At 45.3% G+C, this 576,716-nt stretch overlaps 1 protein-coding gene across 1 annotated transcript; it reads right to left on the reverse strand.

The window, feature by feature from the left end:
• Positions 1 to 18,902: 18,902 nt before the first annotated feature.
• Positions 18,903 to 480,690, reverse strand: CNTNAP5 (contactin associated protein family member 5). Its single transcript, XM_075933060.1, has 24 exons — positions 477,692 to 480,690; positions 345,940 to 346,050; positions 337,039 to 337,232; positions 275,764 to 275,911; positions 264,993 to 265,196; positions 260,218 to 260,402; positions 249,464 to 249,607; positions 236,637 to 236,901; positions 232,828 to 232,977; positions 229,417 to 229,588; positions 203,949 to 204,055; positions 178,270 to 178,389; positions 160,265 to 160,465; positions 114,375 to 114,531; positions 102,657 to 102,784; positions 102,328 to 102,498; positions 98,757 to 98,975; positions 82,599 to 82,838; positions 79,462 to 79,686; positions 56,872 to 57,002; positions 54,638 to 54,722; positions 38,262 to 38,480; positions 29,387 to 29,458; positions 18,903 to 27,757 (listed from the first exon to the last, which is right to left on the reverse strand). The coding sequence occupies exons 1-24, from the start codon at positions 477,771 to 477,773 to the stop codon at positions 27,561 to 27,563; spliced, it is 3,927 nt and encodes a 1,308-aa protein (XP_075789175.1). The 5' UTR covers positions 477,774 to 480,690; the 3' UTR covers positions 18,903 to 27,560.
• Between the last annotated feature and the right edge of the window lie 96,026 nt (positions 480,691 to 576,716).

The following is a 576,716-nucleotide window of genomic DNA, read 5'->3' on the forward strand; positions in this document are numbered from 1 at the left end:
CAAGAGACTTCTGAGTCGCCAATGAAGCAAATGTTCCACAATGTATCCGGGAAATTGTGATAACATTTTCCACTAGAACTGGTTGAAATTCAGAATTTTTATTAGGCAGGGAATTCTGACACTTCAAAATTTTTTAAGAACATAAAGACGGCCATACTGGATCAGACTTCTACCCAGTGTCCTGTCCTCTGACCCTGGCCAATGCCAGATGCCCCAGAGAGAACAAACAGAACAGTAGATGTTTCACTGAAAAATTTAAAATGGATTTTTGGTCCTAGTTGAGACCAGAAATAGAACAGGGAATCAAGAATTCCAAAATAGTTAGTACCACAGAAACATTTCATTCTAACCTTTATCTTTTTCTGTATTTCCAAAACTATTTTGACTGGTTTACGGTAATATGAAAAGTCAAAATGATGAAATCGAAACAAAACTTTGTAACCCAATGAAAACAACTGTTTTGGCCTTATTGAAACAAACTTTTTTTTACAAAACTGGGTCAATGTCTAGGCTACGGGTTTTTTCCAGGATCCCTCCAGGGAACACATCTGCTCTTCCACACAAAAAAAAGTGGAAGAGTAGACATGCTCTTTCGGAAGCCCTGTCTTCCTCATTCCATGAGGAAGTAGGGCTCTTCCAAAAGAGGAGGTTTTTCCGAAATTTGGCCCAGTGTAGATGGGCCAAGTTTCAGAAAAGCCTCTTCTGAAAAAACAATCGGAAAAAGGTATGCAAATTGTGGCGCGCAATTTGTGTACCTTTTGCCAAAAAAAAGCATCAGTGTCGACCTAGCGTGTCAATGGGAAACGATCAAACATCAATATTGCCTGGCAAACTGTGTTGCCAAATCAGCATTTTCTGATAGAGTTGGATGAAAGTCCCAAAAGAGCATTCTTCCATTTTCCACCTTTATGGGGCCTTTCTCAGAAAAATCTCAAGGCAATTTGTAAATCACTGATGGGCCATCAAGGCTAGCGAGTGGGCCGTATGATTGGCCCTGTGACGGGCCGGCCCCGGACCAGGGGCGAGGGGAGCGGAGCCCCCGCCGGCCGTCACTCTCCCGGGGACGGGGCAAGCGGAGTCCTCACCGGCGGGGCTCTGCCGGCCGGCCGCAGACCCCCCAGCAACTCCGCAACTCCAGCCGCCGGGGGCGGCAGGCGGGGGCGCTTCCCCCGCGCTTGCGCCGGCAGCTGATGGGCGGCCCCCCCCCCCGCCGGCCCACGCAGGGAAGGCGGGGCCGGGGCGCACGGCAACTGGCGAGGGCCGCCAGCGGGGGCGTGCCCGGAAGGGGCGGGGCCCCGGGCGGCGGCCGGCGCGGCGGGCCAGTTTAAAAGTGCCCGCCGCCGGAGAAGCGGGGCGCAGGCTCCTCGCGGCGGCGGAGGAGCAGCCCCCACCGCAGGACGGAGCGTGAGCGCCACACAGCCCGGCTGCCGGCCCGGCGCTGGTCCCGGGGCCTCCGGGACAGCCACTGCCCCTGGCGAGCACTCAGCCCCTCGCCAGATGGCAGGAGGACCCCACCGCGCCGAGCCAGGAGAGACCGGGACGGCCAGGAGCGCGCCAGGGCCGGAGAGCTCACCCCCGGGACTCCATCGGAACGCGAGACACCACAGACCGCCGAGTCAAGGTAGGCGCCAGGGCGACGGGGATCGGACGGCAGACCCAACGGGAGGGAGGAAGGAGCCCGGGGCAGGGCGCTTCTGGCGGCCGTGGGTGGACGGGCCACAGGGGGGAGAATCCTCACCCCCCTCGTCCACCGTGCCGGGGCGCTAGCGGCCCCGGCGCTCAGGGCCCCGGGCTGGGACCCGGAGAGAGGGCGGGACCGGGTCCCCCTCCCTCCACACGGGGAGCGTCCAGCACCCGACAGCCACACTAACCGACTGGGACCAAACTAGAACCCCGGACTGGGGGAGGAGGACCTAAGGCTAGGGGCTCCGGCCCCCCCCCCCATCCCGCTCGGCGGGTACTCACGGCCTGGGGTTCGCTGACCCCCCCTTCTGGCTGGGAGGGGGTGATCGCACCCCAGGGGCCCGGACTCCACACCGGCGGCCCAGGGACGACACAGGACAAAAGGAGGACCAAAAGGGGTCCGCAGACCCCCCCTCTCGGACTGGGAGGGGGTGATCGCACCCCGAAACCCTCACACGCCCTCATTCATCTCAGTGGGCAAGATTGTCGTAACCAAGATAGTCTTCCAGGACAGGGCAGTTTTGCTAGCTATGCTGGTGTATCTAGAATTTGCGAGGGGTGCCGATGGAACCATAGCAGCATTTGAATACAACGTTTGACTAGGAGAGCTGTGCACTTCCTCTGCATCCATCAGCCCTCGCCTCACTTTTCATGCCCTTGCTTTACATATGTCACTTTGGTTTTTTCCTACCAGTATTACTAATAAAAAACTAGGCAAACCAACCAGACAGAAACCAGCAGAATCTGGCAACAGTACAATGGGCAACAGGAAACAAAATCTCACATGGGCCACACAAAGAACTCTGCGGGGCTACATGCAGGCCACAGATTGCCCTCCAGTGTTGTAAATGCAAATTAAAGAAACCAGGTGGCCGATACACAATTGTATTGTTCTCGTCTCCAGTTGCAAGATGCATGAGGAGACTGGACTCCATTCATAGAAAGACGCTCACCGAACTCAGTAGACTTTGAATCAAACTCAGAGGTTACGGACCTCCTCAAGTGTCCGTTAAAACCGGTGGAAAGATTCCTGTTGACTTTGTGCATTGAATTGTAGAATCGTAGAATACTAGAACTGGCAGGGATCTCGAGAGATCATTGAGTCCAGTCCCCTGCACTCACAGCAGGGCCCAGCACCATCCAGACCAGGGCTACTAAACACGTGGCCTGTTTATTTGCAGCCCATGGTGCAATTTGGGTTTACGCAGGGCTCAATACGTGGCCCATGGATGAGATCCTTTGAACATGACCTCCACTGGGAACATACTGGCGAGATGTCTCCCAGGAGGGGTGAGCATTGGAAGACACAAGCAGACTGGTTGGCTGGAACAGACAGGTGCAGGGTGTTGGCATTTCTAGACCCCATGGAGGACGTGCCGGGAGTGCCAGTGCATTGTGGGAAGTGCATTGTGGGCAGAGCCCGAGTGGTGCTGACTGGCTCAGGTTTGGGTCCAGCGCTGCAGCTTAAAGCTTAATCTTTGTATTCATGTCCATCAGTGTGAAAGATGCTATTTGCATATACTTGAATATGTATTTGCATGGCTATGCAACCACACTTAAGTTGTGGCCCTCGACATGTGCTGTGAGTATCATTGTGGCATCTGGGACTTCCAAAATTGAGTAGTCCTGGTCTAGATCATCCCTGACAGATACCTATTTCACCTGCTCTTAAATATCTCCAGTGATAGAGATCCCACAACCTCCCTAAATCAGACCCTCAGGCTACATTTCTACTGCAGGCTTCTTGCGCAAGAACTGTTTTGTGCAAGAGTTCTTGTGCAAAAGGTCTTCCACAAGAACGTGTCCACTCTGCCATGAGCTTTTGTGCAAGAGCACCCATGGCAGTGTGGATGCTCTCTTGCGCAAGAAAGCTCTGATGGCCGTTTTAGTCATAGGGGTTTCTTGCGCAAGAAATTCATGTTGCCTGTCTATACTACCTTCTTGTGGAAGAGCTCTTGTGCAAGAGGGCTTATTCCTCGTGGGGAGAGGAATAACTCTTAGGCTACATCTAGACTGGCATGATTTTCCGGAAATACTTTTAACGGAAGAGTTTTCCCTTAAAAGCATTTTCGGAAAAGAGTATCTAGATTGGCACGGACGCTTTTCCGCAAAAGCACTTTTTGCAGAAAAGCATCCATGGCCAATCTAGACGCGCTTTTGCGTAAAAAAGCCCCGATCGCCATTTTTGCAATCGGGGCTTTTTTGTGGAAAACAAATCTCAGCTGTCTACACTGGCCCTTTCGCGCAAACGTTTTGCACAAAAGGGACTTTTGCCCGAACGGGAGCAGCATAGTATTTCTGCAAAAAGCACTGATTTCTTACAGTAGGAAGTCAGTGCTTTTGCGGAAATTCAAGCAGCCAGTGTAGACAGCTGGCAAGTGTTTCCGGAAAAGTGGCTGAGTTTCCGGGAAAACTGGCCAGTCTAGACACAGCCTTACCGTACAGTGTCGGAAAACAGGGCTTCTTCTGAAAATGTCATTGCGCAAGAACATGCATGCAGTGTAGAAGCTCTGCAAGTTTTTGCGCAAGAACAGCCATTTTTGCACAAAAAGCCTGCAGTGTAGACGTAGCCTAAATGTTTTGCCCAAGTAAATCAGTGGCAGCGATGGAAAGAGATCTCAGGGCTTGCAATAAATGCCTTCTTCTTTGTCCAGCAGTGTGCACTAGATCTTCTAGGGTGAGGCCCTATATAACACAGGCCATAAGATACCTTCTGAGATTTGGAAACACTTTCCAGACAGGGTCATATCTTGAAGCCCGTATTCCTTCGATATTATATAGGCATTTATACCCTGTTAATTACTGTACTCTGATACTTAGCACAAGTCTTGAATAAAACTTGAATGAGTAGGGACTTCACAATTTAGCTCATAGAGAGGAGTGGGAAAATGTTACAAGTCGGATACGTTACGGAATGTGTAGTGTCGGGAAACAAGCATTTTACGAAGGTGGAGAGGATGGCACGAGAGGGAATTTCCTTGGCTTTCCCTCATAATATATCAGTGACTGACTGCAAGTCAGCAAGCCCCAAAGTCTAAATCAAAGCAGTAATGCTGATAACCTGTTAAAGGCCTATCCTATGGGGAGGTGAAGTCATTCCCTGGGGACCAGTGAGTGTGCAAGTCTGAGCCTCCCAGATAATGAATGAGAAAATACCTCTTTAGGAGCAGACATCGCTGTTGTGATCCCAAGAGAGATGTATATTAATAACATGGGATGCTAGTTCTGGGTTAGATGCCCTAATTGGATTGGTAACCTTCGTCAGTGTCTATTATTTGGCTGAGAAAAATATCAGCAGATAATTAATGCTTCAGGGAGCTAGGGAAAAGGCCAGAATTGTTCCAATTCCCAAGGGATGTTTAGATAAATACACGTATTTAGAGAAATGTATTTGGCTTAGAACCTCCAGCTACCTTCCACAGACCTGACGAAAAGCTCTGTTTGTTTTGAAACCTCAGACCTCCCAGCAATAGAAGCGGGCCCAATAAAAGATATTACCTCATCTATGTCGTCTCTAGAGAAATACAAGCAGGTGAACCATCATTTGCTGTTTTATTGTTTTTTATTTTCACTGAATTTTCTTGTGATCAAGAAACGCACAGCACACTTATAACCAACGGGCCTGTTCCTCTTCTGAATGACAGGGTTTGATATTGGTGTAACTCCAGTCTTTTTGGTGGGGGCCACCCCTGATTTACACCAGCATAAGCAGGAGGCGTGTCTGCTCTGGATTTCAACAGTGCAGTGTATGGACTAAAGATGTACACAAGCTGTAGGACCTTTGGGAGCAGACCCTAAGCAAGTGTAGATCCACTGAGGTCCAAGGAACTAGACCCATTTGCACGTGTTGAAGATTTGCCTCAGTGCATTGATTTTGAACAGGGGATTATTCAGAGCCACAGGTGCTGTCTCGATGAGTGCTCAGGGGCTCAAGCACCCACACCACTGGAAAAAGGGAGGGTGCTCACCATTCATGAGTAGGTGGCAGAAGCACATCCATGGTGCACTGTGAAACTGGAAGGCAAAAACCAAAGTTAGTGCTTGTGTAACCCACATATCTGTTGCTTTGGTCTAGGTGCCACTGCATGGGACAGTGAACCACACTAGGGCTGTGTCCAGACTCAGGGGTTTTTTCGAAAAAAGTAGCCTTTTTTCGAAAATACTTCCCCTGCGTCCAGACTCAAGCCGCGTTCTTTCGAAATTAATTCGAAAGAACGCGGCTTTTCTTTCGATGGCGGTAAACCTCAATTTACAAGGAAGAACGCCTTCTTTCGAAAGTTCCTCTTTCGAAAGAAGGCGTTCTTCAATGTAAATAGGGCGTCTTCGAAAGAGAGCATCCAGACTCACTGGATGCTTTCTTTCGAAAAAGCAAGCCGCTTTTTCGAAATTTCTCCGTGCAGTCTAGACGCTCTCTTTCGAAAGAGGCTCTTTCGAAAGATGCTTTTGAAAGAGCCTCTTTCGAAAGAAGCCTGCAGTCTAGACATAGCCTAGGTAAGAACAAGAGACCTCTACAGCAGTGGGCACCAACCAGTAAATAAGGATCTCAGAGCCTCTGATGGCCAAAGCAATCAGGGTCAACTAAGTGGCTATTCTCAAATGCAGGCATTTCAGCTGCCCTTCCCCCCATGGCTGTGCAACTCATGCCTTTTGCCTTGGACCTGTCCCATCAGGAGCCGCCTGCTTGCTGTGCAGTGCAGGGGAGGGAGAAGAGGGGAACTGATGTCAAGGTGCCCTCTTTCCCACCTTGCATCCTATCTCCACAGAGCAGCAAGGGGACACAACAGGACTTGAGATGGAGTTTACCTCAGGTAGCTCCTGGTAGTGGTGCTAAGGCAGGCCCTGTACCACTCCCAAAAGCAGCCAGCAAACAGTGCCCAGTTGGAACCCACATCCCCAAACCCTCCCCCAGTCATTAACCCCCCCTTACACCCGGAGCATCCCTGCACCCACATGCCCTCCCAAGCCTGCACCTAGAACCTTCTCTGATGCCCCAACTGCCTGCAGCTCAGAGCCTCTCTCACACTCCAAATCCCTAGTGAAAGGGAGGGAGGATGAAGTGGGCAGGGGTAGGGCCTGGGAGAAGGGGCATAAAGGAGGCGGGGCCAGGGTATTTGGGTTTCAGGTAGATCTTGGATTGCACGTCAATTCAAAGAGTGATCTCCCGCATACAAAGGTTGGGGACCATTGCTCTATAGGAAGGGCCGAGCGCTAGTGTTATTGTTCAAGCTGTAGAGGCTCCTATATCAAACTTCAGAAGTCCCAGGTTCAAATCTGCCTGGTGGTGGTTACACTTGTGTTCACTAGCTGCCCTGAACACATGCTGCTGCCTGGTTAGTGAATGTTAAAACATCTGATCAGCGTGAGTGATGCTGGCTGAAGCGCATGCTAAAACAGTTTCACACAGGAGCTGGTTGGGCAACATTTTAACCCGCCCGGGCTCTCATTAATGTATTTTAAAATGGCCATTCTGTTGCAGAATAATTATAGGACCCAACTAGAGCAAGAGACTGTTCAGTCCTTGGGTGAAGGTGTCAAATTTGCAGTTGTGCAAAGACATTAACTGGATGGGCCGTTATATTCAACACCCAAATGGCATGAAAAGCTAAGTATCGGACATTTACAGCCCCCTCTATTAGCTGTAAGTCCCCCCTTGGTCCTGCCATGAGGGCAGGGGACTGGACTTGATGACCTCTCAAGGTCCCTTCCTGGTCTAGTGTTCTATGATATATATCAGTGTTTCCCAAATGGTGCTCCACGGAACCCTGGGGTGCCGCAAAGCGAACGTAAGGGTTCCGCGAGAACCCGAACGCTCCCCTCCCCTCGCCCATAAAGAGACAGAGGAGCCTGGCGCGCAAAGACGCTGGCTCCTTCCCCACTCCCCTTTCAGACATCTCCCGCGTCCCCCGCTGCCGCTCTGCTTTTACCACGAGGAGTAATGGTAGTTCGGAATAGGAAGCCTAATCCGAACTACCTAGTCCGTGCCGCGTGTAGCCGCGGGCACGGAGTCTGAACTAGCGGGGCTTTAAAAATGGCGGCACCCAGCAAGATGCAAATGAAGCCCAGGAAATTCAAATCCCGGGCTTCATTTGCAACTCCGGTTGCCTACATTAACCACCCTAGTTCGAACTAGGGTGGTAGTGTAGACATACCCTTAGATAGATAGGTGTGTAGCTCCATATAGCCACTGGGGAATGACAACCTATGTATGGCATGTGCACCAAACTCAGCTGTTTTTTGAATGGTACAGACTGTGCCTGTCCAAACAGGGCATATGTTGGTGGGGAGAGATGATTGATGAGCATCCCATTTACCATGGTGCCACATCCCCCTCATGCTGATTTGGGTAATCAGAGGAAAGATTGCTGGAGACCGGGGTATCCCCAGGCTTGTGGTCTCCTGGCTTGAATGGAGGGAGCTGACAAGAAGAGGGTGGTTGTGAGGGAGCTAAGAGAGGCCCAAACTTACACCCTCCCCTCAACAGCGCTCGCATTCCTGCCTCCACCTCCTGCTCCCAAATAGGCAGTGGGGCTGTTTTTGTAGCAGAGTCCCGTCTCCAGCACTGACCAAGGGTGGCTCTGCTCCTCAGCTTTGGCCCTTGTGCTCCCCTGCCTTGTTGTGGCACCAGCATCCCCATCACTGGGTACCGTCTCCATCCCCGCCCTCAGACTCAGTCTGACTGCCTCAGCCACCACAACCAACCTGCCACTGGCTGGACTTTGTACCCACCAAACCACAGCTGCCCCCTACCCTACCTGAGGGATTAGGGTAGAGAGTAAATGAACAGAGTGGGCTGGGTTTTGTGTGTGGTTGGGGGGATTGCAGCTTTGGCACATCGCACAGCCAGGCAGGCAGCCAGAGCCAGCAGTCAGTTCCCCCTGCCTGTCTGGTACACAAGGGTTGCTTTTTGGCTTGGTGGGGAGAGGGGTGTCTTGTTTCTTCGACTCAGCCAAATGGGCTAGATGGGGTGTGTCCCTCTTCCCTCCGTGCTGGCATCACCTAGCAAAAATGGACAGGGCTCATTTGGAGCTTGTTTTGAAACTGGATTGGCTTGATTTGGGGGCTCGCTCGGACTTTTTGCGAGAGTTGGCAATTTTGGGAGAGACAGAACCTACCTCCTTGGCAGGGGCCCTGAAGCTGGATAGGGAAAGGGGCCAATGCCACCCAGCAGGGCCTTCTGTTTAGACCATGCTGGCTCCATGGGAGCACTCCGAGGCATGTCTGCATGGGGATTCTGCAGCCAGGACTGGCAGGTGAGTATGGGATTCAGAGCCCCCAGGAGATTGGGGTGGGGGTGCTGGCAGAAGGTGGGGATTGAACACCAAACCGAGGCTCTGAAGGCTGATACTGTCGAAAAAGCCACTGTCGGAAAAGGCATGCCATCTAGACGTAGCCATGGAGACAGCATCTTTCGAAAAAGCCTGTGTTGAAAAAGAGCATCTAAACCTCACTACATGCATCTTACTTCAAAGAGATTTTAACACCAGATTACAGAGGGAAACTTCAGAACTGTCATTCATGCTTAAATTCGACACTTTAAGAATGGGCCTTAACAAAGATGCTAATTACCTTACCCATTACAATGATAGCTTCCCCATTTATCATCCCTGATTAGCTATTCATTGACTCATAAATAGCTATTCCCTCCCTTCCTCTCCTTCACCCCACCTTTTGTACTCAATCTGATTTGTCAGTTTAATAATGTGTTCACTTTTTTCATTGTATTCCTTTGGTATATATGGCCCACCACCCTACCTTTAGCGGCAGCCTTATCCTTCCTACCCTTGGGTGGCGCTATCATTACCAGGGTGCCCTCAGAGAGAAGTATTATGGGACAGCTGAGTCCTGATGGGCTAAGGAGAAGGCCCTCGTAGAACAAAGTGATTGAACAAAAACGGCTCCCTTGTAGCTATACTTGGTCTTGCCACTAGAGGGGGACCATGAGCCACACTTCATTTGCATGACAGGGGCTACAAAGGGATCACCCACCCACCGCACTGACATCTGGCTAAGCAAGAGCCGAAGTTGGCCCAACCGCTGGACACACTTGGCTACAGAGAAGCCTGAAAGAGCAGACAAATGGATAAATGGGAGAATGAAAAGCCTGAGCGAAAAGAAGCCTTAGCACCATTAATATCTTTCTCCTTCAACTACAGAACTAATTGTATTTCCTCCTGCAGCCCGTTGTGTACAGTAATATATTAATGTTGCCGCTGCTGGAATGAAGGACATTTGTAATTTTCAGGCTGTCTAAAAGGCTTTAAATGACTGTAATTCAACTTTGCTGTTGATGGCTCATGGTACAATTAAGGAAACAGATTAAATCTCAGACAGTGCCCCTGCTATGGAAGTCTGCTGCTTAGCTAACTCCTTGTATCAATAATGCTAGCGATATCAATTGCAGGGAAAATTCAACAGGATTCAGCATTTACTGGCCCCAAACACAGTGTGGTGTGGTAGGTATGTTTAGAATGCCCGTTATATGACTGTTTGGAGCAGAGGTGGGCAATAAGTGGGCTGCGGGCCGGGTGTGGTTCACCAGAGTTAGCCCCTGGTGGGTCACCATATGCTTTATTTACCTGCACGTATGAAGGTATGGCTGCTTGCAGCTCCCATTGGCTGCAGAGCACCGTTCCCAGCCAATAGGACCTGCAGGAAGCCGTGTCCTGGTTTACATCACTTCCTGCAGTTTCCATTGGTCAGTAACCGTACTCCATGGCCAGTGGAAGCTGCGAGCAGCCATACCTGCAGAAAGGCAGGTCAATGAAGTGTCTGGCAGCTCTTTCTCTGGTCTATGGACCATTTATTGCCTTCCTCCACTCTAAAGAGTGGTTTTAAAAAAGTGTACAGTTGCAATATAGGTCACATTTTTTTGGGCATGTGCTCCAATATCTTCACACCCAACTAAGAGACTGCTGCTGAATTAGGGATTGTCTAGTTCATTGTGTCCCACTTGGTGAAAGTAAGGGTTCCATGAGAACGAGGCACTCCAAAGCCCCCCTCTCAAAGGCTGTGTCTATACTGCTTCCTTCTTGCACAAAAGCCTATGCCACTGAAGCACAGATTAGCATATTGCCGTGCTTCATTTGCATAATTAAATAGGGGCCGTTTTCGTGCAAGAAGCTTTGTGCAAAAAGGAGCCGTGTAGCTGGCTCCTTTTTGCGCAAAACCTTCATTTTTTTGCAGGAAGAATGGCTCGTGCAAAAAAGGAAGAGGCTTTTGCACAAAAACAGCCCCTAATTAATTATGGAAATGAAGCATGGCAACATGCTAATCCACTCTTCGTTTGCATAGGCTTTTGCACAAGAAGGAAGCCATATAGACGAAGCTAAATTTGCCTGACAAATTTTACCCTGGCAACCCTACGGGTTCCTTGAAATTCTTTTAAGCTGAAAAGCGGTCGGTGGCCAAAAAAAGTGGGGAAACGCTCGTCTAGTTACAGGGAATAGCACCACGCTATGTGGTAAAACATCCCTGTCCTAAAAGCCCCCAGGACTGGATCCTAAACTGGTATAACTTTGTGGCGTTACCCTAAGAATCTAGCACTTGTGGTTGGCAAGAAAATCTTCAATATGCACAGTGATACAGAGACATTTGCGGGCTCATTTATACATGGCTCTCTATTGGCATCATTAGAGTGGTATAATATAATTATATTAGCATATATAGCCCACTGAAGTGATAGGCTACGTCTACACTGGCAGGTTCTTGCACAAGAACTGTTTTGCGGAAGAGTTCTTGTGCAAAACGTCTTCCACGAGAATGTGTCTACACTGGCATGTGCTTTTGCGCAAGAACATCTATGGCAGTGTGGACACTCTCTTGAGCAAGAAAGCTCTGATGGCCATTTTAATCATAGCGGTCTCTTGCACAAAAAATTCATGTTGCCTGTCTACACTGCCCTCTTCTACAAGAGCTCTTGTGGAAGAGGGCTTAGTCCTCGTGGGGAGAGGAATAACGTTTCTGGAAGAAGCCCTGGTTTCTGACGCTAGACTGTAAATTTACTTGCACAAAAACACGCGTGCAGTGTGGACACCTGGCGAGTTTTTGCGCAAAAAGAGCTGTTCTTGCACAAGCAGCCACCAGTGTCGACGTAGCCATAGGGTTCTAATGTCCCAGGAGAGCCCTCTTGATCCAAAGGAATGGAGCCTTCTTGTCATTTTAGTTTGTTATTTTAAAAAAATGGTGTCAGCTAAAATGGAAAAAGGCCCAAATTCTGGAGTAAATGAGTTGTATCCCCCCGAACGCGACCCATATAATTATATTGCTAGCATTATAGTGTTCTATTTCCCTATGTGAACAAGTCCTGCCACAATAGTTTTGAGATGTGTGACCTGCCCTTGTTCTTTGCAAGTGGGCGTTAGGGCAAAAGCCCAAAGGTGATTAGTGAAAACTCACCATTTGTAACGGTTTCACTACTAGTGCTGTGGGAGTAGGAAAAGGAAAGGAGGAAGTTGCCAGTTTGGAATGGTATGTTTCCATGCAGTGCTGCTGCATTTGGGGGGAGAGGGAGAGAAGGGGGCAGTTGTCTAGGGCCCAGCAATCACCATGGTAACAGCAGTGGCTGGAGTCCTGGGCCTTTGAAGGGGCTGGAGTCCTAGGCCCAGGCAGCATGTTCTGGGTGGTGCTGGGAGCAGGAGGTGCAGTGTAGTCCAGGTGGCACTGAGGACTGGAGGCTCCTAGACAGGCCCGGCCTTACAGCAATGCAAGCAAGGCGGTTGCCATGGGCCCCAGGCCTTCAGGGCCCTGCGCTACCTGGCACTTGCCCACCCGGCTGCTCACTCACTGCCCTGGCTGGGAGCCTCCCGGCCATGTGGTTCAGCCAACCACAACATGTCGCCTTGGGCCCCCCAAACTCGTAGGCCAGGCGTACTCCTAGTCCCACCCCTTCTGCCTGATACCGAGCCCCCTTCAAGGGGCCCAGAGTCGAGCTCCCTCCGCGATTGTCCAGAGCCCGGCGAAGTCCCTTGCCAGCCCTATTTTCGTGCTCAGCTGACAGTTGTTTCCACGTGCGGGATGGAATGCCAAACGGGATGTGATCCCTGACAAACCAGGGAAATTAAGCTGATCCTCATGCTGTGTTGAAACTCGTCCTGCATACGCTCACCCCTTTCCTGCAGGCATCCCTTTTCTGTTGTATTTGTCATTAAGGGACACTGTGGAAAACAAGTCATTTCCGGCGGAGACCACCACACACCCTCCGGGATGCCGGCGACACAACTCCCAGTGGTAAGGAAATGTGTATACAATCTCACCTCTACCAGGCAGGATCCAGAGCTATGTAGGGCACTGACGTGAGTGGTGCCAGTTAAACAGATGGTCAAGGAAACATTGATCTGGGAAAGAGCAAAATCGCTGCTGGAGAATATGGGGTTTGCTTCCAAAACAATGAGTAGGCATCTCCAGCTAGCATATGCTGCACTTCACAACATATGTTGTGGTGGAACTATGCAAGCCTTGTAACCCCAAGACTATGCCTGTAGCCCCCTCCCCCTTACCCTGAAGGCAAACAAGCACATTCTCCTTTCTCCTCTCATGAGAGTACACCCAAGAGAGTACAAAATGTTGAAGATGTGGGTCATGCCCCACCTATGCTTTATAAAAATTGTCTCCTGAATAAGAATGAGCATAACTTTTAAAAACGCTTTAAGCAAAAATGTATCATGTAGCCTCTGATTTAACGTTACACTCTGCCGAATCTGTATATTCTATTTTTATACAGGTATCATTTTTATGTGTGACGTTAGACATAGGATGTGGGAATCCGTTTATAATTCCCAATGTGCTAATGAGGGCCATTAGTGACACTCAACGACTTGTGAATGGCCGCATTTATCCTATAAATCCAAACTGTGGTTGGTCCTAGAAAGACCTGTGACCCTGCCACCTGGTATTGGAATCCATCTAGACCCTGGTATTTTTCCATAGGGTAGGATGGTGCTGAACAAAGAACTCCCTGAATGGGGAATGTCTGGTTAAGCACTGAAAAGCCATAATGTCTTGGTCTACAGTTGGCCTGTGAAACTGTGGAGCTCACTCTTTGAAGACACAAGGAACTTTGAAGAAGCTGTAGACCAAGTGAGAGTGAAAGCGCAAATCTGACTGGAAGCATTTACCTGGAATAAGACCAGCTATTTAAAGTAAGAATTTACATGTAATAAGGTTCTTAGTGGATTAGCTAAGCATTTTTGTGCATTTTGATTTAGTAGCTTATTTTGATCTGACAATTTTCCCTTAAAACACATTAGTTTATAAGTAGTTGCAAGAAAGCATAAAAAGTAGGATTGATCATCAAGCTCTGGGTACATAATTACTAAATGGGGAAAGGGAAGCAACCACTGTGCATATCTCCCTTTCATGGATACAGGGAGCAAACGTTAGGAGCTTTCTCTGTGTAAAACTTTTACACAGGAAACCAACCCCCAATGGGATCAAAACCCCAAATGAATGCATCTTACTCTGAGTACTGGGCCTTTAGATCTGAGACCTGTTGGAACTGAACTAGTTCAGTGTTGTTCTGCAAGAGGGAAGTAGTCCCAAATCTGTGCCTTGTTTGGGGGAGACCAGAGGATCTGCAGGACAGGTTGGTAGGAAGCCCCAGAGGGTAGGAAAGCAGGTATCAAGGTTGTCCCTGATCAGGCCACTCGGGGGCCTTGTGTGATTTCGACAGGAAAGGCTGTTTTAACTAGGGTGATATAATTATATGTACATTTCTCCATGCTGAGTGTGTTGTAGCTTGCCCTCCAGCGTGTGTGATGCTTATGTGTCTCAGTTTTGCTTAGCAAAGCCCTCTCCCCATGCTCTAAGAGTGGGTACGAATTATACTATTAATCATTTTCTCAAGACAGCCCTGTAGCAGCTCCATGCTCCAGGTAATTCTACAACTGCTCTGTGCTGGGCTGACAAAGCAGCTGGATGTGTTTTGATTCCGGTCACGCCAGCCGAGTGCAGCAAGTCACAGACTGGAAGAAGCTGTCACCCCACACTATGCCACCTGATTTACTGCAAAAATCCCCTCTCCCCAACTTCATCCATGGACTGGATCAGGGGTCAGAACAGTTTTGTTGTGAATTAGGACAATTGTGTTGAATGTTGACCAAATTCCTACTTCTCTGATAAGATGCAAACCAGCTGTAGTGGGTTAAGAGTGGTTTCATGAAATGATTGGATGCCACTGTGGGGGCATCATTATAATACTGTCTAATGGCTCATTGGTGATTTCTCTATATAGGTACAGGTTTTGCCCCCTAGTACATTGACAAACCTCACTATCCTTGCAGCTGCCTCAAAAGTAGCTATGCTCTAGTTTGGGTAGGGAATTCAAGGAGGTTTTATGAGCTCCATACACAAGTGGTTAGACAAATGGTCAAGAACCATTCTGCTCTTCTAAGCTAGTAACGTGTTTATCCTCACTAAACCCCCGGAGCATGGAAGTATTAGCCCCATGTCGCAGATATGGTAATGAAACACTAAGGCCAGCTCGATACTAGACCCGGAAGGTCAGCTCAAGGTACAAAATGCCAGTTATGTAAATAATGTATCTGGAGTTGACTTACCGTAAGCCAAGCTTGGCGCCATTGCCACTGTGGGAGACTGATGAGAGGAAATGCTCCTGTCAGCTTCCATTACTCCACGGGACGGGTAGGAGTACTGGCACTGACTTGGGGGAAGGTGCCCTCAGCATTTGATTTAGTCGGTCCTTACTAGACCCACTAAATCAAATGTCAGAAGATTGATCTCCAGCACGGCAAGTGGCATGGGCAGCTGCTAATGTTGGCACAGCCGTTCCAAAATTACCTACCCATCCTGGCTGCTCTGGCAGGCTAGGACCACAGTGTGGCAGCCCTGCTTCCTGGCTACCAGGAAGGGCTGGGGCCACAGCACTGCAGTCCTGGCCTCCACATGGCCAGGAAGAATTGGGCTGGCAGTGGGCGTGGCATGGCTCCAGGGGTGGGGCCTCAGGTGGAAGGGGAAGGGCTGGGGCTTGCCTTCCGCAGCTAGGCCTTCACCCGCTTCCCATGGCTGGTGGGCCTGGTTGGCTTCCATTGACTTCAAGGCTGATTGGGCTAATGGGGGCCAGATCCACAGCATAAATGTTGAACACTTCCTGTTATGCATAATTCTGTTATTTGTATTCCTCCCTCTCTCCGCTGGTTCCTGATATTCTTTTGCATGGACTCGTTAGCCTGCCTGCCTTATGCAAGCCGTGTCAACATGTTGGCTGGCTGTGCAAACATGTGCCTTGTATTACTGAGGCTGTCCTGAAGCACTCCCTTGGGTGTAGGTTTTGCTCGACCTTAGTCCATTTTTATCTTCTCTTGCAAACATATGGTCTCGCAGTCAGACCTTTTCTGTACCCTGTTCTAGCCCTGGTTTGCTTTGACAAACATGGACAAAGCTATACCTTTGCCATACGACTGGATTGCCCCGTCCCTTCCCCCAGGCTGTAGCTCAGATATTGCAGATTCTTGGCAAAAAACAGAGCCTGCCTGGAGTAATTTCGAGGCTCCCCCGTAGTAGGGACATGCTATTAAGATTTTGGTAATTATTTCAAATTTTGTTATTTTGAAAAAATTTTCTGGTGTAGACATACCCTTCAAGTAACAAGCGTAAACTTACTTCAAGTATCAGTCTTTAAACTTCTGGACAAGGCTTAGTGCCGCTGAGGTCAGAAAAAGGGGTCAGATCCCAACACAGTACACTGTGTAGTTCTACTACTTTAATGCTGCCTTGTGTGTTTGAAATATCCGGCTGAAGGTCAAAAGACTACTCTGACCATTGTTCTGGTGATGTAAGGGTAGGGTTTAGCAAATCAACCATAGAAATGAACAGACATGAAAGAACTATACACTGTAGAACATCTCTTGTGTATGTTATACATCTTATTTTTTTCTTTATTCTTATGCCAATGGGACTCCAGCTACTGTAATCCCTAGACATAAATACTCCACCCACATGTGAATGTTGCACAAAATGAGAGTTCTTATCTTGCTTAGCAGGAGAGGCTAGCAAGAGCTGACAGAGGTAGATTTGACTCTGAGTACCTTTGCCACCTGTCAGGACATCTTGGTGTCTCCTTCTAAAGCAGCTAACTCTGGAACCTGAAGCTAACGGCTCTTTTCTACCCCAGCAACTGGAAATCTGTATTTCCATTGCCGGCTGTATTTGTTAAATACATTCCTCTTCAAATGTCTTTACCTTATGATGTGCTGGCTCTGCAAGAAAGACAAAAACATTTCCCAAATAAAAAAGATCTAAACTCATTTAGGACTAAAACCAAGGGCCAGAATTGTAGATGTGTCCCAATGGAAAGGCTGGCTTGAGAGGAGTGAGTTGATGCCCCCAGTAATGAAAGTCACACAAAAATGAATAAGGCTATATTTTTGTAACGAAGGATGGGAAAAGCAAACATTTATGAATGAGGACTGAATAGATGAGCATAAGGGTTCCTTTTTGTTTAAAACAGCTTCATTTGCTCCGCACAGATGGTTTGGGGTGTTGTTTCTCCCCAAGGGTGCATCTACACTGCACTGTAACTCAAAATAAGATATGCAATTTGAGCTACGCAAATTGCATATCTTATTTTGATGCTATTTTGAAATAGCTTTTTTCGTTAAAGCGCTATTCCAAAATGTCCCTTACTCGTAGAATGAGGTATATAGGGATGTTGGAATAGCAAGCCTGAAATAACAGGTTTGCTTGTGAAGACACAAGATAGCTATTTTGGTATACTCTGGTATCCCGAAATAGCCTTGCAATGTAGACATACCCTAAGAGTGCACACGGTGGGGCTAGCATGATTAGGACTCACCTGGTCAGAAGACCCAAAGGTTTAAAGGTTCAAAAAAGAGCTAGATATATTCAAAGCTAGGTTAGGTCCATCAATGGCTATGAGCCAGAATGGGTAGGAATGGTATCCCTAGCCTCTGTTTGTGTGAAAATGGGTGGGAGAGGGATCACATGATGGTTACCTATTCCGTTCACTCCCTCTGGGGCATCTGGCATTGGCCATTGTTGGAAGACAGTATACTGAGCTAGATGGACCTTTGGTCTGACACAGTGTGGCCGTTGTTATGTTCTTACGATTTGTGTGCAAATCTCTTCCATGGTGATTGTATGGCTACATAATAACAGTGGATAGGTAGTTGCCACTACTCCAAACTGGGGAATCTTCTATTCAGATACACACACACCCCCTTCTCCCTTGAGCCACATCTCTGGAAGTTTTCTGATAGTTACATCCTTTTTATTTGCAGTTCTTATTCATATACAAATGCATCCACATTCTGAGTCCTCACACAGAATTAGAAACAGAGGCAATTAAATAGAAACAAGAAGTCAGGTTGCTTTTTTAGTATTTATTGGCACCTATTTTTTCAATCAGAAGGTGGGAATTTCAGAGGAGCTCATTGGAAAAAAATGGAGAAAAAATGTGATTGGGTGTCTTAACAGTCTAAGACCTCATCTACACAACCGTGGACCATTGTTATGCAATGCCAGCTACGTGAATGTAGCTGAAGTTGATGTACTTAGATCTACTTACCTGCACTGCAGCAAGTCAATAGTAGATGAATCCCGTCAACTCTGCCTACACTCTTCATTCCGGTGGAGTACCGAAGTCGACGGGAGAGAGCTCGGTGGTCTATTTATCGCATCAAGCTGCAATTAATCGACCCCTGCTGGATTGATCACTGCCTGTTGATCCAGCAGGTAATGTTGCCATGCCCTTAAAATCCCAAACAGAAGCAATGAAACTGCAACCAGATCCAATGCTATGGCTCTGGGTGATCCCAGTCCAATCCCTCAGATACCACTGAGAGAGAGAAAGCATGAACAAGGGGAGTCGCACTGGAAAATGGTGGCTGGGAAGCTATCACCATAAAGCACCAAGAGTGCTTTGTAATCGAAGCTAAAGCACATGTCCAGCCATGACTTTCAACCAGTAGACACATTTGCCCTCCTGCGTTTCCCAGGCAGGTGCTGCAAAGCGGCATTAATTGGCTCAGTCGGGGCTGTGGAGCGGTGATCCGATAGCCTGTGACAGCCCTTTTAGCCAACTTTGAAATCGATAAAACCAAGTTGCAGGAGTTTCATGTTTTATTAGCATCTAGGCCCAACCTCGTGTCTAGCAGAGAATGATGTAAAAGAATGGAAATGAGATTACCCACGATTTGCATTTTAACTGCTAATTTAGCAAAGAAAACCACAGCAGGAGGCATGTGTGTTCCACACAAAATCATACAAAAGTCTCTCTTTATTAAATATACATTATTTACAGTTTGACTTTCTTCTGTACAACAGTAACCATAGAAAACAAAAGAAGCTAAGGCTAAATTGTTGTTGTTTTAATCCCATACAGTGTAGTAAGACATGTTACATGGTCTACAAAACTGACGTGGACCGAGGCAACGTCCTGTGGGATTCCCTTCAGAAAACCAGACAGTGGAAGGAAAAGCTAGACCTCCATTTTGTTTTGTTTTTTTACTGTAACTGAGAGACTCTTGCGCTACCTGGTTTGCCTCGCTATTTCATCTACCACCCTTTCAAAGGATTTTAGAGTAGCACAACATAAAACAAATGAGAAGATGTCCTTATGTGGAAAAGGCAGTTTGTGTTACTTCTAAAGAGTATATAATGGGTTTTTACGGGAGGGATTGCGGCTTTTCTTGCTCGGGGACTATGTTTAGTGGATTGCGTGGCTTTGCTTTATATAGAGAGTGGAATTCACCTCAGTGCAGTGAGGGCCTGATCCCAAAACCCGTTAAGTCAACAGAAAGACTTCCATCATTATGGGGGGGGGGGTATGTGTCTGAGAGAGAGAATTTCCAGGCCCCTGGGGGGTGGAGGGGTAGCGCCTCAACCCAGGAAGGGGCAGGGCCTCAGGTTGAAAGAATGGGACTGAAGACAACCAATGCTCGGCATCCCCCAGACCACACTGAGTTCCCCGCCAATTCTTAGTACCGCCCTGCTCACCCACAGCAATGTGAAGGGTGCAAGAATATCTGTCAGCACTGCTATGGTAGCTGGAAGCCCTGGGGCCTTGAGAATTTCCGGGCTTTCGGGCAAGTAGCTTCCCCTCCCCCCATCAGCAGGCCTGCATAGTTATCAAGGGGGTGTGAATCGGGCTATGAACCTCCCTGGGGTCCTGAAGGCAACTTAAACTCTCAGCAAGGGCTTCTAAGTTTTGTAAAAGGCCCCTGTCGTTCCCGAAGGAGAGGTGTGCACTGAACCCAGCTAGCACTGGCTGGGACCGAGGACTGGAAAGTTCCACCTTGGATTTACAGACAACAGGTCTGCCTTGCTGTAGGTGATGGGAGGCTATGTTACAGGCCACAAGGCTCTCTGGTGGAACACCGTGGCCCTGGGAAGGACTGCACATGGATCTGCCCCAGTATGTTCCCGCCAAAAGTTTCCAGACAGGAAGCAGGTATGAAGTGTGGTGATATTCAGACATGACAGACTACATTAATATTTCCCTTCAAGACACTCCCAGGCAGTTGCTCGTGGTGGAGTACCGGAAGCAAACAAGCCTAACTTGTCTTCTCTCCAAAGATTCACAGGCTCGTGTTGGATTTCTGATTAACCTACTGTGTGGCAAGCTCTCCAAGGAGCTGTGGACTTCCTGCCTCTCAATCTGAGCTCCGAAGACACAGGGCCACTTCTGTACATGACAGGGGAGGCTGATATCGGTAGCAATGACAAAGCACGGTGAGAAAATATTTTCTTGCAAAGACACAAGAGGAAGCAGGAACTTAGACGTGGCACACGGATGTGAGTACGCATTTCCTCAGGGCAGAGGAATTTTGGTTGCCGCTTTCAAGTGGAATGGCCTTTGGGGTCAAGTGCCATCCATAAGCCAATAACGAGCATTGTGGGGAAAGAGCTGCCATTAGCATGTTAATAGTTACACTCCTACGGTAAAATGCTATCGCCCCCTCCCCCATGGCAGATGAGACTGTATGTAAAGACTAGCTCCTGGAGCTCCTAGGCTGCGTCTACACTGGCATGATTTTCCGGAAATGCTTTTAATGGAAAAGTTTTCCGTTAAAAGCATTTTCGGAAAAGCACGTCTAGATTGGCAGGACGCTTTTCCGCAAAAGCACTTTTTGTGGAAAAGCGTCCGTGGCCAATCTAGATGCGTTTTTCCACAAAAAATCCCCGATCGCCGTTTTCACGATAAGGGCTTTTTTGTGGAAAACAAATCTCTGCTGTCTACACTGGCCCTTTTGCGCAAAAATTTTTCAAAAAAAGACTTTTGCCTGAACGGGAGCAGCATAGTATTTCTGCAAAAGCACTGACAATCTTACATGAGATCGGCAGTGCTTTTGCGGAAATTCAAGCAGCCAGTGTAGACAGTTGGCAAGTTTTTCCACAAAAGCAGATGAGTTTGCGGAAAAACTTGCCAGTCTAGACACAGCCCTATTGTATTGCAGTGTCTTTTTAGACTTCTAGCGCCTTTGGTTGGCAGGGGAGGGGCATGGAAACAGACCTTCCTCTGGTGTAATCCGCAGCACTCCACTGACTTCGGTGGAGAGCCATTGATTTCGAGCAGTCGAGGCCAGGGACCACATTTTTTTCTTAGTGCCTTGTGGTGTACAGAGTCCATGGCAAATCTGCATCATTAGAATATTGGTCTTTGCTAACTTTTGACTCCTTTCCCAACCCCTAAACCATTCTTCCCACATGCCAAGGAAAAAATAGAGAGATCGCGAACAGAGAGGGTTGGCGTTGAAGCAACCTGCGGCCTTAACCCTTCCTTTACTCTGTCTTTTTTCCTGTTTTGAGTCTGCAAAGAGACCACAAGCAAACGACTAGCTTACAAATTACAATAGTTCACCAGTGTGTCCCCCCCTCCCGCCCTTAGAATAACTTAGTGCAAAAGATCACACAAGTAAGGTAGTAATACACTGAAATAGTTCAAAATCCTTGAGGCATGGCTCAAAAGGAACAACAGAAGCAAACAAAATAGCATTCAGGCTAAACATGCCTTGCCCCTGAAATAAAATTATCTTTAGAAGTTCACAAAGAAAACATACACAGCAGGGCCTCATGGATTTCCATGAGACATCAAGGACTTATCAGTGATTGAAGAAAAAAGCCGCAAAGCCCAGAACTCAATTAAAGAAATAATTGTTTTAAGTCTTGTGGCTGTGAAATAACTGGCTTTAGGAAAGGGAATAAGAACAAAGGGCGTGATGCAACACCCAGCAAAGTCAATAGGAAGTCTCCTATGGAAGCTGGATCAGGTTGGAAAGGGATTTAACTGCCCCGCTTGCCTTGTATGATAGGAAAGCATTGCAAAGCTATGAAATAGCACTTGTGTTTAGGAGCCTAGTAAGGGCTCAGCTTTCACCTGGGCATCGTTTGTCGTCTGCAAAAAGAATAACCAGTTTGTACCTATGAATGCTTTGCACAGCATAACAACAACTCTCAGAAGCAGTAGACGAATGCCATCTACATTGGACATTTTGTTCTAGGTATCAGCTTGTGTGATCGTTTAAAAAGATGAAGAAGTGGGTTGTGCCCACGAAAGCGCACGATACCATCTGTATTTTTTTTTGTCTGTGACTGAACAAAATTAAAAAACAAATAGTCTTGTACCACCTTAGAGACGAACCCAGCTACCCTCTGAAACATGTGTGATTTTGACAGCACTAAGATAGTAGCTTTAAAAGAAGGCCAGATTCTGCTCCTGGTTACACTAGTGCAAATCCAGAGTAACTCAGCTGATTTCACTGGATTTACTGCACATTTACTTTGGTAAGAGAGCAGATTTGGGGCCAAATAGGTCTTTTGATGCCACAAGGGATGAAAAAAGAAACTTAAAGGTGTCCAATGAAGGCAGTTTACAAAGTGCTTCCAAAAACTAAAAGTCTGGTCCAGATGCCAATTAAATTAATGTCCAAACTACAATTGACTTCAACAGGAAAAGGATTGAGCCGGTTAGGTTAGGCAGCTAAGTCATACTGTATCAGCTGTTGTACTAGCCCGTGTGTGTGAAACATTGCACACTATTTAACAAAAGCATCAATTAAAGGATTAAACCAATAGTTAAACCCTTCCCGTTGGAGATGTCACTATCACTGTACACTAGGCATTTGCGTAACCTGGGCAGCACTATTCTGTAAAGATTGACAGTTTCAACAAGCACACAAGGCCTGATGATCTAACTTAGGGGTTGCTAGCTTGCAGAGGGTGTGTGTGTGTGTGTGTGTGTGTGTGTGTGTGTGTTGAAAGTCTTTTTTTTTTTAAAGAAACACAAAAAGCTTTAGGAGCCTTTAGTTTTATTTCAAAATGGGAGCGAGGATCAGCTCTTCAATGACACTTGAAATCAATGGGAATGAAATGCCTCGCCTGTTTAGGTGCCTAAAAATGCCACTAAGGCACCTAAACCTGCTTAGGCACTTTTGAAAATCCCATTAATTTAATACTTACTTCTTAAGTGCCTAAATGCCTTTGAGAATTTAGCCCCAAGGCGTATAGGAGCCATGGTAGCTTCTCAGAGCTACATTTCAGTTGATTTCAATGGCCCTTGTGAAAACCCCTCTGGGCACCTATCCAAATCTTTAAACTCCTGAAGCGCTTTGAAAATCTGACCCTCAGACCCACCTGAAAAGTGACTTTGCTATAACCTCTCAGAAGTGCCCAAGTCACTTGGTGACCTGACTGCTGTACCTTTGTGGCACACACCTGACATGGGAATTGGAGTAAGGATTTCAGGACCTGACCAAAACACTTCAAAATGGGGGATGAGCTCAGTTAGTACGTGAGGCTACAGCTATAGGACGAGGTAGGGGTATGACTCCCCTGCTCACATACAAGTGGCCCCACGAGCTCTCTGGGAGCGAGTATGGCTATAAACAGCAGTGTAGCCTCGCTAGCACAGGTAATGGTAGTGTAAGCATTATGCAGAACTGAACCTGGGACCTCTGAGGCTTAGTGCATAAGCCAGCTGGCTCTCAGCTAAGGCTGTAGAGCAAACTCATTCTCTCTCTCTCTGTAAGCGGTCTGAGTGCCACTCCATGGGACAGTGAGACACACCCCGTAGGTGTGTGGATTACATACACATAGCTGAGCCAGGCTGACTGCCTCCTGCTCCAATAACAAATCCAGATGGAGACTCAAGTTGAGAAGTACATTAAAGAGAATGCACTGAAGGACAGATCCAGTACTCCAATCCTGTTCCTACAGAAGTCAACTCAAGTTTTCATCACGGCTTCAATAAAAGCAAGAACAGCACAAGAATGGACTGACATTTTCTGGACTTTGTTTTCTGGGTTGAAAATTGAGCTTTTTTCCAAAAATGATACTTTTTTGGAAACATTTCAATAGCATCAGAATTGTCCATACACTCACTTGAGCTACTGTAATAGAGTTAGCTAGCAAACAAAAAATATTGCAAAAAAAATTGTTTTCCCACTGGGGGCTTGGTAAGTGACAAAAAAAAAAAAAGGATTTAGAGAACAATTTTGGTGAAGAAAAGTGAAAGTAAATTGGGATAAATGGAAAGTGGATCTGTTCTGAATCCTGCAAAATGGCATGAACATTGAAATTTTGAGTTTTCCCCAACAAAATATTTTCCCATTTTTGACCAGTCCCAGTGAGTATATTAATAAACAGATAGTGGGTGAATAACAGAAAGCAGATCCAAACCAATAAAAAAGAAAAATTAGCTGGATTGTTTGCTTCCTACATTTAATGCAGCATGTTCTCATTTTCCAGGATGCTAATTTTTACTTTCCATTATTTTTTCTTTGCAAGAATATAATGGGCTAGTTTATAATTTTGAGTATAACATGCATACAAAATTTGTTAACTCATCTAAGCAGGTTCTTATTAGTTTGAATAACTATGTGTTTATGTCCAATATAGCTGTATGTATAGACAATTGTATCTATCCTTGTGTATGACCCCTACACTCACCGGAGCCTGACTAAATTTTCCTGACACTTTGTTAATCTTACCTCACGTGCCCTGTAGAAAGATGTTTAATAATGGTGATTAAAAAATTCCTTTAATTTACCCATTGAAAGAGTTACCCCGGGTGAGTATAATTTTGCCTCATGGAGTGTGACACTTGAAGTATTTGAGTAATTTCACTGAAATTAATGCAACTGTTCACATGCTTAAAATTCAACATGTACTGAAGTGGTTTGCTAGATTGGGAATTCTACTTGTGTTGTGGGAACCCCAGATGCAGCACTGCAGCTGTATGGCCTCCATGAGGGAATACCCATAGCTACACCCACTTCTCATGCACGTACCTATCCAGAGCTATATATCGGGCCACCAACACTATTCCAAATACAAATATCTAACTAGCTACTGCCACAGTCATGCACTGCTACTCTGCCTTGCAGGTGTTCCTAGCCAAAATTTGCAGGTATCTGATGACTTGCATTAAGAACAGCCATACAGGGTCAGACCAAAGGTCCATCTAGCCCAGTAACTTGTCTTCTGACAGTGGCCACTGCCAGGTGCCCCTGAGGGAATGACAAGAAGAGATAATCATCAAGTGATCCATCTCCTGTCATCCATTCCCAGCTTGTGACAAACAGAGGCTAAGGACACCATTCCTACCTATCCTGGCTAATAGCCAGTAATGAACCTATCCTCCATTAATTTATCCAGCTCTTTTTAAAACCCTGTTAAAGTCCTGGCTTTCACAACATCCTCTGGCAAGGAGTTCCACAGGTGGACTGTGTGTTGTGTGAAGAAAAACTTCTTTTTGTTTGTTTTAAATCTGCTACACCTATTCATTTCATGTGGTGACCTCTAACTCTTGTGTTATGGGAACAGGTAAATAACTTTTCCTTATTTACTTTCTCCACACCAGGCATGATTTTATAGACCTCTGTCACATCTCCCCTTAGTCATCTCTTTTCCAAGCTGAGAAGTCCCAGTCTTTTTAATCTCGTCTCGTATGGCAGCTGTTCCTTACCCCTAATCATTTTTGTCACCCTTTTTTGACCTTTTTCCAATGCCAAGGTATCTTTTTTGAGATGTGGTGAGCAGTATTCAAGACGTGGGCGTCCCATGGATTTACACAGAGACAGTAAGAGAGAGCATAAGGCAGAGACTCTCTCTTTGTTAATGATTCCCAACTTTCTGCTTGCTTTTTTGCCTGCCGCTGCCTCACAGTCCCCAGCAGCGGCAGGAGAAGCCGAGAAAGTTGGCCCCACTGCTGTGCTCTCCCAGCTGCACTGCTCCGGTGGTGGGGGCTGCACTGCAGATGGAGCAAAGCCGCGGGCCCGCCTTGCTCTACTTCCACTGCTGGTGAGTGCGGCGGGAGGCGGGCAGACCTCTGCTGTCAGTGCTGGCCCCACTAGCCCCAGGACCGCCTTGATTGGAGGAGGATACGGGGCAGAGGTGGAGCAAGGGGAGAGAAGAGGTGGGAGAGGGTGGAGAAAGGAGGCGGAGCAGGGTTGGGGAGAGGCGGGGCCTGAGTGGAGAAGAATTGGGTAGGCTGCGCGGGTAGGGTCATGTGACCAGTTGCCTTTGAGCAAGGGAATTAATAGCACCTTGTTAGTGAGAGCATTTCAAATGGGATAACCATGCTGAAAATAACGAAGAGAAAGTTGCAAAGAGGGAAATGACTATTTGTTCCTACGTAGGTTTGTTTCCCTGCCCTCCCATTGTAATATGAAAAGCAGAACAGCTTTCTCTAGGGAAGAAACTATTTCCTGAGGCTCTCATTAGATGCATTCCGTTCTGTACCTTTCCCTATCTTCCTGCTAATGAGTCCATCGTTAGGAGTCCTGGCATGCCAAGGCAGGCTCACATCACCAAATGCCTCTCAAACAGGAGACGCGTTAGCTTCTGGCTGGCAGCCAGGAGCTGTTTCTACAAACAGGAAGCTCCATCGCTTCATTCATTTTTAAGAGCAATTTAATAACATTCTTGGGGTTTTTTTATATGAATGAGCAGATTTTGGATCTCGTGTTTACGGTGGGACTGGTTTGTCGTCTTCTTTTGTTTGTTTTTAATTTGCCACAGTCACTTAAGGATTTGACCTCAGCACCTGATCCTTCTCTACATGATGTTAGTATACATATGCTGCACGGCTAATGTTTCAGACAAATCATCAGAGAAATGTACAGAGCACCTAAGTCCCACAAACCTCTTAAAACCCTTTCAGATTTAAGGTACTATGTTCCATGCTTCATCTAGAATTACTCTACAGTATCTTGGTTCTAAATAGCCAGACTTACTAGACGGAGGTACACAAGTTGCGCTGGAACAAATTTTGTCCAATGCTGTTTTCCTGTATTTTAAAAAAAATATTTGCAAGCCTAAAAGTTACAGTAAAAGGATTGCAGGATGGGGGAAGATGCTCAAAGAGAGAGAAAATAATAATTGTAACTTCTTGCCAGATTCCCAGCAGGTGAAAACTCATGTAACTCCATTTTTATGGCAAATTATGTCAACCGAGGATCTAGCTGATTCTTTATGTTTGGTGTAAATGCATTTTATAATAAACCAGGCGTTTTGGTCTCATTCTTCCCTGCTACTCTGTCTCACAAGCTGTGATGCTACTTATTTAGATACAGTATTTCACCTCTAGTTTATATAGAGCAGATACAGAGCAGTGAGCTAAAAGACTCCAGAAAACAATAGAAGACTTGAGAAATCCTGGAACTTAATAGGCAACCATGCAAGTTGGTGAATTTATTCTGTCCAGGGTAGAAGAGCAGGTCAGTTGAGATGCCGATGTAAATGTGGCAGGTTTTGGTGAAGGGAATGAGGCATTGTACTGGTGGCCAGCCTCAACGGTGCAGGGCCGTCTCCTTCCGAAAGATTAAAAGCTTGCAAATGGATGGGTACGAAAAGAAAAACAGGCCGGGGATTGGGAGGAGAGTAAGAAGGAATCCCACAGTCCATCAGATGAAATACTCCCGTTTGCACTCACTCACTGTGTTCTGTAAGTCAATGTCCATTTTAAAGGAACTGTCAAGGCGGTCGGGGTAGTCCTTCTCCTTCGTCTGGCTGCTTCGGTGCGTCTGTTTGTGCTGGTAGAGGAATCTGCTCATGATGGCCACAATGCAGAGGATGATGAATATTACGACAGCTATGACCCCTGGGAAAAAGGAAGGGAAAGTAAGAACAGGAAGTGAAAAGAGAGACACAGATTTTGCCAGGGGAGGTCTGGGCTCAGACCTCTAGCTGTGCCTCCCAGGGTACATCTACCAGTGGTACTGGAGTAGTCATTGGAGTGGGGTGCTGAGCTGCTCCCCAGTTATCAGCCCCTAGAGCCGGGGCTGACAACGGGGACCCCACATGCAGAGCCAGCAGCTGGGACCCTGGGGCTGGTGATGGAATCCCCAGGTACAGAACCAGCAGCCAGGCAGGATCTGTGGCTGAGCAGGGCCTGGGGCCAGCAGCTGGGACTCTCCACATGGGGCCGGCTGCTGCGTTCCTGGGGCTGGTAGCAAAGCCCCGATAGCTGGCAGCCAAACAGGACTCCAGCTAGCAGTGGAGCATCTAGGCAGGGCCTAGCAATTGGGACCTCAGGTGTTTGATCCGGGGAATGAGGCCAGCCGCTGGGATCCTGAGCACCAGGGGTGGGGTACCAGGCGCAAAACCTGGGGGTGCTGTAGCACCCACCGCACCACTACTTCCCATGCTTACACAACAAAGAACAACTCACTGCTGGTCCTTGCCAGTCAGCTGGGGCTTTCTACCCGGCACGAGGGAGGATCCAGCTCCCTTGCTCGGATTCCTCAAAGTGCTCAACATTGGCCTAATTCTGCTGGCCTCAAGCTCATTGGCACCCATGGGGGCAAGGGAGGCCAGTGCTGAATGCCTTTGAAAATTCTCTTCCCTCCTGCCTTCACATCTTCCCTTTCTGCAAAACTTTCTTCGCCAGGAGCGCTCTCCTCAATTGAACTTGGGTAAACCTTGTGGGAACGTGGCCCACAGAGTCTAGGTATTACTCAAAGCAGCCCACCTGAAAGCAACACACAGCTGGGATAAAGGGGATTGTTCAGGGAATATGGACAACCATCCGTGATGGTGCGGGCACCACTTTTGAATTAACAGTTGCCTTGGCTTATGGGATTTTCCCTGGGACCCGAGGAATCCCATTGCACATACCGCACTGAGCTTAGAGAATTCCAAGGACAGATTAGACTGGAACACTTCATTACATGAGCCTGTAGAAGTGTGGTCTTTGCACATAGCATTCACAGCTAAGCCATGTATCAGACAGATGCAGTCCATGTGCTGAAAAACTTAAGTCTTCTAAAAATGCACAAGAGCATCTGTTTTCCTATGTGTTTAGGGAGCATGTAAGACAGTGTTTCTTAAACTTTTTAAGGCCAAGGAACACCAAACAATATTTTTTTTTTTATGAGGAACAGCAAGGATTTTTTTGTTGAGCAAGAAAAAAAAATGTCACCTGCCCCTTTAAGGGTGGCCATTTTGAATTCTGTTGTTTTCCTGAGCACACCAGTGTGCCGCGGAACACAGTTTAAGAAACACTGATGTAGGATTATAGGTCATGACTAGGAGATTGGGATGCTGCCATAACATTATTAACATTAATAATAAATGCAGCATTTCCAGCCTCATAATGCCCTGTGCTAGAGGAGAGCAGAAGATGAGGAAAGGGAGCTATGGAGCGCAAATATCCTATGAATTTGTTTTCTGGGGGAATAAAAATATTTTCGGATTGCATCATTCAAAAGAAAAAGAAGAAAAATATTACCTCCGATGACGGCTGAATCACTTCTGATTGCATTGGTGAGGGGTTCCCGCTCATCCGTCTTCCCAAAGGGATCTGCAGTTGATTAAATACAGAATAGCTGTTGTCTACTGGCAACATGCGGACCTTGCTTCAGCACTTGGAATGATGTTATCTACCCATGTCTGCTATCAAAATATGTGGCTTGGGGATTAGAGAATTTGATCAAAGAGGAGCCCTCTTCAAAACACAGGACTCAGGTGCCATCAGAGACAAAGCCATGAAACCACAAATGCACGAGGAGACAAAATGGGTAAAAACCAGTACCCTATCATCCTACCACAATGCCTCTGTTGACAACGGTAGGGACAATGGTACAATTCCAAGACTAAACAAAGGCGGAAGCATCTGGAAAGTGAGAAAACTAATAAAAGGTGTAGAGATTGGTTCTCTCCATCAGACTGAACCCAGTGTCAGAGAGGCAGAGGGGTGGCCTGTTGGAAAGGATCCCTCTCTCCAAGGCAGAAAAATGGTAGAACCCCAAGGCCACTCTTCCAAGTGGGATGCATTGCAAATTGGACATGTTCTGATCTTCCCCTCTCAGCTGCTACAGATCCTTCACGTTTCAGTTTCCATTCCCCCATTTCTGCTCTGAGTCTGCTCTGATTATCGTACGTAGGGTGTGCCCGATTATTTCTGTGGCACAGCAAGCTTCGCTTATCACTGAGGAAACCGGATATAGGAGTTTGGTTCTAACCTATAACGCTTGGGAACCCTCTAGAAGCTTCAAACACTCTGCAGGGTTCACAAAGCCTTTGCCATAGTTCAGCCCAACCAAAATGGGAATCAAATACCTTGCGCTTTGGTAGCTTCAAATCCAGATTATGGGTCAAGCTCTGAATGGAACAATAGTAAATTACACTCTCCCTGCCTGTCCCAGATCATGGAATCAGAATCATAAGGCTGGAAGAGACCTCAGGAGGTCATCAAGTCCACCCCCCCTGCTCAAAGTAGGACCAATCCCAACTAAATCATCCCAGCCAGGGCTCTGTCATAAAAACCTCTAGGGATGGATATTCCTCCACTTCCCTAGGGAACCCATCCCAGTGCTTCCCCATCCTCCTAGGGAGATAGTTTTTCCTAATCGCCAACCTAGACCTTCCCTACTGCAATTTGAGACCATTGCTCCTCATTCTACCATCTGCCACCACTGAGAACAGCCTCTCTGCATCCTCTTAAGAACCCCCCTTCAGGAAGTTGAAGGCTGCTGTCCAATTCCCCTTCACTCTTCTCTTTTGCAGACTAAATAAGCCCAAATCCCTCAGCCTCTCCTTGTAGGTCATGTGCTCCAGCAAATCATTATTGCCGCCCTCTTCTGGACTTTCGCCAAAGCGTCCATCTCCTTTCTGTAATGGGGAATCCAGACCTGGATGCACTACTCCAGATATGGTCTCTATCTATCTCCAGCTCTGCGTCTGAACCATGCAGCCAGTCTGTATCATCACAGGAAGGCTTTCATCTCAGCTCAGCCATTCCTCTCTTTGGTTTCTGTCTGTGGTAGCACAAAACTGCTGTTCTCCCTTTTATACGCCTCCGGGTTATAACACACAGGCCTGTTTGGGGCGCTGGAACTGACAGGCTCAGAAACAACTTTTATGTCATTGGCAGGCTATTCTTTTCAATGGTGAGAGTGGAAGCCTTTGGAAGAGATGCAAAATGCTACGATGATATTATTATTGAACATTTTTGCTTTTCTGCTGACTCAGCAGCCTCTTAGCACCTCCTTGTTAAGTGGGATGTTTTCCTTCAGAGAAACAAGCATATTTTTGGGTTGGCCTGGGCTGAATTTTTATCTTTGCTTTGCACACTTTGTATTTACAAAGTGCTTGATTCTTCTTTGCTCATAGTTTGGGTAGAAATTTACATTCATGCAAAGTGAGTGATAAGGGATACCATGTATACCAACTTTCACTGATGTAAATGGCTACAGAAAGTACAGGCCATAGAGAATCTGGCCCGGTAGGTTTTGAGGCTGAAGAAGTACATTTCCTGGAACTGGAAGGGACCATTTTTCCTACTGTCCAACCTAAACCTCCCTTGCTGCAATTTAAGCCCATTGCTTCTTGTCCTAAAAAGGAAGAGCTGAGCCAGAGCTTGTATTGGCTGGGAATGCAGTCATAGAAGTGGCTTTGACCTCCATGGTACTGCTGACATAAATAAAGTTTCACCAGGGAAAATCGTACGCTCCCCAGGTGGGATCCATAGCAGTTTTTTGGCAAGTGGTCTTTTTCCACTGCTTGGAGATTGGGCACCTTTGTGAAGAAATGCTCAGGTACAAGCAAACCTTTTGACATGCCAACTCGTTTCACCTCAGAAAAGCTTAGCAGGTATAAACTGACTAGTTTCCACCCCTGAGGACCTGCTCCTATGGCTTGGACAGAAACTTCTGACTAGTGTCAGATGTTACTTGCTGAGATTGCATGAAGAACCACAAAGCACAGACAAGACTTTTGAGCCACATGTCCGTTGTGTAAAATGTTGGCCATAAATACTATTAAAGGGTCTACTCCTTGACCGAAAATTACCTGAAGCACAAGCACTTTTAAAAAATCCAAAGTAAGTGCTGGTGACTTAAGGGTAACTCCTCCTATAATTTAATCAGAATGCAGGTCAACAGACCTCGAAGCTTCTGTGAATTATGTTTCACCCAAGAAATATAGTCAGAATACGGGGCAACAAGGTGTTTGTTGCAAAGAAGCAGATGGTAAGTGACAGAAGAACCTTCCCCTGGGAGATCATGGTAAATCCTGCAGCCAAGGAGGAAAAAAAGCACTGTCTTCTACGTGATTTGAATAGGACATTCGTTCCTTTTAGCTACGACCCTTGTGATGATGGCATGAAGACAACTGGTCCCAAAGGACACCTCAGCAAAAGGAAAACATAAAAATGTCACATGACTTCCACAGGTTAAACCTCTCTAGTCCAGCACCCTCAGGACCTGACAGGTGCTGAACCAGAGAATGTGCTGAACCATGGGAGGTCAAGCAGCATCACCAACACTTTCACTGCTTACTGAGCTCTGAGAAGACATTTAGGGGCAAATTAGAGCTAAATCACAGCACAGAACACTGAGAGCCAGGCCTGGTGGCTGCAAACAAACTTTACGGGACCACGGGAAACTTGTTCACACCCATGATAAATGGACATCTGGCTAGCTAAAAATCACCCCAGACCATGGATGTTGCTGGACTAGAGAGTGCCGGACCAGAGAAGTTCAACATAGGCAAGCAAAATGTTTTGGTCCAATATCTGTTTTATGAAAGTATTTGGGATATAGAATTTAAATATACAAGGTCCCGATCTTCCACTGGCAGCTGAGTAATGACTACTAATACATATTTTCTGAATGCTTTTTTAATACACAGTAAAAGCACCGATATCTGGCTCCTAGTTAACCAGAAAGCTCAATTAACCAGCATTTCTGATATCTTCCAATGCAAATCTTCAATGGAGTAACGGGGACACGCAACCTCGCATTCTATTTGTAGGCAAAAGAGGCAGAAGACAAACAAGCAAGCTGATTTGGGGGATTTCCTCAAAAAAGCAGCTTCCAGGGTCAGTCACAGGGTCATTGCACATTCAACCCAATCTCTTACACCTACATCTATAAGGATAATTGATGTTGACAGTGATGGCCCTGTGACACTGCAAGATCCCAAAGTGCCTTCAGAATCTAAGGAAGATTAAGTTATGTTCAGGACAGTTTGGGTACGTCTACTCTACATGCCTCTGTCGGCAGAGGCATGTAGATTTGTTTGTTCGACAAAGGTAAATGAAGCTGTGATTTAAATGATCGCGGCTTCATTTACATTTACATGGCTGCCGCGCTGAGCCGACAAACAGCTGATCAGCTGTTTGTCGGCTCGCGCTAGTCTGGACGTTCCCTCTGTCGACATCAAAGCCCTTTGTCGGCAGCCCCGGTAAACCTCATTCCACAAGGAATAACGGGGCTGCCGACAAAGGGCTTTGATGTCGACAGGTGGAACGTCCAGACTAGCGGCGAGCCGACAAACAGCTGATCAGCTGTTTGTCGGCTCAGCACGGCAGCCATGTAAATGTAAATGAAGCTGCGATCATTTAAATCGCGGCTTCATTTACCTTTGCCTACAACCCAAATCTACATGCCTCTGCTGACAGAGGCATGTAGTGTAGACACAGCCTTTTAGTCTTCACTATATTTTTAGTGATCTGGATATACGCAATACGCTGCCCATAGTGCTATCTGGTGTCATAAGATAACCTACTGTATAGGAAACTCTATGGCTACGGCCACACTGCCAGTTTTGCTAGCAGTGAGTATGCAAATGAAGCACAGATTAGCATATTGCCATGCTTCATTTACATAATTTATTCAAGGCATATTTGCTGAAAATAAAGTACTGTGAATGTTTTATTTTTGTGCAAAAAACCCTTTTCCTGACAGATCCTTATGCTCCAAAAAAGGAGGTTTACCGATCTGGCGGGAAAAGGGGTTTTTGCACAAAAAGAAAACGCCCACATTATTTTTTATTCTGCAAAAACCGTTTGCACAAAAATACGGTGCATAAATTATGCAAATGAGGTGCAGTGATAGGCTAATCCACACCTCATTTGCATACTAACTGCCAGCAAAACCAGCCATGTAGACGTAGCCTACATGTACAGGCAGTCCCCGGGTTACGTACAAGATAGGGACTGTAGGTTTGTTCTTAAGTTGAATTTGTATGTAAGTCGGAACTGGTACGTATTGAAGGGGAAACTCTAGCCAAACATTTCTCCAGAGCTCAGTTTTATTCTCTCACACCTCACTTCCCTCAGTCCTTTATTCTCAAACTGAGGTGTCTGCTGAGAAAAGCTGCTCCGCGTCTCCCTAGTCTGCTGGGGGAGCGCTAGCTTCGCATCTCCCTGGTCTGCTGGGGGGAAGCAGCTAGTGCGGGGTTGCCTCATCCCGTTTGTAAGTAGGGATCTGATGTAAGTCGGATCCATGTAACCCGGGGACTGCCTGTATACACCTAAGTGCTTCAAGGAATCCACCACTCTGCAGTGCATTATTACTACTGGGTTGGTAAGTTTCTCTACACTATTTTATACTCTTTTTTTATTATACTCTATTCTACTTCATTGGAAATTGGTATTCCTTTGGTAAAGTATAATATTGCTGGAATATTCACTGATACAGCACCCCCCATTCTCCCATTATGCTAAATATCAGAGCTTTGACTATAGTAGGATATTTGCAATATTTTAATATACTATAAACATCCTGGCAAAGTATCAGGGTGCCATCAATGTGCAGTCAGAGTGGCAATTAGCAAATGTGCTACCACATAAGAGACACTGATTTATGGAGTATTACAAACTATTATCATCATCACGGGAAGTTACTTCTCCCCTCAGATTTCCCCAATAAGAAATTATGCACATGCATAAATCAGCCATGGCTGAGTGGAATTTGTTCAAAAGTAGTGTGCTAAGAAACCTTCCTGAAGATCTAACAAACATCCTACATTTGAAGGAAAGTGCTTTGATATTTCTCAACACTGAAAGCTTTTTTTAAATTTTTTTTTTTTTTTTTAAACACACACATTCACAGCAGGAGACCTGGACAGGTATCTTTGCTCTATCAAAGGCTTAGAAAACTGACACACACATGTTCAGCAGTCTGAAATTTGTTTTTTGTTCTCAGATATGCAGAGATGAGACATCATGAATTGATCAGCTGAGACATGCATAATAAAACTGGGGATTAATCCTTGACTCTGCCCTCCTGTGATTATTTCTTAAAATATTGTCTCCCTCTTCCAGCCTGTGTGTGTGTTGTACGTGTGTGTTTATCAATTACCAGGAAAAAGTGTGACCGTATTTTAAAGCAAAAAATAGCAGGAATAATATTGAGCTTTCTACAGGACTCTGCTTAGCGATATCTGAGTGCTCATCTTAACTTTGCTTTACATCAAGTTAATTGCAAGATTTAAATATGAAAGTCGAAATCCTTCCTTGTTGTGTCAGACATTAGAGTTGTGACTCACTCTTTGAGACTTAGATTTTATCCTAAAACATCCCCTTTTTGACATTAAAGGTTGGCCTGGGATAAATGACAGCAAAATTAAAGCCCCAGAGGATGGACAGCTGTGTGTAAATGTGCATGTGCGTGCATGCACATCAGGGGTGGCCTGTGACTATAGGTTGACTTGGCCATCACCAGGACACCACCTTCAACGGGGCATGATGATGATGTCACCCCATTGATGGCCGTGCAGGCGGGGATGCCGATCGTGCGTTCTGCCTGGGGCGCCAGCTGCCGCAGCCCACCTTGGGCCGCTCCTGACACACACACACACACACACACACACACACACACACACACACAGAAATCCTAAACCAATAATCATTAACAAGCCATGTTTCTTCATTTAAAAAACAAAGCACAGATGAATTGGAATCCATCCCTTACAGGGAGAGCAAGCATAATGCTTTCTCTCTACACAAAATGCTTATACAGATTGAACCTCTCTAGTCTGACATGATTTGAGTTAGCTGGGTGTCCACTTATCATAGGTGTGGCCAACGTTCCTGCAGTCCCATAGAGTTTGTTGACAGTCACCAGTCTTGGCTCTCAGGCAGTGTCTAGACTGCATTCCTTTTCCATAAAAGGGATGCAAATTAGACACATCGCAATTGCAAATGAAGCGGGGATTTAAATCCCCCCCGCTTCATTTGCATAAACATGGCTGCCTCTTAAAATAAGGAATAAGGGATCTTTTGGAAAAGGCTTTATTTTCCGAAAGATCCGCGTCTAGACTGGCGCTTTTTCTGGCAAAGCTCCGAGCCAGAAAAAAGCGGCAGCCATGTTTATGCAAATGAAGCGGGGGGGATTTAAATCCCCGCTTCATTTGCAATTGCGATGTGTCTAATTTGCATCCCTTTTACGGAAAAGGAATGCAGTCTAGACACTGCCTCGGTGTTCTGTGCTGTTATTTGTCTCCAATTTACCCCTAAATGTCTAAGGGTGTGTCTACACAGCAAAGTTATTTCAGAATAACGGCTGTTATTCCAAAATAACTATGCAAGCATCTACACAGCAATTCCATTATTTTAAAATAATTTTGAAATAGCAGACGGCTTATTCCAACTTCTGTAAGCCTCCTTCTACAAGGAATAGCGCCTATTCTGAAATAGCTATTTTGAAATCAGACGTGTGTGGACACTCCACTGCTGTTATTTCAAAATAGCCCCTCACCAGGGCCATTCTAAGTTATTCCTTCTAGGGCTCTAAATCGAGGTAGCACGTCCACACCGGGAAAGCCTGCCTCGGACTAGTTTTGAGGCTTCCCTGCAGTGTAAATGTGCTATTTCGAAATAAGCTATTTCAGAGTAACTATTCTGGAATAGCTTATTCCGAAATAACTGTGTAGTGTAGACGTCACCTAAGAGTCTAGTAGGCAGTGGAAGTGTTGGTCATGCTGCTAGACAATACTGACCTCCTGTGGTTCGGCAAATTCTCTGGTCGAAAGGGACTGGGGCAAGCCAAATGTCAAGGAAATGGCTTTGTAGAAAACATTGGAAGCTTTATTAATTAGCCAACAGATTAAGTGAATTCATAGTGCAGGGGATTAAAAAAAAATCCCACAACCCTTGCATTGTATTTTTCCTTTCTGGTTATTAAGATCTCTGCCACATCTGCCAGCAACAACAGCAACTTATGTCCCTCTGCCTGTGGTAACCAGCTGCTCTTTGGGTTCTCCCCTCCTCCCTCCCCAGCCCTGGCAGGCTGCTCTACGTATGCAAACCACTTAACGGTCCCAGGGGGCGAGTTCATGATTGCGGAGGAAAATGAACTGCTTCGGCTCATCAGCGAGCACCATTCCTGTTGTGCCTTTGCTTAACGCAGAGCAAACGGTGCAGGGATTCACCGAAGGACACACCCGTGCGTGTCCACTGGCCAGAGGACAATGACAGTTACTCTGGTGGGATTCCTCAGGCTTCATGGCCTTTGCTGCTCACTCTCTGGCAGCGGAGGAGGCAGACTGGGACACCGGGGAGGGCTCAGATGGGAGGGCGGGGGCAGGGGCCATCTGGACCAATACTGCAGACCCACAGAGGGTGATAGATGCTCTGGCCAGGGCCCCTGGTAAAACAGAGGGGTGAAGAAAATGGCACCTCTCCTGTGCTGCCCCCACTGCAGCCAGGGAGTGGGGTTGGGGTAATGGGGCTTCCCCAGCTCCAGCGGGGGCGAGAGAGGCCGGCCATGGGGACTTGTCCTACCCTGCCAGCCCAGGGATCCCAACAGGCTCAGGCTCGGGGTGGGGGATGGAGGGGAGAGGGGCTTGCAAGCCCCCATGCTCCAATGGCATTCCCAGGCAAGGGCTGAGTTAGGAACAAAGCTGGGCCGAAGACGGGCCTGGAGGAGAAACGAGCGGGCCACCGCCCAAGCAGGCCTACCCGTGGCGACACCGTTGCTATGTGGCGTACGGGACAGTTGTGTTCTATGCAACACCTGACCAGGGTTTTGTTTTCCTTTGAAATTTCCAGCACTGGAGTCGTGATACCAGACTTCACGGACTGCCTGTAAGCTCCTGAGGTCGTTTGGATCCGGCCTTTGCAACTCACACTTTACTCTCCTATCATGACACGTTCCTGTGGGCATTTTTCAGGCAACACAGGATCCTAATCAGTTGTTTAGGTTCAAGCCCTAATTATTGCCTTTCAGTGGATGTGTAATAGGCATTACCCGTACATCCCTATCACTTGGGGGTTGATGGCTTTCCAGTCATCTTGCTTCCAGTATCACGGTTTCCATGACAGCAGGAAGGGAGGGAGCAAACCCCATGCTGGTCTCTGAAACAAAGACAGGACCTACCTGATGAAGAATATACTGAGGTGACAGTGTTCACATCAGCCTCGGCTATGTATCCACAACTCGATTCGGCCAAGGAGCCTTTGACAGTGACGGGTGCAATGCTGGGATGGCGCAAGGCGGCCTTCAGCGGAGCTATGTGATTATACTGGACAGAGGACAGGCATCCGATAAAGCCATTTGAGCTCGCCTTCAGGACTTCAGAATCTAGCCCCAGACTATCTGCAACACACAAGACAATCAGAAAGGAGTTTTAAATGTTCCCTTTTGCATGTTGATTACAAAATCCCAACTCTTTGCCAGCTTACGTGGCTTTATCCACCTATTCATCACGTTCTCCCCCAATCACCTCCAACTTCCAATATGTAGGACATCATATCAACAATTAAAGACACACATCTACCATGCTACTTAGAGTGAATGGAGTTGGTGTATAAATAAATAGCCTGTTGTTCTCCTTCCCCTCACCAGATTCTTGTTGAATAGTGATAGAGATGCAGCCATGTTAGTCTGGTGTAGCTGAAACAAACCCACATATTGATCTGAGGAAGTGGGTCTGGCCCACAAAAGCTCATCACCTAATAAACCATCTTGTTAGTCTTTAAGGTGCTACATAGTTCTGTCTTTTGTTTCAGATTCTTGTTGTTTGTCTGGAAAGCACCTTTGCGCTACTATAAATCATAGCCTATCAGGGACTGCCAGTAACATACTAAACACAACGACTGACTTTAGACCCTGGTGTTACAGCCCACAGGAGATTACAGTATCACGTGTGATGACTGGAGAATAGGAGGGACCAAGATGCACCAGTGCTCAACGCCCCTTCAATGTCAGAAAATTAATTAGGTGAGGAATGGCCAGATGAGTGTGGCAACTATATGCTGCTGAGGAAGGAAAAAAAGAAGAAAAGAGAAACCTCGACTTCATGGTCCAACTGACCTGGGTGAAAATTCCTCCCTAACCCCACCTCTGACAATTTATTATAGTAACACTGATTATGTTTAAGCCTGAGGTAAGAGTAATTGGTCAGCAAGTTCAAGCTCACAGAATCGGAGCGGTCAGAGATGAACAAGTCAGAGTAGATCATCTACTCTATCTGTTGCTGACGTGACAGTGCTGCTCAGTGATTAGGTACGTCATATAGTTTAACGTTCAATGGCTCACGTAAATGGACTTTCCAGTTGACCTTTGGAGAGTCTTCCACAGTCTGCTAGACCTATAGATTTACTTATTTCTATGGCCCTGTGCGGAGGAGTCTTCCTTGGCTTGACGTACGTCTGGCTAAGAAGTCCAGGCCCTGATAAAGTCTGGTGCTGGGAAGCGCACAGGTGGGCCTCAGGATAAAACATGTGGAAATGTAACTCCTTGCCCTCGATTATCGGGTAAGACCTGATCGTAAATCGTTAACAAAATGTGGAAATGGATAAGCGTGATCATGAATAACAAGCAGGCTCAGATTTCCAGAATTATTTCGCTACGGCTTGCAGGAATAGGAGGTGACGTGATGGGCAAACTTTGTATTTCTCAAAAGTGGCTAGCCGCAAAAGAGGTACACAACTTAAGATAATGGCGTCAATTAGGGTCCGAATAAATGAACTAAAGTAAAGGGGGCCAGCTCATGAGGGACTGATAGTATAGGGAAGTACGTAGGGCTAGGACAATATGTGACAATGAGGGGTATAAGCAACCAAGTCTCGCTTTGCTATAAAATGAGCTTTTGCAAATATCTGTTTGGGAGGTAGGAAGCAGGGTAGACCTACAGACCCTGCTCATTAGAACTAGAAGAAACAACCTTTTCATTCGGCCATGCAGCGCAATATGTCTTGATGCGTGGGAATCAAGAGACCGCAAACCTTCTGTCTGGAGCACTGTTAGGGGCAACGAGTGAATGGTAAGTGAACTAAGTTTAATATTGTAATAACTAGCTTGTAATAGGAATTAGGGTAAGAGAGTGTATTATATCTTGTGCTCTATTCATAGTTATTGCATTGATCTGTACTATAATAATGCTTATAGTGCTTGAAAAATATATGGGGGATTGTGTTAACTATTTAATGCTTGCTAATTATTGCCTTGCTTATGTCCATTGTATTGGCTGTAGGATTTGCAAAACTTTTTGGATTGCTGTAATTGCTTAGGCTTCATAACAAATAAGGAAGTGGTTAAGTCTCTCTCTCTCTCTGGAGCATTCTGATTTCCCTCGGATCTAAAAATACACTGAACCACATGACACCCTGTCACCATGGTATGAAACTTAGGCCATGTCTATATTTACTATGCTGGAGAGCGATCTTTTGGTGTGTGATTCAGCTGGTCTAGTAAGGACTCTCTAAATCAAACACTGAGGGTGCGCCCTGTTGATGCCGGCACTCCTCGATTTATGAGGAGTTAGGCAAATTGATGGGAGCATTTGCTGCCTTTAGCCACCCAGTGTGGAGATGGTGCCATGTTTAACTCAAGCTATGTCAACTCCAGCTATGGTACTTACATTTATTTATTTAATTTATTGATTGATTTAATTTATTATTTGCCAACCTTCTGGGTGTAGCATATATCTGGCCTTAAGTATCTACAAACAGAGACATCAATTGCAATCTTTTCCTCTGTCTGCAGGAGAAATAGCTTAATTTTTGTATGTGGAATGGGGTGGTCGGGTACATGTACCTTTAAGCCCTACTAGGGGAAATAAACTCCAAAGGCATGTTTTACATTTAGTTTTGAATGCAGCAACACCTGATGCTTGTGAAATAAACTTTCTAGGAATTGAAATTCACACTGCTAAGAGCTCTGTTTGCTATGTACATCTTGTGCCAATATAAAGAGAAAACAAAATAAAAAAGCCTAACTGAATGTGAGATCAGTGATCATTCAAGGTGTGAAAGCTTTTCTAGGGGTAATGTTAAAAACATGTTGTTTACAGAATTGCAAAACGGAGGTGCCTAGCTGCCTTTTTTGTTTATAGCTCTTCATGTGGTAGGAAAATGTCCCTTAGAAAAAAAGGTCATTCTGATTATCCATCATACATATTTTCCCCTGTCCACATAAAATAATTTTTTAGCTCGTCCAAAAAACTGCCAGAATTAGAGGTTGGTTCTCTGCCCTCACGCAGGCGCACACAACAGTTTACTGTTCAGATTTCAACATCTTCTGGATTATATAGGGCTTGATCCAAAACTCAGTGAAGTTTATGGGAGCTGTATGAGGCCCACAAAGCTTTGGTTATAAGCTTTGAGGGGAAAAAACCCATATCCACCACCCTATATACCAATGATAACAATATGGCATGCACATTGACTTGACATTAAAATATGAGATGACATCTCAGCACCTGTCAAAGTTTGTACCAGTAAGGACTTTCAAAGACTACTGCTGAAACTGGTGAATAGAAAATTGGTGATCCCTCTCACGTACCCTGGTATTTTATGCTCTGGAAGGAGGGTTGCAGGGCCGTCCTTAGGCATACGCAGAGTACGCAGCTGTGTAGGGCACCAGAATTTCTGGGGCATCGCTCTGCCAGCCGGCCGGGAAGCAATGAGCAGGCAACAGCAGGGTCCTAGAGAGAGCTCAATGCGCTGCCTGCAGGCGGCAGCACAGTCTGAGGGAGGGGATTGGCTGCTGTGGTCTGTTGGGAGGGGAGGTGAGGGGTGGGGGACAGAACTCACCTGTGTGGCAGTCTCTTAAGGTGAGGCAGGCTGGCTGGACGGCTCTGTGGCAGTATCCTTACCTTACTTCTCCCCGTCCCCCATGGAGCATGCCCCTTCCCCTGCGGAGCACCCCTCACTCTCCCCTCCCCTCCAGCAGGGCTGGGTTGGGTTGGGTGAGGTGCTGGAGGGGAGGGGGGATGAGCTGGCTGTGTGCCAGGCGGGAGCTGAGCTGCGCACATGGAGGCTGCACCAGTAGGATTATCAGGTAAAGCGCCCTCCAAAACTGACACACTTGATAGAGTGACGGGAAGCAGAGCGGGAGGCTACGGGGCTGGCCTGGCCTGATGGAGGGGGGGCGGGAAACAGAGCTGGGGAGGTGGAGGGGTGCAGCAATGCTGGCCTGGGGAGATCAGAAAGAGGAACAGGCCGGTGGGAAGCAGAGCTGGGGTGGAGGCCGCGGGGGAGGGGACGGGGGACTGAACAGATGGAAGGGGGGCAGGAAGCAGAGCTGGGGGGCGGTGCAGCATGCAGGGGGGCTGGCCAGAGTAGGACTGACCCCAGCACTTGCAGATACCGGGGCACTGCCTGTCCCGCTCAGGCTCCCAGAGACGCAGGAGTGAGGAGGCGGCTTTCCCTCCTCCTCCCTCTCTTTGGGTGGAGATATTATTATGCAGGTTGTGATTACATATATATGTCCCTATGAGTGTATCTGGATCTTTAAGCGGTAATTTCGGGCGGGGGGAGGAGAGTGGAGGGGGGAGAGGTTACAAAATAAAAGAAAAATGTACGTGTTTTATTTATATGATAGAATTTTTCAAAAATGAAGGGGAAAAGCCTAGAAGGAAGTTTGTATTAATATCAGAAGGAAAGTGATTATAACATCTGTGGCGTAGTGGGGGGGCTGTCTGCTCTGTGACCCGGGGTCCCCCTGCGCTATGATAGGAGATTCTCACTGACTCTCCCAAATGTGGATTAATCCAGACACCCAGCCTCAGCCTCACAGGGAGGGAGAAAAAGGAAGGAAGGCAGAGACCAGCACCTGGCTGGGGGGCAGGGCTGGGAAAGAGTTTGAGTTTCTGTTTGGAATCACTCAAGGGGGGCTGAGGCATCCTAGGCCTGACCCTGTAACCAGATGACATCTGTGCTGTGCTGTATCCTGGAAAAGCAATAAACTCCCTCTATTCTACTGGCTGGTGGAGTCTGCACATGCCACTACGGGGGTGCAGGAGGCGGGGGAACCCTGATGCGCCGTCACAACATCAGCTATAATTTTTTTTGGTGGACATTATTTGCAAGTTTTCTGTCTTTTGCTAGAATAAAAAAGGGTGGGGGTAGAGGAGTGAGGTCAGGGGGCTGGGAGAGTTGGGAAACTCAGGGCAGGGGTGGAAGGGTGCTATAGTGAAGGCAGGAGGTAGGGGGCTAAGGGCACAGAGTTTGGTGCGGGACATTAGAGTTGGAGTATAAGGTTGCAGGGCTGGAGTCAGGGCAGAGATATGGGGGACTCTTGGTAAGATGTGTGGGTGTAGATAAATCCCTGTAATATTATCACTCATAACTTTTTATTCAGATCTTGTCCTTTTAGATATATCTCTAAGGCTGTGTCTCGACTACATGGCTCCATCGACGGAGCCATGTAGATTAGGGTTTTAGGCAAAGGGAAATGAAGCGGCAATTTAAATAATCACCGCTTCATTTAAATTTACATGGCTGCCACGCTGAGCCGACAAACAGCTGATCAGCTGTTTGTCGGCTCAGCGCGCTAGTCTGGACGCTCCCCTGCCGACATCAAAACCCTTTGTCTGCAGCCCCGTTATTCCTTGTGGGATGAGGTTTACTGGGGCTGCCGACAAAGGGCTTTGATGTCGGCAGGGGAGCGTCCAGACTAGTGCGCTGAGCCGACAAACAGCTGATCAGCTGTTTGTCGGCTCAGCGCGGCAGCCATGTAAATTTAAATGAAGCGGCGATTATTTAAATCGCCGATTCATTTCCCTTTGCCCAATATACAAATCTACATGGCTCCGTCGACGGAGCCATGTAGTGTAGACGTACCCTAAGTGTTCTTATAGAATCTCTGTAACGTTTCTCCTATAACTTTGTATTAAGAGAAACTTTCCTTTTGAAGAAAAAAATGCCTTTTGAGCTCTCCCCTTTCCTTGATTGCCCTGTTGAAATGAATGAGGTGTGAATGGAGAATGAAAGGGGAGCCCCTCCAGCAGCAGTTGCAAGGGCGGAGAAGGTCTGGGAGCCAGAGCCAAGACAATACCTGCAAAGTGAGCTCATTAAGAGGACTGGACATACAGAGGCCTTGGGAGTCAAGCAGCAAGTGCCCACCCTTGGAAGAACTCTCTCTGAAGCAGCATTAAGAAAGGTGAGGTGATGACTAATTGGCTGCATGAGGGGGATAAATAGGAGATGTCTTGCAGAGGGACCCCGGGTTTTCCTCTTGTCCACAGAAGCCCGGCTCCACCTCTCCCCCATCTAACTCACCTGGCCAGTGCAGTTAGGGGGAGCAACTTTTGGTAACAAGACGGAGTGTGCTTGTGTGTGTGTGAGAGAGAGTGCATGAGTGTGACGTGTCATATGCATATGATAAATATTGATTAATCTATGTATGTTCTGTAAATGTGGCATGTTGCCTTATCCCTCTGAAAAAGATCCCGGGTGCTTCTTTTCAGCACAACATGGGGGCAGCTCAGGGCAGAGGGTGATAGAATGAGGGCAGGGGGGGGGGGAATTCAGGACACAGGGTCTGATGAGGGGGGCTCAGGGCAGGGAGGTGGGGAAGCAGGAGTCAGGGCAGGAGGTGGAGGGTCCAGAACTCAGGAGGGAGCTGGAAGAGATGACGGGGCTTACAAGGGTGACAATGCTGTGCCGACGACTCCTCCCAGGGAGACAGAGCTTCTCTTTCCCGGGACTCCCTGTGCCCTCCCCCTCACCCCGCAGGACGGCATCATGGAGGTAAGTTGCTGGGGGGCAGCAGCCCCTGCTGCTCAGGCTGCTCGCACGCCAGCTGTCTGGGGAGGGGGAGGGCAGTTGTGCACTTCCCAGAGGTGCTACAGGATTGCCTGGAACTGATCCCAGCTGCCCCTGTCCCCTGCCCAGACCCCCCCACAAGTATCCTGCCCCCCACCAACACTGTCACCAGAACCCAGCACCACCCTGTCCCCGGACCTAACTCCCTGCCACCCACCATAGCGCCCAGCACCAGCCTGTCCCTGGACCCAGCACCCTGCCACCTACCGCAGCACCCGGCACCACCCTGTCCCTAGCTCCAGCACCCTGCCAGCTGTGCTAGCATCCTTGGGACTGCATTAGTGAGGCTTGGGGTTTTTTTGGGTTTTTTTTTTTGGCATCTCACTTGTGTGGCCCCAACTGAGTTTTCTGTGGGTCAGTGACCCCTGACTCAAAACAGGTTCCCTGCCTCTCTCATATGTAAAGACAATGTTAAAACCTTTTGAGTTTACATAATATTTTATTTAAAAATGAAGCTTGGCCAACATACCCCCAATTGGGACCAAACCCCCATCTCACTGCAGCATCATAACACTCCTGCACCACCTGACCCCAAATCTGAGCCTATCATACACTGGAACCCCCATCCTGAGCCTCTTACATCCCCAAACTCCTGCATCCCCACATCCTCAACCTTCTGCCATAACTTTCCTGCACCATCCACACATGGCAAATGTGTGTCCTGAGCCCTTCATACTCCCAGGCTCCCTGCCCCTGAGCCCCTCAGGCACCCCAGCCCAAACTCCTGTATCCTCACATCCACAAGCCTGTGGCTTGCTCTCAGCACCCCAACCATCTACCTGACCCAACACTCCCCAGCCTGGAGCCCCGTCCCCGAGCCAGCGTCCCCTTCTCCTGCATCCAGATTTCCTCCCAGAGCCTGCACTTCTCACCCCTTCCCACACCCAAACCCCTCGTTCCCACCCCAGAGCCTGCACCTCCTGTCTCAACCCAGTGAGAGGGTACAATGGCTGGGGATAGCAAGTGAGGAGAGGAGGGGAACAGAGAGGGTGGGGCCCCAAAGGGGTGGGGTCTTGGTGAAGGAACGTGATTTTAATGTATTGGTGGGTTCCTTTTTTTTTTTTTGCTTGACAAACCTAGGCATAGGGGCAGCAGTTTAATAATCCTGCGTAGGGCACCATAAACCCTAAGGACAGCCCTGGAGGGTTGAATTAAGATAGAGGCAAGGCCAAGATGTCTGTTTCACATCCGAGTAACTTATTTAGATCCCGAGTACTAGCATTGTGTAGAGTACGTGGCTTGCTCAGTTTGCCAACTGCTTGCAATTAATGCCATTTGGTATTAGAATCATAGAACACTAGAGCTGGAAGGGACCTTGGGAGGTCATCGAATCCAGTCCCCTGCCCTCGCGACAGGACCAGGAGCAGCTAGATCTTCCCAGATAGATGGCTCTCCAATCTGCTTTTAAATATTTCCGGTGATGGAGATTCCACATTCTCCTAAAGCAATTTATTCCAGTATTTAATCATCCTGACAGGTCGGAATTTTTCTCCTAATGTCCAACCTAAACCTCCCTTGCTGCAATTTAAGCCCATTGCTTCTTGATCTATCCTCAGAGGCCAAGGAGAACATTTGCTCTCCCTCCTCCTTATAACACCCTCTTTTAGGTGCTTGAAAGCTATGTCCCCTCTCAGTCTTCTCTTTTCTAAATTAAACGAACCTAAGGATTTACACCTGGTACTTCTACGCCACCGTGATACATCAATTTAAGACACCAATTTGCAAGCTCTTTGGAGACAGGGACTGTCTGTTGCTCTGTTTGGCTGTGTAGCACCTCACAGATTAAGGCCTTTCATCCTAACAGCAGCTCTGGATGATACAAGAATACAATTCAATAACAACCCGGCACTCCTCAATCACAAAGTCCTCCCGCATTGAGAACTGCACATCCTCGCCCCATGCTGTCACAGACGCGCACCAAGTGAGAAGTGGCGTAACTGGCAAGGAGATTCTGTACTGGCGCACACCCGCCAGGCAGAACGCTGCACCTTCTGTGTGTGTTTCCCAACAGAGATACTCCAACGTGTAGGAGTGGGTCCTCAGAGCGCTGCTGGAAATACGGCTGCAATTAGAAAATGCTCTTCAGAAGTAAAAGGGCTGATTTCTTTTTTTAAACAGGCAGGAAAAAAAACGGTGTTCAAAGGGCCAAGATAATCAAGAAGGACTTGATCAATGTTCCTTATTTGTTCTCTGTCCCTTTGAAAATATGTATTTTCAAGCAATGGGCTTAAACTGCAGCAAGGGAGATTTAGGTTGGACATTAGGAAAAGCTTCCTTACTGCCAGGGTGGTTAAACACTGGAATAAATTGCCTAGGGAGGTTGTGGAGTCTCCATCACTGGAGATATTTAAGAGCAGGTTAGGCAGACACCTGTCAGGGATGATCTAGATGGTCCTTGGTCCTGCCGTGAGGGCAGGGGACTGGACTCGACTTCTCGAGGCCCCTTCCAGTTCTAGTGTTCTATGATTCTATGATTATTTTCCTCGATCGCATAACGAATGCTGTTAGCATGGTGGAGAAATTTGCTCAAAGAAGCTTCTTTCTGAAGGTGAGACCAAGAAAGCATGAACATTTTTCAGTGAACTTTTTTTATTCCTACTAAGCTATTTTTAAAAGTCCATTTCATGCTTGGGATAAGAGTCAGCTTGGCAACACAGAAGATTAAAATCCACTCTCTTTGGGAGTTTCTCTCATGGGAGTCCTTTGCAAGTGGGAGTTTTGTCACTGAGTCCAATGGAAGAGAGTACCCCAACGGTTTCAGTTCTCCCTCAGTGGGCCTTAACCATGTCCCAGATGGACCAGAGTGGTGGCTGAAAGGATCCCTATATCTCCATGCTCTTGAAATGCTTGACCTCTTCTCTGATCCTGACCAATAGAAAGGTGGTTTTTGTGAGGATTAAACCAACATCACCACCTCATTTCACAGTGGTAGCTGAACAGTCTTGGGGTTACTTTGGCCAATAAACGGGCTGGATTTGAATCAATGATGGAGACCGTGGTCTCAGTCCTGCATCTGGTCTGAAAGTGTGCCACAAGGTGTTAGACATTCTGTGGTTACTCGCATAACTAGGCCACTGTGTCCTGCCATGAAACAAAGAAGCGTTTCTGATACTGGATTTGACCTGGGAGAAACATAATGCACATCCTGAGCTAGACCGGAGGTGGGGGGTAAATACTGGCCCATGGGCCAGGTCCAGTCCACCATGGTTAGCTCCTTGCTCCTTCACGACCACAGGTATTGGCAATCGCAACTCCTGTTGGCCACGGCTCATTAAAGGTGCTGTCATATGGGTGGAAATCAGGTAAATATTGCATTTTATTAATATCAGCAGAACTGACTTAAATGAAGCAATGACAGTCCAGTAATTTAACTACTAAAACGCGTATCAACAGAAGACCATTATACGCCATTGTGGATTGTATTCCCAGTAGAGGCCATGTTCAAATGCTGTGTGTGGAGCCCCACATAAACTGAAACTGTGGGCCACAAATAAACGGAAGCTGTGTGTTGAGTAGCCCTGGCTTAAAGGGTCCATCTATATTGGAATAAAATAGCCACAGCTGGCCTGTATCCGTTAGCTTGAACATAAAGAACATAAGAACAGCCACACTGGGTCCATCTAGCCAGTGTCCTGTCTGCTGATAGGGGCCAATGCCAGATGCCCCAGAGCGAGTGAACAGAACCGGGAATCATCAAGTGATCCCTCCCCTGTCATCCATTTCTAGCCTCTGACAGAGGCTAGGGACACCATTCCTGCCCATCCTAGCTAATACGTATTGATGGACCCAACCTCCATGAATCTGTCTAGCTCTTTTTTGAACCTGAATCAGCTGCCTTGGACCAGCTATGAGCATTTTACTGCAGTGTAGTCATATGCAAAGGGACCACTCCCACGAGGCTTTCCGATGGACAGGAAAGACCAAAGCAACAAGCTGGCACTTTGTTCCTGAGTCGTGGGACATTTCACACAGTGGGGAGTGCTTGGGAGCTTTCAGCTCAACATAACTCATGGTCACGCAAACTCATTTGACACATTCACACCCCTATATATTCTTAAAGATCATGTATCAGCTACAAAGAAGCATTGTTCCAGGTTGTAACGTGACATTTGCTGGATGTCAAATCACATGGGTGACATCTTCATTTTAACGTGCCCCTCCACCACCACCCCGTTCGATTTCAATAGGGCACACAATGTGGTGTATTGTCATAAGACAAGAGGCAATCGAGGCAACAAAACGGAAAGGCGCAGAAAGCTGACCATGGAAGGCGTACTTCTTTCAAGAGCAGACAGCTGCAATCAATTCAAATAACAACCATTCAACCTAAAAATAAAGCCTCTAAAGGGAAGCGGGGGGGGGGGGGGGGGAGAACAGGAACGTATCGGGTAGAGAGAACAGAGCCTTGTTCTAGAGAGCACTATCTTTCAGGAAACAGAGAAAAGTTCCCTCTTGGGATTAAGACAAAATCACCAGCTAACCGGTAATTTTGGAGGTGATGGGCTGGACATACAGGATGATGTTACCTTCTGTCTGATGTCGGACCAACAGAAGCTTGTCTTATCCTCACCTCCTATTTCACCCTCTCTTCCTATTTCATCTCTACCTGCTGCCATCTTGCCCTCAACCTAGTTTTTCTTTTATCCTGCACAGCCAACTCTGTCTTCAAAGCTGCTTTATTAAGCTCCTTGCAGCAAAAACAGCTACACGTGTAAAATGCACCTCAAGTTACCCCAAATGTGTGCTGGTAAAGCCTTTATAATATTCATCCTCAGAACCTCCTTAAGACCAGTTGGAGCTGCCCACCCTGACCCTGATATGACAATGCTCCTAGTAAGGGGTTGGAGATGGGCGAAGGAGTAACCATGTAGAAAGTCAGACACTCTTCTCTCTACAACTCAGATTTACAGCAGATGTAAAAACAAGAGTAGGCTGGTAGCAGCATGAGTGAAACCTTTCACAAGCATGTGTGCAATAAACCACCGTGCGAAGGCATTTCAAAGTTACACGCCTAGGGGGTTAGCTAGATTGAGTTATGTTGGAACCGCAGAGCCAGATCCAACCACTGAGCTATCAGCCACTTTTGTATCACATTGTTCTAACGATGTTGAATACATGATCCATGATGTGGCTGAAAAGGAAATATGGACAGAGGCAGCGGAAACATGTGAATTCACAAAATCAGAGAAAACTCAAACAAATGTTGAGCGATGTGATGTCATTCCTTTAGATACAGGCTTGCACACACACAGAGACAGGTTGTACCTCTAAAATCCAGGCCTCTCTGGTCTGGCAACATCCGTGGTCTGGCAGGACCACAGATGCCCCTAGAGCAGAGAACCTGGGAGACTAATGGCAGGAGGGTCAGACAGGCAGGACATCATTGTCGGCAGCCGGGCTGGGGGCAGTGCAGGACCAGGGCCCCCTCCAGCAGCTCCCAAGAGTGTGGGGATTGGCCAGATCCCCATGGCTGCTGCCAGCAGCACAGGAACAGGGCCCCATAGCAGGAGCTGGAGCCTGTGCAGCCCAGGGATCCAACAATAGCTGGGCAAGAAGTCCAGCCAGGTTGTAGTGGGGAGGGGGTACAGGATTGCCTAGTGGGGCAGCCTGCCCGCAGCAGGTGACATGCTTGGGGGTCAGTGGCAGGAGACCTCCCCTGGTACGGGCAAATTTGCTTGTTTGGGACAGGTCAGGTCCTGATGATGCTGGACTAGAGAAGTTCAACCTGTCCTTAGGTTCAATTGATGTAGAAGAGGCAAAGGGAAGGTTGTGCATCTAGTGACTAGCACAGATGGTCACAAGGAAGGATGGTTTGATAGCTGAGGTGCTGGATTGGGAGCTCAGATCTGTGTTCCATGCCTGGCCTCCATGCCCCAGAAAAGCCACTTGGGACCTGAATCCAATGACCATTGATGTCAAAGGAAGGACTGAATCAATGAGCTTTGGATATGTCCTTCTGTAACTTTGTTCTGTGTCTATTCAACAGCAGCAACAACGTATGGGAACCATTGTATTTCCCTATACCAGTGCGATCCTCTGGGGATGAATTCAATAAATGTTCATGAGCAGTTGAATATTATGGCATAGATTTAAAATTAAGCTTTGCTTTCAAGCCAAGGAAAGACGGGGGAGTAATCTCCATAATCTTTAATGTATAGGGAACTGCTATTATCCTCATTTTGGAGACAGGCTACAGAGAGACTGGGGATATGTCTACGCTTCATGGCTATTTCGGGATACCAAAATATCTACCCTGCATTTACACAAGCCACTCATTATTTTGAAATATTTTTCGAAATACCGGGCACACTATTTCGCCATCCTGGTAAACCTCATTGCCCGAGGGATAAGGGATGGCTCAAAATAGCACCTTATTTTGAAATTTGGTGCTGTGTGGATGCGCCAAATTTCAAAATAGTTTTGAAAGAGGATACAAAATTTGCGTAGCACAAATTGAGGATCTTATTTCAAGTTTAGGGTGCTGTGTAGACGCACCCAAAGTGACTTGCCAAGGGCTAGATTGGAAATCTGTATTGAAGCAGAATATGGAGCCACAATTTCACGATACCAGGCTAGCATTTGTTGGTTGAAATGGATCAGGATTTCACCCCTGGAACGCGGCACCGAAACCAAGGGCAACGTCAGGAAAGGGGCATCCATGGTGCAGAAATAAACAAAAGAAAGTGGCTTTCGAGCAGAGCGAGAGGAACTGGAGAAGTTGCACTGTAATTTCAAAATCTCTTATTTCCTATTTCCTAACAGTGTTTTTTGCAAGAGCTACAGCTGTGTTTTTACAGGGTTACCAAAGGAAAATATGACAAAATAATTTGATTCTTTTGTGACATTCTCCTCTAAGCTCTCCTACAGTTTCTAAGCTCATAGGAAAGGGGAGAAAAAAACACTGAGTCCCAAGAAAGCAGAAGAGGTGACAAATGTCTGGTTAGACAGCACTGGATCAGATGGCTTGGTACAGAGTGTTGAAATGAAGCAGTGAGAAATTGACGGGGCAAAAGAGGGAAATGTGGGGCAGAGAGTTTCAAAGGAGACACAGGGTGTGTCTAAACTACACCCCTCTGCCGACAGAGGGATGTAGATTAGGCACATCGCTATTGCAAATGAAGCGGGATTTAAATATCCCGCGCTTCATTTGAATAAAAATGGCCACCGCTTTTTGCCGCCGCAGCACTTTGCCAGCAAAAAGCGGCAGTCTAGACGGGGATCGGTCAACAAGGAAAGCCTTTTCCGACGAATCCCTCATGCCTCGTGCAACAGAGGGTCAGATTTTCACAAGACCTCTGCTTCCACCTAGGCTTCTAACAGTGCTTCATTAACCAGAGGGGATGGGTTCTGAACAGCTCTGGACTTCTGGTTATTTTTAAGTGCGAAGCACTTCTGAAAAGCTGGACTCAGGGATGAGCACTGCACACTTGTGAAAATCTGGCCCTTGGATAACGGCGGAAAGACAGACAAATGGAGGTAAAAGAAAAAAAAATTACGTTTGAGTCCATTATTATGGTGCGTTGGGATTTATCTGCCATTAGATTACCTATACATGAACATTTGCAAGGAAGTATTTTCAATGCTCTTTATTCTAGACCCATGATGATAATCATCATTTCACTTAGACAGGACCTGACAGTTAAAGTGTGTGGGGCCAACCTTGTATTTTGCACTCAAGCAAATCTCCTACTTAATGTCGATAACATGTTTGAGAGAGCTGAAGCCTGACCAACTCAGGTTCCACCCTTCTGACTGAAAGGCAGCCACCTCTGGGGGGGAGGAGGAGGGACACAGCTGCTGTTTAACAGCACTTAACATACACCATACAACAGTTTAGGACAGGGAGTGTAGGGAACGGGTGTGAGCATTGGGGGGAGAAGTTGGATTAAGGAAAATATCATTTAAAACTGGATTTGGGAAGAAGACCCAGGGCTAAAACCGTTGTGTAAGTAATTAGTCTGTATGCCAAATTCTGCATGGTCTAAGTACAATGGTCATTTCTCCCACCATTTGGGTTGTAAGGTTTCTGGCACTAGTGACACCACAGAACTGGAAAACAGAAATCAAAGAACAACAGAGCTCCCTGAGGTTACGGGACAAGGGAGATGAACAGATAAGGGATCTGTCCATCACACAAACTGAGCTGCCTGAAAGCTCCAATCCAGTCAGGTCCCGAGGATGCTGGACTAGAGAGGTTCAACCTAAGGTACTGTTACTTATACCAGCAGGCATTGAAGGACACTGAGCATGCTGATTTACTGCAGACAATAAATAGTTCCCAAGGAGACACAAGTGGATGCCTATTTTCCGAGTCTGCCAAAACGGCTTTCAATTACACAGGCTTTGGGGCCCACTAGCGAACCTTTAAACTGCATGGGCAGAATAGACCTCAGCAGTAGGTGCTACAACTGGCAGGCTGGCTTGGTTTGGATGTCCAGGTTTGCTTTGGGACCAGCAACAGCAATTGGACATAATAAAAAGGTATTAAGTTCTGAGCAGCAATGAATGTAGAGCCCTGCAAATCCATGGATATCAGCTTTATATTCGCAGCTACCCATGTCCACACATGTGGATATAGATTGATGCAGAGAAGATAGTATGAGGCTGTTCACCGTAGTGACGGATGGCAGAACAAGGAGCAATGGTCTCAAGTTGAAGTGGAGGAGGTCTAAGTTGGATATTAGGAAAAACTATTTCCCTAGGAGGGTGGTGAAGCACTGAGATGGGTTCCTTAGGGTGGGGGTGGAATCTCCATCCCTAGACGTGTTTAAGTCCCGGCTTGACAAAGCCCTGTCTGGGATGGTTTAGTTGGAATTGGTCCTGCTTTGGGCAGGGGGCTGGACTCGATGACTCCTGAGGTCTCTTCCAGCTCTATGATTCTATGATTCTATGATCCGCAGCTCATTTTTGTAGATACAGATGCAGATATAAATGTGTCTAGAAACGTGTCAATTTGTGGATCGCCACTTTGACATCCGCCGAGGCAGATACCCACATTAGATCTGCGGGTATCCGCTGTTCAATTTTGCGGCTGCAGCTACAAATATTTGCAGCCCCGCAGGGCTCTACTTATATGACACAAAGTGGCCCCATGCACAGCATAAGGGGGCCCCTTTGTCTGAAGCTTCTGGCGGATTCCTTACAGTGTGGAGGTGAATGGGCAGCGGTAAAGGGGAGGGCTACCCCTGCTCACCAGGCCTGGCACATAGCCAACTGAATTGCAGCTCCGACATGTTGAGAGCGCCCAGGGCTTGGTTTGCTAATGCAGTGTGCAGCATGGACGGGGCAATATGACTGCAAGGGGGGGAGACAGGAAAGGCCACCACTCTTCCCTGCCCGAACGTGAGATCGTGGAGCTGCCCCGCGTCACGGAGGCAGTCAGCTGCACATCACACAGGGGTGTCATTCAGGACATGGTGAGCTTCAGGAGTGCTGCCATGGGGCGCTGGATCTTCCCACCTTCCCTTTCTAGCCAGCTCAGCCAGAGGAGAGAGGGTAACATGGCCGTGAGGGCAAACAACTCATGTCGCCAAAGTTTCTCCCGACACTCTTTTCCTTGGGCTTCTGCTGCTATGTAAGTAACACCTCCGTTACAGCCAGCCCTTACAGGCGAAAAAGAAATACACCCTACCGCGCTGCACAGGTCACTGCGGAGACTGACCAGGACCATCGACAGATCAGCATGCCATTTGCTCAACCTACCTGTGACCTTGCCCAATGTGAGTGATTTGATGGCCTTGAAGTCAATCTCGGAGAGGTTCTGCTTGAGTTTGAGAACTTGATCAACCTGGAACAGGTCAATAAACACAGTTAATTACTGCGGCTTGCCAAGAGCCCCGAAGTATCTTGAGACCCGCCCTTTAGGAAAGCTCTGCTCTGGGTACAAAAAATGCCTGCCTCCCACGGATCGCACAATGAATGGGCTTTAATTTTGCAGGGAAAGCTAAAAAGGTGTGTCAGTGTGTTCATACAGCAGGGCTCTAAAGAAACCTTTCCTGTGAGAAACTTTAAATATTTGACAAGTGATTATGCCATGCCCCCACTGAGCATTCTGACCTATTCATCCCTGATTGCAACAAGCAGGCAAACAAATGAAGCCAGTGACTGTCAAGGATTAACTCTGCATGTAGAAGACCAGCATGTGGGATAAATCCCACCCATTAGCGCAAAGCTTGTGTGAGGCACAGATCAGAATCCCATCCGCCTATTTTATGTGCTGAATTAACTTTGGCAACCCCTGTAAGGTTTTACGCCAATGCACTGAAACGGAAGAAAAAAGAAAATACGATATTCTCGTCCTCTGCCTCTTCTTCACCTCTCGCCTCCTCTGCTGTCTCTGCCCTTCTCTCTCTTCTAATTAATGACGGACACAAAATACCATTCAGCCCTAACAAATAAGCAAAAGCTTGCCAAAAAGCTGCTGTGCGTTCACTCCCCTCTCTCCCTTTGAAAACCAGGACAGCACAAGGTTACTTGATAGCCCAGGCTGGCTGCCTACCAGGTGTTAGACTCATCCAAGGGGCGGTGAGAATTCAATGCTTGGGGATCGGCAGTGGGAGAGACTTTGGGGTTCTCGCCAGCTGATAGAAGACCGTCACAGGTGCATGCGAGAGGCTAGATTGTGCCCTTGTCACTAAAGTGACCACTGACACAACTAGTCCTGATGCAGCCAATGGGATGATGTGTGTGCGTCTAATAGTGACACAATTTAACCTTATCAGTCCTTCCTCCTCGTCAAGCAGTCCAGCCATGGGTGACATTCAAGTCTGGGACACATACACATGAAAGCTGTGAGACTCTCATGTACCTCCATGTGCTTTTTCTTCTTGCTCAAATGCAAGAATGCACTGAGCTTGTCAAGTATATGGAGGGAACAGTAGGATGAGGCTGCTACCAGTGGCATAGGGGCCACTTTGATCCCTATGGCTGCGTCTAGACTGGCAAGTTTTAAACTTGCCAGCTGTCTACACTGGCCGCTTTGAATTTGCGCAAGAACACTGACGATCTAATGTAAGATTGTCAGTGTTCTTCCGCAAATACAATGACTCTTCCGTATGGGAAAAAGCCCTCTTGTACAAATGCTTTTGCGCAAGAGGGCCAGTGTAGACAGCTGAGAACTGTTTTCAGCAAAAAAGCCCCGATGGCAAAAATGGCCAAACCGCGTCTAGATTGGCACGGACGCTTTTCTGCAAAAGCGTCCGTGCCAATCTAGACGCTTTTTTCCACAAATGCTTTTAACGGAAAAACTTTTCCGTTAAAAGCATTTGTGGAAAATCATGCCAGTCTATACGTAGCCTGTTTGTTAATATCTCCAGTGGCCCAAGGTGGAGGAATAGATGGGGAAAACTTGGAGTTGCTGCAGAGAATTTCTTTCCAGTTCTCTTTGGTCTTCTCCTGGGCTCTCCTTCACTTGCCCAGGGACTAACTCATCAACATATTTAAAATTGGGAAGGAGTTTTTTCCCCCAGATCAGATTGGCAGAGACTCTGCAGAGCAAAGGGGTTACATATAGGGCCTGGGTCACTTGCTCCTTTCAAAGAGGGAAAATGGTGGAGTCTACATAACTTGCAATCTTTGGCTCAAGATTTGAAAGACTTCCATAACTCAGATGTTATGGCCCTGTTTCAGGAGTGGAGGTGGGGGCAGGATCTGTGATCATGATGGTCCCTTCTGGCCTTAAAGTCCATCATATGCCTCAACGTTTCAAAATTCAGCCTGGTAAGACCTAAGTTTTGCCAGGCTTGCTCATAGTGAGGCCATATTGAGAATCCCCACGCCCTGCAGTGAGTAGGTATTTGCACCAATAATGTCATAAAGCCTACTATGTAAGCCCATTGAGATCAACAGGACTGTTTTCCAGGCAAGATACTAATTGATGTTGAGCGCAGGCAGTGAATCAGACCCTGAAAGTAAACCATGGTAGGTAGGAATGATACCTGAACGACGAGCTCTTTTCCTTCTCTGTTGATCTTCACACAGTGTAATTCCCGGTTGGCAAGGTTTCCAGAGTCAATGGTGAAAATGAGGGCGCCATCCTTACTCAATTTGTATCGCACCTGTAAGCTTCCTTAAAAGGAAAACACATTTCCACTTATAAAACGACACTTCCATAACGACATATGTTCAATAGCCTTGCGCAACAGGCAGCATTATTTTTATTTTTTAACTTCTTCATTATCACTTGTGACACTGATTTTAGAAAAAAAGAAAATCGTCAATCTTTAATGAAAGGCATGACAAATAATTTACCAGAAGCTTTTTTCACACCAGCTTACAAATGCCACTCTGCAGAAACATGCCTGAGATGATCAAGCAAATAATTTATATTAAAGGCATATGTCTCTCTCTCCATAGGGCACACATTTTAACATTTGCACCATATCTGATCTCTATTAGACTTTTTTGTATGAATGATCATTTCCACCAGGGGGCATACAGGTCTAGTGCTGTTTCATGATCAGAGTAACGTGTGAGTTTTATTATTATCGGTACTCTTCAAGAAGACAGTAAAGCGAAATGTAATAGACATTGGAGCCGGCGATAGATTGTACTTGTTTGGAAATGGGAATGATTCGAATTCATCTACAGTTATGGAATTTCTTTTCAAACACAAAGCCCAGAAATTGAATCGATTAATTGTGGCTACTCTCTGCTTGTGAGAAACCAAACATTAACAAACCTGCATGTGTGCAAGGTAGGAAAGGATATGTATCACTATCAATCATCCCATAAAAGAGTAAGGAAAAATAATGTGATTTTAAAAGCTCTGGGAAAAAAATGCACTGACTGGATTCTTTGCCTTGCTTTTTTCACAAGTGAAGAACAAGTGTTTGCAGTTCAGCATGTAAACAGGTAAAACAAAACCTGAAAATCTTTGGGAGTTCTTGCACGTCAGTCATTGAAACATGCTGAACATTTTCAGTCCTGCCCTCGTGCAGCAGACGTCCTATACTCCCCCAAAGTCCTCCCAAAGTCTTCCAGCAGTGTAGGAATAATGCTGGTCTTCTTCACATGGGTGCATATCACCAGGTGCTGAACTCCCATTGATTTCAGTAGGAGTTCTTCCAGGCTCGGGGCCAGAAACACCCCAGAAAGGAGCTTCAGGAGAAGGACTCTATGTCCTTATCCTTCCAGGCCACACGAGCCCCACGCTTGCTAACAGGTGAGCGTTACCACAGCTCAGCCAATCCAGGGAGGTCAGTTTACCACAAAGCATTGGAGCAAGGAAACCGCAGAATATCCAAAGGCAGGAGAGGAAGTAGGAAAGGCTACTGAGGATTGGTCTTTTCATCACTCCACAGGCCTTCCAGAGCAGAAGGGGTTTTAAGAGAAGGAGACGGTAAAGCACGTAAGAGGCACAGTTTCTTAGAGATCTCGTTGGAACACCCATTGATGTCTCTGGAGCATTTGTGCTTGTCAGTAACAGGCTTAGGATTTTTAAAAATACAATAATACACGGCCAGTTTCCACCACCCTCAATCACATTGCATGGAAACTTACCCTGCAAGGAATCTCCCGACTCCAGCACAACTCTTTTCGACTTCCTATTAAAATCCACACTAAGCTGGAGCTAGGCTGAGAGGACCTATCACTAAAGAGACACCAAGCAATGGCTGAGATTAAGGCTTTTTGGTGGCATCTCTTTCATTAGGAAACACAAAGGGCAGGGCTAGCGACAGATTTCACTGGGCCCTGGGAAATATGAGGGGGGTCAGCTTCAGACCCCGAGGAAAGGGCGGGGTTTGGAGTAGAAGGGGTGGAGCTAGGGACTCAGCCCTCAGAGTCATCCAGACCATGATGCGCAGGGCTCCGGCAGCAGTGTAAAGGGTTCAGGGCTGTTTAGATTTACCTGCAATTTCCTTGTATATGAACATGCCTGTCTAGCTTTCGGGGATGTTATGAGACACGATTAATTAATGTTTGTTAAGTGTTTTGAGAGGTCAGCTAAAAGGTGTGAATGCACATATACACGCAAATGGAGTGAACAGTGCGCTGTTGTTCTAACAAGTATTTTCTGGAGCAATATCATCTATGAAACAATAGGTCGGAGCCTCAGTTGTAAACCAGCTTCACTGCACTGACTGCCTCAGAGCCACACTGATTTACACAAGCTGATATTCCGGTCCATTTTTTCCTCTAAGAAAGCATTAGGGAAAAAAATTCAATTCAATACCTGTGAAATTTTCTTTTGTAAAGATTGGAAGGAATCATTTCCTCGCATCCATGGTTATTAATTTTCTTTCAATTGCAGCTGAAACTTCTTTGGATTGCTGCTCTCCACAATTATTGACTTGAACAGGGGCTTTTGTCTGGGGCCAAATTCACATCAATATAAATAAGCAATTTTACCAATTGCCATGGAGTTTCTATAGGATTTATACCGGTATCACTTTGGCCCTTGTTCAGCAGCAAATCTTTTCATGCTGGCAGATCTACATCATCTTTTCATGACGGGAGAATGTGAGCTAGACAGAGAAATGGATTATTCATTATGGTTAAGAAATCTTGTGTTTGAAATGTCGATCACCGGGTGGGTCGGAGTTCTGTGTCACATGAACATAAGAACATAAGAACGGCCGTACTGGGTCAGACCAAGGGTCCTTCTAGCCCAGTATCCTGTCTATCGACAGTGGCCAGCATCAGGTGCCCCAGAGAGGGTGGACCGAAGACAATGATCAAGCAATTTGTCTCCTGCCATCTCTCTCCAGCCTCTGACAAACAGAGGCCAAGGACACCATTTTATCCCCTGGCTAATAGCCTTTTATGGACCTAACCTCCATGAAATTATCTAGCTTCTCTTTAAACTCTATTATAGTCCTAGCCTTCACAGCCTCCTCTGGCAAGGAGTTCCACAGGTTGACTACACGCTGTGTGAAGAAGAACTTTCTTTGATTCGTTTTAAACCTGCTACCCATTAATTTCATTTGGTGACCTCTAGTTCTTCTATTTAGGGAACTAATAAATAACTTTTCTTTATCAGCCCTCCGCACACCACTCATGATTTTATAGACCTCTATCATTTCCCCCCTCAGTCTCCTTTTTTCTAAACTGAAAAGTCCCAGTCTCTTTAGCCTCTCCTCATATGGGACCCGTTCCAAACCCCTAATCATTTTAGTTGCCCTTTTCTGAACCCTTTCCAAGGCCAAAATATCTTTTTTTTGAGGTGAGGAGACCACATCTGTACACAGTATTCCAGATGTGGGCGTACCATAGTTTTATACAGGGGCAGTAAAATATTCTGGGTCTTATTTTCTATTCCTTTCCTAATAATTCCATGATGCCAGAGCCACTGCCCCCCCAAAAAAGAGCATGGGCATAATTCAGGTTCCTATGATTTTGGCATCATTTCTATCATACAATAGTAATGAAGACTGCTTCTACACTTTAGTGCCAAAAAATCAGAATTTTGTGCAAAAACCCTGCTAGCGTTTTCACTGGCCATTGACATTTTGCACTGGAATTGCTGAGTGTTGGTGCAAAACCAAAGGCACCCTGACGTGAGTCCTTTTGCTCTTTGCACGGATCCTTTCATGCTAATGTGCCAGGGCAGACCCTGGATTGCTTTTACTTGCTTCATTGCTCTCCAGACCTATTCCCCATTGTAGAGCAGGACTGGGTCACTCTGACATTCAGCAGTCCTGTCTACAGATGCTATAGTTCCATCCCGACAGCCACTGCTCTGGGACACAGAACAAACCATTGCTGTGAAACGCTCCTGCTGCCTCCTATAATGTACTGTGCACATGTAACCCCCACCAAGCAGATTTGAACCTGGCACCTCTGGAGCTTAGTATGGGAACCTCTATCTTTTGAGCTAAAAGCCAGCTGGCTCTCAGACCACAGCAACAGATAAGAACAAGAGACCTCTACAGCATGGGCTAAGTGCTACTGCATGGGTCAGTGAACCACACTAGGGGTACGTCTAAACTACATGCCTCTGTCGGCAGAGGCATGTAGATTTGTTTGTTCAGCAAAGGCAAATGAAGCCGTGATTTAAATGATCGCGGCTTCATTTACATTTACATGGCTGCCGCGCTGAGCCGACAAACAGCTAATCAGCTGTTTGTCAGCTCGCGCGCTAGTCTGGATGTTCCCCCTGTCGACATCAAAGCCCTTTGTCGGCAGCCCCGGTAAACCTCATTCCACGAGGAATAACGGGGCTGCCGACAAAGGGCTTTGAAGTCAACAGGGGGAACGTCCAGACTAGCGCGCGAGCCGACAAACAGCTGATCAGCTGTTTGTCGGCTCAGCGCGGCAGCCATGTAAATGTAAATGAAGCCGCGATCATTTAAATCGCGGCTTCATTTGCCTTTGCTGATCTGTCTAATCTACATGCCTCTGTCGGCAGAGGCATGTAGTCTAGACACAGCCACGGTGTGTGGGTTACACACAGTCAGGGCGGGAGGCGGGGGCTGATGTCTGGGTCTCCCTCTCTGCTTCTGGTGCCTGTCACACGCACCTATCCACCCCTGCCACAATGCTGATTCGCTTTGAGTCCGGGATTGGTGAGCAGCGAGAGAGCTACCAAAAAGCAACCCTTTCATTGGCACTACAAGTGCTGCACATGTAAACACTCGTGGGAAACAATCAAACCACAAGCCAGCACTTTTCATTCAGCACGTTTCTGTCGCAGACCAAACGGTCAGCCAAAAAAACTCTGCAAGTGTAGAAAGCACAAGTGTTGTCTCTGGAACAAGAGTGAAGATCGTCACAGCAGTACGCGCTGGGCATTTCATTGTAGTCGTGGCTTGGCTCCAAACCGTGGTCATGCCCAAGCACAGCCCTCCTTACCCATGCATAGAACCTGCAGTTCCATAGGGCACCAAGAAATGTGGGGCACCGCTGGGATCTAATGGCCACCTGCCTCTTCCTATCCCTGGTGTGTGACTCTACTTCCTCCCGAGAGGATCTCGTGAACAAAGCCTGCCAGAGTTATTAGCAGACATGGAACCTGCGATAGAGCTATTCCAACCCTAGCCATACACAGTCAATTTCTGAGTTTACTGTGTTCGCTGAGAGGACCTGGAGTGTAACATTTGTTTTCAATATTTCATTAATAGGATGCTGAAAATGTTAAAATCACATCTCTAAAAAGTCATCACACCCTCCCTCGCCAGGCTGCCATGGCGCATAAGGGCAGCAGTTTAATAGTACTATGTCAGGCCCCATCCAGCCTAAGGATGGGCTCAACAAGACTCAAGCAACGTACTGCCTGGTTATTACGCATGGACTTCCTGGGGACCATTGCTATTCACTCAGCACAGTGAAGGGACTGTTTTGCCAAGCTACACCAGGGACAGCCCTAACCCCAGGAGTGGAGGAGCAGAAAAAAAGCAGCTTAAAACAACGCTAAGCCCAACAAATCCAAAGCAGAGTCCAGACAGTCACATCATCCGTAGTTCAGAGACCCGTCTGCATACTCCACAAAAAGATTATCCTATGACACAAATTGCACCAAGCAAACTAACATCCTGGCCCAAGTGTGATCTGTGAGGACATGCCCCCGGTGTTGGGTTTTTCAGCTTCCTTTAGGAACAGGGTCGTTATTTTCTCTGCTGGTTGTGTACTGGGGGTATCAGCAGTGTCAGCGAGCTGTGTGCATTTCAGCATGGAGAAATGCAAGCGATGCTCAGCTACAGAGGAGTTCTTTAAGAAGCCGTCAGTGACGCACATGAACGAGCCTTTTTATTATTGCAGCAACCCACAAGTGGGACCACAGGAGGCTATATTAATTCAACATTACAGTCCAGGAGAGGTGTTTGCAAACTTCCTATGACACTTAGAGAGCGAGAGAGAAAAAACCCAACCCTCTGACAAGCCTGATTCTTTCTTTGATAATGGCTACCACAACCTGCTATGCATAGTGAGAACAAAAAAGAAATAAGCAGTAGTGGCTCAATTCTGCTCTAAATGACGTCAACGGCAAAGCCCCCGTTAATGTCAATGGGAGAATGATTACACCAGATGGGCCTTATTTCAGTCTCAAATGCATGGGTATAAATCAACAGTAACCCCATCCAAGTCAGCGGAAACTGCAGACACTCACCCCTTCTGGAAGTTAGGCCCTTATTTAGGTACCAAAACGTAGAGTAACATTTTTAAAAGTGTCACGGTGACTTAGGTACTGAAGTCCCACTGACAGTGAGACTTGGGCTTCTAAGCAGTGTTCTTTGGGGGGGAGAAGGGAAAAATACGCTGGCTTCTAAACCACTTTGGTACATTTGAAATGTTTACCCTGAGGGTGTTGACGTAGACGTGTAAGTCCAAAAATGCTGACCTTGCTTCCAAGGTCCCCTCACCCAGGGACCTGCATGGTGCTCACTTTGGAATCAGACCAGCTCTGCTAAGGTGTCTAGAAAGAGACTTAACTCCGTGTTGACATCAAGATTTCTTAAACAGGGCGATTCGTGCATGCACCACCAATGGCATTACGAACATGAAAGTGGCCATATTGGCTTAGACCAATGGCCCATTCATCCCAGCATCCTTTCTTCTGACAGTAGCCAATGCCAGATTCTCCAGTGGGAATGAACAGATCAGGGAAATCTTGAGTGATCCATCTCTTGTCATCCAGCCCCACCTTCTGGCCCTCAGAGCTTAGCAACACCTAAAGCATGGATTTGCATCCCTGACCATCTTGGACAAAATAGACGCTGGTGGTCCTGTCCTCCAGAAATGTATCTAAGTCTTTTTTGAACCCTATACTAGCTTTGGCTTTCACAACATCCCCCTCAAGTGAGTTCCCCAGGTAAACTGTTGTGTTGTGTCACCATCTACTTCCTTTTGTTTGTTTCAGGGCCCTTCCATGAGTTCACTGGGAGAGTGTAGAAGAAGGGGTTGGGGTTAATGGCATCGCTCATCAGAATAATATGGGGATCACTGGCTTATATCCATCAGCTGTGACCATGCACTGTCGATGGACCATTCATATATCCAACAGAAGAAGACAGAATGACTTACAGACTACTACACTAGTGACCACCCTGCTTTCTTATTTCCACAGAATGCATATCAGCAATCGTTAAGAGAGCAAATAATTAGGGACGTCGTTGATGAAATGGGGGAAATAACATGAGTGAGGCTATTCATAATGCTATGCACTCACAACCAACGATAAAAGAATGGCACACAGAAAGCCCTTTGCAATGATTTAGGAGAAATGTGGTGGTGTTAATTCCACGTCACGTGGTACGAGCCGATTGTTTTCAGTGCCAGGCAGCACAAAAAACCTCCCTGCCAGCTTGCAGAATCCTGGTGCTGCTGTACTTCCCTTTTAGAGCTTGGATATTTAAACCTGAACGACCTCTCTCTCTCTGTTTGTAACAGCTGGGCAGGAAACCTGCTCCTTAATTAGCAGCCTCTCCCAAGGGACAGTCACTCAATAAATTTACTCTTCATAGGATGTGCAGCTGGTATTATGGAATTACAGGACCCATCTTCTTAATCAGCCAGTGGTTTTTAACTAAGAAAGTCTTTGCACATTTTGGGGAAGAACGGGGGAAAATTGGGCAGTTGCTGTTTGTTTCACACCCGTAAAAAATGGAGAGGAGAGATTGCCGATTTTGGTTTCCTGAGGTATCCTGCTGCTGTTGCTCAAATATTTTTTGTTCTGCTGTCTTAAAGGAAAACTCTAGTTATTAAGTCTTAAATAGCTACACTGATTAATAGAGTACTCAGAGCTATGAGTTGAGAATGCTTATTCAAAATTTGATTGGCACCCCTTCTCCCCAAGAGTGGAGTGTATAGATCTAAGGGTCAGTGTGGGTCTTTCCAAAGACCAACAACAATGGATAATTATTTATTGGCTAGTGTATTTATTTAACCTGATAGGACGTAGTGTAAAAGTGCACCATGGGCCATGTTTACAAAGTCATTCAGGCACCTAAAATGTAGCTAGGTGCCCAGTTGCATTTGCAGCAGTGCCTGAGAAGTTTTGGAACTTGATTCTCATCTCAAGGCAGCGACCCTGGTAGCCCATGAGCCAGAAGGGAAAAGATCAGGCACATGCACGGGGGTGAGGATAGGGTGGGAAATCAAGCAGCAGCTGTGTATCATTACAAAACCCAGAAACAATCACCCAAAGCTGAAACGGAAGCGCCCCACACCTACATGGGCCCACAGAGCCTATCCTGCAAACAACTTATGCATCTGACTAACTTTGCTCACATGGGCAGTTCCATCGACTTCAACGGGACTATCTACATGAGTAATGTTACTCGGAAGTGTGTTTGAAGGTCTGGGGCCATACTGTGTGTGAGAACCAAGCCACACATGTGTTTGAAGCTTTGGAATGTTAGACAAGCAAATGCTTTGGAGGTTAGATTAGAGGGCAGAGAATGAGAGACCGATGTACTGACCACACGTCCAGGCAATTTATCATGTAAGCATCACTCAGATTTGCTGGGTGACCTTGAGCAAGATGTGTTCCTCAGTTTCTCCCTTGATAAATTGCGGGTGATAATCTCACTCTCTTTTGCACAGTGCTTTTAGAGATCTGGAGCGAGGCTTCTGTAAACAAGCATGGCGTTGTTGTGATTATTACATCTATTTCTACCCAGTGAATTAACGGAGCTGTTGCTGCTCTTTAGCAGGGGTAGTTTTAAGGATGTTTTCCAACAGGTGACTCAGTGTGATGAGGCAGAGCAGAAGTGAAGAGATCAACTTCACCAGATAAAACCCCCAGCCAACACAGAAACATGTTTTCAATCCACAATGTTGATGCCTTCGAGTTTTACCCTGCAAAGGCAAACTGCTTTGTGCTGACATGCCCTTTCTTCTTCCTTTCAGTTGCACTTAAGACACTTCCTTTAAAAAATGCATACAATAAATACTAATGTGGAAGTTCTCACTCTGTTAAAATATTCATGATATGTAACAAGCCTTTCCAAGGGCTTTAACAGGAGTTAGATTAGACTGGATGGTGTCCCTAGCTTCTGTTTGCCAGAAGCTGGGAATGGGAAATAGGATATGAGTCACTTGGTTACCTCTTCTGTTCATTTCCTCTGAAGTACCTGGCATTGGCCGCTGTCTGAAGACAGGAGACTGGGCTGGCTGGATTTTTTGGTCTGACCCAATATGGTGGTTCTTATGTAGTTCACGCGTCTTTGTATTTCAAGACATTTTGACTTGGATGTCTTTCATCTGACTCTGGAGATTTCACTTGAAGCATCAAGTTTGCAAAATGAGTCAGTTTATTCTCTCCCACATGAATACAGTGTAAAATTTCACCTCATCACATCATATTACACGAATCATGCCTGATCACTAATCTCTCATGACTCATGGGAAGAATAGGCTAAAGCCCTCAGCTGGAGAAGACTAGTGGAGCTTCATTTACATAAAGGACATTAGACTAGCATGACCTACTTGTGCATCTGCCTTCTTGTTTTCAAACTCAAGTTTTTATCCTCCACCCGTTCTACTTTCAAGCTCTGCAACACAGTCACCCATCCAAGCAGAGATGGGCCCCGTAGTCATTAAGAAATAATAATGTTCAGCAATGAGACCATGATGGATTATGGACTGAATGGGTTGGAGAAATGATACGGTCAATGTGTTGATTTCGTTATGGCTCTGGATCACCAGATGAAGCACCAAACTTAAAACTAAAGATCATGATTTGCACCAGCCATCATGCTTAGTTCATTAAAAAAAACCCACCTTAGTGCAGTGTATTGCCTGTGAATGTCTTGTCTGAGGTTAATGATCCTTGCTTGTGTCATGGCCCATTACCGACATCCAGATGGCCATTAATCCCTGGTAATGCCCTGTGCCTTTTATCATTAGGTTCTTCTCAACAGTGCCCAACATTTCATTGACTTTGCTGGTTCTGACTCTCACACCAGCAGTGCTGGCTTGATTTATTGCGAGCCTCAGGGTAGTGTTTACATTTCAGAGCCATGAGCAAACCGACCACATACAAGAACAACTTGTTCCTGAGTACAGAGATTTGTTGCGTCATCAGATTAATGCTGATGACCAGAGAAAGGATGGCACAATTAAGAACAGAATTTAGGAGGTCTGGGCGCAATTTCAACTCTAGCATAGGCTTTGTGGTTAATATCAAACAAGTCACTTAATCTCCCTCATTTCCCCAAATGTAAAGCTGGGCCCTGATGTTGCTTGAGGTTCTAGGCATGGCCATACAATAAATAAATAAATAATTGTAATAATAGCCACCATATAAAGTTTTCATCATGACACTGGTTTTGTAGCAAAATATAGGCCAATATATATTTCAGAGGAAATATGTGAATATTTCTGTAATTTGTAAAGAACTTTTTCATGGTTGGATCTTGTTATCAGAATTATCACCCACACAAACAAATTTTGCATTTGCAACCTTTACTTATTTGCCTGTAAACATTCTCATGAACTTTCTAGTTTCATCCTGCTAAAAGTAGTATTATTGGTTGCCAAAGACATTGGTGTAAAGGGTTTTTGTGGGTGTTTGGCTGCTGTTTTTTTGTTGTTCTGTTTGGCCTTTCCCAGATATAGATATAAAGCACAAAAGTCTGCAAAAGCTTTCATGCAGCATTTTTTGCAGTGGTAGCTGAGGTCAGCTGCTCAAAAATTCTAGCAACAAGACGACAAATGGCCTAGACAGTGTATTTGTAGCCTTGTCAGTCCCGCAGTATTAGGGGAGCAAACTCCACACACACCAGGACACAACAACTCACAGTGGCATGAGACCCTGCCAGAACAACAGATGCAAAACTTTCAGACATCTTTCCGCTTCTACCATGATCAACTCTCCTTCCCCGAAAATATACCGTTCAAGATCTATGGGCCCTACACATGCCTATCACAACATATGGTGTACCTCATCCAGTGCACTTTTTCAATAACAACAGTGTGGGTGAAACCTGACAATCACTGCACTCTCAAATGAACTCACATAGGGCAATGATAAAAGGACAAAACCACCCTATCAGCTGTGAGTGAACACTGTTCATAGAGCAATCTCTTACCAATCCTCATCCTCAACATTTTCAAAAGATGAATGCGGGAGTTTAAATTTGTTACCCTGTCAGACACTGAACAGAGACACTGGCTTATTACAACCGTGTGTCACCCTCGTACCCCTTCTTTTTGTCCTATGATGGCAGAGGTATGGAGGCCAGTCTGCCTCGATTGGTCCCTTACAACACGTGTGAACTACTTACACTGAGCAATCTGTTCCACCATACATTTGACTGTGGTGCTAGGGACCTGAAGAAAAGCCTTTTCTTGGTAGCAGAGACCTTTTCCAGACCAGAAGGAAAGCTCTATGTTGCCTCAAAAGTTTGTCGTTTCCCACCAACAGAAGTGGGTCCAATAAAAGCTCATCAACTTTTTCTCGACAAATGACATTTTCAAAACACTGGACAGAGGGTGTATGTAGAAAACTGTCCTCTGCTGGCTTAGCTCTTGATAAAATTGCAACAGCTAAAAACCATTCCTTTTCCAGCTCAAAATCAAGTACTAGAAACTCTGTTTGCAGCCCAATGATCCTGAGTTTTTGTCCCAGACGTCAATATGATCAATGTCAGTCTGTGTGTATGCAGCATGCAGATTACTTACAAACAGCTGCTCTTCTTTCCTCACCTTATATAATCTAATCACAGTCGTCTACCTGTTCCCTTTGGGTCTCCTATGCAGCAGTTGACTGTTCAGTAACCTGAAGTGTTTCAAATGCGTAAAACATCTCCATCAATTGAGCTAATGAAGCCCCACTTGCATCTCCTTCCTCTTGGACAGTGAAAAAGAAATCTGCCCAACAGAGTCCTTGGCTTAATGCTTTTGGCTCTTCCTCCTTTCAAACAAGTCTCTCATGCTCAGAGGTTTAGAAGAGCATATGTTTAAGGGAATCCTATTTGGATGCCGGCTAGTCATGCCTCCTTGATTTAGTCACATGGTCTTTGAATTGAAATTTCTTGTCAATGTCTCGATTGTCTGCATCGATTTGCAAATGCATTCTCTGCGCCATCATATGTTCCAGGTGGTGGAGCATGGTTATGGCAGGGCGCCATCTCTGCTTATGTAGTTATTTCCTATGCCAGGGGATCGAAAGCTCTTTTCATGGTTGGATTGATGATCTAGGGGCAGGAATATTGCTCGGGGGGGAGTAGTCCCACATTCAAATCCCTGACGAGCTCTAGCTGTGTGTTCTCTTTCCACTGTACCTTGAATTGGGGTGGGAGAGGCACTAGTGTTGGTGGTACGATGGCCAAGAGCACTAGGCACTGTGCTCCAGGCCGTACTGAAGTGCTGGCACAGTGAGGATAGCCCCAGTCCTGTCCCTTCTGCCTGAGGCCTGCCCCTCTCTGCAGAGTGAAGCCAGGTCCCTTGCCCCGGGGTCAGCAATTCTGTCAGCCTCCCTGACTGATGGTGGCCCTTATCATGAAAGACTAAGGAGTGAGCAACATGCATCCATGCAAAAATAGGAGGTTTAGCAATTTGCAAAGGAAGTTGACTTGCTTTGTGCATGTGCTCACTCGGTGTTATTTTACCTTTGCCTTCAATTTACTGTCTTTGTCCATGTAGCTCAGGGGGGCATGAAGGGGGGGGGAGGTTCCTTCCCTTCAGGGTCAGTGGCCACTCTGACTCATTACACAGCACCCCGTCTATAGTAAAAAGTCGTTTTCCGGGCAGCTGACAATATATCCCAAGGACATCCTCAGGCCCAACCCTTTGTCAAAGAGGGGTAACAGGCAACTAGACAGTTAGTACCGGGAAGCAGTCATAAGTCTGAGCCCTGGTTAAGGGCGGGGATGCAGGGAAAAGTTTGTATGCACAAGCCTTAGTTCACTGTGGGGCAAGCAGTGAAGCAGTTTATAAGTAGCTCAAGGCCCATTTGCAACAGCTCCAGCCGGGTCCCCTTGCTCAGGCAGATGCAGGCGGCTGAACGGGAACAGCCGATGGGGGAGACTGTCACCTGAAAGCGGGGTGGCAGGGGGGACGGAGGCCCACCCATTCCTCTGCATCCCAGCCCAGGCCCCTAACAGCAACAGAGATGACCACTGGGTCAGTAGGGATCTGTACCGAAACACACCGACCTTCTGTTGCTGGGTCAGCGATGGGCTGTACCGCAACCCACTAACCGAGGTCGGCTATCCCTGGGCTGTTTCCATTTTCCCCCTCGGGCTGTACCTGGATCCGAAGCAGGTCCTCTGGACAGAGCGATATGGAGTCCTCCAGCCAGATAAACAAACTCTCCGGGCAGTCCTCCAGTAGTGGGCCTAGTGACCCAGGCCAGTCGTTAGCTTCCTCAGGGTCTAGCTCCTTACTTGGTTGTGCTGGGGAGGCTTCTGGCTTCCTTGCTGGCTAGGACCTGACTGGTCTTTCGGGCAGGACTTTTATATCCCTGGCCCCGCCTCCTGGCTTCTGCCCAGGTGAGTTACTAGGGCCAGGTGCTGCCTACCAAGGCTCAGAGAGGGGCTCCTCCCCCTCGGGGTCAGTGGACGGCCACTCCAACCTACTGCAGTCTGACATTAGAATGGCATCACCTTTATTAGGAAAAGGTATTCCAGATGCGACTAAACGCGCTTGCAAGGCAGAGGCCGGTAGACATAAAAGGCTCATGCAAGCCTGCTTCTGACTTTGAGATGGAGGGTGGTTAGGGTGAACAATTAGTTTATGAGAAAAGCAACAGGTTTGCAAAAATGTCTGCTTTATGTCTCATGGACATTTTTTTGCAATGTGCTAATTGATCATGCACCTGACAGGGTTAGTTTTTCATTACCCATTTATTAAAAAGTTTGACAGATTTCAAGGCCCTCGCTGACAGAGTTTAACTAGTTACAGCTCCTGTAAGCTGGAAAGAAAGACGTGCTGACAGAAGAGCGAGTCGAGCTGGTTTCAGTTGGACTTTGGGCTTTAACGGATGGTATTTTTTCTATCTTTAATCTTTCCTTTACAGTTTCAGAATCTCTCTCGCCAGTGGAGAAATGGGAGAGGGAGCTCCCTGCAATAGCAATCAGTACTGAAAAGAAAAAAAAATCCTCAAATTCTTGAGTTTGTCATGAGAGGAGATAATAAATTCAGATAAATTTCCAATCGTTTTGGGATGGAGCTTGAGATTCTATTTACGTTCACACTGGATGTCGGCTGTCTTTCTGGATTAGGAATCATGTGGCACCCATAGAAAAAGCGAAGTGGAAATCAAAGGTTTGGAGACACATTTCCGATATATCTTTTTTTCATCTCGTTCATATTTCTCATCTGATTTGCTTTCCTAAGTAGCTGACAGTAAGAGACAGGATATATCTGTGGAATTATCAAGTCTTCTTTCATCATACTGAAGTGAGCAATTTTAATAGTGAGATTCAAACGGATAATAATGCTTAGGTTCTGGTTATTTGGTGGGATTGGGTAGAATTTGCAACAGAAATTCAGGAAATTACATTAAACATTAGGCAATGCAGTGAAGAAATAAGTTCTCTTTCCTGGCAGGTGCTTGTTGCTGGCTGCATGAATTGCATGACAGAGGAAATTAAAGAGACAGAAGAGTGTTGTATATTTTTAAACTGTACCAATACCTCTTATTGGTTTATCCACTCAGAGATTTCCTCCATTTACTGTACTGCAACTCTAATTTAGGATATATTCTTTTAGGATACAATATAGCCCAATTAGCCAGTCATCCCTGAAGGTCAAAAGATCAGGTGAATGATCGATGGAAACCATTTTGATACCTTTAATAATGCAGGAGAATGATTTTTATGCCAGATTTTTATCCCACATGGTAATTAATAGCACCAAGAATTTCTTTGCAATTTGATTAATGCATCCAGGTCTCAAGACGCAGGTGCTTTGAGGTCTCATGCTCCTTGAAAAATGACCAGAAAAAGATGAATTTTGAAATGACTATAACAAGCGTCCTGAGGCTGAGATGCTGATGCCAAGAGCATAAAAGGATTAAATATTTATCCGAATCGTGAAAAAAGGCACAAATTATATTATATAGAACTTAAAAGGATATAGATTATTTTTTAAAATGTGAATCAAGAGCCTAAGTCTTACATAAAAGAGGAAGGTCTCAGAGGGTTAGCTGTGTTAGTCTCTTTAAAAACGAGTAGTCCTGTGGCACCTTAGGACACATCTACACAGTAACTAGCGTTATTTCGAAATAACATAGTCCGCATCTACATGTTGAAATACTGTCGAGCTGGAGGACTCCTTACACCAACTCCTGTAACCCCCATTGTACGATGAGTAAGGTAATTCAGAGGAAGAGTGCTCTATTTTGAAATAAGTGCAACGTAGACCCTCCTAATTTCAAAATAAGCTATTTCTAAATAAGCGAGGCAATAGACATAGCTCAATTTGCGTAGCTTATTTCAAGTTAAAGCCCTGCTGTGTAGATGTACTCTTAGGGTGTGTCTAGACTACATGCCTCCGTCGATGGAGGCATGTAGATTAGCCAGATCAGCAGAGGGAAATGAAGCCGCGATTAAAATAATCGCGGCTTCATTTAAATTTAAATGGCTGCCCCGCTCTGCCGATCAGCTGTTTGTCGGCAGATCGGGGCAGTCTGGACGCGACGCGCCAACAAAGAAGCCTTTCTTGATCGGCACAGGTAAACCAGGTTTCACGAGGCATACCTGTGCCGATCAAGAAAGGCTTCTTTGTCGGCGCGTCGCATCCAGACTGCCCCGATCTGCCGACAAACAGCTGATCGGCAGAGCAGGGCAGCCATTTAAATTTAAATGAAGCCGTGATTATTTTAATCGCGGCTTCATTTCCCTCTGCCGATCTGGCTAATCTACATGCCTCTGTCGACGGAGGCATGTAGTCTAGACACACCCTTAGAGACTAATAAATTATCGATAGATAGATAGATAGATAGATAGATAGATAGATAGATAGATAGATAGATAGATAGATAGATAGATAGATAGATAGATAGATAGATAGATAGATAGAATCATGAGCTTTTGTAGGTAAAACCCACTTCTTCAGATGAGCTGGTGTGGAAATAACAGAACCTAATTATTTATAATGTGAGGGAGGGGAAGTACCCAGTCAAGTGTAGGACTGGTGCTGATGAAGCTAATTAAGTGGGCTAGAAATGTCCCATTCTTAGCTTTTGCATTTTTAGTTGAACCACCATGGTGGTATTTTTTCAAAATTTCCATGAAGTTTGCTGGTCTTTCATTCTAGTAACTGCTCCTTTCATTTCTATGTAATTTGCCTGTTCATTGATGTGTAGACCTCCTTTAAGTGAAATACTACTGTAGTGGGTTTCTTTGGTAATTTTTCCCCCTTATAAGGATGCTAAATTGAATTATATTACTAAGTGGCTTAGCCATGTTCACCTCTTAAACCAGATCCTGTATGCTGCTCAGGGTTAAATAACGACTTGCCTACCCCTGTCGGTTTCTGAATTAGCTGTGTCAAGATGCAGTCACTAACAGTGTCAGGAAATGTTATCTCTGCATCCTCATCCTGAGGCCACATGATTCCACCACCATGAGAATTGCTGAAATCCCCCATCGTTACTGGGTTTCTGGTTTTGCGGTCTTTCTAATTTCCTTGGTGATGTCACCATCGCTATCTGGCTCAGGATGTTAATGGGATTTAGGATCCTAATTGCTCAAGTCGTCTTTGAAAATAGGACTTCAGCTCCTAAACCATTAGGTGCCTTTGAAAATGTTACCTATAAACTCTCAGGTTTCAGCCAACCGCTAAGCGAGGAGGGCAAAGAAGAACTTTCTCCAGTGGTGGCAGGTTATTCTATCGTCCTGGAGGAGGCTCCAGGAACCTAGGTGCTATCCACTACTGGAGACAGGATACTGGAACAGACAGGCCATGGTTGGTGCCCAGGAGTTCACATATCTGTGCCTTACTCTCCAAGCACCTGATATTTTAAGGTTCTGATCTCCAACACGATCTTACCATAGGGCAGGCCTGGGCAAAATATGGCGTGCAGGTCAGATTCAGCCCACTAAGCCACCAGATCCAGCCTGCAGAGGCAGTAGGGAACTCCAGTCAGGCTCCCCTGCTTGCTGCTCAGCAACGCGGCTAAAGGGCATTTTTGCTTTAAAAACTAGAAGGGAGGGAGGAAGATTCAGACACTGTTCCTGCCCCCAGCACAATCCCATTGGCCAGTTTCTATCCAGAAACTGGCCAATGGGATCTGCCTATTGCATTAACAGGCAGCCAGGAAGCACAACCCCTCATCCCTCCTGCTCAGTTACTCACTCAAACACATGGTCAAGCAGGCAGAAGCATTTTAAGCTCTGTAAGCCTTTAGCTTGGCAGACAGGCAGGTTTGACTGCTGGCTGGTATGTCTCCTGGCCAGAGCCTGCCTCTGGCATCCCAGTTCCTCCCTTCCCAAACTCTCTGCCCCCCATTCCTGCCCTGCTACTCCAAATATCCAAACCCTCTGCCCTCACCTTGAACTCATACCCCCTCCAAGATCTGGCACCCCCATCTCCTGCCTCAGATCACAATCCCCTCCTACCCTAAGTCAATCCCAAACCTCTGCACCCCAGTCCTCTGCAATGGGTCACAACCGCCTCCTTCACCCAAACTCCCTCCCAGACCCCATTCTCCCTCCTGCATCCCAGTCCCTTACCCCAAGCTCCCCTCTGCACCCAACCTCCATCCCAGACCCCGCACCTCCTCCATTAATACCATAGAAGAGTGCGGCCCTTTACCACTTTCCAAATTCTCAGAGTGCCCCTCCCCCTGTCAAAAATTATTGCCCACTCCTACCATAGGGCAAGAAGTACTGCTGAGTGGATTGAGCTATGCAGACCTAGGTGCTCTTGGTAGCCTGCTGGATGACCTTGTACAAAGCACTTCAATAACCCCGTGTCTCAATTTTCCCACTGGTAAATGGAGATAAAGGCTACTGACCTCGTCTGTAGCTCTGTGGATGGAGCATGCTGCAAGAATTAGATAAGACTATTCATTATTTTTTATCAATTCCTATTAACTTTGCAGCCTGCGCTGTGCAAAGTTTCAATGGAATATAAACCTTCATTAGACTTTCAGACAGGTTAGCTGTTGTAAAAAAGCGTTACTGCTCCTGTCTGAAGTGTGAATGCCCCGACCCCATTAACCAAGGCAAAGGCCTTCGATTCAAGAAGTTATCCAACAGGGACCATCTGACTCCACCCCACAGTGCGTTGTATGGCAGATATCCCCAAGAAAGAACCAGTCATGGACAAGGAGTCACAAGCACTTTTATCGTTGCAGAGGACTGTGTTAGTTCAGTAGCTTGGTAGCAAGCACACACCTGTGAGAAGAGGAAAACTTAATTTGTATGTTATTTTCATTGGTATAAGTTTCATTGCAACGACACTGAAAAAAAAGGGCTAAGAGATAAAACTGATCAAACAAGGGGCAAAAGTCAAAGAAGAGAAAAGGAGAAATGATTTGATGTGGAGAGTGCCGCAGTCGGCCTGCCAATCAGAGCGACACAGAAGTGAACAGAGTCAGTGAAACAAGTTCTCCCTAAAATGGCTGCATAGCCCAGCGGTGGGCAATAAATGGCAGGTAGGTTGGACGTGGTTCACCCAGGATAGCCACTGGGGAGCTGCCAGACACTTTATTTACCTGAGTGTCCAGTGACACATGCTCACAGTTCCCATTGGTCAGGCTGGGGGCCACCGCTTCCTATTGGACAGGAACAGCAAAGTGCAGCCAATAGGAGCTGTGAGCAGCTGTATCCGTGGGCCTTCAGGGACATAAAGGGTCTGGTGTCCCACCAGTGGAGAACCCTGGCAAACTGCATCCGGCCAGCTGGCTGCTTATTGTCAATCTCTGTAGTAAGCTGTGGAGGTAGGAACTGTCTTTTTGTTCTGGGTTTCCACAGCACATAGAACAACGGGGTCCTTATCCGTGGGTAGGGCTCTTGAGGACTATGGCACCATACATAAGAGCGGCCAGACCGGGCCAGACCAAAGGCCCATCCAGACCAGGATCCTGTCTGCCCACAGTGGCCAATGCCAGGTGTCCCAGAAGGAGTGAATCAAACAGGTAATGATCAAGCCATCTCTCCCCTGACATCCATCTCCACACTCTGACAAACAGAAGCTAGGGACACCATTCGTTACCCAGACTGGCTAATAGCTATTGATGGACAACAGCTTTAGCTAAAAACTACCTGGCTTTTACCTCTTGCAGTAGAGGCTCATGGGTTTAGCCCCTTAAGGTCCCAGGTTCAATCCCCCTAGCTTATGCAATGGGTCCATCAGCTTTATATAGTGAAAAATAAAGCCTGTAAGTTACTTTAGGTGTGTCTAGACTACACCTCTCTATCGAGAGAGAGATGTGGATTAGTCACATTGAAATTGCTAATGAAGCCGGGATTTAAATATCCTGCGCCTCATTAGCATAAACATGGCTGCTGCATTTTTTTGAAAAAAAAACCCAGCAGTCTAGACGTGGATCTGTCAAAACTAAAGCCTTTTTCGACAGATCCTGTAAACCTCATTTTTTTGAGGCTTTATTTTCAACAGATCCGCGTCTAGCCTTCATGAATGTATCTAGTTCTCTTTTAAACCCTGTTATAGTGCTAGCCTTCACAACCTCCTCAGGCAAGGAGTTTCACAGATTGACTATACGCTGTGTGAAGAAGAACTTCCTTTTATTTATTTTTTTTAAACCTGCTGCCCATTAGTTCCATTTGGTGGTCTCTAGTTCTTATAATAAAATAATAATAATAATAATACATCACCACACTTTATATTTGAAGATCCTAGAACCTTAAATCACAAATAAATTAATGTACAAGGTGGATCAGGGTAACATTTCCACAATGGCTAGTTTTGGGGCGCACCCCTGGGAACATTATTTTTGGAAGTGCTCGGTGTCCATCCTTCCAGCTGGAGCAATCAGGAACCGCAAGTGCAGGCTCAGGAATCCAAAAGAAGAGGCTGCTTTTGTTAAGTCCATCCCTAAGGAAACGTAAGTGTTCTCATTCCCAATTCTTTGCCCTAGGGCCTACCCAACAGGCCCTCATTAGGTAGGAGCTCTCTAAATTAGCATGTGATGAACAGAACGTTTCATGAGTAACAGAGTCCCAGCAGAGGGGAAGCCTACACTTAAAATGCTACGTGGGCACAGCTGTAATGAAGACATTCTAAGCCGACAGGAGAGAGGTTTTCCTGTCTCCTTAGTAAGTTAATCTATTCCTGCGAGAGGCCGTCGCGGTGCCTACAAGGGTACCATATAACTACGTCACTGAGGGGTGTGAATTACCCCCTGAGCCACAAAATTATACCAAAGTCATTCTGTAGTGCAGCCCACGTCATTTACACCAAGGCCAATTTACACCACTATGCGGCCTGGTGGTCTACACAAACCCGACAAGTCGGTTTACGGTACATCATCCAGCTACAAACAATGCATAGCTGGATCTGGCTTTCCTTAAGTCAAACCACTGCAGCGTCTACACTGCAGGAGGCCGATGGGAGCACACTCTCCCATCGGCTTCCCTTACCCCTCACAGAAATGACAAATGCAGGACGCCAGTGGCGGCTGCCCTCAGTCTTCCATTTGGGACGTTTACACTAGTTCCACAAAATCAAATGCTAGAAGATCGACCTCCAGAAGGTCAATCTTCTCTGTAGTGCAGACAAGCTCTGCCAGGGTGTGTCTAGACTACACCTCTCTGTCGACAGAGAGATGTAGATTAGGCACATCAAAATTGCTAATGAAGCAGGGATTTAAATATCCTGCACTTCATTCGCATAAACATGGCTGCTGCTTTTTTCCCGAAACGGAGCTTTTTCAAAAAAAAAAAAAAAAAAGGCAGTCTAGACCAGGATCTGTCGAAAAATAAACCCTTTTTTGAAAGATCCTGTAAACCTCATTTTTTGGCTTAGACTGCCAGTTTTTTCGATAAAGCGCCGTTTCGAAACAAAGTGGCGGCCATGTTTATGCTAATGAAGCACGGGATATTTAAATCCCTGCTTCGTTAGCAATTTTGACATGCCTAATCTACATCTCTCTGTCGACAGAGGGGTTTAGTCTAGACAGAGCAGCAGTGTAGAGGGGAGTTTAAATGGGTGTAAATTATATTGACACTCACTTAGAGCCCCTTTTACACTGACAGTCTGGAGTGAAGAGACCATAATGTAACTAAGGTTCAGGTTCTAAGGCTTTAGTTTGCTTTGATGGCATTTGAGCCTTTAAGTATTTATGGATTTACAAAGCTTCAGAGCTCTCCAGATCATTTGCTCAGATACATCTGTTCCAGCCTATTAATGCAAAAGCTCTATCCCTCCACATTCTGTCCACATGACATTTTTCAAATAGCAGAGTATAAGTGGGCGAGTTAGATGGGTAATCAGTGAATCCCACATACGCTTTGTAACCAATTCCCAGGTTTTGGTACTTCATACTTTACAGATGTTCCAAAAATTGCTATGTAGTTGCTTGTGATACTAAGCCCTGGTCTACACAAGGAATTTATTTCAAAATAACGCCCCCAAGGTCAAATTTATAAGCAGAGCGTCCACACTACGAAGTCTGCTATTTTGAAATAACAGGCCACGGAATTCAAAATCTGTACGCCTGCTTTTTATCAGGAGTAACGCTAATTCCGGAATAGTTATTTTGAAATAATGGTAGCGTGGACACGCCATAGCCACTATTTCAAAATAACCACTCTTGTTAGTCTTTAAAGTGCTACCTTGTCCTGCATTTTGCTTCAGCTACCCCAGACTAACACGGCTACATTTCTATCACCACTCTCCAGTGTCATTCTAACTAATTACTCCCCAGTGTTTCCTGTGGCTATATGTCCGAGGTAGCACATTCACATTAATGGAGCCTGCCTTGGACTAATTTCGAGGCTTCCCCGTAGTGTGGACATGCTAGTTCGATTTTGTTAAATTGGGAATTAAGTCGAATTTACTAATTTTGAAATAGTTTCCGAGTACAGACATGGCCAAACAGTGGATCTTTCAAAAGCATTTAAAGTATTTATGAGCAGCAATCCCACTGAAAAAAAAAATCGATGCAACTTGTGCTTCTAAATCCTTGAGATGCTTTTGGAAAGCTCACCCAAAAGTTTCTATTTGATATTAGATTTGTACTTTACAGGATTCGCTAGTTAAGCCAGAAAACCTCACATGTTGCTCAATTTGGTATTCATCGCTGATCTTCAGCTGGCCAGGCTCAGAGGTGGTTCAAAGGGCATGTGAAGGAGCAATACACATACCAACAGAGGAGGTCAAAGATAAAACAACGATCTACACATAGGCCAAGTACATTCACAGACTTCCTCCTCTTCTTACCTTGTAGGACTAATGGATTTCAGCTACCATATACCGCTACTGAATGAAAGTCAAGGCACTTTTAAGGTTCAGCAACATGATTCTTCAAGGACTGAGTACGTGAGTGAGGCACTGAATGCAAACAAAGTGGATATAACCAAGAGGGAAGACCACGGACATGAACTGAAATGGATAAAGCTGCAGCCACAGAATCCAGTGGAGAGCAGCCCTGAACCAAGCACTGTCTCCACACAGTATCCCCGAATGAGGTCATGCTGGCATTCAGCCAGTAGCCGATCACAAATGCTTACCATTTTTGGAGAGAATCACAGCCAAGTAGTCGTGAAAGTAGGTATCGACGTAGAGCAGGAGGCTCGGAGCACGTGCTGTCAGGAAACTCAACACAATGTTTTCTTTGGACATGGTGGCATCTGCATAAATGCCCGATGATGAAACGCTTGCGTTTTTTGTCACTGGATAAGGCTCTTGGAAAATATAGGTCACTGAGGTGCCAGCTTCAAACACCGCAGAAACTTCTGGAAAGAAGACATAAACCAAGGGATCTAGATCAGATGGCGCCCATTCACATCTGACACTCGGACACAGGCCTGAAGCAGAGCTGCCAACCTGCAATACTTGCCCACCCCAAATCTTTGTGTAGCCCAACGTCCAGTATGCTTCAGGAGAAGCCCTGGGAACTCCAAGCTGTAGACTGCACACTGCGGCATGTTGGGAGAACTTCCTACTTCCTTCCAGGGTGTCCCCTCTCCACCCCTCCGTCCCCCCCACAGTAGGGTCTCAGCATGCACAGAGCTGGGAACACGTAGACTACAAGCAGAGAGCAGAGCTGAACTGGAATCCCGTTCTGTGTTCAAGGCAACTTTTGTCGACAAAACCCTGTAGTCTAGACACACCCATACTTAGATGACAGCAGTAGAAGAGGGTGACATCTTCTCTTATTCACTGGGAAGTCGTAGGCTGATTCTAACGATAGTTTCCCAAAGCCCATAGAAGGTGCACCCACCTCGGAACAGCACCCTGGTGTTTATTCAGTGTGTCTTGTGCAACCTTCGTGCCAGATCTGCAGGTCACACAAGTGGGCATCGTTCCACTGAATTCCACAGATCTAAGCTATTTACACCAAATGAGAATCGTATTCAGTGATTCCACATGGCAGTGGGGAGGCAGCCAAAATCAATGTCCTCACATACAGCCTGGCTGTGATTTGGAAGTAGAGGAAGATTAGGGTGGATTACAAATCCGTTTTTGCCCCTCACACACATTTCATCAGCTCTTTTTGCTGACTGCCAGCATTTGCTAAAAAACTGGTTAAGGGATCTATACCTCCCTGTACATTATACTCTCACCCAAATCTCTTTTTCCTAAGAACTGCCTGGATGGTGAGTATATACTATGCACACACAAACACATACACACCCCTATGTCAAAAGAACATTAGTAAGGTTGCAGGGCTTGCACCACTGACCTCAAGACTCAGCTTTTCCAGGAGCACTTGCTTTGCTCTGGGAACTCAACCTTTTTCTTTAAGAGCTTACTACAGGTGGAGACCTTCTAGTGCAGCATAGCCCCAAACTAGCCTCCTTTTGCCGCAGCCACATGCCCCCAGAAGCCCCCTCACCATGTCACCTCTCCGGCTTTAAAGAGGCAGCTCCCGTGTCTCCGAGGCTACGTCTACATTGGCAAGATTTTGCGTAAATACTTTTAACGCAATAGTTTTTGTGTTAAAATATTTGCGCAAGAGAGCATCTACACTGGCATGTGCCTTTGCACAAGAGATGTGCTTTTGCACAAAAGCAACTGTGCCAGTGTGGACGCTCTCTTGCGCAAGAAAGCTCCAATGGCCATTTTACACTGTCTACACTGGCCTCTTGCACAAGAACAGTTGCGCAAGAGGGCTTATCCCTGAGCAGGAGCGTCAGAGTATTTGCGCAAGAAGCACTGATTTTATACATTAGAATGTCAGTGTTCTTGCACAAGTACTCGTGGCCAGTGTAGATAGGTGGCAAGATTTTGCGCAAAAGTGGCTGCTTTTGCGCAAAATCTTGCCAATGTAGACACAGCTCCGATGTTTAATTTTTATCACGATTAACAACATTCTCAACAATAAACTCGTATTCAGTATTTTTACTAAATATAGGCATCAGGAAGCTATTTAACTGATTCCAGGAACCTCACACAGCATCAGGAACTCAAAAGTTAGGAAATGTTAAAATTAAGGTTGCCAGGCAACCTTAATTTAACCCCTTTGCGCATATTCATTATGACATGGTCTTTACCTACAAGGTCACATACTAGTTTTTGCATGGGAAAACAGGGACTCTGTGGGGACAGCACATGCAGAATCTACTCAGGCTTGCAATGTGCTGTCGAAAGAATCTTCGGAATTTACTGTTAAAAACGTCTCTACTGAGCATGTACAAACTGCATCTTTTCCAAGGCTTAAAACCTGGCCACATTTGGATGGATTTTCCTAGGGACAGCAAAAGGCCCCCTGCCTATTAAATGTCAAGGCCTTGCTCCAAAGCATGAGGGCAGTAGAGCTATCCAAAAAAAAGAGCATCAAGAATTATTTAATTCAGGCAAGACCATGTATTTGCTCTAACTTCCTTCTTAGAAGAAACAATGTCATTTTGGCTGAAATTTTCCAAACATAATCAGCCTAAGGAAGACGCCTGTCATGGAGAAATTCAGTCTAAATGTTTAATGTTAGCAATGTTATAAGCAACTAAGAACAGTGTCTTACAATGGGAAGTGTCAGGCATCCTTAACCATGGATATGCTACCAGCCCAGCATATAATATCTGAGGCTACAGTGGAGGTCAAATGTGACATCTTGGTCACATAGAGCTGTTACCTCTCTATTGGGCAAACTTTGACGAGCTGAGCTATACTCAAGTGGAAACCGATAAGGGATAAATCCATGGGTTGAGTGTAGTACTGGTTGGAGCTCCCTGGTCTGGCACCTTTGGGAACTAACCCGTCCCAAATGAGGGAGTTTGCTGGACCAGGGGAGGTAAGTTCTGGTTCCCTGATGCTGGAGAGCCTCTGGGCTCTCCCAGAGGGCTCCCAGCATCCCAGCCACTGGTATCCCCCTCTGACTATGCTCCTGGCTCCAGCCCCCAGCCCCAGGAATGCTCCCAGGCCTGCCCTGATCCTAGGAATGCTCCTAGCTCTGGACCGGCCTGCTGGCCGTGGCTCTGGGCCTGGATGCCATCCCGCTTCTGCCCCTGGCGTCTAGCCACTCTGCTCCTGGCTTCCGGGCCAGAGCACACTCCCAGCCACTGGGGCTCTCTGGTCCGGTAGCATCCCTGGTCCTGCCAAATCAGACAGTCCCAGACCAGAGAGAGTTCCTACCTGTAGGGATTTAGAAGCACAGAGGTTGCCAAAAGATGCGAGGAGAAGGCACGCGACCCGTCATGCTGCCTACCTTCCTTGCAGAAGGGCCCTTCGTAAGGAGAGCTGGTGCAGTCGCAGAAATACCCGTTGGACTTCTCCACGCATTTGCCTCCGTTGTGACAGAGGTTTCCGTAACTGCTGCAGTGTCCTGGACAGCCAGGTTTGACCCCAGGGGTCATTTTAGCTCTCTCCTCCAGGTCCAGTGTCTGCCCATTTAAACGTAAAGCGCGGATGCATCCGAGGAACCCCTTCTGTCGGGAAGCTGTTCCGCCTGAGGAAGAGAGAGAGACAGAAACATGCGGGTTTTGTTTCCGGGGACACATCGGCAAAGAAACGCCAGCACCGCCACAGGGTCCTAACACTCAGTGATTATCCTGCAGTCAATTGGTAAGTGGATGGTTTGCGGGAACACAATGGCCAGGGGAAAGCCTCAGAGACTGAAGTTCAAACCTCAATAGAAAATGTGTTGTCCCTTGTAAACTTCCATTTACACTGGATCCTCCCTGATCTAATCTTCCCTGGGAAATTTCAGTGGGGTTTAAACTGGACTTTTTGTTGTCTGTTGGCTAAGCAGATGATGAACTGTGACTTTGGCTGCTTTGCTTAAGCTCTCGGCATTTTATTACTTTGCTCTCCTACCTCACCCTTGTGCCTGTTTCATCCCACCTGGCATGTAGGCTGCACCTTCCAGCACAGCCTGTCTTCTTTGATACATATCACACCCTCTAGAACCTCCAGGTGCTACTGTCCTACACATAATAGACGGTAAATATTATACTAGCGACAGTGGTGTTAACTGACAGGATACTGGCTGGCCAGCACACACAGGAACAAGTCAGATTTGGTGTGGTGTCTCTGAGTCTTAGATAGATGCTAATCAGACCAGAGTGGCTGGTAGCCATGATACTGAACCTGGGTGTTTCATTGTGTGAGTGACAAAGCAGTTGTACTCAGAATCATGTCGTTTAACTTGGGTGTTAAAACAGTTTACACATGATTAAATCTCGAAGGGAAAACAAGATCTTTGGGGGGGGGAAGGGCAGCTCAGTTTCTATGATCTACAGCAGGGGTGGGGAACCTTTTAAAAGTTCTGGGCCACTGACCCACAGAAAAATCCATCAGGGCCCGCACACAAGTGAGAAACAAACAAACAAACAAACAAACAAGAAAAAAAAAAAGAAAGACACCCCCCAACCCTCATGGACATGGCTGCCTACAGAGAGGGGAAAAGACACTCCTCACATTCCCCTCACTCAACAGAGCCTAGAGGGGCCCAAGCTGGTAGATTTTATATACTCCAGACTACAGGGGAAGGGCAGTGGGGGAGGGGAGCTGGAGAGCCAGCATGGGCTCCCCAATGCTGGGGGGAGCTGGATGCGGCTCCTGGATCTTAGGTTCCCCACCCCTGATCTATGGTCTAAATTAACAGTCTCTGTCTATCCACGAGGATCCACATTTGTAATGAGGACAGGTGTCCTTTGGGAAGTGGTCTGCGACATTAATATCAGCTACCAATGATGATAAAAATGGCTCATAGTAATACTATTCCATTTATTATTTCAGTTTCTGTCCAGCCGTTTCCACTACTTTACTCCTGAAACTTCTGCAGCTCTCTCATATCTTCACTGATGCTGCAGATACCAATTCTGTTTCAAAAGCAAAATATCCTTTTCCGACAGATTATTCTTGCTCTGGAATTTTGGTCATTTGGCGACATACCTCTGAACTAAGGGCCATGAAAGAAGTCACTTCCCCAAACCTACTCACAGGTAGATGTTGGTGCCATGCTACAAGGTCAGCTGAAAATTTTGAGAGAAGAATACATCATAACACCCTTTTGGGAGGGGCTTCTTGGAGATCAGTGCTTGTTTTGCTGTATGCTGTTCAACTGAAGTCATGCTGCCTCAAATCAAGAAGGAGCCATGGAGGCGAAGAGAAATCCCAGAAAAACCCTATCCATCCCTCGACTGTATTGGCTGATGCTTTGCTCTCCTTCATATTAATGCCAGGAATCCATTGGCTCTGAATTTTGATAGGGATAATTTAGCTCTCTACAGAGTGACTGTGCCTGAGAGACAGATTGATTTTATGTGCTTTTTATCTTTCATTATGCTCCAGATGAGAACGGCATTTTCCTGAAGAGAACAAACATTTACAGACTTTTCTTTGGACCAAATTCTCTCTCCTCCAACGCTCAAGCACTGGCTCCTGCGGATTTTAAAGCAGCATGCCTCTAAGGATGAGAATTTGGTTGTTTGTGTTTACTGGGACCTATGCCTTGCCCAAATCCCTGTTCAATGGGGCTTATGCTTCAGTTCCATGCCCACAGAAGACACCCACATTTCTAACGCAAAACCCAAAGGACGGACCTAGGAAGATAGGCTGAAATCCAGGTCATCCTCACTTCTCTTTGTTTTCTTATGGACTCCCCTCTTTGCTGAGGAGGGGAGAGAACTGTTCTTGCATTTGTTTGCTTGAAGTGACCCCTGGGTGTCTGCCGGCAGGGGAAAAGGACATTATAAAGGACCAAAAGTTAAGTCTGGTGGGGGGGTCTTGAGGCCAAATGGTAGAGAAAGTGGGCATAGCCACGTCTGATACAAGGTTTTTTAAAAAGTTTTAGAGGGAATGGAACTCAGCGGCTCCATCCAAAGTGGAAGCAGTGTGGTGTTTAAGAGGTTAACAGAGAAGTGGCACCAGCAACTTATTCAGCAGGAGCAGTTCCAATAGCAGCCTGTTCAGACCACCCAGCACCAACAGCTGTGGTAGGAACGGATGGCCCAGCAGCCGGAATTTCAAAAGGAAAGGATACAGCGCAGAGCGCCAGTCCATGGAGTTTCAGCAGGTCAAGTCTCTTCCAAAGGGGTTCCTCCATCAACCAGCATGGCTTTGGATGATGACCACGGAGCCACCCAAGTTGCATTTGAGCATGTGGCACTAACCACCCCGTGGCTCCCAGAAAAACAGGCTTTGATTCTGGGCCCATACTTGTCAGGTTGGGCCCTGGAAGTCTACTGCAATCCGATTTTAAAGCAAAAGACGATAAACAAGAGAAAACCGCCATCCTGGAGTACTTGGATATTCCCAAAAAGACCTAGCATCATCAGTTTAGACCAAGAGATGCACAACACTGGCAGAGAGAATTTGAGAAAGGCCCAATACAGCCAGGAAAGAAAGAGAGGAGCACCACTATGGATTTTCTAACTGGGCAACCAGGTCCCGTTGCTACTATCCTCAACCAACTCTAAATTAATGGCCCTGTGACAGGCAGGCCGGGCTGGTGTACTAAAATCTATCATGTGAATCTTCTCAATCCTTGAAAAACGTGGGAGACCCTGCTGATAACTCCCTTTGTGATTGAACCTAAATTAGGGCTCCCAAGTATCCTGGGTCCAAGAACTCACAACAGTACTGGGGGCAAAACGTTCCTTCCCGAGCAAAGAAACCAGTGTCTTCACAACAACAATCTCCATCCATCCAGGAAGAACAGTTGGCCCCATGTCATCAAAAATTATCCTGGACAAACTGGTCAGGGTAACCACTACCAGAGAGGATGCAGGAGACAGTCTGAGAAGACGTGCAAGCCACGCTGGATATGGGGGTAATTGTGGAATCAAAGTGAATGGAGAAGCCCCATGCTTCTTATTCCCGAACCATACAGTCTGGATCTGTTCTGCTTTGATTTTAGATGGGTAAATTACATCTTAGAATTCAACACTTACCTAGTGCCAAGGATAGATGAGGAACTAGAGCAGGGGGGACAGGCAAAACACTTAAGCACTATCAGCTTAACAAAATGGTCCTCATAGGTGACTCAAAAGCTTTCTCCTCCCCTTTGGGCTCTTCCAATTCAAGACTATGCCTTTCAGCCTCCATGGATCTGCTATGTCTTTCCAAAAATCTAATGACTAGGATTGTCCCTCCGTGCATCAATATGCTATTGCCAACATACATGGTATTACTCTATCTGGTAAGACCACCTCTAGCAATTAAAGGCTGTACTAAAAACTCTCCTGGGATGTGGGTTTTATGGCCAGCCTTTCTCCTTGTTGACAGACTGTATTCCCCTACTCTGGATTCACAATATGAAAAACACACATTTAAGCATAACAAGAGGATACCTTTTACTATAACCCTGCAGTTAAAATAAATTAATGGAGACTGCCTATCTCCTAGAACTGGAAGGAACCTTGAAAGGTCATTGAGTCCAGTGCCCTGCCTTCATATCAGGACCAAATACCATCCCTGACAAATTTTTGCCCTAAATGGCCTCTGCAAGGATTGAACTGACAACGCTGGGTTTAGCAGGCCAATGATCAAACCACTGAGCTATCCCTCCCCCAGGCTATGTCTACACTGGCACCCTTTTCCGGAAATGCTTAAAACGGAACAGTTTTCCATTATAAATATTTCCGGAAAAAGCGCGTCTACATTGGCAGGATGCTTTTCCGGAAAAGCACTTTTTCTGGAAAAGCGTCCGTGGCACATGCAGACGCGCTTTTCCGGAAAAAAGCCCCGATCGTCATTTTCGCAATCGGGGCTTTTTTGCGGAAAAGACTACTGTGCTGTCTATACTGGCCCTTTTCCGGAACAGTTTTTCCGGAAAAGGACTTTTGCCCGAACGGGAGCAGCACAGTTTTTCTGGAAAAACCCTGACAATTTTACAGTAGATCGTCATTGCTTTTCCGGAAAAGCAAGCGGCCAGTGTAGACAGCTGGCAAGTTATTCCAGAAAAGCGGCTGCTTTTCCAGAATAAGTGGCCCAGTGTAGACACAGCCCCAGAGTACAACACAAGATGGGAAAAAGACCACGTTAATGCTGATTTTTCTTCATGGGGAAATCAGAGATAAACTGCTCCAGAACTACTTTTCCAGCTTTAGAGGTGGGGTACATGAAGGAACATGTCTTCACTCTGTCAGAGAGGAGAATATCGAGTTCTTCACACGTTCGCACATCACCACTAGGGTGCATTTTAGACTCAGCCCCGGGAACTGAACCAAGACGACTTCCTGAGCTCTAGGTCACTCTTGCCTCCTTGTGTTTTTCCTACAGACACTCCTGTCTCAAGGGAAGGAAGAGGTGAAAGGATTTTTCTGAAGGAGATATGAGGAGACCCCTGCCCTCTACCTAAAAGCAATAAACTCAGAGCCTTCATTTAGTTCATGATTTTTAGTGTCTGGCAATTTCAGCTTGCACGTTCATCTTTTGAGGGTGTTGTATAGGTTTTCATTGAGGATAAGGGATAAAGGCTCAGATATGAGTAATAGCTTTGTGAAAACTATCCATCCATGGCCTACATGGTATTTTGGACTTCAGGCATAGGAACAGAATTTTCTCTCTTGCCAAGGGATATGAGCACGAGATTCACACCTGCAAACAATAGGGCGTTGGGAAACACTTTGAGAATGGACGCAACAATGAAATGAACAACTTTTGCTGGTGGCAACAGGTTTATGCCACTGGGTCTTACTCAGCAGCTGTGAACAGCCAGGGAGAGGCTTTAGAGGTGGTAGAGAGCTCATGTAAATGATTCAGCAGTAAAACACAGTGCAAATCAATAGAGTGGCACAACTGGCTAAATGATTTAACATACTGCAAGGGTTAGTAGTTCGGGGCTTTGTTTGAAAAACAAAGGGTGTTTTCTTTTGTTGTCAGGAGATGGAAGTAGGTAGGATGTAGTGGAATGAATGACTGTTGGAGGGCTGCTTTCTTTTCATAATATAGACACAGAAAAGTGTGTGTGTAGCCAAGGCTGATTCTCATTTTCTTTTCATTTCATTTTCATGCTTTTATCTTCTTGCGGAGGGATCAAAAGGGCAAGGGGGAAAAGGTGGCAGGATGCAGCCAAACTACAAGCTCCACTCAGTAGCCTCCAGCCAAAATGCTGAAAGAAGCAGTCTTGTGGCACCATAAATTATGCCTAGCCAGCTATTCCCTGATTTGTAGCCATGCATTTAATTGGAACAGAACATTTGCACTTGATTTGATTTGAATCTAATGGTTCCTTTCCCTGCTTATCATGGAATTCTAGGGCTGATAGAGACCTCAGGAGCTATTGAGTCCAACCCCCTGCCCAAAGCAGGGCCAACCCCAACTCAATCATCCCAGCCAGGGCTTTGACAAGTCGGGACTTAAATACCTCTAGGGATGGAGAGTCCACCCCCTCCCTAGGGAACCCATCCCAGGGCTTCCCCACCCTCCTGGGGAAATAGTTTTTCCTAATCATAGAATCATAGAATAATAGGACTGGAAGGGACCTCGAGAGATCATCGAGTCCAGCCCCCCGCCCTCAAGGCAGGATCAAGCTCCGTCTACACCATCCCTGACAGATGTCTATCTAACCTGTTCTTAAATATCTCCAGAGAGGGAGATTCCACCACCTCCCTTGGCAATTTATTCCAATATTTGACCACCCTGACAGTTAGGAATTTTTTCCTAATGTCCAATCTAAACCTCCCCTGCTGCACTTTAAGCCCATTACTCCTTGTCCTGTCCTCAGAAACCAAGAGGAACAAATTTTCTCCTTCCTCCTTGTGACACCCTTTTAGATATTTGAAAGCCGCTATCATGTCCCCCCTTAATCTTCTTTTTTCCAAACTAAACAAGCCCAGTTCATGAAGCCTGGCTTCATAGGTCATGTTCTCTAAGCCTTTAATCATTCTTGTCGCTCTTCTCTGTACCCTTTCCAATTTCTCCACATCTTTCTTGAAATGTGGCGCCCAGAACTGGACACAGTACTCCAGCTGAGGCCTAACTAGTGCAGAGTAGAGTGGCAGAATGTCTTCACGAGTTTTGCTTACAACACACCTGTTGATACAACCTAGAATCATATTTGCTTTTTTTGCAACAGCATCACACTGTTGACTCATATTCAACTTGTGGTCCACTATGACCCCTAGATCCCTTTCCGCCATGCTCCTTCCTAGACAGTCGCTTCCCATCTTGTATGTATGGAACTGATTGTTCCTTCCTAAGTGGAGCACTTTGCATTTCTCTTTATTAAACCTCATCCTGTTTACCTCTGACCATTTCTCTAACTTGCTAAGGTCATTTTGAATTATGTCCCTATCCTCCAAAGAAGTCGCAACCCCACCCAGTTTGGTATCGTCTGCAAACTTAATAAGCGTACTCTCTATCCCAATATCTACATCATTGATGAAGATATTGAACAGTACGGGTCCCAAAACAGACCCTTGCGGAACTCCACTTGTTATCCCTTTCCAGCAGGATTTAGCACCGTTAACAACAACTCTCTGACTACGGTTATCCAGCCAATTATGCACCCACCTAATCGTGGCCCTATCTAAGTTATATTTGCCTAGTTTATCAATAAGAATATCATGCGAGACCGTATCAAATGCCTTACTAAAGTCTAGGTATATGACATCCACCGCTTCTCCCTTATCCACAAAGCTCGTTATCTTATCAAAGAAAGCTATCAGATTAGTTTGGCATGACTTGTTCTTCACAAACCCATGCTGGCTATTCCCTATCACTTTATTACCTTCCAAGTGTTTGCATATGATTTCCTTAATTACCTGCTCCATTATCTTCCCTGGGACAGACGTTAAACTGACCGGTCTGTAGTTTCCTGGGTTGTTCTTATTCCCCTTTTTATAGATGGGCACAATATTTGCCCTTTTCCAGTCTTCTGGAATCTCCCCTGTCTGCCATGATTTTTCAAAGATCATAGCTAAAGGCTCAGATACCTCCTCTATCAGCTCCTTGAGTATCCTGGGATGCATTTCATCAGGACCTGGTGACTTGCTGACATCTAACTTTCCTAAGTGATTTTTAACTTGTTCTTTGTGTATCCTATCTTCTAAACTTACCCTCTCTCTGCTTGTATTCACTACGTTAGGCACACCACCAGACTTCTCGGTGAAGACCGAAACAAAGAAGTCATTGAGCATCTCCGACCTAGACCTCCCCCACTGCAACCTGAGACCATGGCTCTTCCTTCTGACATCTGTCACCACTGAGAACAGCCTCTCTCTAACCTCTTTGGACGGGTAGTGAAAGGCTTGCAGCTGAGGAGAGGAATGCAAAGAGAACGCTTAGGTCCCTCCTATCTTCTGCCAGTTCTGCGCTGCTCTGAGCCAGGCATGACCTCAGAGACAGCAGGATGAGAGCACTTTACTCTTCCTGAATAGTGGGGAGGGACTGTGGAACAGCAGGAGCCCGGGGCTACGCAGGGGGGCATGTGCCCGCCAATGCTATGGGTGAGAGGAGCAGGAGGCCAGCAGAATTAGTGAGGGGCCTGGCCCCGGCAGCAGAGTTTGCTCCCCCACCCCCACTCACTGGCAGCGACACGACGTAGCCATAACTCACTTTGCTCCCCCAGCTCTTGCTCAGGGGAGAGGGCGGGACCGTGCTTGCACTCGCTGGCAGGGAGCAAAGCGAGGGAGCAGAGCAAACTACAAGCATGTTGCTCCAATTCCCCCTGCCGCTGCCAGTGAGGGTAGGGTACAACCCCTGCTGCTGGCACCAGACCCCAGCCTGGTAGCCCCTTGGCCCACATCACTCAGGGGGGAAGAAGCGAGGCAGCAGCGGAGCAGGGGGAAGGAAGGGCAGAGTAGGGGCAAGGAGGGGTTTGTCCCAGCTCTCCCTGAGCCAGGAGCAGTGTGGGGAGACTGGCCACATGGCCAGCGGGCTGCCCCTCGTGTCCCTCCTCACCAGTCGCCCTGGTAGGAACAACCTCCCTTCTCTGGAGAGCACACACTGAGCTGGTACGACCTTTCACAGCCCCCGTGCAAAGCTTAGTGCTGTTCACCCAGCTGGGCCTGTCAGCTCGTGCTGTGTTTGCCCTTTGCTCCCTCAGTGACATGTCTGAAAACCCTGGAGCTGAGTACATGCAAGTGCACAGGAGTCTCCCCGGCTGAGGTTTCCAAAGGACGCTAACGCCATCAGAGCCTCCCAGCTCCCACTGCAATTCAATGGGAGCTGGCACGTTGCCTTAGAAATCCTCTGCAGCCCCAGCCCTTGTGATTCTGACTTTCCTGCGGTGCGAACAATTCAACACGGAGGGGCTGAGACGCATCTGACTGACAACGCCTACGCACATCAGTAGCGTGCCGCATATCGTGTGCGTGCTGACGCTTTGTACGTGAATTGACCTTTCATTATAGAGCCATCGCAGCTGAGACAGTGTCTCTTTGTGGTACTAGCTAGCTAACTTATACAGCGTGCCACGCAGATAACCCCAGATCTGTTTACACCTCCCCTATTACGCAGCGTTCATGAGAAATGTCCGAATGAGGAGGGATTAGTGCTGTCAGGCCCCCGGTGCCTTGTCCAATTGTACTGACATAACCAGAAAACTTGACTCTAAATCCCTTCACTTTTGGTAGGTGGTGTGGGGTCACAGGGTTCGGATTTGGCACTCCAATCCTGAGCCTCTTCTGTGTCCTCCCCTCCCACTCCAGCACGAATGCACAATAGGAAGGGAAATACAGGACTATGTAGCACTTTAAAGACTAACAAGATGGTTTATTAGATGATGAGCTTTTGTGGGCCAGACCCACTTCTGGAGGAAGTGGGTCTGGCCCACGAAAGCTCATCATCTAATAAACCATCTTGTTAGTCTTTAAAGTGCTACATAGTCCTGTATTTTGCTTCAGCTACACCAGACTAACACGGCTACATTTCTATTACTATTCTACAATAGTAACGGATTATTTTCCAGTTTTGCCACTCTCCGCTTCAAAACCCCTAGGTCTGCCGCAGTTTGAACCCAAAGCCTAAGTCTGTGCCTACATTTATTCAGAGTCTGAACTCTATACTTGCTCCAGCTCTCCATAGACACCATCTCTGGAGCAGGGAAGTTAGCGCATAGTCGTTTAAACGATGAACCCGGGCTGATCGGTTAATCCAAACGACAACACGCACCCTCTCCTCTTGCTGCCTTTCTATCAGGGTCTGGAGGAGATACAAGGAGCCCTCCCTCCTGCCCTGTGCCCCAAAGCCATAAATCCAGTGTTTTAAAATTCATGATGTGTACTGTCTAGCAATGGGGGAGTTGGGCGAGAAGGTCTGACGGCATTCAGATCCCCTGGCTGAGTCTAAGAGCCTTCACTCTAATTGCAGAGGGCTGAGTCACACTCTGCAGAAAGACGCCCACCCAACTGACCCCCTTCCAAGGTAAATAATTCAACAGTCTGCATAGTCTCAGCGATTGAGCCGTATTCCCTGGACACCAGGTCTCTGTTCTCTCTGGGTCTGACTGGCCCCATTTCTCCAGCTGGGCTGCCAAGTCGTTCAGACCCCTTTCCAAGGTTGCAGTAGAGTTCAATAGACTCCTAATGGTTCTCTATCTCAGACCCTATTCAGTAGCTTTCAGTCTCCTCTCTGAAGGCCTGGCCACGTCCCTGCGGCCAGCAGGAAGGGAGGACCAATGCCTGGCCACCACCTCTGTCCCACACCAGGGACCTATGAATAGCAGACACCCAAATATGAAACAGCAGCCAGACTGGGTTAGATCAATGGTTCGTCTTGTACAGTATCCCATCCTCCTACAGTGGCCAATGCCATGTGCCCCAGAGGGTCACATCTCCCAGAGCCATTTCCCTTTGGCTCTTCACTATGTTGGTACCTCCAGCACCTCCACCAAGAGTCCGCCCTTACCTCAGGGCACACAGCAACCGTGTTCAGCCGCCAGCCAGAAGCTTTCTCTTGCTCTTCCACTCCCTGACAGCGACCGAGCTGCCCATGTTACCACAGCTCCCTTCAGCGAGGATCTGACTCCGTTTTGGACTGCAACTCCGTTATATGGGTCTGCAAACCCCCTGATTGGCTGTTCCCTACAGTCTTTCCCTGATTGGCTTCCTTCCATGCAGCCTCTCTAGCCGAGTTGGAGGGCTTTGCTCCACTGCTCCTTTCTGGGAGGGGGTGAGGTAGGAGCTTGAGGCCTACAACCCTGGGCCTCTGCCTGGTACACCCCCTCACACCTCCATGACTCACTGACTGATGGACTGGGGGGGCCCATCCACCAGAACTCAACAATTTCTCATATAAAGTAAGTGAGTGGAATTCCAAGTCAAATAAAGGCTTGTATATGACTCCCTCTCTTCACACCTCCCGGGACAATACCCGAGGAAAGAAACCACACCAGGGCCAGGCAGTGCCTGGCAGATATAAGCTCAGCAGGCTGTTTGGGCAGCTGCTATCTGAATCAGACACACATGAAGGATGGTAGTGCGGAATTGAACTGACAGCAGTTAGAAAATGTGGAGGCAAGGAAGAAATGCTGTACTGAACCTAGTTTCAGTGTGATAACCGACATGTGCACATGCATACAGGGCCTGGTTCTTCCCTATACTGATTTCCCTTTACCACACTCTGATAGCATAAAGGGGACTTGAAAGTGGCCACAAATGGTACCCTGAGCACATTCCCTAGACAGCCATGGACTCAGACAAGGAACACAAAGGTGGCTTAACACCACCTTAATCTGTTTCCCTAACCCCAGGAATTATATGACTGAGGTTCATCCCACGTACATGTTGTCTCTGGATATGAAACCATATCAACTGCACTGGCCAGACAAAAAGAATAAACTGAGAACTGAACTCTAGGATAAATCTTATAAAAGAACTGATGCTCCAGAACATGCAAAGCTCGGGAGTCCAACTGGAGAAATATATTGGTGGGGCCATCCTTCAATGCTACTCGAGATATCAGAGTGGGTGGATTATTGTGCTGAAATAATCAGCAGTGGAACATGTTAACAATTGTGACACACTGTGTGTGATCATTAGTCTCCAGGGTTAACACTCCACTCAAACTAACAGGGGGAGGGTTCCACATCTCTGTTTCTGAAAGACATCCTCGGAATGGGTCATTTTGAGAGGATTCCCAGCATAGCAGACACTTCCTTTCTGCAGAAGACAATGGCATCTCCAGAGCAGTGACTCAGGCCAACTGCCAAATCTCAGCTAAATATCACTAATAGTCCTAGTAACATTTCTGACAAAGGCTTTGCTCAACATTTCCACATTGAGACAATTTCATAAATATCAGTAGGCAATAGCTATCGTACAGAGTGAAATTAAGCCAAACACCACAAAAACCATAAAAGTCAATTCATTCGACTATTTATAATCCTAAAAGCATAGGTTTCCATGGGGTAGGAGGGCAGGATGTGTCCCAAGAGTTATGTATGGTAAGTAACAGAATAATGTAGGGTAGACATAGAAGATTAAAACCTTACCTGGTGTAAACTGACATAGCTCCACTGTAATCAAATATATTTCATGTAAACATCTCCCCATGTCCACAATTGCTCAATTTCTGAAGGCCATTAAAAACTAATCTTAAACCTCAGAATTCAAGGCCATGTTTAAATTTAAACTTGTAAGATGAAAGACTTTGTCACCTCTCTTCTGTCTTTACTAACATCTCTACAGGTACAGAAGAAATTATAATTGGAAAGCTACATTGGATCCACATTTGTTATTCATAATAGTAGTATCTTAGATTAATATATGCTTTCCACCCAGCAGGATCCATAAATACGTCCAGAAGATAAATAAACTAAATTAAACATTGACATTGAGTCTTGTTTATGAGAATTGCAAAATACTTGAATTGATTCAGAGGGGGGGATAAAAAGAAAAGATATTAAATCTTGATGACTAGCCATCTCCTTCATGGAAATTAAATGCTGCCTTTAAATTAAATAAAATAGGAAGATTAATTTTAAAATGTTTGAAATTTTTTAAACAGCAAATCATGTCAGATACAGGGATTATTAATTAAGCAAGTGCATACCAATCGTGGCAACCTCTTAATCTTAACTGCTAAACAGAGCACTGCAGAAGTAGAAAAAACAAGCCCTTTAATCTTAACTTGTATGCATTGTTGTTGTTGCCCATGTTGTTTTCAGGATATTAGATAGATGGTGGGTGTGGTCACATCTTTTATTGAACCCATTTCTGTGGGTCAGAGAGAAAACCTCTCTCTCACTACAGAAGTGTATCCAGTAAAAGATATGACCACACCTAACTAGTCTCTTTAAACCTCCATGAATTTATCTAGCTCTTTTTTGAACCCTGTTAAAGTCCTGGTCTTCACAACATCCTCTGGCAAGGAGTTCCACAGGTTGACTGTGCGCTGTGTGAAGAAAAACTTACTTTTATTTCTTATATCTTATAAGAGCTACTTCATTCCTTTTACAATTCATGTGGTTTATTAATTTGTTCGGGATTTTTTTTCAGATGGGAGAAAATTCATTCCCCACGATTCAGGTCTTGTATCAGGAGTTACCATGAGTCCTTCCGGGAGGGAGTCTCACATCCGTCTATCTCAGGTTTCTTCCACATTCCCTTAGGGCGTTTGGAGCTGGCGGGAGGATATTGGATGGGATGGATGACAGGTCTGATCCAGTCTGGCACATTTTATGTTTCTATGTAGAAAACCCCAACCCACCTGCACAGCTTAGGTCCACAAGGTGAGATGAAATGTCCTGTAGAGAGGATGTTTCTAAGCCAGTCAAAAATCACTTGGCATCAACTTTTCACTCTTTTTTTTTTTCTTCTTTTCAGGGTGAGGTTCCAGAGGTGCCTTTCCACTGCCTATAAGGCTACACACCCCTGGCCATGGTCTTGTGAATTGCACATTAACTCAGGCTTAACTCAGGCATGGGCAAATACCAGTCCATGATCTGGATCCGGTCCACCAGGGTTAGTTTCACCCCCCCCACACACACCCCTCTCTGTTTCCCTGCGCCTCTGCAAGTATCAGATGATCACTGCCCCCATTGGCTGCAGATCGCTGTTTGCAACCAATGGGAGTGGTGAGAGATTCTGTCCTGGTCTTCTGCTCTCTGCCACTCCCATTGGCTGCTAACTCCCATTACCCGTAGCCAAGGAGAGCTGTCACAGGTGGGAGCTAAGCTCAACTTCCTTTTAAGGCTGTCTTACATTGTGGCAGTCTTACATGGGCCCTCTGATCTTCAGTAAATTTCCTTCTTGTTGAAAACTACTAAGGCAGGCTTGGGCAAAATACAGCTGGCAGGCCAGATCCAGCCCGCCAAGACACAGGATCTGGCCCACGGAAGCAGCGGGGAGCCCAGCGGCAGGGCTCGGTTTCTGTTTTAAAATTGGGGAAGTTTTAGGAGCTGCCTCACCCCCAGCACATTCCCATTGGCTGGTTTCTGGTAGACCCCAGCCAATGCGAGTTGCTTGTTGGAGTAACAGGCAGCCAAGAAGAATCACGCCCCCTCTCCTCAGCTCAGTTATTCATGAAACACACGGCCCGGCAAGCAGGCTGGCTGACTGGAAACATTTTAAGCTTTGCAGGCAGGCAGGCTGGTTTGGCAGCTGGCAAGTAAGTCTCCTGGCCACAGCCTGCTTCTGGCATCCCAGCCCTTTCCTGCCCCAACTCTCTGTCCCCCCACCACCCACTCAATATAACCAAACCCTCTGTCCCCCTCTTACACCCACATCTCCTGCCCCAGATCACAATCCCCTCCTATCCTAGGTCACATTCCAAACCCCTGCACACCAGTCCACTGCCCTCGGTCACAACAGCTTGCTTCATCCCAACTCCCTCCCAGACTCCAGTCTCCCTCCTGCACCCCAATCCCTTACGCCAAGCTCCCTTCTGCACCCCACCTCCATCCCAAACCCCACATCTCCTCCATTCATATAATGGAAGAGTGCGGTCTTCAACCACTTTCCAAACCCTTGGAGTGGTTCCCCTGTCAAAAATTATTGCCCATCCCTGTATTAGGGTTCGATCTTGATATGTCTTAGCTCCTACGATGGCAAAATCATGCAGAAATAACGATAGCTAGGTTAGTGGTCAATCTGTTTTTTAATATAAGGTCGTCCCACACAGAAGAATCTCCGTTGCACTGGATGCTCTTTTTATAAATCTCTCATGGACAAAATCCTCATTTATTTTTATTATAATGGAGATTGCCTATCTCCTAGAACTGGAAGGGACCTTGAAAGGTCATTGAGTCCAGTCCAGTCCCCTGTCCTTACAGCAGGACCAAGTACCATCCCTGACAAATTTTTGCCCCATCTTCTTAAATGACCTCCACAAGAATTGAACTTATAACCATGGGTTTAGCAGGCCAATGCTCAAAGCACTGAGCTATCCCTCCCCCCATAAAATTGGATACAGGGGTGAAGTTAGACTATCCAGGCATTTCAGCTAAATAGAGTTTATTAAAAGGCCAGAACACATCTTTTATACACAGCCCTGAGTAAGGAGTGTGCCACCACCCCTTCCCATCTCAAAGGGGAGTTTTGTGATGGCTAGGGTCTGGCTGGTGCACAAGGAATGCAAAGGGGAAAGTTGACCCCTTTTTTGTTCCCAAAAAGAAGCCGGGTCAACTAAGCCCGGAAGTGAGAGTTTGGTTGTATGAGAGCTTGGCAAATACCGTAAAAAATAATCTGCAAACAAAAATGTGGCTGCTGGCCCTTTTACATATTTGCTTTGCCTGTGTTCATAGGCCTTTAGGGCTTGTTCTACAGGGATAGTCTCACAAATGAGTTTACTGGCAGGAACGTTTGCCGGAATGAGGAGATTTTACAGAACGATTGCAGATTATTGGCAACTATGTGTATGTGTGTCCCAGAAACCTGCCTCCACAAATTATACCCCTCTCATTAGGGGATAGAAACATGCTACATCACCTGTGTGTCCAAGGAACCGGGCTCGGTTCCTAATCCTCACAGGAAGCGGATCCTCACAGGAAGCGGATAGTAAAAAGCTACAGAACTAGAAACATTCAGATATTGCTCAATAGAGAATTCCACCGACAGAGATACTTGAGGAAATCAGAGTTTAAGCCTAATTCTGGAGGCTGAGACTTGGACCATGCATAGGGTGGCCATATTTGTTCAAGGGAAAATAGGGATGCCACAAGCCATTTACCTGACCACTGCCACCCCTTCTTCCTCCACCCAAAGCTCACTGGAGACCTGCAGCCTCCTGCGCTCACCGTGGCACCCCCCCACGTGGCTGGCATTGCCTCTCCCCCCATCACGTTCCTCCACACACCACTTATATTTCTACAAAATTCGGCATTTGTCTCGTTTGCTCTTGTCAACTGATAAGCCTGATTGGGACAAGTGCGCACTCCTGCCAAAATGCCCAATCTCAGTGGCTAGAGAAGTTGTGTAACTGGTTTACGACAGACAACCGTTGCAAATATCAACGATACGGGTTAAATGGACCCTACCTACAAAGAATGGGCTGTTAAGCTGCAAACGGAAACGCCCCTCGGCAGGTGCCTCCAGAATCTTCTTCGGCAGGTTATCCACTTGAAGAGAGGTCTGCTTGAGGTTCCTCTCGGCTCGGACGTAGTGCCACTGGTTGTCATTCAGAGGCGTGGGAGACTGCACTGTAGCATCCATAGGTCCGTTCCCAACATCTATGGAGAAGGTGATCTCCTTAGGGGCTGGAATAGACAAGGGTGAGGAAGAGCTGAAAGGTGGAATTAAAGATCTGGTTTTGACATGAAAGTATATTCTATAAATGGACGCTCCATTCACGATCAAGCTAGCAAATAACATGGCAGCCTAGACATAAATCCCACAGCTCGCTGCCTGGTCTCTGTTGGGAACACACATGGCTGAGGATTCAGTGACTATGCCCGGTTTTATTGCTATGCCAATGGTGGTGCCCCAGGAAAGCTAGTCTATCCCCCTTTGGAAAGTTAACCACTTAGACGCCAGTCATTCCACAAATGTATGCCATTGGCGGTTACAGTTTCCACCCTGCATGGGTGATGCCACCAGCTGGAAAAGGCACACTTAATGAAAGACCGCAGCAGGAAATGGGGCTTTAAGGGTGTGGTGTGCTGTGTCTGCTCAAAGTATTCGATCACAGGCGTCGATGTGACCCTGCTAGCGGGGTAAATATAATAAGACACAGGAGTTAAGTGACTCTCCCAGAGCAGAGGGGCATAGGCTGCATATGCTGAGATATGAATGGATCCTAAGGATTATCAAACTGTCCCCTGCCCCCCCCCCAAAAAAAAACCCTCAAGAAACAGTGAGTCTTAAAGCCCAGGTCAACTGATTTGGAATCACTGGACTCACACTAAGAGAATGAAAACAGCAGTATAAACATTCCTCTTTGAGCTGGAACAGAGCTCTGAAACCTGTTGAGGGGTGTGTCTAGACTGGCAAGATTTTGCACAAAAGCGGCTTCTTTTGCACAAAAACTTGCCAGCTGTCTACACTGGCCGCTTGAATTTGCACAAGAGCACTGACTTTGTAATGTACAAAATCAATGCTTCTTGCACAAATACTTTCACGCTCCTGCTTGGGAAAAAGCCCTCTTGTGCAAGAATACTTGCACAAGAGGGCCAGTGTAGACAGGGAAGAACTGTTTTGCGTAAAAAAGCCCTGATGGCTAAAATGGCGATCGGGGCTTTCTGGTGCAAAATCGCATCTAGACTGGCCATGGATGCTTTTGCGCAAAAGCACTTTTTGCGCAAAAGCATCCGTGCCAATCTAGATGTGCTTTTGCGGAAATACTTTTAACGGAAATCTTTTCCATTAAAAGTATTTCCACAAAATCATGCCAGTCTAAACGCAGCCCAGGTGTCTGCTTAAGCAGAAACATCTAAACTGCTATGGCTAGCCCTGCAGTGAAAATCCCTCTGTTGGAATCAGTTTACCTGAGCTCTGAGACTTACTGCCATGGAGGATTTTTTTTAGGGTTTTTGTTTTGTTTTCAGTGGTGTACACATGCCCTGAGAGACAGAAGCATAATCAGGAAGGCAGTGACATAAAGTGGTTCAATTTGTCCTGATGGAAGTCAACGAAAATTCCAATGGTTTTAAAAAGCGCAGGCTTGGACCAGAAGTCTTTGATATTATTGTTCCTGAATATATCCCTCTCCTTAAATTCCTGCATACACCAGTGACTAGGGAAACAAAAGCCGGCTTTGTGAACTGCATGCCAAACAGAAAGACAGCGGATTGACAAGTCACAGAACCCTGTTGTTTCACGTCCAACAAATTGGATAGAGCCGGTTTTGGAAGTTGTTGCTCAGGTACTTGAGTGTGAAAACGTTCCGTGGGGATAGGTGAAGATCTATTCTCAGCTTCTGCCTCTGCTAAAAGGCCAATTCCTTTCCAAGCAGCTGGTCTTTGGAGCTTTCTCCACATAAGCCCTCCAGGCTACGAATTCCATCTGGCTGCACGATGTACAAGATGCTGCTAATGAGGAGTTGAGGTGAAAAAGGAGAGACTGACTCCAAGTTTCCCAACTTTTCAATAACTAGTTACTTTGCGAGGGTACGGTTTGGCACTCGCCAATGAAACAATTTGCTAAATAAGCATCTAAGTGGTTTGCAGTATTTTGTCACAGTTAATGTCAAACTGTCTTTTTTTTTCACGTCCCTGAGAATGATATACAGTACACTGAAGTACATCCAAATTGGACTTTGATGTGCAATTAACACTAAATCATACCTCATTACCTTGTGATAATGCACCATGACATTTACCACTGGTTTAATGAATCGAAGGGCCTTGGGGCCTTATTTTATTAAATTTTATGCTGAGGTTATTATAACCATTTTATAAAATGGATGGCACTCAATACCGCATTTCCTCGTCCTGACAGATTTGGGAACAGAGGGGTCTTATTTCACTTCAAAGCCACAACACTTTCCCCCTATTAACATTGCAAATCAGCGGAATAAGGGAGAGGTTAAACCTACCAATTAGCTATTGCTGTTTTTCCCCATTTATAAACTGAGCTGTAATTACAATTCAACCACTGAGTGGGCTTTGTGGTGTCTAACAAGACCATTAATGGCTCTCAGCATATGTTAGACCCCTCACCATACTTGTTGTGAGCACTCACCTCATTAGCCATCACTGCTTTCTCACTAATTGTCGTTGTCCAAGAGTGTTTTATGCTAGAGCGGAGAAGGATTAGGCAACTCATTTCATACTATCAATTTCTTGGGAGGTGCAAAAATGTCAAGTCATCACATTGGTCCCCATCCATGAAGGGGTTAAAATGATAAACATGGCACTCGAGGATTAGTTGTGTTACTGGCATGGATTTAAGCAGGAACAGTGAAATGGCATCCCCTCATTTGAAATGTAACATGAATAATAATAGGAATTATTGTAAGGCTGTGTCTACACAGCAGCGTTCATCTGAAATAACGTAGTCTGCATCTACACAGAAAGCAATTATTTCGACATGTCGTCGAAGCAATGTCGAGCTGGAGGACTTCTTACTCCATCTCCTGTAACCCCTCATTTTACGAGGAGTAAGGGAAGTCAGAGGAAAAGTGCTGTGCCTCTGACTTCCTGCTATGTAGACAGCACCAAAAGCCAAAATAAGATACACAATTAATGTACCCTAACTGTTTAAGATTAGCATTCTAGAAACAGTAATAGGTTTCAAATGAGAGAGGAGACCCATTATGCTAGGTGCTGCACATTCATGTAGTAACAGAATGCTCCAAAGAATTTACAGGATAAATGGACAAAAGGGTTTTGTTTTGTTTTTATAAATCTCCATTTTGAACATGGCAACCTGGAGGACACAGAGTTCAAGAAGGTTGGCTGAAGGTCACTGTGTCAGTGAAGGGAAGTGAAACCCAATCTCCTCCAGTCTAGTCCACTGCCTAAGAAACAAAGGAACCCTTACTCTCCAGAGATCATCTCATCCTATCTGTAGGCAAGCTGCACGTTATAAAGACATCCGTGCTTACTCCTCACTTTCCCACTAAACTGGTTGTATGGCACAACTATAGTGAGTTTCAGCAGTGATGCTTACAGCTTATTTCGATGCGGATGAAGTCCTTAAGCCCCAGGTTTTCCAGGAAGGCCCCGGACACAGCCGTGGTTTTGAAGAAAAAGGAAATGTCTGCGCTGAACTCTGCATGGAAGGTGGGGAAGTGAAGATAGGAGGCCTCTGTGTTGAAGGAAGCTGCATTCCAGAACTGTCCTGCAAAAGACAAAGACCTTCTCTATAGTTAACTGATCAAGTGCAAAAGCCAGGCATGTAAAGATGCCTTTTCTTAAATATTTTTTAAAAAAAGAACCCCACAACAACGGGGATGGGACATTCTGTACATCTGGAGATTGCAAAGAGCTGGTACTCACTGTCTCCATGGCAACGCAAGGGCCCGATTCGCCATGCAGCCTCCGAGTTTGATCTGTTTGTGTCCGTGATCACAAGCTGAGTTACAGGCAAATGGTCTTTGAAGGAGAGAAGGCCAGTATCATTTGTCCTGGTCATAGCAAAAAGAAAAGACAAATAAATCTAGGCTGTATCATTTCCATCATTTATGCAAAAGCAGATTCGATAGGCATTGACTGCTTTTGCTTAAAGCTTGTAGAGCTATTTTTAGTAGGCATTTGGGTCATAAAAACAACAAAATGGCCATGCTGAGTCAGATCAATACTTGATCTAGTCCAGGTTTTGACAGCGGCCAGTGCCAGAGGTTTCTGAGGAAATAAATTATTGAGTGAACCATACCAATGACCAGTCCTAACTGTGGACAGTCAGCAGTGTAGGGGCATGAAGTGCACAAGTTTGCTTCCCTTACTATCTTGACTAATAGAAATTAATGGACTGATCCTCCATGAATGCATCGCATTCTTGTTTTGATCCCAGTTATACTTTTGGCCTTCACGTCATCCCCTGACAATGAGGTCCACAAGCGTGTGTTGTGTAGAGAAGTACTTTTGTCTGTTTCAAACCTGCTGCCTATGAATTACACTCATGTTGGATTAAGGTATGCCATCCAGCTTCGCAAAACATAGCTTGTGGCTTGAACAAAGACCTGAATTGGATGGGCCATTATAAAACCAGCTTTCCTTACATTCAACACCCCATTGATATCAAAAGCTAAATATGAGACACTTCCAGCCCACTTAATTAGCCTCATAAGCACTGGCTTTACAATTGACAGGTACTTCCCCCCCCTTTTTCTATTATAAATTTTGAGTTCCCCTCCCCGTTTTCTCTCCATTGTGGTCTTCTCTTAGAGTTCAAATGGCTCCTAACAGTCTTGCGCGTCTTTTCATAAAGTACTCCAGGAATGGTAGATTGACGTCCCTTCTTCTTGGATAGGAGTCCAAGTCCAAGGGCCTGCCTTAAGACTCTGCCAAGCAGGAGCGGCCTGAGATGGGCTGTGGCAGCTGGTGCCCCAGGCGGAATGCACGATCGGAGCCCCCGCCTGCACGGCCATCAATGGAGTGATATCATCATCGGGCGCCTCGGGCACCCCGTTGAAGGCGGCACCCTAGTGATGGCCGAGTCGGCCTATAGTCACAGGCCGCCCCTGCTGCCAAGTAGCAGTTGACTGCATGCGGCCAGAGCGATCTGGCTCCAGTGCTGCACAGAGGTAGGCCTTGTGGCCTGTTCCAGGAGGTGCTGAACCCTGGACATTTGAAAGCCTTTCCTAAAGGAGTGGCAGATTCTACTGCCTCTCCCTGAGGTGTCTTTCACTGAGCCCCAGCCAGCAACCTGTGCGGCGTCACTATTAGAAACTCACGGCCCACAGGAAGGACAGTGCTTGAAGCCCAGGAGTGCTTCGTGACTTTGGCAGTTCAGCACCACAAGTCACAAGCCAATCAGGAATAAAAGGAAAAAAAAACATAAAGGAAACTTAACCAAAGGGTGGATGAAGTGCTATTTATGGCATTAATGAAGCCAAGAGCGAAATACGTTTAAAAAAACGTGAGGGGAACTACACGGGGAGTTCCGAAGCTGTCCAAGTGGGGAATACAGGGGACAATACCGGGGACAACTACAACGCCTCTGGAGGGAGCCCATGAGGAGGTGCAGGGCCCAGTGGGCCTCACTGAGACGGAGTCCTGCACATGCACCTGACTGGCATGCACATCCGCTTCAACGCGAAGGTTAATTCATCCCATTACGGAGCCGCATGAAGCACTGCGAGAGCCTTGCATGGAACGTACGACTGCATTATTAAACGGATTTTTATGTCCTCTCAGCATGCACATACGATCTCAGTACACGGCGTCTCTCACCATGGGACTCCATTAACACAACAGAGAGTGCATTATGCTCCAAATTTATCTTTGGTAATTGAAAATAAATGTTCTTCTCTACTTCATTATGAAAATTTGGTTCTGTGGGCAATTGCTGGAGTAACACTATTGGAGGGCTAATGCAACAGTTGGGCTTTTTAAAAATAGAGCACAGGTAGCCTCACCTGTAAATGACAAATAACGAGTTTGATGGGAACATTATGGGGCCATTTTTCATCTTTCTGTGTACTAATAAAAGGATATTCACAGAAATCTCACTCTGTGGAATCCCAACAGCCTGCACCATCATAAAATGGGTAATCTCTAGGTAGCAGTATTCACATTTTGTCCTGACAGATGGGAGAGCAGTGGTGTCATTAAATATAATTTCTTCTCATATGGTCCCCCTACTGCAATGTTTTCTACTTGTATATTAATGAAAACTCCGGTGAGGGTCTGAAGCTGAGTAGCTCGGATACGCAAAGCAATTTTTCATAAATATAGTGCAGAGAGGGAAAAAATACTGCCATCAGCAGATGTCAAGGCACAGCATGGGAAACAGACCAGTATAATAGGTTTCCATTAGAGAAATTTTGGATTCCTTTTATTGGGCAGATCATTAATAACCCAAAGAAACACAATTTAATTATCCTTGTTCTTACCAATGGCATGCAAAAATGATTTACTAAGAACAATTATAGTGAGGTACAGTAAATATTAAACAGCAGAAGGGGAGAGATAAAATAACAGGCAAGGAGAGGATACAAGCTGCAAGAAAACAGAAAGGGCCTGATTCTGCAAGGTATGGTGGTCAAGACACCCTCAAGTTCCTGGCATCGTCAAGGAGGGCTGAAATGGCTCACTCTTTCCAAACAAGGCTCTTCACGATGGCAGGCGCTGCAGACAACAAGGTACTTCCAGCACTGACAGGAGCATGGGAAGTAAAGAAAAGCAAGCAAGGCTGGCTTTATAGTTAAGACACTGGTCAAAAATACAGGAGAACTGAGTTCTGCTACCCGCACCACCACAGATTTCCTGTGTATACTTGGCTCAAGTCCTCTCTCTGTCAAATACCATCCATAATGCTTTTCTAACACATAAAGCTGTCGGGAGGATAAAATTCAGTAATAGACGCTCTCACGTTTTGCTTACCCGAGTGGCTTTAACCTGGAGGCTGTAACTACCTTTTAAGAATGGATCTTACTCAGAGAGGTCTGGTCTACACTACAGCAGGTGATCAATTTAAGAAACACAACTCCAGCTACTCCAGTTATTTACATAGGTGGAGTTGACCTATCTTAAGTCATGTTTCCCGCTGTCCAAACAGGGAGAAGTTGATTGGTGCAAACACTCCCATCGGCTTCCCTTACTCCAGATGAGGAGCAGGAACACTGCAAGTGCCCTCTGAGTTCGATTTAGCAGGTCTTCACTAGACCTGTTAAATCAAACCTGGAAGATTGACCGTGCTAGTGTCTACCTTCCCACATAGCATAGACATGGCCAGAGAGAGAGAAAGTAAGCAAGTAAGTGGGCTCGAGTAGCAATATGCCAAGCTTCCTGAGAGAACTGGGCCTCAACTGACAATAAGCACATCTCTCTGCAAGGCTAACTAGAATATGTTACTAGGGAGACTATCTGTAATACAAGAAGCTGGCAGCCCCCAAGGATTTGGCAAGTAGAAGGTGAGAGGCCCTATGGGGATTCCACAGAGAAATATTTCAGCCATATGCAGAGCCCAGGTACTTTTCAGTGGAACAAGGAACGAGCAAGGAAGAAATGTGAGACGTCAACATTCCCCTTGCTACTGAAGCACGTGTAAGACCTGGTACCCGAAGGTGTGTGGGAGTGAGGAACAGCGTGAAAGTCCAGGAAGGCTTTTAAAATCATGTGATTTTTGACTGGGTCCTGAAGTGAAAGGGGAGCCACTGGAAATCTGTGCAACAGAAATTGACTGCAGCACAGAGAGCCCGGGAACGGCCACATCCCTGTGACTCAAAAATGCTCTTCCCTTTTTGCATCAACTTACAGACTGTAACAACCAAACCTTCTGAGGTAGAAAGCAGCAGGTATTGGATATAAACCTGGAAATGTTAATACATTTCCTGATGCACAATATTCACTTGGCTTTTTCATAGATCATTGATTTTAAGGCTCAGTGGGGCCGTTGGGGTCATCAAGTCCGGCGTGCTTTATAGGCCACAGAACTTCACCAGTAATTCCTGTGGCAAGCCCCTAACTTCTGTATGAGCTAGAACATATCTTGTAGAAAGATGTGCGACCTGAATTTAAAGATTTCAAGTAAAATTGTTTCAGTGGTTAATTATCCCTCCTCTTAAAATGTTGTTCCTTTTTAGGCTGAATTTGTCTAGCTGCAGCTTCAGGTTACTGAAGATCTTTTTTTTTCTTTGCTAGATTGAAGAGTTAGGTCTTCTTAAGATTAAGGGAGTCTTATGTGTTTGGCACTATTAAACTGATGCCCCGTGCCCTACAGCAGCTGGGGGGAGGGGTTTAAAGATGTGATTTTATAATCTTTAGCAACACATTAATGAAATATTTTAAAACAAATTTTACACTTACGTCCTGTCGACCAACACAGTAAATTCAGAAACTGACAGTCTAGACCTGATGCTGGGACATGTTGGAATAGGGGTCTGGGATAGCGGAAAGGAGTTCAGCCACCTCACACATTATGCTTGGACGTGCTCTTTCCCTTCGTTTTTGCACCCTAGAAAAATAGATAAGCGTGCAGCTGCTCTTCAACATTGTGTCTTTTGCCTACCCTCACTGGCGCTGTATAAATATTTCAGGGTTACTTTCCTTGTAATCTCTGTAACCTGCTGATTTAGAAAGTTTGTAGCATAGGAAAGTGTTGATTTAATTAGAAATTCTGTAAATAGTAATTAGGGGCAGGTGTAATAATAGTCATCACTTCCTTATTAATATTCATTTTAGGTAATTAACATTACTAAATAAGGTTTTAGGAAGAGTAGTGATAGACGTGTGAATTAACATACTAAAATAGATAAAAGGGTGTCATTGGTGCCAGGTTGTTGCCACTTGGACATTGTGTTGAATATCTGAGGTAAACGTGCGTGGGCAATAAAAGCAATAAAGTTCCGTTTACCCCATCCCTCCTGGGTCACTTGTTTCTTCTCCAACACCTGGGTTTGCAAATGCCAGTTAAATGGTTTTATTACCACTTGAATGGGTTTCCGTGTTCTGCTAATAAGTCCAGAAGATTTTTTCCACTGTTAAATGAACTAGTTCCTATTCTGAGGAAGCAGAACCACAGAATAGGATTAGGAAGGGGTGGGTGGGTGGACATTAAGATTGAGCGGTGCTCCATGCAACTGCATATTCTGCGTATGGCTCTGTCAACTACTAAGAATCTCTCTCCCCTGTGGATACCTGTACACTGTGAAAGTCTTAACCATAGACTGCAAGTTCAATGGGGTAAAGTTAGTAAGCCTGGGACATGAGGGGCTCTCTCTGGAGTGACTTGCTGACATTAAAACGATCCTTCTGATACGGCACACTTAGCACTATGCTCCAACCCACCTTGTTACTGAACCCACAGAGGGTCTGCATATCATTCCTCAAATAAGATCTTGTCTACAGTAGGGAGCTAGGTTGATGCAAAGCAGCTTACATCAACCCGTCTTTGCAAGTCTCTCCACTTACATATCGCTCCTGCCAACTTAACTGCCGGGCTCCGCTAACTTAATAACTCCACATCCACAAGCAGAGTAGAGTCAAGGTCAGTATATTTAAATCAACGCCGTGTTAGTGTGGACTCCGCATTGCTTCTATTGACTGCTACTGGCTTTCAGGCGCCATCCCACCATGCCACACACTGATACAAGCAATATAAGTGCTCTTAGGGTGCGTCTACACTGCAGGGCTTAACTCTAAATAAACTACACAAATTGAGCTATGTCCATTGCATGGCTTATTTCAAAACAGGGAGGGTCTACACAGCACTTATTTTGAAATAGAGCGCTCTTCCTCCAAATTCCTTATTCCTCATACAGTGAGGGTTACAGAAGTTGGAGTAAGAAGTCTTCTAGCTTGACAGTATTTTGACACTATTTTGAAATAACTGCCTGCTGTGTAGACGCAGACTAAGTTATTTCAGAATAGTGCTAGTTATTTTGAAATAGAGTTGCAGTGTCAACCTACCCCTGGTGAGCACGCAGACCGCCGACACAACCAGCAAAGCACAGATGTGCACAAGCGATGTAATTACTGCAGTGGCTGTATGCCAACAGAAGATAAATGGTCAAAACGGTGCAGTGTAGACATGAGCTAAGAGATCAGAATTAGCTGTTGGCTCAGCTGTCTGGTTGGATATTACTCAGAATCAACATACATATTCTTTTTTCTGCCAATCACTGGTTTCACTCCCCTCTTCATGACTTTTCTCTTACTTTCTGTTTCTTTCTGTTTGCTCTGACGAACCATTACTTTAATCTACAGTGAAGACCTGATGTTAGGAGGAGAAAAAAAAACCAACCCTCTGCCTGCTTCCCAAAAGGAAATTACAGGAGCAGTGGTTGGTCTCTGCAGCTGAGCAGCACTAAGCAGTCTGATTTTAACTAAAAATGAACAAGAATGGTTGTCTGATTTTTCCCCTCTACAGCACACATTTCATTTCATACTCAGGCAAATTAAATGCATCTAGCCCTGTCTTCTCCTTCCAGCATAATGTACGGTAGACTAGCTTCACAGTTCAGACCCCAGCAGATTTCAGATTCAAATGCTCATTATGTACCAGGGAGTTGGTATTTTAGCAGAGGAGCGGAGAAGTAATCTTCAATAAGCATGAAATTTCCCATGTTTGGAAGCGCATTGCAAAGTTCAGGGGTACTCAGTCCCCTGTTAGCCTGTAGGCACCAATATGCAATTTAGAACTGCACAAAATAGGAGCAGTGTTTCAATTTTCTGGTGGGCAAAACACAGTTTAACTCAATCACCCTTTACATTTACTCTGTTTGCAGCAAAGAAACAAGAAGAACACACCAGTTTATGGCGTGTGATGCAAATAGATTTGAAATGGACATCGTTTTCTCCCTGTGCGCTAGCATGACCCGATAGGATGCCGGTCTGGAAGCCCATGCGCAGTCTCAAAATGTCACCAAAGCAGCTTTTGATAAAACAGCTGCTCGTAATCTGAGTAAAGGACGGTCGAACTAAGCATTGCATGTGGAATTTAAGGGACAGGATTCCCAGGAAGAGGATTCTGGTTATTCCCCCCCAATATCAATTACCGAAGGGCTCCCCTGAAAACGGGTGGCAAACACAAGAGTTAAATCAACATAAATTATTTATCTCTGTAAAAAATAATAACTATGAAAAGAAAAAAAAATAAAGCTGATCTTTCACCAGGCAGCTCTTTCACCATGTGACACAGTAAGGAGATCATCGTGAGGATATAACTTATTCCAAACATGCACATAAAATCAACATTTATACATACATAAATGTCTTTGAAATGCCTGAGCAAATTAAAGGCATTACTGGCTTTTAGAGTACATCAAGCGAGTCTTGAACGGACAGTTGGCACCAGCTGTCCCAAAAAACTGAGGAGTTCTGTCTCAGGCAAACCATAATGCCTATTGCATGATTACATATCAGGCTTGATTCAGGAGCATTTTCACCACTGTAAATCAGGAACAACGCCATGAAGCCAATGGAGTCACAGTGGTGAAAAACTGATGAGACACCTCAATCAAGTCCACCGTTTTTGTTTCAATTCCTAGCAGTACTGAGCAATGCAGAATGAAATACAATGTAGGGTAAACATTTCTGAGGCAGGCTATGATATTCTGTTAAAAACCCCTATTCTAAATTTCCAGTCTGAAGCTGACATACAAACATAGTAGAGGCGCCCCCCTCCCCCCCCCCCGCCTAGCCTATCGAAGAAAGGTCATCATAGAGCTAACGACCCAGGATGGGAGACAGGACATGACACATTCAATAATGCTAGGAACAAATGCACAATTATCAAGTACTCCTAATGTCTCTGCTTTAATCCCCAGAGGAACCACATCTGTGCAAAGATACCTTCCTGAAGTTGACAGACACATCGCCTCTTCACACATAATTGATAATTGATGTCTTTTTTTTTTAAATACTTGTTGTAAGATATTATGTAAGCTACGGGTGGAAAACACTATGTAACCTTTAGATTATTGCCCTTATTTTGCCTCACAATTAGCACCTATCCGGGGGTCCAGGATCTTATTCCCCCATAACTTGAACCACCTATTAAACATCCTATATAATTAATTGTAATCTATGGTCTGGCAGTGTTCACTGAGCCTAACAAGTGACGTGACAGTCTGCCAGCGCTGTGTGTGTAATAAACTCTCCTGCTTGCTTCACATTTGATGTCCAGATTCTGTTCCTTCAGTTGGTGGCTCGTTCAGGATCCAGGCTTGTGAGCTGAATGGAGCCAGAGACTGACATCCAAGAGGGTGAGTATGTTTACTTTACCACCTCATTAGACTAGGGATGGAAGTCTCTCTTTTCCTCCAAACACATCTTGGTTCTGTTTGCTGGGGCTCATCCAGAATTAAAGCAGAGACATTAGGGCTGTGTCTAGACTGGCAAGTTTTTCCGCAAAATCGTATGATTTGCAGAAAAACTTGCCAGCTGTCTACACTGGCCGCTTGAATTTCTGGAAAAGCACTACCGATCTCATGTAAAATCATCAGTGCTTTTCTGGAAATACTATGCTGCTCCCGTTCGGGCAAAAGTCTTTTTCCGAAAGACTTTTGCGCAAAAGGGCCAGTGTAGACAGTATAGTACTGTTTTCTGCAAAAAAGCCCCGATCGCAAAAATGGCGATCGGGGCTTTTTTGCGGAAAAGCGCGTCTAGATTGGCCAGGGATGCTTTTCCACAAAAAGTGCTTTTGCGGAAAAGCATCCTGCCAATCTAGACGTGCTTTTCCGAAAATGCTTTTAACGGAAAACTTTTCCGTTAAAAGCATTTCCGGAAAATCACGCCAGTGTAGACATAGCCTAGGAGTATTTGACAATTGTGTATTTGTTCCTAGCACTATTGAATGTGTTATGTCCTGTCTCCCACCCTGGGTTGTTAGCGCTATAACGACCTTTCTTCGATGGGCTAGGCGAGGAAGAGGGGGAGAACTGTCATGTACTGTGTTTGTGTGTCAGCTTCAGGCTGGAAATTTAGAAAAGGGGTGCTTAGCAGAAAATCATAGCCTAACTCAGAATTTTTACCTTACAACAAACATCTATGAGATCACTAGAAAGTAGCATGGACAAAGAAGGGGAGCACCTTATTTCCTGATGAAACTGTTTGGTCCTTCTCTGAAAATACAATTAAGAAAATGAAGAGCGAGAGCTTTCAAAATGTCACTAATATGTACTGATCCCAGAAACAGCCGTGACAAACAGGGTGTGTCTAGACTACTGAGTTTTGTCGACAAAAGTGGGCTTTTGTTGACAAAACTATACCAGCGTCTACACTACCGCTGAGTTCTGTTGACATAACGTCGACAGAACTCAGCAGTTTAGTCGACGCTGGTATACCTCATTTTACGAGGCATAACACCTTCTGTCGACAGAGTTCTGTCAACAGAAGGTGTTATTGCCTGCAGGGTTGCGTCTAGACTACAGGGTTCTGTCGACAAAGCAGCTTGCTTTGTCGACAGAACTCAATGTGTCTGGATGCTCTTTGTCGACAGAAGTTTTGTCGACAGATACTGTCGACAAAACTTCTGTCAACAAAACCCGGTAGTCTAGACGTACCCACAGATTATAAAGAAGGAAACACCCCGCTGAATCATCCCACACTGTCAATTTGACCAGCGAGAAAGACTGTGTTTCTACTAATCTTCAATCACTAATGTTTCAGAGTAAACAGCCCCAGATTTTAGGGAGGATTCTCAAACTTGGAAAGGCACCTCTCTGTTTTCATGTACCCATCTTGAGGTAATAGAGTACTTTTACTCTGCAGATAAAGGCCATTATTCCATCTCTACCCATCTTCACAGCACATGTCGTGCTGTATCTGTAAGGAAAGCCTCTCTCACACACATTCTCTCAGCTCCCCGCCTTGGGAGTTGTTGAGTTTGCCCAGCAAATGACATTTTCTACCAAGTCTCTCCTGCTTAGTTCAGCTCCCTTCTGCCCCTCACAATTAGGGAGGGGATGATGAATCAGATACTTCAAACATCTGGGCTGATCAAAACCCAAAGGACCAGAACCTGGTGGCTTTTGGCAAACCACACTGCTTACTGGGACCCATAGCTACTAAACCTGTACACAGAGAGCGAACAAAAGAAAACCAGTCAACCAAACAGTCCAGAGATAAACCAGGCACCCCACCTGCTACGTTTCTCTACTTCCAAGCACAAAGCCTGTAGCTACTTCCCCGATATACCTCCATTCGTGGCTTTTGAGTTCACTTAGCAAGTGATTTCTTATATCAAGTCATCCCCCTTTACCTCAGCTTAATCTTATTAACTCTGCACTATCATCAATGATAGCCTTAGAGTGTATGTTTTTGTGACACTAATATTTGGAACAAGATAGAGGTTATTTGTAAAATAAAATGATTGACTGAAAATTTACTAGAGGCAAGATTTTAAAAAGTGTTTAATCCAAGACATCCAAAGGTCCAGATCTTTAAAGCATGGCTGCTCTACTCTGAAAATTAGGCCCCTTTTAAGTGCCGCAAGGTGACTGCCCAATAAGTGAGGTACTTGAAACACTTTTGAGTAGCCGGGTGTGTATCATCATATTACCAGCTCTCTTCCTTCTTTTATTGTGTCCTTTTATTTCTCCAAAATGAGGGCTTCCAAAAGGAAATTTAGATATTAAATATAATTACATGTTATGGTATATGCTGTATATTTTCTCTCCTATTTTTGCTGCTGAGCTATTAAGTATTATGCATTTTTTCTACAAATAAAGCAGTACAACTCACATCTGTGGATTATCTCTTTTTTTCGGTTTTATTTTTATTATGTTTCAGATAAACATCCTTGGACTTTCAAAAACCATGCCTGTCATTTCTAATCCTCTACAGAACAAGTATGAAATTAATTTGAAAATATTCAGACTAGCTCTTGGTCAGCAGCTAAAAGTCTTTGTAGGGAAAAGAGAGTAAAAAGAGTTTATAGTCACTTTTTTTCAGCATCAATGAACAGAGTTAGTAAATTAAAGACACAGGTTTACGTAGGGTTTTGAATACATACTTTATAGGTAATAAAACCTTCTATAAAATCTAATCCAAAGTGCACTGAAGTCAAAAAGAGTCTTTCTGCCATCTTCATTTGGATCGACTAATCCAGGCATACATAGAAATATAAATGATTAAACTTGTCTGACAGGATATATTTCCTCTGCTCCTGCCTAGAGCTAATAATTATTGTTTAAGGCCCAAAATCTCCCCTCACAGGCACTCAGAATTTAGAACTGCTATGGGTCTGTGGACTAAAATCATGACATTTTGACTTGGTCACGGTTTTCATTGCATTCTGTTAGACGATTGCCTGAATAAAGCCTTCAAGAATTCAGATCTGCCCAGTGGTAACTAATGGCAGAATTTTGCCCCATGTGCTATTCCCACTGGAAGACTGCATCTGGTATGTGCCTGGTATGTGCTTGAATGAAAATTTGTGCTTCAAAGAAGACAACATTTTACGCGGACACATCTCACAATTAATTACATGGAAGCAAATCAGGTTATATCAGGTATAAAAGAGCAAAGGCTTCAGTTCCTGTCATCCTTGAGTACCCCACCCTCCGTCTCTCCACACGAACAGTATATCAAATGACTTGGTATAATTACCATTCTTCTTTATCGGCATCACAGTTGCAGAAATAGCTCATATCCAGGCAGCTTTCTTCCAGTCCACATGCACACTTCTGAACTCCAGGAAGTGATCCCCCCCAGTAAGGGTGTTTTTCATTGGCGCGGCCAACCCACCAAACGTATGGTATTCCGTCTGGATGAGAGGAAGGGGAAAGAGGACAGAACCATGGTAAGTGCATTGCCCTAAAAGTGGTTGAGTTAAGAAGAAGCTGGGCGCCAGACACAATACAGTAAGGCTATGTCTATGAAGCAAAAACTTGCCAGAGGGTGTTGTGAGGAGTAGGACATTAACAACGTTCAAAAGGAGCTAGATAAATCCATGTAGGTTAGTTCCATCAATGGCTATTAGCTAAGATGAATAGGAATGGTGTCCCTAGCTTCTGTTTGTCAGGAAATAGATGACAAGAAAGGGATCACATGAGTATTACTTGTTGTGTTCACTCTGGTATTGGCCACTGTCAGCAGACAGGATACTGGGCTAGATGGATCTTTGGCCTGACCCAGTATGGTCATTCTTATGTTCTGTGCATGGACTAGCCGTAAACTGGCCGAATGTACGTAATGGCAGCAGTGAAGACAGCAGAGCACAAGCTAGCAAGCCATGTATGTACTGAGGGTTCATGCAAAGCTTGTACTATCCATACAAAACCTGAGCTATGCTGTTTTCTCTGCTATCCTTATCCACACGAGCTGGTTCAAACTAGACTAACCAGTGCACAAAGTTTCTGTGCAGACCCACTCTTAGATGCAAATATCACAAGAGGCAACTGCGAGACAGAAGGTGTGATTCAGTTTCATCTGGTGGGACACTTGATAAGACAGCAATAATCATTCATACTATTCCTATGCCTTTTGCTTTCCCGTGTTCCTGTTTGGTCTGTCCTAGTGGATACTGAGCACAAATAGAAGAAATGGACATGCAAGGGTCATAATTACAGCTTGGAGAGAAAGATGGAGGAGCGAGCGTATGTTTTCCTTCCAAGTGTCTCTCAGAAGTTGTGTGGTGTTCCAGTTGCAAATAACCCCTACAAGTGCTTCCTTCATTTTCAGCTGCATTACCATGATAATGCCTGGCTCTAGTGTTTGTGCTATTCTTGAGGAGTCAGGAAATAATTTCCCCACCCTATACAGCATTGTACCACTCTAATGAAGCACTAGGTTGTCGCTACCACCAGTACCAAAAATCTTACATGGTATATTGCAAATCCTCTTTCTAAGCTGCCATTTTTGTCATGATCATTGTTACTCAGGGGTTCTCCTGGTTTGCAAATCTCCAAGAATTGAACTCAGATTTTGCTGTGGACTTAAAGTTTACGCAAGGACCCTATTGAGTGTTCAATGGGAGCAGGACCAAGCTTTTTATTATATATATACTGGGGGAGAAATTCACCATACAAGGCCCCATGAAAAACTACAAAAGATCTTCTATGCTGAATTTCACCCTGTGCAATTATCTTTTACCCACAGGAGAGCTAAATTCAGTGGGCTCTAAATGCAATACATCAGGTTTCAGGCATTAATCATGAGAGTCAATAACCAGACCACAGACATCCTAAAATCAACTGATTATTAATTTCCTAAGATTAACTTTGTCTTCCCACACAGTCAACTTGTTATCATCTTCTTAATCTCTACATCAAGACATTTAATCAGTTGCAAATAAAAGTAGGTACAAATTTTAGCAAAATTGACATATCAAGGTTTTTTTTAAATCTTAGAAACTCCGGAAAAAAATAAACAAACTCCAGTGATAACGTGGAAGAATATTGGTCTATTCATCTCTGTCATTTGCAAATATTTTCATAGACTATTCCTAATTATGAAAGGCAATTCACTCTAAAATGTGAAATATAATCATAGTTAATAATGAGTGTTAGAGAATAATTAAGTTGAGCATAAAATGAACTCAGCACAGAAAAACCTCGTACTTGTTTTCTCTCTAACCTTACAAAAGTGTAATGTAATACACGGAGAAAAATACAAAGCAACAGTTCTCATGACATCATCAATTAGAACCCATGGACTTTGACCAATGCTCGCTGGTGCTCATTATAAAAATGAAAGTGCAAAATAATTTATGGATGTATCCTACTAAAATGAGTATTCTCAATTTAGGTCTTACCCTATATCATCAACATGCTTCATTTTGTATCTTGGTTTTTTGTTGTTGCTTTTCAACAAGAATCTAGACAATAACTAAATTGGGTTACAAAAGTGAATCATTATGATAGATGAAACAGGTCCACAAACACTGTACTGAGAAATTACGTGAGAAACCTTGGCATAAGAATGTTTGCCCAATAAAAGGATACTTTTACCAGCAACCAAAATAGACATTGTATAGAAATATTTCATCTAATTAAAAAAGTGTTCGGTCTGGAAAAAACAATATTTAAACAAAATAAAACCTCTGAGCAAACAGCCAACAATAGTATACATTAATCAAAATCAATCTGGGTTTTATAGCTTGCTTATCAGGGTCATTAAACTGAAGCATAACATACTGATAAGGAGCCATACATGGGTAGTAAGAATGCACATTTTTATAATGTTTTTTTCATGTCCTACTGCATGTATTTTATTGAGCTAAACTAACATTTTTATACGGACCCTAAAGAGGTAGCAGTACTATAGTTTGAGTAATTTAAAACTAGACTGAATAAAACATTCACTGTATGGACGAGTCTTACACTGCCAGGGGAATGGACTCTATGATCTAATATTTTTTTTTTAGGATTGTCTTTATAAAACCCAATTATGCCACCCTCTCTCAAGATCAGTAGTCCCATGGAAATCAATGGCAACATTGGAGAAAATTAGACCCATTCCATTCTAGGCTCTGATTCAGCAGAGTCATCATCTCAGCAAAGTACGAAACTACGCGCTTAAATTTCATTTCTCTGTTTAACTAAACCAGGGTCCTAGACATTCCAGAAATATAAATAGTTAGCAATAATAATGGCATGTCTTAGTCGTAATAATAATGACGGTCTTAGTTACATCAGTACCCTCATTCACAGCTTCCATAGCAACAGAGGTGTTGGCTTGCAAGTGGAGTTGTCTTGCAAGGGTGTAGCAAGCAGCGGAATGGAGATCAGAATTTGGCCAGCAGATGTCAAGCTTCATTCTTGAATGTCAATAGCAATCAAATTGTCATTTGTATCATAGGCTTCCCTCCTTCACTATTCATTGTGTAACAACAATACATTTCTTGCTGCTGTCTCTGAAGTCAATGGCGCTAACTCAGGGATAATTTTTGGTCTTGGGGCAAATAAGGGAGTAGGAATGCCATTTTAAATATCTCTGAATAAAAGCCCGCTCCTTATCAAGTACCACCATTCAATGTGTCAGGGTATGTCTACACTACCCCGCTAGTTCGAACTAGCGGGGTAATGTAGGCATACCGCACTTGCAAATGAAGCCCGGGACTTGAATTTCCCGGGCTTCATTTGCATAAGCGGGGAGCTGCCATTTTTAAAACCCCGCTGGTTCGAACCCTGTGCAGCGCGGCTACACGGGGCACAAACTACTGTTACTCCTCGTGAAATGAAGCCTAATTCGAACTACCTAGTTTGTGCCCCATGTAGCCGCACTGCACGGGGTTCAAACCAGCGGGGTTTTAAAAATGGCGGCTCCCCGCTTATGCAAATGAAGCCCGGGAAATTCAAATCCCGGGCTTCATTTGCAAGTGCGGTATGCCTACATTACCCTGCTAGTTCGAACTAGGAGGGTAGTGTAGACATACCCTCAGTTATTTATTTTGTCCACAATAGGACGACAAGAGCCTATTGTACAAATAAATACATTCGAGTTTATACATTTCTTCCTCAAGTTGTAATAGACAAACAACTCATAATGGACACATTAGGATTCTTCTTATAGACAATGCGGGTGCTCTAGTGGGGAAATAGAGCAACTGGAAAGAGTCAATAAATTTTAAAAACAACAGCCCACACCACAGATAGCGCTGGAGATTTAATTTCCCCCAATATATTTCTTCACAAGCTGCATAAGGCCCTCTTTGTGTAGTTAAACAAATCCTCTAAAAGAGGCAGCAATTACATTTCCAGTGAAGCATTGGTAGTAAAGGTAATATTGTGTGTTCTTACTGTCCAGGAGGCTCCACAAACAGCTGTCTGATTTATGTTACTATTCTTTCCCTCACCAGCAAGCACTCCTCCAAAACAAAGCATTGTGTAGTTGAATGCCAACAATGAACTTAAATCAATGGGTGGATGCCTAATGTGTTCTTCATCTCAAATCTATTTTGCAGCAAGCCAGATTCCACTGTCTAATAGGCTGGAGCGTGCAGGCCTCCAAAAGTAGGTTTACACTGCAAATAGGCACCTGTGGTTGGACATGACAACTGACTCTGTCTAGGAGGCTGTTTAATTGTGGTGTAGACATTCAGGCTAAGACTGGAACTCTCCCTCTGTGTCGGCAAGTTTGAGTCAGCAGACGATGGCCAGTTGTAGGTTTTTAATTGCAGTGTAGACATAACTCAAGAGGCCAGCAGCAGTGCTCCAGCAATGAAGACGTGCTTCCTGGTAATTTTCTCTAAGGCTGTGTCTAGACTGCAGGGTTTTTTCAAAAAAAGTAGCCTTTTTTTCGAAAAAATTTCACCTGCATCTAGTCTACAGCCACGTTCTTTCGAAATTAAATCAAAAGAACGCGGCTTTTCTTTCGACAGTGCTACTCCTCATTTCACGAGGAAGAATGCCTTTTTTCGAAAGCGCTCTTTTGAAAAAAGGCGTTCTTGAATGCCAACAGGGCTTTTTCAAAGGAGAGAGCATCCAGACTGCCTGGGTGCTCTCTTCTGAAAAAGCGGCTCACTTTTTCGAAAGAAGGGAGTGCAGTCTAGATGCTCTTTTTTGAAAGGAGCTTTTTCGAAAGTATCTTTCGAAAAAGCCTCTTTCGAAAGAGGCTTGCAGTCTAGACATAGCCTAAAAGATAAATGACAAGAGGTTGGTGGCATAGAAAGAAGATCAATTTACTGTTACCCAATCTGCACATTTAAGGGGCTCTTATGGAATGTTGGTCATGCAGGTGTCTCATGTTCTACAGGCAATTCACAGGAAAAAAAATTGTCCTTTTAAAGACCATGTAGTCTTCTTGTCCTCCTCGGTTTACTCAAATTTTACATAAGAACCAGTATTTAGACAGCTATGCTTATGAGATGTTTTTAAAGCCAGTTTTTATGGGCTTGGGATGAATGTTTAGGCATTTCAAGTGAGAGTATTGCAAGCCCCCACCTGTCCAAATTGTGAGTGCACAGAATCCAAATGTGAAAATGTTAAAATAGGTGCACAAATTGATATTTGCTCACTCAGTTTTATTTTGAGAGTCACACCAGTGGATTTTTTTTTCTGGCCCATTGAGTCTTTAGGCTTTTCTGTGCAACAAACATTTATCTTGTAAGTTCACTTATCACATGTAATCATTCAGAAGGCAACTTTCCAAACAGTTGTGTTTCCTAAGGCATTAGGAGAAAATTATTACACAGAAATAAATCCAGAGTGAGTCTGTGGAGAACTGGAATAGAGAGCAGGATCTTAACATTACTAGTTAAGGTTACATTTCTAGAGTTAAACTGGAGACATATTTATAACAATATTATATTTAGAGAAATTGTCAAGATTTGTTTGCATCATTTTCCCCAGAGCCTTTTCTAGCTATTATAAGCAAAATCCAATGATGGAAACAGAACAAGATAAATTGGATCACACATTAAGCTTCTGTGCTGTTCAAACCTATTTTCTGACTTCAATAACTACACCACTAATACTAGCAGGCTTCTAGGATTTCTAAGTCAATAGGAATTTGTCAATTAAAGATCTTTTTCACTGACTCAGAGAACTAATGTATTGTTAGTGGTCTGTTGAAATATTGGGAACCTGCTACAATGAAATAATTTTGTCCGGCCATTTTTCTGCTCATAATTGTCTTATAAAGAATCAAACCATGATAAAGATGCAATTAACTGAATTAAATATAATTATTTTATTTTTTCATACAGTACAATGGCCAAAAAAGGCTGAATATCTTAAAGCTGCTATTTTCCCTTCCATAAACAGAAAGATCCAAGTATCAAGAGAGACACTGAAAATAGGAAAAAAATTATCTCAGAATTGGGGAAGGCAATCAAAGGCAATTCTGAGCTAGCCTACAGAGAGAAACATCTAAAATATGTTTGTGCTATCCATTTGTAACACACAATATCTGTAGCTACAAATGGCTCACTCAACACCCCAAATATTACATAGACTGAAAAGAGCTGAAACAGACTTAGGGCGGTTGATATTTAAAATACCATGGTAACCAATTTCTATTGTACTATGGTAAGATCTGGGAGAAGAGTAAGATTCATGAGTGACAGATTGATGTTTTTGATTGTCTTTTTATCAGCTGATCCATATTAAGGGACAAGATCAAACAGCAATGAGAAGAAAATTTGTAGCTTAACCTCCATCAGCACTGGTTTGTTCTTGGTGCATTTCCCAGTTTTTTCGTATTATTAGTATGGAAGGCAAACAAACTACAAAGGGTGTTTACCAAGGAATGCTGGTATATGAACAGTAAGCACATGATTGCCAAACATTTCAGTGGCCTGACAAGACTGCCAACGATGGAGATAGTGTGAAAGTCCAACCAAACTGTCTAAAGGAATTAGCTTGAGAACAGTGAAAGTGGTGCTTGATCTTGAGGACTCAGGTCACATGTATCTTTAGGATTTTCCTTGGTGATGATTTTTTTACACACAGCTTGTGGCATTGCCTTATAGTCCTGAGGGAAATTCTGTTTAGTGAATTTCAGTGATATAGAGCAGCTCAAAAAGCATGAAACAACTTTGCAAATGGTTTTGCAATTTGATAGTTCTTTCAGTTTTATAAAATTTGCTATGGACCAATTTTTCCCCTTTTTTTGGCTACATTTTCCATGTTATTTTTCCACCAATATATTTTAAAAATCAAAATAGCTGTTGACATCTCATTTATCAAAAGCCCCACTTTCAGTAAGTTTGTGTGTGAAAATTACTTTAGTAAAAATTACCATAAAATTGGGAAAATGTCATGGAAAACAAATTTTCTTTAGTATTCACAATTTGTTGTAAAAATTGTGTGGTTTTTAAAAGGGTCTTTTTTCAGTGAAAAAAATTCAACCAGCTCTATAGTGTTAATGAAAAAAATCTATGTTAATTTAAATGACAATGCAGAAATTTTGGAGAACAACTAATGATGCAAAGGGAAATGGTTTTAGTCTTTTGTGTGTGAGCCATTATGTGCTTTGCTATATAGTACTTGAGAATCCACAGTAGTTGACCCATTTTTACGTCTCTTAAATTCTCCTACCATACCTGTAAACTGACATAGCTCTACTGATGTTAGCTTGACTCAATGAAGTTCTATCATCTGCGAATCTATCTGGTCCTGTTTCCTCATGATTGGTTGGTTCACTTGGTAAAGCCTGAGATGTGCTTGTCTTGGAAAAGCTTAGGCCATATCTCCATTTACCGGAGGATTGATGCTCTGATGATAAATCTTCCATGGTCCGATTTAGCGGGTCTAGTAAAGACTCACTAAATCAAATGCTGAAAGTGCTCCTGTCAGCACCATTACTCCTTACTGTTGTGAGGAGTAAGAGACATCAAAGAGAGTGTTTCTCCCACCATCTTCTTCCTGTGGAGATGGCGCCAAGCATGGCTTAAGTTATAGCTAGAGTTGAGTACCTTAAGCCGACCTTCACCCTGCAGTGTAGACCTGGTCTTACTAAAATTAAACAAGTGAACAAACAAAAATAATCAAAATAAGATGGCACCCTTTAACAGAAAGTGCTACTTGTATTAAACAAGTAGCTAATCCAGTTGGCTGATTTTCTTTATGCTATGCTGTTTTCACATGAAACATGGTTTAACACTCGTTTCATTTTTCCCCCAACATACTGGTAGTGACTGTCTTTTGCTCACTCATAGAATCACAGAGCAGGAAGAGACCTCAGGAGGTCATCAAGTCCAGCCTCATGCCCAAAGCAGGACCAATCCCAACTAAATCAACCCAGCCAGGGCTTTGCCAAGCCGAGACATAAAAACCTCTAGGGATAGAGATTACATCACCTCCCTAGGGAACCACACTCCTAGTGAAATAGTTTTTCCTAATATCCAACTTAGACCTCCCCCACTGTAACTTGAGACCATTGCTCCTTGCTCTGCCATCCATCACTGCTGTGAACAGCCTCTCTCCATCCTCTTTGGAACCTCCCTTCAGGAAGTTAAAGACTGCTATCAAATCCCCCCTCACTCTTCTCTTCTGCAGACTAAATAGGACCAAATCCCTCAGCCGCTCCTCGTAGGTCATGTGCACCAGCCCCCTCATCACTTTGGTTGCCCTCTGCTGGACCCTCTCCCATGTATCCACATCCTTTCTTTACTGGGGGCTCCAGGACTGGACGCAATACTCTAGATGTGGCCTCACCAGTGCCGAATAAAGGGAAATAATCACTTCTCTAGATCTGCTGGAAATACTCCACCTAATGCAACCTAATATACCATTAGCCTTCTTGGCTACAAAGGCATCCTGTTGACCCATATCCAGCTTCTCATCCACTGTCATCCCCAGGTCCTTTTCTGCAGAACTGCTACTTAGCCAGTTGGCCCCCAGCCTGTAACAATGCTTGGCATTCTTCCATCCCAAGTTCATGAAATCTATATTTAGAATCAAGGTTTGTGTCTGAACAGCTTATTCAACAACTAGCCAAACCAAATGCCAAAGGTGGCAAAGTCAAGCACTCAGAGTTGCACGGTAGCCTTAATTCTGGAATTATCTAACTTGGAATGCCCTCTGTCCCTTGTATACGTGCATTATGATATGGTCTTCATATTATCACATCATTTTTCCTTAGGATCCCTTCCTCGTTTGGTCCCCAAACAGATTCATCCTTTGCACTGAATCATGGTTGAAGAATGAAGGGGGCTGTTGTCTATAGATCATGGAGCTTGTGTGTGTTACAGAAGTTGTATGAAACCTTGAGGGCAAGGTTTTCCAAGATACTTAGATTCCAGTGGAAGAAGGGACCATTGAGATCTCTCTCCTGCATAATGTGGACCACAGAGCTTCCTCAAAATCACCTTTGGAGCATATCAGAAAAACAATCCAATCTTGATTTAAATTGTTTCAATGCATAATTACTTGGATTAAAAAAAATGCCTTATTTTAATATTGATTTTATCAAGCTTCAACTTCTGGCCACTGGATGGTTTTTATAACATTCCCTGTTTGCATAAAGAGTCCACCATTAACTATTTTTTCCCCTTGTAGGTGCTTACAGACTGATCGGGTCACGCCATAACCATCTCTTTGTTAAACTAAATAGACTGAGCTCCTTGACTATCAGGTTTCTTTTCTAACACTTCAATCATTCTTAGGGTGTGCTCTGAACTCTCTCCAGTTTATCAACATCTTTCTTGAATTCTGGGCATCAGAACTAGAAATAGTGTTATTGCAGCTGTGATACCAGTGCCAAATAGAAAGGTAAAATAACCTTGGTATTCCTACTTGAGATCCCAGTTTGTGTGTTCCGGGATCTCCTTAGCTCTTTTGGCCACTGCATCGCACTGGGTCTCATGTTCAGCTAATTATCTACACTACCAGCAAATATTTTCTCCAGTCACTGCTTCCTAGGATAGAGTTCCTCATTCTAAGGATGGCCAACGTTCTTCATTCCTGGATGAAAATATTTACACGTAACCATATTGAAACATTTTTATTTTGCTTGCACCCAGTCTATCCAGTGATCAAGATCGCTCTCCAGTGATCAAGATCATCCTCTTCATTGTACGCAATTCTCCCCATTTTTACATAATCTGCCAGCTTCATCAGTTTACTTTTATGTGTTCTTCGAAGTCACTGATAAAAAGATGTGAAATAGCATAAGGATCCCACAGGAAACAGACTTACTTGATGAAGATGCCCTATTAACAATTACATTTTGACACTTATTAGTTAACTGATTTTTAATTCATCCAATATGTGCTGGGTTGATTTTATATTGTTCTAGTGTTTTAATCAAAATGTTGTCTGGCACCAAGTCAAATGTCTTAAAGAAATCTAAGTATATTATGTCAACCTTACCACCTATATAAACTCAATTAATAGTCTAATCCAAAAAATATATAACAAGTTAGCTTGACATTATCTTCCTTAAACCCATAGGGATCAGTATTAACTACATTACCCTCCTTTAGCTGTTTGTTCTATACAAGGTCTAACTAATACATGTTCTGTACTGCTCAGCTACACTGCTCAACGGCTACAGAAATAGGATGTGAATAGTCCTTTATTGATTACCATAAATGATTGGGGTCTTGGGTTTATATCTCATATAAAGCCAGCAACTTTAGCAGAGCATTGCATCCTAATGCATTTCTGGTGCCACTTTCATTAAACACCAACCCTTCCTGCAGCACCTGGGTTTTCTCTGAGGTTCTTCTATCCAACTAATGATCCAGTTTAAATCTTCTGACAATAGGATTTTGAGAGCAAATGGCAGCCTGACTCAATTTTAATTCCAAAATGAAAGAAATGCATTCTAATGGTTATCCCTCCCCTAGTGGAGAAAGCTCCTGGACACATTCCTTGATTTTCTCCACTGATCTGCTTTGGTTTATGAGATCATGGCTTGAGGTGGACTTGTTGCTCACTTTGGGGCATGTCTACACTAGGGCTGTGTCTAGACTGCAGGCTTCTTTCGAAAGAGGCTCTTTCGAAAGCATCTTTCGAAAGAGCCTCTTTCGAAAGATCGCGTCTAGACTGCAGGCAGATCTTTCGATAGAGGAAATCCGCTTTTTCGAAAGAGAGCACCCAGCGAGTCTGGATGCTCTCTTTCGAAGACGGCCTCTTTACATTGAAGAACGCCTTCTTTCGAAAGAGGAACTTTCGAAGGAAGGCATTCTTCCTCGTGAAACGAGGTCTACCGCCATCGAAAGAAAAGCCGCGTTCTTTCGAAATAATTTTGAAAGAACGCGGCTTGAGTCTGGATGCAGGGGAAGTTCTTTCGAAAAAAGGGTACTTTTTTCGAAAGAACCCCTGAGTGTGGACACAGCCTAGGAAATGATTTTGAAATAACTTACGGGTATGTCAACACTACAGCGTTATTTCGAAATATCTAATTTCAAAATAGTTAATTTGAAATAGCTTATTTCAAAATAACACGTCTAGACACAAAATGCATTTAGAAATAGTATTTTTCTATTTCAAAACAGTGCGTCCACACTGAGTGGATGCTGAATCACAATTAAGGCTCATTGGAACCAGTTCCGGCAGGGCATCAGGTCAGAAGTTACCTTGTGGCCAGGGCAGTCAGCAGGGCACCCTGGGAAGGGCTGGAGGCCCCCTATTTCGAAATAAGCATCTACACAGTGCTTATTTCGAAATAGCAATTTCAAAATTGGCACTATTCCTCGTGGAATGAGGTTTACCAATTTCAAAATAAGCCCTCCACTATTTTGAATTAATTTCGAAATAACGGAATGGCTGTGTAGATGCTAGGAAAGTTATTTCAAAATAACTGCTGTCATTTTGAAATAACTTTGCTGTGTAGACATACCCTCAATTTGAAATAACTAATGAAATAACAAAATCAAAATAGCGTGTCCACACTACAGGGAAGCCTCGAAGTTAATGAGAGGCAGGCTTCGTTACTGTGGATGTGCTACTTCAACTTAGAGCCCCAGGAAGCACTGGGGAGTAGTTCTCTCCAGTTACTCTGGAGGGAGTAGTTATTTCAAAATAGCAGCAGCGTAGTGTACACATTAATGCTATTTTGAAATAAGCATTATTCCCCGAGGAAAGTGGGACTACAGATTTTCAAATAGCCAGCCCATTACTTCAAAATAGCATGTTTGGTAGTGTGGACATTTCTGTTATTATTTCAAAATAAGGGGGGGGGGGTATTTCGAAATAAGTCCCTAGAGTAGACCAGGGCACAGTGAGAAACAACCCTACACCAGTCCTTTGGAGCATCTACATGATCAAATAATAAGTCTCCTTTCTGCTCCTCCTCTGATAAATGACTGTAAAAAATGGAATGATTTCCTCAACAGATCTGCTCCATGTGTTGATTTGTAGGTCTATCTTCTGATAGTGATGACAAAAGTATGGTTATCTTCCATTTTTTTTTCTTGCTACCACAGCAGAGCCAACCCAGGTAGGGAAGAAGGCACTTGCGTTTCTTCTGTCTTGGGCATTGTAGGAAAAACTATTAACTCTATCCTAGCTGGATACTCAAAAACAATGCCTTGTGCACCGGGGGTAGTTGAGGGTGGAATGTGGCATGCAGAGTCTTTATTATTAATGTTGGTTTATGAGCCAGCAAAAACACACGCTGACTTTCAGTTCCCAGGCTTATTTTGCTGAGTTAGCCGTTGGAAAACATCTATTTACTGAGCCAATCTGATCAGGAAATCATTGAGACAATGTCATTCCTACGGGGCACTCCTTTCAGAATAAAACCACCGTTTGAGTTCTAAAACGGGAAGACAATAACCGGAGAAGCTCAGAGCAATGACTGGCCCATTGGAAATCAAAAGATATCCTGGATAAATATACTGTATTGCTGAACCGGCATAATAAGAATAAATACACATATTAGCAACAGTAGATGAATTACATATATAAATAGACAAGGAAGTTGACCAGCAGAGCCACAATAATGCTGCAAACTATATATACAAATCACATTGGAATCTGGCGTGAAAGCGATGCGGATGACAGGTCTCACCGGGTTACAGTGGGGTAATATATTTTAAGCAGAAATTCCCCAGTGAAATAAACAAGTTCTGCCAAAAAAATTTGAAGGTATGACACGTCTGTTATTGGCATGATGCCTAGACCTTTGGGAAACAAGGATGCGACAATGAGACTTTCACCAAATACATTAATTGGTGCAAGTGATCAGGTTTTGGGTAGGAGAAAAATCGGTTATTTTCCCCTCTAAAACGTCGCAAATTATAATCAGATCTAAAAATCCATTTCAGTTATTTATTTGGATGTATTCAAAACATTTAAGAGTACCTAGCTGGGACCATAAAGGCCTTTGCTGAAGCCACAAGTCTAGCCCTGCAGGCAAAAAACACCTCTGCATGTTGGGTCCTTCCCAACCATGTTTGACTCTCTGCATGTTGGGTCCTTCAAAGTATTTGAATGCTTCAATATCTTTGATATAGGTGAGAGGATTATTCTAAGAGGGGTGGTTGAGATTCTGTGGCCTGCACTGTGCAGGGGGTCAGACTAGATGATCATAATGGTCCCTTCTGACCTTAAAGTCTATGAATATGAATGAAAAAAAATCAGTGACCTCTTTGAAGCCAAGAAGAAGATGGATGGTTCCCCAGGCACCCATCCCAACCCTCCTGGTGCCCAGCTCTGTTCTTAGCTCTTACCGCCCAACCGAAATGTCTGGGGAAATAAATGAGAGTTGCAGCATAGCCTGGAGGTCCACAGAGCTGAAGCATTTTTCAGATAAAGGTGAGGGGAGGGAATTCCAAATGTCAGGGGTCCTTGCAGGGCATGACCTGAACTCTGGAATTGACTCTCCTCATTTGAGCTGGTTTTGATCACCACTAGCTTGGAGGCTAATTAGCTAGTAACAAATTAGGATCTTTCCATAAAGCCAGGTCAGGGGTAGAGCAGGATAGGAAGTAAAGTGGATACTGCTCAGGATAGGAAAGGCTGGCAGCACATAGAACTGGTCACAGCTTTGGAACCTCAATATTCTGGGGATCGCCAGAGAGCAGCACAGGCTAGGCTAGCTGCTGCTATAATTCTGAAACGGAGAAGATGAATTGTGTGCTCTCCCATCCCATGCCAAGCCAACACTTCCATGGCCCTGTCCTCTTCTTGCCATACCTGTGCCATTCAGAAATGCTACTGCAGTAGTTCTTGCTATTTGGGGCCAATCTAGATGAACCGGGAACTAAAGCCTGGGGTTTATAACTAATTCCTGTGCAAGAGCAAAAAGGGGAAGAGGGTTGGAAAAAAGACAGAAGTTCTGATGTCCCCTCTCCCTCCATTGCTTTCCTGTACTGGGTTACTCACAACCTAGCTAGTAAGGAAGCCATACTGGAAAGCCACGGTAGATTCATTTCTGGGAGACTGATGGGAATTCTCCAAATGTGTTAGATTCGGAAGAACAATGAATATAATTGAAGATGACAATGGCCAAACTTGGCTAACATTTCCGCAGTATGGTAGGGGGCTCGACTCACCACTGAACCCACACTGTGCTCTGTGCAAAGATGGCTTTAAGCTCCCTTTGCTCTCCCCTGGGGGCCACCAGCTGCTGGCTAGTCACTAGCCCAACTGAGCAGCCTGAAGGTTGCTTTATCCTTCAGTATCCAGCAGTGAACACTGAGGACCAATAGGGCAGCAGGGGATGAGCAATGCATATGGACTCCTTGGCCACTCCCCCAAGTCTCTGCCACACTCCCAATGCAGACAGTCTGCCCAGGGGCCATTTAAATGGGATTTAAGGTGTGACTGTGCTGCTAGAATACGCCAATCTGCTGAAACATGCCAAACTGTCTGAGCACTGTAGGCACCACACCCATCTGGAGGTAACATTCAGCAAGGTGGGTGTAGAATCAGTCATCTAGGTGCATACAAGCTTCCCCTAATATAGCTAATAAAGCCACATTTTACTGGTCCCCAGACACATTAATGCAGGGTGAACCTCCGTAATCTGGCACTCTTTGGACCTGACCAGTTCTGAACCAGAGAATTTGTTGTACTACAGATGGTGAATATTGTCAGACAGCATTATCAACACTTGCACTGTTTACTGGGATGTTAGAAGATATTGAGGAGTAAATTAGAGCTAAATAACAGCACAGAACACTGAGCACCAAGACTGGTGGCTGTAAACCCGTGGTCACCAACCAGTAGATCGCGATCTACCGGTAGATCTCAGGGGCTCTAAGAGTAGCTCTTGAGCCCTCTCTGAACTGCGCGCCTGCACAGTATATTTACATTAGATTTCCTCATTTGAGGAGCAGCTACTCGCCGAGCAACAACACAGGTGAGTAGCTGCGAGGAATGGTGGGAGCTGGGAGGTCGGGAGGGCTGAAACACTCCAGCAAGCTGACTGTGGCTTTCAGCTGAAAGAGGCTGCCCCATGCACCAGCTGATCGGCGGCTTCTCCTCTGTGCTTGCCCACATGGAGCTTGGTGCACCCTGGCTGAGCTCCATGGCCAGCTGGCCGGGCAGCCACTTCTATTCCCTCCAGCCCGGCTGCCCTGAGCTCAGCCCAGGGAGGCTGCGTCTAGCTCCAGCTGTGCTGAAGCAAGCTTCCCAGGCTGAGCACAGGATCACAGATGCCCATCTGATGGACTGTATACGACTAGCAATCTCAGACTACAACCCAGACTTCAAGACACTGGCAGATACTGTTCAGTCACAGGTGTCACACTGAGACTTTGTTATTGGAAGAAAAAATATATAATTATCAATACTTGATTTTAGCTTTACAAAATAGCAGAGAACAGAATGTATAATTGTAAATGCTTCATTTGACATTTAAATAGCATGAATTAAAAACACCATTTATTTCATAACTATAAACATGTGATTTTAACTTTATATATTGCATAATTTAAAAAAACTGTTTAACAGAGTGTATAAGGGCTGGGGATAGCAAGTGATGGACAGGACAATAGAGAGGGCGGGGCTTCAAGGAAGGGACGGGGCGGTAGATCTTCGCCTGTTCTGAGACTTAAAAAGTGATCTTGGGTGTAAAAACGTTGGAGACCACTGCTGTAAACAAACTTTATGTGACCATGGAAAACTTGGCTGTGTCCATGATAAGTGGACATCCAACTAACTAAAATCACGCCGGACCACGGATGCTGCCGGACCATAGACTATTAACCTAGAGAGGTTCAACCTGTACTTCTAAGTGAATTTCTTCATAGTTGAAAATGTTAAAAATACATTAAAGGGCAACTAATTACATAATTACTGGTGCAACACTGAAATTCATGGAGGCAGAATGGGTTCAGCAATTAAAATCAGTAGTTAATGTTCCACATAGTGGAAGAGGGAACTCCGCAACAATACAGAAATGCAGTCAATTTCAACATAAAGACATACACAAGCTAGAGCACAGAGCTGGCTCAGTTGTCCTCTGCTCAGAGTGTAATTAGATCTCCTTTGATCTAAGCAGCAGGGACATCATTTGTCATCTACGGGAATGCAGGAGTGCTGTGAGACTGGGCCGTTTAGAAAAATGCAGCTGTAGCAGAACATATGTATAAGCAACTCCATGAAATGAACTGGCTATAAGCCAGCATATAAGGAGGAAAAAAAACCCAAGAGATTATAAATGAGAAAACTGGTAGGATAGTTTGCTCAAACGACTCCCATTGATACACGCTGACAAATTTTAAAGGTCAGGATGAAAATAATCTGTCTTCTTTAGGGAGCATCTTAATTAACCTTGAACTATTTTTTTTACCCGGTTTCCTAATGCGTTATTTTTTTTAAACCACATAAAAGGTCTTGGGATCCTATATCTATTACAATGAAAAGAAGCATGTGTATATATGCACTCTGGTTCCCTGTATTGAATGGAAGGGGACTTGCACAGGTATGGGGCCTTGGTCCTATGCCCTTAACCAAGGTTCTCATTTCAACCATGTAGGTAAGGGCCTGTTTTTCAGCGCCAGTACGAGAATCTGGTTTCTATCCCCCCTCTTACAATGATGTTTGGAAAGGGCATAGCATGCAATGGATTGAGAAATACAGAGCCCCAAATAACTACAGAATGGTTACGATACCATATACATTCAAAGTGAAGCCACATTTTGCCACTCTTACTCCTGGGCTACGTCTCGATTGCATCCCTTTTTCGTAAAAGGGATGCAAATTAGATGTATCGCAATTGCTAATGAAGCGGGGATTTAAATCTCCCCTGCTTCATTAGCATAAAAATGGCTGCCGCTTTTTTTCGGCACAGAGCTTTGCCGGAAAAAAGCGCCAATCTAGACGCGGATCTTTCGGAAAATAAAGCCTTTTCCGAAAGATCCCTTATCCCTTATTTTAAGAGGGATAAGGGATCTTTCGGAAAAGGCTTTATTTTCCGAAAGATCAACATCTAGACTGGCGCTTTTTTCCGGCAAAGCTGAGCTAGCATACATAATGTAGTAAGGTGCTACTTGTAGAATCATAGAATCATAGAATACTAGAACTGGAAGGGACCTCGAGAGATCATCAAGTCCAGTCCCCTGCCCTCCCTGTAGGACCAAGCACCATCTAGATCATCCTTGATAGATGTCTATCCAACCTGCTCTTAAATATCTCCAGTGATGGCGATTCCGCAACCTCCCCAGGCAATTTATTGCACTGTTTAACAACTCTGACAGTTAGGAATCTTTTCCTAATGTCCAACCTAAACCTCCATTGCTGCAATTTAAGCCCATTGCTTCTCGTCCTATCATAAGAGGCCAAGGAGAACAATTTTTACTCCCTCCTCCCTGTGACACCCTCTTAGATACAGGAAAACCGCTACCATGTCCCCTCTCAGTCTTCTCTTTTCCAAACTAAACAAGCCCAATTCCTTCAGTCTTTCCTCATAGCTCATAGATTTCTAGACCTTTCATAATTTTTGTTGCTTTTCTCTGGACCTTCTCCAATTTCTCCACATCTTTCTTGAAATGTGGTGCCCAGAACTGAATGCAATACTCCAACTGAGGCCTAATCAGTGCAGAGTAGAGCGGAAGAATGACTTCTCAAGTCTTGCTCACAGCACTCCTGTTAATGCTTCCCAGAATCATGTTTGCTATTTTTTTGTGACAGTGTCATACTGTTGACTCATGTTTAGCTTGTGGTCCACTATGACCCGCAGATCCCTTTCAGCACTACTCCTTCCTAGACAATCACTTCCCATTCTGTATGTGGGAAACTGATTGTTCCTTCCTATACTTGTTTCATAGCGTCCTCTGAAAGTCATGGCAGTGTCAATGAGTAATGCTTTCTAGCATCTCCAGTTAGGAAACTTCATGCCATGACAGCAGATGATTAACCGGTCTCAGCTATTCGTGCTTTTGTCATCTCTTGGCCAGACTACAGCAATAGGCTACATCTGGCCATGAAGCCTTTAGCCCATAGAAAACTCCATCTAGTACAGATTGCTCCAGTGCATCTCCTTAGCAACACGGGCTAGCACACGGACGTCAGACTTGTCCTTCGCTGGCTACATGGACTTTCCACACACTATGGAAGCAACAAGGATCTGGACTTTATCATCAAATCAATCAATGGCCTGGACCCAGCATATCAGAAATATAACATGAAGTTCTGGGGTGCAGATTGGGGCCAGCAACTCTGCTCCTGGGACTTTCCACCATAAGATAAAATTTGTCCGATCAGGAGACAGAGTTTTCTCAGTGGCCAGCTGAAGACTGTGCAAGTCATGACTGAATTACAGACCATCCTAACCAACACAACACTCTATAGTAAGTGGTCTCACTCAACCCTGGGTGCCTGACTGGTGCTCAGGCCTATACTTATTAGTCTGGTGGCCCCTTTAAGACAGTGGGGCCTGAGGGAGGGGCAGGCTGCAATGCCCCCACCAACCTGAATATCAAAACAGCCCTGACCCTGGTTTAGGGAAGGGCAGGCAAGCAAACAATTCCAAGAGTCAGTTTTAGCCCAGGCCCTGGGTCAGGGTGGGGCGGGCAAACAAACAGTTTGCAAAGTTAATGGCAGCCCATGCAAGCAAAGTTTTCCCAGCACAAGTAGGGCCCTTCCGACTCCACCACATCCCGGCCCAGGGCCCCAGCAGTAGCAGCCTTGGTGGCCACTGGGATCAGCAGGGAATCCGCTCCGAACCATGCTGACACAAATCACAGGTCTATCAGGTCCACCTGACCATCCTCTGCTTCCCCTGGGCTATTTACAGGCTCCCCCATAGTCTGCACCTGGCTCCCTGGCAGCGGTGGGTCACAGGGTCTATATAGTCCACTTTTGGGGGTAGGAAGAAAAGGGTCTTCTCTTCAATGCCTGGGCCCGGTGGCCCGGGCCAGTCGTCAGCCTCGGCCAGATCCTCAGTGTCCTCCTGGCGTGAGAGTTTGGGCTGGGCTAGGCCTCTGCTCCTCCAGTGACTGGGCCCCTACAGAGCTTCTGGGCTCAGTTTTTATACTTCCTACCCCACCCCTAGGCCTCTGTGGACTTAAAGGGGCAGACTCCATCTCAGCTCACCCGGACTCAGAGAGAGGTTCTTCCTCCTCCAGGTCAGTGAGAAGCCAGCCCTGCTCACTACATGCACACACAATTCTCCCCTTTGGAAGGGGGCAGGAGAAAGTATGGATGGCATAAAACCCATTTAGAATATTGCGCTCACACGATTTTGCCACTCAGTCAAACTAACAGTATGTTAACACACATTTCTGTAGATTCTACTTTTCTTTGTATTCGAAGGTTTCAGCAAATGCAAACAGAACTTGGACAGTTTATTTAATTAGGGGACATAAAACCAAGAAATAAATCTCCTCATCGTAGTGCTGGGGGAGTACCACGATAATTAAGGTTGTGTCAGGACATCTGTTTATATGTCGTCCTCTCTCAGCCCGCTATAGTCAACATGCTTAGCTGGATTGCTTTCAAATGTGCTTTGCCTTGGGAACAATTTGAGAGTGGACTTCTGGGGAAGTAAGCCCTCCCCACCCCAAATAGCCATTTGAGGGAATAAAATGTTCTTCGTGGTTTTCTTTTTTCCACAGAGCTCAAGAGCAAACGATTGATGTGATAACCCCAGAATTTGACCAAGCTACATTATAGCCATTTTTGTTGCGTTTAGCCACCACTGATTAAAAGCAGACCACCACCTGGCTAGGAATAATTGCTGAGGTTAATTATCTTCCAGGATTATTTGCAGCAAGACCAAATTGCTGCAAATGCAGCTTTGCTCATCAGAGTGAGAGGAGAGGAAAGGAGGTAAGACACCATGAGAATGGGAGAGAGTGAGTGGATAGCAGCCTTCACTTTCAGCACCCCTGACACTTGCGTTGTATTATTGTTATGACTAGAAATACAAGAAATGCTTTGCTGATAAGAGATAATGAGCAATTTGTTTCACTCAGGAGACTTGTTGACCTGGTAGGGGTTACTATGGTAACCTAGTAGGCATTTGTATGATTTAAGCTTTTTGTGCGAGCTATAAAAGAAAAGTAAAAGTGAGCACCTCAGACCAGTCCAAGGGAATTTGTCTTTTGGGCAAGGCACTGACACCTAAACCCCCCCATTAGCTGTACTGACCCTTGGGAGCCCACCTAGCGATCACTTGAAACTATCTGAGACTACAACTAACTGTTCCGGGTGCTCTGAACCTAACCTGTAGAGTAACCACCACAAGGCAGATTTGAACCTGGGACCTTTGGAACTTAGTGTAGGAGCCTCTCAAGCTTGAGGTATAAAGCCAGCTGGCTCCCAGCTTAGGCTGTAGAGCTCCTTTGTTCTTATTTCTTGTTGCAAGTGGTCTAAGTGTCACTCCACGGGACAGTGAACCACATTAGGTGTGCAGGTTACATAAGCATATATGTTGTATGCTTGGGACCTAATAAAAAGTCGCTGTAGGTAAAAACTCTCTGGTTTGTGTCAATCATTTGTCAGCTAGAGGAGCTGTCTCCCCATTGATTTATTCCTGACACCGATTAGACAGAAACAGTTAAGTCACCCCTGCTGTGGTATGCAAAAGTTTTGGGAACAATGTGAAGTGGGTCGATAAAGTCTCCATCGCTTGGGTTGAACCCAAGAGAATGGCTGACGCTCGCTACATCTTTGGGGGGCCTGATCTGAGAACATGTGTATTTAGAATGTTTAAGAACAGCTGTGCAAGTAGGCCAGCAAGACATTTCTAGCTGGTATGGCATACCAGAAAGACACTGTCCCAAGGAGCCCCTCCTCTGAGCTGCATGCAGCCCCACAGGAGAATAGGGCCGGGGTGAGAGCTCAGAGAGGTGAGCAGCTGGATGAGCAGCCAGAAAAAGGAGCAGAACCCCCAGCCCTATCTTCCGACAGGGAGGCTGCTCTATGGGGCTGGAGGAGACGCATTTCCATGAAAAGGTGGGGGGGTGGAGGCTTCTGCTTCTCTCCCTGATGACAGGAGCAGAGCAGAGTCAGCACCGGAACTGTCAGCTGCTGTACTACCTACCCCTCAGCCTTCCCCAGGAAACATGGGATGGAGTGGGGAGGAGCAGGAGGGGGTGTCAAACTTATAGCAAACTTATTCCCCTTGCACCATTGTTCATGAACGTGTAGATTTTTACACTGAGCATTCATCAAGCCAAAAAAAAAAAAGTTAAAGAGTTTCCATTCCCATCATGTTATATGTATTAGAGCTTGATTCTGGCTCTAAAATTCCAACAGTTAATCAGATTATTATGGAATTTGGTGTACCTCATGGGCATGTGGGGTACTGAAAACAGTGGACATTGGGGATCATTGGACCAAGCGGTTCCCAAGTTACACCCTCCCCCCAAAAAACCGCTTCCTTCTGTTGCCTACTAGTGGTAAACTGAGAAGTACCAATGACTGGATAAATCCCAGACTCTTGATTGGGAACTCACCTTTCAAGTAACATGACCAATGATAAGTTAATCAAAGGCCCCAATGAGGACAAATGGACTTTTGAAGTGAGGGGGGTGAAAGTTTCGATAATATAATTGCAATTAGGAGTTTAAGCAATTTTAAGTAGACAGCTTTAACTTTAAATAAAAGACAGAGGTCTCAAACCACTGGCCCATCTAACCTCACTATGTACATTCACACGTGCAAACACATCCATAAACTAGTAAGCATTTTAGGTCTTGCTTACACTTTATCAAGCCTTGCTCACAACCCTAACAGCACCAGCAGGGAAAAGAGAGCTGCTGCACAATTGTGTTGAGGAATGATTCTAGAAATATTCTGGATGAATATAAGTATCAAATAAACACATTTAATTTACGTTTCAGTTTCCTTTCTGACTCTGTACTTAGTCATATGTTTTAACAGCTCATTATATGAAGAAAAGGGTGTTGATTTTATTTCCCCTCTCAAATGCTTTTTTTTTTTTTTTTTTAAAAAAAGTTAGATAGCTCGCCAGTCCTTCTCTGATTAAAGTCAGCATGAGTCTTGACATTGACTTCACTAGGTGCAGAAGCAGGCCTGCTGAATGCCTCATTAAATAGACAATTCCACAACACCTTCCAAAATTCTGCTGAACTGTTCCTTTCGAGCAAATAAAGCAGGTAAACTCAAAGGCCATGAAATGTCACTATTAAATTTAAACACTTAAACTAAGATACCTGACAAATTAGCCGCCTTCTCCCAACACATCTTAAAAAACTGCAGCCCCGAGGGATTTCCCCTGGCCATTACCACTCCTTGCAAAGTCAAAGAAGGAAAGCTAAGGTTACTGTTGTCTGTGTAAAGTCACAATATGCTGAAAGAGCATGTTACTCCCTAGATGTGCAGGTTTAGTGTGTTGATAATTCACACTTAAGGTCACCATATGTCAGGAGACTATGTTGTTCTATGGCACAGCTTGTGTCATCATTTTAATCCGATGGCTAGGTCGGTATGAAATGGTATTTCAAGCAACATGATTTGTTACTCATAGAAGGATGGTGGTCTTCTGGCTAAGGTACAGGACAAAAATAAGATGATGCGTTGTGTATTCCAGTCTCTATCAGGGATTCTCTGTGTGAAGTCTTAAGTGACTTCATCTCTCCAGGTTTCAACTGCGTGATTGGGAATAAAACAAAAAAAATGTGCCAACTTAAGGTAGCAGCAACACTCATCTACTTCCAAAGAGAAAGTTCATCTCAAAATAGATCATCTCCTCTGGGCCAGCTGAGTTGGGGACAGAACTAGACTGATGAAATGAAAGATCAATACATGTTTAAAAATAATTTTAAAAAAGCCATTTTGCACATTAAACTTCCCTTCAAGCAAAGGAGAATGTGGCCAGTGAAAGATCTTCCACCAAAAGCCTCCTGACTTGTTTCTGAATTTCTCCAGAGACATATCCAAACAGTCTTCCCCTCTATCTAAGGGAGTAATCACCAAAACCACCAGGTCAAAACAGCCACTATCCCAAAGTCAGACAATGAAACAAACTGGTCCCATGGCTATGTGAGAAAAGGCCATTTACTGGACCATTGTTAGGGTACCTTATACTTCCACCACCAAAAGCTGTGCTGACGTATTCTCTTGAAGCAGGTCTACATTACTGAGAAAATCAACCCTCCAAAGGTCCATCTTCTAGATTATGATTTAGTGGGTCTAATGTGCACCCCCAAATCAAACACTAAGGGCAGCCCCCACCGGTGTCTGGTAGTCCTCCTTTTGCAAGGAGTACTGGAAGCCGGTGAGAGCCCCTCCTCCCATTGGCCTTCTGCAGCATGGATGCCTCAGCGGCTTGGCTTAAGGTAAGCCAAATGCAGGTACACATTTTATGTAGCTGGTTGACGTACATCCAGCTACATAAAAGCTGACCTCCCTGGTCTAACATAGACCAGGCTTTTCTGCACAACAAGTCTCCCAGAGAGAAGAGATTGGATAGACAATCCATGCCCTGGTTGTGTAGGTGGGACCAATCAGATATATTTTCAGAGTGGTAGATATAGTGAAATCCTCCTGCATTTCTGTGAAAATGTCCCACGTTCACAGTTTGTAAATACATTTACTCCAACTGAATTTACTGTAGAATTTGTTCCCCCAAAACCTTATGAATGTGGGATGCTTTAAGGATGGACTTTAAAAGAGTAAGTTCCCTGTGAGTACAATACAAAATATTCCTTCTTGGCATGCATAGAGCAGGAAATGGCTTTCAAATGGTGAACACCATGGGACAGCATGTCTCACAAATACATATATATTATATATAATATAAAAAATCTCCAATAATTACAATGGCACGTTGAGCACATTTATAACACACATTTCTTAACAACAAGAGTATAACTCATAGTATCATTTTTGCTTGTTCACTAGGGGTGACTGATTAAGAACCTTACAGAATGTGTGTTCCTAAACTACGTTAAAGAAAATAAAAGCAGAAAGAAAAACTCTGAGGCCAAGTCTATACTTACCATGCTAGAGATCGATCTTCTGGTATTCAATTTAGCGGGTCTAGTAAAGACTTGCTAAATCGAATGCTGAAGGTGTCTCTGGTCAGTGCCAGTACCCCTCTCAGACACAAGGAGTAAGGGACGCTGATGGGGGCTTTTGCTCCCATTGACTTCCCACTGTGAAGACAGGATCAAGCTCGGCTGAAGGTATGTCGATTCCAGCTATGATATTTACATTAAGGGAGTTGTGTACCTTAAGCCAACCATCTGGATCTAGTTTAGGCCTGTCCTAAGACTAGTAATGCTACTAGATCCAGAGTAGCTGCACCAACTTTGTATCAACCTAGTTGCAGAACCATTCAGAGGGCCTGGTGATACCCTGCCTTGCCTCTTCATTAATCATTTCTCCTTGCCTGTGCAAATGTTTGCAGGTGAATGGTCCCATTGTTGTGGGGAACTTTCCTGGTTTATACACTAGCCCAGGGAAATGGGTCAGTGAAAGGATCTGAATCCCTGCTCCCATTTCATTTAAACATGTACTTTGAGGGCTCCCCTTCCACTCTCTTGAGGAGCTTGAGGTGTAGAAGGGGGGTTCATCACTGGGGCAAAGGACTGGAGCTGGCGCCAGCTGGGCACTGCTTACTTCAGATGGCTCCTGGGTGGTGGGGCAGTGGGGCTAAGGCAGGCTCACCCCTGTCCTGGCCCTGCACCGCTCTCAAAAGCAGCCAGAACACTCCCTCTACTCCAAGCCCTCTTGTACTCCCCTCCTCCGTTCTGTGGAGATAGACTACAGGGCGAGAGAAGTGGCACCCTGACACCAGCGCCCCCTCCTCTCCCTTAGAATCATAGAATCATAGAATAATAGGACTGGAAGGGACCTCGAGAGGTCATCGAGTCCAGCCCCCCGCCCTCAAGGCAGGACCACGCTCCGTCTACACCATCCCTGACAGATGTCTATCTAACCTGTTCTTAAATATCTCCAGAGAGGGAGATTCCACCACCTCCCGTGGCAATTTATTCCAATATTTGACCACCCTGACAGTTAGGAATTTTTTCCTAATGTCCAATCTAAACCTCCCCTGCTGCACTTTAAGCCCATTACTCCTTGTCCTGTCCTCAGAAACCAAGAGGAACAAATTTTCTCCTTCCTCCTTGTGACACCCTTTTAGATATTTGAAAACCGCTATCATGTCCCCCCTTAATCTTCTTTTTTCCAAACTAAACAAGCCCAGTTCACGAAGCCTGGCTTCATAGGTCATGTTCTCTAGACCTTTAATCATTCTTGTCGCTCTTCTCTGTACCCTTTCCAATTTCTCCACATCTTTCATGAAATGTGGCAAGCAGGAAGCACCCGGGGAGGGGCAGCTCCAAGGCAAAGGGCAGGAGATGCACAGCTGAAGCGCTGGCTCTTGATAGCCTCTTGGCCAAACCAGTCAGGATCACCCTGTCAGACGCTCCAAGATCTACCAGTCGATCCCGATTGACTGGTTGGTGACCACTGGTCTAGAGGGTCTTAGTTTAAAATGTGCTTGAAAAATATTTCATTAGTGTGCTGCTGAAATCGTCCATCCCCCCCAAAAAAATCCCTGGGTTGCCATTGGGCACAGAGGCATCAGTTTCATAGCACTGCATAGGACCCCATACATTCTAAGGTCAGCCTTGCTGCTTACACAACGCGGGTGCGAAGCGGTTGCCAGACAGAAGTATCGGCTCAGGAAGCAGTTTGCTCCCTCTTTGCCCGGGTGTAAATGTCTACACTAGAGGCAAGGCAGGAGAGAACGTGAGCCTACCTGACTGAGTTAGTGCAGCCCAATGGCTACAGTTTTAAAGCGCGGGTCGGGATACCTTGGCTCTGTTTCTGGACTTGCTTCTCACCTGCTGCGCTCCCTTTGTTTCCCTATCAACGTGGATATCAAAGGTCCAGAGCAGGAGTTCTCTCTGTTTGCATGGTGAATTCTGCAACAGCTTCCCAAAAGGCTGAAATGCTCAACAATGAGAAATCAGAGTGGGTTCGGTCTAGCTAGAGCATTTTACTGTATATAGCAAGTTTCCTGAAGGACAGAGATTGATATCAACAGGACAAAGAATAACCAACGGCCTTTGGGGATTTTTTGGAAGGGAGATTTGGCAAGAGGGAAAACTGTCAAAATAAGGGCAAAATCAGTGCATTGCACTCTTGTATGAGACTGGTATGGAGGACCATGCTTTCCTATGTAACCCACGTTAATGTCATTTTGACTATCCACCTGGCATGTCTCATCACCTCATTAGTGTTGCTGTTAAGCTGCAATAATTGCCCTTTGGCTATTATCTTAAACACATGAAAAATGAATCTGAATGCTTTCACCAACATTATAGCCGGGACACTTTTACAGATCTCATTTCTGCGCTTGTGAATTATTCATAATATATTTCAAACAGGCTCTTCTGGATAAGGTAATTGACCTTGTCTCTATGAAACACCCTCTACCTTGCCTTGGGTTAATTAAATCTGTGATGTGGTCCATTATTTAAAGGTAATGACTTTTCATTAGGTTAGGCACTATATTATTGCTCAACTAGTCACCTAATTCTACTTTCAGAGCATCCCAGTTTTCACTGTTTTGCAATGGGTGACATCTGCTAGAGTAACATTTCAATGCTACGTGGCATGCAACAAGCTAAAGAAGCCGCTTTTTTGAAAAATGCAGGTACAAAGTTATCAGACCCAAATGAAATTACATGAAAGCATTGACTGGGTCAAATTTGCGAGACCAACTTATACGTTCTCCATCTTGATTGTGTTGCAATTTTGTGGGAGCAAACAGTTTAGTTGGCTAATTATCTGGTATGCAAATATACCTGCAGATTGGACCTGGTTATTACATCCTTATATGCCAATTCTGCAATTTCCACCTGTAAGCATTTATGAAGATCAGCTGCACCCCTGCATATTCTCAAGAACGATGCAGTCATGCGAGGTAATATTATGTTACTCTTTCTCATGTGACAGAAGGGGACACCTTGATCGTGTGAATATTAATGAATAAAAAGGATTTGTTTAGTTTGGAGAACAGAAGATTGAGGGAGAGACATGCTGAAAATATTCAAGCACATAAAAGGTTGTTACAAGGAGGAGGGAGAAAAATTATTCTCTTTAACCTCTGAGGCTTGGACAAGAAGCAACGGACCTAAATGACAGCAAGGGAGGTTTTGGTTGGACGTTAGGAAAAACTTCTTAACTATCAGGGTGGTTAAGCACTGGAACAAATTGCCCAGGGAGGTTGTGGGATCTCCTTTATTGGAGATTGCACAGAGTAGGTTTGAAAATAATAGATACTGCTTAGTCCTGCTACGAATGCCAAGGTCTCGAGATCCCTTCCATTCCTATGCCTTTAAGTTTAAGCAATTAGAAACCTGGTTTCAAGGAGGAAGCCGTGTTAGTCTGGTTCAGCAAAACCAACAAGGAGTCCGATGACATTTTAAAGACTAACACATTTATTGGCATATCAGAGCATAAGTTTCAACTCACTTTCTCAGATGAGAAAGAAGGAAAGAAAGAAATAATACAGATTAAAAGCTTGATTCTGTCCTGTATTCCAGGTGCTTTGCCCCCCTCCCTGCCCGATAGGGTAAAGTGCTAAATTGAACTTAGACAACCATTGACGTTGCCCATGCAAAATGAAATCCTTGCGTAGCACAAAGATATTGTAGAAGCTCCTTTATCAATCCCTTTCCAAGTAGGAAGTTGGCTGTTCTAATTTATCCTGGGCCCACTCAAGCTGATAGATGGCGCTAGGTTTTGCAGCCATCCTCTGTCCCTTGACTTGTGCAAAATATTCTTCTGCCATGCTAGAGAACTTGCAATCGGCATTCCGATTATAACATTCCTGCTGTCTTTAGATGCTGCATGGTCTCTGCTTCAGGGTAATATTGCTACCTCTGCTTTCCACCACATGGGATTTGTAATAGTAACCAAGGTTCAGCATTTATTTTTCAATAGAACAGAATTTGAAAAAAAAAACATTCAGTAACTAAGGACCAAATCCTGCAGAGTGTATGAAGGCTCAGATTCACTATGGACATAAGTGAGCATAGTGACAGAGAATCCAGTGGATGTCCCTCATGCTGGAGGTCAATTTGATCCTCAGTAGGTGATAACAAGTGGTCCTAAGGCACCTTAGAGAATTATCATGAGCTTTCATGGGTAAAACCCATCAGATGAGCTCAAATAGAGAAAAAAAAAGGGGGGGGGGGCTGGGATGGTGGTGACTCACAATTTATGACAGAAAAAGAAGGGGAGAGAAAGTACCTGTCAATTGTAATGCTGGTGCTAATGAGGCTAATTGAGTGGGCTGGAAGTACCCCATACTTCACTTTTAATGTCAGTGGGGGGTTGACAGAACAGAAAGCTTGTTTTATAATGGCCCACCCACTTCGGGTCTTTGTTCAGGCCATGGAAACGGTGTTAAACTTGCATATGAAGGTCAGTTCCTGCCCTCTCGCTCTCTAGTTGGCTTGTGAAATTCTTTTGTAAAAGAATGGCTACTTTTAAATCCACAAGTGAGGTCCCAGGGAGGTTACCATGTTCCCCTCTGTGTTTCTGTGTGTCACTCGAGAGCATCTGAGTAAGTGGGTTTTGCCCATGAAAGCCCATGATACTACTTTTACATATATATCTAATGTATACGAGAGAGAGAGAGACTTAAAGGTGTCACAAGACTACTAATTTCCAGTCTAACATGGCTACCCCTCTGAGATAGTGTTAGGTAAATCATTCACATGTTACTAAGTTACTATACTATACAGAATTTTATGCCATGCTCATCTGTGTAGTATCAATATGCCTTTCAGTAGTAAACTGTTGGGCGAATTTAGCCCTTTTTCTGTTATCCAAGAACAGACTTTGATTGTAATAAATGTGTTAGTTATTCAAAGTTTTTAAGCCATTCTGGACTAATGTAATGCTGCCTGCTAACAGTTTGGAAACATGCTTTGACTATATACTATGTGAATGGTTGCTTAAGTCACAATGCATTATTCCTGCTCTCCGAGTCGATTATTATAAGCAGTAGTGGTGCAAAAGGATTTCAAAACAGGAGAGTGAACATTTCCATCACAGGCAAACATCTGTATGAAGATTCAAAAGACTTTCACTTCCCAGGAACTTTTAGAGGGAGAGGGATTTCCATCCTGCACACGTGTGGCTAATGAATCAAAAGGGCTGTGAAAGGGGTCAAAATGAACATTAAGTTTGTCCTGGAATAACCTTCTGGAAATATCCATTCAAGTCTATTTTTCCCTCAAGAAAATGTCCTTTTAAGGTACAAGTTATCGACTCTTGTCATGAACACAGGCTTTCCCGAGGGGCTTAGCTACATTATCTTCCCTTCTACAAATACAAACTATCTGAGGCCAATATCTTTCAAGCAAGATTATCTGCAATTGTTTTACCTCCTAAATTGTACTTTATAATATTTCACTGGCTTCATTAGAGCAAACACAACTATATAGTACACATTGTATGCTTATGAGGCTGTTATGTGGTTATGTTTACCCATTAGTTTCTGCTTTTACTTCACCACCCAGTTATTACAGTGTGACAATGGCTCTAATGATCTGTTTTGCTTTGTTCATTTCTCTCTCAGCTTTGGGAATGGTGTGTTTTGTGGAACATAAATTTCACCCTTTGAAAACATTACACTCTTCGGCACAGTATATTTAGACTAGTCCCTGAACCTTGTAGAGAAATGAAAATAATTGTGCAGGATGGCATTTTGGAAGACTGTGCCTTTCTCTAGAAGAAATAGTCATAGATAAGATGATTACTCAGCCAATAAGAGACAATTAGTCACTCAAAATTCTGGTCTATTTAGCACAATCATCTAATGATGTACAGTTTGACTAGAGTCCCTAACTTGTGTTGGAGAGGAAGTAATCAGAATGCAACACTGAATTCTATTGCCTGAATCCAGGATTTAAGCTTTCAGCGTGAGTTGCATGACCTAGAAATCAAAGCATTGCTTTCGATAGCCTTGCTTAGTGAAGATTTGCAAATAGTCTGCAAGACAATAATGCCTATTGGCAAGAGCTGCTGGCAAGTTCAGCTATGGACAACAAAGAGGTAAAGCTGACAGAGAAGATAGATTTTTCTTAAAGCAGAGACGAGCAGACCAAATGCACCTGACAAAATGAGAAGTCAATGCATCCTGCCATCCCCTGGTGCATCTTGATCTTAAAAGAAGACAACTCCATTTTATTTATGATGAGGGTCTCTCAAAGAAGGAATGGTCCTTATGCTCTTGGCAAGCAAAAGTTGGGTGCCTTTCCTTAAGAGCATCACGTTTTTACCAACATGTCGAAACCAAATGGAGGTCTCTGCTAACCCTTCATCTTGACAACCTACCCAGAAGCCTTTGCCTAGCAAGTAGGCTAAGAAAGGACAATCAGTCCTCATCAACCCACTGCTTTGGTCTTTCACGGACTCGTCTCTTTCCCTCTCTATTGTAATGAACATTTGAATCAGAGGCTAAAAGAAAAGCTCACATTTAAAATACTCCTGAACATATATTCCTTCTTTACATATATTCCTCTTATCAATCTATTCTCTGCCATTCCTTCTTCAGAACAGCTCCTCTGATCTCGCCTCATTTCAGCATTCATCCTACCATAGGTCTGGATTCATCAGTAAAACAAACTTGTCATGGCTGCATTAGGTATAGTAATGGAAAATTGAGAAAAAGGACAACCAGAAACCATTTTTACCTCCCTCATTCCATCAACACAAGTGCCACTGCCAACATTATGGTCTCATTAAGTACCACAGCCTGAATAGGAAGAATGGAGAAGGGCTATTGACTGCAGACAAAGCCACCGGGAGCACTTTTCATGCACTATTAATGTTAATGTAGTACAATTGCTAGTGCCTGTAAATTGAATGCATAATTTTTAACCTCTAGGTAAACCAGAGGTTTAGGGGAAATGAGAGTGAGAAATTAAACACAGAAGGGGAGAGTAAAACAGACAAGCCTTTAGTAGAAAGCAAATCCTGCAAAACTAGCAGCAAGATATCAAATCTGAGAAGTGTATTTGGGGTCAAACAATCTAAAAGAGAGTTAGTTGCTGCAATTTAGGTGTCTTCCCACCCCCTGGACCCACAAATCCCAGTTTAGGTGCCTAGGTTCCCCATACAAGGTACAGTGAGCGGCAGGTAGCTAAGAACATTATCCACAAAAGCCACCATGCTAAGCAGGGAGCCTAGCTCTGCTTGGGACCGTAACAATGAACCGTCTGCTGGAGTAAAGGCACCTAAGCAATTACTTGCCAAAAGGGTGGCAAGCACGTGTGTTACTCTGCCTAAAATAATGCAAGGTGGGAGGGAAAGAAGGAAGAGGAGAAGGCCTCCCTTATAGCCTTTAGCACAGTGACTAGAGGACTCCCCCAGGATGTGGAAGCTGTCAGGGTTCCAGCCCCCTCTCCACTCAACCCCCTCAAATTAGGTGCCTAAACATCTCTGATGATCTATGGACCCAATCCAATGCCTCTAAAAGTCAACGAAAAGACCACGGTTGATTTCAGTAGGCTTTAGATTAGGACCTATAGGCATTGAGGGCTTTAAAAAAGTCCTCTGGATCCCGTTTTATCAAAAAATAAACGATGGCAGAATATCCTGAATATCCGAAAAAAAAGAAAAGGCTTGACCCATGATCTGAACAGATGGGTATGTTTCAGCCCATTGTGAGTAAAGCTACCTCGGGAACGAGCAACCTCTTCATTATTCTCAGTAGAGAAGCCAAGGTTAGAATGGGCCGAATTCCATTCACCCTTAGACCTTGTGCCTTCGCCACTGAAGTCATCTTCGAGAGAAAAGCCCCAGGATGGATCCTGAACCATAAACATAGACGTTATAACACCCACTGATGCTAGGCAGTGTTCCTTGAGCCTGTCAAAATGCAGGACATTCTCATTTTAAATGCTAACTTTAAAAATATATTATTGTATCACCATAGAAATGACCCTTCCTAGAATAATACTGTCGCTGTGGTTGTTCTCTGATGTTATTAACCTAGATTAGCGTAGTGTCTTCTTTCTCCTCTGTCTCACGGTCCAGAACAGTTGGGTTATTCATAACTCTAAAAGGTAGAGTTTTTAATTCTTTGTTACAGTTACCAAAACCATCTTTATGTCTAACTCTCCCCATTCTAAGGGCTTGCTCCTAAATATCTCCAGTGATGGAGATTCTACAATCTCCATAGGCAATTCATTCCAGTGTTTAACGGCCCCAACAGGAAGTTTTTCCATATGTCCAACCTAAACCTCCCTTGCAGCAGTTTAAGCCCATTGCTTCTTGTTCTATCCTCAGAGGCCAAGGAGAACAATTTTTCTCCCTCCTCTTTGTAACACCCTTTTTAGATACTTGAAAACCGCTATCATCCCCCTCTCAGTCTTCTCTTTCCTAAACTAACATGTACAGACACGTTTTGTTCATTTCCTTGAAGTGGCAAGAGGGTGTAGAACTATGGAAATGGGTTTTCATGATTCTTATACATCACCGTTATACAAACCCAATTACCTTTGGACCAAGCTGCTGGGCCAAGGTATAAAGCAAACAGGGTCCATGCTTAGACACACATCTGGGAGAACAGGTGTTTTTTTTCCCGGCCTTGCTGCTGGTTCGCTGTGTGAACTTGGCAGGACATCAAAGGCACTCAGGGTTGATCTAACTCTGCTCTCCGGGGAATCAAAATGAATGCTTTTGAAAGTACACTCTTTGCTTCAGATACTCTCACCAGGGCACTGCATAGATTAACTTGTTAACATTTGTAAATGACTAATGTGAATACTGATCTATGCATTTCAAGAAACACAGGAAAGTGCCAGGCCTTGGATGCCTACTTCTGGGGACCTCTGATCTCCATTTGTGACAGGAAAATTAGGGAAGAGTGATGCTGCTTCTCTGTGGAATGGGTTGTGTCATAGTGGAATGATCCCCTCCCCTTTAGCTGAATCTCTCTCCATCCAAGGTATGAGTCTTCCTTGGATGAAAGAAGTCTGGAATGGACATGAGCCGAAATGCTTTTTCCGCCTCCTCCTCATTCTGCCTGGACTGATGGATATGAGAAATACCTCGTCATGGAAACATTTAAAGCTTGTTTTCTTTCAGCTTGCCAGAGTCTTTCCAGCTCCCTTGCAGGCCTCAATCAGCTCATCCCAAAAATCAATTGAGAAAAAAAGCCTATTGCTTTTTTTAGATGTTTTCTGAAAGGAAAATACTTAGAAGTCCCCACCCCCAAATCATTAGACAGCACTTTCGCTGAGCTCATTCTTTCTGAAATAGTAAAAATAAAGAAACAGACATGTTGGTGGAAAAAATGGTATTTTGTGCTTTCCTTATCCTTACAGCATGTATCAGGACTTGTGGATTTGATTCCCTTGGCTTACTGTATGACCTTGGCCAACCACCTTATGCTGTCTGTGCCTTAGGCCATGTCTTCACTCCATGCAAGGTTGACATTTCCATGATCAATCTTCCAGAGTTCCATTTAGCAAGTCTAGTTAAGACCCACTAAATCGAACTCGGAGGGCACCCTCCACTTGTGGCCAATACTCATGCTCTTGTGAGGAGTAAGGGAAGCCAATGGTAGCGTTTACACCCATAGGTCTCCTGCTGTCGGGATGCTGTCAAGCTCTACGTACTCTGCGTAGCAGGAGTTGTATACCCTGAGCCAAGCTGCCCGATCGAATGTAGACCTGGCCTTAGTTTCCCCACCTCAAAGGAGGATTAAATTTACTCATCTCACAGAGATGATGCGATATTACATTCATTAACTCTAATTGTTTTGCCATCTTCAGAGTATGCAGAATGCAAATGATCATCGCTGTATTTCTTTTCAGTCAGACTTGATGACACAAGCCCAGCAGCCATCAGCATGGCTGCTGTGCAGATGCTGACAGAAAGTTCTCTGGCTATGTCAGCCAAATCTAGAAATCATGTGATGTACACCTTCTTCCAGACACCCCAGGGGGCAAGTTGTACCAACACCACAGGCCAAATTCAGATGTGGAGTGTGTGTGATGGGTGGTGGTTTCTCCGTAACTTGAATTCTTTACATCAGCCAGAGGTTGCAGGTCTATCACTGGAGTGGATGGTGAGGGTCTCTAGCCTGCGATGCACAGAAGCTCATACTAGTTAATCTTGATGGTCCTTTTTGGCCTTAAAATTGGTTCAGCATAGAATTGCTCCATACATCAGCCAAATGGGTGCAGCTTGTGGTTACCCATCCCTGTTGCAGGTCTTGAGGAAGGGGAGATATTTTCCTGCTAAGGCAGGAGTATTTGTTTCTGAGGGCTGGACAGGTAGCTCCCTTAACTCATTATGCATGTCTATAAATTAGCAATGGATCTGTAGTTTCTTTCTAGTTATGTGTTCATCCCCAACAAAGTGTTGGAGCTACATGACATTTCAGCTCTCAAGAACCAGCTCTGCTTCATAAGACAACGATAGGCCAGCTAATGCTTTCGGAAATTAAAAGGAAGGAGTCCATGATATTTAAAAAAATCTCTCCACCCCCACATATCTAGTCACTTTAATTGATTACATTCTTGGGTTTCACAGAAGAGCTGGATTATTAGGAAGGACTGGAGTGAAGACAGGCTTAGTGCCTGGCACATTTGCACAATCTTTACCGCACCTACATTTTCATGGGATAAAGGTTTCCCTTTGACTGTACAGATTGCTGTATTTTTGGTTCCTTTGTTGCTGTGCTGTAGTGGGCTGCTCCATCCCACCCATCACACAGGGTTGGTAGCAAAGCAAGAGGGATGGGAGGCATGACACACGAGATACACAGGGCCAGAAGGTCTTTCGGAACAAGCCCCTAGAGGCAGACTAGACAAGCCTAGCATATGCCTTCCAGCATCCTATCCAGAGAAAACACAAGGGATTGTTGTCTTAGGGTGTGTCTAGACTACATGGCTCCATCAACGGAGCCATGTAGTCTAGACACACCGCCACTGTGCTGCCTCACTTCCTATTGTAGCCAACCACTTAAGGAAATTATCCACATAACACCTCTATGGGAGAGAGCAGTGCCAATGCCCGCATGTCTCAGATGGGAAACTGAGCCACAGAGAGATGTAACATGGTCCAAGCTCGCAACGGAAGTCTGCGGCAGATCAGGGATTTGAACCCCAGTCTTCCCAACTCCCAAGCTAGAGCTCTCTGGAGCCAGTGTGTACCTCTCTATGGGCATGTCTACACTAGGAAATTATTTCAAAATAACTAAATTCGAAATAAAATTGAAATAGCATGTCCCTGCTATGGGGGAGCTGCAAAATCAGTCCAAGGCAATTTGTTCTATTATTGTGGATACTATCTTGACTTAGAGCCCCAAGAAGCACTAGGGAATAATTACTTCAAATGACTCTGGGGAGCAGTTATTTTGAAATAGCAGCAGAGGAGTATCCACACGACTTCAGTTTTGAAATAGCTACTTTGAAAGAAGCATTATTCCCTAAGGAAAGAAGGAGTAGAGATTTCAAAAGAACCAACATGTTATTTCGAAACAATGGGGTTAATAGAGTGGAGGATCTGCTTATTATTTCAAAATAAGGAGGGGGGGTATTGCAAAGTAACTCCCTAGTGTACACCAGGGTTAATAGAGCCTGCCTTGGACGAATTTCGAGGTTCCCCCGTAGTGGGGACACACTATTTTGTTATTTCAGGAGTTATTATTTCAAAATAATCTCCTAATGTGTACATGCTCTCTGAAATTGGCCTTCTTCTGCAGCTCACTGTTTTTGGACCAAGCTGTTCGCACATTAGAGAAGATGCTTTCCAAGTACTGCAAAACTCTCAGAATTTATTCACCATAGGGAATCTTATACATTTATTTTCTGGGTAAATTTTCTCTCCGACTCCCATAAACAAAACAATGAGAGCACTTCCAGTTGAAAATACTGTCCAGGAAAAAAAAAAAGACACACATTTGCTATGGACTCTGACGTCAAAGTCCTGTTTAGGGAGCAAAACGGCACATCCTGCTACACGTCTCTCTCTCACAGCTCTCCCTCACCAGCCTGTTAGCCACTGTTCCAAGTAGCATTTGGATACCAAGTAGGTCTAGAGCTAAAGCACATGACAGTGCCTTGCCGATATTTTAATCATGGGATCATAGCTGCACAGCACCACACAGCAGGAGAGAGAATCTACATGGCCCTGCCACTCATCCCAGCTGCCACTCCTAAGCTGGAAAAAGACAAGCTTTCCCCTACACTTCCTCGTCTCCTGGGACCAAGAGGTTAGTCTCATCATCAGAGGGCATCACTCCAAATCTGAAACCAAGACCCGGCATTGACACTTATCTCGACTAGCTTCCCCAGGGGCACAGGCTATTGGCAGGGGGCATCACATGAGGCCACAGTGAAGAATTTGTCTAGGTGCTGCACATTCACATTTCGGATCATTCCTCGACTTCATCACGCTGCCCCCAGCCTTTCCCACCTCATCTCTGGCTCGACTGGAGTATGTCGCTCATTTCATTTGTGGTCAGTGCCCAGGGACAGTTGTGCCGGAGAAGCCAGGTTCTCCACCACCATCCTTTCCCCACCGTTTTCTCACACAGTAGCCTTCTGTGGTCTTTTAAGGTGAGAGAGTTTCAGCGCCAAAGCTCTCCAGTACTTCGGATGGCGGAATGTGTCCATACAGTACGTGTCTAAGGTTGGCACTGCTGAGCCAGGGTTCTTTCAAATGCCCATCTCTGCACTGTCCCCCCCCCTCCCCGGACTCCCCCACTGTACCTCTCCTTGCAGCACAATGGGGCAGGCAGAGGGAAGAGTCCATCGGTTGAGAATGGCATCACTGATTCCTGAGCCTCATGGACCACAGAGCAGGCTCCAGGACTTCCTGACCGCAGCAGCCATGCCCCAACCCTAGAGCGGGAAGGCACGCATATAAGCAGAAGACTCAGGAGGCTGATGGAGAGACATGCGGTAGGCTTGGCACACCAACGGAGAGAGGACCCAAGGCGGGAACATTCAAGGGAGGGATTGGACTGGATGGGGAAGACCAGACTCTCAGAGGAGAGGCCCAATGGAAGCGAGAGGAAGACAAAGAAGGTTGCGAGCAAAGGGAAAGACAATGGCGGAGAGGAAAGGAAATGGGAAAGATTGAGAGAGAGAGAGAAAATGCTGAAAGCTAAAAGAGGAGAATCTCAGACATTTTGTGACACTTCTAGCTTTGCCATGTGTTACCTTCAGCAAGTAGCTTTATCACTCTTTGTCTCAACTTCCCCATCAGGAAAATGGGCATAATAAGACCTTCTTAAGGCACACGTAGGTCACCACCCCTCAAGATCCTTCTATAGAAGGTGTTATGTGGATTCCTTTTCCTATCCAGTTATGATAGATCAGGATTGGGCAATAATTTTTGACAAGGGGCCACTCCAAGGTTTTGGAAAGTGGTCGAGGGCCGCACTCTTTCATGATATTAATGGAGGAGGTGCGGGGTCTGGGATGGAAGTTGGGTGCAGAAGGGAGTTTGGATAAGGGATTGGGGTCCAGGAGGGAGAATGGAGTCTGGGAGGGAGTTTGGGTGAAGGAGGTGGTTGGGATCTAGGACAGGGGACTGGAGTGAAGGATTTTGGGATATGACCTAGGGTAGGAGGGGATTGTGATCTGGGGCAGGAGATTGGAGTACCAGATCTGGACAGGAGTATGGGTGTAAGAGGGGGACAGAGGGTTTGGGTATGTTGAGTGGGTGGTGGGGGGACACAGAGAGTTGGGGCAGGAAAGGGCTGGGGTGCCAGAAGCAGGCTGTGGCCAAGAGACTTACTTGCCAGCTGCCAAACCAGCCTGCCTGCCTGCAAAGCTTAAAATGTTTCCCAGACAGCCTGCTTGCTGGGCCGTGTGCTTCATGAATAACTGAGCCCAGGAGAGGGGCGTGGTTCATGGCTGCCTGTTACTCCAACAAGCAACTCGCATTGGCTGGGGTCTGCCAGAATGTGCTGGGGGCGGGGCGGCTCCTAAAACTTCCTCCCTCCCCTACAGTTTTACAGAAACTGAGCCCTGCAGTTGTGTTTCTGCATGGTGTGGAGGGCAAGCTGGGGAGCCTGCCTGGTGCTCCCCGCTGCGTCCGTGGGCCGGATCTGGTGGCTTGGCGGGCTGCATCAGGCCCACAGGCCATATTTTGCCCAGGCCTCTGATAGATTCATGATGACACTGGGCAAGTGGGATCAGAAAAAGCAAAACAAAACACTCACTCACTTCCTTCACATGCCAGGATAGCACTTTAGAAAAATTCAGATGAGGGGTGCGAAGTTCTGTCCCCACACAACAACATTATAAGTGATTATGTTATATCATGTGAAGTCAAGGGGGAGTGTAAAAGGGAAGCAGAAAGGGAAGCAGATAAAAAACTCTAAAGGGAGCAAGTTAAGATCTGCGGCTGGGTTTGCTTCTCTTCGCCCATTAAAAAAAAATCCCTGCTCACATCCACAAAACCTTTCAGAGAACTTAGTAGCTACATAGAGAGAGTTGTGGGGACAGAATCCCCTTCACCTGCCCCCCTTTCTCTCAAGTAAATCTACTCTCTTTGTACTTAAGAAACAAGAGTTTCGGAATAGTTTTTCACATCTGGCAACCATCCTGAATGCCCATTATTAACTGCCCCCCCCCACCAAAGCCACTTAGTCTAGATGTGATCAGATTTCATGTATTTTATTATCTGCCCATACTTTAATAAGTTAAATGGCTCCCCCCCCCCAGCTTTCTTTGCAAGGAAGTGGGCAGATAGCCTCCATGCTACATTGCTGCTGCAAACTGTGTTGCAGGTGCTCCAAATATAGCTTGGTTCATTTCGAGTAACGCTTGCAAGGGGCTGTCAGCACTGCCATCCTGCAGAGGAAAGACAAGGTGGGATGGTGGATAATCCAGACTCCCAGTCAATCATTCCCAGGCAGAAGATTCTAATTACCCAGGCATAATTACACCTCACAATCTACACCTGACATCCGTCAGCCACTCTAAGATGAGTCATTCTTTAAGGGCAGGCTGCCCTGAGCGCCACTGTTATATACAACGACAAACTACCTCTTGGTAATATCATAGCAAGGGAAAGGCCCTGGGAATGATAACATGGAAATTATCTTTGAAAGGTGAAGGAATAAGAGTGGGCAAAGGCACGCAGACAAATTATTTTTTGCTTGTTGTCTGTCTTTCCACATCAGGGCAGGTTACATGTGGATTAAAAGTTGGTGGGAACCAGTCTGTCATTCTTACTTCAGAGTTAGAGCGTGGGTAAGAAGCCAAAGCAATGCTGGAGTTGAATGAGAACATTACATCCAGTGCAATACCGAGGAAAACCAAAGTGGGCTGGGGATAGGCTGGGCAGGCACAGTCAGAAGGGACAGAATGTAATTTGTGTTCTAGGATGGGCTACAAAGATGGGAGATGCAAGGAAGGGGTACTGAGTGGGATGGGGGAACAGCTGAATACAGGCAGTCCCCGGGTTACGTACAAGATAGGGACTGTAGGTTTGTTCTTAAGTTGAATTTGTATGTAAGTTGGAACTGGTACATATTGTAGGGGAAATGCTAGCCAAACATTTCTCCAGAGCTCAGTTTTATTCTCCCACACCTCACTTCCCTCAGTCCTTTATTCTCAAGCTGAGGTGTCTGCTGAGAAAAACCGCTCCGCGTCTTCCTGGTCTGCTGGGGGGGGGGGAGGGGGGCACTAGCTTCGCGTCTCCCTGGTCTGCTGGGGGGGAGGGGGCTCGAGCTTCGTGTCTCCCTGGTCTGCTGGGGGGAAGCAGCTAGTGCGGGGTTGCCTCACCCCGTTTGTAAGTAGGGATCCGATGTAAGTCGGATCCATGTAACCCGGGGACTGCCTGTAGATGACAGTGGATGCTCATACTTGATGTGGAAAAAGTTGAAGGCAGGCCAGGGACATGCCACAGGGTCTCAATGCTGAACCAGTGTCAAATCTGGGATCTGCAGAATTACTTTCAATCCCCACATGCTCCTCTGATCAGTACACTCCCCTCAGAGCTCAAGTCGGGCATTCCCCTTCCACATCAGTGAATAGTTAAGTCAAGGTGAAATACTGGTTTGTCGGGACTTGGAGATGCTCTTATTGGAGGGGCAAACACCACAGTCTATGCCAGCACTAGCTTTCTTTACCCCCCAGTTAACAGATTGCCAATTAACTTGAGGTACACAGTCCATTTGTAAAAGGTGGTATGGATGTACTCCACATATTTTTCTTTACCTAGGGATGAGCCTAAGCCAGGAGTGAACAATAATTTTTGCAGAGGTGGAGGCACTTCATAAACTTTGGTATTTAGTTGCATGCTGGCTCCAGGCCCCCTCAGAAGGAGCAGGGATATGGATGGAAGGAAGGAAGGAAGGAAGGAAGGAAGGAAGGAAGGAAGGAAGGAAGGAAGGAAGGAAGGAAGGAAAGAAACTTTGTATGTGAGAGACAGACTTTGTGACACAGATTGGGTGTGTGCGGCAGAGACAGGAGAGTGTGTATGGCAGTGATTGTGTGTGTGTGGCACAGAGACAGTGTGGCATACTGGCTATGTGAAACAGTGACACAGAGCGTGTGTGGTGGGTAAGTTTTGGAGAGAAGCAACACTTTGTCTAAGGGAAATCTGTCCTGCTCTGTTGTCTCCCCTCACTCCTGCTGTGCACGCCTCTGAGTCAGGAGCCTTAGCTTAGAGCAGCTCTGCTGATTGTGTCTCCCCCTCTAGGAACCCTGCTCTGAAGAGATGGGGGGCAGAGGAACACCCTGTTTTCAGCACTTCCCTCTACTCCCCTGCACAGATAGCAGGAGAATCCTGGAAGCAGCGGGGCTGCAGGGCAGAGTTCCCGCTCAGGGAAAAGCCCTCTTGTGCAAATGCTTTTGCACAAGAGGGCCAGTGTAGACAGGTAAAAACTGTTTTGTGCAAAAATGCCCTGATGGCGAAAATGGCGATCGGGGCTTTCTTGCACAAAACCGCATCTAGATTGACACGGATGCTTTTCTGCAAAAAGTGCTTTTGCGCAAAAGCGTCCGTGCCAATCTAGACGCTCTTTTCCACAAATGCTTTTAACGGAAAAACTTTTCCGTTAAAAGCATTTGCGGAAAATCATGCCAGTCTAGACGCAGCCTAAGAGCGAGGGCCACCAAATTTGATAGGCAGCTTCCTCTTCTCCCCAATGAAAGCAAGACCAAGGTTTGGTTGTGGCAGCAGAACCAGAGATCTTGGAGGAATGGACAGTTTTTCATAACATGCAAAGGAAGGGGCTTTCTGAGGGATGTGATATGAGAGTGGCCACTGGGGGCAGTGAGCCCTCATGGAAGAGCTATTCTACAGAGTGGCCATGGGGGGGGGGGAGGAGGGGTAGCTGCACCACCAAGGGAGAGGCCAGCAGGGCTGGGGCTCTGCCATCTTGAAGCCCACACGTGGGTAAGTAGCCCCCCGTGCCCAAAACCCTCCCCCCAGCTCTTGGTCACACCACTGAAGGGGGCTGATGAGGCCCCTGGTGGTCAGGGGAACTGTGGGAAGAGAACAGGCCCTAGGTGGGCTAAGTGAGAGGCCTTAGGGGTGGGAAAGAACAGGCCCCGAGTATGCTGGGGGAGAGAGAGAACATGCCCCTGACCCCCAGCCTCCTGTGCTCGCCCCCTCCCCCGGCCCACCAAGGCCCTGAGGGATCCAGGCAAGTCTGGATAAGTCTGCTAGTAATTCTATATGTTCTAATGAGGGCTATTACTGATGCTCAGTAATCAAGTCAATGGCCCACGAATAGGTTTATTCTTCTTGAAAGCCCAAACTGTGATTGGTTCTAGAAAGACATATGACCAGACCACCTGATGCTGAAACCCATTTTGGATCTTCTCCGACAAGAAGGATACATGCACAACATTAGGATATACACATTCAGCAGTGTAATATTAAACTGTTACATGCCACATTCTGCTTAAAGCATCTTCATATTCAGAAGCCAGTTTTCATAAAGCATGGGGGAGGTGTAACAGTATCGAAATAACTGTGATCTTCTCCCACAATTCACCGGTGTCTAGTAAATCTCAACCCCTGACATGATGGGTAGCTTTTCGGGGTGAGACGGTACTAAGTCTCCAGCATCACCATTTTGCTTTGACTAGCAAGGAGGTTGCCCAAATATACAAAACGTGGTGCTTGTTTTTGTGATCTGAACCCTCCAATAACAACTGGCCTCTAGATTGTAACAACTGGTGGACAAGAAATAGGAATTTTAATTCTATCCAATACCATGAAAATCAGCTCATCCCTATCTACTCTGAAGTCTGCAGGTTACTTAAAAACTAGGCTGGTGGCACAGAAGTAGAAACGGTTGCAGCTGACATTTCACAGGTGAGGGAACACTGATAAGGCAGTAGCAGCTGGAGAGGAGTTGGCTCTTACACCAGCTGTGCACGGATTATAGGTCTAAACATCAACTGATATAAATCAGAGAAGCCAATGTAGACCAGTTGAGGATCTGGCCACATATGCAGGGACACGAAGCAGGGACAGCAGAAAGAAATTCCTTGCTATATGCTGCAGCAACTCCATGGAGTACAGAAACCTCTCTTTGTTTCAATGCAACTGAGTAAGCTTTGCTTTTCTAGCATGCCCAATGCCTGAGTGTTAGATTAATGTTTTGCCAAGCAGGAGCTACAGAGAGCTGACAGGTAGCAGCATGTATCATCACTGCCAAGGGAAGTCATGAAGGGAAGTAAAAATAGAAATCTCTATATGCATCTTTAAAACATGACAGTGCTAGATACATTGGCCATGGATTATGTGTCTCTGACATAGTTTGTGCTATGCTAAGTAAACTGTCCTGAAAAAAGAGAGAGAGAAAAGAAGAGAAAAGAAATGCAGAGTCAAAATTGGCTCCGATCTTCTGCAAGAGTGGGATTAATAACAAAACCACCACCACACTGTCAAGCTTGAATGCCTTTCTGGAAGGCATGGCTGCTCTCAAACTCAAGCTCTTGTATTCAGTAGAGGAGTATCCAGGTCAAATTTAATGGCCTGTGATATGAAGGAGTTCAGACATACTAATCTAATGATTCCTTCTGGCCCTAAACGCCACCACTCTATGAATACCGTTAATGATACGTTTACATTTATATATTGCCTTGGAGGCAAGGCGCTCACAGTGTTTCATAAACTTTAATTAAGCCTCACAACACCTTTGTGCCAGAGAGGTGTTAGGTTCCTCCCCGGTGTCACACAACTGAAACAGAAACCAGAGAAAATCCCCCAAGAGTCTCAAATCCAGCATGCACAGGCATTATTTTCACTTGTATATCAGTTAATAAATAGCATGGGGAACATTTTTATGCCAGTGCCAATTCGAGCTAACATGGAGAGTTGGATATACGAGGTTTTGGAAAAAAAACCTGGAGTGTTGCTTAAATCCATTTAATATACAGCTGAGAACCTGCTGTCTCTGAAACCTTGTCATTTCAAGAGCTCACACGTTTTATTTCACTGTCGGAGGCTAGTGACACATGACTGACAAACGTCAAATGTAATTCAAGAATGGGGGGCGGGGGAGCAGGGAGGAGAAAAGAAAAATAAAGTAACCACATCCACCCTTCTGGGTTCAGTTCCCAGGGCTGTGCAGTTTTTCTGGTTCATTGAACAAACCTGAATGAGAGAACCAGGTGATGAGTTATGAAACTGCTACATACTGTCCCTGGGAAGGGGGTGACCGACAGAATCATAGCACGGTGCCGAGGCTTCCTGCCAACCTGAGCCAGCCAGCCATGCACCTGACCGCTGCTGCGTATCCTCTCCCTGATACTGGCCAGCACTGTATGATTCAAGGAAAAGCGCAGCATAGTCTTTCACAGATAACTGTACAATGATCCTTCTATAGGGACTTTTCTTCCCAATCCTCTCAATTAGTGGCAGTGTTCTGCCCTGGAGCATGACTGTTAATATTCAGGTTTATGAAAAAATCATGTGATTTGAACTAGGTCCGTAACTGTAGTAGCATGATCTCTATTGTGTCTGTACACCAAATATGCATATGCATATGTCAGCTCACATTCATGTATCCTGGGATACCCAGGCATCCATTAAAAAAAGGTCGGTAGCCAGCGTGTTGATAATACATGGGGAACAGCATCACATAAAACAGCCAGAGATCACCAGAAGGATGTAGTAATGAACAAAGTCATATTTCACTCTTACTCTCCATGCTACCACTAAAATAGGACCTCTCTCCTCCTCTCTTTTATCTCCTTCCTGTGCTGGGTTTCTTCATCCATGCTCTGTCCATGGTGCTGAATACTAATATTTCATTATATAGTCTAAATGGTCCCCTTTTTGGTTGAAATTCTTCATATGCCATGCACAGTTTCAAATGTACCAAAGGACCAAGTTATTTGTCCAGTGGACACATGGCATTTTTTCTGTCTTTCAGGTAACCGGGGGGCGGGGGGGGACAGGCATTTCAGTACATGAGAACTCTTGCCATTATGCTATATACATGAAACATGACAGAAAAGAATCCCAATGCAACAGTCCTTTAAGTCTTTGTTGACATTTCAGTAGGATTAGCTTTTCACTCACTGACAAGTCTATAGAGCTGCTTGTCTGATAATCAAAGCACCCGGATAGCACATGTATAACAAGTAACAAAAAGAGGATTTTCAATTATTCAGACAGCTGCCCTTATCACTGTACATCTCCCCTGGATAACTAGCTACCTGAATTTAAAAGGGTGCCTACAGGTAGGAAACTACCCAGGGTATTTATCAGAGACTTGCGCTACAAGAGCAGATAAAGAGGTGTGTATTTCCTCCCGCTGGTCTTCCTGCTACCGCTTAATATCAGGCCAGAAGATCTGATCCTTCTACCAGGAGAGGAAATTAGTTTTGTCTGTGAAACTGTGCTGGGCTGTCAAAAAGCACCAGGGAGTCATTACGTTCCTTACGCTTGAACCTAAGAACAGCCATACTGAGTCAGATCAAATGTCCATTTAACCCAATATCCTGTTGTCTGATAGTAGCCAATGCCAGGTGCCCCACAGGGAATGAACAGAACAGGGAATCATCCTGTGATCCACCCTCTATCACCCATTCCCAGCTTCTGGAAAATGTTGGAGGTTGCCTTTACTCCTGAGGGGTGAAGCCTTTCCCCGGAGTGCTCCAGGAATTTGAAATAGTTTGTTTGCAAACAATAAATCCAATCCAATACATCCAATACAAAACCAATTTTGCCTGCCTTGAACATCCGCATTTCCATATGAAAAGCTACGTATGGGACACAGCCAGCCAACTTAAAATTAGCCTTGTTAACACAGATCCTATAATTGACAGGTATTACTTCTGCTGTCATATACATCTCTTAATTTCTGTTATTTCCACTCCAATTCATCAGATGAAGTGGGATTTACCCGTGAAAGCTCATGAGTCTATACATTTTCCTTAGTCTCTAAGCTGTCACAAGACTACTCATTGTTTTGAATACATCTAATCATTTGCATTTAAAGTCAGTTAAATAAAGCCACTATGATCACAGAGAAGCATGCCTTAATCTAGAAGAAAACCATCAGGCCCTTCTTTATTTTTGTGTCGCTGCACACGCAATATGGAATTCCATTGTCTCGCCCTCTGCCTCCTGTCAATCTCTATGCAATGCTATCCCTATGAGTGAAGGCAGAAGTGCCTGACGCTGCACCATATTTCTTGCTTCAGTCGCTCTGCAGGCTATGTCTGCTGTGCAATCAATAACAGCTAACAAGGAAAGATTTCAGTTTGCGGCACTTACTCGGGGTGTTCAGCAGACGTGACTTTTTGCAGTGGTAAGCCACCTCCTGTTCACAGTACTCCGCACTGCTTATCATGGCTTCAATCTGGTCCATGTTGCTGCTATAGTTAAAGAACATGGCATATGGTTTCTCAGGGCCCGCCCCTCGGGCTCTGGTTAGCTCTGTGTTGTTGTGCTGTACTGCTGTCCAGATCGTATCTTCTGTGAAATGAAAAAAAAAATGAAAGGGGTGTTACAGTAAAAAGGGAACAAAGAGTAGCTGAAGGCTGATGCTTTTCACCATTAGAGACAGGAGCAGCATTCAAACAAGTGTGGACCACACACGGCTATGCCTACCGAAAACGAGGGACAGACCACAGTGGGGCTGATGTTACAGAGCCCGCTGAGCCAGAGATAAAACATCAGCTGCCCTGAGTCCTGCGGATGCTGTTTTGCCAGGTAGCTGGATTAATTCAGCTGCATTTCTGCTGTTTTCAGCCCCGCTGCAAACAGATCAGGACTGGAAAGCAGAACTGTTCTTTTGCAACAATACATTCATGTCTGTTGATGAACTCACAGGAGCCATCTGAGACAAAAAGAAATCCTACCTGAAAGTTAAAATCAAGATGAAATTCATGTTGCTCTGTTCTGACTGTGGTCATGTGAAAGAAATTTGACCTCTCATTCTACTCTTCAAAACTCAGAATTTCTTCCTATTTACTGCAGCCCTAATTAAGTCCATTTCTCAATCAGGGCCTCTTTGAGGCATCCCATTTTATTCAGTGGTGCTACCGGCAGAGTGAAGTATTTCTCAGCGTAAGTTAAATAGAGTTTGGCCTTAAATAAATTCAATCTATGGACCTCGGCCTTCATACATTACACAAGGCAGGAGTACTTGTTGTCTAATTCAAGTGAATGGGATACTAACGATAGTGAATACTAAACTCTGCAATAAATGTTGCAGAATTCAGGCCTACACTTATACTACTACCCGTTTGCAGCTGATTCCTCCTGTTTTATTATGTAGGGAGAATGATCCAGCTTGCCTATATGTTCTAAAGTAAACTGTAAAAAAAAAAGAGCCAGCTTTAATCCTTTGTAAATATTGCAAATTTTCACCCTGGCATGGAATCCATTTATTTGTAGCAGTGGGCTCCACTTCCTGACCCCAGCTGTGACCTTTGGTTCTGGTTACCAACCACAGCTCAGGCCATTAGGGATAACATCCCCATCCCAGTCCAGTCAACTCCAAGAAATGATTTTAATCCAGAAGAAAAATACCCTTCCAATGCCTTAAAACAAGGCCTTCAAGTGCTGGATGTCTAAGAGCTGGCAATCAATAGTTGGTGCATTCTTTCGGAGTGCTGTGATCAGTTCCATGAGGAGAGAGAGTGAGTTTGTTTATACATCTATAATTCAATTCAGAGATTCCGAGAGAATTAGGGATGCTACTTTCAGAGCCTTGGGGCTGAATTAGAACATTAAAGATCAAAATATTGGGGTAATGTTTAATATATGAAACACAGGGAACAACTGGAAGAATCATGGCAAAGTCAAGAGCTTTACAGAACTTAATCCTGATGCTCACAAGTAAGGCAGGCAACACATCGCTCTAAGACCTCATCATGTATCAGTTTTGCATCACAAAGCAGTAATCCATGTCAGCCAAAGTCCCTCTGTTTTTCTTCCACATGCCCCAAAACTAACAAGGGAGGGATTTTCGAAATCCTCTCCGCACTGGCCTAACTCTGCTGCTACTGAAGTCAATGGAAGTTTCACGGCTGACTTCACTGGGGACACAGATTTGCAAGACACCGAGCCAATTGGGAATTTTTCAAAAAAAACATCCTTGCCAGAAAATATGAAGTAAACAAAACAAATTCTTTCCAGGGATGTTCTGGCTTTGACAAAACTTTCTTGGAGAAAGGTTTCCAGGATCTTGCAATTTCAGGATGGCCTTGGAAAGGGTTTGGCCTTGGAAAGGGTTCAGAAAAGGGCAACTAAAATGATTAGGGGTTTGGAACAGGTCCCATATGAGGAGAGGTTAAAGCAACTGGGACTTTTCAGTTTAGAAAAGAGGAGACTGGGGGGATATGATAGAGGTCTATAAAATCATGAGTGGTGTGGAGAGGGAGGATAAAGAAAAGTTATTTATTAGTTCCCTAAATAGAAGAACTAGAGGACGCCAAATGAAATTAATGGGTAGCAGGTTTAAAACTAATACAAGAAAGTTCTTCTTCACACAGCGTGTAGTCAACCTGTGGAACTCCTTGCTAGAGGAGGCTGTGAAGGCTAGGACTATAACAGTTTAAAGAGAAGCTAGATAATTTCATGGATTTTAGGTCCATAAAAGGCTACTAGGCAGGGGATAGAAATGGTGTCTCTGGCCTCTGTTTGTCAGAGGCTGGAGAGGGATGGCAGGAGACAAATCGCTTGATCATTGTCTTCGGTCCACCCCCTCTGGGGCACCTGGTGCTGGCCATTGTTGGCAGACAGGGTACTGGGCTAGAAGGACCTTTGGTCTGACCCAGCACGGCCGTTCTTATGTTCTTAATAAGCAGGGAGACAATCCAAAATAACCAATTGCTTTATGGTTAAGGATACCCAGTCCAAGGATTAGAACCCAAAATTTCCTACAGCCTAGGTGGATGCCCTAATCACTAGGACAAGCCTGGGCAGAAGAATCCAGCCCATGGAGGCAATGGGGAGCTCCAGGCAGGCTCCCCTGCTTGCCCCACAACCCTGCACACCACTCAAAAATGAGACTGTGGGGCACTTTCTCTTTATGAGTCTGGAGGGGAGGAGGGAAGATTTAGACACTGCTTCCACCCCCAGCACAATCCCTTTGGCTGGTTTCTGGACAAAAACTGGCCAATAGGAGCTGCCTGTTTGAATAACAGGCAGCCACGAAGCACAAGCCTCCTGCTCAGTTACTAACTCTAGTACAAGGCTGAGCAGGCAGACACATTTTAAGCTCTGCAAGCCTTTAGCTCTGCAAGCAAGCAGACAGGCTGCTTTTGCTGCTGGCTGGTAAATCTCCTGGCCATAACCTGCTGCCTCTGCCAGCCCAGCCCTCCCTTACCCCACCCTCTGCCCCCCAACTCCTGCATGCTTCTCTACATGCACCCATACCCTCTCCCAGATCTGGCATCCCAATCTCCTGCCCGAGATCACAATCCCCTCCTATCATAGGTCACATCTCAAAATCCTGCACCCCAGTTCCCAGCCATAGGTCACAACTACCTCCTTCACCCAAACTCCATCCCAGACCCTGTTCTCCCTCCTGAACCCCAGTCCCTTATCCCAAGTGCCTTTCTGCACCCAGCCTCCATCCCAGACACAGCACGTCCTCCATTAATACCATGGAAGAATGCAGCCCTCGACCACTCTCCAAAATCTTGGAGTGGCCTCCCATCAAAAATTATTGCCCACCCCTGCACTAGAATATTGGCGCTCTCAGGAGAAAGTGAGAAATCGCCGTCGTTTCTCACTGAAAACCTTGGAAGTTCTCAGTTTTATCTAAAAACGGAACAGGAAAACATTTCCAAACCCATTGGAAACAGTCATGGGATGGGAAAACCACTTTCCATTCCTCTATAATTTGAAAACCCCAAGCTAAATGCAAAAACCATTCCCACAAGCACAGGAGCAAACTAACGGGCTGATATTAGATTCTGATGGACTGGAAACATTAGTCAATTTCTAAATCATAGTGATAGAATCAGTGTGCAATCTACTGGCAAGACTGCCCTTTAAGAAGTGTAATAAAGTGTAGGGAACTATACTTTCCAATTGGTTAAACATACTTGGCCTTCCGAGTTCTGTGGTATTATCTATAGGTGCACACGGTGTGAGTAACTGACATAACCATGCACGGCATCAAGGAATAACAGAATTAAACAGAAGGAAAGTTTGGGAAAATACGCCCGTAAAAGTGAGTCGGATTAGATATGGGAAACCGTCTCCCCCAAGCTGTGTTGGAAACCCATTCATCTGAACCACTGAAAATGAGTCTGCACAAAGCCGTCGCAAATGTGACAAGGGAAACAAACCATGCACTGACAGTTGGCTTGCACAGATGACCTGACAGGTTTCACTCATCTTCCTCTGCAATTGCTCATTAATTCTCATCAGGGTTGTTTTTACAGCTGTGCTGAGCTGTTCCCCAGGGATCTGAACTTTAACGTACGGCGTGTTTGTCTTCTCCCCGCTGGATCCTGTGGAAGTGGCAAGTTTACCACAGGTTTTCTGTCACAGGCTTGCAGTGGCAATAGAACATACACATGTTGTTGGTGTCCATCGTAACCATGTTTTAGAGAGCGTGATACAGCAGGGCCAGGAAGCACTAGGACAGAGCTAAGAGGGAGAGATATAAACCCACAGCTAATAAAGGCATGGTTCCCCTGTAGACTAGGAAAGGCCACTACAGGGTAATTGAAGCACCTGTAACCAATTAAGGCTCTGTCAGGAACCCAATAAACCCTCCCTCCATCAGGCAGAAAGGATGGAGTGAGGAAAGAATGAGGAACTTGGAAGTGTGGTGCTGAGATTTAAGAGACTAGAATATTGGAGGAAGGGAGACTCCCTCCCCCAGCATCAAGGACTAAGGGTAACCTAACCAAGGAGGGGAGAAGATAAGAAACTGACAGAGTTTGAGAGGTGCAAGGGTTCAGACATCTTCCTTTCTTCCTTTTCCTGCCACCTATGGAGGCCACTAGTGGGGTTCTTTGTGTCCCACGAGCCAGAGAACTGGGATCTAAGTCTTCACTAGGAAAGGCCCTAGTCTTTGCTAGGAAAGGTCTGGGACCCATTGTACCAACCTCAGCCATTTTGCCACAAGAGGCTGAAGTGAAGTAGCTCCTGAATGGGAGAAAGGAAGGATATAGGAAAAGAGAAATTTACACTAACTTTCATGAATTGATAATCCATTATAGCACTTTCTCCCATACTCTTAATTTAACTAATGGAAAGCCATCTCTTGCTTTGCCACTTCAAAGACCCTTGCTGATTTCTGCTCTTTGAGATGTATTCCATCGTTACCAAAAGTCCATCTAAGCCCAGTATCCTGTCTGCTGACAGTGGCCAATGCCACATAACCCAGAGGGAGTGAACACAAGAGGGAATCATCACGCCATCCCTCTCTTGTCACCCATTTCCATACAAATAGAGGCTAGAGACACCATTCCTATCCTTCCTGGCTAATAGATAAGGTGGATGAGGGAATATTTGGCCTGAGGTCTGTTGAAGTTCATTTAATAAAAGGTATTTCCTTATCCACCATTTCTCTCTAATATCCTGGGACTAACTCTAATACCCTGGACCTAACCTCCATGAAACTGTCGAGCTCTTTTTGTAACTTTGTTGAAGTCCTAGACTTCACAACATTCTCTGGCAAGGAGTTCCACAGGTTGACTGTGTGCTGAGCGAAGAAAATGTCCTTTTGTTTGTTTTAAACCTGCTACCTATTCATTTATTTTGGTGACCTCTAGTTCTTCTATTATGGTGACAAGTAAAAAAACTTTTTCTTATTCATTTTTTCGACACCAGTCATGATTTTATACACCTCTATCATATCCCCCTTTACTCTCCTCTTTTCTAAGCTGAAAAGTCCAAGTATTTTTAATCTCTCTTCATATGGGACCTGTTCCAAACCCCTAATCATTTTTGTTGCCCTTTTCTGAACCTTTTCTAAATCGTTGTTTGCAATATTGTGGAAGAGTTAGTCCCAGGGTATTAGAGAGAAATGGTAGATAAGGAAATATCTTTTATTGAATGAACTTCAATAGACCTTAGGCCAAATATTCCCTCATCCACCTTGTCTAGTTGAAATATAGGCATTTATTACCCTATATATCACTAAAGATACTCCAAAATATACTACCTCGGCACATTTCACTGATAAAAGAACATGTTCACCATGCAGCAACTTTCTGTATGAACGGGTACAAATCATTTTCTTCACCTCTGACCTGAACAGCTGCATTTCCTACACTTGCAGGCATGCTGTCTATTTATGTGTTGTTGACCAACCACTTGAAGCAGACCACAAAATAGATTTTATATAGACAAAATTTTCTCTCTTTTTACTCTTGTTTTTACAAAACCAGTCTAATGAGGCAACAACAATAGCTTTAAGAGGTCAGATCCTACAAGGAAGCCTATAGAGAGAAATGGTGTCCCAACATACTACAGCCATATGCCAAAAGATTCAGTTTGCAGTGTTCCTATCGCTGGATTGTTTCTCCAATATTCTGGGGCCAAAGTAGGTGAGGGACTATGCTTTGGTGAACTAAGTTTTGCGGGTGAAAAGAAACAAGTATTTGAGCTACACAGAACTTGTTTTCATGTTTAGGAAAAGTTTCCATTAGGAATCCCTTAAGGTTGAGAAGGATATCTGTCTCGGGTTTTATTTCCACGGGTCTTTTGGAAATGAGGAACCCCATCTTTGAGTCACAGGCTCATTGCCAGACATAGCAGCTGGTGTTAGAAGTTAAGGTTGTGCAATGATTACTGAATTATGGTTTTCTGCCCTTTCTTTTTGGGGATTTTTCTGTGACCAGAGCAAGGCCATTTTCCTCAAAAAATGGATGTTCCATCTCTGAGGGTATGTCTACACTACATGGCTCCATCGACGGAGCCATGTAGATGAGCTTTCTAGACATAGCGAAATGAAGTGGCCATTTAAATAATCGCCACTTCATTTACATCAAAATGGGTGCCATGCTGTGCCAATCAGCTGTTTGGCGGCACAGCGCGGTAGTCTGGACGCTCCGTGGCCAGCATCAAAAGTCTTTGTTGACCGCCCTGTTATGCCTCGTGGGATGAGGTTTACCGGGATGGTCAACAAAGTCTTTTGATGTCAACCATGGAGCGTCCAGACTACCGCGCTGAGCTGACAAACAGCTGATCGGCACAGCGCGGCAGCCATTTTGATGTAAATGAAGCAGCGATTATTTAAATCGTCGCTTCATTTAACTATGTCTACAAAGCTCATCTACATGGCTCCGTTGATGAAGCCATGTAGTGTAGACATACCCTGAGAAGTCTTTTCCAGTTATCCTGGTTCTTTTCCAGTTATCCTGGTCCTGGGCTACTGTCTCCCAAATGATGCCACATCATTTGACATGAGTGTGGTGAGTCTCCCATTTTATGTTGAGGATCTTCCAAAGAAAGTTTTTCATGAAAGGGAGGGAGGGTGTTACAGCTAGTGTAAAAGACCTGGAAAAAAATTCTGAGTAGGTTGAAAGTTTGACACTTTCACTGACAGAAATTGGTCCAATAAAATATATTACCTCATCCGCCTTGTCTTTCCGATATCCGGTTATCATGGCTATAACAACACAGAATACACCAATACAAGATACAGAATTCACAAGACACATGGGTCTGTGAATCTAGGGACTTTCTGGGAGCTGGCTGATTAGCTAGCTGAAAATTCACACTCTCCCAGTCCAGATCCACACACTTGTCTGTAACCTGGAGTAATGCAATGTGTGGGTGTGGGTGGAGAGAGGGGGCAACATTTACTATCCTGAACCTGTTGTGTGTATTTGTGGAGTCTCCTCATGGATAGGATATGACAAAGACCCCTTGTTGTCTTCAAAAAAGGAAAATGTGGGAACAGAAGCCCTTCCCCTTGTATTCTTGGGTGATTGGCTCTATTGCTCCAAGTAGGAACAATGGAGCCCTTTCTATTTGCAGTAAGGTTCTGTGAGAAGGGTCCCTGAAGAAAGTTGGGGAGGGAGGTGAGCAGGCAGTAGGGAAAGGAATGGGACAGGATGTGGGTTTGTGGGAGAGGGAAAGTTCGTGGGGAACCCGGATCCCTGGGTTCTAGTCCAGGGCCCCTACACTAGCAGCCACAGTCGAGGTTGTTTTTCCTCCGACTTGGCAGCTTCTTCCCCTGGTCCACTTCCCCAAACAACCCCTCCAGATTGTCTCCCTCTGGTATCTGCTAACCAGCTCTCAGCTCACACGCAGCTTCTTCTTGTTCCTCCATTTCTCCTTCCGGTCCGTCCCTCTTTGTCTTCCCCCCTCTCTTTACCTAGGACAGGCCTTTTAAAACAACTCCACTGACTAATTGTCTGCAGGTATTGAGTGACTTGCCTGAGAGAGTCATCCAGTTAATTAACCCCAGGTGTTCTCCTGCCTTCATTTTATTGCAGCAGACTCTAGGGCTCCGTCTAGACTGGCAAGTTTAAAAAAACTTGCCAGCTGTCTACACTGGCCGCTTGAATGTCCTCAAGAAATCTGACGATCTCATGTAAGATTGTCAGTGTTCTTGAGGAAATACTATGCTGCTCCCATTCGGGCAAAAGCCCTCTTGCGCAAATGCTTTTGCACAAGAGGGCCAGTGTAGACAATGTGGTATTGTTTTGCGCAAAAAAGCCCCGATCGCAAAAATGGCGATCGGAGCTTTCTTGCGCAAAACCGCGTCTAGATTGGCACGGATGCTTTTCTGCAAAAAGGACTATTGCGGAATAGAATCCGTGCTAATCTAGACCCTCTTTTCCACAAATGCTTTTAATGGAAAAACTTTTCCGTTAAAAGCATTTGCGGAAAATCATGCCAGTCTAGACGTAGCCTAGTAGTTTACTCTGGAAAGAGAAAACCACTCCATCCAGTGCCCCATATGCCTGCCTACCATTAGAGTGTGTCAGGCTGCTGGTGTAGGTGTGTCACAATATAAAAATAATCCAACCACAAAGGGGCAACATGATATCTTTTCTCAACAGATGTCACTGCTGCTATTACAGTCGCTGGTGAGTTCTTGTTGAATTTAACAGTCTCTCAGGGTACGTCTAAACTACATGCCTCGGTCGACGGAGGCATGTAGATTAGCCAGATCGGCAGAGGGAAATGAAGCCGTGATTAAAATAATCGTGGCTTCATTTAAATTTAAATGGCTGCCCCGCTCTGCCGATCAGCTGTTTGTCGGCAGATCGGGGCAGTCTGGACGCGCCGCGCCGACAAAGAAGCCTTTATTGATCGGCACAGGTATGCCTCGTGAAACCAGGTTTACCTGTGCCGATCAAGAAAGGCTTCTTTGTCGGCGCGGCGCGTCCAGACTGCCCTGAGCTGCCGACAAACAGCTGATCGGCAGAGCGGGGCAGCCATTTAAATTTAAATGAAGCCGCGATTATTTTAATCATGGCTTCATTTCCCTCTGCCGATCTGGCTAATCTACATGCCTCCGTCGATGGAGGCATGTAGTCTAGACACACCCTCATTGATAATGAGGGCAACCCTAGCAGTGACAGAAACTATCAAATATCAAACAGAATGTTTTGAACATCCCACCACCTGAGTTTCCAGGTGAATTAGCAAATACTAGAATAGGGCTTCTCAAACGTCATTGTACTGCAACCCCTGAAGGCAACAAAAATTTCTACACAAACCCTAGAGAGAGGAACCAAAGCCAGATCCGGTCTGAACCCTGACACCTGAGTCAAACATCAAGCTCTCCCACTCCAGGTGGTGGGGAAGGGGGCGGGAATGACCAAAATTGAAGGCCAAAGACTTGACTCCCGGGCTGGTAGGAGGCTTAGCCTCAGGCCTGCTGCCTGAGGTTGAAGTTCTTGGGCTTCGGTCCTGAACCCCAATAAATCTAAGCCAGCTCTGGCAACCCCATTAAAACAGGGTCGCCACCCACTTGGTGTCCTGACCCAAAGTTTGAGAACTGCTGTGCTAGAATATAGTTGACAAGACATCACTAGGTTATTTAGAGGACTTCATCATCTAGAGCTATTAATGGAGATGCTTTCACTGACAGGAAATGCATATATAAAACAATTAAATTAATCTATAAAAGGAATTGAGTGGATGGGGAACTGTAATGATGCTTGAGGTCTGTGAATCAAGTTGAAGAAAATGACAGGAGACATTGATGGACATGAATGGTTGGTGTCTCACACAAACTGTTACTCCTGGAAAATAGGTAGGTTCTTTGTTTATCCCAGTCACCATTTCAATGTGTCCAAACAAAACAACAAAATGACCCATCCAGATTGCAAGGAACACATAATACTTCATTTACAACAGAAGAAGTGTCATGGTGTCTCTCGTTCTCCCTCCTCTGACATCACATCCTACACTAGAAGCCAGAGTGGATTATGCTACTCTAACACTTTCTGTCTTAACACTTAACAGTGTCTCTGTTCTTTTTTGCACAATACGCTTTGTTTTTTGCTGTCCTGAATGGGTATAAATTTGCAAATGTGCCCTGAGAAAGTGCTGGGTGCCTGAAAAGAAAAAAAAAAAAGCTACAGGAGTGGTGTGAATTACCTGGACCAAATTCAAATTGATGTTCACCCTGAAGCCTAATGACAGCTTTTAGAGACCCGCATTTGCAAAGAGAGATGCCTTACACAGACATGCAAATATGAAATGTATTTGCACATACTATTTGTGCTCACATCTGAAGTAACTCCACATACAAACAGATACTTGGCAGTGGAAGCAGCTGTCTACACATGGAGTTTCCTGGTTGCACACCTCTGCAGATACCCAAGTCTCAACCTTTAGAAATCATGGCCATAAATACCAAGATTGGAGTTTATTTCTTTATAGAAGTTTTCCCCTCTTTTATGAGAAACATTCAATTATTCAGTGACTGAGAGTACAAATTAAGCAGAATACCACTATTTCCACCACCCATCACATATGCGATCCTAAAGGTAAGTAAACCATTTCTCTAGTTTTACAAACACACATCATTATCACTTTAATGTCCATACTGGAGTTTTTCTACATTGACTTTAATTAATAAGCTCTCTCTGGGCTGTTGTAAATTTACAAAGAGAATGAGAAAGCAGATTTTTAGGCAAGGGTAGATGGATTCCCCCCATCCCCCACCCCCTAATGCTCTTTGCTTTATTTATTTGATTACTTTCTTGGTCAAATTTTGAATCAGGCTCAAGAACAGTAGCTAAAAGGCATAAAAATGACTTTCAGGTGGCAGCCACATCTCCCACCGAATAACCCAGAAGATTTAAATTCAATCTTTGAAAGGAGATTTCCGAAAGGCTTGTTCATTTCTTCCAAAATGCAAAAGTGACAATGCTTTAATTTCAGAGTAATGGTACAGCTTTATGACTTAGCAGTTTTATTTAATGGTCTAATTTACTAGGATATTATGCTGTCTGTAGTCAGTCCTGGGAGACAGTTTTACAGCATAGGACTTGAGCACTTGCAGTACATTTCAGACCTTCAGTATAGCTTCACCAATCCCTCCATCATCTGGCTAGAATCCGCCATGTTGCCTTTGACAGCACACAAATTACATTTGGAGGAAGGGGACGGGAGGAATTGGAGCAGATGGAAAACTGTTTTTCAATGAGTTCTGTATTGTTTAATTCACAATTTTATTCTTCATCTGGAAATCTCTCCACAGTGCTCATTTCACCCACTCCTTTGTGATTTAGGAGGTTTGTCACAAAACAAGATTATTCAGACTGATTAAATTGCCAGCAAGCCAAACATACAGTAAATGCTACACGAGCAAGAGGAAAAATGGCTGAGAGTTCACAGGACGTATTTGTCTTGTAGGGCCCTATAGTGAATACCAGATCTTGCCCTTAAAGTTGCCCCTACCACGACAAGAGCAATATGAACCCATCTGAGGACAACCTTTGGTCCTTCCACATTGCATTGCTTTTTAGCTGTGGCAGCAGTAAAGCAAGTACATATATATTCCCCAATGGAAATAAAAAAGGCAGCTCCTTAAAGGCCAGCGGCCACAATTCATTAAACTTTAAAATATAAATGTCAAAGCCACCACTTAACCGGCATGTTTATTTTTCTACCTTTCCCTGTTGGCTCCCAAGATGTGTGCGCTTGTGCAGCTCTCTCTCCATTTGCAGCCTCCTCCTCCTTTCTCGTCCATTTGGAGGCACTTCGAGAGAGCTTTTAAGCGCCACAATGCATCACCATGGAAACAGTTCTGAGTGGGTTCTCAGCAGGCCTTGGGCAGCCCCTACTCCTTCATGATAGAGATTGAATTGGGGCCCTGCTTTATTAGGGGACACAATGCGCTACTTTCCCAGAGTTTCCCAGCAAGCCCCTGAAATTTGCAGCCATTAGATTAGTAGAGATTGCCCTTCCACAGAGTCATGACTTTGGGCCAACGAAGGAGGAGGGAACAATGGGCGGGGGAGGTTTTTTGCACCACAGCACACACTCTTGCCATTAGAAATTTTATTCTGAGACCCAGAGGTGGCCAATCAACAGCCTTTCAGCCCATCTCTTGGTGAATGTCCGCCAGGGTGTTTTCTGTGGTAATCCCGTGTAAACAACCCATTAACCTCAGAGTGACTCAATCCCATTTGAAAATGAATCTCCTAAATTACCTATGAGCTTAAAGGCTAAGAGCAGCCACAGTTGAACACCTTAAAAACGTGAGACTAAAGGCGTACAGGAACGCAGCATGGAAAAATGCAAGCCCCGTGTTGGTTGTTTCTCAGTGCTCGCTAGAAATTGCTGTTGACAGTTGAAAAGCTCTGCTATAAAAACTAGTACAAATGTTAAGCCCTTTCCTTCTCTAATGAGACTCCAAAGTAGAAGTTTAAGAATGGTCAAAATCCAGAGTACCCAGGAAAATGTCAAATGTCAAATGCAAATCTCTTATGATGCCCTGACTATGGAAGGTACTAATAAACGCCAAGCACTTCAGGCATGTAATTTTGCCCATTGATTTCCATGTGAAATAGATCAAACTCTTAGACCATGTCTACATTGCAATCAGCAGATGTGCTTGCAACACATGGAAGCATTCCCAAGGTAGCACTGATTAAGATGGAGTGCTAAAAACATCAACAAAGCCAAATCAGCGCATGCTAGCTGCTGAAGTACGTACAGAGGGTCCTGAGGGAATGTGTATTCCGAAATCTCAAAACCAGGTAAAGATTCTTGAGCGTTAATGGGAGTTTTGCCCTTGACTTCTAATGTCAGTCTGTACAACGAAGTAGCTGCAGGCAACAAAATCAAAGGGAGTAGTATGTGACTATTAAAGATATGCATGCTGACGTGCTTTGATAGAATGAGGTCTTATTGCTGGCATGCAATTAGATAGATACCATGGGGGTTCAGGTAAGTGGATTGATTTGAATGAAAATATTGAACATTGCAGGAAGTGTGGAGAAAAACATTTAGGAGCGCTTTTTTAAAATCACAATGGTCAGTTGGACTGTTTAGATGTCTGGTCGTCCATTTCCAGCCGTGGTTCATACAACCCCTGTTCATGACTACAGCTTAAATACAATTTCTATGGAGTATTCTGCAACATGGAAATGAACACTGTTCTCAGTTCTGCAGGATAGTAGATAGTTGCATTTCAGGATCTGATTTTAATGTATAGAAAGTGGAACGTGGAGCCACAGATAGAACCACTATCTTATTCTCTGACACAAAGTTCCTTCATGGGCGTTTCCCAAACAAATTTCAGTCTAGCCTTAAATACCATGGAAGAAGTCTGTCCTCTTCCCTAGCTCTGGACCCCGTAAAAAAAGCTTTCAATAATGGATGAATAACGGTCTGAGATAAAATTAAGCATCGATCTTGTCATACAAACTTGTAAGTGTTATTGATTTGATGGTCCAGGGTCTGGCTACAATAAAACTGTAGAACAAAAGAAACAGAGTACTGGTATGACATCAGAACTGGTATGTGCATCAGAATCAAATCTTTCAGATGCTGAGGTTAAAATGTATTCCCAAGGACGTGTGAAGAGGTCACTTTAAGCACTCTCCATTATAGAGTAGCAATGCAAGTGCACGTTGCTGTGGGTTACATGTCTACAGGCTTAGTGGTGGAGGGAGTGGTGAAATACACAAGAGAGATCAATAGACATCAAGCAAAAGGGAAAAAAAAGACAGCAAGCATCACAGGACCATAAGCAATGCCACACCAGTTCAGACCAGTGGTCTGTCTAGCCATAAAGCCAGTTCATGACAGTGACCTCTGTCAGCTGCTTTAGATGGATGTTCAAGAGAAAGTAATAATAGGGGACATTTCTCCCCCACTTCCATTACACACCCAGGCTTTTCCGGAAAAACTGTCTACACTGGCCGCTTGGATTTCCGGAAAAGCACTGACGATCTCATGTAAGATTGTCAGTGCTTTTCCGGAAATACTATGCTGCTCCCGTTCGGGCAAAAGTCTTTTTCCGAAAGACTTTTGCGCAAAAGGGCCAGTGTAGACAGCACAGTATTGTTTTCCGCAAAATAGCCCCGATCGCGAAAATGGCGATCGGGGCTTTTTTTTGCGGAAAAGCGCGTCTAGATTGGCCACGGATGCTTTTCAGCAAAAAGTGCTTTTGTGGAAAAGTGTCCTGCCAATCTAGACGCGCTTTTCCGAAAATGCTTTTAATGGAAAACTTTTCCGTTAAAAGCATTTTTGGAAAATCACCCCTTCCTTCCCCAACCCTCTGACCCCACTCCACATACCCAAACCCTCTTCCCCCAATCCCCTGCCCAGATCACAATCCCCTCCTACCCTAGGTCACATCCCCAAATCCTTCACCCCAGTCTCTTGTCCTCGGTCACAATTGCTTTCTTCACCCAAACTCTCTCCCAGACTCCACTCTCCCTGCTGCACCCCGATCCCTTACCCAAGCTTCCTTCTGCATCCAACCTCCATTCCTGACCCTGAACTTCCTCCATTAATATCCTGGAAGAGTACGGCCCTCGACCACTTTTCAAATCTTGGCGTGACCCCCTGTGATGGGGTAGACAAAGCCCGACATCCCTGCTGGAGCCCTTTGAGCACCCTGGCTAGCAACAGGAGCAGTGGAGAGGCTTCTGGGCAGAGTAGAGCGGCAGCCTTCGCTGCAGCCAATCAGGGTGCAGCAGGCTGCTTATAAAAGGAGCTGCTAGGTAAGGCCTGTCAGTTCCTTCCTGGAGCTTGACCCAGGCAGACTTCAGGGCTGACTGGAGAACACCAGCACTCTGGACAGCTCTGAGTGGGAGCTGGTCATCGTACCTCATGGGATCTAGATCCTGCTGCTGAAGGCTAGCCAAAAAGCCAAAGACAACCCTGCAGAACCCTGGACAAGGGGAACTCAGCCACAATGCCCTAGAGAAGGGCTGGTGGAACAGCATCCCGGGGCAGTGGCCCAGGGACATGACAGCAACTAAGTACATTGAAACTAAGCAGGTAACTGCTACTTACAGGGTCCCTGGGCCGGGACCCAGAGTAGTAGGCAGGCCTGGGTCTCCCTCAGCCCCCTGCAAACCACACCCGGGGGGAGGGAGGGAAAGAAGAGGCCTGATCACCAGCCACTGACTGGACACTGCCTCACCTACAGATAGGCGAGTAAATACTGTGAGATCCCTGCTCCCCCACTCCCCCCAGCCACCAAGGGTTGCTCGCACAAAGAATGGAACCTGTTACACCCCCTGTCAAAAATTATTGCCCATCCCTGATGTAAGGCTCATTCTGTGTCCAGGGTGCTCAGAAATTAATTTGGAGAGGAGATGTGGTGGTCTAACACAGCCACAATTACCAGCCGAGAAGAGGGTATGGTGTAGTCCCCCAGCTGTAGATGCAACCAGTGTAGAGTGGGGAAGAGTAGGGTAATGGTCCCCATTCCTTCCCCTTCTCAGTCAGCTATATTTTGACATCTCCCTCCACAGGGTGAAAGAGGGGAGAGAACTCATCTCAAAGATTTAATGTCAAAATCTGTTCTCACTCAAGCAGAAACAACTCTCCACGTGAATTGCACTCAGATCTCTGAGGGAAGATTTAACTGAGATTTATATTTTATTTTAAGCTATAGGAGCACAAGCTTGAAGAGTCATAACTAAATGATGGTCTTTCTAGGTTCCTACTTTGGCTCCCACTTACATGGCAGCCATCTGAGCTGCTCCTAAGGGCGAGAAGATACAACGATATTTCTCATTTACTTCCATGGTGGTTGGAGGAAAGTTGGAGGGTTCATCTGTATTTTGTAAACATGATTATTGAATATAAAAAAAATCATTGTGGTAAGTGAAGATATTGTGGTAAGAAAGCTTGGGCAAAGAATTGAGCTCTGCAATTAGTTCAGGTTAGCAGTCAATTCTTGCTTCATTAGGCTAGGAGTTCTACAGTGTTAGCTCCATTCTGGTGAAGACTCCATCTTCTGCAGCCATGACTCTTTGTGTATTGGGAGACAATCTCGTTGTTTCAGATAATGAGCCTCTTATGAGAGGTTATGGTCACATGGTGAGTTTCCTCCACAGTGCCCACCAAGCGTCTCATCCTAACTTGAAAAGTATCTCCTCTCTCTAGTGAGAGAAAGGATGCCCTATTATGTTCTATACTAATTAAGGTCCTCCTTCTGCAAACCCTTACAGGACATGTGTCTGACTGTCATTAGGGATCATAACGAGCATCTGATGCTTTGAGCAGAGACCACGCATGGTACTGAAGTACATGTATACCTAGACTTTAGTAAGGTATTTGATATGGTCTTGCTAGAACTTATCAATAAACTAGGGAAATACATCTTAGATGGGGCAACTATATGTGGGTGCATAACTGGCTAGATAACCGTTCTCAGAGAGTAGTTATTAACATTTATCAGTCAAGAGCATAACAAGTGGGGTTCTGCAGGGATCTGTTTTGGGACAGATTTTGTTCAATATCTTCATCAACGGTTTAGATGATAACATAGAATGTATGCTTATTACATTTGCAGATGATACCACACTGGGATGGGTTGCAACTGCTTTGGAGGATAGTTTAATAATTCAAAATGATCTGGACAAATTGGAGAAATGGTCTGAGGTAAATAGGATAAAGTTTAATAAGGACAAATGCAAAGTGCTCCACTTAGGAAGAAACAATCAGTTTCACACATACAGAATGGGAAGTGATAGTGTAGGAAGGAGTACTGCTGAAAGGAATTTAGGAGGTCATAGTGGACCACAAGCTAAATATGAGTCAACAGCGTGACATTGTTGCAACAACAACAACAACAACAAAAAGCAAACATGATTCTGGGATGCATTAACAGGAGTGTTGTGAGCAAGACATGAGAAGTCATTCTTCCGCTCTACTCTGCGCTGATTAGGCCTCAGTTGGAGTATTGCATCAAGTTCTGGGTACCATATTTCAAGAAAGATGGAGAAATTCGAGAAGGTCCAGAGAAGAGCAACAAATATGATTAACGGTCTAGAAAACATGAGCTCTGAGGGGAGGCTGAAGAAATTGGGCTTGTTTAGTTTGGGGAAAAAAAAGGCTGAGGGGGGACATGATAGCAGTTTTCAGGTATCTAAAAGAGTGTCACAGGGAGAAAGGAGAAAATTGTTCTCCTTGGCCTCTGATGATAGAACAAGAAGCAATGGGCTTAAACTGCAGCAGGGGATATTTAGGTTGGAGATTAGGAAAAGCTTCCTGACTGTCAGGATAGTTAAACACTGGAATAAATTGCCCAGGGAGCTTGTGGAATCTCCATCACTGGAGATATAAAATAGCAGGTTAGACAGACATCTATTAGGGAAACTATAGACAGTATTTGGTCCTGCCAAGAAGGCAGGGGACTGGACTTGATGACCTTTCGAGGTCCCTTCCATTTCTAGTATTCTATGATTCTATGTGGTAGAGTTTCTACCTAACTATCCAGGTTCCTTGTGATTCTCCTGAATCTTGCATAAGTATAGCAAAGAGACAGCTTGGTTAAGCAACAAATAAGTATTTAAAGTTTATGAGAGCTTGTAAAAATAATACTGAGGGTTGATTAAAAATTGGGATGTTTATGAAAAATGCCATGACATCTTTTCACGAAGAAACATTTGTTCTTTTAGCCATACAAGTCCTGCATGTCTGAGTGGTAGAAATCATGCAGGCCAAAATTGTACTTCTAGCTGACATTAATCCATAGAAATCCTTCACAAGTTTCCTTTCATCACAAAATCTATCAACCCACCGACTTTTTCTACCATCCAACTATTCACAGCTCTGTGGTTCTCTTAATGATACAAACAGAAAACATGTCATAAGACGACACTAAGAGCCAGTGTCAAACATTGATTCCCATGCAGCCCCCTTACCAGTGATATTGCAGAAAACCCGGAATGGTGCAAGAGGTCCACTTCCATCAGCATCAATGTGGAAGAAACCAGAGGTCTTTCCCTTGTGACGATAGGCTTCACACGATTGTTCATAGATGGCTACAATACAGAGAGATACAGATTACTTCAAACACACAGCGGGGGCACTGGTAAGCAATCGTTAGTGGCATTATTTATCCCTTTGATTGACTGCTGGCTTGTGTTTCTGGCCTCAGTTCAGAGAACAGGAATTAAACATGCTTGAGTGCTTTCCTGGATAGAGATTAATCTAAACATGTGCTCTCCTGAACTGGGGTCTTAAGCAATGGGATGCTGGTATTAACTGCTTAAAAGGACTCAACAAGTAATTAGGTGTGTGCCTTTGTCCAACTGAAGGTATGTAGCATACAGTGGAGAACAATAATCTACATATAACTGATAACATGGACACCTCGGACAGCCTGGACAATATAGATTACAGTGGCCCTATGCCTTCCCTGGAGTAGCTGGCTGGTTCCCCTTTAAAGAGAAGCTAAGTATTTCTTTCATTGTCCACAACCCTAGCGGAAAGGACCCACAATTGGTCTCTCCTAGGAAGACAAAGGTTCAGAACCACTCAGAGCTCCATCTGAGTGGAGGTCAAAGCCAGCTCATCCCCTTATTGCGATACAACAAATTCCTGTTTTTTTCTCCAGGTATCTCTCTTCCTATGCTGAAGAGAAAGCTTCAATACACATAATTTCAGAGGTTGGGGGTAAATGATACAAGCAGAGACTGTCACCACAGTGCAATAAAAATGTGCTAAAAACTACCCAAGGGTAAAAAGGGTTCTTTTGATTATACATGTCTTCAGACTGCAGGCAATAGATGACAAATCTCAATACTTAATTTATCCCTCGGGCACTATCCGATGGCTAATATTGACCTTAGGCCCATTAAGAGTCATATATGCACATATGTTTTTGCCTGTACACACACAGCACAAATAGTTAATAGTTCCACTTCTGACAGAAGCACTTGACAAGCAGTCTCCTTCGGAACTGATGCTAATACAGCCCCACAATTCATACAGCAAGCAGATTTTAACAGCAGTTGGTGGCTCCCTTGGCATTTTGGAGAATGCATTAGTCAATACAGCTCCTTTTACAGATCAAGTGTGGCAGGCCCCAAAATGGCAAGAGACCCACAAGGGGGGGAGGGGAGAGACGCAACCAAAAGAAGCACTGGAAGGGAAAGTGGTATGGATCTATTTGTACACCATATATAATAATGCCATAGTTTCAAGGCTAATGAGTCAATTTCTGGCAGTCTTCATTTACAACAAAGAGAAATACCCCCCACAATCCACATCATGGAGATAAAGAGGAGAGTCAGCTAGATGAAGACTGTATGAAGATCTTTTGATTGAATGTTGCGTGCCTATGCTCTTGATCCCACTGCAAGAGGAACAGATCCTACCTCCAACTAGAACCTGACTACACTGATCCGAGTTTATTAACCATAACACTTTTACTATTTAACTAATTTAAAAAAAAAAAAAACTCAGCCTCAACTTGGCAGATAGATCAAGACAATTTCTTCCTCTGAGACGCAAGGTAGTTCTGAAAACGCAAACAAACAGCAACACACAGCCTTGCAGTGAGTAAGCTCATTAGTGATAACGATAGCAGAACACAGGGTAATATACTTGAGTATTATCTTTGGCCGCTGCAAGGTCAAATCTCTATTTTTTTTTCTTGCCCTCTGATGTTATGTGCACATTTAACAGCTTTTCACACACACACACGCACCACTCTACAGCAACACAAGACGCATACAACCCGAGAGGTACGCAGGGGAATTTGCAAGTCTCCCATTTGGTAGATCTTTCCCATTTCTTCCTGAGCTCCATCTACTTAGCAGCAGCCAGAGCTGGATAGTTAAATTAGATACACTGTAGTGTTTGTAGTGTTGATGTTGGACAGAAAGCTTTGCTGTTCACCGTATCTTTCCTCCAGAAGGGTCTCAAGGAGGATTGCTATCTGAATCTAAAGAAATCGCTCCCTCCCGCTGCCGCAGAAAGGCAGCCTCCCTCTGGCTTGGAACAGAGGAGCAATTCTGTACTAGGAAGATCACACAGTCGATAGTTAAGGAAAAGAGAAGAGTCGTGGTCTCAAATAGATGAAGTTTCACAAGGAAAGATTTCAAATAGCCAGACTGGAACTCTGGATAGTGCACCAGGGATGCTGCTGCCAAATGCTGAGAGATGAAAGAGCCATAAGTGATCAATCCTGCGTCTTTACATCTACTATGAAAGCAGCGGTTCCAGGAGCACCTTCCTGGGGGCACGGTCTGCAGGTGACTGAAGGAAAAGGATGCCAGAGTGGAGGACTGGAAATATATGGATCTGGCCTAGGGTTAACAGCTAGACTGGGATCCACACCTTATTTTATTCATACTTGGAAGTGCAGGGAGGGGACCTATTTGTCCTGGAACAGGGTTTTTTTTCTCCATGAGGGCTGAGGGGTCGTTACAGAGGACAGTGCCCTAGCGGTGTTCAAGCTGGCTGACCATATGGCCTGGGCTTGCTAGTTTGTTTCCCAGTTCCTTGAGGGTCAAAGTTCACAACAAGCGATGGCACGTCTTGATGCTCCGCAGTAAAAACAGAGCTTTCTGTGCTATCACTGTTGCTTTTCTTCAAGGGTCAAGTGTCGGGGGCCTAGATCAACCACATCAGTTCATGGCTGAGCCTCTGGGGGGTTTTGGTGTGGGCAAAACAGTAGCTGGGTGCCAATCATCTCTTCCTTTGGCTCGCGCAGCCAATGTTGAGGTTGATGAAAGCAACCAGGGGGATCAGGTCTCAGTGAGGACTAGCTCATCCTTTACTTCCTCGCTGAGTTTATTTGAAAACAAGGCAACTGAGGTATCATTCCATTCAGTGTCAGCTGCAGGTCGATGGAACCGGGGGGCATACAAGGCAGCTGGACCTTGTCCTCATCGTAGCCTTTGTAGTGCAACGTCTGCTGAGCAAGTGAGGCGAGGGTTGTCAAAAGTGGCTAAAAGTGTGCACAGGAAGTTATTGCCGTCCATTAATACTGGGCGGTTCCGCCCCAGTCAGGGAGAGGCCCCAGTCAACACCTCCCCAGATAGGAAATGGATCTCTCTGGCCTACAGTATATTCAAGGATAAGCAGCAAAAGGAGACAGCACTGGTTCAAAATCCTCCTGAACCTCTGGTAGCGGCCAAGAAAAGATTTGGGTCAAGGACCCACCTGAGCACAGAGCACGGACGTCTCTTTGTGGGACTGCTCTGGCTGTACGCAGAGGGTCTGATTTCCTTCCGGGAGCTATACCACTTGAGATGGTGACAGCTGCTCCTCAGATGCAGTTCGCTGGCAGGCCAGCAGATGCTTTATTTACCTGTCTGTCTGCTCGCAGCTCCCATTGGCTACAGTGTGCCATTCCTGGCCAATGAGAGCTGCCGGAAGTGGTGGCCCTACTGTGTTGCTTCCCACAGCTCCCATTGTCCAGGAATTGCAAACTGCCACCAATAGGAGCTGCAAGCAGACATACCTACAGATGCACGGGTAAATAAAGTGTCTGCCAGCCTACCAGGGGCTATCCTTAGTGAATCATGTCTGGCCTATGGGCCGCTTACTGCCCACCCCAGTATTAGGCTCGAATAAGGGTCAGAACAGGCTGGGGTCAAAAAAAGGAGATCAGAGGAAGTTCTAGGCCAGAGTCAGGGTCAGGCTAGGATTGGGGACCAGGGCTCGGAAGAGCTGAGGTCTGGAGTCACTGCAGGCCCAAAGTCTGTGCTCCAGGGTTAAACAGGGTGTTTGGCCAATCAAAGGGCCACAAGGAACTGTCACTCTGGGTCCCTTGGGCATCACTGGGCGTGTCTCTGCAAAGCCTCCTAGGTGCATGGTGAGAACGCCAGTCATCCCAGCTCTGTAGGCCAGATTTCTAGCCCCCACATCCTGGCAGCCACCAAGAGAATCACCCCCCGCAACTTTTCCCAGGACACGGATGTTGTTTTCCTCTCTCATCAGGGCTGTCAAGACGCAATGAGACACCTGTTTAGAGCTTTATCTTTCTAGGCAGGAGGAGCCAAACATGCAATGAGTGTGATCCTCTGACATCTGAGACAGCTGACGGTGCTCAGCACCTGGCTGAATTGAGTCCCTAAGTAATACTCCTGCATTAAAACCAGCTAAGCTACTCTCTTCCTGAGGGTCGCATTTATTTGTTCTGTCTGACGCACTGTTAAATGGCGAGAGGTATTAAATTAAAAAAACCGAACAACCACAGCCTGTGCCTCATGTATTCACAGTCTCAAAGGCAACAGGAAGTCTTTCAAGTACAGATACTGCTGACAAAGGCAACCGGGATATGGGGGAGAGGGGAGGAGATCATAACAGACGATTAAGTGGCTAGCCAAGCAGTCATGCTTTGATGAATTCATAAGGTTCCCAAATTGCAATTCATTTAGTGAATTTGCTGTCATCATCGATACAGAACAATTTATCTTGGCTCATTAGGGAACGCGTTGATTGCATCCTTTGCTTTTTTATTTATTTAGTACAAAGGATGGCGTAAGGAGTGCAGATCTAAGATAATGGGTGTTGGCAGTGAACTAAGGGCAGTTACAAACCATTCTTTGTTACTGGGTCTTTCTCCCCACCCCCAGTGTCACATTGCTTAGAGACCATATACCTTATCTCCAAATTAACCATGAAATGTGAGAAGACCCAGCCATCCATAATCCAGGCTTGTTCACCCCCCAGATGACACTTTTGCCACCATGGTGGTGGAGAACGACAGTCTGCAGAGACAGACCTTGGGGCCACATGCTCAGCTGACATGAATCAACACAGCAGTATTGCTTTCGATGGAGCAATGCTGATTTACATCAAAGGAGAATCTGCCCTAGCACGCCTTCCCCTTCACAATAACAGTTACAATAGTAAATAATTAGCAAGACTTTGGGAAGAGAGAGAAATGATCATGCTTCAGGGAATAACGCAGCCTCTAACTACTGGGGCTAGAAGGAAGCTATTCGTGTGGGTGGTTTATTTTATAGCAAGCTACTGCAGCGGTACTTCTAGACTGGCAAGTTTTTCCACAAAAGCAACTGCAAAACTTGCCAGATGTCTACACTGGCCACTTGATTTTGCGCAAAAGCACTGATGTTCTACTGTCCAAAATCAGTGCTTCTTGCGCAAATGCTTTGACATTCCCATTCAGGCAAAAGCCCTTTTCTGGAATTGTTTTTGCGCAAGAGGGCCAGTGTAGACAGCTAAAAACTGTTTAGTGCAAAAAATCCCCGATGGTGAAAATGGAGATCGGGGCTTTCTTGCGCAAAACCGCGTCTAGATTGGCATGGACACTTTTCTGCAAAAAAGTGCTTTTGCGGAAAAGCGTCCCTGCCAATCTAGACGCTCTTTTCCACAAATGCTTTTCACAGAAAAACTTTTCCGTGAAAAGCATTTGCGGAAAATCATGCCAGTCTAGACGCAGCCCAGGGGGTTTACACTGTTCTGTAACGCAACTGGTATAAGAGGATACTTGACTAAAGATGAACTGTGGGTCCTATGGTCAGGGGTCAAGAAGTAGGTGAAACTTGCATGAAACAGTGTCTAAAGGGACACACATATTTCCCCCTCCAGAGACACTTTCTTACCATTGTTGTAAGAAACTAGGCCTGGTTGACTGGAATTTGCCAAATAAACTCACACATTTAGAAATGTAATGGAAAAGAACTAGCTGAAATAACTCTGACAAACTGTTTTGCTTTTCGCTGTTTAGGTGGTTTTCTTTTTTCATCTCTCTCATCCGGAATAACAAAAATACACTGGTCAGTTTCAATTTGATTCCTTGTCACTCTCAAGATTTTCACGGAGGTGCCTAATGCTTCCGTGCTCAGCACTGAAGAGAAACTGGTCTCTATGTCATTTTATTTTAATGTTTCCAGTAGAATATATTTTATACAATCACAAAGGTTTCCAGTCATACTGGGTTTTATAAAAGCGTATGATCATCCCAGGGCACTGGTAACCTGGAATTTCAGTAAATAAGACTCTGGGTAATCAAATCTTGTCTCAATTTGGGTCTATGACACCAGCCGCACTATTGTATTTGAAAAGATGACATGAGTGCAGCAGGGTGGTGACTGTGTGTTAATACGTGTTGCTGTCATGGCAGGAGCAATTGCTACTACTGATTATCTGGCAGGCACCTATAATGTGCTTGGATCAGAGATCAAAACACAATGGGAAGGCACAAGGGCCATGGTGTTGACAGCTCTGTGACAGATAGAAAACTGAGAGGGAGGCAGAATGGTTTCCTCGTCTATAATAAATAAGGAAACTTACCGGTTGATATAGGCAGGAAAAGGTGTGTGGAAGGAGGCAAGTGCTTTTCTTTGGCTTGGGAAAGGTGTTTGGTGCATTACATAACAAAAGGTGCAATCCCCCCCTCCCAATAAAAGAGGGACACAATGTCCTGTTTTTTATCATTATATGCAGGCCCACGGTGCTCATTTTCTTGTGTCCTCTTCATTCTGATCTCTGCTTCACATTTTCTATAGGCTGTATTTACACTAAAATTATGAAATTTCTATTTTGCTCCCCAGGGCCTTCATGCTTCAGGTTCCATGACCCTGAAGCTCTCTGCATGGCCAAGAGAAAGGGAAAGCTCTTTCCCCATGGTGTTCAGAGTCAGAAAAGCCTTGTGAAAGTGCAAAACAGAGTAAGGGTACATCTAGACTGCAAGGCTACTTCGGGATACTGGAAGAATCCTGAAATAGCTACCCCGTGTCCAAGGAATGCATCCACTATTTCAAAATAATTTTCAGACTAATGGACTCGCTATTTCAGCATCCCTGTAAATGTTGTTTTACAAGGAATAAGGGACATCTTGAAATAGTGCTTTATTTCAAAATGTGGTGCTGTGTAGATGCACCAAATTTTGAAATAGCTTATTTTGAAATAAAATCCAAATAAGATACGGAATTTGCATAGCACAAATTGTGTATCTTATTTTGATTTTAGAGTGCAGTCTAAATGTAGCCTAAGAGTCAATTGCACAGAACAAGGCTCTCCTGAGTATCTTATCTGCGTAAAGAAAGCAAATATTTGTGTGTCAAGTTATGGTTCCTGCTGAACAGCCAAACTTTTGTGGGTTGAGATTCAACCATTTTGGGATCAATCTCAGAGGGATACACATCTGTTAGTCTGTAACTTTAAAAACAAGTGACCCTGTGATACCTTAGATACTAACCAAAATATAGAGAATCATGAACTCTTGTGGGCAAAACCCACTTCATCAGATGAACTGGAGTGAAAATAACAGAAACTAAGCTATATATGAAACAAAACACAGGACTATGTAGCACTTTCATAGTCCTGGTTTTTGTTTCAGCTACACCAGACTAACATGGCTACATTTCTATCACAAGCTATATGGCTATATCTAGATTGCATCCCTTTTTTGTAAAAGGGATGCAAATTAGACGTATTGCAATTGCTAATGAAGCGGGGATTTAAATCTCCCCCACTTCATTAGAATAAAAATGGCTGCCACTTTTTTTCGGCATGGAGCTTTGCTGGAAAAAAGCGCCAGTCTAAACGCGGATCTTGTGGAAAATAAAGCCTTTTCCGAAAGATCCTTTATCCCTTATTTTAAGAGGGATAAGGGATCTTTCAGAAAAGGCTTTATTTTCCACAAGATCCCAGGCCATTGCCTAGGGCTCTGCGTTAAACGGGGCACCCAATGATGACGTCACACCATTGAGGGCTGTGGAGGTGGGGGCGCCGATCGCGCATTCTGCCTGGGGCGCCAGCTGCCGGCAGCCTGCATCAGGCCGCCCTTGACTGTAGTGGTCCTTAATGTCTCCACTTTGCAAGAGTTAGTCAGGCAATGGGGCTGTCCTAACAATAGGGAATAGCTATAACAGTTTAAGGCTATGTCTAGACTGCAGGCTTCTTTCAAAAGAGGCTCTTTCGAAAGCATCTTTCGAAAGAGCCTCTTTCGAAAGATCGCGTCTAGACTGCAGGCGGATCTTTCGAAAGAGCAAGCCGCTTTTTCGAAAGAGAGCACCCAGCGAGTCTGGATGCTCTCTTTCGAGGAAGCCCTATTTACATTGAAGAACGCCTTCTTTCGAAAGAAGAACTTTCGAAAGAAGGCGTTCTTCCTCGTGAAACGAGGTTTACCGCCATCGAAAGAAAAGCCGCGTTCTTTCGAAATAATTTCGAAAGAACGCGGCTTGAGTCTGGACGCAGGGGAAGTTTTTTCGGGAAAAGGCTACTTTTCCCGAAAAAAACCCTGAGTCTGGACACAGCCTAAGTGTTAGCAAATGTTGACATGGTAATGTTAACCAGTGTTTGTACTAATGACACTTTTACCAAACAGACTAGGGTTATTCAGAATTTACTAAGAGTAGAGTGCATCAGATTATTTCAAATCACCATTTATCAAATAAAAATGGCCATTTAATTATTTTTTTCTTGTTAAGGATTTGACATTACCTAATTTTTTATTTTTTGTGGAAAAAGTGATTTTTTAAAATTTCTCACTAAATCAAAATGTGACTAGCTGTCTCAAAGCTTTGTAGACATTAATTTGGCTTTTAACAACATTATTCAATAGACTGTGTGATGAAAACACAAGTGTAAAACATTTTCTGGAGGAAAAATTGATCCCATTTTTGATTTTGAGCATTCCAATTTTTTTCACCATCTCTGATCTAAGGCTTTATCCTTCTCTGGTGTAAGCCAGCATCTCTCCATTGGCATCAATGGCAGTATACTGATTTACAGCCTTTGAGAGTCTCAATGTCTCTTATCACATTTGTGATAAATCGATCTGTTTTTATTATTTTTCTCTCCCTTTAGCTCTCAGAGAACTATGAGAGCGTGAGCCAGATGTTATTCTGCCTCCTAGACCACACTTGACAATGGAATTCCACTGGCTGGGCCAGATTCTGCCATCATTCAAATCAGTGCATGTTCTTTGAAGTCAACAGGATTGTGAATAACAGGGACAGCATCTCAAAACAACAGGGCAGAAACGAGGCTGCAGAATATTTCTTACGGACACAATGCACTGGCTAGAAAGAGCCCATCTTGGCTTGCAGATCCAGGGCTAGGTTAACAGTCTGAAACTTATTTTTCTGGCACTCAGAAAAACTCTGATTTTTGAAGAATGTAGAAACAATACACGGAGAACTGGGTAAATCCACTTTTGCAGTCTGTTTTCAGAGAAGGGCTGTGCTCTTTGAGGCAGTTTTGAAAGAATGCAGCACTGAGGCATTTAAAATCCTCCCAAATGGAATTACTCAAGCGGAAGTAGCTTGAGAGTGACAATCCTCACTCCATGGGTTTCACGATTCTCTAAGTGCCGTCTGTCTCTTTTCTGATTGGCTTTTCCGGAGTAGGGTGAGCTGTCCTGATGGAGTTCTTATCATGCACCCAACCGATAGTTCAAAATGATGCTCCCCCAATTTCTGTCTCATCTATAAACGGTCTCAGTGATGTTTGTACGCTTTCTTCCAGAACTGATAAAAAATGTTAAACAGTGAAGGGCCGAGAGCCAGCCCCTGTGGATCCCACTGACAACAGACCCATTCAATGACAAGTCCCCAGGTTTCATCTCCAGCTAAACCCACTTTTCAGAACACCCAGCCTGTCTCTGAGCAGGGCTCTCACATTTCACTGAATGTTATCAATTCATCATCGCGTCTGTTTTTACAGCTCCTGGCCTGTCTCCTGAGTCTAGGGACGACTGATATGACATCCAGAGTCTGCTTCAGACCTTTCTTCTCAGGGCTTCAGCTTTATTTCCTCCAAATTCAATACATCAGTCAAGCCCCATAACCCAGGGCATTCTGCCAGGGCCAATCTATTCCCTACAGATTCTCACTCTACCAGCCACTTGCACAAAAGTCCCACCACCCCCATTTCCAGGAGCCGGTCTGCTTCCCATTGCTTTGCTCTGTGTCTCCTGCAGGAGGCGACCTGACTCATACCAGCGCTCTCCATGAAACAGGGCTACCTGGAGGCTTTTACAATCACCTGCTTCCTACCTTGTCGGTCTCAGCTGGCAGGTAGGTGATCTCTTACAGATGGGGATAGGTCCGATTCCCTTAAAGGGCTAGGCCCCATGACACCATCTCTTTCCCATTTCTGCCCTTTTTCCCCATCTTCCTGGATTTGTAAAAACCAGCTTTTCAAACTTTCCTGCCCTCTCTAGGGTTACCAGGTGGCTTCAAAAAAAAAAAAAAAATACCGGACACACTTGATTTCAGATGGCAGGGGACCGGCTGGGAAGGGAACCGGGCTGGCTGGGAGGATGTGGTGGTGGGGGAACTGGCTGGTGGGAAGCAGGGCTGGTGGGGGAAGGGGGAGGGAGTCGGGAGAAGTGGGGCTGGCGGGGGGAAATGGGGTAAGGGGGAACTGGTCGGCAGGAAGCAGGGCTGGTTGGGGGGAGTGGAGCTGGCTGGGGGAGAGTTCGCTGGTGGGGAGCGGGACTGACCCGGGCACATGCAGATCTCAGGGTGCTGCCCATCCCATGCACAGTCCCGGCAAAGCACGAGCGAGTTCGGCCTCGGGGATTACCTCCTGCCCCACCCCCTTGCATAGTTGCATACTGCCTGGCTGGTAGACACACTCACGCAGTACGCAACCACGTACCGATACTCCTAATAATAATAAAACTTACCTAATTAGAAAATACCCAATATTTTACATGGCTGGTATTTTCTCAATTTGTTTCCAGGACAGAAAGTTGAAATACCGGACTGTCCAGTTCGAAACTAGACACCTGGCAACCCTACGCCTCTCAGACACCGAACCCATTTTAAATGCCCCCTGAAACCTATCAGACCTGAAACGTCGCTAAAAATAGGAGCCATTTCAGCAGTCAAAGTGATGGCCCTAAGCCTGCAAACCCTTACAAATTAGGGATGTAAAAGGTTGCCTGGTAATCAGTAGCCTTGCTGGCCTGCTTACCCAGTAACTAGGGGAGGCAGACCCCTCACACTTCAGCCCAGCTGGCAGGGTCCCGGCTGGTAAGAGCTGGACGAATGGGCTGTCCAGAAGCCGGTTAACCAGTTAAATAATTAAAATTCTATCATTTAACCTGTTAACATATTTACAACCCAGCTACAAACATGCTTCTATTCCCATTACCGATTTTTTAATGTGTTTCAGGAATAGAGTTATGGAACAGTGAGCTGGACTCCATACTGGTTCAGCCATTATCATCATTCGAGCTTTTAGCTGAAACCAGGTTGAGCAAAGCATGTAAAAAGCTTGCTTTACTTTAAACCGGGGTGGGCAATTAGTAGCTCACAGGCTGGAAGCTGTGCGCCAGGAATAGCCTCTGGAGGCCTGCCAGACTCTTTATTTATGTGCGCATCTGCAGGGACAGCTGCTCACAGACGACATTCCCTCTAATTTTATCCATGCATGTGCGGAATAAATTTTGTTATGTGCACTGAGGCTGGAGAAACGTTCACTCCCAATAGAAATATGCTTCCAGGTGAGGGAGGCTGCAGGGGCTCTGCTAATCAGCTGGGCAGCAAATGAATCTCCATTGGGCAGCTGCCCAAGCATTCAGCATTCAGGGAACACTGCTCGCAGCTCCTATTGGCTGCGGTTCACCACACATGGCCAATGGGAGCACCAGAAAGCAGTGTGCCAGCCCATGCTGCTTCCCACAATTCCCATTGGCCAGGAACGGTGAACCACAGCCAATGGGAGCTGCAAGCAACCATATCTGCAAATGCACAGGTAAGTAAAGTGTCCCGTGATCTGTGATATGTAACCTGTCCCTCAGATAGCCTCTGGCAGGTAAGAGAATGCAACGCCAATTTTTTAACAAGGCTCCAGAGATGATCCTGGCATTTACATGCTGGTAAACCTACGAGGAGAGGCTGAGGAATTTGGGCTTATTTAGTCTGCAGAAGGGAAAAGTGAGGTGGGATTTGATAGCAGCCTTCAACTACCTGATGGGAGGTTCCAAAGAGGAAGGAGAGAGGCTGTTCTCAGTGGGAGATGGCAGAACAAGGAGAAATGGTCTCAAGTTACAGTGGGGGAGATCTAGGTTGAATATTAGGAAAAACTATTTCCCTAGGGGGGTGGTGAAGCACTGGGATGGATTCCCTAGGAAGATGGTAGAATCTCCATCCCTAGAGATTTTTAAGCCTCAGGTTGGTAAAGCCCTGGCTGGGTTGATTTAGTTGGGATTGGTCCTGCTTTGGGCAGGGGGCTGGACTTGATGACCTCCTGAGGTCTCTTCCAGCCCTAGGATTGTATGAAACCTATCTTCAGTACCATGCAAACTGCTTGAACTGATAGCAAAGAACAGAATGATCAAACACATAGATAAGCACAACCCGTCAGGGAAGAATCAACATTGCTTTTGCAAAGAGAGACACACCTCACCTCTATTTGACTTCTTTGAAGGGATAAAACAAGCACCTGAGCAAGCAGATACAGAGCACTTTGATTTTCAGAAACTGTTTGACAAGGTCCCTCACCAACCGCTCATAAGTAAACGATCATGGAATAAGAGTGAAGGTCCTTCTTATGGATCAGTAACTTGGTAAAATGCAGGAAAGAACAGCAGAAATAGCCAGTTTCAGAGGGGAGATGCAAATATCAGGGTCCTTCAACTATCTCATCCAAGGCCTATGCTGTTCAACATATTCATAAATGATCTGGAAAAAGGGGGTAAAGAGCAAGCTGGCAAAGTTTGGAAAAGATACAAAATTACTCAAGATAAGTCCAAAGCTGATAGAGAAGATTTAGAAAGGGATTTCACAAAACGGGGTGACTGGCAACAAGGGAGCAAATGAAATTCAATACTGATAAACAAGTAGTAATGCACACTGGAAAGCATAATCCGAAGATGGTGTCTAAATTAGATCTTACCACTTAAGAAAGAAATCTGGAAAAAAAAAAAAACCTTGGATAGTTCTCTGAAAACATCTGCTCAGTATGCAGGCACGGAAGTCAAAAAAGCTAACAAAATGTTAAGAACCATTAGAAAAGGAAGAGAGAAAACAGAAAATACCATAAAGCTACTACCTATATCTATGGTTCTGCCATGTTTGAATCAGTGTAAAGTTCTGGTCTCCTCACCTCAAATGTTTCTATATTTTAGGAATCACAAGAGTACACCGAAAGATAACAAATTATTAGGGGCATGGAACAGCTTCTGTGAGGACAGATTAAAAAGGCTGGCACTGTTCCTCTTATAAAAAGGATGGGTAGAAGTATGCTAGAGGCCTATAAAATCATGAGTGTTGTGGAGAAAGTGAACAAGGACTTACTATTTACCCTTTCATATAACACAAGAAGTAGGAGTCATCCAGTGGGTAGCAAGCCAAAGGGAGAATGTCCTCAAACAACACACCGCCAGTCTCTGGAAAGCCTTCTGATAGGATGCAATGCAAGCAAAATGTGTAACTGGGTTCAAAAACAGAATGAGAAGTTCGGGAGGATCGGTCGTTCGATGGCTATTAATATGGCCCCATGCTTTGGGTGTCCCTCAACCGCTGACTAGATGCTGGGACTGGATGCTAATGGATGAATCACTTGATAATCTCCATCAGTGGAGATATTTAAGAGCAGGTTAGGCAGACACCTGTCAGGGATGATCTAGACGGTGCTCGGTCCTGCCATGAGGGCGGGGGACTGGATTTGATCCCTCCAGGTCTCTTCCAGTTCTAGTGTTTTATGATTCTACAATTTTCCTGTTCTGTTCATTCCTTCTAAATCATCTGACACTGCCCCCTAGCAGAAGACAGGATACCGGTCTGACCACTGGTCTGACCCTGTGTCACCATTTCTCTTTTCATTGATGCAAAGGCCATTGAGGTGCATTATACAATTCCTGTAACATCCTACAACATCTGATTAAAGCAGGACCTATCAAATAGGCTCATCACATCTTTAATAAACTGGTCAACAGTGGGTTAGCTCTCCTTTCCATTTGGCCTTAGATATGGAATTTGTAGCTTGGTTCAACTTCAGCCATTAATGCCTGGCCTTCGATGTAAATCCACAGTAATTCCATCACTGTTTAGCAAAGCCGTAACCATTTGCCCACTTTTAAGTTAACTCTGGTCGAGGACAACCTATAAAAGCCAGAGCAGAGCTTACTCTTCCACAGCTGTGTTCTTTATGCACAACAAATAACATAATAAAAAAAGCTAAGCACATATCTGTTTGTGGGATCAGGGTCAAACTTTTCACTGCATATATTTTCATTTGGCTCCTTTTGCTATGTGCATACTGCAGTTGGATGTCTGATGGTAGACATCCGTGGCACAAGATGAGTCACTACTGGGCACCAGGTAGGCTTAGATAGCTCCTTCCATAGCTCACGCCGCCATGCTTTCCTTATATTTTAAGATGGGCTAGCTAGATGAAAGCTACCGAGGGAATGCAGTGGGGCCGACAGCCACTGCGAGCTCTGAGCCCCCAGAAGGGGTAGGGACGAGGCAGAAGGGGTGGGACTAGGGTACCCAGTACTCAACGCTGCCTTGCCACCAGCTTTCAGAACTGCATGGAGCGATGCTCTGGTAGGGATTCAAAGGGGCCCAGCGCCAACATCTGGCAGCATCTGGGAGCTTCGGGCTCCTTAGAATCTCCAGGCCCTAAGGCAACTGCTTTTCCCTCCCCACCAATGGGCCAGAGGGCATGGATACCTATGGGAGCTGCAGTTACCCCTCCAACTGCAGCGTAGGAACAGCCTTCATCTGCCAGCCTGCGAGTTTCTCACAATTTCCTTCCAATCTCATCCTGTCTCCATTCCCCCCACCCCTCAACTGCAACGTCAGTTCTTATGCAATATCTTCCAATGGGCTCAGAGACACCCTAGCAACTGGCTTTGTCTGGTCTAAGAGCTCCCGAGCATCCTCTTTTCTCCAGCTTCCTCATTTAAATCATTTCCCAGAGCACGCTCGCTTCCTGTGCCAGCAATCTAATTCCACTTTGATTAAAGTGGAGTCCACCATAAGCTCTGCCTCTCTCACGTATTCCCCTTGTGACAGTATACGTAAAGCCCTCTTCTTTGCACTCTTCTCATCCACACGTGGAGATGCTGACGTTTCCCTGGCTTAGCTAACCCTGCATGTTGAACTGAACTAATTGCAGCAAACGCTACAGTCGAGTTTCTGGCCTTCGGCCATTTTTCTAGTAAACTAAGCTAAGCTTCCAGGATTTATCTCCCACTGCTTTGTAAATCACTACAAATATGAACTGCAAACACTGGCTGCTCACCAGTACTCATTACAAGTATGCCTTATGCAATCCACCACCTTTTCGGTGCTGACAACAAATAAATCGGTCAACAAATCCATTTACTTAAAAGAAAATCCAAGATTTATCTTCCCAATATACTTATAATTACATTGGAAACCGATCATAAATAGTGGACTGCAAATCCTCAATAGGCCATATTCAAAATATGAGCTGCATAGATTACTTCCAAATGGTCAATATCACGAGTTCTTGCTCTTGTTCCCTGGTTGCATGAGTTATTGTATGAAAAGTCAGGCAGAAGTAACAGAAAATCAGTTTATGGTAATGTGACAGATGAAAGGATCAAGGAAATCTAGAGAACAACAAACCTCGATGTTAATGGAACACACAGGTATTACTAAACAGTGACCGGTAATTGACACACGCAAATGTACATGCAAAATGCTAGTTGAGCTTAGAGTGGTTAGATCCATTCCGGCTCATTTAATTAGCTCTGTGCTTTCTGTCTCTTTGAATTAAGGACTCTACAGAGAAAAAACAACAACGTATTAAAAGATGGACATTGGGTCAGCTGATTGGAACTGTCAATTGGGCATTCTTGGGTACTCTTTCCATTTCTGCCATTAGCATCAGTGGCCTGGGGAAAGTCAATTCCCACAGCTAAGAGATCCTAGGATGAAGGATCATTATTTTACCCAGTAGTTTTACACATCAAACCCAATCGATCTGCTCTACATCTATTTGCATATGCAATCCTGTCCAGTCAAGCCAAGCCATAGTGTTCTTATCAATAATATGCAAGGCACAGAGGCCTCCAGGAAGTGGACTCATTTTGCAATCCTGGACAAGGTGTGTCATGGTTTGTGGTGACCCATGATGACATGGTGGACTGGCTCAAAAACACCTTTGAAATTCTGCTGAAGTCCCATATATGGTACAAAACCGATTGAGGAGGTTCCATTATAGTAAATCAAACCTTGGTTGATGCCGAGCAGGCTCTGAGACAAGGTAATTATTGGTCACCTTCTCTGCCAATCACAATGCTCACCCTGTGTCCTCTACAATGAATCTCTCACATGGTAAATCTATCCACAATGGGTGTCATGAGTATAGGTGACTTTATGGTGGATTAAACAAATTTTTAGCTAATGATAAATGTGGCATAATATGCAATCTCATCACAAGATTTTTCATCATGAGTCTCAGGAGGATGGATGTTTGATCGAACACCCTTGTAAGCAACATATGAAGGAACATGCAATTAGAGATTCTTTGCTTTAACTGAAGAAAGATTAAGGGAGTCAGGCAATTATGGGAGTGATTGTCACCCTCACCCTTACAGTACAATTGTCATGTTAAATGACAGAAACTGAAATCTTCACTCCTGGAAACTGGCTTTGACAGTGATGCTGTTGACAGACGATTTATTCTCCCTTTGTAAAATAGTTATTGATCTGATACAGGATGTGTTATTTCCATAGACAGATGAAAATTCATCTAACCACAATATCATCTTAATGGCTGATCACAAGACATCTTTTTATTACCTTAAGAGATAGAGTAATCAAATGTTCCAATGTTTAGGGACAGTTCCAATATTCAGGGCTTTTTCTTTTGTAGGCACCGATACTCCCTACTCTATCCCCAAATTCTTAGTTATCTGGAAAACCTACTCAGGGATCACCCAGTTTCACTAGAATTCAAACCAAGCCTCTGGCAAGGGGAGGTCGTGTCAACCAGTTCTCTTCCGACCCTTCTCCACTGAGGTTTGGCTCAGGGCTGCACGTCAGTCACTTGGCTGCAGGGCTACTGCACCCCACACTAGACTCTTGGTCACATGTGGGTCTCTGATTGAGAAGATGGAAGAGGGAGGGCCTAAGCTTCTCCTGACAAGGGGCAACACCGGAGGGTGAATGGAAAGGAGAAGCTGGAAGAGGAGAAAAGGAGACTGGAAAGGTGACATGAGAACCACTCAAGTGGGAGATAGGACTGTTGCGATAAAGCAAAGTTCATGGACCTTGCTCTGCAGTACACTGAAAGATAGCGCCTCGGAGACTGAGACAGAAAGACGGATGTGGAGATGATCTGACGGAGCACCTTTGTTTCAAAGGCGTTCAGGCCTGACAAAAGGCACATCTTAAAAATGCGGAGTCTGTCCCCCACTTGCTCCATCTTTGAACACCAGGAGTAAATTCCAGAGCAAAAAATCCATCATGCGATGAAAGCAAGAAAGAACGAGAAGAAAAACAAGGAACTGAATTATTCTTGATCTACGTGCTTTCTAAAGCAAAGGCTCTCTGCAGAAGTCTGTGCTCCGGAAGAGTACAGGTAAGATATTTATAATACGCTCAACAAACAGGAAGACAAATCATATCCACATATGGGAAGGATGCAATAAGGGAAGCTTATTGAAAGGAAGAGTAGGTTTGATATCAACATTGAACACATGCACAGCTAAGTCATAAACCTCCAATACAGCTGTCCACGTACTTTGGAAAGTATCTGTCCTGTGAGTTTGCCGATATTGACAATGTTATGCAGTGCTTAGTGCAGGAAGCTGGCCATTCAGGGTACCTAGATGCTACTCTACCAGCCTTACCACTAGAAGTAAATTACTTAATTTCTAAGCCTCTCTTGCCCAATCTGTACAATGGGTTTAGCGGCGAGGAGTCCTGTGGCACCTTATAGACTAACTGAAGTGTTGGAGCATAAGCCTTTGTGGGCAATGACCCACTTTGTCAGATGCATGTCTTTGCCATGAAAGCTTATTCTCCAACACTTCAGTTAGTCTATAAGGTGCCACAGGATTCCTCGCTGCTTTTGCAGATTCAGACTAACACGGCTACCCCTCTGATACTTGACACAATGGGTTTAGTACTTCCCGACACGATAGAGGCTTTATTGAGACAATGGGCTGGGTTCTCCGCTGCTGTTAAATGGTGTAGTGAAACTGAGGATCTGGCCCAACTCATCTTCTATATATTTTGAGTTTGTCTGTCCATGTGTCCGCCCATCCATCTGTTCAAGAACTCCTCCTAAACGCTAAGAGCCAGAACCACCAAATTTGGTCAGGGTTTGGTGGTGCCAGAAAAATGGGAAGTGCCTGGAATAAGATTGATTCTCACAAAACCAGACAGAAGGGAGGCAGAAAGACAGGTGACAGGGACTGCCCCAGCCCTAAGCCTCCGACCTTGCAGGTATCCTGCAATTCATATGGGGGCATTGCTGGCTGTTTTCCTTTGTCAGGGAGTGAGGGGAAAGTGCACAGTTTGCTGCATTCCTCACTCTGGCTGGGAAGCGCAGGGGGAAGATGAAGCTGGTCTGCCCCAGCCAGGGGACATGAACCCCTCCCCCAGATGTGCTCACTGGAGCTGCAGCAGCCATGGAAAGGTGCTTCTCACCTGGCCCCAAGATGCTGCAGTGAGAGAGGCCTAGGATGTCCGATCTCCATGGGGGAGCCAGCATCCTGAACCCCCCCTTCTCAGGCCTACCCCAGAGCAATGCTTTAAAGGACACATGGACAGTTTTGTTTTATTTGCCAATTAATTGAGTTCAGGACCCCTACGTATTATTTTCAGTGACAGCGTTAAGAGCTGCCACCTGTCTGAGTTGCCCAGGATCATCCAGTTACATGAAAGCTGGACATCTTCCCAGGATAATTAAAATTCCTTGATTTTATCATTCATTTTATAATCCCCACCCCGACAGCTGTCCCAGGGGGCACTGCATGATGGTGGCACCTGTCCAGAGGCAGATCTGGTTCTAGGAGTCACTGGGGAAGCTTATTCTCCAACACTTCAGTTAGTCAATAAGGTGCCACAGGACTCCTCGCTGCTTTTGCAGATTTAGACTAACACGGCGACCCCTCTGATACTGGGGCAGGGTAACTCAGGAGCAGTGCAGGGATGACATGCCCCATCACCGCTGTGAAGTTACTAGCTGCAGGGGTTACCACCAGGCAGGAGCAGAATGGAGCTGCCAATCATGGTGCAAAGTCCATGCCCAGGGCAGCCTCGGGAGCGGAATGGAATGACAGTGCCCTCAGTATGGGCTGGACAGGTGGTCTATGGGTTGTATAGGGTGGCATGTGGTGAGCAGCAAGAGGACCCATTTTTTGTATCTCAGAACTGGCAACCCTAAGTGGCATTATTATTAAAAATCTCCTTCCAAGGCCCACGGGCTCCCTTCTGCGACGCTTGCCTTGTACTGAGAGCGGTATGGCATTTCCACCCTGTAAGGGGTCATCCCGCTGGCCACTCGAAAGGCCTCCCAGGCCTGGGCAAGATCCATCAAGCTCCAAAGCAAATATCAAGGCTTAAATTCAATTCTGTTAATTATCTTCACTCAGAGCGTTCGGACAAGCTGACAGCTCCACAACGGGGAGAATTTTGCCATTTCCGACGTTTCGCATTGTCTTTTCTGCCAGTGTTCGGTGCTCTGTGCTCAGGCGAACGTTGCCAAGAAAGGATCCACTTTCTAAAAGCTACAGCATCGCTCTTAGCCTGAACCTCACAGCACACAGGAGGAGGAGATGAGAAAGGCTAAGAGGATAACAGAATAAAGGTCAATGACCATTTAACGGGGTGGGGAATTTTGTTTTTTCCTTTTTGAGTCAGGGGGCTGCTGACCAACAGGAAAATCAGTTGGGGACCAACAGACATGAGAAGCAAAAAACAAAACAAAAACAAACCCAAAACAAACCCACATTTCCCTTGCACACCAAAGCCTATAGGGTTTCCATGCTAGTGCATTTGTGCCCCCCGCTCCAGCTTTGAGTTGGGGCCATAAATTAGGAGTTCAGTGTATGGGAGGGGGCTGCCAGGAGGGAGGGTGCAGGAATGGGTCTGGGGTTGGTGATCTGGGAGGGAGGGAGGTAGAATGCAGGAGCAGGGAAGGATCTGGGTGTGACAGGGCCTGAGCACCAGATACCTTATGATGAGGGGAGCCCTGAGCCTCATGGGCCTGATCCAGACAATCTGGGGGGCCTGATCCAGCCCCCGGGCCATAGGGGGCCCTGATTTAACAGGGCTGTAACATTTTGTAACTCTAGACCCGTGGTCACCAACCTGTAGATCGCGATCGACCGGTAGATCTCAGGGGCTCTAAGAGTAGCTCTTGAGCCCTCTCTGAACTGCGCGCCTGCACAGTACATTTACATTAGATTTCCTCATTTGAGGAGCAGCTACTCACCGAGCAACAACACAGGTGAGTAGCTGTGAGGAATGGTGGGAGCTGGGAGGTCGGGAGGGCTGAAACACCCCAGCCAGCTGACTGTGGCTTTCAGCTGAAAGAGGCTGCCCCGCACTCCAGCTGATCGGCGGCTTCTCTTCTGAGCCTGCCCACATGGAGCTTGGTGCACCCTGGCTAAGCGCCATGGCCAGCTGGCCGGGCAGCCACTTCTATTCCCTCCAGCCCGGCTGCCCTGCGCTCAGCCCAGGGAGGCTGCATCTAGCCCCAGCTGTGCTGGAGCAAGCTTCCCAGGCTGAGCACAGGATCACAGATGCCCATCTGATGGACTGCATATGACTAGCAATCTCAGACTACCACCCAGACTTCAAGACACTGGCAGATACTGTTCAGTCACAGGTGTCACACAGAGACTTTGTTTTTGGAAGAAAAAATATATAATTATCAATACTTGAATTTAGATTTACAAAATAGCAGAGAACAAAATGTAGAATTGTAAATGCTTCATTTGACATTTAAATAGCATGAATTAAAAACACCATTTATTTCATAACTATAAATATGTGATTTTAAGTTTATATATTGCATAATTTAAAAATAAACTGTTTAACAGAGTGTATAAGGGCTGGGGATAGCAAGTGATGGACAGGAGAATAGAGAGGGCGGGGCTTCAAGGAAGGGGCGGGGCTTCAAGGAAGGGGCGGGGTGGTAGATCATCTCCTGTTCTGAGACTTAAAACGTGATCTTGGGTGTAAAAAAGTTGGAGACCACTGCTCTAGACCATGTTACCCAGACCTAATAATAAAGATTGGTCTCTTACCCCTTCTGTGTGGCACACCCTTGTTTCACAGGAAACGGACCATGTTGATAGTTTGGCATTTATACTGAAAACTCGTAATTAAAAGTTAATCTAAATACAGACACGCAGAAAGTTGTGCTTTGTTGTTCTTTTTTTGTTGGTTTTGCACCCCTTCCTTGAGCTGCTGGAGGATTTCACAGTGTTTGCTTTCTGGAAAAGCAAACTAAGAGGCAGAGGCGTTACTCACTTTATTAGTCTCGACTTCTCCCGGCCCACAGAGCACTCCCATAAGTAGTGGTCATTCCTGTCTTGCAGGACCATGTCATAGAACCATGGGGTTAGAAGGGAGTGCAAGGGCCATCTCATTGGCACCTCTGCTAAGATGCAGGATTTGTAAAAAGACAATATCCCAGTGACTCACGATAGGAAAGGCTCAATCTACAGGCTACAAGCTATGCACAATGGGAATGCCAGATGAGAACAGTGTCAGAACATCAGTAACAAAGGGTGCCACAAAGCCATGGCCCTTACGGGCAAACAAACTGCACGGAGCATGTTTAAAGCAAACAAACAAAACGTGAGGATGTGGAATCCCCATCTGTGGAGATATTGAAGAGTAGATTAGATAAATGTCTATCAGGGATGGTCTAGACAGTATTTGGTCCTTCCATGGGGGCAGGGGACTGGACTCGATGACCTCTCGAGGTCCCTGCCAGTCCTAGTATTCTATGATTCTATGTAACAGAATAGCAATGTGTATAGTAGAGGTGCTGGGAGCCCTTGAACCAAACTATAAACCCCATATAGGATGGAAGCCCTATCAAGCTGGAGGTGAAGGGGTGGGGGGGGGGGGGGTGGCAGCTCCCTTAGTCCCAACACCTATGAATCTAGCTTTGTGAAACTACAATGAACTAATGCGCTCAGAAAATACTGGTGTAACTGGAAGGGAACGAGCGTGTGGTTTCCAGACATGTTTCTAGCAGCTAATGTAGCCCGCACAAGTCCAGACTATGGATTGACTGTGTCTTTAGGACACTGATTTAGCTCCAGATCAGAGGAGCGGAAAAGAAGCTACACAATGTCTTCTGGCAGAGGAATTTAATGCACCTCACAACATCCCTGTATGGAGTAAGATCTTATCCCATTAGAGTGATGGGGAGATGGAAGCAGAAGGAAATAGCCGGCACGCAAAGGAGCACAGCACATGGCAATAGCCACAGAAACTGAACGGAAATTCAGGGTATAGGTGACTGGCTCAGGATCACATGGAAAATCTCTAAATTCTGGTCCCCTGTTGAACTAGGGTTGTAATAGCGCAGTTGATTAACTGAGACGCAAAAGCTAATAGGTTAATGCTATAGACTACACGCATTTCCCTCCCCGCTTGGCAGTAAACTTTTTAGCAGGCTGGCCAGCAGCCTGGCTCTGTGTTGGCTCACGCCGGGTCCGGGACCTACCCCCACTGTGGCTCTGCATTTAAAGTGTATTAGGAGCTGAGCAAGCAGGCAGCCTTGCTCAGTTCCAGCTCACACCGGGTCTGAGAGTTAAGACCATGCTGCCACCCTCCATGTTCCTGTCTCTTTATGAGAGGCAGCAGCACAGGTAGGCAGGCAGCAGGTCCTTGAGGGGAGCTGCTTTTTAAACAGGCTCCCCTGGCAGACCAGCTCCCACCTGGCACCCTGCACACAGTGGCAGGGGGCTTCTCGGGAGTGGGGCCAGAGAGCACTGGCTATAGAATAGTCGACTAACTGATAAGAATTCATGAGGTCACTCGACTATTCAATTAACCGATATTTACATAAAAACATAAGAACGGCCGTACTGGGTCAGACCAAAAGTCCATCTAGCCCAGTAGCCCGTCTGCCGACAGTGGCCAGCACCAGGTGCCCCAGAGAGGGTGGACCGAAAACAACGATCAAGTGATTTGTCTCCTGCCATCCCTCTCCAGCCTGACAAACAGAGGCCAGGGACACCATTTCTATCCCCTGCCTAGTAGCCTTTTATGGACCTAACCTCCATGAAATTATCTAGCTTCTCTTTAAACTCTGCTATAGTCCTAGCCTTCACAGCCTCCTCTGGCAAGGAGTTCCACAGGTTGACTACACGCTGTGTGAAGAAGAACTTTCTTTTATTAGTTTTAAACCTGCTACCCAGTAATTTCATTTGGTGTCCTCTAGTTCTTCTATTATGGGAACTAATAACTTTCTTTATCTGCCCTCTCCCCACCACTCATGATTTTATAAATCTCTATTATATCCCCCCTCAATCTCCTTTTTTCTAAACTGAAAAGTCCCAGTCGCTTTAACCTCTCTTCATATGGGACCCGTTCCAAACCCCTAATCATTTTAGTTGCCCTTTTCTGAACCCTTTCCAAGGCCACAATATTTTTTTTGAGGTGAAGAGACCACATCTGTACACAGTATTCAAGATGTGGGCGTACCATAGTTTTATAAAGGGGCAGTAAAACATTCTGGGTCTTATTTTCTATCCCTTTCTTAATAATTCCTAGCATCCTATTTGCCTTTTTGACCGCCACTGCACACTGTGTGGAAGTTTTCGGAGAACTGTCCATGATAATTCCAAGATCTCTTTCCTGATTTGTCATAGCCAAATTAGCCCCCATCAGACTGTACGTATAGTTGGGGTTATTTTTCCTGATGTGCATTACTTTACATTTATCCACATTAAATTTCATTTGCCATTTTGTTGCCCAATCACTCAGTTTGGTGAGATCTTTTTGGAGTCCCTCACAGTCTGCTTCTGTCTTGACTATCCTAAACAGTTTGGTATCATCTGCAAACTTTATCACCTCACTGCTTACCCCTTTCTCCAGATCATTTATGAATAAGTTGAACAGGATTGGTGCCAGGACTGACCCTTGGGGGACACCACTAGTTACCCCTCTCCATTCTGAAAATTCTGATGTTTAACATCCCTATGTTGAAACCTGAAGCAGGGGAAGCAGCCGTGCAGTTAGCATGGGTTTCTATAGGCAAAATGGGTGGGCCTGGACATAGTGGGATTTCCCAGCCACAGCTCAGATGAAACCGAGTCCATGACATGGTGGCTGACACTGTCTAGCATCCATTCTCATAAACCCCCCCAGTACCTCCTACTGCCGAGGCTTGCCTGGGGAGACTCAGAAATCCAGCTCAACACTGTATCACTTTTCTCAAGTTGTGAACCCTCTTTCTTGGGAACAAAGAGCAGTACAACAAGCCTCATTGGTCTTGGAATCAGACCTCTCCTCATACAGCAAGACGGGCTTTTACTCTACTCACATGCACTCCACCTCACCCCTGCACACCTGGTTAGGGTTACAGTGACACCTCACGCAGGGACTATTCCGTACAGCTCTTTTGCCCTCTCATTACACAAGAAGGTGAAGCACAATTAATTGCTCTAATACGCAACACTTAAATGAAAATGAGCCTAAACAATTGACTTTTTCAAGGCTAAATGTTGGGTAATAAAATGCAAATGAAGCATGGCCCAGTTTGTCTTCTGCCCTCACACCAACAGGAGGAAGATAAAAAGATTTATCTCGTGAAGTCTAAGCACCTTGGTGGACATACACAGCAATGGACATATGCCCACATGCCTATCTGCACACTTATTGATGAATGGACTTCGACATGCGTAAAAAAGAAAGCAAGAAACAAATTACAAATATTTTCTCAAAGAATTCCCTTTCCCCCCCAAAACATTTGAAATGGAATAGAGTACCAAGATAACTGACCAGCATTAAAGCTATATTGCTATTTTAAATTCTGAAATGTCATCAAAACATTGTATCACATACATTTTGACCAGATAGAATTCATATATTTTTATATTAATATGCAAAAAATGTTGCGGAAAACAGTTAACGCTGCCTTGCCACATGTATGAAGTTACAAAACCATGTAAAATCAAGAAATTGTTTAACAGAATATATCCTCTACACCTCACAGACATGTTAGCAAAGTACCGAACATCTCATGTCATACTTCCAACCCTCTCTTCACCCCTCTACATGTTCCCACTGTTATTACGGACATCCCCCAAACACACACACACACTTTCTAAAGCAAGGGATCTTGATGAACCCGTAAAAAGTGAAAAGTACTGAAACAGCAAGTTAGAAAAAAGAAATCCAATTCTTTGGTGACTGCTGAAAAGAAGGAGATGAGGGAATATGATAAAGGAGAGCAAAAGAGAGTCCTTTGACTTTTGATTTATCTCCAGAAATTGTTCTTTAAGTGTGTCAAGAGACTTGTGTGTTTGTGTAATAGATTCCTCTCCTGTTTCTAGGCTAGCTGCTGACCCTTTGCAATCCTGTCAGAGCACAGTCTATTGCATCCTGTAATAACAGATGGCTTCTCCAAGCATTCCCTCTGTGCTTTAGCGGCACAATCTCCATCAGGCCAACTTTATCCGAGCATGCTTAACTGGTTTACTTACAATTATGGCAGGTTGCTCCCATGTAACCCACTTCGCTACAATCACAGAAAAAGGTAGTCCAGGACTGAGAGCATTTTCCTCCATGTTCACAGTAGTTGGGCAAGCATCTAATTGGAGAGGTTAAAAAAAAATTAATTCAATGCATTTCAGCAGAGATAGTACAGGCACGGATTGTTTTCCCCCACTTCCCAACCTTCTGGGGTCTGCGTCTCTTCACACAATGGCTGAAAGAAAATATTCTTCCTCTGCTCTGTGATTCGCTTGAAACAACAACATTCTGAACAAATACCTTATACCATACAGAATACATTCAAAGGGAAGTGCTTACTGATAACAACAAACCCAGCTTGTTTTCTGTCCCTAAGGAACCAAAATGCCACTTTCATTCTGATCTCAGATAAGAGGAACAAATACCAGGTGAAAAAGCTATAGAAGAGCTTGTTTCAAAAGAAAAGCTTTTCTTTTTCTCATTCCCCACCCCACCCCCCTTTCCTTCTATGGGCTAATGTAGCTTCCAGCTATAAAAATTAAGCTGCACTTCAGCAGCGGAAGCACAAACAATACATATGCCTCAAAGTAAAAGGGAATATGGGTTTATGAATTGTATGTTCTCTGCTCATCTCTTCATTTCAGTTGGGGATCCTCCGAAGCATTATTGCCAAGCAATTATTAAATGAAGAAAGAGGTATAAGAGTACCCAGCAAGGGAATTGAACAGAAGTCAAAGCTGTAGGAGGCAAATGCAATTTGACACACGGGAAGGTAAATTCTGATCTCCGTTACACCAACGTACATCCAGAGTCACTCCGTTGTCTCCGACGGGGTTACACCATCATCGCTCAAAGCGGAGTGTGCCCCAGTGTGTATCTTTCCTGCTGTATATTGGATAATCTCCTTCATGTTGTATGTTTGGTTTCTGAGTCAGTCACCTATTTATACACAGTGAATCACTTAGAAGAGGCTGGGAAGGAAAAACAATCGGGCCACTCCACACACCCGACAACAGCATGATTTGTTCCCCTGATTGTAACTGCTCAGCCTGTGCATCTTTCCCTGGGCCATATCCAGAGCGGGTATCAATCAGCAATGAAGTCAATGGAGCGACACTGTTTTACACTAGCCATCGCTCTGAGCAGGAGGGCACGTTCAGCTCCTCTGTGAGGACGACAGATGCATGCACCAAAAATACACCAGTGTTTTCCTGTGGCTGGTGGCATCATTTATTACATATCCCACCATGTTATTTAACTGAGGACTACAACTTCAAGATCTTTTCACAGATTGCTTCCTCTAGGGCTCTGGAAAACAAGCCACTGTTTATATTCAAATCCAGACAGGGGTATCATTAAGCATAAGAGTACCAGATGCAAATAATATGCATGCAGCAGTTAGAGCTCGACTTCCGATTTTTCATCAGCCCTACAGGAGTACAAGGCACATCTAGCCCCTGAATCGCATGCTGATCCAAACACTGAGGGCCTGAAAAGCATCTTATAGGGAACAGGGGGGAAAACTGCATCCCAGCTCCCATACAAGGTTTCTGCAAAACCACCACCTGGTTGCAGGGCCAGCCCACAACATTTTGGCACCAGAGGCGGAGAGCTCAAATGACGCCCCCATGCTCGGGTCAAAACTTTGAAAGGTCTCAATTCTGCCTTCTTCCTGTTCTACTCTTCTCTTGGTGCTGCTCTGCTACCTACATATGCAACAGCAGCAGACACAATTTTCAACACTCTGGGTCCTAGTGGCACCTCCGTAGAGTCTGGCACCGGAGGTGGCTGCCTCAATTTGCCCTATGGTAAGGCCAGCCCTGCCTGGTTGGAGCACCCGAGTGTCCCCTTAATGAAGAGGGAAATGCTCTACTAGAGTGACACATGAAACAGAAGAATGAACAGGCAAGACTTTTTGCAGAGGGGCCGAAAGTCTCACTAGGTCCCGGGGCAAGGCTGGGGGGAGCCAACTCTGTGTTCCTGGAAGGGGCAGGGCCTCATGCGGAGGAGGCGGGGCCACAGCAGCCAGCCCTCAGCCTTCCCACGCAAGCCTCACAACCACCCAGAGTGCAGCGCTCCAGCCGCAATTAAAAGTGTCCCGGCTCAGGTCACTGCTGCGGCTGAGGAAGTGACAGCAGTGATGGGCGGGAGCCCCTGGGTCTTTTGAATTTCTGGGCCTTTGGGCAACTGTCCCTTTTACTCCCCTTCCCCATTAGTGGTCTTGACATTTGGTCTTCGCAACATCCCTGGCAACAAGTTCGACAGGTTGACTGTGCAGAGGGCAAAGGCATATTTCCTTCTGATGCCTATTAATTCCATCAGTGACTTCAGCTTCTTGGAGAATGAAAAGGGGGTAAATAACACTTCCATATTTGAATAGAAATGGACGCCGCTTTTTGCCGACGCGGCACGTTGCCGGCCAAAAGTGGCAGTCTAGACGGGGATCGGTTGACAAGGAAAGCCTTTTCTGACCGATCCTGGAAACCTCGTTGCACGAGGCATAAAGGATCGGTCGGAAAAGGCTTTTCTTGTCGACTGATCCCCATCCAGACTGCCGCTTATTTCCAGCAAAGTGCCACGGCAGCAAAAAGCGGCAGCCATTTCTATTCAAATGAAGCATGGGATATTTAAATCCCGACTCATTTGCAATAGCGATGTGCCTAATCTACATCCCTCTGTTGGCAGAGGGGTGTAGTTTAGACACACCCCAAATGTCATAAATCCAGCCTCTTGATGTCCTGTCCCCTTCATAGATGTACCCTATGCAATGGCTGGTAAAGGCCAGAAATGCTACTCTGCATTTGTATAGATCCATTTATCAACAAGATCCCAGGGCACTGTCCCAACATCATTTAACTCCCAGCACCTACATGAGGCAGGTGTTTCTATTCCTGGTCATAGACTGGCAAGCTGGGGCATGGAGAGAAGAAGTGACACTCTTGTGGTCACGTCAAGTCACCAGGAATGGAACACAAGATTCTCCAGCGTTTACCCCGCTTCTCAAACTATTGGAGTACACAGAATTTCTGCACACTCCTTATAGCAGCAAAGAGAAGGGTGATGTAATGTGTGGGACACTTCATAACCCTGGGCCAAATACATGTGCTGATACAGGGATAGAATTTGCTCTGCTCTTTTCATATCCTGTAGAGGCAAAGGACAGCCCATCCTGCAAGCTAGAGCAGCCATTCGGCTACCTTAAGTTTCACTCCCACTTCAGAGGCTCACATTGGGCTTACAAGAATGCTGATTTTCTGGGGCTCATGGCCATCTTAGACATTCTTCCCCCTCCATTGATAAACACCTTTCCTCCTGAGCCCGTGAACCAGAATGCCGGTAAAAGGCCGGTATGTCTCAGCTATGCCACCTGTAAGACAGGGATAGTAATTCCTACCTCACAGGAACATTAGAAAGAATAAACACTGACTGCTTGTTCAGCACTTAAAAGATGTGAAGTGCTAAGCACAATACTGTGTTATCATCACTTTCAGAATATATCATTAACTGATTAACGTGGTTTCTGCCTATTTCAGTTACCTCTTATTAATTAACCCCATGCAATAAAGTTAATTACTAGTAATTTGAGGTTTCCCCAAGGTCCATGACTGATGCTTAGCCATATACATTCTAGCAGAACAGCTTCCCTTTAAATGCTTTAGAAGACAAATGGAAATGAAAACTGACCTTCAACTTTCTAAACACACAGTTTTGCTTCCCCCAATAATGCTCAAAATGCAAGTCTAATTGTCTGCACAGGCTTTAATGCTGTTAATAAATTCAAAATTAGACTGTTTGCATTCTCTAGTCTATTTGCTTTCATTAGTGCCAACTGCATCAATCTTGTTTTGGGTCGGATAACTAACTCTTCTAAAAGCTTCTGAAACCAATTTCTGTACAACTCCACTCTAACGATTACCATAACCCCATTCTAGTCCAGCAGTTGTACATTCATTACAAGTTTAATTTACCCTAATTGCCATCAAAGCCAACATTAGGAAATATCCATGATGAAAATTAATCAACGGATGGATACATTAACTGGATGTCTAATTCGCCAATTGTCTCAGATTCCTGGGTGCAATTACACAATCTTTTTGTATTACAAGAGCGCCTTTTTATCATTAATTGAATTGCAGCCGTGTCCAGAGATTCCAGCGAAGATCACAACCCCATTATGCTGGACATTGTACATAAGAAGCCTCCGGCGGCAGCCGAGTTAGTCTGTAGAGGATAAACTTGAGCAACAACAAAAGGTGTGGTAGCACTTTATTGACTAACAAAACATGTAGATGGTATCATGAGCTTTTGTGGACACAGCTTATTTCACCTTCCTTCCCTGAAAGAGTTGGAAAATCAAACACAAATTATCCCATTTTATGGATGACAAGTTGAGGGACAAGGAAACTAACTTTCTCCAAGATTTCTCAGGGAGTCTGTGGCGAAGACAAGACTCCGAATCTGATCTCCCAGTTCCCAAACTGCACCATAACAACAGGACCATGGGGTCACATGGCAATTGATTTTAACAATTATGTGCCAATCAGGCACAATTTCCTTCTTTGGCAGAAGCCTCTGAATGTAAAAACAAACTGGAATGTACAGTCATCTGAGGCATAGCCTAACCAAGAGCAACAGCAATCACTGGACAAAACAGCCTGCTCTAAAATACATGCGTGGGGCTCCGTCTGACTTCAAAGGGAGACCTTCACACACATGGAAGGGCAGAATTTTGGTCCCTTTGATAGGAATGATCAAATAGTAATGAAGATAATGTGACAATGGAAAGACTGAAGAAGAGCCATGCATTTGATGTTGTGTGTGGCAGGAAATGCATCTGGTCTTTTCCCTGAGCTTTTCCTGGGCTCTGGGTGATTATCCCAGCAGCATGAGGCATATCACATACACCAGTTACTGGTTTTTGCCCCAATTGTTTAGGAAATAGAGATTAAAGAGCAGTCCAGTACTAAGGTTCCACAGATTCTCTTTACTTTGGGGCCCTTAAGTAAGTGCAGAAATTCGTCCCAGAATTGCAATAAACCATCCTTTAAAAAAAATCATGTTGAGAGGAATATGAATCAATGTATTTTTAAAATTACATCTATGCTCGTGTTCTCTCTGTACATATAAGCTCATAGAAATGTAGTGCTCCAAGGGACCTCAAGAAGTCATCAGCTCCATCTCCCTACACTAATGGAATGTCTAGACTGCATCCCTATGTCGGCAGAGGGATGCAGATTAGGCAGGTCGACATTGCAAATGAGGCAGGGATTTAAATATCCTGCACCTAATTTGCATAAAAATGACCGCAGCATTTTGCCGACTCACCACTTTAGACTGCTGATTTTTGCCAACAGAGGGGGATCTGTCAAGAAAGAAAGCCTTTTTCCGACAGATCCCTTATGCCTCTTGCAGGGAGGTTTACAGGATCTGTCGAAAAAGGCTTTCTTTCTCGACAGATCCCCCTCTAGACTGCCGCTTTTTGCAGACAAACTGCTGAGTTGGCAAAAAGCGGTGGCCATTTTATGCAAACTAGGCACAGGATATTTAAATCCCGGCCTCACTTGCAATGTCAAACTGCCTAATCTGCCTCCCTCTGCTGACAGAGGGATGCAGTCTAGACATACCCTTAGGCAACGTACATAGAATCATAGAATATTAGAACTAGGAGGGACCTTGAGAGGTCATCAAGTCCAGTCCCCTGCCCTCATGGCAGGACCAAGCATTGTCTAGATCATCTCTGACAGATGCCTGTCCAACCTGCTCTTAAATATTTCCAGTGATGGAGATTCCACAACTTTCCTAGGCAATTTATTGCAGTGTTTACCCACCCTGATAGTTAAGAAGTTTTTCTTAATGTCCAACCTAAACCTCCCTTGCTGCAATTTAAGCCCATTTCTTCTTGTCCTATCAACATGTGTTGGTCTAATCTCTTCTTAGAGCTTCCAGCGATGGGAATTCCTCAACCTTCCTAGATACATTATACCTATGCTCGCTCATGTTAAAAATACAGTGTTCTGTGTGTGTACACGCATGTGCCTACACAGAACAATTTGTTGTTAAATTATTATATATTCTGGGTCACAAGCCAAGCCGAGCCAATGGATATAAACCGAGAATCATCCTATTAGTTCTTTCCATCCAATGATCTTAGACTACTTTCTAAACATTCGTGACTCAAACACCCTGTAGACGTAAGTCAGTGAGACAATTCAATCGAAGGGAAGAAAGGCACTGGCTCAAGGCCCAAGAAAGTTTATGGCTGAGCCAGGAAGTGAACATCGGTCACAACCGACTGAAAGGTTTCACTGTATTGTGAAATGGAGGGAAAGGAGCTTGTTGGATAATGAGCTCAAAAGTCCAGAGATGGAGACCTTTCTGGCGAAGATTCTGGGGATAAGACCAAGCCCTAGAAAAATTGTTCCATTTTGATTATTGAGAGAATGTTACTGTCCTTGGAGTACAGCAAGATTGCCCTTTTCAAAGGTCTTGTTGCACACAAGAAGTTGCAGGATACGTAAGTCATACACTTCAGAACAATCAAGGACTTGTAAAATACTGTGTCAAGTGTATTGAATTTTTGGTTTTTTTCCTTGAAAAATATTTTTTTTCAAACACTAACATTTTGAATGTTCAGATTTGTTGTTTCTCCTCTTTTCCCTCTTTCTGGTGAACCGGGGCGCACACCAAAAGATTCATATGGTTTCTCAGGTCTTTTCATGGTAGCTGAGGCAGGAGGGTGGAATTTTTGTGGGGGAAGGAACAGATCCCATTTTCTAGGAGGCATGTTTGGTTTTTGTTTTGTTAAAATTTACATTGTTAATAATGCTAAATGCTCCAAGAGTTTAGGAATGAAATATATATAAATATATAAAAGAGAGATATAATGATTGCCTTGTTAGAATTCATCATTTCACAAGGCAAACTCAGGGAATCCATCTGCCAGAACTTAGGATATAAACAGAAAGAACAGGGCATTACAACTACATCTCTATAGAGCCAATGGATGCACCATGAATGTGCTTGTTATGTGAATGTTAGATGTCCAAGGAATTCCAGTAAAGGGAACACCACTCTGCACCTTTATGTATTCATGATAGAGGTCTATAAAATTATGAATGGTGTAAAAAAAGTGAAGAGAGACATGTTCCTTACATAGAACAAGAACTAGGGATCACCTGAGGGAATTAAGTAGCAGAAGGTTTACAACAAACATAAGGAAGTACTTCTTCACATAATGCAGAGTTAATCTGTGGAACTCCTTGCCAGGGAATGTTGTGAAGAGCAAAACTGAAACTAGGTCCAAAAATGAATGAGATAAGTCCCTTGAGGATAGAGGTCCATCAATGGCTATTAGCCAAGGTGGTCAGGGATTCTGTCCCATACTCTGTGTGGTCCCTAAGCAGCCAACTACCGGAAGCTGAGGTTGGCCAATAGGGGATGGATCACTAACTCTCCTGTTCTGTTCATTCCTTCTGAAGCACCTGGCCTTGGACACAGTTAGAAGACAGGATATTAGGCTAGATGGACCTTTGATTTATACTCTTAAAACATTCTTTTTTAGACTAAAAATATCTCATAGCCAGTTTTTTTTCTGATAAATTAAAAAACCAAAATGGAGTTCAAATGCCACAGTGTTGAATGTGGCATAAAAGCCCGAACAAAACTGTCCTGCAACCTGACTTCCATCTGCTGTGAGAAACAGGCTATTTCTATTGGGCAGTGAAATATACATTGACTTTATTCATTGTTCTCCCAGTCTGTGAAGCCTGCATGAAGTAAAGATGGGCAAAATATTTATCATGTGTTCCTTCCCGTTCCAGGTATCCGCACTAGACAGCAGGACAAATTGATTTTAATCAAAGAAATTTTAATCAGCAAGCAGGAAATCGTGATTTAAATAATTGATTTTAATCTTGTTTGGCACCTGTACTTTTTTAGTTATTTTCCTTCAGAAAGATTGATTCTCATTGGTTGATATAATTTGATATTTCTTTTTGCTAATCAGGAGGATAAACTATATTTATAGACCTTTATTTAAGCAATTATATAGCTTAACATAAATGTATTCAGATTCTATTTACTTTTTAAAGTTAGGGAATGATGAATGATGCATTTCTAATTTAGTAGTTGGTGATTTACTTTTTACTTGAGATTTATGTTAACGGATGGATGGAAATTGAAGTTCAATTAAAAAGGCACAAAAGCAGCATTTTAAAATTCTGTCTGTCTGTTAAATTAGATTTTAACAAACTACCTAAAGTGTGCTGGATTAAAAAAAAAAAGTAAGTTTATTGAAAGATGTCTTGCAATCAAAATTATCTGCTTAATTAAATAAATGAAGTATTATATTAGTTGAATTGAACGGATTGTTTCTGGTCCCCATGTCCTTCAGGTTTCTAGAACTAGTTGATTTCATCCTGCCATACCCTGTTTTTAGGCATTACTTGGAATAAGGAAAAATAAGCTTTCCTGCTTTTTCAACTCCCAATTGATTTCTTCACTTTGACTGGCCCTGTCATTGAACTGAGCCAGCTGAAAAAGCTACAATAAAGCAACTGCTCTCTCTGTACCTGCAGAAGAGGCTACTGTTGTCAAAAATTAGTTTAGAACCTGGCTCCCAGGTTCTCAGCCAGTGAATTCCATTGGTTCAGTGACTTGACTTCCTTTAAAATGCTGGCAGCAAACATGCAGTACTGTTTGAATATATTTTTAATTCATTTCAATCAATGATAGGAAGGTTAGGCTGGAACATAGGTTGGCATTATTTAAAATAGATTTTTGAAAGTGTATTTTTATCTCCTCTTCTAGACACTGTCCTAGGGGCACGTACAGGACAGTGGAAAAAGCCATAAGAAATCAAAATAATGCCTTTCCTCTGCCAGCTCCCAGTGAGCAGTGCAGCGGGGGCGCTAAGGCCGGTTTCCTGCCGTTTCTAACACTGCTCACCACACTGCACCACAGTAGTGGCCAGCAGCCTGTGCGGGTCATAGGCCCAGGTGCACAAGTAGCTCTACATGCTGCTTTCCCCCACAGGCACAGGTCCCTAGAGCCACACCCAGGGTGGAGGCAGTCCAGAGAGCCCCATCCAGCCCTGCCTGGGAGCTGGACCAGCTGCCAGCCACTTCTGGAGCATAGCAGGGTCTGCAATGCCAGGACAGGAGGAAGCCTGCAATAGCCTCCTGCTGATCACCCCACAGTAAGGGCATTAGAATCATAGAACTGGAAGAGACCTCAGGAGGTCATCGAGTCCAGCCCCCAGCTCAAAGCAGGACCAATCCCAATTCAATCATCCCAGCCAGGGCTTTGTCAAGCTGGGATTTAAAAACCTCTAGGGATGGAGATTCCACCCCCTCCCTAGAGAACCCATCCCAGTGCTTCACCCCCTTCCTACAAAAATAGTTTTTCCTAATATCCAATCTAGACCTCCCCCACTGTAACTTGAGACCATTGCTCCTCATTCTGCCATCAGTCACTACTTGTGAACAGCCTCTCTCCATCCTCTTTGGAACCTCCCTTCAGGAAGTTGAAGGCTGCTATCAAATCCCCCCTCACTCTTCTCTTCTGCAGACCAAACAAACCAAATCCCTCAGTCTCTCCTCACAGGTCATGTGCTCCAGCCCCCTAATCATTTTGGTCATCTCCCCCTAGACTCTCTCCAACGCGTTCACATCCTTTCTATAGTGCGGAGCCCCAAACTGGACAATACTCCAGGTGTGGCCTCACCAGAGCCAAATAAAGGAGAATAATCACTTCTCTAGATCTGCTGGCCATGCTCCTCTTTATGCAACCTAATATGTCATTCGCCTTCTTGGCTACAAGGGCGCACTGTTGACTCATCTCCAGCTTCTCATCCACTGTAATCCCCAGGTTCTTTTCTGCAGAACTGCTACTTAGCCGGTCGGTCCCCAGCCTGTAACAATACTTGGGATTCTTCTGTGTCAAGTGCAGGACTCCACACTTGTCCTTGTTGAACCTCATCAGATTCCTTTTGGCCCAATCCTCTAATCCATCTAGGTCACTCTGGACCCTATCCCTGCCCTCCAGTGCATCGGTCTCTCCCCCTAACTTAGTGTCATCTGCAAACTTCCTGAGGGTGCAATCCATCCCCTAATCCAGAACTGGGGCATGTCTCTGTTTGAAAATCACTGATCTAGACTATACAACCTAATCACAGAGCAGCTTCTAGGGGCAGATGGAGACCCGCTGATCCTTGAGGGCGTTCAGTTCCGCGGTTCTCGTTCAACTCATCATAGCGATAAGGTGGGCGACAATGATCATGTGCAGTTTTTGTACTGATGAGAAGTATGTGGGAGGTGGGATAAATGTTCCTGGCCATGCCTTCTGGCTGGCCAGGAGTGCACCCAACTGTAGAAGAGTATGTCTAATGAAAGCCCAATTAATTGCCAAACAAGCAGAGAAAAATAAGAAAAACATAAAAGCTTTTTTTTTTCCCCCCAGAAAGAAATTACCCAGTGCATGAAATGGAAGTTAGCAATTGAGGCCTCCGGGGAAAAGATATTAAACATTGAGAATGGGAACACCATCAAGAATTAGAATAGATGTGAAATAGGATTCCTTCTCAGATACCATCCACAACACACTGCAGGTTATTTATTTGGGGGCAAATGCAATATCAAATATTTGCTTCTTCACTGCCAGCCAGGAATTTTAATTCAGTATAAAAGCAAATAAAGCTGAAACACATTGAGCCTAATTAGCTAAAATATTCTCTTGTTTTTGTGGCCAGCTTAAAAGAATAAATCATATGACGTTTGGAATTTGCTGCAGGCCATAAATTAAATTTTCAAGAAAAGAGCTGGCAAGCACATGGATGGGGCTGTGTTTTAGGTGGATTTATTCCACCCCTTTTACCTGTAATAGCATCTAATTTCCCCAAGGTCCTATTTCTACAGTTTGAAACATGCAAGCAATACATGTTCAATACCATAAGGTAGGGGGAGGAAAGGGGAAGAGTCAACAGAAACGGTTTTCTTTTAAAGACAGCAAAATGTGGTTAGCCGATGTAGGGAAAAAATGATGAGAAAAAAGCTGAATTTGAAAGGTCAGCGCCATTCAGCAAGAAAAATATCACATTAAAGCAGACTCCGTTAGAACATGCTTTAGAGGCTTTTCATAGAGAGGGAGAATAAACACCATGTGAAAGGAGTAGGGAACATAAGTACACAATTTATTTGCACTTATTAATACTGCATAACTTCTGAGTAGCAGAGGAAAGCAGACCCATGAATCAGCTCTATACAGTCATCTCTAATGAGTTAAGATGTTAACTCCAGTCCCTTCATGCTGAGTGCTATTTATGCCACCCATCCTTCTCCTCTCTCCGTGTTTATTAGGAGACACAGATTATGCAGCTGACTCTTGAGTGAATGACAATGTTTAGTGTGAGCCTCCGTCTGACTGCCAGACGGGGTAGGATGCTGAAGCACTAATACAACACTGATGGGCTTGTCGGGAATGCCAGGATCAACCGAGCAGATACCAGAGCGAGCAGAACTGAACGTGCTTTCCTGTTCACAAGGCTAAAGGGAATGGATCTCCTGGGATGTCCTGCAAGAAGCTCCATCAAGCAGTGTCCGAGAGCACAGAACGTCAGCGAGAGCAGAGAGCAGATTAAAACGGTCTAGGAACTGTGGCTGAAGGAAAAGGATGCGTAATCCAATCATTCATTTCAGTGTCAGTCGAAACAAAACCCCAACCCAGTAAGCCCTTAATGTACATTTAGAAACCCAAGAGCATCAGAGTTATGAAACACAAGAATGGCCGCACTGGATCAGACCAAAGGCTCGGAGTCCTGTCCTCCAACAGTGGCAACATCAGGTGCTCCAGAGGGAATGAACAGAACAGGCAATCATCAAGTGACCCCACCCATCACCCATTCCCAGCTTCTGAGAAACAAAGGCTAGGGACACCATTCCTATCCATCCTGGCAAATAGCCATTGATAGACCTGTCTTCCATGGATTTAGCCAGCTCTTTTTTTTAAACCCTACTAAAGTCCTGGCCTTCATGACCTCCTGTGCCAAGGAGTTCCACAGGTTGACTCCACATTGTGTGAAGAAATTTTTCCTTTGTTTGTTTTAAAGCTGCTACCTATCAATTTAATTCGGTAACCATTAGGTCGCAATCAGTCAAAACCAGCATTTCCCCTCCCCCTACTCCAACCCAGCCACATCTGACCTAATCACCAAAGAGAAGGGGTTACAAATCCCCATCCACTGTACCCCACCCACTTTACCAGCCCTAGTCCTCTGCTAATGCTTAGTACATAGACAGTCTCTGGAAAGTCCCAGCTGCAAGCTACTTCCCACCAGGACCATGGCAGGGAGGGAATGCTTCCCAAGGAGGGGCCCTGATGGTAGGGTTGCCAGATGGTTGAAACAAAAATACTGACACCCCCCCCAAGAAAAAAAAAAACTCGGAAAAAATTCTGTTGAAGGGGAGAGAAAAGGGGGGGGGACCAAAGTTGTTGAGCAAAAAAAACCAAAATATTCCAAGACTCCAAGGATTTATTAAGCCAAAAAAATTTAAAATAAAACAGCATGTCCCCTTTAAGAGTGAGTGCAGGGATAGGAACAGGAGAGAAGTTGAGCACTGAGACTCGCTTCCCCTAGGTCTTTTGGCTGGCAGACTTGGGGAACCAGGTAAGCATAGGGTCTGGGGTTGGGAGGCTGGGGATGCTGGGGGTCAGGGGAGGGCTTGTGGGGGGAGGCCGGGTGTTGAGTGTTTGTAGGGTTGCCAGGTGCCCGGCGTTTTCACCTCTTGGCCGAGTGTCAGATTCATCTGAGCTACAGGCAGCCCTGCGGGGCTCATTTCTCTAGTCTGAGCATCCTGCCTGCTGCATGGAGGCTTCCCAAGACCAAAGGGAACATCTGTGCCATCTGGCGAGAGGCTGGAATCGGCAGCATTTCCAGACCAGTTCCTACCAGCCAAGATTGGTGGATTTTATAGCACAGTTCTCAAGCCTGCATGCCAGCTCTTCAGCAGCAACATCTTGTACACGTCCAGGATCCTGCATCTCGTATGGGCATCTGGTGCCAGCCACTGCAGCCAGCCAGTTCTGCTTTAGGCTTACGGAGAGAACGTCTAGTCCCACTAGCTGACAATGCCAGCCAATCACCAAGCCGGAAATCCCAAAGCTAATCAGCTACACAGCCGAGTCTGCCGCTTCTGCATATTTATTTTTCTCGTCATTTTATACGTTTTAATAAGCAGTTGCCAGAATTTGCCTCAGCCTCCCTATCCCCATGGAGAGTATTTGCATACATGCACACCTGCACGCCTTCTCTTGCCGGCCTTCCGTGAAGGAAAAGAGGCCGCGTATACACAATAATTAGCACTTACACAGAACCTCTTCTACAATGATCATCTCCATGCATTTTATGGTATGCAGAGCAATTACCATCCGCATTGTGGAGATGGGGAAATGGAAGCCCCGAGGTTACAAAACAAGCTGTATCTCTACTGAACATAAATGGGGCAATTTCCGATTTATATTGGTCTGAGAGGAGGCTCTGACCAACGTTGTGTACTGACAAAATGCTAGAAACATAGAGAGGGAAGGGGCCTTGAGCTTTCCTGCCGGTACGGAGGCAGGACCAAGCATACCTTCCACAGTACAGTCTCAATGACGGGACGAAGGGTCTTTACACACATCAGTGAGTGGCGTCGCCCAATACTCCTACCATGTAGGCATCACAGGCATTTTTCAGACCAGGCGTGTGATGTGTCCAAGACTACAGTGTGTCAGTGACCACCGTGAAGTCCGTTGCTATGACCACTCCACTCAACACTACCTCTGACTGGCTTCCACCCAGACACCCTCCTAAGGCAAAGCCATTGTACAGGACTCAAGTTAATAGGCAGGTAATCATGAGAAGGTGCTCTGGTTGGCTGGCCCAGGCTCAGCAGCGTCTGAGAGCTACTCCTTTCAAATGTGCCTTCCTGCAGGGAGTCAGGTACAGCACAATTCTCAGAGGGCTTCCTGAACGATTTTAAACACAAGCCTGGCCTCTTCTCCTGTAACATTACTCACACTGGGTGTGTCTAGATTACATGCCTCCGTTGACGGAGGCATGTAGATTAGACAGATCGGCAGAGGGAAATGAAGCTGCGATTAAAATAATCGCAGCTTCATTTAAATTTAAATGGCTGCCCCGATCTGCCGATCAGCTGTTTGTCGGCAGATCGGAGCAGTCTGGACGCGCCGTGCCGACAAAGAAGCCTTTCTTGATCGGCACAGGTATGCCTCGTGAAACCAGGTTTACCCGTGCCAATCAAGAAAGGCTTCTTTGTCGACGCGGCGCGTCCAGACTGCCCCGATCTGCCGACAAACAGCTGATCGGCAGAGCGGGGCAGCCATTTAAATTTAAATGAAGCCGCGATTATTTTAATCACGGCTTCATTTCCCTCTGCCGATCTGTCTAATCTACATGCCTCCGTTGCGGGAGACATGTAGTTTAGACATACCCACTGATTCTTCAGATCCCCTAGCCACAAGAAGAAGCCACAGATCCTCCTGAAGGAGAAACCTAAACCATAGCCAGCTCTGTCCCACGGGTGCTTTTGTACATTCAGTCAACTAAGGACTCACAAGAGCCTTTTCTTTGTACTTCATGCTTATAAGTCTGTATGAGGGCCTACTACACCTTGCCGGCTGGCCACTGCTTGGCAGGCCGTGAGTTCTGGCCACTGCTTACCCTGCAAAACTTGCTTGTTTGCCCATCACTTTGCTTTTTCCCCTGCCCCCTTCCGTTTTATCCACCAGCTACATTTGGTCATAAACTAATATTATAAAGTCTCTTGATGACAACTAGCACTATGGGGCCCTATGTATGCATCAGTGGGCTCCTCTTAATACTACAAAAGAGTTAATAGAGGGATGTAAGACCGGTCATACTGGGTCAGACCAAAGGTCCATCTAGCCTAGTATCCCATCTTCCTACAGTGGCCAATGCCAGATGCCCCAGAGAGAGGGAACACAACAGAGGATCATCAAGTGATCTCTCTCCTGTCATCCCTCCCCTGAGAAACAGAGACAAACACCATTCCTACCTATCCTAGCTAATAGCCATTGGTGGACCTAATCTCCATGAACTTATCCAGCTCTTTTTTGAACCCTGGTAAAGTCATAGTCTTCACAACATCCTCTGGCAATAATATAACACCACCACTATTAGTTATTATTACTAGATAGATCCCAGTGCTAAGGATGATTGGCATAGATCAGTGTTTCTTAAAGTGTGTTCTGCGGCACACCGCAGTTGGAGGTGTTCCACAGAGAGAAGAAAATTCAGAAGGGCCACCCTTAAAGGGACAAGCCTCCTTTTTTTTTTTCCTCAACAACTTTTCCCTCAGGGCTTCCTCCCCCTCCCTCCCCCAACAAAAAAAATCCTTGATGTTCCCCATTAAGAAAAAATACTGATTGATGTTCCTCGGTCTTAAAAAGTTTAAGAAACACTGGCATAGATCAAGGAATTGACAAAGGGATGAGGAAATTGTAGGTCACTAAACAAAGTGGTCTAGCTCAATAGTGACTGAAACAAATCTTTTAAGGTATTAATTAGAAGTGTCGTGAACACTCTCAGCCAAGAAGTGCAGGGGGCAATGGGACAGAAAGATGGAAATTGCCTCTCAAAGCTAGCTCTAGTCCCCCAACATTGTGGCTGAGGCTCATTGGTTTGTAAAGATGCACACACAAGGGGAAGGTGTCTGCTGCCTCTGCTAGTGTTCCACCTGAAGACACCAGGGCTGTCTGTCTACAGCTTTCCATCAGTGTGAAAAACAATGAGAGGGGAGGACAGTCTGTCAGACTGACTGTTGCCTGGGGGGCCAGCATACTTGACTTCCTGCCACACACGCGGCTGCTGTAATTTTTCATCCTGCTGAGTGAGCAGCTTCTGTTATTGAATCGCTGACCCCTTCCAGGCCCTTTTCTGGAGACCACCAGCCGGGGTCAAGAATTCTTCATAAGCTTTTCAAAACATCAAGGAGCCAGCTGTGAGAGAGAGGAGATTGCTAAAACAGTCTCTCAGGCCTGAGATAGGGAGAACCTACAAAGGAAAATCTTCAGCATTTACCTCATGGAGCTCCTGATGCAACTTCCCTTTGTGAGAAACAGGCCTGCTAGGCTGGAGTGTATAACTCAGAGCAGGGGTGGGGAACATCAGGCCCAGGGCCTGGATGCAGCCCCCCGTTTTCCTGGATCCGGCCCCTGAGGCTCAGGTCCTCCTCCCAGCATTGAAGAATTCATGCTAGCACTCTCTCTCCCTTTTCCCCCACCTCCTCACCATAGGGCTGGAGCACACAAAGTCGACAAGATTATGCCCACTAGGGCTGTGTCTAGACTGGCCAGTTTTTCTGGAAAATCAGCCGCTTTTCCGGAAAAACTTGCCAGCTGTCTACACTGGCCACTTGAATTTCCGCAAAAGCACTGACGTTCTACTGTAAGAAATCAGTGCTTTTTGCGGAAATACTATACTGCTCCCATTCGGGCAAAAGTCCCTTTTGGGCCAGTGTAGACAGCTCAGATTTGTTTTCCACAAAAAAGCGAAAATGGCGATCGGGGCTTTTTTGTGGAAAAGTGCATCTAGATTGGCATGGACGCTTTTCCGCAAAATGTGCTTTTGCGGAAAAGTGTCCGTGTCCATCTAAACGCGCTTTTCCGAAAATGCTTTTAACGGAAAACTTTTCCGTTAAAAGCATTTCCGGAAAATCATGCCAGTCTAGACGTAGCCTAGGTGTGTGAGGGGAATGTGGTGGTGTCTTTCTCCTTCTCAGTCGGAGGCTGTATCAATGAGGGCTTGCTTCTCACTTGTGTGTGGCCCCCGATTGATTTTTCTGGGGGTCAGCAGCCCAGACCGAAAAAGGGGTCCCTGCCCTGACCTAGAGCCTCTGCGAAGCCTGATGATGATCTGTGAAGAATCTGAGTCCATCCCAGCAGAACCGAAGAAATAAAAGCCCCTCCTCTCTGCTGAACCCGACCCCACTCCCCAGGCCAGAGCACGGCCATCCTCCCTGAGGGAATGAGAAGTCGCTGTATTTCAAGCAGCATTATCTACTGAGCCTGTTTTTACCTCAGATCTTTTGGGTTTCAAATATCCTGCCACAGCACCGAGTGCTCCATGACACCTCCCACTTTCCCCACAGCATCAACCTGAAGCATGCCAGCTGCGTGGTTATAACCTCCTGGGGCTTCAGAGACCTGGGGCATAACATCGAGTCACCATTTCTCCCTTTCGTTGTTTGCTGTTTCCTCCACCTTGTCTCACCCCCCTTCCCTGCCTCCTTCTCCCCTCCGCACCGTGCAGCAGAGAGGAGGAGCTGGCCTTCAATGCAAATCTATTTTCTCACTCATTTTGTCACTGTAAAAGGAGACAAACATCCCCTGCTGGGCGCACATTTTCCTAACCAAGCAGAAATTCCAACAGGAGAAACAACAAAGACAGCTGTAATTGTGCAAGCCTACTCACCTTGAGAATGGAATGCAGGTGCCTCACAGGATATGGTCCTATTTCCCTTCAGGGGAGTTGTAAGAACAATTGTGTTAAAGGTGATAAGATGCGAGGTGCTATGGTAACGGCAGCAAGGTGAATACCTTAGGGTATGTCTACACTAGAAAGTTAGTTCGAACTAACGGACGTTAGTTCGAACTAACTTTCCTATGCGCTACACTAGCGCTCCGCTAGTTCGAATTTGAATCGAACTAGCGGAGCGCTTAGTTCGAACTAGGTAAACCTCATTTTACGAGGACTAACGCCTAGTTCGAACTAGCTAGTTCGAACTAAGGGCTGTGTAGCCCTTTAGTTCGAACTAGTGGGAGGCTAGCCCTCCCCAGGTTTCCCTGGTGGCCACTCTGGCCAACACCAGGGAAACTCTATGCCCCCCTCCCGGCCCCGGACCCCTTAAAGGGGCACGGGCTGGCTACGGTGCCCGTGCCAGGTGCAAGCCTGCCAGCACCCAGCTAGCAGACCCTGCACCTGGCACGGCACAGAGCCACCCACCCGATGCCCCCCAGCCCACCCCCTCTTGCCGGGACCAGGCTGGCGGCTCCCGGGAGCTTGCCCTGGACCGCAAGAGGCGGGCACCTTCCTGGGCTAGTGCGGACATCGTGGACCTCGTCCACGATCTCCGCACTAGGCACAGGAAAGTGGCCGTCTAGGGCAGGAGAGCTGCCAGCCTGGCCACCCAGGACCAGGTGTGAATGAAAATCAAGGGGGTCCACTGAGACCCCCGACACTGAGCCCTGAGCTTACAATGGCCGTCCTGGGTCAGACCAAAGGTCCATCTAGCCCAGTAGCCTGTCTGCCCACAGCGGCCAACCCTAGGGACCCTGGAGGGGATGGACCGAAGACAGTGACCAAGCCATTTGTCTCGTGCCATCCCTCTCCAGCCTTCCACAAACTTTGGGCAGGGACACCACTCCTACCCTCTGGCTAATAGGACTCCATGGACCCAACCTCCATGACTTGATCTCACTTCCCTTTAAACTCTGTTCTAGTTCTAGCCTTCACAGCCTCCTGCAGCAAGGAGTTCCACAGGTTAACTATTTGCTTTGGGAAGAAGAACAACTTTCTCTTACTAGTTTCAAGCCTGCTACCCATTCCTTTCCTTTGGTGTCCTCTAGTCCTTCTTTATGGGAACTCAGGAAGAACTTTTCTGAATGCACCCTCTCCACCCAACCCCTGCTTTTACAGACCTCTATCCTGTCCCCCCTCCGTCTCCTCTTTTCTAAGCTGAACAGTCCCAGTCTCTGTAGCCTCTCTTCATCTGGGACCTGTTCCCAACCCCTGATCATGTTAGTTGCCCTCCCCTCTCCCACCTCCTTTTCCCAGTCTCCCCCAGTTTTTTTCAATAAAGACAGAGTCAATGTTGGAAGAAACGTTATCTTTATTTTGTACATCAAGAAGAAGGGGGGCTAGGGAAGGGCAAGTGGAAGGAGGTGAGGGAGGAATGGGGTACGAGCCCCCGATGGGGAGGACTGGGCTGGCTCTGCGGGCTTCTGGGGGTGGAAGCTCTCCTGCAGCCCCCCAATTACTCCCTCTCCCCAGATGGCAGCCTGCGGCAAGTGCAGCCGGGCTGATGGCCGAGTGGTGTGATGTGCCCAGTGTGGGCACTCAGGGCACTCCAAGCCAGAACTTCTTTGCAAGCGGGGCACCCCTTAGAACTGTGTGTCCGGGGTGGGGGTCGGGACCCTTTAAGCGCAGCCCTCGGCTAGCCTGAGACAGTATCTCCATGCTCTAAATCCTCCTTTTATGCCCTGCCGGCACTGCTTCCGGCCATCATTAAGCCCTGTTCAGAGTCCACTCAATGTGGACTTACTAGTTCGAACTAGCAAAACGCTAGTTCGAACTAGTTTTTAGTTCTAGATGCGTTAGTTCGAACTAGCTTAGTTCGAATTAACTAATTCGAACTAAGTTAGTTCGAACTAGCGCTGTAGTGTAGACGTACCCTTACTTAGATACACACAAACTAATGTGAACTGTGTGGTGCTTGATAGTTGTAACAAAACCATGTGTCGCACACAACAGAAACAGCTCAACACTTCGAATGCAGTCATGGGGCTAGAACCCAGAATGTTCCCTCCCAAAGCAGTTGCCCCTACCAGCTAAGCTAAAGGAGACTCTGCTTTTCTGCCCCAAGGCAGCACTTCAGACCACTCTAAGGGTATGTCTAGACTACATCCTTCTGTCACCAGAGGGATGTAAATTAGACATACCAAAATTGCTAATGAAGCGGGGATTTAAATATCCCACACTTCATTAGAATAACAATAGCTATCACTTTTTGCCCCTGCGGCAATTTGCCGGCAAAAAGTCTAAGTCTATAAGGGGATCGGTCAACAAGGAAAGACTTTTCCGACCAATCCTGTAAACCTCATTAGCAATTTCGGTATGTCTAATTTACATCCCTCTGGTGATAAAGGGATGTAGTCTAGACATACCCTAAGAGAAGTGGGGAGAGAACAGAATTCGAGCTTTTTGCCTCTCCATCCTTCTCCTGACCTCCTCCCTGCAGTCTTTGGGATTGTGGGCACCCCTGGGGACCCCACCTCTGTGCTGTCATGCGGGTTGGGATTGTGATTGTGGCAGGCATTTATAAAGCTGGAGCAAAGGCCCTTTGTTTCCATCTACCACTCAGGGCAACAGCAAAAGGGCCATTCACAGTGTAGCCATAAGTCTTTACATGCCCCTGTTCATAGAGGTTTCCCTTCTGCACACTTCGTAGTTGGGGGCAATAACAGTATGCAAGAAGACAGGGCACATAGAGGAGAGTTTTCTCATGTATGTAATGCAATGCGTACCGTCAAAATAAGTCATCTCCCTCATCTATGGGTTACTAAGATACTATAGGCTAGATGCTCAGATGGTATAAGTTAGCAAAGCTCTATTGAAATAAATGGAGCCACATCAATTTGCACCAAAGATGGAAGCTCTATAGACCAGAACTCTCTGGCCTGGAAGGAACACGTATGTTCTGGGATCAGAGTCCTGGCACACCACAGACTATGGGAGGACCTGGAACTCAGCACTATGCAGGGAGGGATGGGTGATGCATGGCCCAGCTAGGCTACGGTGGGGTGGGAGCCGGGAAGGGGCTTAGTTGGGTTGAGGGTCTAGGAGCTGGCATGGAGCTCAGTAGGGGGAGCCAGGATGCAGGGGAAGGGTGCGAAGGGCAGGAGCGGGGGGGGGCAGAAATGAATGGCTTCCCCTGACCCAGAAAAATCTCTCATCTGTGACCAGTCGGGTCCCAAGGGTGCCAGAGCAAGGAGGTCCAACCTGTAGCGTCACCTAATGCTCTTCAGAAAACAGAACCACACATGCTGATCATGAGGTATTATTCCCTGCTAACCGCTGATTCAAGTTTACCCAGTAAAATGTCTAGGAGCCGTTACTATGCTCTGTGACTCCTGTTTTTAGAATCCAGGAATAAACGAGGCCAACCTACAAGTCGGTAAGAAATAAATTGCTTTCTAAATAGAGACATCTTTCCCAAAAGATGTTTTTGCCTAGATAACGAAGACAAATGACCCATTTACATGTTAATTAAGTTACATAATTCCCACATGTTAAAATTACACAAATACGTGCATTACTGTGTGTGCAACAATAAATCTTGTCATTAAGAATAGGGAGCTCCCATTTTGGAGGGAAACTGCGGTTACAGAATGTTAATACACATCTTATGACTAGTTAGGCGGACTCAAATTGTACAATTCAGCTCTGGTTCTGGATACAAACTTCCTTGAAGTTCTGGGTGTTCAGTATTTTGGCTTAGTTTGTTACAGAGATGGGATTGTTATTTTCCCTGCCTTGAAAACATCCCTGAATCCCTCCACCTCCCACATTCCCAAATCACCATGAAGATTTGAAAGAAAACACAAAATTCATACTTTACGTGTCACTAACTGTTGCAATTTTTTTTTTAAAGAAAAACACAAAGGTACAGTAATCAAGTCCCCAGACTCTTGAGTAGTTGGGCCTACATCGCTTGTATCGGCTCTTCTACAGCAATACACTTTTACCAGCTTAATTTGTAATTTGCTAAGAGCTGAAACAAAGCAAAGTTTCAACCCAAACCAGTCTGCATGTGCTTAACAAACACACTCAGTTGATGCTGCTCTGGCTGGACAGGAGTGCAAGCCTTTTCAAGATTAACAAAATTCTGAACTCGGTCCTACTGCCTTCCATGGCCTTCCATCCAAAATGTTGCACCATAAAAAACGTGACAACACAGATTTTGGTTGTCTGACTCTTCCCTGCAAGAGCATGTGCCAGGGGTGAAGCATTACTGTCTCATTATTTGTATTTCAACTTATTCTCCCTGCTCGGGGCTCAGCCAATGGTCCTTGCATTTGGGGTCAATCATGCTGGCAAAATAATAGCATCTCCAAATCATTTTTCAGCCTTGCCCTTGTGTGTTTTCAATTCTCTGCTCTTAATTAGATCAACCTGGATTTCAAATGAGACTGCAGCAGCACTGCCATCAGCCTGTAATCTCTCAAAGCCTTTCATAACTTTTTCCACAGTTGCTTTTGTAAGGTTAGTGTCTCTCTGTCTTGTGGAGCACGTGCTATGTTCTGATCAAAATCCTCTCTAGGCTCAGAATGAATGTTCACACAATCACAAGGTAGTGATGCAAATGGAGACAAAGAGACACTCACCCTGAGAATCCCTCTACATTGGAAAGCTGAATCATCCGCATGCTTTCATCAGCCATCTACCCATGGGACTGATGGTGACTCCAGAAGAATTTCTGAACTTCCACAATGTACTTTAGGACCCACTTTTTTTTAAAGATTGTCTTTGTTTCCTCACAAGGTTTCAATAGTGTTCTGCACACCCACGGATCAAAGGGTATGTCTACACTACCACCCTAGTTTGAACTAGGGTGGTTAATGTAGGCAACCGGAGTTGCAAATGAAGCCCAGGATTTGAATTTCCCAGGCTTCATTTGCATGTTGCCGGGCGCCGTCATTTTTAAATGCCGGCTAGTTCAGACTCCATGCCCGCGGCTACACGCGGCACAGACTAGGTAGTTCGGATTAGGCTTCCTATTCCGAACTACCGTTACTCCTTCATCCTGGTGGGTTTACAATCTCCTTCCTGGTGGGTTTACACAAGTAGGTAGTGCCTCTGGAATGACGACACAGATACAAGCTCATTAAACAGCACATACATTTTATGGCGCTGCTGATGCCAAAAACACTTTGGCTGGGCAGGAAACACCTTCTTGCCCAACCAGATCTTCATCTCCGGGTTACTTCCTGAGGCAGGGGTCTTTCCGGTCTAGGAGCAACTTCCTGAGGCAGGGGTCTTTCCAGTCTAGGAGCAACAAAGAACTTTACAGACTGTCTGTGGCTATGCCAGACGTGCAGGTTCAGCCAGTACTGTAACCGTTACATTATTTTTATTGCCTAAATAAATGGTAAAGGACTTTTCTCACACTTTTCTTGGTGGTTGGCTTTTAGCATCTTGGGAACAATACCTCCTGGTTTTGCTTTCAGTTCTCACCATTTGCACTGTACTAGTGCCAGTCGTTATTAGTGAGTTATTAATGTTAGACCAATATTCATGGACTAATGTCAGCTGTGCTTCTTTCAGTTCCTCCTTTAATCTTTCCTCTGTTTCTTTATATGGAGCATCCAAGTTGGGATGCCCTCCAAGATTTCCCTCCCGGCTTATCCAGAACACCTTGTTCAGTTCTGGGAGAAAATTTCATCCAGTTCTCTAGGATCCAAAACACTCAGTCCGAGTGATGGGTTTCATCGCTCAGGTTCTTTTATCTGGTCAATAGCAAAGCTACAGTAGGTTGATCAGATTCATGTGTAGAGGGTGCAAATAGGGCATACCACATATCCAAAGTTACAGACAACCTCTTCCTTTATAGACACTGACACAATATATTTGCTGTTCTTTGAATCACACATTTTTGATTGACTCAGTTTCTGTGTGAGAATTCCTCTTGGTGTATCACGTTCTGTCCACGTGGAACCTGATTCTTACATCCCACGTTTATTTTGTCCACGGTCCTTAACACCAAGCGGCTGTTGCTTATCTTAGCTAGCACTGACATCTTGACTCCATCATTGTTTGTCAAGCCCCTCATTACAATTTAATCTTCCATGTACCTTCTCAATAGATCCACTAAGGAATGAGTTAGTAAGTTACTTTAATCAAGCAAGGCTTAGAACCCAGTGGCAGAAATGGATGGGAACATCTGGAAATGGGTGACAGGAGAGGGATCACGTGAGGATTACCTGTTGTGTTCACTCCCTCTAAGGCACCTGGCACTGGCCACTTGTGGCAGACAGGCTACTGGGCTAGATGGACCTTTGGTCTAACCCAGTATGGCCATTATCATGTTCTTCAGAAGTATAACCTGTAAGAGTACTTTTTTTTTTAAAGTTGCTGAGTGAGTGGTACACAGAAGGCAGTTGTTGTTATGACATGATCACAGATTGATCTTTGGCCTGCTTGGACACTGAAGATGAAAAGAAACTGCTGGAAAGATTAGGGCAAGCTTATTGTTGTGATTCTATCTCCGTGACAATTACTTTGGAACAGTACACCCATCAAATACATCAGTGTTCTCCTCTTCCATTTCAATAATCAAAAGCATTAAATGGTATATTTGGTCTTTAATCTGAGAAGGCCACTAATCATTTCTATCTTGGTATGATACAACCCTCCGTACAGCAGTATCTCTTTTTATGATTTCATTTCATTTGATCACTTATTTCTTACTGATGTTGTCAGTCTTATTTGGTAGATGGATAAGATTAAATTCACATACTGGCCTTGTTTAATCCTTAGGCATTTGCAACATGGCAACCATTTTGATCCACAGGATTTACAACATTCAGACTTTGGAACTACCACTTAGGGTATTGAAGGAAGATGGCCAACTTGGCTTATAAAGAACCAAATGATTAAGTCGCCTGTCCATCTTCCAGAAGTTTCTAAAATTCCAGAAAAACAAGCCCCACAACTGTTCACCACTCCAGTCAGCCCAATCTCTTCGATATTCATTGAGTTGATTTCAACCACTAGCCCCATCTCAAATCATCAATGACACCATCCAGCTCTATCATCTCTGGGCTTCAAGATCATTCCAAAGCTTTCATAGTTTTCTGAAGCGCCTGAAGGGCATAACAGGAACCTTGATGTTCTTATCTCTTCCAATTTAAGTTTCCAGAAGAAAGTTCCAATTCACAAAATAAAATTAGAACCTTAAGTATGAAAAACTTTAATATCTACTATGTTCACGTAATTACCTCAGAAATACAAACACATCCAAAACATTTGCATGGAGGAGAACACCCATGAACTACCACTGCATTGCATTTTTCCTTACATTAAAACAGTTTCCTCCTCCCACTCTACCTTCAGCCCTGGAACCAGATCCTGAATTGAGCAGAATTCAGAGTAGCATTTTGGCTCAGGTCTGTCCTTGATAGACACAGACACTTGATCATTTTTCCTCCTGTGGACTCTGTACTATGCCAGTGTGATGTGCCAGGCCTCGACTATAAGTGTGGTATGTCGTACAGCCTAACAAGAAAATTGTAAATGATCTATTTAAACAAAACAGTGAGTACATTAAGAAGATGACATGTTTTGATGAATCCAATAAATTTCTCCTTCTCTCTCCCATTCCTTTTAAACTTCAAAGCAATCAAATGTTGTTTATGCATAACATTTAATTCTTTCACAAAACCGTAGCTTGATTGAATTTGCATACTCTATTTCCTGTGAGCCAGTGTTAAGAGAACCTCTTGCAATTTAAACTATTTCCCTACAGTCCCTCTATTTTTGCAGTGATATTTTCTATTAGTGGCTCTATTATGCTTAATATGTGTAATGCTGGAGGACTAGAATTTTCATTAAAGCAACTGGTACTTATAAACTGCTAGGATGAGGGGGAAAAAACTAAATACAAGAAGAGAAAAGACAATAATTACCTGTCTTTGATGTCACACAGATCAATGTGTAAATCACTAAAATTCCCCAGAGAACCTTGCTGAACTAAAATGAGGTCCTTGGGCTGGTTATCAATAAAGATGAGCCTCATGCAGCCTTGAAAAGCAGTAATGGGATTTAAACACTGGGAATCGGTGAAATTGTCAGGGCACCCTGCGGGACAAAAGGAAGGAAGGGAAAGAAAAAAGAATGAAGAACGTTAAAATGACCGTCTATTTCTGTTGGGACTTCCTGATGGAAGACTTTGTGATCTAATTATTCCTATTGTTTTCTTTCCTTGCCCTGAACACGCTTTTTGTGTTATAAACCCCACGGTAATCCAGAAAGAGAGCAGCCAGGCAAAGACACCAGGTGGAAGAGTTTCGCATGGGTTGAGCAGAGTGAAATGCCCTTTTGTTTCCTTTACACTGCACAGTTAAAAGTTAACTCCTCCCAGAGCAAAAACCGTGTGGAAATTTAATATTAATAACGGGCCGGATTCTGTCGGGGCTAGGGTGTGGGAAGGGGCTCCGAAGTGGGGATGAGAGGTTGGGAATACGTGCGGGGGATTTGGACTGGAGCAGCAGGCTGTGGAGTGAGGCTCTAGCTGGAGGTGTGGGGCCAGGGATGAGGTTTGGGGTCCAGGAGGAGGCTTCTGGCTGAGGATGAGGGGTTTACAATGTGGAACACGGCTCCAGGCTGGGCAGGGGGTTGGAGTACAGGAGGGGGTGGCAGACTCTGGGAGGGAGTCCGCTTGTGTGAGGGGGCTGGGCCAGGGGATTGAGACACGGGAAGCGGTTGAGGCATGGGAGGAGGTGAAGTGTGTGCACAACCGGGCAGCACTGATCGCAGGCAGCATGTCCCTGTGAAATGGGGACATGTTCCTCTAGCTCCTAGGCAGAGGTGTAGCCAGGCGGCACCATGCGTTGTCCCCACTTCCGCACCTCCCATTGGCCATGGCTTCTGGCCAATGGGAGCTGCAGAGTCAATGCTTGGGGTAGCCACTGTGAGCAAGGGCAGCGCACACCTACATGGCTACCTCTCCACCTCAGAGCAGGAGGGACATGTCTCCACTTCCCAGGAGTTTCATGGAGTCAAGCAGGGAGCCAGCCAGACAACAGCCCGTTCAGCAGTGCAGACCAGAGCCTCCAAGGTCCCTTTTAGTCTGGACATTCCAGCTGAAAACCAGACACCTGGCAACCCTACTGGGAACACCTCTCCTGAGGTCAAGCAGTTTACACACCGGTGGCCTTTTTTCAGCAGGAATGCATTAGACAGCTGCCTTGCTGCACACAACACAGCCAGAGGCAGCCGCGGTGGCCCCACCCAGCTTATCACTTTTATCTCACTGGTCACTCCACTAGGACCTGAGAGACCCAGACACCAAGTCCCACCCTCTGCCGGGTGGTGCTCACTCCGTCTGGACAGCTAGGGGGCAGCACAGAAGGACTGGAGCTAGGGAACTGAGCCTTGGGCATCACACCTCTCAGGTGAGTCTCCGGCCACTGTACTAGTGACCCATTTTCACACTTTTTCCCTCTCTGGCCCACTAAATATGGGACAGAGAGAGAGAAAAAATGACTAATCCAGGATCCACCTGGGAGGTGGCAGAACCTAAGCCCAGCGCGAGCCCCCACACCTATACACACTCTGCCATCCCCTGCCGTTCTAACCACTTTTTGTGGTGCTCTGTGGCTTCAGTAGGAGACCGACATCCAGATGCTTCGAGGGACGCAGCAGTACTGAGGGAACTCTCACCCAGACACAGTAGGCACTGAGTAAGTGGAAGGACCTACAGAGTTTGGAGGGAGTTGTGTGGATTGCAGCGGAGTCAAATGCCTAACGACTAGACGTAGGCATCCATTGTTCAGGCAGCTAAATGCCTTTGTGAATCTGGTCAGGCAGGGGCGAAGTGGACCTGAATGGCTGGGGAGCCCTGGCCGGGTGGGGCAGCAGCTGCATCCACGAGTCCCATCCCCAGGGATCTCCAGTCAGGTGGGGGAGAAACAGGGTCATGGAGGCCGGGGAGCTTTGTCTCTGAGGATCCCCAGTTGGGCAGGGCAGCAGCGGTACCGGTGTCCCACATCCCAGTCAGTGATCCCTGTTCGGGCAGGGGAGAAGCAGTGCCATGGCAGCTGGGGAGCTCCGTCCTGGGGAGCCCGAGCAGGCCGAAGCCCAGTGACAGTGGGGATGGAGAAGAGCCAACTGCAGGGAGTAGGAGTGTCCTGGGAGGCCAGTAGTAGGGGGCTTCCCCATATCCGGCAAATTCCCTCATTTGGGAGGGGTCAGGTCCCAAGGGTGCCAGACAAGAGAAGTCCGACTTGTATTACCTCACTCCCTTGTATCACTTATAACATGCCATAAAAGGCACTTATCAGTGCATAAAACCCTTTACATTCGACTTAAAGGCAGAATTTCTGATTTAAACATATGTGGTGTCTCATGTCAAATACTTGCAGAAGGATCAGCTTCCTACCAGCCCTGCACTATTACACTCAGCTTAGGGAGGCGCAGAGAGAGATACAGAGGTGCTAAGTGCCTCTCCCAAATGTAGACCCCAGAACCAGAACCCCAGACTCCTGCCTCCTTGTCCCTTGCCTAAAACCATCATGTTGGCCAAAGCATTTCAAAACCATAGAATCATAGAATAATAGGACTGGAAGGGACCTCAAGAGGTCATCGAGTCCAGCCCCCCGCCCTCAAGGCAGGACCAAGCTCCGTCTACACCATCCCTGACAGATGTCTATCTAACCTGTTCTTAAATATCTCCAGAGAGGGAGATTCCACCACCTCCCTTGGCAATTTAGTCCAATATTTGACCACCCTATTGACAAATACCCTGCAACTCTTTTATGTGCAGGTCTCCCTCTTCCCTACTCTCTGCGTAGGCTCTGTCACCTCTGTATTCAATGGGGAGGCCAGTCAACTCCTAAGTAGGCCAAAGGATGGAACAAATGCAAAGAGCCCACAGTCAATGGGGCTGCTTGTGAACAGAGGGGCTCAGCAGAAGGGTTCCTCAAAGAGGCCTCTAATGGTCTCCAAAGTTAATACAGGGCCGTAGTTATTTAAGGAGCAAAGAGGGGGCTGGCATAACAACCATTCAGGGGGAGGACAGCCAGCCTGGCTATGTCATAGCAGGAGCATATTGGCTGTTCACCCCTTTGACTGGTGGGAGCCAAATCTCTTTCACCTACATTGGCTTGTTTGTTGCTTTGTTCTCTCTCATGTTCACTAGAGTCGCCTCCCTCTCCCAGCCCTCTCGTACAACAGACCACGCACTAGTCCTCACCGGGGCAAGACCTTGCCATTCATTGAAGCGCCCGACTCCCTGACACACAATGCAGCAGGGGAATTGGCCTTTCAAAGCTCAGCACCTGGACGGTAAAATCTTGCGTCCATCTCAAACCACCTACCTCCGAAATAGTAGCTGTTCCCGGAATAGATCTGCGAGGGGGTGGTCGCGTGGGCAGCAGAGGCCACGTCATTATCCAGCGTCAGGGTGATGCGATGCCTCCTGGCATTTATGCTAACGGAATGCCAGAGCCCATCATGCAGATGGCTGCCTGGAAGAGACACGTGGAGGGTAAAAGGAGAAGAGGGGAGGGGAGAAGGCAGAAGTGGTGTGCACCAAACCTGCTTCGTGTTCAGTCTTGGAGGTGGAGGGAGAAATGTGAAAGCCTGGCTGGGATTGCAAAGAACAGAGAGCAGGAAGTAACCAGCTAAGCTGATAAATGGATGCTTCACTGTGAAGTCCATTTTATCTATTTAAGCACTTCGGAGTCAGCTAGAAAGCGGAGAGATTTTTTTCAAGATCTTCTTTAAAGGATTTAGGAATACAAGACCCCACTGTCTTTCAAAAGACTTGTGTTCTTAACCCCCTTCATCACTTGGGAATGCCCCCCCCAGATTAATAAACTCAAAATATTATCTGGCTACCCAACGTGCGTTGGGTTTGCTGATAGCACTCCTTGAAAGCCAAAATTACCACTCTGCCTGGGGGACATTGCTAATTGTCTCTTTCTTTTGCACATCTCCACAAGGCTGGGAACAAAGCTGACCTTTTGCTTCTTGGCTCTGCGAATCCATGTGACTCTTCAAAGATTGTAATATGTAAGATTCCCAGGTCATTTGTACTCACATGTGCTCACTTGTGCTCTACAAGTCACAGGGCACGATTCGGACTGCACTTACACCCATCCAAATTAGAAGTAATTTAACTGCACTCAGTGGAGGGATGCCAGCTTAAAACTGGTGCGAGCGAGATCCGGATTGGACCGCTAATCTTGACTCTTGCTAATGGGCTTCTCACAAACACATTGCTTTTAGAAGAAGCGAAAAGGCTTAACGATAAGTGAAGGCATGCTAACAATTGAAAATTAAATGCCAAAACTGTGTATGTGGGAAATAATTGAATTAAGCACCAGGAAATGAAACTATTTCCATAAAAGCTTTTGATTAAAGTATGCACATTTTCCAGAAAAAATGGACCCATTTCCAACAAAGAATAGGGCCATTTTTAAGTGAAAACATGTAGCTAAAGTTTGAAACTTGTTCAAGAAAATGGGTCAAATTTGTGTGGAAATGGGTCAAAGATGTTTTTGCAGGAGATGGGGATGTCTACAATATTCCAGTGCTTTTTATGTGCCTGTAGCCCTGTTACCGATATTTTGTGCTTTTTCATGCTACGGTCAGGTTAACTATTTCACAACCACATTAAACACCACAATTTGACCTTCTCCAGCTTTTCCATCATCCTGCCTTTCAATGTAGGAGTAAGTGTAATATTTAGCATTTACTCAGGGGACTTGAGCCAGCTTCCTGAAGAATATCTGTACAGAGCTGCCTCCTCCTTTAACCTTTAACTTTTGAGAGCTTCACAAGGTGAACATGGGTTTTATATGACCACCTCATCCCTCTTAAATGTTATCAAATGAAGATTTTTGCTCCCTTTCAAAGTCAGGGCACGTCTAATATAGCAGGGCTGAAGCTGAAATAAGCTACGCAACTTGAGCTATGTCAACGGCGTAGCTGAAGTTGAAATAGCTTATTTTGGCTTTTGGCGCTGTCTGCACAGCAGGAATTCCAAGAAAGAGCACTCTTCCTCCGACTTCTATAACCCTCATTTTACAAGGAGTAAAGGAAGTCGGAGGAAGAAGTCCTCCAGCTCGACAGTATTTTGACATTATGTCAAAATAACTGCTTGTAGTGTAGACATGGACTTCGTTGTTTCATCAGTTATTCTGAAATAACACTGCTGTGTAGACGTACCCCCAGGGATTTGCCCAGGTCCAGTTTCCATCCAGCATACGTAAATGTTTCTGTTGGGTTTTTTTTAACTACACATTTTTGATTAATGGATTTTTTTATTCTAATCTACTCACTCCCTCGTTATTAGCCTTGGGAAATCTCAGTTCAGAGCCCAAGTGAAAAAAGCATTGCAAAAAAGCTTGGGACGAGTAGGCGACCTAGCAAATGCTGTTGGTCCTGCCTAGGGATTCATCAAGGGAGCTATAATGGAAGTCTTGCAGGAGACCTGCCCAGACTGTGCTTGGTTCTACCACGGAGAGAGAAAAGTTCTCTTATTTAGCCATAGAAGCCAACACAGAGTTGTTCCACACATGCTATTTTAAGAGTATTCTCTCCACTTCCAGCACTCAAAGTCTGCTTTGTGCTATTCCAGCTGGGGAAAGTAGCTGGCTTCAGTATCCAACTAGATTCCCCTGCGTGGCAGAGCTCTGACTATGCCCGTTGGCCCTGTACTTCTGGTGGATAGTGTTCTGCCTCAGAGAGTCGCTGTGACCCTCCACACAGCCTCTTCTTTTCCTAGAGGCCAGGGTCACAGCCTACAAACCATACTCAACACAGGCTAGTCCATAGTATGGGGTGAAACCCCTGTGTAACCCAACCCATGGACAACCCTTTGTAGTGGTGTGGGAATGGTTAGGGGGAACCGGGCTTACCCACTACCCCAGGTTCTGGCCAAGGGACTCGATGGCTGTGGCAACTGATGTGGTTTGTTCTACTCCATGTCTGGCAACTATTTCCCTAGGCCACTTCCCCAAACGATCCCTCCCAGGACCTTTCCAATGATACCTGAGCAGCCTGTCCAGCTCCTCCATACACTCTGCCTGAAATGCAGGTCCCAGCTCCCACTCAGACACCGCTCACTGCCAACTCTTGGGCTCCTTCCCTCCTCCAAATGCCTCTCATTGCTCTGAACTAACAGAAGAGGAGCCCTTTTAAATCAGTCTGAACTGGCTCATGATTGGCCCCAGGTGTTCGGAGTAGCCTGACTCCCCTGTAGCCTGATTCCCCTGGCTCTGGAAGGCTCCAGGTGGTCCTGATTGGCCAGACTGATTCTGGAAAGTTCCTGCTGGTTCTAGGCCTCCCCTGCCAGCTACCTACTTAATCTAGGGCTAACATACATCCCCTTCAAGCATGCTCCTGTAGCCTTCTGGCCTGACTGTGTCACACCTGGACCTCCTCCAGCAGTGTTCATCGCGTGCACCAACCCCTGCACCAAACTCTCTTGGTAGCTCCCAATGAGAGGTGTGGCTTAGGGAAAGGTCTGTGGTTCTGGGTGTCATTGCAGTCAGGAAATGTAGGCTTTCCCTAAATTGCGGCAGTCCTCTTGGGTCCTTTGCAAAATGGAATTCAATCAAATTCAAGGACCTAGCCTTGTGGTTCTCAACTGGTGGTCCATGGTGACTTTTTCGGTAGTCCACGGGAACATTGTCCAAAGTCACATGGCGTGGGAAGGCATCAAAAATCTGTTAGTAAGAAATAAATTCAAACCAAAATGTTTGTTGTCTGCTCTTTTTTATCGTGTCTCAAAAAGGAGGTGGTCCACGAAAATTTTTGATTGGCCTGGCGGTCCGTGGACTGAAACGAGTTGAGAACCACTGTTTAACCCATCCGCTCAAAGGATGGGATTTTCACTACTCTCGAAGGGCAGTTAGTCTGCTGTTTCAAAGGAAATTTAGGTTAATTCTAAAGAAAATGGTTGTTCGGCAGATATCGACCAGAGTTACTCAGATCCAAGCTTTCTTGGTTCAGGCCCAGCAATAATATAGTCAGTGCTGCTATTATTGCTCCAAATAGAAGATTCAGTCTGATAAGGAAAAGCAAGATCCAACTTTCCCTCAGGTGACTGTTCTCCCTTCCCACGTGACTGGCCCAAGGATTAGAAACAGGCCTGGGAGACAGGAGACAATGAAAATACCTGCATTGATCTCCACGGAGTTTTCTGACACTCTCTGAATGACAAGTGTCAAGCTGCCAGCGTGGAGATACAGCAGGACGACTCCAGAATCTTCAGACAGCTCCGTGGACAGAAGCAGCCCATCTTTGTTCCACGTTCGAAACTGGAAGCTGACGGACAGCCCGTCAATCTGGGGGGTGCCGGGTAAAAGCAGATAGCTGCTGCTGGAGCTGACAAAGGTGATGGGAACAATTCGTGGCTCTGAGCAGGAAAAAGTCACGTTGCCCTACAAAACAATAAGCAGTAAACATGTCAGGCTGTTGGTTTTTTACCCCCATTGGGAGACCTTCTTTAAACAGTTGCCCTCAAAGCTGGCCTTGATTTGGGGATTATTTTGCTCTCCCATAGGAGTTTGAAATATAATACTTTTATATGCTCTCCATATGTTGACACCAGCAAGTTTCTTGCTGAGACGCATTCCACGACAGATTTATGCACAAGCTAAGACAGACACACCTTGGAGCATCAAATTATGAGGGGCTGCTGTCTCAGAAAATCCCTTCTCATTTTTAGTTGCATCCTCGCCTATGTACCAACATATATGTAAATATAAAACTTTATTAGGTCTATTTCAATTGTCCTTTCTGTTAGAATAATACACATTTTGGTAATGCTATGTGGCCTCTTAAACTTGATGTAGTTGAGGCAGGGCTACTCAACAAGAATGGGTGTTTTTCCATTGACCAAAAAGGGAACAGCATCAAACTCTTTGTTTACTAGATTAGTTCTTTCAGAGATTACATATATGGTGGTTTATATGCATTTAGGCCTGGTCTATATTGGAATCGACGTGTCTTAAATCCCTGTCCACACAGCAAGAGGTCAATGGGAGCAAACACTCCTTTCAGCTTCCCGTATTCCTCGCACGGAGTAAGCATACTAGCCAATAGGGGCACCCTCTGAGTTTGATTTAGCATGTCTTCACTAGACCTACTAAATCGAACCCTGGAAAAGCGACCATGTAGGGCCAATGTGACCTTAGATAATAAAATCTGTGTTGAGGCAGTGGGTGAGAAACCTCACCACATTGTTTTATTCCCCCTAATCGTACATGTATATCTACCACGCTGTGAACAACAATGACCCCTTGGATTTATTTAGCACCTCCCAAACACAAAAGACTTCATAGGATGCAGAGCATTGTTGTGTCATTCTGTTGTACACTATTAAGCAGCCATCACTTCTCACCCCAAAGTGCCTGCACTTCAGAAGCAGTGGGTGAAGTTGCTCCTCCAATCCGCCCTGTGATCACTGTGAATGAAATGCTCCTAAATGTCATTCTAATTACACAGTTTTCTACCTCTGGGCTAAGAGGTGTTAGGGTTTATCCACAAGTAAAGTTATAAAATAGTTGGTTAGGATGAGAAGCCTAATTAATTAAATTAAAATTCAAGGAGACATTTAGGTAGATTGAAGGCAAGCACCCCAAGTGTAATATGGCGATTGGGGACTTCTAACCCAGACGGCTTCAGTTCGTTGTCTGACCGCAAAGAGACAGGCAACACCAGCAAGGTCTAATCACAAAGCTCTTTATTGAAGAGCGCACACGACAATAGAGAGCAGCCCGTCTCCACCGAAAACCAGCCGCTGATTTCTATAGCAAGTGGGGTTATATAGACAGTTCCATCGCATCATCGACTATTCACTTAAGCAACCCACCCCCCTTTGTTAGTTAGAAACTTCTAGCATGGATGCATACCTTGCCAACTATACAAGGTGGCCTTGATACATCAGCAACTTTCTTATTAAGACAGAAGGCAAGTACCAGCCAACGAGGAGACAGGGAGTTTCCTTATCAGTTCCTTAAGCAAGCTGTTCAGCTCGGCAAGTACAGAAATGCAGCTTTTCGCTTATCTCATGCCCTTGCTCAGCTCATGTCTCAAATTTTATTCAGGGACTACCCAGAACCCTTTGCTGGACTCTTCTTGGTCTGTTTTAGCATAACCGCCCTAGGCCCAATTTTCTGTGACCTAACAGGGCCAATGTTTTAAGACTAATCTCTAGCACAGATTCTTATTACTGCACAAAACAACGTAGAAACAAATAGCTGGATGATTCCATTTTGATTATAATGATTAGGTAGGATGGCACTCTAACCCACATCCTTCCATTTGCTGTCTCTACAGAAATAATTTTTGAGATGTTACTACAATGCTGCATGTACAACAAAATTATGGAAAGCCAAGTAAAAAAAATCATATTTTCAACAGTATCCTTAGGATGTTTAGTACCGTATCCTGCCAGCAGCCTCACTGAAATCAGTGGGGCTCCTTGAAATATAAGGTACTGAGGAGTAGTTCCATTCTTCACATTATCTCAGAGCTTATTGTAGCCGGTAGGTGGAGAAGATGCCCTATTGTTTATTTTCAGGGCTATTCCATGTTGATTATCTAGCCCAGCCACTCGAGTCAGATAACAAAAACTTAGCAATTAATGAGACCAAAACACATTTACAGAATCATATTTCTTCAAAGCTGGAAAATTGCTGAAGCTAGCTTACAAGAAGCCTTGTAAAATACAGACTGGAATCTGATAAACCCATTGAAGTGAAATGCTCTCTCCACAGAACAGCCTCTCATTAGAGTGGCTATCTCATTTTAACAGGATAATTATAATGAACAAAGCATGACTGATGTGTAGGAACTTGTATGGTGCTTGAAGAATGCCTTATTGAAATGACATGACAGGTAAAAGAACTATACCCTATCATTTTCAAGACCTCTTCTAGTCTTTATTATTTTCCATGGGAAATTTAATAAAGTGCCAGAAAGAGAATTAATGAAACTGTATGAAACAAACTCTCCGTAGATTATTTTTCTAGGTGCAGAGCTGTTTGCACCAAAACAAGCAATGGCAAAAGGAAACGGAAGGCTTCTCCAGTGTTCCCAGGAAGCTGTGCACTTGAGTGGCCATGCAGAAGAGATTCAAATGCCTCCCACGTGATTGGCAGAGTGCCCACAGCATGTGATTCTACCAGTAGTACACATCTGCATATGCTTTGGTGCAGATAACATTTATTCTGCACATGGATGGGGAAAAAAGAGGGAACATTGGGCATATCTTGTGTGAATTATTATTTAGAAGCGCTTATATGTTTATCCAAATTATCTGGCCCTCAGTCACCTGGGAGCTAGGATGCAAATTTGCCTATAACCTTTTAAATGTTTCTAGTATAGAAATGTTTGGTTTAATCTAAATAGGAGATACCAGAGCCCCAGGAAGCACTGGGAAGTAATTAGTTTGAATTAGTCTGGAGAATAGTTATTTTGAAATAGCAGCACTGGAGCATCCACAACAACACCATGCTGAAATAACCATTTTGAAATTAGCAATATTCCCTAAGGAAAGCAGGAGTACGGATTTCAAAATAACCAGCCTGTTATTTTGAAATAACAGATTTAGTAGTGTGGACACTCCCCTTATAAATGTGACCTAAGGGAGGCTATTTTGAAATAACTCCCTAGTGTAGACCATGGGAGCCAGAGGTACATCTACACAGTAGCGGTATTTCAGAGTAACTGACTTTATTCTGGAATAACATAGTGCACATCTCTACTACCAGCCTTATTTACAAATAATGTCAATTTGGAGGACTTCTTATTCTGATTCATGGTAACCTTCATTTCACAAAGAGTAAGGAAAGTCGAAGGAAGAGTGTTCTTCCTTTAACTTCCTGCTGTGTAGACAGCGCCAAAAGCTGAATTAATCTATTTTGACTTAAGCTACGCAATTGAGGTAGCTGAAGTTGCATAGCTTAATTCAGCTTTAGCCCTGCAGTACAGACATACCCCTACTAGGAAATCTGCCATGATGGATTAAAAATTGAAGTCTATGTCACCTGGTTGAATTTATATAGAGAATTTTAGTTAAACAAAATATAATTTAACTGAGTTCGAATTTAGTCAGGATATTGAAATAAATATTCCTATATTTGAAACATAGATCTTAGCATCTTAAGTACTTTAAGCAGACTTTTGTGTCTCATCTGAAAGTCAAAACACAACCTCTTAGCAACATGTTAAGGTGAGAGTTTAGCGTTTACCCATATGGAAAAGTTACTTACTGAATAATTAGTGCAGATTGATTTTGACTGATCTTCTATCCACATGCTAATGTACAGGGCTCGACAAATCTGTGTATCTATTCACCTGTGGTGAGTAGATTTCAGCCGGTCACCCCGTTCACCGGCAGTGTGGGTCTGGTGCATGCGCAGCGCGGGGGTGGCAAGTGGATTTCGCCGCAGTTTGTCGAGCCCTGCTAATGTATATAAGAACATAAGAATGGCCATGCTGGGTCAGACCAAAGGTCCATCCAGTCCAGTACCCTGTCTGCCAACAGTGGCCAATGCCAGGTGCCCCAGAGGGAGCAAATCGAACAGGTAATGATCAAGCGATCTCTCTCCTGCCATCTATCTCCATCCTCTGACAAACAGAGTCTGGGGACACCATTCCTTACCCAGACTGGCTAATAGCCATATATGGACTTAACCCTCCATGAATTTATCTAGTTCTCTTTTAACCCCTGTTATAGTCCTAGCCTTCACAGCCTCCTCAGGCAAGGAGTTCCACAGATTGACTATGGGCTGTGTGAAAGAGTTCCACAGATTGACTATGCGTTTTTATTTGTTTTAAACCTGCTGCCCATTAGTTTCATTTGGTGGCCCCTAGTTCTTATATTATGGGAACAAGTAAATAACTTTTCCTTATTCACTTTCTCCACACCACTCATGATTTTATAGACCTCTATCATATCCCCCCCTTAGTCTCCTCTCTTCCAAGCTGAAAAGTCTGTCTCTTTAATCTCTCCTCATATGGGACCCATTCCAAACCCCTAATCATTTTAGTTGCCCTTCTCTGAACCTTTTCTAATGCCAGTATATCTTTTTTGAGATGAGGAGACCACATCTGTATGCAGTATTCCAGATGTGGGCGTACCATGGATTTATATAAGGGCAATAAGATATTCTCCATCTTATTCTCTATCCCTTTTTTAATGATTCCTAACATCCTGTTTGCTTTTTTTGACTGCTGCTGCACAGTGTGTGGACCAATCCTCCTTCATAAAGCTGACAAGATTCAGAGAGCTGTAAAGAATACTATGCAAAGTATCCTATCTATTAATATGGGAAGTGGGAATGTTTTGCAAAACAAAAGGGGTTAAATTTGTAATGAATACTATCCACAAAATTAAATGTTCATTGGCAGAGAAATCGGATGAGAAGAGTCTGATCTCTAGAGACAGAAGAGGGATCAATTATGTACAGCTCCTAGAAACTCCAGCTAACTGAGCTCAGGCGTTTGAGAGGTCTCATGAAGGGTGAGATGTCTTAATTGGCAACATGTTGATGGAAGTCACTGCAGAACTTTAGTGTTCAGGGAAGAGATGGAACATTTTTTTTTTTTTTTTTTGGTGAGAGGCCTGACTTGAAGATAGTGTTGCCAGACAGTTGATTGGGTATAAGTACGATATCACACAGAGCTTGACTGTAATCCAAAGCCAACTGGCCTCTTTCCAAGGACTTCTGAGGATTCTGAAGCAAACCCTAGAATCACAGACACTAAGGCTACTTCTGCACTGAGGAGCTATCCCAGCGTGCCGGAAGTATCCTGAAATAGCGATTCCACATCTTTAAAGCGGCCCATTATTTTAAAAGAGATTCCATGAGGGTTAAGGGATGTTTTGGAAGAGCGCTTTATTTCAAAATTTGGCACGGTGCAGACAGTTAGTGCAAATTGTGTAGCTTATTTCGAGGTAAGGGTGCAGTGGAGATGCACCCCAACAAACCATTCACCTTTTCTTGCCCTTTATGTAGTGTGACGGGGCAGACAAGCCCGCACTAAAGGGCAGAAGGCAGCCCAGGCCCAGCTGGCGGAAGGAGCCCCACCCATCCATCCCTGCTGGGCATGCTCCCAGTGAAGCCCAGGTATAAGAGCAGAGAGGGCCCTGCATGAAGGAGGGCAGGAGGAGGGTGGAAGGGAACAGGCAGCAACCCTGGTGTTTCTGCAGCAGCTGAGGCCAGAGATAGAGCCAGCAATGGACTCTGGGAATAAAGCCAGCAACCAACCCCTGCCTGAGAGACCGGAGTGCCCGCAACCTTGGCAGCAGCCCCGGCAAGTACGGACTCCAAGGCAAATAGACCACAGGGGAACCAGGGCATGGTAGGAAGCAGCCCAGGGCAAAGGACCCTGGTAGAGGGGCATTGAGTTGGTGGCGCAGTTGAGGGGGGGATGAGCCCCTCGACATGTAGTCCCTGTGGCTTGAGAAGAAATAGGGGAAACTACTAGTCGAGATACGATGAGACAACGAGAAATCAGAACATTACAGAGAACAATCACCTGAACAGCAATCTTCTATGTTTAGCCTACCGAAGGAATACAGACCAAAACAACAGCATGAATAGGAAGAGCAAGTGAAGAATATTTCTGTGCTCTTACTTCTCCTGAAGGGACAGGGGATCTTTATTCTGCTCATTAACTACTCTGGGGATAGTATGCAATAAAGCAGATGTGTTTTGTCCGGGGAGCGTCGCAGGGAGAGAGGTCAAATGGCTGATAAGTGGACAGAGTTCAGATTACCCGGGCATAAGAAACAGCCTCATGTATGTTAATAACAGAGTAGAAGAGGGTCATGCTGGTTTTATTTATTTATTTCGAGATTGTGCCCTACCAGGAAAAGTATCATTTAACAAAAGTAAAGCATTCAATAGACTGAAGTATTTTCCCTGTGGGACTCCGGAGGATTATATACTTGGTTAAACAGCTCTGAGATTTTTTTTCCCCTCTCCCTCAGCCTCTTGAGCTTTTAGGTCACAGGCCAACATTGTAACAAAAGATTTTACAGCGTTTGCACTTGCAGTAACTGAACATTATCACTCCATAATATTCAGCCCTCGCTGAAACTTGGCAGCAAGTGATGGGAACCGCTATAAAGCTACTTCGAAAAAAAAATTAGAAATCCTTCCCATTGGGGAGGGAGTCCTAGCAAGGGAGGGAACCACAGCAAGAAATAAATTAAACAAATGTCCAGATCTCTCAATATTCTTCTGCAGTTGACTAGGGAAAACAAGAGTAAAGCCGGTCTGTTACATTCACCGTACTGGACAGTAAACATAACAGATGAGTTAGCTGAAATGTGTGAATTATCGCAGTGCTGGTTTGTGCTTTATGCCAATCCTGGGTAAACTTGTCTGTGGTTTATTAGATTTTATTCTTTGGAACAAAGCGTAACAGCAAGCAAGGGCTTTTTTTTATTATTATTAAAACTCAGCGCGATCCCCTTTAAAATAGAAAAGTGCCTGCAAAGCAATTCTGATCAACTTGGTTTTTTATTAGTTTCTTTATTGAATTTGTTTTCCCCTTTCAACTCTGAGTCAAAAGATGGTAAGGCCAAAGACGACTAAAAAATGGCTTAAAGAACCATTGGTATGAATAGCTCCGATTCCATCTCCGAAACTGGTTAATTCAGCCCTCCCTCCTACTTAGGCTATGTCTTCACTGCAAGTTCTTCCAGCAGAAAATATGCTAATGAGGGGCTCATTAGCATAAGTTACCATCTCATTAGCATATTTTCTGTTTCTTTTCGCGCAAGGGTTTTTTGCGCAAAAAGAAGCAATGCGGACTCTTTTTTTGCGCAAACCCCTCATTTTGCACAAGATTCTCACACCTCTCCGGGACAGGCATAAGGATGTTGCACAAAATTTTTTTTGTGTGCAAAACCCCCCCATCCACACTGCTTCTTTTTGTGCAAAAAACCCTTGCGCAAAACGAAACGGCAGAAAATATGCGAATGAGATTTTGGCTTATGCTAATGAGTCACTCATTAGCATATTTTCTGCCAGAAGAACTCACAGGGAAGACGAAGCCACAATGTGGACAGAGACAATGAGCCGCTGTGGGCCCTGGGCAAAGTGGGAAGGCTGGCTCCATGCTCGTGAAAGGGGTGGGGCTGAGGACAGAAGGGGCGTGGCTAAGGCCAGCCAGCCTTCAGTGCTGCTTGAAATACAGTCCTCGTCTCCCCAGCCCTTGACAAAGATTTACCGGGCCCAGGGCTCTGTTTGCCACCACTGCCCTTTGAATCACAGCTGCCTCCTTTGCCCCCTATCCCATCAGTGGGCCTGAACACAGAGTACTAGGTAGATTACTGATCACATGTCCTTTGGATAAGACTTTAAAACTAAACTGTCATTTAATCAGAGTGGGCATTTGTTTTCTCATTCCCTCAATGTTTGACTAGCCCGGTAACACCAAATACGCTGTTTTCATGGTCTCTAGCCATAAAATGAAGCAGGCAACATCTCTACTGAAAGCTTGGAACGAACAGATACTCTTAATCATTGTGAGATATGTATGCAGTAATGTTTAAAGGAATAATATAACTGCACATTCTCACCAGGGAATTCTCTCTCTCATTGATGGCTCTTTCAGGGAGAGAAAGGAAGTTGCTACTCTCTCCTCCCAGCTAATTATGCAATGCAATGTGCTACTGTCCACTGCGAAAACAACCTAGAAAAGTCAATGGAAAGCCACCAAAAATAAATATTGACATTTGGAAGTGAAAAGGAATGACGTGACAGCAAGAGGAGGACTCTCGCTGTGATTAAAGACCAATAAAAGATTGAGTATGGCACAGAGTGGAGAAAGATCCTCTTCATCCATTCACTGAAGCAGTACCTTAATGAGCAAGGATGCTTGATGACCGACTACTGTATCCCGCTTCCTTGGGACCAGCAAATGCTGCAGAAGACTGAGAATGAGAATCTGCTTTATTTGCTAGGAAACGGGGACGAATGGTCACAAGTTGCAGTGGGGGAAGTCTAGGTTGGATATTAGGGAAAACTATTTCACTAGGAGGGTGGTGAAACATAGGAATGGGTTCCCTAGGGAGGGGGTGGAATTTCCATCCCTACAAGTTTTTAAGTCCCAGCTTGACAAAGCCCTGGGTGGGATGATTTTGTTCGGGTTGGGCCTGCTTGGAGCAGGAAGTTGGACTTGATGACCTCCTGAGATCCCTTACACCGCTAAGATTCTAGGGCTGGTGACTATTAATAGGCATAGGCTCTCGTTCGCATATTATGCTTTTGCTTCCCACGCAACATCGGTTTTCATCACTCACCCTGGTTTTTAATTTGAATCTCTGCTCTGTTTAAACAGATGTTTCCTTGTGTTTGACTATCATTCGAGTCTGGCGCTCTGAGGTGACCCTCATGATCTGAGGTACTCTACTCATTTGGGAACGGAGGAGATGGGATTCCTGTCCACAGGGGACACTTTGAAGGGAGTCGGCAGCTATTGTCAGAGTTGGTTCAGCCCAGAGGAAGGGACTTGATTGGCTGACAGGCTGGTTGTATGAGGGAGCTGCCACCCATCTGAGTGCAGACAAGGATGAAGCAAAGTCCTGGGTGTCCAGAGAAGTGTCCCAGCTACCCCATCTGCTAGCCAGCCAAAAGCCATGCTCCCGGAGCTGATCAACCAGCTACAGAGACATTAAAATGTAAGAAAGTTCGAGAGAGGGAACGAAAAGGCGACTGTTTCAGAGTCTTGCCAACTATGGCTGGAAGGGACTTGTTTTGCTTCATTTGGAACGCACTTAAATGCTGTGGGATTCATTATTTTGCTCACATGCTGCTTCAAGATTTCATGCAAAAGGAGGCAAAAACCTCGAAGAGAGAAAAATGCAAACGGGAAAACCACAGTGAAGCAGATTCAGCCTAACTGTCCCGCACAGGAGGTCTTGAGGTAGGCTGAGATGCAGGTGCAGCCTTTTTCCCCAGTAGCCCATCTGCTTCTGCAGGAATGAGGATGCACTCTGGAAAAATAACAGCTGGGAAGGCACTGTGGTTATCCACATCTGTTTTCTCTCTGCGGCTCCAACACATTTTCCATCAGCATGCACGTAAAAACGGCTTTGTTTTCGCAGAATCACAGAGCTGGCAGAGACTTCAGGAGGACATCAAGTCCAGCCCCCTGCCCAAGGCAGGACCAATCCCAATTTTCCAAGTCTCTAACCTGTAGGCACTAATTAGGAATGACTGGACTGACGCCGAGAGGTGACCATCAACGCTTACAACAGTGCTTCGGCAGAATGAGATATGAGCACAGACACGCACATTCTTCTCAAGATGATAGTGCCTCAGATCCGCTGAGCGGAACAGCTTGTTTGGAAAGGAATGAATTATTAGTTTGCATTCTCCTGTCACTAGCGATTTCTCTGCACTCTTTGATGCCTGCAAGTGGTGAGTTCCCCAGGGAGTACACTGATGCATTTGTATGTCACCACATCCCTCACTGGGCTGACTCAGCATTCCCAGATTCAGCCTGGCAAGCGGACATGGGATTTCAAGCACGAGAGCTGACTACTCCTGTTTACAGCAGGAAACTGAAAAGCCTGACACTTTTCCTGCCAGATCTCAGATAGACCAGAGCTTCTTCCAGGTATTTAAAAACATGGATCAATGTATTTATGAACCTGGGGTGTGTGGAGCGGAACATTCTCTATTTTACTTGAATAGAAACAATGGCACGGTGTGGGGAAACTCAAGAGCTGTATTTTTTAACCACGTCTTTCCTACACTCAATCTAGTTCCCCTGAATGTTCTAGTCAATGTCTCTTTCAAGCAGGTCTGAACATTGGGGTGATCTCACTAAAGGGTGACCTGAAGCCTAAAACGTTGCCTGGAGGCCTTTTCCGATGGGCGTTTATTGCAAGTCCAGTGACTACAAATGAGTTGTAGAAAAGGACAAAAGTGCCACCATAATAAAATGCACCATCCGAGCATATTGTCTGAATGCAGGCTTTATATTGACAATCTGCATTTTCTTTCCCTTGCACTAGCCATTTTGAGGACCATTCCTCTTATTGATCAAGATTTTCTTTTTTTTCACTGAGAGGTCTCTGCCTTTGGAGTTGAAGTATCATAATTCCTCCCAGCTCAAAGGCTCCAAGAAAGACCCACATAGTGACTTAAAACACAATGTTCTCAGTGTCACACTGCTCACAGGACTGTCACCCGTCCTCACCTCATGCCCCTCTCTCTTTCTCTCTCACACACACACAACCCTGCCAAGACCCCAGCCAACTCCTGCACCCTCCCTACTAGCCAAATCCCCCATCCGCAGCCTGCCTCCACACCTAACGTGGCCACCAGCCAATACAGACACCAGCACAAGGTTCTCATTTACATTTTACTAGTGTCTACTGGACTAATCCATTCATGGCTGCCTCCATTTTGGAGGGAAAAGCCATTTAATCAGGAATAATTATTTCTCTAGTGTAACACTCATGGGTCCAGGCTTAAATTTTCAGTCAGGGGGACAGTGACTTGTCATTTGGCTTCTGGATTAGATAGGCCGTATTCCCCTTGTCACTTGGAGAAGCACATTGTTAATATAGTTGCTTCTCCAGCTTGAACGACAAAGTGAACAGGGGGAGGGAAGAGGGAGGAGCAGAAGGTAAGAGAAGAAAAAGCGTGGAACAATTTTTGGACCACGGTACAGCATAATCTCCTCAGGTGTTAAATGTATGGGGATCTCAGGTATAAAACGGATAGTTTGAAGGGGAAGGCCAAAGTTCTTGCTGTACCTCACTGTGTGCCTGGGTTCACTGTGTGCCATTGTATTCCATTTCACCATGTTTTCCGCTTCAGTGCTACCTCACGAAGCACAGCGACATAAAACAAAGCTCAAGCACAACTGGGGAATGTTATAGAATGACTTCCCGACTCTCCGGGAGTACAGAATCATCCCTTAAAGACAACAACTGCTTTAAAGGATGGGCCTTTTTTTCTTCACAAGAGCTTTCATGAGGCAGTGGCCCTTTTCACAGTCTTCCACTGCCACATTCTCTAGGGATGGAGAAGAGAATGGCACCACCTGTGTCATGGAGGGGGTTGTTATTGTACCCGTGAAGAGCAAAATGCCTTGTGCAAGTGAGGACTATTGGAGAGTCTGTGTTCAGCAATGGTGACTCTGCATATGTACAAAAGGACTTTTACCCATGACTGTCTACACAACACAAGCTGGAACGCCACAGGCAGAACACCCTGACCCTATAGTCTCACTATGCAGTTGTCAGATCTGCACATGGAACAGCGGCAGCACCACGCAAGGTAACGTTTAGGAATCAACTAGCCATTGAAAACTGCAGCGCAACACTTGAACGTTTTGTGGGAGAAGGGCTGTAAGAAGTACGGCTTTCCAGATCACTGATCCAATCTATACTTAATACCTGAATAAAATATACTAATCGTGTGTTATTCAATGCTTCAGGCTGCATCACTCACACGTTCATTTAGAAATCAATGTTTTCCCTCCGTGTCTGGCCCTATTTCTAGAAATATATGCAGTAAGTTCCCCAGGAAACACTTCTCTCCAACATTCCAAAACACGCAGGGAATTTACTCATGGAATAAAGTTCTGCTCAAAGTCAGTGAGAGTTTGACCAGTTTCTGACTCTGTTGCTTTTAGTACTCTAGATGGCCTCACCGAATCTTTGGAGAGACCCAGAGACGTCAATCCAAAATTAATTAAAGAGTAAAAAGTTTCCTTCAACTCAGCCTCCCCAGACTCAAGCATAGCTGGATATCAGCAAACCTAGCACATCTGGGTATGTGTCTTTTTGAATGACCCTCCTGATATTGCGGGAGCAGAAGCAGATATCCTTTGAACTAACTATACACATAACAGTCTAATCTGAGCTGAAATCATCTGGTAGGAGAGACAGCACTTGTCAGTGTCTGGGAATGGAAGGAAATGTTGAATCAAAGAAGAAAAATAGACACAACTGGTTCTCACCACGGTGTAGATCTGAGGTTTACGCCTTTTTGCCAGGTCAATTATATTGACTCCATTGTAATAAAGGTTCTCGATGCATCCAAGGAAGTTTTTCTTCAGAAAGGTTCCTGGCTTTCCTGGGACTGGGATCCCTCCAAAACTGAGCTTTGGGAAAAAACAAAGACAACACTCAGTTACAACTTCAAAATGTAGGGGAAAGGAAGGAGTGGAGCATCTGGAGAGAGGAGTTAAAGCTACACATAGAAGATCTTGTGATGTAAGGCTAGCACGGGCCTTAGTGGATAGTGGATGGGGGTGAGACTATGGAGCCCTGAGTTTTTTTCCTGACTCTGACACTGAGCTGCTATTTGACCTTGGGAAAGTCTCTTCACTTCTCTGTTGCCACTTCCATCATTTTTCTGCTTTTTCTACTTAGATTCCACAATCACTGTGTGCATATACAGCCCCTAATGCAGAGGGACTTTGATTCCATTTGGGACTTGTAACAATCCTCATGGCAATCAATGAAGATAGCAAGTGCGAACAATAAACAGTGGGTGTGGGGCAGGGTTAGGGCACTGCGATTTAGAGCAGCTCCCCCCAATGGTTGAATGTCGGCAGTAGTACTTCAGAGGGATATGGTGAAGCTCTGTTCATAAGTGGATTGCTTGTGTTTAACCCATGGTGAAGGTGCAAGGCACTTCCCCCCAGTGAAAATTCCTGACACGTCAGCGTTCTGCATTGCATGAACTGCAAGGACAGCTCTTCTGGGAGCGAATCACCCAATGTTAAATGGCATGGCCTTCATACTAAAGTAATTCCATGACTATTCCCAATCAGTACAATTGTCAACAAAATCATTTTAGGATACAAACAAGGACACAGGAACATCATCATTGTGATGTCTGTGACAGCCAGTTCCGACAATCTGATCTAGGAAATAACACCCGCTAGACTGACAATGGAAGACAGTCACAAAACACCATCTGTTGCCTGGCAACATCAAGGGGCATCCAGAAGCATAACTGTGATAACACCGTCTCCAATCCATTGATGCCTGTGACGTCACTGCTTGCCAGGGCACCTCAGAGCAGGACTAGAACTTGGATTTTTCTGCTCCAAAAAGCCCACGGCCTGTCACAGGGGTGACAGGAGATTTCCCGTTTTACATGAACAATACGGGTGATATGACACCAATAGAGTAGTTCTGATTACACCCAGTAGAGGGCAGCAGCATACTGATGCCAAACAGTCTGTTATGATAAACATGTTATTTTGACTATTTTTGCTCTAAGTTTTCATGCTGGCATTGAGCTTGCCTTGAGATGGTATTTGGGATTATAACCAAGCAAAGGAAAAAGCTCTTTTAGGGTACGTCTAGACTACCGCGTTTTGTCGACAAAACTTCCGTCGACAATTTGCGTCCAGACACATGGAGTTCTGTCGACAAAGCAAGCCGCTTTGTCGACAGAACTCCGTAGTCTGGACGCAGTGTTACAGGCAATAACACCTTCTGTCGACAGAGTTCTGTCAACAGAAAGTGTTATGCCTCGTAAAACGAGGTATACCAGCGTCGACAAAACCGCGGAGTTCTGTCGACGTTATGTCGACAGAACTCCGCGGTAGTGTAGACGCTGGTATTGTTTTGTCGACAAAAGTCCACTTTTGTCGACAAAACTAGGTAGTCTAGACACACCCTTAGGGTAAGTCTACACAGCAACATTATTTCAAAATCACTAGTGTGATTTTGAAATAACTTATCCTGCGTCTACACAACAGACAGTTATTTCAAAATAATGTTGAAATACTGTCAAGCTGGAGGACTTCCTACTCTGATTCCTGTAACACTCATTGTACAAGGAGAAAGGGAAGTCAGAGGAAGAATGCTCTATTTTGAAATAAGTGCTGTGTAGATGCTCTCAATTTCGAAATAAGCTATTTTGAAATAAGCTACGCAACTGGTGTAGCTAAATTTGTGTAGCTTGTTTCAAGTTAAGCCCTGCTGTATAGATGCACCCTTAGATAAAATACCTCCATGTGTGGCTTTGCAGATACCCGAGTCGAGGAGTTCATTAGTGGAGGAGAGAAGCACTAGCATTAGGTGGCTGAGGATTGCATATGGCAGAAAACTCGGACAGAGCGCTCTGAAGCGCATGAGTACAGAGGAGCAGTTACCAAGTAGCTGTGGATTGAATTACCCCTTATCTCTATGGGGACAACAGGGATGTGATAGGGGAGTGGGTCTTGGGTTTTTTTTCCCCCCGAGTGGGGGTTCCCCTTTAGGTCTTATCTACTCTGTCCTGACCCATTTGAAAATAGAATCCCCACTGTTGCAGCTAGCGTCAGCAGTGCTGGAAATGCAATAGTGAAGGTAAAACTCCTGGAGCCACAAGTGTTTACACTTATATATCTTGTCCAGCCCCACTGGCTGGAGAGAGAACTTACTTGGTCTGTGTGTCATATAAACCTTCAGCCTCTACAGGTACATTGACATTGTACCATGCTTCCCCATCCTATCTTGGATCTAGCTAGCCTGAACAATAGCATTGAAGCCACTCAAATAGCTGCAACCCATACTGCCATGGCTTCATTCTTCTTGTTATTTGAGCAAGCTAGATCACAGTTAGCTCAGGTACATGGGCTACAGTTGCACCTCCGATTGTTGTATAGACCTAAACTGCATGACAGGGTCACTGCAACCTAGAACATAACAGCCACACTGGGTCAGACCAATGGTCTAACTAGCCCAGTATTCTGTCGTCTGACAGTGGCCGATGCCAGAGGCCCCAGAGGGAATGAAGGGAACAGGTGATCAACTGATCCTTTCCCTGTCACTAATACTCACCTTCTGGCAAAGAGGCTAGGCACACCATTCCGATCCATCCTGGCTAATAGCCATTGATGGATCTAACCTCCATGAACGTATCCAGCTCTTTTTTGAACCCTGTTAAAGTCTTGGTCTTCACAACATCCTCTGGCAAGGAGTTCCACAGGTGGATTGTATGTTGCCTGAAGAAATACTTCCTTTTGTTTATTTAAAACCTGATATCTATACATTTCTTTTGGTGATCCCCTAGTTCTTGTGTTATGGGAACAAGTAATTTTTTTTAATTTGCTGTCTCCACACTAGTCACAATTTTATAGACTTCTGTCATATCTCCTCTCTTTTCTAAAATGAAAAGTCCCACTCTTATTAATCTCTCCTCATGAGAGAGTATAGACCTTTTTTCTACTTCTCTCAAGACTGGACTGAACCAATGGTTTCAAGAGTGGGACTTTTTTTTAGGGGAAGGGGAAAAAAGAGCAAGGCTAGACTAGGCATTAAGGTAAATGGAAGATGCACAGATAAAACCTTGACCACTGCTTTGTAAATCTAATCTTCATCAACTCCATTGTATAGATGGACAATTAATACAGGCAATAAAGAGTGAAATAGTTTTCAACTCTGCATGACTTTCAAGTTTGTTATTGGCACAAGGGGTTATGCAATAGCTTTTTTTGGGGGGGTAGCTAAGAATATTATTTCTTGCTGAACTCTCTTGGTTCCTTCATTTTTCTTCCATTTTCTGTTCACTTAAGTCTCCTGCTTAGGAATTCTCTACTGGGTTTCAAAAAGCAGAAATCAATATCAATTATGGTGCTGAATTATTGAGTAAACAATTTCCTTAGTGATCAGTAATCATTTTAATTACCAAATTAATGGTTTTATTACATTTAGCAAGGCCTTTAATGCCCTAAGAGTGCTGAAAAACCTTCCATTGGACTGCATTGTCTTTAGTGTTAAGCTGAAATACTAGAGTAATTCAAAGGCTGATGGAAGACACATTCTTACTGACTTTTGACCCTGATGGGTCAGATCCTGAGCTAATGTAAATGGTCTCATCACCACTGATGTGATGCTATGCTGATTTACACTATTTGAGAATATGGTCTGTAGTGCCTATTGGAACAGATTCTTTGGAAAGTTTGGGCTAATTAAACTTCTTTATAATGCACTGGGGGTGTAAGCTTTACTTAATACCAAACACCTCTCAGCATCCACAGTGCACCAAAGATGAGAGATTCAAGTTATACTGAAGTGGAGAAATAGGAAGTGCCAAAAGATCAAGTAGCTTATTCTTCCAACCAACTGGATATGGTCTTTGAAGCACAGCTTTAAACTGGGATGGAAAAAGCCCTTGAGAATGTTCCACTGAAGACAAATCTCCAGTAGAATATGTTAGAGCTCAATATTGAGCTGTTTTAGCTCATATCTAGCCTAGATTTTCCTTTTTGTAAATTTCATTCCTTAACTCCAAGATATAACCACCCACCATATCTATTTTGATCCCCTTGTGTGGACGTCCTACATACATCCAAAAATTAATCACGTTCCTATCACCCATTATGGCCCGACTAGTTTATCCAAACAATCTATGTTTTGTTCTTTTTGTCTTTCCTCATGAATCATTCCTGCACGCTCGGCTACTTGTTGTTGCTTTCCTCCAAATCCACTCCCACACATGCATATATAAGAGAATGATAATTACTCACAGGAATTTTAGCCTAGAAGAAACAGAAAGCATCTGATGTGCAAATAGAACTAAAGGACGTGCATTATTTAAAAAAGAATTGTCTAGGATGTTTTAAATAAGTTTTGAAAACAAAATCCAGAAAATGCAAGACATTTTCAGAAAACAAAATGGTGACAAAATTTTCCACAAAAATAATTGCTTTTTTTATTAAAAAAATAATTTTCACCAAAAAATTGTTCCAAAACTGTCAACCAATTCTAGCTATGCTTCTCTGCTGCCTCTTGAGTCACATTATTGTAAAGCCTATACAAAAATCAGGCTTGAGAGGCAGGGCAATGAAGATTCATAGCTAGATATCCAGAAGTGTGGGGAACATCCAAATTCCTCCCTCTGAAACTGGAGAGGGGCAACTGAAGTGTCAAGTTGCTGAAGAAGCAGCCGAGAAAAACAGACTCTTGCAGAGAAGCTAAATGAATTTGGTGCGTCATCTTCACTGCAGACAATGCCAGAATGTTCCCCGCACCCGAATCGTTCTTTTAGGTGTGAAATCTGAGCAACCGTCCCTGACTGAGGTGTCAGTAGAAGAGGGGTTGGAAGAAATTGATAAATTAAAAAGTAATAGGTCAGCAGGACCAGATGGTGTTCACTCAAGAGTTCTGAAGGAAAACGCAAATATGAAATTGTAGAACTACAGTTGGGGTAGGTACTGCATCATTTAAATCAGCCTCTGTACCAAACGACTGGAGGATAGCTAATGTCATGCTGATTTTTTTTAAAGGGCTTGAGAGAGAGGCAGTCCTGGAAAGTAGAAGCCAATAACCTAACTTCAGTACCAGACAACATGGTTAAAACTACAGTAAAGAACAGAACAATCAGAATCCTAGATGAACACAATATGTTGGGGAAGAGTCAACACAGCTTTTGTAAAGGGGAAATCATATCTCATTAATTTATTAGAATTGTTTGAGGGTTTCAACCGTAAGGGGACAACATAGCAGATACGGTGTACTTTGACTTACAGAAAGTCTTTGTTAACGTCCCCTATGAGAGGCTAAGTAAATTAAACTGTCATGGGATAAGAGGGAAAGTCTTCACATGGATCGGTAACTGGTTAAAACACAGGAAATAAAGGGTAAGGTTAGATTTCAGAATGGAGAGCAGAAAAGGGTGGGTCCCCAAAGATATATACTGGTACTTGTTCTGTTCAACATACTCAGAAATGATTTGGAAAAGGGGATGAAGAAAGGGGTGGAAAAAATACTCAAGATTGCAGGCAGCTCTGGACCTAGCTAATAGGTGCAAAGGTAACTCTGAAAACTGGGTGCCAAGAAAGCAACATGACAGGTGTAATGTCGATGTACTTTGGTAAACATACATGAAAATTATGGTGTCTAAATTAGCTGTTATATTGAGAAAGATCTTGCAGGCATAATAGATAGTTCTCTAAAAAACATCCACTCAGTGTGCAGCAGCAGTCAAAAAAAAAAAAAAAAAAAAAAAAAAGGTAGGAACCATTCAGAAAGGAATAGACAATAAGACAGAATATATCATAGCTAGCCAATTATCCCATCATAAGACGGGATTTTCAGGTCTCTCCTCCACGTTGGTCTTCTCTCCTGAGCCCCTGGTCTCTTGCTCCGTCTCTCTCTCCTCCAACTGCCTTCCCCCGTCTCTCACAGCTCTCCTCCACCTTCTGCCTCTCTCTCTGTCTTTCTCTTTCTCTTCTCCCCCGCCTGTCTCTCACTCTCTCTCCGCTCTCCTCTGTCTCTTTCGGGGATGCACGCTCGTCCAGGCCCCACCCCGTGGGCGTGTACGTCACCGCCCCGCCCCCTTCACCTCCCACCGTGGCGCTCAGATAACTTCTGCGCCACTCAGCTGGGCCACCACGTGGGAGCAAGCGGCTGTTTGGGCTCCCCTGCGGCGGCCTGGCTGAGCGGTGCAGAAGTCAGCCGAGAGCCATGGCATGAGGTGAAGGACATGATTCAGGCAACAACGCCCCCCAGAGAGAACAGCCAGCATTTCGGCATTACAGACTCTCAGACACTGGGCTACAATATATATGATACGACTATATAAGCCATGGCATATCCACATCTTGAATACTGTGTGCAGTTCCCACCACCCTATCGTAAAAAAAATATATTATAACTGAAAGACACAGAAAAGGGCAAGAAAAATTACCAAGAGTATGAAACAGGTTCTATATGAGGGGAGATTTAAAAGTCTGGAATGGTTCAGCCCAGAAAAGAGATCACTAAAGGAGGATAATAGCTTATAAAATCATGATTGATGTGGAGAAAGTGAAAAGAGAAGTGTTATTCACCCTCTCACAACACAAAAAGCAAAGTACACAATGAAATTAAGAGGCATCAGTTTTAAAACAAAAGGAAGTACTTCTTCACACAGTGCATAGTTAACCTGTGGAATTCATTGCCAAGGGATGATGTGAAGGCCAAAAATATAACTGGGTTAAAAAAAGCAGAGATAGAAGTTTATGGAGGATTGGTCAATCAATGGCTATTAATAAAGGTGGTCAAAGATGCGACTCTATGCTCTAGACCTGGGTGGGAAATCATTTTCACAAGGAGGCCACAATGAATTTTTGTACATGGTCACGGGCTGGGATCACCTTCCCCAGAAGGGTTGGGGCCTGAGAAAGACAGGGCGGGGCCTGGGGAAGAAGGGGCGGGGCCTGGAGTGGAAAGGATGGAACTGGGGACTAGCCTCTTTCCAGAGCTGTGTAGGGCCAAAGACTTTGAATTAAAAAACACAGCAAAGGGCTCGCAGCTCCCAGCCCTGCTGCTCCCGCATTGCTACGCAGCTTCCCGGGGTGGCTGCAGATATTTAAAAGGTTCATGTCTCTGGCCTCTGCTGGGGTAGCATCACAACTGGGAGCCGGGAGCCATTTCGATAGGATCCTTCTGCCTTAGCCACTGCCTGGAAATTCGCTGGCACAGGCAGGAGGCTAGAAATAGAAAGTGGAGAGATGTAGGTCACAGGCCGGCTCAAAGTGTTAGGTGGGCCAAATCTGGCCCCGGGGCCACATCTTCCCTAGCCCTGGAGTAGATACTGGGACTGGACATTAGGAGTGGATGATTTGATAAAAGCCTTGTTCTGTTAGTTCCCTCTGAAGCACTGGTTGGAAAACAGAATACTCCACTGGCCACAGTTCTCCGTTACTGATCAATGGGAGCTGCAGGAGCAGTGTCTGCAGGCAAGGGCAGCACATAGAGACCCCCCCTTTGCTGACCTTCCCAGGGCCTGCAGGGACATGCCAGCTACCTCCAGGACCACAACTACCACCCCGGACATAACAGGTGAGGCATTTTAGAACTCACACGGTTGGGAAATAGAATGCAAAGCGTTTTGGACCATTAGTCTCATCAAATAGGGTCATTCTTACATTGTTATGGTCTATTGGTTTCAGTTAGGACATGTGGCACAACCATAATTCAACACAGTCACCCAAAGCTGTAGGCTCTCACTAGCTTTAAGAATGAAACTAATATTTTATCTATTTGTAACAAAAAATAAGTGTATTTATTCATATAAAAAAACTAAATATGCATCTGCTTGGTCCCTCTGCCACCAGCTGTCATGTGTCACTTTTCTTGAATCGTAAGCGGTTGGGACCATGGAAAGTGTATTTGTACAGGTTTGTACAGCCCCTATCAAAATGACACTGTGACGGGGGTCGCTGAGTGTGACTATATTAACATATAATAATGCAACATCATTTACAAAACAGCATTTGAGGAGGATCATTGGTAAACAAAATTACTTGTGAGCTTCCCCAAAAGTAGAGCATGTCCCATCTTCCACTGGGTGGGAGAATCCAAGTCTTTCTATAATCTCTTAGAAAAACATCCAATGCCATTCTGAGGCATAAGCGGCGAGGAATCCTGTGGCACCTTATAGACTAACTGAAGTGTTGGAGCATAAGCTTTCGTGGGCAATGACCCACTTTGTCAGATGCATGTCTTTGTCATGAAAGCTTATTCTCCAACACTTCAGTTAGTCTATAAGGTACCACAGGACTTCTCGCTGCTTTTGCAGATTCAGACTAACACGGCTACCCCTCTGATTCTGAGGCATGTATGTAGTCATGGACAGGCACCACCTCCCTCCCCTTCCCCCAGAAGGGGCAGGGCCTAGGATGGAAGGAGCGGGGCTTGTTAGCAATTGTGTAATTGCTAACAGAATATCAGAACAATTATTGTTATTAGGAATAAGCCAGAACAGTGCAACAACCCTGAATTCCACCTCAAGAGCTGGCCCATCCATATGTGAGTGCTACCTTCAAGCTAAACATCCACATGCTGCTGGTTCACCAATTTCCTAGAATGAGACCACCAGAATGAACACCAAGGACTCCTTTTCTTGAACAAAAACCCATGGTGTGCCTTAGTGGGAATGAGAGAACACACCATCAGCTGTGGTACCTTAGGTCAACTCCCCTAAACTGCTCCAAGCTCCACCAAAAATTATATCCTGGCATCACAGAAGTCAACGACAAACCTACCATCAACTCCAATGGAGTGAGGATTTTACTTGGGAGCAAATAGAAATTCTGTGCCAGGATTTAATGAAGGCAGCAGCAATGTCATCTGGCCAGGAGAATGATTAATTAGTGCCTGTGGGCACTGGCGTCTCTCTTCCTCTCTGCATTGGACAATGACAAATAAGGAAAGGGCCTCTCACAATTTGGCTAGAACGTTGGGTAGCTGACCAATGGAGACATCCACATGTGCATGAGTGCCGCTGTTAAGCCATCTGTTTCTGCACTCCAGACATGCTGGGAGAAAAGTACCCAAAGTTCAGGCAAGGAGCCTGTGATTGCACAGAAGTGGGTATTGCCAGTGTAGTGCAATCCCATAAGGATGATGGGTCTGTCGGTGCAAACACATCATGCTCTGCACGCTCCTGGGACTGGCTCATCCAGAAAAGGAACACAGGAAATAGTCAAGTGTGTGGGAGGGCGAGGGAGGGAATGGGAGCATCGAGGTTGCAATCGGGAAACAGCTAAACATGCACGTCATGCGAAAAACGTCTTTTCTTGCACTTTCCTCAGAGCACAGAACAGAGCCACTGAGCCAAGTAGTGGAGAGGGTGAAATACTCCTCCCCGGGCCAGCCTGGCCTCTCGCTTTGGAAGGGTACATCTAGGCTACAAGCCTCTTTCAAAAGAAGCTTTTTCGAAAGAGCTGTTTAGAAAAAGCCTCTTTTGAAAGAAATCGTCTCGACAGCCACAAGGATTTCGAAAAATCGATCTGCTTTTTCAAAAGAGATGACCCAGGCAATCTGGATGCTCTCTTTCAAAAAAAGCACTGTTTGCATTACATAACACCTTTTTTTGAAAGCACGCTTTTGAAAAAAACGGCATTCTTCCTCGTAAAAGTAGGTTTACCGATTTTGAAACCACTGCCACGTTCTTTCGATTTAATTTCAAAAGAACGCCGCAGCAGTCTAGATGCAGGTGCAGGTTTTTCAGAAAAAGGCTACTTTTTTCGAAAAAGACTCAGTAGTCTAGACACATCCGAAGGGAAATTCTCACCAAATCAAGCACAAATCAGGTTTCTCCCTGGCTCTCCTCAATGCAGCCCAGGTGGAGGAGAAAGTCTCCAAACCTCTGCTCCCCTGAGGAAAGATGCTTTCTAGTCACCTTCCCTCTTTGTGCTGGAAGCAGCTGCAGTCTGGCAGGGCTGTGTAGGGATGAGTGAAGGGCAGGACCATGCTCTGTCCCCTGTGGCCAACAGAGCTACTCCCGTGCCGACAGGATGCGCTAAAACATCTGTAGAGTGGCTACTGCAGCACACGCTCTGTGGGAATTGCTCCTTGGGATTCTGCGGCATCATAACCCTTCCAATGTGTCTGTGTCTTTGGGTCCCAGATTAGCACACGGGCTGATGTACTTTCCAGTCATGCTTGCTCCGAGACAGGCAATCGGAGGGGTGCGGGACCAAAGACCAGCTAGGCCCCTAGGACAGGTGGAGAGGGTGGCTCTGTGTGCTCCCTTGGGTGGAAGGAGCCCCCCTACCTGCATTTCCTGGGACTTTGGAGCGTGTCGCATGGGGCTTGGGAGGTGATTTGAAGGACCCAATGCCTCAGACACACTGAGTAAGTGCACTGACTAGGAAAGAGTTTTAGAGGCAAGGGAAAGCAGGCTGGGAAGAGAGCTCTGGCTTATAGTCCTAGCAGAGACACCGACTGCTCCCCGCATTCACCCCGTCTCGGAAGACATAACCCAAGCGACCCCGCACACCTCGTAATCGATGTCCAGGTGGTCCGAATCCCCCTTGGTTCGGAAATGCTGCGTCTGCCTGTCCACCGTGAAGTTCACTTGCTTGTTGAAGCGCTCAATAAGCACCGCATGCCAGTGTTGGTCATCTAGGAGGCTGCCCAGGGTGACTGACGTGTGGCTGGTGCTGAAACGCATTTTGGCATCTCCTGCGGGACAGAGGCAGACAGAAGTGAGACCAGGACTCTAGAACTGAAGTATTAAGAGCCCTGCCTCAATAGACGCAGGACCCGGGCTAAGCCTGGCTTGGATTCTTTGGGATCCATCTGTTCTATGCTTATTCCAACGTTTGGATCAGGCACACGGAGGGGGATTGCCCCAGGTAGTTGCATAAAACAGAAAACAAGGCAGCACTGGAAAAATGATTGTATGGCCGGTGACTCCGCTCTGAAATGAAGTAGAGACCCAAGTGTTTTAAGAACGCCATCTGGAGTACACAAAAAACCTGTAGCCCATTAAAGGAACAGCTGTACTACAACTGGGGGGTTCCCACAAACATACAGGCTGTGTCTACACTGGCATGAATTTCCGGAACTGCTTAAAACGGAATAATATTCCGTTTTCAGTTTTTCCGGAAAAGGAGCGTCTACATTGGCAGGCTGCTTTTCTGGAAAAGCCCTTTTTCCGGAAAAGCGTCTGTGGCCAATGTAGACGCGCTTTTCCAGAAAAGAGCCCCGATTGCCATTTTCGCGATCAGGGCTTTTTTCCGGAAAAGACTACTGGGCTGTCTACACTGGCCCTTTTCCGGAACAGTGTTCCGGAATAAGGACTTATGCCCGAGCGGGAGCAGAATAGTTTTTCCGGAATAGCGGCTGATTTTGTACAGTAAAGCGTCATTGCTTTTCCGGAAATTCAAGGGCCAGTGTAGACAGCTCGCAGCTTATTCTGGAAAAGCAGCTGATTTTCCGGAATAAGCGGCCCAATGTAGACACAGCCACAGTCTAATGACGTTTGACATTTCTGCCATCACTTTTTTTTTCTTTTTTAACTGACAAATGGTGCCTAATCCTTACCGGAGAAAACACAAATATGGACACGGATATTTTAGATAGCATGATACTGGAAACCTGAACAATTCGAGTTATTTATATATGGCCAGATTTTGGTCTTCATGGCACTAAACAAAATAAATAAATCTGGAATGATCTCTTTGATGTCAGCAGAATAAGCCTAGTTGTAGATCCATGCAACCGAGATGAGCATCCTAGTCCAGTCTGAGAATACTCAGGTTCAGATCTCGAAAAGTTAGGTGTGTTTTGGTTTTCTAGCAGGTTTCTGCTGAAAGATTTCTGAGCTTCTGGTCTCTACTGTGTGTTCTTTTCTTTTAATCAGTGGGGGGTGGGGGGGGGGAAAGGATTTACATTCCAGAATGATTAGTCAAGCTGTGTATAAAATAAAAACCTTGGCTTCTATGCCTGCCTGCCTGCCCACACACACACACACACACACACACACACACGGGTAGTCAAAATCCAGATTCACATCCTGTGGCTCATGGAAATTCTATTTTAGGTTCCAGGGTCAACAAACATCACATCTCATGGGAATGCAACAAAATACATATAACTATGCTATTACATTCTTATTCCTGAACCAGCAGATAAAATAAATAAAATACATTAATGAAGATTGCCTATCTCCTAGAACTGGAAGGGACCAAAGGTCATTGAATCCAGTCCTCTGCCTTCACAGCAGGACCAAGTACCATCCCTGACAATTTTTGCCCCAAAATCCCTAAATAGCCTTCTCAAGGATGGAACTCACAACCCTGTGTTTAGCAGACCAATGCTCAAACCACTGAGCTATCCCTCCCCCAGATGAACATGGTGTTGCCAGGGTCTTTAACTATAGTATTTTTTAAATGAAAAGGAAAATGTACACACTTTATTTAAATGATGGGGCTCAGAGAAGGAGATGCCAGGTGCAGGAGACAGGGCAGCAGGTGTGAGGCTCAGGGCAGGGGCTGCAGGAGTCCTGACAGAGGGCTGGGAGATGTGGAGGTTCAGAGCAGAGGGTACAGGATTCAGGGCAGGGGTTTGGGTGTGGGGGAGACTCAGGGGATGAAGGTGGAGGAGTCAGGGAAGAGGTTGGGAGGCTCAGGGAAGAGAGGGAAGGTGCATGAATCAGGACAGAGTGTGGGGTATGTGGAGGGCTCAGGTAAGCCCCAAGACCTCAGCAAGAGGGGGGAGGGGAAGGAAAGCTCCCAACCTGAGCCACATGGGGAGGGGAGGAACCCTGCCCAGCAGAGGAACCTTACCCATGTAAAGTACCATTCAGAACCCCTCCTCCAGCCGGCCACTGTCTCATTGGTGCGGCCGCCCCCCAGTGGTCACTCTGCAGTATAACTGTCCTTCCTAGCAGCCCCATCCCTTTCCACATTATGGAAAACAATCCTATTCCAGGCACTTGCTGTTTCCCTGGCACAACAACTAAACCCTGACATTTATTAAAGTTAGGATAAGAGGAAGCTGCCTACTAAATGTGGTGGGCCTAGCTCTTACCATTTAGGCATTTGTATTCACAGATGGACAGACATTTCTAAAATATATAGAAGATTAAATTAAAAATTAAGCTTCTTCTGAAAAAAGAGAAGAAACCAAGGGAATAATTTCTTGTGTCTTGCTCACAACATACCTGTTAATGCATCGCAGAATCATGTTTGCTGTCTTAGCAACAGCATCACGCTGCTGACTCATATTCAACTTGTGTCAAAGCAACAAAGCACCAAAAAACTTCAGGAATGGCTATTCTCACAGCATGCCCAGCCCTAGAAAGCTGGTCCAGTTCAACTTTGCAGCCCAATCTCCTCAAAGAGCTATCAAGATACACCTACATATCGAGGAGCAGGTCCAAACTCCTGAACCTTCTGGGTATGCCAATTGCTAATACCAAGTACTTTCCATCTTGAGAAAGAATAACACAAATCCTCACAACCTGTGCACGTTGAAGGGTCTTTCATGAAGAAACATTGCTGCTAGTTGAATTTGAACAAAATCAGAGACGGGGTCAGATCTTCAATGGTGCCAGTGTAACTGCCACCAGGTGGATTTGAACCTTGGACCTCTGAAGCTTAGTATAGGAACCTCTACCGCTAAAAGACAGCTGGCTCGCATGCTGTAGAGGCCTCTTGTTTTTATCTGTTGCTGTGATCTAAGTGCCACTGCATTGGTCAGTGAATCACACTAGGGCTACGTCTAGACTGGCCACATAAGACGGAATAGGCATGCAAAGCAGGCAAGTCAGAATAGGGAAATCCGCGGGGGATTTAAATATCCCCCGCGGGAATTAAATAAACATGTCCGCCACTTTTTTTCCGGCTTGGGGAAAAGCCGGAAAAGAGCATCTAGACTGGTGCGATCCTCCGGAATAAAGCCCTTTTCCGGAGGATCTCTTATCCTGAAAGTAGGAATAAGAGATCCTCCGGAAAAGGACTTTATTCCAGAGGATCGCGCCAGTCTAGACGCTCTTTTCCGGATTTTCCCCAAGCTGGAAAAAAAGCGGCGGACATGTTTATTTAATTCCCGCGGGGGATATTTAAATCCCCCGTGGATTTCCCTATTCTGACTTGCCTGCTTTGCATGCCTATTCCGTCTTATGTGGCCAATCTAGACGTAGCCTAGGTGTGTGGATTACACCAGTACAGCAAAGCATCCTGAAAGTTATTCTAACCTTTATGAGGTGCAGAGTCATGTCAAAGGCTCCTTAATCCAAAATTCCCCACATTGGTCTAGATCCTGCTTCATAGGATCAGGATTAGAGGATTGTGCCTTGAATAGAGGACAATCTTCCCTGATCTATAAGGATCCTTGGCTATTGCAACTTCTCCTTGGGGTCATGGGCGGCCAAGTTAAGATACAGCTGTGCTGGGGTTTCTCTAATTTACACCAGGAGTTCACAGACCCAGAGACCACAAAGGGGTCTTAAAATTGCCTTAGTCATAGAAAATAACCAGAGCCTGTGCGTATTTTATTGACAGCTAAAAAGGTGGAATGCAGTTTCTCCCTGCAACTGTCTGGTATTTTCCCACTTTCTTGTGCTACTAATCTGACACAGTTGTTTTGATGAAGATGAATTCTGCTTCCCAGCACATGCAGACATTTGCCCTTAAGTTTCTTTTCCTTTGTCTGAACATGCACCCGTGAAAACACAGAGGTGAAGCATGTCTTGTCCAAAGCAGGAGCTCTGTGACAGGCAAAGAAAACCGGCTTTCAGCCTCTATTTGTTGCAGGAGAGCAGCCAGAGAAACCATGAGCTGAATGCTAAATGCGGCAGGATGGCCACCTGCAGATCTGTGCCAGACCCCTGCTCTGAAATGATTAATTTAAACGGGAATCGTTCTCTAAGCAGAGAGAGGAAATTGTAGTTGAGATTGCAATGGAATCCCCGGAGGTCTGGTGTAGATTAAACAGGCTAGACCAATATTTGCAGCTAGAAAAATAAAGGTAGCGTGGTCCACTAAATGGGGCACTGACCTAGTAGTCATAAGACCCTGGGTTCTATTTTTGGCTGTGCTGCTGACTTGCTGTATAAATTCGAGCAAGACGATTCGCTTCTCTATTTCTCTGCCTATTCCTCATCTGCAAGCTCTTTGGGTCCGGTACTGTCTTTTACTATACATATGTATAGCACCTCACGCAACAATCTCAGTTGGGGCTTCCAAATACTGCCGGGCAATCAATAACAAAAGTAAATGGCAAACAACTCTCCGTCCAATTCCCGGTGGATGAATAAAATCCTACCCAGGTTAATGTGCAAGGCGAGTTTCCCTTTCTGTAGCTCCAGCGTGATGTAATCCCCGCGCTGCCCCTCTCCATGGAATAAGACTCCGTCCCCCTGCAGGCTCTTGAACTTCAAGGAAACCACGTCTTTGAAGGTGCTCATCAGTTTCTGATTGAATCTGTACAGGAGGGAACTTCTGCCATCAAAATCTGCAATGTCCGATTCTAAAGGGGAAAAGAAGGAAGAGGAGAACAAAGAGATAGAGCTGTATTGTCGGTGAAGTTTCTCTGGATTTCACTGGGGTACTCAGCACATGCGAAACACTATAACCATACCACACCCATGGTCCGCCAAGCTTGCTAGCCCCTATCTATCACCTTCTTTCATCGAGGCCAACATCCCCGGGTAATCCCCCACTCCCTTTTCATGATTCACAGTCCCTTTATTACATTAAGATTCTTTCATCAGCCTGTTTTTTCATCACACCAGACATCTCCCTACCACTGTGGTTCTCAACTGGCGGTCCATAGACCACTGGTGGCCCATGGTGACTTTTCGGTGGTCCACAGGAACATTGTCCAAAGTCACACGGCGTGGGCAGGCACCACCAATCTGTTAGTAAGAAATAAGTTTCAAACCAAAATGGTTATCTGCTCTTTTTTATCATGTCTCAAAAAGGAGGTGGTCCACGAACATGTTTTGATTGGCCTGGGAGTCCGTAGACTGAAACGAGTAGAGAACCACTGCCCTACCACCATACTACCATGTCCTACCACATCCATTGTTTGCATCCCAAGGACGTGAAGAAGAGTTAGTCACTGATACAAGTACACTGTCCTAGTTCTTGCTCCAGTTTTTCCTATGTTGCAAAAGATCCTCCAAAGCAGTATCTAGATCATGGATCAGTCTCCCTCCACTTTTGCATCCAAATAAGCATAGTCTTACCTCAAATAAATATCCCTCTCTCCTAGGGATATCTGCACGTTTACGATGATTTTACCAAGTGTGCTTCTGAATGTGAATTGTCTTGGCTGGCCTGGAGGGATCATTCCAGTGCCAGGTCAGAACACTATTAAAAGGGTATGGTAGCTATGCTTTTCATAGACCATTTTATCGCCTACACTACACTCGTTAACAGGCCACATGGACAGATTAACTGAGCTGTCATGAACACACCCATTTGTTAGCAAATCATCCCATAGGGACAACTCGGTGTGGTTCCTTTTGGGGCAGGATTAAGCAGGTGTTTGGCAACTTTAGGCCGAGCTTTTAAACAGTCCAACTTTAAAAACGATAACTAGACTAGAAGAAGAGTTGGAGCACCCTGATCACCAATGTCAGCGCGATAGCATTTACACTGGTTTGCTGCAACTCTGATCTCCCACTATGTGTTTTCCATTACCGCAACGATCACAGCACAAACATGCTAGAAAGAATGAAGCAGATCCCGCAGAAACGTGATCTCTATGACCTCTACAGCACCAAAAGAGGCTCTCCAGAGAGTTAAGGACCAAAAGGAAACACTGGAAACCTTGCACCACACAGTAATGGTGTGGTCACCTCCATAACACATCCCCTTGTGTCCTCTCATGGACCCACAGTGTCCACTCGGGTTCTTCCAGTTAACATTTCAAACAAAAATCCTAGTATTTCTTTTTTCTTTTGACTGCCAGACATAACACAAGACTAGCATTTTCTAGATTATGTAGGTATTTCTGCTTCCAGAAACAGGAGATATATGAAAATGGAAAACAAAGTTATCAAGTTTTGTTGACGTTCAGTTTTGGTTTGGGGCTCAAGGGTTGAGTCTGGGTTTTGTTAGCACGGGCATTCCTTTTAAGATCCTAGAACTTGTGCAAACACAATAAGTTGAGAAAAGGGTTATTTACTGCCAGGAGTAGCTGCACTTTGAAGAAAAGAGTTAAGGGAAGTCCCTTAGGGTATGTCTACACTACAAAGTTAATTCGAACTAACAGATGTTAGTTTGAATTAACTTTGATAGGCGCTACACTAGCGCTCCGCTAGTTCGAATTTAAATCGAACTAGCGGAGCGCTTAGTTCGAACTAGGAAAACCTCATTTACAGGGATTAAGCCTAGTTCCAACTAGCTAGTTCGAATTAAGGGGTGTGTAGCCCCTTAATTCGAACTAGTGGGAGCCTAGCCCTCCCCAGCTTTCCCTGGTGGCCACTCTGGCCAACACCAGGGAAACTCGTCTGCCCCCATCCCGGCCCCGGACCCCTTAAAGTGGCACGGGCTGGCTATGGTGCCCGTGCCAGGTGCAAGCCTGCCAGCACCCAGCCAGCAGACCCTGCACCTGGCACAGCTCGAGCCAGCCACCCGATGCCCCCCAACCCTTCCCCTCTTCCCGGGACCAGGCTGGCGGCTCCCGGGAGCTTGCCCAGGACCGCAAGAGGCGGGCACCCACCTGGTCCAGTGCTGACGTCATGGACCTCGTCCACGACCTCCGCACTAGGCACAGGAAAGCAGCCGTCTAGAGCAGGAGAGCTGCCAGCCTGGCCACCCAGGAGCAGATTTGCATGAAAATCAAGGTGGTCCACTAAGACCCCCGACCCTGAGCCCTGAGCTTAGAATGGCCGTACTGGGTCAGACCAAAGGTCCATCTAGCCCAGTAGCCTGTCTGCCGACAGCAGCCAACCCTAGGGACCCTGGTGGGGATGGACCAAAGACAGTGACCAAGCCATTTGTCTCGTGCCATCCCTCTCCAGCCTTCCACAAACTTCGGGCAGGGACACCACTCCTACCCCCTGGCTAATACCACTCCATGGACCCAACCTCCATCACTTTATCTCACTTCTCTTTAAACTCTGTTCTAGTTCTAGCCTTCACAGCCTCCTGCAGCAAGGAGTTCCACGGGTTGACTATTTGCTTTGTGAAGAAGAACTTTCTGTTGTTAGTTTGAAGCCTGCTACCCATTCCTTTCCTTTGGTGTCCTCTAGTCCTATTATGGGAACTAATGAAGAACTTTTCTTGATGCACCCTCTCCACCCGACTCGTACTTTTATAGACCTCTATCATATCCCCCCTCCATCTCCTCTTTTCTAAGCTGAAAAGTCCCAGTCTCTTTAGCCTCTCTTCATATGGGACCTGTTCCCAACCCCTGATCATTTTAGTTGCCCTCCCCAGCCTCTCTCTTCCCCTCTCCCACCTCCTTTTCCCAGTGTCCCCCAGTTTTGTTCAATAAAGACAGATTCCATTTCGGAAGATATGTTTTCTTTATTTTGTACATCAAGAAGAGGGACTAGGGAGGGGTAAGTGGAAGGAGGTGAGGGAGGAATGGGGTACGAGCCCCCGATGGGGAGGACTGGGCTGGCTCTGCGGGCTTCTGGGGGTGGAAGCTCTCCTGCAGCCCCCCAATTGCCCCCTCTTCCCAGATGGCAGCCTGCGGCAAGTGCAGCCGGGCTGATGGCCGAGTGGTGTGATGTGCCCAGTGTGGGTAGTCCGGGCAATCCAAGCCAGGACTGCTTTGCAAGCGGGGCACCCCTGAGAACTGTCTGTCCGGGGTGGGGGTCGGGACCCTTTAAGCGCAGCCCTCGGCTAGCCTGAGGCAGCATCTCCACGCTCTAAGTCCTCCTCTGATGCCCTGCCGGCACTGCTTCCGGCCATCCTTAACCCCGGTTCAGGATCCACTTAATGTGGACATGCTAGTTCGAATTAGCAAAATGCTGATTCGAACTAGTTTTTTAGTCTGGATCCGTTAGTTCGAATTAGCTTAGTTCTAATTAACTAATTCGAACTAAGTTAGTTCGAATTAACATTGTAGTGTAGACATACCCTTACCATCTACTGCACAGGAAGCAGAAATGATCTGTCTGCCAGCACACAACTGCGTGAAGAGATATGTTAGCTTGTGGTGGTAGCCATGCCAACCAGCCCAGAGGCAACAGAGAATCATAGAATACTAGAACTGGAAGGGCCTTGAGAGGCCATCAAGTCCAGTCCTCTGCCCTCATTGCAGGACCAAGCACCATCTAGAGCAGTGGTCTCCAACCTTTTTACACCCAAGATCACTTTTTAAATCTCAGAACAGGCGAAGATCTACCGCCCCGCCCCTTCCTTGAAGCCCCGCCCCTTCCTTGAAGCCCCGCCCTCTCTATTCTCCTCCTGTCCATCACTTGCTATCCCCAGCCCTTACTTACACACTCTGATAAACAGTTTATTTTTAAATTAAGCAATATATAAAATTGAAATCGTGTGTTTATAGTTATGAAATAAATGGACTGTTTTTTATTCATGCTATTTAAATCTAAAATGAAGCATCTATAATTATACATTTTGTGGGGACAGAGTTCTGCAGCTGGGGGCAGGGCAGAGGGAACAGGGTGCTGGGAGGGCAGAGGACAGGGTTCTGCATCTGGGGGCAGGGTGCCAATGGAGACAGAGTTCGGGGAGTGGGGACGGGAATAAGGACAGTGTTCTGTAGCTGGGGACAGGGAAATGGAGACAGAATTCTGTATCTGGAGACAGGAGAGTGGGGACAGAGTTCTGTGGCTAGGGAGTGGGGTCTGGGGAGCCGGGTGTCAATGGAGGCAGAGAGTCTGCTGCATCTGCTTCCTCCCAGGATCCCCCCCCCCCCCCCACCAAAAAAAAGAAACCAGCGCATGCCTGCCCCGGGGCTGACCCCCCCCCCCCACCGCGCGCAAGCATAAACAACCGGCTTTACTCCTCCCCGCCCCCTCCAGCCCATTTCACTCCTCACTCTGAGACTGAAAGGGCATCTTTGAGGTACTTGCTGCTGTGAGGGAAGGAGGGGGAAGGGGATGCAGAATCTCCCCCCTCCTCCACTAAGGAAGGCAAGCTTTATTGTACAGCTAATGGGGAGCTAATGGCAGAGTCAAGACACGCTGAATGGATGCTTCTCCTGGCCGGCCTGGCTAGCCCCACTCCTGCTGCCATTCTGTGGGCACCACTGCAAATAAGGTAGCTTAGGAGTCATGTGCCTCTGTCCCTATATACCTTGCAAATTCACTGCCCGCTATCCACGCCACAAATCTGATCAAACTCCTCCAGTGTCTGGACAGAGTGCTTCCTCGCCAGGGCATCGCAGTCTTTAAAGCAGCAATCATTCGGTCATGAGGCTCACATTGGCTGTTATGAAAACATCAGTGATTCCCCCTCCGTCTATGGGCGCGTTTCTACAGCATGTTCGTTTTCGCTCGTGGCGTGAAAAATACATGTCAGAAGGAAAGGAAAAGGAAAAGGTCCCGCTATGGGCTGGTCATTTTAAAAAAAAACCCACAAGATCACATGCTCTTTCCAAGAGCACTGCCTGCGAAAGAGGAGAAGCCAGCCTCTGGAAAAGAGAAAAGCTGTAACTTCCTAAAAGAAGTGGCTTCCCATGTCCTATTGCACAATCTTTCCCCCCCCCACCCCCATTTCCCAACTTGTTAGCTGAACTGATACGCGATCCTGTTGATGCCTCCTGGGCCGTCACTCCGCTGTAGAAGCCAAACGGCATTTTCAATGTCACCATAAATCTTATCCTATAGAAATGGTTGATCAGCAGGATTCCCCCAGATTTTTGGCGAACACGTCTTTCCCCAAGTATTAAGATACTCCTGTATCCCTCAACACCGAAAACAATCAACTTGCCATATGTCTGCACATGCCCTCTGCTAGCACGTTAGCAATTTGTTACAATCGCTTCTCTATTTGGGACGCTGTAGCGTAGGTCTGTGTGAGTTTGCAGGATCATCCCCTTAAGCGCAGGATGTCGGAGTCACTGAGGACAAATTTCTTCTGGGCGGCGATTCCGGTTACAAGTTCTCTCATCTGCATGATTTCATTTTTACATTTAAGAATCGGGGGGAGGAGTCGGGTTATTTTAGGTGGGCTGAACTGTAGCGGGACAGAGTGGCCGCCCACTGACCCGGAGGGAGAAGAGCCCCTCCGGGAGCAGAGACTGGCCCCACCTTCTCACCTGACCGGAAGGCAAGAGGCATGGCCAGTACTATAAAAAGCCAGCCCTGGAGGTCAGGGAGATCCCAGCCATCAGAGGAATAAGATGCCAGCCCGGTGCTACCAGGCTGGGAGGCTGAGGACTGGCCCTGTGCTTGCCTGAGGCCTGGACCAGAATACCTGTTGGAGCGGTCAAGCCCCAACACCCCGGTGGACCTGCCAGAGACCCAGGGATACATGGAGGAGGGAAACTGAAGTAGCCCAGGGAATGCTGACCATGGTTTAGCTGAACCGGAGCTGGGATCAGCATGTTGCAGGTAGGCTCCCCGTTGACCCAGCAGCAGACCGCTCTGCTGCTGTGAGGGCCCTGGGCTGGGATGCAACCGAGTGGGTGGGCCTGCGTCCCCCCCTGCCACCCAATCCCTGAGCAGCAGTCTCCCCTCTCCGGCCATTCAGGAGGACTGTCTGGATTAGCTGGATCTTGTTTGCCCCGAACAAGGAGACTCAGCTATTTGGTTATCGTGAACTATATAGACTAGCTACTGTTGGTTTGTATTTCTGACTGTTCGCCGCCCCCTCTCTGCACCAGGGCTTGGGCCTTCTTGTTTACTGACTGTCCTGCCTTGAACCAGAGCCTGGCCCAGGGCTATTGACTGTTTGTATTCTGCCCCGCCTGGAACTGAGACCTGGGTTTCTCACTACCTGAGCTAGCTTATTACCCATCATACTGAGCTGATCACAGGCCTGACACCCAGAACACAGGGACTCTGAACTGAGGCAGAGCGGCTGCCCACTGACCCGGAAGGAGAACCACCCTTCCGTGAGCTCCAACCGGCCTCAGGAACAAATCATTTTGAGAAGAAGCACCCCACTTCCACGTGGTGTTGCCAAACCATGCCTGATTTTACAGCTGCTGAGCCCCCTCATACTTGTCAAGGCCATTATTACAGGAGGATGGATAAACATGTCTGTTTATATTGATGTAGCTTCGTAGCTTTAAATATCTGATTTCAGAAATGGAAAACCCATGTTAAGAGATGATCCAAGGCTGTGTTTCTCAAGCAGCGGTATGAGCACCCTTAGGGGTACTTGAGAGAAGTCTGGGGGGTATGACAACTGAAATTTGGAGAAAACTGATTTTTTTTAAAGTTTTACAGCGCTTTATTATTTTTGTACTTTTCACACCCAAAATGTTCATCACCCGCCCAGCTACAATTAAGTTGTTCAAACAAATGTAGTGAAATGGTAGAAAAAAAAAGGTATCTCTGAAAATTGTAGGTACTGGGGGTACTTATATATTTTTTTTTAAAAAAGGGGGTACTTTATAAAAAAAAAAGTTGAGAAACACTGATCCAAGGAACCAGCAGAAATTGGTGGCCTGGCCATGATGACTTTTTTTTTTCTTGGTTAAGAAAAGACTGAAAGCAATCACATTAGGATTCGTGGCTGTATTTTAGCCCTCCAGCGAGCCACTGGCCTGGTGGAGGGACGGAAGGGGGAGACTTTGGTTGTAACAGGGCTTGATCCTGGAAGTCATTGAGCAGTGCCAACCAGACAGCTTGAGGCTATGGCTCTCTGGGACCAGGAGAGGTTGACCTCTCGGTCTGGTGCCGGTACTGCGAAATTAGCGACTGAGCTGTAAGTCTCAAGCCACTTAGGCACTTGCTGTCTTTTCTCTCAAAAAGGCAGGGTTAAAAAGCAGCAGATGTGAGCAGAGGATGCCTGAGGAACAACAAAGTTCTTGCGCACTCACTCGCTCGCATACCAGTGAGGGGCTTAGTGGCACGCTCCCCTCTTTGGCTGCTCCCACAGGTAATCACACAGCCATGGGTCCATTAATCTAGGGCCAGGCTCCCCTGTATTCCTGGGCCAGCTGATCACACTTTATCTTCTGCTTATTATCGGGATCCCAAGCCCACTGGCATCAACAGGAATATTGCCACAGACTTACACAGACTTTGGGTCAGACACTCTGGGTTTCCATCTTGTTTAGACAGAGCATCCTTTTCGTCACACTGGTGCATCCAGGGGCCTCATGTAACTGAGACTTGGGCCCTTGCAATCACTTTCACATGCTGCAAAGGTGTAAAGGGCCTTGGGGAGGGAAAATTTGGTTCCAGAACCCTTTTGCCAGAGGTACCCATACTGGGGAGGGACCCCCGGTGGAAGTGACAAGGTTACTAAGGGAAGGTGGAAGGGTGGGGGGGGACAGAGCAAAACCAGGCCACTTGAGAATCAGCCACATCCTGCAGACCTCTCCAGGTGACAGCGTTGCAAGGCCTCTGTCAACACCTGGGCGGCCATTTTGTCCTGGCTTGGAGAGGAGACATTTTGCTCAAGTTCAGGTCAGGCAGGCGGCTGCAGGGCTGCCAGATTTGGCAGCAAAGGTGGGGGAGGGGGAATCACCGCAGCCCTGCTCCTTGGAAAGCACCAGAGAAGGCAGAGCCATGGGGCAGCCGCAAACATGGTCTCACTGGGCAGGATAGGGATGAGGCAGGGCCCAGTGGGCACCTGGTCAGAGGTGTACGAGGAAGGGATAAGAGCAAACAGGGCCACTCATGCCTCTTACATAAGAACATAAGAACGGCCGTATTGGATCAGACCAAAGGTCCTTCTAGCCCAGTGTCCTGTCTGCCCACAGTGGCCAGCACCAGGTGTCTCAGAGAGGGTGGACCAAAGACAATAATCAAGCAATTTGTCTCCTGCCGTCTCTCTCCAGCCTCTGACAGACAGAGGCCAAGGACACCATTTTATCCCCTGCCTAGTAGCCTTTTATGGACCTAATCTCCATGAAATTACCTAGCTTCTCTTTAAACTCTATTATAGTCCTAGCCTCCTCTGGCAAGGAGTTCCACAGGTTGACAACACGCTGTGTGAAGAAGAACTTTCTTTTATTAGTTTTAAACCTGCTACCCATTAATTTCATTTGGGGTCCTCTAGTTCTTCTATTTAGGGAACTAATAAATAACTTTTCTTTATCGGCCCTCTCCACACCACTCATGATTTTATAGACCTCTATCCTATCCCCCCTCAGTCTCCTCTTTTCTAAACTGAAAAGTCCCAGTCTCTTTAACCTCTCCTCTTTAACCCGTTCCAAACCCCTAATCATAGCCCATAGCCACCCTGCACTCCCCCGGCCTCACAAACCCAACCCCTGCGTCTCTCATACATAGCACCTATCCCCCAGTCCTGCAGTCTCTGTCTCCTGCTGCCCCCACTGCTTCAGCCAACTGGGCTATCCCCTTCCTGTAATGGTGGAGGTGGGGGGAGTCGCTGGCACGCACCAGAGCAAGGTTCTCATTCAAAGAGTCTCACGTTCCCTCCTCCGGGAGCCAGATTCTACTTCAGGCTGGCTGCAGCCTTCAGTCAGCTTTACTCCCTGCCAGCCCTTCTCCCTTCACTCCTCTCACCTGTCAGTTTGGAGAGATTCACAGAAGCCAGCTCATCTCCTGCTAGGGTCTGAGAGCGCTCCTCTGTCTAGGAGCCCTGTGCGGAACTGCACCCGGATGGGCATTTCCGAGGCCCAGGGGCACGTTAATCAGCTACCCAGCTAGCTGTGCTCATTCCCCTTAAAATTATCTCCTCACAGGTAGCCTGGGCCGGACTCCCCTTAATGGGGCCAGCAACCTCGCTCTGGACAGGTAAACTGAGGCAAAGAAGTCAAATGAGTTTTCCAACAGCACAGGACGACGAGCAACCGGAAGCAGGACTTTAAAATCAATAGCTCCAGGTGGTGCTCAGAAATCTAGACCACATATTTATCCCCCTCACTCACACACGACTGGTTTGATTGACTCTGTAAACGGTTATTGATTAAACGTCAGTTAGCTTCCACGTCAGACTGGGCTCACCAGGGAAAGGCATTGACTGTCCTGCCCTAAGGTAGTTTGTGTTTCTTCATTCGATTCAGGGGGTAGTTATCCTGGGTGACTGCAAGTTCAAAATATACATTTCTAAAAAGATCTTTGGCTTTATTTATATTCAAAGTTTGAGAGCAGGTTAGTGGCTTCTTTGTTTTCTTCCTTTCCCCTCCTTCCTGGGTGGAAGCAGAACAGTGCGTAGCACGAAGATTTCCCCCTCGGTGACTCCTCACGTGAGAGAGAATAGGGCGTCACTATTTTATAGTTCCAAGAAAGGGCAGGCGAGTGGCCTTTCATACAGACTACTTTGCAGTCCTGCTTTCATGCAAGAGGCAGGTTAGCACTGCCTTGAAACAAAAGAGGATTTTTTTTTCTTTACCATTGGAAAACTAGTCCCAAAGTGGCACGATTCAGCTGCATGGAGGAAAATGTGGATTTAGTTTCAAATTATAACACTCGTGAGGTGCCATCTTGACTCTGTTTAAGTCAATGGAAAAATTCCCAGTGGCATCAACAAGACCAGCCTTTCACTCTAGAGGAGTTGGAGATCCTTCAGTGTCCACCCCACCCCACCCCACCCCACTTTCCCTGGCATGGGCTGGATTGTCCTCTACATTGTATTCTTAGTGCCACTGCTAAGAGTAAGATTTTCACACCTTCATTGGAGAGGCTGTTTCATGGTTGAACCCAGCTCACTACGGAGGTTGGTGCCAAACCTGCAGCAGCAGCAGACACCTCACCCCTCTAGGGAGAGTGTGACCTTCCAGGGCGGCATTTACTTCTCATGCTCCAGTACCAGCTAGCACACAGTAGGATACCTCTGACTTTCAACTAACATAAGCACAGGCCTGGACATCCTGGACAGACAAGACTCGGCAGTTTCTGGGGAAGGTGGTAATAACGAAAGCTACAGCTCCAATCAGATATTATGGTGGGGCATGTTCATATTGGATCACAAGATGAATTCAACCACGTCCATAACTGCTGGATAACCTTCGGGTTCAAAGTACTTACTGTATGAGCAGCCAAAGACCTCAACTCTCAGGCCTATTCGTCCACCGGGATTCCATTTCAGAGGGACAAAGCGCAGGAAGCGGGTTTTCACGGAGTGCAGAAGTTTGTGGTGGACCACGCTGTCAGCATTAGCGTTCCCTGTGAAGACCTGCAAGGAAAGGAAGTTCTGGTGAGACGTTGAACAGTCGCTCGGTTGTGAGCAAAGCGCACGAAAACAAAACTAAGGAAAGCAGGATTTCACAGACTAGCTTTGACAGAAATATGCACCCAAGCTTTGGAAACAGGACTGAAGCATCTCCACATGACCACACCCTGAAACACAGCCATCCTTATAGAAGAACACCTCACAGCAGCTCAACAAAAATCAATATACTACACTTTTGACCCCAAATAAATCTGTTGACAAATTCCATTTCGTTATATATAGGAGGAGGGACTCATTTGGTTCTGTGTTTGGACAGCACCTTGCACCTTGATTCCTGGTTGCTACAGTAACAGAAATATTAATGTTTCTCAGAATTCACAAATACCAGGTGATCACGGCATTCTCCAGGGCTGTGGGAAATGAAGGGTCACATCCCTTCTTTGAATCAGGCAGATGTAGAATGAGCTAGCCCCAGACTATCGGCTCTTCTGCAGTGGGGTGTCTGTCTTTCAGCTCTGAAAAGGTTTCATTTTCATTCCACTTCCAAACCTATTTCAAAACCTCCAAAGATGTTCGCAAAACTCGCCAGCCCTGATCGTTATTTAACTGTTCTGAGAATGAACTACGTGAGAGAACTAGGTTTTGAGAATGAACCGTCACTTTAAATGCACTTCAAAGATCTCCGTGAGCTGTCTGGCTGGGTAAGGAGAATCAGCACCTTATTCAGTCCCGGTGTAAATGAACCCAGCTACAGTGATGGGAAAGGAGTTGAACCCACTGAATGTGTGGAGTTTGTTCCTTTGAGCACAGACTGAATTTGGCCCTCTGAGTGAGACAGGTGTCGAGAGGACTACAGATATCACTAAAACAACACCCGGGCTGCAGGATGGGCTGACTTAAATTGGAAAAGCACCATTAAAATCAACAGGATTATATCAGCTGAAGATCTTACACGCTGTCCCTTTGGCAAAATTGCCGTGACACTCAAAACAGAACGTCTGAACTGTGTATGTGGAAAGACAGAAGAAAGTTCAGTGAGAAGACGTGTCCGCTCCTCGAAGCGGCTGCCTTAAGAAGACAGGGGCTTGGGATTTTGTTGGCATCTCACTTGACATACATGCCGGGCAGCAAACAGCCTCTTGTTTACAGACCTACAGACGCAGGCTCCTGTAACGACTCCCATGATTATCTTCTCTCTCACTTTATTAGGCAGGTAATGGAGTGGACTTGAACTGTGTACAGGAGAAGTGTGGGCACAGTCCAGGCAAACTTGAGGTTAAGTATCTTCCAAAGCAGTTATTTTAGGATGTACAGCCTGGACCTCCCTGGTCCGGCACCATCGGGACCTCACCAGCCCAAATGAGACAATTTACCGGACCAGGGTAAATTCCCCTGCCAATGGACCCCCATGTCCACCAACTACTGCCGGCTCTGGATCCTCTGCCAAGCTCGGCCCCAGCCCCACACTCCCAGGGACTGTTTTAGGGCTCAGATCCCTGCTCTGCTGGGGGGCTCCAGCCCTACTCCTGGGCTTCCAGGGACTGTCGGAGGTCTGTGGCCCCAGCTGGGGACATCATGGGGACTCTCGTCCTGGCCCTTTTTGCTGAGGGTAGCCGGGGGGCTCCATCCCCTGTCCTGTGCTACCCACCCTGTTGCCCCAGACCTTGGATGGCCCTCCTGCCCTTTAGGCTCCCAGTTCCAAGAGTGTCTGTCATCTGGCAGGACTGCGGATGTTGCCTCATCAGAAAGTGCCGGGTCTTGGAGGTGCATCCTGTAGCTTCTTCATGTCAACTTTGACCTGCCACTTACGCGCAAGCAAATGGGGGCAGGGAACAATGAACCAGAGGGAACCGCTTACAAATATCATGGAAGAGCTTCTCTAAGGGATGTAAATGAATGAAAAAGGAATGAAATCGAAGTCTTAACTGTTAAAATGACAGTCCCATAAAAAAACAAACTTGTTCTTGCTCTTAAACAGTCCTATTCGTGCAGGGAACCTCATCCATGAGCGCTCAGAAGTGACGACCATCAAAGAGAACAGACCTGCAGCTGAATCTCTCATAGGGGACTTTTGAAACATGCTGATGAACGTGGTTTTAAAGCAACGTGTGAACGGCCTGTTCATATACGACACAGCTGGAGAACAAGAGTGAGAATGCTGGTTGGCTTTGTCAGAGTTTCTAGCCCAAAAGAGGTTCAGATTCTGGAATGCTTCTACCAGCCTTAGAGAGCTAACGAACTTCAGATGTGCTGATGTTTCAGTGCATTAGAAGTTACATAAATGGGGTTAAGTTCTGGGAGTTGAATAGGGTTGCCTGATCATAGAATCAGTGTTGGAAGAGACTGCAGGAGGTCATCGAGTCCAACTCTGTGATAAAGCAGGACCAATCCCAAATAAATCATCCCAGCCAGGGCTTTGTCAAGTCAGGACTTAAAAACTTCTAGGGATGGAGATTCCACCCCTCCCTAGGTAAACCATCCCATTGCTTCCCCACCCTCCTAGGGAAATCGTTTTCCCCCCCAATATCCAACCTAGACCTCCCCCACTGCAACTTGAGACCATCGCTCTCTTCTGGCCTCTGCCACCACTGAGACCAGCTTCTCTCCATCCTCTTTGGAACCTCCCTTCAGTTCATTGAAGGCTGACACCATATCCTGCCTCTCTCTTCTCTTCTGCAGACTATAAGCGCCCAAATCCCTCAGATCTTAGCCATTCACCCTTAGAAACCCATCCCTGCACTAGGAATTTTTCCCTTCCCCACATCCACCAATAACCACGTAACAGACGGAAAAGTTCCATGATGTGACAAGCACCATCCAGTGCTCCTAAGAGAGCAGTGACAGTAAGCAGCCCTCCCTTGGAATGTGATGCTGCGGTAATTCCACGGAACCATGGTCCAAGCAGCAATGCCGTCTCGTGGCATGCTGGGGCTGAACAATGCCTGGCTAGCCTTTAGTCCCACAGGAAAGACGGCCACACTCAACACCATGAGGAGTGTCATGCCTCCCAAACCTTGCTCTTTTCCAACAAGGACACTGAAGACAGAGAAGGGAGGTGACCCCGTACGAGAGCCGGACAGTGAGGGGAAATGCACTGAAACCTGGGCCTGTTTTTAGCCCCTTTCATTTTGGGCAGTCAGTTTCTACTCGTTTCAGGCTCTGAGTAGAGGCAGCCTATCCCACGGCCCGGACACAGCAGCTTCCACCGTAGCGTATATACACCGGCGCGAGCTTTGAGGAGCAGGATTGGAAGGGCTGTGGTGGAGGACGGAGTGCAGGGGTCCATGGTGAGCAGGGGAGGGGCTCCCAGTGGGCGTAGAACAGACTCCTTGAGGGAAGGAACATGAGCGGGTAGGGAGGACACGGGTGGGCAGGACAAGAGGCTGACGGGCAGGCAGCACTAAGGGAGACAGAGGGACTGCCAGGCCTGAGGGCTTCAGTCTAGAACCTAGCTGCTCCCCTATGGCTGCAGTGCTCTTCTGGCCTGCACTCCATGGCAGCCTGCTGCAGCTGGGGCCTGCAAGTCCCTTGGGGCTGCTCTCGCTGGCGTTGAAGCGGGCGAGCAGAGAGTGACAAGGAGTTGGGAGGGGGAAGAGAGCAGGGGCCAGGCCTTGAGGAAAGCAGCAAGGCAGGGGCAGGGCTTTGGGGGAGATATGGAACAGGGGCCTCCAAAGAAGGGCAGGGCCTGTGGGGAAGAGGCAGGACAGCAGGGGGGCTGTTTTCAAATATTAGAAAGTTGGCCACCCTAGCTCCAACCCACACTTCCATCACGACTGGGCCAGCCACGAAGAAGGCACTTCTAAGAAAAAAAGTTCTACACTCTGCTATCATGTCCAAACTACAGAATACCTAAATTCCCCTTTCTCCCTCAAATGGATACAACATTTTTATTCATCTCCTCAACTTTCATGTATTGTCACTACAATCTCCAACAGAAGTGCTGGTCATCCCACCCGGGGCTGCATTTCACGAGCGGGTGAAACAATTTCCATGGATAGGTTTTGCTCTCTGTTAAGCCTAGGGGGTGTGTGGGGATGACGGATGCAAGAAAATATTTTAATTGTTGAGAGAAACAATAATATTGGGAGGAACTGGCTGCAAAATGAAAGCAGTAAAACAAACAGACAAGTGGTGGCTACTAAGTCCTGTTGCTTCCTGGCATTCTCTTCATCTCCAGAAAACGACAATCAATGAGTATATATTAAACCCCATCACATCAAAAGAACTATTTCCCCTAGAACCTTGATTAGATTAACCTTCGCCAATAAACGGTAACAGCTCTTTTCATCGTCGGTGCTAACAGTAATCACACACTTCAAGGCGGTACTTTTGCATAAATCTCACAGACGCTTGCATGATTTGTATTGAATTAGTGGGATTAACAATGCGGTGAATGTGTTTATGTTTAGCGTGATTGGGCAATGCTTTGAACCCTCCTCCTATTTAGCTTAATCAAAGTGAGTTTAAATAGCTAACTCTTTACTGTAGGTCTATCTGATTGATGAGACTTTTTCAGCCTGATCCAGTAACAGGGCACCAGAGAGGTGTTAGATATTCCATGCAACGGTGATCTCAAATGAATATTTGACTTCATTATCTTGTATTATTTCCCTGTTTTATAGCCTAACATTTTTATCTGGTGCTGCAAAATAACGTTCTATGAAAGGGGATGGGTAACTAGGTTCGAATTTCCCCAGTGTTTGGTAAAATGGCGGAAAAAAATCCATTTTCAGTCAATGTTGCTTTGCAAATTTTGCTGGGAGCAAGAAAAAGTTCACAAGCTCAGATGAAACACCTGTGTATCTCACAAGACTAGCACAGATTTATCTCATGGCACTGTGCATCGGTCTCAATATCTTTTCACCAGTACAAATAATCTTTATGCATATAAATGTTGTTACTGGTGAAAGAAGGGGAGAAGGAGGAAACCTAAGCAGCTTCCAAATAAGTATGATCAAAATGATCAATTTTAAAGTTCCATAAATAGTCTGAATTTGAATTTTTTTAAAGGAAAGACTCAGATTTCTGTGCCACTGAGTTTTGAGCAACTCTAGTTAAAACATGATTCAGAGTGGAAAGAATTCTGCTGCTAATGCACTGCCACAATCTTAGCTGGTTGTAAATTGGCGTTATCTCCCTTGAAGTCCTTTTACTGTTGCTTTTGCCTTAAGAACATAATGGATAAATCGACATCTTTAGATTATTTCACTCAGTCCCTCCCTACAAAAAGGCCTTCAGAAAAGCTGTTAATATCCCATACTTCAGTCAAGGTTCTAATAATTGTACTCCCCAAACACTGATCAAAACTGTTATCTTATTGATAAACTAGGCAAATATAACTTAGATAGGGCCACGATAAGGTGGGTGCATAATTGGCTGGATAACCGTAGTTAGAGAGTTGTTGTTAATGGTTCTAAATCCTGCTGGAAAGGGATAACAAGTGGAGTTCCTCAGGGGTCTGTTTTGGGACCCGTACTGTTCAATATCTTCATCAATGATGTAGATATTGGGATAGAGAGTACGCTTATTAAGTTTGCAGATGATACCAAACTGGGTGGGGTTGCAACTTCTTTGGAGGATAGGAACATAATTCAAAATGACCTTAGCAAGTTAGAGAAATGGTCAGAGGTAAACAGGATGAGGTTTAATAAAGAGAAATGCAAAGTGCTCCACTTAGGAAGGAACAATCAGTTCCATACATACAAGATGGGAAGCGACTGTCTAGGAAGGAGCATGGCGGAAAGGAATCTAGGGGTCATAGCGGACCACAAGTTGAATATGAGTCAACAGTGTGATGCTGTTGCAAAAAAAGCAAATATGATTCTAGGTTGTATCAACAGGTGTGTTGTAAGCAAGACTCGTGAAGTCATTCTGCCGCTCTACTCTGCACTAGTTAGGCCTCAGCTGGAGTACTGTGTCCAGATCTGGGCGCCACATTTCAAGAAAGATGTGGAGAAATTGGAAAGGGTACAGAGAAGAGCGACAAGAATGATTAAAGGTTTAGAGAACATGACCTATGAAGCCAGGCTTCATGAACTGGGCTTGTTTAGTTTGGAAAAAAGAAGACTAAGGGGGGACACCATAGCGGTTTTCAAATATCTAAAAGGGTGTCACAAGGAGGAAGGAGAAAATTTGTTCCTCTTGGTTTCTGAGGACAAGACAAGGAGTAATGGGCTTAAAGTGCAGCAGGGGAGGTTTAGATTGGACATTAGGAAAAAATTCCTAACTGTCAGGGTGGTCAAATATTGGAATAAATTGCCAAAGGAGGTGGTGGAATCTCCCTCTCTGGAGATATTTAAGAACAGGTTAGATAGACATCTGTCAGGGATGGTGTAGACGGAGCTTGGTCCTGCCTTGAGGGTAGGGGGCTGGACTCGATGACCTCTCGAGGTCCCTTCCAGTCCTATTATTCTATGATTCTATGATACCAGACCATGAGATGGTTTAAGAGATCCTACTGTCGTGTTCCAGTGGACATCTGTGCATCTTTTCTCCTCCACCCAAATTTGATCATTTAGTTCCATCCAAACATTTATTCCCTGTATCAACTAAATATAAAAAGACCGAAGCAGAAGACCTTCAAAACCAACTATGTCTAAGTGAGGTGAGGTGCCTGCTTTTCTACTGGAAAATCAGTTTGGAAAGTTGACCTGAGAGTGTCCAGTCAGATCCACTGACCGGACAGCTGAAGTCCGGTCTCTGCAGGTGGAGGCGGCTCCAAGTCGTCACCCACACTAGCCCCTACTTGGCCAAAGTCGCCTCAGACTGGGAGCTCCCAGGTCAGGCTCTGCAGGCAGGTCCCTCCCAACCCAGGTGTGCATACAGGGGAAATTTGATGGCAGCCTTTAACTACCTGAAGGGAGGTTTCAAAGAGGTTGGAGAGAGGCTGTTCTCAGTGGTGACAGATGGCAGAATGAGGAGCAATGGGCTCAAGTTATAGTGGGGGAGGTCTAGACTCATAGACTTTAAGGTCAGAAGGGACCATTATGATCGTCTAGTCTGACCCCCTGCACAGCGCAGGCCACAGAATCTCACCCACCCCTCCTAGAATAATCCTCTCACCTATATCTCAGATGTTGCAGCCTTCAAATACTTTGAAGACCCCAAGATGCAGAGAATCCTCCAGCTGTGATCTGCGCCCCATGCTACAGAGGAAGGCGAAAAACCTCCAGGGCCTCTGCCAATCTACCCTGGAGGAAAATTCCTTCCCGACCCCAAATATGGCGATCAGCTGAACCTTGAGCATGTGGGCAAGACTCATCAGCCAGACACCCAGAAAGTCTAGTAGGATACTAGGAAAATCTATTTCCCTAGGAGGGTGGGGAAGCACTGGGATGGGTTCCCTAGGGAAGTGGTAAAATCTCCATCCCTAGAGGTTTTTAAGTCCCAGCTTGACAAAGCCCTGGCTGGGATGATTGAGTTGGGATTGGTCCTGCTTTTGGCAAGGGGCTGGACTTGATGACTCCTGAGGTCTCCTCCAGCCCTAGGATTCTAGGAGAGACTGGAGCAGTAGTGAATGATGGAGGAGTATGGAATTGCAGCAAAGCAGGGTGGAGCCTCAAGGGAAGAGACAGGAAGAGGCGGGGCCACTGATGGGGAAGAGGCAGGGGTTGGTCCAGATCTGGTTGGCCTTTGCGTCTGGTTTTTAAATATCACAATGTTGGGAACCCTAACCGTATCTCTGAAACACACAGGAGAGAAGTTGGCTGTCAGGTAATGATGCAGCGCGCTAGGCATTCAGGCTCTCACTGTGGTCCACAGGGATCAGAGGGGTAGCCGTGTTCGTGTATAGCCACAAAAGTAATGAGGAGTCCCGTGGAAATGACAGAGGCAGGCCGTAAATGCACTAGCACCTGAAAAGAAGGGAGTTCCCACATCTAGTTGAGGACCAGAGCTAACGAGGCCAATCAGACACAGCGGGTGTGGCCCACTCCAAACAACTGATGAGGTGTCCCTTCACATTGGTCCTACACTTGATAAGGGAACTCCCTTCTTTTCATGTGCTACAGATTGAGCCTTTTACTAGCAGGACTCTCTGGGGGTGCGGTTGCCAGGAGCTCTGCTGTGCGAGTCCAGTTGGGCCGACGGCAGGTCAGCCAGGGTCCCAGTAGGCTCTGGCAAGACAGTGGGTTGCCGGTGGGGCTGGGAGATTTGGCAAGGCTGCCAGCAGGGCTAGAATCCTAGCCCGCTGGGCCTGGAGCATGGCAGGACAGGTGGGGCTGGAAGCCCAGTGGGGCCGGCAGGGCAGTGGGGCAGCCAGTAGGGAGATGGGCAGCAGGGGAAGTGGCAGCCCTGCTGTGGCCATGAACCCAGCTAAGCTAGTGGTAAGGGGAGAACCGACCTAGCCTGTTGCCAGGCAAGGAGCAAAGCCAGGCTTGGGGTCCAGTGGCAGGGGGCCAAAAATGACCTCCCCATCTCTGGCAAAATCCCGTGTTTGGGATTGGTCAGGTCCTGAGGGTGCTAGACCAGGAGATCCCACCTGTGGTATATTTATGTCTGCCTCTCTAATTACCACTCCATGCCCAGATAAATCTGTTCATCTTTAAGGTGTAACAAGATTAGAACATTCAGCCCAGTATCCTGTCTGTCGACAGTGGCCAATACCAGATTCCCCAGAGGGAGGGAACACAACAGGTAATCCTCATGTGATCCCTCTCCTGTCATCCATTTCCAGACAAACAGAGGTTAGGGACACCATTCCTTCCCAGCCTGGCTAATAGCCATTGATGGACCTAACCTCCATGAATTTATCTAGCTCTTTTTGGAACCCTGTTAAAGTCCTAGTCTTCACAACATCCTCTAGCAAGGAGTTCCACGGGTTGACTTGTGCTGCTTGAAGAAAAACCTTTCTTTTGTTTTAAACCTGCTACCCAGGAGTCATTGCTGTTTCTGTAGTACACAAAAAGGAGGGGCTTCTTCTTCTACTCATCCATTAGAAAGGCATTCAATTGTCTCTAGCCCTATGCTTTATATTAAATATGAATGCAGAAAGCCCGGTGCAAAATCAAGTCATCCTGCTACCATTAATGAATGCTTTCCTTTGCTCCCACAGTGAGGCAATCCTGGTACGCAGAGGCAAACAGATGTCCATCAAACTGTAAATACTAAATCATTTTTTTTGTTCCAATCTGGACTTCTAAATCTGGAAATGGGACTAGGGTGGGAGTCAGCAAGCAGGGAAGTGGGGAGGATGGGAGGGGGGGGAAGTCCAGGTCTTTTAGTTTCAAAACAATCTTGAACACCATGCTCCCAAGGAAGCAGGAAAATAAGTATATTTATACTCGCTGCAACGGGTATATGAAACAGAGACGTCTGTACATATGTAACCCGTCAGCGAGCTGAGAAGATGCAGGAGATGGTACTCAATATCTAACAGTATTCCTGGAGGTTGAGAGACTAATACAACTTCTTGAGGAGCATTACAATTGGCGGCTGTGCACACCGCTTTTTATGTCAGTTCTTAACAAGTTACTTGTGTTAAGCAGTTACTCATGTTACTTGTTTTAAAGCAGTCTTACATCTTGGCCTATCAACCTGGTGTACAGACCCTTGCCCTGCCATGAGAGAGAAAGATTTGGTTCCCAGCTCCAGTTTCTCACTATGTTTTGTCCAGCAATGACTGGGAACACTGTAAAAGCAATATCACTCAACGCAGGTAAGGTCAGAAGAGAACATGAATGACAACCTAGTCTGACCTCCTGTGCAACGTAGGACACAGGATATCCCTGAATTAATTCCTGTTGACTGTGATGGGGAATTCACCACAATATTAGTGTTCGCTGTTCAATTTTGTCTCGCTCAAAACTTCTAGCCAGTGGATCTCATTTTGATATACTCAGGCAACCCAAGACTTATAGTAATACATACTTATAAAGTACCATCGGCAAAAGGCACGAGACACAGTGAAAAATATTGTTACATTTTCAAATACCTTGCCAGTCACTTTGGGTGAATCTACATGGCTACATCAATTGCCTAGCTTATTTCGAAATTCGGAGCATCTACACTGCACTTATTTCAAAATAGTACACTCCTCTGATTTCCCTTACTCCTCGGACAAAGAGGGTTACAGGAGTTGGAGTAAGAAGTTCTCCAGCTGGACAGTATTTCAGCGTTATTTCAAAATAACTGCCTGCTGTGTAGATGCGGACTACGTTATTTCAAACTAATGTTTCTGTGTAGACGCACCCTTTCATAAAAGTCTTCTTTACTCTAGTTGGAAAGTTTCCTTCCCCAGTATGTTTTCTTACTTTGGAGATTTATTTTAAGCTCTCGTTTAGGGCTGTCAATTGACTTGCGTTAATGCCTGCGATAACACAGGGCAGGATTAACACATTAAAAAAATTAAAGTGTTACTTGCAGGCATTAATTCTGTACTGCCTCTTTGAAGAGCCACTCTGGCATTTCAAAGGGGCAGCACAAGCGGAGCCCGGGAACAGCTGGAGTGTCCAGATCCCTGGCTCAGTATTGCAAAGTACCTTTGAAGTGCCATTTTGGTGCTTTAAAGGGGTGGTGCAAGCAGAGCTGGGGATAAACTGGAGTCCCCAGCTGATCCCTGGCTCTTAATACGCTGCCCCTTTAAAGCACCAAAACAGCACTTCAAAAGGGCTTTGCAATGTGGAGCCAGGGATCAGCTGGGCACTCCAGTTGATCCCTGGCTCCACTTGCACTGCCCCTTCGTAGTGCCGCTCTGGCGCTTTAAAGGGCCAGCGCTGCATGGAGCCCAGGGTCAGCTGGGGATACCAACTGATCCAGGTTCCACCTTGTGTTGCCTTTTTGAAACACTACAGCAGCGCTGCATGGAGTCCGGTGTCAGCTGGGAACTCTGGCTGATCCTTCCATGCAGTCCTGCCCCATTGAAACATTTGACAGCCCTACTCTCATTTCATCCTTCAATCTCATAAAGTGACATTTTATCTTAAGTCACAACAAAACAAGGACTTAAATACCAGAAGCCTCCCAAAAATCTTATTTGCTAGTTATCAATACTTTCCATTGAAATACAGGAAATGAGGTAGGGAAAGGGGCAAGAATCAATAACTCCCTAACAAGCTCTTCTTCTGAGACATGACATCTAGCTCAGAGAACATATTCGTTCATTTCTCATTACTCCCTTAAAAGTAGGTGAGAGAAGGGATGTATGAAGTAGGTTAGCAAACAATACCTGATTTAGAGTGAAACAAAAGGCAAGACATACAACATTTCCAGAACATGTCAGGGAGAAGTAATTGCTTTCAAGCAGGAGTCTGAAAATGATCCGAGTAGGTACATTTCAGCGAGTGACAAGGAGAGAAAAAGTAACTTTGTTAGATAAACTGACCCACCAAGAGGAAAAGCAATTTATTATAGAATATCCTTTCACGTATTCTGCAATTACACTGGGCCATTTTGAGAGATAAAGGGCTATGTTCCATGCTCACTGTTAGATCTCGGAAGAAGTGCAGTTAATCTTATATCAATCAATACAGGAGTATTAAAATACACTTGAATTCATTTTGCGAACAATATAGGGCATTAACATACACTCAACATCCAGCATCAATTCAATGATGATGTATACTCGAAAGCACAGGTATCAGCACAACAGTATTAGCATACATTTGAAAGCAACTGGCATCAACAGAGAAACATTCCATTAAGGAGGTGTTTCTTTGCAGTGTAGCTAAACAAACAGATGAGACAATCCCTTGAAAACAATATGAAGCATGAATGCAAATTCTCAGATCCCCATTACAGACTGTTCCCAAAAGGCTTTGCTTTGATTTTGGTACTCATATGGCTCACCTTATTGAGAGGCCTAGAAACTTCTAACTCAATAATGTGCTTATTCCACATTTAGTGGGCTCAAGTCAGTGTCCCCAAACTTCTCCTAAATCCACTGCAGAGCAGGAAAGTGTTAAACAGCCTCAGGTAGAAAGTATTGAGAAGAGGCTAGATTCCTTTTCTTTTTTAAGAGCTCCTACAAAAAAATCTCATGGTTTGATTTATTCTTAAGGTTGTATTATGCTCCCCAAACTTCTTGCCAACCATGAAACCAATTCCTCCTACTGCACGTGTTTCCCATTTATTTATCTTGCTGCCACAGCTTAGACAGAGTGAAATTTGTTTAACTGCGTCTCAACCGTGAAGATCATTTATTTATTCTCCAAAACGTGCGTGCCTCACAATGGACACGAGAAAAAGAGACGCCGTATTCTGAGTGGCTCACAGATTTATTGTTCAGGCAACATCACGTTCCTTGTCCATGGTGCGTGTTCCAAATGGCATTAAGAGGCCCATTTGTGGACAGGAGGGTACAAATAACCAGGAAATTCACCTTGTTGGAAGGTGCCAATGGACACCATGAAGGCCCACTTGAAAGGCAGACTTAACAGCCACTTGCAACTCCTGCTTCTCTAAAAGGGCCCTGAAGCTGGCCGAAAGCATGGAGGACCGGTGTAGGTGATTGACATACAAGCCATCTCCAGAGGAAATATGTACATTGTATCTTCTTCCCAGCAAACATCAAGAGAATATTGACCCCAGTATGGCTGCCTTCCCTCCTTAGACACATCTTGCCCATCCCTACATTTCTTCTCCTCTCACGACCTGGTCCAGTCCCATTCTCTGCATTGAAACCACTCTATTAGCCTTGGACATGACCGGTAAACCACACATCTAGACTAGATCTGGGTCTACATAGTAACTGATAGCTCTGGGTCACTCAAGTGTACACTCAGGTGTGGACTATGTCTGCACCCCTTCTTGGACAGTGGGGTCCCACTGTCCAACTGCTTAGTCTCTGAAACCAGTGCTGCAACTTCATAGAATCATAGAGCTGGAAGAGGCCTCAGAAGGTCATCAACTCTAGCCCCTTGCCCAAAGCAGGACCAATCCCAACTAAATCAACCCAGCCAGGGCTTTGTCAAGCCGAGACTTAAAAACCTCTAGGGATGGAGATTCCACCACCTCCCTAGGAAACCCATCCCAGTGCTTCACCATCCTCCTAGTGAAATAGTTTTTCCTAATATCCAACCTAGACCTCCCCCACTGCAACTTGAGACCATTGCTCCTTGTTCTGCCATCCGTCACTACTGTGAACAGCCTCTTTCCAGCCTCTTTGGAACCTCCCTTCACGAAGTTGAAGGCTGCTCTCAAATCCCCCCTCACTCTTCTCTTCTGCAGACTAAACAAACCCAAATCCCTCAGCCTCTCCTCATAGGTCATATGCTCCAGCCCCCTCATCATTTTGGTTACCCTTCACTGGACCCTCTCCAATGTGTCCACTTCCTTCATGCCTCTGGTGGATTATACCATTCCCTCCCCATAATTAAATTTGGATTTGGGAGCACACATTTCCCAACTCTCCCCTTCGGGTGCAACACGACAGTTAAGCAAGGCAGCAGGTTTGGCAAAGGAATTTCTTAACCACAGACAAGTTTTCCTTTTTAAAAGTGCCAGAGTTACAGATTTTAGAAATAAAACAAAGGTCTTAACACCATTCCTCTCAGCCCCAACTCAACACCCCTGTGAATCCTGAGTTTGGTCCAAGTCCTTACTCCAGGCAGCCCCTCCAAAAGGTTTATCTTGATCCTCTTGCTTCCAGCAGTGGAACAATCCCCCCTGCACAGAAGGGTTTCCAAACTCAGACTCCATCCCCATTGGTTTTTGGGTAAAGAGTCAAAGTCTGAGGTTTTCCCGCCCTCTGTGGTTCAACTAGGATAGCGACGTTTAACTTTGATGGCCTTTGAGTATTGTGTCACAGCTTTCTGAAGTAGACTCGCCACAAAGTGTCAAGTCTCTACAAAGCTACAAAATGACCAATACTCAAAGACACTTGGAGAGCTACCTTCAAAATGGAAGTGGATATACAACATGGCATTCACAAAACAAAATGGAGTTCATCTGACATACATGTATATCTCCCGATCCAGCATTGCTTCCCCCGTACTGACTCAAACCCTTATGTTTCCTTCACGTTCTTTAGAATCTCACGCTCGTAGGAAGAAGAGCAGCTCTAAAAGATCTAAGTACTGCAGGTTGTACTGCACCCATAATCTTGGTATCTAGGTGATGAATGGACCTTGTTGAAAAAAATTCCTTTCTCCACCGCACTTCCTTTATCCTGCTTATTTGCCCTTCTCAAAAGGTACAATTTGGTCCTGATCCTGATTGTTTTCAGATTACACCCAAAGTCTTCAAACAACAATAACGACAAAGTTATAGGTCTCACTCCACTTCTGTTCCTCTCTCCTGAGGATAGTCTCCCTCTATCAGGTAAGCAGGAGGTCCGGGGAGGGGGGGAGAATCCCGGGGGCTGGGCCCAGTTGCCGAGTGTGTCATAGGGATGCCAAGTGTCTGGGATTGACCAGGGCAGTCCGGTATTTTCACCTCCTGTCCAGTAAAACAATTCAAAAAATACCGGACACTTAAAATGTCTGGTAATTTCTGTTTTTTTTCCCCTGCCAGGAGGTGAAAATATCAGACACCTGGCAACCCTACAACACACTCAGCAACTGGGCCCAGCCCCCAGTCTCTTCCCCCCAGACTCCCTGTTTACCTGGTTCGATAGGGAAGCTGCGTTCTGGCTTGATCAAGAAAACAAAATGGCCACCAGCAAAAAGCCTAAAGACCAAGGGGAAGCAATGCCTTCCCTGGGTCTCCCCAGGTTTGGTCTCCCCCTTCCTCCCCCAACAGAATTTTTCCCCAGGGTTTTTTTTTTGTGGGGGAGGTAGGTGTTTTTTGTTAAACCATCTGGCAGCCCTACCTCTAGGAAGCTTTAATTTTCCTTTCATCAGTTTCTCTATACGTCTCCCATTGGTAACTCATATTTATCTTGGCTTCAGACTTTGTATGTTCAGCTATGGGTTACTTTAATAGTAATGAGAGCTATTTATACCCACAGAGAAAAACCTAAACAATACACACTGTAAACCGACATATCCTTATTTATTTTCTCCTTTGTCATTTTCAGATACTTAAGGAAAACAAGAGCTACTTCTAATAAATGAGCCCTATTGCTTTTCAGATCTACCACCAGAATGTGGATGGTTTTAGAAATAAGTCTGTGCTTTGCCCAGTGCCAACTAAACCATAGTAAAAGTCACTCTTGAATCATAATTTCTGCAAACTTGTTGACATTTTACCTGTGAAACTTCTTAAGCTAATTTTTAGGAAGCCAGTCATAAATTTGGATCAAAGATCCACAATGATAGGACAAGGCAGCAATGGGCTTAAATTACAGCAAAGGAGGTTTAGGTTGGACATTAGGAAAAAACTTCCTAACTGTTAGGATGGTTACACACCGGAATAAATTGCCTTGGGAGGTTGTAGAATCTCCATCACTGGAGACATTTAAGAGCAGGTTAGACAGACATCTATCAGGGATGATCTAGATGGTGCTTGGTCCTGCCGTGAGGGCAGGAGACTGGACTTGATGATCTCTTGTGGTCCCATCCAGTTCTAGTGTTCTATGATTCTATGAATGCACTTTCCCTTCCTTTCAGATTTGCAACTAGAAGTGTCTGGAATTTTAAACTGGACAAGAAGACCAAAGGGAGATTTTGAAAGAAAAAAAGGAACATACATTAGGTACATCCCCTTGATCAAACAAGCTGGCTGTATATTACCTCTAGCAAGGACTAACACTTGCCATGTATCACAGCTTTGAGTATCAATTTGATGTTGCAGTTTCACAATGCTCCTAAAACTCTCTCTCCCAGTGGGCATTTCTTAGCTGTTAAATCAATACTTTGTGCTCTTTTTATATTATGGTCTTAGAACTTCAAAGATAGCTCCTGAATTTCTATAGCAAAAGTGGGTTTTCAACAGGAGGTTCTTTCGGATTAGCATTGCGTTCAGCTAATCTAAAAGCAAACTTAGAAGTGCATCTAAAACTGAAAAATGTACCCTCCATTAAGGGTACATTTCAAATTTCCCTACTGCATGCAACCAACCAGATCACATAATTCCAGGTTGCTTTTCAAGACTCATTCATTAGGTTTTGTTTTTCATGAAATAAGTACAGTATTTACTTTATCAAGAGTTTCCCATGACCTACATCCAAGCAATTTGCAAATGTTGGACTTGATTCTACATTCCTCATATATCTAAAGCTCTTCTCAACGTCCCCAGCATTTGGTGAATTTCAGAATTAGCTCATCAGGTTTGTTTACTATTTAACCTCTACTACACCCGCATGAAATAAGCATAATTTATCCCCATGTAATCAGTGCAGGAACAGATGGAGAAGTAACTTGACCACATTAGAAGCAGAGTCAGAACTGGAAGTCACGAGTTCTTTGTTTAAGGCTGACAGGTGGAATTGAACCTTAGACCACGACCCTCTCCTGTATGAGTTAAAAGCCAACTGGGTGGTAGCTAAAGCTGTAGAACAGACTCATCATTCTCTCGGCAGGTAGTCTCAAAGACAGTAGATGAGACACCACATCAAGAAAGTATGGGGATTACACTTACTCTCATTTTTCTACCTGAACCATTCTACCTATATGCTATATACCAATTTGCATTCCCATAGGTTCCTTCTAGTCATCAGAGAAAAGCAGTTACTGTGTGGAATAGTGTTTGTAAGGAAACAGCTCTCTATTCCTGCAATAGACGACAACACAGAGCTATAGCATGACCTACCTTTTCCACATGAAACAAAGCAGAGCAGCTGGGGTGCTGCCGGGTTGGTCCAGTAGAGCCGAGGACCGGCGCTGCGGGACCAACCCGGCAGTGCCTCAGCTGCTCTACCCCAGGCGTCGTCCACGAGAAAAGCCTGGTCTGCTGGGGCGGGGGGGTGCACTAGCTGCGCCCCCCCTCCCGCCCCAGCAGACCAGGGAGACGCGGAGCAAAGCCGCGGAGCACGCGGGCAGAGGGACAGCCGCGGTGCGTCTGGGCTGTCCCGCTGCCCGCCTCCTCTGAGGCTTTGCTCCCCGTTTCCCTGGTCTGCTGGGGGGGCTCCCCCCCCCCAGAAGACCAGGGAGATGCTGAACAGCTTTTCTCGCCATGGAAGACGCAGGTGGCGGGACCGCAGCGCTTCTGGGCGTCCCGCCACTCGCGTCCTCCGGGGCGAGAAAAGCCCCGTTTGTAACTGCGGATCCGACATACATCGGATCTGCGTAACTCGGGGACTGCCTGTAACTCCAGCTGGTGAGAGACACAATGCTTTGAGCCACACAGAGCTCTTCCTCAAAATAAAACTATTACGGTATGCTTCCTGCCCTCCCAATTGTTTAATAGATGCAAGATAGTCCCCAAATTAACTAACCTATTCAAATTCCCTTCTGTGGTTTCTTTAATTACTCAGGAATGTCTTCATTTATTTAGACTGTAGGTTCTTCAGAAATGGGACAATGTCTTGTCCACCTCTATACAGCACAGGCAGAAAACATTTAAGGACATGCATAATTTTACTCCTGTGAGTAGCCCCACGGAATAGGGCTACTCAACAAGTGTTAAATTTTAAGAACAGACATACTGGGTCAGACCAAAAGTCCTTCCAGCCCAATGTCCTGTCTGCTGAGACTGGCCAATACCAGATGTCCCAGAGGGAAGGAACACAAAAGGTAATCTTCATGTGATACCTCTTCTGTCATCCATTTCCAGACAAACAGAGGCTAGGGACACCATTCCTACCCATCCTGGCTAATAGCCATTGATGGACCTAACCTCCATGAATCTATCTAGCTCGTAAAGTGCTTGCATGACTAGGGCTTTTCCTTTGTATAGACCAGAATGTCACGTGGCCTGGAACCTAACTGAGGTCTAAAAATACCGACTTGCTTCCACTCGTGCGCCCAAGACGACGAAAAGTGACCTTACAAAAAGTTCGGCCATTTTTTAGGTTGGAAATGGTCCATTCAGCCTGACCCCCAAAACCTTGGAATCTCCCTCTCTCAACTTCTGCAACGTAGTTATATGTTGTCAATAGAAAATTTTGTCCATCGCAATATATTTTGGCGAAGTCCAACTTTCACAGTGCCTTGTATATTTTACAACAAAAGGAGTACAAACGATTACATTCAAAAGTTTCTGCAGTCAACTGATACAATGAAAAATGTGGCCATTTACAATACTCGAAGTCAGTGGCTTCCAAACTTTTTTTCTCATGATCCAGTTGAAGAAAATTGTTGGTACCCACGACCCAACATCATTTGATTAAATTGTGTGCCCGGGGGTGGGGCTGAGGATGGGAGCTTTGGGCTGTAGGAGGGGGCTGTGGCTTTTGGGGGGGAGGGAGGTCAGGGCTGGGCAGGAGGGGCTTATCTTGAGCAGCTTCCCTTTAGTGGTGCAGCACGGGTGCTATGGCAGCTTCCTGACTCTCCTGGCACTGCTGACCAGGCTGTGCCCCAGAAGCAACCGGCAGCAGGTTCCCAGCCAATGGGAGTGCAGAGCTAGTGCTCAGGGCAAGGGCAGTGCCCAGAGTCCTGTGCGCTCTCCCCCATACACCTAGAAGCCGGGCCTGTGGCAGGCCGCTACTGGGGCATAGTGCAGTCTAGCTGCCTTAGCACCCCCTACTGGTCACCTGCTCCCCCTGCAGCAATAAGACCCAGCACCTGACATCCCGCAGGCCAATCCTGGGTCACGAGAGGTCATTTGAAAACCACTGTACTTCGGATCCTGCTGAAATCTGACTTATTTAACTGGAAGGCATTTTCATTCACCCTCGAAGCTCAGGTTTTACATGGCCTGCAGCTGAGGACATTTCACACGGTAATTTCATTCTGTGAACACCAAGAACAGGAGAATAAAGACTCGTTCAACATGCACCTATGTATTTGTAGTTCGCCTTATTAATTCAGTGCAGGCAGATCCCTGTTTCAGTTGCAATCATTAACTTTCTCTGTGACACTTGCGGTTACAGTAGCATGTCATCTAGGAAATGGTATTACAGCTAAGTACCTCCTAACCAGAGAAAATACTTTGCATAACTCAGTTTATAATGGTGCTCTTGGTTTCTATTTTATTAAAAGTAGTGGCATTACTGGTTCAAATTGTTCCTGGATAGGCACGTTAGAAACACACAGATAGGTATATTAGCTAGATAGCAAACAATAGAAAATTGACACTCGAGCTGGGTGGAATTCAGTGAAAGGGTGCAGAGGAAGCCAGACAGCTAATAATGCCTTAGCCTCAAATTCTTTTTAATTGACATAGGAGAGAATTCAGACTCTTTTATTGTGTTCATATGGTATTGTCAGACATCTACACTGACCGCCAGGATGAGCTGAAGGATGTGCTCAGGGTTAAGGTGTGTCAGAGTCAGGCATCATCGGTGGTGTCCTGACAGGTTTTCTGTTCTGTCAGCGATACGGCAGGTTTGAGTTTTGTTGCCATCTGCAGCAGACTCTTCAAATATATGTCATTAGCCAAGGCATTAGCAGCCATATTTTCAATCCTTGCCTACCAATTCTGGGCGTTTCGGATTTCAGCCGCCCAACTTGAGATGCCTTGGGGATTGAAAGTGCTCAGCACCTCTGACGAAACAAGCCATAAGCGCCTTGCTCTGCCCACACAAAGTAAGATGGTGGTGAGCAGCGTTCCCTCTGAGCGGTGTGGCAACACAGCTTCACAGGTGATGAATCAGGCCCCTCCTCCCCCCCAAGTCATCCAGCTCCATGCACACAGCGTATAGACAGCGCTACATTTCAAACGGAGCTATTTCGAAATGACCTCAAAATAAGCGATGCAATTTGGCTCACATTGTGTGGCTTATTTCAAGCTAGAGATACAGTGCAGATGCACCCTAAATGAATTGATATGGCCCCTGGAAGACCTCTGCCTACCCCTCATTGAGAACCACTAGCATAGGGAATGTGTTACCGACTTAAGGACTCAGCTTCCTCCACCCCGTCTACAGGAGTGTCTGAGGCTGCTCTTGGGGAGTTCGTGTCAGTCTGTTGCTGATGCAGAGTAGCTCCAAGGGCCACCCCATCCGTTGGGCTGCAACCTCTTACCCCATCTGTGGCAGCTAATTATTTGTCCAGAAACTTCCCTGTCTCTTATCCCCCAAGGGGCTAAGGCAGAGTAGGGTTTATAGATCCCCCTCAGAGCCATGCTAAACTTACAGCTGGTGCCCAAATGCTTTTCTGAATAGGAACAGACTTATCTGAGTGCTGAAATAGGAGACAAAGAGGTGAAGAGGTTGACTCCTCATTCCGGCCCAGGACTTTGGGAGTGCCCAAAGGAAAAATTGCCCTTCCTCCCTCCCCCACCCAGCAAGAATCCAGCCCAAGTTTTGCACCATGCCAAGTGCATGTGAAAACAAGGCATCCGGAGCTCAGGTAGCGCCAGATGAACATGCAGAGAGAGCGGACACATGATCCTTAGGGGCTAGGCACCCAACTATTCTAAGGACAGGATCTGCGCTCACGTCACTCACTTATACAATTCCTATTCTGAGTCTAGATTGGGCATCTGAGATTCCAGAGCAGCTCGCACTGAGGAAAAGTTTTTTTTTAAAAAAAGATCTAAACCCTGTTTTGCTTCCCCCTCCCCTTTAGACAGGACGACTGGAACAATTTTTACTGTGGAGGTGCTGAGAGTCACTGAACCAAACTGTAAATCCAGTAGACAATTGAAACCCCTTCAGAGCAGCAGGTGCTGCAACACCCCTACACCTCACCCCCCTGTACTCCTAGTTCCAGTGCCTATGTCTTTAAATATGCTGGGCTGAAACCATGTGTGTTAATTTATTGTTAGAGCAAATATTATCTCAGTGGTAATATACACCCATTGATTACAGGTCTTGAAAATGGAAATGCTGATGCAGGTTAGAGTAAGAGGCTGCAGAGAACTTCGCTGTTATCCAGAGGCCATTTGTAGAACATTATTATTCTCCTATTGAGTGCGTGGAGTGGCTGTGAAGAAGGGAGAATTGCCAGCAATTAGCATACTAAATTCTTCCTCACAGAAAAGGCCCTAATTCCCCTATCCCTCAGCCCCCCCCGTGCGGTTCAGGGCAGGGCAGTGGCTCACCCAACTGGCTGATGAGGGAGTGAATACAAAGCAGGCTGAGGGCTGGTGATTCTGTTTTGTGCCAACTGCTGCGGTTCTGCATGGCATGGGAAGGAAAACAAAACTTCTCTCAACAACAGAAGTCTGTCACTCTATTTTTGGGTTGAAACCTGATCACCTCAGGTCAAGAAGTCTGATTTTCTCAGGTCCAAGGCTCTCTGGTCACTTTTGAGGAGCGAGAGAGAGAGAGAGACTCACAGTCAAAAGCCTGCAGGATAGAGTTCTGGCCTGGGAGAAAGACCTTTACTCAGAACAACCGAAGAGAGATTTTATATATATTTATAATCTCCCACCTCACCCTGAGGTCAGGCAGAACAGGTCTTCCATACTTGTCTAGCTTTGAACCCGGATGGTGAAGCTGAGCTGAAAAATCCATACTTTTCCTGAGGCCAGAAGAAACCCTAAAAAAATGTTAATCCTTTGGAAATCGTAGACATATCCTGAGCAACCACAGGGATATGGGCGTCAGGTTGAAGACCACGGCTGCAGTGTAGTCCCCTATAATTCCTGTTACCTGGTACACTCATGGCATCTTCCTATGACATTCCAGAACTTCCATTTTGCCCTCGTCTCAGAAGTACAGAAGCACAGATAAATGAAATAATAATGAAAAGTTAAGGTTTTTTTTTTTATTTTAAAGGGCCGGGGCACTGAACAAATTTTAGCTGCAGTTAATGAAAGTTGTGATGTTAAAACAGTGTTCAATGAATTTATAATGTACTCCAAAGTGCATCTACTAGTCTAGATGTAACCACCTAAGATATAATCACCATCCGGGTTCAAATATCTAAAAGGGTGTCACAAGGAGGAAGGAGAAAATTTGTTCCTCTTGGTTTCTGCGGACAGGACAAGGAGTAATGGGCTTAAAGTGCAGCAGGGGAGGTTTAGATTGGACATTAGGAAAAAATTCCTAGCTGTCAGGGTGGTCAAATATTGGAATAAATTGCCAAGGGAGGTGGTGGAATCTCCCTCTCTGGAGATATTTAAGAACAGGTTAGATAGACATCTGTCAGAGATGGTGTAGACGGAGCTTGGTCCTGCCTTGAGGGCGGGGGGCTGGACTCGATGACCTCTCGAGGTCCCTTCCAGTCCTATTATTCTATGATTCTATGACCTTTCCAACATTTATTGTATCGAAGAAGTCTTTAAAAAAAAGCTATCTGTGATTAGCAGGATATTTAAGTCTCCTAGAGAGAAAAGGAAGACTGAATAATCATAAGAAATTGTCTAATTTCTTTGTCAGCATATGCACATATAAGCACTGATACTACATCAGATTATCCAAGGTCAGGCCCTTTCTGTTCCAAGCCCACGAGGATGGACAAAGGAACAGAAATCTGCCCAATGGAGCTCATTTCCGGCCACAGTTCACACTAAATATCCACCAGGAAATCTTTGGCACTTTTTACATAAGAGAAGCCATCTGCGGGGGGGAAATGAAAGTTTGGACACAACTTTTTCAGTTTCCACCTTCCCCACTCTCATTTTATTTAAGGGAAAAAAATTGTTTCCTGAAGAGCTCCAGTTAAAGAATGAAATCCCCCCAACACATACCCCATGCAGAGGATTGTTATAATAGCCTGTGTATTATTTAAATCCTAGTTTAAGAGCTTCAGCGCAGCTTAGGTAATGGATTAGAGTCGTCTTGTATATTATTTGTGCTCCATGAGTACCTCAGCCACCTCAGGGCCCTGCTGTGCTAGACAGCATGCAGAAGCATAACCAGGGAAAATCTCTTTTCCAAACAACTTTCAATCCTCTTACCTGTCTATTCTGGGGTAAATCTCACAGTAACTGCATCTCAGTATTAATTCACTATGGAAATTAAAGGGTGTGAACACGTAGCAGGAGAGGGGAGTAGGGTTGCCAGATGGTTTAACTAAAAATACTGACCCCCCCCCCCCCAAAAAAAAACAAGGGAAAAAAATTCTGTTGAGAAAAAAAGGGGGACCCTGAGAGTTATTAAGCAACAAACAAACAAAACAAAACAAAACAGCATGGCCCCTTTAAGAAAAGCCTTTGAAGCTTTTTGTGGGTGGCCATCTTGTTTTCCTGATCGAGCCAGAAAGCAGCTTCCCTGACGAACCAGGTAAATGGGGCCAGAGGGCTCGTGGGGGGGGGGGGGTCCGGAGGCCCCGGGGGGCTGGGCCCGGTATCTGAGTGTGTATAGAGTTGCCAGGTGTCTGGTATTTTCGCCTCCTGACAGGGGAAAAAATATCAGAAAATATTGGACATTGTAGGTGTCCGGTATTTTCTGATTTGTTTTACTGGACAGGAGGTAGAAATACTGGACTGTCCAGGTCAATGCCAGACACCTGGCAACCCTAGAGGGGAGTGCAGACACAACTGGATATACTCCTCTTCTTCCTGTTTTTCAGTTTAACTCTTTCTGGAAGCATAGGCCCAGGTTCTAGTTTTTCAGGATAGTTCACAAAGCATTAGATAGAGTTAAACCTCAGGGCTACTGTACATCAAATCCTAATCAGTAGGTGTTAATAGTGCCCACTCTCCTTCTCAGAGAGTGAACAGGCATTAAAACATTTAATCCATACACAGTATCTTGTAAAAAGTAAATCGTATATGAAAACGAAATACATATTTTATATACAAAAATGATTAGGATTTTGGGACGGCTGCCATATGAAGAGGGATTAAAAAGACTGGGAATTTTCAGCATAGAAAAGAGAATAAGAGGTGATATGACAGAGGTCTATTAAATCATGATTCATGAATAAGGAAAAGCTATTTATTTCTTCTCATACCACAAGAACGAGGGGTCACCAAATGAAATTAATAGGTAGCAGATTTAAAACAAACAAAAGGACATTTTTCTTCACACAATGCACAACCTGTGGAACTCCTTGACAGAGGATGTTGTGAAGACCAGGACTTTTAAAAAAGAACAAGATAAACTCACAGAAGACAGGTCCATCAATGGCTATTAGCCAGGATGGGTAGGAACGGTGTCCCTAGACTCTCTTTGTTATACGCTGGAAATGGGTGACTAAGATGAGATTTCTTAATAATCTCCTGTTCTGTTCATTTCCTCTGGGAGCACCTAGCATTGGCCACTGTTGGCAGACAGGATACTAGGCTAGATGGGCCTTTGGTCTGACCCAATATAGCCACTCTTATGTTCTTATGATTGTGTAATTAAGGATGATTTAACACATTCACACTGGGCAACAGAATTAAGGCAACCATATTTGTGTCATATCGTCCAATGGAATGACTGACTTTGGAACTTGAATAATATTGTCAATATAGTTTTATGTATGTAATATTTAAATGTGGGTTCCAATATAACCCTTACACTTCTATACATGCATATAAATATCTCCCCCCTGTGATCTCCTTTCAGAGATGATTTCTCAGTGCTAGGAACATGATCACATTATAGGGTCTGAGGGGGCACTTCCCAGCTTGAGAAGAAGGGGAGCATCTCAGCTCTTTTCCAAGTGGCTCAGAACTCGATCAGCAAACAAAAATCCAGGGATCTCTACAGAGATTGGGACCCAGCTCTCACAGGACACACCTCACCTGGTCCTGTATCAATCAGCCTCTAAGTCTGTCTTTTTATGCCTTCATTTATAATCTTTCCCCTCCTGAGCTCTGATTGGCTCACCTCTAACCAGGGAAGGTTGCAATGTTCTATGTAGACCACATTTCCTCCAATAGATGGAGCTGTGAATTTGTTTTAGGGTAAACGCTTGTCAGTTATTGGATTGTATCTGATCATGGAGACATAGCAGAAAATCACATCCTTCCTTGGATGCTGAGTCATCACTTGCAGGAAGCCTCAGTGATGCCTACAAGCAAGCGGCACTATATGTGTTGGACCTGTTAAGACTCCTTGGACCATAACAAAACCTACGTCTACACTGCACGGCTATTTTGGAATAAGCTATTCCAGAATAGTTATTCCAAAACAGCTTATTTCAAAATAGCACATCTACACTGCAGGGAAGGTTCAAAATGAGTCCGAGGAAGGCTTCCCTAACGTAGGTGGATGAGGTAGATGAGGCTTTCTTCAGACAACTGAGCGAAGCTTCCAGATTGCAGGCCCTGGTTCTCGTGGGGGACTTTAATCACCCTGACATCTGTTGGAAAACCAATACGGCAGTACACAGGCAATCCAGGAAGTTTTTGGAGAACATTGGGGATAACTTCTTGGTACAAGTGCTGAAGGATCCGACCAGGGGCCGTGCACAGCTTGACCTTCTCCTCACAAACAGGGAGGAACTAATAGGGGAAGTGGAGGTGGGTGACAACCTGGGAAGCAGTGATCATGAGATGGTAGATTTCAGGATCCTGACCAAAGGAAGGAAAGAGAGTAGTAAAATACACACCTTGGACTTCAAAAAAGCAGATTTTGACTCCCTCAGAGATCTGATGGGCAGAATCCCCTGGGAAGTTAACATGCAGGGGAAAGGAGTCCAGGACAGCTGGCAGTATTTTAAAGAAGCCTTATTGAAGGCACAGAAAGAAACCATCCCGACGCGTAGCAAGAGAGGCAAACATGGTAGGAGACTGGATTGGCTTACAGGGGAAATCCTTGGTGAACTTAAGCACAAAAAGGAAGCTTACAAAAAGTGGAAACTTGGACAAATGACTAGGGAGGAGTTTAAATGTATAGCTCGAGAATGCCAGGGGGTTATCGGGAAGGTGAAAGCGCAAATGGAGTTGCGACTGGCTAAGGATGTGAAGGATAACAAGAAAGGTTTCTACAGGCATGTTAACAAGAAGAAGGTGATCAGAGAGGGTGTGCAGCCCCTAATGTATGAAGAAGGTAACCTAGTGACAGATGATATGGGGAAAGCTGAAGTACTCAATGCTTTCTTTGCCTCAGTATTCACGGACAAGGTCAGCTCCTGGACTTCTGTGCTAAGTGACGCAAGATGGGAAGAAGATGGACAGCCCTTGGTGGGTAAAACACAGGTTAGGAACTATTTAGAAAAGCTAAACGTACACAAATCCATGGGTCTGGACTTAATGCACCCAAGGGTACTGAGGGAGTTGGCAAATGTCATTGAGGAGCCTTTGGCTATTATCTTTGAAAAGTCATGGAGATCAGGAGAAATCCAGGATGATTGGAAAAAGGCAAAGGTAGTGCCCATCTTCAAAAAAGGGAAGAAGGACGATCCAGGGAACTATAGGCTGGTCAGTCTTACCTCGGTTCCTGGAAAAATCATGGAAGGGATCCTTAAGGAATCCATTTTGAGACACTTGGACGAGAGGAAAGTGATTAGGAAGAGTCAGCATGGATTCAGAAAGGGCAAGTCGTGCCTGACCAATCTGATTAACTTCTATGATGAGGTAACTGGCTCGGTGGATGTGGGAAAGTCAGTGGATGTTATATACCTTGACTTTAGCAAGGCTTTTGATACGGTCTCCCACAATATTCTTGCCAGCAAGTTAAGGGAATGTGGACTGGATAAATGGATGGTAAGAAGGATAGAAAGATGGCTAGAAGGCCGGGCCCAGCGAGTAGTGCTCAATGGTTCGATGTCAGGATGGCAGTCAGTTTCTAGTGAAGTGCCCCAAGGTTCGGTTCTAGGGCCGGTTTTGTTCAATATCTTTATTAATGATCTGGATGACGGGATGGATTGCACCCTCAGCAAGTTTGCGGATGACATGAAGCTGGGGGGAGAGGTAGATACGCTTAAGGGCAGAGATAGGGTCCAGAGTGACTTAGAAAAATTGGAGGATTGGGCCACTAGAAATCTGATGAGGTTCAACAAGGACAAGTGCAGAGTTCTGCACTTGGGACGGAAGAATCCCAAGCATAGTTACAAGCTGGGGACCAACCAGTTAAGTAGTAGTTCTGCAGAAAAGGACCTGGGGATTACAGGGGATGAGAAGCTGGATATGAGTCAACAGTGTGCCCTTGTAGCCAAGAAGGCTAATGGCATATTAGGTTGCATTAAGAGGAGCATTACCAGCAGATCCAGAGATGTCATTATTCCCCTTTATTCGGCTTTGGTGAGGCCACATCTGGAGTACTGTGTCCAGTTCTGGGCCCCCCACTACAAAAAGGATGCGAACGCATTGGAGAGGGTCCAGCAGAGGGCAACCAAAATGATCAGGGGGCTGGAGCATATGACCTACGAGGAGAGACTTAGGGACTTGGGTCTGTTTAGTCTGCAGAAGCGAAGAGTGAGGGGGGATTTGATAGCAGCCTTCAACTTCCTGAAGGGAAGTTCCAAAGAGGATGGAGAGAGGCTATTCTCAGTAGTGACAGATGACAGAACAAGGAGCAATGGTTTCAAGTTGTAGTGGGAGAGGTCCAGGTTGGATATTAGGAAAGACTATTTCACTAGGAGGGTAGTGAAGCTCTGGAATGGGTTACCTAGGGAAGTAGTAGAGTCTCCATCCCTAGAGGTGTTTAAGTCTCGGCTTGACAAAGCCCTGGCCAGGTTGATTTAGATGGGATTGGTCCCGCCTAGAGTGGGGGGCTGGACTTGACCTTCTGGGGTCTCTTCCAGTTCTATGATTCTATGGTAAGTGGATGGTTTGATGAAATAACATGATCTTGGTAACTAATTGACCATTCATTATCAGTGGTAAATAGGTCAATGGAGGGATGATAGGAGTTTCTGGGTGTCTGGCTGGTGAGTCTTGCCCACATGCTCAGGGTTTAGCTGATCGCCATATTTGGGGTCGGGAAGGAATTTTCCTCCAGGGTAGATTGGCAGAGGCCCTGGAGGTTTTTCGCCTTCCTCTGTAGCATGGGGCACAGATCACAGCTGGAGGACACTCTGCATCTTGGGGCCTTCAAAGTATTTGAAGGCTTCAATATCTGAGATATCGGTGAGAGGATTATTCTAAGAGGGGTGGGTGAGATTCTGTGGCCTGCACTGTGCAGGGGATCAGACTAAATGATCATAATGGTCCCTTCTGACCTTAAAGTCTATGAGTAGACGTGCTATCTTGATTTAGAGCCCCAGCAGGAATAACTTAGCCCCTCACCAGGCCTATTCTATTTCAAAATAGCAGAAGTGGAGCATCTACACACACCTTATTTTGGAATAGGCGTTATTCTTTGTAGAATGAGCTTTACAGAAGTCAAAATAAGCCGTCCGTTATTTCAAAGTAACAGAATTGCTGTGTAGACCCTCGCATAGTTATTTTGGAATAACAGCTGTTATTCCGAAATAACTTTGATGTGTAGACACACCCAAAGCTTCTGACAGAGCTACTGATTGTGTCTAGTAACGGTCACATCCTAAACCTAGCTGTTTCTCCTCTCCCTCTTTCTTTGGATAAAAGCCGTAGGTGATACATACATATCCAAACAGACAATAACCACAATGCCTATAAATTGCCGTATCTCAACAGTGGACAGATTCAGTGCTCACATTTCATTATCATTCAGCATTTTCCACCTATCTTTCCTTGATATCCCTGGGCAAATATCAACGATTTCTTATTTAATTTTAATGGCATTAAAAATAGGCCCTGTCCTTGAAACAGTATCTATTTTTCTTTATGAAAGCCACCATCAGTTCTATAGATGAAGCCTCTGGCAATGCAATAATAAAGAGTGTTGTTAAAATTATCTAAAAAGACAACTGTATCTACAATATGAAGTTACAATTCTAATGGAGCTTTACTTTTTGTTCCATGAAGCGAAGATAAACTTTACTATAAGCAAGCCTTATAGCACTGTTTTTAAGATTCCCTGATACTTCCCCTTGTAAGATATTGTATTCAGTTGCTTAATGATATGACAAACTAAAGTCTTGTCTACACTAAATGGAAGATTGCTGTGATCAATCTTCCAGAGTTTGATTTAGCGAATCTACTTAAGACTTGCTAAATCAAACTAAGATTGTGCCCCCATCAGCAGCTGGTGCTCCCGCTTTTGCTTAAGTATTTGCTGCCATTGGCTTGGCTTAAGGTAAACTGACTCCATCTACATATTCTACATAGCTGGAGTTGCGTACTTCAAGCCGAGTTGCTGGGTTTAGTGCTGGGCCTAACTATTTAGGCTGAAATTATTTCATGAATGGTGTATATTGTATGATTGTATAATTCAAGACTGCAGCATAATGCATACACGCAAGGGGGAAGAGTAAAACATTAACGATAAAGAGGAAATGAATAGGGAAGTATGATTTATCCCTTCACATAATGGTCAACTCAATGCACAGTATATTCAAATAAATAAAAGGACATACTTTTTCACACAATAAAGAGTGATCTGTGGAACTCCTTGCCAAGAAATTTTGTGAAAGTCAATAGTATAACTGGGTTCTAAAAATAATTAGACAATAGCCAGTAATGGACTTACTGTTCATGAACTTGGCAAAGATGGTCAAGCACATGTCCTAGGTGTCCCTAAACTTCCAGCTGTGGGAAACGGGAATTAAATGACAGGATGAATCATTCAAAGCTGTCCTGTTCTGTTCATTCTCTCTGAAGTATCAGGCACGGACCACTTGTCACACTATAGGATAATGGGCTAGGTGGTTCATTCTTCTGACTTGCTGTGGCATATTCACATTAATAATTAAGGTTTCAGAGGCCACGGTGAGTCTGATATTTCCTATCTTTTGAGCGCTTGATTTTGTAATCTTAATTATTCATTTAATGCTATTTTTGTGTGTATTTATTACTAGAGTTGTTTGAGTTTGCAAGTCCTATTACACAAGAAAGCACTAACTTGCTTTTTACTCTGTGAATTCAGTCCTCATGAGTACCAATCGTTAACATCACTAGCCATGGGGCATAGCTCATGGAAATTTTTCTCGTGGAAGTTTTCCTCACACTGGTATCATTGTACATTCGACTAGAAAGAAGCATCAAGGGGTGTTCCCATGTCATGACTATTCCCAGGGCTTTCTCTTGAGCTGTGACTATCAACTGTGTAGCCATCAGTATGAACTAGGACATGGAACACAGACTAGGACAGAAAAAGACGTGTTAAGTCGACCCTTTGCAGGGCCATTTGCTGCAGGGTGGGGCATGCCTTCAACACTTTGCTCGTTCTAGTATGACAATGTTCCCTCTGACTTTTCCCACCCCCTGGGCAAGATAAATACTACATGCACCCAGACAGGTGCAGATGTGCACCACCTGTGGAAACATACTGCTGGCCATGGGTGCTCTGCTAATCAGCTGGGTGGCATTTGAATCTCTCTTGGGCGGTTGCCCAAGTGTTCAGCTTACGGGGAACATGGATGTGAGGTTCTAGATCTCCCCTGAGGAAAAGAATCTTCACAGCTGTTTGTTCAAAGTTTATTCAAAGGAAGGGAACCGGAGAAGGCTGTGGAGTATAAATTAGAAAATTCAGGAGAACAGGTTTGTTTAGGGGCGGTGTGTATGTGTTATCTGAGCTGCCATCAAGATCTCAGGAACTGCTACAAAAAAAATCCAATACTGCTATAGAGCAGAGAGATCAGGTGGCTTATTAACGGCAACAGAATCTGTTGCAGCAGCTGACTTATTTTGATGTTATCTACACTAGCACTAGCCTATGAAAATATATCATATTGCGGGATGCTTGTATGTTTTATAATTACTTCCCTAGCACCAAAGTGCTCAGCAGGTTTATACTTTTATACTACTAATCCAAACACAGTGATAGTTTAAAAGGGCAACAGAGCAGTGACAATAATAAATAATCCTATGGCACCTTAAAGTCCTAGCGTAGACCAGGGCTACTTCAAAATAACCCCACCCCCGCTTAAGTCGAATTTATAAGTGGAGCATCGACACGACTAAGCCCGTTCTTTCAAAATAATGAGCCACTTCATTCGAAATCTGTACTCCTGCTTTTCATCAGGAGTAACACTAATTCCGAAATACTTACTTCAAAATAATGGTACCGTGGACTTTCCTGTACCACTATGTCGAAATAATTATTCTGCAGAGTAATTAAAACTAATTATCCCTAGTGCTTCTGGGGGCTTTAAGTGCAAGGTAGCTCATCCACATTAATGGAGCCTACCTTGGACTAATTTTGATGCTTCCCCATAGTGAGGACATGCTATTTTGAATTTGTTAAATTGGGAGTTAAGTCAAATTTAGTAATCCTGAAAAGTTTCCTAATGTAGACATGGCCTTAGAAACTAAAAAAAACCCTTCATTCTTAAAAGTTATAGACTAACACAGCTACCACTCTGAGATCCATGCTAGTTTTCTTGCATATTTGCTGCACTTGAACAGAACTCTTAGGGCAAAAATGATTTGCGTAACAATTTTTTTTGCAGTGTGATTATTTTATTCAGAACATTAAATGCAGTCTCATTTCTACTGCCCATGAGAGAAAACAAATCATCCTATTTTCATAAAGCACCACTGAAGCAGAGTTGATCTCTGGAACAAAACAAAGATTTATATTATGTTAATGCTGCATCTCAGTGTCATAAATTATATGCTAGATTTTACCACTTGCCTTTTACACGTGCACATGCATGCATTAGTCTTGCAACAAGAAGCAGGTGTTTAGCCATCATAACCAGTAACTCTAATGGAGTGTCTCACTGCTGGAATTCCTAATGGAGTTTGACTGTGCAAATGCTTGTGTACATCTAAGTCTCTGTTGCATCTCTTTCAGCAAAACCAAAAGCAACACAGAAATAGCCCTTGATATGCATAGTATGCATATAAAGATGGAACAATAAGTGGAATAAGGAATGACAGGTCTTTCCTGAGTTCCTTCCTGGGGTATTGTTCCGAGATCTGCCACTGGTTCACTGGGAGACTTCTGATATTTGAATTCCTGCAAAGATTCAGAGGTCTATAATAAATGCAGAACATCAGCCTATACATAAAAGGATGGTAGACCTATTCAGTACATGAATGGAACTTTGCCTAAAGACCGGCAATAGCATGAAGCTTTGAGGCAGCAAAATTCTTCTGCTCTACTTTTGGTAACAGTTGTCATTTGCCCGATATGGCCATTCTTGGAACTGATAACATCTGTGTGGAGAAGGAAGAAGGAAAGACTTGAGCAGAGGGAAACTCTGGGTGAGGTAGGTCTTCGACAGACTCCATCATGTTTTCAGGTTGGAAAGACAAGTATTTAATAGCTCCTATCAGTTCTAACCTTTGGTTGTTCTTCGTGAAAAGTTCTCTCCAGAATAGATTGTACACTGTCTTTTGTCTTGGGTAGTGAAAGGGCAAAGCTATCCCTTGATCCCAGACATCATTATAGGCTCCTATAGGCCAGCCAGATTATGAAAACTAAAAATAATGTTAGGGTTAATGCTCATGTTACTTCTGGGATGCCAGCTAGCCTCAGGCAGATAAGCCGTCCCTCTTGGGCAACATGATCGTAATGTGTCAAATCTAGATCTGCATCAATCTGGGTAAAATTCAAGCCGCCTTTGTGAAGTCGTACTGAGTAGTTACTGTGGGGAAGAATGTTAACCTGAGAGTCAATGATTTGCTAGCTGCGATAAGGCCATGTTCAAGGTCATGGTTTTGCCCAGAAAGCAAGAATCTCCTTCAAGTTTAGTATGCTCTGGGAGAAGGGAAAAAAAATCAGCCAAAGGATAAAAGAAAATAACAGATCAGAAAAAAGATGCACGGAGAGAGGGGTGGTTCAAATTATACAGCTCGATTTATTTTTTTGTCCAGAGAAGTTGTAAGGAATCAACTTGCATTCATGATTCATAATTGATTAATCAATCTGGGGGGGGGGGGGTGTTAAAATTCAAAGGCTTATTCTAATACATGTTCAGCATGACAGGAAGGAATTTAACGAGCACTAACAAGTAGTTCAGATGCCCCAAATTAGGTTTTATTGGAGAAACACAGATTTAAGGGTATTTCCCATTTTTAAAAAAATTAAAAAGTGGTATATTTCAAAGTTAAACATTTGGATTTTTCCTGCAGGATTTACAACCCAAACCTAAACAGCACTGAGTGGGAACATAACCCCTGTCCCTTAAAAATACAGACAGCTTGTCACTGCACTCCAGATGAGTGAATATAACACATAGAATAAACAAAAAAGCATAAACCATGAAAAGTTAAGTAGATTCTTTAGAGTCTTTAAATATTCTATTAATTGAAGGAATTCTTACATGGGCAATGGGTCTCACACACACACATCTATTTTACCTATACTCACAAACATGCGTACACACACATTTTTGAAGGACACATGCCGGAAGTAAGCATTTAAGAAATATAATTAAGAACTAATGTCTAAATGCAGTTCTGGGACACACAAGTAATCCACCTGTAATATTTTGTTCCTCTAAAAAGCTTTTCACTCTTGGATTCATGGGAAAGTTGTATAGGTACCATTTTACAGAAGCTCCTTTTTGAGATGGGAAGTTTGGGTAGAAAAAGGTGATCCGACAAGTCAAAATCCAAACAGCGAGACAATGGCTGAACCAGGAGCAAAATAATATCTCCTCATGTGCAGGTCCCACATTTTACCCATGACCACTTTCTATTCCAGATGATGTTCCGGCCATGTGTTATTCCCAGCCAGTTAAAACCAGAGAAATGACTGTCAACAACGGATAGCACTGACAAACATGGAAATCACTGGGGACCAAAAGGGTGTCACCTAGATGACCAGGAAATTATTGCTTTGAGAAAGTAATTTCAAGCAATCCTAGCAAGCATTTAGACCAATACCCCTCCAGTAACACAAGAACAATACTATACAATATAAATTTCCAAATGATCCACTAAATTGTACTTCAAGTAAAATATAGAAGACTAACAACTCTCCAAAACGTTGATAAAACTCCACAGCCTGAATCTAAAGTCTACTAAAATCACAAGGAGGCCTTCCACTTACTTCTGTGGGCACACCCTCAGGTGTGATAGTCTAATAAATATTATTATTACATATTATTAAGTATCTTATGTGCAATTTGATTTCTCAGATCATTAGCTGAGGTGACTCATGTTCATTTCTTGAGTTAAAAGGCAATAAAAAACCCCACCTCTCTCAAATGGCTAGTCTGTGGAAGCACATCAGCACCAGAATACGGTTAATTTAGAATATGGCGGCTTTTGAAACACAAATCCAGATGTATGCAATACATTTAGAACTCAGGTAAGATTTTGGATTTGATTATTTGCCTGGAAATGCAGGTTGCACACTGTATCTTGCAGTGTTCAGACACCCTTCTGCGAGTCATTGCTGAGATCCTGTTTTCTTCAGGAAAGGAGAAAGTTACTGCTGGCCTAAACCAGAGGTGAATTATTTCCTCCTTTCCTCAGCCTCACCCTGCTATCAGAGATGCAAAATGGCATGCATGGGGCTTGGAGTCAAGACTTCACCCTGGCCCACCAACTTCTGGGAAAAAGTAAGAAGCGGAGTAGTTGCCTTTACTCCTCCACAGCCAGCCCCAAAGTCCTAGTAGTCCATGTCAGGGAAACAGGCTAGGGGGAGAGGAACATGACAAGAGATTTCCTACACCAATGGTGGGCAATCCACGGCCCAAGGTTGACAAGCGATCCATTGGGATTCTATGTGCAGCCTACGAGACGTTTTGCTTATGGCTGTCCATGTACAAGGTTACCAGATTCTGCTGGTTTTCATCCGCATGGGTTGTTGGGTTTTTTTCCCCTGCCAATGGGACATGTTCTTCAAGTACGGGCATGTAAAGTGAGTGGAGTGCTGATTGCATACAACATTGTGAGAGCTATGTGCTCCCTCTGCATCCAACATGTGGCTACAATTCAACTGGCACATTCTGCAAATTCTCGATATGCCAGCACAAAACTACCTTACATAGGTAGACCACATGGGTTGTGAACATCTTCTACTCCACTGAGATGAAGGAGGGCCACTCATGTGGACCACTCCCTAAGCCTAGGTTGTACTTGGCTGTCCTGCATCCATACGGGGGCTGAAGCCCAAGTCATGTCCTCTATCCTAGAATTAACTGCACCGTTGGAAACTTCTAGAAAAGGCGAGGAGCTATACTTTAAAACCATACTGTGTCTTATATGCACAACTCACAGGGGGTAAGTGGGAAATGCCATTGTCCTTCCTGTTGGAATATATAAGAATTAATAGGGGTCCAGGAAGGCAATACAATAGTGGTAGGGGTCTAGCCAGAGCAGGTATTGTCCTTTCAACGTGTTTCTTCGTCCTTGCAGCCTGGAAAGATAGTTGCACTGAACAGTGTCGTCTTTGTTTTGTCTTTTGCTTAATCTCACTTGCTCTGTAAAAATACTTTCCAAATCACATCCTCGTAATCTCGGTAACCTACTGATTCAGCAAGTATTTAACGTAGAGAATTGTTGATCTACCTGAAAATCCTGCAAACAGTAAACAAGGGTGGGGTATAATAACATTCATTGCCTGACTATTAATATTCACCGTACAGAAGTTAACATCACTTACTAAGGATTTGGGGGAAGTAGTGATAGACACGTGAATTAACATACTCAAATGGATAAAGTAGAGTAAATGATGCCAAATCATTGCTCATGCCAACATTGTGTTGGGGGCCCAAGGGGAATGAGTATCTTCAATAAAGAGGTCTATTTACTCCGTCCACTCCTGAGTGTCATGTTTCTTCTTTAACACTTCCCACAGCCTAGGTGAGCTCTGCCAGCATGGAACAAGCATGCTACCGTAGGAAAGACATGCAGGAATCATGCAAAAGGATCATTAAAGGATTGAATTCATCATTTGCCACATATGAGGCATTTCATCACAGGAGTCGTCCATGCAGCTTGGTAGATTCTGATATATTGGCACAGACAACAAAGGGCTAGATATGTTTAACACAATGTCAGGCAGAGGATAATCACTCAGGATGTCACTTTGATCTCAACACGTAATTAAATGAGGAAAAGATTGGATTTAGAAACAACCTCCAACATGGGCAGGCTGATTAAGATTGATTTTGCCAATCACTGCCTTGGAACACCAGGCTCTCTTTGGATTGATCACAAACCAAGAGCAACCATGTCACCTGCTTAGTAATCAGTAGAGCTTCTACAAGCATTAGCCATATTCCAAACATGGTGGAGTCAAGCCTGGCCCCTATGAGTGTCTATAACTCCTGAGGGTTTCTAGCTCTATCAGGCCCCATGGGGATCCTGGGAATCATCACACTCCAGCTCCCAGTCCACACTAGACAACAGCTGGTTGTTCAGAGGGACAGGAGACTGTGAACCTCAACTGTGGCATAAACCTCAACAGTTGAGGAAGTTGGTGGAAGAGTTCCAAGGCTTCTAATGGGGTCAGATCCTCTGTTTAAGCCAGAGGAGGAACCAGAAGGGTATTTGTACACCTTCACTGTGTCATGGACCACTGGTCTGGTGTACCTCTTCCTGCCTTCTGATGCTGACCTCCTCGTCACCTGACCCTTGGTAACAGACTCTTGGTCCCCATCTTTCTATTTGTTTCTTGATTCTCACCTCCTGGCATTCCCACCTAGCCTGATTCCTGTTAATTGGCTCCTGGCCTCTCAACCTTTGGCCCATGCCAGATGCTAATAGCTAGGCTGGCACGTCCATGCCCCTGGACCTAACAATCCTTTAGCTTTAGATTACTCACAGCAAGTGCACTCAGTAAAGCTTGTTAGCTGGAAGCTTGATAGAGCTGGAGTTTATTTCCCACCCTATGTGCAGCATAGGATAGAACAATGAGGAACATAGATGAAGCGCCTAGTTATTTATGACACTATCAATCAATGCACTTCATTGCTAAACGAATTAAACTAAGCTGCAGTCGTGGGCTATTCTACTGATTTTAAAATCATGCAGAAAAGTAATATTGATTTGCTCAAGTCCAAGTGCCATTTCATCACAGTTTGTTCTCAGGGAAACCAAGAGCCAAAGGGCCCCATACATCACTGTCTTGCAATTTGCGTGGACACGTACACCCAAACAAAGCAAGCATAAAAAGCTCCTTAAGAGGAACAGTCGTATTTGGCACCCACTCTGCACTGGTGTGAATAACAATGAAGGACAATGATGCATTGTGCCCATTGTCATCATCACATTATCCCTTTATTTAGACATTGTGACCATCTATGTCCTGCCTACTGCATTAGTGTTCTCTGCCTTCTGTAAAGAAAAAAAACACACCGTGCCTTTGTGAAAAATAAATAAATAAAAGAGTCTCTTTCACTCATGTTTTAAATTAACTTGTTTCTTTTAATTGATTGTGCTTCCTTTTTTACCTGAGTTTGGGGGGTAGGGTAGAGGTAAGGGCTGCAAGGACCACATACATGTACACTTCTAGGGCATGTTTTGTTGTGTGATTTCTTAAACAAAATATATAAGTCCTCAGGGGCCAGCCTTTGTCACCAGAGCAGGGAAGATACTCACTGGCTAGCATAGCTTATTACTGAAATACGTTTTAGTCCATGAAGAACATTTGGGCTCCAAACAGACATAGATCCAGCACCCTCTCCAGATTTGAAAACAAGACTGAGTGAAACTCAGAACTGCACATCTTTAAGAATGTGGGGAGACAAAGTTAGGGTACGTCTAGACTACCGCGTTTTGTCGACGGAAGTTTTGTCGACAGATACTGTCGACAAAACTTCCGTCGACAATTTGCGTCCAGACACATGGAGTTCTGTCGACAAAGCAAGCCGCTTTGTCGACAGAACTCCGTAGTCTGGACGCAGTGTTACAGGCAATAACACCTTCTGTCGACAGAGTTCTGTCGACAGAAAGTGTTATGCCTCGTAAAATGAGGTATACCAGCGTTGACAAAACTGCGGAGTTCTGTCGACGTTATGTCGACAGAACTCCGCGGTAGTGTAGACGCTGGTATTGTTTTGTCGACAAAAGTCCACTTTTGTCGACAAAACTAGGTAGTCTAGACACACCCATAGTGTGAAGCCGTCTTTGCGCCCTTCTGATTCTGGGCTTCTCCATCTGCCGTAGGGGAGTCTCACAGGAATTTTAATTGGGGGCCTCCTCTGTTACAGCAGATGATCCCTGGCTGCCTATGGAGCACTGCTGAGAATCTCCACCACACCACACGCTGTAACACGCTGACAAAAGTCTCCCACCTCAATCGTGCCTCTATTGTAAGATTTGTGGGATGGTCCTCAGTAGCCAGCCTGTGGCTTTCACTCTTAGTTTCTGCTTTCAGAGAATTCTTTCCCAACCCAATCCGAGACTTTCCGAGCTCTTTTATGCTTCTCCAGCCTTTTTTTGTATCAGAGTGCAGGGATCAAGATCTTACGATATGCCTATACAAAACAAGTTCTGCCCTCAGATCTGACGCATGCAACCTCATTGACTTGCATAGGGTTGCACAGGAACAAGTGAGGGGAGAATTTGGCTCAAAGGATTTAATTCTGTCCAGCTTTCTAAGATCTGTAGTAAGCAGATTCTCTCAGCACCAGGAAAGAAAACAAATGCAGAACCTTAGCTATTCATATTTAAGGCATGTAGAAAGCCTTAGTGCTATTAAACAGAAGAACTCTCAGTCTCTCTCTCTATCTATCTCTTGGTTTCTGTTCTTTCCAAACCAATTCATCCGGTGAAGTGGGTTTATACCCACAAAAGACCAAGATTCTATATATTTTTGTTAGTCTCCAAGTGGTCTACACTAGGGAGTTATTTTGAAATAAGTGGAGCAGCCACACTACCAAACCTTTTCTTTTGAAAGGGGCTGGTTATTTTGAAATCTGTACTCCCACTTTCCTCAGGAAATAATGTTCATTTTAAAATAGTTATTTCGGTAATATGGATGTTCCACTGCTGCTATTTCGAAATAATTATTCCTCAGCATCGTTCAAAGTAATTACTCCCCAGTGCTTCTTGGGGCTCTAAGTCAAGGTAATGCATCCACATTAATGGAGCCTGCCTCGAACTATTTTCGAAGCTCCCCCATAGCGGGGACATGCTATTTTGATTTTGTTCTTTTGGTAGGGTATGTCTACACTACCCCGCTAGTTCGAACTAGCGGGGTAATGTAGGCATACCGCAATTGCAAATGAAGCCCGGGATTTGAATTTCCCGGGCTTCATTTGCATAAGCGGGGCGCCGCCATTTTTAAATCCCCGCTCGTTCGAACCCCGTGCTGCGCGGCTACACGCGGCACGAACTAGTTAGTTCGAACTAGGCTTCCTAGTTCGAACTACCGTTACTCCTCATTCCACGAGGAGTAACGGTAGTTCGAACTAGGAAGCCTAGTTCGAACTACCTAGTTCGTGCCGCGTGTAGCCGCGCTGCACGGGGTTCGAACGAGAGGGGATTTAAAAATGGCGGCGCCCCGCTTATGCAAATGAAGCCCGGGAAATTCAAATCCCGGGCTTCATTTGCAATTGCGGTATGCCTACATTACCCCACTAGTTCGAACTAGCGGGGTAGTGTAGACATACCCGTAGTTATTTCAAATTTAGCTATTTCAAAATAATTTCCTAGTGTAGACATGTCCTAAGGTGCCACAGGACTACCCGTTGTTTTTAAAGCCCAGCTACCCCTCTGAGAAGCAGCCATGTTAAAGGACTACGATTATGTTATGTTCATGCTTATTTTTGGTGTAAATCCATAGCCCTACATTTCCTGGATCCGTGGGTGTTGGGCTGCCTTCTTCATTAATCTAGGACAGGCCTAACAATGTGCCAATCTGCTGCCTTTTTCACACTTCCTGTTTCAAAAGGATTGCAAAATGTCAATGTTATCCAAGTCAAAGGTCTTCTGTTGATAGAAATCATAGCACACGCCTCTGCACAATCAACAAAAGCAGCCTGTGCAGTTGCTATGCGGCCGATAGCAATAGTTTTTTTTTCATATGGAGTCTGCAGACTATGTCCAAAATTCCCAAATGTGTCCACACTTTCATTTGAAACTTTTTAGGGGTCTGCAAATACAAGAAAGGTTTAAAAACCACTGGCCTATGGTAAAACTGTCACGACTGATTTCAAACACAATGTTTTTCAGTTGCTTAATACCCTGGCTACTTTGTACAGTAATGCTGCCCAAAACAGCAGCAAAAAAAAAAAAAAAAAAAAAAAAATCAATCCACAGCTTACCATGTAATTATTTAACAATCCTCAAGAATTTAACTACCGTGTATGGACAACATCTAGTGCTCCCTGGGTGCCTCTCTCTCCTTACATAGATCAATGCCAATTACCTCATGTTTTTGGAAGAGCAAGCCACACATAGAGCTACATGGTATGAAAAGAATAGCCGGAGATAAATATGTGTTTATCAATGAGAAAGGCCACAAGCCTGATGTTTCTATGTCCCGAGGGCAGAGAGTTTTGTCTGAGCAACTATCATGACTGAGACTCCAGTGAGATGTTGACAGATGTTTGGCTCAGCGTGAGTACTGCTTCCTCTCCCCCGATGTTACCTTGTACACATCTGTTTGCTTAAAACATTATGTACTTTCATTCTGATTTTATTTTTAGGGGACAGCAGTGTGTTCCTGCTATAATTGGAAAATGTTTTTGTACCATCCTTAATATTAGCATGCTTTGGTACCACTTAATATTGGAACGTGTTTGCCTGAGTACTCTGTTGCTAGCACTTTTGTTTAAAAAAAGGGGGGGGGGGGGCATATTTTCAATATCAGCCTTGTTCTTGTTATAATCTGAGAGTGATTCCTGCTTCATACCAGGCCTCAGATACATGGCTTATGTCTTATTACAGGCAGGGACAACCTAGGCTAGTGAGTGGGCCGTATGAATGGCCCTCCATCTTATTGGGCCGCAAGACTGCCATAAACAAGATGATTTCCCAGATCTGCTCTAGGAGGGTTCAGTTCTAAGGTCTTGATTCCCAGGAAACAAACCACCAAATGTGACCAAAACCCAAAATAAATTAGTCTTACTTTGCGTAAAAAGTCTTAGAGCGGAAGCTGAGTTCGTCTGTAACATTAAAAACAATGAGCAGTCCTGTGGCACCTTAGAGACTAACAAATATATTCTCTCATAACCTTTCATGAGGAAAATTCACTTCACCAGAGGAGCTGAAGTGAAAATTACAGAATCATGTGTGTGTGTGTATTATATATAAAATAGCAAAAGCAGTTACCTGGCAATTGTAGAACTAGTGTTAATGATGCTAAATGAGTTAGGCTGCATGCATCCATGCATACTTTTTGATATGTAAATGTGACTATTAAAGGCAGGGGGAAATTGCCTTTGTAATGTGTTAACTAATTTGTAAAAGTTTTAGTAAAAGTTTTACACAGAGAAAACTCATAAAATGAGAAAGCTCCCATTATCAAGGAAAGAGATATGCATAGCGTTTGCTTCCCTCCCCCACCTAGGTACCTATTATTTAAACTGGACTTGATGATAACCTAAAGTGTTTTTATTAAGTACAAACAGTAGGATCTATGCGGATGCAAGTGAAAACAATCAGACCCAATTAATTACTGAATTAAAATCAACAAGCTTAGCTAGTTCTAATCCCTTAAGAAACTGGTAACACACAAATTCTTACCCTAAACAGCTGTTTTTATCTCAGGAAAAGAGCAAGCTATGGTTGGTCTTTCCTTTGCCACAGTCTACAGCTTCTTCAAAATTCTTTATAGCCCCTTAAAGTGGGCCAGGCAGTTTTAAGAGCTAGCTGAAGACAAAGGCTGAGTGCATCCCATTGCTTAAATAGATAATTTCCAAGAAGAGGAATCCTTTGTTCAGCACCCGACCATCCTCATGGGAAAATACCAGGTTCAAGAAGGATTCCAGTACCAGATGGCATGGTCACATGTCTTTCTAGGACCAACCATGATTTGGATATTTAGGAAAAAACACGACCATTCAAAAGTCATTGATTTGAAAACTGAGTCATTAAATCCCTGAAGTATTACTAATGGTCCTCATTACCACATTTAAAATTATAAACAGAGCCATACTTATTTCTAAGTGAACACACATAAATGGTACATGCACAAAAATAAGATATAGAGATTCAGTAGATGGTGACAGTAAAATTGATATTTTACATGACTTGTTTTACTTAAAACTTTTGATTTATGCATATTCATAAGCCAATGTTCATAAAGCATGGGGAGGTGTGATAGCGGTAGGATTTTAAAAGATACCAAAACATTCAAGTCAATGGGAGTGGGCCCCATAGGTCTGAAAATCAGACCTTTGTTTAGGTGTCTAACTTTAGATATTAGGTAGAAAACTTGGCTTTAATTGCATTGCTAATTTTAGCAGTTTCTGTAGGATTATTTTGACTTAACTAAATAAATGATACATCATGTAGGAAAAAGCGTACTAGAGAAGATTCACCATCATTTTAACAAAGAAAGATGTGCACATTGTAGGTGGGACATGTCTGTCAGCAGGTGGACTAACGTTCATAAGAAATAATTGCTTGGACTAAGGCCAAGGCACTGAGCCAATTATGATAAACAGTTAAATCCGAATACCTAGGATCAACTGACCACAGCTTATAAGTTACTCCTGAGACTATTGTAAAAGTGTGGCAGTAGAATCATCATTGCTTGCATCTGGTAATTATAAGTCATCATCATCACTGACTTCCCAGCCACCGCTTCCAGATATTTTGTTCCCTCTTCCATCCCTAGTACACTGCTACCACCCATAGATTACTGCACCTGTGCCTTTGCTGCTAATGTTTTCAGCCGCTCTCAAATAACGGGGGTTTGTCATTAATGCTCTAGCAACATGCCCCACAAGTCACCACTTATTTCTCTTGACCTTCACTACAATCTGTTCTTACCATAACCATGCAAATGCCCACGCTGGAATAGCACATTCACAATTTGGGAGACCATCTGCCAAAAGAGGTTAATGGCTGTGAAAACACACACTTTTAGCCATCTGATAAAGGCAACAGTTGGACAGCAGACTAAGATGATGCTTTGAAGAGACAAACAATGTTAGAGGGTGGTAAGAAAGCCACCTTCCCTTCAAAAAGTATTGCAGGACGTTGATAGTCATGTATCTTCTTTTCTCCATATCATTTCAAAGGGCTGCATTTTTTGCTGCCCTTTATGGTTAATCTCCTTTTTTAATACTACTTCATGCACCATCTCTGCATCTATGGAGGTACCATCATGCTCCATTGATACTGAATCAAGTTATGACCCTGATGGATGGCTTGGATGTCTGTATTGAAAGAAAGGGATACATTGAAGCTGATCACCACGAGTGGCAGATGGGTCCCATTATTATTGAGGTTGTAGATGTAGATCTTGTTATAGTAACTGAGGTAGGTCATTAGGGGTCAGCCCAGACGGTTTGGTCTAGTTCTAGTTAGTTCTGTGTTTTGAAACAAATGGACACTTGCAACTGCTCAAAATATCTGTTTCCAGTGATTTCTTCTTAACTGTGGAACTCCAAACAATATAACAGGTCCACATTCAGTCACCTGTATTAGAAAAAAGGTCTAGTTCACCTATTAACAGAATTAATTTTCTTCCATTTTTGTGGGATGTTTGTGTCCATCAGTGCAAGGAGTAGGCTGGGTGGCTAATTTTTTTTTTTTTCAAAATTATAGATCTTTAGTCAACTTACATTACTGAAACTCATGACTGTTGATGGAAATGCCCATTTGTTTGCTACTTTCAGGGTCAAGCTACCAGGGCTTTGGTCCTTTGGATGCCGTTTTCCTTTGTGGAAAGGGCAAAACCATGGGGAAAAATGCAGACTCTCTCAGAGCCACAATTCATATGCCATACTGTCACCTAAACCCATGAGACCCACAACTCACTTTGCAAGTGTATGCGGACCGCCCCCCGTTAGCTTGCTGGGGCATTACCTCTAAAGCCTGATGCAATGGTGAAGGGAGTGAACCTGTCACAAAGGGGAAGGTAGGAAATGAAAAGTTAAGAAAAGAAGGGAGAACAGAGAGATAAGGATGAGGGAGAGGAAATAAATAAGACAAAAGGAAAATGGAAAAAAGTTATTGCAGAGGATCCGAGATGAGGGAGACAAAAACTAAACTAAGCTCTTTCAGAAGGCCTTCAAACCAACCCCCGTAGCAGAGTTCCTAGTTCTCTTTTTGTACTAGGTGGCATATAGACCTTCTGCCTTCTCCTTAGACGGTGTCTGGGGAAGGAACAGCTTTCCAAAAAAACATACCTGCTGTGTACACAGCCTTTGTGGGCCTGTGATTTCCAGCTTAAGCAGAGCTAGTACACTAAACATAGCAGTGGGTGTGCTAGCACAGACAACTACTGGGGCTGGCCACTTGAGTACAATCCCACCTGGCCTGCAGGGCCCATACATGGGTAGCTAGCCTGAGCTAACATATCAGCAGAGTTAACATATATACATCTAACTGAGCTGAGAATCGTACCACCCAACTGCTGTGCAGACATGTCTAAGGATTAGGGTGACCAGACAGCAAATGGGGGTGGACGGGAATAGGCACTTTCATAAGATAAATCCCGGAATATGAAGTCTGGCGCTATAAAAATTGGGATATCTAATCACTGGACCTAATATAATGTGTCTTCACTGCAAGCGAAAGTGGGATTGTACAGATACTTCTGCTGTTTTTTTTATATATATATATATGGTATGGGGTTGGTTTGTGTTATTTCCACTCCAATTCATCTGATGAAGTGAGTTTTACCCATGAAAGCTCATGGTTCTATCTATTTTGATTAGTTTCAGAGCCATGGCCTACACTACGGAGTTATTATGAAATAACTCCCCTTATTTTGAAATAATAAGCAGAGTGTCCACCCGACCAAGCCCGTTATTTTGAAATCTGTACTCCTGCTTTCTTCAGGGGAATAAGCTTACTTCAAAATAGTTATTTTGGGGAGTTATTTCGAGTTTAGTTATCATATATATAGTAGCCCAATGTCTGTGACTCTGTAATGCTGAAACGCTGGCTGTTCCCTCTGGGCGGCGCTGTTGTCTCCCGCCGTGGCTCTCGGCTGATTTCTGTGCTGCTCAGCCAGGCCACTGTGGGAGAGCAAGTGGCGCAAGCGGCTGTTTGGGCTCCACACTCCCCATGCAGCACGGGGAGAGCAGAGCCCGAACAGTCATTTGGGCTCCGTGGTCCCCCGAGTGAGAGGCAGGAATGGGAGGAGAAGAGAAAGAGAGAGAGAGAGTCAGGAGGGGGAGGAGAAAAGAAAGAGAGAGGCAGGAGGCGGAGGAGAGCTGAGAGAGAGAGATGGGGGAGGCAGTAAAGGAGGAGGAGTGAGAAAGAGACGGAGCGAGAGACCGGAGGCTCAGGAGAGAAGACCGATGTGGAGGAGAGATCTGAAAATCCCGTCTTATGACGGGCTAATTGGCTAGTTTCAAAATAATTTCCTAGTGAAGATCTGTCCTAAGGTGCCACAGGACTACTTGTTTTTTGTAGCCTAAGTAGGCATTCCTTTAGCTAGAATGGGTAACGATAGTAGCATTGACATCATGGTATAGGCTTCAACATCAGCCATCAGAGAACAACCTTGCCCAGGATTCTGGATACATATTTGGGTTCTGAAATCAGTGCCACCGTATCTGCATTACTATTTTTACCCATATTAGCTCCCTGAAAGCTGTCACGGGTCTGTCTACCTGGCCTACCATTCTACCTTCACTTATCACAGAACAGGAATTGACCTCAAGAGGTCATCTGGCCAGTCCCTGGTCCTCAAAGCAGGAATAAGTATTAGCTAGACTATTTTTTTTCCAAACAACAATATGTCTACATGACAAGTAATAGGGGACAAATTCAGAACAGGTGTCAGTGGCTACCACACTAGGGCAGTCCGTATTACATCACATCTGCAAAACAGTCCTCCGCCTGAGGATGCTTAGGGTCCCCAGAAGTGCTAGTTTAAAATATAAGGCCCAGACTCAGTGGCTTTTTTGACTGAGCATCCATGTGGGGATGTATCTGCCAGGCACATTTTAAATTGATCGGTCTCATTTCCAAACGGCTCTCGCAGTAAATGGAATCATTATTTCTGAGAACTGAACCTACGCACGTGAAACGCTCGGCAGCATTCAAGCTTTTACCATCAATTCTTCAAAGCCCACAAAAGCCACTCTCAGGAAAGTGAGACTTTGCTCCAGGGAGGCCTTGTCTGTCCTCATAGCTGGTCTGGGAGTCTGCATATTTTAAAGCAGAATAAAGTAATTTGATGAAGTGCCCCCTGGACTCACAAGCTCGACTGGTTTCTATCCGTGAGTCAAGGCAGCTTAGCGAGTCACATCTTCCCCGCATACCCCTCTGTGGAAACTTCAGAATCTTTCCAGTCCTATACGTCCACCACCACCAGCGACGGTCTTCTCTGTAATCAATGCAACTTCTTGCCAACTAATACAATGTAAGTGCTCTGTATGCTCACCAATTTTCCCGTCCTCATTTGGTCAAAGTTCATTAGCTACTCCAGAAATTTCACCTGAAAATCTGAGATGCTTCGCTCTTCCAAAGTGTCAGATGCATATTTAAATTTCACAATTAAGTGACCACCTAATAAACGTGGCACATTCCAAAATAGCACTGATAGATTTATTAATTCTAGGAGGCTTGGAAGTAGGCGGGGGATTTTATTTCTTCCTTCATTAGGCATTTTTATGAGACTTTTGCCTACAAGAAAGTAACACTTTGAATTAAAATTAATCAGAACAATGACCCTCAAGGTGAATGGTTGCATTTTTACTTTAAACTTTCATGCTACATAAATTCAACAGCCATTGAATGCAAATAATTCTTTTTTGTAGAGACTGGGGGAAAAAACATTATTACGCAGCAACACTAAATTCCACATATTGGGCTAGACCAGGGCTACTCAACTTTGGAAACCCCGGGGGCCAAAGTGATGTGATACAGCACATGCCCAGGACTGCAACAGAAGTGTGGTTGTATATGAATGCCAATATATGCAAATAGTTTTTCATGCTGACGGGCATAAATATAAAGGACTTCCTCCCTGAGGGCTAGAAACACCAACACCTGTGCCCGTCTGCTCCAGCCAGCCCGTCCACTTGCGTCTTTTAATGCTCACCCTGCGTAGGAGACACCTCGCCATTGTGGAGTGTGTTCTCAGAAGAGGCCATGTACAAAGGATTCCTGCTGTGGGCCATGTGTTGAGAAGCCCTGGGTTAGACCCTTCTCTACAGTCAACCACCACAGCCATATTCACAGTAGAGACAAATCCTAGGTGGCAGATGTAATAGGGAGAGGCTAGGATCCTCAGCTGTGACTTCTGTAGAACCACTCTCTCTTAACAGTGATAGAAATGTAGCCGTGTTAGTCTGGTGTAGCTGAAACAAAATACAGGACAATGTAGCACTTTAAAGACTAACAAGATGGTATATTAGATGATGAGCTTTCGTGGGCCAGACCCACTTCCTCAGATCTGAGGAAGTGGGTCTGGCCCACGAAAGCTCATCATCTAATAAACCATCTTGTTAGTCTTTAAAGTGCTACATAGTCCTGTATTTTGTTTCACCCTCTTAACAGTGACTCCTGTTTGTTTGCAGCTAGCTGCTGAGTGGTTTAAGAGCCCAGTTTCCCTCGCACTTAAGTTCACGGGAGGTGGGAGAGTCAGGCCCTAGTTCACGATCTTGTTTTGTCTTGCTCAATAAAATCAAGTGACAATTTTGCAAGGAATCCTATGACATGCACGCATGTTACAAGCAACCCTAACACACAATGTATGCACCCCAGATAAACAATGCCCGTGGAATAGAAAACTCTGCCGTCTAACTCCAATTCAGCAAACACGTGCATGTGTATGTCTGGGAAATATCAACCCCTCCATCCAAAGGTTCAATTGTCAGGTAATTACTAGACCTTTCAATGCGGGGACACTTTCACACTGTTGTCCTTTTTAAGTGAAACAGGGAATAGAGACCAGATGTTTGAGTGACAACATAATTCCTTCTTCCTTTCTTCTTCATGTTGTTAGCACCATTCTGCTAGGCTTCAGTGAGATTTTAATAGGCTTTTCATAAACTAAAGCCACCAGCCTCCTGTTAACCACTCCCATAAGCCATTTCATCTAAATTAACATGACCCAGAAGGGCCGTAGAAATTAACACAGGCTTCCCTGATAAAATCATCGCAGAAAATATTTGCCTGTTATTTTCTGCAAACAATTCTTCCCAGCTGATAAATCTGCAACTCATCTGCAAGGCAGATTTGCTACAGGAAGGAATCCAGGTGAAAAGTAACTTCTTTCCCCAGCACTGCAGCCAATCCAACGGTTATTGTTTCCTAAAGGGTCTCAGCAGGGGTTGGCTCAGCTTTAGTGCTTTGCTTTGGGCTAATCTTTGGAAATTGTTTGCGACCAACAAATTAATGACCCTCTTCCCCTTACCAGTGTGTCTTAATGGCCTGCGTATTACCCCAACCCTGGGTCTCATTGTAGTCTCTTTGCCAATAGCCATTTGCTCTCCAGACACTTGTAAGCTGTGGCATGGAGAAGGGCTATTTTAGGCTAAAGCAGGGGTGAGCAATCATTTTCATGGGGGGCACTTAATTAATTTTGGTGTGTGGTCATGGGCAGGCTCCACCCCCAGAAGGGGTAGGGCCTGGGGTGGAAGAGGCAGGGCAGGGTACTAACGGCCACTATGGAAGTCCGGGTCAATAATGAGGAAATGCTCCATGACCCTGATCCCCAGAAAACAGGGAGCTGGCAGGGGATTCAGAAGTCCCTTCAGAAGGAGGGACAGCTCAGTGGTTTGAGCATTGGCCTACTAAACCCAGGGTTGTGAGTTCAATCCTTGTGGAGGCTATTCAGGAATTTGGGGAAAAAATGTGTCAGGGTTGGTACTTGGCCCTGCGGGAAGGCAGGGGACAGGACTCGATGACCTTTCAAGGTCCCTTCCAGTTCTAGGAGATAGGCATCTCCATGTGGAATCGTAAGGTGAAGGAAGACAAAAGTCTGCAGCACACAAGGGTTAATGAAAGGAATGAATACGCTGCGGGAGGAGAGCTGTATTAAAGGGGCAGTGCTGAGATTGACAGGGATATGAAGAGGAGGCTTTTAAAATACATGTGGTGACAGCTAATCAAACCTTATTCCAAACATGAAATGATTGTGCGAGCATAAGACAGGAGTGGGACAAGTTGCTGATGTGGTAGCAGACCTCAGGTACCACGATTGGTCTTCACCCACGTCTCTCTCCTCCCCACCCCCCGGCAGTATTCTGTCCCATCCTCAGCCCCCTCCCCTGCAATGGCGCCTTATCCATCAGCTCCGATTATTCTGAAAACCGAGCTGCATGGTAAGCACAGCCGAACGACTCTGGAAGAAAGAGCTTTATCAGCAGGGGAGTTGCCATCACTACGGAAAGAGTTGGGTCCCTTCCCGAGGGATGACTGGAGTGAGATTTCACAGTGGTTTTACAGAGCTGAGGGGACAGTGAATTGAATGATACAAATTGGAAATGTGTTGAAGGCGACCTGTGAATCGCTGGATGTATAAACATCTCCAGCTGCAAAGAAGATCAAGTGAAATGTGATTTGGCAGTCTCCCATTATTGGAATTAGGATCCTGGACCAAATAATGAAATAGAAAGTACCTAGGTCTAGGTTAGATATTACGAAAAAATATTTCCCTAGGAAGGTGTTGAAGCACTGGGATGAGTTCCCTAGGTGATGGTGGAATCTCCACCCCTAGAGATTTTTAAGTCCCAGCTTGACAAAGCCCTGGCTGAGATGATTTAGTTGGGATTGGTCCTGCTTTTAGACCTCCTGAGGTCTCTTCCAGCCCTCTGATTCAATGCCAATAGCATATTACATTGTGGTTATTAAGATGACTGAATGACTATTGAAAGCACAGCCTACAGTTTTCCCACTTCACCTGTGATTATGAGGAAATTGTTACCAGTCAACTTGTGGAACTCCTTGCCAGGGGATGTTATGAAGACCAGGTTCCCTACCCTATGTTTGTCAGAGGCTGGTAATGGATAACAGGAGAGGGATCATGTGATGATTATCTGTTCTATTCACTCCTTCTGGGGCATCTGGCATTGGCCATTGTTGAAAGGATGCTGGACTAGATGGATTTTAGGTCTGCCCAATATGGTCGTTATTATGATCTTATGGTGGATTATGAGGCAAGAAAAAAAAGTCACTATTAATATCTGGGGTTTAATATAAATGGAAGATTTACAAGTACAAGCTACTCCAGTGGTAATTTCTAAGAAGAGATTCCATCCCCAGGTGTACTTTGAGCCTACAAGGAAATGTGCAGTTATTCTTGGGGACTAGAAGGGTCAGGGGTTTGAGAGGTGTGTGACCACATTTAGTAGCACTTACCTAGACACGCCTCCACAAGTAACACTGAACAACGTAAAAACACAGCTAGAAATAATCAAACTAATGGTCACTGGGCTCTGAACACCCTTCCCATGGACATATTTGGGCTGGACAAAGAAGACAGCCAGCCAGTGGTATTACTGTAATAATGGCAGTTGTATATGAATGTACCAGACTAAAGTGGAAATGTGCAGAAGGCACCTTGCTCCACAGAGCCCAGGGATTTTGCAGGACTTGAATGTGCACTGAGTTGGGGTGTTTTTCTGGACACTTCATGAATAGGGAAAAGTACCTAATACAGGATCAAACCAAGTCATGGGAGGATGGGTGCATGCAAAACAAGAGAAAGGAAGGCTGTGATAAGGAGAAGGCATTTAAGTGATGGAGCAAGGAAAGAGACCAGCCAGTCAAAAAGCTTGGTCAAGCCACCTGCTCAGGCAAACAACTGGGCCAGTGGTCCAATCAGATGAACATCTCAGTGAGTACCGATGAATCGTAGAATCATAGAATACTAGGACTGGAAGGGTCCTCAAGAGGTCATTGAGTCTAGTCCCGTGCCCTCAAAAAAGGGATCTAAGGGTCATAGTGGACCACAAGTTAAACATGAATCAACAGTGTGACACTGTTGCAAAAAAAGCAAATGTCGAACGAGGTGTATCGGTAGTTCGAATTAGATAGCCTAATTCGAACTACCTCCTCCGTGCACGGAGTCCGCATTAAGGGGGATTTAAAAATGGTGGTGCCCTGCAAGATGTAAATGAAGCCCGGGATATTTAAATCCCGGGCTTCATTTGCAACTTTGAATGCCTACATTAGCCACCCTAGTTCGAACTAGGGTGGCAGTGTACACATACCTTTGGAGTATTGTGTCCAGTTCTAGGCACCACAATTCAAGAAAGATGTGGAGAAACTGGAGAGGGCCCAGAGAAGAGCAACAAAAACAATTAAAGGTCTAGAAAACATGAGCTGTGAGGGAAGGCTGAAGGAATTGGGATTGTTTAGTTTAGGAAAGAGAAGATTGAGGGGGGACATGATAGCGGTATTCAAGTATCTAAAAGGGTGTCATAAGGAGGAGGGAGAAAAATTGTTCTCCTTGGCCTCTGAGGATAGAACAAGAAGCAATGGGTTTAAATTGCAGCAAGGGAAGTTTAGGTTGGACATTAGGAAAAACTTCCTACCTGTCAGGGTGGCTAAACACTGGAATAAATTGCCCAGGGAGGTTGTGGAATCTCCATCACTGGAGATATTTAACAGCAGGTTGTATAGACATCTACCAGGGATGGTGTAGACCAGTGGTCCCCAACCTTTTCAGGTTGCCGGGCGCCAGGGGGCGTGGCCGTTAGCCCGGGGGCGGCCCCCCCCATAGCCCCCACATGCCCGGGGCCGGCGCCCCCCCCCCCACAAGCGCCGCGCGCCTGGGGCCGGGGCCGGCGCTCCCCCTCCCCCCCGCAAGCGCCGCGCGCCATGTGCCCGGGGCCAGGCCAGCCCCGAGCACCTGGCGGGCGCATGCAAGTGCCCCCGCGGGCACCATGGCGCCCGCGAGCACCGTGTTGGGGACCACGGGTCTAGACAGTGCCTAGTCCCGCTGTGAGGGCAGGGGACTGGACTTGATGACCTCTCAATGTTCCTTCCTGTTCTATGATTCTATGAAGAGAAATTTACACATAGGCAAGTGTAAGGGGACTGTTAGCCCCTTACTGAAACTCTGTGGGAGTTTTTTGGTTTGCCAGCTCCCAGTATCAAAAGGGGAAGGGTCCATGAGACTGACAGACCCCAGAGACAATGGAAAGCAGCCAACACTCCAGCTCAGGCTGATTGACAAGTTGGATAGGCCAGTGAGAAAAGCAAGAGGCCAGGACCCGTCCTCCGTGTGAGCTGGGATTGTTCTGGCTCTCTCTGAGCAAGGAGAGAGCTGAGAGACTGCTAAGAGGAGTGCAAGCTGTGCTGAGGGGCAGTTTTTGCAGCAGCAGAGCCAGACACACACAGTCCAAGGAGCGCAGACTCTGTGTTGAGCAGCAGACTGGCAGTGCTCAGAGAGCCAAAAGGAACAGAGAAGCAATGCTAGGAGCTAGAGACTGGCCAAGCAGCACAGCCTGCAGCTGGATGTGGTGAGCAGCTGGGAACTGCAAAGTGTGGGGAGAGGCTCTGGACTGGGAGAGGGGTCTGGCCACTTAGAGCTTGAGGCTGTGTGGGCACTGCCAGAGCAAGTGTGTCCAACCTGCAGCCCCCTGCAGCACATCCAGGGCCTCTAAGGAAGAGACTGTGGACTGTCCTTACACTCTGCAGGCTGCTGTTTTGATGTCCCTGTGCTACAGAGCAGGGCTGTGTGTTCTCATTTAACCACTCATTTTTTTCTTATTCTTTTCTCTTTAATCAGTTGATGTTTAATAAATTGTATTTGCTTTGAACCTGATGAAATGATCACTGGGCCAAGAAGGCCTGCAGTGTAAAGAGAGCACCTCAGAGTGGGGACACCCTAACTCCTGCCCCTAGTGACTACAAGGTCGGGGATTAAGCCCCAGGAAACCTGGGCCCAGCCTTGTTGGGGTTTCGAGGATTCTGCTACTCAGGAGAGTGGAGGGGGAGCCCTCAGGATCAGGGAGGCCATGGGGTAAAGGAAGTGGGAGCAGGGACTCAGATCCTTTCGCTGGTCCATTTCACCGGGGTGTATAGAAGCCAGGAAAGTTCCCCACAATAGCGGGACCATTCCCCTGCTTACACAAGGTAATGAAAATACCATCTGAGAATTTAGTTTGACTTAAGGATATTTTACTTAGTATATTCTGATATGGGGTGTTAACAATGAGTGCTGTATCGATTATAAAGCCGTAACTTTCTCAATCTCAAATGTCTCACTAATTACTCTGTCCCCCTTTTGTTTTAAATACCCCTTTATTTTCCACATCTATGAAAATGCAAATTGGATAGATTAGGAGGAAAATGCTTCAAAGTAAACGGATATCTACTAAAATTATATACACAAAATAAAAGTCAAATTTTGCCAAGTCTAAATTATAAACCAAGCGGTATGTACTCAAACAAGAAGAGACTAACACTTCTAGGATTTCACCCTGACCTTGCATGAAGGTTTTAGGAGACGGTGCTAAAAATGCCTTGTGATAAACTAGCATGCTACACTGTTAGGGTTAGAAAATAAATTTTAAGTCCAACAATAAGATTAAACACCATGAAAATGTTATCATAGTTGCAGGGTTAAGTGCATATTTTTCTCTCTCACACTCAAACATCATAAAAACATAACATCAGCCATACTTTGTTAGACCAAAGGTCCACCTAGGTCCTTCCTTGAGAACTTTCTTTTGCTTCCTGCTGTCACCTCTCTCAGGCCATGTCTACTCTAGAAAACTCTTTCAAAATCCCTCAATTCTACTTAAGAACTCCTGATTTAACAAATTTGAATTCGCATGTCCTCACTATGGGGAAGCATCAAAATTACTCCGAGGTAGGCTCCATTAATGTGGACACACTACCTTAGACTTAGAGCCGAAGGAAGCACTCTGAGGAGCTGTAGAAGTCCTCCTAAGGGCCAATAAGTTAGCAGCACAGAAATATCCACACTACCGTTATTTCGAAATTAGCGTTACTCCTCATGAAAAGCAGGAGTACAGAGTTTGAATTGTACAGCCTGTCATTTTTTAAATAACAGGGTTGGTAGTGTGGACACACCACTTATAAATTCAAACTTGGTGTGTGGGTGGTAATTTTGGAAAAAGGTCTTAGTGTAGACCAGGCTCAGGTGTGGCTTTGAGTCTGTCCCTCCAAACGGGAAGTGGATTAGACCTAGAATCCTTCTGAAATACACTGTGATTTCCCCAGTAGGTCTGACCAGAGTTCATCACTGCCCTTAAACACGTGTTGCATAGTAGGTAAAGTAAATTTTGAATTATTCAATACTTAAAAACACTGGAGTGGGGGGGAAGGATTTGTGTTACAACCAATAGGATTTATGCTTTGTGTCTCCCAATCAACATCCAGTGCATCCACACACAGCTGATTTTATTCATACCAAAAATATAACTATAAGCGTAGGCAGAGGCGAAGCACAAATTCTCTTCATAACAGGATTATTTTAATACAAATGGGTTTGGAAAACTGGCTTTCAGCGGCTAATCTGTCACTGGAGTCTGAGACCAGACAGAATTTTCCAACATCATAAACACAGACTGAGTGAAAACATAAGCAGTATTAAGATCTGTCTGTGCAGATCTCTCGCTCATGTTAAACTGGATGGGAGATGTTTGCATGCCCTTAGAGGAGAATAATAAACCTTGTAATCTCTGTGAAGGCGAGACAGGGATTTTGCTATTCATGTGGTTATACCTACTGGTAAATACGAACCTGTCTTCTAAGAAGTCTGCTAAAGATTTTTGGGCCCAATTCTGAGATTCGCTACAGAACTTTTACATACCGTAAAGGGACTTTGAAGTACTTGGAAAAGACTCCTGAAGGAAGGAGACTCGGTCTTGTTCAGAATGGGTGTGTGTTTTCTATATTACACAGGGAAGCCGATATCCTCCACTCTGTGATCCCACAAGGCACAGGACCTCAGGTGGAAGGGGCAGGGCCAAAGGCAGCCAGTCCTCAGAGCTGCACGGAGCATGCGGCACAGCACTCCTGCAGAGATTTAAAAGGGCCACAAGTATCTCCGGGCCCTGGGGCAACTGTCTCCCTTTGCTCCCCCCCATTCATCAGCAGGTCTGACATTACGTTCCCTCCCAGCCCCCAGGGCACACCATGTTTTTAGAGGTGCGGCCTGAAGGTACTGCACTGCAGTTATTCTAGAGCGCTCCAGACAGTTGGCACTTTTCCAAAGAGACATTATGAAGGGCACAGCCAGAAATGGGATAGGCAAGACTGGAAGTATGGCAAGCGACAAGGCCGGACGGAGGCATGGGCGAGCTGGGCAGCTGCCCAGGGAGCCAACTGATGAGGGGTGCTCGATGGCAGCTGTAAGGGGCGCACGGCGTCCATCAGGAGCCGTGCGCCCGGCTCCCGCAGTGCCAGCTAGCAGCACCCTTCCCCCCACGGCTGTGGGGCCCTGTATGGTCTGGCGCGCGCACCAGCGGTGCTCACCAGGCCAGGCTGGGCACAACATGCGCCGTGTACCCTGGGGGTCGGCCCTAGGCTGCGCACCAGCGGCCGTGACTGGCCCGCGCATGCGCCGAGCGCCCCAGGGGTGGGCCCACGCTCCACAGGTGGGCCCGCGTATGCGCCCTGCACCCAGGGGCAGCGCCGCGCGGCTGGGCCCTGGTTGCCAAAAAGGCTCAGGCCGGCCCTGACAAGCGACCACACAGACTTCACCAGAACACCCTATTTTTTCCAATACCCCAACAAAAATCCTGCAAAACATGAAAACTAAGTGAAAAGATGAAGGGGAAACATAAACAACACTCATAGGCAGGGACAAAACTAAAACGGCAAAGGCACAAAATGAGATTAAACTCTCTAGAGACATAAAGAGTCATTAGAAAACTTTCTATGTATTCATTAGATGCAAAAGGAAGACCAAGGACAAGATAAGTCCATTGCTCACTGGGGCTATGTCTAGACTGCAGGCTTCTTTCGAAAGAGCCTCTTTCGAAAGATCGCGTCTAGACTGCAGGCGGATCTTTCGAAAGAGCAAGCTGCTTTTTCGAAAGAGAGCACCCAGCGAGTCTGGATGCTCTCTTTCGAGGAAGCCCTATTTACATTGAAGAACGCCTTCTTTCGAAAGAGGAACTTTCGAAAGAAGGCGTTCTTCCTCGTGAAACGAGGTTTACCGCCATCGAAAGAAAAGCCGCGTTCTTTCGAAATAATTTCGAAAGAACGTGGCTTGAGTCTGGACGCAGGGGAAGTTTTTTCGGGAAAAGGCTACTTTTCCCAAAAAAACCCCTGAGTCTGGACACAGCCTGGGGAAGATGACAATAACAGGGGAAGAAAATGTAGAAATGGCAAAAATGCTAAATACCTTTTTGTTCTGGCTCTCACCAAATAGTTTATTAGCAAATGCACGTCAAATTTAATGAATGCCAGTGAAAAGGAAGAAGGATCAGAAGCTAAAATAGGGAAAGAACAAGTTAAAAATTGCTTAGGCAAGTTAGATGTTATCAAATCTCCAGGGGCTGATGACATATCTAGAAATGCTCAAGGAGCTGACTGAGGAGATATCTGAGCCATTAGCGATTATCTTTGAAAAGTCATGGAAGAGGAGTGAGATTCCAGAGGACTGGAAAAGGGCAAATGTAAGGCCAATCTATAAAAAAAGGGAATAAAGTCAATCCAGAGAATTACAGAGCAGTCAACTTAACTTCAGTATGTGCAAATATAAAGGCACAAGCAATTAATTTGCAGACACGTACAAGATAAGGAGACAAGTAACAGTCAGCCTGGATTTGTCAAGAACAAATTGTGTCAAACCCATGTAACAGCTTTCCTTGACAGGGTAACAAGCCTTATGTATGGAGGCAAGCAGTAATTGTGGTACATCTTGCCATTAGTAGTAGTTGTGATATGTTTTTGCGTAACTCACTCATAAAAAACCCTGTAGAAATGCAACTGAGACGGAGCCAATATAAGGTGGGTTATAACTCAATGAAAACAATTCCCGGGGAGCATTTATCTGTGCCGTCTCAGTCAATCAAGTTGGAAGAGCATGTCAGATGGGATCCAGGAGGGGTCAGTTCTATTCTACACCGTCACAATTTTTCAGGTAATGACATAGAGCAGAGGTTCTCGAACTTTTCGGCCCACAGCCCACCTCGCTCGACACAGACCTTTCCGTGGACCACCAGCCAACCACCCATGATGTCAAAATGGGTGCAGGAGAGGGTGGGGGTGCAAGGTCTGGCTGGGAAGCAGGGAGCAGAAGCAGGTGGGGCTGGGTGGGAGGTTGGGTTCATGAGCAGGCTGAGGATGGGGGGGGTGATTGGATGCAGGAGCAGGCTGGGGTTGTGGGGCTTCTAGGAGGGAGGGTGCAGGAGCAGGGTGGGGATGTGGGGTGATAATGCTCCAACTTCATGGGGCGGGAGGGGGACCACTGTGGGGGTGTTGAGCCACAAGCCTGTGGCCCACCTGCAAGATGGCCATGGACCACTAGTGGTCCACAGACCACACTTTGAGAACCACGGGCATAGAGAATACTCTTATGTTTGTGGACAATCCCAAGTTGGAGGCGTGGGGGATTAATTGAAAATCATCTGGACAAATTGAAGAAATGGCCGGAAATAAATAGGATGAAATTCTGTAAGGGCAAATGCAGAGTACGCCACTCAGGAAGGAACAATCAGTTTACACACGTACCAAGTGGGAAGTGACTGCTTAGTAAGAGTACAATGGAAAAGGATCTGGCTATCAGAGTGGATCACAAGCTAAATGTATATCACCAACATAACGGTTGCAAAAAGAAAAAATCCCAAATATTATTCCGGGATGTATTAGCAGGAGTGCTGTAAGCATTACACAAGAAGTAATTCTTCCATTCAACTCCATGCTGATTAGGCCTCAGCTGGAGTCTTGTGTCCAGTTCTGGGCACCTAGGGTTGCCAGACGGTTGAAAGAAAAAAGCTGAACACCTCCCCCCTTCCCCCCCCCCGAAAAAAAAACACCAGGAAAAAATTCTGTTGAAGGGAAAAAAGGGGGGTGGGGAGACCGAAGCTGTTGAGCAAAATAGGGACTCCAAGGACTTAAGCCAAAAAAAATAAAAATAAAAAAAAAATAAAACAGCATTAAAACAGCATGTGAGTGCAGGGATAGGAACAGAAGAGCGGTTGAGCACTAAGACCCTAGGTCTTTTGGCCGGCAGCCATTTTGTGCCAGCAGCCTTGGGGTAAGCATGGGGGCTGGCATCGGGGGCTGGGGGTATTGGGGTCAGGGAGGGCTCAGGTGTGGGGGGGAGGCCAGGCACTGAGTGTTTGTAGGGTTGCCAGGTGCCCGGCATTTTCATCTCCTGGCCGGGGAAAAAGATGTCCTGGCCAATATCTTAGGTGTCTGGTATTCTCTGAATTTTTTTTACCGGACAGGAGCCGAAAATATGGGACTGTCCAGGTGAATACCAGACACCTGGCAACCCTATGGGCACCACATTTCAAGAAAGAACTGGAGAAAGCCCCAAGAAGAGCAGCAAAAATGATTAAAAGTCTAGAAAGGGAAGACTGAAAACAAAAGCCAGATTTGCTTAGTCTGGAGAAGAGACCACTGAGAGGGCACGTGGTAGCTATTTTCAAGTACATCAAAGGTTTTAAAATTGTCCTTGTTAATCTCTGAAGGATAGGACAAAAAGCAATGGGTTTAAATCACATCAAGGGAGGTTTAGTTTGGACATTTGGAAAAACTTGGTGTCAGTGGGATTAGGTACTGCAATAAATTTGCCTGGGGAGGCTGTGGCAAATTTAATTAATAAAAAAAAATAATTGCAGATTTTTAAGATTGGGTTGGACCAGTTCCCATCAGGGATGGTTTACATGGTGATGCCTACACTGCTGGGAATCACATTATAAATATTTTAATTTAGAAAGCTATCATGCGGCAAGAAAATACACCAATCATTTTCTTCTTTGTACCCAAATTCTATTTCATATTTGCATTGCTGCAAAAATAATCTATTTATTCTCAAATTGTGTACACCTCCAAATTTTGTAACATCGCCTTTCAAATAGGAAGTCCGCAAACCTACAGAGGCTTTGGAAGTGGTGTCACAAGGTTTTTCCTAGAAGCACCTTCACGCCTGATTATTTAGTAACGTGGGCGAGTTCAGCTCCTTCATAAATCCTGATCTACTGCTGAATGCCTGCTGGGCATATTCTTATTTTGGTACGCAAGACTCAGTGCCAGATCAGAAACTCTCTAAATTGGATCCTTAGGGCATGAAGATTTGCTACTGTAAATTTTACCAGTTGTCTTTTAAGTTTCTCTTTTAGAAGTAAACTTTTCTAACAGGAAAAACTGGTTCTAAGCTTTTGGAAAGAAGGCAAGTTCACTCCTAAGAAGTCATATTTTGAAAAAATAAATAAATTAAAGTTAATTTTCCCATCTCTCAAACAGACCCTTGTGTAATACCGAAGAACAGTTGTAGGTCAAAAAACATTGGATAATTTTTTAATTCTTGAACAAACTTAAGAAAGACCAAAAACTAAATTCGATTCTTCCAGTGTTGGAAGTCCAAATCTAGATCAAAAGTTGATGTTCGCAAATGGCCCTTGCACTTAAATTCACTCTATTTTAACAGGAGTTGTTTAACTGATCTAAATGGAATCTTCTCGATTTATGCCATTGAGAGAGAAGAATTAGGGCTACATTTGCAGTTTAAGCCCATCTTTTGTTCATAAGTTTTCTAACTGAAAGCACGGAGAATGCAACTCACTTTCTCCAAGTTGCACAGTGAAACAGGAGAGAATGGGAGACCATCAGGTTAACCTTTTTTCTTTCTTGCAATATTGTGCATGTTTCTATGTTTCTAGGGATTTATCCAGACATGGAAGTAAAATCTAGACAAAACAAGAGTATTTCTGTAGCCTTGCTCAGCCATAAACCACCAAGTTCTGAAACATCTCATGGAATAAACTGCTCTTGTGAATTGTACCAGATGGTTCCTTAAGCAAAATATTCCAAATCAGCTGAGCTGTGCATCTGAACTTCTGAAGTTCACTCAACATATCTTAATCTCATCTTTTTTTTTTCCAGGAACATATTTTACTGAGCATCAAGCACACATTTTGTAGTTCAATATATGACTTTGATCCCATGGTCCATAGTATAGCAAACAGAGGAAAAAACATACACAATCCTTTTGATAATTATTCATACATGACACAAAGGATTTTTGCAAAGTCCTTTCCACTTTCTAGCAATGTTTTACTTCATAATGGAATAGCCAATGAGATTTTTCCTGATTCAACTAACAGCATCTAAACTTCAGAGTTAGTCTGTAGCTGGAAAAACTTTAAAAACAACAAAGAGTCTAGCAGCCCCTTAAAGATTAGCACAACACGTAGATGGTATCATGAACTTTTGTGGGTTTCACCCCTTTCTTCAGATGAATGGAGCATCTACACTGGTTTCATTACAGTATCCTCCAACTTTTAAAGGCACAGCAGATATATTCAAGCAGTTAGCTTCAGAAACAGCAACTCTGAAGGCTAGAATCTAACTTTATAGAACTCTGTACACTCAAGGCTGTGTCTAAAATACAGGAATAACCTTTATAGTTACTGCACCTCAGACATATCCAGTTCTTCCTATACCAGGAACTCATTACTTCCCCTTCCCAGGGCTGAGGCAAGATTCCTAAGCCTTAAGGAAAGCTGACACCTGGTGCCCAGAAGAAGTCAGCCCTAGGGAGGAAGGGATAGGCTTCAGGAGGAAGGGGCGGGTCCTCAGGGCTAGTCTCCCCATCCAGCCCTTCAGTGTCACTGGGTGCTCTGGCAGCAATTTAAAGGGCCCAGGGCTCCAGTTGCTGCCATGGCTGAAGTAGCCGTGGAGGCAGGCAGGAGCTCCAGGCCTGTTAAAATTGCCGGGCCCTAGGACAACAGACTCCTTTGCCCTCCATTGTCAGTGACCCCATCCTTTCCCCCACTCCATCCCATGCTCAGCTACTATGGCCAGCAAGTGCAAGAGAGGCAGATGTCCAAGACTCTATTCATTGCCTGACCACCTCCTCCATGCAGGGTGTATGCAGTCCGGTTGCATACACATATCCCAACATAACCCAATTCCCAATCCCACTGTGCACAGAAGCATAAGGAAGACTCTCACATCCTCAAACGTTCATGTAGCCTGAAGCACAATCTAGCCTTCAGTGCTTAATGCAACGTGCCACAGAGACTCCATATCTAACAAACATCCTGTATTGGGAGTCCCCACTCTCACCGCTAAACCGTTCTGCTTGCTAATCTAGTCCAAAGTGGAACTTGCTAAACCAAAGAACATACAGTTTGCCCAACCCCCGAACTAAACATCAGGAGGCCAAGTCTGCCTGGAATGTGCCAATTTCACGGTAACAACTGATGTGGAAAGAAACTCAGACATACCCAGATGCTGTCTTCTTGTCTGTACTGCTTCCAGTTGTGTCCTGTATCGCTGAACATTAGCATGTAGCTTGTTACATAGTCAGAGCTTCCATACCTCCCTTGGGTGGCAACTGCTGTTATCTCAACTCTGTCTCCCAGATCAATCTGAAGCCACTGTCGTGGATTAGATTCCAACGGAGACCAGCCACCAGCTCCTAGAAGAGATCAGAGAAATGTGGCACAGCAGTTCAACATTGGCACCAAAATAGTCCTTTATAAAAAATACTCATTTATCTTATTTTAGTTTATTTCAGGCATTCCCCAACTTTATTGAAATGTAAGTTAGGTGTACAATTCTTTTGAAATATACGATGTTTGGCAAATTTAATTGCTCACAGGTTTAAGGGCTTTGGTTGCTTATTTAAACTGAATGAAAGTTCCACATTAATTAAGGAAATTCCTGGGAAAACTGCTTTCTGTCAACCGGCGACAGTAACCAATCATCATCATTTAATAAAAAAAAAAAGGATGGCATCTTAGTCATAAAAATGCATTTCTTACTTCAACATATATTTGTACAAATTCTGGGGCACAGTTTTATAGTTCCTGTTTTGTTTTAATAGTCTCTTCTCTTTTCTAGCAAGATTTGAAAAATGTACATGAGAGGTAGCTATTGTGATTTCTATCGGATGTAGAATTCTTGATTGCATTCGTTAATTGCATGTTGTAAATGTACTACAAATAGTACATTGTAAAAGTAAAGATAACTTGATATAAAGTCTACCAGTAAGAGTGCCTTCTCAAAGAACAAGACACTGCCCCAGTGCATAATATACTACAGTACTAGGGTTTTTTATATTTTTTAAAAAAACTACCATAACTTTTGTAAAGTATTGATGTTTTACAAAGAGATGTGGTTGTGTAAAAATGCAAGGATGGTCTTTATCTGGGATATTTCAAAAAGGATTGATGGGAATGGATGTGTTTGCAAAGCTATAAACAGAATTGTAAAAATTGGACTTTTTACCCATCATCATGGGGCAAGGAAAAATGTTCGGTTCTAATGCTCCTCCTTCCGCTAATACACTTACTGGAATGGATTTCTTTATCAACGCAGAATTACCTACATTCTTTAAACTTTAATGCATGCGTTTATGGTAGATAATATTTTACAGACAATATTGGTTGTTTCTAACTCGTACTTACTCCTAAAGGTAAAAGCCTTTGCTGTCCCTTGGATCCTCAAGTTGGTACAAGCAGGGTCGCATTATGACTTTCGTGGGCCCTAGGCACTTTTGCCTTCGTGGGGCCCTCCTACCATAATAATATCAATATTAAAAATTACTTTTATATAACTTTAAATACTTCAACTTTTTTTCTGTTTTAGGCAAAATTTAATAGGATTTTCATGGGCCCTAAAAGTTTCATTTTTTTCTGACGTGAGAACAAAATTAAAACATTTTCTTCGACCCTAAAAGTTCATTTTTCTTCTTCTGATTTTAAAAGAAATTAAAACATTTTTGTGGGCCTCTAAAAGTATCATGGGCCCTAGGCACAGTGTGTACTGTGACTAACGGATAAGTCGGCCCTGGGTACCAGCTTCCATTAACACGGTCATTCGCAAATATTTGGTATCTAAACGCAAGCACTTTATACCACATCCTGATACCACTTGTATATGAACGATAGTATGTTTTAGGTAAAAAAAAAAAACAAGGACTTTTGATGCGGTCACTGACGACTAATGAAGAAGTACGTTGAGTATCACAATATTGATATTATTTTGGGAATTGATTTGATTCTGCCAACGCGTAAGCAAGAATCTTGAAAGACAAGAAGAACCTCTGCAAGGATAGAAAAAAGAAAAGATGACATCTTCTTTGAGGACTATTTAAATAAAGACTCTTAAATCATCATTTACATTTTACAAAGGATGATTTTAAGAGCGGAAAGACTTTCATATGGGCATGAAGAATGTTTGGACACAACTGAAACCGAATTTCAGCTCCTATTAAATGCTCATGGAACTAAAGGGGCACCTTAGGAAAATGGACAGAACAAGAAGAGTGAAAGCTAATTTTGAAGACACTCCAAAGATTTTCTGCCATGCAGACAAGAGCACTACAGACATATGAAGGATGATTACAATCCTGCTCCATACGTGTTAGCACATTGCTCAATCAGAAGCTCAAAGTGTTACCAGGACCATCCCGTGAAGATAGGAGGCCCATAAAAAGGCTGATATCAAAATTCGGCCTTCCTTCTTTCCCTTCCAGTGAGTATATGGAAAAAAAGTGACTAGATTCCTTATGTTTATCCGCTTTCCTGATTGCTCTTATTACACACTTACACCCGTAGCACTCAGCCCAGCTCTGCCTGCCGGTCTCTTCCTCACAAGCAGCAACCAGAAAGCTACAAATGAAGAGGCTACTGCATGAGGAAGCAGTGACCTTCCAACCCAGCACATCTTCTGGGATGAAAAACTCCACAAGGCGTTGGCATCGCTGACCAGATGGGCATGTGTAAGGCAGCATCCGAAAGAGCCATCCCTCAGCTCTGGCCGGTCATTCTATTCTGACCCATGCAATCCAGAACCCTGCTTCCAAAATGGCCTCCACAGCTACACCCTCACTCACATCATGACAACAGTAGCTGTTCCTCACAGCACCCTCGGAGCCACCCCAGGAAGCATAAGTGCCTCAGGCAAGGAATTCCTCACAGCTTCCTCCTCCTTCCAGGCAGGTGGTAATCTACGGTGGGCATGTAGCAATAGCAAAATGAGGACACCCCTGGATTAGGGGCAGACCCAAAGCATGTCCCCACCTCGCCCCATTCACCCGCTCCAGTGAAAGAATAGGCAGGCTCAAACCATCTACATCCTCCTCCGTAGCTGTACTCAAGGGCTAGGCAGCCCGAAGCTACACCAGGTGGTGCAGTGGCTGCTAAGGTAAATATATTCACTCTTCCTGATCGCATCTACATATGGGAGCAGCTTGAAAATAGACTTTCAAGCCCTGCCAAAAAAGCGTGGCATGTATATTTCCATTCCCCACATGATTCCCTGGGGATTTTCCCCCAACCCCGCCGCCGGTTTAAATATATAGTTAATATGCACATTTGGAGGGTGACACTTCCTATTCTGCCATCTGGGCTGCCACTCTCTTGTGATATGTACACTCCAGGGAACATATGCCAGCAGTTAGGCACAAGAAAATTGAAGTTGACTTTACGGCACGCGCTGGAAGGTGGGGGATGAAATATGAAGGGAGGGGGTTAAAACACCACAGCCAACTGTGCTTCAGGCATGGTTAGATGAATCTCTTTTATTAACAGCGCTGGGTAATTATAAAACAGACAGAATGTGGCATTTATTACGCCTGGTCTATTTAGACATTCTTTAATGGCATGCTCTCAAGTGGTAAAATATGCATGAGATCATCACATCTCCCATATTAAAATTAGAAGGATGAGATGATTAATGAATTTTCCGGGGGCTTAGCCATTTGCAGCATCACAATCAAGAGGGATAGTCTTCCTGCCCAGCTGTCATTGGCTTGGATGCAAGTTCTGGGCACATGTCGGAAGAAAGAGGAAATCCCCACCTGTCCAAGTTTTCTGCATAGCTCTGGCATTATTCTCTTCTGTTCAATAAGCTGGAGGTTTGGCAGACAGGTATGGGCGAAAGGGTCTCTGGCAGCATGAGAAGCCTGATACATAAGCGCATGTTCTCCATGGCAACAAATTATAATGCTAGAGACATACAAGCTGCAAGATCATTCCAAGGCTGGCGGCCCAAAAATAAACTGAAAAGAACACACCCAGCAACATGAACAAATTGTTGTGAAAATGGCACTTTGCACCCCTCGTCTTCTGCAATCCATTTATGATGATGATAATCGTTAGTGCTGCTTAGGATGCCTGCAGGACTTAGGGTGTTATTAATGTGAAACAACACAAACGCTTGCCCACCTCTTTGAACAACTCTGTGGGCTTCATATTGTGCTACCGACTCTTGGACTTCCCGCTGAAAATAAGTGCTTCCCTGCCGCAGTGTCTTACTTTAATGCCCAGATCAAAACACTCTCTCGCCAGAAAACAAAAATCATATGCAACAGAGAAAGACAGATTCCTTCTAAGCCACAATTATCTACATGGAGTGCTCAGGCGGAGAGTTGATGGGGAAATCGAAGGAAACCTCATCTTATTATAGCAATTAGTCCTTTTTCATTTATTTATTTGCGTGCAGCCAACAACAATAAAAAAATCAATTTGAGAAATCCCTTCCAAAGATCAGATTTACCAGAATGAGGAGAACGAGAAGGAGATTGACTGCATTAATAGATCCAACATACAGTTAGCCGGATTTGGAATGAGACCTTTCACTCATTTTAACACTTGGATGGAGCCCCATTACAAAAAACCCCATTTGATCCAGAGAGTTTTACTATAACATTTCAGTCCTGCGCATCTTTCTAACAAAAGCCTTTCATTATTTATTCAACAGCCTTCAATGCATTGTCGTCTATTACAGCACCGAGTTGACAATTTTACAAGCTTGCTGCTAATGTAGATTTGGGTGATATTTTGTCTCCATATGTTGCATGCCTCTTTGTATTAAAATATATCAATCAGGTTGCAGCTAGAGACACGTGCCTATTGAGACACTGTTCCTTGCTACTTTGAGTACCAGTAGCTTATTCTGAAATTCCTGGTATATGGTTATTTTTATACAAATGATAATGAGGTAGTTATACAAAGAGCAGAAGAATATTTTTAAATAACTATATGCTTCTTGAAAACTTTAGAAACTGAACGCCTGTGGATTTTTCTACAGATCATGTCAGAAGCTAAAATAGGAAAAGAACCAGTTAAATATTCCTTAGATAAGTTAGAGGTCTTCAAGGTACTAGGAGCTGACTGTGGCAATTTTTGAGCCATGAAAAATCATGGAGTATGGGAGAGATTCCAGAAGGAACAAAACAGCTATAACATCCCTGAGCAAGCCTATTGTGCTACTTTGAATACCACAGGGCTGTCCTTGAGATTTATGGAGCCCTACACATTGCTGTTAAACTGGAGCCCTCTATGTCTGCCAAAGAGAACCTTTTTTTAAGAGCTGTGATTTTTATAATCTTCAGCACTGTACTAATGAAATCATTTAAAATCAAATTGTAAACTAAGGTCCTGAAGACTCCTAACACTCCTACTGATGGGATAGATCTGGTGTTAGCAAATGCCTGTTAAATGGTCTCACAGCCACTTGAATGGACTTTCACGGGATCAATGTTCTGCTAGTTGTTCTGACGGGCTTTGTCACTTAAGTTAACTAGATCCTCTCCAGAGGAATCAGAGCCCCAGGACAGGGGCAGGAAGAGGCGGGTGGGTGGACATTAAGACCCAGTGGTGCCCCAAATTTTCAGGTGCCCTGTGCAATTGTGTATAGGAAAGATTGGCTCTGGGTTTGCTATCCCAGGAGAGAAGAAGCTTCCTTCCCTTGATTGAAGGGGTGGGAATGGGAGTAACAGTAAATTGCCAGCAGAGGTAGAACAACAGAACAAGTGACTCCTGCAGGAGGAGATAAAAGGATTTTTTGGGGATGGTGGTGGGAGAGCCATTTTGCATCAGGTTAAGACAAGAAAGGCTGCTGCAGAGGTAGTGTAAGCAAAAGTAGAGATGACACTAAGCAAAAGTGTAGCTTCCTCCTGAAAAAAAAAAAACGGCCCCTCCCAAGAAAAGGGGGACCCGGAGGGGAGATAAATTTTAGAATCAGAATCATCAGGCCTTTTGCATGGAGTTTGGAGGAGGCGTGTGATTAAGTGTTGGGGAGCTTGAAAAGTCAGTGCTGTACCCAACGGGGCAAGGTAGAAGGAAAACACGTTCAACTAAAGATTTCATCACTTGGGAGTTGCCCTATAAAAGGTCTGTCAGTTTACTGAGCTCTTTTCTCAACCTTTGGTATGATGGAGGTCAAGGTCGAAGATCAGGAAAAAATTCCTAGCTGTCAGGGTGGTTAAACACCGGAATAGATTGTCCAGGGAGGCTGTGAAATCTCCATCACAGGAGATTTTTAAGAGCAGGTTAGAGCCTTAGACAAACTCCTGTCACGGATGCTCTACATACTACTTAGTCCTGCCATGAGTGCAGGGGACAAGAATAAAAGAGTTCGTGAGCTCACTTCCAGTTCTATGATTGTTTGGTCTAGAGTAGAAATTTCAGGCTTGACATTTTTAAAAACCAAACCAAACCTTATTTCTTTTGTATAAGCATCTCGTGAGTGTAGAAACAATGAATAATCCTGCAGCACTTTAAGAGACTAAGTAAAAATATAGATGGTATCATGAGCTTTCGTGGACACAACCCACTTCTTCAGATGAATGGAGCAAGGGGGCCGGGGGCACAAATAAATGGTAGAAACAGTGGGGAGATGGTGTGGGGGGGGGAACCCCTGAATCATGCAATCTCCTGACTAATGAAACTAAGTATCTCCCTGAAAACTGAAACCAAGACCAAATCTACCTGTTTCAATCTAAGCACAGTCCACAGCAGGGGGAAATGACATCCCCAAAATGTGACTTGTGGCAATGCTAACCCATGAAGCAAATATGAACAGGGAGACCCGTAGAAGATTACTGTTTTGGGTTAATCACAGAGGTAGCCTGCTGGTGGTATCTAAATTAGCTGGTATCAAGAAAGAGAACTTGGAGTCACTGAGCGTAGTTCTCTTAAAACATCCACTCAACGTGCAGCAGCCATCAAAAAAGCAAACAATGTTGGAAAGCATTAGGAAGGGGAAAGATAAGTCAGAAAATACCATATTGCCTCTATTTAAATCTATGGGTGTGTCTAGACTACCGAGTTTTGTCGAAAAAAGTGGACTTTTGTCGACAAAACTATACCAGCGTCTACACTACCGCTGAGTTCTGTCGACATAACGTCGACAGAACTCAGCAGTTTTGTCGACACTGGTAAACCTCATTTTACGAGGCAAAACACCTTCTGTCGACAGAACTCTGTCGACAGAAGGTGTTATTGCCTGTAGGGTTGCGTCCAGACTACGGGGTTCTGTCGACAAAGCAGCTTGCTTTGTCGACAGAACTCAATGTGTCTGGACGCTCTTTGTCGACGGAAGTTTTGTCGACAGTATCTGTCAACAAAACTTCCGTCGACAAAACGCGGTAGTCTAGACGTACCCTATGATACACCCACATCTTGACTACTTTGTGCAGCTCTCAATACACCATCAAAAATATCAATAGGCAGCTTTTGGAAAAGGGCAAGAAAATGAGTAGGGGTATGAACAGCTTCCATAGAGAGAGAGATTAATATGACTGGGACTTTACAGCCTGGAAAAGAGAGGACAATAGGAGATAGGCGTGAGTTCTATAAAATCATGACAGGTGTGGGGAAATTAATTAAGTCAAAGTTATTTATTCCTTCTCATTAACACAAGAACTTGGGTTCACCAACTGCAATTAATAGGCAGCAGGTTTAAAACAAACAACAGGAGTAAACAGTCAGCTTGTGGAACTCTGCCCCTGAGGGTGTTGTGAAAGCCAAGATTATAACAGGGTGCAAGAAAGAGCTAGATAAATTCATGGAGAAGAGGTCCATCAATGGCTGTTTCCCTGGATGGGCAGGGATTGTGTCCCTAGTCTCAGCTGGCCAGAAGCTGGGCATGGAAAACAGCGGATAGATCACTTGGTCCATAAAAAGCCAGGGGATAAAATGGTGTCCTTGGCCTCTGTTTGTCAGAGGCTGGAGAGGGATGGCAGGAGACAAATCGCTTGATCATTGTCTTCGGTCCACCCTCTCTGGGGCACCTGGTGCTGGCCACTGTCGGCAGACAGACTACTGGGCTAGATGGACCTTTGGTCTGACCCAGTATGGCCGTTCTTATGATGATTCCCTACTCTGTTCATTCCGTCTTTTGAAGCACCTGGCAGAAGACAGATAACTGGGCTAGACGGACCATTGGTCTGACCCCATATGGTCATTCTTATGTTCCCTGCTAAGCTAGAGTTTGACCTTTTTGAAGTCCCACTGTAAACCCACTAGCCATACCTCAGACAATCCTCACTTCACTTCAGCTCTCCTCTGAGAAGCACAGAAAGGGAGGGTGTCCCCGAGGGTATGTCTACACTACAAAGTTAATTCGAACTAACAGCCGTTAGTTTGAATTAACTTTGATAGGCGCTACACAGGCAAACTGCTAGTTCGAACTTAATTCGAACTAGCGGAGCGCTTAATTCGGGCAAGGTAAACCTCATTCTACGAGGACTAACGCCTAGTTCAAATTAAGTAGTTCGAATTAAGGGCTGTGTAGCCACTTAATTCGAACTAGTGGGAGGCTAGCCCTCCCCAGCTTTCCCTGGTGGCCACTCTGGGCACCACCAGGGAAACTTGTCTGCCCCCCTCCCGGCTCCGGAGCCCTTAAAGGGGCACGGGCTGGCTACGGTGCCCGTGCCAGGTGCAAGCCTGCCAGCACCCAGCCAGCAGACCCTGCACCTGGCACGGCACAAGCCAGCTACCAGCTGCCACCCAGCCCTCTGCCTCTTCCCGGGACCAGGCTGGCACCTCCCAGGAGCCTGCCTAGGTCCGCAAGAGGCGGGCGCCTGCCTGGTCTAGTGTGGAGATCGTGGACCTCATCCAGGCTACTTCTTCCTGGGACTGCAGGACCTACAACAGACATTAAAAGTGACTAAAGGAGTCTACTTCATCTCCCACTTAGCTGGCTGTAAGCAACAGTGGCTTTTTCCACACAGTCATGAGCTATTTTCAACTAACGCCATCTGAGTGGCACAAAGAGATGATTCAAGTCAGTTAGGCAGACGCTGAACCCTCCACAGGCTTCTACCCCAGAATGAATTATTCACTAAAACTGTAATAAAAAACTGTCATGGGCATTTCACACAGTGACCTTACCATCTCTTCTGTTGAGCTTGGCGAAGGTGGGACCGTGAATGCTGAAGAGCTGTGAGGAGCTGTCAAAGGCTGTCGGCGGCAAGGAGGATACTAGTGCATCATCACAATTATCTAAGAAACAAGAGAGAAATAAAGAGGATGTCAAATAAAAAGTGGGAAGCATTTGGCTCCGTGGGACTGTTTGGGGGAAAAAAACACACTCAAACCTACGTGATCTTTAAAACTATTAACACTCTATTAAGCTGACATTTTGAGTGGGTCTGTGTGTGGTAAACCGATCGTCAGAGAAGGTTCTAGAGAAATATCAGAACAGGCAGTTTCTTAAGTTAGCAAAATAACAGAGACAACCAAATACCCAGTCTTTCATTGTCATGACTAATCTCTACTTATGGTAGCCCCAACTGGAGACATCTAAGGACTGATTTCCAGAGATGTTGACTTTGCCCCCAACTCTTAACTAGAGTCAATGGAAGCAGCAATTGCTTAGCACCTCTGACAGTTAAGCCTTCCATATGTCCAGTTGGGACCACCAAAAATTATGCACAACTCTTGAATGTTTGTGCTCCTCTACCTACTTTTCTTTGGATGACTACAAGCTAGCAAGGGAGGAAGAGGGGTTGATTTGCCTAGGGAATAACCACTTTTCAAACAAACCCTTCCAATTTTGTAGTAGATTTTGAAGATATATAAGCCCAGAAGTGATTCATTGGATGGAAGGGGAAGTCTTAAGGAAACACCTTCAGGTTCTGTTGAACTATTGTAGAGTACATGGACATATTTGTCAGAATTTTAGGACAATTTTAGTCCATCAATAATTCCAAGTCAAACTGATCTTACCCTCACTCTGTGTGTGTAGAATTCCACAGTTCCCATAGAAGACTGGAGCAATGCCCCCCAACAATCCCTGAGCCCACACAGACAGGAAGTGCTTGGAATGTGGGAGTGGAAGTGATATCATCTTACCTCCATGCTAAATTACAAATAGAGGGATGCATGACAGCAGGGGGAGAGGATTACGTTGTACCTAAAGAGAATCCTGTATTGCTTAATGAGGCTGGAAGACCTCCTCAGTCTCCAACCCAAAGAGGTAGATGCAGCAGACCAACATTGACCCTCCCACATACACTTGAGCTAACTTATTTCCTCTCTGCTCCTTATTTCACCGTCTCTCCAGAACAGAACTTGAACCCCATAACCTGCTATGCAGCAGCTGAAGTTTGAAGCCCACAGTGTTTGAATAAGGGTGAAGTCAGTCAAAGCAAATTTTTTCACAGCTGACTGTTGAATACACATCCAAGGTTATAGCACAAGCTTTCATTATGGGTACAAAACTATTCATTTTAACAGAATCGCCCAGGGAGGAAACAGGGGTTAATTACTGGAAAAGTCCTGCGGGTTAGCAAGATCTCAGATGTCACGAGTACTATCCCTAATATAAATGCAATTATAGGAAAAAAAATGTCTGAATGACACATTAAGGTTACAGAACTCAAGATGCAATAAAACCCAAATGATTTGACAGTCACGTTAACTCAGCCACATTGGCAAGTAAGAGCCGGATACAAAGCTGAGTGAAGTCACTGGATTCCTTTTTGTGCCGCTAAGCTGCCAACCGGCATTTAGGGGTAGAGCAGGCCATTTATGGTCAAACTCCTTCCCTGAGCTCCTGAGGACACAAGAGGGGGGAGCCGCATTCCCGTTTCCAGGGTGAAGCTACCGGCTTGTAGCAGCACAGATTTATGGACTGGCTTGCAGGCCGCAGTCCCATCCTTCCTCCTCCTGACTAATTTATACATAAAGGCTCAAGGGAAGAGCCATTCTTGGGGCCCCAAAGGCCTGGCCAGCTCTTTTGGATACCCACACAGGCGGGCAACTCGGCACACAGGACAGATTACCTCCTATGTATATGCACACAAGTGTCAGACACAATCAGATCCTTCCGATTTGGACTACCAAGCAGACTTCCACGTAACCCTAAAATTAACCACCTTGCAGACAGAGAATATTACATTAAAGTTACGAGCACAAATATTCATTTAAAGTGCATAGGCATGCCAGTACACCTCTCCCCCAATCATTTATCCAAAGTACAAAATTTTAAATGGTTGTACAAAATGTCCCCTAATCACAAGGGAAGACAAATAGAGAATTGCAGATCATAAGCAGAAACACACTATTACATCCTGCTCTGAGTTACAATGGTGTAAATCAGGAAGAATCTCACTGGCACAATGAAGTTAGACTAGCAGAACTAAGAGCAGAACTTGTCCCACTGCTAGAAAGGCCTTTGATAAGATTCAAATACTCATTATATGTAGCATGCAAAATGTATTGCTGAAACCCATAACATGAGAAGAAAGCAAGTCAATTCACCAGCAGCAAAGCACTTGATCACGCTTGCTAATCTTCCACAAAGCATCTAAGATGATAAACAGGGTGTAGGTTTCATGATGGGATTAAAAAGGCTTATGTTCATGACTTCATTACAGAATCACACATGCCGTTTTGTGTTCCTGTTCTGGGCCCTGATCTAGGAGCTTGTGTAAAGACTGAAAAAAATCAAGTCATCAGTCTCAAGATGTATTCAGTATTGTTGAAGTGCCACGGCATTAATTTCCATGCTCAGGAGAATGACAAGTATTAATGCGGGTCTCAATCAAGATCTATACAAATTTTTCACACAGCTCTGTCAACATTTCTCCTCATTCTCCAGGATCGTTCTCTGTTGTTTCAGACACGGCCTTTTCTCGAAATGGTTGATGCTTTGCATTGAGTTACCCCATTTTAGACAGTGGATTGGCAAAGTACATAAAGAGTAAATAGCAGAAAGTGACAACAAAACAGCCAGCGATCATGACCCCATTTCATTTGTTCGGAGGCTGGTTAGACAGAGAGATGCAGGGAAGGTCATGGAAAGGCTTACAGTCAACGAGGGTGCATCTACACTGTGGAGCCATTTCGTGATACTTCCAGTATCCCGAAATAGCATTTTCCGCTTCTTGACAGCACACCCATTATTTTGAAATTTAACTGAAAAAATGGGTGCGCTATTTGGACGTCCCGGTAAACCTCATTCCATGAGGATTAAGGGACTTGTTGGAATAGCGGTCTATTTCAAAATTTGGCGCCGTCTATACAGCACCAAATTTCAAAATAGACTATCTCAAATAAGCTCAAAATAAGGTACGCAATTTGCATTACTCAAATTGCGTAGCTGATTTTGAGCTAGCACCGTAGTGTAGATGAACCCTATGGAATTAAAAGCGTGGTGTCATAATTAACACCAATCAATATCATTTTCTAGTAAATGGATCTTTGTTAAACATGCTGTTTTTGGAATGGATTTCAAGTTTGCTTGAGAAAGGGGGTTGTGTTGACAAAATATATTTAGGTTTCTGTAGGGGATTCGACTTAGCCCTGCATGATACTCTGATAAGGAAAAAAAACAGACTTGTAGCACTCAAGACAGGAATCATCTTCCCGGAGGTTTCTTGCATTAAAAAAAAATGAATAATGGTTTGAAGTTGAAGCTAGATAAATTCAGACTTGAAATAAGTCCTTGATGTTTCGACAATGAGGAGAATTAATTATTCGCACCCCTTAACTGGGGAATTCTCCATCCCACGAAGTCTTTAAATCAAGACTGGGTGTCTTTAAAAAAAGAACACAACATATGCTGTAGCTCAAATGAAAGTTATGGTCTCAATGACAAAATTATTGGGGAGATTCTATAGGCCCAATGAGCGGATCATAATTGTTCCCTCTGGCCTTAAAAAAAATCTGTGAATTAGAATGCGTGTTAAATTCATTGTCAAAAAGATGTCCATCCATTTTACACCAAACCCCTTAATGAAGTCCCTTATGGGTGTGCTGCAGTATTAAATATAGAGCTTTGCTCAGGTCTCATGCACAATGGGCTTTTTTTTTTTGCACCACTTGCAAATAATCATACCGGGCCTGACTGGGCTGTGAGCTTGGACAGTCGCTAAACAATCAAGTAGCAAAATAGCAACTTGGGATATGAGGGTCTGCACCTTTAAGAAAGAGGAAAATACCCTTCAAAATGCAAAGTGCATAGTTGCAACCCTTAGCAGGATATCCTAAACCTAGACCAAGGAGCACCTCTTATCCCCAGCCTTATCCAGCTCCGCTCCTAAGCAAAAAGCAGGGAAGGCTTCTTAACTCACTTGCTGGTTTGTGATTGGACAATATTTCCTCCCCCTGTAGGCGTTTAGAGGACTGAGTTGCTGCATGACCAGTCTGATTGATTTTTCATTGAGTGGGGAGGGCCAGGCACTGATGCCCCCAGCACGGGGTGGAAAAGGCCTAGCAGGCTCTGTCACGGGGACTTTGACCACTTTCACTTTTTTACAACAATTTTGAGTCAATGAATTCGAATCCTAGGGTTGGAAGGGACCTCAGGAGGTCATCAAGTCCAACCCCAGCTAAATCCTCCCAGCCAGGGCTTTGTCAAGACGGGACTTAAAACCTCTAGGGATGAAGATTCCACCACATTCCTAGGGAACCCATTCTAGTGCTTCACCCCCCCTCCTAGGGAAATAGTTTTTCCTAATATCCAGTGCTTTTTTGTGACAGTAGTACCCAGTACGGGCACCTCCAGTCAGAGCTTACCTGGAAAGAGCTGAGCATACCAGCACCTCTGTAATGAAAACGGTCGACAGTCTGCATCTCTTAAAATGGCAATGCTGGCCCCACTGCTTTTTTTTTTTTTTGCTCAACATACTTTTTTTTTTTTAAAACAAAAAAGCACTGCTAATATCCAACCTAGATCTCCCTCCACTGCAACTTGAGACCATTGCTCCTCATTCTGCCATCTGTCACCGAGAACAGTCTCTCTCCATCTTCGCAGGAAACCCCCCTTTAGGTAGTTCAAGGCTGCTCTCAAGGCCCCTCACTCCTCCCTTCGGCAGACCAAACAAGCCCAAATCCTTCAGCCTTCCTCATAAATCATGTGCTCCAGCCCCCTCATCATTTTTGTTGCACTCATTGAACTTTCTCCAATGCACCCACATCCTTTCTGTAATAGGGAGCCCAGAATTGGACACAATCCTCCAGATGTGGCCTCACAGTTTAATCAAAACTGACTTTCCTGCTAAGTTTCGGTTGCAGTGAATTGGCCTTTTTCAACAACCACCACCTTTGTCAAAATATTCTTGCCCTGCCTTAAACCAGACTAACCCCTCCCCAGAACCCCCACCACCGATTGCCTCTTGGAAATTCTGGTTTGGGTCCTACAGGTATTTCTATGTAAGTTGGATTTTTGTTGCCAGCATATATTTTATTCATTATTAAACTCTCAATAAAGTTACAGCTGGTGCTGAAGTTAAATTGTGCACATCACTTTGACGGCAACAATAAAACGTGTCTATACTGGGATTTGAAGTTGAAAAAATTCACTTATATTTATAGATGACATAAAATTCCTCTTAGCATTGCATGCTTAATGGATTACTTCGTTTTGTTTTAAAGACATAAAACATGCATGTCTACAAGAGTGCTTGAAAGTGGCAACTCATGCTCTTAGCTTCATTTATTTCTCTCCCCCACCGCCTATAATGCCCCTTTACAAACAATAGCAATAAATACTTGACTCTTACTCTAAAAATTGACCCTGCAACTCTGTAATGCAATCTAAGCTGGAAGAAAAAATGAATAGCTTTCACAACGTACAAAAGGTAAGCATAAACACGTACTGAGAAAATATATTAGTGGCACAGCTTAAGAAAAAGGTATGAATATGTGCTTAGAACTCCCCACCCATAATGCGTATCAATATATCAATTCTTCTATCATAAATTTTCTAATAGGTCAGGGGGGATCCAATTTTTGGTTCAGTAAAATCCCACTTCCTTCTTTTCCAGAGACTAGTTATGTTCCATGAACAGCTGTGTGCTCCATCTGTTGGTGGATAGGCACGGCACATTTGTCAAGATATAAAGGCACTAGAGAAAGTACTTAACACAACTACATCCCTTTTTCCTCTTGCTATAGTGCAAGTAAACATCAATAGCTAGCTAATCATGAATTTTTCCCAGATGACTTTAAATTACCTAAATGTTTTTTGGTATCCTGGAAACTCTGACATAAAAGTATAACTCAATCAATCAGCATATGTATATAGCATCTTCTTTACAGTATGCTGTGTGCCAGCACCCTTGTTATGAAGAAAATTGTAAAATCCATATGTCTGAATGGGGCTAGTGGAGCTAAAAAAAAAAATGTAATTAAAAAGGAGGTCTTCTTGCTACTGATAAAGCACCGTGACTGTCAGCACAATATTCACAGAACAGAGGATCAGTTAGACAGAAAAATTATGTGACAGCTCCTTCCAGACCAGAAATGTTCATTTGGAACTTTCAGCTGCTTACTCCCACTAGGCTAACATACAGAAAAGTACGTAGAGTGAAAGAGGGTCCCAAGAGGTAATCACGGGCCTGTAAAGCAACAGAAGGAAGAACTGTCATGTAATTAAGGCACTGGAATAGGTCAGCAGGTCTGACGTTAACCCCCCGTTCTACCAAGACCTTCTTTGTAACCTTGGACAAGTCCCATAAGGCCCAGTTTTTTGAAGGTATGTAGGCCTTGCTGTGCTCAGATCTGAAATACCTAACTGACTTAGGAACCATATTGTTTTTGAAAGGGGATTTGGGAACTCAGGCATCTAAATGCCTGTAACTGTCAATGGGATTTAGGTGACCAAGTAGGGGCCAGATCTACATTACAAAAAGGGTACGTCTAGACTACCACATTTTGTCGACAGAAGTTTTGTCGACAGTATCTGTCGACAAAACTTCTGTCGACAAAGAGCGTCCAGACACATTGAGTTCTGTCGACAAAGCAAGCTGCTTTGTCGACAGAACCCTGTAGTCTAGACGCAACCCTACAGGCAATAACACCTTCTGTCGACAGAACTCTGTCGACAGAAGGTGTTATGCCTCGTAAAATGAGGTATACCAGCGTCGACAAAACTGCTGAGTTCTGTCGACGTTATGTCGACAGAACTCAGCGGTAGTGTAGACGCTGGTATAGTTTTGTCGACAAAAGTCCACTTTTGTCGACAAAACTCAGTAGTCTAGACACACCCAAAGTTAGGTTGATGCAAGTCACCTTGAGTTGACTTACTCATCCGTATGTCTACCCTCAGAGTTGTCTCCTGTCAACTCAGCTACAACCACATTTCATTCCGTTGTTGAACTGGGGGGTGGGCAGACTGGACTGATGGGAGCAATTTGTTTATATACATAGAGATGCCCTTTGTATCATCTTGAGAGCTCTCAATGCAACTTTTTGGAATAGCCTCCCACCTGCAACGGTTAACTATTGTAGACCATTTTTACATCCCTAGACAGGGTCTAGAACAATGCAACCCTGATCTCAGGTGGGTTATTCAGGCTCTGTAACATTTCCAACAACAAAAAATACCCAACACCCACTTTAAACTGATAGATATGCGCCTCATTGGAAACGCCACGGAAACCACTTATGCCCCCTGTTGAATGAAAGCATGATCTGGGAACACTGTACTCCATGAAATCATAGTAATAAACTCTGTTGAGAAGAAAGGTCAGATTTGTAACAGGAAGCCAATTTAGATGAGCATTATTTGCATTCCAGAAATGCTTATGTAACCCACACACCTATATTTGTTCATTTTTTTAATTGTATCCTTTGGTATATATGGTTGTGACTACTTTCTTCCACTATTTGATCTGAGGAAGTGGGTCTGGCCCACGAAAGCTCATCATCTAATAAACCATCTTGTTAGTCTTTAAAGTGCTACATTGTCCTGCATTTTGCTTCCACACACCTAGTGTGGTTACTGAGCAATGCAAGTGGTACCTAGACCACAGCAACGATTAAGATCAAGAGACCCCTACAGCACGGGCTAAGAAGCAGTTATCTTTTAGCTCAGAGGGTAGAGGTTCCTATACTCAGCTCCAGAGGTCCCAGGTTCAAATCCGCCTGGTGGTGGTTACACCAGCAAACAGCAGTTGCCAACATAACATCTTGGAAATGTGTCTGTGATAAAGATAGGAAGTTATTACAGAAATCCCACTGAGTGAAATTTTAAATATTTTAGCAGTTAATTGTATTAACATTTCCAATGCTTATGTATTGTTATGGGATACAATGCAACATCTAAACCCTTGGAGCATGTTATTAGCTTCAAAGGACTATTCAAAACAATCAGCCTAAATAGGCCTGAAATTTTAAAGTAAAGTAGATTTCATAGGAAATGTCTAGGAGTATTGTGCAAGTACACCTATTCCACTTGTACAAAAACTCAGCTATTTGAAACTTTCCCCTTGGGTGGGCAAGGGGTGCTTTTGTCTGCTGATCACCTTTCACATGAGGACAAGTTTCAGAAAGTTGTACAAAGAAGGGACTTTTGGATCCACAACTGTGTTTGTTCTATGTTAACAGTTGTTATGAACTGGTAATCACAGAAAAACCCTTAATGGAATGTGAACAGAATGTTCACCAGACAAGACCATTGTTGGATTTGGTGTGATCTATGGTAAGAATAAAATAAGGCATGCACAAGCTTATTACTGTTTTCTCTGCAATGCTTTTGCCTCAAGAATAAGTGTGCTTGCTTTAGAAAGATCTGTCTGGTAACTTCACCATGGTACTTACTTTTCTCCTCAGAAATGGTAACATCAGCCTGCTGAAGCAGTTGGACTTTGCAGGGACATTCACAGGGTCGAGAGGCTCAGCCTTGTCATACTGTGGTCATGAGGAGGAGATATACATGTCTCCACCCAAGGAGGTGACAGCAGGGGAGCTGGAAGCCTGAGAGTGGTGACCTTGGTGGACCATGCCAGGGAAATATTGATGCTGTTGTTTTGAATCAGTACAATGACATTACTTGTCAGGAGAGGGATGGAAAATGTTTTTCCTGACTTCTATGTGATCTCCAGCCTCGACGTCTTCTCCACCAATTTCATGAAGACCATCCCTTCTTTCGCAGCTATTGCATCCGCTCTCAGCTCTTGGCTGACCCAGTGTATGGTGCATCATCAAGCTGTGAAGTTTGCTCTTTTGCCACGGGCAAAGAGAATGTGTTCATTTAATTCAGGTATCTGCAACGTATCAGGACGAGCCAATCCTTATTGCCCTGTGAGAATGGACCTTGGGAAGCATAATGGAGGCTCAGTCACAGCAGAGCATCATCCAGGAGTGTTACCATTTTCTTTCCTTCTCCAGACTCCTGGATGAATATTTCAGAATCTAGAAGTGCTATGCTCCCAGATCAGGGCTCTGCTGCTCCACAAGGTCCCCTCACCCCACCCCACTGACTTCCCTGCCCTGTCAGTTGCGGGCTCAGAGGTCCCACCCACTCTAGTGTCCCATTGGCCCCGCCATTTGGCCCTGCTCCCAACCACCAGCAACTTTGGTCACTGGGGCTCTCTAGTCCAGCAACATCTGTGGTCCTGCTGAGCCACAGATGTTGCCATTTCAGAGAATCCTAGACCACAGAGGTTCAACCAGCATGACTAATGGGGTTACCAATTTTCTCAGGTGCCACTACATTCTCAATGTGATTATTGGGAATTGTGTCAGTAGACAACCTAAATGCATCAATTAGTTGTTGTTTTCACAGAATCACAAACAACCTTTATTAGTTTCAGTGGAGTAGCCACGTTAGTCTACAACTGGAACAACTTAAAAACCAGCGAATAGCCCTACAGCACCTTAGGGACTAACAAAAATGTAAATGGTATCACGAGCTTTTGTGAACATAACCCACTTCAAGATGAATAGAGTGAAGGTCCAGGTTGCACATAAATAGCAGAGGAAGAGAAGGGATGGGGAGGGAAAGAAAAGGGGGAAAAACGGAGAAAAATGTAGTCAATTAGAGTGTCCATGCTAAATGAGGCTAATCAAGCGGGCTCTAAGCATTCTAAGAACCCGGTGCTTGGCTTTTTACATCATTAAGTTGTGGAAAGTAGAAGCTTATCCATGTCATGTCTTTGTTTAAACCTCTATTCAAGCTGTTAAACTCATAAATGAAACCCATTTCTGTAGTTTCTCTCTCCAGGGGACTTTTGAAATTGCACTGAAATAATACAGACACATTTAGCTCCATTAGCGAGTGTCCGGGCAAGCTGAAATGTTTCCCAACAGTTTCTGTGTGTTACCATTTAGAATATCTGATTTGTAACCATTAATCCTTCATCATAGAGACTGTCCAGTTTGGCCAATATCCACAGCAGTGGGGGCATTGCTGGCACTTGATGGCATAAATCACATTAGTGGATGTGCAGTCATACAAACTTCGAATGTGGTGGCTTATGTAATTAGGCCCTGTGATGATATTGATTGTATAGATGAGTGGACAGAGTTGGCACTGGAATTGAATGCAGGGGTGGGTTCCTGGGTGAGTATGATGGAAGTGTACTGTGTGCTTACTGGAAAGGATTTGTTTGAGCTTAGGGGGTTGTCTGTAGGCAAGGACTGGTCTGTCCCCCAAGGCCTGTGAGAGTGAGGGGTCATTGAGGTTGTAGATTGTTAATGATGCTCTGGAGGGGTTTAAATTAGGGGCTGTAGGTGATGGCCAGTGATGTTCTGTTGTTTTTTTTGTTGGGCCTACCTTGAAGAAGCTAATGCCTGTGTACTCATTGGGCTCTGTCATTCTGTTTTGTTGTGCTTTTTACTTCCCCGGGTGGATATTTCAGTTTTCAGAATGCCTGATAGAGATCTTGTAAGTGTTTGCCTCTGCCTCGGGGACTGGAGCAAATCCGGTTGTATCTTAGGACCTGGCTGTAAACAACTGATTGGGAAATGTGTCTGGGATGGAAGCTAGAGGCATGTAAGTAAGTAACGGTCGGTAGGTTCCCAGTATAAGGCTGGTGGAAGTGCGACCATCATGTAATTGAACTGTAGTGTCAAGGAAGTGGCTCTCCTGTGTGGACTGGTCCAGGCTGAGGTTGACGTGGGGTGGAAGTTGTTGAAAAAAATCCCTGTGGAATTCTTCAAGGGTCTCCTTCCCGTGGGTCCGTAGGATGAAGATGTCATCAAAGTAGCGTAAGTAGAATAAAGGTGCTAGGGGGCGAGAGCTGAGGAAACGTTGTTTGAGGTCAGCCATAAAAATATTGGCATATTGTGGGGCCATGAGGATGCCCCTGACTATTCTGCTGACTTTAAGTTATACATTGTCCTCAAATTGTCCTCGCCCACAACTATTTCCAAAGTCAGAGGGCTCAGTCACCAGGTGTGCAGTGGCGTCATCAGGGATCACATTGCTGACAGCAAGTAATCCTCCATTGTGTGGAATGTTGGTGTAAAGAGCTTCTACATCTATGGTGGCCAGGATGGTGTTTTCAGGAAGATTACTGATGTTCTGTAGTTTCCTCAGGAAGTCGGTGGTGTCTCGAAGATAGCTGGGAGTATTGATAGCATAGGGTCAGAGGAGAGAGTCAAGGTAACCAGATAATCCTGCTGCCAGTACTGGAGATGATGGGTCAGCCAGGATTTCCTTTCTTAGTGCAATCTTATCGCTGAAAGCCCATGCAATATGTTTCTTCTTGCCATGTTATGCCTTTGCTGCTCTGCACATCTACTGCTAATTATGGTATGACTGAGAGGAATTATAGATCTGTATGGTACCTCAGTCAGCCAACCTGCCTCTTCCTTTACAGCCTCTCTTGCTCCTGATCTTGGAGAGCTCCCCCACGGAACCATGCATTGCCACCTTCATCCCTTCAGATATTTGTTGCAGATCTCTCCCGCACATCTAAATATCGAACCGGTATCTTTAAGCTAACACCTTAGAGCTATAAAGACATAAAATACCATAAGCATTCCACAGACATGACTAGATCTGATGTACAATAATTTAAAAACCTTCAATAAACTTGGAGCTGTGTACCGAATTCTCAAATGTATCATGGCCAGACGAGTTCAATTTTCATTTGTCTTTGCTGCTTTCCTCAACCCTTCAAATTATGGATGAAGCTGATTAAAAATAGAAGAGAAACACACCATGTGGCACTCACTAAATGTTTTCTGTTTTGAAAGGGGATCTTTTCTAATCCAACAACATGTCGCAAGACGTATTGAAAGGCAATTATAACTCAGACAGAATTTCAGCACGTCCCATAAGAGCAAGCGAATGTTGAATTTGCAGACGGCAAGCAAGGATTAAGCGAGATGACGGGAGTGGTAAATGTTCATGTGCCAACGCATTTAAATGTAATGTCATCTCAAGGGATGATAAGTGATCATTTCATGTCTCAATAACCTCCAACAAAAATTCATTGCTTACCAAAGAAAAATCCATTTTTTCGAGACAAGTGAGCGGTTCAAATATGGAGCAGGAACACAAAAGCAAACTGTTTTGTTCTTACGCAAGGTTAAACACAGTTTTCATGTCAGGTTAAAAATGAAAATGGCCTGGTAGCCATTTCCTTGGGACACAGTGCTCTCCCTCTGCAAGCGAGGACATGTCCACACTAGGAAATCATTACGAAATATCTAAAATCAATTTAATAACACCCCAAATAACACTGAAATAGCATATCCTTGAGTGGTGGCAGCCTTGAAATTAGCCCGAGGCAGGCTCTGTTACTGTGGATGTGCTACCTCAACTTTTTACTCCCCAGTACTTCCTGGGGCTCTTATTTCAAAATAGCGGCACAAGAGCTTCCATACTACCGCTATTTCAAAATTAACATTATTCCCTGAGGAAAGCAGGAGTACAGATTTCAAAATAAGCAACCCTTTATTTCGAAAAAAAAGGTTTGGTCGTGGGGACGTGCCACTTATTAATTTGACCTGAGGGGGGTTAGTTTGAAAGGAAGCCCTAATGTAGACCAGGGCCCTGAGCACCATCTTTAATCTTTATAAGTACAGGCAGTCCCCGACTTACGCGGATCCGACTTATGTTGGATCCGCACTTACGAACGGGGCTCTCTCGCCCCGCAGCTCGCAGGCAGCGGGACCGCCCAGAGCGCAGCGGTCCCGCCACCTCGACCTCCGGGGCGAGAGAAGCTGCTCCGGGTGCCCCTGGTCTGCTGGGGACCGTCTCCAGCAGACCAGGGACACCTGGAGCAAAGCCGGGGAGGCAGAGGGGTCCCGCGCCTCTGAGGCTTTCCTCTGGCAAAGCCTCAGAGATGTGGCACCCCGCCGCCGCTGCCGCTTTGCTCCCGGTGTCCCCTGTCTGCTGGAGACGGTCCCCAGCAGACCAGATGCACCGGGAGTAAAGCCGCAGTGGCGGTGGGGTCCCGCGCCTCTGAGGCATTGTCACAGCAAAGCCTCAGAGGCGCGGGACCCCTCCGCCTCCCCAGCTTTGCTCTGGGTGTCCCTGGTCTGCTGGGGACTGTCTCCAGCAGACCAGGGACACCGGGAGCAAAGCCACAGTGGCGGCGGGGTCCCACGCCTCTGAGGCTTTGCCAGAGCGAAGCCTCAGAGGCGCGGCACCCCACCGCTGCTGCCGCTTTGCTCCCGGTGCCTCTGGTCTGCTGGGGACGGTCTCCAGCAGACCAGGGGCATGGGGAGCAAAGCCGCAGCGGCGGCGGGGTCCCGCGCCTCTGAGGCTTTGCCAGAGGCTCTGAGGCGCCCCCCCCCCTCAGCAGACCAGGCTTTTGTTGTGGACCCTGGGGTAGAGCAGCTGGGGTGCTGCCGGGTTGGTCCTGCAGGGACCTACCTGGGAGCCCAGCTGTTCTTTCCCAGGCTCGAGATTCAGCCGCTGTTGAAACTGATCAGTGGCTGATTCCAGGAATCTGGGGGCAGAGCAATTCTGCCTCCAGCTTCCTGTAGTCAGCCCCTGGTGAGTTTCAGCAGCAGCGGCTGAATCTGGAGCCAGTTCTGACTTACATACAAATTCAACTTAAGAACAAACCTATAGTCCCTATCTTGTACGTAACCCGGGGACTGCCTGTATTAAAAAACAAAAAGGGAAGTCTAGGAAAAGGAAGGTGAACGCCCAATAAGGAAAGGAACTGACAAAGCACATCATTCATCTTGTAGGTCCTGAGACAAAACTGGCTCCAACAATGGAAAGAAACGGGTTACGTGGCTGTCACGGCGGTGTCAGATTTGTGGCTCACAGCTAAAAAGTCTCAAGTCAGACTGTCAGTAAACAGGGCACACACCCCACGCTGGTGGCATATTCTAGAATTAAATTTGACTGAGCCAGTAACACGTGTACCTTGGCATCTCCCCACAAAACCATCCACAGTTCCCCTGTGCTCTCCAGGGTATCTTGCCACTCAGACTAGGTTTGAGTGATGAAAGATTATTAAAACCAAAAATCGCCACTTATGAGGGTATACGCAGCCCCAAAGGCACTGGCCCCTTAATCCAGGGCCCTGGATACACTGGATCACATACTAAAACCAATGTCGATAGGCAATCTCTTCGTAAACTTACTAAAGATGTATTAGCCAAGAAAAAAAGAGTTTGAGAGGTTAAGCACGTAAAATATGTAACAGGTGAATCGGGATTTATAAGTTAAAATGATAGCAGTGTTCCCTGCAAGCTGAGCACCTAGGCAGCCACCCAGGAGAGATTTAACTGTCAGTCTGCTCATTAGCAGAGCCCTCACAGCATGTGCTTCTACTGGTGGTGCGCACCTGCATGTGCTTCGGCGCACAACGTTTATTCCACACATGGATGGAAAAAATTCAAGGGAACCTTGGCCGTGACACATGCCAGTTTTCCCATGGGTCTCAGCGTTGTCCAGAATGAGTTTCAGTGTCTGTGTTTGGTACCTAGAACACCTCAGAGATACAGAATCGTCCCCAGAGTGCCTTCTGATGGCTGAAAACAGTCTGGCCTATGTTCTCAGCACAGACAAAGCTTCCCCTTTGTTGACTAAACACAACAGGGACCTTCCCCTGTTGAACGCAAAGACCAAGGCTTAAAAAAAAAAAAATCAACCACATTCTTCATTTATGCTGCCAAGACTCCAATCTTGAATGGGTTAATGCAATGGGAATTGTTCGCCCCAGCCCCTCTCCCTGCATGGGGCTGGCCCTAGCCACTTACTCTGCTCTCCCACCCCCACAAGGCTGGCACCCAGCCCTATCTCCCCCCCATGTGAGGATAAGGCTGGCAACACAGCTCAGCTGAGCTCTGCCTCCTCATCCTTCACCTCCCCACACAAAATCCTACGGCTGGCAGACACCTCAGGAGTCATGGAGTCCATCCTCCTGCCCAAAACAGGACCAACCCCAACTCAATCAACCCAGCCAGGGCTTTGTCAAGCTGGGACTTAAAAATCTCTAAGGATGGAGATTCCACCCTCTCCCTAGAGAACCCATCCCAGCATTTCACCACCCTCCTAGTGAAATAGTTTTTCCTAATATCCAACCTAGACCCCCACACACACTATAACTTGAGCCCATTGCTCCTTGTTCTGGCCTCTGCCACCATGGAGACCAGCCTCTCTCCATCCTCTTTGGAACCTCCCTTCAGGAAGTTGAAGGCTGCTCCCAAATCCCCCCTCATGCTTCTCTTCTGCAGAGTAAACAATCCCAAATCCCTCAGCCCTCCCCTCATCATCCCACATGTTCCTCAACAGCCCACTCTTGATAACATTGGACATTTGTCCCACTTCTTGATTCTCATTTGCGTAAGGAAAGTGCCCCTGCACTGCAGTGGAATTAACGACAATGCGCCTGTTCTATCCTTGGACTCCAAGGAGACAGTGCTCGAAAAAAAAGCAACAAGTATGTAGATCCTCCCCCTCCCCCCCCACACACACACCTTGTGAAGAGAGCCAGGAACATACTTCAAAGAGCATTTGCAGACAAAAGCCCTCAGTCTTTTAGTAGGTCATTTCTATGAACAGTTGGATGAACATGTTTTTCCTCTGAGACCCTCAGCAAAACCTTTATTAGTGAAAGCCTAATGCAGGTAACTACATAAATAGATAGCCACATCTATTGCCCACTTGCCACTCACAAAGGAGCAGGTCACCACATTAATAGTTTGTATGATTTTTGCCACAAGTCAGCTAGATGCTTTGTAGGAGGCCAGACAGACCCTTCTGCTACCCCCCAAGAACTTGTTTTAATCATCAGACTTACGATCCCTGCTTCCAAAGCATAACTCTTCACTTCCAGAGATGAGAACGGCCACAGTTCTGTTATTTTGACTGCAGTTGAAGGTATTCAGCAGCCTTAGATTGGATAGGAACTTTTTTTAACTATTAGACAGGACAGTCAAAAAAACGGCCTCATTTTTTCAATGTACTTTTGAAAGAACGCGGGAGCAGTCTAGACGCAGGGGAAGTTTTTTTTCAAAAAAAGGCCATTCTTTTCGAAAAAACCCTGTAGTCTAGACACACCTGCAGTGGTTTAGTCTTCCTTTGGACTCATTCCAGTTGTTGGGCTTGGTGTGTGGGTCCTGGCTGCGGGCCAATGGGAGCTGTAAGGATAGTGCTGGGGGCGGGGGTCAGCCTGTGGAGATATTTTGTCCCACTCCCCATAAGGGAGGGGGGCACAGAGACAAGTCTGCAGTTGGCCTCTTCTGGGATAGCATGGGGCCACAGCAGGCAGGCAGCCTGTCTGAGCTCTGTTGTACTGCAGGCCCGGGACCACTCATGGTAAGTGCCTTCTAGATGGATCCTAAACCTCACAGCCCTGTCCCACCCAGCACCCCAACACTCTGCCCCATCCTGGAACCCTTGCCAGAGCCAGAACCCCCTTGTCAGGCCCCTTCTGTACCCTCAACAAACAGCCCCAGCCTGGAGCCCCCTGCTAGAGCCAGCACCTCAAATTTCTGCCCCAGCCTGGAGTGCTCTCCTGAACCCAAACTCCATTCCAGAGCTTGCTGCACTTGAAACCCTTGCACCCAACCCAGTGAATATGAATGAGGGTGGGGGACAGTGAGTGATGGAGAAAGGGGGGGGGGGAAATGGAGTGGAAGGGGTTTGAGGGAAGGGGCGGAGCCTCAAGGAAGGGATGGGATATTTCCTGAGTTGCCCTGATATTTAAAAAGTGATCTTGGGCATAAAAATATGGGAGACGACAGAATAGAATCAATTACAACTCAACGTAATTAAGGCTACTCTAATCCAGCTCTTATGTATATCCTCCTTTAAATGCTTGTAATATCAATACCGAGATCTGAACTGTAGTCTTGGCAAGTGTGAGGAAGGATCTAGCATTCAACTTTAAATAAGTAATGCTATTCTGTTACTATCTGGGTAACAGATTGTTAATTTCTAGAGTAGATGAAAAATGGGAAACATTTACAAAAACAGTCAAAGTTTTTTTTTCCCCAGCATTTCACAGGTTTCAAAATGGAACATTTCCCCCTTTTTTGGAAAAAATATTCCTTAACATTTTTGTGTTGGATTCTTACACATATTGGAAAATATAGTTTTCAACACGATTTTGACCAGAAGTGATAATTGTTTCAAAGAGAATACAGTTTTCAGTAAGTAAAAGCTTTTATAACAATCATCATTAAAAATGTTAGCTTAAATGTCAATTTAAATTGTAATGAAAAATGTTAACGAAGTCAAATATTTTTCCCCAAAGATTTTCTTTGAAAAAAGGCAACTTTTCAATAATAAATTGCCTGAAAAGTGTTAACCTACATAATTAATATCCTTTTTACTGACCTTTTCAAAATAAAAAACCTGTGTTCTATTATGCCTTGCCATACAAAATAAGCAGTCTTATCGATTCAAAATAGTTTTTGCAAAGTGATTCAAGACATCTCCCACAACTAGAGCTCTCAGACTTAAGACAATTTCTGTAATAATTTGATACATTTATTTTCAAATATGACAAATAGACGTCTCCCACAAGTTCCCTAATTGCTTGTCACATTAAATAGACATATCCTATTCCCTCAATCCTAAATTACTAGCTCAAATGCACTATACATAATCATTGTAATTCTATTGATTTACCCATACACGGTAATTTAAAATAAAACAAGATTGCAACCATATGTTAGTAAAATATTCTTTCAACACGGACAAAATCTCTGTCAGATCACTCTCCACATCTATTTAACCCATTTTTTAAACATCCTCATTTATCTTTGGTCCATAGCATTTTTCTAAACATGACCACCCACAGGAGTTCGCTCTTTGGCTAAACCATTAATAAAGCTTTGTTTCAGTCATTTATAGCTTGGCTCGTGCTCTTCTAAAGCTCGTGAAATAACGTTTTTATTTTGAGTCCTTTGAAAAGTGTACAATTTCTGTAAGCTCCTGCAGCCGAGAGACTATCATCTAATTACCTGCAAATGTTTGCACACATAAATATGTGATTCAATATATTCCCTCTGCTCAGCATGGCTTTGAAAGATCAAAAAGAGTCATTCTAAGCCTTGAGGCTCGACACTTGAAAATGCACATTAACATTAAATGGAGTTACCGAGACTGAAGTCCCTGCATATCACTAGGAAAACACACCCTTGTACAGTGGAGCCAATCTTCAATATAATCAGCAATGAGCAAAGGACCCAGAAAGTCATTATAATGGCGGACCACTGGTCAAACCTTCTCCTGAAATGGGACGTCCTTTTGGCTCACAAGCAACACCCCTATAGTGTTCTCAACAAAAGGCAAGAGTGACCCTACTAATTTTCTGTCTTAAGGCTCATTGACAAAGCTAAGAGAGCTGACAGGTGTGAAAAATTGAGTTATATCAACTGAAGGCAGCATCCGACGACCTAGCTACCAACACTCGAAGAGAAGATTTTCCTAGAGAAATAGAAAAATCCTTCTGCTTTGGGAGGATACATCTTCACTACCAAACATGTTAGCATAGCTACCATGCTGTGGCTTATGCATCCAGCGTGATTTGGACAAGCCCTTTCTCTGCCACTAAGTAGTTACACTAGCTGTACCTCTCTCTATAATTGACTAACCATAGTCAATGTGCATATGGAACCCAATGAGAAGAAGTGAGGTTTTGTCTCCCCTTAGTGTCTGGTTCACATAAAAGGTCAAGGAGTCTGCTAGAAGTGTGACCTAGGGGACCCAATCCTTTAAAGTCATGTAGTAGAGGCTCATGCATTTCCCAGTTCAACAAAGCTCTTCAGCGAACTTCAGCTAGACAAATACCACAGCAGAAGTCGGTGTAATTACTGCAGTTTTTTCGATGTGTTATGGTTGGCAGGGGTTTCACTCCCATTAACAGACTAGTCTTCTTGTCCTGGTGGAGGAGCAGAGTTGAGGGGAGGGTACTCGGAGGTCAATTTTTCACATCTAAGCAGACGTGATAAATTGACCACTAGTGAATCGATTGCTGTAGCAGAGATCCACCTTAGTAGTGAAGACAGGCCCTTTGTGATATTAATACTGTATGTTACCTCAGAAGCAAACTATGTTCTTATCAATGTGTGCTTACAGAAATTCATCTTCCCTCACAGGTGCAAGATGGCAACACAATTCGTGCAGGGAGAAAGAAAACTGTAAAAATGTGTCAGATTATTTGTAGGCGTGGAACACTTAGACTTGTAAATAGTAAATCTCAGGGAAGGTCAATTTCACTGCACAGATACAAACTGAGGCAAATCTACACTGGTACTTTACAGCACTCACTTTTTGGCTCAGGGGTGTGAAAAAACACCCCACCCCAACAAATTAAAGCACTGGAAACTGCCATTGTGAACCAGGTTATAGAACTGAGAGCCTCAGCAAACTGGCACAGCCCGGGAGAGGGAGGAGGGAACATTTCCATCAATAATCATTAACATTTACAGACACAGGAAATGCAAAAAAAAAAAAAATGCTTCTGGGGAATTGAATTTCCTTAAATCAAACTCTATATTTTCGTGTGTGATATTGGCAATGTATGCAGTGACTATTACAAAGCTTTAAAGTTTTGCATCTCAATATCCATAACGATTAATTAGTTCTTGTCTAAACCTCCATTTTCTGATGCACAATTTCCCATAACTGAACATGTGCATAGATACAAATAAAAATGATTAAAACATGAACATCAAGATTATCCAGCAAAACAGAAACACTCGAGTCTGCCAAGCCTAATTCTTTGTTTCAAATCACTTCTGTTTACACGAGTCACTGATTTTCTGCTTCAGGGACACACAGTGTAACTGGGAGAAAACACAGGTAGGCAGAAAGGCTGTTTCCAAGGCATCTCTTGTTTCTCAGCCCTACATTCAATTCAGCGCTATCCAAAAGGTGCCGAGTTGACCTGCAGGTTATTTGAAGCAGATAATAAATGTGAGACTGGCTGTTGCTATTTTTCAAATTGCTCTTTTCACCCAGAGTGATCGTTTCTTGTTATCAATCTGTTCACTATCATAACAGCTCCTCACCGCCCCTGACGCTACAGGGAGACCTTTTCAATGAGGTTTCACACTTTCGTGTTTCCAGGAGAACTCGCCTGACTCTGGCCGGAGCCCATCGGGCTATGCCACACAAAGCTCGAAGCCAATCCCTCCAGAGGCAAAGGGAATCTTTGAATGAGACCCACTGCGCCAATTTTTGCTCCCACCATTGTAGTCAGTGAAATGACATGCACCCAACCAACGGCGTGTGCCCGCCTGTCATTCCTAGCTTCCCACCCCTGAAGTCACTGGAGTGGTACCAAAAACCAGGAAGGAGTCATCCCGATATTTTTATCCCCATCTCTTTCCACAGGAGTCAGCGCTGAAAAAAGGCACAACTTTGATTCTGGTCTCGCTTACCCAAGCGTAAATCAGAAGTCACTCCGCTGAAGTCCCGGGGAAATCAGAATCAATACAGTTGGACCTTCTGATCCGGCACACTTGAGACCGGACCGGTTCCAAATGGGGGAGTTTGCTAACCAGGGAAGGACAATGCTGGCCCCTCTGCAACCAGCCTTTGGCTGGACTCCCCTCCTCGCCAACTCCAGCTCTCATATTCTCTTCCTGGCTTCTGACTGCACTGTTGGCCCCAGCCTCTGAGTTCCGCTCCCAGCTCGCCTCCTTCCAGCCCAGCCTCCCTCCCAACCCAGCTGTACTTCCAGCCGCCAGCCCCCCAACCAACTCAGTCCCAGCCACCAACTCAGTCCCAGCCACCAAGACTCTCTGGTCTGACAGGACCATGGATGTTGCCAGACCAAAGAGTCCTGCACCAGAGGTGTTCAAATGTCTTTTATCGTGTAGCCACATAACTGCTGGTAAATAGTTCAGACAAGTCCAAAGTGGGTAAGACCTGCTGTGGAGAGTCATTCTAGCCCATCTCCCTACCAGCAAAGGGCACGTCCTTGCACCATTTACTTCTAGCATAAACGATTCAAGCACAAGCAGCCAATCACCATTGACATGCCTCTCACAACAGCGGGCAGGCAGCCTAAGACAGAATAGAGCGTTGCTATGTGGAATTAAGATTCTGGTTTGGAACAGAGGTGGCTAGTACGCATGATTTTTTTTCAACTACTATTCAACAAAAGCAGGAGATAACTATAGAATCTAGACGCTGGCCTGGCTCATTGGTGGTGCAGAATGACACAGCCCAGTTTCTTCATGTGAATTTGACTGCATTCTGTGGTTTAACATGAGCAGCAGATATTGAAGGCCAGGGCAGGCTAAATCTCCCCCAACCCAGGCTATGGCCCTGCCCACTCTTCACCACATGGCACCAATTTCCCTCCCCCTCTCTCTTTAAGCCAGTGAGGGTGCTTAGTTCTAGCTCCTACACTTTGGCCCCAGTAGTGGCCAGGAGCAGCATTTGGGCTGGGATGAGGGGTGGGGGTGAGAGGCCCCAGGCATCATTGAGGTGGGCAGGCTGGTATGTGCGCGTGCACATGCCCCTGTCTCTGGGTACCCCTGGTAGGGGGAAGGGTAGAGCTCAGGGCTCTGGTATGCAGGGGTCCTCAGGCAAAAGGAGAGGGGCCAGTGAACTATTATCCCCAAAGGGGGTCACCTGCCACCCATACTTATAATACCCCACTGAAAGTATCTAATAGTGACAGGGTAGACCAGGCCCCAAAGGCCCCTGCTGGAGGCTTGTGGTCTTGCCAAATCCTGCCCCAGAGAACCACTGAGACATCCTCCTGGCAAGCTAGAGTGGCTGCAGGAGGAACCAGCCAATCAGGGGACTAGGAAGGCAAGTAAGAAGAAGCTGCAGGACCAGAGTCAACTCAGTGTCTCTGGAGCCCTGAAGGAGTGAAAACCATGGGTGGCTGGCTGAGGGAGCTGCAGCACCACAGAGAGCTTCATGTGGGGAGCTATTACGGACTATGATGAGACTATGTTGGACTGAGATAAAGACCAGAGGTGAGGATGAGGAAGTTGTCCCCAGGAAGGGAAGCCCTGAAGGCACCACTCTCTCATCTGGAGTGGGGAAACAGACAGACTATACAGAGTGCACCAAGAGAGCCCTATTAAAGGAGTACCCTGGAAGGGGCTTGTGATAAGAACAGGATGTGACTTGGCCAGAGGGCTGAGTTGCTGAAGAGACTTTGGCTTAACAACAGAGACAATGTAGCCACCCGTACCGCCCCATTACACGGATATTCACACTATCAGTTGGCATTGCTCAGAAAAGTCACAGGATATTATTCCTGATCTCTGACCACACAAGACCTTCCAAAACAAAAATTCTTACACACGTGGCTTTGACAATTGCTCTTCATGCATGTAGGAAAAGTAGATTAGGGGAACATTTATGGAGAACTGACATAGGCCAGATAGCTGTCCACGAATACTAGCCCAAACACAGAGGCTGTGTCTAGACTGGCAAATTTTTCCTCAAACTCATCTGATTTTGCAGAAAAACTTGCCAGCTGTCTACACTGGCTGCTTGAATTTCCACAAGAACACTGACGATCTCATGTAAGATTGTCAGCGTTCTTGCGGAAATACTGTGCTGCTTCTGTTCGGGCAAAAGCCCTCTTGCGCAAATCATTTGCACAAGAGGGCCAGTGTAAACAGCACAGTACTGTTTTGTGCAAAAAAGCCCCGATGGCTAAAATGGCGATGGGGGCTTTTTTGCACAAAACCGCATCTAGATTGGCCACGGACGCTTTTCCGCAAAAAGTGCTTTTCCAGAAAAGCGTCCTGCAATTCTAGACGCGATTTTCCAAAAATGCTTTTAATGGAAAAGTTTTCCATTAAAAGCATTTCCGGAAAATCATGCCAGTGTAGACATAGCCAGAAAGGGTCCAGCTTAGCCAAATAAAAAAAACCAAACTTTTATTTCAGTATTATTGTTTGTATTGATGTATCATATAGGCATCTCAAATGAGATAGATATTCTGTTTCTAACAACAAATGGTCTGGTAGCACTTTATAGACTAACAAAACATGGAGATGGTATCATGAGCTTTCATGGGCACAGCCCACTTCTTCAGATGACCAGAGTTATGAGTTTAGGATGTGCAGACCCAAAATAAACTCATCCTAAACTCATAACTCTGGTCGTCTGAAGAAGTGGGCTGTGCCCACAAAAGCTCATGATATCATCTACATGTTTTGTTAGTCTATAAAGTGCTACTAGACCATTTGTTGTTTTTTTCTGTATAGGCTAACTTGGCTGCCCCCTGAAGCATTATGATTCTAGATATTGTAGAAATATATACAGATTGAAACTCACTAATCCTGCAACATCCGTGGTCCGGCATGATTTGAGTTAGCCACAAGTGGACATCTGGCTGTGGCCAAGTTCCCACAGTCCCATAAATTTTCTATACAGCCACCAGTCCTGTCTCGCAGTGCTCTGTGCTGTTATTTAGTGCTAATTTACCCCTAAATCTCTTCTCAAAGCCCAGTAAACAGTGGGAAGTGTTGGTAATGCTACTAGACAATATTGACTTTCCGTGGTCCAGCATCTGTCAGGTCCCAAGAGTGCCAGACTAGAGAAGTTATACCTGTAATAAGAGGCAGGCTGCCTCAGAGTGCCCGTGTTTTAAAATGTACCACAGTGGGAAAAAGAAAGGATTATTATACTGCCACTTTACAAATGGAGGATTTATGCACAGAGGTTGCATGAAGAAGGTCACATCAAAGATTTGCGGTATGGGTGGCAGATGAACCCAGATCTCTCACATCCTAGACCATTATTCCAACTGCAGTGCTGGCTGACAGTATTTGCTCTAGTTCAACCACTTATTTAGGGTGTAATCAGAGCAAGTCACATGGAGGCAGGTTAGTAGGGAGTCAGAGGTAAGAAGGTTGCTAGAATACGGCCTGCCGGATAGCAGAAAGCCACTGGAATTTGACAGCGCTGTGTCCTGCAGCTTGTTAAGGGATTCAAAATTTGTTGACGCTGCTTTTGAGTGAGGCAGCTTCAGAGTGGAGAAGCATCGGCTAATTGAAGCATACGTACGATGCTCAGGTCAGTTAGACCATTTGTAACCTGATGCTATTTGAGAAGAATAAAGCTCACGCCACACTGCTGCTGCCGTGCCTCACTTCTGGTTGCTTGACTAGGTCTGTCCAACATCAGGGGACGTTTGGCAGGTCTCCACCCCACCCAGGGGCACGTGGTTTGCAATCATCTGTTGGCCTTTGGAAGCTGTAATGGAAATGAGTTTGCAAATATATCCTTTCCATTCATCAGCAGATTGTAGAAACAGAAAATACACAGGGGAGTGGCAGTTGTGAGCGGCACTGTCAATCAGGAGGGCTGTCCAGTGACCAGTGACTAAGGGGTTAATGTCTCCTGTACCTCGCCATGTATCGGGTAGTCAGCCAATAATGCAGGTAGGAATTTCAAAGTGAAAGAGAGGATTCTCTCTCTGCTCTTTGTTTGAAAGGCAGAGCAGTTTCTTCTAAGATTGAGGGAGATGGGAGACACTTCTGTCTCCAAGAACAGACTTCTTAAAATGTGTAAGTAGGGAAAAGTTTAGTTAGTCCACCATGATGATGATGTTTTCCTTGTTTGGGGGATTTGGAAATAATGTCTGAGCTGTTAATTGTGTTTTCTCTCTTTTGTAACTAGCTTTTACCCCAGGGGCTTCCCCTGAGAATCTAGATCAATTAGTGGCTCTTCCCATCCAGCCACCTTACTATGCTTGCAGCTGTAGTTTGGTTCTGATAAGAAATAATTGTTTCTTTTTCTAATTAACCAGTATTGGTTGATTTGTGTGTGCTGGAAGGTCTGTCTGTGGGTATTGGCAGGACTCGCCGAACCGCAGTGAACCCCGCTCGCCAGCCACGCTGTCCAGCGATCTGTGCATGCGCAGATCGCACAAACCCGGCTCTTCCGGGTTGCAATTTACTCACCACAGGCGAGTTATCCGTATCAGCCTCTGCCCAAAATGGGATGACATGAATCCACTGTAAAAGGCAGCTCTTTACCTTGCGTAGATCATTTCTTTGAAAGATGATTTTTTTTAAAAAAAATGACAATTGAAAAGATTTTCTCTTGCAAGTCTAGAAGAGTTCCTAACATTCTATCCATATGGAAAACTCCCATTGATTAGAGGTGGATGAGTTTTGCAAAAAATTACTGAGTACGAAAGAGAAAAAGGTTTTCTCCTCCAAATTATTCCTTATTTTGTGTCACTGTTCACACTTCTTGGGTGTGTGCTTTCCACAAATACTCCAACAGGAATTTATACCCAAAGAGCAATTTAAAAAAGAGGCAAACTTGAATCAATTCCCACTGGAAACATGAAAGCTAACAGTTTTGCTCATCCAGGCACAAAACAGATGCTTATTTTGTCACTCACCTGTGCTAGCAAAACAGCTTCAATTCTGAAGTTTAAATAAACACACTGAACAAGCTGCAATCCCAGAACTATTCCCAGCACCATTCCCAGCACCAGTTGACAATTCATCTTGAACAACACAGACCTTGATAAAATGTAAGACCATTTGCCCCACAAGTCACAATGAGAAAAAACAGAGTACATTATTTGTACAACTCTGGTAAAGACTGAACCATGGATGCTGTATTGTCTTAATTACTGTCTTTATCTCACCGGTTCTTGCATATGGGAAGTGAAGCTACTTGTTGCAGTGCACATGGGCTCTGAATATTCAATTAATGTTCATTAACTCCCACCCTTCCCTTCCTTCAAACCATTGCTCCTACCATCTTCAGAGGCTGTGACTAATTTCCTTTTTCCCATTTAGATTGTTATCCTGGAGGTGTTTATAGACCCAATCACATGCCCCCACTGTGTCTTCTGGTGCATTTAGCTGCCTAAGTCATTTATCTTTTTTTCCCCGATCCTTGTATTATTTTTCCACCTTTTTTTTTAAAACTTCCCTCATGTTTCTAGGATGCAGAGCAGCGCACAAAATACCTAATGTGGTTTCCCTAGGGCAATTCTATGGCTTTATAAAGAGTTTTAGGCAGGTGTTGAAAGGTAACTGTAGGCTTTAGGCTTTGCTGAATTGGGATTCAAATGCAGCCAAGACTGGCATTGCCCCTTTTTTTGCTGCAGGTTTTTCACAGTAGTCCCATTTATCTCACCAACACCGAGGCCTGGTTTAGACTTGGGATTAACCCCAATTCAGCAATCAATGGTTGACAACCACAGTGACTGAATTGGTCCATTTGTAACCCAGGTGATCAGGGCATGTTATATGCAAGCCCCTCAATCCCAAACCTTGGTCCTGCAGCTCCTCTTATAGGACCTTCCTAGCCTTGATTGGCTGCAGGAGAAGTGGCCATTCTAGCCTCCCTTGGAGGGCCTCTCTATTGCCTCTTTTGGATAGAGTGTCGAATGACCACAGGGCCTTTGGCAGGGGGACGCTCAGGGCCTGGTCTGCTTCCATTCTTAGCTACCGAAACTGACTCTTTAGCTCAAGGTGTAGAATTTCATGCTTTCAGTTCTGAAGATGCCCAGGTCAATCCACAGTGTCACCTGAAATAGCAACCGTCACACAGGTGAGAACTCACTCGGAATCCCATTGGATAGCATGAAGGGGTGGCACTGATCTCTCGCGAGTGCCCCCTCTGGCCGAGTGCATGCGCCTGTGATCTCATCTCAAAACCATAAGCCTCTTCAGCAACTCAGCCCTCCAGCCTAGTCACAGCCCGTGTGTGACTCAACACACAAGCCCCTTCTTTAACAGGAGCCCATCTTGGTGCCTTCTGTAATGTCCCTTCAAGTCCCTTCCCCCACTCCAGATGAGAGTGGTGCCTCCAGGGCTTCCACTTCCGGAGGCAGGCAGCATCCTACTTCTCACTTTTACCTTGGGGCTTTATTTCAGTCTCAACATAACCTCACAGTCTCCAATGCAGGCTCCACTCGGAGCTCTCTGTGGTTCTGATGTTCTCTCTGCCAGACAGTGCTTCTCTCTGCCCAGCTTGAGATCTCCAGAGGAACTGAATTGCCTCTAGGCCTGCAGCAACTCTTATAGGGCCTTCCTGCCTTGATTGGCCATCTCTCCTGCATCCTCTCTCACTTCCTTGGAGGACCTCTCTATTGTCTTTTTGGGGCAAAGGGAGGCAGGACCATAGGGCGTAGTCCACTCTGTCAGATTGAAATACCCTACTGTCTTTGGTGGAGCTTATCCTGGTTTCAAGCAGATTAACAATTTGCACAGGTCCTTAGGATTCAGCAAGCAATGGCCAGTAACTAGGGTATTTCAGCACCAATACCGACCTCTCAGCACAATCGAAAGTCTCTCCCAGATGGCTGACCCCAATTTTAAAAATACTTTGCCATTAGCAGCAGAACTAAATCTGGATCGCCTGGTTTCTTAGAAGAGGCATCTTACCTCTGCCATGTCAAGTGGAGCCGAAAAATCTTTAGCTGCCTATACACTGCACAGGTGATTCTTTGGCATTTAAGGATGTTGGTTTATTAGTCATGTTGAAGAGGAAACTATAAAAGGGAGGAAGCTAAGTGCAATAAGGCATTAACTAGATGACAGTATTCATTACAGAGGTTGAGACCACATCGCAGATCTCAAGAAAGTTACCTTTCCAGAAACTAATGCTCTGACCTACAGCTGTTAACAGCCTAGTGGGAGTTCATGTCAGCTTCATATACACTCAGAATCCCCAAAATACATATTTAACTCTCAAGATTTAAAAAAAGAGAGTTGGGGAGGACCTTAAAGTGGACACTTCCATTAACGTCCAAGACAGCACTTCTGTTGACTTCAGAGAATGCAGAGAGCTAGGCCTACGACAAGCGCTTTGGAAAATCCCACTCTTCATGCTCAGGGAATTGGCAAACAGATACTTTCACCACAGGTGAATTCAGTGGACAAAACCATCCCCCACACCAAAGGTGTCCCATCTGATTGCAGAGCAGCATTGTCCTAAGACCCTGACAAGGACCACGAGACTCCTCCAGTTTCCCCACAGTGCCAATCTCCCCCCACAGGAAGGATTCATTTTCAGGAAGAGACCTGATGGCCAGGAGAAACCCTGGTCATTCAGCTTTGACAAAGTGCACTGCCAGCATTGGGTCTCTTATGGCCTGATGTTTTCAGAATGCACCATTTTGGTAGTAATTGGGACATTTCGGTACCCCTCGGGACTGTCACCTGATGTCCTGAGACACACCCCCGAGCCAGCTTCCCTTGACAGCCTGGAGACCTTGTATCCCAGCGGTTCTCAAACTTTTTGGCCCACAGCCCACCCCTCTCAGAGACCTTTCAGTGGACCACCAGCTAACCACCCGTGGTGTCAAAATGGGTGTAGGAGGGCTTGGGATGTAAGGTCTGGCTGGGAGGCAGAGAGGAAAGGTGGAAAAGTGATTGGATGCAGGAGCAAAGTGGGGATGTTGGGTGTCAGTGTTCCAAATTCATGGGCGGGGGGGAACTATAGAAGAGCTGTTGAGCCACAAGCCTGCGGCCCACCTGCAAGCAGGTTGTGGACCACTACTGGTCCCCAGACCACACTTTGAGACCCCCTGCTGTAACCCCATCTTATCGAGCTTAGCTCTCCAGCCTGCTGCTTCAACAGAGACACAGTCCAGACTGTAGAGAAGGGTTGTTAACTCTGAAACTATTTTGGGAGACGTTTTTCCCCCAATGTAACCGTCATCGGCAGATTGGTGCCAACTCCAGGCCAATCCTGAAGGGCTGGCAGCAGTACTGCAGAGACAGACTGAAAGCAACAGAGCATGACACCTTTTCACAGCACTCAAGTATACAGGCTCTCTCGGAGCTGAGCCCTATAGAAATTCACCTTATGCTGTAGAGCGCGCTATACAGTGGAAGCTCATGAAATTCACCCTCTTTCTCAATGTAACAAGAGATATGCACAGGCTCCTTGTTCCCCCGGCAGCACTGACTTCCGCTGAGTTTATTACTAAAGAAAAGTGATTTTATTAAGCATTAAAGAATATAATTCAAGTAGTTATAAGAGGTAGCTGACAGAACAAAGTAACTGAGCAAAATAAACACACAAGCTAAGTTTAATACACAAATGAAACTAGTTACATGTAAAATCTCACCCTGCATGTGGTTCTGATATTCTCCTCTACAGACCAGATACCTTTCCAGCCTAGGGGAGAGTTCCTTCTCCCAGTTCAGTCTGAGTTGTTCCCAGCAGCTGTCTTGGATAGGATCGGTGGGGAGAATGGACAACCTCCTCACTCACTGCACTTCAACAGGATTTGCAGACGTTGGGAGTCCTTTGCTTCAAGTTTGACCCCTTTCCAGTGTCTCATGGAAAATTACAGAAATCAAGATGGATTCCAGGGTCAGGTGACATGAGCACGTGTCTCTGTAGCCATTTTTCATGGGCGCCCCCCCAGGCTCCCAGAAAGGTTAAGCTCTATCATGGCTCCTGGTCTTTTGCAGATGACCGAGTAGCACAGTTGCCTTTTTCACTGTTGTACCTGAAGCGTCAGCAGTGGGTGTGATCCAAAGCAGCAAATATGAAGTCTCAGATACACTGGTCAACATTCCCTGCTCAAGCTACAAAAACGGTACGTGCACACACTTCATAATCATAGTCAGTAAATCACAACCTTTCAATGGGTATGTAACTTGAGCCATCTTGCATCAAGCATATCTGAGTTATGACATACAGGCAGTCCCCGGGTTACGTACAAGATAGGGACTGTAGGTTTGTTCTTAAGTTGAATTTGTCTGTAAGTCGGAACTGGTACATATTGTAGGGGAAACTCTAGCCAAACATTTTTTTTAGTTTTGGATAGCATAGGGAAAGGTTAACTCCCCTCTAATGTTTGTTTTGCTGTCTGTTCCCCTGTTCAGAAGATTTCACATCTATTTCTGTCCCTGTGACAAACTCAGGACTAAAGGAGTAACTCATCAAATACCAAACAGCTCTGCACCATGCTTTGAGCTAATAGCTTTATTTCCACACACCACCCAGGGTTCTAGGAGGAGGGTCCTTTTTTTGCTAACACAATGAGGCCAGCACTTTGTTTGTTTTGGTGGAGTCTTTGTTTGCCCAGGGAGCCCAGCATGTATAGGGGGAGGAGGGGCGGAGAGGCTGCTTTTGTCTGCTGTTCGGCAGCCTGTTGCTCAGGGGAGGGGGCAGCCTGTTGCTGGTGGGGGGGAGGGGGGAGGCGTGCAGGATGCGAGGCCGCGGGGGGGGGGGGGGCAGCGGGCGTGGGGAGGCACTTTTCCTCTGCCCGGCAGCTCTGCGGGATCCCTGTCCCTGTGGCCAGCTGCTGCAGGCAGAGGCCAGTTGGAGCCGGCCGAAGAGGAGGAGAAGGTGGATTCTAGGACCCAGGTGAGCGAGCCCCGGGACGCTGCTGCGCTCCGGGAGCCCAGCATGTATAGAGGGGAGGAGGGGCAGAGAGGCTGCTTTTGTCTGTTCGGCAGCCTGTTGCTCAGGGGAGGGGGCAGCCTGTTGCTGGCAGGGGGGGCAGCGGGCGTGGGGAGGCACTTTTCCTCTGCCCGGCAGCTCTGCGGGACCCCAGTCGGAGCCGGCCTGAGGAGGAGGAGGATCCTAGGACCCAGGTGAGCGAGCCCCGGGAATGCTGCTGCGCATGTGCGGGAGTTGCCTCACCCCGTTCGTATCTAGGGATCCGACATAAGTCGGATCCACGTAAGTCAGGGACTGCCTGTATTCAGATGGCAGAACAAGGAGCAATGGTCTCGAGTTACAATGGGAGAGGTCCAGGTTGGATGTTAGGAAAAATGATTTCACTAGGAGGGTGGAGAAACACTGGGATGGGTTCCTGAGGAAGTGGGTGGAATCTCCATCCTTGGAGGGTTTTTAAATCTTGCCTTGACAAAGTCCTGGCTGGGATAATTTAGTTGCGATTGGTCCTGCTTTTAGTAGGGGGTTGGACTTGATGATCACCTGAGGTCTCTTCCGACTCAGTAATTGTCTCTAGCATAAGCACATGGAATGCCCCCTCACAATAACTAAATATTGACGGCTCCTCAGGTATGGGCTGACATCCCAGCCTAGCTCTCAGCAGAGAGAACTGTGGAAGACGCAGCCATCATGACCTCCTTTAATGAACTGGCATTGTCAGCCAAGCAGCGTAGACTGAATGGGCCTGCCTTTCGATCTTCCAACATAGTGCCTTTAATTGCTGGAGCGGTGTGCAGAGGAGTACTTAATGGCATGGCTCATTCTGTACCTGCTCAGTGGACAGATTCATCGAGTGTACGGCTAGAAGGGACATTACATCTAGGCTGACCTTTTGTAAGACACATGCCATCGCATTTCCCCTAATTAGGCTCACCAGAGGAGCAACATCTTGTATTTGGTTTGATTAAAGTACATCTTCAAAATGAAAGAAGTCTCTAAATCTTATTCATGGCACCTTCTATACCCACTTCTTAGAGAGAATTTACTGATACAGGGGAAAAATGGTATTTTTATGCATTAGGCATTTTTTTTAAACATGTGCAATTTTAATGTTTCTTCCGTGAATTGCTGAAACCCTGACATTATTTTAGGCTCTGGACATTTGCAGGGTCAGCACTGACTATTAGACACGTCCCCAAGGGCAATCCTGAAAATGTTCCTTCCTGTGCTTTTCCTGCAGAATCAGCCACAGAAAGATGTTATTCAAAGGGTCTGCCTAGCCTCTGAAGAGCATTGAAAGGTAACAGCCCTGATAAGAGACCAACAAGAACTACTACTACCTCATGTAGAATAGTGGTAGAAATGTAGCTGTGTTTTGTTTCTACTACCTCGTGTGTGATTCAAACCTTTCTGTCTTTCAAGGGAAGTGGAAATGCAAATGTGTATGCATCTCATTCCACCTTCGAGTTGTGATGCACAGCAGACAAGGGCTCCTCGCACTAATGCATATGTCAGGCATTAGGGGGGTATGATTAGATACAGTCTGTTGGTGCCAAGAGGGCTAAAGAGTTTAACTGTGCTGATACTGTAGCTGAATCCAGTTCAGGAGGGGGAATAAAACCTCAGCATCTGTGCCAGGTGAAGCTTGGCCAATTCTTTCTGTGGCTTTTTTTTCCCTCCACTCCTGCCAATTCCCCCCTCCCAGTCCCTGTCCCACACATATTTTTGAGTGATTAAGAAAAATGAAAGCTTCACTTCCACTCAGTGTGCAGCAGCAGTCAAAAAAAGCAAATAGAATGTTAGGAAACATTTAAAAAGGGATAGAGAATAAGAAAGAAAATATCTTAATGCCTCTATATAAAACTATGGTATGCTCACATCTTGAATACTGTGTAGAGATGTGGTGGCCTCATCTCTCAAAAGATATATTGGCATTGGAAAAGGTTCAGAAAAGGGCAACAAAAATGATGAGGGGTTTGGAACAGGTCCCATATGAAGAGAGATTAAAAAGACTTGGACTTTTCAGCTTAGAAAAGAGGAGACTAGAGGGGAATATGATAGAGGTCTTTAAAATCATGATTGGCGTGGAAAAAGTGAATAAGGAAAAGTTATTTACTTATTCCCATAATATAAGAACTAGGGGTCACCCAAATGAAATTAATAGGCAGCAGATTTAAAACAGACAAAAGGACGTTTTTCTTCACTCTGCACACACTCAACCTGTGGAACTCCTTGCCAGAGGATGTGGTGAAGGCCAGGACTTTAACAGGGTTCAAAAAAGAGCTAGAAAGATTCATGGAGCTTAGGTCTATCAATGGCTGTTAGCCAGGATGGGTAGGAATGGTGTCCCTAGCCTCTGTTTCTCTGGAAGGAGGTGATAAGGGAAGGGATCACGTGAGGATTACCTGCTGTGTCCCCTCCCTCTGGGGCATCTGGCATTGGTCACTATCAGCAGACAGGATACCGAGCTGGATGGACCAGTATGGCCATTCTTATGTTCACATGACCATCAAGCATCAAGATGGGGTCTGATCCAAAGCCCATGTTGCCACAGGAATGAGTGAGAAGAACAGGTCCTATGTGAACGGGCCGCCAGCTAGAAGTAACTTCAACTGAAAGATATTTCCAATTTGGGTCCTAGCAGAAACTTCAAAGAATCTGGATCCAACTTGAACCACAACAGCATCACCATCATATTGCAGCTAAAAAGTGTTATCCTATCACCATGGTATTCCCGGAGTGTCTGCTCTTCCTGAGTGCTGCGTCCTGAGAATGCTGATAGTGGCATGGAGAATCAACCGCCTGCACAGCCATCGGTTCTCTCTATGGATCCCCAGGTGGGAGTTAGGGTGCGTTTATACCGTTATTTCGAAATAACAATGTGAGCATCTGCACAGTCTGTTATTTCGAAATGATTTCAAAATAACAGAGGGCTTATTCCGAAATCTGAAAAACTCATTCCGTGAGGGATAACGCCTGTTCCATAATAGCTATTTCAAAATAAGGCATGTGTAGACACCTCATTGCTGCTATTTTGAAATACCACGGTCCTGATGAGAGGATAAGTTATTCCTCCCCAGTACCTCTTGGGGCTAAGTCGAGATAGCATGTCTACATTAGGAAAGCCTGCCTCAGACTAATTTTGAGGCTTCCCTGCAGTGTAAACATCCTATTTCAAAATAAGCTATTTTGGAATAACTATTCCAGAATAGCTTATTTGGAAATAAGCATGCAGTGTCGACACACCCATAGGCTAGGTCTATTCTACAGAGTGTCTGAGCAAAAACTCGAGGAGCATCCACACCTCAAGCATGTTTTTGTGCAAGTAAAACGAAAGAACCAGGGGGGTTCTCTGGTGTAGGTATTCCTCCTCCTATGAGAAATAACTCCTCTTTGCACAAGAGCTCTTGTGCAAAAAGGCGTGTGTGGACAGGGAACAGGGTTTTTTTGCACAAAAAGAGGCAATCGAAAAAAGCCCAGGTGCCCTGGTGGCCATTCTGTAAATAGCAATCAGAGTTTCCTTTCGAGAAAGCATCCATGCAGTCAGGACGCTCTCTTGCACAAAAGTGCATTGCTTTTTCGATGCGCTTTTGCAGTGTGGACCCACTCATGCACAAGAAGCGTGAAGTGTAGATATAGGGTTAATGACAAAGAACCAGATGAGGAGAGGCTAGATCAGTGTTTCTGAAAGCGTTCCACGAAATCACTTTGAGAAACACATTAACTGGCTGTCCTGGTTTGTTTATTTGCTGCTTGGCCTGGTGCGGGGGCTAGGACCCCCCACTCTCCCCTCCCCAGGAAAATGCCCTATCTCCTAGGCCACAGTGGAACCCGCCCCACCACCTTAATCTAAGGGCACCCTTTATCCCCCCTGCCCCATGGGGGGCAGGACCCGGGACTCGAACCCCCCACCCTGTCATTTCTTCATTTTTCTCTTTGGCTCCATTTCGCTTTGCAGCCAAGGGGAGCCGCAGGTAGTAGCATGGTCCAGAACACTGCTTCTCACTGCTCCGCTTGGCTGCAAAGAGCAAAACGGAGCAAGTAGGAGTCACAAGACTCTGTTAATGCATCCCAGTAAATAAACAAACCAGGGCTGCCAGTTCATGTGTTTCTCAAAGCGATTTTGCAGAAACATTTTCAGAAACACTGGGTTAGACTGCTTTTTTAGATGGTTCACTTAGGAGACACACTGAGAATGGGCGTCTATGATCCAGGATTTTCTGGATATCACTATGAGACCACCTCACAACTTCCCTGTCCCGCCCCCCCCCCCCCCCCCCCCCACACACACACACAGGGAAAAATAGACTTTTTCCTCCAAAAGTTCTTGAAAATAATGTCTGGGTTTGTCCCACCCACTCACAAGCAATCCAAAAATACATCTCTTACTTACACCCACCCACCCACCCACCCCATATCTATCTCTGGATTTTTAATGTTACCTTTATGGCTCCTTCCCTGTCTCATCTCCTCCCTCATTTTCTGTGTGTGTGTATGTGTGTGTGTGTGTGTGGGGCGGGGGGGGGGGAGAAATTAGGCAGAAACATGGAGAAAAGGAAAAAAGAATATACAAAAGGGGGGGGGGAGGAATGAAAACCTAAAATTGTGTGGCAATGAACACATTTTGTGAACATTTTTAAACCACCACCAATGCCCTACATACTTCAAATCTGCAGAATAAAAATTGTTTCTAACTCTTCATTTTTATGAAACTTCCATTTGTCAGCCCATTTTACTCAGCATGTCACGACCCAGTATTCCTAGCAGTGTGAGCTGCTCTGGCCTCTAACTCAAAACCGAGTTGGCTCCTTTGACAGTAATCACATACTTCACCCCCCTCCCCCCAAATGCTACAGATCACTTGCAACAATGGCTCAGCAAATAACTGTTTTCTTTGGTTCACTGACCACTTCAAAAAGTTGGAAAAAAAATCCAGAGCGCTGAATGCAGGAAAAGTTTCAGTTTGAAAGTTTGGAAGCCATTCGGGGTTTTTTAACTTTGGGGGGGGGGGGGGGGGAAGGGAGGAGAAGGGAGTGATTCACTGGTCTAGTGGAGCAAATCAGGCGGAAAGCTAATATAATTGGTTATGCAAGAATTAGCAGAGAGCCAAGCGCTATGTAACTTGTGTAATGGTTCTCTTCAACTCTCCTTTATAGAGACTATGTAGTGGCATGTGGCAGGACCACTCCTGTGCTCTGATGTGTCGGGGTTGCCATTTAAGTATGATGAAATTTAGAGTGGCCCCAAAGCCATCTAAAATGGCCAGACTGTCTCCTATCCAGCCCACAAATACACCATAATCATCCTTTGTTTACCCATTTCGCTGCCCCAACCACTTCTGAGGATCCAGGCTTATGATCTTTGACATCTGTGACACATTGTTTTTGGTGCATGCCTGTGTTTGGAATTCAGGGTCCTGTCTAATTTCTTGTGAATTGTTTGATAGGTCATGTGGGTTATACACAGCACTGAAATAATTAATGAAGTAATTGACCAAGTTAGTACAACAATTGGTTTGGAATAAAGGAAAAATTTACCCTCTCCTGTCTGAGTATTTATTATTTCAAGAGGTTAATAAGTACTTCACTAAAATGTGTCATCACTAAAGTCATAAGCAGCAAATAATTAGATTTCAGTTTATTTCTCTGCTGGCATCTACCTGACGTGGATGAAAAAAAATCTAAAATGAATATTCTGTATTATATACATCACCAGGGAACAGAGAGGAACACACAGTCAGGCGGAGGTAGTGCACCAGCTGTTGAAATCTAAAAGTCAAATCTATCAGGGATGCATTGAAGTTCTATTAATCCTCCCAAAGCCACTGGGGTTTGGAGCATTTTAATAGAGGGGAAATTGGCAGTGCATCTGCCTTCAGATAAAGTGGGATAAAACTTCTCCCTTCTAATCATTCTGACTTGTAAGTTGCCATTTTATATTACCAATGTTCAAAGGAGTAGTTAGAAATTCCCAATGTCATTCACTCCTGAGGTCTGATGGAAATGGCTCTTTAAAGGCAAATTTCATCACGCAACCAAGTTCTTAAAAGACTAACATGAGTTGGCTGCTTCCAGATGTTGATCTTTGTATAAAGCGGTGGGATTATAGAAGAACAGGTTGGATCTTCCTGGTCCAGCACCCTTGGAACCTTACTGGTCCCAGGTGAGGGATTTTTCAAAACTGGGAGAGGTCATTTCTGGCCCCCCTCTTGCAAGCCCCACCCCCAACTCTGCCACCTCACCAGCCTTCCTAGCTCCCCCACCCTCTGTCCATCTGGGATACAGGCTGGGCTTCTGTACACCCCTCCCTCCCATCAGACTTACAGCCCCCTCCACCCTCTGCAGCACATCAAGACTCTCTGATCCTGGAACATCCATGGTCCTGCCGGACCACTGATGTTACCAGACCAGAGAGTCCTGGTTTATACAGGCACAAACTGTAGTACATTTGGAAGTGTTTTGGAATGAACTCCTAAGACAGGAATCACTGCAAGCTTCTCCATAGCAACTATTCCCTTCCCCTCCCTCCGTTCCTGTAGAATGAAATTCATCACTGTGCAGAGAAACCCCGCTCCCCAAGCCTGTGTACCACATAAGAATTATTGAGGATCTATGTTGACTTGATTTTTAAATGCCCCCTTAGCTGCAGACAAGATGTGCAAACAGGAACACATTAGCCACACCTTTGGTCTCCACTGGAAATACCAATAGAACAGATTCTGTCCAGACATTTCAACAGATCTGCTTCTAATCCGTTCCAGAAGAGAGAAAAAATCTCCCCAACATTTCAGAACCCTCAAAAATAGCTTGTTTCAGGTTTGCTTGTGGAAATCGCCAAAAGTTTACAGGGGCGAAAGAAGAGTCCGTATTTCTTCTGAAATCATTTGTTTAAACTTTAAATCAACAGCATTCTCTCTGTTTACTTGATAAAATAAGCACTAAATGATTGGTAAATATATGCATTAGATAAGAAATCTTCTCCCTCTCTCACTCTCTCACATGGGTCAGCATTTTAGCTGGTGAAAATCAACATAGACCTGTTACATCATTATAAATTGATGATTCAGATCATTTCATTCCTGCCCTCTATAGTCTCTTGAGCTATGAAATTGAAAAGTACAATGCAGTAACTATATATCATAGTGGCCACATTTACTAAAACATATTTTACTGAGCCAGTTGGGAAATTTCTGGTGGAATCACTTTCCAATAGAAAGTGAACATGCTCTAAAAGAATTGATATTGTCCATGGGAAAGTTTCCATTTACCCAAAAGTTGTATTCTTCATTTTTTTTTATTTTCCTGACAGAATATAAAAAATTGAATATCTTGTTACAAGCTGGTTTAACCCACATCTGAGTACTTTGTTTTATTGAACCACCTCAAAATACTTTAAGTTAGTTGAGTATGGAATTCCAGTCCTCTATTTGGTGCATTGTCTCATGGGAGTTGTAGTTCAGGGTACCATTTTATCCTCTTGGTTGGGCTCCCAGGAGGACTCCCTTCTACCAGCTGACAAAGGGGGTGCTGTGGTCATTATGAATAAGGCTGACTATAACCAGGAGGCAACCAGACAACTCTTGAATACCACATTTTACAAACCTCTCCCCTCTGATCCCACCTTGGAATACCAAAAGAAACTACACTGTCTCCTTAAAAGCCTCCCCACAGCTACTCGGGAACAAATCCTCACAGAAACACCTTCTGACCCCTGACCAGGATTGTTCTATCTGCTTCCCAAGATCCATAAACCTGGGCACCCCGGACGTCCCATCATCTCTGGTATTGGCACGCTCACTACTGGTCTATCCAGCTATGTAGACTCTCTTCTCAAACCCTTCGCAACCAACACCCCTAGCTATCTCCGAGACACTACTGACTTCCTAAGGAAACTACAAAACATCGATAACCTCCCCAATAACACCATCCTTGCCACCATGGATGTAGAAGCTCTATATACCAACATCCCACATGAAGACGGATTACAAGCAATTAGAAACACTATCCCAGAGGACACTACTGCCAACCTGTTAGCAGACCTATATAACTTTGTTCTCTCCCACAATTATTTCCAGTTTGAGAACAACTTATACCTCCAGATCAGCAGCACAGCCATGGGTACACGCATGGCCCCACAGTATGCTAACATCTTTATGGCTGACCTAGACCGTTTCCTCAACTCCCGTCCCCTCTTCTCTACCTACGGTACATCGATGACATCTTTATGATCTGGACATATGGCCAAGAAACACTGGAGATATTCCACAGAGATTTCAACAACCTACACCCCACCATCAACCTCAGCCTGGCCCATTCTACACGAGAGATCCACTTCCTGGACACCACAGTACAAATCAACAATGGAAAATTAGACACCACTCTCTACAGAAAACCCACCGACTCATACAGTTACCTACATGCTTCCAGCTCCCATCCAGAACACACCACACGATCCATCGTCTATAGCCAAGCCCTTCGATACAACCGCATCTGCTCTAATCCCACTGACAGAGACCAGAAGCTTCAGGATCTCTACCAAGCATTTATAAACCTCAACTACCCACCCGGAGAAATAAAAAAGCAAATTGAAAGAGCCAGACGAATACCTAGAAACCATCTATTTCAAGACAGACCCAAGAAAACCAACAATAGAACACCACTTGTCATCACCTACAACCCCCAATTTAAACCTGTCCAACACATTATCAATAAACTACAGCCTATACTGGAACAGGATACCATACTCCAAGAGGCTCTGGGAGACAGACCCATAGTCTCCTATAGACAACCACCTAACCTCAAGATGATTCTTACCAACAACCACAGGACATACCCCACTAATACCAACCCTGGTACCTTCCCTTGCAACAAACCCCGTTGCCAGCTTTGTCCACATATTCATTCTGCTGATACCATTATTGGACCTAACCAAGTGAGTTATAAGATCAAGAACACATATTCCTGCGCATCCAGAAATATAATCTATGCTATCATGTGCCGAAAGTGTCCGTCTGCTATGTACATTGGACAAACATCTCAGACACTTCGCCAAAGGATTAATGCCCACAAAACAGATATCAGACAAGATCACAAAGAAAAAAACAGTTTCTTGCCATTTTAACCAGAAAGGACACTCTCTCAATGACATAACCACCTGCATTCTGCTACAAAGACCTTTTACATCTGCACTTGAAAGGGAATCCTCTGAACTGTCATTCATGTTAAAATTCGACACTCTCCGAAAAGGAATGAACAAACACTCAAAATATCTTACCCATTACCAAGATAGCTTCCCCAATTATCACCTCTAATACCATTAGCTCACAGACATCCCACTCTCCCCACCTCTAATATCATCAATTCACAGACACTTACCTTCCTTCCTTTCCCCCCGCCCCTGCATCCCCCTCCTGTTCTGAAATGTGATTTGTCCTTTTCATATGTGTTCATTTTTTGTAATTGTATCCTTTAGTATATATGGTTGTGACTATTTTCTTCCACTATTTGATCTGAGGAAGTTGGTCTGGCCCACGAAAGTTCATCATCTAATAAACCATCTTGTTAGTCTTTAAAGTGCTACATTGTCCTGCATTTCCCTTCTACCCAGGCTGCATAGCACATCTTCTGTATGACATGACTATGGGAGATGTAGTTTGGAGGTGTGATGACCCATTTTTGCCAATAGCCAGACCTCATCTTCAGTAAGACAATACACCATAACTGGGAAATGCAGTTTATTGGCGAACTGACTCAAATTGAAGGGCTGCAGGATAATAATTCAGAAAACCAAAACAAAACATTTTCATTTCGAAAACTTTCCACATTTCCAATTTCTGGCTTTTTTTGGTGAAAAGTTTTGATTTTTCAATTTTCTGGCCTGATTAGTGCAGATAATATTAAAGGGACAGAATTTCCCGCTCAACAGATATGCTGAATTTTCTCTGCTGCACGTATATTTCTATAGTAAACAACCCAACTAATCTACCCAACATGCTTGTGTTTTTATAAGGGGGAGGACTGTTTGATCTGATCTTTAAAAGGCACGGCTAAGTTTGAAAAGCTCTGCCTGCAATGCAAACATCAGCAAGGTATCTGAACATTTAACTCAGGTACTAAACCAGAAAGAGAGAGGAAAGTCCTAGAGTTAGTTGAAAAGCTTTCCCTCTGAACTTTTTATTTAAAAAAGGGGGACTTTCATAACATGTTGTGACATAGTGGGGGTACCTTGCTGGTTGCTAGGCTTGGGCTGTGGGTGACCCCCACTGGCTGCTGTCTGTACCACGGCCCAACCGAGTAGGTGATGGGACAGGGAGGTAACCTGTTCTACCGGTTACCCCCCAGGGAGAGGAACAAAGGAAGGTGGAATGCCGGCTCTGTCTGGAGGCAGGGCTGGAAGGGAGGGGTCTTTAGTTTGTCTGGGAAGCAGGGGAGAAGGAGCTAGGGAGGGGGCTAGGATTGTAGGGTCCAGCCACCCCCCATCTCAAGGGGGGGCACTGAGGCCTCCTAGCCCCAATTCCTGTAACCAGATGACATCTGTGCTGTGCTGGATCCTGGAGAAGCAATAAACTCCCTCTGTTCTACTGGCTGGTGGAGTCTGTTCATGCTACTACAGGGGTGCAGGAGGCAGGGAACCACGATGCGCCATCACACGTCCATCATCGAGGGAAAATAATAATGGAATCCCTATATTTTGAAAACAAACAATACTCCCAACACTAAGCATTTTAAAATTTGAAAACAAAGGAAAATTTTCCTTAAAAAAAAAAAAAACCTGAACCCTTGTTGTTCCTGTTGAAACCAACTAATACGGTTATCTTTTTGAAACCTTTCATACTCCTGCTTTAAAAAAAAAAAACAAAAAACACCCCACCCTTTGAAAAATATATTTCCTTGATAAAATCTACACTCGCCTATCTAGCAAGAAAGTTCATAAAGTGTATTGATGGGTTAATTTCTATTCTTCTTACATCTGTCTCCTAGTACTTGGTATCGGTCATCACACACTAACAACCAAACACCTATCAGCCTGAGGCCAGTTACTCAATCTGAATCCTTCACACACACAAAGATATCCCACTGACTTATGGGAGCTGATCTGGTATTGGCTGAACTCTTACAAAATTAGTCAGTGTTGTTAGTTTGTTGTCCATGTGAAAGGACAGTCACACCCTGCTCTTCCCTCTCTCATTGTACGAAGGGGCTACATCTACACTGTGGGTTTTTTGCGGAAGAGGAAATGCAAATGGAGCGCTCCTTTGCATATTGTGTGCTCTCATTTGCATAATCTCTTCCGATCTTTTTTGCGGAAAATGTTTTTGCGATAAAAAGCCCTGTATAGATGGGGCCATTTGTTGGAAAAAAAACCCTTATTTTTTGAGGAATAACGGATCTTGCACAAAAGGGGTTTTTGCCCCCCGACAAATTGCCCCAGCTACACAGGGCTTTTTATTGTAAAAACCTCTTCTGCAAAAAGAATTGGAAGACATGCAAATGAGCACTCCATTTGCATTTCTCTTCCAAAAAAAAACCCGCAGTGTAGACGTAGCCAGAAAGATCATAATTTAGTGATCTCTTGCTGCCAACAGATGCCTAGGGCTTTTGGCCATTGCTGTCTGAACAGGTGGTAAAGGGATGTCCTAGAGAAGAAAGAGTGTATCATACCCACAGTCCCCTCCATGACTAGTCACTTGTCTATCCGAGTTCTCTTATTGCTCTGGGTATAAAATTGAATTTCTGTGACCGAATCCTTCCTAAGTTTCTCCTCAGGTTTTTTTTAACCTTAGGCAATTTGAAGAAAAATAACTCAGGATCTCAGCAGGGTTCAACTTCTAGTTTGGAGGGACCAGCTCTTGTGGACCAAGAACCTGTCTGGCTATGAAGATATGGATCTTCACCTACACTGACTAAATCAGAAGGGCAATGGGGAAGTGGAAAGCAGGGAAGGAGGATGAAAGAAGAGTCACCATCAAGGATTTGTTTTTACGACTGCCTCTCCATATTCAGCTGATATTTAGCAAAATTGCTCCTGGGCCTTCGGCTGACTAACTGCCAATACCTCCTGCTACACTGAACTCGTGCGAGACTGTCCATTATTTACATTTTGCAGCCATGAGAGGTTACAGAACATATTAGAGGGGGAGAATAGTCTTAGTTAATTAAGCAATATGCAGTAACATAATTGAGTTGGGCAGAACAAGGGAAACAGAGGAAAAGCTCCTAACAGGGTGATGGAGTGGACGTGCTGGGTCCCTGGTCATGGTGGAAAGAGGGCCATCTCTGTATCCCCAGAAGGGGCGGAGCCTGAGGCAGATGGGGCGGGGCCTGAGGAAGTCGGTCAGCAATGGGGCAAGCCTCCACCAGGCAGCCCTTTAGGAATGCTCAGAGCACACACTGTGGGGCTCCATAGGCCAATTAAAAGGCCCATTTAAAAGGCTGCTGCAGTAACAGCTTTGGGCCCTTTAAATGGCTGGTCCCAGGGCAACTGCCTTTCTCCTCCCCCACCCCCCATCCCATCAGCAGCACTATAAATTAGAATCAAGCTCAGCTGGCAAACTCAAGAGATTCTGCCTCCTAAGCAATTTTTTGGCATGAAAAACTTCCCAATACATGCATGTGGATGTGCACACAGTAAGGTGCAATGAAAGGAAAAGTGCACTGTAGTTTTTTGATGTATGTATTTAGCATTGAATGCCATGTACTGCACCACCGACACATTGCCGTTACTTGGCGCATGAAGGATAACAACATTGTAGTCCCATTAATGGAAAGAATGCGTATTTATGTGTAGCCACAGTTCAGTGACTTCATCTGTCATGTAAGCAGCAAAGGCGTACATGAATACACGCACTGTGCCCAAGTTTCTATGTCTAGAAATAAATTCTCATTTTATTGCAATAGTCGGTATAACAAAAAAGTTGCTCATCTTGCACCAGCAGGGGTATACATCTAAATATAAATGACATGTTCACACAGAGGGGTAGCCGTGTTAGTCTGCAACTTTAAAAACAAGTAGTCGTATGGCAACTTGGAGACTAACAAATATATACTATCCTGTCCTTTCACTGGCAACAGATGAGCTGGAGAGAAATAATGGAAACCAAGTACTGTATTTTATAATGGGGAAAAATAAGTACCTGTCCATTATAGGACCAGTGCTAATGAAGTGGGCTGGAAGCGTCCCATAGTTAGGTTGAACCTCTCTAGTCCAGCAAAATTCATGGTCCAATATGATTTTAGTTAACCAGATGTCCACTTATGAGTGTAACTGAGTTTCCCACAGTCCCATAAAGTTTGTTCACAGCCACCAATCCTGGATCTCAGTGTTCTGTGCTGTTATTTAGCTCTATATACCCCTATGTGTCTTCTAAGAGCTCAGTAAGCAGTGGAGATGTTGCTAATGCTTCTAGACAATATTGAACTCCTATGGTTTGGCAAATTCTCTGGTTTGGCATCTATCAGATTCTGAGGGTAACAGACTAGAGAGATTCAGCCTATAGAGCGCTACTATGCATACGTATTGTGACTACTATGCAAGCAGTGGAATTAGTTAATGCACAGGATTGTGTGAGGATGTCACAGCTGTTCCCCACTCTCGCACATAGCGTGTGGACTGTGGAGTCCCACAAGAGACATTAAAATATCCTGTCACTACGAGTACGTCTACTCCACAGAGCTAAACTCAAAATAAGTTATGCAACTTGAGCTACAATTATTGAGTAGCTGCAGTCCTTCCCAAGGCATGGATGTTGCTGGATTTTCCATGCCTTGCTTCCTAGCTTAGTTCATGTCTGTCCAGCTCTTCACTGGTCACACATGATCATCACAGGAAGGTTCTGCTCTATTTAAAAATCCCACCATCTCATTTCATTGGCTGCCTTGGCTTCCTGCCAATACTTCCTGCTTTCCTAGCATGCCTGGAGACTCTCTGGGTGCATCTATGCTGCACTGTAGGTCGGAATAAGATATTCAACTAGAGCTACGCACATTCTGGTCTTATGTGGAAATAGCTTATTTTGTAATTTGGCACGGTCTACTTGAGGCCAAGTTTTGAAATAACCCACTATTCCAAAATGTCCTTTACTCCTCATGGAATGAGGTTTACAGGGGCATCGGAAGAGAAAGCCTATTATATTTCAAAGCAACGAGCTTGCTGTTAAGATGCGGGATCTCGAAGTGTAGATGTAGTCTCTATGGTTGACTGTCTGTGGATTTCACCCTTAAAGGCAATTTAGTTAACTAAATGACTGGGATATCCAGAAAAGGTTAGAACCCTCCCATTCATCCCAAATACATATATCCATTAGCATGCTTAACTACAGCATACCATCCAAAGTGTAGCACGTGCAAGATGGCAGTGGGGTCAGAGTCTAGAATTTTAGAATCAACAGCATTTTAGGAGGTTTACATTTAGGCAAAAGTTATTCCCCGAGGGCTTGATTAGAACTAACACATCCTGTACTGAGCTGTGATATTCAGGAAGTCAACAAGAGTTGGCCCAGCAAAAGATAGTTTTAATCAGAGAGGTTGAGGTGAGATATTGAAGCATGCCCAGGTTGATAGGCCAAGTTCCTCACCAGCTTTTGCATGCACATCACTCCAGTGAAGTCTCTGGAAACTGGCTGATTTACACTGGCCGAGGAGGTGGCATAAAGTGTTTACATTTTAAAAGCTTGGGAGTGAGCTTAGTGCTTGTAAAAAGGTGACAGCAGCAAAGCCTGAACTCTCTAAATTCTTAGGGAACAGGGACAAGCCTCAGGGACAACAAGCAAATCAACTGTTTGTGGCATTCAAGCTCTGAGAGGGAAGGGAAGGAGGAGGGATGGAGTGGGTATCAGGAGATCTGTAGTGCTCCCAAAGTGCTAGGAGGAGAGGCCAGCAAAGGAGGTACAGGGCTCCAATGCCCCAGGGTGCAAGAGGAAGGGGGGCAAATAGGTGTACCATAGGTTGCTGCAGCCCACTGAGATGAAGGGCCACTCAATATTCTTGGTTGCCCATAACTGAGCAAGATAGTCTTCTAGTTTGGGCACAAACCTTTTCCCCCTTTCAGACTTAGATGTTTCCAGGAGGTCTCCATGGTCAACAGGGGATGTCCTGGTATCCAGACACTCCAAACTTCCATATTGTTTGATTTCCTGCTGATCAATAGATATTTTTTCCCCTCTTTGCAATCAGTTTCAAGCCTTTCACACTCCCAATGGATAAGTATCACATCCAAAATGAGTTGAAGCATCATGTGACCTGGCCACATGTCTTAGCAGGACCAACTTACAGGAAAGGCAACACTGTTCCTAGATCATTGCCTTGAGTACTGGGCCATTAAGTTTCTGAGTACTACTAATGGCCTTCTTTAGCACATCTAGATATATAAACAAGTTTATCCTTCATATTCCTAACAAACATACAGGCATGATATGTGCACACAAAATATACACATTCAGGCGATTACAAGTTCTCCAATGATAGGTTATATGCCACATTCTGCATAGAGTACATCTGAGTTGTGTTTTTAATATGACTGTGCCTATTTCCATAAAAATACATGGGTGGAACATGAGCGGGAATGCCAAGACAATACAATAATCATGCTTTATTCCTTCCTCCACACTTAGGCTATATCTACACTGCACTCCTCTTCCAGAACAAGCTACACAAATTGCGTACCTTTTTCTGCTTTTTTCTGTCTACACTGGGCCAAATGCCAGGAAAAAACCCTGTTAGAATATCCCTTCTTCCTCATAAAACGAGGTTTACAGGGATGCCAAAAAAACGCGTCGGCTCTTCTGAAATTTTTTTTCAGAAGAACAAGCATGTTCCTTGGGTGTGGCAGACTTTTTTCCCGGGATACCAGAGGTATCCCCCCAAAAAAACTCTGCAGTGTAGACATTCCCGAGTGTCATTCTCCTATCAAGCATTTCTTGCTGCGGTACCAGTGGCGGCTGGAAACCCTGGGTCCATTTGAATTGCCATCCATAGGGTAGTTGCCCCTTCACCCCTTCCTCCCCGTTGGCAGGCCTGAGCATGGGAAGGGGCAAGCAACAGCATCGACTAGCCATCTTCAGCACACATCCACAGGATCCAGCCGAGACTGTGCTCAGGGCTGCTAGCCCATGCTGTTGCAGCTATACAGTTTTTCATGTGCTAGCTTTCAGCAAGCTAGCATGAGTATGCCTAAGCAAGCTGGTAATCACACCATGTCTCAGTGTAACTCTAGCATTAGACAAAGTCTTGAGTTCACCTTGCACGCTCTTTGCCATTTAAATGTCTCCCTTGTAGGGACAGGGAGAACTAATGCGGAGCCGTTTCCTGCAGTGTGATGTTTTGAAAGTCCATTCCTATGTCTATTGGTTGTTTGTCAGCCTATTTTCCTTCCCCTGCCCTGCTGATTAAAGTCACAGCTAGGTGCATACTTTACCGTCCTCCGCATACCTATTTTCTGCCTTGTGTTCACAGTGGGTGGATGTATTTGTGATGTAGAAAGTGAAATATGATGCCCCTCCATTGCTACATTTTATATGAACATGAATTTATAGTCATTAGCACATGTGGCTTGCTTCCAAGTGCATGGATTTGTTTGGAAGAAAATATTCTGAATATGATAAGGTTGCCTGGCTGCAGCGCCAGGAGGTCTGTAGCAGTAGGTTTGGACCTTTAAACATGTCTCTTTGTTTTAGTCCTACTCCTTTTGTTTGCCAGAAGCTGGAAATGGGCGACGGGGGATGGATCACTTGATTCCGATGACGGGGGGCAGTCACAGATGATCCCTTGGGGGTACTGACAAAGCCACTGACACTCACCTTCTTGCTCTCTGGGGCTTCTCGCCACCCTCTTCTGCAGGACCAGAGAAGGCACAGAGCTGAGATCACTGTCCCCTTCGCCCCCCAGGAGAAATATCGACATATACTTCCTGTCCAAGGAAAATGCAGTTTGGGACCAGCTTCCTGAGATACCGCTCCCCAAAAGGGATCAGAACCCCAAATGAATTATTTAGGTGAGCCTCCTTTGACAATGAAAGGAGGAGTGTTGCTCCTCCAGGTAACAATTATTTACACTGGGCTTTCATTTACTATCAAGTACAAATCACTTTCATTTACTATCAAGTACAAGCCGTAGGATTTAAATGGTGAGATCAGGCAGAGTAAACTTAAAATAACAAAGAACGCTTAGTTAACTCTAACACTAAAACCTCAGTGCAAACCTACCCTAAAACTGTTTTTATTTCATCTAAATATCCAAGCCAAGGAAATCCTTCTCTGTGGTCTTTGGTTCATCCTCTTAGGTGTATCACATGATTGAAATTCACATGATTGGAATATGGATATAGATGGGTACAGCTTGCTAAGGAAAGATAGGCAGGGAAAAAAGGGAAGTGGTGTTGCCTTACATATTACAAAGGTATACATTTGGACTGAGGTGGAGATGGACACAGATGTCTTGAGAGTCTCTGGGTTAGGTTAAAAGGGTTAAAAAACACCAAAACAAGGGGTCTACTACAGACCTCTTACCCAGGTAGAAGAGGTGTATGAGGTTTTAACAAAAAATAATCCAAAATGCAGGATTTGGGGGTGATGGGAGACTTCTACTATCCAGACATATGTTGGGAAACTAACTTAACGGGACACAGATTATCTAACAAGTTCTTGGACTCCATTAGACACATTTTTATTTCAGAAGGTGGAGAAATCTTCTAGGAGGGGGAAGTTCTGGATTTGATTTTTTACAAAAAGGGAGGAACTGGTTGAAAATTTGAAAGTGGAAGGCACCCGGGGGGTGAAAGTGATCATGACCTCAGAGTTTGTGATTCTAAGGAAAAGTAGAAGGGAGACCAGCAAAATAGAGACAATGGATTTCAGGAAGGCAGATTTTAGTAAACTCAGAGAGCTAGTAGGTAAGGTCCAATTGAAAACAAGCCTAAGGGTACATCTACACTGCATAACTAGTGCTATTCCGAAATAATTTACACAGCACGTAGTTATTTCAAAATAGTGTTAAAGTACTGTCAAGCTGGAGGACTTCTTACTCCGACTCCTGTAACCCTCGTTGTATGAGGAATAAAGGAAGCCAGAAGAAGAGGGCTCTATTTTGAAATAAGTGCTGTGCAGACACTTCCTATTATTTCAAAAATAAGATATGCACTTGATATAACTCAATTTGAATAGCTTATTTCGAGTCAAGCCCTGCAGTGTTGATGCACTCTAAGAAGAACAACCACCAAAGAGAGTTGGTAATTTTTCTAAGAATCCAAAAGCAAACTATTCCACTGCACAGGAAAGAAAGAAAGTATGGCAAGAGACCACATCTCCTGGTTAACACAATCTTGAATGATCTTTAAATAAATAAATAAATAAATAAATAAATAAGGAGTCATATAAAAAGTGGAAACTAAAGAATGAATATAAGCAAGTAATACAAGTCTGCAGGGACAAGATTAGAAAGGCAAATGCCCCAAACAAGCTCAGTCTAGCTAGAGTCATAAAGGGTAACAAGACAACATTCTACACATATACTGGAAGCAAGAGGAAGATCAAAGACAGGGTAGATCTTTTACTACGTGAAGAAATAACAGGAAACTTGGAAACGGTAGAGGTGCTTAATGACTTTTGTTTCAGTTTTACCAAGAAGATTGACGATAACCTAGGGAATGCTAGTGGAAATGGGGTAGATTTAGAAGTTACAATAAAAAAAAAACCAGACAAGTTAAAAATTACTTAGAAAAAAGTTCAATGTCTTCAAGTCACCAGGGCCTGAAGAAATGCATCCTAGAATACTCAAGGAGCTGATACAGGAGATATCTGATCCTTTAGCTATCATCTGTAAAAAGTCACGGAAGTTGGGAGAGATTCTAGAAGACCGGAGAAGGGCAAATATAGTGCTCATCTATAAAAAGGGAAATAAGAACAATCCAAGAAACTACAGGCCGGTCAGTTTAACTTCTGTGCCAGGGAAGATAATGGAGCAAGTAATTAAGGAATTCATCTGCAAGCATCTGGAAAATAAAGTGATAGGTAACAGCCAGCACGTATTTGTAAACAATAAATCATGTCAAACCAATCTGATAGCTTTCTTTGATAGGATAACGAGTCTTGTGGGTAAGGGAGAAGCAGTGGACAAGGTATACCTAGACATTAGTAAGGCATTTGATAGAGTCTCGCATGACCTTTTCAAAAAACTAGGAAACACAACTTAGATGAGGCTACTATAAGGTGGGTGCAAACTGGAAAAATGATCGGAGGTAAATAGGATGAAGTTTAATAAGGACAAATGCAAAGTACTCCACTTAGGAAGGAACAATCAGTTTCACACATACAGAATGGGAAGTGACTGTTTAGGAAGGATCAAAGGGGTAGCCATGTTAGTCTGAATCTGCAAAAGCGGCGAGGAGTCCTGTGGCACCTTATAGACTAACTGAAGTGTTGGAGCATAAGCTTTCGTGGGCAAAGACCCACATGCATCTGACGAAGTGGGTCTTTGCCCATGAAAGCTTATGCTCTAACACTTCAGTTAGTCTATAAGGTGCCACAGGACTCCTCGCCGCTTTTGTCTAGGAAGGAGTACTGCAGAAAGGGATCTATGGGTCGTAGTGTCACATTAACTCATCTTCAGCTTGTGGTCCACTGTTGCAAAAAAGCAAGCATGATTCTGGGAGGCACTCACAGGAGTGTTGTGAGCAAGAAACGAGAAGTCATTCTTCCGCTCTACTCTGCACTGATTAGGCCTCATTTGGAGTATTGTGTCCAGTTCTGGGCACCACATTTCAATAAAGTCGTGGAGAAATTGGAGAAGGTCCAGGAAAGAGCAACAACAATGATTAAAGATCTGAAATCTATGACCTATGAGGGAAGACTGAAAGAATTGGGCTTGTTTAGTTTAGAAAAAGAGAAGAATGAGAGGGAACATGATAGCAGTTTTCAAGCATCTAAAAGGGTGTTACAAGGAGGAAGGAGAAACAGTGTTCCTTGGCCTCGGACAGAACAAGAAGCAATGGGCTTAAATTGCAGCAAGGGATGTTTTGAGTGGGACATTAGGAAAAACTCCCTGTCAGGGTGGCAAAACACTGGAATAAATTGCCTAGTGAGGTTGTGGAATCACCATGAGTGGTGATATTTAAGACCAGTTGCATAGACATCTATCAGGAATGATCTAGATGGTGCTTTGTCCTGCCATGAGGGCAGGGGACTGGACTTGATGACCTCTTGAGGTCCCTTCCAGTTCTCTGATTACAGGCATTGAAAAAAAAAATACAAAGGTAGCTGACCAGGCTTGAAAACATACCTGGAGCACATCCAAGATTTTACATGGGTCTAGCAGACTGCGGCTGACATGTCCAGATGCCACCACAGCCTAATGAAACCTTTGCCCATTACAGATGAGTGTGTTTGTTTTGTGCTGTATTTTCTCCAAGCTAGTTGCAATTTTATGGCAATATCCCATTGCGATGAAAGGACTACCCCGTGGATGAATATATCCCCCTTTCATGCCCAACTGTGGGATGAGGAGATAGGTAGGCCACCCCAATTATTCTTTTTAGGACAATATTCTGAATTTCAGATGTTACATCCCTCTGGGAGCCAACTTACTTCAAAGACCACATACAGTACAAGAGCATAAAAACGGAGAGCGAACCAATGCAGTGAGACTTTCAGTTTTATTCCTTTTGCCACTTACATTGTCTTTCCTAGACAGGCAGTCCTCGACTTTGATATGAATTGGCATCCTGATTTGCTTAAAGCGAGTGGTCTCAATTTTGAAGTGCTTGCTCCTGCAACGGAGGGGATTGTGGTTCCAAGTTGCCATGTTTCAACTTAGGACCACGTGTGGTGCGAGTTGGAGAACGGTCTGTGAAGTTCTTTCCCGAGAGTCAAGTTCTCCATGTTCCTAGACATTATGTGAAACCATCAGGCCACGCTGCCCCCTATTGGGAAGTTTTCTATCTCAATGCCTGTGCGAGACATGGCTCTTTCCCACAATCTTCTCAAAAAACCCTTCAGTGACAAAGCTCTGCCTCAGCAGGCCTCACACTTTCCGGCAGATGACTTGCCTCAGAGGCTCACAGCAGCCCTCAATTTAGACAACAGCTTGCTGGGTTTTGAATTACTCTCATTGTTATCCAGCAAGGGGGAAGGGGAGAGGAAACCAAACTTCATAGTCTCTCTGGCCCTGGATAGGACAAACTCTTCTACCAAAACTAGTCTCTTTCTAGTACTAAAATGGGGAGGTGGTGTTGGTAAACCAGGGCCCATCCTCTACTCCAGCTCACACCCCCTACAATAACAATTGCCTAATGTCTCTGGTGACAACTACAAACCCCTAGGCACCTCCCCACACTCCTCTCCTGCAGCTTCCTTACCACAGGTGGTTCTTCATTGGAACTGGATGCATTTGTCTCCCCCCCCCGATTCTCCACAGCTTCTTCTCACCACACTGAGTACCAGAAAGGGAGCCCTTTTTAACCACACAACTGGCTCTTCTTTGGCCCCAGGTGTTCTGATTAGCCTGCCTCACTAGACTCTGGAAGACACCTAATTGGCTCCAGCTGCTTTAATTGCCCTGATTGGTTCTGGCAAGTTCCTGCTCTGGACTGGCCCTTGTTAATTTACCCTGGAACAGAGACTTGCTCATTCAATCTAGGATTAATATACTTCCCTTGACCACTTTCCTGTACTGCTCTGGCCTGGCCCTGTCACACTTTGTATAACGTCTATGTATTATTGTGAACCAGGACTGTACAGATGCAGTATAGATGTGCTATGAGAACTGGGAGCTCAAAAGACTATACTAAACATAACGCCACGTGAGACAAAGTGAAGTGAATTGCCTGGAGAATATCACGAGAGATTAATGCAAATTCCCAGCCTTTTGAAGCCCTCAGAAGAGTGCTGATTATCTGTTCCCAGGCACTAGATATCAAAGTCCCAGGCTCCGTAACCAAATGGCTGAACTGCCTACTCTGTTGTGGTTCTGAATCGGAAAGGATTATGAACTTGTCACCTGGGGGAAAACCCAGCTATGGGCTTTGAAGGACTGATATCTACCAGAGCCTGAGGTTGGAGTAAGGATGATCTCTGGAAAGCTTTCTAGGTCCTTTCACAGTTTTAATACTTTTTGGTGATGCTTACCAGTAGGTGAGTTGGGAGGCAATTTGTAACCACTGGCAATTAATGAGTCATAGCTGTTGGTGAGGAAGCAAAGCACAGAAGCTTGCTGGGTTAGACAGTCTGGCTTGCGGGATATATCACAGTCTAAGGAAGATAACAGTGTAGGCTTAAATCCCCAAATCAGGAAGAAACAACAGCTGGGTCTTTGTCCTAGGGATGCGACAGCTGGGGGGCACAATAAAACTGAATCTCATTAAGGAAACAGACTTAGGATCACACACAAAATGAGACAGTTTCAACCCAGAAGTAGGTCAAAACTCTGTTAATTCATAAGACGTACCTGAATGCTGGAGGTACAGGTAAAATAGGGTTTATATTCAAGGAGCCTTTGATGTTCAAGGCACCTTTGAACACAGAGCTCAATTGTGTCAGATTGAGTGGGTTGTACAGACTGGCATTTCACTGTTAGGTGGAGCTGTGCCCACACCCATCCCTTCCCAAAGTACTAGGGGAATGCAGAGATAGCAGGGTGTTGGAATACAAAATTAAATTAATAGGTAGCAGGTTTAAAAACAAACAAAGGGACGCTTTTCTTTACACAGCGCACAGTCAACCTGTGGAACTCCTTCCCAGAGGATGTTGTGAAGGCCAAGACCTTAACAGAGTTTAAAAAAAAAAAAAAAAAAAGCTAGATAAATTCATGGAGAATAGGTCAATCAATGGCTGTTAACCAGGATGTGTAGGAAAGGTGTCCCTAGCCTGCGTTTCTTAGAGGCTCGGGATGGATGACAGGAGAGGGAATCAAGTGATTCCCTGTTCTGTTCACTCCCTCTGGAGCATCTGGCATTGGCCACTGTCGGTTACTGGGCTAGATGGATCTTTGGGCTGACTCTGTATGGCTGTTCTGATGTTTCTGTAGGAGCCTCTCTGTATAACCAAAACAGCCCTAATCTTCGTAGAGTTTGCAATCGTGTTCTAGATCAAAATGTTCCAACTAAAGCCCTGAATCTTGCTTTCAGTTTCTTATTTGGCATGTGGATCTAGGGTGACCTTAAAAAAAAATCAAATCAGAACGGATTTCCTATCAATACCAGGAAAAGCCCAGAGTTCGTCAGGGTCAGAGTGCCCCAAACCACACAAATCAGCCAAAGTTGGTGGCCCAACTTATGTTTTGCTCAAGTTTTGTCTTCTCAGTTCATGAAGTGCATTACATATACCACTAGTGAAGACAAAAAAAAGGGGGGGGGGTCCATTTAAAATGCCAGTGTGTTCAATTATGGCAAGATACATACATCCAATATTATTTTAATTTGCCCGTTTGTGACTGTGTTTTGGAGCCAGTGTTCCCTCCAAAGAAAATTCCTTTACAATGCATTCGGCAGGAGCTCAGCAGGACTTCATTATTATTATTTCCCAGCCATAATAATCCTTCTTTGGCATTTATCAGTAATTTAAAAGTTGCTCTGTCTAAAGATAAATAACTACAGTTCTTTAAATCCTTCCCTCCCCTCCATGTTTTGGAACAAGTACTACATCATAAGCAGCAGGTAAGCATAGAATAGATCTTTTACTAGGACGTGTGACATTCTATTCTTACTCATCTTGAAAGGACGTCTTTCCATCAAGGGAAAAAAAAAAGCCCTGTGTGAACTGAATCAATTACTGACTTCTTTTCCCTCCTGGTTTAACCAGGAGGTTAATTTTGGTTTCAAAAAGCTGAAACATTGCTTTTCTTCAGATCCATGTTGCCATGGCTCTTTGATTTAAGGGTTGCACCAGAACAAAAGTAGCAAGAGAATAAGTGTTTCGTGATATACAAGAGCTGGGATGAGATTTTTTTCAAGGACTCCCTATATCTTTTTCTTAACTTCTTTCTACTGAGTAACTCAGGGCTACTCGACTTTCAGAGCCCCGGGGGCCACGATGATACTCACAGCACATGCCGAGGGCTGCAACTTAAGTGTGGTTGCATATCCATGCACAGGGCCAAACTAAGGGGTGGGTGAGCCAGGCTGCTGCCCGGGGTGCCAACTGATGGTGGGCACCTGATGGCAGCTGTTAAGGGGTGCGCAGCGTCCCTTATAGCTGCCATCAGGCGCCGCACGCCCGGGCAGGCCTGCGCATGTGCCGTGCACCTGGGGGTGGCACCGTACGCCCAGGCCTGGGGCTTGGACCAGCCCTGTCCATGCAAATGTATATGCAAATAGCTTCTTTCACACTGACGGGTATGAATATGAAGATTAAGGCAACAGTACAGAACACACAGGCTCCATTTAAGTCAGTTCTGCTGATATAAATAAAATGGCTTGGACCAGCCCTGTCCATGCAAATGTATATGCAAATAGCTTCTTTCACACTGACGGGTATGAATACGAAGATTAAGGCAACACTACACAACACACAGGCTCCATTTAAGTCAGTTCTGCTGATATGAATAAAATGCAATATTTACCCAATTTCCACCCATATGATAGCATTTTTAATGAGCAATGACCATCCAGGAATTTAACTACTAAAACGCATTTCAACAGTAAACCATTATATTGACTGTTTTTTTGTTTTGGCTCCCACCTGCGGGCTGCAAACAAACAGGCCACGGGCCTCATGTTGAGTAACCCTGGAGTAAACCATTTCTTTTCAAGGTGGCATCATTAGGGCAAACCAACAAAAATACAGGTTAAACTTTTCTAGTCCTGCACCCTGGGGACCCTACATGTTTTGAACCAGAGAGTTTGCCGAACCATGGGAGGTCAATATTGTCTAGCAGCAATACCAGCACTACTTCTGCTTACTGGACTCTGAGAAGACTTATAGGGGTAAATTACACATAGACTCATAGACTCAGACATCAAGGTCAGAAGGGACCATTATGATCATCTAGTCTGACCTCCTGCATAGTGCAGGCCACAGAATCTCACCCACCCCTCCCAGAATAATCCTCTCACCTATATCTCCGATATTGAAGCCTTCAAATACTTTGAAGACCCCAAGATGCAGAGAATCCTCTAGCTGTGATCTGTGCCCCATGCTACAGAGGAAGGCAAAAAACCTCCAGGGCCTCTGCCAATCTACCCTGGAGGAAAATTCCTTTCCGACCCCAAATATGGCGATCAGCTGAACCCTGAGCATGTGGGCAAGACTCACCAGCCAGACACCCAGAAAGTTCTCTATAGTAACTCCTAACATCCCTCCATTGACCTATTTCCCACTTGTAATGAATGGTCAATTAGTTACCAAGATCATGTTATCTCATCAAACCATCCCCTTCATAAACCCATCTAGTTTAATCTTGAAACCAGATAGATCTTTTGCCCCCGCTACTTCCTTTGGAAGGCCGTTCCAGAACTTCACTCCTCTAATGGTTAGAAACCTTCGTCTAATCTCAAGTCTAAACTTCCTACTAACCAGCTTATATCCATTTGTTCTTGTGTCCACATTGGTATTAAACTTAAATAATTCCTCTCCCTCCCTGGTATTTATCCCTCTAATATATTTAAAAAGTGCAATCATGTCCCCCCTCAGCCTTCTTTTGGTTAAGGTAAACAAACCACGCTCTTTGAGTCTCCTATCATAAGACAGGTTTTCCATTTCTCAGATCATCCTAGTGGCCCTTCTTTGTACCTGTTCCAGTTTGAATTCATCCTTCTTAAACATGGGAGACCAGAACTGCACACAGTATTCCAAATGGGGTCTCACCAATGCCTTGTATAATGGCACTAACACCTCCTTATCCCTACTGGAAATACCTCGCCTAATACATCCCAAGATCGTATTAGCCTTTTTCACGGCCATGTCACAATGGCGGCTCATAGTCATTCTATAATCAACCAGGATTCTGAGGTCCTTCTCCTCCTCCGTTACTTCCAACTGATGTGTCCCCAGCTTATAACTAAAATTCTTGTTATTAATCCCTAAATGCATAACCTTACACTTCTCACTATTAAATTTCATCCTATTGCTATCACTCCAATTTACAAGATCATCCAGATCTTCCTGTATGATATCCCGATCCTTTTCTGAATTGGCAATAGCTCCCAACTTTGTGTCATCCGCAAATTTTATTAGGACACTTCCACTTTTGGTGCCAAGATCAGCAATAAAAAGATTAAATAAAATTGGCCCCAAAACTGATCCCTGAGGAATTCCGCTAGTAACCTTCCTCCAGCCTGACAGTTCACCTTTCAATATGACCCACTGTAGTCTCCCCTTTAACCAGTTGCTTATCCACCTCTCAACTTTCATATTAATCCCTATCTTTTCCAATTTAACCAATAATTCCCCATGTGGTACTGTATCAAATGCCTTACTAAAGTCGAGGTAGATTAAATCCACTGCATTTCCTTTATCTAAAAAATCTGTTACTTTCTCAAAAAAGGAGATCAGGTTGGTTTGGCACAATCTACCTTTTGTAAAACCATGTTGTAATTTGTCCCAATTGCCATTAGCCTCAATGTTCCTAACTACTTTCTCCTTCAAAATTTTTTCCAGGAATTACATACTACAGATGTCAAACTGACAGGCCTATAGTTAGCTGGGTCTCTTTTTCCTTTTCTTAAAAATCGGAACTATATTAGCAATTCTCCAGTCAAATGGTGCAACAGCACAAAACCCTGAGAACCAGAACTGGCAGCTGTAAATAAATTTTATGGGACTGCGGGAAACTTGGCCACACCCATAGAAATGGACATCTGGCTCACCAAAATCATTCCGGACTACAGATGTTGCCACAGAATAGGGAGTTCTAACTAGAGAGGTTCAACCTGTATAGTCATTCTCCACCCCTGCCCACTCCTGCTCCAAAGTCTTTGAAAAAGGGAGGTGAGGGCGGTACATTACAATGGTCACCATGATCAAAATAGGTGAAGATTGTTTGTGGAACCATGGGGGTTATATTAGTTTTTGACAAAAGATGTGACTGGAAGAAATGCATCATTTAGCTTCACTTTGCTCTCAGTAATGCAGGTCAGTGCCTAACAAACAAACAAAAAACAAAACAAGCAAAGCAAAGACACCCCCCCAAACCAAAAAACCCAACCCTTCCCTGCCCCCCCCAGCAAAAAAAAAAAAAAAAACCCACACCTTTTCACGCTCCAAAAGGATGGGTGTGTTGTGTTTCAATGTGAAAGAAAAACCCAAGTCAAACTGCATAGCTCTATTTGCCATACCAATGTCAGTCAGTAATTCATAATCCCTGGCCCCTAATTGTTCACTCACGGAGAAAGAAAATTATGGGAAGCTGGGGTGGGAATATATGTTGAACCTATGTGTGGAGGGGGCGCCAGCTCGCACCATGCTACGTATGATTTTGATAGCTACGTGGGTGCACCTCAACCAGAGTAAGAAAGAGTTTCAGAAAGGCAGCCGTGTTCGTCTGCATCAGCAAACACGAGGAGTGCTGTTGCACTTTAATAGGCTAATAAAGTTGTTAGCACACAAGTTTCATGGGCTGCAGCTAACTTCGACACATGGATGCAGGCCTGCAGATGGGGGAAGGAGGGCAAAGGGGGCAATTGTCCCAGGACCTGGTCATTTAAAAAAAAACCACACACTAATGGAGATAGCCAATCTCCTAGAACTGGAAGGGACCTTGAAAGGTCATCATGTCCAGCCACTTGCATTCACAGCAGGACCAAATACCATCCTGGACAGATTTTTGCCCCAAATGGCCTCCTCAAGGATTGAACTTGCAACCCTGGATTTAGCAGGCCAATGCTCAAACCATTGAGCTATCCCTTCCCCATTCATAGGGACCTAGGACTCTGGCCACCACCACAACTTCTGAGATGGTGGCAATGTCTGAAGTAGTCTTCCCTCAAGTCAGCCCCGCCCAGTCAGAGGTTCAGGGCTCGGTGCATGGAGCTGACTGACTGGGTAGGACTGATTAGTCACCTGTGAAGCCGTGCTGCCCCATAGCTTAGAGGGAACACAGGTCTGGAGTCACCTCGGCCCAAGCAGCACTAAGGTCTGATTACCCTCAGCCCCTCCCCCTTCAGAGTGCAAAGCCAACGCCCTCCACGTCAACCTGGGGTCCACGGTGGACGTCAGCCCAGCTGGACGCATGAAGTGGAAGCTTCGCTTGGCAGGAATTTATTCATACTTCCAGAGCTGCGAGTGTTGCATCAGTGCTAATGAGGTTAATCCAGGTGGCTGTGGCCCACTTCCAACAGTAGGTCTGAATAGGTACTGGGAATGGCTAGCTTATGACAATAAGTAATGTTCCTCTTCAGCCCTCAAAAACTTATGCCCAAATAAATGTGTTAGTCTAAGGGTGCGTCTACACTGCTCCATAGGTTGAAAGAAGATACACAATTTGAGCTACGCATATGGTTTCTTATTTCGATGTAATTTCGAAATAGCTTATTTTGAAATTAGGCATGGTCTACACAGCACCAAATTTTGAAATAACCCGCTATTCTGAAACATCCTTTACTCTTTGTGGAATGAGGTTTACAGGGACGTCGGAATAGCGAGCCCGTTATACTTTGAAATAATGGGCGTGCTCAAAAGATATGGAATGGCTCTGGTATCCCAAAATAGCGCTACAGTATAGATATAGCCTAAGGTGCCACAGGACTCCTCAGAGTAATGCAAGTGTTAAAAACAAAACAACCCTCTGAAAATGCAAAATAAGATATTACTGTTAAAATGGATTCGGCGGAGCCTGTTTTCTAGTGTCTTCCAGAATTCCTCCTTTCCCCAGCACCCTCCACAGGGTTTTCGTCACCGCACCAAAAACGCAAGAGCTGTTGACGAGTTAACTCTGTCAATCATTTAAACGCCAACACATGCCACTCACAATTCCACTGCAGTCTGGGTAATGAATTCCTTACGCAAGCAGAACAGCAAATGAAGTCAACGGCTGCTATGAGCAAATTCGCATAATGTGGCCAGACCATCATGTAGCTAATCCCAGTAAAAATGAACTGAGGAGGAGAGGCACGCCTGCAGCTGCCAGCAATGAGGGGAAGCTAATCTAAAGTTTATTGTTCACACTGGCAGATGGTTACTCTCCAGAGGAAAGGGCTGAACTCTTTGGAAAACTACTTGACCCCCCCGTGGGAAATGTGCAAACACACTCCAGCTCAGCTCTTGAGGAACTGCATCCAGAAGCCCGTCCATCACTCAATGAGGTCAATCGTGCAAAGAAGAGAAAAGCCTTCCACTACAGACTCGGCCTTCTATAGCAGACTCCACAGAACTCGTGCTCTGCAGTCTCCCCACATATTTTTATAAAAGATCAGAATTCAGAAGTGCGGTCGGCCTGGCTTTCTTTCGTTATTTACATGCAAGCCCACCGATGGATGGAGGGAAGGGCAAAGAGGGCACTTCATAGAATCTAGGGCTGGAAGAGACCTCAGGAGGTCACTGAGTCCAGCCCCCTGCCCGAAGGAAGACCAACCCTGACTCAATCTTCCCAGCCAGGACTTTGTCAAGCCAGGACTGAAAAACCTCTAGGGTTGGAGATTCCACCACCTCCCTAGGGAACCCCTCTCAGCATTTCACCAGCCTCCTAGGGAAATAGCTTTTCCTAATATCCAACCTAGACCTCCCCCACTGTAACTTGAGACCATTGCTCCTCGTTCTGCCATCCGTCACTACTGAGAACAGCCTCTCTCCCTCCTCTTTGGAACCTCCCTTCAGGAAGTTGAAGGCTGCTATCAAATCCCCCCTCACTCTTCTCTTCTGCAGACTAAGAAAGCCCAAATCCCTCAGCCTCTCCTCATAGGTCATGTGCTTCAGCCTCCTAATCATTTTGGTTGCCCTCCGCTGGACTCTCTTCAGTGTGTCCACATCCTTTCGATAGTGGGGTCCCAGAACTGGATGCAATACTCCAGATGTGGCCTCACCAGTGTCAAAGAAAGGGGAATAATAATTTTTCTAGATCTGCTGGAAATGCTCCTCCTAATTAACCCTAATATACCATTAGCCTTCTTGGCTACAAGGACACACTGTTGACTCATATCCAGCTTCTCATCCACTGGAATCCCCAGGTCCTTTTCTGCTCAATTGCTACTTATCCAGTCAGTCCCCAGCCTGTAACAATGCTTGGGATTCTTCCGTCCCATGTGCAGGACTCTACACTTCTCCTCGTTGAACCTTACCAGATTTCTTTTGGCCCAATCTTCTAATTTGTCTAGGTCACTCTGGATCCAATCCCTGCCCTCCAGCGTATCTACCTCTCCCCCTAGCTTAGTGTCATCTGAAAATTTGCTGAGGGTGCAAACCATCCCCTCATCGAGGTCATTAATAAAGATGTCGAACAAAACCGGCCCTTGTCCCGGTGCCCAGCGATTCAAAGGGGCCCAAAGCTTCAGCTGCCACCGCGGTAGAAGCAGTGGTGGATGGAGCTCCAGGCCCCTTTGAATTGCTGCTTAAACACTACACCACATAGCTAAGGGCTGGAGGGGAGAGGGAATTGCCATCTGCGCAGCTCTGAGGACTGGCTGCCTCAAGCCCCACCCATTCCACCCGAGGCACTAAACTCTGCCCCCTCACACCTTGCTCTAGGGCCCGCGGTAACTGTCAGCCCCACTGTTTGCATGCACTGAATTCTGTGCAACTTAATGGAAATGAATTTGTTGAGCAGCTGCATATATTAATACAGTAGAATTCCGATCATCCGGAACCTTTGGGATGTAGGTGGTGCTGGATTATTGGATATGCTGGACTATCAGGAGGTACTATAAGCTGGTTATATATATACACTGTATACATTATATACTGTATATAAAGTGTTCTTAACCCTTTTTGTTGTACATACTGTATACATTATACTGTGATGTTTTAGGGTTTTTTAAACCTTTTTTACCCTTTTCCACTTGGTTCAGCTGCTGCCGCTGTTGCCTTGTGACTCATTTTTTGCCAAGCTCACTCACTAGGCTCTTGCCATTTTGATGCCAGACTATCAGGAGTGCCGTATAATTGGATGCTGGACTATTGGAGTTTTACTGTACTACTCTTAAGAGGTTCTGCCCAAGAGCTGAAGTAAATTGTTAAGCCAGAGCCCAAAAACTCAAGTCAAACTAGCTACAGCCATTAGAGGTGTGAAAACTCACATCTCTGAGAAACAGGTAAGCCAGCTGAAGGCACAGTGAAGTCTTCCATTGACCTAGCTACAATTTCAAGAGGTTGGGTTGACTACAGTAATAAATACGCTTTTGGCACTAAAAGGGTCTACACCACATCAGTATGGCTGCAGCTGGCTGATTGTTGCGTAGGCCTACCCATAATGCAGCTACAGAAAAAGTTTAAGAAAGGAGTGAGCGGAAGATGGGAGGAGAAGGGTACAATGGGGCTGCACCTCTTGTTCTGCAACCTCAGATCTAGAGTGGTGTAGAAAGTGCCAATAAGTGGGGAACCTTTATTCCATCCTGCACGACTTTGAGATTGCAAACAGGGTTCCATTCTACATCAGGGTGAGACCATCCAACCATTTTTTTTGCAAAAATTGAGAACAAGGACTTAAGGTGAGTTTTCAACATCCCACGTAAGTGTCCAACTACGGGACAAGTCTAAGACAGCGGTCTACTTCTAACACCAGAAATTCCATCCTGTATCCAGGAAACCTCTCAGTGAAAGGCTAGTTTAGCTCACTGCTGCAAAGTTTGGATTTAGAAACATTTGCATCTTTCAGGCAAGAAAAAAGTTTTATCGAAAGATTCCTAACCAGCTCCAACAGGGACACCCCACTTTGGAGACACTGGGACCCATTCAATAGCTCCTCGTAATTACAGTTACGTGACCTGGAAATGCACTGTAAGGAGCCAGTGCTGATTGGTTGATTTATCTGCCTCAAATCACATTCCCTTCATCTCAGCTTCCTTACTCACCTGTCTCTCTTCCGTCCTTCCCATCCCATTCTCACCTGCTCTATTGCCCCAGTATTCTCTGTGCACTTGTCTTGTTTAATCATCCTCTAACCCACCTCCTGTCATCACAGCTCACCCTCTTTCTAGGTTCTGTCACTTTGCTTCACCCGGTTTGCCTTGTCTAGTCTATACAGAAGCTGGCAGGTAGAAATCCTCGCATAAGGAGACATGTCCATGATAGAGTACTAAAAACAGACAGAAGATTGATTCAAGAGGGCTTGCTGCTCAAAGATGTATCATGAGATGTTGCTTATGCTGCTTTGCTTAGAGATCTATGGTTAGCTTGGTAGCTCCATTACAATTAGCAGAGGTATGGTCCTTCAAGCTGGAATTTACACTTACAACCTCCAATGTAGATATACTCTTACACTCTAAAGTTTTCACGAGAGGGACTGTGTACGGTATCAAGTACAATAAGGCTCCAAGTTTGGCTGAGTCTAGACACTACTGTAATGAACACAATTAATAAGCTACTTTCAAAATATTTTGGAATTAGCTAATCGTCCATATGTTGGAAAACAAACATCCCTGGTACATTGTCAACATTGCCATGTTTGCAATTTGGCAAAGAGCATACAACAGTACACCATCAATGTGGAAAAAAATCTTCAGTACTAGGGTAATGTTTTCCTAATATTTACTCACAGCATATTACACAGCCATTAGATGTCTGTGCTGTGTGGAATACAAAACAAGATGTAGCCTGGTAAACAAAGGACACAAAGCTGAAACTCAGGCTTTGTGGAATTCATTTCTTTATTTGCGGATGTAATTATTATCTTTAAGAGACTATGACTGCACATGCAACATAACCTGTTTAAATTAGGAGGAATGTGGAGAATGGCTTATTCAAACAAAATTGAAAAAAAAATCTGTCAGATTGTTTCACTCTTATAACTGAAGACAGCGTCCCACACAGAGTCAGGTTTATTTGGCCAAGAATATTTTGTCTCTAGCTGTCATGAGCTTTACCTTTATTCGTGGCTCTTTTCCACTGGAGTGATGTGGTCTCTGGATTCTGGATGGAGAGCCTCGGTTTGATAAGAGCTCCAACCCATTGAGGGACTTGGTGATTAAAACCTATGAAAGATGTGAAACACTGGTAGAATGTGCTAGATGGTTCATCCTGCCAAGGGGCTGAGCTGTTACACCTTCCTGCAGCACTTTCATTTGTAGAAACAACCATTTTCAGTAGCCCAGACTGCAGGTGATAAATGTGTGAGGTACTGAATCGAGATTATACACATCCCCAGTGACTTATCACATAGTGACAATCACTTAAATGTTATTTGACAAAAAAAAATAAAAACAATTGGAAGACTTATTGTGAATGTGCATATAGCAAATTTTGGGAATAGGTCTTCAGTCAAGAGGCAGGAGAAGGAAGCAAAAAAAGCAAATGGTGAAAACTTTTACAGAAGAGTTTCCGCAGGACACCAAAACATTTTGGGACTATGACAAATTTTAGCAAAACTTATGAGGGGAAAAAACCAAATCAAAACAAAAACAGCCAATTGTTTCCTTTCATTTTGAGGTTTCTAGTTTATTGAAATATTTCTACGTTTTCCCTGACCTCATCAAAATCCATTCCTTTGCTATTATTTAATACTCATTTCTTTTATTACAATAGTGTATATCTCATTGATTAGATGAATCCAAATGAATTTTTTTCCTGGAATTTTCATTCTGTGGGAAATATAATTTTGATTCTCAATTGGAACGGAACGTCTACTTTCAAGAGGTCAGCACATCCCCTCAATTGCCAATTCCAAATATCGATCAGAACTAAAAATTATTACTAAAAATATTGCAAGAAAAATAAACAAATCAACAAGGCACTGAGAGTTATGTTAATTAGCCAGGCAATCCACTTTTGCATCCAGGGGGATGTTTTCCATGTAGTATTCCATGACGTTTGTATAAGGTGTCTCTTTCCCATTGCAGTTAAGAGTAATCCTCACCCAAAATAAGGTATGTGCGGGCATCAAGTCTCGTCTGGCTCATGCCAGGAATAAGCCCTTTAAAGGCAATGGATTTACAGCTCCATAATATCGCTCTAGGGCCTGGTCTACACTACAGGGGAAAGTGAACTTAAAATATGCAACTCCAGCTACATTAATAACGTAGCTGAGTCGACACATCTTAAATCGTATTTTCGGGATGTCCACACTGCAGGAGCCCGTTGACTTCCCTTACTCCTTATGAGAAGCAAGACTACCAGTGCCAATAGCAGTGTCCCCTCAGTTCAAATTAGCGGGTCTTCACTAGACCCACTAGTCCAACCTCGGCAGATTGACTGTGGCAACGTCGATCTTCCATGTTGTGTAGATGTGCCCTTGGTGAGGTAAGGCTTGGGCCCAGAATCTGCAATTCTGTCTACATAATTACAGGGCATCGCTAGAAACAGCCATGGCCCTCACAAAACCACCTATCCTCGACTGACAAGCCAGCCTGGGAGCATCTGTCTACGAAATGAAAGAACTCCAAGCTCTGAATTCTAATATCAAATACAATTCATCAGCCCCAAACACCACTAAATCTATCACCACCTCCACATGCAAGACAAGTAGATTAATTAGTTTCACTAGGCCATACCACCTCCAACGACATTGACAAGAATTCATTGGCAGCGTCTCCCCTTCCCTTCGGATTTTGTACGTTTCAGATAGGAAGAGACACCTGAATGCATTTGCATTTTTAAACGGCTACATACTGACCCCAAAGTATGGGTGATTGTTTTCGCTATGACCTTTGCAGCCTGCCTTTCTACTAACTAGTGTCACAAAAAAATCAGATCTTATTTCTCTCTATTCCTGCATGGGCACATCCTGCTTTTTGATTTAGGAACCTGTCTCAGCCTTGGAGCGGATGCTTTCATAATTCAACCCATTTCTTCCCTCCGATCCTCCTGCTGATCATAGGCAGGGGGTGCCGTTTAAACCCTTTCCTCATTATTTTTACACCAGTTTCTGTTCAGCGGCATAAAACACTTGTCAGTCTATGTCCTGGGCATTTGATTTGCTGCATTGCACAACTGAAACCTCTCTCGCTTGTACTACTTGCACTGTAATCTCTGAAAATTCATCCATCAAAAGGAGACACACCATAGGTGGGCAGAGAAATACCCGCCATCTGAGCCTGCAATAGGCGGGCTCAAACAGCCATCCGGCCCCTCTGTAATTAAGGTATACGCAGTCCAAATTAAAAATGCATTTTATTATTTAAACCTTTTAGAAGGGGGGCGTGGGGAAACTCTGCCTCAGACCAAGCTGAGATGTAGGCAGGGTGCTACGCTCACACCTCATTACTGCAGAGAAACAGGGTGTTGCTGTTTTGGAGGGAATACAAATTTACAAAGCCTGCAGCAGTCGGGGTTGGAAATGCCTGGTGTTAACAGCAAATTAAGGCCCTCGGCAGGATTGCTTTAGCTCTTACTTGCAGGTCAATCCCACTTTGCAGCCTTTATGAGCAAACCTGCAGCAGCTTCGGAACATACTACGGATGCTCAAACCTACTGATCGTACAGGGACTTGCCAATGCTATGAAAATACTTAAGCCCTAGGGCGCCGGTGCTTAGAAAATCCAAATAACCCTGGACTTCATGAGCAAGTTTGTTTCGCTGGGGATTGGAGCCAGAAGGGGAGGAGGTGGGGGGGAGAAAAGAGAGACTGGTACGCTTACCTACTCTGACCTCCGAAAACATGGGCCATCGATCTAACCCAGAGATTCACATATCACACCGTCGTCTCATGGCTGAATGACAGCATGGCCAGTAGAAAGCCAGCTAGCATTGTTGAATATTCACAGTACCCAAAGGGCTCACTGGTCTCTTGATGGCGGTATGCGGCGCATGTGTCCTCCAATTGGGACAAATTACAACATGGTTTTACAAAAAGTAGATCGTGCCAAACCAACCTGATCTCCTTTTTTGAGAAAGTAACAGATTTTTTAGATAAAGGAAATGCAGTGGATTTAATCTACCTCGACTTTAGTAAGGCATTTGATACAGTACCACATGGGGAATTATTGGTTAAATTGGAAAAGATAGGGATTAATATGAAAGTTGAGAGGTGGATAAGCAACTGGTTAAAGGGGAGACTACAGCGGGTCATATTGAAAGGTGAACTGTCAGGCTGGAGGAAGGTTACTAGCGGAATTCCTCAGGGATCAGTTTTGGGGCCAATTTTATTTAATCTTTTTATTGCTGATCTTGGCACCAAAAGTGGAAGTGTCCTAATAAAATTTGCGGATGACAAAGTTGGGAGCTATTGCCAATTCAGAAAAGGATCGGGATATCATACAGGAAGATCTGGATGACCTTGTAAATTGGAGTGATAAAAATAGGACGAAATTTAATAGTGAGAAGTGTAAGGTTAGGGATTAATAACAAGAATTTTAGTTATAAACTGGGGACACATCAGTTGGAAGTAACAGAGGAGGAGAAGGACCTCGGAGTCCTGGTTGATTATAGGATGACTATAAGTCTCCATTGGGACATGGCCGTTAAAAAGGCTAATATGGTCTTGGGATGTATTAGGCGAGGTATTTCCAGTAGGGATAAGGAGGTGTTAGTGCCATTATACAAGGCATTGGTGAGACCCCATTTGGAATACTGTGTGCAGTTCTGGTCTCCCATGTTTAAGAAGGATGAATTCAAACTGGAACAGGTACAAAGAAGGGCCACTAGGATGATCTGAGGAACGGAAAACCTGTCTTATGAAAGGAGACTCAAAGAGCTTGGCTTGTTTACCTTAACCTAAAGAAGGCTGAGGGGGGACATGACTGCACTCTTTAAATATATTAGAGGGATAAATACCAGGGAGGAAGAGGAATTATTTAAGCTTAATACCAATGTGGACACAAGAACAAATGGATATAAGCTGGCTAGTAGGAAGTTTAGACTTGAGATTAGACGAAGGTTTCTAACCATTAGTGGAGTGAGGTTCTGGAACGGCCTTCCAAGGGAAGTAATGGAGGCAAAAGATCTATCTGGCTTCAAGATTAAACTAGATGGGTTTATGAAGGGGATGGTTTGATGAGATAATGAAAGGTCAATTAGTTACCAAGATCATGTTATCAGTGGTAAATAGGTCAATGGAGGGATGATAGGAGTTACTATAGAGAACTTTCTGGGTGTCTGGCTGGTGAGTCTTGCCCACATGCTCAGGGTTTAGCTGATCGCCATATTTGGGGTCGGGAAGGAATTTTCCTCCAAGGTAGATTGGCAGAGGCCCTGGAGGTTTTTTGCCTTCCTCTGTAGCATGGGGCACGGATCACAGCTGGAGGATTCTCTGCATCTTGGGGTCTTCAAACTATTTGAAGGCTTCGATATCTAAGAATACAGGTGAGAGGATTATTCTAGGGGAGGAGGGAGGTGAGATTCTGTGGCCTGCACTGTGCGGGGGGTCAGACTAGATGATCATGATGGTCCCTTCTGACCTTGGAGTCTATGAGGTTGAATACGATAAGACATGGACTGAATTTTGCTGGTTTTCTTTGTCCTCCACTTCTTTCAGGATTCACTGTGAAAATGTGGAGGATTGCACTCCAACTGTACGTGCTGGTAACAGGTTACCCCTCTAAAGCTCCTGGAAACTGTATTAAATGGTAAAAAAAAAAGAAAATCCATGATGGAGTTGAGGGGTAGTGACCGAGTAATGCCTTGGGCTTAATCCACACTTAAAAACTAAGTCAACATAGCTAGAATAGATCCTCCAAGTTACCAACACCTCAAGAATGAAGGTTGTTCAGAGCGACACACTTTTCAGAGTTCTGGGCCCAAGATTATGGTTGCTCTTTGAAAAGTTTGCAACTGAACATGAACCCTTTTTGGGTATGTCTACACTACCCCGCTAGTTCGAACTAGCAGGGTAATGTAGGCATACCGCAATTGCAAATGAAGCCCGGGATTTGAATTTCCCGGGCTTCATTTGCATAAGCCGGGTGCCGCCATTTTTAAATCCCGGCTGGTTTGAACCCCATGCCGCGCGGCTACACGCGGCACGAACTAGGTAGTTCGAACTAGGCTTCCTAGTTCGAACTACCGTTACTCCTCATCCGTTACTCCTCGTGGAATAAGGAGTAACGGTAGTTCGAACTAGGAAGCCTAGTTCGAACTACCTAGTTCGTGCCGCGTGTAGCCACGCGGCACAGGGTTCGAACCAGCCGGGATTTAAAAATGGCGGGGCCCGGCTTATGCAAATGAAGCCCGGGAAATTCAAATCCCGGGCTACATTTGCAATTGCGGTATGCCTACATTACCCTCCTATTTCGAAATAGGAGGGTAGTGTAGACATACCCTCTAAGAGTTTACATTTAACACAGAACTGTATTGCGTATTTGCTTTTTTCTCCCCCTTTCCCTGCTGCTGTCCCAGATGAGGGGGTGTATGGTTGACTAGTCAATTTGTAACTCTGGTGTTCTAAATGGGAGGGCCTACTACATCTCATTTAGGGGGTGTGAAGCAAAAGAAAAGCCCCACCTCTGACTGACATCATTATACCAAGTTAATCCCTGTTGTAAATGTTTAACAATGATCTCCCCTTGATGGGGAGAGGTATTGTTGGTCTCTCCCCTCCCCCCCGCCACTTTTCCTCTTAATTACAGTCCGGACCAGGGTAACACTCACCAAGAGCCTTTAATGCTGACCATTGGATGCTCTCTTACATCAGCAGGAGTGGGGGAGCCCAACACCTCCGACTCCACGCCCTTCAGCCAGGCACCCCTCCACCTCCCTCCTGGGAGCTACTGCCTGCTTTTGAAGCCGGTGTCCTCCTGCTCAGAATGCTGGTGCATGCGTCCCATGCACCTCGCTGGCTGCGCAGATTCCTGCCCCCCGTAGGTGCTGTCCGCCACCCACCAACCGAGTTGCCTCACGCCATAGCGCTGGCACTTGCTGCGGCTGCCGAACAGCCTCGGCACGTCTGCTCCACCGGCGTGGTGCCAGCTCAAGCCGAAGCCGTAGTACGGGGCGTGGCGTCTTCCGGGGCTGTCCGCTGCACCCCATCACAATGTTGCTATGTTGATGGACAAATTATTCAGCCAGGATCATTTAGGGAAGGTGGTGTGCCTACCCTGGTGGGAAAAGCCCCTTTTATCAGCATAGATTTGATACTATACTACAGGGGTATGCTGGTATAGTCTTTTTAATGAAGTCATACCCTGGGATTTCATAGAATCATGGCATATTAGGGTTGGAAGAGATCTCAGGAGGTCATTGAGTCCAACCCCCTGCTCAAAGCAGGACCAAGCCCAGCTCAATCAACCCAGCCAGGGCTTCGTCAAGCTGGGACTTAAAAACCTCTAGGGAATGGAGATTCAACCACCTCCCTAGACCACCCATTCCAGTGCTTCCCCACCCTCCTAATGAAATAGTCTGGCTCCATCTCTTTGGAACCCCCTTATGCCAAGTTGTGGGCTGCGATCAAATCCCAACTTGTTCTTTTCTTCTGCAGACTAAATAACCCCCGTTAGCCTAGCTAAACAGTTAATGGTAGGATTGGATTGTTTGTTTATTGTGGTTTTGGCCCGGGCTCTTCCCCTCTCCTGCAAAATGGGGAAATGCAGAATCCACGAAGAAAGGTCGGTCTTAAAAATGACAGACTACAGCCTCAGGATCATAAGCCTGCATGTCCCTTCCAGGCCTCTGACACGTGGGGGAATGTAGTCAAACTTTCCCCACGTGACCCTAACATTGGAGCGCTGTCCCTCTGTACATGCACACAGAAGGGGAGAAACCCCCTCAGATTGCACAGGATAAATGTGACCAGCGGTTAACTCTGTGTTTTAAAGCACAGAGAGACAAGGGTTGTGGTGTGATACGACTCATCTCTGTGGTACACACTATCGTAACATAAAGCCGGGGTCCTTCTTGACAAGGGCGGGACCATTTCAGAGGGTGGAGAGAGGGGGTAAGGCCACATGTACCAGCAGACTCCTGGCTAGTGAGAGGAGGGGACAGAAGAGAAAGTGAAGGGAGGGGACAGAAGATGCAAGCGGTGTGCTTTCCCCTCGCTCCCCAAAAGTGATGGGAAGGGAAGAACCGTATCCCGTTAAATGTGGCTGTAGCCCCTCCCCTGCTCCTGAACTGGTGCCCTTGTTTGGAATGCTTCCTGGAAAATTTAGATTCATACACGCACACACACCTACCCTATGGTCTGTGATCAGCTAATTCATTGTTAAGTGTCAACAACATAGATGAGCAAAACACTGGAACCTCTCAACCTCTAAATTATGTAGGAGCTATTTTGCACCCAAAAAACTGCAGGCAAAAAACTGATAGTACTTAGACACCTAATGAGCTGTTTGCATCCACACATCAGGTATTTAAATGCTTAAGTGTCTTCCGCAAAATTAAAACATTGTGACTATAAATATATAAGAGCCAGAAAATGTCCAGATATTTTCTTGGTATTTCTCTAATCCCGAAGGATGCATCTACAGTTGGTTAGCACCACTGCCTAGACGTAGCCTATTTCAGGATACTGCAAGTATCCCAAAATAGCTACAGTACAGTCCCAATTATCCAACCTAAACGGGACCGACAGGTGGTCGGATTACTGAAAATGTCGAATGATAGAGACTCTACTGTAGCTGTAGCTGCTTGCTCCTCATCCCTGCCTGGCCCTGGCCCCTTCCCTCACTGCAGCTCCCAGAACGCGGGCCAGGAGAACGGCCCCGCTTGCTGCCCCATCGCTCTCCTGGAGCCACTCCTGCCGGTGCCGCTTTGTCCCCAGGAGCTGCAGGATCGGATAAAGTGGCATGTCGGATAACCAAAGGTCGGGTAATCCGGACTCTACTGTATTCCGCATCTTCACTGCACCCTTGCCTCAAAATAAGCTACCGAATTTGCATAGCTTATTTTGAAATTTGGTGCTGTCTACAGCGCTATTCCGACAAGGCCCTTAACCCTTGCGGAATGAGGGTTACAGGTATGCCAGAATAGCACACCCATTATTTTGAAATAACGGGTTCATTTAAAGATGCAGAATAGCTATTTCGGGATTCTTGTAGTATCCCGAACTAGGCTACATCTAGGCAGTGGTGCTAACCAACCATCATCACACACAATGTACTCCGTTTAAAAAAAATTGGACTTCCCCATGACGGGAAGCATTAGCAAAATGTGTATAACCTGTGCACCATTTGCTCCACCAAGAATACTAGCAAGGAGCCACAAGGCACAATCCAGCAAGTCAGTTTCAGTGTCCCAGCGATTTTGTTAAAACTGCATCATAGGAAAAACAACAAGAAGCCCTGCGGCATCTTAGAGACTAGCAGATTTATTGGGGCATAAGCGTTCCTGAGTAAAAAATTCCCTTCATCGGATGAATTGGAGTGGAGTTTACAGAGGCAGGGGTGTATATATATGCACAACAAAAGAAAGAGGATATTTGTGTAAATGAGGCTAATCAAGTCGGGTGGAAGTGGCTTATGCACAGCAGCCGAGGTTCCCTCTTGATAGCCACATTTCCACATCAGCTACTAGGAATGAGCAGGCTTGATTAGCCTTTCATATCTCTTGCTCAGTTTATCAGCAGAAATGGAGCAACTATTACAGACATTCCTCATCCACTGTAAGTGCTGCACAAGTATCATAGCCCAGCAAAATAAATGTTCCATGCACAACATAGCAAGCAAAGCAGTCGAATTGATTAGTAAAGTCCTTGGAGATAATGAGAAAAGAAGGACACCCCCAACAAAAGAGACTAGGTCCTAGACTATCAGGGTGTGTCTAAACTACATGGTTCCGTAGATGGAGCCATGTAGATTTGTTTGTTCGGCAAAGGGAAATGAAGCCGTGATTTAAATAATCGTGGCTTCATTTAAATTTAAATGGCTGCCACGCTCTGCCGATCAGCTGTTTGTCGGCAGATCGGGGCAGTCTGGACGCTCCCCTGTCGACATGAAAGCCCTTTATCAACCTCCCCGGTAAACCTCATCCTACAAGGCATAACGGGGAGGTCAATAAAGGGCTTTCAGGTCGGCGCGGGAGCGTCCAGACTAGCGCACTGAGCCAACAGCTGATCAGCTGTTTGTCAGCTCAGCGTGGCAGCCATTTAAATTTAAATGAAGCCGCGATTATTTAAATCGTGGCTTCATTTCCCTCTGCCGATCAGCCTAATCTACATGGCTCCATCGAAGGAGCCATGTAGTTTAGACGCACCCTCAGAGGTATCTGCATGTGAAGATGGATTGAATGCACTTCATCTGCAATAGATACAATATCTTTCGGTCCTTCAACAAGGTTTCACAAATCAAGCCAGAAGCTTTTGGGTTTCCACTTATCACCCGTTAAAATGTTAGAGGTCTGTTCTTCATTCCCATGAAATGATTCCATATCTCCTTCACTGGTATCTTATTTTTGTTCATATGCTTTGACAGATGGAACCAACAATTCAGCTTCAGGCTTGTCCCAGCACTACATCCTCCTGTACTGGATAACATTTTAGAAGGAATATATAATTTGGATAGGTCATTCTGGATCCTTCCATTGGTTACTGTGGTCCCAAAGTCTGATCCAAGTGGCCATGAAGAGTGGACACTTCACAGTCAAATAGAATGCATCTGCTTAATATATGGAGGGTGAGGGGGTGCACGTCTGCCACCTGTGGCAATCACCTTGGGATTTGAACCTGACCGCTGATTACCTTCGTGTGCATGAGGCACAAAGACAATAAATATTCCAAGCATGAGGTTTTGTTTCATTAGCTCTACCAGAGACAGCATATGGGTAACTTTCCATTTCCCATTGTCCCAGAAAACCTCTAGTCATAGGAACGTGTCTTCTCTAGATGACTCTGATGGGTTCTCACACTCCCTGCGAATGTGTCACCATTTATGGATACCTACAACCCTTTTATGGCTGTTCACAGCCCTTCTTGCATATTTTAAAGGCCAGAGAATCATTTCTTTGTGTCACAACAAGATTTTGGGGTCATTTCCCCATCCAAGTTGATTGGTCTATAACTCTATTTCCTTTGGGCATTTCCAACTTTCTTCTCTCTTTGGACTCTTATTTACATCCCTTCCCCAGACAGCTATCTACTGGGTTAAATTCTGCCCTCATTTATAGCATCAGTCTATAGAAGATGCTCATGAAGCAGAGAGCAGAATTTGTCCCAGGAGTTCTAATTTACAGCTACAAAATCTAGTTCTCATTAAGACCTCATCTTATCAGTCAGCATCTTCACTCCAGAATCATTTCATAAGCATCTCTATTTAGTAAGGCAAATCTCTCCAATATCCCGAAATAGTGTTGTCCGCATCTTGACAGCACGCCCATTATTTCAAAATAACGGGCTTGCTATTCAGACATTGCCATAAATCTGATTGACATCCAACTAAATCTGAGGATTAAGGGACATTTCGGAATAGTGCTCTATTTAGAAATTAACGTGAAATAAGCTATGCCATTTGAGCTAAGGGTGCAGTGTAGATGCACCCTAAATGAACTGCTTATGTCCACTGATATACACCAATCATTGGAGGGAAGGGGAAAAAATTGGAAATATTCTTATTGATTTATAAAGCATCTTTCCAGTTAAGACTTCACTACTTACTACATAGAACAGTGCTCCTCTGGTTAACAGAGAAGCAACATTTTTAACAAGCATTGGCATTACTTCACTTGAAGACATCTTTTGGTGAAAGTTCAGGACAAGCTTAACCATGCTGAATTAGTGTTCAGTTCTGACATTTGGTCAGAGGGGAAAAAAGCAAACAACTTAAAAAAAACAGGTCTAGTCACAAACTCAAAGGGCAGCATTATATGTAGTTCTGTTTCCTTTCTGAGACATGAATGGATCTGGCTGTGTGTGGAGCTGCTTTTATCGATGTATCCAGAAATTACAGCCCAGGTTTGGCTCAGGTACTACCGCTGGTTTCAACAGCCAGAGCATATGGTTTTGAGACAGACAATCTCTTCTGTTGACTAAAGAATGTTTAACAGAGCTCTTCAGATAGTGTGTGTTGAATCCTCTTCATTTCACAAGTCATTTGCAAGCCATTCCTGGCCTCTGCTAAATATTGATTGTTCACGCAAATTGGATTAAGAGCTCGGACCAGTAATTTTCACGCCATGGGGCTTTCAACAGAGGCAGAAATGTATTGAGCATGTTGGTTGTTGCAGAGTGTAGGAACGTTGATACCATAGGGACAGGAGAACCCCGAGACAAGCTTGACACTGTGCCTCAGTGAATCATGGCTGAGAATGCCAAATTCAGGCCAGAGTGCTGAGAAATGAGGCAGACACCTCAAACTGGGGGTTATCCCCTCATTACAGATTTCCAAACCTGTCACATAAATGAGTTTCTGTAGCTCAAGTCAGACTGGGCCATGAGAAATCTGATGAGGTTCAACAGGGACAAGTACAGAGCTCTGCACTTAGAATGGAAGAATCCAACACACTGCTATAGATGGGGGGGACCAACTAGCTAGGCAGTAATTGTGCCTTCACCAGAGCTTAGGTTGATCCATTTTTGCACCCATTGACAGGCTGGGCTGGGGAGAGGAGGGGAACAGTTCAGGGAAAACTGACACTTCAAATGTTTCTCTAAGGCAATAGGAGAGAGATCTCCTGTTGGCTGAGTTAATCCGCTCCATCAGGGGTGGCAGCTGTGAGGACAAGAGAAGCTCTCCTATCAACTGAATAACTGTCTTCACCGGAGTCTAGGTCACTACAACTATGAAATGCAGGGATATTCGCACACCTGTGAGCCACCCTAAATAATCCTGTGATGTAGATCTGTTCTCATTTGAGCTGCATAATCCTAGAGCCAAAGATTCCCACAGCCTGCACCATCACGTTGCAGAAGTTCACAGGCTCTCTCTGGGGAGCTGTCCCCATCACTCGTGAGAGTTCCCTGAATACCTCCAGCTGTTTCCAGTGCATTCAGGTGGTTTCCACGAGAATGGAATGGGGAAGAGAAGGCTGGACCTCTAAGATACATTGAACACATTTTATTTGAGTAACCTCTTGCACTTTGTATCACTGACCATATTTAAAACAAGACAGGATGGTTTTCTAGGGCTACATCTAGACCAGGGGTCTCCAAACTTTTCTGCCCAAGGGCCGCATTAACTATCAAACAGCAGTTCGGGGGCCGACTACACATTTGATAAAAAACAATCAAAACATGGATGTTGTTTTTAATTATTTATTTAATATTATTTTATTCAGTTATTATTTAATAACACATTGATACACTACACATGAACACCTGTATTAGTGTGAATGGTGAAATTGTTTCCTGGATGCCAAAATAGAGCCCAGCCCACTAGTGACCTCATGAGAGAGCTAGCCAATAGGATAAGAACGCACTGGCCAATAGGGAGCAATTGTCCACGCCAAGTCCCAACCCCTCTTGCTGTGAGGGACGCGCAGAGCCCGGGCTCGGCCGTCGGTCCGCAGGGCGTGTGGCCGTCCGTTGGCGGCTCCAATCCCCCGCACCCCCGGCCGGGGAGTCTCGCTGCCCAGGGCAAGGGCTGCGCGGGTCCAGAGTCCCTCCTCCGTCCCGCTGGCTCCTCCGGCTTCCCTCTCCTGGCTGCCTGCCCAAAAGAAAGTGAGTGCCGGCCGCCCCTGTCCTTCCGGCCCCTCCCCCTTTTGAGCCGGCACACACGGGGCGTGCCGCTCACCCTGGCGTCCCTGCCCCTTCTCCTCCTGGGTCCTGCCGCCTTCCTCGCCTGCCGCGCCTGCGGCTGTGCGCCCTCGCTCCCCTCCCCGTGGGCTTTCCCCTGGGCTCCTCTGCGCTGCGCCGCTCGGCGCTTCTCCGGGGGAGGGGCTGTCAGTGTGGGGAGTTTCTTCCCCGCCCCAGCTCCGCGGCGCTGCGCCGCTCGGTGCTTCTCCAGGGGAGGGGCTGTTAGTGCGGGGAGTTTCTTCCCCGTCACAGTCTCCACGGGCCGGATGAGAGGGCCTCACGGGCCGCATCCGGCCTGCGGGCCGTAGTTTGGAGACCCCTGATCTAGACTACAGTGGTAAGTCAGAAAAAGATTTGCTTTTCTGTCGAAAGAGGCTTTTCCAAAATTTGGCACCACATTTCACAAAAAAACCTGCTCTTTCAACACATCCCTTCTTCCTCATAGAACGTGGTTTACTGGGATGGCGAAAGAGCATGTCTGCTTTTTCTGAAACATTTTTTGAAAAAGCAGATCCATTCCTTGGACACAGCACCGCTCTTCCGGGATACCTGTAGTATCCCGGAAAAATGCTGCAGCCTAGACGCAACCTAAAAGTATGCTCTAGGAATTATTTTGGAGAAGTGCCCCTTGCTGTGTTACTCATGGTGATCACAATGTTCCCTGCTGGCCATAAAAATTATTAATTTCCATTGCAATAAAAGCCAAGGTGCTAAGAGGTTACTCAGTCTGTCAGTCATCTGAAGTGGGTTGTGCCCATGAAAGCTCATGATACTATCTACATGTTTTGTTGGTCTTTAGTTGGAGTATTGTGTCCAGTTCTGGGCACTGCATTTCAAGAAAGATGTGGAGAAATTGGAGAGGGTCCAGAGAAGAGCAACGAGAATGATTAAAGGTCTAGAGAACATGACCTATGAGGGAAGACTGAAGAATTGGGTTTGTTTAGTTTAGAAAAGAGAAGATTGAGGGGGGACATGGTAGCAGTTTTCAGATATCTAAAAGGGCATCATAAGGAGGAGGGAGAAAACTTGTTCATCTTGGCCTCTGAGGATAGAACAAGAAGCAATGGGCTTAAACTGCAGCAAGGGAGGTTTAGGTTGGACATTAGGAAAAAGTTCCTAACTGTCAGGGTATTCAGACACTGGAATAAATTGCCCAGGGAGATTATGGAATCCTCATCTCTGGAGATATTTAAGAGCAGGTTAGATAAATGTCCATCAGGAATGACTATCAGTCTATCAGTATTTGGTCCTGCCATGAGGGCAGGGGACTGGACTCGATGACCTCTCAAGGTCCCTTCCAGTCCTAGTATTCTATGATTTAAGGTGCAACTAGACTATTCATTGTTTTTTTAAGTTTTTCTAGTTACAGACTAACTTGGCTCCCTCTCTGAAGCGACAGTCTCGACGTTCAGTCTGACTAGTGCAATAGAAGAAAAAAAACGTGATTGTGGGCTTTGTTTTTACATAAATATTGGGAACTATATGTTTGGCACAGCAATTCCCAATTCCTTGCCGCTAACACAAGCTGTAAGAGAGCCTAAAGGAAGTGGCTAATGATAGCCATCCATCTCCTTCAATGACTTCTTAAGACTATGTAAGAAACAAATAAAATCAAGATTCTTTCTGGCTGACATTTGAACTGAGGTCCTTTGGGTTTTTCAAGTAAGATAGCTATTCCACCAGAGCCATGTGAAGTATACACATCTACTTAACTCTTTCCTGGGTTACTGATGGTGTATGAATTACCATACACGTTCTGCACCATTAGAACCCCTACCAATGATTTTTACCCCTGAATTTTTTATTTATGTACAGTAATGACACTGCACTTGGGACGGAAGAATCCCAAGCATAGTTACAAGCTGGGGAACCAACCAGTCAAGTAGTAGTTCTGCAGAAAGGGACCTGGGGGTTACAGTAGATGAGAAGCTGGATATGAGTCAACAGTGTGCCCTTGTAGCCAAGAAGGCTAATGACATATTAGGTTGCATTAAGAGGAGCAATGCCAGCAGATCCAGAGATGTCATTATCCCCCTTTATTCAGAGTATTGTGTCCAGTTCTGGGCCCCCCACTACAAAAAGGATGTGGATGCATTGGAGAGGGTCCAGCAGTGGGCAACCAAAATGGTTAGGGGGCTGGAGCATATGACTTCTGAGGAGAGGTTGGGTCTGTTTAGTCTGCAGAAGCAAAGAGCGAGGGGAGATTTGATAGCAGCCTTCAACTTCCTGAAGGGAGGTTCCAAAGAGGATGGAGAGAGGCTGTTCTCAGTAGTGACAGATGGCAGAACAAGGAGCAATGGTCTCAAGTCGTAGTGGGAGTGGTCCAGGTTGGATATTAGGAAAAACTATTTCACTAGGAGGATGGTGGAACACTGGAATGGGTTCCCTAGGGAAGTAGTGGAGTCTCCATCCCTAGAGGTTTTTAAGGCTCAGCTTTACAAAGCCCTGGCCGGGTTGATTTAGTTGGGATTGGTCCTGCCTAGAGCAGGGGGCTGGACTTCATGACCTTCTGAGGTCTCTTCCAGCTCTATGGTTCTATGATTCTAGGTGCTGACAAGTGCTGTTTGCAAGAAGTTCTGTTGTAAGTGGACTTTTCAGAGACAAAAGCGACGAGGAGTCCTGTGGCACCTTATAGACTAACTGAAGTGTAGGAGCATAAGCTTTCGTGGGCAAAGACCCACTTCGTCAGATGCATGTAGTGGAAATTTCCACTACATGCATCTGACGAAGTGGGTCTTTGCCCACGAAAGCTTATGCTCCTACACTTCAGTTAGTCTATAAGGTGCCACAGGACTCCTCGTCGCTTTTGCAGATTCAGACTAACACGACTACCCCTCTAATACTTTTCAGAGACAATGGCTCTTCCACTGAATACTCAGTAGCCCCGGGGAGGTAGGCAAGCATGTGTTCAGATGGGTAAATCATGGCATCTTGAGATTTAGGGCTTGATCCAAGCCCACAGAAAAAGCGAAGAAAGGCTTACATCAGTTTCACTGGACTTGGATTTAGACACTTGGGTAGCTGATCCCAACTGCCAGGAAGGCCGGGGAGGGGAGAGGGTGTTGGCTCAGGAACCAAGTCGGTGATGGAGGGAAAAAAAGGGAAAATTTGCTTCTGTCTTAGGACCCATTCATTGGTACAAAGCACATTGCCCCCTAAGATGAGAAGGGCTCCTTAGCCATAAGTAAGGGTTTGCAAGGCCAGCTCTTCATTCACGACTGTCTGAATGTGGAATTCATTCATGTGGAGATAGAAAAGCACTATGCAGAAAACCTGCCCTCAAGGTCAGACAACTTGTTATAAATTGTGAGGGCCCCCACCGCCACTCATCTGAGGAAGTGTCTTGCACACAAAAGCTCAAGATATGTACATTATATTTGTTAGTCTCTAAGGTACCCTCATTTTTAAAGTTACAGAATGGCACGGCTACCCCTCTGAGTGTCAAGAATGAATACTATTCACAAATCTTCCACACAACTTGTTAGTCTGGTTGCATGATAATATCCTAGGGTATGTCTACACTACCCCGCTAGTTCGAACTAGCGGGGGTAATGTAGTCATCCGCAGTTGCAAATGAAGCCCGGGATTTGAATTTCCCGGGCTTCATTTGCATGAAGCTGGCTGGCGCCATTTTTAAATGCCGGCTAGGCTTTTAATCCGAACTAGCTCCGCGGCACGGAGTCCAAACTAGCCGGCATTTAAAAATGGCGCCGGCCGGCTTCATGCAAATGAAGCCCGGGAAATTCAAATCCCGGGCTTCATTTGCAACTGCGGATGACTACATTACCCCCGCTAGTTCGAACTAGCGGGGTAGTGTAGACATACCCCTACTCTAATGCAAGACTAGTCCAACTTCACATAACATATACTTTGCAGTTGGCCTCTGGCTCCCAATCTCAAATCCATGATCCATATAAAAAGGAGGAGGAACAATTCAAAGTCCTCTCAAGACCTGCCCCCTTCTATTTATAATTAACGGTGCCACATCTACAGCTTAAAGAAACACAACCTGTGCCTCCCAGGGATGGGACTTACACTGGCATCATTATAACCAAACAAGCTCCCACAGAAGCGAATGGGGAGCTGGTGTCACTTTGGAAGAAAATTAGGAAGTGAAATTAGGAGCAGATGATGCTCAGTGCGTAGCTACTTCTGGCACTCCATAGGCTGAGTACGGCAACAATCGCATCTTTTAACGGGTTTGTTAATTACACATGATGTGAAGTTTAAGAACTCCTTAAGAGAATTTCACTGATCACTCAAAGATTTGATTGTGCAGGTGCTTCAAACATAAGCTTAAGTCAAACACTTAGTGGAACAGGGTCGTATTTATTGCTTGGCTTTGGTGGAACACAAATAAACCATCTGTTCATTGGACAGGAACCCAGTATACTAGAAGAACAGGTGTGTATTTCAGAACTGATCCTAAACATATGGCTTTCTTAAAGTTTGAACAGAAACATGCGTGCCAAGGAACTATGGAGCTGATGCAAAGCCCCAAATAAAGTTAGATTCCTGCTTGAAATTCAGGCTCTGAATGGATTTGTAGCACTGTTCTCCTAGGCTACATCTACACTGGTCTACACTCCAGCTCTATTTCTGGATACTAGATGTGTCCTGAAATAGCAATTCCATGTCTTTTGAGCACACCCGTTATTTCGAAATATAACAGGCTCGCTTTTCCAATGTCTCTGCAAACCTCATTCCACAAGGAGAAAGGGACCTTTTGAAACAGCAATTGATTTCAAAATAAGAGCTGTGCAGACCGAGTCAAGCTTTGAAATAAGCTATTTCAAAATTGACTCAAATGAAGATATGCAGTTTGCGTAGCTCAAATTGCGTAGCTTATTTTGAGCTCTGGGTGCAGCATAGATGCACCCCCGTGTCTTCTAAATCCTGCCTCAGGATCCACTTTTGACCCTAGAAAGATCTTTGGGTAGACCCATATTTAAGAGATAAGGGGAAGCTCACTGTGATGGGTGGGGGAGGGGGGGAATCAGAAGTCTCCTCAGGCTGTCCCCCTGGTGTGCTGATCGTGCCACTGTCATCTACCTTCCTACTCTGTGGGGATCCCCACCACTCTGTTTTGCTGGCCCAGGAGCTCTGATTTCCCCCAGACAAAGCCCAGAGCTGGGGTTACCACCCCTTTGCAGAACAGTACCGACACCGAACCAGTTCAGCACCAAGGTAGCTCAGATGTAAGGCACCCAGGAAACCAACCCCCCAAATGGATCAAAATGCCAAACAAATGCGTCTTACCCTGTATCAATGTTTTACATGATGAAAGAGTTTTGCATAGTGGTTGCTTCCCCTCAGGTAATAGTTATTTACCAGGAGACTCATAATAAGCAAAAGTGTTTTTATCAAGTATAAAAAGTAGGACTGAACAGGTTGCAAGGGGGGAAAAAAAAAGTCTGATCACAGTACGTCTCTAAATTAAAAAATAAAAAATGCTTAGGGCATGTCTAGACTTGAGATCGGAAGATATGCAAATTTGCACCAAATTTGCATATCTTCTTTCAAAAGCAAAAGCGTTTTCGAAAGAGGTTCTTTTGAAAGCGAGAGTAGTCTAGACGTGGTTCTTTCGTGAAAAAACCCTTTTGAAAGAACCGTTGTTCCTTTAAAAAAAAAAAGGCTTACATGGCTTTCAAAAAAAGGTTTTCTTCTCCTCAAAAGAACAGCATCTAGATGACTTACTTTTTCGAAAACGTCTTTCGAAAAAGCAATCCGAAGAGGATATGCAAACTCTCGCCGAATTTGCATACCTTCTTTTGAAAGTGAAAGCAAGTCTAGACATGCCCTTAGCTAGTTCTAATCCGCTAAGAAACTTGCTATATGCCATTCTTACCCTCAACAGTTGTTCTAAACATCTCTTGCACAAATGAAGCATTCTCCTAGCTTGGGCCCAATCCTTCCCCCTTGGTCCATCTTAGATGTTTCCAGCATTGGTGGTAAAAGCGGGGTCTCCTGGCATTTGGCAACTGCTCTTATTCTTTGTTTCCCCCTTTTTATACCTTTTCCACTCATTCTGAGTGGAAAATTACTAGATCCAAAATGGCTTTCAGCATCAGATGGCCCAGTCATGTCTTTCTAGGACTAACCATAGTTTGCCCTTATGGGACAAATAAAACTAGTCCCAGGGCAGTGAGTTGATCACAGAGCCATTAGCTTTCTGGGGCTATGTCTAGACTGCATCCCTCTGCCAGCAGAGGGATGCGGATTAGGCAGGTCGAGATTGCAAATGAGGCATTTAAATATCCCGTGCCTAATTTGCATAAAAATGGCCACCGCATTTTGCCGACTCAGCACTTTTTCTGCAGAAAGTGGCAGTCTAGAGGGAGATCTGTCAAGAAAGCAAGCCTTTTTCGACAGATCCTGTAAACCTCCTTGCAGATCCCCCTCTACACTGCCACTTTTATGCAAATTAGGCACAGGATATTTAAATGCCTCATTTGCAATGTCGACCTGCCTGATCAGCATCCCTCTGCCGACAGAGGGATGCAGTCTAGACATACCAGGTAGGTCTAGACTACATGCCTCTGCCAACAGAGGCATATTAATTAGACTACCTGACAGTCAATGAAGCGGGGATTGAAATATTCCATGCTTCATTAAAATAAAAAGGGCCGCCACGTTGTGCCGGTTCAGCTGATTGTCGGCACAACATGGCAGTTGACAAGGGAAGCCTTGGCCGACTGATCCCTTATGCCTCGTGAAACATATTTAAATCCCTGCTTCATTGATTATGTTAGTATGTCTACTTTACATGCCTCTGTCGGCAGAGGCATGTAATCTAGACATACCTACCCTGAAGTAGCAGGAATGGCCCTCCTTAGACCATGAAGCATTAGAAACAGATCCACGCTTCCTGTTTCTAAGCACATGAAAGCATGATACATGCACAAAAAAATAGGACACACACATTCAAAAGACTAACCTTAAAATGGATAGGTTACCTGAGGCATGTGGTCTAAAGCATCTTTGAGTTATCCACAAGCCACTTCTCAGATGGGATGGGGGCATCACAGTCACAACAAACAACAAAGCAAAGTTTGATGCATTTAAAATCAATTTACCCAGAACTCTTTGCTTCCGTGCTTACATTTGAAGGATGGGGGGGGGACAAGTATCAGAGGGGTAGCCGTGTTAGTCTGAATCTGCAAAAGCGATGAGGAGTCCTGTGGCACCTTATAGACTAACTGAAGTGTTGGAGCATAAGCTTTCGGGGGAGGGGGGGTATATTTTTGCACCGTTTTAACGGTGAACTCCTCCATACTGAGGATTAGTTTTTTCCCTGGAAGAAAATGTTTCAGAGTTAAAAGAGGGAGGAAAATAACCCCTGATCGTTTCAACTCAAACCCTTTGCATTGTAGGGGAAAAAAAACCTGATAGTGATGTTGCCCATTTGACACAAGGTATTGATTTAGCCTCCCTCCAGGACATTTAAGGGGTTAATGCACTGCCATCCAGCTAACAAAAATAAAGAGAACAGCTCCCTGATGTGGGTAGCTGCCTAAATATTGCTCTAGAGGTGTTTTTGCTTTAATGAAAAACTTCTTGCTAGCCACAGTTTTAACTCTAATTAATGTAAATGGCATCAAAGGTCGGCCCATATTTTCTCCTCCAGTTAATTAGGACAATGAGTGCTTTAATAACCCTGCCCCTGCTTTGCCCTAAATGAAGAAAATTTCCCTCCTTGTAATTCTTACTTTCATTTCAATAGCAGCATGCCAAGTGGATTAGGTCCCTAGTGACCCTTCCCAGCCAACAGCCCCCGTGAGCATGCTGAGGCTCTGAAAGAAAAGATGTACAACTCTACGAGGCTGTGCTTTGGCCTTTCCAAAACTAGTGAGATTCAAAGAAAACTTCTTCCTCGTCTGGAACAAAGAGCATCCTGACAGCAGCTGCGTCGGAGAAAAGCATCAGTATCACCCGAAGCGACGGTAGCCGCCGTTTCTAACCCCATTCAAATGAATCTGTGTACTAGAAATCATGTGTCTATTTAAAGGCTCTCAAATGAAGTCATCCAGAATTGTTTAATACAATGAAAGGTTTCAAGTGAAAGCTAAGCCCGTGGTCAAGCTCTTGGATGTTAAATGGGTAGCTTTTCTCTCCCGCAGACACCAAGATGAGGTCCTTTGTTCTTATGTAGGCGAGTAGTCACTGCGGGTATGCCCCTTCATGCCTAGCCATGGTTTAATTGGCTTTTAGATTTGTAGCACCCCCCCTCCTGAGTGTTGATTCTGTCCAGCATTAGTTGGCATCTCAGTACTCAGCCCTCTGACTAGGTCACATTTTAACTACACCCTTGCCAAGGCAACAGCACACCACACACGCACCACACACACAGTGCAACATGCTTACATCAGGCCTTGGACCCTCAACACTGGGTCCTCTTGGTCTCTCTTCCCTTCTTTAGCCCAGGGCTTTTATCTCAGGAGCCAAAAACTACCCTCCCCCAGGGGCTGTCCACTCCAACTCCTGGCTACTACCCCCCTGATGTCTGCTGATGATGGGAAGACTTCATCCTGAGCATCTCTAAGGGCCTGTCTTTGCAGTAATTGATCCACCTGCAGTTGATTTATCATGTCTCCTTAGAGACAAATTGATCTCCGAGCGTTTTCCCGTCAACTCCGGTACTCTACCAGGACGAGAAGAATAGCTGGAATTGATGGGAGAGCGGTCTCCACAGTGTTGTAAAGTCAGAAGTACATCAACTTCAGCTATGCTATTCACGGAGCTGAAGTCATGTAGATTAGATCGACCTGGGGTTAGCGTACAAAAAGCCAAAATGACTATTTTTTTCAGAGCCGTGACTTGCAGGGCTCTGCCCTTGAATGTGCCACCAAATTCCCAAAGTACAGACTTACGGCAGTCTACACCTACTCAAGCTTGAGCTTTTATCCCTCTTGCTCATTTACTCTAGTGAACACCGCCTCGCTCTCCTAAAAGACGTGCCAAGAGCCCTTTATCCAAGCTTACAATGGGAGCCTGCTGCTATTCTCCAAGGAGCCGCTTCATCTTTCTCCTGACCTCCAGCCAAACATCTCTGGTCAGAAGAGGTTCCCAGGGCCAACATTTCACCTAGATCAGGGGTTCCCAACCTGTCTCAGTCCCCATACCCCCTTGGATTTTAATAAACCTTCCCGTACCCCCTATTCAATAGGAAAGGAAATAAATTCTAGACTCTAGAATCCACAACTTTTCTCACTAACACTACTAGTTTTGGAATATTGCAGTTAGGATAATATAGTTATTTACTAAATAGTCCCCGTGCCCACTTGACAAGCTTCTTGTACCCCCTGGGGGTACGCATACCCCAGGTTGGGAACCTCGGAGCTAGATCATCCCATACCTCTACTTCCTAGTGCCAAGAGACTATAAAGTTCCTTCCTTTTTTCTGCATTCCTCTTCCCCTTTAGAAAAAAAGGACTACTCCCTCCCCAGCTACTTTCACAAGTGGGCTTCAATCTTTCAGTAGTCCCAACCTCCTTCAATCTTTCAGTAGTCCCCTCCTCCTTCCATCCAGATGGACTCATTGCAAGGGAAAGTGTGGCGTCTGCATAGCTGATCTTCTGATTCCTGTGTGCTGCTCCTTTAAATGAAAGAAGCCAGATTGAAATGAGGCAGGAAAGGGAAAGGAACAGAGTCATGGGGGAGAGAACTCACCCTGCATGGGAAGCCAAGAACCCCTATTTATTAAATGGGCTGTTCCACACCTTGCCGAGTGGATTCCATTAAAGTGATACTATGGGCTTGTCTTTCCCACACTGCCACATAGACTACAGTATGGTGATGTGTGGCATGTGCCAAGGCATTGCACAGAACAGATCATAGAACCCTAGGGCTGGCAGAGACCTCAGGGGGTCATCGAGTCAAGCCCCCTGCCCAACCAGAACCAACCCCGACTAAATCAACTCAGCCAGGGCTTTGTCAAGTCAGGACTTAAAACCTCTAGGGATGGAGATTCCACCCCTCCCTAGGGAACCCATCCCAGTGCTTCCCCACCCTCCTAGGGAAATATTTTTTCCTAATATCCAACCTAGACCCTCCTCCCCCGCTGCAACTTGAGAACATTGCTCCTCGTTTGGTCATCACGGAGAACAGCCTCTCTCCATCCTCTTTAGAACCTCCCTTCAGGTAGTTGAAGGTTGGCATCAAATCCCCCCTCACTTTTCTCTTCTGCAGACTAAATAAGGTGAGCAGAGTCTACAGGTCACAGCCCTGTAGTCCACACTGCCCTGTAGGCAAGGCTGTGGCTAGTAATCCATATGGTGATCTGATCATCAACGTACAGCTTTGACCCTGGCCTGAAACATCTAAGCCTAACTACACTGATTTGTATTATGAGAAACCAGGCCATTTTGAAGTTTAAGCCAACTTACTTTAAAACAGTTTTACTGCTTGCTGGCTCCCTTCTGAGCCTTACATGCTGTCTCCAATACACTATCTCTAACTAGAAGTGCAGGTGTTCAATTACTCCTCTTCAGGAGTTATTTTTCAGATCTAAAATTGCCCAGTAGACACTCTTGCATGCAATGGTTTCACAACCCTGACAATTGTCCACGGGCATCTCTCTTCTCCCAGCCTTCTCCTGTCTCGCACATGCTGAATAAACATTTTGTGGAGGACGTTACTAAATAGTCAGAATACCAAAGAGTAATAATGTTAATTGCTCGCAAAAGGTAAACAGTAAAGATTCCAGTAGCAACCAGTCACTTATTCAGAATGCTACAGAAACAATAACTTACTGGGATCCAATACGTTCTCCTGGGAATGGAAAAAGTGCTGTTTGTCCTTTGCGAGAAGGCATCCACCTACTATACTGATGGTCCTCAATATAGCCTCCATTTTATAGGACTGTTAATGGAGGCAGGTAAGGGCTGGACTTACCAAAAGGTGACTAAGAAGTAGAATCAGGATTGGCACTCATGTTTGTCTGGCTCCGAGTTCTCTCATATCAAGTTATACTCTGTTGATAATCTAATAGCACCTTTGTAAGGTGTGTCGGTTAGTGTTTGTACTGTGCTTTGGTTAGTGTTTGTACTGTGCTAAATAGAAGTGAGAATTGTCACTGCGTGTTGTGTGTATTTCTACCGCTAACATAGCATCCATGTATAGAGGTGCATATATCTATATCTGGACATGATAAATGCTAAGATATCTGGAAATTGACATTACAGCATAAAATAGTAGAAGTTTCTCCTCAGCCTACCACTCGTGCTCTTCTATACCCATGTGGCTATTATCCATGAAGCCACTTTACAGGAATTTTTGAATCATGAAATAATCAGTAGCTACTTTGTCCTACCTGCTAAAAAAGAGGAGACTTGGTACACAGTTCCAATAAAAGCAATAGCCAATGCTGATGATAGGTGGTTCTGGGGTGCAGAGCTCTTTCTATGAAGGATGGGACATTAGACAACAGTGCTTTTCTGTGGCCGAAGGGACCAGGTCAAACTGGACTCATAGCAGAAGTGTTAAAGATGCTATATTAGAGTGGTGTGAAAAAGTCAAGGATTTTATGCCCATAGTGTTTTTCCTGTACCGTCTGCATGGTTTTGCATCCTCAGCATTTTGCTTCTCTAGCAGTTATTCCTAGAACTGGAAGGAACCTTGAGATAAGATCAAGCGTAGCCCCCTGAACTCATGGCAGAACCAAAATTACTGATACAGCAGAAGCATCTAGAGGCGTTAAATCAAAGTCAGAGCACTACTGTGCTAGCTTCCATACACACAAAAAGAAAGGATCTCTGTACTAAACACCCCCCACATACTTTTTCCCCCCTCAAAAAAACTCCCCTTAGTCATGGCTAATGAAGACATGCAATGAAAGGGCAAAGATTGGAGGTGAACAGAGGATGAGGTAACAAGAATACAAATATACTTAATACATCTCAGAGGAGTAGCTGTATTAGACTACCTTGAAAAATGAGTGGTCCTGTGGCACCTTAGAAACTAACCAAACTACAAAGAATTATGAGCTTTTGTGGGCAAAAGCCACTTGATCAGATGAATTAGAGAGGAAGTGGGTTTTGTCATGAAAGCTCATGATTCTATGTTGTTTGGTTAGTCTCTAAGGGTATGTCTATACTACAGCATTATTTTGAAATATCTTAGTTCGAATTAACTATTTCAAACTAAGTTATTTCAAAATAACGTGTCTACACACAAAATGCATTTCGAAGTAGTGTTTTGCTATTTTGAAATACAGGCAGTCCCCGACTTACGCGGATCCGACTTACGTCGGATCCGCACTTACGAACGGAGCTTTCTCGCCCCGGAAGTCGGGGCGAGAAAGCCCCGTTCGTAAGCTGCTCCGGTGCCCCTGGTCTGCTGGAGACCGTCTCCAGCAGACCAGGGGCACCGGGCGGGTTCCCGCGCTTCTGAGGCTTTGCCAGAGCAAAGCCTCGGAAGCGCGGGAACCGCTGCTGCTGCCACTTGGGTGCCGGTGCCTGTGGTCTGCTGGGGACCGTCCCCAGCAGACCACAGGCACCGGGACCCAAGCGGCAGCAGCGGGCGGGTTCCTGCGCTTCTGAGGCTTTGCCAGAGCAAAGCCTCAGAAGCGCGGGAACCCCCGCTGCTGCCGCATGAGACCCGGTGCCTGTGGTCTGCTGGGGACGGTCCCCAGCAGACCACAGGCACCCGGACTGAAGCCGCAGCCGCTTCAGTCAAAGCGGCAGCAGCGGCGGTTCCCCGCGCCTCTGAGGCTTTGCTCTAGCAAAGCCTCAGAGGCGCGGGACCCCCCCGCGGCTGCGGCTTCAGTCCGGGTGCCTGTGGTCTGCTGGGGACCGTCCCCAGCAGACCACAGGCACCCAGACTGGAGCGGCAGCAGCGGCGGTTCCCCGCGCCTCTGAGGCTTTGCTCTGGCAAAGCCTCAGAGGCGCGGGACCCCCCCGCGGCTGCGGCTTCAGTCAGGGTGCCTGTGGTCTGCTGGGGACCGTCCCCAGCAGACCACAGGCACCCTGACTGAAGCTGCAGCCGCGGGGGGTCCCGCGCCTCAGAGGCTTTGCCAGAGCAAAGCCTCAGAGGCGTGGCACCCCGCTGCCGCTGCGGCTCTGCTCCCCGTGTCCCTGGTCTGCTGGGGGGGGGGGGGGCGCAGCTAGTGTGCTCCCCCCCCCCAGCAGACCAGGCTTTTGTTTTGGACTCTGGGGCAGAGCAGCTGGGGCGCTGCCGATTGGTCCTGCAGCGCCCGTGGGCACTACTGGACCAACCCGGCAGCACCCCAGCTGCTCTGCCCCAGGTCCTGATTCAACAGCTGCTGGTCAGTTTCAGCAGCGGCTGAATCAGGACATCTGGGGCAGAGCAGATGGGGTGCTGCTGGGTTGGTCCAGTAGCACCCCAGCTGCTCTGCCCCAGGCGTCCCCAAGTCAGCTTCTGCTGAAACTGACCAGCGCTGACTACAGGAAGCCCCAGGCAGAGTTGCTCTGCCCTGGGCTTCCTGGAATCAGCTGCTGATCAGTTTCAGCAGCGGCTGAATCTGGACGCCAGTTCCGACTTACATACAGATTCAACTTAAGAACAAACCTACAGTCCCTATCTTGTACGTAACCCGGGGACTGCCTGTAGTGCGTCCACACTGAATCACATTTAAGGCTGGCCAGAACCAGGTCCAGCAGGGCATCAGGTCAGGAGTTACTTTGTGTGGCTGCTGCCTGAGGCTATCTGAGGCCTGTGCTTAAAGGGACCCCCAGTTCTCAACTTGCCTGGCTTGCTTGCCTACCTCGATGAGGGACAGCAAAGATTTTTGCCTCTGCGTGCTCTGGTTGCCCTCTCTCGGGACACCACAGCACTCCGCAACATGGAACCAAAGCTGCCCCTGGGCACTCTGGTGCATCTCGTGGATGAGTTGCTGCGAGCCTGGCTGCACTTCTACAGGCTGCCATCCGGGAGGTCCATTGGGAGGCTGTCAGTATCCAGGAGGCCCTGCGGGAGACCTTCCACCCTGAGGAGCACTAAGAGCCTCCCTGGTCTGCCCCACTGGGGGCTTGTGCCTCATTCCTCCCTCACGTACTTCCACTTACCCCTCCCTAACCACCCTTCCTGATGTCAAATAAAATACACGTATTTTCATGAACATAAACTCTCTATTTAACAAAACTGGAGAGGGGCAGGGGAGGGAAAGGAAACTCTGGTGAGAGAGGGGGAAACCTTACAGGAGGGAGCTAGAAGGGAGAAGCAAGGGGAAGAAGTGGGAGGGGAAGCTCAGGGTTGGAAGGTGGGGGGAGGTCTCGCCGGACCATCTTGATTTTCATGCAGACCTGCTCCTGGGTTCGCATGTGGCGTTTGGTGGCCATAGACAGCCGTGTTCCTCCGTCTAGTGCAGAGATTATGGATGTTGGGGGCACCCCCCCCCAAACCTGAATACGGTCCGTGATCTCCACCCTGGACTGGACCCTGGCAGGCTCCTGGGAGCTGGCAGACTGTTCCTGGAGAATGGTGGAGGGCTGGCTGCCAGTGGCTTGCTGGCTCATGTTTTGGGGCCACTGGGTCAGGGGCAGTGACTGCTGGCTCTGGGCTGGCAGGCTTGGAGCTGGCATAGGCACTGTGGCCAGAGTCAACCCCTTTAAGGTCTCCGGGGAGGGTGGAGGGAGACGAGTGTTCTTGGTTGAGGCTGGAGTGGCCACCAGGGCACTCTGGGAAGGCTGGAACCCCCCTATTTCGATAAAAGTGACTACACAGCACTTATTTCAAAATAGCTATTTCTACTCTGGCATTATTCCTCGTGGAATGAGGTTTACCAAATTTGAAATAAGCACTCCGCTATTTCAAATTTATTTCAAAATAGCGGTTTGGCTGTGTAAATGCTAGTAAAGTTATTTCAGAATAACGGCTGCTATTTTGAAATAGCTTTGATGTGTAGACATACCCTAAGGTGGCTCAAGACCACTCTTTATACTACAAGTTACTGTTCACACAGGGCTTTTCAATTTTCAATTCCGAACTCAAAATCTCAGCATGAAACTCCAACAAAATTTCCCAGAATTTCACCCGGTTTCATGCCTACAACAGCCAAGAATATATATGGCATACATTAGGAGATTGTACATTAGGAGAGGCATTTCCAACAGATCTAGAGAAGTGATTATTCCTCTTGATTTGGCACTGGTGAGGCCACATCTGGAGTACTGCATCCAATTCTGGGGCCCCCATTACAGAAAGGATGTGGATGCATTGGAGAGGGTCGTCCAGCAGAGGGCAACCAAAATGATTAGGAGGCTGGAGCACATGACCTATGAAGATAGGCTGAGGGATTTGGGCTTATTTAGTCTGCAGAAGAGAAGAGCGATGATTTGATACAGCCGCCTTCAACTTCCTGAAGGCAGTTTCCAAAAAGGATGGAGAGAAGCTGTTCTCAGTAGTGACAGATGCAGAACAAGGAGCAGTGATCTTGAGTTGCAGTGGGGGAGATCTAGGTTGGATATTAGAAAAAACCTATTTCACTAGGAGAGTGGTGAAACACTGGGCTGGGTTCCCTAGGGAGATGGTGGAATCCCAATTCCTAGAGGATTTTAAGTCTTGGCTTGACAAAGCCCTGGCTGGGATGATTTAGTTGGGATTGGTCCTGCTTTGGGCAGGGGGCTGGACGCGATGACCTCCTGAAGTCTCTGCCAGCCCTAGGATTCTATATTTTCCCCAATGATTTGGATGAGCACACGCTCTGCCTAAGTTCACTTTAAAATGTGCAGACACACAAAGACTATGTCTGCACCGCTTATGTCGGCCTCATTTACACTGATCAAGTGTGAATAAAGTACCCCAGAGAGCAACACAAGCACCAGCGTGCAGAGACTTTGTAGGCACAAGAGCTTCTCTTGCTGAAGTACCTTCTGCCTCTTCTGGGGCTGGTTTTACCATGGAAACTGAGGGTACTTTGGCCTGCGGGCCGGATCTAGCCCTAAGCTCAATTTGATTCAGCCCGCAACAAGTCTCCGCATCCCCTGCCAGGAACCCTGAGCTTTTGTGCCCCCCGAAGGGTGGAAGTGTGAACACTGAGTTGTGTGAGTGAGGAGTAGGGTCTTTTGCTTGTGTTCGGCCCGACTGATATTTCTGCGGGTCCGTGGACCCCGAACAAACCAACCAACCAACCAACCAACCAACCAGTTTCTCCACCCCGTGCTACCAGAAAAGCTCTCTCCCCTCCACCAAATGCTAAGCCACCGCCGTGCTCTATGTGTTGACAAGCCCTTGATAAACCTTTCAGGGAATAAGCTCCAATCACAAAATAAAGCTGAAACTGCAGGGTCACTTCAGTTTACATTTGATTGTGAAGAGTCAGACCTCATTCTAGATCTTCTGTCCCCTCAGCCTGCATGGACGTGTGTGTTCTTTCAAATCAATATTCAAAAGAGAAATGAGAAAGCCCCCAAGCTGACTGTGCAATTCTGAGAAGTTCATTGTTTTTAGGAAACACGAAATGGGGGGAAAAAGGGGAGGCCTTAACAAGGGAACCGTGTTTAAAATGGACAGAAAAGGAACGATGAAATCATACTCCTGCTTGCAGCTCTTTCAAAATGAGTTTTAAACCCCAAGCCTCTATCAGGCGAGCCAGGTTTTAATCAGGGAAAATAATTTTCTATCAGGGAAAAGGTTTCAGAAAAGTAATTACAACAATATCCATTTGCCCTGATAAAGGCTTCCTGGCTGATAAGACCGAACCTGGCAAAGAGACCTCATTTTTCCCCCCACGAATCTGAGATTATGTCCTAGCGTCGAATTTAATGCCTAAAGAAGATGCTTTATTGAGCTTTCTGAATAGGAGATTGGTTTCCTGCTGCCCTTTGAAAAGGAGACGGTGTATTTTAGAACAATAACACTTATCACATATCCAGAACTGAAGAAGAATGAAAGGGAGCAAAAATACTGCTGGTGAATGCAGTATTTAAAGAGGAATTTCACAATGCAGCAAGATGAAGGCCTTTATCTAACACCCAGCAAAGTCACGTCAATAGGACCTTGACTTTAATTAGGCCCTCAGAGAACAGTTACGGTAATAAAAATGTTTGTGTTAATATAGCCTCAGTCTTCTAAAACGGTTCCAATCACACTTTACCAGGCTGGGTGTATAAATAACTTATTTTGCAGTCACTTTATTATGGGTACCATTAATCCTAGGCATGTCTAACAACAGCTAAATGTTCAACTACCCCAAAAGTGACATGTCATATATCAATGGAGGGCTAATAATACACTGATCATTAATATTCTTGCATGACGCATGTAAGGTTAACCCACAAGGAACTTTACAGATGTGAAGAAAATTCATGACTAAGATATGCCAGAGGAAGTTGATCAATCAGTAAGTTCAACTTATTCATAAATGATCTGGAGAAAGGGGTAAGCAGTGAGGTGCTAAAGTTTGCAGATGCCACCAAACTGTTTAGGATAGTCAAGACAGAAGCAGACTGAGTGCTGAGTATTTGTAGGATTGTCAGGTGCCCAACATTTTCGCCTCCTGGCCAGGGGGGTGGGAAAAAAAAAATCAGAAAGTACCAGACATCTTAGGTGACCAGTATTTTGTGAATTTCTTTACCAACAGGAGGCGAAAATACTGGACACCTGGAAACCTACCCCCATATCCCCTCACTGACCAGCAGCAGAGGCAATTTTCTACATTCTGGGTCCTAGTGGTGCACCTCTCCTCTCCCCCAGTCTAGCACCTGAGGCAACCGCCTCAGTTTTCCTCATGGTAAGGCCAGCCCTGGCTAGGGAGAGCCCTCAGAAGAACACATTTACTGGACCTAAAAAGTGGGGGAGAGAACCTTTAAAGTTACCCATCCCTTTGGTGAACAAAGAGAACAGCACTGATTCTCTCGGAGTACAGGCAGTCCCCGAGTTACGCGGATCCGACTTACGTCGGATCCGCAGTTACGAACGGGGCCCTCTCCCTGGTCTCCAGCAGACCAGGGAGAGGAAGCAAAGAGGCGGAACCAACCCAGAACCAACCCAGCAGCACCCCAGCTGCTCTGCCCCAGGCGTCCCCAAGTCAGCCGCTGCTGAAACTGACCAGTGGCTGACTACAGGAAGCCCCTGCCCCGGGCTTCCTGGAATCAGCCGCTGATCAGTTTCAGCAGCAGCTGACTTGGGGATGCCTGGGGTTCTTAAGTTGAATCTGTATGTAAGTCAGAACTGGCGTCCAGATTCAGCCGCTGTTGAAACTGATCAGTTTCAGCAGCGGCTGAATCTGGACGCCAGTTCCGACTTACATACAGATTCAACTTAAGAACAAACCTACAGTCCCTATCTTGTACATAACCCGGGGACTGCCTGTACATCCGCTCACACTGGCGATGTTGCTGTAAGCAGGGAAACCATACTGAAGAACAGCTATAGCTGGTTAAGTTAGTTTTAAATTTTGTTTATAGCCATTTTCACCTTTGTTTACTTGCTATCTTTTAGGACTTCATTTCAAAATAACCCCCCTTAGGCTGATACACAACTTATAAATTCCACACTCTACCAAACCTGTTATTTTGAAATAATGGGCCCTGGAATTCAAAATCTGTACTCCTGCTTTTCATCGGGAGGAATGCTAATTCTGAAATAGTTACTTTGAAATAATGGTCGTGTGGATGCTCCGATGCCGCTATTTTGAAATAACTACTGCCCAGAGTAATTCAAACGAATTACTCCCCACTGCTCTAAGTCCGAGTTAGCACGTCCACATTAACGGAGCCTGCCTCGGACTAATTTCAAGGCCGCCCCGTAACATGGACATGCTAGTTTGATTTTGTTAAATCAGGAGTTAAGTCGAATGTACTAATTTCAAAATAGTTTCCTAGTGTAGACATGGCCTGAGTGTTCAAGAGAGGGCACAGGATGCTGCAGAGACAGTTGAGAAATTCCAGTGTTGGGTTCCCGGCCTAGCTAGGAACAAAATTCTTCAGAACTTGTTGTCAGGGCAGGCATGCCAGGGAGCAAATGCAGAGCAAAGCTCTTGTTTTTTGAGGCTGGGAGGGGGTAAGTCACTGACTCACAATTCTTTTAACCCAGCAGGTTGTCACATGAGTGCTGTCTTGAAATAATGCAGATCAGTGTCTAATGCCCATCGTTTGCATACCCAGTAGGAGATCAGAAATGAAATTCATACCCAGGTTTTTATTTTTGGTCATATACACACCCATCCATTAATCCCTGCAGTTTCTTTGTGTGTGTAGACAGAGAGAAACATTCACCAGCAGCAAAGTTTAATCTTCTGTGGGGCAGAACAGCTATTCAGCAATTCACGCACAATGACAAAACAAATCAATCCAATAAGCTTCCTGTCGCTGTTAGAGGGTTTCCGCACCTGCCAGTCGGCTAGGATACTTTACCAAGTCATTGAGTTTCCATTTTAAGGCTTAGAACATAACCCTCCTCCAAACGACCCCCTAATCCAGTGGTGGGAAGCCTGTGGCCCCGGGAGACATTTTGATCACCATTGCTCATGCACCGAGTTGCCAGATTCTGTTGCTTTCCAGCCACATCGTTATTTTCTTACCAGTATTACAAGCACATCAAGCAAGGGCACAGTGAAGGGAGACGTGTGTGGATTGCACATCATGCTGGCTGTCAGAGCCATGCGCTCTCTCTGGCCAGTCAAAGCCCTTCTACAGTGCAATGGGCACCCGCTGCCGATTGTAGGCACGCAAGCACAATTAGCAAAATGACTCTATCCCAGAAGCAATTTGGTTGACAGCCCTGCCAGGCCTCTGCACAAGCTCTGCTCTTGCCCCCTGGAAGGGGCGGGGCCTCAGGTGGAAGAGGCGGGGCTTGGGCTAGGCAGCCCTCAATGCTGCATCTTCCCCAGGCAGCCTGAAGTGCTACCTAGAGCATGGTACATGATGCTCTCGAAATCACTGCTGGAGCATGGGGCGTTATAAGCCCATTTGTTACCCATAGGGGGGAGGGGAAAAGGGAGCAAGTCATCATGGGGAACTATCTTAGTTACCACCATCTTGCAGCCCTCTGAGCTGAAGGAGGACCACACCTGTGGCCCACTCACTCGCCTTGATTTCCCATCCCTGCCCTAACGCTTGCATAATCCATTTGACTGGGTCACCACCAGTGTGAGGGAACAACTGAGAACGCCGAAGCTGAATTTCAGAAGAGCAGCAACCGCTGCTTGGTATTTCGAGTAGGATTCTTTGTGGCATGAAAGAAAACTTTGCTTTAACTGCATGGTTAATGTCTAATTAAGAATATCATTTCCCCCAGTGGAGAGAAATCAATCGTGTTGCAGTTAATTCAGTTTACAGCTGTCAAAATTGGGATGCTTGAAAGGTCCGTGTGTTACCCACCCACAAAGAGCACGCAGGTAGCGACAGAGTGGAGTGACAGCAAGCAAGAGTATGTTTGGAGACCAAGTTAATCCTTCCTGAACACACGGCAAAGGGTGAAAGGGGCAGAAGACAGCTTGGCTTCCCAGGCCTGTTCTCCCGCCCATTTCAACATCCAAGTTGAGAAGATTTTTCTAATCGGTAGCAAGCAGAGCAAGCTTAGGCTGCGACTGGAAATTAAGGCTGGCCCTCTTGGCCTAGAATCACAAAGGGCATGTCTACATAACAAGACTAAATCGGAAATAAGCTACGCAACTTGAGCTACATCGATTGCGTAGCTTACGTCAACACAGCTTATTTCAGCTTTTGGCGCAGTCTACACAGCAGGAAGTCCAAGGTAGAGCGCTCTTCCTCGGACTTCCCTTACTCCGTGCAACAATGAGAGTTACCTAAGTCAAGGGTAAGAGGTCCTCCAGCTCAACATTATTTTGACATTACGTCAGAATAACTGCTTACCGTGTACATGCGGACTATGTTCTTTCAGAATAACATCAATTATTCCAAAATAACGCTGCTGTGTAGAAGTACCCAAACGGACTTAGCTCAAATCTCAGTCAGGCCCCACTGCAATTCACAAGCCAGCCGCTCAGCTACCACTGAACTCCTGTACTTGCTTCAGGAGTCTGCTTCGCCTTGCGCACCCAACTCCTGGCTTACCAAATCAGACAAAACACAGAGAAAAAAAATCACTCGGTCTCATTTTTATCATCAAATCCATGGGAATATAAATATTACATCGACAGTTCAGACTGAAACTTGAGCCTGTTTTTCACTTGTGACACTGGAGTCTAAGTCCTACTGCCCCCCACCCCCCTCCCTCCGGGCTTAGGGCCACAGGGGCCCCTCCCCCGGCTTAGAGCCACACACCCCTTACTTAGGGTCACAAGCCATTGCTATACTTCTCATTCTCTGACACCAGCCCTTTGTACATTTCTGTGGTTTTATTCTATACTGCCCATGTCCTCTATCTGTGACTTAATAAAAATACCTGTGTCAAAAATCATAGCCTCTTATAGAGAAAGAGTTGGAGAATCACATCATTGTCTGTACGACATTTTTGTTTCTTCAGGCTGAACCTGTAAAATCCAGAACTCACTGGTCCAACAACATCTGTGGTTGTTCTGGACCATGGATATTGCTGGACCAGAGAGCCCTGGTTGGTCAGGTTGAGGGGCTGGGCTGGTAATGGGAAGCACAGGGCTGGCACATTGGGGAGAACCGCCCCACTTGGGCCTGGCCATGGAGGTCACAGCCGGCGGCAAAAGTGCAGCTCCAGCTGGAATCAGTGCACTGAGGAGCAGGAAGAAGAGCCCTAGCAGGTCTTGGGGCAGCAGGCCTGGGGCACGGAGCAGAGCCAGTATCTGTGAGAGGAACCTAGACCTGCCCTGGTCCAGCAAACTCTGTAGTTCAGGAGCACTCAGATCCTGAGGGTGCCAGACCAGGGAGGTCCTACCTGTAGTGACTTCACTAGTGCTGTTTACATGGCCGGTTGTAAAAACTAAGCAAGTATCTAGCAGAGTGGCCATGCCTCCATGAAGACTTCTCTGTAACCCCAGGGTTTAAGAACCACCGTCTCTAGTGGGAGAAGCCCTGAAGCTGCTGTAAGCGTCCATCTGCCCAGAGGCTTTGTAAATTCCACTGATTTTTTCTCGTCTCAGGGTAGCCGTGTTAGCCTGTATCTGCAAAATCAATGAGGAGTCTTGTGGCACCCTGAAAACAGATTTATTTGGGCATAAGCTTTCATGTGTAAACACCACTGTCAGATGCATGATGTCATGCATCTGACAAAGTGATTTTTACCCACAAATGCCTATGCCCAAATAAATCTCAGTCTTCAAGTTGCCACAAGACTCCACGTTGATTTTCTGACCACCCGAAATGAGGCTTGGTGACACTCAGAGTCCCACCATGGATAATCTCTGCTTTCAATCCAGCCCTTTTTGCTTTGCGCAACTCATCTCCAGTCAGGGAGTTGTGGGTGGCGGGAAAGGCCAAGTAGAATACAGCTTGCCCTTCTGTATCTATATTGTTTCCCCGCTGCTCTGTATCTATGTTGTCGCTACAGTGCTGACTACAGTAAAACAAAATAGCTTCTTTTGGCAACAAATCTAAGTAGATAGCACTTGGAAGAAGTCCAGGAAGCGGATTGGAGTAGTAGCGAGGTTACTGCTTTGACAGAGTCATTCTTCTGATCACAGAGCTGGTCTTTGAATTGCCTACTGCTTTCATGGGGTTCTCATGGGAGCTATTTAAAAAAAAAAGCCACACACACACACACACACACACACACACACACATACACACACACACACACACACACACACAAAGAGCACCAGTCATTTAGTCCTAGATAACAAACATTCTTTCAAGACCATCAGGGTAAATGAAATGTTTCCCATTTTCTTAGTCTTCTGCCTGTAGAAGTTATTCCAAATACTCCAAATGTTCACCACATGAATGAAAAAATAATTCTCTCCAGTCCAGGAATTATTGGATGTAACAATCTCAGAGGGGTAGCCGTGTTATTATGTAACTTTTAAAACAATAAGTAGTCCTGTGGCACCTTAGAGACTATATATATTATACACACACGTGTGTGTGTTGGGGAGGGGGAATCCAAATACATTGATAACAGTCCATGCTACCATTAAAGAATATCAGTTGGAAATCATGGGCATAGAGCGGAGGAGAGAAATATCCATATATCTGAACAAAAAATTTTTAAGCACGTTGGTAGCCCTCACCAAAATGCACACAGAAACGAAGGAAAATTTATCTTCATTCGCATGGATGGAATTTCTCCTGGAGGAGATGTGCTGGACCAGCCTTATCATTTGAAAAAAAAAATCAGCTCTTTCAGACCTACATCCATAATTCCCAAAACCTAAACCTACAAGATCCTTGTGTCAATTGTAAATCAATCCCATTCAAGATTATAATTTAAATCAATTTTTTAGACGAAGGTATGTGGAGGCATGTCGTACAAGAGTGGATTTAATCAAAGCCTCCTCCCCTCAAATGTATAATTTCATTTTTGGGACCATGTTCATTATAATTCATCAGTAATTCTCAATTTGATAATCCTTCACGTGTAGTTCCAAGCATTTCTTGGGAGTCCTTTTTATTTTTCCAGATTGCTAATATAGCGATAGATTAGGGTAAAAAACTATTTGAGTCTCTTGGAAGGGTCAACAATTGTGTGCCATATATTTTAATATTACCCTGAATGGCTCAATACGCGCCAACAAACAATATGAAACGTGTGTCGCAACAGGCTTTTAAAAATTATGGAATTCACTTGCTGTAATTTCACACACACCTAGACCAGCTTTAAATATGAGGGAGCTAAAAATGGTTTCAAATTAGAAGACTAATGGATTGTATCCTTTGCAAAGTGCTCTCATTTCGACTGTGTCCTGTTGAGATGGGAAGCCTCCCTGAGAGGCATAAGCCAGAAAACGATTCAGTCTCTTCCGTTGTCTGTGGAGTGCTAAAATGCACACAGAGAGAGTTTTGCCTCAATTTTATTTCACCTTTGATAGTCTGCCACACACACTATAGTGGACATCCAAAGCTGAAGTGTCCAAATGAAACGGCTGTTATGCTTTGTAAGTTATTCATATAGCACTACGGTGGACAAAACAATATTTTGGGAATCCCCTGTATTTTCCCCCTCCAGCCTATTCTTTTGACCAGAAAGAGATTTGGGGGTGGGAAAGGCAATAGAAGACTAGGTACACATATTAGCAACACTTATGGTTTTAAAGAACATTGCTTCCAGACTCACACAGAGGTTGCCAAAATCGCAGAAACTTAATTCAACTTTAGCCCTGCTGCGTAGATGTACCCTAAGATGCCATAGGGCTACTCTTTTTTTAAAAAAAAAATTGGATACACACCTATCTCATAGAACTGGAAGGGACCTTCAAAGGTCATTGAGTCCAGTCCCCTGCCCTCACGGCAGGACTAATTACCATCCCTGACAGACTTGACCCAGATCCCTAAATATCCCCCTCAAGGATTGAACTCACAATGCTGGGTTTAGCAGGCCAATGCTCAAACCATTGAGCTATTCCTCCCCCAAAAAGAATAGTAACAGCTGGATATGGGCCCGATGCCCCAGCACCATCCGTTTTGAGGGCTAATTGATTCGGCAGGGAAGTTGTTACACACTCCTTAGTGGATTTCAACTTCCATGGCCACAGTCCTGCTGTCTATATCAACCAACACCTTTTCTGGGGTCTGATGAGTATCTGCATCGGGCGCATTAACCCGGCATTTGGTTAATCCCACAGTGCCAGTTCCGCTTACCAAAAGTGGCCCACTAGGCACTCGCATTCCACGCTTGGCTCCATGCCAGCGAGCTGGGTATCTTACCTATTTAAAGAGTTTGAGAATAGATTGAGATCCTTTCAGCCCCAAGACCTCTAATCATTCGCTTTACCAGATAAAACTGTGGAGACGAACGAGCGTCAGCGATCATGAGGGAAACTTCGGAAGGAACCAGCTACTAGATGGTTTGATTAGCCTTTCGTCCCTATACCCAGGTTGGATAACCAATATGCACATCAGGACTTCTACGGACCTTCATAGAATCATAGAACCATAGAACTGGAAGAGACCTCAGAAGGTCATCAAGTCCAGACCCCTGCTCTAGGTAGGGCCAATCCCAACTAAATCAACCCGGCCAGGGCTTTGTCAAGCCGAGACTTAAAAACCTCTAGGGATGGAGACTCCACTACTTCCCTAGGTAACCCATTCCAGTGCTTCACTACCCTTCTAGTAAAATAGTTTTTCCTAATATCGAGCCTGGACCTCTCCCACCACAACTTGAGACCATTGCTCCTTGTTCTGCCATCTGTCACTACTGAGAACAGCCTCTCTCCATCCTCTTTGAAACCTCCCTTCAGGAAGTTGAAGGCTGCTATCAAATCCCCCCTCACTCTTTGCTTCTGCAGACTAAACAGACCCAACTCCCTCAGCCAGGACACTGTAGAATTGTCCCACCTCCAATCAGACAGCCCCTGCCCTTTTAAGGAGGATGAAAGGCTCAGGGAAGGAGCACAGTCTGTGGGAGCAGAGGGAAACCTTTCCATAGTTGGGACCCTCCTTCCAGATGTTGGGGTATCCTCTCGCACTGAGGTTACCTCTCCAGGGGAGGGAACTCCAGTCAGTAGGAAAAGGCAGGTGTTAGCAATGGGAGATTTGATCATTAGAAATGTAGATAGTTGGGTTTGTGATGACCAGGAGAACCGTATGGTGAGTTGCCTTCTTGGTGCGAAGGTTGCGGATCTCTCAAGACATCTAGACTGACTTATGTGTAGTGCTGGGGAGGAGCCAGTGGTCATGGTACATGTAGGTACCAATGATATAGGGAAGGGTAGCAGAGATGACCTGGAGGCTACATTTAGGCTGCTAGGAAAGAGACTGAAATCCAGGACCTCTGTGGTAGCAGTCTCAGAAATGCTTCCAGTTCCATGCACAGGGCCAGGTAGGCGATCAGAGCTTCAGAGTCTCAATGTGTGGATGAGATGATGGTGTAGGGAGGAGGGGTTTAGATTTATAAGGAACTGGGGAAACATTTGGGACGGGGGAGCCGATACAGGAAGGATGGGCTTCACCTAAACCAAGGTGCATCCAGACTGCTGGCACTTAGTTTAAAAACTGCTCTGCAACCTTTTTAATATTAAGAGATGGGGGAAAGCCGGTTGGTGCAGAGGAGCACGTGGCTTGGGAAGAGACATCTCTTAGAGGAAAGTCTATTGATAGAGATTCTCTAGGTTTTAGACAGCAGGAGAGGGTGGAATAGGATAATGTATGGCCAGATCAGACGAAAAACATTCACATAAAAAAAGAATCCGACATCAGAAAATGGCAGACAAATAAACAGTCACAAGTTTTTAAAGTGCTTTTATACAAATGCTAGAAGTGTAAAGAATAAGAAGGTTGAACTACAGTGCCTCATGTTAAAGGAGGATACTGATATACTAGGCACCACAGAAACCTGGTGGAGTGAGGACAAGCAATGGGACACAATCATTCCTGGGTTCAAAATATATCGGAAGGACAGAACAGGTTGTGTGGGTGGGGAAGTGGCACTATATGTAAAAGAAAATTTAGAATCAAATGAAGTAAAAAAATCAAGCAGTGAGAGATAAAGACATCTTTTAAAAAGTGGTAGTCAAATCCTAGGGAGTAAAATAGAAAGGAACATAAGCACTGCCAAATTAAGTGTAAAAATGTAATACGAAAAGCCAAAAAGGAGTTTGAAGAACAGCTGGCCAAAAACTCAAAATAATAAAATGTTTAAGTACATCAGAAGCAGGAAGCCTTCTAAACAACCAGTGGGGCCCCTGAACGATTGAGATACAAAAGGAACAATTAAAGACGATAAAGTCATTGCGGGGAAACTAAATTAATTCTTTGCTTCAGTCTTCATGGCTGAGGATGTTAGGGAGATTCCCAAGCCTGACCGGTCCTTTGTAGGTGACACTTCAATGTGAGACAAGTCCTCAGATTTGTCATCAGAGGAGGTTTTGGAATTAATTGATAAAAAACTAAACAGTAACAAGTCACCAGGACCAGATGGTACCCAAGAGTTCTGAAAGAACTCAAATGTGAAATTGTGGAACTATTAACTCTGGTTTGTAATCTATCCTTTAAATCAGCTTCTGTACCCAACAACTGGAAGATAGCTAATCTAACGCCAATATTTAAAAAGGGCTCTAGAGGTGACCCTGACAATTACAGGCTAAGTCTAACGTCAGTACCGGGCAAATTAGTTGAAACAATAATAAAGAATAAAATTGTCAGATACATAGAAGAACATAATTTGTTGGGCAAAAGTCAACATGGTTTCTATAAAGGGAAACCACGTCTTACTAATCTATTAGAGTACTTTGAAGGAGTCAACAAACATGTGGACTAGATATAGTGTACTTAGATATCCAAAAAGCCTTTGACAAGGTCCGTCACCAAAGGCTCTTACATAAATTAAGCTGTCATGGGATAAAAGGGAAGATCCCTTCATGGACTGAGAACTGGTTAAAAGACAGGAAACAAAGGGTACGAATAAATGGTAAATTTTCAGAATGGAGAGGGGTAACTAGTGGTGTTCCGCAAGGGTCAGTTGTAGGACCAATCCTATTCAACTTATTCATAAATGATGTGTAGAAAGGGGTAAACAGTGAGGTGGTAAAGTTTGCAGATGATACTAAACTGCTCAAGGTAGTTAAGTCCAAAGCAGACTGAAGAACTTCAAAACAATCTCAAAAACTAAGTGATTGGGAAACAAAATGGCAAATGAAATTTAATGTGGATAAATGTAAAGGAATGTACATTGGAAAAAATAACCCCAGCTATACATATAATATGATGGGGGCTAATTTAGCTGCGACTAATCAGGAAAGAGATCTTGGAGTCATTGTGGATAGTTCTCTGAAGACGTCCACACAGTGTGCAGTGGCAGTCAAAAAAGCAAACAGGATGTTAGGAATCATTAAGAAAGAGATAGAGAATAAGACAGAGAATATCTTATTGCCCTTCTATAAATCCATGGTACACCCACATCTTGAATACTGCGTACAGATATGGTCTCCTCATCTCAAAAAAAGATATACTGGCATTAGAAAAGGTTCAGAGAAGGGCAACTAAAATGATTAGGGGTTTGAAACGGGTCCCATATAAGGAGAGATTAAAGAGACTAAGATTTTTCAGCTTGGAAAAGAGGAGACTAAGGGAGGATATGATAGCGGTATATACAATCACGACTGGTGTGGAGAAAGTGAATAAGGAAAAGTTATTTACTTGTTCTCATAATATAAGAGCTAGGGGCCACCAAATGAAACTAATGGGCAGCAGGTTTAAAACAAATAAAAGGAAGTTCTTCTTCACACAGCGCATAGTCAATCTGTGGAACTCCTTGCTTGAGGAGATTGTGAGGTCTAGGACTATTACAGGGTTTAAAAAAGAACTAGATACATTCATGGAGGTTAGGTCCTTTAATGGCTATTAGCCAATATGGGTAAGGAATGGTACCCCCAGCCTCTGTTTGTCAGAGGGTGGAGATGGATGGCAGGGGAGAGATTGCTTATGTTAGTAGGCATAAAAATGGACAAACCTCCAAAGAATTCAAAACTAAAGCTAATGGAAGACCAGAAGATATCTCCCACAGGACAAATTTTGAAATATCAGAAGGTGGTTTTCAGCTCAATTCAGGTCAAAACGTTAAAATATCAAACCTTTTCACACAATGAAAAAGTTCCAAAAACATTTTGAGTCAGAAAGCATCAGCTACAGGAGAAAATATGGGGCACTATGGTCAAGGTGGGACCCATAATGATGAGTTCAGACATAAGGAACCTGGAATTTCAACTCTCATGGAGCACAATGGAAGCTCAGGAAGAAAGATTAAACGTTTCTACAACCCAGGCTGAAACTTTGAGATTTGACTTATGAAAATTCCATGAAAAAAAACTGACCCCCCTCAAACACACACACACACACACACACACACACCCCCTCCCTCCCTCCCTCCCTCCCTCCATCCCACCCACCCTCCCTCCCTGAAGAATTTCTATTTCAATGAAACCCCATTGCCACATAGGGGGGGGGAAAAAAAAGGTCAACATTTTCAACCTTCCCTATTCAAAACAAAACCCTTATTTCAGATGTGTCTCATTCCATCTTAAGTATCAAAGTAAATCTAACATTGCTTTAAAGAAGCTGTTCTTTTCTTCTTCTTCGGCACATTTCAGAGGGAAGGATAATCACAACACACACTTTTGAAAACTTCGCTCTTCTGTCAATGGCTGATTGCAACTTTTCTTCTTTTTGGTTAAAAGGAATTTCAGGAGGTGAAGTATGAAATGATCTTAGCCTCGCCTCACACATAAGGCAATCATCGTTTCGTATTTACAAGAGAAAACGGTCCTCAGTTCACATTTTGGCTCTCCGTGATAGACGTCTAAACAAACATCCTCTACATTGTGTATTGCTTTCCTTCAGCTGGATGCTGTTTTGACTGCCACTACTCATTGTGCAGCAACAATTTGCACTTCAAGCTTGAAGAGATACTCCTCTAATAGCTTCCCCACTCACCATGATTTAGCCCATCCAGCTGTCATCCCCTCCATTGTGCCTTTGTTTCAAGACTCATTCGACATTTAGCTGCACTGAACTATATCTGTCACCCATTCGCATCAGGTGCTCAGATGATCCAATACTTCTCAGACTTCACTGTGCCTCATTATTTGCAGTTCCCCCATAATTTAGTAGCTTCCTCAGCTTTGGAAATTAGGCTTTGAATGTTCTCATTGAGGCAAATTTATATCAATACCACAAATTGCAAAGATATGAAGGATAATACTGAGTGGCAACAAACAAGCTTAGCAGTTGCTATGCTTAAGCCAACCCACATGCCGATAATCATCGGATTCCTTTTAGGCTTACAAGATAAGACTTGTTCCTCTGCTTTGAAAAGGATCTAATGCTGCTGCTATCACTTAATGGCAAAACTTAAATTTAAATGGTTGAAAATCAGGTGTGGTTTATAAGAGGCTGAAAAATAGGTGTAAGAATGAAAGCTAGTTAAGCATGCTTTTCCTCATCCACATGTCTGAGAGGACATTTCCATTAACAAGTTTTTCTGTATAAACACACACAGTAATTTAGATTTTTGGAAACAGTTAGATGTAGACTCCCCACTGTGTGGTACTCATTCAATTTATTTTTAAATCACCGGAATGAAAGAGGTTTCGTTACTCCTCCCTCTCCCTGAAATGTAACTTTTGAACACTTCTCAAACTTCAGAGAAGATACAAAATGGAGGAAAAAAGCCAACCACTCTAGGGTTTTGTTTATTTTTTTAAAAAGAGTTGGTTCCAGGCTATGAGACAGAGAGAGAAAAGGTAGGATAGGAAATGTAACATACAATATTCATTCAGGTGCAAAAATAAATTAAAAAAAAAAAAAGAGAGCGCGCGCGCGCACGCGCATGCAGAGGAAAAAGCCCACAGTAAAGAGGGGAAAATTCCTACGTGTTTTTTGTATTTTTTTTTTTAACTGAAATTGAAACATTCAATAACCTCAATGAATATTTGTTCGGAAAACCCTTCTTCAAAAAAAAAAAAAAAAAGACTTTTTTGTTAGTTTTCAAGTATACCTCTCTGTACACTTGCTTTCCTCCCCAGTCCCATTAGTTTGGGAGGCATCTCTTCATCTTCCTAACTGTCAGGGTGGTTAAGCACTGGAATAAATTGCCTAAGGAGGTTATGAAATGCAGATTTAACAACAGGTGTTTTGTCTAACCTGCTAGGGATGGTATAGATTAGGGGTGGACAATAAGTTTGATGGTGGTGGCTAGCGTTAGGCCCTGGTGGGCCAGCAATGATTTATTTACCTGCGTCTCCCCGGTTATGATTTCTTGAAGCTCCAGCTGGCCACAGATCGATCTTCCCAGCCAATGAGAATTAAGAGAAGTGGTTCCCAAGTCCATGCTGCTTTCTGCAGCTCCTATTGGCTGGGAACAGCAATCCATGGTGGATGGGAGCTTCAAGCAACTAAACCAGAGGCAGAGGTACATCAAGTGCTGGAGGGAACAGCATCTGGCCCACCGGATGCTTGCTGCCAGCACTGGTCTAAATGCTGCGTGGTCCTCCCACGCAGGGGGCTGGACTCGATCACCTCTTGAGGTCCCTTCCACTCTTATGAATCTATTAAAGTTTTTGCCTGGGATACTTGTTAGCGGACTCAAACCAAAGTGCCAGTCCTAGGCATTCACATATAAACCTTGCAGATTTCCCCTAAACCTAGAATGGGCAAAAGCCAATCCTGACTAATCTCAATCATTGGACACATTCATCTCCAAAGCCAGTCACAAGTTCTACAGCTTAGCTCCATCTTTAGGTCAGATTCACCCTGAACAAACAGGCCTGCTTATTTTTTAGTACCAGTAGGTCATACCATCCTCAAGAGACATCACAACATAAGTTAGTGTGCCCTCTTGGAAGCATGGAAGTCACAGGTTAAACAAACAGAGCAACAGATACCAGGCTGCTCACCAAGTGACCTCCACCATTCAGAGAGCAAACAGCTGGTCTACTCAGGCTTTTCTATTCGGCCAGCTGACTGATTAGAAAAACAATTGTAAAATCCCTGCTACGGTGTCACTTTCTTTGCCAGAGATAAGGGGGATAGTGTCAGAAAGAGGAGGATCACATCGGACATCCCTGATGTATATACATGGACATACTGTAGCAGGATTAACATAGAAAATAAGAGTGAGGTCGAAGAAAGGCATATTCACAAAGTGGAGGGTGCTCTATAGCAAGTGACAGCAGCTTCCCCCGCTGACTTGACAGCAAACTTTACTGGTATTATTCTCGATTAACAAGAGGAAAAACGACATTCCAAACTAGAGTGATTCACGTGAATTTGCTTCTCTGGCTGATGGGAAACTTGATACTCCCTGTAGCCAAAGCTCAGTAATGACGTTAGGGAAGAAAAATTACGATCCGTTATGAGCTCAGAAAAGCAGCATGAGACACACCTGAGGGTAGTGGTGGATCATTTTATGTAAATGAAAGTGTTTGTCAATAAGTAGTAAAGGAAGCCCTGGGATATTTACATGCATTATACGTGTGGATAGAGATACTAGAAGCTCCTTTGGCACAGTTCCTCAGAGTACTATTTCAGGGTGCCAGTTTGTTCTTGGATATACTGGACATGCTACAGCACATCTAGTGCAGGAATCATCCTTGATGATTTTTGGAACCTACCTCACCAAAGCAGTAGCCTGCAGAATTGCTTTTCCTTGACAGTTAAGCTGAATGATCATCTGGACGTTTCTACACACATGGTGAGGAGAACACAGCATTGTGGGGGGTAGCATAAAAGGTTTTGTGAATGAGTCCAACTCACTTATACTGAACCACATCATCCTTGTTTTACCTCTTTATATTACAAGCTTTACAGAAAACCCAGGCTGTGTCTACATTGGCACCCCTTTCCGGAAAAGGGATGCTAATGAGACCAGTCGGAATTGCAAACGCCGTGGGGGATTTAAATATCCCCCGCGCCATTTGCATGAACACGACTGCCGCTTTTTTCCGGCTCGGGGTTTTGCCGGAGAAAAGCGCCAGTCTAGATGGGATCTTGTGGAAAATAAGCCCTTTTCAAGTAGGAATAAGGGATCTTCCACAGCATTTGCAATTCCGACTGGTCTCATTAGCATCCCTTTTCCGGAAAAGGGTGCCAATGTAGACACAGCCCCAGAGTTCAATTATTACTTATTCTTTGTCTTATCTGGAAGATCCCCCACTAACGTCAGAGCAGAGAGAGAGATTAAGTGACTTGCCCAAGGCCATACACAAAGTCAGCTTTCCTGGGACCATTACTCATCTCTGGATGCTAACACAGCTGGATTGACCTCAGAAGGGGTGTGTCTATGCTGCACCCTTATCTCGAAATAAGTTACACAGTTTGTACTAAATGAACTGCGTAGCTTATTTCTAGGCCATTTCGAAATAGCTTATTTCAAAGTTTGGCACTGTGCAATTTCGAAATAAAGTGATATGCTGAAAAGTCCCTTCACCCTCGTGAAATGAGATTTACGGGGACTTCGGAATAGTGAGCCCATTTATTGCAAAAACGAAGGGCGCGCTCAAAAGACATGGAATAACGATTTCATGATAATTCTGGTATCCCGAAATAGCACTGCAGCATAGAGGTAGCCAAGGAGAGGAAGTTTCTCAACACCACATGTTTTGACCTCCCCTCCTCCCCCTGTACATAACTCTGATTTTTGAAGATCTGATCTTTCAAGACCTTCCAAGAGTGTAAAGCACATGCTGCATGCCCCATTGCAGGGCATGGAATCGCTCCTCTGAAAACTATTATATTAAAGACAACATTCTGGGTACCAGTTTCTAATGGCCTTAGTAGTAGGGAGCCAGGGGAACAATCGAGCTAGATGCAAACAGAGGTGATCTGGGTGCCTTGAACTGGAAAAGCTTCTCCTTTCGCTTAACAAGAGAAACTGCTGGAAACAGACAGAGCAACGAGGTACTGGCCACATCACTTTTTGGGGAGACCATCGCTTCAGTCGGAACGCTGCAAAAAGCACATCAGGAGGATTTAGCGGGGTGGAGGACTTTTACCAAGTCAGCAGCTCATCTTATTATCCTTTCACGTTTCACAGAACATTCTTCCCTCCCCTTTTAATTAAAGCATTGTTTTGCCAGCAAGACTTAATTAAAAAAAAAAAAAAACCAAATTTCTAACTTAATGGAACCCTGTGCTATATAAATAATTAATTCTCAGTTGACAACGTTTCCCCTCTCCCTCTCCCCTTGATCTGCTTGCTGACTGCAAAGGATAAAGTGATGCTCTAAATTCTACATTAAGTATCATCTGTTATTTTACCCAGACTACGATACTTGGGTTAAGTGTAAGAGCAGGGCTGAGTACAACCCTTCTTGTGTAGGGGTGACACAATTCAACCTGTAATAGCTAACCAGAAGAGAGTATTCCGGTGGCTATGCTTACTTAGGGTGCATCTGCGTGGCACCATTATTTCGAGATAACTAGAGTTATTTCGAAACAACAATGTGAGCGTCTACACAGCCATTCCGTTATTTCAAAACAATTTTTTCCGAAATCTGTAAACCTCATTCTGTGAGGAATAGCACCTATTCTGAAATAAGGCGTGTGTAGACACTCCACTGCTCTTTCAAAATAGCCCCTCACCAGGGCCATTCTAAGTTATTCCTCCCAATGCACCCTGGGGCTCTAAGTCGAGATAGTATGTCTACATTAGGGAAGCCTGCCTCGGACTAATTTTGAGGCTTCCCTGCAGTGTAGATGTGCTATTTCAAAACAAGCTGTTCCGGAATAATTTATTTCCAAATAAGTGTGCAGTGTAGACATACTCTTGGGCTATGTCTAGACTGCAAGCCTCTTTCGAAAGTGTGGAAGAAAACATTGTCCTCACTCTGAGTTTGTAAGCAACAAGTAGCCAGAGGCAGTTTTATTACGAGCTGCAGCAAGGGAAAAACTGGTTCGGACAGGGGGGGGAGTCCCCCCCCCTCACCGAGGCAGATCTTCGAATACAAGCAATTATGAAGCAGTTTATATACTGTCTATTAGATATAATAACAATAGCAATTAGTCTCCTTCCCATTACAAACACCAATGGCTAACAGTTATTTAGTTCCACCCAGATGCTCCTTATCTCAAGGTCCCTACCAGAGTCAGCATTCTATCCTTATCTCCGTATGGAGGCGAGAGGCGAAGGCAGCGTCTAATTACAGATCTCGCGTTGTCAGGCCACAGACTTAGCCTGACTCTTGCTCTCTTGTTAACAAGACCAAGATGGCTGCACACAAATTCCCTTATTCCCTTTTCCAGCCTCCACAAAAGAGAACGTCTAGACTGCACGCGGAATTTCGAAAAAAAAGCACCCAGTGAGTCTGGATGCTCTCTTTCTAAAAAGCCTGTTTGCTTTCAAGAACGCCTTCTTTCGAAAGAGCACTTTCGAAAGAAGGCGTTCTTCCTCGTGGAATTAGGTTTACCACCGTCGAAAGAAAAGCCGCATTCTTTCGATTTAATTTCGAAAGAACGCGGCTGCAGTCTAGACGCAGGTGAAGTTTTTTCGAAAAAAGGCTACTTTTTTCGAAAAAACCCCTGAGTCTGGGGACAGCCTTAGGGAACAATTTTTCTCCTGTTTAAGCAAGAGAGAGTCATATGCAAAACCGGATTAAGATATGCTGATGCTCTAATGTATGTCAGTTTAAGAGGCCCAATAGTATTAACAAAAAATTATGTGCATATTCTAATAGAAAGGACAATGAAAATAGGAATAAAGTTCCATACTTGCATATATACCAGTACATAGGCAAGGATGTAATTAAAAGCTAGTAATCTTTTTGTCCTTACAGGGCCCTCTGAGGCCCCAAACTGTACTTTATTTAACTTGTGTGTAAATCCAGCACTAGTCAAATAATGAAGTTTTGTTTGAAAATACCAAGCCTCAATTGTGCAACCTTTGTCGTTTTGAGCAATACCTTAGTTTCTCCATAAACAGTCAAATGAGGTTGGTTAGACTCTTACTGCTACTGTCACGCTATGTGTGCAAAAATTCCTGCCCATTATTATTCCTGCAATAATCCTGAACTTATTTTGCTGAGGAGTTCTCCTTTTATTGGTGGAAATATGGATTGGAGGAGCAATTGTGTGATGCTACATTTCTAGTCATCAGGAGGTACAGGGCAACTTTTTCTAAGCTTGCCTCATTTCAGAATTATGCTAGAGGAAGACTTCCTCATTTCTCTGGACACTGGAGTAATTTACTTTTTAATATTTAAAATTATTAGTATCTGAAGGCCAGTGAAGGGGATCTTGTTACTTTCATCAAGGTAGAATATCACTCTGAAGTCTTGGCCACAGCCATGCGTAAATTTGCCAGAAAAATCGGCAACATTTTAGCCAATCTTCAGATAAGATGCACCATTTCCAAAGTCTTCAAGAGACCTTGTTATAGTTATTTTAAGGCCTTAAGTCAGGATGGGATTCCATTGTGTTTGGCACCCAGTGATAAAACCGATCCCTTCTGAGATACAGCTGTCTATTCCTCTTAATAACTTTGTTTACATTTTGCAGTAACAGGACAGAATGTTCATAGAATCCTAGAACTGGAAGAGATCTCAACCTTGGAATTTTTCAGTGTTGTGGTAGTTATCTTGGTCCCAGGATATGAGTGTGAAAACATATAGAAGGGGATACACCTTTTATTGGACCAACTTCAACAGAAGGAAGGTACAAGTGTTTGAATGGCAGTGTTCTTCAGATGTAGGCAAAGGGGACAGATAGCAAAGAGTAGTTAGCTCAGATACTAACTGGTCAGTGGTAACTTCTTGTAGGGTCATTTGAAATAGTGGGCAACAAGGGTTAGATTGTTATACAAGAGGGCTTTGTCTAGACTGGTAAGTTTTTCCGCAAAATCATCTGATTTTGTGGAAAAACTTGCCAGCTGTCTACACTGGCCGCTTGAATTTCCGGAAAAGCACTGACAATCTCATGTAAAATCATCAGTGCTTTTCTGGAAATACTATGCTGCTCCCGTTCAGGCAAAAGTCTTTTTCCGAAAGACTTTTGCGCAAAAGGACCAGTGTAGACAGCATAGTACTGTTTTCCGCAAAAAAGCCCCGATCGCGAAAGTGGCGATCGGGGCTTTTTTGCGGAAAACCGCGTCTAGATTGGCCACGGACGCTTTTCCACAAAAAGTGCTTTTGCGGAAAAGCATCCTGCCAATCTATATGTGATTTTTTTGAAAATGCTTTTAATGGAATGATGTAGATATTGGGATAGAGAGTACGCTTATTAAGTTTGCAGATGATACCAAACTGGGTGGGGTTGCAACTTCTTTGGAGGATAGGGACATAATTCAAAATGACCTTAGCAAGTTAGAGAAATGGTCAGAGGTAAACAGGATGAAGTTTAATAAAGAGAAATGCAAAGTGCTCCACTTAGGAAGGAACAATCAGTTCCATACATACAAGATGGGAAGCGACTGTCTAGGAAGGAGCATGGTGGAAAGGGATCTAGGGGTCATAGTGGACCACAAGTTGAATATGAGTCAACAGTGTGATGCTGTTGCAAAAAAAGCAAATAGGATTCTACGTTGTATCAACAGGTGTGTTGTAAGCAAAACTCGTGAAGTCATTCTGCCGCTCTACTCTGCACTAGTTAGGCCTCGGAAGGAGTACTGTGTCCAGTTCTGGGCGCCACATTTCAAGAAAGATGTGGAGAAATTGGAAAGGGTACAGAGAAGAGCGACAAGAATGATTAAAGGTCTAGAGAACATGACCTATGAAGCCAGGCTTCATGAACTGGGCTTGTTTAGCTTGGAAAAAAAGAAGATTAAGGGGGGACATGATAGTGGTTTTCAAATATCTAAAAGGGTGTCACAAGGAGGAAGGAGAAAATGTGTTCCTCTTGGTTTCTGAGGACAGGACAAGGAGTAATGGGCTTAAAGTGCAGCAGGGGAGGTTTAGATTGGACATTAGGAAAAAATTCCTAACTGTCAGGGTGGTCAAATATTGGAATAAATTGCCAAGGGAGGTGGTGGAATCTCCCTCTCTGGAGATATTTAAGAACAGGTTAGATAGACATCTGTCAGGGATGGTGTAGACGGAGCTTGGTCCTGCCTTGAGGGCGGGGGGCTGGACTTGATGACCTCTCGAGGTCCCTTTCAGTCCTATGATATAGTCGGAGCCAGGCATCCACTAGCGATGGGGACATTTGATGCACTACTCTTGGCTTTAGCAATGCCAAAGCGGACACAGCATGCTGGGAAGAGTGCAGAGCCAAGAGCGGACACAGCATGCTGGGAAGAGTGCAGAGCCAAGAGCCATATTTCCAAGGTTCATCTTAGTGAGAAAGCCAGCATTTGCAACCACCCACTGATAAACATGGCTGTGGAAGGGATATTGTAATCCAAACCAGCACAGCTCTGGTATAGAGATTACTTCGGCTGATATGCTGCATCTCTGAGGAGGCCCTGGAGAACTGGACTAGCTTACTACTCAGAAGAACAGTTCATAATTAATTCCCAAACAAAGCTACTGCCAAAGTGTCTAATCCTATAGTTTTGTAAGGGGACCATAGTACTCCACCTCTAGCTAAAGCCAAGTTCTGGTCAGTTAGTGTCTGTGTGCACTTTCCCCACTTCCACCCACATCTGGGACACAGCACACCTGCACTGCCACTGTGAAATGATTTTGCAGTTGTTTTAGGACACCCAAATAAAGGGACAGACCGGAAAACCGGGGCAAAAGCAAAAGGAGAATCGAAGCCCTATTATGCAATCCTTATGCACAGTGTTGACACGCTTAAAAGTTCTGCGGAAGACAAATTAACAGGCCTCAGTATGGAAATTCAAATATCTGTTGCACATACCTTGGGAGCAGGAGGCGAAAGTCCATGCATTTCAAACTAACCGATTGCCCTTGGGAGGCACAGCCAGCCTTTTTGTTCCATTTTGTACAGCACCTTGCACAATGCGGTCCTGCCATGTATGGCAGGACCATGATGAACCACCACCACAAGACTATGTCTACACTGAGTTTTCTAGGCAAAAAAAGATGCAAATGAGGGACTTATTTGCATGAGTCATTATCTCATTTGCATATTTCCTGCCAACCCGTTTTGCGCAAAAACAAGCAGTGCGGTCTTTTTCTTACTGCCCCAAACCCCCTTTTCCCACAAGATCCTTACGCCCCAAAAAAGGTCTACCTATCTTGTGGAAAAAGGGGGTTTTGCAGAAAAAGAAAACGGCCACGCTGCGTGTTTTTGTGCAAAAACCCCAGCGCAAAAACAGATCAGCAGAAAAATATGCAAATAAGATCGTGACTTTTTGCCAAGAAAACTCGCAGTGTAGATGTAGCCCAAGTGTTTCCAAAACCCAAACCAAAACCAAGGGCTAGGTTGTGGACAGTAAGTGATCAAAAAAAGGCTTGCGGATCGATTATGGCGGATACATTGTCCTGATTATTGCACACCTGGAAGATGGCATTGTTTACCCTACATTGCCAGAAACTGCTTTTTTTGTCTGAAATCCTAACATGGATTAGGGTCCTGGAAAGATTCTACACCAGGAATCTTTCCATTGATTCCAAGGGAATTTGGTTTAGGGTCTAAAAAACCCCTACATGTATATTATATTTGGATGAATAATATTCACTGCATATACAAAAATTAATATTTCTTAATATAGATTTCACCAGCACTACACCATACCATTTGTCTAAGAGTTGAGATAAAATAGGTTGATAAATATTTGAAGAGTACAAGTATTAGCTAGCCAGAAAATTACATTGATAGGTAGAAAGGTTTAACAGAGGCAAAAGGAAGTCCTTCACACAATGCAGTCAACCTGTGGAACTTCCTGCCAGAGGATGTTGTGAAGTCAAGACTATAACAGGGTTTAAAAAAAAAGCTAAATACATTCATGGAGGTTAGGTCCATCAATGGCTATTAGCCAGGTTGGAGAGAAATGGTGTCAATAGCCTCTGTCAGAAGCTGGGAATGGTTAACAGGGGTGGGTTGCTTAGCGATTACCTTTTGTTTGTTCTCTCTAGGGGCACCTAGCATTGCCCACTGTCAGAAGACAGTATACGGGGCTAGATGGACCTTTGGTCTGACCCAGTATAGCCATTCTTAAGCTCTGTGTTCTTAAACTTTGCCAAGCATCCCTTTTCCAACAGGGGACTGAAAAAAAAAATCTCAAAACCACACATCACGCTTTTATTGTCGATACATGTTTCCATGCAAAGTGTCGATTGCTGACTGAAGTTTCACGTTGCTGAAGTGAAATTCCTGAGAACTAGATTACACTTTTTGGGGGTGCGGGTGGGGGGAGAAAATACATTTCTGCTCTAGTGCATACACCACAGGGGCAGAGGTATTAAATGAGACTGCAGTCACGGCAGCAGTAATGGAATAAAATGAACCAAGAATGGAGAAATTCCCCAACAGAGATATTTGTTAGGCAGTAGAATCATTTCCCTAAGCAGTGGCAAATGCCCGAGACCTGGAGAAAAAAAAACCCTCTAGGATACGTGCTGTGGGGAAGGCCTCTGCTATGGCAGAGAAGAGGACTGGTTGACCTACAATGCAGTTTACATCTTCAGTGTCTAGGCTTTCAAGCTCAGGAGATGCTAACAAGAACGTTTACGTCCTCCTGATGCTATGGAGGCCGAACAAACCAGGCCTTTTTGTGCTGCCATTTCTTTTTCGGAATATTCCAATGTTATGCCAAATTTCAGACCATCATTTTGGCACCTACATGCCAAACATGATCCAGGGACACATTCAACACTGGAGGAGTCCCCCCCCACACCTCCCTGTTCCTCACATCTCAAACTCTGCCGTGACTAGCACAGGCTTCAGTAAAAAAGCAAGGCCAAGAAAGACATGGTCATTTAAAAAAAAAAAGTCTATTCCTCCCTCACAACACAAACCAGATAAGGTCACTTGACCCTCTTTCCTCCATTGCGCTGAATATTGTCCATGGAACTTACAGAAAAGAGGAGGAAAGATTGCCCAATGGTTAGGGATCTAGATTAAAATTCAGATTCAATTCTTTGCTCCAGTACAATTTTCCAGTATGACCTTGGGCAAGTCATGGATCTTCAGCTCCCGGATGGTTAAGTGAGAATACTAAGATTGCATCTGACTGGTCTCACAATCTTAACCTTCTGCAAGGTAGATCAAGGGGGTGGAGGAGGTGTAGATACTGATGACAATGCTTGGAACACACAACTGGTATGTTCATTGAACATAAGAACGGCCGTACTAGGTCAGACCAAAGGTCCATCTAGCCCAGTAGCCTGTCTGCCGACAGTGGCCAGCACCAGGTGCCCCAGAGAGGGTGGACCGAAGACAATGATCAAGCAATTTGTCTCCTGCCATCCCTCTCTAGCCTCTGACGAACAGAGGCCAGGGACACCATTTCTATCCCCTGGCTAATAGCCTTTTATGGACCTAACCTCCATGAAATTATCTAGCTTCTCTTTAAACTCTGTTATAGTCCTAGCCTTCACAGCCTCCTCTGGCAAGGAGTTCCACAGGTTGACTACGTGCTGTGTGAAGAAGAACTTTCTTTTATTCGTTTTAAACCTGCTTCCCATTAATTTCATTTGGTGTCCTCTTGTTCTTCTATTATGGGAATTAATAAATAACTTTTCTTTATTGGCCCTCTCCACACCACTCATGATTTTATAAACTTCTATCATATCCCCCCTTAGTCTCCTCTTTTCTAAACTGAAGAATCCCAGTCACTTTAACCTCTCTTCATATGGGACCTGTTCCGAACCCTTAATCATTTTAGTTGCCCTTTTCTGAACCCTTTCCAAGGCCAAAATATCTTTGAGGAGCTAGGTCAATGGATCAGCTGAAGTGTATTGGGATTTGCCATAGTTCCTCTGAATTTTATTTTGCCAGCTTCCCTTAGGCAAGAGAGAAATCCTTCCCAAGGAGTCTGTCACTCTGTGGGACCGGCAGCCTGCACCCTCTTAAATATTTAGACAGTCACATACTGAGTAATACTGCCAGCTTGTTTGACTTAAATTATACCCCACAAGCAAATCAAATTAGAGACTGAGCAAATCTGCCTTCTAAAAACAAAAGCTGATTTTCTTCCCGGCTCAGCCATTTGTGGGATTAATGTTTCTGATGAATGTGCACAGTGTTTTTTTTTAAGTGGGTACTACAGCTGGATGAATTATTCATTTTTTTAAAAAAAAGTGTGCATATTTAGATCCTCCCCCTCCAATTCCCAAAGCTTGCATCTGTCCAGGTTGTGTTACTCATAAGGATTCACCGATCGCTCACTCACGCCAGGAAGGCATCTCTACACTGAGGGCCGTATGAAGCTTTCCACCCCATAGCAAGAATTCCTCCTAGAACTGCTACCTTGAGTGCCCCTGATCACAGTGTGAACTTACTTTCAGAAAGCTTTCCTGGCTAGTGCATGGGGTGAAGAAGAGGATGGGGACATGGTCCTGGCCAAACCCCACTGGATCCCTCCTTGCTTCTTTGTTTTAGAAAGCAGAAGAGGAGACGGGAGGGAAATCACACACGGATGCTGTGGGAAGGGACGTGTACTGGGTGCCAGGAATAACTAATGCAAAATGTTATTTAACCTTCAAGCTGTTTATTTTGGCTGGCATATGATCAGTGACCTAAGTCCTGGCCCATTGTTTCTACTCTTGGACAAGGTGTTTTGTTTTGAAACGTTGAGCAATCCACAGCCAATAGCATGAGGAACACGTGGCACAGGAGTTTTCAGACTAATCATTTGTACTATTATGTGTACGATTTCCAGGATTCCCCACCAATTAGTCCTGATTCCCCTCTTCCCCAAATGCTAAGCAGGTCAGCATTCCAGTCACACTCACTTTCAGCGCCCAACCTTGGGGAGAAAATGATCCAGCCAGCACACCAGGTGTGGGGGTGACTCCCAGTCACATGCTGTCCATGCTAAGACGTCATTCCAAGAAACTGGCACTGCAAACCCCAATAACCAAACACACAGCTTGGGTTGGTGAGAACGTGTGCGGTTTTTAAAAATTCCTTGCCCAGTCCCAACGGACACCCCTTATCACAGCCACGACGACGCTTTGATTAGGAACGTCTCACATCCACAGCCATGCAAGATACGGGGGACATGGTGAAATCTGGCGTCCTCCCATGAAGTCTGGCCTTGTGTGCCGTTACCCAATATTATAGATTTCATGAGGGAGACCAAAGTTTCTCAAAGTGGAGAGCCTCGCCCCAAAGGGAAGTTGCTTTCAGGGAGCCACAAGGTTATTTTAGAAGGATCTTGGTGGCACCACCCCTACTTCTGCATTGCTGCCTTCTGAGCTAGGCCCATGGAGAGCCACGATTGTGAAGTTGGCGGAGTGCCCAACTCGGAAGGCAGCACCCCGGCAGGAGCAGCACAGAGGTTAGGGTGCTAATACCATGCCCCACTATCATCCTTACTTCTGTGCTGCTGCTTCTAGCACTGGGTGGCCAGAGAGGGATGCCTGCAGCGCAGAAGTCAGGGAGGCAACACCAAACCAGGACATCTTTCCTTCTCTACAGCTGCTGGCAGTAACTCTGCCTTCAGAGCCAGATTCCTGACCTCCAACTGCCGCTGCTCTCCAGCTGCCCAGCTCTGAGGGCCGCATTGCCCCCAGCACAGAAGGAAGGGTAGCCAGCCACTGCAATGCCCGCCGATAACCTTTTGACCTCCCAAAAAACTCCCTTTTAGGGCAGGCCCCGGCAATTCCACCACCAGGACATTTCAGATTTAAATCGCTGGAATTGTGTAACGGGCCGTTTAAAAAATCCCATGACCCTGAAATTGACCAAAATGGACAGTGAACTTGGTAGGGCCCTAGCAATGAGACCATATCACGCTTTTGCGTGTAAGCCAATCTCCAGCCACTGGGACCTAGCAAAGAGCTTTCCTCAGAGTCAACTTAGCCCATAGAGTCACCTGCTGCAGGGATTCCCCTGCGACAAGTGGTACGGACCACCGTTCGGGATCAGATAGACAGCTGGGCTCATCCACTCGCTGTTCTGATCAGTATTAAAGCCTCCATGCTCCTCCCCTTTCCCCCTCCCCCACACCACACCCAGTAGACACATCTTGGGGCCCAAAAGACTATATGAACCCATGGCTCAGACCATGCAAATGCTCCTTGGCAGGAAAGGAATTCTCTTGTGAATAGGACAGCTGGTTTGAAGAAGAAACCTCCAACAACCTACTATTCACGAGAGAGTTTGTCTGTCTGCATGTTCGTCTGTCCCCTACCTGGGGGACGTGCACCCCTCCTCTGGCTGTGCCCACTGCAGCAGACGTGGAGAAATGCTTCTCACCCTGCCCCAAGCTGTTGCGGTGGAAGAGGGCGGAGCTTGTCCTCGCTCCCTGGGGAACTGGACTCCTCGCCCCTAGCTCTACCCCAGAGCAGGCCCGGACTTTGGGCAAGGCAAGTGAGGCGGTTGCCTTGGTCCTCACTCTGTCAGGGACCTGCAGCCCTGCACATTCAGGGCCTAGTGCTGCCTCGCTCTTAGCCCCACCTACCCGCTGCCCTGACTGGGAGCCACATGGCTATGTGGCTCAGCCAACCACAGCACACTGCCTTGGGCCCCGCAAACTTTGGCCAGGCCTGCCCCAGAGCAATGATTTAAATGAAGAAAAACAAAAGGGATTTGAGTTAACGACCCGAGCAACTTTGGGTAAATCCTCTAGGGATATTTATTAAGGGACATACCCCACCTTTTGGCCTCAAATGCAGAAGATATTGCCCACCATGGAGATGGCTGATTTTGAAATATCCGTGAAGGAGTTTTTGGTGTGTGCTCCCTGCACTCTGAAAGGACGAACCATAAAGCACAGGCAGTGGCTGCGTTCTTACAGAGAGGGGTCTGCAGCACATTTTTGCATGTTGGCACGCTCAGCTCATGGAAGGGAATAGTCTGGGCTGGATTTAAAAGAGCTGTTTACGTGGACCCCTGTGGATGGTCATGTCACTGAAAGTCTGCTTGGACTCAGATGATGTGAATTGTTTAGCGCACAAATCAATCACAGGGATTTACTTAGAGGACAAGGGAAGCTTTCGGTCAGTCTAGAAATAGACCAAGACTAGCTGAAAGGATAAACGCACCCAGTACAAAGCTATATATTACAACAGGAGATTCCTAAGCCCTGGACTACACTACAGCTTAATTTTGAAATAACCCCCCCCCCCCCTTAGGTCAAATTAATAAGCAGAGCGTCCCTACTAGCAAGGCCGTTATTTCAAAATTATGGGCTGCTTATTTTGAAATCGGTACTCCTGAGGGGACAACGCTAATTTTGAAATAGTTATTTTGAAAAAGCGATAATGTGGATGCTCCAGTGCCGCTATTTTAAAATAACTACCCCCCAGACTAATTGGAACTAATTACACTCCAATGCTTCCTGGAGCTCAGTTAAGGCAGCACATCCACATAAACAGAGCCTGCCTTGGACTAATTTCGAGGCTTCCCCCTAGTGTGGGGATGTTATTTCAAAAATTATTGAAATTATTTTGAAATAACTAAAATCTGTTTCCTAGTGTAGACACGCCCTAGCAGGGCTATGCAAACTCAGCTGTCCCCATCCACAGGGGTCCACGTAAACAGCTCTTTTAAATCCAGCCCAGACTATTCCCTTCCATGAGCTGAGCGTGCCAACACGCAAAAAGAAAAACCCACCAATCAACGAGTTCCATGTCGTTTATCAACCCACAACTTTGTTCTGCTGCCAAAAGTCAGCATCCATTTGCAGACCCAGTTGAGTGTAGACACAAAATGGCAGAAGTGTCATGAGCATGCCTTTGGGGTAACTGATTTCATGCTTGAAACCCATATCTGGCTTGGCCTTAGTCTAAATACTGCATTCTGGAGAACACCCCATCTTTCATCAGATGATCTTCAGTTACTTTATGCAGATCAGAGTCTAGATTCCCAACATATCTCACTAATCTCCTGGGAGCAAGGAGTGTGGAAGAGGGAGATCTCCAGTCAGAGAAAGTGGTACAGAGAGGTTTAGGCTACGTCTACAATACAAGTTTTTGCAGCAGAAAATATGCTAATCAGGGACTCATTAGCATAAGTTGCAATCTCATTTGCATATTTTCTGTAGATCTGTTTTTGTGCAAAAAGAAGCAGCGTGGATGTTTCCTTTTTGCGCAAAACCCCCTTTTTGTGCAAGATCAGCATATCTCCTTTTTGGAGGCTTAAGCATCTTGTGAAAAAAAGGGGGTTTTGCACAAAAAGGAAAAGTCCACACTGCTTGTTTTTGTGCAGAAACCCCTAGTGCAAAAATGGATTGGCAGAAAATATGCAAATGAGGTCATGACTTATGCTAATGAGTCCATCACTAGCATATTTTCTGCCACAAAAACTCATAGGCTATGTCTACACTGGCGCAATTGTGCGCCAGTAATATGCAAATGAGGCTAAGCGTGGAATATCGCTGAGCCTCATTTGCATGTCTAATGAGCAGCCATTTTTGCAGAAGAGGCTCTTGCGCAAGAAGGAGCATCTACACGGCTCCTTCTTGCGCAAGAAAAACCCTCTTGCACAATGCCATTAAGCTGATTATTTTCAGGAATAACGGCATTGCACAAGATGTTTTTTCTTGCACAAGAAGGGGCTATGTAGACACTCCTTCTTGTGCAAGAGCCTCTTCAGCAAAAATGGCGGCTCATTAGATATGCAAATAAGGCTCAGCAATATTCCACGCTTAGCCTCATTTGCGTATTTGGCGCAAGATCACGCCAGTGTAGACAAAACCCTAGTGTAGATGTAGCTTAAGTGACTTGTCAAGTTCACACACAGGATCAGTGGCAGACTGACTTCTAGTTCTTACAGCAGAGGACTGGACCACATTTCCTGTGTTGTCAGCTAACAGATTCAACAGACAGTGATTATACTGAAATTGCCAAGTACAGCATCAGTTTTGCCTGCTTCACTACGGAAGAACAACAGACGCAACAGGAGAAGCTAAAATGAGTTGAAATGTCTTGACACTACTTGCAATATAAGATGGTCAAGCCATCCTTTGAAGATGGTCTCCTCAGACTTTGATCCTTACTTCATCCCCTGCAGCAATACTAAGTCACTTCTGTTAAGGTAGGGCACCCCTCACCTTCATGTATCTTAAGAGAAATTTCTGGAGATAATGTTTGTGAAGGATTTTGTTTCATCTTATCCAAAATGCTGTGCTGGCAGTCTCTGAATATAAGCTTCTGCCAGAATTTTCCAAATTCAGCGATGCTCTATAGTAGATTTGCAGAGCTATAGAAAAGCAGGTAGCATTTTTGCAGAAGCAACATTTAGTGCCAAGAGAAATGTTTCTATCTTTCTGGTGAAGAGACCAGGAGAGGTCTTTCATGAAACACAAAATTCAGATAGCTGCATGCCTTCTTTTAATAAAGTTACTTTCAATATTTGCAGCAAAAAGAAAAAAAAAATCCATGAGACACCTTCTGAACATCTGCCAGAGCAGCTTCCTTATTCTACTGAGGATTTCTAGGTTTTGGGTAATTTTATTTGGTTTCAAGCCACATGCTGCTAACAGGGTTGATCGTTAAAAATAAGGTAGTGGATGCCAGCATACTGATGTTTCTCAGAATTCTGTATTGGAATATTGCCACTGCTTAAAATTTCATCACACTGACTGATCGAGTGACCACACCTTATTGTCAAGCAACACAGATCTGCACGGGGCAATTAGACAATGCAGAAATGAATTGAATGCAACCCCCCACAAATTATCAGTGACATTAAATCTGCACTGTGTAAATAAATTCTCCCCATTTCTCCTGCACTAGCCAGGCATCTGTAATAATGCCTCCTGTTTCACTTACTGATCCATCTAAAATCTCCAGGAGCTAACTGTAAATGTAAACTTTAATTATATGGGGCCAGATTCTGCTGGGTTCCACTCTAGCCTTTTCCTTAAATAGGGAGTTTTGCCCAAGAAAAGACTGAAGATACTGTTCTGCAAAGAGGCTTTATTGGGGGGAATGTAAGGAATTAGTCCCTACTCTCATGTGACTGTACCTAGACATTGGTGCACCTTCGCCATGCACCTGAAGAAGTGGCTTTTATTTTATTTTATTTTATGCCCAACTAAGTCGGTTAGTCTTTAAATTGCCACACGACTCCACATTGCATTTTCATCTGCATCAGTGGTCACCAACCAGTCGATCGGGATCTATCAGTAGATCTTGGGAGTCTGACAGGTGATCCTGACTGGTTTGGCCAGGAAGCTATCAAGCGTTGACCCTTCCCCGCACTGTTCTGCTGCCCTCTGCCTTCGAGCTGCCCCTCAGAGCTGTACCACATTCCTCAATCTGAGGTAAATTCCCCCATGGGCAGAGCTGTAAGGGAGTTTTGCCAGTGAAAAGACTGCTTGCTGTGCAGGGAGTGGGAGTGCTGATATCAGGCTGTCCCTCTTCTTCCCCTCCCCCCCCTCCGTACCCGATCTCCACACAGAGAGAAGGGGGTGGAGGGAGCTTGGCCATTCAAATCTCTGTGTCTCTCACACACTGTGTCATTCTCACAAACACACACACTGTCCTTCACTCTCTTCCCGACCCAGCACGTACGTGCATTGTTGTGGTTACATCCGTTACTGTTTGCAAAGTGGGTTCAGTTTTGGTTGCTGACAGATCTGTGCATTTTATTTTCATTTCTCTGATGCTTAAATGTATTTTTGAGCAGCGAGTTTTGAAATGCCTAACCTGGCGTGGCTGGAGTCGTCATTATCCCTGTGGTAACTGCTGCCCCTGGAAGTGGCTGGCATGTCCTTACAGCCCCTGAGAAAGGCAGGGCAGGGAGTCTCCACATGCTGTCCTTGCCTGCAGACACCACTCCTGCAGCTCCCATTGATCAGTAATGGGGAACTGGCCAGGAGAATCTGTGAGCTCAGTGACTGTAGATGAGGGGCAGCACATGGCACCATGGAGCCATCGCTGTACATGCCAGGAGTGGTGCAGGGCCAGGGTAGGAGTAAGCCAGCCTTACCCCCACTGTTGCACCACCTGGAAGCTGTCCCAGTTAAATGGTGCCCAGCCAGCGCCTATATCCCGAACTCCTGTCGCAGCCCTGAACCTCCCCCTGCACCCAACCTCCTTCCCAGAGCTTGCACCCTGAAATCCTTCCTGGACCCCAATCCCCCACCCTGGGCTAAGCCTGGAGCCCCTTTCACACTCTGAACCCCTTGACCCAAGACCAGAGCCAGCACCGCAGCTGCCTGCCCCAGCCTGGATGGAGGAGGAAGGGGGATGGAGTGAGCAGGGTGAGGCCTCAGAGGGGGGGGAGCAGGAGCAGGCCTCAAAGATGGGGTGGGAAGGAAGTGGGACAAAGGTATGTGGGTTGGAGGCAGATCTTACATTACACTTCCCCTGAAAAAGTGATCTTGTGGTTAAAAAGGTTGGAGACCCCTGATTTACATGCACCCTATGCAGCAGTCAGTCTGACTGCTGAACTGCATGGCACTACACAACCCATGATAATGTGACCAGCGCATCAAGGAGAATACAAGAGAGTCTAAAGAAATTGGGCTTACAGGACAGTGCCTCTGTCCATCAGCAGTGGCTCTAGACCACCCTTGTTTTTGCCACAAGAGGGCAAATCACAGCAGAGGGCTTCCTTAAAGGAGCTCAGCATCTCAGCGACCGGCTGCCTTTTCTAAACAGCTCCCCTCTGGAGGATACATTAGGATTAACATGGAAAAGGGTTGTCACGTTCAGAGGCTTGCACTTCGCCTACAGCACTGGACATCGTGGCTGCAGTGCTACATTGGAAGCTTCTCTGTCCTGGAGTTTGGGGGACTCCCGAGAGTTGAAACACAGGGTCAGTGTGGTTTTCCAGTACGAAAACACAAGACAACTTTCCAAGACACTGATACCCTGCCAGGATTCCAGCCTGCAATCTCGCTGCAATGGAACATCCCATTCCCTTAATGGCTTCATTTGCCTTGAGTAACTTTCATCAGGGGTTGAGAGCGCAAGGAAGACATGTTTCCAGTAATGCCTGGGACTGCTCATCCCAAGGAGGAGGATTGGAGTCTCCTGTCCAAGCATAGATCCGTCCAATAGGGCTCTCAGTCAGGGAACGCTGATGGGGAAGGGCCTGGAAATTCAAAAGGGTCTGGAGCTGCTGGCTGTGGGCACACTGTGGTCTGGGGAACACCGAGGAGTGACTCCCCTAGGCCCCACCCCTTCTGCACTTGGTCCCACCGCCACCCCTTGCCCTGGGGCCCATGGTGGCTATCAGCCCCTCTGCTCTCAGTAAGTCAATTGACCTTAGTGGAATTATTCCAGATGGAAAAGGGCATACATGATATTTCTGCTCAGCTGCTTTGTCACACTCTGTGCCTCAGTCTTCCCACCTATAAAATGGGAATTCAACACGGCTCGTCTGGGAGCTAAAGTTAGCACACTCTGACAATACTCTTGAAAAGCGCCTGTGAAAAGTATTGTTCTACCCAGAAGCGGAATCGTTCCCCCAGTATGAAATGAAACATGTTTCATGTTAGCCTAGAACCCATTTGAGAACAATTTTCTCTTGCTGGTAATTGCATGAAAGACTTTCCTCCACTTTCATCATAAACAATAAAAAGTGTCTACAGTTTACCTTGTTTGATACATAGTTGCTAACTGGCCTGTGTAGATGTCAGTGAGTTGGCAATGTCATCTGCTCACTGGGAGCAGGACCTAAAGCCCATTGAAGTCAATGGAAAGATTCCGATTGACCTCATGTTCTCTTGCTCAGCAGAATTAAGTGAACATTTAGTGAGGACAATAATGTAGCATACGGGATACAAGGGGTTAATCAGGGCATCTCAGGATTGCGTATTGCATGGGACACATTTTGAGAGATACCCAGCCATCCTTCCATTGGAGATGCCCTCCCATTTATGATCACACCTCTACAGTAACTAAAACAATAGCTTCAGAAGGGTAGCCGAATTAGTATATAAGTTTTTCCAGCTAACACACAACAAATAGTTTTACAGCACCTTAAAGGCTAACAAAACGTGTAGATGGTATCATGAGCTTTCACGGCTGAAGAAGTGGGCTGCACCCACGAAAGCTCATGATCCCAAGATTCATGAATTTTAGCTTCTTTGAATGGCCATTTAGAAATGGAAGACAAAGAGGAAGAACCAATGTCGTGGGAGGATCCCACTTTGCACACCCAACCAGCTAGTACTCCATGGACCACGGTTTGAGCATCACTGAGCTTCCTAACTCAACAGGTCTTTTGTGTTTGCCATTTATGGCCCCATAAAAACCACTTAGCTGGCTGCTTTTCCTGTTAATCCGCAGGTGCCGTTTACTCCCTTAAATTAGTATAAATCCTGACCAACTCCATGGGTTTCAAATATTTAATGCTAGAGTCACTACTGGATTGCATCACATTTACTCCTGTCCAACTCCATGGACTTCAACATAGTTAGTCTTGATTCAGGACAACATCTAGTGAGGGTGGTGTCAGATCCATCATACTAATACCCTCGAAGAGCCTTTTGTCTGATAAATCCTACTAGGTCTGTCACGTCTGTTTCAACAACCACATCTCATCTTTCAAGCTTCATTCAGCTCCCTGCCTGGCCATGAACCACAATAATTATTTCACTGAACAACAAGAGATGTAGAGCTATCATCTCCTCAGACAGCTTGATCCTCTTACGTTGCTATCAATGAGTGTTTTACCATTGACTTCAGCAGAGCAGGATCTGTTTCATAAAGGTACTTTAACAGCTTGAATCGGAGAGGTGCTGCACATTGGCAGCTTTAACTGTTCATTGTGAAAGAGATCTCAGTGGAACAACTAGGAATCAGGCCCGAAAGGCCAGTGCATTGGCTCTGGTGAGTTGTGTACAGGGGCAGGAGAGAAAATGGAAACATGACATTGGGGGGAAAAAAGTTATTTTTTTTTAAATAATGGGAGTGAGAAGAAACCTCCTGTGTAAAGCCTGATCTACACTGGTACAGAAGGTCGGCCTAAGAGATGCAACTCCAGCTATATTTATTGCATAGCTACAGCTGACAGCATCTTAAGATGCTATCCACATAGCAGGAGGTCAATGAGAAAACAAATTCCCACTGGCTACCCTTACTCCTTGCAGAAGGAGGATACCGGACACCAGTGGGGAGGGCGCTGTCCTCAGCATTCAATTTACTAGTCTACGTTAGACCCACAAAATCGAATGCTAGAAGAGCATCCTTGGGCGTTGATCTTCTTGCCAGTGCAAATGTCTTAGACTGCCATCTCTCACATGGGAAGTTAATATGGGTACATCTACACAGCAACATTATTTTGAAATAACTAGAGCTATTCTGAAATAACTTAGTCCATGTCGACACAGCAGGCAGTTATTTCAAAGTCATGTCAAAATACTGTCATGCTGGAGGACTTCTTATTCCTCGTACAATCAAGGTTACAGGAGTTGGAGTAAGAGTGCCCTATTTTGAAATAAGTGTTGTGTAGATGCTCCCAATTTTGAAATAGGCTATACAATTGATGTGGCTCAATTTGCATAGCTTATATTGAGTTAAGCCCTGCTGTGTAGCCACACCCTGTGTCCTTCAGAGGGGTGAGATTGAAAAAAAAAGCCATATTTTAAGTCTGAAGAGGCAAAGTGTATTCTAGTGGTCATTCATCAGTATGCAACTACCCATGTAAATGACTTTCCTCATAGATTTAGTTCTCAGTACTTTACTCTTTAGCGATTCAGTGCTGACAAAGAACCAACCCAATATCCATGCTACAAGTTAGCTCCGCTTATCTTGAGAGGGGAAAATTAGCATTTTAGCTGCACGTACAAATGCATGTGCATGCATGCTCTATCTTCCCAATTTAGTATAGTTACTTCTGATGCATATTTTAGATACCCTTAATCTAATCATTGAGGACTTAGATTAAATACTCTAAACAAAGAAGTTTCATGTTTTGAGATGTCGGCTAGTGGCTAAATTATTCCTATTGTATGCAATTTCCCCTGCCAGCTAATGAATGTAGAAATTATATTGTCACAAGACTATGTACGCAACATGGCTTTCAATAGGGTTTGTATCTATTGTCTGGTAATTAATGTCCCAAGGAGAAATCCTGTTGCTACTGTAGTTATTTAATGTAACAAAGCACTGCATTGAAGCAAGCTTGAGGAACTTATGGAGTTATTAGCATTAGGTAATTCCAATCTCTCTAATGAGGTCTACTGACCCCATGGCTGCGTTTCAAAGCAGATTCGTTAGCAGTTGTTTAGTTACAGAAATATAGCAGAAGGGGGATTGTGAGAGACAAAAATTCAGAGATGTGAGATGATTAGCTCGCCCAATGCCAAGATCTCTTTAAAGGACAGTTGGAGGTAGATGTAATGCAAAAATATGTAAATATAAAAGTATCGGAGGCTCTCAAGTTAAGAATACAAAACCTGCATTACTGCTGGATTCGGCCCTAATATCACACAGTATCAGAGTTGATTCTTCCTACTCCAAACAGTTCTTTTCCACCAGCCACATTGGGAACCCAACTGTGTTCTTGTTTATACTAATGCAGATCAGGAGTGAGTCCAGTGAAGTCAGTGGACTTATATCAGAGTAAACAAGATCAGAATCTGGTTCCTTGGGCAAAATAGTCAAGCCTGGGACCCTACAGCAAAACTTTTGGATCCAGATTTTGCCTCCTAAATTGAAGCTGCCCAATTTTCAGGGGTACTGACTACTCACTGTTCTCTCAACTTCATTGCAAGTTTCAGCACTTCTGAAAAGGCTGTCATTTAGGCATCTGTGTGCCTAGAATTTAGGCTCCCTAAATCCACATTTACAGATAAACCATATATGAGCCAAAATGCTTATTTAAAAGGTTGTTTCAAGTCCTGATATGATGTAAACCAGCTTAGTTCCACTGAAGTGGATGGAGGGATACCTTTATATGCCAGCTGAAAAACAGAACACAAAACATAAAAACCCACCAACCCTCTACTCCGATGACTGGAGAATTTTTTTTTAACTGGGTGATGCATTTTCATACAGGCTGAAGTTACTGTGATTTATGTGTCTGCAAGTTCTCAAGAGCAGAATCTTGCTACAGGTTCTCTAGACCCTTATAGCTATTACAGAGTCACAGAGACTTTTTAGCTTCGCTCCCAGGAAAGCACTTAAAAGCCTACTCCAGGCTAATTCATTGAACAATGAATAAATAAAATCTGTACAGCATAATAAAGCCATTGATCATTAGGCTTTAAGAAGATTGGCTTCTTTAATATTTAGGATGCAGTGTGTATTCAGGGGGAATGTTTATTGGCACTGTGATATTAAACTGTCACCCATGAAATAGTAAAACTCATTAATGCAGAATTTCCTTTTAAATGTTAGAAATTAACTTTATTACTCTATGAGTATGGCAAGCCTCAGCCTTAAATCGCCCGCCAGTTAGTATTTGTGAATATTATTAAAACATATTAACCATATTTTAATTGGCTCAAAAAATGTCTCTCACCGTCCCAGCATATTTGTTTTTCATTGGAAAGCAATTGAACAGAAGGAGGAGGAAATATTCTTATTAATGTATTTATGGTGTTTATTGAATTTACTTTCCCCGCTGTTTATCAAACTATTCTCTTTCTTTAGCTATGTCAACATGTGAAAATATCCCTTTCAGCCTCTTTCAGTGTCCATGTATGGAATCCAAATGGCAACAGTGACCTCTAGTGTTCACAAAGGTATCAGAACTCAGGCAGTATTTTATTCCACCTCACTACAGCAAAAAAAAAAAATCATTTTAGGAGAGATTCCCCCCATAGCCATTATTACAGGAGTAAGTGACATTTACAGAATGGGTTAAAACCACAGCAGGTGGTATGCCCATTAATCTGCTGCCACTTATTTTGTTACCTGATTTCAGAAGTCATGTATAGATTTTTGGATTCTGGACTTCTTAAATCCATAGCATTGACCTCTAACACTTCCCTCTCAAGAACTGATAGAAATGCAAACTCAAGGGCTACCTTTTAGAGAGACTGCACATTCAGGTATCTTTTTGAGATAGCATCTTTAAAATCCCCTCTCCCCCATTTCTTGTATCAGAGGTCTAGTGCCAAAGCAAAGCAATCCCTTATTGCTATTTATTTTGCTATTATTAAGCAGCACAGGAGGTGATATTTCGTTCTCTACCTATTCATTACTGCACCAAGGGTTAGAAGAATCATTTTAGCCAGCTCTCGGTTCCTTTCCGCTGTGACACAGCATATCACACCGTGCCTCTGAAGGAGCATTGTCTGCAATGGCAAGACACAGATGGCATCACCTGAGGGCCAACACAAAGGAGAGGAGGAGGAAAACTTTGAGGGAAATTATCTTATGGGATTTCTCCCCTCTGATGAAAAGGAGATTTGGAGAAGAAAAGCTTGTCCGGTTTTGGATGCTCGGGGGGGGAAACTCAGTGACACTAGCAACTGATCAAGTTTGCTTCGGTCTGTTGTCTGAATACACAGCACCTTTCCGCCTGCAGTCTTCTGCCTTCAGCCACACCGATTCCACCCAGTGCCATGCTCCGGAAAGGGCTGATGGCAGCCTGCAAGGCGACATTCGCCTCACTCCAGAAGTCCACAGGGTTTTACACCTGGCGCTCAAGCAGGAGCTGCTGTTTGGGTGGCTCCGAAATTGCTCCCTGGTTCTCCTAAAACCCGAACCAGGGACACAGCCGACGCGTTCAGGTCCCCGTGGGCAGGAGCTACCAAAGGGGCGAAGGGAGAAGGGGCACCAGCTGTGCCTACAGCCATTCTGCCAAAAAAAGCCAGGCTACAATCCCAGCCCGACAGCCACTCGCTACAGGCACCGCTGCCAGACCTACCCCTGCCTTTGCAATGCAACCGCGCTGCGAACCGACAGGAGCCCAGGCAAAGCCGGCTCCGAAGCCACTTCGCTTCCCAGCCGGCAGCGCTGTGCGGGGAAGGGAGCCCCTCCAGCCTCCTTGAACTTTGCACGCCAGGCAGGGGGGAGAAAGCCACTGGCCAGCGAGGCCAGACCGAGCCCTTAGCCAAGCCCGAGCCTGGCGAACTTTTTCCCAGAGGTCACTTCCAACAGCCCCGCTCCGGGAGCTCTCCTACCCCCCCTCCCCCCCAAAAAAACCAAGCAGCTTCTTTGCCTCCGGCCCCCACGGCTACTCACAGTTGGTGGCGGCGGACCCCGGGCGCCCCAAGCCGAGGAGCAGCAAAGTCACCAGGCGGAGGAGCTGGGGGGCAGGCTCCATGGTGTGCCCGGCTCGCCAATCGCGCAACGCCGGGCGGTCTCTCCTCGGGGCTGGCGTCCCCGGCCCTCGCTCATTGACTCCCGGCGCCAGGCAGACCCTCCCGGGGAAGCCGCGGCGGGGCGAGCCCCTCTCCAGCGAGCTCCGGCGAGGAGCGGGGCCAGGCGCACTGCACAGCTGCGGCGCCGCCGGATTCAGCACGCCAGGCGCTGGACAGCTCCTTATAGGCGGCTGGGGCGGCGCGCTCCACCTCCCTGCCGGGGAGGTCCCTGCCTCGGCGTCTTCAGGCGCTGCTGAGAGGCGCGGTGTGCAGCGGCTGCCCGGAGCCGAGCTCGCTCACTCGCTCGCTCTTTTGCCTGCTAGAGCAGCTTCCAGCCAGGCACCCAAGCGCCGCTCCCCCGAGCCAGAGACGGTGGAACGGGACAGACCTGGGGGGGGAGGAAAGCCAAGGGGATTATGGCTACTGCCCGATGAATCCGGAGTGACTTCTGGTGCAGACACCAAAAGGGGAGGGGAGAAGAGACGCTGCTGCCTCTTTCTCTGTCTCTCTCGCCTAGGCTTCGGTCCCCTCCCCGAGCTGAGGAAGAGTCTGCGAGTTCGGCTTCGCCCTATTGGGCTGCGCTTCGCATCGGGACTCCCGTGTAAACAGCCCCGCTTGGCAAAGGAGCGAAGATTCCGAAGAATCACGTGGCTAGGCGGGGCGGATCGCAATTGTTTTTCTGTAATCCGGTTACCAGGATTAGGGGGGTTGAGGTCACTGCGCGGAGCCTTCCCTTTAAATGCAGCTGAAGAAGCAAGGTCAGAGTCTGAGCTCCCTAGGGGACGCGCTATCACCGGTCAACACTCAAGTCCCTGATGGATGGATGTGCCCCAGCTGTTCGCAGTTAGCTTGGCTGCCGAGGAGAAGGGAAATTCTGATTCAATCCCCCCCCCCCATAAAACTACACAGTCTGAAAATGTTTTGCATGCGCCTCATTGCATTACTTTCTGCCCGCTGATCACACCACACATAAAGGTCCTCTCAAGAATACCGACCTTCAAGATTCCTTCGTCCCACAGCAGGGTAGCGCTGGCTCCCAGTCGCCTCCAAACTGCAGGAGGGAGCCGGCTTGAATCCGACAGGAAACATTATTGGGAGCAATAGGGCCTCTGCGCAGGTCCCCGCCCCTTATAGCCATCCCATGCAATGGTCAGAAATAATTCAGAGAACTGACCCCGTTTGCCAGAGGGTTTATGAGTTCCCAGTGGACAGCTAAGTTCTGAATAGCTGGCATGTTGCAAAACTCCTATTAAACCTGGGAGCCCCCCCAGTCCGTGCACTGCCTGCACACAGAAATTAAAAAAACCCAACAAATAGCATTCAGAGTTAAAGGGACAGCCTGCTGACAAATCAGACAGCTTTTGGACCTATTCTTGTGACAAGCAACACCACAGTGGCTTTTCCTAATCTCTGTTAGTTGTAATGTCTGTCCACCCCTGAGTTGCCAGACCACCAGCCAAATCCAGACTGCCAGATGCTTTTTGAAAGCCCACAGAATCTTATTTGTTTGGTAGTTGCATTGTTATTGTGGTTTTTAAATGTTTCTCTGGAGTCTGGACCTTGACTCTAGCTTGACCTAGAAATTTGGACCATGGGCAATAATAATTGCGGATCTCTCCTTGGCATGATATCAATTTGAGTAGAGCCAGTTTCACTGGGTTCCCTGTATATTCAATCATGCAGGCCTATATACTATAAAAATTGAGCCATGGGTTTAGATTTACTCAGGTGAGTAATCACATTGTGGTTCTATCAGCTGGTAAACTTCCAGAAACCCCCTTGTGGAAGTACTCACCTGAGTAAAATCAAACCTGTAATACAGGACATGAAGGATTAAAAGGATACAGTCAATTCCTTCTGTTGTTGCACCTGACTTAAATACAAGAAGGGAGAGGAAGCAAATTTAGAAAATGGATTGCAACAGCACAAGGAAACTCGGGCAGGATCTGAAACAACTATTGACTTTTTTCTTTTAAGTGACTGGATTTCAGATTCTGCATCTCTCTGAATTGCTTGGCACAACTGTACACTTTTTAACTGACTCAGTGAACTAATTAGCACTTTGTTTACAGAATAGCAGCTGTGGAACCAAACTGTGTAGTTTTAATTAAGAGTTATTGGTAAATATAGGCCCAGTTCTGCAATGAGGCCCATGTGGGGGGCAGGGAGAGGAAATCTATTCCTCAAGACCAGGACCTGATTTTAGGCCTTTCTGGAATGTGTTTGCATCTGTTTTCGGTCATATTTACAGCTTGCTGTTTCCCTATCAGACACATCTGTTCACCAAGCAACTTTGGATTTTAAACAACAAACCTAGGTCTTAAGATTTGTGAATGTTTGGCTACAGGAATATTACAGATTTGACTGGAGGGGAGGGCTAAGCAGCTGTTCTTTGCAAGCAATTATGTAAATAATTCTGTGTTCCCAGGGCTTTTTGCCAGCAATTTTTTTTATTAGGAGCAGTGTTATTAATCATTAGTAAAAGTTATTTGGATGAGAGAGGAATCCAGTTTGGAATTATGGAACTAAAACCCCCTGAATTTGATGAAAATGTATATTTGGATTCAGTCTTCATATACCAGGCCTGCCTCTCTCTCATAGTCAGCAGAATTGGTTGGTATGAGAGACATAAAAAAAGGAACTAGTGCTTTCAGAAGAGTAAAATGCAAACTCCCAGTCTGGCACCTGTGTTGTTCTCCACAGAATGAGTGAAAAGTTGGTCTTCTGGGTAAGACTCTGGGCTGGGGATCAGGCCAGAGACTTGAGTTCATTTGCTGGCTCTCTGTGTCACCTAGCAGCAGTCAATTAATCTCACCAGGGCTTCAGTTCCCCATCTGTTAACAGGGCAACAATGCTTTCCCATCACAGAGAGATGTCATGAGGATGCATTCATTAATGTACATAAAGTGGTTAGATGCTGTGGCCACTTAAGCTCCTGTCCGAATAGGACAGCTGGCTATACATCATGGAATCCCAGGGTTGGAAGAGATTTCAGGAGGTCATCGAGTCCAGCCCCCTGCCTTCACAGCAGGACCAAGTACCATCCCTGACAAATTTTTGCCCCAAATCCCTAAATGGCTTCCGAAGGATTGAACGCACAACCCTGGGTTTAGCAGGCCAATGCTCAAACCACTGAGCTATCCCTCCTCCCATGCTGAATTAAGGTGAGACCATATCAATATGAGACAGTCTACACTGTATGAGCCACCCCCAGATTCTGTTTTCATGCCGTCTACATCACCATGACATTTCAGTAACACCTGCAACCATGACTCCTTGGAGCGGGCATGGTGAGGTTTCCAAAGAAGCCAGATTATCATAAATGTTCCAGGCTCTGGACAACATAAAGATCCCCAAAGAACTGATCATCTCCGGATCTCAGCCCATGTTCATTGATGCCCGTGGGCAGCATGTGGCCCAATTAGCACACAGCCGTGGCCCAGCTTCTGTGTGCTCGTGTCCATTGGTTCTTGGGTGTCAGGCATGGGAGGTGTGGCAGGAGCCGGGGGCTACCCTGCTGCTCAGTTGGGGTTAGGGCTACCAGCTGGCCTTGCATGGTAGGAGTCTGGGATCAGGGCTACCAACCAGCCCCATGGAGTATAGAGTCTGGAGCAGCTTCCTGGCCCCACCAGCTTTGGGGGCCAGGCACCTGGCCAGCCCCAGTCTGGAACAGCCATGTGACAGGCACCTAAGGTCCAAGACTCCTGTCTGACCCCACAATTTCCAGAGTCCATGGATGCTGACCAGCCCCACAGAGTCTGGGGCAGCCATTTGGGGTCTGAGATAGCTGTCCAGCCCCAGGGGGTCTGGGGCAGCCATGTAGCTCTGTTCCAGCGCAGCTAGGGTGGGCAGCCAGGCAGCCCCACAGCAAAGGTCTGGGGTCCAGGCTGCCACTGTCCTGCCCCCAGAACCCTGCAGTCCAGATAACACACAGTGGGCTGCATATGTGACCCACAATATGTATTAAGCTGTGAACCACTGGAGGACAGGAACAGAACCAATATTAAAATGGGAACAAAGAGGAGATGACAACTAAGGGAGAGGCAGCAGAGGGAGATGGCCATCATAGATAAGCTGTCAGGTACCTGTTTGAAATGCCATCAGCATAAAGTCACAATGACTGTTACTTTTACTGCAATTTGGGCTATGCATATTGCATAGCATATCACAAGTACATTTTGAAATAGCTCATTTTAAAATTTGGTGCTGTCCGCACAGCACTTATTTCAAAATGAATTGCTCTTCCAAAACATCCCTTCCACCTCATGGAATAAGCTTTACAGGGACATCAGAATAGTGAACCTGTTATATTTCGACATAACGGGAGTGCTCAAAAGACACAGAAATAGCTATTTCAAGTAACGGAAATAGCACTGCAGCATAGACATGGCCTAAGAGGACTTCAACCCTCCATTTAGGGTAGCATTTCCTCCACCTATCAGCTGCCTGTGTAGTGTGGCCAGGCAAAATCGAACTTGGGACCTCTGGAGCTTAAAGCATCTACCACGTGAGCTAAAAGCCAGCTGGCTCTTATCTAAGGCTGTAGAACAAGCTCATTCTTTCTCTCTGTAAGTGGTATAAGTGTACGGCTAGACTACATGCCTCTGTCGCCAGAGGCATGTAGATTAGGCTACCAGACATAGGAAAATGAAGCGGCGATTTAAATAATCGCCGTTTCATTTAAATTTACATGGCTGCTGCGCTGAGCCGACAAACAGCTGATCAGCTGTTTGTCGGCTCAGCGCGATAGTCTGGATGTGCAGGTGGCGACATCAAAGGTATTTGTCGACCACCCAGCTAAACCTCATCCCAGGAAGCTTACCTGGGTGGTTAACAAATACCTTTGATGTCGACACCCGTGCGTCCAGACTATCGCGCTGAGCCGACAAACAGCTGATCAGCTGTTTGTCGGCTCAGCGCGGCAGCCAAGTAAATTTAAATGAAGCGGCGATTATTTAAATCACCGCTTCATTTTCCTATCTCTGGTAGCCTAATCTACATGCCTCTGGCGACAGAGGCATGTAGTCGAGATGTACCCGAAGTGCCACTTCATGGGACAGTGAACCCCACCCAGTGGGTGTGTGGGTTACCCATGCACTCTAAGCAGACAAGATAGGAAGAATTCTAGAAGTAATCCTGTCGGCAAACACTTCTGCTCTATACCTGTTTGTGGAGGGAAGTGCTGCTATTTATACCAATTCCTATTTTCCTATGCAAACAAGAAGGCTTTCTGATTTGCCACACAATCTGTCTTTGCCTTTTCAAAGTCACCCAGTCAGGCAATAAAATGTCATTAGAATTAACCAAATAATTGCCTGCAATGTATACACACTTGTCTACATTTTCAGACGGGACTGGGGACTTTGAAAGCCAAAACAGGGCACTCGAAAGGGGTCTGATTTTCATTCTCTATACAGACTGGAGCATCTTCACCACGAGTCACGGCTGAAATGTACGCCTCAACTCTCAGTTCACCCCTCATCAGTCCTCCCATTTGTGGAGACACACGGCTTGACGGACCATTACAAATAATGAACCACACTGCAGAGTTGCATCACGGTGCAGAAAGTTTGCAAATGGGGACCGAAAGGGCTGAATTCATTAAATAAATCATTTGTGACAAATGGTTCACCCAGCTGACGCGCTGAGTATTATTATAACCAACAGCTGGGCCAGGACTGACAGGCCATACCCCTATTATTTTGGGATGCTTTCTCTGTTATTCTCAAGTCTTTGGCCTAACTTCAGCTAGGGGTGGAGGGCAGGGATTGTGGAAATTAATGGAAGCATCAAGCCATTTTGAACTCTGCTGTAATTATCATGCAGAAGGAGACAAATTAGTTAGATTTCCTGCCCGCATAGGAGAGTGAAAGAGAGTAACCTCCTGTCCCCCCCCCCCCACCTTTCCCCCCACCGTACGTCATGTAATGTCCTAATGCAGACTGCCAACACATCTAGACTGGCAAGTTTTTCTGCAAAATCAGATGACTTTGCAGAAAAACTTGTCAGTTGTCTACACTGGCCACTTGAATTTCCAGAAAAACACTGACAATCTCCTGTAAAATCATCAGTGCTTTTCCAGAAATACTATGCTGCTCCCGTTCAGGCAAAAGTCTTTTTCCGAAAGACTTTTGTGCAAAAGGGCCAGTGTAGACAGCATAGTACTGTTTTCCACCAAAAAAAACCCCAATCGCGAAAATGGCGATCGGGGCTTTTTTGCGGAAAACCGCGTCTAGATTGGCCACGGACGCTTTTCCGCAAAAAGTGCTTTTGCGGAAAAGCATCCTGCCAATCTAGATGCGATTTTTCCGAAAATGCTTTTAACGGAAAACTCTTCTGTTAAAAGCATTTTCGGAAAATCATGCCAGTGTAGACGTAGCCATTAGGTCTTGCCATGCAGGAATGGGCATGTTCTGACTCTTCACTTACACTAGTGGGGGATAACCTGTGATCCATCAGGATTGTATCTGTGGCCCAGGAGATATTTTGTTACCGTTGACCACGTGCAGAGTTGCCAGATTCCGCTGGTTTCCGCCGGCTCCTTTTTCCCCCCCTACCAGTCTCACTAACGTGACATCCATGTAAAGCAAGTGCACAGGAAGGAAAGGGAGCTCTGACTGCACGTCACATTGACGGTGAGAGCCGGGCACTCCCTCTGCATCCAATCCCAGTGCTGCTACGGTTCCATTGGCACCGCCCACTAACTCTAGGCACGCCAGCGCAGTGAGCAACGCTGCCCCAGCCGGGGAGACCGTCTTGGTTACGACAAACTTGCAGCCCCCCGAGATGAAGGAGGGCCGCAATTGTGGCCCACTCACTAGTCTAGGTTGCCCATGGCTGTCCTCCATACAGAAGCACAGTTAGCAAAGCCACCGTCTCTCAGGAGACCATCTTGGTTACAGCAATCTTGCAGGGCATTGAAATGAAGGTGGGAAACTTGTATGGCCCACTCACTTGCCTGGGCTGCCCATTGCTGATTTACTCTCTTCCCTAGAGTTTATGCACCACCCTCTTGTTCAGGGCTGGGTTGGATGAGTTACTTTTTAAATAACTGAAATCAGACAAGATAGGTTAATCCTTCATAGGGGAGGTGCTGACTTTACACTCACCGACCTTAAAACAGAGGTGGGCTCTATTTACACACTATATTTACCTGCACAGCCTCAGGTGCCAATGGTTGCAGCTCGCATTGGCTGCAGATTGCTGTTCCTGGGCAATGAGAGCGACAGGAAGTGGTGTGGACCGGAACTCCACTTCCCACAGCTCTCATTGGCTGGGAATGGTGATCCACAGTCAACAGGGCCGTGTCCAGACTCAGGGGGTTTTTCGGGAAAAGTAGCCTTTTCCCGAAAAAACTTCCCCTGCGTCCAGACTCAAGCCGCGTTCTTTCGAAATTATTTCGAAAGAATGCGGCTTTTCTTTCGATGGCGGTAAACCTCATTTCACGAGGAAGAACGCCTTCTTTCGAAAGCTCCTCTTTCGAAAGAAGGCGTTCAATGTAAAGAGGCCGTCTTCGAAAGAGAGCATCCAGACTCGCTGGGTGCTCTCTTTCGAAAAAGCGGATTTCTCTTTCGAAAGATCCGCCTGCAGTCTAGACGCAATCTTTCGAAAGAGGCTCTTTCGAAAGATGCTTTCGAAAGAGCCTCTTTCGAAAGAAGCCTACAGTCTAGACATAGCCCAGGAGCTGTGATGGCCAGTAGGCAGGTAAACATGGCAGTGAGAAGCCCACCAGAAGCCTGGTGGACTGGACCCGGCCCGTGGGCTGGTATTTATGCATCCTTAAAAAGATGGAGGAGATCATAGAATCATAGAACGCTAGAACTGCAAGGGACCTTAGGAGGTCCTCAAGTCCAGTTCCTTGCCCTCACAGCAGGACCAAGAACCATTTAGAGCATCCCTGCTAGATGTCTATCTAACTGGCTCTTAAATATCTCCAGTGATAACCTCCCTAGGTAACTTATTCCAGTGTTTAACCACCCTGACAGGAAGTTTTTCCTACTGTCTAACCTACACCTTCTTTCCTGCAGTTTAAGCCCATTGCTTCTTGTCCTGTCATCAGAGGCCCAGGAGAACAAATTTTCTCCCTCCTCCTTATGACACCCTTTTAGATCCACTGACATCATAATGATTCAGCCCCGTGTGGTCGCCCTTCTGTTCGGGAGGAGTAAAGTGATTTCGGTCCTTAAGACGTGACTGATTTTATCCATTAAGGGCTGAGTCAGATGCACTTGTCTCTTCCAAGCAGAGAGCCTGCTTGAAGGGCTGTAGACTCCTAGCTCTCTGCCAGATCACACAAAGGAGGGATGGATGTTTGGGGGTTCCCCTGCAATCAATGTAGGTTGTTTGAGTTATAATCATATTTTCAATTACAGATTTCTTTCACCACCACCCACACCACCAGAAAATCCCTCAGGCTCTCTCCTAGCCCACTTGTCCCCTACCTTGGACACCAAAACAACCTCCACCTTAGGCTGTTAATGCTTAAAATCAGAAGGACTGCTGTGAATTCTCATGCCAGGGGTTTAAAGTAGAGCATACAAGTCCCAGGAGGTCCTCTTAAAGAGGATAAAATCTGAGCTTTGTCCTCTTTTAAGTTGTTAGGTCAACGCTTTGTATCTGGGCCGCAGACGGCTAAGAGGGAGAAAGATCCTTAAGGGGTTGCGCTAGGCCAAATGAGCTGGTATGAAAGGGAGATGCTTTGGGAAACGGGCATGGGACAGGGAAGGGGCGACAAAGAATTGCAATTGGCAGGAAACGAACGTGTAAGGGAGAGAACAAAGAAGCAGAGGGAGCAGAAAAAAATAGCTTGGAAGGGGGAAAGCTGCAATCCAACCAGCTGGCGTGGCCTTTGACTCAATGAATGAACCCACTGGTGCTAGCTCTTCACCTCTTCTCTTCTTCCTTTTCTGTCTCCTCCTACTTTCCTAACTCTGCTGTTTCGTCTCTTCTCTTCCCGGGAGCAATGGATAACTGTAGCCACAGTGCATGGCCACCAATTCCACTAACATTCATCCTACCATCCACACTTGGCAGCTCTGTGTTCCTATTTACCATTACCCACCACAGACCTGTTCTCCATACGTCTGCCATCGCCCGGGTCCTCCATCCCGTCCAAGGAGAGTGGGTCAAGAAGGCACCACTCCAGCATTTGTCTTCAGATTGCGCACGGTGAAGGTGCAACACCACACCAAGAAAAAGTGCACACAGCCTACTGGTTTATGCTAACCTAGCACCCCTCATTGGATGAAGCTCCTTATAAGGAGCCCCATTACCTAACCAACCCCATCCTTCCTCTATAAATTGGTGTTTTCCATCTCTTCTTTCATCCTGTGAGTCATAAGAATGACCATACTGGGCCAGACCAAAGGTTCATCTAGCCCAGTGTCTTGTCTTCTGACAGTAGCCAATGCCAGATGTCCCAGAGGGCGAGAACAGAAACAGGGAATCAAGTGATCTCTCTCCTATCATCCATTTCCAGCCCCTGACAAACAAAAAGATGTTTTTCTTCACAAAGCATACAGTAAACCTGTGGAACTCCTTGCCAGAGGAGGTTGTGACAAGTTACAAACTTTCACTCACTTTTTACAGTTGAACTTACATAACTACCACCAGTCAGATTTGAACCTGGTGGCACTTCTAGGCTATGTCTACACTCATGGTTTCTTGCAAGAGAAATATGCAAATGAGGCTAAGTGTGGAATATCGCCAAGCCTCATTTGCATGCCTAATGAGCCGCCATTTTTGCAGAAGAGGCTCTTGCGCCAGAAGGAGCTGTGTACACTGCCACTTCTTGCACAAGAAAAACCCTCTTGCGCAATGCCATTATTCCTGAAAATAATCAGCGTAACGGCATTGCACAAGTGGGTTTTTCTTGCGCAAGAAGGGGCAATGTAGACAGCTCCTTCTGGGACAAAAACCTTTTCTGCAAAAATGGTGGCTCATTAGATATCCAAATGAGGCTCGGCGATATTCCACACAGCCTCATTTGCATATTTCTCATGAAAAAAGCCATGAGTGTTGATAAAGCCCTAGAGCTTTGTAAAAGAGCTGCTACAGCTTCAGCTATAAAGCCAGCTGGCTCTCAGCTCAGGCTGTAAAGCTCCCTTGTTCTTCTCTCTCATTGTAAGTGGTCTAAGCACCACTACATGGGACAATGAACTACACTAAGGCTACGTCTACACTGTAGCCTTCTTCCGCAAAAGCGTATGCAAATGAAATGGAGTGGACTATTGCCATGCATCATGTGCATAATTAATTAGCAGTGGATTTTGCACAAGAGGGTTTGCACCAAAAGGAGCTGTGTAGATGGCTCCTTTTTGCGCAAAACCCCCCTCTTGTGCAAGAGCTGTTGTTCCTCTTTTTTTCCAAGAAGAATGGCTCTTGCGCAAGAGGGTTTTTTTCCGCAAAAAGGATCCGTCTACACAGCTCCTTTTTGCGCAAAAGCCTCTTGTGCAAGAGCAGCTGCCAATTAATTATACAAATGAAGCGTGGGGCTATTCCACTCTGCGCTTAATTTGCATAAGCTTTTGCGGCAGAAGGGTGCAGTATAGACGTAGCCTAGGTGTGTGGATTACACTTATGCTTAGGGTATATTCGTAGGCCCAGATATCAGAGCAGGGGCCAAAATCCATTGTCACTGATCTTGTTCATAGGGCCAGAGGAGGGTCTGGGTAGTGAAAAACCTGCACACTGACAAGTCCATGGAAGGCAGAACTAAGGATCTGCCGGTATAAAGAAGCAAGTGCAGAAACCAACAGAATTTATTGATTCGTATACTACCCATGTGTTAGAGCTACTTGTACATTTAATTTATTATAAGCAATTCAATTCCCACAGCTCTATTAGAGCAGATGGTTTAAACAAGATGAAATAGATGGTTCACTTTATTACTATGATCACATAATTCTAGTTTTGCTGTTTCTAACGGATAGTATGAAATACCCACTAATAAAGTGTTGAAACCCTACAGGGAAGGACTCCAGCATCTCTAGGGGTGTGTCAGCACAGTTATTTCAAAATAACTGGCATTGTTCTGAAATAATGCAAGTGTCTGCACAGGAATTCTGTTATTTTGAAATACATTCGAAATAACGGGTGGTTTATGCTGACATCTGTAAACCCCCTTCCACGAAGAATAACGCCTATTCCAAAATAGCTATTGCGGATTAGCTATCGTGTGGATGCGCCACTGCTGCTATTTCAAAATAGGCCCTCCACAGGGCCATTCAAACTAATTACTCTCCGGTGCCTCCTGGGGCTCTAAATCGAGGTAGCATGTCCACATTAGGGAAGCTTGCTTCAGATTAATTTTGAGGCTTCCCTGTAGAGTAGACGCGCTATTTCGAAATAAGCTATTGCAGAGTATTTTGTCCAGAATAGCTCAGTGTACAGTGTAGACATACCCTAAGGGCTCGTCTACACTGGCCCCTTTTCCGGAAGGGGCATGTTAATTTCAGCTATCGTAGCAGGGAAATCCGCGGGGGACAGTGCACCACACCCAGTAACTGTGTGGGTTACGTGGACACTTAGGCTACGTCTACACTGGCCCCTTTTCCGAAAGGGGCATATTAATTTCAGCTATCGTAGTAGGGAAATCCGCGGGGGATTTAAATATCCCCCGCGGCATTTAAATAAAAATGTCTGCCGCTTTTTTCCGGCTTTTAGAAAAGCCGGAAAAGACCTTCTACACTGGCCCTGATCCTCCGGAAAAAGTGCCGGAGGAGGAATAAGAGCCTCCAGAAAAGGGCGCTTTTTCCGGAGGATCGGGGCCAGTGTAGAAGGCCTTTTCCGGCTTTTCTAAAAGCCGGAAAAAAGCGGCAGACATTTTTATTTAAATGCCGCGGGGGATATTTAAATCCCCCGCGGATTTCCCTACTACGATAGCTGAAATTAATATGCCCCTTTCGGAAAAGGGGCCAGTGTAGACGTAGCCTAAGTGTCCACGTAACCCACACAGTTACTGGGTGTGGTGCACTGTCCCATAAAGCGGCACTGAGACCACTGAGAGAAAGGAAATATGAGTTTGCTCTTCAGCCTTAGCTGAGCGCCAGATGGCTTTTAACTCAAGCTGTAGAGGCTCATGCATGAAGCTCCAGAGATCCCCGGTTTGGTTCTGCTTGGCAGCATTACATAATGGCTATGTCTACACGGGCATGATTTTCCGGAAATACTTAAAACGGAACAGTTTTCTGTTATAAGTATTTCCGGGAAAAGTGCGTCTACATTGGCAGGATGCTTCTCTGGAAAAGCGTTGTGTTCAAAATGCAAATCCTTATGTGCTACCATGGGATTAGACTGTATTTCTGGAAGAGGAGGGCAGAATTAACATGTTTTCTGGGGAGTGTTATAAACTTCAGAGAAGTGTTTGGGACAATGCAGGCAAAGTCTTAGAAAGTACCAGGCAGGAGGAAAATGCAAATTAGCACCTCCAAAGCCATCCAGTCAAGGCCACGTTCAGGGAAATGGATTGTCTCCTTAAACGTCCTGTTCAAAGATGGTTTAAACTGTATAAGGGATGGATTGAACATGCCATGAGGGTCCTTGTTCCAGGCAAAAAGGGTGGTATGAATGTTAAACCATAGGAATACCTCTGTTCACCTGCCAGGGCCCAGGTTGGAATAAGGGGAGAGGGAATTCTGGGTAAGCATATTCAGATTTGGGTATGGTTCTTTTATTGTTTTTAATGTACCCTCCATAGCACTTTTATCTCAAGGACAACACATGCTTGCTTAAAAAGAACAGCGTGGTACCTTATAACGATAAGAATTGTACTGTGTTCTAGCTCTAATTAGAAAAGCCCAGTGGGGCTGCTTAGCCAGAGTCTTTTTGGGATATTTCCTGTCTTATTCCCATCCAGTCAGGAGGAAGAAAGATGTGAGTCTCTTCCAGTGTTTCTTCTAGTTTTTATCCATCTATGTGTTGGATAAATTTTGTAACATGCACCAAGGCATGTGTGAATGTGCACCACCAGTAGAAAGACACACTGCCAGCAAAAGGTGCCCTCATAATCAGCTAGGTGGCACCTGAATTTCTCCTAGGCAGTGGCACAATCTCACAACTTACAGGGAAAACGGATCTCCTCCCAAGAAGAGCAAAGTCTGTGGAAGCTGGAAGCCTAAGAATGGGTGCCCTTAATGGACCATGAAGGAGGAATACAGGAGCAATTGTCTGGAACTATGAAAATGCCATCTCAGGCCATGTCTTCACTAAGGGGAAGATTGACGCAGCTGCAATCCATCCTCTGGAGTTCTATTTAGCAGGTCTAGTAAAGACCTGCTAAATTGAACTCAGAGGGCACCCCTCCATTGGCACCAGTACTCCTGATCCTCACTGGGAGTTAGGGAAGCTGACAGGAGCATTTGCTCCCATTGTGGATAAGAACATAACAACATAAGAATGGCCATATTGGAAATCACGGGGTAGACTCACCACCATAGCGCCTCCAGCTGGCAGTCCTGGGAATTAGCTTATTTGGCTGGTTGGACACCTCCCTCTAGGTGGTGTTTCCCCGTGTTTCTCTTTGTCCACGGTGTCCTCTTCAGGATACTGCCCTCCGGCAGTGCCAACTTTAGTCTCTGAGCCCTCCTTCTGTGGGTTGGTGTTTATCCTGCTTGCATTCTAGGGCCCTCCCCTCCCCAGGGCACCCTGCTCTCCTCCCAGGGAACACCCAGTCACCCACTGCCAGTCTTCATCTAGCCCCTGCCTCAGGGGCAAACTGCCGTCTGTAATGGCCACTCATCACTGGCAAAGGGGTGTGGACCTGCCGCCCCTGTCTACCATGGCTGCCTCTCTGCAGCCCTATAGCCTTGGGCCTTGCTTCAGGCCTTGCAGCCTAGGAGCTTGCTTGGCCAGAGCTTCCCCAGCCCTGCCTTCCTTCCTCAGCACTGCTCTACCTCCAGGAAACCTCCTGCTTCCCTGGCAGTCATGTCCCGACTGCTCTCTCTCCAGAGCACCAGACAGTTCTCCTTTTCCCTCCAAGAGTCTTTCTTTATATAGCCCCCAGCCAGGCTTTCATTAGCAGAGCTGCCTCAGCTGAGGCTTCACTCACAGCCCTCACTCAGGGCTGAGGTTTTTGTCTTTAAAGGGCCAGTGTCGGGCAAATGCCCTGTCACACAGGGTCAGATCAAAGGTCCACCTAGCCCAGTATCCTGTCTTCCAACAGCGGCCAGTGCCAGATGCTCCACAGGGAGAGAACAAGAGAGGGAATCATCAAATGATCCATCCTCTATCATCCATTTCCAGCCTCCAACAAACAGAACCTAGGGACACCATTCCTTCTCATCCTGGCTAATAGCCATTGATGGACCTAACCTCCATGAATCTATCTAGTTCTTTTTTGAGCCCTGTTAAAGTCCTCCTCCTCACCACATCCTCTGGCAAGGAGTTCCACAGGTCGACTGTGCACTGCATGAAGTAGAACTTCCTTTTGTTTGTTTTAAACCTGCTACCTGTTCATTTCATTTGAGCTCTGTCTAGACTACACGCCTTTTTCGAAAGAGGCTTTTTCAAAAGTTACTTTCAAAAAAGCCTCTTTCGAAAAAGTTTATCTAGATGACAATTAGTACTTTCGAAAAAGCGAGCCACTTTTTCAAAAAAGAGCACCGAGGCAGTCTGGATGCTCTCTTTCAAAAAAGCACAGGTTGCGTTACATAGAGCCTTTTTTTGAAAGAGCACTTTCGAAAAATGGCGTTATTCCTTGTCAAACAAGATTTCCGCGGTCGACAAAACCTCCACAGTCTTTCGATTTACTGTCGACAGAACGTGGCAGCAGTCTAGATGCAGGTAAAGATTTTTTGAAAAAAGGCCACATTTTTCAAAAAAATCCGTGTAGTCTAGACATACCCTTTGTGATCCCTAATTTTTATGGTATGGGAACAAGTAAATAACTTTTCTTTATTCACTTTCTCCATATCTGTCATGATTTTATCATATCTCCCTTTAGTATCCTCTTTTCTAAGCTGAAAAGTCCCAGTCTTTTTTAATCTCTCTTCATATGGCAGCTGTTCCAAACCTCTAATCATACCACATGGAAACTCGAATTAAGGTATGTCGACTCCAGATGCATAATTAATGTATCTAGAGTCACATCTCTTAATCTGACCTTCCCTTTTCATGTAGACCTGGCCTTACATCATGCTAACTCCATGTGTAACCCGCACATCTTTTAGGTGTGACACACTGTACACATGCACCAAAAAATACACAGCTAATAATGCCTGATTGTTTTTAAGGGCTTGTTCCAAAGCCAGTGAAGTCCATCGGAACTGTAACACTGATTCAGTGGACTTTGGATCAGGTCCTAAGAGAGACACTTCAGTTTCACACCAGTTTTACACCCGCAGGACTGCACAGGCTAGGTCTACACCACAGAGGTTTTGCACAAAAACTCGCAGAGCATCCACACCTCACGCACGTGTTTGCACAAGTAAAAGGAAAGAACAGAGGGGGTCTTGTGCAAAAAGGTGTGTGTGGATGGGGAACAGGGTTTTTTTGTTCAAAAAGAGGCACTCGAAAAAAGCACAGGTGCCCTCTGTAAATAGCAACCAGAGTTTCCTTTTGAGAGAGCATCCATGCAGTCTGGACGCTCTCTTGCACAAAAGCTCATCACTTTTTTGATGAGCTTTTGAAAGGTGGACACGCTTTTGTGCAAGACGTTTTTGAGGAAGATCTCTTCTGCAAAAAGCTTCTTGCACAAGAAGCCTGCAGTGTAGACATAGCCACAGCTTCCACATTTGCTGAAGTGGGAGAGCAAATCAGCATCAGGCTCGTCTTAATACTAATTGGCTATGTCTAGAGTGGCATGATTTTCCGGAAATGCTTTTAACGGAAAAGTTTTCCGTTAAAAGCATTTTCGGAAAAGCGCGTCTAGATTGGCATGGGCGATTTTCCGCAAAAGCACTTTTCATGATCGGGGCTTTTTTGCGGAAAACAAATCTTGGCTGTTGACACTGGCCCTTTTGCGCAAAAGTTTTGCGCAAAAGGACTTTTGCCCGAACGGGAGCAGCATAGTATTTCCACAAAAAGCACTGATTTCTTACAGTAGGAAGTCAGTGCTTTTGTGGAAATTCAAATGGCCAGTGTAGACAGCTGGCAAGTTTTTCCGGAAAAGCGGCTGATTTTCCAGAAAAACTGGGCAGTCTAAACAAAGACATTGACTTTTCCTCTGTCAAATTACTAACTTACACTCTTGCTCCAACCATCTACTTTTCAGCAGATAAAGAGTTATTCACGCAGGCTGGGGGATTGCATAATCATTGGGAGTTTTTTGAGCTCTTGGCTGGCTGTAGATTTCTGTCTGGAGTCCGGATGAGAGATACATTGTGAATATATATATATAAAAATTTGTATTGACTTTTTTAGAAAGGCTGAATAACAATTGGCCTGCTATCCACAGGGAATATTTTCAAGAGGGTAAAAAAAAAAAGTTACGTCTAAACAGCCGGTCAAGAAAAAAATAACACAATGTGGAGTTATTACAAATCCCGAGGAAAGAATAGACTTGAATAGACTGATTGGCACCTATATGGTTTTCTTTTGATATCTTCAATCTCACTGGGTTGTCCCCTTGCTGTTCTATTGTTCCTGTCAACATACCACACTGCCTTTTTCTTTTCCTTTTTTTTTAAATTCTTTTGGTCCTTGGAAACCCCACTGTGCAAATATTTTAAACAAACAAGGTCTTTGTTGGGAGTAAAAAAAAAGGGGGGGGCTTTTAATCAGCAAACAGATATATTCTTTGTCTGTTTGAAGAGGAGCTGCAATTACCGGGGTGCATTTTGTTTGGAGTGGCACATAATGCTGTCAGTGTGGGAGGCGCGGTAGGCAGGCATTGGAGCACTAGCTTATAATTTAACTTCTTACGTCCTTTGAATGTTGTTTTTACTAAGGCATACAGGGAGCACTGCCCCACTTCCAGGCTTCCCACCCTCCCCCTTCTCCCTTCCAGGGAGGTTTTTGGCTTGCAGTACAGTAAAACACCATTGGTCCGGCATCCAATGCTCCGGCACTCCTGATGGTCCGGCACCATCGGGAACCAGGAAGTGCTCCGGGCAGCCGGACAATTGGAGCTGCTCTGCCCCTGGCTTCTTCGATTCAGCCGCTGCTGAAAATGACCAGCAGCTGAATCGGAGAAGCCGGGGGCAGAGCAGCTGCGGTGCTGCCTGGTTGGTCCCATAGCTCTGCCCCTTGGGACTGCGGGACCAACCTGGCAGCACCCCAGCTGCTCTTGGGGACGCCTGGGGCAGAGCAGCTGGAGTACTGGTGGGTTCGTCTCGCAGTGCCGAGGGGCAGTGCTACAGGACCAACCCGGCAGCGCCCCAGCTGCTCTGCCGCAGGCATCCCCGATTCAGCTGCTGCTGAAACTGACCAGCTACGGCCAAATTGGGGACACCTGGGGCAGAGCTGGACAATCAGAAGGGGGGGCTATGAAGGTCTAGGGTGGCATCCCCTCCACCCCGCCCCAGACCCCTCATAGCCCCCCCTTCCGATAGTCCGGCATATCTGATAATCTGGCACCCCCTGGGTCCTAAAGGTGCCGGATTATTGGAAGTTTACTGTAGTTGGTTGCAGTCCCTTTATCGCTAGAGAAACCAAGGATGAGTCAGAACGTTTCTCACTCGTCCACTTATTTCCTCCAATTCTCTCTCTTGCTTGATCCCCTTCCTTCATATCTGCCCCCTCACTTTGAATCCCTTCTTCAGTTGCCCCACTTTTAACTCCCTGTGGCGCCGAAGCTACCTGAGCAACACATCGGTACACACCCCCAGCCTGCGGCAGCCTCTTTTCTGCCTCCTTTGTTCCTAGTAGCGCTGGCGCCAAAACCGCCTGCCACTCCCTCCTGGCCACCTCTAAAGCGCCTATCGGTGCCTCTTCCCTCTGGCCCACCTTTTGCACAGTGTCTCACTCCCTCTGGACTCTGTAATATGGCTCTCACTTTGGGCTCTTGGCTGCTTCATTGTTGCTTCTCTGGTCCCAGAGAGCACCAATGACAGGCCTAATGTCTTTGCTTTTCTGTCCTCCCTGGTGGCACTGGAACTATTTTTAGTGTCTCCCCCCCCGCCTCTATTTATGCTCCTCAGCACACCCAGGGTTAACTCTCCTGGACTGGGAGCCATTGATGCTAATGGCACTTGGTCCATCCGGTCCAGGATATTTGGCAATCTAGCCACAGCTGGAGGAGACGGGCTGGTGGCATGGCCTGGGGCAGCAGCACAGGCGGGTCTGGGCCCTACAGATGGTAAAATGCACAACCCTTGGGGACAGCGGGAAGCAGGATCCCAGGGGGGTACTGATGTGGGTAGAGCCAATGAGACCCCAGAGGGGCAGCATGGAGGCTGGGACATGGGGCTGGTAGGACCCTAGGGGGGCCACCCAGAGGCCAGGACATGGAGTTGGTGGAGCTACCGGTGGAGCTGGACTCTGAGCTCGGGGAAGCCAGGTGGAAAAGCTGGAGAATACTCGGACTGGAAGGACCTCGAGACCTAACCCTAAATCTCCCTTACTGCAATTTAAGCCCATTGCTTCTTGTCCTACCATCAGAGGCCAAGGAGAACAAGTTTTCTGGCTCCTCCTTGTAGCACCCTTTTAGTCACAGGTGCACTGTCAAAGGTATCCTGTTAGAGACTAAACTTCTACAGGCACAACCTTGATCAGCATATTGCTTTTCATGTTTTTACCTCACCCGTTTAAGCTTTCTTTAAAAAAAAGATGACACCAGTTTCTCAGCACCCCGACAGTCGCACACACAAAATGGCTGACAATCCCATTGTGATCCCTGTGAGTGATATTGGCTGGAGACTCCCCTCTCTTTCCACATGGGGTCCTCCGTGTTCATCACTGTGCTTCCGAATGGTGGGAATGACACGTCCATCTTCCTGCCAACAGGATGGCTGCCTATGGCACTCACCACTCCCTCCAGATCAGGGCTGGACATAATACAACCCGCAGGTTTGGATCCGGCCTGCTACGCAGCTGGATCTGGCCTGTGGGCGCAGCGGGAACCTCAGTTTGGCTCCTGCCTGCCCTGCCCCCCGCACGCCACTCAGAATAGCCGGCCGAGGGGTCCTGTTGGTCTGTGAACAGCCGCAAGCCCAGAGGGAGAGGGGGAGAGACTTCCCACGCTGCTCCCACACAGACCTGGAGCTCCCACTGTTGGTGGCATGAAAAAAACCTCTGCCCACTTCCCATCTGGCTCTCTATTGTTCACAGATGCACACGGTCCCACAGCCCGCTGTTCTGAGTGGCAAGGAACCGGCTGGGGTGCTGGCCAGAATTTGCACAGGTAAGCACCTCCCAGCCAGATCCTGTCTCTGGCATCGCAGCCCCTACCTCCCCTAACGTTCTCCCCCTCACTCAAGCCCCCTCCCCCACATAACTCAAAGCCGCTGCTCCCCCTTCTGAACACTTTAAATATATTAGAGGGATAAATACCAGGGAGGGAGAGGAATTATTTAAGCTTAATAGCAATGTGGACACAAGAACAAATGGATATAAGTTGGCTAGTAGGAAGTTTAGACTTGAGATTAGACAAAGGTTTCTAACCATTAGAGGAGTGAAGTTCTGGAACGGCCTTCCAAGGGAAGTGGGGGGGGGGGAAAGATCTATCTGGTTTCAAGATTAAACTAGATGGCTGTGTCTACACTGCACTCCTTTTCCAGAAAAGGGATGCAGATTAGACAAGTCGGAATTGCAAATAAAGCGGGGGATTTAAATATCCCCCGCTTCATTTTCATAAACATGGCTGCCGCTTTTTTGCAGCTCGGGGCTTTGCCGGAGAAAAGCGCCAGCCTAGACGGGATCTTTCGGAAAATAAAGCCTTTTCCGAAAGATCCCTTATTCCTGATTTAAGAGGAATAAGGGATCTTTCAGAAAAGGCTTTATTTTCCAAAAGATCCCGTCTAGGCTGGCGCTTTTCTGCGGCAAAGCCCTGAGCCGGAAAAAAGCAGCAGCCATGTTCATGCAAATGCAGCGGGGAAAATGTAAATCCCCTCTGCATTTGCAATTCCAACTTGTCTAATCTGCATCCCTTTTCCGGAAAAGGGGTGCAGTGTAGACACAGCCGATGGGTTTATGAAGGGGATGGTTTGATGAGATAACATGATCTTGGTAACTAATTGACCATTCATTATCAGTGGGAAATAGGCCAATGGAGGGATGATAGGAGTTACTATAGAGAACTTTCTGGGTGTCTGGCTGATGAGTCTTGCCCACATGCTCAGGGTTTAGCTGCTCGCCATATTTGGGGTCGGGAAAAATTTTCCTCTAGGGTAGATTGGCAGAGACCCTGGAGGTTTTTCGCCTTCCTCTGTAGCATGGGGCACAGATCACAGCTGGAGGATTCTCTGCATCTTGGGGTCTTCAAAGTATTTGAAGGCTTCAATATCTGAGATATAGGTGAGAGGATTATTCTAGGAGGGTTGGGTGAGATTCTGGGCCTGCACTGTGCAGGGGGTCAGATTAAATGATCATAATGGTACCTTCTGACCTTAAAGTCTATGGCTATGTCTAGACTGCAGGCTTCTTTCGAAAGAGCCTCTTTCGAAAGCATCTTTCGAAAGAGCCTCTTTCGAAAGAGAGTGTCTAGACTGCACGGAGAAATTTCGAAAAAGCGGCTTGCTTTTTCGAAAGAAAGCATCCAGTGAGTCTGGATGCTCTCTTTTGAAGAAGCCCTATTTACATTGAAGAACGCCTTCTTTCGAAAGAGGAACTTTCGAAAGAAGGTGTTCTTCCTCGTGAAATGAGGTTTACTGCCATCGAAAGAAAAGCCGCGTTCTTTCGAATTAATTTCGAAAGAACGCGGCTTGAGTCTGGACGCAGGGGAAGTTTTTTCGAAAAAAGGCTACTTTTTTCGAAAAAACCCCTGAGTCTGGACACAGTCTATGAGTCTACATCCTCCTTCCCAAACCCTACCTCCCTATTTCCTGCCCCAGGTCGCAACCCCTTCCAGCCCCGGTCATGATCCCCTCCTTCACCCAAACTCCCTCCCAAATCCTACACCCCCTCCTTCACTCCAGGCCCCTCCCCTGAACTCCCTTCAGCACCCAACCTCCACCCAGACTCTGCACCTCCTGCATTAATATCATGGAAGAGTGCGGCCCTCGACCACTTACCAAATTCTTGGTGTGGTCTCCATCAAATATTTTTGCTCCAGTTGCCCGGGGACAGAGTTTAGATGGTCCAGTGGACACTTCTTTGTGTGCATGATTTTGCCTTCTACGCCCATGCCCTTGTCAGCATGAGTCAGAACAGCTTTCACGGGGTGCTGGATGCTCTTTTGGATGCTAGGAGTCAGATTATCATACCGATGGAGTTCCACTGAGTAATGGCAGCTGAGAAACTGGCCCCATCTCCACCGTCCCCTGGAGATATTTTTGCCATGCCTTTCTGGGTTTCATTCTCCCCTCCTCACGGACAGAAGCAGGCCCCAATACTCTGGTAATTCATGCAAAAAAAAAAAAAGAAGCCATAATTAGAAAGCTTCGGAAAACATCACCCATTAGAGAGTTATTTAAACGCTGACAGGCATCTAGCTTTCCAGAAGGTGATTTACTTTGGATGTGTTAATAATATATTTCAAGTGCTAAGTGGCAGTTCTCCGTTGCGGGTAAAAAATGATGATTTTAATAAGGCTTGAAACTGCAGGCCTGATAGGTGCTCGTTTAGTACGTAGGATGACCCCTAAATGCAAAACCAATAATTCTGGATGGCTCACGAGTAAAAATTGTAGCTAAATGGATCCTCAAGGGCACTGTGACAGATTGTAACAACAGTCGTGTAGACGCTGAAAGAGACAGGGATTTTTTTCCCTCCATTCAACAATGTAAAATCCTTCAGTAAAAACAAAAGCTTTTTGTTCTCTCTTTTTTTTGCTGGCTTTCTCTTTTAATTCCTCCACTTTTAATAGTTTTAATATATTCCATTTAAGAGGAATTTATGTGTAGCCCATTATTTCTCAAAGATTGAAGTAAGTATCAATTCCCTCATTGTTTCAGGTCAGCAGCACCGATGGGAAAATATTAATACTCTTGCCAGTGGTGCAGACCAGCTGTAGTTAGGAGACCTAGTTCCTGTTCCCAGCTCTGCCACTGCCCTCATGTGACCCTGGGCATGTCACTTAACCTTTTTGTGCCTCTATTTTCCCTCCCACCCATCTTTGTTCTTTAGGCCATAATCACTTGTGAGGAGGGGAAGCCACTGTCTCATACAGGTTATGCCTGCAATTACAGCAGTGTGTAGCATACAGACACAGCACGCCTAGATAGCAGAGGTATAAAAAGCAATGTAGACAGTGACTTTGACAAGTAAAGTAGTGTAGGTAGCCCTACATGCCTAAACCCCATGGTATAAGCCCTAGACTGACTCCTGACATGCCAAAGCCAGGCTGTCTATGTTTACCTGGCTATTTTTAGCAGCAAGCGGTCTTGCAGCTGGAGCCTTTTCCTGCTGAAGAGAAAGACTCTAGCAATGGGGAAAGTATCTGGAAAGTGGGGAGACAGTAGGGAATGACTCTGGGTAATGGGGAGACAGTAGGAGTAGGCTCTGGCAGTGGAGAGCTTGTCTTAAAGGGAAAGGCTCCAGAAGTGGGAAAAGGCTCCAGGAGTTGGGGAGACTGCAGGGAAAGTTTCCAGCAGGCCCATCTCCCCATGCCAGGAGCTGTACCCTGCACATCACTTTATATGCTGACATCTCCATATAGTCCCGTGCCCGACACAAAGAAGCCCCGATCACAGCTGGAGTCCTTTGGTCCTGCTGTAACACAACCGATTCAGTAACAACAAAAATTTGGCCGGAGCTGGTTAATACATACAGCCATTAGTTCTGCCAAATTCTCCCCTCCGGCATGAACTGGTCCCTTCTATTCAGAATCAGCGGATCAGAGGAGCGTTTTGTGCGTGCTGCCTTCATTCTCTAATGCTTGCAACGTGCTTGGGAGATACCTGGCTGGATTCCCAGCTGTGCCAGCACAGGCGCTGGATGAATCAGACAGCAAACAGCTGGCCGAGTATGCTAAGGCAGTATTGTTCGGGGGCTGGGAATTCTTACGTGGCACAGAGCAAATGCAGGGATTCTTCACCAAAGCCCTCCCTGGCCTACAAGGCGGAAAGTCTGCCTTAATCTCCTTGGGCGTGGAACGGGTGGAACTTGCATACAGGCAGGGCTGGCCCACAACATTTTGGCATCTGCGGCGGGAAGGTCAAACGGTGCCCCCATGCCCCTCGCTTGGGCCAGAACTTTGAAAGAACTCAGTTCTGCCTTCTTCCTGTTCTACTCCCCGCATGGGACTGCAGAGAGCAGGGGTGGCCCACCCATATAGGCGAACGAGGCGCCCGCCTAGGGCACCAAGTTAAATGGGGTGCCAAATGGTAGCGCAATGTCATTGAGGGGCTTGGAGGTGGGAGTGCTGATTGCATGGTTCACCTAGGACGCCAGTTGCCGGCAGCTAGTCTAGGGCCGCCCTGGCAGAGAATACATAAGCACTAGCAGCAGACACAATTTTCTACACTCTGGGTCCTAGTAGTGTCCCTCCACAGTCTGGCACCTGAGGCTGTTCGCCTCATGGTAAGGCCAACCCTGCATACATGCAGATAGATCCAATTTGCATATTCGGACCCGCCAGATGTTCTCGCAGTTGAGAATCTGCTCATTTAGCTAGCCAAAGCTGAGGAGTTGGGCAAACGTTTAAACCAGGTCCATAGAGAAGCCATTTTCCAGGTGAGTGATCGGGATCTTGTTACTGCAACTCGGTAGGCCAGCACTTCCTGTCTTCCTCATGTGGGAACCAGAGTTGCTGAATGGGTTTCAAACTCCGCTTCCTTCTGGTCCTCCTTCCCTGGAAATGAGCACAAGTTTCTGGCTAGGTCCGTGCATCATGAGTAGGCAATTTGAAATTGATGGGCCTAGGATGGGATTCAATTCGAACTGGGGGAATCAATGCGCCGGGGCTGGGGCAGAGATGGAGGGGACTAGCCGGGTGTGTACCAAACTTCATCTTGATCAAGCCTTTCATGGCAGGAGCATTAATAATTTCAGTGCTCCATCACCACAGCATGCTTGACGTTCCTCACGCTATTAAACAATAAATAAATAAGGTCGCTGCAAAGCAAATGGATTAGTGATGTAAGTGTGAATAGGGTGTGTGTGGTGGGGGGTGTGTAATTTATTAATTCACTAAGGTGCCAGATAGATTTGTAAAGCCCAGATCTCAGAAGCTAGCTTTGATAAATGTTATCATCAATATTGAAATGCAATTTAATTAGGGTAACTCCTTGATATTGAGTCCAGGGAAAACTAGTTTGTGGATTTTAATACTATGTTCATTGCAGTCTGACGTTTACCTTGAACAGTAGATCAAGACCCTATGGTTTTCTTAGCCAATCAACACATTTATTAATTTACCAAGAACCATATAGGTACGTAATCAATAGTTTTAGAGATTAAGTTTGGGTATAAGATACTCTAGGCAGGTCCTGAATACAACATACCATCCTTCAAGCCATTTACACAGGCCAGCATTGAGTTATACCAGAGAATAATAAAATCAGCTAGACTTCTCATTACATCTACTTGATCAATGTTTTAATAAATCACTCATGTGTTTATCATGCTCTGAATAACTCTCCGAGGAATAAACACACACTTGCCTTAAGCCATGTGGTCCCTGAAATTTCCAGTTCTTGAGTTGAACCTCGGTTTATGATTCGTTAGACAAGGTGTTTCACACTTTGCTATGTGTATGTTTCTCCCCCCTTTTCCCTAATCCCTTTAGGAGGAATGAACATTTGGGGTAGGTGGCACCTGGAATCCTGCTTGTAATGGAGAGAGGAACAGAGTGATTGCTTCCTGAATGAAGAGGGAGAGAAAAGCTACAGTCCTTATTACCAATATATATTCAAGGCCTATTTGCAATTTATACATCTCCCAGCGTGGATGGGTGAGAAGATAAGAACACATCACTGAACGGGTATCAGAGAAGAAAATTCAATACTGCAGAAACTTAGACACTTGAGTTCCTTGTTTGATTTGAGAACGAATCAAAGTTTTACTTCTTACCATTGTTGAATTTTTGATTCTTGCACGTCTGCCAAGATCTGAACACTTAATATAGGAGGCCTAATTCCTGCTCTGCTCCCTGAAACAACCCTGAAGAAAACGGGGGCAGTACCAGAAAAATCTAGCTTAGGGGTTCATCCTGCTGCTCACCACCCTAGTGTCCGAGCCCCATCATAACCTAGAGGATGTTACGGATTCTCTGGCAGTTCTCTCTTTTTGGAAAGGTTTATGTTTCCAAGATGGTATTTATTTGGGGGAGGGGCAATGTGGGGGCACAAGGGAATATCCAGTGTATTCCAACCAAAACTGTTAGGCCTTGAAAGTGCCTTATCCACATGCTTAACATTAGGTCGTGTGAGGTTCGCATTGACTTCAAGGTAAAGGGAGGCCTGTGTGGATAAGAGTTTGCAGGATGGCGGCTTTTGATTTCTTTGCGTTAGGCTGTGACGCTGCTGTGCATAGGTCTGAGGGTATTCTGGGGTTTTTGTGTGTGGAAATAAGTTACTGACGCCTTGGTCCTCGTTGTCCTTTCATGGCAGTGTAAATCAGGGGTTCTTTTACTGAGGCGACAGGCTTGCTTGGAGTCCTTTTTTTTTGCTCAATAACTTTGCCCCCCCCTTTTTCCCCCTCAACGGAATTTTTTCCCATTTTTTTTGGGGGGGGGTCGGTATTTTTGTTTCAACAACCTGGCAACCCTACTCGGAGTGAGTGGTGCCGTGCTCTGGCAACAATTTAAAGGACCTGGGGTCTGTCAGCTGCCGCAATAGCGGTGGCAGTGACTGAAAACTCCTTTCTCTTTGGTATTACTGGGCCCCGGAGTAGTTACCCCCTCGTCAGGAGGCCTGGAGAGGCCCAAGAGGATGTAGAATCAGCGTACATACCTTGTGCACAAAATACGAACTCCCTGACCCATGGCCTTCAGTACAATAATCAGGAAGAGGCTTAGGCAGAATGCGTGATGCTCCACTTTTCCTGAGGTAGACAGGCCCCTGGGAATCTTTGCCAGATGTCAGTTTAAAGCAGTCTCTAGGCTGCTTGAAAGTATGTGGGGGCCAAGGCATTTGGACAAAAAGTTTTCTCCTGAAAGTTGGAGATTGTTAGTTTGGAAAAAGTTGAAAATTCCGACAGAAAGCAGAAAAAAAAATCTGTTCATTCAAAATCCAATTTTCCATCAGAAAATAGTTTAGGCAGAAAATGTTTGTCCTGACTGAGTAGTTAAGTGCTGGAACTGACCTAGAGAACATAAGAACGGCCATGCTAGGCCTGACCAAAGGTCTATCTAGCCCAGTGGCCTGTCTTCCGACATCAGCCAATGCTGGATGCTCCAAAGGGAATTAACAGAACAGGTAACCAACAAAGGAGTCAAGTGGCTGATTCTTCAGTACTTGAGAGTCCTGAAAATCAGATTCAATGTCTTTCTAACAGATTTGCTCTGGATTAACCAGGAATTATGGACCTGATATCGGAACTGCATAATGAAATTCAATGGTGTGCATTATGTATGAGGTCAGACTGATCAGTGATTTTTCAGACTGAAGAACGCCAAACAATATGTATTTTTTATTAGTAACAACACCAGGAACTTTTTTTGTTGAGCAAAAAAAAAAAAAAAAAAGGTTTGTCCCTTTAAGGGCACTTAAGAAATGCTGGACTAGATGATTGCATTTGGTCACTTCTCGCTATAAGAATCTATACATTTTTCCATCACACTCTTTATTATCACTTTACAGCTATGGGGCAGAACAGGAACCGGCAACTTTGAGGTGAAAAGTTTTTTTTTCTTCTGTCTGCCAGTCCTTTGGGTTCCTCCAATATAATTGTGATAGGCTGGAGCTGATACTGTGGAAGGAGAAGTTTTGCCTGGCATGAGTGGGAGATTAGGAGAGATATATAAGAACTGCACTTTGTGATAACTTTTGAGAAGCATGAAGGTGGGGGGAGTGAGGACAGACTCCTCAACATAGCTCTGCAAGTGCATTTGGTGCTCTGAGTATGACAGAAAGTGACCAACTCCAGACGTACTTCCCTTCCTCCATCCACTTCAATTAAGAGGCACAGAGTCCTTGCTAGTTTGAAGATCATCTCCTTGATATTTTAGGGGGGGAGATTTACTCCCCAAAAGCAAGTTCTTTTACCGGGGTGGAACATATGAGCTAATCCAGCCCTACTTCCACCAGGCTTCAATTAACTTTTCTTCACAGACTCTTTTTTTGATTTCTATCATTCCTAAAAATATCTGGAGAAATTGGCCTGCTCCCAGCAAAGTTAAGAGGCCTCTTTGTCACAAAGAAATCCAATAAATATTGCATGCAAAAAGGAAAAGAATCTCATAGGGTGAAGGAATATTAAGGCCGTGTTTTCAATCTCACAGAAGTCAGGAAGCTCAGAGAAAGGAGACAGACTACAGAGTTCCAAACATACATTTTAAATCCCCCCTCCTTTGCATGTAGGGGGTTTAAAATGAACTGTACGTTTTAATCTGCACCTACAAACTGCTTCCAAACCCCAGAATTTTCTGTTTGTAGGAAAATTCAACATTTTGGACATTACTCTCCGTTCCAAATTGGAATGAAAAGTCAACCTATTGAAAGATTTTACCCAATGAAAAAAAAAATCACGGAAAAAGAAATGTCAGACCAGAAAATGTTGACGTGTTAGGTTGGAAGAGAAAATGTCAGTGTGTCAAAGTGAATTTTTTTTTCCCTTTTGAATTGACATTTCAATACCATCATTGTTTGCCGCGTTGTTATAGCCACATGGGTCCCCGGATGCTCCAGAGAGAAGGGGGAGAGGGGAGGTAATCTTTGTTGGACCATTTCTTTTGGTGAAAGAGACACGCTTTTGACAATACTTTTGTCTCTCTTCCTTCCCCAAAGGAAGCTGACCCAGTTAAAGATGTGACCTTACATACCCCCTCTCTCTAAGATTATGAAATATAAGAAATTCCAACATATGGTGGGAAACCACTTAAAATTAAGTGGGGAATTAAAACCTCTGAAGCCATAGGACACAGGAGAGTTAGTAGGCAGCAGGGTGCATCACAAATTATTGCAATGTGCCATAATCTAAACCAGTGGTTCCAAACTTTTCAGCATCACACCCCCTTTTTGATTTTTGAGAAACCCTCACGTCCCCCCGCCCAAAAAAATAGCAGCAAAACTTGGAGTGGGATTGATGGGTGTGTGGGGAGCTGGGTCACCTCACACTGCCCCCCCGGAAGTTCTTCACACACCCCCAGGGGGGCACCCCCCCCCCCCAAGTTGGGAACCCATGATCTAAATCGTGGCAAAAAGTCGGGCAGTGGAAATGCTACTGCAACGGTGGGGAACCTAAGGCCCATGACTTCTCCCCAGCATTGGGAAGCCTCCGCTGGCACACTAGCCCCCCTGCAACCCCACCATGGGGCTGAAGCACACACAATCTACTAGCCTGGCCCCTCTAGGCTCTGGTGTGGGAGAGGAATGTCTGTCTTTCTCCTTCCCGGTCGGAGGTCACGTCAGTGTGGGGTGGTTTTTTTTTGCTTCTCACTTGTGTGTGGCCCCCGAGTTCAAAAACAGTTCTCCACCCCTGTGCTATTGGTTGGCACTTTGGCAGACAAAATACTTCTACCCCCCCCCCACAGGAGCAGGGTTTATGTTGTCGACAGGAGAACGCTCTTGCCAATGAGCCATTTACACGGCCACTTGCAAAACATTTGTGTTTTGGGTGGGGAGCTTTGTGAAGCACCCGTGACTAACAAAAGTTTTGCCCTTCTATTGGCAGCGTAGGCAGTAACACAAAGATGGGCGGCAGGAGGGGTCACATGCACCCCAAATGCCCTGAGCTGGTAGGGGCAATAAGGGGGAGCGCCCGGCACCCGCAGGAGAAGGCCGGCCTACCTACACACTCCGGCAACGGCCAGTGAAGCAGAGCAAGGCAGACCCAACTTGCTCTGTTTCCCTAGCCACGCCATGCCGGGAGTGGGACTGATCCTGCTCTCCCGTCCGGGGAGCGAAGCGAAGCGGTCGAGGGAGCAAAGCAGCTGGGGCTGCCTTGTGCCACTCCCTAGTGAGCGTGAGGGGGTTGGCAGACCTCTGCTGCTGGCCCCGGCCCTGCTAGTCCCCAGGGCTGCCTCATTTGGGGGAAGAGTCAAAGAGGGGGTAGAGTGAGGATAAGGAGGAGGCAGGGAGAGGGCGGAGCCAGGGCAGGGTGGGGCGGAGCCAGGACAGGCAGAGGCGGGGCCTGGGACAAAGTGGTTTGTCCTGGCCCTTCCCTGAGCTTGGCTTGCCATGGGGCCAGTGGCCCTGCTAGCTCTCTGGACCAGCCACCTCTGGGCAAAGCTCATCATGTGAAGGGGTTGTGCAGGTTTCCTTTGACTAAAGCAGAGAGGTCACGTATGGAACAATCACTTTGTCAAACAAGTTTCCCGAAAGGTTATTTCTGTTTTATATATTTTTCCCATGTTAGTTGTTGGGGCCCTTGACCATCACTACGACGTCAGTGAAACTAGGCGATCAAGTGGCCTGGACAAATCTCATTACCATACAACTGGCATTTTTTACTGTGGCCTCTCGAGGGTCCATTCTTACAAGAGGATGAATAGCTTTAAAATCAGGAGACTCAAAGTAGCGCAAGGTCACCCGATTCTTAGAAGGAAAAAAAAAAGAAATACTCATTTCTTTCCTTCTCACCCTAGAATGCACCACTTTTGATGGGGATCTTTGTTTGTTTTATTAAACTAAAATGTAGAGCTTGTACTTTATACACTGATTTGGCCTTATCTCTTTGGTTCATAATGTTAAAGAGTGCAATTTGTACCATTTCAGGGACACCTACTTGTAGGTTAAGGAACACTTATTATCTCTTTTGTTGACTTCCATGATTTGGTGTGAATCGTTTCCTTTACTGCCCGGGTGGAAATATTCTTCCTCCCTCATTAGAGAACTCATCTCCTCTCTCTCATTGTTAGGATTCCTCTCCTTCCACTTTAGAAGTGACCCTTGTGGTTTTGCAGTGAGGACCAGAGATGCTGCTGATGACCCGCCTCTTTCTTGCTAATACCACTCTGTGCCTGTTCTTACGTGGAGGTGTTGGTGAGGGAAAACTTGAGACACTTCCCTTCCTTGTTACACCACCCGGCACCAGGACCAGACATAATCATGTAAGGAATTGGGATGGGGTGGTCATGCCTAGTGGGGAGAGCAGGAATCAAGCACTACGGAGTAGAACTGAGAGGCAGAATTGGGCCAAATGCCAGATTGCTCTGATTCCTTGGAATGGTTAGAAGGGGATTATCTGGAATCCACAACAGCATTCAGTCAGCAAAGCCAGAACTCGGTGGAAGCTAACACAGCTACACACAAATGCTTTTGGCAGCACCCTTCTGCTGGTCTTAAGAGCAGGTCTGGCAATGTCCTCAGCCAATCAGGAGGTCTCGCCAATCAGCTGGGGCCCAGCTGTGCTCATTCTGACTGCCTGGGAGGTTAAGTTAGCAGCAGGCTCGCTGTGGGTCTTGGATGCCTGATACTTTGCTTCTCTGGGCATGGCACCTGCTCTTTGCTAGTAGTTTGTGGCACAGGAGTGATCCTCATTTCACGACAACAGGACAAGGTTGGCACCGACCCACTGTCTCTCGCTGCACTGCATTCAACATTTGTAACAATTTAAATGAAAGAACATCACACGCTCTCTATTTTGCCAGGACAGTAACTCAGCACGTGGCTCCTGTCACAACAAACTACATGGACAGATGTCCTAATAAAAATGAAGATTCCCTACCAGGATTGCAAGCTACCAGCTGTATTTCAGCTCTCCTTCTTGGCTTTTCTTTCCCCCTTCCCTTTTGCCTGCTCCTATGACATTTCTCTGGCCTGCACCTTCTCTCTTGCAGGCTTTCCTGCTCTGCAGGCCCCGAAGGAAAAAGAAAAAAAAAAAAAAGAGAGAGAATTAAAAGTGCAAAGAATGGACACATTTGTAGGGGGGTGGAAGCAGCAGCTGGGACTCGTGCAAGCTGTAATTTTTTCTATAGTCCGCATGACTGCAGTCAGCAGAATGAGGCTTTGCTTGGGTTTGCGTTTCGGGCACTGCTCTATAGTTAAAACTAGCCACTCAACACAGCAGTGCGGGAGGTGAGAGGCGGCTTTTCCATGATTATATATATTTTTTTGCGCACTCAGTATCCTCTAAATCTATCTTCAAACCCCCACTTCTTTTTTCATGGTATGATTAAATCAATGGTCGGGCCCGTCGCACGGCAGCAGAACTTTGTGGAGTTGGGCAGGACCTTGGATTTCTCACCGGAATCCCAGGAAGCCCTTGGAAAAGATGCAGCTAAACTTTGGGTAAGGCTCATAAGCACCTCATTATGGGCCAGTCAGCCTCCCTACAGCCACGCACATCCTTTATATTAGCATCTGGGTCTGTGGGACGAACCACATGGTGGTTTGGGGAATTAGTGAGACACAGAAAACAGACTTACTCAGAAGGAAACTCCTGGTACCTATTCTGGCTACAAAGAGAGAGTCTGTGTCTATGGGTCAATCACAGGTACCAAGAGGGGAAATTTCAATCAACTAGAGCAGTGGTTTTCAACTTGGGGACTGCAGCCCCCTGCAGGTCCGCAGACTAGATCTAAGATTTCAAAGATTTTATTGCCCCAAACTAGGGGTCACCAAATGAAACTAATGGGCAGCAGGTTTAAAACAAATAAAAGGAAGTTCTTCTTCATGCAACACACAGTAATCTGCGGAACTCCTTGCCTGAGGAGGTTGTGAAGGGTTTAAAAGAGAACTAGATAAATTCATGGCAGTTAAGTCCATCAATGGCTATTAGCCAGGATGGGTAAGGAATGGTGTTCCTTGCCTCTGCTTGTGAGAGGGTGGAGATGGATGGCAGGAGGGAGATCACTTGATCATAGCCTGTTCGATTCACTCCCTCTGGGGCATCTGGCATTGGCCACTGTTGGCAGACAGGGTACTGAGCTGGATGGACCTTTGGTCTGACCCAGTATGGCCGTTCTTATGCCCTCTTCCCTTTTGCTAGCTCCTGTGGCATTTCTCTGGACTATTCCTTCTCCCTCACAGGCTTCCTTGCTCTGCAGGCCCGGAAGGGAAAAATAGCAAGAGAATGACAAGTGCAAAGAATGGGCACAGGGTTAGGGAGGCTGGAGCAGCAGCTGGGATCCTCTTCTGGTGCCTCCATCAGAAATATTCCGGGGGGGGCGGGCGCAAATGAAAAAAAAAAAAGTTGAGAATCACTGACCTGGAGAAGCAGAAAGGAGCGAGGGTTTTCACCGCTATTCCCCCTCAACACAGATGGCGGCACCCTCCCCTGGACCTTCCCGCCTCTGCAAATTCTGGGAGACCTCCCCCCCCCCCCCCGCTCTTGCTTGTTCAGCAGACTACAGGAGCCTCCCTCCGTGGAGCAAACTGAGAAAGCTTTTCCAGGGAGCCCCTGTGGGCTTGGCCTCCTCTGTGTGGTGTCTGAGGGAAGCAGCGGCCATGTTCTAAGCCTCTGGAAGCGGAGAGGCAGGTGCTTCCGTTGCAGCCCAAGGTGGCAAAAGGAAATGCACTGGCAGGTCCCATGCCAGGCAGCTTCCGTTGGCATTTAGCCCACCAGGGATTCCTTCCAGTCCTCCCACGAGCTCGCTGGGTGCCAGCCTCCCATCCCCTGCTGGTTCAGGAGCCCCCTGCCAACACCTGCCCATGGGCTCATGTGTCACCCTGGCCCCGGGTATGTCATGCATCATGTCTCCCTCGACGATCTCCTCACATACTGTTCTCCTCCAGGCTCTCCCTTCCTAGCAGGGTCTCTGTCTGTTGCCCATTTCTCCCTTCCCGTCAGGTCTCTGTGCTCCCTGCCACCTTCATCTCCCCTGACTCCAGGTCCCACTCATGCCATTCCATCGAAGGGCTGCTGCTTTGACCCTCCCCACCCCCAGGTCCCTACTTTGCCCCACACAGACAAGTCCTCCCCTCTCCAAGTGCCCACTCCCCCTTCAGTGACCCCCAGCCGGCTCTGAGACACTGCTTCCTCCCCTCTGGGCCTCCAGCCGCCCAGTCCCGGTCCCCATCCCTTTGGCCCTTGAGGCTTTCCCCTCACACTCCGCTCCCCCCGCCCTGCTCCTCTCCTTTTATTTCTGTTAGAGCCAGGCTACAGCCAATGTCCCCCCCCCCCCACATCATAAGCTCCTGCCTCCCATATGCACAGGCAGTAACAGGGGGTGGCAGAGAGATGTCTCCGCCTGCAGCACCCAACGGTGGAGGGGCCCTGTTTTCCTGCATTCTGACTTGCACCAGGATCAGTCAGCCTGTGCCCCTGATGCCTGCAGCATTCCTGGAAAAATTTGGAAGCGATTCGATGGTGTCTTCCCAAGAGATTGTGTTGACAAATCAAACAGCCAAATGCCCACCAGTTGCATGTTAGGCCTTGCGTCACTTGAGCAGCACACAGCAGAACTCACTTTGCTTTGCGCTGACACCCAAAATGAAGCGGGGTGTGGAAGGCATTCCAGTCTAAGGGAACCCAGCAGCAGGCTCAGCTCCAAAAGGGAACCTCCCGCAAAGCGTTTGGCCTAGGGGGGAAATGGTTTTAGATTCCCAGTATTCATTCCTTGTACTCAGTAATGCAAATTCTAGACAATCCAGTCAAAATCACTATAAACAATAAAGAAAAGCCTCAGGTGTCCTTGAATAACTCACTACTCTGTGACGGACTTCTGTGTGATCTTGGGCAATTCTCAAAGCCGCCAAAAAAAAGTGACTTAGCCTTGCAGTCTAGACATACTTCCCATATCCCAAAATAGCAGCCCTGGGGTATCCCGAAATAGCTACCTTACGACCAAGGAACACATCCACTATTTTGAAATAATTTTTGAAATAACAGATGTGCTATTTCTGCATCCCTGTAAGCCTTGTTCCACAAGGAACAAGGGAGGTCTCAAAATAGTGTTTTATTTTAAAATTTGGCATCGTGTAGATGAGCCAAATTTCAAAATATCTTATTTCAAAATAGGCTATGTAATTTACATCGCGCAAATTGCATATCGTATTTCAATTTTAGAGTGCAGTCTACAGGTACCCCTAGTCCCATTATCCTTCCATAAGAGGCCTAAGTCATTGGGAAGTTTGGAAAAATCTCACCCTAAGTAGCTTGCCCAGAGTCACAAATCAATTCCCATTGATTTCAGTAGGAGCAAGGTAGCTATATACCTCTGGAGGACCTACACCTCAATTCACTACCTGTAAAATGGGCATAATAGCACTTTACAACCTTACAGAGGTGTTATGAGGATAAATATATTAAAATGTTACATTATGGTAATGGAGGAGGTCTAAAAGAGAGATAGACCATTGACTTAATTCTAAGAACTTTCAAATCATAACTGCCAATAATAGAATGACAACCACTGTGTTACAAAATTATGAACAACATTCCTCAGAGTACTGCCACGTGCATGCGCTGCAAAAAATGTCATTTTTAAAACCTATAAATGGATGTATTAAGTGACAATTAACCCCATTTGCCCTTCAAGCCATTAACTGGCTGATTTCCTCTAGACATCATGACGGACCGTCTAATGCTTCCTTAGCAATGTAAGATGATAAAGGCAGTCAATCAAAACCATCCTGGAAAAGTGAGAGCAAATGTTTAAAATAAACAACAATAATAATAAAACCAACTAAAGATAACCATTCTGCTAAAATATTCATGTGGAGGTGAATTATACTTCCTGCCTTCGCTACATATTAGCACTTGTTAGCGGTGTCCCTAAATCATTAAACATTAATGCTCTACATTTGTACAGCTCACTTTTGGTTTTAATCAGTGATCCTCTCTGAAGCGATTTCTAGGGTATTTCTGAACATTCAGGTTCTTTACTCGTGTTTGCCCGCTATTGAGTCAGACCATGCTTAGCACCACCTCAAGCACTTGCAATTTTGTTGAAGAATTGTCAGTACGAGCCTCAGTCTTGTGACTAGACTATGTAAAACGTGTACACATCTGCATCGGTCTTCAAGCCCTAGAGGTTCATGGATAGCTAGGAGACCTGGATCCATTCCACCTATCTAGAGGTATCATGATAGGATCAGATAACCACCTACATCTGTTGCTTCTGTCTTATATTCACCTCTGTGTCTTGACTTATACCTAGGGTTTACTACATGGGGACATTTGGGAAAGTTAATCCAAATTAACTAAAGGTCTAAATGTAAAGTGGATTAGTTGAACTAGATTAAAACTCTATGTGGATGCTCTTATTCACAATACAGCTTACCCTAATTTGGTGTACCTTTAATTTGTGTTGAAAACGAATTAAAACTAAACCAAATTAAGATCACTTTAATGCTAAGAACATCTGTGCAGTGCCTTAATGCAGTTGAACTAATCCTCTTTGAAAGTCAATTGGGAAAGATTTCCTGAGCCATGCTCCATGCTAGAAAATTAGGTTGGTTTAAATATGGTCAATCAGGGGGCGAAGGGAAGGCGTTACCAATCTGCTCATAGGCATGGATTTAAGTCCCCCCTGTAGACATGCCAGGTCAATGGAAGAGTTTTTCTGTTGACCTAATTACCACCTCTTGAGGTGGATGATTAGCTATGTAGCATTTTAACTGTAGACAAACCCTGAGGCTGTCTCTAGACTGGCCAGTTTTTCCCGGAAAATCAGCCGCTTTTCCGGAAAAACTTGCCAGCTGCCTATACTGGCTGCTTGAATTTCTGAAAAAGCACTGACTTCCTTCTGTAAGAAATCAGTGCTTTTTGCGGAAATACTATGCTGGTCCTGTTCGGGCAAGAGTCCCTTTTGCGCAAAAGGGCCAGTGTAGACAGCTGAGATTTGTTTTCCAAAAAAAAAAAAAAAAAAGCCTCGATCACGAAAATGGCGATCGGGGCTTTTTTTGAGCAAAAGCGCATCTAAATTGGCCTGGATGCTTTTCCGCAAAAAAGTGCTTTTGTGGAAAAGCATCCGTGACAATCTAGACACTCTGTTCCAAAAATGCTTTTAACGGAAAACTTTTCCGTTAAAAGCATTTCCGGAAAATCATGCCAGTCTAGACGTAGCCTGAGTGTCCCCTTGTACACAAGCCCTTAGACTCTAAAGGCTGAGGCAGGGACGATCCTTGCATTTTGGGGTTGCACAGCTCCCCGAACAAAGGAGAATCCGACCTAACATCAATAGAAATAAATAGTAAATAATTAGAATATTGCACCGTGTGTCTCTCAGCAAGACTTACGAGTGATTAGGAAGAAGCGTAAGACATGCACTCTACCTTCTCTCTCAAACACACTTTTATTCAGGTTCAGATTAATACCTTTAACATCTTCCTTGGCAAACCCTGACTACCGGTTGTGATGGCGCGTTGGGGGTCCCCCGTCTCCTGCACCCCGAAATGGCACAAACAGACTGCACCAGCCGGTGGAATAGAGGAAGTTTATTGCCTCTCCAGGATACAGCACAGCACAGATGTAATCTGGTCACAGAGCTGGGCTAGGATGCCTCAGGCCCCCTTGAGATGGGGGAGACTGGGCCCCTAAACTCCAGACCCTTTCCCTAGGCTGTCTCCTCCATGCTCCCAGACAGCCAGCAACTAACCCTCTTCCAGCCCTGCCCCCCAGCCAGGGCAGCATTCCACCTTCCTTTGTTCCTCTCCATAGGGGGTGTCTGGCCACTGGTTTGCATAGTGACTCATCCTGTTTTGCTGGGTCGTGGTACCCACGGCAGCCAGTGGGGGTTATCCCAGAGCCAGCAGGATAGAAACCAGCCAGGTACCCCCACTACGTCACACCGGTACGGCTGAGACACCTCTCTCCGGTACCTTTTAAGTTCTGACATGCTTAGATCACCCTGTCTCAAAACCCTGCATGGGACTCTTCCAACAGCAACCCCTTTTTCCTTTATTTAGCCCCTGACATTTTCATGCCAGTCCATCATCAGAGCTGGCTGATACGTTAACAAATTAAAATTTTGCAGTCTAAAAACCATCTTGAAAATTCTTATTTTCGTAAGGTACAAAAATTATTTTTTTCCTTATTTCCCTCCCTTTTGTCAAGCAACTGTACTCATAACGATAACATGTCTACAGCCCTGTTCATCCAAGGTTTTTTTTTTACAACTATTGCTGGACAGCTTCTGCATAGGGACGGGGGTCATTTCATCCACCCCCATTGCTATCCATTTTCTGAGATTTGATAGGATCACAACAAATTGGGGCTGGAAAGGTTTTATTAGAAGTATTTTTCCTCTCCTTTGGTGTTTGAATATCCTCGTTCCCTCTAGATATGCTACTGCACCCTTTCCCCTAGCTCTCTGTATCTTTGCTGGGTGCCATGTCTCCATAGTAGCTCCTAATGCATGTCCAAACTGCTTTCAAGTTTGATTTCCTAGCAACAATTCTCCCTGCCTGCCAAAAATAAAAAACAAAAACAAAACAAAAACACCCAGCTAAATCAGGAGAAAAAAAGCCACACACGCAGCCTCAAATGTAGCCATTAAAGGAATTAAAACCTGAAAGCAGCATGCTTCCAGTGAACGGCACTGAGCTGGGGATTTCTAGGCCATCTTAGCGTCAGCTTTTTTTTCTTCCTTAGACTTGCATTTAAAAATACCTGTTTGGGAGCCGTAAACTGAGCCAAAAAGCATAGCACTGCTGAGTTGATCCTCAGCTGACAGAATGGGGTGCAGCACCAACCCTTCCTCCATGGGAGTAAATCAACATTGCTCTACCAATGGCACAAGAGTGATATCGATTTATATACCAGGTGATGTTCTGGAGCCGTCGTGTCTCAACCACACCTGGCGGTAAACTGTTCTAAAACAGGTTGTTGCCAAGTAACGTGTGTCGAGCAGCTTTCGTCATGAGGATTCTAGATACAAGGGGTGTTCTCTGTTAGTTTTGAAATGAGATGTGGCCATGCGGCCACTAGAGGGCCATGTCTCTGAATCGAGTGCCTTGCAAAGAGATGAGCACAGAAAGGCTAGGTATAGACTGCATCCCTCTGTCGACAGAGAGATGTAGATTAGTCACATCAAAATTGCTAATGAAGCCAGGATTTAAATAACCCACATCTAATTAGCATAAACATGGCTGCCACTTTTTTCGAAACGGAGTTTTTTTGAAAAATGGCAGTCTAGACACAGATCTGTAGAAAATAAAGCCTTTGACAGATTCTGTATTCCTCAAAATATGAGGTTTACAGAATCTGTCAAAAAAGGCTTTATTTTCAACAGATTGGTGTCTAGACTGCTGTTTTTCAAAAAAACTCCGTTTCGAAAAAAGTGGCAGCCATGTTTATGCTAATGAGACGTGGGATATTTAAATCCTGGCTTCATTAGCCATTTCAACATCCCTAATCTACATCTCTGTAGACAGAGGGATGCAGTCTAGACACATCCAAAGTGTGCTTGTTCCTTTCACATGGCGAGGGAGAAGTTAATTCACTGGGGACAACATTGGCACAGTTATAAGACTGGCTGCACCTTTGTGCCCATTTTTGTCTACGTGCAGCCACCTTTGGTGTTCAGCTTCATGCCCTTACCTCTGTTGTGTGGAATCTCACTTGTCTTCCTCCCCAGAACTGGACCCAAGTTAACTTCCCACTTATTACTTCCAGGTCTGGCTGAGTGTCAAGCACCTATGTTTCATCCCTGTGAAGACGTATGACCAATGAAAGTTACCAAGTGCCTTCTTAAAACGACATATTCCCCCCAGTGCTAAACAAATATATTAGAGAAACAAATTTTCAAAACAGGCAGCCTAATGATGTATTTCATCTCATTTAATTGTACACTTCACTGCGAGCTAAATAAAACAGGCTTTCCTCTTCTGTTTGATGTAGGTTTTCATACCCATGCTTGTGACTGCCACATCTGAACACCTCCCGGCCGTGCATTAAGCAAAGTGCCAGCACATCTGTCACTTGCTGTTTGTTCTCTCATCGTTTCCCAGAAGGAGAAGCACGTGCAGTGATGTGCCTTGTTTTGGTAGCGTGGTTTTCTAAAACCGTATCAGCATCCTCATTGTGATGTGTTTCTGTTATAGAAGGCCAAGGAACTGTGTACTTTGCACTTGGAGCTGAAGTTGGTTAAGTTTATAATGGTCCTTAGTTCTTGGGGGTGGGGGAAGAGTATTCCTTAGTCTTAGATGGGCCCCCACAGGAAAGTTCTGCCTCCTGCACAGACTGATGTAGACACGATGTGGGCAGTCAGACATAGTAGCTAGAGTACTAGAACTGGAAGGGCCCTTGAGAGGTCATCAAGTCCAGTCCCCTGCCCTCACGGCAGGAGCAAGCATCATCTAGATTATCCCGGATAGATGTCTGTCTAACCTGCTCTTAAATATCTCCTGTGATGGAGATTCCACAACCTCCCTAGGCAATTCATTCCAGTGTTTAACCACCCTGACAAGAGGCTTTTCCTAATGTCCAACCTAAACCTCCCTTGCTGCAGTTGAAGCCCATCACTTCTTGTCCTATCAGAGTTCAAAGAGAACAATTTCTCTCTAACCCTTGTAACACCCTTTTATATACAGGAAAACTGCTATCATGTCCCCTCTCAGTCTTCTCTTTTCTAAACTAAAGAAGCCCAATTCTTTCAGTCTTCTCTCAAAGCTCATGTTTTTTAGACCTTTAATCATTTTTGTTGCTCTTCTCTGGACCGTCTCCAATTTCCCCGTGTCTTTCTTGAAATGTGGTGCCCACAATATTCCAACTGAGGCCTAATCAGCGCAGAGTAGAGCAGAAGAATGACTTCTTGTGTCTTGCTCACAACACTCCTGTTAATGCATCCCAGAATCACGTTTGCTTCTTTTTTTTGGAGCAACAGTGTTACACTGTTGACTCGTCTTCAGCTTGTGGTCCACTATGACCCCTAGATCCTTTTCTGCAGTACTCCTTCCTAGACAGTCGCTTCCCGTTCTGTATGTGTGAAACGGATTGTTCCTTCCTAAGTGGAGCACTCTGCATTTGTTCTTATTAAACTTTATCCTGTTTATCTCAGACCATTTCTCCAGATCATTTTGAATTATGACCCTATCCTCCAAAGCACTTGCAGCCCCTCCTAGCTTGGTATCATCTGCAAACTTAATAAACTTACTATGGGTAGGTCTACGCTACAGCATTATTTCAAGAGGCATTATTTCGAAATAATGCGTCTATACACAAAATGCATTTTGAAATAGCTTTTTACTATTTCAAAATAGCGCAGCCACACTGAACCGTATTTAAGGCCAGCCAGAACTGGTTCCGGCAGGGCATCAGGTCAGAAGTTACCTTTTGGGCTATGTCTAGACTGCAGGCTTCTTTCGAAAGAGGCTCTTTCGAAAGCATCTTTCGAAAGAGCCTCTTTCGAAAGAGCGCGTCTAGACTGCAGGCGGATCTTTCGAAAGAGAAATCCGCTTTTTCGAAAGAGAGCACCCAGCGAGTCTGGATGCTCTCTTTCGAAGACGGCCTCTTTACATTGAAGAACGCCTTCTTTCGAAAGAGGAACTTTCGAAAGAAGGCGTTCTTCCTCGTAAATTGAGGTTTACCGCCATCGAAAGAAAAGCCGCGTTCTTTCGAAATAATTTTGAAAGAACGCGGCTTGAGTCTGGACGCAGGGGAAGTTTTTTCGGGAAAAGGCTACTTTTCCCGAAAAAACCCCTGAGTCTGGACACGGCCTTGGTGAGGGCGGCCAGCAGGACACCCTGAAAAGAGAAGGAGGCCCCCTATTTCGAAATAAGCATCGACACAGCACGTATTTCGAATTAGCAATTTCAAAATTGGCACTATTCCTCATGGAGTGAGGTTTACCAATTTCGAAATAAGCCCTCCGCTGTTTCGAATTAAGTTCACAATAATGGAATGCCTGTGTAGACGCTAGGAGAGTTATTTCGAACAAACAGCTGTATTTTCAAAATAACTGTGCTGTGTAGACATACCCTATGTCATCATCTAAATCAGTGGTCCAACCTTTTGGGGCTGCCGGGAGCCCGGGGGTTGGGGGTGCAAGAACGGCTCGGGCCGGCCCTGGGCACTAGGTGTGCTTCCAAGTCTGGTTTATGTGCGCCCAACCACCCCCGACCCGGAAAGACCCTGCATCGCACTGCTCGGGGGAAGGGCTGCAATGGGGGGCAGGAAGCGGTGGAGCTGGTGCAGGAAGAGGCATGGCGGGGTCAGGGCTTGGGGGAAGGGATGGAGTGGGGGCGAGGAGGGGGCAGAAAGAGGCAGGGCAGGGCCTGAGGCAGAGGGGTAGTTATCCTGGTTCCTACAGCCCCCTAGGAACCGTGCTGCAGCACGGTTCCTAAGCAAGACGGCCTAGAGAGCGATGAGGGGACAGAACAGCCACAGAGACTCTGGGGGCAATACCTGGGGAGGGAGGTACAAAGCGGGTGCTAAGCCCCTGCCCAGGTTCCAGGCATGAACAGGCTAGAAATTGCCCCCTCCCCCAATCCCAGTGACTCCAGCGCAACGCTGAGGAGCGGAGAGACTGCCCCACGGCAGCATTGCACGGGGCTTTGGCAAATCTGGGCCAACACCCCCTGATGGAGAGTCTTGGGCGCTGGCGGGGAGGGGCACCAGCTCAGCCAGAGGCAGTGGGGGAGGGAGGAGTCTGCTGGCTACGAGCGAGCTGCGTGCGCCAGCCAGAGGCTGGTTCTCCACATGGCACCAGGCTCAGGATGTGTCGTTCCCCGCCCCCCCCCCCGGGGAGGGGTATGGAGGAGCAGCCATATGTGAAGGTGCAAAGCAAGGCGAGGACAGTGAAAAGACAGAGGACGAGCCCATGAAGGGCCGTGGGTGGGCAGCGCAGGGGACTTGCCTGATGCCTGCCCACGCTCACCCCCCTCTGCAGCGGGGGTCAGCTGGAAACGGGATGGGGGAGGGGGCCCTGCTGCAGGAGCACCGTGGCACTATGTACTTCAGCTTCGCCCTGCCCCCAGCCTTGCGCACCCCCCCTCACTGGTCAGCTACTAGACCCCCTGTCTGAGTGTTGGTGGGCAAGCGTGTGTCACGCAAAGATCCGGGCCAGTGGCAGGCCCAGCACGGATGGGTGGAGAGACAAAACACGGGACGATTGGCCTGGTTTTTGGGCGGGGGGAGGGAGGAGGAGTCAGGGCACTTGCAGGAGGGCTTCATTACAAGCCTGTCCCTTTACCAGAAGAACTCTGCTCACCCTAGCAAAGGAGAACTCTGCTCTTAATTTAACCCCCTTCCTATGTCTTAAAGCAGCACCGTGTCATTCAGCGTTCCGGGGCCAGTGCAGGAATCTAAGGACTTTGTGTGATCGTTTGCTACTGTCATATCATAGCCCATGTCTGCCCCCTGCCTCTGTAGATGGGGCACTCCGTGGCATGTTCGAGTGGGACTGCAAAACCCATTTTTGATCCTTCAGAGATTAACGAGACCGCAAGCCTCATGCCTGATCCTTTTGCAGCAAGCCACGACCAACTGCACTCGTTTGCTTTTTCTCTGTAAGGTTTGGCTTCGTATTAAGAGTGGAATTAAAAAATGGGCTTTATTTTAATATAAAAAGACCCAGAGGATTTGACTTGCACTGCAACATGCTTGACGACAGACCAGTATCTAATCCAACAGACACCTTGCTGCCAAACAGCATCTACTGCGGGAAGAAAATTAGTAAACCGAGGCACCTCTCTCAGTTGCGTCTTGAGCTAGGCAGGGAAACCCAAAGATCCGCACTTAGGAAGGTCAGACAGTCTGGAGGAAGGGTGGGAGGAGGGGAGGCAGAGACGATCATTAGATAATACTTCCCTTGTTTTTTTTTTTTTTTTTTTTAAAGCACCTGATTATTCAAGCAGGATTTGAATTGTCTTCCTGGTACATTTGAGAAGTTATTTTAGGATTGGTTATGGAGACTGTACTTTGCAGTTAAAATCTCCTTTGTGCATAAGCTCCTGCTATCTCCTTTGTTCTTATAAAAAAAAAGAGATGAAAGAACAAACTCTGGCCTGCCTTTAAATTGTACACATGGGTCCTTTGTAATAGCTGGGGGAATATACCATGTATGTGTACAATTACAGGCCAGAGACAAAAAGGAGTGGGTGGGAGGGAAGAAACAAACCTGGATTTTGGTTGATTGGACTTCCAGCTGTCACATTTTTAGAACAAGAAAGCACTTTGGTCCACGTAATCAAACATTTTGTCCTTGAAACTTTCTGGCTGCACCTATTGTATCATGTGAGCCCAAGAGATGGGACAAATAGCAGGTGGTCTCAGAAAGCCATGGAGTTTTCCAAAAGAGATTTGAAACATTGAGCTGCCAAGACTGAAATCTAGTTGTGTGTCATGTCTGAGTACATTTATACGTGTGCATCATGCTAAAGATATAAAGCAGTTCTATGGAAGTGCTCTGTATTAATAAATAATAATAATGCAAAAAAAAGGAGTCCTGTGGCACCTTCAAGATTCACAGGTATTTGGACATAAGCGTTCATGGGCTGGAAACCACTTTGTCAGATGCATATCTACCAGAGGACTCCTCAGCTATGTCTACACTGGCATGATTTTCGGAAAAATCGCATCTAGATTGGCAGGCCGCTTTTCCACAAAAGTACTTTTTGCGGAAAAGCGTCCGTGGCCAATCTAGACGCAGTTTTCCACAAAAAGCCCTGATTTCCGCAAAAAAGTCCCGATTGCGAAAATGGCAATCGGGACTTTTTTGCGGAAAACAGTATTGTGCTGTTTATACTGGCCCTCTTGCGCAAGAGGTCATCTGACCAAACGGGAGCAGCACAGTATTTCCACAAGAACACTGACGATCTTACATGAGTTCGTCAGTGTTCTTGTGGAAATTCAAGTGGCCAGTGTAGACCAAAAAATCAAATGATTTTGCGGAAAAACTTGCCAGTCTAGACAAAGCCCTCATTTTTACAGGAACAGACCAGCACAGCTATTATACACAGTGCTATACATACTCATAGTTTACATTTTTATATGTAAATAAAAAATTACACAGGTGAGAATACAGCTAACTTGAGAGACTCTGTAGCAACTCTGTAGCCTGGACAGTTACTCTAGATTTACACAGCTATGACTAAGGAATAGAATCTGGCCCATTGTAAGGGCAACATTTCCCCTCTGTAATGGTCACGAGATGCACGGGACTGACCGGTTTTGAAAAGGAAGTCCTGTACACACTGAGCAGTCCTATGAGGTGTCATTAGAAGCTCCCTTACCAATGCTCATCTTTGACATAGATGAACCCATCTGCCCAAGTAAAGAGGCGAGTTCATCCACGTGCCCTCTTAGATATTGGCTTCTCTGCTGATAGGGGTGTCAGCTGCTGCCGAATTTGTTAGTGGTTTCAATGATATGGGCCAATGATTCTCAGCCTCTTACAAGACACCCCCTTGGCGCCCTTCTGTCATCTAGTCAGGGTCTAGCCAGAACTTCTCCCCTTCTGCAGTCTGAGGTAAATAGGATGATGAGAGCCGCTCCTCTCCCCCCTCACCTCTCTCTGTCATGAGACCAGAACAAACTTCATCATGACTCTGCCACAAAAGGGCTGTACAATGGTCACAGGGTTTAGGCATGGTCACAATAGCCTGGGTTGTTATTAATAACCTAAAGGCCTGCGGGGCCACACACACTACTCTGTATGCTATGTTTTCAAAATACCTGGTAGTATCACTTTTTTTTGGTAGCACACACTCCATGTAAGCCACTGAGCATTTAATACAGGCAGCTACATGGAGAAACAAGATTCAAGCCAAATTCATCATGTATAATTGGAATGTTGCATGGCAGTTCAGGCCAATGATCTATCTACATCAATATCCTGTCAGACAGTGCCCAGTACCACATGCATCTTCCTCAAAACTAAGAAACCCCATAATAGACAATAATTCATCAAGTTTCTTCTGAATCTTTACTAGTAGGTGCTGCCATGTGGCTTAAAACATGAGGATATAGCCCTTTTCTAAGCTGTTTAATTATCGTACAGTTGATATTATGATTACCCATGTAAATACATTTTTGAATGCTACCAAAGCCATGACCTTAATATCTTGTGGCAATGAGTTCCACAAGTGAACTATGCATTGTGTGTAGGTATTTCTGTTTATCAGAGGCCTTAAATAGTCCGTTTGTTCTTGGATTATGAGAGAGTGCAGAGAGAAGTATCTGATTTACCTGCCTACTACATCATATGCATCTACCAGTTCTCCTTTAATTCTCCTTCTCTAAACCGGACTAATCTATTTCAATCTTGCCAATCATTACTTCATAATAGACCATCATGGATAAATGGACAGTAAAGGAGGAAGAGATGACATTAAACAATGGGAAGGGACCACATTGTTGGTCCACCTCCCCCCCCTCCCGTCCTGCAGAAAGCTGATTGCACAAATTGTTTTGTTTTACACATATCTATCCTACTATGCAGCCTGATCAGTAAATAAGACAAACAATCGAGATAAGTGCCAGTGGAGGTTAACAATGAGAAGGCAGAAGAGATAAATGTGTTTGCAGAAGAGATTTGATGGATAAGATTGAAGTCACTTGGAACAGGCAAAGGAAGGCTCTTATAGTTGCAAAATGGTTTAAAAAAAAAAAAAGCTGCATGACAGAGAAAGAAGGAAACACTGGGCCAAATTCAGCCCTGCTGAAAGTGATAGCATTGTTATTTGTAACTGCCTTTTTTTTAAGAAAAATATTTGTGCAGCATTTACCCAACGGGGTCTTATTCTGAGTTAAGCATTCCTATAGTAGGCATGATTCATACTATAAGAAGATGAATCCAATGAAAAGTCTAAGGAAAGATCTGATTTTGATGTAAAAATTCCAAAGATGCACAAACTGGTTTTTCAATTTTGGATACAATTATGAGATTTGATTTTTCCCCCAATTTTAAGAAAACTAAATCATACCAACAAGCATTTTCTAATGAAAATGGCTTTTAAAAACTGATTTCATTTCATTCTCTGGGTTTTTTCTCCCTCAGTAAAAGTGAAACAATTGGGGAGGTTGACAAAAAAAAAAAAAAAAAAAAAAAAAAAAGATTAAAAACAGTTCCCATAAAAGTTGGTATTTCTTGAGCAATGGTTATGAGCAGCCAAAGTCAATGGTGTTGTCACTGAGTTGAAAATGAAGTAACAGGAGCAAAGGAGATCAGGCAGAGAAGACGACATGAAATGTTAATTGGGCAGGGATCATCTTTTGGCTCTATGTACAGCACCTAACACATGGTGGGCCAAATTCATGACTTGGGCTCCACGTTGTTATAACTGTAGAAATGAAAAATATGGGCCATGTTAGATAACTGTAGTTTCTTGATGATTTCTCATATCTGCTCAGTAACATCTGTTACAATAGTAGCTGGTTTTTAATCAGACTGGTTATTTATATTTGTTTATAACCCATCACAAAGAGTATCAGCAAATGTTTCTGTGTCTAGAGGTCTCTGGCTGCAACGTGCTATGTCCCATGCTTCGGTAGACCACAGATTTAAGACTCAATATAGAAGCAGCCCATAAGTCATTAACTCATCAATGTAGATATCATGCTATGGCATTTCTCAGTCAGAACCCATTTCCTGCACGATCCCGTACAGATGCTAACTACTAAAGACAATCGCAAAAGAGACACCAGACAATGGCAAATGTTGATGGGATGGCTTTCAATATAGACAGGCAAGGGAATTTAGATCAGAACTTCCCTGATGATACATAAGGCTGAACAAAACTCAGCTGACTCAAATACGTGCGGACTTTGCACAGATAACTGGGATTAAAGAAAAAATAAAATGTGTCTGTGCCAGCCAGCAAGTCAGCCTGACTCCACGATACACAGAGGAATAGATATGAAGACTGAAGGAGCTACGTCTACACTGGCACAGTCTCACGCAAAAACTCTTTTGTGGAAGAGTTCTTCTGCAAAAACTCTTCCAGAAGAGAACGTCTTCGTAAGTGATGTGTTTTTGCGCAAGAGCATCCATGACAGTGTAGATGCTCTCTTGCGCAAGAAAGCTCAGATGGCCATTTTAACCATAGGGCTTTCTTGCGCAAGAAATTCACATTGCCTGTCTACACTGGCCTCTTGCGCAAGAACAGTTGCGCAAAAGGGCTTATTCCTGAGTGGGAGCATCAGAGTTCTCGCACAAGAAGCCCTGATTTTATACATTAGAACGTCAGTTTACTTGTGAAAGAACACGCGGCCAGTGTAGACAGGCAGCAAGTTTTTGCGCAAGAGTGGCTGCTTTTGCGCGAGATCGCGCCAGTGTAGACACAGCCAAGGTGTCCGATCAGGGAAAGAGTGAACAGGTTTGCGATTCGAGACAAGTGATGCTAAAAGGCTGATGGGAGCATGGTGAACAGACAAAACTTCTTGCTGCTGAAGTACAACCATAGGAAATCAAAAAGGCTTCACTTAGGGTCTGCTCTCTTCCTAAGGAGGATCTGGTTCAAAGATCACCTGGAAATCCAGAAAAATGTTCTTACCCCGCTAGTCCCTCAAGACTGTCAAGCACCCTAGGGGCTTGTCTGCACTACAGAGAAGATCGACACTGCCGCAGTTGATCTTCCAGGGTTCGAAGGAGCCGGTCTAGTGAAGACCCACTAATTCGAGCTGAGAGGGTGCTCCTGTTGGCGCCAGAAATCCTGCTCCTCATACGGGAAGTCGAGGGGAGCGTGTGCTTCCATCGACCTCCCGCTGGGTGGGCAGAGCCAAAACACAATGTAAGATATGTCGCTAGAGTTGAAATATCTTCAGTCGACTTTCCCCTTTTTAGGGTAGAACAGGCCCCACTGAGCTCAGCCACCTCTCCTTTCAAAGGCCAGATCCTTGCCAGTCCCTGACAGAATCCTATACCAGAGCCGTTGCTCAGGAAATTATAATTAACCCACTTCCCTGGCCTCCCCGGGTGGGTGCTGTCAACCCAGCAGCGCATTCAGAAGTTTGCTTGCCTTGACGTTAATGACTTCCTCCTATTGCCGGAAAAGTCTCCCTCGTAGCCTTCCCTCAGTTTGCAAGACCTCATGCTCTGACATGGCAATTTCTTCAGACAAATGGAACTGGCAGCCAGCTTCTTGAGGTAGCATCTGGCTAGCCTTAACTTAGCAGCAGAGTTAATTTCAAGCCCCGTTAAATACTTGCAGTAATGAATGCTCCATTCTGTTATTCAAGAACAGAAATTACAGCTTAATTAACTGCTTAAGCAGCAGTGAGCAAGTCACCCCTCGAAATACAGATAGCACGCAGGCTGGAAGGAAGGGACGCTAGCAATGGGCAGAATATACATGGGCAAAGCATGTCATTTCTTGGGCTTCCCTGGATAACAGCCCTTGTTCCCTAGAAATGCCCAGCTCCCGTCATGCTCTGAAGGTACAGTTACATGGTAAGGCCTTTTTTTGTTGAGGAGAAAGGGTCTCAAGTTGCAGGGGGGAGGTCTAGGTTGGATATTAGGAAAAACTATTTCACTGGAGGGTGGGGAAGCACTGGGATGGGTTCCCTAGGGAGGTGGAATCTCCATCCCTAGAAGTGTTAAATCTCAGCTTGACAAAGCCCTGGCTTGGCTGATTGAGTTGGGGTTGGTCCTACTTGGGCAGGGGGCTGGATTTGATGACTCCTGAGGTCTCTTCCAGCCCTAGGATTCTAAGGCTGAAACAGACGAACACCAGCTGCTTCAGAAGCTAAAATCGAAATGACACTGGGATATTTAACGGCAGTTTTTACATTTTAATTGAACTTTTCCAACAGTGGCTCTTGTGTGGCAGGGAACAGAGGGACTTCAGCCCTCTTCTCCCTGCAAATCTGAGTGTGCTAGATAGTGCTTCTATCCTTCCCTCTCAATAGGCAATGGGTGCAACCCCCTTCCCCTCACTTATCCCTCCATCCCATCCATGCACAGACTGAAGAGAGGCAAAAAAAAGAAAGTATCTAAGCCCTTGCCACAAAGATGAAAGCATGAGCATGCAGCAGACAAGGACAGTGAATAAAATAGCAATTCATTATGGAGCAATCCCAAGCTAAATAGTTGAAAACTTGTGGCGTTTGTTAGGTCTATCAATTCCAGATAAATACCTCGAGAAAAGGGAGTTTATTGTAGCTTTCATAATAAGGGGAAACTACAGGATAAGGGCAGCAGAAAAAATAAATTGCCAAATAACATCCTTTCCAGGAGCTGACTAGGGAGTTGTAAAGCTAATACGTATTAAGAGTGCTATCAAAAGTCCATTAACAAGAAAATGGTGCAGACATCAAAGATTCTGCCTCAGCCAGGGACCCAGATGTTTTGACATGACAACAATCTGAAAGCCATCATCCTTCCGAGCTATGATTGATAACCAGGGGATAACTCAGCAGAGAGAGAATCTTGGGTCCGACTGAATTACACCAGTGAGGGGAGGATCAGTCCTACTGGGAGACAAATGTTCAGCTAGTGCAAATTGACACACGTCCTTGCCTTTGCTGGATGTACACTGATTTATGCTTCATACAGACCTAGTACCTGGCATGTTCCCCTGCGCTGGGCACACACACTCCATAGCGAACTCTGAGCAGTGGGGCCAGAAGAACCCCCAGAAAATATTTTGTGGGTGTGCTCAGACAAATGCTTTGTCTGTGTGTACTATCACTGATACTGGTGAAACTTATAGAATCACAGGGTTGGAAGAGACCTCAGGAGGTCCTGTAGTCCAACCCCCTGCCCAAGGCAGGACCAATCCCAACTCAATCAACCCAGCCAGGGCTTTGTCAAGCTGGGACTTAAAAACCTCTAGGGATGGAGATTCCACCCTCTCCCTAGGGAACCCATCCCAGTGCTTCACTACCCTCCTAGGGAAATAGTTGTTCCTAATATTCAGCCTAGACCTCCCCCACTGCAACTGGAGACCATTGCTCCTCGTTCTGTCACCCATCACCACTGACAACAGCCTCTCTTCAGCCTCTTTGGAACCCTCCTTCAGATATTTGAAGGCTGCCACCACATTATGTCACACTGGGGTGTCATTCCTCCCCCCCCCCCCCCCCCCACACACACACCTCTGAGCAGCATACGGTTTTGCTGACATAAGTGGTAATGTAGACATGGCCTGACAGAAAAGTTCTGACGTTTTTTCTTGGTGTTCCAAGGAATCAATTAGCTTCGGGATTTGTGGAATCAGAACTGGAAGGGACCTTGAGAGGTCATCGAGTCCAATCCCCTGCATTCACAGCAGAACCAAGTACGGTCTCGCTTGGGGTGGACAATAAGGGCCGCTCCGGAAGGGGCAGGGCCAGGATGCTTCCGGGTTTCCCTACCCACAAATCATGATTGGTCTGGGGGTAGGGGAATCCCATTACCTCCCTGGGTCCTCCTACACATCCATGCCTGTGGAGGTGGGAGGAGACTTCCTGTGCTCCCCCACCCACTGGCCAATCAGGGCCAGAGGGCAGGGGAACACACGAAGCCTCCTCCCGCCCTGCCAGGAGCACATGTGAAGGCTAGGACTACAATAGAGTTTAAAGAGAAGCTAGATAATTTCATGGAGGTTAGGTCCATAAAAGGCTATTAGCCAGGGGATAGAAATGGTGTCCCTGGCCTCTGTTTGTCCAACTGGAGAGGGATGGCAGGAGACAAATGGCTTGATCATTGTCTTCGGTCCACCCCCTCTGGGGCACCTGGTGTTGGCCGCTGTTGGCAGACAGGCTACTGGGCTAGATGGACCTTTGTTCTGACCCAGTATGGCCGTTCTTATGGTGCTTCTAAGTGCCATGTGCTCCTCACAGGGTGGTGTAAACTTCGCATGCTCCCCCTCACCCCAGGCCAATCAGGGTTTAGGGCGGAGGAAACTTTGTGCGCTTCCCCCTACCCACGGACCTTAATTGGCCTGGGAAGCGGCAGGGCCTCTGCGAGCTGGATTAAGCCACTTGGTAGGCCGGATCCGGCCCTTGGAGGCCCTTTTGCCCACCCTAGGTCTAGCTCATCTCTGACAGGTGTCTGTCTAACCTGCTATTAAATATCTCCAGTGATATTCGTGATTCCACAACCTCCCTGGGCAATTTATTCCAGTGCTTAGTCACCCTGACAGTTAGGAAGTTTTTCCTAATGTCCAACCTAAACCTCCCTTGCTGCAGTTGTGCATGTAGGCAGAGTACTTCCAATTTTAAGAAATTAATAAAATTATTAACTACAGCTCGATTAAGCATATGTCTACACTGGAGACAGAATGGCAAAACTTTTGTTGTTCAGAGGTCTTTAAGAGCACACCTACACACAAGAAAAGTTTTGCTGACAAGTGCTGATGTGAACGGCGCTTTGTTGGCAGGATTGCTCTCCTGCTGCTGAAGTCAATGCTGCTCTTTGGAGGGAGAGGTTTTGTCAGAGCCCACAAACGGCAATAACACTGCTTGACTTTTAGTGACAAGGCTCTAGCGACACCACCTTGTCGCCACAAGCTGCATGGTGTAGACAAAGCCAAGGGGAAAAGGATGGTGATGAAAGTGCCAAGAGCAAACAATGGGGACATCACCCTCTACCACAATTCAACACCAGGGCTGGCCCTACTATGAGGCGAACTGAGGCAGCCACCTCAGGTGCCAGACTGTTGGGTGGGCGGGGGTGCCACTAGGACCCAGAGTGTAGAAAATTGTATCTGCCACCTGTGCATATGTATTCTCTCTGCTCTAGATGCACAGAGATGGTGGAGTGCTGTGCTGGAGAAAGGAGGGCACAAGAGACCTTTCAAAGTTTTGGCCCAAGCAAGGAGGCATGGGGGCATCATTTGAGCGCCCCACCTCAGGAGCTAAAATGTTGTGGGCCGGACCTGTTCAATACATGGACTCATGTTAACGTTTTGCTCCAGGTACATTTTGTTTTTAAGGAGAGAAGGCAAGATCCTCAAGCATGGCCATCCCGTGCTCCTGGGCTTTCTTCTACTTAAGTTTTCTTTTTCTGCCCTCATCCTCAAGAGCTGCGTGCATTCCAGTTATGCCTTGCATGACATGACTAAAACCTATTACACATCGTTTGTTCCCGGTCTCCAGAATCAATCTACAGGGCTTAGGGAAGGAGTGGAACAGGTGTCTCAAAGACCCCTCTCTACTCCCCGGAGGCTCAACTGGAATTAAACTGTCCCCCAGGTTAATTTAGAGCAAGCTGCCCCGGCTATGAGCTTGTGGTTACAAGAGGCAAAACAGAGGCACCAAAGCCTGGTCTACAGTAGAGTGGAAAGTTGATGTAAGAGAGAACTCTAGCGATGTTAATTATGTAGCTGGAGTCGACATATCTTCTATCCCTGTCCACATAATGGGAGGCCGCCAGAAGTAGATGCTCTTACGGGCTCTCCTTACTTTCTTGGGGCATGCCTACACTACGTGGAAGATTAACGCTGCCATCATCGATCTTCTGGGGGTTGATTTAGAGGGTATACTGTTTCTCATGAGGAGTACATTACAGTCATGCATCTGACGAAGTGGGTCTTTGCCCACGAAGGCTTATGCTCCAACACTTCTGTTTGGCTGTGTGTAGACTGGCCACTTTTTCCAGAAAAGCAACCACTTTTCCAGAAAGACTTGCCAGCTGTCTACACTGGCTACTTGAATTTCCGCAAAAGCACTGATGATCTCATGTAAGAGTGTCAGTGCTTTTGCAGAAATACTATGCTGCTCCCGTTCGGGCAAAAGTCTTTTTCTGAAAAACTTTTGCACAAAAGGGCCAGTGTAGACAGCAGAGATTTGTTTCCTGCAAAAAAGCCCCGATCGTGAAAATGGCGATCGGGGCTTTTTTTGCGGAAAAGCGCGTCTAGATTGGCCACGGACGCTTTTCCGCAAAAAGTGCTTTTCCGGAAAAGCGTCCTGCCAATCCAGACGCGCTTTTCCAAAAATGCTTTTAACAGAAAACTTTTCAATTAAAAGCATTTCTGGAAAATCATGCCAGTGTAGACGTAGCCATCGTCTATAAGGTGCCACAGGACTTCTCGTTGCTATTACTAACCAAGATCATCTTTTTAGAGTCCAATAAGACCTTCATCTTTTCCCTGGGCCGGAACCTTAGCCACAAGACCATGCTCTTTCTTCCAAGTGTATATAAACCAGTAAGTTATCGAAGTATGCGTGTGTGTGCATGCATGTTAGAGAATGGAAGAGATCAATTTTCTGTTTCAAATTAAAGAAAGCAAAATCAAGGCTGACAATGGGGACAGCACCATGTGTCACGTAAGCAGGCAATCTGATGAGAGGAACAGTCCAATATCAAATATACATTCATGTGAAGGGAGACAGAGGTCTCTTCTCTCACCAATGTACAATTTTTATCAGAACAACGTTCTCAGCTGCTTCCCCTCTGTGTTTGCCTAGGTTGCGCCCTGGAATAAAACAACTGCTTCCAGCTGTAGCAATCAACTGCCAGCACTGTTCCTCTCCTTTCTCCAGCCCAGGGACTTGCCTGTTGATTCAAGGGGAGGCTAGTAGAACGCACACACTTGGGTTAGGTCTAGAACGCAAAATTCATTTAGAAGAGATCCTCCAAAAAAGAGTCTTCCGAAAGAGCATCCACAGTGCAAAAGCACATCAAAAAAGCAATCTGCTTTTTTGAAAGAGCATCTACACTGAATGGACGCTCTCTCACATTTCAGCTGTGATATCTATGGATGGAGTGGCCACCAGGGCACCTGTGCTTTTTCCTCTTTTCGAAAAAGCTCCGTCCTCCGTATCCACACACACACACACCTTTTTCCAAAACAGCTCTTTCAGAAAAAGGCTTCTTCCCTGTAGAATGAGGATTACCAATGTCAACAAAAAATCTCTGTTCTTTCAAAAGAATGTAATTGAAGTTTTTGGAAAAAACAGCCATTTTTTAAACAAAACCCACCCTCTGTAGTGTAGATATACCCCTAGTGTGGTTCACTGTCTCATGCATTTGAGCTTAGACCACTTACAGTGGGTACGTCTATGCTACAGCGCTAATTCGAACTAACTTAGTTCGAATTAGTTAATTCGAACTAAGCTAATTTGAACTAACGCATCTAGAACTAAAAACTAGTTCGAATTAGCGCGTCCACACTGATTGACGCAGGGGCGCATTTAAGGCCAGCTGAAACCAGTTCTGGCAGGGCATCAGGTCAGTAGTTGCTTTGTGCGGCTGCTGTCTGAGGCTCGAGCTTAAAGGGAGTCCCCGGACAGCCGGTTCTCAGCTTTTCCACTTGCTTGCCAACCTCGCCGAGGGACAGCACAGCGTTGGTCTCTGTGCCCGTCTGTGTCGGTGCTTCCCTTCGGGGATGCCGCTGCAGTTGGCAACATGTAGCCAGAGCTCGCCCTGCACCTTCTGGTGCACTTTCTGGACTTGCTGCTGCAAGCCTGCCACCAATGGCTCAAGGCTACCTGGCACCACCTGGTGCACGTCAGCCCCCTGCCTCTCCGCCCGGCCGCCCTGGGAGCCGTGGAGCAGCCGTTAGTTCGAACTAACTTTGTAGTGTAGACATACCCAGTGAGAGCTAAGAACAAGAGAGCTCTACAGCTCAAGCTGAGAGCCAGCTGGCTTTATAGTTCAAGCAGTAAAGGTTCCTACACTAAGGCTGTGTCCAGACTCCATGCCTCCGTCGACGGAGGCATGTAGATTAGCCAGCTCGGAAGAGGGAAATGAAGCCGCGATTAAAATAATCGCGGCTTCATTTAAATTTAAATGGCTGCCCCGATCTGCCGATCAGCTGTTTGTCGGCAGATCGGGAGAGTCTGGACGCGATGCCCCGACAAAGAAGCCTTTCTTCATCGACACAGGTAAACCTGGTTTCACGAGGCTTACCTGTGTCGATGAAGAAAGGCTTCTTTGTCGGGGCATCGCGTCCAGACTCTCCCGATCTGCCGACAAACAGCTGATCGGCAGATCGGGGCAGCCATTTAAATTTAAATGAAGCCGCGATTATTTTAATCGCGGCTTCATTTCCCTCTTCCGAGCTGGCTAATCTACATGCCTCCGTCGACGGAGGCATGGAGTCTGGACACAGCCCCAGCTCCAGAAGTCTGAGGTTCAAATTGGTGGTTATACTAGCACCTTTGACAGACTTCTCATGGTCTATGGTGGCCAGTTTTGTAGATTTCAAATAGGAGGAGAAAATGCCAATATGCAAGAAAAACTGATTTCAGCTGGTAGCTTTACATGCTGATCCAAGTCATAGAACACTAGGACTGGAAGGGACCTCGAGAGGTCATCGAGTCCAGTCCCCTGCCCTCATGGCAGGACCAAATACTGTCTAGACCATCCCTGATAGACATTTATCTAACCTGCTCTTAAATATCTTCACAGATGGGGATTCCACAACCTCCCTGGGCAATTTATTCCAGTGTTTGACCACCCTGACAGTTAAGAACGTTTTCCTAATGTCCAACCTAAATCTCCTTTGCTACAGTTGAAGCCCATTGCTTCTTGTTCTATCCTCAGAGGCCACGATGAACAAGTTTTCACCCTCCTCCTTGTGACACCCTTTTAGATACCTGAAAACGGCTATCCTGTCCCCCCTCAGTCTTCTCTTTTCTAAACTAAACAAAGCCAATTCCTTCAGCCTTCCCTCATAGGTCATGTTCTCTGGGCCTTTAATCATTCTCGTTGCTCTTCTCTGGAACCTCTCCAATTTCTCCACATCTGGCAAATGCCACTGACAAGCATGGGGATTTTTACACTGACTGCAGAGAGTTTTGGAAGAAGCCCATCATTAGCTCTCTCGCCCCTAGCACTCTGAACATTGACTTTGGGGGGCTGCCTGCAGCCGTTGGCTGAGGAGAGAGGGCACCAGGACATGAGCAATTCATCAAGAGGAGGATTACTAAGGTTTAAGGAGTCCAGAAGAACATAAGAACAGCCATACTGGGTCAGATCAAAGGGCCATCTAGCCCAGTATCCTGTCTGAAGACAGTGGCCAATGCCAGATGCCCCAGAGGGGGTGGACCAAAGACAATGATCAAGTGATTTGTCTCCTGCCATCCTTCTCCAGCCTCTGACAAACAGAGTCCAGGGACACCATTTTTATCCCCTGCCTAGTAGCCTTTTATGGACCCAACCTTCATGAATTTATCTAGCTTCTCTTTAAACTGTTATAGTCCTAGCCTTCACAGCCTCCTCTGGCAAGGAGTTCCACAGGTTGACTACGCTCTGTGTGAAGAAGAACTTCCTTTTATTTGTTTTAAACCTGCTACAAATTAACTTCATTTGGTGCCATCTAGTTCTTCTATTATGGGAACTAATAAATAACTTTTCTTTATCCGCCCACTCTACACCACTCATGATTTATAGACCTTTATCATATCCCCCCTCAGTCTCCTCTTTTCTAAACTGAAAAGTCCTAGTTGCTTTAGCCTCTCTTCATATGGGACCAGTTCCAAACCCCTATTCATTTTAGTTGCCCTTTTTCTGAACCCTTTCTGAGGCCAAAATCTTTTTTGATGTGAGGAGACCACATCTGTACACAGTATTCAAGATGTGGGCGTGCCATAGTTTTATATGCAGCCCACATGGTTCGTATATCAACAGCATGAATAAAAGAGTGGGAGGAGCTGTCAAAATAGAGGTGTGGCCATGATATGGAGTGATGCACTGCATAAGGGGTTTTCCCACGATATTACTATTGTGTGGGCTGCCCTTGTTCCATGAATGCCATCAGCTACGGTGTTTAGTGGCTTGAAAGCCTACTTAAGGAAAAATTCGGAAACAGTTTTCATTTCCAAATTGATTTCCTTTTTTGGGAGGGCAGGGAGAAAGAGGCAGGTAGGACTATCTAAACTAGCAAGAGTGGGTCTCCGATCAAAATCACCACAAGACACCTGGACTTTAAAAAAAAGGAAAATATTAGATCCACATTTCAGAAAAGATTTTCATAGAGGTTTTTGGGGGAAAAATAAAATTAAATGCTCATCTTCCTTTGGAACAAACCAAAGGTATAGAAAGTGCTGACTATTTTCATAAAATAGCCCTTTTCTGATTTAAAAAAAATCATTCCCAAATGTTGACCAGTTCTACTATATTGGGTTGTGAAGGCCAGAACTTTCACAGAGTTCAAACAAGAGCTAGATATATTAACGGAGGATAGCTTCAACAATAGCTATTAGCCAGGATGGGTAGGAACAGCATCCCTAGCCTCTGTTTGTCAGAGGCTGGAAAGGGGTGACAGGAGAGGGATCTCTTGTTGAGGATCCCCTGTTTTGTTCATTCCCTCTAGGGCATCTTGTATTGGCTACTGTCGGAGGACCCGATACTTGGTTAGATGGTCTGACCCAGTATGGCCTCTTGCGTTCTATAGAATCCTTTTCTGATGAGACAGGGTCTCTTGTCCTTTGATGATCAAATCCCCAGCTCAAAATATTTCATCTTTTGCTGGCTGAGTGAATTTGGTGAATATTACTTGGAGTTTACAACCTTGCAAAATTTGTCACCTGCCATCCAAACTATTTATGACGAGGGCTTATTTTAATCCCCCTATTTATGTGCAGAGACATCATTCCATGTCAAAGCGGTAGCTCAGTTTTTAAATAGACTTTATAAAAATGTTGCTCTCCAGATTTTCAATAGACAACACGAGAGTTCGTAGCAGATTTCTCTCTAACTCTCCTGGCACCTGATGTATGCATAAAAATCTGCATTACATCTAGCTGGTCGCATCTGCTGGTTTGAGCTAGTGGGAGCTATTAACTCAAAGGCAAAACTTTCCTATCGAAAGCCAGTGACCCTGGTCCTTTCCCTGCAGTCCCTCTATAATTTATTGAGTGCATAGTGGAACATGGTGCTTTGATCCTGCAGGGAGATACGATCTAGCTACTAGCTACACTTTGCTGAACTAGCCTTTATATGGCCCCAAAAACATGCCTCTAACACAGATGTCTGATACGAACAACATGATTTTGTTTTTAAACTTAATCTGCTGCTATGCAAACTCTGACTTTGGATCAGGACTTTTATTTCAACACATAGGGGTTTTGTGGGGAACCCATTATAATGGCAGGGTTACCATAAAAACACTGGCACTGATTCAGGGCTAGTTTCACCCCTTAGGCGCAGTATCTTTGGCACCCTACTCCACCCTCCCCTCTAAGGCACTGCTGACTGAAGAAATGAAAAAAAGAAGTTAAAGGAAAACACAACCCAGCCTCCCTACGAAGGCACAAGCCCCTATGAGATACCCAGTGCTCTCAGGCAGCCTACATGCATGGGGCAGAGGCAGTGGGGTGGCCAAGATTGGGAAGAGGCTCAGATGCTTGTAAGGGTCAGACACCAGCTGGCCGTGCGATACTTTGTTTACCTGAGTGCCACCAGGTACGGCCACTGGGACCTCCCAGAGGCTGTGGTTGGCCATTCCTGGCCAATGGGAGCAGCAGGAAGTGGTGGCCCAGCCCACACTTCATCCTGCAGCTCCCATTGGCCAGGAATGGCCAACCACAGCCACAGGAAGCTGTGAGTGGCCATGCCTGGAGACACTCAAAAACGAAGTGACTCCTAACCAGCTGGCAGCTTAGTCTGTTAACCCATGACCCAAATGCCCCGGGCAGGCTGACTCGGATGTTCACAATGGTCCAGACCCACATACGGGGCAACCACCAAGCCAGACCAGAAGCCCACCTGCTCACAGGGGAGCTGTATTTACTAATTCTCGTTTGTAACCCACTTTGGGCATCTCCAGCCACATGCCTCTTTGGAAATCTGGCCCTTCCACTGACGTGAACGGGGAGCTAGCTCAGTCTAGCTGTAGATTGCATGGTCCCCTGGCTTCCAGGGTAACACACATCTTCACTGCATCAGGACCAGACCTATTCACAATTATCCCCCCACTCCATGGGAGGGCACCGCCCCCTCCCCTTCTCACGCTGCCGCTCCATCCCAGCTGTGCACCCAGCTGGCTTCTCTGGAGAGTGAACTGAGGGGTGAGGTCAGCGCTCCACTTCCTACCCCACTTCACCCACTTGCTCCTCCTGGCCCTGCAGGGCATCACAAGCGGAGTTGTGAGTAATGGGAATCACAGAGCTGGCAGAGACCTCAGGAGTCAGAGTCCAGCCCCCTGCCCAAAGCAGGACCAACCCCGACTCAATCGTCCCAGCCAGGGCTTTGTCAAGCTGAGACTTAAAAACCTCTAGGGATGGAGATTCCAGCCCCTCCCTGAGGAACCCATCCCAGCGCTTCCCCGCCCTCCTAGGGAAATAGTTTTTTCCTAATGTCCAACCTAGATTTCCCCCACTGTAATTTGAGACCATTGCTTCTTGTTCTGCCATTTGCCACTGAGAACAGCCTCTCTCCATCCTCTTAGCATCTTTCAACTTCCTGAAGGGAGGTTCCAACCGAATCCACCCTCATTCTTTTCTGCAGACTAAATAAGCCCAAGTCTCTCAGCCTCTCCTCATAGGTCATGTGCTCCGGCCCCATCATTTTGGTTGCCCTCCACTGGACCCTCTCTAGCGCGTCCACATCCTTTCCATAGTGGGGGACCCAGAGCTGGATGCAATACTCCGGATGTGGCCTCCACGGTGCCGAATAAATGGGAATAATCACTTCTCTAGATCTGCTGGCCATGCTCCTCCTAATGCACCTCAATATGCCATTAGCCTTCTTGGCTACAAGGGCACCCTGTTGACTCATATCCAGCTTCTCATCCACTGTCATCCCCAAGTCCTTTTCTGCTGAAGTGCTACTTAGCCAGTCAGTCCCCAGCCTGTAACAAGGACAGGAAGGGGGAATGGTCCCACCTCTTGCTCCTTAGGCACGGTGTCCATGACCCCAGGGAAAGGCACGATGATGAATACACCCTTTAGGAATGTGGGATGGAAGAGGGAAAAAGCTTGAAACAGCCACAGAAATGAATAGAGATTTCAAAAACGAATGCCAAGCAGTCTAGGTACTGTTCAGGAGTCACGGCACGTTCAAATCAAACCCATTCTTGTTAACAAAGAGGAAGGCAGCGTCTACCAGAAATAATTTTCTCTAAGGGAGTGACCATGGTATGAATATCTTTGACTAATTTTTCTGACTCTTCAAGAAACTGCAAGACAGTCTCCACTTACTGGAGACAAGTACATTTTTTGTCACTCAGAATACAACTTTGTTATTATGGTATTAAATATTCACCCTTTACAACTCTTAAGGCAGCTGCCAGAAGAAATTGAAAGACTCGGGTCAACATTTTCAAACCCGAAGCGAGGTGCTCAAATATTTGTTTATGAGTCTAGGCCCCAATTAACTTTAAACGTGTGTGCTGAATTGAGAGATGTCTATACATTTTGCTTCAGGAGGTCCAAAAAGGAATTTACACTCCTGGTATAAAGTTATACAATGGATCACTCTGTATCTTATGGGCTTCTTCTTACAAAGTATGACATGATCCAATGGTTGGAAGGCAAAGGTACACAAATTTGGACTGAAAGTAAGGTGTGCATTTTTAACAGCCAGAGTAATGAACTGTTAAAATCACTTGCCATGAGTAACAATGGATTCTCCACCACTGAATTTTTAAATCATGACTGGATTTTTTTCTTAAAAAAAAAAATCCGGTCTAGGAATTATGGGGAATTTCATCACCTGTGTTATACAGAAAGTCAGACCAGATGATCACAGTAGCCTTGGAATCTAGGGCTACGTCTAGACTGGATGCTTTTCCGCAAATGCTTTTAATGGAAATGGTTTCCGTTAAAAGCATTTGCAGAAAAGAGCGTCTAGATTGGCATGGATGCTTTTTCGCAAAAAATGCTTTTGCGGAAAAGCGTCCGTGCCAATCTAGACACGCTTTTCCACAAAAAAGCCCGGATCGCCATTTTTACCATCGGGGCTTTTTTGTGCACAACAAATCTGAGCTGTCTACACTGGCCCTTTTGCACAAAAGCTTTGCACAAAAGGACTTTTGCCCGAACGGGAGCAGCATAGTATTTCTGCAAGCAGCACTGATTTCAGACAGTAGAAGTCAGTGTTCTTCAGAAATTCAAGCGGCTAGTGTAGACAGCCGGCAAGTTGTTCCGCAAAAGCAGCTGCTTTTGCGGAAAAACTTGCCCGTCTAGACACAGTCTTACTATGATGGCATTAGAGAGATTCTACAGAAGCCAAACAGCCTGGATGGGAATTCCTTTAAGCAAGTATCAGCATGGAGTTTGCAGATGATTTATGGGTTTTGGGCAAGAGAGGTTTCCAGAGTATGGGTTCTGAGACGTTATCAAAGCTCAAAACCCAGGGCAGAGGTTTTCGTAATGCTGTAGGCAGCAAGTGAGCAGATCGGAAATGCTTCAGAATCTTGACTGTAAGGACTAAGAGGTTCATCTCTTTGGTGTTGTGACACAAGGTCAGGCAGAAGTTAGGTGCTCAGTGTTCCGGTGTAGCACGTGAGAGGCCTCAGTTCAATTCTCTGCTGTACCATGAGCTTCCTTTGTGATCTGAACCACCGCACAAAGGGAATTCACACAAAGGGAGGGCAGGAGATCACCTCTGTACTCTGGCTGCCCTTGACTGCTAGCATAGCCCCTTGGGTGTTTAGCTACCTTCATGCTGCTTTCATTTACTGTGTGATGCCTAGAGATGGACGCTCCCCTCATGTTCTTACCTCATCTTAAATGGACCAAAGAAAGAGGCCAAACAGAAGGAAGCCTCTGTAGAATAAGGCCACCTCCATTCCAAAATACTACTTCTTTTAAATGCAGAGAAACATGGTTGTGGAACAGGTGGGGCACGGTGAATTTCTAGCATGTTGGATGGGCAGACAAAAAAAGGGGGTTGAGAACCCCTGATTTATTGGATGGCTGAATTTTACAACCCTCCTCAGAGTGGTTCCATGGTCCCTTATTGTGAAATAGAGACCCCCCCCCTCCCCACGCATACAGCTCTCCCCATGTAATTAAAGAGTCCCATTCTGTCATGGGCGAGGCACGGTACTGGTTGGTCTTTGGCCTTTCAGGATCGCTCTCTTTAAGGGCTAGATTATTTCCACACCATCTGTAGAGGCAGCCACATTGCAAGTCAATATCATTAAGAAGTTCATTTGTACATAATTGTTGTTGAAATGGGCCACAGGGGAACGACTGAAGAGTTGTTGCCTTGATATCTACACCAGCGTCAGGGTGGGGTGGACCACTCGTAGCCGGTCACCACCTTCAAAAAGGCCCAACTCCGGTGGTTCAAGGAGAGAGCAACAAAGGGAAACCTTCATCCAGAATTAGAAAAACTGAGCCATGTCCACAGGGGGTGTAAGCCAGCACAGCTGCCCTGAAGCTTGTTTAGATCAGCACAGACTTGGGGAGATGACAGTCAAAGGGGGGGGTGCTCTGTGCTCCCAAATGGGGGTGAGGCCTCAAGTGGAAGGGTCAGCCAGCCCTCAGTGCCACCCTGAGCCCTCAAGCAGTCCTCAGCACTGCCCTGAGCATGGCACCCTCTTTCCCTGCCCTTCCTGCTTCAGCAGTGATCTGACAGGCTTGGCACTCTTTCAATCACCAGGCCCCGGAGCCCTCCCCCTTCCCTGCCCCCCCAAGTCAGCAGGTCTAGCAGAGGCCTACTTATTGGGCATAGCACAATGGGATGCCCAGTCCTGATGGGGTCTTTTGAGTAGCATCACGTAGAAACACATCACCACAGACAACATACAAGCAATCAAAACCAGGAAGTAAGCGACAGATACACTTTGGGGAAGGAGGCCAGAGTGGGGGGGGGGGGAGGGGCGCGAAGGGAAGGAATGAATTAGACCTGTAATAAAGCAATATGAATGGTGCTTGACATATTTCTAATCGTGGAGTCATAGAACACTAGAACTAGAAGGGACCTTGAGAAATCAATTCCAGTCCCCTGTCCTCACAACAGGACCAAGCACCATCTAGACCATCCCTGACAGGTGTCTGTCTAACCTGCTCTTAAAAATGTCCAATAATGGGCATGCCATAACCTCCCGAGGCAATTTATTCCAGTGCTTAAGCACCCTGACAGGAAGATTTCCCTCATGTCCAACCTAAACCTCCCTTGTTGCTATTTAAGCCCATTACTTTTTCCTATCAGCAGAGGTCAAGGAGAATAATTTTTCCTCCCTCCACACTTTTCAGTACTTGAAAGCTTTTATCATGTCCCCTCTTGGTCTTCTTTTCCAGACTAAACAGTTCTTTCAGTCTTCCCTTATAAGTGCTTATTAATAATGTTTGTTTCCCTCCAGCATAATGGGCCAATGGTTTTTGCTTTGTTTGGAGAAGATATAAACTCATTACCAGCAGTTTAATTGCATCTAATTAATGTATTTGCAGGTGTCCCCATAACATGGCTAGCTGCACATCTGCTTTCTAGTTTACCTCCCTGAGTGCACCCACTGCAGATGACAGGTCTTGTATCTTTATCTGTCCCTGGCTACAATTTCATGCGTCTTCCACTCTGGGACGCAGAGACTCTGTGCCAACCAGTGATCTCCTTGCAGGTCCAAATGGGTTTCAGTGATCTATGCTGGTTCTTTTGGGGAGTGTGATTTGTGGTAGTGATCCCTGGCTTTTTAGAAACAGCAGGTTTGTTTTTCCCCTTCCACCACTGGAACAAGGCATGGGGGGGGGGGGAATTTAACACAAACAGCCTGTATGTGCGTTGAGTCTCATCTAATCTTACACCTCATGACAGAAATGGTTTCCTCTTTGATTAGAGCAAGGGTGGGGAATCTTTTTGGTTTGGGGACCACTGACTCACAGAAAAATTAATCAGGGGCTGCACACAAGTGAGAAGTGGGAAAAAACTCACTGTGGCCTCCAACCGAGGAGAAAGACACTCCCCACAACCCCCAAATTTAGTGTGCTCACTCGAGCACCAGCGCAGGCTCCCCAATTCTGGGGTGGGGACCCTTGGCCTCGGGGGCTGGATCCAGGCAATCCAAGGGCCTCATCTGGCCCCCAGACTTAGATTAGAGGAACAGAACAGAACCCCAACCTTCTGCAAGTCTTATGGCTGCTTGGGGCTAGATTCCCAATGAACTTGGGCACCCCAGCACGGCTGTTGGAACTAGGGTGTGGGGAGGTTCTGCAGCACCCCCTGGTGGGGAGTTGTTTCTAGCATATACAGCATTTGCAGTTTGGTTTAATGGCTCTCAGCACCCACACTATACAACTTTTTCTAGCTCCTCCCCCTCCCATCCCATTTTTGGCACCTCTGCAAAGTTCACACAACACTTGCTTGTCAGCTGTCCAGTCTGGTAGGTGCACAAGCTCTCACATGACCTCAGTTTAAGCAAAAAGGTCCCTTGGATCTTCAGTTTCTGCCTCTCAGCACTCAGGGGTGCCTGGGGCTCTGGCGGGAAACCGAGAAAGTCCCAAAGCAGGGGAAGCTAGACACTGCTCTGCTTAACGTCTGTGGGGCCTGACATGGTAGGTGGGCTCAGAGACTACCTACTGCCACACAGGGGCTGCGTCTAGACTGGCACATTTTTCTGCAAAAGCACTTGCTTTTGCACAAAAACTTGCCAGCTGTCTACACTGGCCGCTGGATTTTGCGCAAAAGCACTGACGTTCTACTGTCTGAAATCAGTGCTTCTTGTGCAAATGCTTTGACGTTCCCGTTTGGGCAAAAGCCCTTTTCCGGAAATGTTTTTGCACAAGAAGGCCAGTGTAGACAGGTAAAAAATGTTTTGCGCAAAAAAACCCCAATGGCGAAAATGACAATCGGGGCTTTTTTGCGCAAAACCGCGTCTAGATTGGCACGGACGCTTTTCTGCAAGAAGTGCTTTTGCGGAAAAGCGTCCATGCCAATCTAGATGCTCTTTTCCACAAATACTTTTAACAGAAAAACTTTTCCGTTAAAAGCATTTGCAGAAAATCATGCCAGTCTAGACATAGCCGGGGTGAAGAGGACTGAAGGGAGATGAACACAGTGGACTGGAGACTCACAGGGGAGGTGGAGGGACTGCTGGTGCAAGTCTGCTGTTTGCAAAACAAGGAGAAGGCTCTATCACCTGCCAAAATCCCCATAGTCCAGCTTCTCCAAGCTAAACCCATCCTTTCCAAACTGGGTTCCATGCTCCTCGAGGACAGCAGACTACAGCCAACAAAGCTCCTCTCTGGCATTGTCTAACAACCCTTAGTCGCCTAGCATCTAACACTTTAGAAAGGGCTTCTTCCCTCTTTCTCCGGGTGAGACAGGAATATTCCAGCCTCATTTGATGGCATCGCTAGCCTCTGTTTTGTCCGGTCTGGGAATGAGTGACAGGGGATGGATCCCATGATTATCTGTTCTGTTCATTCCCTCTAGGGCCTCTGCCATTGGCCACAATCAGAAGACAGAATACTGGCTAGATGGACCTTTGGTCTGACCCAGTACGACCGTTCTTAGGTTCACTTGCCAGTTAAGAACATAAATTGCATTTTAGGAAACCGTTCAAAATAGGCAATTAATGCAAATACGTATGGTCACATTTTGTCCCAAAGGACAGATTTCTTTTACTCATCATTACTGTATCTGAATACATCACAAAATTAATTAAAAGGGTTTTTCCCCCCTCATATGCCATTTTCTGAAGCTTGAAGGCACTGAATTTAAACTACCTTTATTATCAAACAGTCTACTCCAGAGGTTCCCACAAAACATGCTTTGTAAGTTACTCTGTGGTTGAGCACAAAAGTCAAAGGGATTAACATGGCATGTCCTCAGCCTACAATTGTTGATTGTTTAGACAAATTAATAATAAATAATAATAATAATAATAATAAAGAAGAGATTAAGCGTGCCGAGGCAAGATCTAATGCCTATTGTCCATGAGAGTGTAATGTGAGGCAATGAATCTCCCCATCCCCTCCCCCCCATATAACAGCTGCGTCTTTATCTGAATTATGGGATTCCCCTACAAGATAATATTTATCTGTGGGCTACAGGCAGGATTTGTGGACCACGCCAGAATTTGGAATGGCCACAGACATGCAGTGTGTCGCTGAAATGCTCTCCTGGCATTCCAGTCTATTCTCCTGCCAACGCATGATACTGCTCTAGCATGTTAAACCTTCTCTGTATTATACCCTCTATGGGATTATTATTGTCATTATTTTTTAATTAATTTTATTATTAAACTACAGTCATTTCTGAATTATTACCAGGAGGATTTGGGAGTTGTACCCAACTTTCAGTGAGATTTGGGCCCCTAACTCCCTTAGGCTCCTCCGAAAATCCCCACCGAACACACCTAGGAATGAATGCCAGATTCTTTCACTTGGCAAGTGGCATTTCCATGATGGTATCATAAGGGTTGTTCCTAGTCTATTTGCAGCCTGGCATGAAATGTGGAACGCGGTATTGGGAGACTCCCTCCCTTCCTGCACACCAACGCTGAAGGAAGTGCTGTCCCATGGTTCCAGTTTTTCCTGCCCCACCACAGCCTTCTTGTAGGACCCCGGCAAAGTCATGTTGCCTCAGTTCCTCACCTGTGATATGGATCTCATGGCCCTGCCCCACCTCACAGGAGGGATAAAGGATGAACACATGAAAAGTAGCAGCGGTGCTCAAACACCACAGCAATGGAGGACACTGTTTAAGTTCTGACCACCAACCTTGGATTTGCAAAGCTCTAGTTATCTGCTTTCTGTCCGCAGCTCTCCACATCCACCGTTGTCAATATGGATACCCAAGGCTCATTTTTGTGCTATGGATGCAGCTGTGGATTCAAATTGTCTGCAGGGCTCTAGACACGCATGTGGCTCTCCACAGGCAGCTGCATCCACAGATAGGCTGTGTGGGTAGAAGGCTGTGTGGGCAGAAAGCAGCTTTCTGCAGCTACAGCTGGAGATACACATGTTGTATCCGCCCAGGAGTCCCGCTGGTAACATCAGCAAGGTGGGTTTCAGGGCAGCTCAGCAGCACTACCCGTTGGTGCTTCGTGGTCTGATCGGTCGACTCAGACGCCCCGCAATATGAATTCTTCTCAAGAGGTGACTTAGCTGCATCTTCATAGAGCCACAGTGGGAGGGTCTCCAAAACACTCTCTGCTCCAGCCAGAGCCTCAGAGGCCGGAATTCTTGCACAGCTGTGGAATGTCACGGACGCCTTCCCCTCCCTCCCAGCAACTCTTGCCCATCTCAAACAGCTGCTTTGCATCATGAAGGCAGCTCTGGTAGGAAGGGGGAGGAGCAGCATGCTCAGGGAAGAGGAAGGACAGAGGGGAAAACTTGGGGGGCAAGAAGAGGCAGCATGGGCTCTGGTTTCCTCCAGGCTTGGTGTTGCAGGGTTGGGGGGGGGGTTCTCAACCCTCCATTGCAGCCCGCACACAAAACCTCCTGCCCCACCCAACTCCTTCCCCCAAGCTCATAAGAACAGCAGTACTAGGTCAGACCAAAGGTCCATCTATCCCAATAGCCTGTCTGCTGACAGTGGCCAGCACCAGGTGCCCCAGAGAGGGTGGACCGAAGACAATGATCAAGCAATTTGTCTCCTGCCATCCATCTCCAGCCTCTGACAAACGGAGGCCATTTCTATCCCCTGGATAATAGCCTTTTATGGACCTAACCTCCATGAAATTATCTAGCTTCTCTTTAAACTCTGTTATAGCCCTAGCCTTCACAGCCTCCTCTGGCAAGGAGTTCCACAGGTTGACTACACGCTGTGTAAAGAAGAACTGTCTTTTATTAGTTTTAAACCTGCTACCCATTAATTTCATTTGGTGTCCTCTAGTTCTTCTATTATGGGAACTAATAAATAACTTTTCTTTATCCGCCCTCTCCACACCACTCATGATTTTATAGACCTCTATCATATCCCCTCTCAGTCTCCTCTTTTCTAAACTGAAGAGTCCCAGTCGCTTTAACTTCTCTTCATATGGGACCTGTTCCAAACCCCTAATCATTTTAGTTGCCCTGTTCTGAACCCTTTCCAAGGCCAAAATATCTTTTTTGAGGTGAGGAGACCACATCTGTACACAGTATTCAAGATGTGGGCGTACCATAGTTTTATAAGGGGCAGTAAGATATTCTGGGTCTTATTTTCTATCCCTTTCTTAATAATTCCTAGCATCCTATTTGCCTTTTTGACTGCCACTGCACATTGAGTGGATGTTTTCAGAAGTTCCCACTCCCATCTTGCCTCTTCCTGCCCCCCAAGTTCTCCCCTCTACTCTGAGCATGCCCCATTTCTGCTTCCCCCCCCTTCCTACCAGAGCTGCCTTCATGCCACAAAGAAGCTGTCTGAGATGGGCAGGAGGTGCTGGGAGGGAGGGGAAGGAGTCCACTGGAGGGTCCACCAGTGGACAGGAGGCATTAGGAGGTTAGGGTGAAGCAGCTGCCAGGGGTGCTAGACACCCCTGATGTTTTAATGTGGATGCTGCAGTCTCCGAGCTCCCAGAGAGCTGGCATCTGTCTACATTAGTGTAACACAGATTCCTGGATGCTAATGCCCAAAAGGATAATTATCTAGTCTGACTTGTGTAATCCAGGCCACAGAACCGCACACACATCCTCAATGTCTGAGTCTGTATCTACAGTGGTTAAGTCACTAATGCAATCTGGTCTACTTCTTACAGTCCTTGGGCAGACAGCTGCTCTTCAGCTCAGTATGCAAAGTTGGCAGGACAGCCACAATACTAATACAGGCAAATAGAGAGGAAATATGGAGCACATGGCCCTGTAATGGGTTCAGCACTCACCTCACCTTCAAGTCCATCCATCTCTCAGCAGCTCTCCACTAGGAGCTGTCCCTGGTCCTATCCACCAGCCACCCTTGACCTTCTGCCTTCCAGATTCTGGCTGCAACTGAGCTACTGTTAGCCCTGTAGCTGCTTATATAGTCCCGCTTGGTCTCTGATTGGCTGGTTTCCTTCTAGCCACTCTAGCCATCTGGAGGACTTCTCTATGGCACTCTTGGCCTTAGGGCCTAGCCGGGTTACAGGCCCCTACTATAGGGATGTGATAGCATATATCACTAGACCAATTCCATATGCCATGTAGGATCTATATACTATATAGTACAACTGTGCAGGAAATAGTTTTCCCATCCCATAAGAATTTTGGGGAAATTTTGAAAAAATGTCCTGTTTTTAATAAGACAGAAAAATAAAAAATTGTGAAAACTGTCATCAATCAATCAATCAAGCAAGCCAATAAAATAGGAAACAATTAATAAGGTCAAAATTGTAACTTTTTAAAAGGAATGATTGGAGCAAAATATTTTCTCTCGCTTTTATTTTAACTGGTGTCAGACTCCTGACAGAACAAATAATAAATGAGATGCTGGGTAAGGGACACAGCCAGTCTCTCCTGGCAACTTTGTCCAGAGACGTCAAGTGCATCTGTCTCCTCTGAAGATGAGAAAGAGGGCAGATGGCACACACTGAATTTCTTCCTGAACTCCACCGTGGCAGGAGGGGGAATTCAAGAAACCGCTCTGGTAAAAATGTAAGTGAAACGGCCTGTATCCTCGTGTAATGAAGAAGGATCTTCCCGTTCCTGTGATTCTTCTGAGGAGCACCAGAGAGCTGATCTGGAGAGACCAGGGAATGCAGAAGGGCGCTGTCTATCTCCCAAGAAATGTGCCATCTTGCCAAAATATAGAACCACAAGGTATGCTGCCTCCGTTAGTCAGTCAAGTGTCTCAGACAGTACATCAGACTCAATTTTTCTATTTCAGAAAAGGGCCATCTCATCTGCAATCAGGCAATGGCTTTGGGATAAAATTGTGACATGAGCTGGTTTGGTAGCTGGCTGCATGCACTCATGGAGCCTGGAGCCTGATGCTGGGGGAACAACGCCAGCCAGGAATGCAAGATAGGAAACTGGAGTTGTCTGGGTCCCACTAGTCATAATATGAAGGGCAGACTTGAGGACTGTGTCCAACTTGCTACAAGAGCAACAGACACATGGACCTTCTGCACAATATGACGCGGGTAGAAGGTGGCGGTCACTGTCTGTAAAATTTCAGTGCGGTGTAACCCACTCACCTACCGGGTGTGGCTTGATGTCGTGGGTAGTGGCACTCAACCCACTGACAGAGAGAAAGAATGAGTTTGCTCTACAGCTTTAGCTGAGAGGCAGCTGGTTTTTAAGCTCATGTGGTAGAGGCTCATGCACTAAGCTCCAGAGGTCCCAATTTTGGTTCTGCCAATCAGTGTTACACTAGCATTGCACAGGGGCTGGGTCTAGACTGGCATGATTTTGCGCAAATACTTTTAATGGAAACGTTTTTCCATTAAAAGTATTTGCGCAAGAGAGCGTCTATACTGGTATGTTCCTGTAGCCAGACAGACCCCTGCCCTCCCGGTCACATCCATCTTATTTGCCTCTCTGAGGTTCCTGAAGCATACAGGGCAGAGAAGGAGCAATAAAATCAGCATAGTCTATGTGGGCGCCTCTGACCCTGAGTAAGCTGAAAACATAGATATGAGAAAAGAGCGATTAAGGCAATAAGCTGACCTCGAGGCTGCGAGAATGGCCCTGGCTGGCACCCATGTTGATACGATCACACACAGTCGTCCCTAGGAGAGGAATCTCCCACTGAGAAAAGAATGCCCAGCACTTCCAATTTAGTTATCTCTCCTACAAGTGTAAATTAAGTTCACAACTCCCTTGTAAGAACTGGCGTCACAAAAAACAGACCAGCACCATTTGGCATCACAGATAAGAAAGAGAAATACGTGACCCTATGGATATAAAGATGGGTCCAGCAGCACACTCACTTTGAGTGTCAATCTACCATCTACCTGTTGGTCGGGTTAGGTGATTGGCCTCCCAAGGTTCCACGGGGACGCCCACCTCGCATTCATCTTTCCTAGGAATTGAGGGACCGGCCCTGGCTTGACCCGCTGGAATCGAGAGGCACAGAAGGGAGTAAAAATTGTACCTGGATGTGTCCTTTGTCTTAAGTGTACACATAGACTTAGAGCTTTTTAAAGATTAAATTGTCACTTGGTACCATTATTTCTATTTTCTATCTTTATTTTCTTTGTAACAATTTTTAAGATCTATATTTGCTAGCAGTTAAGAAACAGAGCAATAGCCATTGTAACCATATGATTTATAAGCTTCTTTAATAAACCTATAACTGTTTAATCTTTAACCTGACTCCTTCAGTTGCTGTAACAGAACCAAGCACAATTTAAAAGAACTTCAGCCGGTCATAAGGGACAGGTATAGGAAGAGCTTGGGCGTTTTGGATCGTGTCACTCCCAGGTGACAGATCCGTTGGGGCATCTCTCAGTCTTCCTTAGACTGCCCGCTGCGAAGGGATCCTGTATCCTAGCAGCTGAAATCTGAGATGTAATAAGCTCTTCCTATAAATTCTGGGGCGTCTGTCAGCCTGTTGGCTGCCCTCCGTGACGGGACCCTGGTCCTAGCAGTAAAAGCACAGATGTTAAACCTGTTCTCGGTAACACACACACACACACACTGCCCTGCCCGTTGACTGACAGTGCCTTTGCGCAAAATATTTGCTTTTGCGCAAAAGCATCCGTGCCAGCGTAGACGCTCTCTTGCGCAAGAAAGCTCCGATGGCCATTTTAGCCATCGAGCTTTCTTGTGCAAGAAATTAACGTGGCTGTCTACACTGGCCCTCTTGTGCAAGAATACTTGCGCAAGAGGGCTTATTCCTGAGTGGGAGCGTCGGAGTATTTGCGCAAGAACCACTGATTTTTTACATTACAAAGTCAGTGTTCTTGCGCAAATACTCATGGCCAGTGTAGACAGGTGGCAAGATTTTATGCAAAAGCGGCTGCTTTTGTGCAAAATCATGCCAGTCTAGACACACCCAGGGGCTATAGTGGACCACAAGCTGAATATGTGTCAGCAGTGTGATGCTGTGGCAAAAAAAGCAAACATGATTCTGGGATGCATTAACAGGTATGTTGTGAGCAAGACACGAGAAGTCATTCTTCCACTCTACTCTGTGCTGGTTAGGCCTCAGTTGGAGTACTGTGTCCAGTTCTGGGCACCGCATTTCAAGAAAGATGTGAAGAAATTGGAGAGGGTCCAGAGAAGAGCAACAAGAATGATTAAAGGTCTAGAGAACATGACCTATGAAGGAAGGCTCTTCAATTCACTTCCCTTGGTCCTTTTTCCTTAGAGATGAAGATTTTCCTTTTTGACAAAGATAATCCTTAAACCCTTTCTTAAACTGCTTCAGATCCACTAAGTGAGCAACTTTCTCCCGCCCCCCCTTAGCTTATTGATGTCACTCTGTGTACACGTCTTCGTTTCCCACATCAAGCTGTAGAATGTGCAAGACCAAGTCTCAGCTGGTGTGAAACAGCCTAGCTCCATTGATAGCCACCAAGTTACACCACTTCACGACCAACGTGGATCTGCTCTTGAGTATGTATTTTTGCATACGTGTTCTCCTCTTTAGCATGCCGATGGTTTTCCTGGAAAAGAACTGAACCCCAGCTGACAACTTTGTTCTGAGGACATTGAACAATGGCAAAATGCTGTGACGTTTTAGGAAACTAACAATTGCTTGGACATTTATGCCCCAGTGTGCTGCTTTAAGTAGTGAAAAACTCATAGCACAGGGGCATGAGATGGTTAGGAATTATAAGCACACATCTTGTGTATGCAGCAAGGCCTAGAGCCAAAGGTCAGCAACACAAGATTCCAAAACACAGGCTAAGTTCTAAACGGGTACTAATTGGCATCACTTCCTGGAAGTCAGTGGATTTACACCGGCCAAGCAGACAGCCCAGAATAGAGAGTATTGGTCTTTCTGAAAGGGAAGAAAAAAAATTTGCAGTCCTCAGTAGTTCTACAGTTGGGTGCAGTTGTCACGTCATCAGTACAAGTGAGGGGTTTTTTTTCTTTGTATTTTTACAAAATATTCAGAGAGCTTGTTGGGATAGGCTGAAGCTTTCCAGGTTGAAGTCACCAGGTTTGGCTGTTTCATGAAGACGTTGTGATCCTCTCCATGGTAGTTGAGGGATTTGTCAAGCAAGTGAGAGGCCACAGGACACAACGAGCAAATAGCAAGTCAGATGGTGAGTTGAGAACTTTTGATGACCAGTCATAGAGCTGCTTGAAATGTGCTGTGAAAACTACCCCCCTCCCAGGAAAACTGAATTTTCAGTTAAACCAAGATTGTTGCTGTCTTTTTCCTCCATTTTTTATTGTTTTGTTGGAAAACTGTGTGTGTGTTGGGGGGGGAGTTGATGACAATTTAAATTTTCTGTAGAATAACATTCATTTTTCAACCAGCTCTCAGCTCTGACCTCTTACCATACCCCTCATACATTTTCTCAGTCTTGCCGATGTCCTAATTGCAATTATTTATTAAGTGTTCACAAAATGCTGGTTGTGCTCAGTACAGACCAAAGCAAAGAGCACCATCTATTCCCCACCAACAGGGATCGACAATCCCATCTCCAGATCCTGCAATAGAATGGCTTTCATTTATGAAGTCTGGTGTCTAACTTGAAGCATTTTAGTTATTTCAAAGTAGTGGCACTGGAGCATCCACACTATTGTCATTTCAAAATAACTATTTCGAAATGAGTATTATTTCCTAAGGAAAGCAGGAGCACAGATTTCAAAATAAGAGGTTGTTTGGATGCTCAGCTTATTAATTTGACCTAACGGGGCTTATTTTGAAATCAAGTCCTAGTGTTGGCTAGGATTCAGGGTATGTCTACACTAGTCCCCTAGTTCGAACTAGGGAGGCTAATGAGGGTGACCGACATTGCAAATGAAGCGCAGGATTTAAATATCCCGCGCTTCATTAGCATGCTCCCGGGTGGTCGCCATTTTTGAAATTGACTAGCCTCATTCCATGAGGTTTAACTGTTAATTCTAAGTAAGGGGTTTATTTCGGAATCGCCCTTCTCTGCCACGTGTAGATGCGGGCAGTTCTTCCAGGCTAGTCAATTTCCACAATGGTGACCACCTGGGAACAAGCTAATGAAGCGCAGGATATTTAAATCCCGCGCTTCATTTGCAATTTCAGTTGCCCTCATTAGCCTCCCTAGTTCGAACTAGGGGGCTAGTGTAGACATACCCTCAGTGTTTCTGATTCCTCATCTGTAAAATGGGAATAGTATTACTTCCCTCCCTCCATCTGGGTGGCATAAGGCCTGAAAATTACTATTTGTAAATATTGAGTTTAGGCAACACGACCAATATATATCTCTCTGAGTACACCTATTTCAAATGTTCAACCTCAGTGTGTGCGAGCCACTTGCAGGCACTTTGCAGATCTCTTGTTTGAAGAAGGAATGAGGCTGACCACATGAAATAGAAAGATGAGCAATTACAATATAATGATTAGAATTTAAAAAGCCCAATATGATTATCTTACCCATCCCACGTCTGTACACGGTTCTTCATGGAGCAAAGCTACAATAAATAAGCAGCATATTTTCCACTACTTCCTCCCATCCATTTCAAATTACTAGATGATATAAGAAATTCTTCTAACCCATCCTCACCCTTCATGAATCCACACTCATAATCAGAACAGGAATATCTAGGGTGTTCATATTTACTACTAGCACACTTGGTATTCGTACCTACTTGCCTTGGGGGACAACAACACAGCATGTAAGAGCTGCACTATATGGTTAGGAAAGTAACATGGAGAATTAGTTTCAAGGTAAAAACAACTTAGCAACATAATGATCTGCAATGTTTACAATGCCTAGGGTTTGTTGATTGGTTTCTGTGATTATTTTTGTGATATTAAATTTGATTAGAATGAACTTTCCCTCTGGGTGCATTGGCAAATCATAAACTAGAGCTACACCGAAGCCTATTATAAAAGTCAAAATCTATAAATAAATTTAGAGTTACACAAAACAATTCTGGGCACACCGAGCATTTTATTATTCAATATGTCTTTTTGCTGGTGGCACAGCCACTTAATTCCGAGAGAGCCGTGTTTTACTAAGCCCAGCAAGCATTTAATAAGTAGCACTTTGCAGGAAATTTTGCATAAACAAGTATCCTAGGGTGCTTCTCAAAAGAGGCTAGGATCTTTTCATGATAAAAATGTAAGTATAAAGTTATGGATATTTTCCAGCTCACAAAAAAGGACTGTCCAGGCATGCCTGCATCTAACTATTGAATCATTAGAATCATAGAATACTAGAACTGGAAGGGATCTTGAGAGGTCATCGAGTCCAGTCCCCTGCCCTCATGGCAGGACCATGCACCATCTAGCTCATCCCTGATAGATATCTATCTAACCTGTTCTTCAATATCATAAGAATAAGAGCAACCATACTGAGCCAGACCAAAGGTCCATCTAACTCAGTAGCTTTTCTGCCAACAGTGGCCAATGCCAGGTGCCCCAGCTGGACTGAACAGAGCAGGGAATCATCAAGCAATCTCTTTCCCATCATTGCAATCCCTCTCCCATCACCCATTCCCATCCACTGACAGATAGGGTTGCCAGGTGTCCAGTTTTGAACCGGAGAGTCCAGCATTTGAGCATTCTGTTCGGGAAACAAATTGAGAAAATATAAATATCCGGTATTTTCTAAATAAGATGTAATGTAGATTGTGATGTCAAGTCAAGCGTGTCCAGTATTTTTGTTAAAACCATCTGGCAACCCTACTGACAGAGGCTAGGGACACCATCCTTACCCATTTTGGTTAATATCTCCAATGATGGAGATTCCACAACCTCCCTGGGCAATTTATTCCAGTGTTTAACCACCCTGACAGTTAGGAACTTTTTCCTAATGTCCAACCTAAACCTCGGTTGTTGCAGTTTAAGCCCATTGCTTCTTGTTCTATCCTCAGAGACCAAGAAGAACAAGTTTTCACCCTCCTCCTTACGATACCCTTTTAGATATCTGAAAACAGCTATCATGTCCCCCCTCAGTCTTCTCTTTTCTAAACTTCTCCCTCCTCCTTGTAACACCCTTGTAGATACTTGAAAACTGCGTTCATGTCCCCGCTCAGGCTATGGCTACACTACAAGCTTTTTCCAGAAGAGGAAATGCAAATGGAGAGCTCATTTGCATATGTTGTGCTCTCATTTGCATTTCCCCTTCCGATCCTTTTTTTGGAAGAGGTTTTTGTGCAAAAAGGATCTGTAGACGGTGCCTTTTTGCGCAAAAAAACCCTTTTGTGTAAGAGCCCTTCTTCTTCATTCAACTAATGGTTTATAATGATTTAGTAGAATCCCTCAATAAACATTCATCAGTTTACACCTGGCTAGCTTTGGTTTCCCCAAGTTAAATGGAAATCACCCGTTTTAAAATATGAGTGCATCCACCCAGACCATTGCCTGGGTCTAATGAAATCTTCTGCGTGAAAGCAAGGGCCATATAAAGAATTCAGGAACAGTTCCTGTGTAACAACAAATTTTCCCAGCAGGGCTCTCTAATTTATTCTGTATGCAACAGGGAAACAAATGAATGAAGAGATTTCTCTATGTGATCTCAAAGTTCAATACTGCCAAAAAAGCAGGGGGAACAAAAGAAGCTGGCATTTCAGATTTCGTTTTGTATAAATAATATAGCTGCACACTTTACACCAGGTCTACACTAAAGGGGAAGGTTGCATTAAGATACACAACTTCAGCTATGTTAATGATGTACCTTAATATGAGTTTCCCCACCAGCCCACAGCAGGAGGCCAATGGGAGCAAATGATCCTATCGGCTTCTCTTACTCCTTGCAGGAGCAGGAGTACCAGCCTCCAATGGGGATGCCCTCAGAGTGTGATTTAGCGAGTCTTTACTAGACCTGCTAAATCAAACGCCGCAATATCGATTGTGGCAGCATCGATCTTCCACTAAGTGAAGACAAGGCCTTAGTGTCTCAGATTAGACTCTAAACAGAAGTGACCTGATTTTCAGAGGAGCAGAGCACCTGCAAATCCCACTAAAATCTACAGATGTGGTAGCTCAGCACCATTTTTTCCATCTCAGGTGTGGCATGATGGGGGGAGTTACCAATAGGGGAGTCCCTGACAGAATGGCTGCTTCCGGAGCTATGCTGCCCTTGGGTCAGAGAGGACCAGCCCTATAAAGAGTGTCCATGTATTTCTAAAGTCCCACTCATTCGGGGAACAAACTCTCTCAGCATTACTATCAGAGGGCAAATCAGCCTCTGAAAACTCCACTGGAGGAAATTCACAGGTCCTCAGTTGGTGTAAACCCATTAACTTTAATGGAGAGATGTTGATCTTCATGAGTAAGGAGCTGGCCCAGGGATCTTGCCATCCCTTCCAGCAGTTAATTCCTGCAGGAAGGAGACAAGCCCCCATCCTTATTGAAGCAGAACTTCTAGTGAAGCCAATCATAGCTTTGTCTGCAGGAGACTGGATAAATACTCAAGGATTTTGTAATAGAAATGTAGCCGTGTTAGTCTGGTGTAGCTGAAGCAAAATGCAGGACTATGTAGCACTTTAAAGACTAACAAGATGGTTTATTAGGTGATGAGCTTTCGTGGGCCAGACCCACTTCCTCAGATCAAATAGTGGAAGAAAATAGTCACAACCATATATACCAAAGGATACAATTAAAAAAAAAGTGAACACGTATGAAAAGGACAAATCACATTTCAGAACAGAAGGGAGATGCGGGAGGGGGGGGGGAGGAAGGTAAGTGTCTGTGAGGTAATGATATTAGAGGTGGGGAAAGGTAGAAGTCTGTGAGCTAATGGTATTAGAGGTGATAATTGGGGAAGCTATCTTTGTAATGGGTAAGGTGTGGTGAAGAATATTCAGCATCTATGTATTTAACATCAGGATTTCATGAAACATATTGGCTTCAAAGCCCCAGAGAATCACAGAATCCTAGAACTGGAAGGGACCTCGAGAGGTCATTGAATCCAGTCCCCTGCCCTCACGGCAGGACCAAGCACCATCTAGACCATCCCTGATAGATGTCTATCTAACCTGCTCTTAAATATCTTCAGAGATTGAGATCCTACAACCTCCCTAGGCAATTTATTCCAGTGTTTAACCAGGCAGGGAGGAATCAGGTAGAAGACCCTATTAGGTCAGAAGTGAGATTAAGCAGATATTGTCGGCAGATTGTGCTCCTGGATCCTGCACTTTCTCAAATAGGAATTTTCTTAACTACAGTCAATTTGTGGAACTCCTTGCCAGAGGATGTGGTGAAGGCTAGAATTTTACCCTAGCCTCTGTTTCTCTGGAAGTGGCTGATGTGAGGATTACCTGTTGTGATCCCTCCCTCTGGGGCATCTGGTATTGGCCACTATCGGCAGACAGGATATTGGGCTAGCTGGACCTTTGGTCTGACCTAGTATGGCCATTCTTATGTTCTTAATTGTCACTCAGCACATCACATGGAGCACCTAGTTCCCTGCCGTTATAGCTCAGCCGTTTAGAGCCAGAAGTGCTCACAAGGTGAAGTTCTCAGAGCTTCAGTTGAATTGCTAAGTCCTAAACTTGCCATTCCCAATTAACACATTTTGAGACTCCGGCGCCAGTAGCGGGATCAGCCCCCGCTGAGAGCTATAAACGTCAACACTTTGCATTTTCGCCCCTTGTCAAATTACAATTTATAATATTTCCAAATGCTCTCACATCTGAATGTATTTTCCTTCTGTTTATGCTGATTACATCCCAGGTCTCAGCGCTGATTATGAACATTCTGTTGTTTCTTTAGAGTACAAAAAGTTCCCAACTATAACAACACCCCTCCCCAAACCAAATCAGCCAAATGTCTTCTAGCTCTTACTCTAATTTCCCTGATAAGCAAGTGTCTCCTTTTTAAGCTGCATATCTATTGCAGTTCGTGGGTGATCCCAGACTAAAATGTACTAGATACCACCTCTGTATTCATATGAAGATACCCAAAGGTCTACATGGGATGTTCTCACAAGCTAAGCAGGATTGGACATAGAAAGGCGCTCCTGTGAGAAGGAATGTTAGTGATTCCCCTCTGTTCCTTGCTTTGGAGTGTTGCAATCTGACTAGGAAATGGAAGTAGAGGGGTCAAATTCAGAGATGTTCTACAGGGGTGAGTGGTGGTTTGTAAATTGAGGTGAGGACAAGCAAGTCAATTCTGTTGGAACTTAGACACCCAGGCTATGTCTATACTGCAGTGAGCACCCTCGGCTGACCCGTGCCAACTGATTCCTGCTAAACTGTTCCACCTAAGCAGCTGTTCACTTGTGGTGTAAACATTGTGGCTGGAGCTGCAATTTAAGCTCTGGGACTCTCTCAAAGTTTTCCGTTAAAAGCATTTTCAGAAAAGCACGTCTAGATTGGCAGGATGCTTTTCCGCAAAAGCACTTTTTGCAGAAAAGCGTCCGTGGCCAATCTAGACACGGTTTTCCGCAAAAAAGCCCCGATCGCCATTTTCCCGATCGGGGCTTTTTTGCGGAAAACACTACTGTGCTGTCTACACTGGCCCTTTTGCACAAAAGTCTTTCAGAAAAAGACTTTTGTCCGAATGGGAGTAGCATAGTATTTCTGCAAGAACACTGATGATCTTACATGAGATCGTCAGTGTTCTTGTGGAAATTCAAGCGGCCAGTGTAGACAGCTAGCAAGTTTTTCCGCAAAATCATCTGATTTTGTGGAAAAACTTGCCAGTCTAGACACAGCCACACTGTCTCAAACTGGCTCTGCTGTACCACCAACCCTCCCAGCTTCCAGAAAATATAGGAGCCATCTTACTCTTACTTACACTGCTTTCAACTCATTCACCAATCTGTCGTTTCATGGGTCATTACCACCGCCTCTGGGTTTGTTAACCTCAGTGACATCAAAAAGTCACCTCAAAGGAATAGACGGCACAAGGACGACATGTGGCTAGACTAGACAATGACCTGTTAGTAATTGTTTCACCCAAACCAGTGTCATAGAATCATTGAATTCCAGGGCTGGAAGAGACCTCAGGAGGTCATCGAGTCCAGCTCCCTGCCCAAGGCAGGACCAATCCCAACTAAATCAACCCAGCTGGGGCTTTGTCAAGCCATGACTTAAAAACCTCTAGGGATAGAGATTCCACCACCTCCATAGGGAACCCATCCCAGTGCTTCACCACCCTCCTAGGGAAAAGTTTTTCCAACCTAGACCTCCCCTACTGTAACTTGAGACCATTGTTCCTTGTTCTATCATCTGCCACACTGTGATGAAGAGTATCACTGAATGCAGGAGAGTCAGAATAACTGGGAAGTATTGGAATTACAGTTCATCCACAAATTCAGATCACATGCTAATGGACTCAATCATGATGAAAGTTGGTTGAGACACTACCAGCTTAACAGCCATTGAAGGTGCAAACAGCTCTTTGTGTAAACTCCCATGTCAGGAAGGATACTTTCTATTGACTTTGATTCTTATCTGCTTCGTTTTAACTACTCAATCTTCAGATACTTACTGATTCCCTCTGCTCTCTGTCTCCCACCTCCCCTCTTCCCCCCCCCCCCCTTCCTCTCTCCTATTTATTTTGGGTGTGCACATCCTAAACTCATAACTCGGGTCATCTGAAGAAGTGGGCTGTGCCCACGGAAGCTCATGATACCATCTACATGTTTTGTTAGTCTACAAAGTTCTATCAGATCATTTGTTGTTTTTTTCTGTAACAGACTAACTCAGCTACCCCCTGAAGCTACTGGGTATACATAGGGTGGTCAGCAGTGCAAACAGAGAGGAATGACTGTACCACTTCCACTCTTTTGAAGGCAAGTGGCAAGAGTTTGTCAGGCGGAAGAAAGTATTTCTGAATTCAGTGCTCAAGGCTCCAGCCTTGTAAAGCTCCAGAAGTTAAAGGGTCAAATTCCGGTTTGGTGCTGCACCTGAATGGAAGTCAAATGGAATTGCACCGGCTTCATGCACCCAGGTTGAATTTGTCCCCAAATTGGCTTTTAGACTACTTTTCACCCTTGTGATTACTAGCAAAGATTAAAGGAGGGAATCGGCTGCTAACTGACAGCTGAGGAAGGCTGTGGGTTTGGAAAGAAAAAAAGAGAAACGCATATGCTGTTGCTAAGAGGATTATCAGCCCGTCGCAGTCTACATTTTACATTACAGCTGGCTAAGGTGGTAGGGAAACTTTTGATTTCATTTGGAAGCTTTCCGTTTTGCTATGGCTGATTTCTTATAAAACTATCTTGCTGGAAATGATTGGATTTGACATGATTGCATAAATAGCCAGGCACCTGCGTAAGGGGATGTAACCGCCCATGTAGTGCATCACTTCTGAGGGGCGACGGATCATCGACATTCGTATTTATTTAAGGGCCTCCCATTGGCTGACTCTGACGTGCATAAGCAACGACCCTTCTCATGGCAACTCAAGAGTCAACACTCTGATGTATCTCAATACCCGAAGATCTCCTGAATCATATGTGCAATGGATATGCAGAAATGAGGAGGCTATCTACCCCTGGAAGTCATGGAGGCTTGCTTCACTGAGTCTTGACTGCAGACGGGGTGGAGAATGCATGGGCCAATTTTATACAGTCCTCCTTGACCGAACAATGCTCCGTATGCAGATTGTCTTCTAGAGGGTGAGGTGGTCTTCAGTGTAGATAGTCAGATCTGTTGTGTGCTGCTGTAAAGCAGCACCAGACGCTGCAGCTGAGAATGGATCCTGCGCTAGGCCATGAACATACATGGAATAGGAAACCGCCCCTACCCTGGCAGACATACAATTCAAGGATGAAATACTGGTTCCACTGACGTCAATGGGAATTTTGCCATTGATTGCTTGTTGGAGTTGATACTCTGGCCCCACTGCAAAGGCAGACAAAGCATGAAAGAAAGGAAGTACAGTTTGAACTTCTCTAGTCCGGCACCCTCGGGACCTGGCTAATGCCAAATCAGAGAATTTGCTGGATCAGTATTGGCTACCATATGACCAACACTTCCACGGCTCACTAGGCTCTTAAAAGACATTTAGGGGGTAAATTAGAGCTAAACAGCAGCACAAAACACTGAGAGCCAAGGCTGATAGCTGTAAACAAACTTTACGGAACCACAGGAAATTTAGCGACACCTGCGATAAGTGGACATCCAGCTAACTAAAATCATTCCGGACCATGGAGGTTGCCGGACTAGAGAGGTTCAACCTTTATTACTATTCCCCATTTTCTGAATGAGAAACTGAGGCACAGCAAGTAAGATTCACCACTCCTCCTTCCCTCTGCTAAGGACCAAAGATGAGCAAAGGAGCCTTCAAAGTTTGCCTTTAAAAGGGGCCTCCCATATATCTAGGGGAAGATTCCCTTGGCTCTGGCATGGCAGAAGATGGCTGTTCTCCCAAGCAGCATGGTGAACGAGGGGGCTGAAAAGGGCATATCAAGAGTGGGGCTATAACTTGCATCTTTCCATCTCATGGATAAGCTGACGTATCGTAGCCAGCTCCCTGGGCTGCCTTAGGGTGTGTCCAAACTCCACCCCTCTGTTGGCAGAGGGATGTAGATTAGGCACATCAATATTGCAAATGAAGCCAGGATTTAAATATCCCACACTTCATTTACATAATGTCGGCTGCTGCTTTTTTTGAAACGGGCTTTTTCGAAAAAAAAACCCCGGCAGTTTAGATGGGGATCTTTTGAAAATAAAACTCTTTTTTGAAATATCCTATAAACCTCATTTTGGGTACATCCAGGCTACATGCCTTTTTTGAAAGAGGCTTTTTTGAAACATATTTTTGAAAAAAGTCTCTTTCGAAAAAGAGCATCAAGACTACAAACAGTATTTTGAAAAAGCAAGCCACTTTTCTGAAAGAGCACCCAGGCAGTCTGGACGCTCTCTTTTGAAAAAGCGCAGTTTGCATTACAGAGCTCCTTTTTTCCAAAAGAGCACTTTCGAAAAAAGGCGTTATTCCTCATAAAATGAGGTTTTCTATGATCAAAAAAATTGCTGCATTCTTTAGATTTACTTTCAAAAGAATGTGGAAGCAATCTAGACGCAGGGGAACTTTTTTTCGAAAAAAAAGGCCATTTTATTAAAAAAAAAAACCCTTTAGTCTAGACACACCCTTTTTGAGGGGTACAGGATCTTTTGAAAAAGGGGTTTATTTTAAAAAGATCCCTGTCTAAACTGCCATTTTTTTTCGAAAAGCCCCATTTCGAAAAAAAGTGGCATATTTAAATCCCGGCTTCATTTGCAATATCGATGTGCCTAATCTACATATCTCTGCCAACAGAGGGGAGAAGTTTAGTCACACCCTTAACTTAGTCATGACATGGGTCTTTACAGTGAAAGCACAAAAGTCAATAGAACCTACTTTTTTCCTTGGGTTGTGAGTTCGGTGCCTCTTCAATGCTCTTTTGTTCTGTATTTGTACAGTGTCAAGCACAATATGTCCCTGGTACATGATTGAACTGACTAGGCATAATCATAATACAAATAAATAATAATCATCCGAGAGTGGCACTACAGAATTTCATGCTGGTGGATTAAGTGGCATGACCATGATACTACAGGAAGTCAGTGGCAGAGCCAATAGTTGGTAATGACCCCATATCTCCTGAGACCCATTGCAGCACTTGAACCACAAGATGTTCATATTTACAAGTACAGTTGCATGCTACTTTTGCTGTGTAGTTAAGTGTCCATTCGAAGGGTCTGCCAATTTTCCAGTGCTAACTAGAATTTAGTCTTGGCTGACTATAAAATTCCATTTATTTAAAATGCATATATGTACGCCCCTCGTTATTGTGTAGTCTCCCTAACCTACATTTGTCTGGGGGTGATTTTTTTGCCCATGACTTAAACTTTGTGTTCACCTCATGCCTTGATTTACTACAATAAAAATGTAGTTAACTACTTAGCATTTGTAATATCATAAAAATGGCAGGTATTATTAAAAATAATTATTTGAAATAATGCTCAAATCAAATGCTGATGTCAGAAAAGGAGAAAAACCAGCCCTATTAAATATCTTTGGAGAATCAGGTTCTTGCACCTTAGTATCAGATTTATCTTCCTTAACTACTTTGCCTTTGCGCATCAGATTTTATTATTTCCTAAGTATGTAAGAAACGAGTCCTACAGAAAGTGCATAGTGTCCTATTAAGTCAAATCTTTATATAACATTCTCCTGCTTATGGTTTTCTCTTGCAGAAACATTTAATGAGGCTTCTGTGTAGTATTTGATATTATTCATGCAGGTGGAATAGCAGAAACGGCCTTTTAAATAGCTTTTGTGGGATGGAGTTCACTCAGAGGCATGTTATTTCAGAGGAAAGCAACTTTATTATTACTTTAGTGCAACCCTGCAGGAAACAGAACAAAAAAAATCCAAGTTCTTGGTTGCCACTCCTCATCTTTCTGTCTGGGCGGCTGCAGCACAAAATCCTCTTTCTGAAGGAAATTCAGATTAAAGTAGCATGAAGAGAAATAATGCAATAGGTCAAATGGGAGGGAGGCAGCCTGGTTTTCCATGGGATAGATGGAATTTGATTCGTATTATTGAGACTGGATGTTCATGCCATCTATCTCTGGGAAATCTATTACCCCAGAGTTACTGTAAAGCTGGGAGTTACTCACATCCTTTCCCCTAGGTCTACACCTGACCAGGCAAGTTCGCTACCAGTACACCATCCAGCTATGCAAAATACATAGCTGGATTTGGCTTTCCTTAAGCCGAGCCGCCGCAGCAGGAGGCCAATGGGAGCACATCTTCCCATTGGCTTCCCTTACTCCTCTCAGAATGAGAAGTGCTCGACTCCAATCGGGGTTGCCTTCAACATTCAACGTGGAGGTCTACACTGGACCCGCTAACTCGAAAATTAGAAGATTGATCTCCAGAGGGTCGATCGTCTCCGTAGTGTAGACATACCCTTAAGGGGACACTCTTCATCCTCATACAGGTAATGGGTTTAGTTTGCAATTTCTTTTACCAATTTTCTCAAAGAACAAATTGTAGGATTTAATTGGTGCACATTATTTCAATGCCAGGCTTACATAGGTATCTCCACCCGTTTTCTGCAATTAAACCCAATCTTTGACTTGTAGCCATCTGGGAATGCTAGTTACTGTTCTGTTTCCAAACACCATGGCTGTGTCTACACTGGGCCACTTATTCCGGAAAAGCAGCCGCTTTTCCGGAATAACTTGCCAGCTGTCTACATTGGCCCCTTGAATTTCCAGAAAAGCACTGACGATCTACTGTAAGAAATCAGCTGCTTTTCCGGAAAAACTATGCTGCTCCCCGCTCGGGCAAAAGTCCTTTTTCCGGAAAACTGTTCCAGAAAAGGGCCAGTGTAGACAGCACAGTAGTCTTTTCTGCAAAAAAACCCCAATTGCGAAAATGGCGATCAGGGCTTTTTTCCAGAAAAGCGCGTCTACATTGGCCATGGACGCTTTTCCGGAAAAAGGGCTTTTCTGAAAAAGCATCCTGCCAATGTAGACGCTCTTTTTCCGGAAATACTTATAACGGAAAACTGTTCCGTTTTAAGCATTTCTGGAAAATCATGCCAGTGTAGACATAGCCCATCAGTGAATCCGATCCAGCTGTCCAATGGAGAAAAATTGCAACCACCTTATCCACTCACACTTGTTCCTGGCCCCATTGCTTTCTTCCCCAGTTCTTTCTTTTCCACTATAGTCTTTGAAGAGGAAGTTCTAAGGCCACAGTTCCTGAAGAGCATACCAGCTCAGAAGACTTTGGTGGGACCATGTGTGTCCATCTCGCTGGTTGTTGTGACTCAAACGTGAGGGGAAAAGCTAAAGGCAGGAAAATGATCCTGAGTTTAATTTGAAGTCTGAGATTAAAAAGATTGAAAAAGAGAAAAAGGTTTGTGTGTGTATCCTCCAGTATATTTTATTGTTCACTATGGTCCAAATTGACCATAGGAGTTAAGCACGTACTTAGAACCTACTGTAGTCCGCAAAGTTCTTAGACGTGTACAGCACAGGCTAAAATCCATTAACTTCAATGCTTCTTAGAGACTTCCCTGTATATAACTAGTTGCCCCTTTGCCACGTCTCAGCTTGTTCACCTCTATAACAACGGAGCTGGTTTTCCACGAGGATGGCTGAGATTTCATATTTGTATGTTCTTAAACTTCTGGGATCATTCTATTCCGGCCTCCACCTCTCCGTTAGCATCATGGTGAAAATGTACAGTTGCCTAGGAGACAGTCACACAGTTTGCTTGCCTGGTGTTTACCAGAGGGGGGAAAGAAACCAACACAAGAAGCTGCAGTAAAAAGCTTGCGATAGCCATTGGAGTGATTTCCTTGCGCAGTGGGTTTTATTATACCCTTTCTGCCGTGGATTGCAAACTCTGCCTCGCGCAGCAAATGGCTCGTCCAAAACTCACTGTTTCTCGACACTTCCTAGCATTCTATTGCAATTCATTTTTATTTACTTTTCCAGGTGCCCACTAAGTCTCCAGAGCCTATTGGCAAACTCAGATGGCCCAGTGCCATCCTCCAGTTCCCTGACACTCTTAAATGCTTTCCAGGGTCCCTAAACATTCTTCAGTGGAAGACCACCACGGATCAATGTTAAAAAAAACCCAAACCGTTTCTAATGCTTGACTGGAACCATAATGCTCTCACATGCCTGCTGTTGCACAGCATGTTTCAAGGTGTGTGGGCATAGCCAATTCTGGGTAGCTTTCAAAATCATGGCACATTGTGTTATTTTAGATAGACAGACAGACACAGACAGACAGACAGACAGACAGACAAAGGAAGCCAGTGATGGAGACTTCACCCATCAATAAATAAATCTATGCCTAGCAGATGCCATTTCTCCCTAAATAAACTGTGTCAATCCTGGACATAAGAATTGCCACACTGGGTCAGACCAAAGGTCCATCTAGCCCACTAACCTGTTTTCCAATGGTGGCCAATGTCAAGCGCTCCAGAAGGAGAAAACAGAACAAGTAATTACCCAGTGATCCATCCCCTGTTGCCCATTCTCAGCTTCTGACAGAGGCTAGGGACATCATCCTTGACCATCCTGGCTAATAGCCATTGATGAACCTGTCCCCCATGTATTATTTAGTTCTTTTTTGAAGCCTATTAAAGTCTTAGCCTTCACAACATCCTCCGGCAAGGAGTTCCACAGGTTGACTGTGTGTTGTGTGAAGAAATACTTCCTTTAGTTCTATTAAAAACCTCTACCTATTAATTTATTTGGATGGCCCCTAGTTCATATACTAATATGTGAGAATATCTCACAATTGTTGGCATTTTTTCTGTTTGGTGGTGTTTGTGACAGGAAACTTCATTTAGTGAAGTGGCTTCTTTCCAACCATGGCTGATGGGAGTTTTGTGAATCCTACACGATTCTTATTTGTAACATATTTCATTGAAATAGGGGATTTTCATATCCAAGTAGAGAACAGATAATGGGACAAGCGATGGGTATTGTTAGATCTTGTAATTTGGTATTAAGACCAGAACGCACTTGTGGTATTTGGATCTTAATTTATACGTGCCTTGCTCAACTGAGACAGCTAGAGGATGCAATTAGAGCTGATCAAACGGACACATTTTTGAAACATAAAAAGGAACAAATTTCATAGAAATTAGTTGAGGGGAGTCAGGGTATGTCTACACAGCAACACTATTTCAAAATCACTAGCGCTATTCCGAAATAACTTAGTCCATGTCTACACAGCAGGCAGTTATTTCGAAACAGTGTCAAAATACTGTCAAACTGGAGGACTTCTTACTCCAGCTCCTGTAACCGTCATTATACGAGGAGTAAGGGAAGTCGGAGGAAGAGTGCTCTCTTTCAAAATAAGTGCTGTATAGATGCTTATTGTGTAAAAAGATATGCAATTGACGTAGCTCAATTTGCATAGCTTATTTCGAGTTAAGACCTGCAATTTAGATGTACCCTCAGTTGCAACTAGAACTACCAGAAAAGAGTTAAATGTAGGGTTAGATCAACTGAAGGAACCTAATTCCACTGCACTGGGAAATTCATCAAGAACGTGTATGTGTTTGGGTTGGGGATATACTTGAGATGTACGATAATCAAAGCAGGGAAATGGGAAAAACTAACAGTGGGACTCTCACTACAAGAGCCTACAGGAAAGAAAGGAGCATCCTAATACAAAGTGAAATTAACATCCTTTTAATAGCCTAATCATGCTGTGGAGGGAGGACTCCTCTAGTCACTAATTAGGAGACAGCACTTGTTGACACCACAGGTCAAGGTGAAACAATATTTCCATTTAAAGCTACATTTCTCTAGTTCTCAAAACCGCATTTGTACAAATCAGACTGGCTTGAAACTTAGTATGCCGATAGGAGGCCTGTCTTTAGAATCTGTGCTACAAAGCTGCTGCCATTATGACAAAAGGTTTCCCAAGGTAAAACCCGCCATGATAAAAGGCCAGTTTTAAAAGTATACAGCACAAGAAGTCCCGATGTGTATGTTTGATGGGCCTTTGAGTTTAAGGTATTGTTCCTACAAAACTTCCCTTACCTCTAGATACAACCATTCAATTAAAACAACAGTAACAAACACTCTTCATGAACCTGAAGCTCTCTTCAAAATTAGAGAGGTTTCTGAATTGTATGGTTCCTCAACTTCTAGGCAGCGCCATCCTAAAACATATGCAGAATGTACAGTTGTGTAGGGCACCTGAGAATTTGGGGCACTACGGGGTCTTTATGTCCATCTCTTTATCTCTTCCTATCCTTGGTCTTTGGTTCTGCTTCCTCCGGAGAGGATCTAGTGAAATTAAAAGTGGAAGGAGCTTGCCAGAGCTATTAGCAGAACAATGAACCTATGAAAGAGCCATTCACCAGGTAATGAAGCCATTCAACAGATACAGACTGTCAGTTTCTGAATTTACTGTGTTAGTCGACAGAACCTTCATTTAAAATTTGCTTTAAAATATTTCATTCGTGCCTGGCTGAAGATTATAAAATCACCTCTCTACGAAAATCAGCCACGTCCAGCTGCCATCAGGCACAGGGACACCATGAATCCTAAGGACGGCCCTTCTTCTAGGTTAACCAAGTAAATAACTGATGGGATGAAATTAAACGGAAAATGTGAGACGAATATCTGGAAAAAATGTCTGGACAGGAAACTGCATGGTGCTATAGGCAAGTCTCTCCAATGGAAGGAGTAGAAACCATTTATTCCAGGAATTCTCAAGCACTTGGATCTGTCTTTTAGCGATCAATTCTATCACATGTGGGGGAGGTTGTTTGTTTTTTTGTTTTCATTACTAACTTCTACAACAGGTTTTTTTTTTAAATATTGAAAGGGTTGGTGGGAAAGACTTACCCGGAGACACTTTTCTTCTTCACATCAAAACAGAGGAAACCAAATGCACGAAAGATTGGAGGCAGATTCACATTTCGGCTGTCCTCATCCCACTTCCTTTTAGGCTGCAGAATCAGCACCCCTGATTTGTGAAGTCCTTTCTCCACCCCTGAGATGGCCTGAGTATCTATTTTTGGCACGGCGGCTCCGTGTTCTATAATAGGTAGAGCATTGCCCATAGGAGTTTTAGAATCACAGTCACTCAACTCCTCCTTGGCAGCCTAATTAAGGAGGCGTTGTGCAGCAGAACGGCTGTGTCTCTGGGTGAAACAACAGCCGCACAACATAGAGCGGGTCACCTTTCTCTCTCTGCAAGCAATGATCAACCTCTTGTCGGCCCCAGTTGGCAATGGTGGAGGCTGCCGGAAAGGAGCCGTTACTGCTCCCGTGGTTTTGTCAGTCTGAAAAGGCCAATCAGGCCCTGACATGGACACAATGGGACTGCTCTTGGAAAGATGCAGGGTGGTCCAGCAACAAGGGCCCTTCAATGGTGTTTCAGAAAACAGCATCTACTCCTAGCATTGTCCCCGGTCAGCTGCAACCTGGCTGAAGTCACGCCATTTGTGCTCTCTGGTCCCTTTCTGAGTGAGCTCTTGCTCCTGGATGTCAGCCACCGGAGCTGTTCTCATTGAGACCAACAACACGACAGGTTGGACCTCTCTGGTCCGGCACACTCAGGATTTGACTGGTCGTGGATGAGGGATTTTGCTGGAGCACGAAGTCATATCTCCTCCCTTTCTCCCATCACTACTGGCCTCTCCCAAGCTCTGTACTGGTCACTGGCCTCCCATATGGCTTCCCTCCACCCCACCACCAGCCCTGCTGCCTTTCTGGTCCCCCATCTCCTTCCCTGCTAAGCTGGTGGTTTCGGACAGCCCAGCTCCCAGCATGCTTTGCTCCCTGTCCTGTTGATTAGTTCTGTTTGGACGCATCAGGCTACATCCCTGTTTGGCAGCCCAGCTGGGTTGCATCAGGCAGTTCACTTGGGTCACACCTGGCACGCTGATCAGCCTAGACACAGGGCTCCCAGCTCCCCGCTAGGACTCTGGTACTGGAACATCCGTGGTCCTTCCAGACCATGGATATTGCCGGATCAGAGAGTCCTGATTTATAGTTTCAGTGTGTATTTTTGGTACCTGTTTGGTCCCCATTACTACAGTGACTGCACCTCTCACAATCTTGTCATGTGTTTATCCTCATAATACCTCTGTGATATCGGGAAGTGCCCATTTCTTTATTTTGCAGAGGGGAAACTGAGGCACGCTGGCATTCAATGGGAGTGCAAGAATCTGTGGCAGATGAAGGAATCAAATCCACTTCCCCTTGCTGTAATTCAGCTGCTAAGTGGCGGGACCAGCCTTTCTATCTGGAGAACAGCTGTACTTGTATGGAATAAATATGAATGAAAAGAGGTTAACATATGCATCGCAGATCACTTCAATGTCATTTATTTTAGCAAAATCAGCTTCCTTGTGAATGGAAGACATAAAATTATTGACAAATACAAGTATTGCCTCTACTGAAAGATGCCCTGACAGTAGCATAATGAACTGGGTAGTGTATTAGATTTCTGTATTGCTGCTGTGACAGTCAGGTCAGAGGGCTACAGGAGAATAGGAGAGAGGAAATAAATTAGCCCCAGATTAAATACCCAGGCTATGTCTACACTGGCAGCTTCTTGCACAAGAACTCTTTTGTGGGAGAGTTCTTGTGCAAAAACTCTTCCAGAAGAGAGCGTCTACACTGCCATGTGCTTTTGCGCAAGTGATGTGCTTTTGCGCAAGAGCATCCATGCAAGTGTAGATGCTCTCTTGCGCAAGAAAACTCTGATGGTCATTTTAACCATAAGGGCTTCTTGTGCAAGAAATTCATGTTGCCTGTCTACACTGGCCTCTTCTGGAAGAGCTCTTGCACAAGAGGACTTCTTCCTGAGAGGGAGCGGCAGAGTTCTCACGCAAGAAGCCCTGATTTTCTACAGTACAACGTCAGTTTACTTATGCAAGAACGCATGGCCAGTGTAGACAGGCGGCATGTTTGGGCGCAAGAGCGGCCGTTTTCATGCAAGAATGCGCCAGTATAGACACAGCCCCAGGGTAGACTAACAAGGGTTGATCCAGAACCTGCAGGAACCTTCTAGAATCAGTCAGAGCAGTCAGGCCAATTACAACACCTGGAACGAATTAGGAGGCTTCTGGTCTCTAGGGAGAAAGAGTAATTAGAACAGCTGGGATCCAGTTAAGAACCAGTTGAGACTGGCTTACAGAGACTCCCCTTTCTATTTGTGCAGTGTGTGAGGAAGGAGCTGAGGAGAGAAAGTGTGGTTGAGGGTTTGGAAGAAGAAAGTGCAAGCAGGTACTAGAAGGAAGACTCTCTGGGAAGGAAGGTGCTGAGGAAGGCTGTAACCCTAAACAGTGTGGACAGAAACATTATAAACTGCTGCTATTACAGGGTCAATAGGCTGGAATCCGGAGTAGAGCATGGGTCAGGTTCCTCTCCCCACCAGATCTCCATTTCAGTATTAGAAAGAGACTGGTATTGGTGTAAAGGTTTGCCCTACCTGTACCACTGGGATGGGCCACAGAAAGTAGGACGCTTGGTTTCTGCTCTTTCCCCCATGCTAGCCAACGATGAGAACAAACAGCAAGCTGCTGTCTAAACTGAGGGCTGTTGTGAGACTGAGACAAGTCATCTGCCTGAAAGCACAGGATCTACCAAAGTTAAGTAGTAGCTGTGTCACACTGCATACTACTAGATGCAATCAGACCTGTTCAACTGTATGTCTTAAGCCTTACACCACTTATGGGGGTTCTCTTGTTGCTCTAGTTGTAAGAATATGGGGTTTAAGAATGGGGGACTCAGGTTTTTTTGCAGTGCAGATGAGGCTAACAGGAGATTTGGTAGACTCAAATGTGGGATAAACGGGTGTGTATGAGTGTAGCCCAGGGTGGTTAGTGAGTACAGGCAGTCCCCGGGTTGCATGGATCCGACTTACATCGGATCCCTACTTACAAACGGGGTGAGGCAACCCCGCACTAGCTGCTTCCCCCCCAGCAGACCAGAGAGACGCGAAGCTAGCGCCTCCCCCCCCAGCAGACCAGGGAGACGCAGAGCAGCTTTTCTCAGCAGACACCTCAGCTTGAGAATAAAGGACTGAGGGAAGTGAGGTGTGGGAGAATAAAACTGAGCTCTGGAGAAATGTTTGGCTATAGTTTCCCCTACAATATGTACCAGTTCTGACTTACATACAAATTCAACTTAAGAACAAACCTACAGTCCCTATCTTGTACGTAACCCGGGGACTGCCTGTATTCAGTGCACACTAACTCAAGCCCCGATTCACAGAAATCTTTTTGTGTAGAACATTAATGAAACATTTGTGAGAAGGGCTTTCTCAGTTTTTATATTCAAAATCCCACAATGGCCGTTTTTCTAAGTGAAAAATTCCATTTCTTTCTATGTTTTCCAGTTATTTAGTGATAAGGAAACTTTTTTTTTTTTGGCTAACCAAAGGCAGAAATCCTATTAGGGTTTTCATAGAAAAATGTACATTTATTTTTTCACTGCGAGTATTTATTTTCCAACCATCTCCATGGTGGGTAACAAATTTGGGAAAATATGTCTAATAATCTGCAAACAGACAAAAGTGGCTGCACTAATCAAATAAACTGTTTGCTGCTAATAGCTCTCCCAGCTGTACTCATTATGTGAAACACAATGCATCAGCACTAGTTTTATGGGTGTAGACAAGAGGGCAAAGCACCAGTCTTGCTCTTGTAATGGATTTACTAACCTTTACCAAAGTTGGGGGGGGGGTTGTATGGATATATTGGGGTTAAGTAATTGTTCCGCTAATCACCAAACAAAACCAAACAAAGAAAAAAATAGGTTGGGATAGAAAAATAGTTATGTATTTACCACATGGAGAAGATTAACAGACATGGGGTTGGACATTTAACTATTATAACTTGGCAAAGGTTTTACGAAGTCAATGGAACTATACTGAAGATTTGATTAATACAGGTTGAACTGCTCTGGTCTGGCACTCTCGTGTCTGGTAACACCCGTAGTACAGCATGGCTGTGTCTACACTGGCGCGATCTCACGCAAAAGCAGCCGCTCTTGCGCAAAAGCTTGCTGCCTGTCTACACTGGCTGCGTGTTCTTGCACAAGTAAACTGACGTTCTAATGTATAAAATCAGGGCTTCTTGCACGAGAGCTCTGATGCTCCTGCTCAGGAATAAGACCTCTTGTGCAAGAGCTCTTCCAGAAGAGGCCAGTGTAGACAGGCAACATGAATTTCTTGCGCAAGAAAGCCCTATGGTTAAAATGGCCATCAGAGCTTTCTTGCGCAAGAGAGCGTCTACACTGGCATGAATGCTCTTGCGCAAAAGCACATGCCAATGCAGATGCTCTCTACTGGAAGAGTTTTTGCAGAAGAACTCTTCCACAAAAGAGTTTTTGCGTGAGAACACACCAGTGTAGACGTAGATTTTAGTGAGCCGGATGTCCATTTCTCATGGGTGTGGCCAAGTTTCCCACAGTCCCATAAAGTTTGTTTACAGCCACCAGCCCTGGCTCTCAGGGTCTGTGCTTTTATTTAGCTCTAATTTACCCCTCATGTCTTCAAAGAGCCCAGTAAGCAGTGGAAGGGTGGGTAACGATACTAGACGATATTGTACCACACCACAGGAGGTCATTTTCTGATGCGGCACCGCTTAGGTCCCGAGGGTGCTGGATTAGAGAGGTTCAGTCTGAAGACATAATTGAAAATAAACGGGCTTTAGACCATTTTAGAATCTAGCCAATTATGTTTTGCTTGATCTTCACACATAACAAGGAGGAAATGAGGAGTTAAGTGACATGCCCAAGTCCATGATGATTTCAGGATACATCTACACTGAAATAAAGGACCCATGGCTTAGGTCAGCTGACATGTGCACAGCAATATTACTGCTCTGCATATTGAACCTTGTCAGTCTAAGTCACCTAACCTGTCCTGGCAGCAGGTGTTTAATTGCTACAGTGAGGTACACTCCGTATCAGGGAATCCAGTAGTCCTGATTCCCAGTCTTTCCAGTGATACATATTGCCTCCTCCTAAAGCTACATTAGGAAGAGCTTTAAAAGCTAAAATATTATTCAGAGGTCTAGGTGCTAGATGGACAGTAAGCCTGATTCCACTAAGCAGGAAAAACTTTACAAGACTCGGACAGTGTAGTGGTCCATCATTTTAAAATGTCATTATAGGCTGGTTGTGGGTGTGTTTTTTGTTTTGTTTTGTGGATAGAACAAAAGCTAAATGAAATAGCCTCTGTCTGCCTTCTATGCCCTTCTGATGCCATGATTAAAGGAATTCAAAAACAACAACATTTTGACCTAAATAGCAGCAAAGCAATAAATTGGACTGAAGAAAATAAAAGCCTAAAAATATGTAATGCACATACATACAAACAGAGACACAATATAGCTAGTCAGATTAGACAGGGCCATATCACAGTCTCCTACAGAGCAACTGAAATGATTTGCCGAATATTGTGCTCTAATGGATTTTCTGACATTATTTTTCTTTGAGGTTTTGTGTGTTTGTCACTCGCGCATGATGCTTTGCAGGGGTGAATTTGTCACATTTGGAAAGAGCTTGCAAACAACAGCTGCACATTTTAGTCTCAGCCTCATTAATAAGAAAAAGCCATTTTCCTATTCAGATACCTGCCGATATGAACAAACTTTATATAGTTCTGAAATAATCAGTTCTTATAGAACATTGGCCAGACTCTCTGGGTTGGAATCAAAGAATTAAAAGAGGCCTGTGGTTTCACAGAAAGTCATAGAGTTGATCTAATGCATTATTTTATTTCAGGAGTAAAGAAATGACTCAAAATGCAATCAAGCTTCCGAGGGGTAGCTGACTTAGTCTTTAAGGTGCTGCAGGACTATTCATTTTTTTAAAGTTTTTCCAGTTACAGACTAACAAACCATGTTGACGGTATCATGAGCTTTTGTGGGTACAACCACTAGTGTACAACCTGGCCACTATTGGGTTGTACAACCTGGCCACTATTGGGTTGTACCCATGAAAGCTCATGATACCATCTACATGGTTATTAGTCTTTAAGGTACTGCTAGACTATGTTGTTTTTCTAAAGGTTTTTCAAAATGCAGTGCAAGTCTAGTCCGACCTTTGTATATACAGGTGTGTGTATGTGTGTGTGTATAGACACACACACACACACACACACACACATATATATATAAAGCTTGTGGTATTAAAAAAACTATAACTGATAACAGAAGCAAATTCCAGCTCAGGTCAGAATATCTTGCCTACCTAAATTCCCCTTGCAGTTTGAATTTTGGAATTGTATTTTCCATTTACTGTCCATACAGCGATGTTGCTGTGCTCGTGGAACAGTTGGTGAGTTCAGTGGTGGGTGAAAAGATGTCCAAATGCATCTTAAAATGGTACATTTCCAATCACTCTTATCACATGCAGCATCAGTCTTTGAAAACACATATGTCCTTTAGCCACCACAGAGGAGCGTTATCCGGTTTAACTCAGCCAACCACTTTGCAAACCAGTTACAACATTCATTGAAAAAACTCAAAGTACAGGGTTTTTTTTTTTTTAATGTATTTTTAAACTATGTTTAGTGCCCGTAAGGGGTCACAGACCATTCGAAAGTCTTGCAGTTGCCCACACGGGAAGAAGAGTGCAGGGAAAGGCAGTGCAAATGTAGCCACACAGTAATACCACAGCATGACCCATGCGGATCTCACACCAAGAAGAAAAAAAAAGGGGGAAATCAGCAAAGTTTCGGAGAAGATTCCTGGGTCTGAGCCATAACAGAGGAGACCCTTTATATAAGCACTTCTGAAGCATCATGGACCATCCTCAGATATTATGGTAACAAAACTTGGGAATGCACCAGGCCAAAGGCTATCCCCCACAGAAATTCTTAATACAATAGCAACTACAGCCTCCTCACTCCCCCAATTGACTCTAATCCCACCACTCCAACTGAATCTAAGCCCTGTATGTATTTGGATTGTAGGCTCTTCCAGACAGGGACTCTCTTGGGACAAACAGGAAAGAAACAGAAAAGTGCAGCTTCTTGCTCAAGGTCCCATTGAAGGACAGCAGCTGCACTGGGACTAGCACCCAGATCTCCTGATGTCTAATTCAGTTCCAAAGCCACTAGGCCACACTGCCTCCAGTGTAACGTTATTGACTGAGCTTTCTGCATCTGCACATCTTGACTAGCTGAGCCCCTCTTGTCACCAGTCTCGGCACAAAGGCCAAGAGAGGAATATACAAAGAGTTACCCAGAGATGTCGTTCCTTCAGATAACCGCAAAGAACATCAGAACGGCCGAACTTGGTCACACCAATGGTCCATCTAGCCCAGTGTCCTGTCTGCTGACAGTGGCCAATGCCAGATGTCCGAGAGGAATGAACAGAACCGGGAATCATCATGTGATCCCTTCCCGTCACCCATTCCCAGGCTCTGCAGAAAACGGATGGAAGTGTAGCATGAAAATACCTGTGTGCCATCGCACCGGTTATGCTCCCAGGGCTGCCAGTCAACACCTGAAATGACCAAACTTGGGCGCTGTTATACCCATCTGTGATAGTGATTTTGGGGAGGTGGAGCTGAGTCCACGAGGAATCGGACCAAGGCTATCAAGTCATTCCACAGGCCCCGTTAACAGCCATTAGAGGGTAATGATTTTTGGACACTCTCGATCCAAGCTGTGGTGTTTCACAAAACAGCATCCAAGGCACCAAATCACAGGGGTCATGAGGCACTGCAAATTTCATTACAGTCCAAATCAAAGGAAATCTCACTCCTCCACTCCCTAAGCAGCCTTACCCTTCAAGGTCAAGTACTCTGTCAAGCATTAAAAACACACATGCCAATACAGGCTTACCATTGACTCTGTTTACAGTTTCATAGTGAACGCACGGGGTTATGAACATGTTCTGCTTCTAAGAATGGGTTCATTTCCTGTTGGAACACTGAATGACACAATGCATTCTGCTCCACCCCCTATTTATTTTTAAATAATTGCTACCACGGTACATTGTATGCTTTCCCCCACTGTCTTTCTAGTCTAGCACTAATGAATGCAAAGTGAATGCCAGCTCATGATCAGTAGTTAAGAGGAAGGAAAAAAAAACCAACCTCTTTTCCACTTAGTACCACACATCCATAATGTACAAAGATCAGAGTGCCAGTTGCTGGTGATTACAGTGATAAGGATGTATAAGAACATAAGAAGAGCCATTCTGAGTCAGATCAAAGGTCCATCTAGCCCAGTATCCTGCCTTCTGATAGGATAAATGTCAGGTGACTCAGAGAATGAACAGAACAAGTGATCCATCCCCCATCATCCATTCCTAGCCTCTGACAGAGGGTAGGGACACCATTCCTACCCATCCTGGCTAATAGCCATTGATTGATATATCATCCATTATTTTAATTGAGCCCTGTTACAGTCTTGGAATTTACAACATCCTCTGGCAAGGAGTTCCACAGGTTGACTGTATGCTTCATGAAGAAATACTTCCTTTTGTTTGCTTTAAACCTGCTACCTATTAATTTCATTTGGTGACCCATGGTTCTTGTGTCAGGAGAAGGAGTAAATAACTCTTTTTCATTCCCTTTCTCTACACTGGTCATAGACCTCTCTCATATCCCCCCTTTGTCATCTCTTTTCCAAGCTGAAAAGCAGGTCCTGCTTCAATAGTAGCATGGCCGAAGGGCATTTACTTATCACTCCTGGCAACGGAACACGTTTCCTGCACAGAAGTACTCCATCCATTTATCATGACAGGGAGAAGCGATGCAAAAACAAAGTGCAAATTTACACCCACACTCACAAACATGTTCATCACTTTAAAACATCTTCATCCATTAGGCCAGCTGAGGAGATGGGAAAATAAAATAAAAAAAAAATTAATCTCCAGCTTTACGAAATTGTTTATGGAAGACGCTTAAGCTGATGAGACTCTCTCGCATATATGATGATTTCATAATACAATTTTTGTGCCTGTTCAATAATGACACTAAAAACACAGGAACAAAGCAATTTTGCTCGTTGAGAAATATATATATCCAAAAGCTTATTTATATTTTTGTAAATGCTTGCACTGGTGCCAGCACTGTTCCAGAAATGATGGCATTAGGGTGAATTAGCCCTCCACCACCACCTCCAATACAGCCAGTCAGTATATGGACCACACATCATTTAAATCCCACTGAATCCTTAGCTGGAGGGCTTACCTCATGCAGAGGTCACCTATAGGCAATCAACACGGTGGGGAATGCCTTGGATATGGATTTAAGTCACAGGAAATGATGAATTTGAGGAACTGTCCTGGATTGAAGTGTCATTAGAGGAGGTTTTGGAACAAATAGAAAAACTTAATATTAACAAACCACCGGGACCGGATGGCATTCATCCAAGGGTTCTAAAAGAACTCAAATGGGAAATTGCTGAGCTATTATCTGTGGTTTGTAATCTATCCCTTAAATCGGCTTCCGTACCTAATGACTGGAAGGTAGCCAACGTGACACCAATATTTAAAAAGGGCTCTAGAGGCGATCCTGGCAATTACAGACCGGTAAGTCTAACTTCAGTACTGGGCAAATTAGTCGACACAATAGTAAAGAATAAAATTGTGAAGCATGTAGAAGAACATAATTTGTTGGACAAAAGTCAACATGGTTTCTGTAAAGGGAAATCCTGTCTTACAAATCTATTAGAGTTCTTTGAACGGGTTAACAAATATGCGGATAAGGGGGATCCAGTAGATATAGTATACTTAGATTTTCAGAAAGCCTTTGACAAGGTCCCTCACCAAAGGCTCTTGTGT

The sequence above is a fragment of the Pelodiscus sinensis genome, chromosome 7 (assembly GCF_049634645.1).
Source record: "Pelodiscus sinensis isolate JC-2024 chromosome 7, ASM4963464v1, whole genome shotgun sequence".
Taxonomy (NCBI): Eukaryota; Metazoa; Chordata; order Testudines; family Trionychidae; genus Pelodiscus; species Pelodiscus sinensis.

Coding starts and splice junctions, on each gene's coding strand:
- CNTNAP5 (XM_075933060.1), bottom strand. CDS start 477,773: ATGGAGCCTGCCCCCCAGCTCCTCCGCCTGGTGACTTTGCTGCTCCTC. Junction 249,608..260,217: donor ACCTGGACATCGATTACGAG/GTGTGCGGGGTC, acceptor TTTTTCCCAAAG/CTCAGTTTTGGAGGGATCCC. Junction 102,785..114,374: donor GATGCCGATAAAGAAGAATG/GTAATTATACCA, acceptor TGCTATGACCAG/GACAAATGATACTGGCCTTC.